Source organism: Schistocerca gregaria, chromosome 11, assembly GCF_023897955.1.
Source record: "Schistocerca gregaria isolate iqSchGreg1 chromosome 11, iqSchGreg1.2, whole genome shotgun sequence".
NCBI classification, from domain to species: domain Eukaryota; kingdom Metazoa; phylum Arthropoda; class Insecta; order Orthoptera; family Acrididae; genus Schistocerca; species Schistocerca gregaria.
Window position 1 is genome coordinate 134397230 of NC_064930.1, and position 576716 is coordinate 134973945.

At 40.4% G+C, this 576716-nt stretch overlaps 3 protein-coding genes and 1 non-coding gene across 6 annotated transcripts; 1 reads left to right on the top strand and 3 right to left on the bottom strand.

Annotated features, from left to right (window-relative positions):
- Positions 1-62455: 62455 nt before the first annotated feature.
- On the bottom strand, positions 62456-333171 carry LOC126295471 (treacle protein-like). Of its 3 annotated transcripts, XM_049988007.1 has the most exons (10): positions 332790-333170; positions 275495-275751; positions 200768-201174; positions 186867-187026; positions 170085-170444; positions 132131-132297; positions 129755-130204; positions 106676-108432; positions 102137-102403; positions 62456-65082 (listed from the first exon to the last, which is right to left on the bottom strand). In XM_049988007.1, exons 3-10 carry the CDS (start codon positions 201153-201155, stop codon positions 65026-65028), a joined length of 3606 nt encoding a protein of 1201 aa, XP_049843964.1. In that variant the 5' UTR covers positions 201156-201174; positions 275495-275751; positions 332790-333170; the 3' UTR covers positions 62456-65025. The 3 variants fall into 3 exon arrangements, with proteins under 3 accessions (XP_049843964.1, XP_049843963.1, XP_049843965.1); XM_049988006.1 differs by lacking the exon at positions 275495-275751 and having other exon boundaries at positions 332790-333171; XM_049988008.1 differs by lacking the exons at positions 275495-275751; positions 332790-333170 and adding an exon at positions 218921-219067.
- On the bottom strand, positions 151477-151551 carry Trnas-cga (transfer RNA serine (anticodon CGA)). Its single transcript has one exon. It is a non-coding gene; the product is annotated as a tRNA-Ser (tRNA).
- LOC126295472 (E3 ubiquitin-protein ligase SIAH1-like) lies at positions 275838-332986 on the bottom strand. The gene is made up of 3 exons (XM_049988009.1): positions 331383-332986; positions 321338-321658; positions 275838-278026 (listed from the first exon to the last, which is right to left on the bottom strand). Exons 1-3 carry the CDS (start codon positions 331644-331646, stop codon positions 277766-277768), a joined length of 846 nt encoding a protein of 281 aa, XP_049843966.1. The 5' UTR covers positions 331647-332986; the 3' UTR covers positions 275838-277765.
- An 86940-nt stretch (positions 333172-420111) lies between the features above and the next one.
- LOC126295426 (DNA-directed RNA polymerase II subunit Rpb4) lies at positions 420112-437446 on the top strand. The gene is made up of 4 exons (XM_049987910.1): positions 420112-420502; positions 429863-430043; positions 434331-434426; positions 436849-437446. Exons 1-4 carry the CDS (start codon positions 420439-420441, stop codon positions 436925-436927), a joined length of 420 nt encoding a protein of 139 aa, XP_049843867.1. The 5' UTR covers positions 420112-420438; the 3' UTR covers positions 436928-437446.
- Positions 437447-576716: the final 139270 nt, after the last annotated feature.

The window sequence follows — 576716 nt, forward strand, 5'->3', positions numbered from 1 at the left end:
GCACGTTCTTCAGCGGAAACAATAGCTGCAGTCAGTGCCCCATCCGCCAAATAGATGGTACCGTGGAGGAGAGATTCAACAGTGGCAGCAGAGGAGAACGTGTCCCTGTTTGCCTTGCTAAACGCCCATCTAGGCAAGCGTTCAAGGGAACAACGCTGGGGTAGTGAAAGGAAGATGGGAAAATGGTCACTACCACACAAGTCGTCATGGACCCTCCAGTGCACCGATGGTACAAGCCCAGGGCTGCACAACGCCAGATCTATGGCCGAGTGAGTGCCATGGGCCACACTGAAATGTGTGGCTGCGCCAGTGTTTAAGAGGCAAAGGTCGAGTTAGGAGATGAGATTCTCGACCTCTCTGCCTCAGCCAGTAACCTTCGTTCCACCCCACAGGGGATTGTGGGGGTTAAAATTCCCCAGGAGGAGAAAAGGCATGGGGAGTTAGTCGACAAGTGGAGCCAATTCGGTCAGGGAGACTGCACCACCTGGAGGGAGATAGACACTGCAGATAGTTATGTCCTGGGTAGTCCTTACTTGGACAGCCACAGCTTCCAATGATGTTTGAAGGGGCGCAGGAGCACTATATACAGAGGTAAGGACATATACACAGGCTCCAGCTAACACACTACTGTAAGTGCTATGGTTGCAGTAATAACCCCTGTATCCACGAAGGACAGGGATCCGCATTGCCGGGAACCAGGTTTCCTGGAGGGCAATGCAGAAAGCAGGTGTCATGCTTAGAAGCTGTTGTAACTCAGAGAGATGGCTAAAATAACCGCCACAATTCCACCAGAGGATTGTACAAATCGTGTCCTCTAGGGGCATGAAGGCACAGAAGAAGCAAAATACTGCACAGAGTCACATGCTACCCCTGACTGAGTGACTGACGTCGCAACTGCCATCGTTTCTGAGACGGCGAGATCGAGGTCATCAGGGGACGTAAAGAGCTCGACCTCATCCTCAGAGCTGACAGGAAGCGATGGCGCGGGAACCACTGGGTCCTTAGGCTTCTTAGAGAGCTTCCTCGTCTCTCTCTTGTATTTGGGAGGAGGGTTCACATGCTGGGAGGGCTTTCCTGACGCATTGTCAGGAACAGAGGAAGAGCGTGAAGCCCTTCGACCAGCTGCTGGTGGCTTCCTCAGCCATTGGCTAGCGTCTTGCAAGACACTGGTAAAATCCTTGGAAGGGCCTCCCCCAAGGGACCCCTTCCAAACGAGTGAGGCCTGAGGAGGCTGTTACCTCTCTGGCCGAGCAGCTAGAGGAGGCTGGTGCCTTTCTGGCTGAGAGCCGGGGAGGGATGTCCCCAGTTGTTTGGGGTCCACTGCTCCCAAATCAGGTGTTTTGGGAGCAGTGGAAGAGAGCGTGGCCCCTACCAGCAGTGGGGCAGGCGTAACTTTACTGTTCTGTGGGCCAACTGAGAAGGGAGGCTTTGCAGGAACTGGTGGCGGGAGAGTTGCAGCAGCATAACTCCTCAGCATAGATGTGGGATTGAGCCATTCCAGCTTCTTCCATGCCCCTTGCTAAGTTAAACGGTTCAGGGTCCTAATTTCTTGTATCTTCCGCTCTCTTTGGTAGACTGCACAGTCTGGCGAGCAGGGAGAATGATACTCCCCACAGTTAACGCAGGTGGGAGGCGGTGCACATGGAGCATTAGGATGTGAAGGTCGTCCACAATCACGACACATGGGGCTGGCGGTTCATATGGAGGACATGTGTCCGAACTTCGAGCACTGGAAGCATCACATAGGGGGCGGAACATAGGGCTTGACATTGCACCGGAAATCATAACCTTGACCTTCTCAGGCAAGCAGTCACCCTCAAAGGCCAGGATGAAGGGACCAGTAGCGACCCTATTATCCTTGGGCCCCCTAAAGACACGACGGACAAAGTACACACCTCGTCGTGCCAGGTTCTCCCTTTGCTCATCATCAGACTGTAGCAGAAGCTATTTATGAACGATAATCCCCTGGACCAAATATAAGGACTTATGCAGAGTGACGGTAACGGGGATGTCACCGAGCTTCTCACAGGCGAGTAACGCCTGTGATTTTGCAGATGAAACTGCTTGTATCAAAATAGCCCCGCTCCTTATTTTGGAAACAGATGCCACTTCCCCAAACTTATCTACAAGTTGGTGAACAAAGAAGAGCGGCTTAGTCCCAAAAAGCGAACCCTCATCGGTTATGCTGCACACAAGGTATTGCGGTGAATACGGCTCCTGTCTGTCCGCAGCCCTACGTTCCTCCCATGGCATAGCTAGGGAAGGGAACAATTTTGGGTTATATGTCACAGCATTAATTTCTGTCTTACCGCGCTTAGAGACGTTGGCGGTCGTTCGACCACTGGATTGAGACTTCACCCACTTCATTGTGGGGCATCCGCCCTGATGCCACCCACTCCGACTAGGGGCTCCCCCCCAGGCGCCACCCAGCCACTGGAAAGGCCACCTGGCAGGATGGCCATTGCCGAGAGTCCTGATGCCCCAGAAAGAAGAGCATCTACTACTTGGCTTATGTGAGGAGGTGTCAGCTCAGGCATCGGCACTACGATCCCTGTGTTGTCAGGGGGCTACAACCTAGAGGGTACATGACGACCCCACCACAATGGGCTGGCTACCGTGCTGGATTTCGAGTGTCATGGGAAGTCCATAGGTATCGTGGATGCAGATGGTGACGCACTAATGGTGAACTGACACAATCCATCAGGTGTGAATGCCCAAAATGAGGGATGGAGGGTGCAGTTACGAAGCCAAGACGATAAAGGGTGCCAAGGCCTTAGGGCACAGAGAGCCGATGGGGCACCACGTAAGTTGTCCTTCCCTAAAAGGCTCGTACTTCTGTTGAATTTGGAAAAATGGAGGTCAATCCCCGATGGGGACCATCACATTAAAGGCCGAAAAAATTGAGACTCCTTTCAGTCACCTCTTACGACAGGCAGGAATACCACGGGCCTATTCTTACCCCCGGACCGGCAGGGGGGATCGAGCAAGAGAGATGGTGCTCTCCACAGTTGACACAGATGGGAGGCAGGGCACATGGAGTATGAGGATGGGATGGACGACCACAATCGCGACATATAGACTGGAAGCACAGCAGGAAGACATATGGCCGAACTTCCAACACTTGAAGCACTGCATCGGGAGAGGGATATATGGCTTGACATCACAGTCGTAGACTATCACCTTGACCTTCTCAGGTAATGTGTCACACTCGAAGACCAAGATGAAGGCACCAGTCGCAACTTGATGACTCCTCGGACCCTGTTGGTCGTGCCAGACGAAATGGTGACCTCATTGCACTAAGTTTATGCGCAACGCGTTATCGGACTGTAAAAGGACATCGCTGTGGAAAATAATGCCCTGGACCATATTTAAGCTTTTATGCGGGGTGATAGTAACAGAAACATCCCCCACCTTTGTACAAGAGAGCAAGGCTCGTGACTGGGCAGAGAATGCTGTTTTTATTAAGACTGACCCTGACCGCACTTTGGACAAACCCTCCACCTCCCCGAACTTGTCCTCTAAATGCTTTACAAAGAAGTGAGGCTTCGCAGACACAAGCGATTCCTCGTGAGCTCTGGTACAGACAAGATACTGGGGCGAATGCCTCTCGCTGTCATTCATAGCATTTCGTTCCTCCCATGGTGTGACAAAGGAGGGGAACGACTTGGGGTCATACACATTAGCCTTAAAGTGAGCTTTGGAACACTTAGAGATTGCTGGCGGCTGGCCGCCAGCGAGAGGTGAAGTACCACGCTTCATTGCGGGTCATCCGCCCTGATGCCACCTACTCTGACCAAGGGCCCTCCCCATGGGCGCCACCCAGCTGCAGCAATACCCACCTGGCAGAATGGCCATTGCTGGGAGTCCTGATGCCCCAGGGAGACCAGCATCTACTACTTGGTGTACGTGGGGAGTTAACGGCGAAGGCATCAGTAGAGCGATCCCTGTGTTGTCAGGGGGCTACAACCAACAGGGAACATGGCGGCCCCACCACAACGGACTGGCTACCGTGCTGGATGTTAGGTGACATGCGGTCCATGGTCGTCGTCAGTGCAGAAGGTGACACTGCACAGTGCAAGGTGGAAAGTGCACGCAGGAATGTATCCATGCCCAAAAGATGGTGAGCGGGCAGCACTGCAATGCAACAACAAACAAGCTGGCGAAAGGTCTGATCGCAAGTTGGACACAATGCACCAAGTAATGCGCCCTTCCCCAATCGGCTCGCTCTTCGGAAGAATTTTGAGATATGGTGGTCAAACCCAACAGGGGACCATCACATAAGGCCGAAACGTTTGAGACTCCTTTTAGTCGCCTCTTACGACAGGCAGGAATACCGCGGGCCTATTCATACCCCCGAACTCGCAGGGGGGTCTATACTTGTCTTTGGTTTCCTGAGTTGGAGTGGACTCGCTGGCTTCCAACAGCGTCAGTACATGGCCATGTACTGTGTCTTAATACACTGTGATAGGGAAACAATTTTTTATTGTGATTATTTGCTTGTTTCATTGGTCTCAGCTTGAACCCATCTGTAACAGTCTAGCATCCTGTAGATTCTTCGCTTAATATTGGTTCTTTGGGAATTTTGTAATACCGCGTATGTGGGATGATTGGTATATAGCTCTTAAGAGTCTGCCATTTCAGGTCTTCCAACGTTTCCCTGACGTCCTCGAGTCAAAGATAGCTGTTAGACAATACTAATTGTAACCTCAGGCATTTTGCAGATGACACAATGTGTAACCAAATACTGTTGAAAAGAGGTGCACAGATGTTTTGTCAGAAATTGATAACATTTGATATTGTTCAGAAATGTAAAACTGTGCACGTCACAAAATTCATAAAACGGGTATTCTGTGACTAGAATGTCACTTAGTGAAAACTAGACTCTTTCACCCCATACAAATACGTGGTTGCAGGAGGTATGAAATGCAAAACCCCATTGTAAGTGAAAGAAAAGGACGAGTTTACGAAACACTCATGCGACCCAGAGTAAAATATTGTTGAAGTATGCGGGACCCATACCAGATAGGACCCACAGGGGATGCTGAAACACAGAAAGAAGTGTCACCGAGGTGATGATGAAACTGGTCTCGTAAAGTAGAGGTCAACAGTTACCCCTCAACCTAATCTCAATGGAAGTAGAGGACGGGGTGTTAATTGTCCACGCTGAATTAAATGAAATCTCCTTGAACAGTTCCATGAAGCTCTCCAGGATGACCGCCGCCCGACACCCACTAGGTGGTGGAGAGATGGAAGACGCCCTCTTGGCCCTGCTGGCGGAATTCTGAATCTCCGTAGAATCTCAGGGGGGGGGGGGGGGGGGAGGAGGTGTCCCACAGAACCTGCTGGTGAGACCTGACGCTGGCTGAAACTGCCACAGCAGGACTTCTGAAACTGCGAACTCAGTTACTACTTTCGTCAAGCAATTGACTAAATACGCGGTGCCGGAAACGACAATGAGAAATTTAAAGTTCCTTTAACATAGACACAGGGGTTTAATGTTCAATAAACAGATAATTGACCTATTCTTCAGGCCTCTGGTATGTGGTACCAACATCAGGAACCCAACAACTTAACAATATGTGCTTGTCTGTGACAGACCGGGAGGGCGGCAGGTGGCTTAAACACCATCAACGAACTCTAAACAGTCAGGAGAAGCAGAGCTAAGGCTTTAGTAACAAAATTTTCAAGACTTACTATACTTTAAAAAAGTATGTCTGGCCAAGGTCGTAAGTCCTCCGCTCAGTTACTGCTACACAGGCTGTCTAGTAGCCCACAGAATCACAAAATCAGTTACAGATGCCGATGCACAAATTGCGGTAGCAGCCATTAAAACAAAGGAGTTTTTCGCTGCGGCAGGGCCTTCTCATGAAATTTCAATCACCAACTCTCTCCACAGAGTGTGAAAATGTTTTCTTGGTGCCTACATAAATAGGGAGAAATCATCATCATCATCAACCGAGTGAAATAAGAGTGGAACGGTAGAGAAATAGCTTTAAAGTGGTTACATGAACCCTCTGCCAGGTACTTAATTGTGGATAGCAGATTAATCGTGTAAATGTAGATACACGTAACCACAAAGATAGTACTACCGTATTCAGATCAGTACTTTATGTCAGGGACACTTGAGTAAGATCACTCCACTTTTCTACACAAGCGAAGCGTCCTACTTGACACAAACGTGCTCTGCAATAACAACCGACACAAAAGACAGAAAAACAATACTATGAAAGCTTTTAAAATCAACTCAACGATACCAATGCCAGTTACAAACAAAACTGATCTCACAACGAGTGCACTGTCGGGAACAGTCTGACCCCCTGACAAGAAACCACAGGGACGCGTCAGGTATCACCATTCCGGAAACAGTATCACAGCGGCAGCCCACAAGTTGTTCCCTTTCTGATTAACCCGATACCAGCAGCAAGACAGGAAACAGACACGTACCACGTTTTTGCGAGATGACCAGTAAATCATTAACGGGCGTTCCCGTCACTTCACGACGGCAGCTACGCACTATAAGACTCCCCCGAAAATAACAGACCAAAACAACCGACGTTGCTTTACAGTAATCCACAACAGCAGCACCACACAACTTCTCGACGGCGGCGTGCTATATCGGGAGTTTCCTTCTTATAACTCGAAGAAAACGTTTTCGAGCCGTATTTCACCGCCTTACTGCTCCACTAAGCACCTTGCCGACAACGGTGAAGGTACACACAACAGGGAGCGACCGACTACTCTTGGCTACAAATTGCGCAAGCCTGTACCTCGATTGTGGTTCGTGCAACCACCAGAAACAGAGAGCAACAGGACTCTACATACCACGACGTGCTTAGCGACACCAGAGTACGGTCGAGCTATCGGAATCCACAACCCTGGCCCACGGTACGCTCGTAAATATGGGCGGCAGGGAAGCGGGACTCAGCCCAAGCGTGTAGTACCACACCTCGCGGCCACCGACAGCGCCACCACGGAAACGCGCGCACAAAGAACGTCAAACACTCCGTGGAGTGCAGAGCAACTACACCAGGTGGCGCGATGGCACGTATCCCAAATAGTCGGGGAAGGACACGAACTGGCATCCGCCAAAGCCTACATACGAAGTTGTAAGAACCACCTTTCATTGATGGCTCTGTGTGGTGTGCGTACTGTAAGACCTTCGGTACACACACCATCAGATTATTTGACTTGTCGCTCTAACGAAGTAGGCAAGTGTCAGCAATATGTCTCGTGGTCTTATCGTGGCGAGTTTATCTTCTGCCATTAGGTCAGACGATAGAAATGCCACTTGCACGCTTAGAGTAGCAGATTGACGGTGACCAACTTTAAACAGAACTTGATTAATTTTCACACACATTTATTAAAATAATAAAAATCATAGATTTTAAGTAACTTGATTCTGGATGATGTTTACAATTGACAATCTGAAGTTCCCTTGGTCTTGGTACGTTAATCTTATTCTCACATATCTCTGATACTTGAAAAAGTGTCTATTCATTTATCTTCATGGCTATGTACAGGAATATGATAATCTTATTAGGCGCAGACTGAAACTTGGCTATAGACTAATGCAGACTGACTAATCGGAGGTCTGTACACTCGTTATAATACCTCGCGCGTTCAGGTATCACTGCACGAGTGTGATCCGCAAGGAAAAAAGGTTCTACATTAGCAGCAATCTCATTGGCTGCGTTACATATTAATACCCGGATCAGCGGAAGCAGAATTTGGTCCGTCTCTAAGGCAGCGCCATCTCGTAGTGCGGAGACAGACGAGCGCTGCGCCTGCGCTGTTGTGCTTAGCGGGGCGCGCTCTAGTGGGAAAGTTTTGTACGCGCTGACTACGCAGAACTATGTACACGACACTCTGCGAATAGGCCGCAGCTATTGCGTATTGCTCCTGTAGGTATCGCAAAGACTTTTTTTTGAGGCATCAGTCTTGTGATTGGTTTGATGGGGCCCGGCACGAATTGCTCTCCCCTGCCGACCTCTTCATCTCAGAGTAGCACTCGCAACCTACGTCGTCAGTTTTTTGCTGGGTGTATTCCAGTCCCTGTCTTCCTCTACAGTTTTTTACCTCTACTGCTTCCTCTAGTAACATGGAAGTCATTCTCTCACGTCTTAATAGATATCGATCATCCTGTTCCTTCTCCTTGTCAATGTGTTCCGATTCTGCGCAGGACCTCCTTGTTCCTTGCCTCATCAGTCCATCGAATTTTCGAGATCCTTCTTTGCCAGTTTCGGACTATAGTAGGCTGATTACAGCGCTCGCTTAAGCGTTTAAAGGTCTTCTCAGCCAGCCAATAATATAAGCAATTTTTACAAGTCATTTGGAAATGAGAATGAAGCAATCAATGTCAATGTTTTTGGACGTTATTTGCTGATCTTTTGACAACAATTCCTGACTTTTTAAAGAAATTCAATCATCGTTAAGCACCCAACTCCCCCATCCGAGGAGTTAAAGTTGCTCTGTCCAGAATGTGGTGTATCCATGATTCGAAGTCCTGCAGTCTGCAAATCTTATACGAAATAAAAAACAATTTTCTTAATCTATAGATGCCGGCCAGTGTGGCCGAGCGGTTCTAGGCGCTTCAGTCCGGAACCGCAATTTCGAATCCTGCCTCGGGCATGGATGTGTGTCAGGTACTTAGGGTAGTTAGGTTTAAGTAGTTCTAAGTTCTAGGGGACTGATGACCTCAGATGTTAAGTCCCATAGTGCTCAGAGCCATTTGAACGATTCTTTTAATCCGTGGTCTAGGGGTAGCGTCTTTGATTCATAATCAAAACGTCTTCGGTCCCGGGTTCGATCCCCGCCACTGCCTAAATTTGGCGGCCGAAGACTTCCGGCATAAGAAGCCAGCCTCATTCTGCCAACGGCCTTGTCAAAGAGGTCGGAGGAGCAGATAGAGGTTCAGGGTACTCTTTTGTCCTGGGGGTGGGGAATTGCCCCTAAAGGTGGAAGAATCAGCAATGATCAACGACATGAGGATTCAGAAGGCAATGGAAACCACTCCATTAAAGACACGTAACGTGTATCCACAGGACATGTGGCCTGTAGTTGAAGAAGTGTCATGATGATCTCTCCATTGGCAAAAGATTCCGGAATAGTCCCCCATTCGGATCTCTGGAAGGGGACTGCCAAGGGGCAGGTTACCATGAGAAAAAGACTGAATAATCAACGAAAGGATAATGTTCTACGAGTCGGGACATGGAATGTCAGAAGCTTGAACGTGGTAGGGAAACTAGAAAATCTGAAAAGGGAAATGCAAAGGCTCAATCTAGATATAGTAGGGGTCAGTGAAGTGAAGTGGAAGGAAGACATGGATTTCTGGTCAGATGAGTATCGGGTAATATCAACAGCAGCAGAAAATGGTATAACAGGTGTAGGATTCGTTAGGAATAGGAAGGTAGGGCAGAGGGTGTGTTACTGTGAACAGTTCAGTGACCGGGTTGTTCTAATCAGAATCGACAGCAGACCGACACCGACAACAATAGTTCAGGTATACATGCCGACGTCGCAAGCTGAAGATGAACAGATAGAGAAAGTGTATGAGGATATTGAAAGGGTAATGCAGTATGTAATGGGGGACGAAAATCTAATAGTCATGGGCGACTTGAATGCACGAGTTCTGTAACAAGTTTCAGCTAGTAATAGCGAATACCCTGTTCAAGAATCACAAGAGGAGGAGGTATACTTGGAAAAGGGCCGGGAGATACGGGAAGATTTCAATTAGATTACATCATGGTCAGACAGAGATTTCGAAATCAGATACTGGATTGTAAGGCGTACCCAGGAGCAGATACAGACTCAGATCATAATACAGTAGTGATGAAGAGTAGGCTGAAGTTCAAGACATTAGTCAGGAAGAATCAATACGCACAGAAGTGGGATACGGAAGTTCTAAGGAACGACGAGATACGTTTGAAGTTCTCTAACGCTATAGATACAGCAATAAGGAATAGCACAGTAAGCAACACAGTTGAAGAGGAATGGACGTCTCTAAAAAGGGCCATCACAGAAGTTGGGAAGAAAAACATAGGTACAAAGAAGGTAGCTGCGAAGAAACCATGGGTAAAAGAAGAAATACTTCAGTTGATTGATGAAAGGAGGAAGTACAAACATGTTCCGGGAAAATCAGGAATACAGAAATACAAGTCGATGAGGAATGAAATAAATAGGAAGTGCAGGGAAGCTAAGACGAAATGGCTGCAGGAAAAATGTGAAAACATTGAAAAAGATGTGATTGTCGGAAGGACAGACTCAGCATACAGGAAAGTCAAAACAACCTTTCGTGACATTAAAAGCAACGGTGGTAACATTAAGAGTGCAACGGGAATTCCACTGTTAAATGCAGAGGAGAGAGCAGATAGGTGGAAAGAATACATTGAAAGCCTCTATGAGGGTGAAGATTTGTCTGATGTGATAGAAGAAGAAACAGGAGTAGATTTAGAAGACATAGGGGATCCAATATTAGAATCGGAATTTAAAAGAGCTTTGGAGGACTTACGGTCAAATAAGGCAGAAGGGATAGATAACATTCCATCAGAATTTCTAAAATCATTAGGGGAAGTGGCAACAAAACGACTGTTCACGTTGGTGTGTAGAATATATGAGTCTGGTGACATACCATCCGACTTTCGGAAAAGCATCATCCACACAATTCCGAAGACGGCAAGAGCTGACAAGTGCGAGAATTATCGCACAATCAGCTTCACAGCTCATGCATAGAAGCTGCTTACAAGAATAATATACAGAAGAATGGAAAAGAAAATTGAGAATGTGCTAGGTGACGATCAGTTTGGATTTAGGAAAAGTAAAGGCACGAGAGAGGCAATTCTGACGTTACGGCTAATAATGGAAACAAGGCTAAAGAAAAATCAAGACACGTTCATAGGAATTGTCGACCTGGAAAAAGCGTTCGACAATATAAAATGGTGCTAGCTGTTCGAGATACTGAAAAAAGTAGGGGTAAGCTATAGGGAGAGACGGGTCATATACAATATGTACAACAACCAAGAAGGAATAATAAGAGTGGACGATCAAGAACGAAGTGCTCGTATTAAGAAGGGTGTAAGACAAGGCTGTAGCCTTTCGCCCCTGCTCTTCAATCTGTACATCGAGGAAGCAATGATGGAAATAAAAGAAAGGTTCAGGAGTGGAATTAAAATACAAGGTGAAAGAATATCAGTGATACGATTCGCTGATGACATTGCTATCCTGAGTGAAAGTGAAGAAGAACTAAATGATCTGCTGAACGGAATGTACAGTCTAATGAGTACGCAGTATGGTTTGAGACTAAATCGGAGAAAGACGAAGGTAATGAGAAGTAGCAGAAATGAGAACAACGAGAAACTTAACATCAGGATTGATGGTCACGAAGTCAATGAAGTTAAGGAATTCTGCTACCTAGGCAGTAAAATAACCAATGACGGACAGAGCAAGGAGGACATCAAAAGCAGACTCGCTATGGCAAAAAAGGCATTTCTGGCCAAGAGAAGTCTACTAGTATCAAATACCAGCCTTAATTTGAGGAAGAAATTTCTGAGGATGTTCGTCTAGAGTACAGCATTGTATGGTAGTGAAACATGGACTGTGGGAAAACCGGAACAGAAGAGAATCGAAGCATTTGAGATGTGGTGCTACAGACGAATGTTGAAAATTAGGTGGACTTATAAGGTAAGAAATGAGGAGGTTCTACACAGAATCGGAGAGGAAAGGAATATGTGGAAAATACTGATAAGGAGAAGGGACAGGATGAAAGGACATCTGCTAAGACATGAGGGAATGACTTGCATTCTACTAGAGGGAGCTGTAGAGGGCAAAAACTGTAGAGGAAGACAGAGGTTGGAATACGTCAAGCAAATAGTTGAGGCCGTAGGTTGCAAGTGCTACTCTGAGATGAAGAGGTTAGCACAGGGGAGGAATTCGTGGCGGGCCGCGTCAAACCAGTCAGTAGACTGATAACTTAAAAAAAAAAAAAAATTGCTCACAGAGTAATAGCATACATTTTTTAAACTTAACAATATAATAAAATGGCGGACATTTGAAACAAAGATCTAGTTTTGTCGTGTGTTTGTGGTCACTTTTTTGCAATAACTGATTAATAAATTAAAATACGCCAATATATTATATACGAGCTGACGCAATAAAATGCGGGGCACTAATAAAGACATATTTCTGAATTTCCTCTTCAGGTATGTCCGCAACGAATAATAGGCTATTTTTTATTTTAATTTATTCATTAGTCACTACAACAAATATGACCAAGAAAACACACGACAAAACTAACACTTTGTTTCAAACGTGCACCATTTTATTATTTTGTTAAATTTCAAACTGTGCTATTACTCTGAGCGCAGTTTCCCCACAGATATTTTTTTTTTTTTAAATTTCAAATAAGACTTGCAGTTTGCAGGACTTAATGGTAACTGAATTTCTTTAAAAAATCAGAACTTACAATGAACTGAACACCTTTAGCTGCTTACAGGCGTTGACATACGTCAGCGGGGACAGATGCCCATTATGTCAACGCCTGTAAGCAGCTAAGGGTGTTCCGTTCACCGTAATTTCATTCGAACGACCTGCCTGGTCACCGATGGCATCTGTCCTTTCGGACGTCTTCAAAAGAGCAGATAGCATCATAGTATATATATACACTCCTGGAAATTGAAATAAGAACACCGTGAATTCATTGTCCCAGGAAGGGGAAACTTTATCGACACATTCCTGGGGTCAGGTACATCACATGATCACACTGACAGAACCACAGGCACATAGACACAGGCAACAGAGCATGCACAATGTCGGCACTAGTACATTGTATATCCACCTTTCGCAGCAATGCAGGCTGCTATTCTCCCATGGAGACGATCGTAGAGATGCTGGATGTAGTCCTGTGGAACGGCTTGCCATGCCATTTCCACCTGGCCCCTCAGTTGGACCTGCGTTCGTGCTGGACGTGCAGACCGCGTGAGACGACGCTTCATCCAGTCCCAAACATGCTCAATGGGGGACAGATCCGGAGATCTTGCTGGCCAGGTTAGTTGACTTACACCTTCTAGAGCACGTTGGGTGGCACGGGATACATGCGGACGTGCATTGTCCTGTTGGAACAGCAAGTTCCCTTGCCGGTCTAGGAATGGTAGAACGATGGGTTCGATGACGGTTTGGATGTACCGTGCACTATTCAGTGTCCCCTCGACGATCACCAGAGGTGTACGGCCAGAGTAGGAGATCGCTCCCCACACCATGATGCCGGGTGTTGGCCCTGTGTGCCTCGGTCGTATGCAGTCCTGATTGTGGCGCTCACCTGCACGGCGCCAAACTCGCATACGACCATCATTGGCACCAAGGCAGAAGCGACTCTCATCGCTGAAGACGACATGTCTCCATTCGGCCCTCCATTCACGCCTGTCGCGACACCAATGGAGGCGGGCTGCACGATGTTGGGGCGTGAGCGGAAGACGGCCTAACGGTGTGCGGAACCGTAGCCCAGCTTCATGGAGACGGTTGCGAATGGTCCTCGCCGATACCCCAGGAGCAACAGTGTCCCTAATTTGCTGGGAAGTGGCGATGCGGTCCCCTACGGTACTGCGTAGGATCCAATGGTCTTGGCGTGTATCCGTGCGTCGCTGCGATCCGGTCCCAGGTCGACGGGCACGTGCACCTTCCGCCGACCACTGGCGACAACATCGATGTACTGTGGAGACCTCACGCCCCACGTGTTGAGCAATTCGGCGGTACGTCCACCCGGCCTCCCACATGCCCACTATACGCCCTCGCTCAAAGTCCGTCAACTGCACATACAGTTCACGTCCACGCTGTCGCGGCATGCTACCAGTGTTAAAGACTGCGATGGAGCTCCGTATGCCACGGCAAACTGGCTGACACTGACGGTGGCGGTGCACAAATGCTGCGCAGCTAGCGCCATTCGACGGCCAACACCGCGGTTCCTAGTGTGTCCGCCGTGCCGTGCGTGTGATCATTGCTTGTACAGCCTTCTCGCAGTGTCCGGAGCAAGTATGGTGGGTCTGACACACCGGTGTCAATGTGTTCTTTTTTCCATTTCCAGGAGTGTAGTTAAGGCTCACCGGCCACTTGACCATCTTCTTCTTCTGTGCGAATGCACAAACAGTGCCCGAACTCTTACGGAATCGGCAAAGCGGCGTGAGTAATGAGTATAATGGGCGGGGGCACTACGAATGTAGTGCGGGACAATACGTTGAGAATGCGGGTTTCTCGGGAGGCGTGCCAGAGATTATTCCCTGCAGTCGCCCTATCCTCTGTGTCCTCGGTGGCTCAGATGGATAGAGTGACTGCCATGTAAGCAGGAGATCCTGGGTTCGAGTCCCCGTCGGGGCACACATTTTCACCTGTCCCCATTGACGTATGTCAACGCCTGTAAGCAGCTGAGGGTGTTCAGTTCATTGTAATTTCATTCTAACGAGCTGCATGGTCACCGATGGTTGTTGTCCAAGAATCATGGGACACCTCCTAATGTCGTGAGGCGTCTCGTTTTGCCTGGCGTAGTGAAGCAACTGGACGTGGCATGGACTCAACAGATTGCTGGAAGTTCCTTGCTGAAATATTGAGCAATACTGCCTATACAGCCGTCTGCAATTGCGAAAGAGTTGCCGCTGTAGGAGTTTGTTCACAAACTGACCTTTCAATTGTGTCCCACAAATGTTCAGTGCTCGAATTATCCAGAGTGTTCTTCAAACCTTTAACGAAAAATTGTGGCCCAGCGACATGGTGCATTGTCATCATAAACACTGAAGCCCGAGAATGGCTGCAAATGGACTCCAGGCAGCCGAACGTAGCCATTTCCAGTCAACGATCAGTCCGGTTGAACCAGAGGATCCAGTCCGTCCCATGAAAACACAGCCCACAATGTTATGGAGCCACCACCAGCCTGCAAAGGACAACTTTGGTCCGTGTCTTCGTGCCGTCTGCGCCACACTCGAAATCTGTCATCAGCTCTTACTAACTTAAACTGGACTCCTTGATCAGGCCACGATTTCCCCGTCGTCTAAGATAGTAATACTTTTTGTTTTATTTCTCCCACACGCGACGAGGTTTCAAAAAGTATGTTACACGTGTTTATTAAAAGATATCTTCAGTACGCCAAGAGCTCCACTAGAATTGTTTTATCTGCCATAACCGGTTTTCGGTTTTTGTAACTCCATCAGTCTCATATCATATACTTCTATAGGAATTACTGATTGTCGGTTAATACGAAAGGACCTGAAACATCTCGTATAACATAGTGAAACGGTACAGTAGTTTCCGCTCTATAGCAGCATGTTTCGCTGCTCGCTCGCACCGGGAATTGAAACAGAGGCGGCTCCGCAGCCAATTTTATTACACGATGAGGCCAGCCGCGGGTGCAACAGAACCCATGTGGACGGGTGGAAAGAAATGTGTCAGTTTTCATAATACGTATTTATATGTGTCGTGTATTATGCATTTATTGTACGTGGATGTGAATCTGCACATGAACTTTCCTAAACCTCCTCACACCTTTCCGTAAAGCGTGGCCAAATCTTTGTTGTGAAGTAGTCCTGTAGTATAGTAGTGCCAACCTTACTCCTGGCTAGGGGATCAGAGAGACAACACAGGCAGGTAAAAGTCAAAGATTTGGGGTGGACAGGTTGGTCACGGCCAAGTGGTTGGACCACCCCCTCCACCAGGGCCCAGGAAGACCTCCGGGTGCCCGCCATAGTCTAGGAGGGTTACAGAAGACGGGTAAGTGAGTAGACGTGCCTTCAGTGCGTCTGTCTCAATGTTCAAGCATGGAAGAGAGGTATTTGAATTTTTGTACTAATTCTTTTATTTCCAGCTTCGGATTGTGTGAGGAAATGAATGATCTCGTTAATTTAGGAAATTTGACCCCCTGTGTTAATGTATCTGGTCCCCAGTTTGCCCGTTATCCTCCTCACGTAGTGGTTGTCCTATGTAAAATGTTGAGAGACTTTGCTGATATACATTTGGCCAACACATTTCCGTCTTACCCATAGAAATGTGTGTGCAGGTTAGTATATAACATATCCAAGCTATAAGTTGAAAATTTGTAATATCTGTAAACTGAAACAATTGCTACTATCGGTGTAAAGTCGTGTGATAATGTTTAAAATAAATAGGAAATCAACTGTCATCAATCTTTAACATACCTTAAAAATAAAAAAAAAGTCAAGTTAAAGGAATTTATTTAAAATAAAGGCTATAGAATGCAGGGACCCACACATCAGCGTGTGAGCCCTCCAGCCCCTAACCTCTGCGGGTCTGGAGGTAAGAATAGGCCTGTGGTATTCCTGCCTGTCGTAAGAGGCGACTAAAAGGAATGTCAACTGTTTTCGGCCTGTAATGTGATGGTCCACATTGGGGTTTGACCTCCATTTTTCCAAATTCAACAGAAGTACGAGCCTTTTGGGGAAGGACACATTACATGGTGCACCATCAGTCCTCTGTGCCCTAAGACCTTGGCACTCTTTATCGCCTTGGCGTCATAACTACACCTTCCATCCCTTATTTTGGGCATACACCCCAAATGGATTGTGTAAGTCACATCATTAGTGCATCACTATCTCCACCCACGATACCTATTGACTTCCAATGGCACTCGAAATCCAGCACAGTAGCCAGCCCATTGTGGTGGGGTCGTCATTTACCCTCTAGGTTGTAGCCCCCTGACAACACAGGGATCATACTGCCGATGCCTGAGCTGACACCTCCCCATGTAAGCCAAGGAGTAGATGCCCGTCTCTCTGGGGCATCATCCTGCCAGGTGGACTTTCCAGTGGCTGGGTGGCGCCCGTGGGGAGAGCCCCTGGTTGGAGTGGGTGGCATCGGGGCGGATGCCCCACAATGAAGCGGGTGAAATCTCACTCTGGTGGTCGCCCGACCGCCAATGTCTCTAAGTGTTGTAAGGTGGAATTTAACGCTGTGACATATAACCCGAAATCGTTCCCTTCCCTAGCCACACCATGGGAGGAACGTAGGGCTGCGGACAGACAGGAGCCGTATTCACCGCGCTACCTTGTGTGCAGCAGAACTGATGGGGATTCGTTTTTGGGAACTAAGCCTCTTTTCTTTGTGCACAATCTCGAAGATAAGTTTGGAGAGGTGGCGTCTCTTTCCAAAATGTGGAGTGGGGCCATTCTGATACAAGCAGCTTCATCTGCACAGTCACGGGCATTACTTGCCTGTGAGAAGCTCGGTGACATCCCCGTTACCGTCAATCCTCATAGGTCATTAAATTTGGTCCAGGGGATTATTTTTCATAAAGATCTGCTGCTCCAGTCTGATGATGAGCTACGGGAGAACCTGGCACGACGAGGTGTGCACTTTGTCCGTCGTGTCTTTAGGGGACCCAAGGATAATAAGGTCGCTACCGGTGCCTTCATCCTGGCCTTGGAAGTGACTGCTTGCCCGAGAAGGTCAAGGACATGATCTACTGGTGCGATGTCAAGCCCTATGCCCCGCCCCCTATGCGATGCTTCCAGTGCTGGAAATTCGGACACATGTCCTCCAGGTGCACTGCCAGCCCCACGTGTCGTGATTGTGGACGACCTTCACATCCCAATGCTCCATGTGCTCCGCCTCCCACCTGCGTTAACTGTGGGGATCATCATTCTCCCTGCTCGCCAGACTGTGCAGTCTACCAAAGAGAGCGGAAGATACAAGAAATTAAGACCCTGGACCGTTTAACTTACCAAGAGGCAAGGAAGAAGCTGGAACGGCTCAACCCCACATCTATGTTGAGGAGTTATGCTGCTGCAATTCTGCCGCCACCAGTTCCTGCAAAGACTCACTTCTCAGTTGGCCCACAGAACAGTATAGTTACGCCTGCCCCACTGCTGGTAGGTGCCACACTCTCCTCCACTGCTCCCAAAAATACCTAATTTGGGAACAGTGGACACCAAACAACTGGGGACATCACTACCCGGCTCTCAGCCGGAGAGGCAACGATCTCCTCCGGCTGCTCAGCCGGAGAGGCAACAGCCTCCCCAGGCCTCACTCGTTCGGAAGGGGTCCCTTGGTGGAGTCCCTTCCAAGGATTTTACCAGTGTCTCGCAAGACGCTAGCCAGTGGCTGAGGAAGCCACCAGCTGCTGGTCGAAAAGCTTCACGCTCTTCCTCTGTTCCTGACAATGCGTCAGGAAAGCCCTCCCAGCATGCAAACCCTCCTCCCAAAGACAAGAGAGAGAAGAGGAAGCTCTCCAAGAAGCCTAAGGACCCAGTGGTTTTCGCGCCACCGCTTCCTGTCAGCTCTGAGGATGAGGTCGAGCTCTTTGCATCCCCTGATGGCCTTGCTCTCGCCGTCTCAGAAACGATGGCGGTTGCGACGTCAGTCACTCAGTCAGTGGCAGCATGTGACTCTGTGAGGTAATTTGCTTTTTCAGTGCCTTAATGCCCCTACAGGACACGCTTTGTACAATCCTCCAGTGGAATTGTGGCGGTTATTTTAGCCATCTCCCTGAGCTACGATAGCTTCTAAGCATGACACCTGCTTTCTGCATTGCCCTCCAGGAAACGTGGTTCCCGGCAATGTGGACCCCTGTCCTTCGTGGATACAGGGGTTATTACTGCAACTGTAGCACTTACAGTAGTGTGTCAGGTGGGGCCTATGTGTATGTCCTTACCTCTACCTCTGTATATAGTGCTCATGTGCCCCTTCAAACATCATTGAAAGCTGTGGCTGTACGCGTAAGTACTACCCAGGACATAACCGTCTGCAGTGTCTATCTCCCTCCAGGTGATACAGTCTCCCTGACCGAATTGGCTGCACTTGTCACCCAACTCCCCACGCCTTTTCTTCTCCTGGGTGATTTTAACACCCACAATCCCCTGTGGGGTGGAACGAAGTTTACTGGCTGAGGTAGAGGTCGAGAATCTCCTCTTTCAACTTGACCTCTTCCTGTTAAACACTTTCGCTGCCACTCATTTCAGTGTGGCGCATGGCACGTTCTCGGCCATAGATCTGTCGTTGTGCAGCGCAGGCCTTGTACCATCGGTCCACTGGAGGGTCCATGACGACTTCTGTGGTAGTGACCATTTTCCCATCTTCCTTTCACTGCCCCAGCGTCGCTCCCATGAACGTTTGCCTAGATGGGCCTTTAGCAAGGGAAACTGGGAAACGTTCTCCTCTGCTGCCACTGTTCAATCTCTCCCCCACGGTACCATCGATGTGGCGGTTGAGACACTAACTGCAGCGACTATTTCCACTGCGGAATGTACCATTCCTCGTTCGTTAGGGTGACCCAGCGAAAGACAGTGCCTTGGTGGTCTCCGGAGGTCGCTGCAGCCATTAGAGAACGTCGGCGGGCTCTTCAGCGACATAAGCGGTACCCGTCTTTGGAGAACCTCATTTTATTCAAACGTCTCCGTGCTCAGGCCCGGCGGCTCATCAAAAGGCGGAAACAGGAGTGCTGAGAGCGGTACGTTTCCAATATTGGTTTCCGTACTTCACGCTCCCAGGTGTGGATGAAGATTCGGCGCATCTTTGGATTGCAGCACTCTACAAGTGTCCCAGGGCTTACCATCAACGGGGCGGTATCCACCGATGCCGATGCAATCGCCGAGCATTTCGCGGAACACTATGTTCGGGCCTCTGCATTGGGGAATTACCCACCTGCGTTTCTCGCTCTAAAGCGCCAGACGGAAGGCAAACGGCTTTCTTTTGCTTCTCGCCACCCTGAGGCATATAACGCACCATTTAGTTTGTGGGAACTCCACAGCGCCCTGGCACAGTGCCCCGATACAGCCTCTGGGCCAGATGACATCCACAATCAAATGCTCAAACACCTGTCTCCGGACTGTGAGCTGTGTTCTTGCCATCTTCAACAGTATATGGGAGGATGGTGTCTTTCCGTCGCAGTGGCGAGAGAGTACCATCATTCAAATACTCTGTGCAAGCTACTGGAACGTATGGTGAGCCGACGGTTGTGCTGGCTGCTCAAGTCTCGGGGTCGTCTGGATACGTGCCAGAGCGGCTTTCGTCAGGGATGTTCCACCGCCGATACTTTGGTCTTCCTTGAGTCTGCAATCCGCACTGCTTTTTCAAGGCGCCAACACCTCGTCTCTGTCTTTTTCGACCTCTCCAGAGCATATGACACGACGTTACGGCACGTTGCATGGGTTGGGTCTCCAGGGCTCTCTCCCCATTTTTATTCAGAATTTTTTGTCTGTTCGGACATTCCGCGTTTTAATTGGCGCATCCCATAGTTTACTTCATATCCAGGAGAATGGCGTTCCACAGGGCTCTGTATTGAGTGTGCCTCTTTTCCTTGTGGCCACTAATGGCCTTGCAGAAGCAGTAGGGTCGTCTGTTTCACCCACGTTATATGATGACGATTTCTGCATCTTTATCAGCTGCTCCACCATTAGTGTTGCAGAACGTAGGTTGCAGGGAGCCATACGCAAGGCGCAGGCGTGGGCCCTAGCCCATGAGTTTCAATTTTCTCCTGCAAAGACTTGTGTTATGCACTTTTGTCGGCGTCGAACTGTCCATCCCCACCCTGAGCCTTATCTTCAGGATGCCATGCTCAGGGTTGCTGACACTTACCATTTTCTGGGATTGCTTTTCGATGCCCAGTTTACAGGGCTTCCACATATTCGTCAGCTCAGTTGTCAGTGCTGGCAGCATCTGAATGCCCTCCACTGCCTCAGCAACACAACTTGGGGTGCAGATCGTAACACGCTGCTGCAGCTCTACAAAGCCCTCGTGCTGTCCCGACTGGATAATGGGAGTGTGGCGTATGGCTCAGCATTGCCCTCAGCGTTGCAACTGCTGGACCCCGTTCACCACTGTGGGGTTTGGCAGGCGACAGGAGCATTCCGCACCAGCCCTGTTAATAGCCTACTTGCTGAGGCTGGTGTTCCTCCGCTCCACATTCGGCGTCAACAACTCTTAGCCAACTATGCTGCCCACATCACCCTAACTACCATCTTCTTTTCTCTCGTGCAGCAGTCCATATCCCACACTGGCGGCCGCGATCAGTCCATACCATTGGAACCCGTGTTCGGTCACTCCTTAGTGAACTCGAGTCTCTGCCTCTTCCATCTGCTTTTCAGGTCCACCCACATACACCACCTTGGTATATTCGTCGGCCTCAGCTTCGGCTGGACCTCTCACAATGGCAAAAGATTCGTTTCCTCCTGCAGTCTTGCACCGCCAATTTCTTGCTCTCCTCGACGCATCCCGCGACTCGGAGGTTATCTATACAGATGGCTCGATGGTTGATGGCCGTATGGGGTGCGCTTATGCTCATGCGAACTATGTCGAGCAGCGCTCCTTGCCGGAAGGCTGCAGTGTTTACACTGCAGAGCCACAGCCATTTTTTGTGCCATTGAGCGTATTCGTACCAGCACTGGAGAGTCTTTTGTTATTTGCAGTGACTCGCTCAGTAGTCTGCAGGCTCTTGACCAGTGCTACCCACGCCATCCCATTGTTGTTGCCATCCAGGAGTTCGTTCACGCTCTTGAACAGTGTGGTCGTTCAGTGGTGTTTATATGGACCCCGGGACACGTTGGGATAGCGGGAAACGAACTCGCCGACAAGTTAGCCAAAGAGGCTACCCGCAAACAGACGCTGGAGAACGGCCTACCGGCAACTGATCTCTGAAAGGTTTTGCGCTGTCGGGTCTTTGGGATGTGGGGAGACGAATGGCGCGCTCTGTCTGCACCTAATAAGCTGCAGCAAGTTAAGGAGACCACGACTGTGTGGGGTTTCTCCATGTGGGCCTCTCGCAGGGATTCTGTTGTTCTGTGTAGGCTCCGCATTGGTCACTCTTGGCTGACGCATGGTTATCTGCTGCGTCGAGAGGACCCCCCTCATTGTCGCTGTGGTGAAAACGTGACGGTGGCTATATATTGTTGGAATGTCCTCTTTTAACCGCCCTCAGGTGAACTTTTAATCTCCAGGGTGATTTATCATCTGTTTTAGGTAACAATGTCTCTATGGCAGGTCGGGTTTTACGTTTTATTCGCGCAAGCGGCTTTTATTGGTCCATTTAATTTTATTTCATCACCCTCTTTTGAGCAGTATCTTTTAATTAGTTTTGTGTAGTAATTCGACTCCATCCTATTCTTTTAGGCTGGAGGTTTTAACGTGTTGCAGAGTGGCTGGCTCATCCTATTATTTTCGTGATCAGCCAACCACGATCCTCTCCTGTACCGTTTTAATTATTTCTGCCATTCTTCTCTATGTTGTTTTTGTTGCTGTGCTCCGTCTTCCATGTTTCTTTATTATTGGCCTTGGGGATTTTCTTCCCTTGGAATTTTTATCTTGTGCTTCGAATGACAAATGGATGGTTTCACCGTGCTCTGTGTGTTTATGAAACAAGGGACCGATGACCTATGCAGTTTGGTCCCTTTAATTCTCAAACCAACCAACCAACCTCCAGCCCCTTGCCTAGTATCGCACAGAAAGGACACGCTCTCTAGGTAGCGCCCTCAAGCTCGTCTCCCCAGTTATCCGTTGCGCAATTTTGATTCAGGGCTTGACGACATCAACTTTCGTCTGGCGTCCCTAGGCGAGGAGGTAAGACGGTAAACTTTCAATAGTACACAGTTTGTCATGCACGACGTCTGTTCAAAAGTTCTGGAACGTTAGCAATTTTGCATCAGTGGTGTGTTGGAGTGGAATGTGGTTGGAATCCATGCACACTGCTGTATGTAATATGTAACTGCACGAAGTTTTATTGTTGTATGTCTGTTAGTTATTCCTCAGTGCTGCATTGAGTAGAACGTTGAGTCTCACAATTTGCGAATTTTGAGATGGCAGAGCTAGATGAGCAACGCACCTGCATTTAGTTTTGCGTCAAACTCAAGAAAACCTTTACAGAGACACACCAAATGATGCAAGAAGCCTACAGTGATGAGTGCTTAAGCAGTACTCGTTGTTACGAATGGTTCACACGGTTTAAAAATGCCCACACGGAAGTTTAAGATGAACCTCGTTCAGGACGCCTGCCGACGACGTTCATGTCGGGAATATCTACGAACGTGTGCACACCAACCGAAGACTCACTGTCTGAGAGAATGTAACATTTCATTTCGATCGTGTCAAGAAATCCTGACCCAGCATCTCGGAATGCGTCGTGTTGCCGCCAGTTTCGTCCCACGGCTCACGAGTCAAGACCAGAAAGACCTTCGCCTCGCAGTCCGTAAAGAGCTTCCGATCGAGCAAATGACAACGAGTTGTTCCTTAAGAGCAGGGGCGGTGGTAAGGGCGGGAGAGAGGGGCCTATGGGGGCTATAGCCTCCGCCCCCCCCCCCAAATGGGGTATCATATTACACTGGATCAAATGACTTCAGAAATCAGCGTATATATTCAACAGATTCAATCAGTTTTTATAATTATGTAGCAATATAAGTTGCGACGCCTGCGAGAAAATGTAAGAAGGAAACGGCCTGAAATGTGGCGAGTCATTTCATGGCTCTCGCATCACGATGACTCGCCCAGTTGGAGCATGACTATTGCACAAAAACTCAAAGCCTTATCCAGCTGCTGCCTCATCCTCCAAACTCGACCACTGCGCAACAATGCCGGTGCATTGTCAGAGGAGGGTACATGTTTCGGGTTTCCTACAGACACGGTTAACAGATGCATCACGCTACGGGAATGAAATTTCTCGGCAACCGGAAACATACTCGAAAGTTGAAGTATGTAGGACAGTGCAGTTCTTCTGAGCAGCCCATCTAAACTGTGCACAGACACTGTGAAATTCTGGCGGTATATAGGCCAGATGCAACGCCACATCCAGCTATAGTGAAATGGTGCCAACAATTTGGGCAAAGCTACGCAGACGTGGGTGATGGTAATTGGGAAGGAAGGCGTTCGACATAGACGTAAGACGTAAATGCCCGAGTAATCGAGGGGCTGAGTCGCAACAGTCGCCGATTTTCCGACGATGAGGACATTTCACACAGCGGTTATCGAATGGATCTGTGACCGAGGAACGGATTTCTATCGTCGAGGGACTGAACGGTTGGTAGAAAGCCCCAACCCAGTGGCGGATTTACATATAGGCCCAATAGACATGGGCCTAGGGGTGCACCTTAAGGGGGGCGGCGTTTTTTGCTCAGTACTCATTTTAAACTTTTACGTTTTAAAATAACTGCCCTTAGAAACGACAAAAAATTTAATATTGTTAAACAACTTTCTAGTTTAAATAAGCCTCAAGAACTAAATTCGACAATGTTATTGTTGTTGTTGTTGTGGTCTTCAGTCCTGAGACTCGTTTGATGCAGCTCTCCATGCTACTCTATCCTGTGCAAGCCTCTTCATCTCCCAGTACCTACTGCAACCTACATCCTTCTGAATCTGCTTGGTGTATTCATCTCTTGGGCTCCCTCTACGATTTTTACCCTCCACGCTGCCCTCCAATACTAAATTGGTGATCCCTTGATGCCTCAGAACATGTCCTACCAACCGATCCCTTCTTCTAGTCAAGTTGTGTCGCAAAGTTCTCCCCAATCCCCTTCAACACCTCCTCATTAGTTATGTGATCTACCCATCTAATCTTCAGCATTCTTCTGTAGCATCACATTTCGCAAGCTTCTATTATCTTCTTGTCCATACTATTTATCGTCCATGTTTCACTTCCATACATGGCTACACTCCATACAAATACTTTCAGAAACGTCTTCCTGACACTTAAATCTATGCTCAATGTTAACAAAATTCTCTTATTCAGAAACGCTTTCCTTCCCATAGCCAGTCTACATTTTATATCCTCTTTACTTCGACCATCATCAGTTATTTTGCTCCCCAAATAGCAAAACTCCTTTACTACTTTAAGTGTATCATTTCCTAATCGAATTCCCTCAGCATCACCCGACTTAATCCGACTACATTCCATTACCCTCGTTTTGCTTTTGTTGATGTTCATCTTATATCCTCCTTTCAAGACACTATCCATTCCATTCGACAATACAAGCTTGGAAGTAACCATAGTTTACTTGGTGACTGAATGGACATTTAACATTGGGTTTCTGTCTGGTATCATCTTCACGATTGTTCAAAATATTTTGAACAAAGCTGTCAGGACGGCAAATCTGCAATACAATGTTTGAAACGTTATTATTCCGAGAAAGTTGTCGGCTTCAATTTAACCCTACCATATTTTCTCCGTGAAAATACCGGGAACCCTGAAAAACTGTGATAAGCAAATCAGCAGTTTCTTAAATACTGTAAGATGTGTGGGCCTCAGTATGTAAAACCCGACTCAACTTCAATTTCTTGCACAAATTAAGGGGAAGTATCAAGTCAACCCTCCGTTACTGTAATTAATGTAAAAGCTCTGTGGTCTTCAATATCGCAGCTTTGGTTTAATGACGCCTGTTAACAAAACATGTTGATACTGGGAATGTTTTACAGTTTTTAACACATGTTTATACGGAAAGAGCATAAGCAGAATATCTAATAAGGTGTGAAATACACTTTATTTAAGCCTACTTAGTTACATTTTGGGCGGAAAAATAACAACCCAACTTGTCTCATTGTGCTGCAGCCTGCACAATATCAAAGTTCCCACTCTGTGCAGTCGAATAGTAGGTGGCATTGCAAATTTCATATTAAACTTCTTAACTAAGCTTTTTTTTCTTCGAGGAACGGTTATTTTTATTTTATGTTGTAACAGAAGGTACATTTGCCTGTAGACGTAACAGCAGTGGTCAGACAAATGACGACACACCACATCAACTGCCTGTAAGACTACTTAAACGTTGTAGTCTGTCTTCTCCGCCCACAGAAACCGCTAAAATGAATAAGAATAAGTGCGATAAGAGTTAATCCAGCACACCTCTCTGCAACAAACTGCAAATATTAATTTCTTTTTAAATTAGAAAGACAGTGTCAAGAATATTCAGGACATGTTTGCATACCAGCTAAAATTCCAGCGACGAGAGAAACAGAAGGCAGAGACGAGACGAATTCCAACCGGAAGGTGTGCTTCTACTGTTCACTGACAACCCAGAAACAGGCGACAATGAAATTAAATTATTCTGCACTGCCGTTCTCTCACAGCACAGTTACGTCGAGTAATCCGAGTAGGTCGGTTCATCAGTCATGTTTAAAGGAAAAGTCTTTGTGCTCGTGTGCTACTGGAACTGGATACAGTCTTTCTTTCTTTCCTTTTAAATTTTTTTTCTTTGTTTTGGCTGTTGGTTGACAATTTTGTGCTTGCCTTAACATGAATAACAGTGAAAAAAGCAAACGTGCAAACTTAAGTGGGGCAGCATTCGCTTGGCAGAGTAGATAACTTTTTCGCAAAAAATGTTGCTGGTTCGACTTCGGCTTCAAGTAGTACGAATGATATTTCTGACACTGCAACTGTTGTGAAAGAAGTAAATACAGACGAAACAAAAGTTGAAAATGAAGGAAAGCAAATTGTTCCACGTTTCGAGTTTCACGAAAACTGAGTGTCGAGTCGGATATTACAAAAAGAAATAACCTGGTTAGTGATGATCCTGCAGAATGGTGTGTCAATGGGTCAACAATCGACATTCTCTTACAACGTGGCATTGATCAAAATTTTAACGATGATTTTTCTAGCTCAAGAAGATCAATAAACCAGATATTTGAACAAAAATATATTTTACCTAAACTTTTAAATGGTAAATCAACATTGCGTGTTTTTAAAATATACTCCTGTAGCACCGGTGCTGTTTTCTATGCACCATGTAACGTGTTCGGAGGTAAGGTCGCGATTGCTACTAATGGTATTGCAGATTGGAAAAATATTTCTAATATTTTATCTCATCATGAGACTTCACTTGAACACAAAAATTCTGAGTTTTTACTCTTAACAAGAAAAAAGTCACTTCGAACAATAGCTAACCATTTTGGGTCATATGTTGAGACAGAAAAAATGTACTGGCGCAGTGTGTTAAAAAGGGTGTTTGCAGAAGTGAAGAAGCTAAGAAGTCGTGGACTTCCCCTACGTGGACACGTTGAAAGATTCCATTCATTACATAATGGTCAATTTGTGATATCTCTTGAACTTATAGCCGAGTTTGATCCTTTTCTCGCAGAGGACATTGAACGATGTGAATATCCAGTGTGGGGACATACAAGGTATCTTTCTTCAACACTCTATGATGAAATAACAGCGCTTCTTTGTGAACGAATAAAAATTGTTATCATAAGTGAAAAAAAAAACAGACCAAATATTTCTCTATAATAGTAGAATCTACTGCAGACATTTCACATATTGATCAATTATCTATCATATTAAGATACGTGAAGGAGAATGGTGAACCTGTTGAACATTTCCTTCTGTTTTTACCAAACCCAGGACAAAAGTCCGAAAACTTAGCTGTGGCCATACGAAAGTCCTGCCTACAAAATCCATTGATGTTACTGACTGCAGAGGCCAGTCATACGGCAACGCAAGCAATATGTCAGGAAACTACACTTGTTTGCAGGCACACATTAAAGAACGAAATCCGAAAGCCCATTATGTGCCTTGTGCAGCACATTCTTTGAATTTACGTGGCAATAGTGCTACAAGCTGTTGTCGGGAAGCTTGTTCATCTTTCAATGTAGTGCAAAACCTTTATAACTTTTTCTCTGCTTCTACACAGCGCTGGGATAAACTTCTTTCTTTCATGAAACCAGGAAGCAAAACGGTAAAACATTTATCAAAAACACATTGATCCCAGACCTTAATGCTTTACACGTTAACTATTAGATTATAAAAAAATTTGATTTTTCCACGCTAGTCTGTTAAATTATGTAATAGCAAATCCAGTTCTGTGTTTGTTCGTTTGTATTTAGTTATTAGTTCGTACAACGAAATCTCTATCTCATTTTCATTTCTTACGCTTTCCTGTATATTGACGTATTAATATCGAACGTGGTTTCTATATTTGATACACATTCAAGTTATTAGCTCATAAAACGACAGTTCAATATTAATTTTCAACGCATCTTTGTAAAAGTACGTATTAATTTCTAATGTATGACACGTTCGCTTCAGTTTTTAGATCGTAACACAACTTTATTTTCCTTTTCAACGGCCTCGTGCAAAAGAACGTACTAAAAGTGAATATATAACAAAAATCCGTTGTCTCCTACACCCTCTGCTGAATTTTTAGGAAAATTATTTTCCTTGTTTTCGTTTCTGTTGTCTTTCGACAGAAGAATGTGTTAACACAATGCATTTTATGTTTGTTTTATCCGCTGCCGTAGACCAAATACAGTTCAAGAGCCATATTACATTTTGATTGAGCGCGACAAGACCGCTGACGCGTCCTTCAGAAAAACGAATAGCAGAATATGGAAACAGCTCACAGCGCTCCCACCAAAAAGGGCAGTTGTGAAGTGATCGGATAATGGTTATTGAAAACATTTTCTTCTCTTGGGGAGGAGGGGGGGGGGGTGCATGGTGTGCCTAGGGGCACAAAAACAGTGTCATATATCTGTGTTGCTCTGAAGCATAGATATGAATTCAGTAAAAGTTATTTGGCTTGCCATAATAATGTGTGCTTTTTCGAGCCCGCTCCTAAATTTTATTGTTATGTACCATGCCGCCTCTGACTTGGAACCCAGGATACCATAGTAAGAATACTTCGTGTGTCCTCTGTGAATATGATTCTAAGAACATAAAACTGTTTTGTAGTCAAAACACACAGAAGACACATAATAGTTTTTCAAATTACATTAGCACTTATTTTCCTTTGTTCATAAAATTATTCCGAGTATGCAGCTGCATTTAAATATTGTCCTTCTTTTATGCGGATTTACTTGGGTATTCATGCTGTCAATTTTCTTTTTGAAATGAAAACCGTGTTTGTAGTGTAATTCCGACTAAAAATTCGTGTATTCGTGAAAATACTTGTGAAATTATGAAACAGTTTCTGTACTGTAGGCGCAGCTGATTCGCGAGTCTACAACGCGGTTTTGTAAACGTGTCTGTGACAACGCTTCTTCACATCTCTATATGCCGCTATTGTTTACGCCTACTGTCGTTTGCGCTTCGCAGTTGAAATCTTTCAAATTTGCTGCCAGGTATCAGGAATTTCCTTAAGTTGTCTCGACGGTAGGTGTGTCTTAATACTAAGGAATAAATGTATTAGAAATCAATGCATGGTGTGGCATTTTGTCATGAATCTCAGTGTTTATAACGTCATATCTCTTGAGCTATGTGTCAAGAAGTGATGTATTTGCGTAGGTACTGGAAATTCGGAAATTTGTCGTGGGGTATTATGGGACCAAACTGCTGAGGTCATCGCTCTCTAAGCTCACGCACAGCTTACGCTAAGCACAACACACAAACCCATGCTAGAGGGAGGACTCGAACCTCCGACGGGGGAGCCGCGCAGACCGTGACAAGACGCCCGAGACCGCACGGTTACCCCGCGCGGCTGTGTAGGTACATTCAGCGGAAATGTGTGGGTACTACATGCGAAATTTATTGCGAGTAGAATTTGGAGCAAATAAGTAATAAATTTAAACGGCACGCTTGTTGCGACATTTTTTCCATGCTTCTCAGTGTCTATGGAGTCATGTCCCGAACCGTGTGTAGCACTGTGACATTATTTTGTAGGTGCATTTCGCGGCATATGTGGATACTGCCTGCGAAATTTATTGCTAATAGATGTGGTAGCACAGAAGTAATGAATATAAACGTTACGTGTGATGCCGCAGTTTTTACATGCCTCTCAGTGTTTATGACGTCATATCTCCTGAATTTTGGAAGCTAAGTGGTTATTACCGTCTCCACCCCCACCCCCCCTGCCCCAGCGATTGTTGCTTGACAGTAAGGGAAATTTGTGCCAAGTTTGGTTGAAAGCGGTCCATTGGTTTCAGACGAGGATTTGTATCACACAAACACGCGCGCGCGCGTTTATAGATTGCACCTCCCCTTTCGTATATGCTCTTGTAATGGCGGATAACAACGCCTCACAATAGTAAACGAGTGAACAAAAAGTGTCATATTACTTCTAGTGATGAACTTCTCTGCCTTCGATTCCGTTTATGAAAAAGAGGCACACAAAAGAGTGCACACAGAGCAATGTGAACCTTGCCCTGCTTTCAATAGGAAAAAAATCAGTTTAGGTCGCAAAAATAGCTTAAGCTTTAATGACGCGTTTAGCCCTTTTAAGGCATCTTCAGTTATCTTATAGGAAATGCGGATAACCCATCAGACAGCAGCAGACGACATTCTGGTGCGCACCTTAGTTGAAGGCATCCAATTGTGCTTAGATAGCGCCACACTTCCACGCTTCCTATCTAAAGCCGTCGGCACATGAACCGTGCATCCGAACGTTGAGCGTTGAGCGTGCCGAGTTTCTGGCTTCATAGCGTGGAATAGCACGTTCGGGAGTCTTTCCCAACGTGCAGAGCAATATCTGGCATGTCAGATATTCTGAGCGTCGACCAATGAGATGACACAGTGCCACCTACGTCATACGCACGCCGTCTCCCTTCAGTACAGAGTTGTGAGGCGCCATATTGGCATTCATTTCAAGCTTATATGTATATATGCTGTTTCTGAGCACCAGCAAATTGAGAATCACTGGAAAACCCGTCGTTAGTTGTGTGATTCGTTCCAATAAAATAATGAGAATCATCATACTCGTTACAAAAGAATTATTGTAACTTGCGTATTATGAGAGTAGGCTATTTGAAGGCAGCGACACAGTGAAGATCCACCCAAAACGCATTGTTCTTGGTACAATTTGTTGTAGTTAAATTTCAATTAGTAACATTATTATCTACGATTAACGTTTTTAGCAATGCGTAACACAATATGATTAAGAACAGGGAGCTTATTTTTGGTTTAGCGTAAGGAGTAACGTCGCTATGCAGTAAAGAGTTTTTGTTGGGGCGGTAGTTCGAACGTAACACTTCCAATTTTTTCCCAACATTGGCGTTTTTATTAGGTTATGATACTTTATTATTAGTTTAATATAAGTATCTGCTTTAATATTTGATGTTATGCAAATATAAGTCACGTTTTTATGAGTGGTGACTTTGTTGGATTGGCTTAATCTACTTGTATAAAGATACTTTGCTCCTTTTTCTTTTACGCTTCGTAATTCACATGTTGCAAAGATTCTGTTACTGGGTAGGAACAGTGATCAAGTAAGACTGACCTTGGGGTTTTACTAAAATGTGGGAATGATGAAATAATGTTTATCTTATGCTGAGAAGTATTTCAAATTTATACCGCACTGTTTGTAATAGAACTTTTATAAGCCTGTGTCCTTATTGGTTGGACATGGTACTTTCCTTTTCGTGGATGATGGAGGAAATGTGCATTTTAATAGAGCTAACGTGGGAATTTTAAGCGCGCCTGTTGAGTAAACAGTGTGATTTACGAACTAGAAACATCCCTCAACTGCCGCTGGAGTGCGTTGCGATCGCGTATACAACGTTGGGGCCCACATACCGTATGCACGAGTCGCATCGTTCCTGGGCCGTCAGCGTTAGACAGCAAGGTCTGTGTGCCGACGTTGCACGCCGAAACTTCGATTACTTGCGTCTAATGCATTACCTGCAGTTTCTATACGAGCTATGAAGACGTCTCGAAAAGGCAAAATGCATCAATAAAAGCTTATGCTATTGTAGCAACCTAGACTGACTTTTCCTACTGAAAATATACCACGATCGCTGCATCATTTCTACAAAGTGGGAGGATTTGTCCTGTTTCATCGTAGGTGCTATTTACTCAGTGCACAAATATTTAATATTTAGATATAGATATGATATGTTGCTACTGTGGGGAAGCATCATACTCACGCCTTATAAAAATCACATCAGTCTTTCCACTGTGTGCCAGCCTAGTGCGCTGTAACTACCTCTGCTGTCATAAATATTGCGCAATACTTTAAAATCGAGTAAATTACCTGAAACTTTTCTAGCATGTCAGGAGTAATACTAAATCAATATGTGTTGAATATCAGTTCAATAACTTTAACCATTTTTCTGTAAAACAGAAAAGAGCTAGAAACTTAAAAATTTATATTTTTATTCCTTTTGCATAATAATTTAGTAGAAACAGTATTCTGGATATGACAAATTAAAATTTTAGTTGAAATTCATGATTTTCTGGTTTTTATCTTAAAAATTAAGGAAGCAAGATAGATTAAGTAAGCGAATAAATAAAGCTAGGATGTTTAAATTTAAGTAGAAGGGAGATCCGCTATAATCATAAAGATGAGAGAAGTTTCAACTGAATAACTATAAAACTATAGCTATAGTGTATCTCCAAAGAGCAAGTTCAGAACTCGTCTACTGCGTGTAGTGTAATTAAATTAATTCTCTCGCCCAAAATATTTGACTTAGCCACGTCAGACTTTTATTATGATTACTTACTTGTGTGCTGATTTCACAATTAAATTGAAAGCTTCATCGGCCATCAGCAAAGGAAGCAATGATTTATTCGATAACTTAAAGTGGTGCATTACTAGCCCAGCGGCTAGTCGGGAGAACAGATTTGATCAGGCGTTCCCTTAGCCGTCCACACCGCGGCTTTATATGTAAGATCGCTGCGCGAGAAAAAAAAAAAAGGAAGGCCCTAATTCTCTCCAGACGCTGATTAGCGCACCACCTGCGCCGGGAGTCGCGTCGCGCTGGTATCGTTGATATAAACAGCCTAGGACGCAGTAATATGTTACTCGGGATACGCGTAACCATGAAATCGTTTTCGAGTGAAGTGTTAATTTTGGGATGATGTTAATGATCTATCCTTAGTTTGCGTATGTCGTATTTTCACGTGCCGCCGCAGGACAGACATTCTACCATTATTGGCGTGGTGTTTGATGAACATTATCATCAAATTATGGCGAGCATTCACTTAAACATTTAATTTGAACACTTATAGTTGCATCAGCGCATTAGACTCTGAACTGCTTTGGTAGTTGGATTGTGTGGATTCTTTTTGGTCTGTGACTTTCAGAATATAGTGAACATTTTAGAGAGAATGGTTTTTGATTATGAATTCCAGACAGTCTCGTAATTCCTCAGAGCTATAAGCTGTAGCTATAAATGTATTTCTCAGATGAAGTGGACACTAGGAATTCTAATTACAGGCTTCACGCTTTGCTGATCACTTTCTGGTTGCCAATATTGTAGTTAGAGAGCCAGTGTTGAGAACGGCAAACAACAGCATTAAATAAATAATAGGAACATTAACAATTATTCCACCTGCCGCCCTACACTACGTTGGAGGTGGAAAGTAAAGAGATATTACAGAACGTATACCAAGTAAGGCGACACGAACGATGATAGGTTTGTTTCACTCATAGGAGAGTTTCTAGAAGACAGGCGCCAATTGCACCGTGAAAGCAAAGCAGAAGTACTGCTCCTGCATGGTCTGTATAAATAAGGTTACACTAATTACAATGTGCTCATAAGCAGTCACTTTTCCTTTGCTTCCTAAGCGATTGAAATGGGAAGAAACCCTAACCATGTGGGACCGTGCCAAGTACTGCTCTGTCTTCCACTGTACCAATTTACAGAGTATGTGTGTAGATGTAGAGCAAAATTTAAGAATCGGCTTTTTTTTGTGAAAAAGGAGCTGTCGAGGAGAAGCTTCGTAAATCTGCCTTTCGTCGGACATTTGATTCCTGTGCGCAGACTCAGCTACCTTCATTCCTATGTGACGTAAGGCTAGGTTCTCGATTGGGTGGTACAATATCGTCTATCTTTCTACTACTGGTGCTGTACTCCTGAACGTCGCTGCTACTCTCACAATGGGCGTCCATACGATGCCTTTCCCCTGTGCAACTTCGCGCATGGTCACACATTTCCCACAGCGCAACAACGCACGTGTATTATTTTATGCGTGCATACACACATTGTTTGCGCACAGCGATAAGTGTGTAGGCTTACTGTGGTCCCAAGTGATCACTATGTCTGCATTAACACGAGACATAGCAATATTCTGACAGGAAAGAGTTGTAAACACGCAGCAGTGACGCCCACGCGTCTGTTGAAACATGTTGAAAGCATAAAATCTAAATTACTTAAAAATATATATAGGGGAAGGCAGGCCAAGACGGTGAGGTGGAGTAAGACAGGGAAGGGCTTTAAGCTACAGTTAGAGTATTGCCATCTGTGGATAGCTACATCATCAGTACACACGTCCCAGTGTGTTGACATTGCTGAACCTTAGTTTCGCGGCGGTTTCTGTGAGCTTTGCAAGGTATGTACAATTGTTATACTGATTTGCAATATTTTACACCTTTCGTGGTCCTAAACCATGTGTTTCCTGAACATTTGTCCAGACTGTATATATAGTACTGAATAGTACGTCTTATTATCAGTAAACTGCTCTGTCAGTAGTCAATGTTCACTACATAGTGTCCATATAGGCGTAATATAAACTGACAGCATAGTAGGGGGCAAGATGGGGAGCTTCCCCATCTTGCCCCTACTATTTCTCCAACCATTACGTTCTTATCGTCTCGCTGCGGGTTTTGAACACGTACATTATACGTTCAACACAATTGTGAATAGAATGGTATTCGTTATTCCAACGTTTCCCAATTAACTACAAAGTATGCCTTAGACTATATGGTGAATAAAAATACACAAAACGTGCAAAGTCAGTATTCTTGCTATTCTTTAACGAATGACTGTTGGAAATATGGTATTTACTATTTAATATAGATTACCAGGAATGATCTGACTCAATAGTACGTTCCATGTGTTTTATTTCAGATGGTTCACAAGTATCGGCGACAAACGTCTAGGCAAGATTGGTCATTGGAGTCAATGGAAGGCGCTGTAAAGGCTGTTATAGAAGGTCATATGGGTTCTTTCATGGCTGCTCGACAGTTCAACGTGCCACAGAAATATGTGTTTCAACGTCGGGGTGACCACAACACTTGTGTAGGGACAGAAAGTGATGATGACGAGGCTGTCCACACTTGTGTACTATGTGAATGTAAGAGGCCTAAATAAAACGTACTGCCTGATTCTACATTTCACAGAACCATGCTTCGAAACCTTATCGTCACATGATTTCGTTATTCCAGACCTTATTTAAACTTTAGAGATGAATTCATGCTAGTTCCCCGTCTTACCCCGCACGTGGGGCAAGACGGGGAAGTGGTAGTTTATGCTTCAAATTGACATATTTCTAACTAAATGTAATACGTTTGCAGGTTTCTTTGCATACTATTGTAATTCAATGGTTAAGTAAACAAACGATAGTTAAACCTACTTGAATTTGTTTATTTTTGTCCCTTTTGTAAGGGTTTAAAGTTAGCTTCCCCATCTTGCCCCTCCTTTCCCTACATCTGCTTTATGCCAAAGACATGAAACGACATTGTACATGTTTTAGGGATAGTATAAGACACTATTCCTGTTTCGTCCATTGGTATACCGTAAGATTCACATGACTGTGCGAACAGTAATTGATATTCTCATTTTTACAATCTCCTATATCATGAGCTGCTATTGTTTCCATTTTGGGCTGCTCCATTGTGATTGTGTCTAATCACAATCAGACTGTCTTATGTAACATTCACTGAAATATGAGAGCCAAATGTACTATGTAAGGAGCGCCACATTGCTGAATTACATTACAAGCGTAAGTCCTTCTTTCCGGACCATAGGATCACTCAGCCAGACAATTTTATTTTGTACATTTTCTACAGGTCCTTATGTGAGAAATTTCTTGAGTCAGACATCTAATTCGAACAACGAAAAGTTTATCCTCGCATGATGTTTGAATTCTCCTACTGCTAGTAACTTCGTTAGCAGACGCAATTCCGACACTCCCACTCGCTAATTACACTCCTGGAAATGGAAAAAACAACACACTGACACCGGTGTGTCAGACCCACCATACTTGCTCCGGACACTGCGAGAGGGCTGTACAAGCAATGATCACACGCACGGCACAGCGGACACACCAGGAACCGCGGTGTTGGCCGTCGAATGGCGCTAGCTGCGCAGCATTTGTGCACCGCCGCCGTCAGTGTCAGCCAGTTTACCGTGGCATACGGAGCTCCATCGAAGTCTTTAACACTGTTAGCATGCCGCGATATCGTGGTGTCGCGACAGGCGTGAATGGAGGGATGAATGGAGACATGTCGTCTTCAGCGATGAGAGTCGCTTCTGCCTTGGTGCCAATGATGGTCGTATGCGTGTTTGGCGCCGTGCAGGTGAGCGCCACAATCAGGACTGCATACGACCGAGGCACACAGGGCCAACACCCGGCATCATGGTGTGGGGAGCGATCTCCTACACTGGCCGTACACCTCTGGTGATCGTCGAGGGGACACTGAATAGTGCACGGTACATCCAAACCGTCATCGAACCCATCGTTCTACCATTCCTAGACCGGCAAGGGAACTTGCTGTTCCAACAGGACAATGCACGTCCGCATGTATCCCGTGCCACTCAACGTGCTCTAGAAGGTGTAAGTCAACTACCCTGGCCAGCAAGATCTCCCGATCTGTCCCCCATTGAGCATGTTTGGGACTGAATGAAGCGTCGTCTCACGCGGTCTGCACGTCCAGCACGAACGCTGGTCCAACTGAGGCGCCAGGTGGAAATGGCATGGCAAGCCGTTCCACAGGACTACATCCAGCATCTCTACGATCGTCTCCATGGGAGAATATCAGCCTGCATTGCTGCGAAAGGTGGATATACACTGTACTAGTGCCGACATTGTGCATGCTCTGTTGCCTGTGGTTCTGTCAGTGTGATCATGTGATGTATCTGACCCCAGGAATGTGTCAATAAAGTTTCCCCTTCCTGGGACAATGAATTCACGGTGCTCTTATTTCAATTTCCAGGAGTGTATTTCGTGTGCTGAGGTATGCAGTCACATCACTCTGTACTACATTGAAACTTCTATGTTGATGCAATAGACAACTAAGAAGTAGTACATGTCATGTTTTAGCTATCGAAAAATCAATTCTTGGCCGGTTTTCGTGCCTTGAAGTTGTCCTAGGACTTTAAGATTTTGCATGAACTGAGATCTGGCAGCCACATTAAACGAGAAAATGAAAAAAGTGTTAATATGTAGTAAAAACCCAAGAAAACATCACGTTTTCGGCATTTGTCTTCGTAATGACATTATGCCAGATTGTCAAATTGGTGTGTTCTCTCTCGGAAACGTTTACATTTATCGTCTGAAAATTTATGTCTCATGCTGAGGAATGCAGTCGCACCACTCTGTACAACATAGAAGCTTCTAAGTTGAAGCAATCGACAACTGAGATGTAGCACATGTCATGTTTTTGTAATCGAAAAATCAGTTATTGGTCGGTTTTGGTGCCTTGACGTTGACCTGGGATTTTAAGATTTTGCGTGAACCAAGTTCTGGCAGACACATTACACGATAAAATGCGAAAAGTGTAGATATGTAGTCAAAAACCTAAAAAACCTGACGTTTTCGACATTTGTCGTCGTAATGACATTATGCCAGATAGTCACATTGGTCGATTTTCTCTCGGGTACGTTTACATTTATGGTCTGGTAATTTATGTCGTGTGCTGAGGTATGCAGTCTCTTCAATTTGTACAACATAGAAACTTCTAAGTTGATTCAAACGACAACTAAGATGTAGTATATGTCATGTTTTAGTTATCGAAAAATCAATTATTGGCCGGTTTTGATGCATTGAAGCTGACCTAGGATCTTACGATTTACATTAACCGAGATATGGCAGTGAACCTAAGGAAACCTCACGTTTTCGTCATTTGTCTTCTTAGTGACAGATCGTCACATTAGTCGTTTTTCTCTCGGAAACGTTTACATTTATCGTCTGGAAATTATTGTCACGCACTGAGGCATCATGTCGCACAACTCTGTACAAAATAGATGCTTCTAAGTTGATGCAAACGGCAAGTAAAACCTTTTACAGGTAATGTTTCAGTTATCGAAAATTCAATTATTTGCTGGTTTTTGTGCCTTGCAGTTGATAAGCGTACCATCCTTTAATAGACTCTTGTTTCCATAATATAATTGTATGTTTTCACTTTCTCAAAACTGTATTTCGCTTTCTATGTTTTAGCCATGGAGTTGGTAGCAATGACTAACTTTGAGATTCCTTATCACATCACTTTGACTTTTATTTCACCTGGTACAACAGAGGCATTCATCTTTCATAAATATATCAACAACATTGTGAAAACATGAGGACTGTTCTAAAGAAAATCTCGCTGTCTGAACATCTACTTCATGCAGAAATGTCTGAGTGCTATTTTATTTGTACCATGCAAGTGTGCCGCTATGAAGCCACTTTATAGCTGTTCAAACTCCATAATTTCTCAGCAGACAGTATTACATTTCAAAGAATTAAGAAAATTATTAATATGAGACGATAAATATTTATGCAAAGTTATCAGATCATAATGTTTTTATAATATCGGTTACACAAATAGACCAGTAAAACAGATGAAAGTAGCTGAAGTATATATAGGCAGCATTGAGATTAAGTGTGGCTGAAAGATATTCCAGAAAAGAAGGAGTTACGTGTAAACAATTATGGAGAATAATATAGTGGATACAAAAATGGAGAAGGAATAGCAAGTGGGAGACTAAGTAGGTGTGTAGTCAAAGAATGACGAACACTACAACAAATGGAATAGTTCATATATTAGAATTTTTTTCCACTTTATTTCACAGGAATCAAACTGATCTCTTTAATGGATGACAGGAACAACTATATTTCGTGTAGATACAGACAAAATTGGACGAACTATACTTCATTAATTGCTATGTTTCCTAAGCTGTGGTATATTTGCAGCAAAAATTTCCAGTGAATCGAGAAGGTATTAATATTGAAGTATTTAATCCAGTTATTAGACGAAAAAGGTTATTATAAAGTAATTTTACTACAATATAGAAACACACTAGTGTGTGTGCATACATTATACTTTATTGACTCCCACTGAAAAGATTACATGCGTATCGATATCTCGAAGAAATACTGGTATCATGAAAAATCTTGAATATTCGTTGTATAGTAAAATATTAACAAATCCTAGAATATCGTCATCTGAAGAAAAATCGACATTTCGGGAAATAGGACACTCGTTAAATATAGACAGGTCGAAAAACATTGGCAACTCGAAAAATCGACATGTCAATATTGTAGATCACTCGAAAAAGTCGACATCTCAAAAACATCGACATCTAGAAGAAATTCTACATCTAGAAAAAGTTTCACATGTAGAAAAGAGTTAACATCTCAAAAGAAATTGACTATTTGAAAAAATTTAACTTCTGGAGAAATGTAGAAATTTCAAAATATATCGATTTATCGAATAAGTTCTTACCTCGAAGGAAGTGGATGTACAAAGGGAATAGAGGCCTATATAAAAAACGATACATCAAAGACACTGACATACTGGTAAAATGGTTACCTCAATAAATAGATACATCAAACTTTATCGAGAAATCGGTGACGTCAATGTCTTGTTTGGACCTTATATAAGATGAAATATCGATATCTGAAGAATTGCAGACTACCGAAAAATAATCGATATCACATGTCCCGTTAAATGTCATAAAAAAACGGTACATTGAAAAATACCGATACCACGAAAAATAGTGAAACCCTCGAAAAATGTGGTCTTAATGAAAAATATCAATAATCAATTATTGCTGATGTAGAGAAAAACACGGCATATCGGAATATAGATTGATCTGAAAATTTCGATAATTCCGAAAATGTTATCAACTCGAAAAGTATCGGCATGTCGAAAAATATGATTATTTCGAATATGAACGATGAATCGAAAGATACCATCCCTCAAATAACATTGATATATGGAAGCAGCAGGAATCAATAGTTTCAATACATCGAAAATTTCGGATACATCGAAAAATTCCTAGTTATCGAAAACAACGATGGCTTGCAGAATATCGACAACCCACAGAGTATCGATATAGCGAAACATATCAATTCGTGGAAAATATCGGTAACTAGAATGATATCGATCTACCGTATAATATAGATATATCAAAAATGTCAATAACAGTAAAAATAGAGATACCGAAAAAAATCTTTTATTCGGAAAACGTCCGTATCTCGGAAAATATCGGTATCACGGGAATATCGAAACAACACGAACATCGACGTCTCAAAAAAAAAAATATATATATATATATATATATATATATATATATATATATATATATATATATATATATATATCGAAGAATTCGATATTACGAAAGAAACCGTTATTTCTAAGAATATTGATTTCTCGAAAAACGTCCATATCTCTAAGTACATCGAAATTTCGAAATAAATGATATGTTGAAGGATATAGATATCCCGAAAAATATCGCTATCTCAAAGAATATCGGTCTATTGTAAAGTATTGATCTCTAGGGTGTTATCTTGCCTTTATCAAGCTGTCCTCCGGAAAAACGCCGACCGCAAGAGAAACGCTGACCTCCGGAAAAACGCCGACCTCTGGAAAAACACCGATCTCCCGCCAAAGATTTTGCATTACTTGAGGTCTGGCAGCCACATTACACAAAAAATTGTGACGAGTGTTAATATGTAGTAAAAACCTAAAAAAAACTCACGTTTTTGTCATTTGCCTTCGTAATGACGTAATGCTAGATAATCACATTGCTCACTTTTCTCCCGGAAATGTTTACATTTATCGTCTGGAAATTTATGTCACATACTGAGGTATCCAGTCGAACCAATCTGTACAAAATAGAAGCTTCTAAGGTGATGTAATCAGCAAGTAAAGCGTATTACAGGATACGTTTTAGTTATCGAAAACTCAATTATTGGCCAGTTTTTGTGCCTTGCAGTTGACCTAGGACCTTAAGATTTTGCATGAGCAAAGGTCGGGCAGCCACATTACGCCATAAAACGTGAAAAGTGTTAATATGTAGCAAAAGGCTAAGAAATCCTCCCGTTTTTGTCATTTGTCCCGTATTGAGTTATTCAGTGTCTTCATTCTGTACGAAATAGAAGCTTACAAGTTAACGCAGTCGCTAAGTAAGCCGTTCAGTTCATGATTTTGCTGTCGAAAATTCAATGACTGAGCGGTTAAAGTGCCTTTCAGGTGACGTAGGACCTTATGATTTTCACGACGAGGTTTTGCAGCCATATTTCACGAGAAAACGCGAGAGGTATACTACTAGCCATTAAAATTGCTACACAACGAAGATGTCGTGCTACAGACGCGAAATTTAACCGACACGAAGAAGATGCTCTGATATGCAAATGATTAGCTTTTCAGAGCATTCACACAAGGTTGGCGCCGGTCGCGACACCTACAACGTGCTGACATGAGGAAAGTATCCAACCGATTTCTCATATACAAACAACAGTTGTCCGGCGTTGTTTGGTGAAACGTTGTTGTGATGCCTCGAGTAAGGAGGAGAAATGCGTACCCTCACGCTTCCCACTTAGGTAAAGGTCGGATTGTAGCCTATGGCCATTGCGGTTTATCGTATCGCGACATTGCCGCTCGCGTTGGTAGAGATCCAATGACTGTTCGCTGAATATGGAATCGGTGGGTTCAGGAGGGTAATACGGAACGCCGTGCTGGATCCCAACGGCCTCATATCACTAGCAGTCGAGATGACAGGCATCTTATCCATGTGGCTGTAAAGGATCGTGCAGCCACGTCTCGATACCTGAGTCAACAGATGGAGATATTTGCAAGACAACAACCATCTGCACGAACATTTCGACGATGTTTGCAGCAGCACGGACTATCAGCTCGGAGACCATGGCTGCGGTTACCCTCGACGCTGCATCACAAGCAAGAGCGCCTGCGATGGTATACTCAACGACGAATCTGGGTGCACGAATGGCAAAACGTCATTTTTTCGGATAAATCCAGGTACTCTTAACAGCATCGTGATGGTTGCATCCGTGTTTGGCGACATCGCGGTGAACGCACATTGGAAACGTGTATTCGTCATCGCCATACTGGCTTATCACCCGGCGCGATGGTATGGGGTGACATTGGTTACACGTCTCGGTCACCTCTTGCACGTATTGACGGCACTTTAAACAGTGGTCGTTACATTTCAAATGTGTTACGACCCGTGGTTCTACCCTTCATTCGATCCCCGCGAAACTCTACATTTCGGCAGGATAATGCGCGACCGCATGTTGCAGGTCCTGTACGGGCCTTTCTGGATACAGAAAATGTTCGACTGCTGCCCTGGCCACCACATTCTCCAGATCTCTCACCAATTGAAAACATCTGGTCAATGGTGGCCGAGCAACTGGCTCGACCCAATACACCAGTCATTACTCTCGATCAACTGTGGTATCGTGTTGAAGCTGCATGGGCAGCTGTACCTACCTGCACACGCTATCCAAGCTCTGTTTGACTCAATGCCCAGGCGTATCAAGGCCGTTATTAGAGCCACGGGTGGTTGTTCTGGGTACTGATTTCTCAGGATCTATGCATCCAAATTCCTTGGAAATGTTATCACATGTCAGTTCTAGTATAATATAGTTTTCCTATGAATACCAGTTTATCATCTGCAATTCTTCATGGTGTAGCAATTTTAATGGCCAATAGTGTATTAACTTGTAGTAAAAACTTAAGTAAACGTCGAGTTTTGTCTCCTGTTTTCCTAATGACGTAGTGCCAGAACATTACATTGCTTGACTTTCTCACGTGAAAGTTAACGTTTTTCGTCTGGACATGTATTTCCCGTACTGAGTTATCCAGTCTCTTCACTCTGTACAAAGTATAAGCTTCTAAGTTAATACAATCGCCAAGTACGCCGTATTACAGGTCATGTTTAGGTCTCCAAACATTCAATTATTGAGCCGTTTAACTGCCTTTCTGGTGACCAAGGACCCTACGATTTTGCAAGAGACGACGTTTAGCACCCACATTACATGAGGAAACGCGAGAAATATGAGAAATATTTCTTGTAGTAAAAACTTAGGTAAACATCATGTTTCTTCACCTGTTTTCGTAATGATGTAGTGCCAGATCATCACAATGCACGACTGCCTCACGAGAAAGTTTACGTTTATTGCCTGGAGATGTATGTGCGGTAGTGAGTTGTCCAGTCTCTTCATTCTATACAAAATAGAAGATTCCAAGTTGATGCAATCGCCAAGTATGCTGGATTACAGATTATGTTTTGGTTATCGAAAATTCAATTACTGAGCGGTTTAAGTGCCTTGCAGGTGACTTAGGGCCTTAAGACTTTGCACGTGACGAGCTTTTGCAGCCACATTACACGAGAAAACGCGATACGTATTAATTATAGTAAAAAGTTAAGGAAACTTCAAGTATTGTCACCTGTTTTCATAATGACGTACTGCCCAAAACATTACATTGCTTGAGTGTCACACGTGAAAGTTTACGTTTATCTGCTGGAGATGTATGGCCTGTAGTGAGTTACCAAGTTTCTTCGTTCTGTACAAAATAGAAGCTTCCAAGTTAATGCAATCGCCAAGTAAGTCGTATTACAGGTTATGTTTTGGTTACTGAAAATTCAATTATTGAATGGTTTAAGTGCCTTGCAGATGACCTAGAACCTACTGATTTTGCACGAGACGAGGTTTAGCAGCCGAATTACACGAGAAAACGCCAGAAGTATTGACTTGGAGCAAAATTTGAGTAAATCTCAAGTTCTGTCACCTGTTTTCATTATGACGTAGTGCCAGAAATTCACATTGTTCGACCTTCTCAGGTAGAAGTTTACGTTTATTGGGTCTAGATGTATTTCCCGTAGAGGGTTATCCAGTCCCTTCGTTCTGTACAAAATAGAAGCTTCGAAGTTAATGCAATCGCCAAGTAAGCTAGATTTCAGGTCATGTGTTAGCTATCGAAACTCTATTATTGAGCGGTTTAAGTGGCTCGCAGCTGACCTAGTACTTTACGATTTTGCACGAGACGAAATTTGACAGTCAAGTTATACGAGAAAATGCGAGAAGTATTGACTTGTAGTAAAAATTTAAGTAAACTTCAAGTTCTGTCACCTGTTTTCGTAATGACGTAGTTTTAGAACATCACATTGCTCAGCATTCTCACTTGGAGGTTTACGTTTATCGGCTGGAGACGTATGTTCTGTACTGAGTTATCCATTCTTTTCATTCTGTACAAAATAGAAGTTTCCAAGTTAATGCAATCGCCAAGTAACCTGTATTACAGATTAAGTTTTGGTTATCGAAAATTCAATTATTGAGCGTCTGAAGTGCCTTGTAGCTGACCTAGGTCCTTAAGATTTTGCACGAGACGAGGTTGTAGCAGCCACATTACACGAGAAAACGCGAGAAGTATTAACTTATACTAAAAACGTGTGTAAACCTCAAGTTTTCTCACAGTTTTCATAATGACATAGCGTCAGAACATCACATTGCTCTACTTTTTCGCGTGAATGTTTACGTTTATCGATTGGAGATGTACGTTCAGTACTCACGTACTCTGTCCCTTCGTTCTGTACAAAATAGAAACTTCCAAGTTAATGGAATCGCCAACAAGCCGTTTTACAGGTTAATTTTAGGTTATTTGTTGAGTGGCTTAAGTGCCTCACAGGTGATCTAGGACCAAAAGATTTTGCACTAGACGAGCTTTTGCAGCCACATTACACAAGACAACGCGAGAAGTATTAACTTGTAGTAAAACCTTTAGAAAACCTCAAGTTTTATCACCTGTTTTCGCAATGACCTTGTGCCAGAACAGCACTTGACGACTTTCTCTCGTGAACGTTTACGTTTACGGGATGCAGATGTATGTCCTGTACTGAGTTATCCAGTTCCTTCTTTCTGTACAAAATAGAAGCTTCCAAGTTAATGCAATCGCCAAGTATGTCGTATTACAAGTCATGTCTTGGTTATCGAAAATCCTATTATTGAGCGGTTTAAGCGCCTTTAATGTGACGTAAGACCTCAAGATTTTGCACGATATGAGGTTTAACAGCTACATTACACGAGAAAACCAGGGAAGTATTAACTTGTAGCAAAAACACAAGTATACCTCAAGTTTTCTCACGTGTTTTTGTAATAACGTAGTGAATGAACATCACATTGTTCGACTTTCTCACGTAAAATATTACGTTTATCGGCTGGAGATGTATGTTTCGTACTGAGTTATCCAGTCTCTTCGTTCTGTACGAAATAAAACCTTCCATGTTAATAAAATCGTCACGTAAGCAATATTACAGGTCACGTTTTGGATATCGAAAATTCAGTTATTGAGCGGTCTATGGGCCTTCCAGCTGACATAGGAAATATGTATTTTTCTCAGCCTATATATAATCTCTGCTACAACCTCACACACAAATAATAAATTGTGTTATAGTGAGCTTCCGTATGTTCTGGCAAGTTGTGTTTTCCATGTACTCGCTGCTTGCATTCCAACCAGTCTGAGCTATTTCTTGTCTCATGCCGCTATTTATTATTGTTATTTCGTGGAACGCTAATTCTCTTAGTGTTTTGCAGCTTCGGTGAATGAATGTCGTGGACAGACGGGATTTTAATAAACTGAATGCTTTGCCCTAGCATTATTTAAAGTTAGATTTTCTGACATGTTTGTTTCAATAGACTTCTTAATGATCCTGTCCCAGAAATTTGGCGCTTGCACCACGATACTGGTCTCATCATATTCCATTCTAGGTAGTGCCCGGCTACGGCTGATTTGTTTGGATGTATTAATCAGGGGATACTCTTTGAGAGAGGTATTCTTCGAGAGATAGGTATTCTTCAAAAGATATGTATTCTCCTAGAGATATGTATTCTTCTAGAGATAGGTAATCTTCTAGAGACAGGTATTCTTCTACAGATAGGTATTCTTCTAGACATAGGTATTCTACGAGAAATAGGTATTCTTCAAGAGATAGGTATTCTTCAAAAGATATGTATTCTCCTAGAGATATGTATTCTTCTAGAGATAGGTAATCTTCTAGAGACAGGTATTCTTCTACAGATAGGTATTCTTCTAGACATAGGTATTCTACGAGAAATAGGTATTCTTCAAGAGATAGGTATTCTTCGAGAGATAGGTATTCTTCGAGAGATAGGTATTCTTCGAGATATCTGTATTCTTCGAGATATCTGTATTCTTTGAGATATCTGTATTCTTCGAGACATCTGTATTCTTCGAGAGATCAGTTTTCTTCGAGAGATCTGTTTTCTTCTCAGGATCGTTATTCTTCGATAGATCGAAGTAATTCGATAGATCGGAATTATTGGAGGAATAGACATTATTTGGGAGATAGATATTCTTTGAGAGACAGACATTCTTCGAGAGACAGACATTCTTCAAGAGACAGACAGTCCTCGAGAGACAGACACTCCTCCAGAGACAGACGTTCTTCGAGAGATATATATTATTGAATCATCCATATTATGAGATGGATCGATAACCTCCGATGTATCGATATTCCTCTATGGTACGGTACTCTTAGATCGACACTTTTCGATGGGTCGGTATTTTTCTGTAGGCCGAAATTACTCGATAGATTAATATTTTTTGTTAGATCGTTTTGTTTCGATTGTACGATATGTTTCGGGATATCGATACGCTTATCGAAATTTCAATTATTGAGCGGTTTAAGCGTCTTGCAACTGACCTAGGACCCTCTGATTTTGCACGAGACGAGGTTTAGCAGCCACATTACACGAGAAAACTCTAGAAGACGTAAGTGAACCTCAAGTTTTGTCATCTGTTTTCGTAATGACGTAGTGCCAGAACATCACTTTATACGACATGCTCACGTAAAAGTTTACGTTTGTCTCCTGGAGATGTATGTCCCATAGTGAGTTATCTACATCTACATCTACATCTACATCTACATCCGTACTCCGCAAGCCACCTGACGGTGTGTGGCGGAGGGTACCCTGAGAACCTCTATCGGTTCTCCCTTCTATTCCAGTCTCGTATTGTACGTGGAAAGAAGGATTGTCGGTATGCTTCTGTGTGGGCTCTAATCTCTCTGATTTTATCCTCATGGTCTCTTCGCGAGATATACGTAGGAGGGAGCAATATACTGCTTGACTCTTCGGTGAAGGTATGTTCTCGAAACTTCAACAAAAGCCCGTACCGAGCTACTGAGCGTCTCTCCTGCAGAGTCTTCCACTGGAGTTTATCTATCATCTCCGTAACGCTTTCGCAATTACTAAATGATCCTGTAACGAAGCGCGCTGCTCTCCGTTGGATCTTCTCTATCTCTTCTATCAACCCTACCTGGTGCGGATCCCACACTGCTGAGCAGTATTCAAGCATTGGGCGAACAAGCGTACTGTAACCTACTTCCTTTGTTGTCGGATTGCATTTCCTTAGGATTCTTCCAATGAATCTCAGTCTGGCATCTGCTTTACCGACGATCAACTTTATATGATCATTCCATTTTAAATCACTCCTAATGCGTACTCCCAGATAATTTATGGAATTAACTGCTTCCAGTTGCTGACCTGCTATTTTGTAGCTAAATGATAAGGGACCTATCTTTCTATGTATTCGCATCACATTACACTTCGCTACATTGAGATTCAATTGCCATTCCGTGCACCATGCGTCAATTCGCTGCAGATCCTCCTGCATTTCAGTACAATTTTCCATTGTTGCAACCTCTAGATACACCACAGCATCATCTGCAAAAAGCCTCAGTGAACTTCCGATGTCATCCACCAGGTCATTTATGTATATTGTGAATAGCAACGGTCCTATGACACTCCCCTGCGGCACACCTGAAATCACTCTTACTTCGGAAGACTTCTCTCCATTGAGAATGACGTGCTGCGTTCTGTTATCTAGGAACTCCTCAATCCAATCACACAATTGATCTGATAGTCCGTATGCTCTTACTTTGTTCATTAAACGACTATGGGGAACTGTGTCAAACGCCTTGCGGAAGTCAAGAAACACGGCATCTACCTGTGAACCCGTGTCTAAGGCCCTCTGAGTCTCGTGGAAGAATAGAGCGAGCTGGGTTTCACACGATCGTCTTTTTCGAAACCCATGCTGATTCCTACAGAGTAGATTTCTAGTCTCCAGAAAAGACATTATACTCGAACATAATACGTGTTCCAAAATTCTACAACTGATCGACGTTAGAGATATAGGTCTATAGTTCTGCACATCTGTTCGACGTCCCTTCTTGAGAACGGGGATGACCTGTGCCCTTTTCCAATCCTTTGGAACGCTTCGCTCTTCTAGAGACCTACGGTACACCGCTGCAAGAAGGGGGGCAAGTTCCTTCGCGTACTCTGTGTAAAATCGAACTGGTATCCCATCAGGACCAGCGGCCTTTCCTCTTTTGAGCGATTTTAATTGTTTCTCTATCCCTCTGTCGTCTACTTCGATATCTACCATTTTGTCAACTGTGCGACAATCTAGAGAAGGAAGCACAGTGCAGTCTTCCTCTGTGAAACAGCTTTGGAAGAAGACATTTAGTAATTCGGCCTTTAGTCTGTCATCCTCTGTTTCAGTACCATTTTGGTCACAGAGTGTCTGGACATTTTGTTTTGATCCACCTACCGCTTTGACATAGGACCAAAATTTCTTAGGATTTTCTGCCAAGTCAGTACATAGAACGTTACTTTCGAATTCATTGAAAGCCTCTCGCATAGCCCTCCTCACACTACATTTCGCTTCGCGTAATTTTTGTTTGTCTGCAAGGCTTTGGCTATGTTTATGTTTGCTGTGAAGTTCCCTTTGCTTCCGCAGCAGTTTTCTAACTCGGTTGTTGTACCACGGTGGCTCTTTTCCATCTCTTACGATCTTGCTTGGCACATACTCATCTAACGCATATTGTACCATGGTTTTGAACTTTGTCCACTGATCCTCAACACTATCTGCACTTGAGACAAAACTTTTGTGTTGAGCCGTCAGGTACTCTGTAATCTGCTTTTTGTCACTTTTGCTAAACAGAAAAATCTTCCTACCTTTTTTAATATTTCTATTTACGGCTGAAATCATCGACGCAGTAACCGCTTTATGATCGCTGATTCCCTGTTCTGCATTAACTGATTCAAATAGTTCGGGTCTGTTTGTCACCAGAAGGTCTAATATATTATCGCCACGAGTCGGTTTTCTGTTTAACTGCTCAAGGTAGTTTTCAGATAAAGCACTTAAAAATATTTCACTGGATTCTTTGTCCCTGCCACCCGTTATGAACGTTTGAGTCTCCCAGTCTATATCCGGCAAATTAAAATCTCCACCCAGAACTATAACATGGTGGGGAAATCTACTCGAAATATTTTCCAAATTATTCTTCAGGTGCTGAGCCACAACAGCTGCTGAGCCTGGGGGCCTATAGAGACATCCAATCACCATGTCTGAGCCTGCTTTAACCGTGACCTTCACCCAAATCATTTCACAATTCGAATCTCCGTCAATTTCCTTCGATACTATTGCACTTCTTATCGCTATAAACACGCCTCCCCCTTCACTGTCCAGCCTATCTCTGCGGTATACATTCCAATCAGAGTTTAGGATTTCATTACTGTTTACGTCTGGTTTCAGCCAACTTTCTGTTCCTAGTACTATATGGGCGTTGTGACCGTTTATTAATGAGAGCAGTTCTGGGACCTTTCTATAGACGCTTCTGCAGTTTACTATTAGCACATTAATATTGTTATTCCTTGTTGCATTTTGCCTACTCCTGCCTTGCCGCGTCTCAGGAGGCGTCTTGTCGGGCCTAGGGAGGGAATTCTCTAACTTAAAAAAACCCCATGTGCACTCCACACGTACTCCGCTACCCTCGTAGCCGCTTCCGGCGTGTAGTGCACGCCTGACCTATTCAGGGGGACCCTACATTTCTCCACCCGATAGCGGAGGTCGAGAAATTTGCACCCCAGCTCTCCGCAGAATCGTCTGAGCCTCTGGTTTAAGCCTTCCACTCGGCTCCAAACCAGAGGACCGCGATCGGTTCTCGGAACGATACTACAAATAGTTAGCTCTGATTCCACCCCGCGAGCGAGGCTTTCCACCTTCACCAACTCCGCCAACCGCCTGTACGAACTGAGGATGACCTCTGAACCCAGACGGCAAGAGTCATTGGTGCCGACATGAGCAACAATTTGCAGTCGGGTGCACCCAGTGCTCTCTATCGCCGCCGGTAGGGCCTCCTCCACATCTCGGATGAGACCCCCCGGCAAGCAGACAGAGTGAACACTGGCCTTCTTCCCCGACCTTTCCGCTATCCAGTCTCTTCGTTCTGTAAAAAGTAGACGCTTACAAGTTTATGTAATCGCCAAGTAAGCTGTATTACAGGTCATGATTTGGCTATCGAAAATTCAATTATTGAGCGATTTAAGTGCCTTGCAGGTGACCTAGGACCTTAAGCTTTTGAAGGATACAAGGTTTATCAGCCAAATTACACGAGAACACACGAGAAGTATTAACTTGTAGTAAAAACTTATGCAAACGTCAAGTTTTGCCGAATACTAGAGAATTGTGAACGTGATTCGATTAATTCTATGCCAGGCACTTAAATGTAATTTGCAGAGTATATATCTAGATAGCAAAACAAAATTGTAAACAGGTTTCATACTAGACAACTGACAAATTTTTATGAGAAAAAAGAAATAGGTATGCTAAAATACATAGAGTGGGTTAAAAGTAGTGGCAATTCGGTTATAATTTTTGGGATTTGAGGTCTGCCAGTTACGCAGTTGTTTCATTTATTGATGGTAGATAAATCAAGTATAATTGATATAAAAGTAACTTAAATAAAATATAATTAGTACAAATTCTGTTGTGCTTTGTTTACAACTTACTTCATCTCTGGACGAGATTACTTGCGAAGTTTTCATTTTTTTTTTGTTTGTTATTTCTGTTCACTCAGATTAATTACTTCACGGATCTTTCCATAATAAACAAAAACGCAAACCTACAGATGATGGCACAATGGTGCCGAAACATGTTAGGGTGCTGAGAAGAACAGTGTTTTGCGTAACTGGCTGACCTCAAATCCCAAAAATTTTAACTGCAAACACGGCCAATACGAGGAGCTGCAAATCAAATATGGATAATTCGTTTATAGTTCATGCCAGACATCCCTGTCTCGCATCTCGATCACCTCCCCACTCTCACGTTCAAGACGTCGTACACCGTCGGCGCATCCAGCTTTAATAATGTCTCGCTAGAACTTCATTATGGTGTCTTGTCTTTTGCCCTAACGCGTGCCACGAAGTAGTTCGTTCATTTTGGCGAACAGATCGGGTGAATAAGGTGTATGTTCCAGTATCTCCCACTGCCAAATACGAGGAGCTCCTGCACAGGGGTTGTCATTTGGCGTCGTGTATTGTCGTGAAATTTGGTGGGATGCAGATTCGGAAGGAAAGATTGCTGTGCGCTCCGACCACGTGCCACTTCAGTCTTGATTCACGCACTTTCTTCTTGTTCCCCAGACGTACTGTTAAGGCGCCCGAAATAGCCTCTCCAACTCTGAGATAGTGCATACCGCAACTGACTCAAACACAACCTATGCCGCGGATTTCACTACTTCAGCCCACCATATCCTACCAGCAACAGAAAGCGAGTGTACCATGTGACTCACATCCTTCATATTACGGCATTGTTGCTACTACTTTTTATCCCACACATGTAAACACTCACGAGTGAGTAGCTGTCATCTCCCGTCTCGGTAGTGGCCTCATTATTGGGAGGTTTTGAAGTGTGTTATCTAGACCGGTTTTTATTAAAAACAGTCATCCGATTTGGCACGACTATATTTCTGAAACTAATGAACATATAAAATAAATTTTGTTTTTTGTGATGAATGGGAAATTCAAAAAGTTTTTTACATGCCTTTCCAAAGGTGTTCAATATGCCCCTTGAGATGCATGGCATATGCCAATGCAGTATCCAAATTGTTCTCACACTGAAGCGAGCATGTCTTAACAAACAGCTTCCACAGCTGCTGTTATGTGATGTCTCAATTCATTCATTGCTGTTGGCAGTGGAGGTGCATAAAAAGTGTCTCTTACAAACCCCCACAAGAAATAACCACATATAGTCGGGTACTGTGACCTTGGAGGCCAGTAATGTAAGGCTGAATCATTGGGTCCAGTATGACCGATCCATCGTACAGTAATCCTTTGATTTAAAAATTCCCACACTTCCAGTTGCCAGTGTGACGGTGCCCCATCCTTTTGGTAAATAAAGTCTTTCGAATCACTTTCCAACAATGGGAAAAGAAAATTCTCAAGCTTATCGAGAAACGTGCTACCTGGCTACCTGTGACAGTGTTCTCGGCAAAGGCAAATGGACCATACACCTTTTCCCGTGAAACTGCACAAAACACACAAAATTTTGGAGAGTCCCTCTTATGTTGGAGAACGTAATGGCGGTTGTCCAGTACCCCACATTCTCACATTATGACTTTCAGATTTCCATTTAAATGGAATGTTGCCTCATCACTAAATACTGAGCGTGGAAGAAAACTGCCATCCTCCGTCTTGCCAAGATTAAAACTACAGACTTCCACACGTTGTTGTTTGTCACCTTCACAAATAGCTTACAGAAATACGCCAGACAGACATCGGGGACATGTTGAGCTGTCGAGCTGCATGGCGAACGGATTCCTGCGGGCGGCTTGTGAAACTATGGCGGATGCGTTCGACGTCTGTGTCAGACACTCGGGGACGGCCCGGCGATTTGCCTTTACACAGACAACCTGTTTCTCGGAATTGCTCATGTCATCGTCTCATGGTCTGAGCTTTAAGAGGATCCACAGCATAGCTAGTACGGAAGTCACACTGAAAAGATATTACTGACCCGCACTATGCAAAACATAGAACAGAAATCGCTTTCCTGTTCCCTGACACCATTTTTACTAGAACCGAAGTGGGCAGATACTGCTGCTACCTAGCGGTAACCATGTAAATCCCGAGAGTTTGCTCTTCCGAACAGTACGTTGTTCACGCACAATGTCGGTAACATAATAGTTAATATATATATTTTTAATCGGATTATTCTTTTTGATACATCCTATATATTTACACTCTAGACGGCACCACGAAGAAATTATCCCAGTGTGAAGGAATTCGGTAGATGTGATGTACGCATAGCGGCAAACAAATGATAACAATAGCAGGAAAGTAGGTGATAAATTCAGGAGAAAGAGCTTCACAAATTGACAGGTCAATAACGCTTTGGTCCACCCCTGGCCGTTAAACAAGCAGTTATTCGGCTTGATATTGATTAATTAAGTTGGTGGATATCCTCCTGACGGACGTTGTACTATATTCAGTTCAGTTGATTAGTTACACCGTCAAACTCCAGACCTGGTTGGAAGCAGCTGCCCACAGTGCTCCAAAACTGAGGAGATAGGCGGCGATATTGCTGGCCCGTGTATGGTCTAGTATGTACACACAGTTGAAACTGCCACCATGTGTGGTGCTTAAAATATCGTGGACACCGAAAGTGTTCCCAGCAGAGTTCAAGCCCCCATATAGACAAAGGTGGTCATACCGCCTATTGATTTCCACTAATAGGTGTCTGGATACTTTTGATCGGATAGTGTATTTCAATTTGTTAGCAGTTGCTAGAAGTTGGGACATTTCTTTTAGGGTGGACATTTTAATGTGTTGCAGAGTGGCTGGCTCATCCTCTTGCGATCAGCGAGCCCAGACCATCTGCTCGATGGTTTTAATACAATCTTCTATTTTTCCTTATGGTGTATGTTTTCCCGGTTTTTTGTTTGTACCATTCATTTTCCCCCTTTTCCTTTAACAAACATACTTTGGGAGTTGTTTTGCCCTGAGCTATGTTTGCGTCTGGAACAAGGGACTGATGATCCTGTAGTTTGGTTCCTTTATCCCTTAAATCAACCAACCAACCTAACAGGCTGTCTGCAAAGGTACAACACAAATTATTTTGTGTATTTGCTACCATTTTTACTTGCAGTTTATGAGTCCTCTACTTTTAATGAGATGGTTCTAAACATGTGCGAGAATGTGATAATATGCCATGTTTACAGACTGGTTGGATTTAGAAACTACTATATACACGCAATAATTTTTTTCACAGAAGAATGCAACTAATTTTAGACTATGAGCATTTATGTCACATAGTGAAGAACTGTTCCAGGTTTGCGCCTGTCAGACATTTCTTCAGAAGACAATGCCACCTACAAATGCACTTTGTAGGGCACATAAACAGGGTGGTCTGCAGTTTATTACGTGGTGTTATTAGGAAGAAGTCTCCAACATTTTAAAAGGGTAATGGTCTCATGGAAACTTATAAGTTGATTAGGAATGACTGTTAAATGTTTGTTCCTTTTATTAAAGAATATTACCTCATTTTAGAATACGTAATTAAATAGTCCCATTGTCTTTACTTCGTTTTTGGCACAAAAATGCAGCTAACATGGAAGTATGATGTGCACTGTCATTTCTGATTTTTGTTGAAATAAGGCATAAACAAACTGTGATGGAAGTGTGACACACGCTCTTGTTCCTGATTTTTGTTTTAAACAAACTGCCAACCATAATGTTATTTTCAGAGACACAAAATCGGCATCATTGTGTAGGTGTTAATTACCAAATACCATAAACATTCGTAAAATTTATGTAAATTTTTGATATTAATGGAAGAGCCATTAATCAATCTCATGATCAGAACAGGTCAATACTTTTGTTAGCACGCAAACAATATGTAATGTAATTATGTATCTTACTGTGTTCTTGTATGTCTCTATTGTGAACAGGTACATCTAATGATCGAAATCATTCATTGTGTAATGAAAAGAAGAGCGTATAATTGCAGCCCAAGGCTATTCCTTCTTTTCCCTAACTGACACATTATTTTCTCAGCCATGCAGTCATGTAATGTGCCACAAATCACGCAGTGACTTCCCTTAGCACAGCAGTGGAGAGAGGTGCACCATATCATCTTTTCAGACGAGTCTCAGTGCTCCACAGAAAATCTCGATGGGTGTATCTGTACACGGAGGGTAAGTGGAGAATGAACATTGCTATGGGGTACTACAGTGTACACAGCATGATCACTTCTGGTTCACATAGTTGGTAATTTGCAGAAGGCTTTAAATTTCCAATGTGTTAAGGCCATTAACATCTGGTCTGATGTTGCCAAGGAACTTGCACGGTGTCACTTGGCAGCCGCTACAATTCGTGAAATCTAGCATAGGGCTGAAGCAGCACGGGAAGTAGTTCTCGTATGTCATCTCAGCCCACTTCAATACAATGCTCGGCCTTGTTAGAGCCATTGTTGATGGCAGAGGTGGCAGCACTGTTCAATAAATTCCTTGCCTTTTATAGTCCATCTATCTACAAGGTGCTGCCCAAAATATCCAAGAATTTAATTGTACTGGTCAAATTAATAACAGTATTGCAGCACAAAGTTCTGTCATATTTAGCACACCCAGTTATGACTTGTAGGAGTGCACGGCAGGACATATTTCAGTGCTTCTGCAAATTGTTGAATGGATAATGTGAAAGAACAATGGATTTGCATCAAATTGTGTTTCAGGTTGAAGGAATCTGCACCTGAAACCCAATGCTTGCTGACAGAGGTATTCGGCGACCACAGAGTCAAGCAAGAACACGTGAGTGGTTCTAGTGCTGCAAGGAATGCTGAGAATCTGTGAAAGATGACAAACACTCTGCTCGGCCGTCAATATGCACAACACTGGAGATGATTGTTAAAGTGCATCATGTGATTCATGAAGACAAGTCAGACAAATCACAAAGTTTTTAACAGACCTGGGGTGTCATACAGTACAGATCAATGAATTCTAGCTGATGAACTGAGCACGAGACAAATTGCAGTGACGTTTGTGTCTCACTTTCTCAGTACTGACCAACAAAACCTCAGCATTTAGACCTGCACTGAGCTGCAACAAAGAGTTTCAAAGCGTCCATGAATCTTATCTAGAATTGCCACAGGTGGTGAATTTGGGTCTACAGCTGCAACCCTGAAATGAAGCAGCAATCATAACAAAGGAAAAAGTCTCTTCTCCAAGGGCGAAAATAGCTCAATAAGCCCACAGCAACATGACGTCAGCACTGATCTTTTTTCTTTCTGGCATTCAGGAAATACTGCACAGAGTTTGTTCCACCTGATGACAGTACCAGTGGACACTTTCACTATGAGGTTTTGAGGCCACTGAGGAAAAATATTTTTCTCGCAAATGGCCAGAGCTAATTTCAGGGGTAAGACAAGGCTGCAACCTGTCTCCACTGTTGTTCATATTATTTATGGATCATATGTTGAAAACAATAGACTGGCTGGGTGAGATTAAGATATGTGAACACAAAAGAAGCAGTCTTGCATATGCGGATGACTTAGTTGTGATGGCAGATTCGATTGAAAGTTTGCAAAGTAATATTTCAGAGCTACATCAGAAATGTAAGGACTATGGTATGAAGATTAGCATCTCCAAAACAAAAGTAATGTCAGTGGGAAAGAAATATAAACGGATTGAGTGCCAAAATAGAAGGAAAAAAGTTAGAACAGGTGGACGGTTTCAAGTACTTAGGATGCATATTCTCACAGGGTGGCAACATAGTGAAAGAACTGGAAGCGAGGTGTAGCAAAGCTAATGCAGTGAGCGCTCAGCTACGATCTACTCTCTTCTGCAAGAAGGAAGTCATTACCAAGACTAAGTTATCTGTGCGCCGTTCAATCTTTCGACCAACTTTGTTATATGGGAGCGAAAGCTGGGTGCATTCAGGTTATCTTATCAACAAGGTTGAGGTTACGGATATGAAAGGTGCTAAGATGATTGCAGGTACTAGTAGATGGGAAAAATGGCAAGAGGGTGTCCACAATGAGGAAATCAAAGAAAAATTGGGAATGAACTCTATAGAGGTAGCAGTCAGGGCGAACAGGCTTAGATGGTGGGGTCATGTTACATGCATGGGAGAACCAAGGTTATCCAAGAAACTCGTGGGCTCAGCAATAGAGGGTAGGAGGAGTCGGGGCAGACCAAGGAGAAGGTACCTGGATTCGGTTAAGAATGATTTTGAAGTAATAGGTTTAACATCAGAAGAGGCACCAATGTTAGCACTGAATAGGGGATCATAGAGGAATTTTATAAGGGGGCTATGCTCCAGACTGAACGCTGAAAGGCATAATCAGTCTTAAATGATGATGATGAAGGCCAGAGTTGTGGGAAAAAAAAAACACACACACACACACACACTAGTTGGTACACCATGGCAACACACTCACGCACATCTCATCCGTTGTGAAGGAATTCCTGGACAAAAACAGGATGGCAACAGTCCCCCACCCTCCCTAATTGCCAGACTAGCCCTGTGTAACTTCTCCCTGTTCCTGAAGATGAAAATCGCATTGGAAGGACGACATTTTGACTCCACTGAAATAATACAAACATATGCTATACAGGCTTTTAAACAATATATGGATTTTCGATTAAACTGACTACTAGAAAAAAATGCGGTGTTGTGCTGTGAAAATGTGCAGATTTGTTTTCTTTCTCACAGCTAGTTTTAACTATGATATCAGTGCATTTAAACCATTACACAAACTGTTTCTACCATATAGGCTAGACTCTCGCTAATCCAGCCATTCCTGGCACATATGGGTGGTGGATTAGCGGAAGTGCCAGATTATTGAGTGTCTGAAATTTATATTACTCATTTACTTTGTTTTCTATTTATTTTGAAAAAACAGGGGACATAGTGTACTGCACTTTATTACACTTAAGGATACAATTTTAAAACATAGAGGATATGCTTTATTAAATCCACAAACACATTAATTTTCAAGGAAAACTTAGCCCTTGAGTGTACACTGTACATAATTATACAGTTGTATCACTCACTATGAAACATGTTCCTAATTTTTAACTGTCACAATGATGACACGCAACAGTGGCACGCTTTGTCATCCAACCAGTTACGAGCATTACATCGGTACTGCACAGATCTGGTTGTTGCATAATGTACTCCAGGAAGACCTCGGCAGCTTCAGCACTAGCATTGTGAGAAATCTTCATGAAACTCCTGTCCCCTCTTTCTTCATCACTTTCATCATTACTTTCTTGCACTCTTTTGCTTATTTATTCATATCACAGTTTTCCTCATTCAGCCACTTAGTAATATCTTGATCTATTTTCCTCCTGGAAGGTTGTGGAATATGTCAGTGTACAGTGACTGGCTCATCACTGTCAATCACTACTGGATGCAACTCAGCATCAATAGATGTCCACAATTTTCTCCAGCACTTCATTATGGTAGCGCTCTCCACTTTATCCTCACAAACAACGTCACATATGTTAAATGCTTTCCACACCTTCAGCATAGTTTGGATAGAGTCGTTTTCACTTTCGTTCAGTAGGGAGACGAGAAGTGAACGTTGATATGACGTTTAATCGATACCAAAATTCCCTGGTCAGTGGGCTAAATTAGGACTGTCATATTGGGTGGGAGAAAGAGTGTTTGTACACGTATACCATCGGACTTAAGAGAAACCTCTGAAGATGACTGGGAGCATTATCAATTATAAGGATAGCTTTTAGTGGAACCATCTTCTCCTTTAGCTCTTTTCTCGCTGCTGGTATAAACTGCTGCGAGTCCTGCTTGGAACTAGTCAATTTTTGATTATTACTTCCTGATCTTGAAATATCCACCTTACTGTCTAATACTTTGATGCTGAAGGTTATTCAATAATAACACAAAATGGTTAATTTGTTATTCACACTGTGTTTCATCAAAATTTATAATTGACAGGGCAGTTTTTAAATTACTGATGATGATAATAATACAATTGGTTATTATGGGAACATTTTCTTCATTGAAATATTAGTGAATGACTACATATGAAACCCATGGGAAAATGATTTTTTCAAAGAGCTTGTAAAATGTTTGTTTTTATACTAACGTAGTGCATTTGAAAGCCTCGATTCTCCTCTTTTTGACAAACATTTTACGTTTCCAACGAAAACTTCAAATGTGGAAGGTTATTCATACTGAAAATTTTTGTGTTCTACAATAGCGGTCTACAAATTGGGGGTTTTGCTCGCTCATAATCGCTCGAGTGCGCCCTCATAATCGCTCGAGTGCGCCACGCTCGGTCGTGGCTTCCCCCGAGTACGAACGCTCGAAGTGGACTACAGTCGATCAAGGCACAGTGGAGCAGGGAGGGTAGACGTCCATTGGTATGGAGCACTCATCGCGCTGCTGTTGCCACCGTTTTAATAGCAGCACTCTGTGCCTGCGGGCTGACGGAACCACACTCAGGTCAATTTGTTTACACTGTAGACCTTTACCCCTGGGTGGCAATTTCCAATTGTGACATCATTGTGAACCATAAGAGGAAACAGATTACTTTATGCAGTAATGAAATTTTGGAAACAATCTGAAATTTCACATGAAAACTATGTACCTACGAACTTTCGCCAGTCTCGTAATGAAAAATCACGTTGTTGCTATTTATAACAGCATCTGCTTTATTGATTCAAATGTACACATATGATTTGACCACCTAACAAATTAGAAATCTAACAGGAACAAAACTGGGTTGGGTGGTTTGGGGAAGGAGACCAGACAGCGAGGTCATCGGTCTCATCAGATTAGGGAAGGAATTCGGCCGTGCCCTTTCAAAGGAACCATGCCGGCATTTGCCTGGAGCAATTTAGGGAAATTACGGAGAACCTAAATCAGGATGTCCGGATGCAGGATTGAACCGTCGTTCTCCCAAATGCGAGTCCAGTATCTAACCACTGCACCACCTCGCACGGTGGAACAAAATTCTCTCCAAGTTATTCCCTGCTGGCGTAATTACAATGAATGATATTGATTTGGATCAAATTTGCTTTGTCAGTCAGAGATAACATTCCAAACTGCACTGAATTTTTTTTTTGGTATAGCTATCAGCACCTGATATTTCATCACATATTTGACGCACACTATTTAATGTCTCATCTCGGTCACAAACAAATATCATTTCCAATAATTGAAAGGGCTACCACAGAATTGTTACTATTCTGTGCAATTCTAGAGTTTCTACTTTCTCATCTATGAGATAGAGACAGCAATGACCCAGTACTTATAATTAAGAGAGAATATGACAATTGCAGCTTACTGTCAAAAATACCGGTGACACTGGAAGCAGTGTTTTGCGCAGTTTCCATTTGCTGGACACGCAGCATGTCTACAGTAATTTAAATGTATTATTAAGTAATCATCATGTAACATATGTTTCAGGACTACATTCAAAACGTGTGTAATGTATGCATAATGCTGAAAGGATTGCAGTGCCTTGCATACATTAACACCTCCAACAGTGGCAAATGAAATAATCTTAAAATTTGAATAACGTTTCCTCGATGTAGTTCTTAATAAATTGTACATACTTTTTTTGCTTCTCAGAAAAGTAATTTTGCCATATTTCACAGTGTCTACTCTCAATAAGCAAAGCCCACAGTACTAGATTGGTGACACATTTTTTGGTATCTATCGGACTATACACCCACTGTACATCCACATGCATTCATGCCTATGGCCTGAATAATGCTGGACATCACACGCACTCGTATGTCATGGGGTCGTCTTTCAGTATTTTGTACTACTATGATAGGAGGCGGCAAAATGTTGGAAATGTCTACATCTGTCAATTCAGAACCAAGATTTACAAGCTCCTGATATACAACAAGATCTTACACCTAATGTTAATGTACATGGACAAAGGTCACTGGCACACATTTCTATGCACCTTTTTAACTATTGCAACTTTCACTGAAACTGCCAATGCTTCAGAAATTACACTTTGTCATAATCTGCAGACAGGTGCCTTCAGATGTATGGTGTCGCAGATGTAAGACGGGAGAGCAGTGCACGTGCCACAGGTACATGTAGCTGACATCCTTGTCAGTCGCTGATGAAAATCTCTCCCTAACTTTGTTACAGCTACCGTTTATTGCACTCAGCATATATTATTTTGAATGACGTTTCGATTTTGCACTTTCCTCCATCTTGTGTTCGTGCTCTACAGCATGCAGTTAGCTGCACTCAGACTGCTAATCAATTTGAGTGTGCGACACTCAAACAAGCGTCATGAAAGTTGAGTGCAGTTTCCCCTCAGCGTGAAGTGGCTGTATTCACATCTGACGAGTTAGGTGGAATTACGTGCTGTCAGCAATTTGAGCGTCAGATGCAGACCTGTCTTCTAAAATTATCCAGTATTAAAATGTAAGTACTTCCAAAATTCAGTAACACAGTACCATAGCCTTGATTTTTGTTTTTCCAGAAACATGATATGCAGTCAGTTTGTGCTTTGCTACCGTAAGTAAGAGGTATAAATTAAGTAGAATGTGTAAGTAGGAGGTTCAAGTAAGTATGTATAAAGTAAGTAGTGTGTATGAAATGTACACTTTATGCGGGAGCCAGTCAGGGCCTAGCTGTGAACTTCTACATGTTTCGTCATTCAAATACTATGTAGCAGTCATGTAAAATAATATGTTAGTCTGCCATAATTCTGCTTTGTGGATGTTTGTAAATAAGTGTAAGTTATTGGTGTGTCGGACCATGATGTTCTAAGCTATCTTCATCTACATCCATACTCCGCAAGCCACCTGCCGGTGTGTGGCGGAGGGTACCTTGAGTACCTCTATCAGTTCTCCCTTCTATTCCAGTCTCGTATTGTTCGTGGAAAGAAGGATTGTCGGTAAGCTTCTGTGTGGGCTCTAATCTCTCTGATTTTATCCTCATGGTCTCTTCGCCAGATATACGTAGGAGGGAGCAATATACTGCTTGACTCTTCGGTGAAGGTGTGTTCTCGAAACTTTAACAAAAGCCCGTAACTAGCTACTGAGTGTCTCTCCTGCAGTCTTCCACTGGAGTTCATCTATCATTTCCATAACGCTTTCGCGATTACTAAATGATCCTATAACGAAGCGTGCTGCTCCCCGTTGGATCTTCTCTATCTCTTCTATCAACCCTATCTGGTACGGATCCCACACTGCTGAGCAGTATTCAAGCACTGGGCGGACAAGGTACTGTAACCTACTTCCTTTGTTTTCGGATTGTATTTCCTTAGGATTCTTCCAATGAATCTCAGCCTGGCATCTGCTTTACTGATGATCAACTATATATAATCATTCCATTTTAAATCACTTCTAATGCTTACTCCCAGATAATTTATGGAATTAACTGCTTCCAGTTGCTGACCTGCTATTTTGTAGCTAAATGATAAGGAATCTATCTATCTTTCTATGTATTCACAGCTCATTACACTTGTCTACATTGAGATTCAATTACCATTCCCTGCACCATGCGTCAATTCGCTGCAGATCCTCCTGCATTTCAGTATAATTTTCCATCAATTTTCTATCGTCAAAAAGGGAACACTGCGTGTCAATAAAAATGACGAATTCAAAAATCATTTGCTGCAGTGTTGTGTACTTTAACAAATGTTCATTGAGTCCACTGACTGCAAGAAGACAATCCAAGAAGAGTGGTTATAGGCCTTCCAAGGTGCAGTTCTGGGTCAGTACACTTACACTGTCCTGAAGTTTCTTGTAGGGGTAACAGTGTTATCTGGGATCGCCTACAATCAACCAATTAACCCATTCTTAACTTAAGAGGTAAATAATGGTTCTGCAAGCCAAGAAAACTTTATTAACACCTTGTATAATTACTACAGGTAAATACATAATGGAAACTTTAGATAATAAAAATAAAGAACACAACATTTTTTGTAATAAATCAGTGTGTACAGGGTGGCATCTACAGCTATTAGTTACCGGCAACATTCAAGATATAATTACCACAAACAGTGCTGACAATAATAGGTACTACATGCACGCTCTAAGACGACTCCTGATGAGACACTTGACGACAGCAGCCGAATCGACATCAATGTAATTACGTCGAGTGGTACTGTCTGTCTTCTGGTTAAAACCAACTTTAATGCACTTAATATGTCAATAAATAAGAGGATTTCGAACTATGTGCTAGTGACTGCTAATTCAGTATATCACTTACAAGAGCTTTTAGACACAGACTTACTAATCACAGTGTTATTTGACGAGTAAAGTTGGCAACAACCAGAAAGCAGTCAATATTGATCTACAGCATTCAATTTCTATCGATTCAGCTGCTTGCATCAGATGCTTTACTGAGAATGTGCATTCAGCAGTAATGAAATGTGTATATTAACATAAATACATACATCAGAAAAATACAATACAATTCACATAGAACACTGACTACTATTGGAAGGAGAATACATACAACTATTGAGTGGTGTTTATTGCTTCTAAATAAAAGAAGAAAACAGATTGAAAAACATAATTGTGAGAATTCTGATTCACATTCAATTATGGCATAAATCTCTCCAAAATGAGATCAAGAATGTCCCTCACCACGCCATTCCCCTTGAATATTTATCACCTTACACTCAAAACTGGTGGTGAGAACAGAAGCAGGAAGAGTACAAATATACAAAGCCACTCCCAGGAACCTACATGGCAGTAAACATCTACAGTTGTGGAAAATCAATCTCAGACAAAAGATTGAAGTACTTGGACCCCCCTTAGTAAAGGCCACAGATAACAGAATTTCTCCACAGTGTCATAAATTTAGTCAAAATATTTACAGCTGCGCATCTGGTAACTACAAGATAAAATATACACAGAAAATTGCAATAGTAATGAAATTGTGCTAGTTTATAATTTACATTAACACTGCCACAAAGAACAGTATTGTGATCAATTGGGCACGGGGAGGGGGGGGGGGGGGGGGGAGAAAAAAAAGTATATAATGTATGCCTTTGAAAAAAGTCCAATGCAGTTCTAATGCTAGCTACGTCTGAAGCTGCCTACAGGTCAAGAACTTGCTCAAAATATGTCACATACTTTCTGAAACAACAGTGCCTTAATACTGTATTTTCTCTTACAAACATCAATGTAGCGTAATGTGTAATGGCAAAATGGGGGAAGGCGTGTCTGATTTAGAGGAGACAAGGATCTGTTTATTTATGACAAGGGTATAATTATATTCATTCTCTAAATATTGATAGGGTAATACAACATCAAAGCTAATCAAATACTGGAGAAAAATGTTCATTTTACCATGAAGATAGAGAAATGGAAAAGTACACTCACACAGAAACATCTGAAAGCAAGCATCTCACTACATAAATACTACACAATAATAATGAAAAGAAACAATCAGTTCTGCATTCTTCTTCTGATCAGTAACACAAATTGAATAATTTTTCACTTTCCGTCAACAAGGTAGGATGAGAGCAGACAATGCACAGACTTCCAAACGTCAGTCACAGATTAAACGATTCTAAGAAAATTTAACAAAAAAAAGTTCCTACACTTACAGGAAAACATGATGCACCGTTTGCAACAATTAATGAGAAAAGAGTATTTCACACTTACAATTACAATGCCCAAAGCTTCTTTCACAAAATATACAAACACAGAGAAAGAGTAACTCTCTATCGGTGGGCTCTCGGGGAGGTGGAAACAGTAATCACAGTTAATTTCCCCGATTCCACAGTATTAGCAATAACAGCAGTACTAGAAAATAAAAGATTGTTCTCCTTCCTGCCAAAACTCGACTAATTTCTCCGTAACTTGTGACAACAGCTATGTGAAAACATACTATCAGCTTACTATATTAGTATATATGTCTTCTAATCCTAATTACAACAAGCTACATTATGCATTATCTTCGGGTAAAAAAAAAAAAAAAAAAAAAAGACCATGTGAACAAGAACTATGGGCTAACTTCCAGTTGTAGAAGTAAGCAATGAGATCACAGGTATAAGAGGAAGGGGATAGGGGATGGGAGAGGTACGGAATGATTACAAGATGACGCACTTTTGGTTGCACCTGACACGTTTGAGAAATAAGGATACAGTCATGACAGAAGCGCATGCAAAGGTATGCAAATGTGTACCCGCCACAAATAGACTCTTCCATTACATCCAATATGCAAGCTTCTTGACGGCACTACAAGATGGCAAATTGGCATACAAAAGTGTCAGATCACGGCTCTGGTGCTGCTCACAAATCCTCCCAATAGTCGTTACCAATTTCTTGAGTACCTACACAGAATTCATGACATGCAAAATAAATAAATCATTCTGCAACAGTACAACACTGTATCTTCTGTGGTGTGGAAAATGTACTGCACACAATCCAGCGTTCTTAGGAAACCTCTACCTCGTCAACAGCGACTGGTGGATTTGTAAGTGAATCTTCATCCTGCAACACACAGAAAATGTAACACAGTTTTCATTTTAACACCATTCTACAAGTATGGCTCCTCTAGAAAGAAGAATGATATCTTTTATACTTAATACAGGTTGTTTTCTTCCACACCAACCATATTTCTTCCACAATCTAAAAGTTCCATCCTCGATTCATTCATTGGGTTCTTACAAACAGTCTCTCATAAGTGTGTGTGTGTGTGTGTGTGTGTGTGTGTGTGTGTGTGTGTGTGTGTGTGTGTGTGTAGGGGGGGGGGGTGGGCACATGTATTCTGTCTGCCAGTACCATCAATGACAGATGTGTTGATCACCACCATATGTGATTACCACAACCTGAAAAATCTGCGGCAGCTTGGCCCTGTCTTACAGAGGAACAGGATACTACACAAAGACACTCAAGTGGCTGCAAATGCCTCGCTTTACAGAGACTGTGTTTTAAAAGAACCTACTGAAATCAGAACAACAGATAATATCATTAACTGTGATAATGGATACCAGCTAAGTATAACTTGGAATCCTGTTTTATCCGACACGAAGAAACAATGGCACGGGAATCGGCCGGCTACGAGTATTAATTTTTAATGGTAAGTCGTTTTTCGCCAGCTGGAGGTACGGCAGCTCTTCATGCCCCATGGGGCAGCAGCAACGTTTGAGTACTTGCGCATTATCTCAGAGCGTGTGCTTTTGTATTTTACTGCCATTCGTGGTTCGAATCAGTTATCAGCGAGAGCAGCTTAGCTACTCTCACCTGATGGTGCAGCCTATTGTACTGTGGAAATATTAGGTGCAGATGAAAGTTTGACCCGCCTGAAGACCCAACAAGAATTTGAAAAGGACTTCAGGACTGCAACTGTGCATAAAGTAATTAGGCAAACATTGAAGTTGTTCCCATATAAAGTGACAGCAGTGCACAAATTGAAACACATGGAGGATGAAAAGCAATTCCATTGCCGAAAATGGTTTGAATCTTATGTTGAGAGGAATATGATTTATATTCTCAATGTCACCTTCTACACAGACGAGGCTCGGTTTCACGTCTCTGGTCATGTTAACATATAAGACACACAATTACAGTTGATGGAGAATCCCTGTCCAGTGCTCAAAATGCCACTGCGAGATCAGAAAATCGGAGTGTGGGTAGGAATATCCACACAGCACATTATTCAAAAATATGGCGCACACAGCTAACAAAACTGTGCACCTTCTGGAACAATTTTCTGGGGAACATTTCATCTCAAAAGACCTTGCCAGACCTTACCCGACCAGATTTTTTCTTTTGGAGAGCAGCAGGCTCTATAGTGTATCAGAATCACCTACGCATGCTGTGTGACTTAAAAACTGAAATAACTGCGTGCATGAGAAGCACATCATAGTCAGATCTGCACAAAGTGTTCTGACTTGTACAGCCAACTCTGGACATCATGTCCAACATAAGTTGTAACTGGACAGTAACTTTCTGAACACTTTGTATATAAGCTGAGAAGCAGGTATTTTGAAAATGCCACTGCTCCTGCTCTTACACTGTTGAGCTGTTTTCATTGCCCTAAGCGATTTAATACTAAGCAATTACAAAATTTAACTGTAGAATACAGTAGAGTCATATTAATCTGAACAAATTGGGACCAGACCTTGTTCAGATTACCGATTGTTCGGATTGGCCGGAATTACGGTGACGAGTTTCTAGTATGAAGTATACCAAGCAGATAAGTAGGTACACCATGGTAACAAGTGTGGGAACAATGGCTGATCCTCACCCCTTCCCCAGTTGTTGTACAATGATTAGACCTTTGTAGTGTCTGAGGTCAGTGCACTGCCAGTTGTCTTGCAAAGCACTTGATTATGTTACTTGCCAATTGCTGCCACGAATAACAGTTGTATTGTATTCATTCAGGTGTAGTGGTGTAAGTATTTTTGTGACGAGTAAACAAAACATACAATGTTAACTCTCAAAGAAACACTGACTGCTTTGAAGTGGATAGACAATGGTGAGAATGCATCTAAACTGGCAATGGAACTGGGTGTTGGTAAAGCAACCATTTGTGATTGGAAGAAGAACCGAGTGAAGCTGGAACAGTCCTGTGCAACGTCTTGGAGAAAAACACTCGAAATTCGGCAGACTTTTGAACAGTCCCAGTACGATAAAGTGGATGAAGCTCTTTTCCTTTGGTTTCTGTTGGAAAGAGAAAGGGGAATTCCTCTGAGTGGAGCACTGGTTCAGGAGAGGGCTGTTTTCCTGAACAAGTTAATGAATGGGGATGAGTCTTTTAGTGCGAGTACGCGTCGGTTGGGCAGATTCAAAAAACGACATGTAATCCGTTAGCTAACATTTACTGGTGAGAAGCTTTCTTCTGGGCGTGATGCAGTGAACGAATACTTAGGTGAGTTTGAGAAAGTGATAGGAGATGAAAAGTATTCTCCCCAAAAAAATTTATAACACTGATGAGACTGGCCTTAATTTTAGGAAGTCGCCAACAAAAAGCCTGGCATCAAAAGCAGAAGACCATGATCCCCGTTTTAAAATGTGCAAAGACCGTGCAACTTTATTAGCGTGCAGCAATGCTGCTGGTAATCACAAATTGTCTTCCCTGCTGATCGGCAAATCTGCTACCCCCGGAGCTTTTAAAAACTGCAACACGAAGTCTCTGCCCGTATTTTATCGCAACCAGAAAAAAAGCACGGAGGGACAGTAAGCTGTTCAAAGAATGGTTTCACAGCCAGTTTGTTCCCTCTGTTCGACGGTTTTCTAAGGAAAATCATTTGTCTCTCCATGCACTCCTTTTGATTGATAATGCACCTTCTCACTCCAGCACTGAGGAATTATGTGACGGAGAAATTGTGGCGAAGTTTTTGCCGCCAAATGTTACACCACTTCTACAGCCAATGGACCAAACATTGAAACTTATTTACAGAAAACAATTTTTAAGAATGCTGATCCAAGATGATAACATTCCTTTAGTGGGTAAAATAAAAAATACCAATGTGAAGGACGCTGTCTATCAGGCCGCTGAGGCGTGGCAGAATATTTTTGAAAATACTCAGAAAATCGTGGAGAAAACTGTGGACATCTCTTGAATTTCAGGACAACCTAATTCAAAATGAAGAGGAAAATCTACTACAAATGATTCAGACAATCCCTGGATGTGAAGAAGCTAGTGAAGGAGACGTAAATGAGTGGATGGCAGCAGATGGGGCATATGTGGAGAAAGTTACTGATGCAGATTTAGTCGCTGCTATGACTCGAGACCAGGAAGAAGTGGACTGCTGTGACACAAGTGACATCAGAGCGACAAAGGAGAGCCAGTGCCGCACAGCGACGCAGCAGAAGCCCTCGGCCTCGCACTACATTATCTGGAGCAACAGCCCACTGCAACACCTGCTGATTTGACATTTATAAGACGATGGCGCAACTATGCGTCATATAACAGACTGCCTTCATTACGCCAAAAAACAGTGACTGAGTTTTTGTCATCTAAAAAGTGGGGATCAAATGTTCTCTCTATTTTAGTAAGTTTGACAACTTTTCTTTCATTGTTATGCGTTGTTTAAATATAATATTTTCTTGCCAATTTTTCTAATACCATGTTTACAGCACTGTGTAAATTAAAATAGTGTGTACGTACAGCAGTTTACTGCACAGTTTTCCATACTTAGTCTAACATTTTTCATGTTCGGATTAACCAAACATTCGGATTACCAGGGGTTCGGATTAACAGGACTCTGCTGTACTACAAATGTTAAAATACATTTAATATGAACAGTGCCATTCTGCCGTTTAATGAACAGAATACAAGCATGCAGAATATCAGACCGACTGTGTGGCTGGATTGAAGAGCTTTCAGCAGATAGAATACAGCCTATCATTCACAACGGAGAGAAATCTTCAGACAAATGTAATGTATTGCGAATACATAGAAAGAAGGACCCTTTATTGTATGATTATATGATAGCGGAACAAACACTGGTACCAGTTACTTCTGTACAATATGTGGGAGTATGCGTGCGGAACGATTTGAAGTGGAATGATCATATACAATTAATTGTTGGTAAAGTGGGTGCCAGGTTGAGATTCATTGGGAGAGTCCTTAGAAAATGTAGTCCAACAGAGGAGGTGGCTTACAAAACACTCGTTTGACCTATACTTGAGTATTGCTCATCAGTGTGGGATCCGTACCCGATCGGATTGATGGATGAGATAGAGAAGATCCAAAGAAGAGCGGCGCGTTTCATCACAGGGTTATTTGGTAACCGTGATAGCATTACAGAGATGTTTAGCAAACTCGAGTGGCAGACTCTGCAAGAGATGTGCTCTGCATTGCGGTGTAGCTTGCTGTCCAGGTTTCGAGATGGTGCGTTTCTGGATGAGGTATCGAATATATTGCTTCCCCCTACTTATACCTCCCGAGGAGATCACAAATGTAAAATTAGAGAGATTTGAGCGAGCACGGAGGCTTTCAGACAGTTGTTCTTCCAGCGAACCATACGCAACTGGAACAGAAGAGGGAGGTAATGACAGTGGCATGTAAAGTGCCCTCTGCCACACACCGTTGGGTGGCTTGCGGAGTATAAACGTAGATGTAGATGTAGAAGGAAGTTGCAACTCTAGAATACTGATTTGAAATACTGCAAGACCTTGCAGAGAGTTGACACTTGGTATAGGGACTGCTGAGTACGATTACATGATCACAGAACAATCATTGGAAGCAGTCCATAAAATATGTAGTGGCAATTTAAAGTGGAAAGACCACATAAAACGTATCACTGGTGTGGCAGATGTCAGGCTGAGATTCACTGGAAGATTCCTCAGGAAGTGTGGCTCACCCGCAAAGGGGGCAGCTTACAAAGTTCTCGTTACACCAGTACTCATCAGTCTGGGATCTGTACCAGATGGGATTGATAGAGGAAATAGAGAATATCCAAAGAAGAGCAGCATATTTTGTTACAGGTTCATTTAGTAAAAGTGAAACTGTCACAGAGGTGCTCGGCCGACTCGAGTTGCAGATATTGCAAGAGAGGCATTCTGCGCCAAGATGTGCTTTAGTGTTAAAGTTCTGAGAGTAAAAGTTCCTAGAAGAGTCAACCAATATACTGCTTTCTCCCATGTATTTTATCGCAAAAAGTGCGTGGAGGTAAAACTAGAGACATCGAGCCCCCACAGGAGCTTGTCAACTATTATTATTCAACAAAACATTCATGACTGCAACAGGAAAGGAGGATATGATAATGGTAAAACAAAGATCTCACCACCACACACCATAAACTGGTTTGTGGAGTGTAGATGTAGATATACTGTTAACCAGACCAAATCACAAAGTCCATTCGTTCCAGAACGTGAAATTTCAAGCTGAACCCTAGACACAGATGCGTAGTCTATATGGAAATTATTTCCACTACAGTAGTAACCCACCCTAAATTCATTCTTATTATTAACCATGAGTATCAGTAAGGAACAAAGATATCGGCACACAAAGGTTGGAACATCACAACAAAAAAGAGTGAATAATTGTACTTTGAGCTTATCGTTAGTTAGGTGGTTTTAGCATTCTCCATTTTTACAAATATGAAACAGTGGTTGCTGCACATTACTAATACCCAGAATTACTCCATTCAGCTAGGTAATTTGCTGTTCTTGTCGAACTACATGTTACGGGAGGATAAGCTTCATTTTTCAGATTCAGTTAACCCTCCAACCTCTGACTTTTCTGGACCATTTTTTTCCACTAATTATTATAGTTATAAGGATTGCATCCCCCCCAAGAACCATGGACCTTGCAGTTGGTGGGGAAGCTTGTGTGCCTCAGCGTTACAGATAGCCGTACTGAAGGTACAACCACAACGGAGGGATATCTGTTGAGAGGCCAGACAAATGTGTGGTTCCTGAAGAGGGGCAACAGCCTTTTCAGTAGTTGCAGGGGCAACAGTCTGGATGATTGACTAATCTGGCCTTGTAACACTAACCAAAACGGCCATGCTGTGCTGGTATTGCGAACGGCTGAAAGCGAGGGGAAACTACGGCTGTAATTTTTCCCGACGGCATGCAGCTTTACTGTATGGATAAATGATGTTGGCGTCCTCTTGGGTACAACATTCCGGAGCTAAAATAGCCCCCCATTCAGATCTCCGGGCAGGGACTACTCAAGAGGAGGTCGTTATCAGGAGAAGAAAACTGGCGTTCTACGGATCGGAGCGTGGAATGTCAGATCCCTAAATAAGACAGGTAGGTTAGAAAATTTAAAAAGGGAAATGGATAGGTTAAAGTTAGATATAGTGGGAATTAGTGAAGTTCGGTGGCAGGAGGAACAAGAGTTTTGGTCAGGTGAATACAGGGTTACAAATTCAAAATCAAATAGGGGTAATGCAGGAGTAGGTTTAATAATGAATAAAAAAAATAGGAGTATGGGTAAGCTACTACAAACAGCATAGTGAAAGCATTAGTGTGGCCAAGATAGATACGAAGGACACGCTTACCACAGTAGTGCTAGTTTATATGCCATCTAGCTCTCCAGATGACGAAGAGATTGATGAGTTGTATGATGAGATAAAAGAAATTATTCAGGTAGTAAAGGGAGATGAAAATTTAATAGTCATGGGTGACTGGAACTCGACACTAGGAAAGGAAGAGAAGGAAACGTAGTAGGTGAATATGGAATGGGAGTAAAGAATGGAAGAGAAAGCCGCCAGGTAGAATTTTGCACAGAACATAACTTAATCATAGCTAGTACTTGGTTCAATAACCATGAAAGAAGGTTGTATACATGAAAGAAGCTTGGAGATACTGGAAGGTATCAGATAGATTACATAATCTTAAGACAGAGATTTAGGAACCAGATTTTCAATTGTAAGGCATTTCCAGGGGCAGATGTGGACTCTGACCACAATCTATTGGTTATGAATTGTAGATTAAAAATGAAGAAACTGCGAAAAGATGGGAAATTGATGAGAGAGGGCCTGGATAAACTGAAAGAACCAGAACTTATAGAGAGCATTAGGGAACAATTGACAAGATTGGGGGAAAGAAATACAGTAGAAGAAGAATGGTTGGCTTTTAGAGAGGAACTATTGAAGGTAGCAGAGGGCCAAGAAGGTAAAAAGACGAAGGCTAATAGAAATCCTTGGGTAACAGAAGAGATATTTAATTTAATTGATGAAAGGAGAAAATACAAAAAACACAGAAAATGAAGCATGCAAAAAAGAATACAAACATCTCAAAAATGAGATCGACAGGAAGTGCAAAATGACTAAGCAGCGTTGGCTAGAGGACAAATGTAAGTATATAGAGGCGCATATCACTAGGGGTAAGATAGATACTGCCTACAGCAGAATGAAAGAGAGCTTTAGAGAAAAGAGAACCACTTGTATGAATATCAAGAGCTCAGATGGAAATCCAGTTCTAAGTAAAGAAGGGAAAGCAGAAAGGTGGAAGGAGGATATAGAGGGCCTATACAAGGGCGATGTACTTGAGGACAATATTTTGGAAATGTAGATGAAGATGAAATGGGAGATACGATACTGCGTGAAGAGTTTGACAGAGCACTGAAAGACCTGAGTCGAAAAAAGGCCGCAGGAGTAGGAAACATCCCATTAGAACTAACGACAGTCTTGGGAGAGCCAGTCCTGACAAAACTCTACCATCTGGTGAGCAAGATGTATAAGACAGGCGAAATACCCTCAGACTTCAAGAAGAATATAACCATTCCAATCCAAAAGAAAGCAGGTGTTGACAGGTGTGAAAATTACCGAACATCAGTTTAATAAGCCACGGCTGAAAAATACTAACACAAATTCTTTACAAACGAATGGAAAAACTGGTAGAAGTCGACCTTGGGGAAGATCAATTTGGATTTCATGGAAATGTTGGGAACACGTGAGGCAATACTGGCCCTTACGACTTTTCTTAGAAGATAGATTAAGGAAAGGCAAACCTACATTTCTAGCATTTGTAGATTAGAGAAAACTTTTGACAATGTTGACTGGAATACTCCCTCTCAAATTCTAAAGGATACAGGGGTAAAATACAGGGAGGGAAAGGCTATTTACAATTTGTACAGAAACCAGATGGCAGTTATAAGAGTCGAGGGGTACGAAAGGGAAGGAAGTGAGACAGGGTTGCAGCCTCTCCCCGATGTTATTCAATATGTTTATTAAGCAAGCAGTAAAGGAAACGAAAGAAAAATTCGGAGTAGGTATTAAAATCCATGGATAAGAAATAAACACTTTGAAGTTCGCCGATGACATTGTAATTCTGTCAGAGACAGCAAAAGACCTGGAAGAGCAGCTGAACGGAATGTATAGTGTCTTGAAAGGAAGATATATACGATGACAATCAACAAAATGAGGAAAGTGTTTCTGAAGAGGAGAAATTTGTTAACATCGAGTATAGATTTAAGTGTCACGAAGTAGTTTCTGAGAGTATTTGTATGGAGTGTAGCCATGTATGGAAGTGAAACGTGGACGATGAATAGTTTGGACAAGAAGAGAATAGAAGTTTTCGAAATGTGATCCTACAGAAGAACGCTGAAGGTTAGATGGGTAGATCACATAACTAATAGAATTGGAAAGAAGAGAAATTTGTGGCACAATTTGACTAGAAGAAGGGACCGGTTGGTAGGACATGTTTTGAGACATCGAGGAATCACCAATTTAGTATTGGAGGGCAGCGTGGAGGGTAAAAATCGTAGAGGGAGACCAAGAGATGAATACACTAAGCAGATTCAAAAGGATGTGGGTTGCAGTAGGTACTGGGAGATGAAGACCACAGCAACAACAACGAGGATTGCATTACAGAAATGTAACAAGAAAATCAAAAACTATATTTAGAAAAGATTTTTAATTGATGTTTGACATACACAATGCGGGAAACACAAGAACTGTTTTCAATGTTACAAACACAGTAAAAATGTATTGATAATTTTTCTGGGTGTTTGGAGCTGCTTGGGCTGTTAGAACAGTAACTATTTTTGTGGCTTCTTGTGAGTCACCAGCAGAGAGATGTGGACTACTAGTGCTGGACCTAACAACAACACTGAACAAAGGTTGTCACCACATTATTATTATTATTATTATTATTATTATTATTTGGCAAGTCTCGGTTTCGTGTATAGTGTCATAATGGATGTGCTGGGTCTGGATTCTCTGAGAATGATTGGTACCTGACTGAATTTGTCACTGTCCTCTCTAAGTAGGGTTACAAAACACAAGGTTGCAAAAATGGATATATTTTGCTTACGTGAGAAGGTATATCCTATGTGATCATAAGTATCCGGACAGTCCCAAAACGTAAGTTTTTCATATTAGGTGCATCGTGCTGCACTCTACTGCCAGGTACCCCCTGTCAGCGACCTCAGCAGTCATTAGACATCATGAGAGAGCAGAATGGGGCACTCCGTGGCACTCACGGACTTTGAAGGTGGTCAGTTGATTGGGTGTCACTTGTGTAATATGTCTGTACATGAGCTTTCCATACTCCTAAACATCCCTGGGTCCACTGTTTCCAATGTGATAGTAAAGTGGAAATGTGAAGGGACACGTACAGCACAAAAGCTTACAGGCCGACCTCATCTGTTGACTGACAGAGATGGCCGACAGTTGAAGAGGGTCCTAATGTGTAATAGGCCAACATCTATCCAGACCACCACGCATGAATTCCAAACTGCATCATGATCCACTGCAAGTACTATGATAGATACTCATAAGCCACAGATCACACCAGTAAATGCCAAATGACACCTCATTTGGTGTAAGGAGCGTAAACGTTGGACAATTGAACAGTGGAAAAATGTTGTGTGGAGTGACAAATCACGGTACACAATGTGGCGATCCAATGGTAGGGTGTGGGTATGAAGAATGCCCGGTGAACGTCATCTGCCAGCATGTGTAGTGCCAACAGTAAAATTCGGAGGCAGTGGTGTAATGTTGTGGACGTGGTTTTCATCTAGGGGGTTTACACGCCTAATCTGTATCCTATATTTTATGTGGCACTATCACAGCACAGGCCTACATTGATGTTTTAAGCACCTTCTTGCTTCCCACTGTTGCAGAGCAATTCGGGGATGGCGACTGCATCTTTCAACATGATTGAGCTCCTGTTCATAATGCACGGCCTGTGGTGGAGTGGTTACATGACAATCACATCTCTGTAATGGAGTAACCTGTACACAGTCCTGATCTGAATCCTATAAAACACATTTGTGATGTTTTGGAACGCCAACTTCGTGGCAGGCCTCACCAACCAACATCGATACCTCTTCTCAGTGCAGCACTCCGTGAAGAATGGGCTACCATTCCCTACGAAGCCTTCCAGCATCAGATTGAACATTTGGCTGTGAAAATGGAAGCTGTCATCAAGGCTGAGGGTGGGCCAGCATCATATTGAATTCCAGCTTTACTGATGGAAGGCGCCATGAACTTGTAAATCATTTTTCGCTAGGTGTCCGCATGCTTTTGATCACATAGTGTATGTGTACATATGAGGGTATGAGACTCAAGAAAATAGAAAATGTGACTCCTGATGTTCCACAGTAACAGAAAAAAGTGATTTCCAATGCTGCTGAGCAACAGAAAAATATCTGAAACTTCCTGGCCGATTAAAACCTTTGTCTCCACAATATCCTTTCTTCCTGGAGTGCTAGTTCTGCAAGTTTTGCAGGAGAGCTTCTGTGAAGTTTGGAAGGTAGGAGACAAGGTACTGGTGGAAGTAAAGCTGTAAGGATGGGTCGTGAGTCGTGCTTGGGTAGTTCAGTGGTGGTAGAGCACTTGCCCCGCGAAAGGCAAAGTCCCGAGTTCGAGTCTCAGTCCGGCACACAGTTTTAATCTGCCAGGAAGTTTTATATCAGTGCACATACTACTGCAGAGTGAAAATTACATTCTGGAGAAAAATACCTGATGGGAAGACAATGACTTCCAATGTCTAAATAGCCAAAAAATAAATGTCAGTCAGAGATTTTGTTTTAGTAATCAGTTCCTGGTTCATGGTGTGGGTTCCTGTAGTCACGTCCTAGTTCATGAACCACGGGCAACATATGAGTGGCCGAGTAAGTGGCCCCGACAGTTGGGATACCAGTTACTTTGGAATAAGTCTGGGCATCTCGGTCATATTCTGAGTCGTGGTCACCTTTGTGCTCATACGGCAAAGACTACCAAATCCACCGGTTAGTCCCTCAACAGTTAGGGGTAAAATTCAATGGGACTCTGGGCAAGTGAGGCTAGCAACCTGCTTCCCTGGTACTTTAAATATGATGCTGGCAACAATCAGAGCAAAATGCCTTGGACCATTGGAGGTGACGGAGTCCCACCTCTAACTGACAAACCAGGGACTCCTAAGATACGACTTGGCAAACAAATGGTAATGAGATGGGGAGCTATTAATATCAATGGGGGCTACTCTGGGAAGAAGGTAGAGCTGGCAGAAGCTGCAAGTAAGATGGGGCTGGACGTTTTAGCTGTTAGTGACATTCAGGTAAGGGGTGAGAAATAAGAGGAAGTGGGAGAATACAAGGTCTACCTGTCAGGAGTCAAAGCAGGAATAGCACAATGGGGTGTAGGGCTTTACATCAGGAAAGAAATGGAGCCCAGCGTAGTTACAGTAAGGCATGTAAACGAACAACTGATGCGGATAGATTTGACAGTGTCTAGCAAGAAAATTAGGATTGTGTCAGTATATTTGCATTGTGAAGGGACAGATCAAGATAAGATGGATAGTTTTTATGAGGCACTCAGTGATGTAGTTGTTAGAGTAAAGGACAAGGACAGTGTTCTGCTCATGGGTGATTTTAATGCCAGGATTGGAAATCGAACAGAAGGGTATGAAAAGGTTATGGGTAAATTCGGAGAGGATGTGGAAGCCAACAGGAACGGGAAACAACTCTTGGATTTCTGTGCCAGTATGGGTTTAGTAATCACAAACTCCTTTTTTAAACATAAGAACATTCACCGGTATACTTGGGAAGGCAGGGGAACCAGATCTGTCATTGACTATATAATAACAGATCAGGAATTCAGGAAGGCTGTGAGGACCACACGTGTATTCAGGGGGTTCTTTGATGACACTGATCATTATTTAATCTGCAGTGAAATTGGGATTGTGAGGCCGAAAGTGCAGGAGGTCAGGTCTATATGTAGGAGGATAAGAATGGAGAAACTTCAGGATAAGGAAATCAGGCACAAGTACATAACAGCGATCTCAGAAAGGTACCAGTTAGTTGAATGTAGTCAATTACAGTCATTGGAAAAGTAATGGACAAGGTACAGGGACACGGTACTAGAAGTGCCTAAATAATGTCTTGGAACAGTAGTGTGTAAAAGTAGGATGGAGCAAACAGCTTGGTGGAATGACACAGTCAAGGAAGCCTGTAAAAGGAAAAAGAAGGCGTATCAAAAATGGCTACATACTAGAACTCAGGTAGACAGAGAAAGTTATGTTGAAGAAAGATACAAAGGCAAACAGATAATTGCAGCATCCAAGAAGAAATCTTGGGAAGACTTTGGAAACAGGTTGGAGACTATGGGTCAAGCTGCTGGAAAATCATTCTGGAGTGTAATTAGCAGTCTTCGAAAGGGAGGTAAGAAGGAAATGACAAGTATTTTGGACAGGTCAGGACAACTGCTGGTGAATCCTGTGGATGCCTTGGGCAGATGGAGGGAATATTTTGAAGAGTTGCTCAATGTAGGTGAAAATACGACCAGCAATGTTTCAGATTTCAATGTAGACTGGGATAGGAATGATGATGGAAATAGGATCACATTTGAGGAAGTGGAGAAAATGGTCAATAGATTGCAGTGCAATAAAGCAGCTAGGATGGATGAAATTAAGTCGGAATTCATCAAATACAGTGGAATGTCAGGTCTTAAATGGCTACACGGGATCATTGAAATGGCATGGGAATCGGGACTAGTTCCATTATACTGGACAAAAGCAGTATTCACACCAATCTTTAAACATGGAAACAGAAAAGATTGTAACAACTACAAAGGTATCTCTTTAATCAGCGTTGTGGGTAAAATCTTCTCAGGTATTGTTGAAAGGAAAGTGCGAGAATTAGTTGAGGACCAATTGGATGAAAATCATTGTGGGTTTAGGCCTCTTAGAGGTTGTCAGGACCAGATCTTTAGCTTACGGCAAATAATGGAGAAGTGTTATGAGTGGAACAGGGAATTGTATCTATGCATTATAGATCTAGAAAAAGCATATGACCGGGTTCCTAGGAGGAAGTTATTGTCTGTTCTACGAGATTATGGAATAGGAGACAAACTTTTGCAAGCAATTAAAGGTCTTTACATGGATAGTCAGGCAGCAGTTAGAGTTGGCGGTAAATTGAGTTCATGGTTCAGAGTAGTTTCAGGGGTAAGACAAGGCTGCAACCTGTCTCCACTGTTGTTCATATTATTTATGGATCATATGTTGAAAACAATAGACTGGCTGGGTGAGATCAAGATATGTGAACACAAAATAAACAGTCTTGCATATGCGGATGACTTAGTTGTGATGGCAGATTCGATTGAAAGTTTGCAAAGTAATATTTCAGTGCTAGATCAGAAATGTAAGGACTTATGGTATGAAGATAAGCATCTCCAAAACGAAAGTAATGTCAGTGGGAAAGAAATATAAACGGATTGAGTGCCAAACAGGAGGAACAAAGATAGAACAGGTGGACGGTTTCAAGTACTTAGGATGCATATTCTCACAGGATGGCAAACATAGTGAAAGAACTGGAAGCGAGGTGTAGCAAAGCTAATGCAGCGAGTGCTCAGCTACGATCTACTCTCTTCTGCAAGAAGGTAGTCAGTACCAAGACTAAGTTATCTGTGCACCGTTCAATCTTTCGACCAACTTTGTTGTATGGGAGCGAAAGCTGGGTGCATTCAGGTTACCTTATCAACAAGGTTGAGGTTACGGATATGAAAGTAACTAGGATGATTGCAGGTACTAGTAGATGGGAACAATGGCAGGAGGGTGTCCACAATGAGGAAATCAAAGAAAAACTGGGAATGAACTCTACAGATGTAGCAGTCAGGGCGAACAGGCTTAGATGGTGGCGTCATGTTACACGCATGGGAAAGCCAGGTTACCCAAGAGACTCATGGGTTCAGCAGGAGAGGGTAGGAGGAGTCGGGGCAGACCAAGGAGAAGGTACCTGGATTCGGTTTAGAATTATTTTGAAGTAATAGGTTTAACATCAGAAGAGGCACCAATGTTAGCACTGAATAGGGGATCATGGAGGAATTTTATAAGGGGGCTATGCTCCAGACTGAACGCTGAAAGGCATAATCAGTCTTAAATGATGATGATGAATCAGTTCCTCCTTGAGGGTGCTTCACCTTTATTCGGCAGGCAGTGTACTTCTCTTGCACTGAACTCAAAGACGGGAGTTTGTTCTCACGAAAAGTGTAGTTAAAGAAAAAGTACAGTATCATGTGGTTGAATGCCAGTAATGCAACATATTACTGATTGATATTTCAATCTCTGAAATTATTTGAAGCAAAACGTGTCATGAACCAATGTCTGGAGGCACAGAAGTCTCCTTCTTATTGGTATATATCTTCAGTGAGTGTAAACAAAGCTAAGCCATATAAACTTACAGTTAGGATGTTTCATTTCTGAAGCTGTGTGGACATAAAATATTTTCGAGACATCAGGTGCACCACACCATTACTCCAATGCAATTATAGTCCTCCACAGTGGATGAACTAATGGTCAACTGTGGCTCAAAGAGCACTATTTCCAAATTTTTTAAAATGACATAATGAGTGTAACATCACAATACAATGTGACACAGAATAAAGTTTCCCAATTGAGTTTACAATTTTCAACAATAAATTCTGATATTTAAATGACTGCAGTTCAGAAATTTTTGGTGACTTCTAATATTACAAAGTGAAAACTTAAACAACCTTGTATGTAAAGTTAAGGAGGCAAGAATTTTACAAGAAAGCTGTAACCTATTATGTCTTGTAACACCCTAACAAACCCCAAAACCCAGTTAGGAAAGACCATCATGGGGAAAAGTTATCCTGACATGTACGACAACTTTGCTGATGCTATAACACCAGAAAGTCTTGATAAACACCAACATTAAGCATTAAAGAGTGTGTTTTGGTAGAAAGCAAGAAGAAAGAAAGGTCACCTTTAGTTATTTGCCAAACATCTAAGTAATAATTGCAAATTAATACCATGAAAGTTAAGTCCAAAGAAATGCCGGTCAGAGATAATTTTTATGTGAAGGAGAGTTGTAAATGCAACAAAGAAATACAAAGCGTCTACAATACTCATTCACAGAAAAAGCAAGTCACTTGCTAGTTATCGCACTTTCAAGTCATACGAGAGGAGCTCTTGTCATAGTTGAGCGAACGGAGCGTGACCAGCTTGTTTTACTTTCGAGAGTCACTGTTGCGTGACGTGGGCGCATGGATTTTGTGAGCTGATATTCAGACCAGAGACTTGAACCGAGATAGTATGCTGACTGCGAGTAACCGAGTTGTTGGACTTTATTCACGGAAGTAGGCAATATTGGACTCAACATTCATACAAGTCAACTTATAGAAAGGAATGGACAAAGTTTCAAAAGACTATAATACACGTTTAGTCTCAAGTAGGAGACACTTACACGAAGAAGATACAATTATGTCGAGGGTTAAAGCTGTCTTAATTGTCACGATACTTGAAACTAACAGAACTGCCACGGCTGATTATATGTGTGTGTGTGAGTGGCGTCATGTTTATGAAGTATTTAGTGAAAAGAAACAATAAAATTGTTCATCCAAAGTGGAATTCAACGTGTCACCTCCATCATTCTATGAACATTTGGTAATTGCTCATCAAAAGTTAATGAACAGTGACTATTTAACTTGGAAGAAAATTCGTGGACTGTAAGTTGTGACAAGGAAGGTTTGGACATACATAATATTACGACGCGCAAGATAATGAAGACATTGTTAAAGAGTATCTGTGGAGCTCACGTCATATAGAGCGAACAATTTTACTTGGCAATGGACAAACAACGACCAATACAATCTGCAATTGAACCTCGCTTTCGGTGATGTGGACAATGCGCATGAGGGAAGATTCATCAATTACTGCACTAAAGTGTTAATCGGGCACATAATAATTAAACTTCAAACCATAAGAGACAGAGTGCGCAGTTCGCATTAATAAGGAAACTGTGCAGACTCGCAATAAGACTTTAATCATTACGAGAGGAACGATTTCTTAAGAGCTTTTTCAGATCTCATCTCTCATTAACAGACGGAGACCTCCATCATCGCGCATTACGTCTCGGCTCCACCGACCGAGATGTAGCGCCAACAGCTCCACGTCGTTGACAACACCGGCACGTGGTGGAGAGGGGATGTCACAGTCTCTGACACACCAGCTTCTTGAACTGGACTGTACACGTGTGAAACGAGGACATTTACTATAGGAAAAAATTTACCATTTGCTCAAGTAACTTGAGGGGACATTTTTTATGCAATATTTGGTGCATACGTTCTGTCAGGCCTTCAGGCTGCTGCCTATTTTCATATTGAAATACAAGAGGGCAATCAAAAAGTTACCATTCGAGGGCACCGTTGCAGCCCGACTCCATTGCAGGTATATAAGCAGCAACATGTAAACAAGGTGTTTAATGTTGCATTTGTGCCTATCTGATGTGAATGTTGTAAGTACAGAAAGGTGAACTATGACAATGTTTGCCGAAGGGCAAACCCCAGTAGACATCCGTCACAGCACGAAGAACGTGTACGGGGCAGCACGTATGTCCAAATGGTGCCCTAAGAGGTGCCGCCGCTTTACGGTAACGCATTCCCACCTATTGCGACGCAGAAGTTACGCCAACTCGTATGCGAGACACTCTAGCACCCACCTTATACTCCCGATCTCTCCCCGAGGGATTGTCACACCTCAGATCCCTCAAATAAGGTCTCAGAGGAATGACGATTGCTGTCAGACAAGGACGAGGATGTGCGGCAGGCAGTTACAGACCTCTTCGTGATGCAGGGCATTGTGTTTTACCGAACAATGTCAGTGGGAGGATCTCTTCAGTAATCGTGGCAATTTTCCTCTATTGCCGTACCGATTCTGGACTGTATGGCTGTCGGAAAGATACTTTTTAATCACCCCTTATACGTACGTACGCACTGCCAGATTTCTGAACTTCGTGTTCAGGGGTACTACATTTTGTATAAGTCAAGTTCCAATATATAAATAGTGGACAAATAGTTATTTAATGATACAGAGTAAGCACAGAGCCTTTCACCGATTACAAAAATTTATTTCTAACGAGGAAAACTCCCAACACACCCCCTCACATTCAGTGGTAAGGTGGCCCTGTGGATGGCCCGTCAAAAACTGAACACAGATCGAGCATAAAACAGGAAGAAGGTGTACTGAACTGAGAAAAAAGAAGCAAAATAGAAACAGTGAATTGTCCAAGAAGAAGAAGTGTAATAAGGAACAGCCTAGAGCAGCAACGCCGTCATGGGTAAGAGATTATGCCGTTAGACAGCTAAACGGGAGAGCTGTGTTCGAAACTCCCTCCTGCCCCCATCCCCCTTCCCACGTGCACACACAAAATTATGAACTGTTTGTCCAGTCACTGCAAGGTTTGTTCTCTTTCTGTAGTGTTGTTGAAGTTGTCATATTATACATCGGTTATAGAATACGACTCACGCAGTAAGAATATGTTACTGTCGCAAGTAACTGAGACGAATAGTGAGAGCAGGTGAGATACCGTATAGACGTCTCACAGAAATGAAAACGACAAAAGAGTTCGAGAGTGAAGACATATGTTTTGACAAAGTGCAGAGAAACTGTGTGATTGTCAAACTGTCGTGTTCATTTGTTGCAGCTTATTGTCAAACTATTATGTTTTCATCATTTCCTCGGATTGATCACATTCACATGAACACCTATGCCAGGCAAAGAGGCATATCTCACTCACTTACCACTCATACAAATTAGGTGCACCAGTAAGAGATTCCTACAATACGACACATGTACTGTCACTAATTCTGTGTATGACACCCTAGACATCTTTTCTGGTTGAGGATTCTGTAGGCTTGTCACCTTGCCATCAAGTGTTTGCAGTTCCCATTTCCTTTTGGCTGCTAACAGAGTAGTTGTTGTGGTTTTCAGTCCTGAGACTGGTTTGATGCAGCTCTCCATGCTACCCTATCCTGTGCAAGCTTCTTCATCTCCCAGTACCTACTGCAACCTACATCCTTCTGAATCTGCTTAGTGTATTCATCTCTTGGTCTCCCTCTACCATTTTTACCCTCCACGCTGCCCTCCAATACTAAACTGGTGATCCCTTGATGCCTCAAAACATGTCCTACCAACCGATCCATTCTTCTAGTCAAGTTGTGCCACAAACTTCTCTTCTCCCCAATCCTTTTCAATACTTCCTCATTAGTTACGTGATCTATCCATCTAATCTTCAGTATTCTTCAGTAGCACCACATTTCGAAACCTTCTATTCTCTCCTTGTCCAAACTATTTATGTCCACGTTTCACTTCCATACATGGCTACACTCCATACAAATATTTTCAGACACGACTTCCTGACACTTAAATCTATACTCAATGTTAACAAATTTCTCTTCTTCAGAAACGCTTTCCTTGTCATTGCCAGTCTACATTTTATATCCCCTCTACTTTGACTATTGTCAGTTATTTTGCTCCCCAAATAGCAAAACTCCTTTGCTACTTTAAGTGTCTCATTTCCTAATTCGACTACATTCCATTATCCTAGTTTTACTTTTGTTGATGTTCATCTTATATCCTTCTGCTAACAGAGTAGTTGTGCAGAATCAACTGTCATTATAGGTCCCTACCTTATACGTTACTGGTGCAAATGAACACCGCATCACGACACAGACACAGATTTGAATAAAGCAAGCAGTAGGGAGGGGGGATTTTGGCACAAGGGACGTTCAAACACGGGTCACCCATTTGGCAGCCCAATACTGTGACCACTTAACCGTGTCGATATATGACTTCCCGCCTGCTCCATATTGCACTTCTTGTTCTTGGACCCTTCACTGCTGCTATTTTTTGTCTTTCTCCACAGTCCAGTACACCTTATTCCTGTTTTTACGGTTGACCTGTATTCAGTTTTTGACAGGTTGTCTGTCTACCAGGGCCTCTTACCACTAAATTTCATTGGGGTACAACGGGGTGTTTCCCTTATACGGAGCTACACTATGTAAAGCCTTGTGGTTTGTCACAAATGGTAGGTTAACTCGTGAAGTTTTTATGGATACATGTCGACACGTGCTCTGAAAGCATCTTATTTCTTTTCTCTCTCTCGTTACAGGTAGTGTAATTTATGAGCACTGGTGTCACAGTCACATCTATGCTGCAGAAAGCACCGTGTGCTTTGTGGTTTCATAAAACATGGTCAGCTATTACTGTATTTACTCGAATCTAAGCCGCACCTGAAAAATGAGACTTGAAACCAAGGAAAAATATTTTCCAGAATCTACACCGTACCTGAAATTTCAGACTCTAAACTCGAGGGGAGAGAAAAGTTTTAGGCCGCACCTTTAAATCGAAACAAAGTTGGTCCATTGTAATATGAGACACAATTTAGGTCGAATGAATGACGATACAGCTACAGTAGTTTGGTTCGTGTTGTAAGCTTAGCAGTTAAGCTTTACCAGGTGGCCATTGCTATGTGTCAGGCGGGTCTGTATTTAATATAATCTGTATTTAATATAATCGATTGCTTATTTTTCTTTCATCTAAATGCCGCTCTCTTTTTTATAGGTGTTTATGTCACTCTAAGCTGAAAATGCATTACTGTACTGTGTCATGCATTGTTTGTCGACATGGCTTGCTTTCGTGCGCGCTACTGCTACTTGCAATTATAAAAATAAATAAATAAATAATAATAATAATAATAATAATAATAGAGAGAGAGAGAAACAATGGCAAGAGACTGCTATATGTTGTTACTTACACTGCTGCTATTTTTTTTTTTTTTTTTTTTTTTTTTTTTTTTTTTTTTTTTTTGCTGATGTGATTTTTCACATCTCCTAGAAAGTAAATAAAGTAAATGTGCGCAGTGTCCACTTCTGGGGGAGGAAGGGGGGGGGGGTGTTGGAGAACCAACATATTGTGGTACAGCAATAAGGAATAACAGGAAAGTGAATGTGTAGTGTGGCTTAATGCACAACACAATTACTAGACTACTCTTTTTCAATGAGACTACCATTATGGCAACAGTTTAAATCGATATGCTGGAACCTTACATTACACCTCTGTTAAAGAATCCCCCCCCCCCCCCCCCCAATGAACCATGGACCTTGCCGTTGGTGGGGAGGATTGCTTGCCTCAGCGATACAGATGGCCGTACCGTAGGTGCAACCACAACGGAGGGGTATCTGTTGAGAGGCCAGACAAACATGTGGTTCCTGAAGAGGGGCAGCAGCCTTTTCAGTAGTTGCAGGGGGAACAGTCTGGATGATTGACTGATCTGACCTTGCAACATTAACCAAAACGGCCTTGCTGTGCTGGTACTGCGAAAGGCTGAAAGAAAGGGGAAACTACAGCCATAATTTTTCCCGAGGACATGCAGCTTTACTGTATGATTAAATGATGACGGCGTCCTCTTGGGTAAAATATTCCGGAGGTAAAATAGTCCCCCGTTCAGATCTCTGGGCGGGGATTACTCAGGAGGACGTCGTTATCAGGGGAAGAGAAACTGGCGTTCTACGGATCGGAGGTGGAATGTCAGATCCCTTAATTGGGCAGGTAGGTTAGAAAATTTAAAAAGGGAAATGGATAGGTTAAAGTTAGATATAGTGGGAATTAGTGAAGTTCGGTGGCAGGAGGAACAAGACTTCTGGTCAGGTAACTACAGAGTAATAAACACAAAATCAAATAGGGGTAATGCAGGAATAGGTTTAATAATGAATAGGAAAATAGGAATGCGGGTAAGCTACTACAAACAGCATAGTGAACGCATTATTGTGGGTAAGATAGATACGAAGCCCACGCCTACCACAGTAGTACAAGTTTGTATGCCAACTAGCTCTGCAGTTGACGAAGAAATTGAAGAATTGCATGATTGAAAAATTGCTTGATTAAATAAATAAAAAAAAAAATATTCACATAGTGAAGGGAGATGCAAATTTAATAGTAATGGGTGACTGGAATTCGTCAGTAGGAAAAGGGAGAGAAGGAAACATAGTGGGTGAATATGGATTGGGGCTAAGAAATGAAAGAGGAAGCCGTCTGGTAGAATTTTGCACAGAGCATAACTTAATCATAGCTAACACTTCGTTCAACAATCATAAAAGAAGGTTGTATACATGGAAGAATCCTGGAGATACAAAAAGGTACCAGATAGATTGTATAATGGTAAGACAGAGATTTAGGAATCAGGTTTTAAATTGTAGGACATTTCGAGGGGCAGATGTGGACTCTGACCACAATCTATTGGTTATGAACTGTAGATTAAAACTGAAGAAAATGCAAAAAGGTGGCAATTTAAGGTGATGGGATCTGGACAAACTGTCTAAACCATAGGTTGTACAGAGTTTCAGAGAGAGCATAAGGCAACATCTGACAGGAATAGGGGGAAGAAATACAGTAGAAGAAGAATGGGTAGCTTTGAGGGATGAAGTAATGAAGGCAGCAGAGGATCAATTAGGTTAAAAGACGAGGGCTAGTAGAAATCCTTGGGTAACAGAAGAAATATTGAATTTAATTGATGAAAGGAGAAAATATAAAAATGCAGTAAATGAAGCAGGCAAAAAGGAATACAAACGTCTCAAAAATGAGATCGACAGGAAGTGCCAAATGGCTAAGCAGGCATGGCTACAGGACAAATGTAAGGATCTAGAGGGTTATCTCACTAGGGGTAAGATAGATACTGCCTACAGAATTAAAGAGACCTTTGGAGAAAAGAGAACCACTTGTATGAACAGCAAGAGCTCAGATGGAAACCCAGTTCTAAGCAAAGAGGGGAAAGCAGAAAGGTGGAAGGAGTATATAGAGGGTCTATACAAGGGGGATGTACTTGAGTACAATATCATGGAAATGGAAGAGGATGTAGATGAAGATGAAATGGGAGATATGATACTGCGTGAAGAGTTTGACAGAGCACTGAAAGACCTGAGTCGAAACAAGGCCCCCGGAGTAGACAACATTCCATTGGAACTACTGACGGCCTTGGGAGAACCAGTTATGACAAAACTCTACCAGCTGGTGAGCAAGATGTATGAGACAGGTGAAATACCCTCAGACTTCAAGAAGAATATAATAATTCCAATCCCAAAGAAAGCAGGTGCTGTCAGATGTGAAAATTACCGAACTATCAGTTTAATAAGTCACAGCTGCAAAATACTAACGCAAATTCTCTACAGACGAATGGAAAAACTGGTAGATGCGGACCTTGGGGAGGATCAGTTTGGATTCCGTATAAATGTTGGAACACGTGAGGCAATACTCACCTTATGACTTATCTTAGAAGAAAGATTAAGAAAAGGGAAACCGTCATTTCTAGCATTTGTAGACTTGGAGAAAGCTTTTGACAATGTTGACTGGAATACTCTCTTTCAAATTCTGAAGGTCGCAAGGGTAAAGTACAGGGAGTGAAAGGCTATTTACAATTTGTACAGAAACCAGATGGCAGTTATAAGAGTCGAGCAGTGGTCGGGAAAGGAGTGAGACAGGGTTGTAGCCTCTCCCCGATGTTATTCAATCTGTATAATGAGCTAGCAGTAAAGGAAACAAAAGAAAAATTCGGAGTAGGTATTAAAATTCATGGAGAAGTAGTAAAAACTTTGAGGTTCGCTGATGACATTGTAATTTTGTCAGAGACAGCAAAGGACCTGGAAGAGCATTTGAACGGAATGGACAGTGTCTTGAAAGGAGGATATAAAATGAACATCAACAAAAGCAAAACGAGGATAATGGAATGTAGTCGAATTAAATCGGGTGATGCTGAGGGAATTAGATTAGGAAATGAGACACTTAAAGTAGTAAAGGAGTTTTGCTATTTAGGAAGTAAAATAACTGATTATGGTCGAAGTAGAGGGGATATAAAATGACACTGGCAATGACAAGGAAAGCGTTTCTGAAGAAAAGAAATTTGTTAACTTCGAGTATAGATTTACGTATCAGGAAGTCGTTTTTGAAAGTATTTGTATGTAGTGTAGCCATGTATGGAAGTGAAACATGGACGATAAATAGTTTGGACAAGAAGAGAATAGAAGCTTTCGAAATGTGGTGTTACAGAAGAATGCTGAAGATAAGGTGGATAACTAATGAGGAGGTATTGAATAGGATTGGGGAGACGAGAAGTTTGTCGCACAACTTGACGAGAAGAAGGGATTGGTTGGTAGGACATGTTTTGAGGCATCAAGGGATCACAAATTTAGCATTGGAGGGCAGCGTGGAGGGTAAAAATCGTAGAAGGAGACCAAGAGATGAATACACTAAGCAGATTCAGAAGTATGTAGGTTGCAGTAGGTACTGGGAGATGAAGAAGCTTGCACAGGACAGAATAGCATGGAGAGCTGCATCAAACCAGTCTCAGGACTGAAGACCACAACAACAACAACAACAACAACAACAACAACAAAGGAATTTCAACCACTGGTAGCATTTCAAGAAGATGCTACATTGGGAGTTATTTGTTCACCAGTTCTCAGGTGAATACAGATGGATCAGCGGATGCAGCCCACCGTCACGGCTACCGTATTCACCAGGTGTAACACCACTTGGCCTTTCTTTGTGGGGTTACGTTAAGGATAAAGCGGTGAGTTCACCAGTTCCTTACTCCACGAAAATGAGATGCCGTGAACGCAGTGACAGAAGAGATGTAAGCAAAGACGTGGAGAGAAATTGAGCGTCACCTAGATTGTCGCTAATCACACTGGTCCCTACCATCTTTGCATCTTTCACAGTGGGCGGTAGGTGGTAGTTGTTTTGGAAACATTTTCATTATGTTCGCATAAAATGTTGACACCAAGTATTTGGGAAATAATTTTTATTATATGCTTTAATTTGCTCTAACTCTGATTAAAAAATTTTACAAAGTAAATGTACTTCTCTACTACATAAATCACTATTATAGCGCAAAAGATGACAATTAGAAAATTGTATTAGTAATAGAGTTACAACAATGGGCAGTACCGTATTTACTCGAATCTAAGCCGCACTTTTTTTCCAGTTTTTGTAATCAAACAAACTGCCTGCGGCTTAGAATCGAGTGCAAAGTAAGCGGAAGTTCTGAAAAATATTAGTAGGTGCCGCCACAACTAACTTCTGCCATCGAATATATGTAGCTCTACACAGACATACTTTGCCGGCACAAAGATAAATACTGGCGGTGCCAAAACCTCTGTGTCAGTAAAGAAAAGGGGGTGGAAGACGAGCTTTTTTTCTCCGCCCCAAGTTTCGACCACTGCATTTTCATACATAATCCAATGAAGTAAATACAAATTCCATATTGTTCGTCTTCGAATGTAGCAACATTTCAATGCACTACGAAAATCCGACTGGCAAGACTGTTGGGGATGTTTGTCAAGGTGGCCAACTCTACGTTCTGAATTTTTTTCCTACCTGTGAGAAGAGATGGTTGCTAATAGGAACTTTTATGAATTGTGAATCACATGCAGTATTCTCTTCACTATAAGAATAATACGAATATAAACACTTTGCCATGTATTTTTTCGTGTTTGCTGCTACCTCATTTAAATCCCGTCTGCCTAATAAATTGCGAAAATAGAGTGAAACAACAGCAAACGCGGAAGTATACACAAATCGTGTCATGTTTATATTGGTATTATTCTTATGCCTAAGAGTGATACAGTCAGAAATGAACCACGACAATTGACTAGATTTTTAAATCTAAGATGACTAATTTCTGTGCAGAATGTAATGTAGTAAAGAGGTGCCTGCAAAGATTTTCAAACGGAGAAAAATGTTTGCTACACTCTCGTTCAGAACATCTACCACACTCAGTCTATTATTTGGTTCTTGCTGATCATTATCAAAGAAAGCAGCAGTGTAAGTAACAACAAATAGCAGTCTCTTGCCATTGTTTCGCTAATGAGACGATTCCTCTCTTTTTTTTTTTTTAAATTGTAAGTGGTGGTAACGCGTACAAAAGCAAGCTCTGCCACGAGCGGTGGCAAGCCGTAAACACACATTATCAGAATGCGACAAACAATGCATGACACATACAGTAATGCATTTTCAGTTAAGAGTGATGTAAAAACCTATAACACAGCGAACGGCACTTACCAGATCAAAGAAAAATGAGCAATCAATTCAAACCAGACGCAGCACGTGAAAAAGGAAGGGTACCCGTATAGATATCGACGGAGTGCCTGACGCATAGCAATGGCTACCTGGTAAAGCTTAACTGCTAAGGTTACGACTCGAACCAAACTACTGTAGCTGTATTGTCATTCATTCGACCTAAATTGTGTCATTTTACAATGGACCAACTTTGTTTCGATTTGGAGGTGCGGCGTACAACTTTTATCTCCCCTTGAATTTCGAGTCCCAAACTTCAGGTGCGACTTAGATTTGGGAAAAATTTTTTTCCTTGATTTCGATTCTCATTTTTCAGGTGCGGCTTAGATTTGAGTGCGGCTTAGATTCGAGTAAATACGGTAGGTAGAAATGGTTGACCATCCCTGGCCTACTGTTCTACAGTCAACAAATGGATCACGATGTTCAGATGTATATCATTTAAAAAGCTTTGAATTACGTTAACATTTGCAACAAACCACATAGCTGTATATAACATAATTCTTCAAAAATAAAGACTTTAATCTTATCACCTACAATATGCAATGTACTGTGCATTATATTTGTGGTATGATTTTATTAACATTAATTTATTAAAAATTATTAATAACTGATACTGCAAAATTGTTTTTGGACAAAAACTACTAGACACACCTACAGTATTGATCGCACACTTTTACTTGGCTGCTGAGCAGAGGGTGCTAGGAGCAAAAGCTTGCAATCGACTCGTAGCACACTGGGTGCCGAGACAAGTCATCTTCCTTCTCCGAGAGCAGCCCACTCTTAGCTTATAAAATAAAGGAATGTGAACAGGTTGATGTAACACAGAAGTTGAAGGCAACTGACTAAAAGGCCTCTCAGGTCATGTTTGTAAATACAGCAATATTAACAACCACTGCACAGAACACCGCACATGGATAAACATTATAGTGACAAGAGCTACTTATTGTCACGACACACGATTAAGCCTGGCAACAAGCGTAAACATTCCGAAGTGCCACAAAGTCAAACGTCTCCCACCGATCACAGGGGGCAAGGATAAAATGCGCAATCGGTACACGTCAAGTAACAACAGTAGAAATGCAGCGTGCTGTTCGCCAGAGATGTGACGGTCCCATCAGTGTGGCAATTAGTGAGGGTTAAGTGTAATTTATCTCATTTTCTTGCCACGGTCATTTTGTGACAGATGTGTGTGGGAGGAAATACTATGCTCTCAAAATTTCAATAGTGAAACTCTCTTGGAGTGACTGTTACACGGGTTTTTTGAGTAACTCCGTAACCCTCTAGTGCCGACTTAACAATCCAATCACAAAATGTGCTGCTCCTCATCAGATCTTCTCTATCTCTTTTACATTACTTTAAAGTGATTCCTACTTGGGACTGATGAGCAGTACTCGAGATTCTATCTTACAAGTGTTTTGTAAGACACTTCTTTTGTCAATAAATTATATTTCCTATGTATTCTCCCAGTGAATCTCACTGTGCATCCTACAGTTATTTCTATGTGATCATTGCACTTTATCTCAACACAAACAGTTACTCCCAGATATTTCACTACTGTTTCTGTTACCAGTGATTTTTCACGTATTTATATGCCATGTGTTACATGCCATGTTGTTCCAGGTTAACTGCTGGCAGTCCCTGCACCCATCATCGATCCTCCACAGGTGTTCCTCCATTTTCTTACGGTCCTCTCGTGTTGTAATCTTTCTGCAGACAACAGTATGCTCTGCAGAAAGCCTTTATAAGACCATTATCCACGAGGTCAATCACATATTAACTATAATCGAGATGGCGTATGGGGATCCCTTACAGCTAGTAGCTGTGTTGCCAGCTTCCAAAGGCAAACCACAAATGGCTGGGGCTGAGGCAAGAGCTGTGACAACAGTGAGCTGTTGTGATAGAGATGTTTACAAAATTGCATTGTGTGATTGGTTGGAGTAGGCGCACAAAGCTGTCGTGCCCAGCCCTCTACATCTGATAGGTATCTGCTTACACCTTCTCGATTATACCACCCCCTCCTCCTTCATCAAATTTACTGCCTTACCAAACTTTAGTATGTTTATTTTTAAAAGACGAAAGACAAATTATATTTATTGTAAAATGTAAACTTTCACGGCCGGAACTGTCATGATTAATAAAATTCTTTTCCGGGCTATTATGCCGTGGTCTGATGGATTTCGCATTGTAACCCGATGTTTCGTCCCCATCTGCGGAGGACATCTTCAAGGGGGTTCGTGGCTTCTGTTAACTTCCGAAACACACACTGTCTCACTACTGACTGCAGCAAATTTTTGTTTTCGCGTGCTCCCGCGCATAGGCGTGACATCACATGTTTTGAATACGCGAGCGCAATTGGCCGTTGTCGGTTGCCGCCGTCCGCTGTTGCTATCATCCCATGGCGGAAGACTGGTACACATCTTCTGCAGCACCGGTATCCAGATGTCATTCAATTTCACGCCCTCCTCCTTCCTATTAAAATTCCTGGGGTGTTTCATAATCTCTATAGCCTCTCTGTAAAGCCTTTCATGATATTCGCTTGTGGCTGCCAGTACTTGAGTTCTATCAAAATAAATGTGGTGGTCTCCTGACTGCAAAGCGTGTTCCGCAACAGCTGATCTATCAATCTCTCCCCTTCTGCAATTGCCCTTGTGCTCTTCTAGTCGTTTTTTGACCGTTCTTTTTGTGGTACCCACATATACCTCCCCACAACTACACGGGATCCTTTAAATTCCTGCTTTTTCCAGCGGTTTACGAGCATCCTTAGCCAATCTCTTGTATCTTGTATCTTCCGGGTAGGTTTGTAAATCACCGCGATATTCCGTTTTCTTTTCAATATTTTCCCTATGCGGTCAGTGACGTCCTGAATAAAAGGCAGGAAAACTTTCGATTTTGCAAGCGCTTGTGCATTGCTATGATTTTCACGCGGCGGTCTTAACGCACACGGATCGTTATCTACACCGGGATTCGAACCACCACCCACAGCAAAAGCGAGGCATAATAAAAACGTTGGCGGATAGAGCGAGGAACATCTGTGAACCTGGGCTACTGGATACGAAACTGGAACACCTCACTGATGCATTACTCAGGAATGGTTACTCGGCTGCTGAGATAAAAAGAGCGTTAAGTAGTGAGACAGTGTGTGTGTTTCGGAAGTTAACAGAAGCCACGAACCCCCTTGAAGATGTCCTCCGCAGATGGGGACGAAACGTCGGGTTACAATGCGAAATCCATCAGACCACGGCATAATAGCCCGGAAAAGAATTTTATTAATCAAATTATATTTAGTTTTTGTAGGTGTGTCACCATTGCTTAGCGTATCGTAACTGCAAATAATAATAATAATAATAATAATAATTTAACGCACGATTAGGCAAAGATAAGAAATACAGGAAAATCACCGGAATCCATACAGGTCACAAGAGAAGTAACAACAATGGGGAAAGATTGATAAGCTTTTGCAAAAATTTCGGCCAATTCAAAAAACCCAGCAAGAAACTGTATACTTGGAAGTCGCCCAACACAATGTTGGGTGAATTCCAGATAGACCATGTGGTCATCTCCTAGAGTAACACAGCAGAAATTCTGAATGTGAAAACGAGGAGTTTTTGATTCAGACCACCATCTTCTACAGCTAAAGACCAGATTACAATCCAATAGAAAAAAGCCAAAACTAAACAAAGTGCTGAGACCAGACCCCGAATACATAAAACTCAACAAGGAAAACATCTTACATGAAATTAGTCACACAAACACCACAAACTGTATAGAACTTGTGGACATCCTCAAATCCACGATGAAATAGAGTCAACCCCTGAGAAGGAGAAAACACAGGTGGTGGAATATAATATGTGACCAAGCAATAGAAGAAAGGACCAATGCCTGGAAAAAGTGCAATAGTCACAAAACATCAGAAAAATGGCAACAATTTCTAGTAATCCAAAAACAAACATCGAAAACCATTTGGAGGGAAAAAAGAAATTATGACAAACGGCAACTAGATGAGATAGAACAAGACTTTAAGAAGAACACCACCAGAAATTTTTATAATACGTTTAAAGAAGAACATATTGCAGGATACCAGCCACCCAATCTTTGTTTCAAGAAACCGGATGGTTCACTAGAAACTAACACAAAGAATGACTGCCAGATCCTCGCACACTATTTCAGCAAACTTCTCAACTGCGGAAGACCTACAGAGGATATTCACTACCAGGCGTCTTCACCAAATCCCGACGCTAAACCGCCAACCGCCAACGAAATAGTAGAAATTATCAAGACACTGAAAAACAATAGAGCCCCAGGAAAAGATGGAATTATTGCAGAGCTATGGAAACTAAATGATGAAAGATTAACAGGAAAAATCCACAAAATCATATTAAAAATTTGGGAAACAGAACAGATCCCTTTTGAATGGAAATGCACACTCATCCATCCAGACCACAAAAAAGGGGACATAACTGAACCAAATAATTACAGGGGTATCTCACTCGTACCGGTCACATATAAAATCCTATCAAAAGTTCTCATGAATAGATTAGAAGAAGCTGACCCACAAATAAGAGAATATCAGGCTGGTTTTCACAAGGAACGATCATGCATAGAGCAGATAAGGAATCTGAAAATGATTCTCCAGATGAGAAACACCAGAAACACAGTGGTCACTTTTGTAGATTTTAAAAAGGCCTACGACTCGATAGACAAAGTAGTGCTCTGCAAGATGCTGGAAGAATTCAGCACTGACAGAAAGACAAGAGCAATCATTGGGCAAACATTAACTGACACAGTCTCCAAGGTTAAATTTATGGGGGATATCTCGGAAACATTTGAAATCCAAACTGTAGTGCGACAGGGTGACGGACTTCCACCATTACTCTTTAATATCGTTCTTGAAAAAATTATCAGGCATGGAAAAAAGAAGTCCAAGGAATCCAAATTGGCATTAGAAAAGATAATAGATTCAATGTGAAGTGTTTAGCTTTTGCAGATGACCTTGCAATCCTCACAAATAATAGATAAGAAGCCACTAACGCCATAGAGAAGTTACACGAAATTGCACAAAGAACTGGCCTGCAAATCTCATATGAGAAAACCCACTGCATAGAAAGAGTGCCACAAGACAAATTGCATATTGTGACAACTCATGGGAAAATCATACAAGTACCACATTTTAAGTACCTGGGAGAAATCATCCAGCCATCAGGGATCAACTTAAAGGCCAATGAGGAAAGAATAAAAAAAACTACAGAAAATATATAAACTCACGTGGACCTATTATAACGAAACGTCTATATCCATTAACGCAAAATTGAGGCACTACAACACTAACATACTTCTGGAGGCACTGTATGCATCTGAAACAACACAAATAGGTGGGCAAACTAAAATCAAAGAAATAGAGAAACAAGAAAGGAAAATAATCAGGAAAATTTTTGGCCCGATACAAGAGCAAGGAATCTTTAACAGTTGCCTCAACCACCTCGGCCATCCAGACATGCTTTCCATCAGACCCAGCTTCCCACTCACCACCCTGCAATGACCCCTGACTGTTAACCTTGAACTCACAGATTTCTGGTTTCTGTAGGGATTTTTTTTTTTTTTTTTTTTTTATCAAACAGCCATTGTCCTCATAAAATCACACATATGAGTGGTGTCTGCTGGACATGTCTGACAGTGCAGCCACTGCTTATATAATAACAATAATAATAATAATAATAATAATAATAATAATAACACCATTGCAATTACATAACCACTTCTACAACCCTTTAGATCACATAACATCAACAGACATGAAGAAAGTAAATTGGAAAAAGAAACACTACATGGCAAGCACCCGTATCATCTAACACAGCCACACATCTATCAAGATGCATCCAACACATGGCTAAGAAAAGGCAATATATACAGTGAGACGGAAGGATTCGTGATTGCAATACAGGATCAAACAATAAACACCAGATATTACAGCAAGCATATTAATAAAGATCCCAATACCACAACAGATAAAAGCAGACTTTGCAAACAACAAACAGAAACAGTAGATCACATCACAAGTGGATGTACAATACTAGCAAATACAGAATACCCCAGAAGACAAGACAATGTAGCAAAAATAATACATCAACAACTTGCCATAAAACAAAGTAATAAAAGAACACGTTCCCACATACAAGTATGCACCACAAAATGTACTGGGGAATGATGAATACAAATTATACTGGAACAGAACCATTATAACAGATAAAACAACACCACATAACAAACCTGACATCATACTCACCAATAAAAAGAAGAAATTAACACAACTAATCGAAATATCCATACCCAATACAACAAATATACAGAAGAAAACAGGAGAAAAAATTTAAAAATACATCCAACTGGCTGAGGAAGTCAAGGACATGTGGCATCAGGATAAAGTTGACATCATACCAATTATACTATCAACTACAGGAGTCATACCACACAATATCCACCAGTACATCAACGCAATACAGCTACATCCAAACGTATATATACAACTACAGAAATCTGTAAATATTGATACACGCTCAATTACCCAAAAGTTCTTAAATGCAATGTGACATATACCGTACAGTTAAAAGGAAGTAACGCTTGATCAAGGTCCGCGTCACTTTCCAGTTTTAACCAGACACAACATCTGAGATAGGAAAGAGAAATAACAACAATAATATTGTAAATGCCCAACAGCAATGTAGTAGCCATTACATAGTAGTTATTGTGTTTTGTTTTCAATTACTTCATTTATTTGTTGCAAAACGAATTATAAAGCAGTTTCTGATCTATCATGAAAACTATTTAAAAGGCATTTTTTGAGATATTTAAATATATGTGTCATATGTGTCTCAATTTTACTATAAAAGAAGCATGGTACAAAGTACGAAGCATGTGTGTAGTGGGTGGACTATGTGATGAAGAAATTGTTCATACATTCATTTCAGAAGCTGTAATCTGCTCTATATTGTGTCACGCGTTAATGCTGGTACTGAAACACTCCCTGCCACTCCGGTTCACAGGTGCTGGCGGACCCACCAGCACCAAGCGATCGTCCTGTCATTCTCGGCTAGTGGCATCAATGTATGCAGTATGGAAGGGCATGGGATCAGCACGTCATTCTCCCAGCTGCTGTCAGTTTTTGTGACCTGGTGCTGCTACTTCTAAGCCAAGCAGCATGAGGCCTAGTGCTGCTTATTCCAGTTCCTACAGCAAGGGTATATCCTCAGCACTACCAGGAATCGAACCCAGGTAATCTGAAAGGCGGTCAGCCACACTGACCACTCGGCTACAAATCTATACTTGGCATTTGAAAAAGTAATTATTGGTAACTTATGTAATCACTACCACAGTCATACAACAGTGATCACTGTACTGATATATTGAAAGAAATTGAGTTTTGTGGATGAAAAAGACAAATCTTTTTATTTTTACCCCTCAGTAAATTTCATATTACTCTTCTGGCGATAATTACCTCAGGTTGGCAATTGCTGTGCTAGATTGTTTATATGTACTATAAAGCGTAATGACCCATAATACTATCTTCGCATACTTCTGAAATAACTTTCCACTTCCCCTCTTTTTTTTTTTTTTTTTTTTTTTACATAAAATACAAACAGATAAATTGTTAACAAATTTTTATTTTTAATCAATGATGTAATCACCCTCCCCTTTTTTAAATCATGTTGCTTTCAATGGTATGTACTAATTTTTATTTCGTTCTTATATGATCCATATTTCGACCTTAGTTCATTTTCAAGTACAAAAATTGGAATAAACAACAAAAATATAAATCACAAAAACATAGAACAGGACAGCAATGAAAAATAGTATATGTTGTTGTTGTGGTCTTCAGTCCTGAGACTGGTTTGATGCAGCTCTCCATGCTACTCTCTCCAGTGCAAGCTTCTTCATCTCCCAGTACTTACTGCAACTTACATCCTTCCGAATCCGCTTAATGTATTCATCTCTTGGTCTCCCTCTACAATTTTTACCCTCCACGCTGCCCTCAAACGCTAAATTTGTGATCCCTTGATGCCTCACAACATGTCCTACCAACCGATCCCTTCTTCTGGTCAAGTTGTGCCACAAACTTCTCTTCTCCCCAATACTATTCAATACCTCCTCATTAGTTATGTGATCTACCCATCTAATCTTCAGCATTCTTCTGTAGCACCACATTTCAAAAGCTTCTATTCTCTTCTTGTTCAAACTTTTTATCATTCATGTTTCACTTCCATACATGGCTACACTCCATACTAGTCGGATAGATCACATAACTAATGAGGAAGTATTGAATAGGATTGGGGAGAAGAGAGGTTTGTGGCACAACTTGACCAGAAGAAGGGATCGGTTGGTAGGACATGTTCTGAGGCATCAAGGAATCACCAATTTTGTATTGGAGGGCAGCGCGGAGGGCAAAAATCGTAGAGGGAGACCAAGAGATGAACACACTATGCAGATTCAAAAGGATGTAGGTTGCAGAAGGTACTGGGATATGAAGAATCTTGCACAGGATAGAGTAGCGTGGAGAGCTGCATCAAACCAGTCTCGGGAGTGAAGACCACAACAAAACATCATCATCTAACTTTAACCTATCCATTTTTCTTTTTAAATTTTCTAACCTACCTGCCCGATTAAGGGATCTGACATTCCACGCTCCGATCCATAGAATGCCAGTTTTCTTTCTCCCGATAAAAACGTCCTCCAGAGTAGTCCCTGCCCGGAGATCCGAACGGGGTACTATTTTAGCTCCGGGATGTTTTACCCAAGAGGACGCCCTCATCATTTATCCATACAGTAAAGCTGCATGCCCTCGGGAAAAATTACGGCTGTAGTTTCCCTTTGCTTTCAGCCGTTCGCAGTACCAGCACAGCATGGCCGTTTTGGTTAGTGTTACAAGGCCAGATCAGTCAATCATCCACACTGTTACCCCTGCAACTAGTGAAAAGGCTGCTCCCCTCTTCAGGATCCACACGTTTGTCTGGCCTCTCAACAGATACCCCTCTGTTGTGGTTGCACCTAGGTACGGTCATCTGTATCGCTGAGGCTCGCAAGCCTCCCCACCAACGGCAAGGTCTACAGTTCATGGGGCAACAGCAAGGTCCACGGTTCATGGGAGGAGGGGTTATAAGTACAACCATTCTTTTACCTTATTTACATGTCAGAAAACATCAGACTTGTATGAAATACAAGCCTTTCTCGATAGAACATATCTGGTCATTATAGGCCAGATGAGTCATTAGTTATAATGATAACATCTCTAAAACACTTAAATATATTGCAGACTTTTATTTCTTGAACCTATAGCACAGGTGTTATATGACTGCTAACCAACAAATAGGTATGCATCACACTATAGTGTCTGTACAAGAACTGACATGGATGAAATGATCTTCCAAAGACCATCTGAGAGACATCACAGTCTGCACAATGCAATCTGTGGTGTGTTACAGAGCAAGGAAGCTGAACTGTTGAATTGCAGTATCTCTGCATGCATTGGTACACAACAGTGGTTACAGTATACGAAATAGAGGTCCATTATTAAAGTTCACATGTGAACGTTATGAAGTGTCTTATCTTAATACATTTGAAACAAAAATGAAATTTGTACCTTGTAATACAGTTAATCATGTAAAACATGCTGCACCTATAGAGGTGAATAGTAATGTACATCATTACAAATGGCAATGGCAGTACACAAATGCTCCAGAAAGCCCCCACATCAGCACAATCAACCGAGGAAACAATAATGCAATGGTGAAGACATGGTTGGGCAGAGGAGGGAAAATGGATGCAGTTCAAGAGCCAACAGAACATCTAACATTATTCAAATGGATAGGGGTGGCAGTGGAGTGGGTTGCAACTCCACAGGTTGCATTGTGCAGACTGTGATGTCTCTCAGGCGATCTCTGGAAGATCGTTTCATCTCTGTGCATGTCAGATATTGTTCAGACAAAATAGTGTGGTGCATACCTGTTTATTAGTTAGCATTTTCATGTAACAGCTGTACTATAGGGTCCAGAAATGAACGTCTGCAATATATTTAGGTGTTTTATAAATGTGATCACTTTTACTAACGACAGATCTGGCCTATATGACCAGATGTGCTTTTTCGACAAGGACTTGTACTTCATACCAGCCTCATGTTTCCAGACACATAAATAAAGCAAAGATTCACGGTATTTATACACCATTTTTCACGGTCGCCTTGTTCCTCATTTTTGTGATTTATATTTCTGTGGTTTATTCCAGTTTTTGCACTTGAAATTGGCTACAAGGCCAAAATATGGATCCTATAAGAATAAAATAAAAATTATTATAGTCAAATGGTGACAATAACATTCAAAAATTTACAATAGCTGTGGCTCTAGATAAAATAAAAAAATGATCACCCTCGTTATCAACAGCCTTTGTCATTAGTGCACACGTTTTTGATGCCAGGTCGATAAAAATCAATTGCTTTTCGAGCAAAATATCTGGTGATAGCATTTGGACATAATCCACATTTTCAATTTTTTTTTCCACTTAGGATATGTTGTAACAATTGGAATAAATAGAAATTCAAAGGCACAACATGGCTTGAGTATGGCGGTTGAGGCAATACTTCCCAGCCCAATTCATTAACTTTTTCCAGGGCTCACCTCGTAAGGTGTAGTCTTGCATCATTATGTCGTAGAATAAGCCTTTTCTGATGACAATCGCAGGCCACTTTTCACTTAACTCGATCTAATCATTCACAGCAAAGGGCTGCATTCACAGTTTATCCAGATTTCAAAAATTAAAAAGGAACGAGACCACCCACACTCCACAAAATACACAAAACTGTCTTTATGGTGTGTATTTAGTGATAATTTGTGCAGAGAGAGCCACTGCATTTTGTATTTTGGATTATCATAAAGGACCCATTTCTCATCCCCATTGAAGAAGCTATCAAAAATTGCATCTGTATTGTGCCGCTGAAGCAATAAGTTGGATGTGACGGATCAATTAGCTTTGTCTTCATCAAGGGCAGCAAATGTTCTCAGATGGTCAACCGAGACTGGTTACGAGTGTTGTCTGACTTAATTGTCTGACATGGATTTGCTTCCACTTTTGCCCTTAACATGTTATTGTTTAAAGCAATTGGTCAACACAAGTCAGAAAGACCTAAAAATTACCGGATATCAACTTAGAAAATCACTTCTGGCACTTACGAACATCTAATGCACTTGGTTAAACATTGCAAATGATTTTGGTAGCAACTGTTGTGTTACTACTCTTGTGAATCTCAAAAAGCGTATGACACCAGATATGTATTTCTTCTGGTATTTGGCTGGCCATTTCACCATAGACTGGGGGGAAAAAGTAAGATTTAATGTTTTACAATTAAACAAATTACTCCAACTTTAAAATGTCTTCAGCATGACTTTGAAGTAAACAGTAAGCTGATAGATGGCAAATGAATTCAACATTACTTTCCAGTACCCCCTAACACATCTGCCAGTTTCATCCTGTGAAGAACATGTTGAGTCCTATCAGCTAGAAAGGCTAGAATCCAGTCAAAAATCTGGTCAGATGGCAATTTCACTGAGTGAACAAATAATGTTCTCACAATAAAAGTTTTACACTTAGCCCAACCTTCAGACGGTTCAATTTGTGTACCGGACACAGCACTCTCAGAGAATATGCTCAGGCTATAAACTCGTAAAAAATAAGTAATGTGTTTTTTCCCACTATTATACTGGCTGTGTTATTCCCTCAGCTGTGAGTAACTAAACTGAGCAGTGCCCGTCACCTGTTGACCGGCAACTTCCTCCTCTGCCCCGACCATGGCGACACCCTGTGCCACTGCCACGAGGTCAGCTTCGTCTGCCCCCAGAGGCGGCTGCAGCATCACCTCCCCCGCATCCATGTCCACGTCCACATCCCGGCAGTCATCGTCTATGTCTTCGTCAGCTCGAGGAGACGTCGCCGACAGCGTCGACTCGGTCGACAGGTCTGCGTGGTTGCCGCTGCCGCTCACACTGGCCATATCGTCTGCCACCTCGTCATTCGTCTCCATCTGTAAACACCGACAGAAATCCCAGATAATATGTTGCTACACGTTGTCTTTAAACAGAACCCTCCACTCACTGACAGCTATGACCTTAACTTTTTCTACACTGAGGTGAGACACACTCCAAATTGAATAAGTGAGAAAACCCTGTAAGTGAAGCTAATCCCCCATTTTCACCACCTACAGCATCTATATTAAGGGAAGCCACCTGATTTTCTACATCTATAAGGATGACTTCCAACCACTGCAATGCTTCCCTAGTAATATTACCTGTATAATTATATACATACATCAATGCAACCTGGAAAGTGTTAGGAAGAATGCAAACAATGGGAGGAGTAAAGCTAACACCATTTTTGTACTTCTGTGAAGTATTAGCATACGAGGGTCGGAACTTAAATGGTGGCAACTATTTATTCACAACCGATACAAAAGAATTACACGTTTGCACCTGTTACTGTCCCTCAGAGTAGTCACCAGAATCTGTTGCCAGCAATGTGGAAGACGTAGTATACCGTTAGCTGAGCCTGTCGTATTGACAGAGCGAATGGAGCGGTCTACTGTCTGTCGAATCTCTGAACAGTTCTGAAGTGAATGCCACGAAGTGGTTCCTTCATCTTCGGAATCAAATCTAAGTCACAAGGAGTTAAGTCCGGGGAGTACAGCGGACGGTAGTACTTCCCAGTCCCGTCGACCGAACACAGCAGCCACAGATCGCGCCATACGCGCCCGCGCACTGTCATGCAAAACGACGGGTGGGTCGCGCAGAAAGTGTCGCCGCTTCTTTCGCAAAGCCGGTCACAGGTGGTGCTCCAAAAACGAACAGTAATACTGTGCACTGACAGTCTGCCGTGGAGGAATTTAACGTGTTAGGATAACACTCGCAGTCGTACAGGAGAATCACTATAACTTTAGACCGCTCCATTCGCACTATTTAATTTCTGACCCTCGTACAAACGAGGGTGAAATTAACGTGAAAACTTACTTTTCTGCAGTGCTATTGTCAGATAATTGTTTCTCATTTTTCTTGCCATGTCAGATTTGCTTGTATAGGAGTCAATTGTCATATTTATTGCATGCATCTACCTACTGGGAACTGTCATCACAGAAGCCACTTCAATCATAGTGTGCAACAACACTCTACCTGAGACATCATCTATACTCTTCGTGGTGCATGGAAATAGACTTTCAATATTGAAAGGATACATGGAAATAAGTTCAGTTAGGTACAGTCTAATTGACTCAGCATCTCAATATATGTGAATTATCTTCCTTTTAACAAGCAGAACTGGAACTTTTCGCAGATGACACTAGTGTCATAATGAATCTCCTTAGAGAGAAACCAACAGAAGGGATGAATTATTAAGTGTTCCTCAGACAACAGACTATCCCCACATTTGAAAAAACCCTCTATTCAGTTCCGTACGACAATAGTCGTACTAAGAATTAATGCAGCATGTGAGCTGGAGGCGATAAATGAGGAAAAATGCTACAAATTTTTTGGTGTGTATATTGATGAAATCTTGAATTGGAAGAAGCATATTACTGAGTTTCTAAAACAATTAAGTTCAGTTCCTTTCGCTCTTTGTATAATTGCTAATCTTAGAAACAAATTAACGTCCTGATATATTTTGCATACTTTTCCGCAGTAATGTCTTATAGAACAATTTCTGGTGTAACTCGCCACTTTGAAAGAAAAGTGAGCAATAAGAGTAATCTGTAGTGTTCACCCACAGACATAACAAGGAGCTGAGCATTGTAACTGTGCCATCAGAATACATATATTTGCCAATAAAATTTGTCATAAATAAACCATCACAACCGAAAAGAACACTGAGAGCCACAAGACGGAAAAATTACCTTTATTACCCACGATTAAAGCTGTCAGTCACATTTGCAACTTACCATACATTGACGAGGAAATATATTTTATCATAATGTTGTAGGACCTTCTTTTTGTTATACATAAAGATAGAGCTTGGCATGAGAATCCCAGATGATGGTGTTTACACAGCAATAATGAATTCCGGCCTCCTTGCCAATTAGTGCAAAAAGTTTCAACACCAATATTAATGAGTGTTACATTACTGTACACATCTTTTCAAATGTCCTTAAAAACCATACTATTCCATTAAAACAATATTAGAGAAGGAAAGTTGGTACTCACCATATAGCGGAGACGCAGGGTTGCAATAGGCATAACAAAAAGATTCACACAATTATAGCTTTCGGCCATTAAGGCCTTTGTCAGCAACACACACACACACACACACACACACACACACACACACACACACACACACAACGCAAACACAACTTGCACACACGTCTGAAGTGTCGGATAACTGAAATCAGTTACAGTTATCCGAGACTGCAGACGTGTGCGCAAGTTGTGTGTGTGTGTGTGTGTGTGTGTGTGTGTGTGTGTGTGTTGCTGACAAAGGCCTTAATAGCCGAAAGCTATAATTGTGTGAATCTTTTTGTTGCGCCTATAGCAACTCAGCATCTCTGCTATATGGTGAGTACCAACTTTCCTTCTCTAATATTGTTACATTCCATCGTGGAATTTCTATTCCATTAAAAAATATACTTGCTTCAATATATTCTAACAGTGAAGAGCATTATATTAAAAACAAAGATTCCAAGACTTACCAAGCGGGAAAGCGCCGGCAGACAGGCACATGAACAAAACACACAAACACACACACAGAATTACGAGCTTTCGCAACTGGCAGTTGCTTCGTCAGGAAAGAGGGAAGGAGAGGGAAAAATGAAAGGATGTGGGTTTTAAGGGAGAGGGTAAGGAGTCATTCCAATCCCGGGAGCGGAAAGACTTCCCTTAGGGGAAAAAAAGGACAGGTGTACACTCGCACACACACACACATATATCCATCCGCACATACACAGACACAAGCAGACATATTTAAAGGCAAAGAGTTAAGGGCAGAGATGTCAGTCGAGGCGGAAGTACAGAGGCAAAGAAGTTGTTGAAAGACAGGTGAGGTATGAGCGGCGGCAACTTGAAATTAGCGGAGGTTGAGGCCTGGCGGATATCGAGAAGAGAGGATATACTGAAGGGCGAGTTCCCATCTCCGGAGTTCGGATAGGTTGGTGTTGGTGGGAAGTATCCAGATAACTCGGACGGTGTAACACTGTGCCAAGATGTGCTGGCCGTGCATCAAGGCATGTTTAGCCACAGGGTGATCCTCATTACCAACAAACACTGTCTGCCTGTGTCCATTCATGCGAATGGACAGTTTGTTGCTGGTCATTCCCACATAGAAAGCATCACAGTGCAGGCAGGTCAGTTGGTAAATCACGTGGGTGCTTTCACATGTGGCTCTCCCTTTGATCGTGTACACCTTCCGGGTTACAGGACTGGAGTAGGTGGTGGTGGGAGGGTGCATAGGACAGGTTTTACACCGGGGGCGGTTGCAAGGGTAGGAGCCAGAGGGTAGGGGAGGTGGTTTGGGGATTTCATAGGGATGAACCAAGAGGTTACGAAGGTTAGGTGGACGGCGGAAAGACACTCTTGGTGGAGTGGGGAGGATTTCATGAAGGATGGATCTCATTTCGGGGCAGGATTTTAGGAAGTCGTATCCCTGCTGGAGAGCCACATTCAAGGTCTGATCCAGTCCCGGGAAGTATTCTGTTACAAGTGGGGTTCTTCTGTGAGAGGTTCTGGGTTTGAGGGGATGAGGAAGTGGCTCTGGTTATCTGCTTCTGTACCAGGTTGGGAGGGTAGTTGCGGGATGCGAAAGCTGTTTTCAGGTTGTTGGTGTAATGGTCGAGGGATTCAGGACTGGAGCAGATTCGTTTGCCACGAAGGCCTAGGCTGTAGGGAAGGGACCGTTTGATATGGAATGGGTGGCAGCTGTCATAATGGAGGTACTGTTGCTTGTTGGTGGGTTTGATGTGGACGGATGTGTGCAGCTGGCCATTGGACAGATGGAGGTCAACATCTAGGAAAGTGGCATGGGATTTGGAGTAGGACCAGGTGAATCTGATGGAACCAAAGGAGTTGAGGTTGGAGAGGAAATTCTGGAGTTGTTCTTCACTGTGAGTCCAGATCATGAAGATGTCATCAATAAGAGCATTAACCGTACAACAAAATTAAGTGACCTTCACAGCACACTATCATTTCCTGAAAACCTCATTTACCTACCTTCTACAAATTAAAAACTAAAACACGATATGGGTGATACGTGGTTCACCCTGTTTAATTTATAACAACATAACATATTTTAAAGTAATACTTCTACTCAAACGGAAAGTTACCTTCATTTCCACTTCCTCTATAATGCCACCAATGTTAGGCGTCAGTTCGTCTAACTCCATCTTAATTTTCTTGTTCGCGGGGCCATAACACGTGGCCTCGCAGTCCTCAGCCGCCTCTTCTTTTGGCACCTTTACTTCCTCCTTTGGCACACCGGCAATTCCCACCTTACCCTCGGTAGCGTGTCGGTCACCGGGGACGTACACCGTGTGCCAGGGGCAGCGCATGTCCATCTCGAACACGCGCAGCACGGGTTCCTGGCAGCGCTCCCTCTTCTTCGCCTTCCTCGCCGCCAGCGCGGCCGCCTTGAGCTTGGCCGCGGCCGCCTTGGCTGCGGCACTCTTCGTCCTAGCGCCGGCCGGCACCTTCGCCTTCAGTGCGAGCCCGCGGGCCCCGACCGCTTTCGACCCGGACTCGAGCGTGGCAGACGGGGCTGCCGAGTTCCTCGACCTGAGAGCGGCCGCCACGGCGCCAGCACTCCTAGACCTCAGTGCAGCCACCGGGGCCACCCGGTCGCCCGAAACTCCCCCACGCGCGTCTCCGGACTCCGCAGTAGCGGACCTCAATGCCGCGCCTCCGGCTCTGCGGGTCTCGGAGACGCGCCCACACGCGGCAGAGTCCGTCCGGACGGCGGTCGTCGGCGTGAGTCCGCCCTCGGTCGCCGCCGGGTCCGCGGCCTCAGATTTTGATGAGTTCGACGGGACGAGCAGGCCCTTCGCCCTCAAGTCGGCTACTACCGGTGCGACACCTTCCGACCTGAGAACTGCCCTGATGACGCTCTTGTCCCTGGTCCTGACGGCGGCCATCAGAGTCGCGTGGTCTGCAGGTTTGAGGGAATCCAGCAGTGCAGCAGAGTCTTTGAACTTCAGAGCGGCCAGTGCTTTCGCTGCCTCCACGGAAGACGTGGGAGGAGTCGGCATACTCTCCAGACTCTGAGGCCGAGCTGACGGGACTCTTACCGCGGCCTCGTCGGGTACAGCCGACCGACTCCCGGGCTCGGCTGGAGTGCGATCCGGCTCGAGGGCAGCCGCCACCGCTTCTTCCGATTGCGGCATGGCTGCCGGAGCTGCGACTTTTTTAGAGTTGTCGATCACTTCTTGGGTCGACTCCTCTCGGGTTTCCACCGACACTGCCACCTTCGCCGAAGAACTCTCGGATTTTCTGCCAGACGTCCTGGCGGCCAGGAGGGCGGCCGCGTCGCGCTTCTCAATCGCGTCCGCCATCCGAGCAAGTTTCCTCCGCCGCACCAGCTTCTCCAGAGACGGCGTCTTCTCCACACCCAAAGCGGCTGCGAAAGCGGCAGCGTCCTTATTCTTCACAGCGGCGGCAGCCCGTGCCGCCTTTTCCGACTCGACTACACTCTGCAGGGTGCGCAGGTCTATCGACTCGAAGGTGCGCAGTCTCCTCGCGGCAGCATCCTCGTGCTTCACAGTGGCGGCGACCTCCTTCACCTCTTCCGGCTCGAGTACTCTCTTCGGGACACCCACATCTACCGACTCGAAAGTACGTACTCTTCCCGCGGCGACACCCTCATTCTTCACGGTGGCGGCGACCTGTGCCACCTTTTCCGTCTTTGGTACTTTCTTCGGGGTGTGCACGTCTACTGTCTTAAAAGTACGTGCACTTCCTGTGGCGGCATCTTCATTCTTCACAGTGGCGACAACCTGTGCCGCCTTTTCCGTCTTCAGTACTCTCTGTCGGGTGTCCGAATCCGCCGACTCGAAGGGGCGCGCCCTTCCTGAAGTAGCGGCCGCCACGACTGAAACAGACAGCCACGTTTTAGTGTCTTTTTCCTTCGTATACGAGAGACAAATTGGACATCAAAATCTTCAAAGAATCTGAAGGAATTCTCATATATTTGTCATCAATGGGCAAAAATTTATCGATGGTCAAAATCGTGGGCATTGTAGGTTTATCTCTCCACCACAACAGACAGTGGTGAATAAAACTTTCCACACTTGCTGTTAAAATACTTTTATTATACAGTCACCGCTGATTTCACATAAGTGGTGATGCATCTTCAGGTGATCTGTACATGAAATTGAAACATTAAAGAATTACAACAGTCTTAAAAATAGATGTGTTGTACGATTAAGTACTGTATATCAATGAGAACTGCGTATTGACAAGTTTGTTTCTATTTTGCCTGAACTGTCACAGCAACACAAAGTAAATGCTACGAAATGAGTTCCATCATTCATCATCAAGATTTAAGCAATAGAACACTAAAAGTGGGATCACACTGCACCGTGGCGTGAACATCACAGTGTGGTGCACTCCCAGTCAGTTTGATCATAGACGACCACTTTTAGTGCACTATTGGTTTAATCCTGATGATGAACGATGGGACTCGGCTTGTACGATTTATGTTTCTACACCTAACTATTTAAAATAGTAAAGAAACTTGTGAGTACTCATATCTCATTGATATATGGCATTTTATGGTAGGGCACATCCATTTTTAAAAACATTATAATTCTCTAATGTTTCAATTTTTTGTACATATTACCTGACAGTGCATCTCCACTTTTGTGATCACAGCTTTTCAATAAAAGTATTTTAACAGCCAGTGTGGAAGATTTTATTCACTGTGTGCAAATTTGGCTGCAGTTGCCCAACCTCTAAAATAATGTGTACAATAGACAGTAATTATGCCACCTAACTGCCAGCCACGTAAGACAGTCAGATGCAAAACTATAAATATGCTATTACAACAGCCCACAGACCAGGCGGAAGGCATCTACATCGAGGACATCACTGTCAGCTATGCTACACTGTCATCATCTCACCACTGCAGCTGGACTACGATTGTTATTTCTCCTTAAACTTGATACATGATTATATTTTACTGTATCTTAAGATACCAGCATAATTGTTTGGCACTTATCCACTTACTTTTTCATAATTTTAAAAACTATTAATCATGTTTCCATTATTTGATGTATTTCATTTTATCACTGTAACAAGACAAAAGTTAGAAGGAATATAAGGAATGGTTTTACAACAGAAATTACCATGAAGTATTATAGAAGGATATCAGTAAATGGCAATCCCCCATAACTGTTAACATTCTTAGTAGAGCCAGCCATGACAAAACAATTTCACCTGGTGTGCAACACCTATGAGACAGGTGAAATACACTTAGACTTCAAGAAGAATGTAGTAATTCAGAAAAAGAAAAAGATGCTTGACAGATGTGAATATTACGTAACTGTCAGTTTATATCAACAAAAATAATCATTTTTTGAAAATACAGTGTATAGATAAAAATATGTACTCACTGAACGTGATGGCACGAGAACACACTTATAAACATATTGCAGTCCGAAAACTTTCAGAGCCAGTGACTCCTTCTCCAGGCAAAAGGGTTAAAGGGGAGGGAAGGGGGCTCAAGGAAAATGACCGGTGAAGTTTAGGAAAAGGGGTAGAGTTTGGATAAGTCACGTGGTGGAGACTGATTGTGGGTGACTGCAGACAATCAGTTTTTCTTTCTCACACCATCTGGTAAGTCTTTCCTGAACTGGGGTGACTGACTTTTCTTAACTCTACCCTTTTCCTAAATCTCACCAGTCCTTTTCCTTCATTCCTCTGCCTTCCCCTTCAACTCTTTTGCCATAGAAAGAAGCCACTGGCTCTGGAAGCTTGAAAACTTTTACACCTTTGTAAGTGTGTTCTCCTAGCACCACCTCGTGAATAGGTATTTTTAATCTATCCAGTTTCAACAATCAGTTAGTAAGTCGAGGTTGTAAAATACTGACAAGAGTTATTTACAGAAAAACATAAAAACTGATAGAAGCCGACCTCTTGGAAAATCAGTTTCAGTTCCACAGAAATGCTAGAACACACGAGGCAATACCGACTCTATGACTTTTCTTAGAACATGTGTTAAAGAATGGCAAGCCTTTGCTCATAGCTTCTGTAGACTTAGAGAAAGCATTTGACAATACTGACTGGAATACACTCTTTGAAATTCTGTAAGTAGCATGGCTAAATAACACGGAGTAAAAGCCTACATACAACTTGTACAGAAACCAAGTGACAGTTATAAGAGTTAAAGAGCATGAAAGGGAAGCAGTGATTGTACCCTATCCCCGATATTATTCTGCACACTGAGCAAGCAGTAATGGAAGGCATAGTGATATTTGGAGAAGGAATTGGAGTTCAGGGAGCAAAAAAAACAAAAGCTTTGAGGTTTGCTCATGACTCAGTGATTCTGTCAGACATAGCAAAGGACTTGGAAGAGCACCTGAACTGAACTGACAGTGTCTTGAAAGGAGGATACAAGATCAACATCAACAAAAGCAAAACAAGGATAATGGAATACGGGAAAATTAAATCACGCGATACCAAAGGAATTACAGGAGGAAATAAGACACTTGAGGTAGAAAATGAATTTACATACTTCGACAGTAAAACAACTGATGATGGCTGAAGTTGAGAGGATACAAGTGTAGAATGGCAATTGTGAGGTTACCATCCCTGAAGAAGAGAAATTTTGTCAATTTTGAATGCAAATTTCAATGTTAGCAAGAATTTTTTGAAATCATCTTCCTGATGGGCAGCTTTGTTCAGAAGTGAAACGAAGACAATCTGCAGTTCAGACAAGAAGAGAATAGAACCTTTTGAAATGTGATGCTACAGAAAAGTACTGAAGATTAGATAAATAGATCACGAAACTAATGAGGAAGTACTGAACAGAACTTGAGAGAAAAGAAATATGTAACAAACTTGAGTCAAGGAAGGGATCGGTTGAATGGGCACATTTTGAGACATCGAGGAATCGTCAGTTTAGTATTGGACGGAAGTGTGGGGTGTAAAGAGTGCACAAGGAGACTACAAGGCGTGTACGGGCTATAGGTACATGACATCCACGGTGCCCAGATATTGACTGTATCTGCCCTGCGAATGTGTCTGCCCATTGGAAGCGCGTGCATGGCAAACAAAAAGGGAAGTGGCTTGTTCGCAGCAGTGGGGGTAATTGGAAATCTGGTTTTACTTAGGACGTGCAAGCATTCAGTTCGGCTGAACACAGCTGGAAGGCAGTGGCCTGGCCAATCTACATTTATACTCCACAAGCTACCAACGGTGCGTGGCGGAGAGCACTTTACGTGCCACTGTCATTATCTCCCTTTCCTGTTCCAGTCGCGTAAAGTTCTCGCGAAGAACGACGGCCGGAAAGCCTCCATGCGCGCTCAAATCACTCTAATTTTACATTCGTGATTTCCTCGGGAGGTATAAGTAGCGGGAAGCAATATATTCGATGTTGTTGTTGTTGTGGTCTTCAGTCCTGTGACTGGTTTGATGCAGCTCTCCATGCTACTCTATCCTGTGCAAGCTGCTTCATCTCCCAGTACCTACTGCAACCTACATCCTTCTGAATCTGCTAGGTGTATTCATCTCTTGGTTTCCCTCTACGATTTTTACCCTCCACGCTGCCCTCCAATACTAAATTGGTGATCCCTTGATGCCTCAGAACATGTCCTACCAATCGATCCCTTCTTCTGGTCAAGTTGTGCCACAAACTCCTCCCCAATCCTATTCAATACTTCCTCATTAGTTATGCGATCTACCCATCTAATATTCAGCATTCTTCTGTAGCACCACATTTCGAAAGCTTCTATTCTCTTCTTGTCCAAACTATTTATCGACCACGTTTCACTTCCATACATGGCTACACTCCATACAAACACTTTCAGAAACGACTCCCTGACGCTTAAATCTATACTCGATGTTAACAAATTTCTCTTCTTCAGAAACGCTTTCCTTGCCATTGCCAAACTACATTTTATATCCTCTCTACTTCGACCATCATCAGTTGCTTTGCTCCCCAAATAGCAAAACTCCTTTACTACTATAAGTGTCTCATTTCCTAATCTGATTCCCTCAGCATCACCCGACTTAATTTGACTACATTCCATTATCCTCATTTTGCTTTTGTTGATGTTCATTTTATAACCACCTTTCAAGACACTGTCCATTCCGTTCAACTGCTCTTCCAAGTCCTTTGCTGTCTCAGACAGAATTACAATGTCATCGGCGAACCTCAAAGTTTTTATTTCTTCTCCATGTATTTTAATACCTACTCCGAATTTGTCTTTTGTTTCCTTTACTGCTTGCTCAATATACAGATTGAATAACATCAGTGAGAGGCTACAACCCTGTCTCACTCCCTTCCCAACCACTGCTTCCCTTTCATGTCCCTCGACTCTTATAACTGCCATCTGCTTTCTGTACAAATTGCAAATAACCTTTCGCTCCCTGTATTTTACCCCTGCCACCTTTAGAATTTGAAAGAGAGTATTCCAGTCAACATTGTCAAAAGCTTTCTGTAAGTCCTCAAATGCTAGAAACGTAGGTTTGCCTTTCCTTAATCATTCTTCTAAGGTAAGTCGTAAGGTCAGTATTGCCTCACGTTCCAATATTTCTACGGAATCCAAACTGATCTTCCCCGAGGTCGGCATCTGTTAGTTTTTCCATTCATCTGTAAAGAATTCGTGTTAGTATTTTGCAGCTGTGGCTTATTAAACTGATTGTTCGGTAATTTTCACATGTGTCAACACCTGCTTTCTTTGGGATTGGAATTATTATATTCTTCTTGATGTCTGAGGGAATTGCGCCTGTCTCACATCTTGCTCACCAGCTGGTAGAGTTTTGTCAGGACTGGCTCTAACAAGGCCGTCAGTAGTTCTAATGGAATGTTGTCTACTCCGGGGGCCTTGTTTCGACTCAGTTCTTTCTGTGCTCTGTGATACTCTTCACGCAGTATCGTATCTCCCATTTCATCTTCATCTACATCCTCTTCCATTTCCATAATATTGTCCTAGTATAGACCCTCTATATACTCCTTCCACCTTTCTGCTTTCCCTTCTTTGCTTAGAATTGGGTTTCCATCTGAGCTTTTGATATTCATACAAGTGGTTCTCTTCTCTCCAAAGGTCTCTGCTGCCTTCACTACTTCATCCCTCAAAGCTACCCATTCTTCTTCTACTGTATTTCTTTCCCCCATTCCTGTCAATTGTTCCCTTATGCTCTCCCTGAAACTCTGCACAACCTCTGGTTTAGCCAGTTTATCCAGATCCCATCTCCTTAAATTCCCACCTTTTTGCAGTTTCCTCAGTTTTAATCTACAGTTCATAACCAATAGATTGTGGTCAGAGTCCACACCTGCCCCTGGAAATGTCTTACAGTTTAAAACCTGGTTCCTAAATCTCTGTCTTACCATTATATAATCTATCTGATACCTTTTAGTATCTCCAGGGTTCTTCCATGTATACAACCTTCTTTCATGATTCTTAAACCAAGTGTTAGCTATGATTAAGTTGTGCTCTATGCAAAGTTCTACCAAGCGGCTCCCTCTTTCATTTCTTAGCCCCAATCCATATCCACCTACTACGTTTCCTTCTCTCCCTTTTCCTACACTCTAATTCCAATCAGCCATGACTATTAAATTTTCATCTCCCTTCACTATATTCGATACCTCATCCAAAAACGCACCCTCTCGAAACCTGGACAGCAAGATACACTGCGATTCAGAGTGCCTCTTTTGCAGAGTTTGCCACTCGAGTTTGCTTAACATCTCCGTAACGCTATCACGCTTACCAAATAACCCTGTGACGAAACGCGCCGCTTTTCTTTGGATCTTCTCTATCTCCTCTGTCAACCTGACCTGGTACGGATCCCACGCTGATGAGCAATACTCAAATATAGGTTGAACGAGTGTTTTGTAAGCCACCTCCTTTGTTGATGGACTACATTTTCTAAGGGCTCTCCCAATGAATCACAAACCTGGCACCCACGTTAGCAAAAATTAATTTTATATGATCATTACACTTCACATCGTTCCGTACGCATTCTCTCAGATATTTTACAGAAGTAACTGCTACCAGTGTTTGTTCCGCTATCATATAATCATACAATGAAGGATCCTTCTTTCTATGTATTTGCAATACATTACATTTGTCTATGTTAAGGGTCAGTTGCCACTCCCTGCGCTAAGTGCCTGTCCGCTACAGTGATATTGATGTCATCACACTAGATGGAATCAAACTGTCACCTCTTCTGTCACTTACGGAAGCGAACGTGCTCTGGGAAACAATGAGTGCCTATATTGTGGACTGTACAGTGAGGCCTTTTGAAAGGACAGTAATTCTGTTCTTAACTGATGAGTGACTCACGTCATCCTGGTTTCTTTTGGGCCTAGGCGGTATCTGTGGTTGTTCCGCTGATTTTCTGTTGCAGGGGAAGGAACTCGTTCATATTTTTATATCATGCTGTGTTCAGCTGATTTTCACGTATTCACAATTTCTGGCGAATGTGGATTATAATTTGGTTTTTGTTTCCTGCTCGCCAAGTTACTGGGTAGCGTGTTTTAGTTATTTGTGTTCGTAAGCTCACTTTCTGCCAGATTTTTCCATATGCTAACTGCCTGGAATATTATGTTTTCAATGCTTGCCAGCCCTATTTTATTGGCTGCTGTTTTCTATTTTATTAGAATTGTGTTTAATTCTGCTTTTACAGGACAGATTATCCATTATTTAATACTTACTTTATTGAATTCAGGGGCGAACCCAGGAAGGTGCCTCACCATGTGCTTTAGTTTGTCTTGTGCCATTTATCAGTTCGTTTTTGGCAATGTAAATTCCTCATACGCCTGCTGAAAGGTATCTTTTTTGGTAAGACAGCTGGCCAGCTGATTTAGTAAATACACACTACTTGTTAAATTAGCTTTTTTCCAGACTAGCTGCCTGTTTTATTTTGTGATTTGTCTGTTCACTGTTTCTGCCCACCAGGTGTAGCCGATTCTGCTACTACCATCATTTGCTTACTGGTAACCCCTGAGATTAACCCCCTGCCTTACTTTGGTGTCTCTCATTTCAACTATGTGGACCGATAAGGGGCCTTTATATTTATAATTAATTTCCCTTATGATTCAATGTAAGAGATTCCTTTTAAGTCCCACCTAATAAAATCCAACCGACTCAGTCTAGAGACAGCCTTTTAGTAAAAGTCTGGTTCGGGCACTTGAGGCACCTTTTACATTTTAAGCGATTTGCTGTGAAGTTCTCAGAAACTTCGTGCCTTGGACCTGTTGTTTTGATTGGCCATTGCTCCTAAAGGGCACTGTGTTTATAAACCTGGTAGTTTGCCTGCCCATGGAGGCGGGTTTTGCCACAAGCTTAAGATATCTCAAAATAATTACTAATGGACTTCTGTATTTTAACCAAATTGCATGTGAATCCTAAAGCACCTTTGTCTACTGTAAAGCTTGTTCGCACAAGCTGCCGGCCATCGATTCAAATATGCTGTATGTCTTACATGAGTGAAATTCTGTTTACTTGAGATTGGTCAGTGTTGCTGAAAGCTGGTCTTAATGGCCAAGGCCTTCTGTTCCTTTGTGAAATTTGTGCGTAAAATTTAAGTAAACTGTTTTGGTTTTAATGTGGCATGCATTTATCATTGTGCCTTAGCCATTTGTTCAATTACTAAGTATAAATATTTCTTTGAGCAACTGATTTTCTTGACCTGTAATGTCTCTTAATGAGCAATGCTGTATGCCCATTAATAATTCTTCTTTTAATTATTTTGGTAATTTTATTTGACCCCTCCCCCACTTTAATTATCATCTTGCACTTGTGCTTTTTAAGAAGTGTTTTTATTGATGTGGTGAGCCTTGTGTTTAAATACTTAATTCAATAGTCGTCAGTGCTTCCACTAATGACATCTGTAACTACATTGCACTCCACAAGCCACATAATAGTGTGTGGTGGAGAGTAGTTGTGGTTCCATTCCCTTCCCTATTTCACTCGCATGGGGGAAAAGTGTTTGTTGATAAACCTTTGTATTAGCTCTTATTTTCTTGAATTTTCTTGTCACAGTCATTTCACAAAAAGTATGTGGGAGGCAGTATACGTTTTCCACCTCTTCACGGAAAGTGCAAAATCGAAATTTTAAGAGTGTAACTCTCTGTGGTGCACAATGCCTCTTTTGTAATGTGTGTCAGTGGAGTTTGTCGAACACCTTTGTAATGCTCTCGTGCCGACTAAACGATCCTGAGATGAAACGTGTCACTCTTCATTGGATCTTCCCTATCTCTCCTATCAGTCTTACCTGGTAAGAGTCCCATACTGATGAACAATGCTAAAAAATCGGTCGAACAAGCACCTTATAGGCCACTTCCTTCGTGGGTCTATTACATTTCCTTGAAGTTCTTCCTATAAATCTGTCTCGTATCTGCTTTTCCTACTATTTGTTTCATGTGGTCATTCTACTTAAGGTTGTTTTGGATATTTAATAATAGATATTTTACAGAGGATACTGTTTCCAGCAATTTGTCATCAACAATGTACTTTTACAGTAGTGGTTCCTCTTCCTATGTATGTGCAATATGTTACATTTATTTACATACAGGGTCAACTGCCAGAGCCTGCATCATTCATAGGTCAGTCTGCAAATGGGTACTGTCTTCTGGCATGGCTACTTTCTGTATGTATCATCTGCCAACAGTCTTAAAGAGCTTCTGGCACTTTCTGCAGGATCAGTTACATAAACTAAAAACAGTAACTGTCCTACCACAATACCTTGGGATACGCCCAGAAATTACCTTTACAATCTGTTAATTCTCTTCCACAACGAGCAATGTGTCGAGTTCTATTGGTAAGGAAGTCTCCAATCCAGTCACGCCTGAGGAAGCTACGGATTTTATAGCCCATGTTTACTAGACATTTTTTCTTTCCTACCCTACACTCTTAGCAACAATAGTACTAGTACAGTGTCATCTGATGACGTTTATGGATGTGGGTTCCTATGAAAAACTTGATCACATCTGTCAGTGGTATCAGAACGATTTTTGCTTGTAACTTTTGACTCATTTGTTTCCAGTACAAGAACTCTCATCTAACATCGATACATTTATCGTTTTTCATCATCCTCAAAAGTTTGTAATATCACTATGGAATCATCCTGTGTATACATACATTTACAGGTGCTGGTGCCTATAGCTTTGCCCTTCTGCAGTGTCATCTGATGACGTTTATGGATGTGGGTTCCTATGAAAAACTTGATCACCCCTACACCCTCTAGAGTGTGTAAACATGGACTGTGAAACACACTGTATATATTTCTTCCTGCAGCCTCTTGATGAGTATATTATTTTTATTTAGCAAATTACATTTCCAAAGACTGATTAAAGGTAAAACAAGGATAATGAAGTGTAATTGAATTAAATTAGACAATGATGAGAGAATTAGTTTAAAAGGAGAAATTTTTCAGCATCTAATATATATTTCTGTGTTAGGAAATCTTTTGTGAAGATGTCTCTATGGAATATAGCCTTTTATGGAATGAAACACAGACAATTATCAGTTCGGAAAAGAAGAGAACGGCTTTTGAAATGTGGTGCTTCAGAAGAATGCTGAAGATTATATGGGTAGATCAAATAACTACTGAAAGCTGGGAAAAAGGAAATTTATAGCACAAGTTGGCTAAAGGAAAGGATCAGCTGGTATGACACATCCTGAAGAATCAAGCAAACAATAATTTGGTAATACCCTCTGGAGTGGTTCCACCAGCGGTACAGATGTCTGTATCACGGAGGTACACAAGCCACCCCTTTGCAACTACCTCTACAATTCGTGTGGGTATAATGGAGATGAAACTGAATTAATATTCATTGTGTCAGCTTCATATAACTTTGTACAGTTTCAAGTGTTTCACAGTAATATGGAAGCCAATTAATGTTGCATGACTACACCTAATTAGCCACTAACCCTTTTTTGAGTGAGTCGATGATTAATTTCTTGGATACTCATATTAACAATGTTGGCAATTTCGTAGAAATACTGGAAATGCTAGAAGAATTAGAAAATAACCCTGACAATTTGGGGAATTGTGGCTGGAGAGGTGATAGCTGCACAATAAGTTTAAGGAATAGGAATAACTTCCCAAAGAAGTTCTCATTGACAAAGACCATGCTGTGCATTTTTAATTAAACAATGGGAGGGAATAAAACTAACTGCAGCAGTGAGCAACACCAGTTACAGTATACAAAATTTAAGCACGAATTGTAAAAATGGAAGAAACAAATATGCAAAGCAAGAAAGAAGGAAAGAAAGAAAGATATACCAAATTGAAAGAGCAAAGAAATTAGCTGAAAGATCCACAGCCAAGGCAACAGGCCGCAAACGCGCTTCATGACAGATTACGTAATAACTGAGTTTACAGAGATCCTCAGAGAACCGGATACTAAGGCAAGGGCCCAGGGTGGCTAAAATAGGAAAGAAGAAATCGCTTCTTGGCTTTTGACGAGATCAGTGTGGTTTATTTAACCATTTGTTACATCTCCTCCTCCTACAAGTTCTCGATGTACCCTTATCTGATTCTCAGCTGAGACTACAGATATTAAACCCTGTTATACACAGTCATATCGGCAAAAACTTAAATTTACCAATAAAAAAATTTCCTGAAATATCAATCCTTATACTAGTTTGGAAGATTTCCCTCCACTTGATTTAATTGCATACCAAACATTTATGGTAATGAAAGCAGAAGTATCCACAAGGACTGATATTCTAGGAAATATTTTTACTGATAAACTTATGTGTGAGTATTCAGTTTCAATGTAAACTGAATAATGTTGACACTGTACCTCTTTTTATCGGAGGTCACGTAATGTCTACAAAATTTAAGTTTGTTAGTGATATGACTGTGTAAATAATATTTAAGATCTGTAACATTAGCTGTGAACCAGACAAGCGTACACTTCACTGCACGTGAGAGACCGATACAGATCGACAAATCTGGTTTCTCCGAATTGCAAGTGTGAGGAACATTCCAGAAAGATTATTAAAAACTAAAACACAAAAGACTAAACAGAAGGTCCACGCATCAGTGGGACATTACAGCTGTACAAAAATTGTTTTTACGAAGATATGCGACTTTTTACGACTACATATCTATACAAGAAATGCAAGCATAATTAAATACATGAAGAAACCATCAACAAACCAACCCCATATTACATTGTACTCAAATATTTGTTAGAAGAATGTAAATATCAAAGCAGTACACAAGTGAGTACTGGCACAGACTACTACGAGGGTCATCCCGAAAGTAACTGCTCCACCTTCTTTCTCAACCAACAGCAACAGCACGAATGCAAAACTTTATATGCGCATTTTTCAAGTTTCTAGGGTGCACACACTAATTTTCTGTTTCTTTTGCAAGGCAGTAAAGCTGCAGCAATGTTTCAAAATGGTGTCTGTGTAGATGTAAGTTATGAGTGGTCCACAGTCACTGAATTTCTCACTGCAGAGAAAGAAACTGTTGGGAATATTCAAAAAAAATTGTGTGAAGTTTAAGGAGCATCTGCAGTCAGCAGAAGTATGGTTAGTCGTCAGTGAAACAGAGTGAGGATATTACAAGAATGCAGTTCAGCGGAGCTGTAAGATTTGCAGCATTCTGGGAGGCCATCCACGGCTGACAAGTTGCAGCTTGCCAGTGTACGCACTCACAAGGACCGATGCACAGTGAATCGGTAGTGAGCACCGAGGTTGTCATTTGGCAAAGGAAGTGTGGATGCAATCATCCGTGCTCTTGATTACAATGTGTGTGCATAATGGGTTCAGCACTGTCTTACATTAGAACACAAATCTCTCAAGAGAATAAAAGAAAACAATTCCTTTCTTCTGAGTTACTGCAATGTTTTGAAGCTGATGAGGAAGCCTTTTTTTTTGTCCAAGAAAGTGACAGGTCAAGAACAGTGCAAAACAAAAGACTCTCAGTGGAACGGCATCATCCCAATGCTGAACAGATGAAAAAATTCAAAGCAATTGCTTCAGATCACTGTGTTTTGGGATTGTGAGGGTGTCATACTCACTGATGTGATGCCAAAAGGCAGCACCGCTAATTCTGAAACTTATGTGAATACATTGACCACACCCGAGAACTGCTTTCGGTGACTTCAGTGGCATAACACCCCCGGTGATCAATCGATTCAACATTATAATGATCAGCCTCGTACATGTTTGAGGACTCCAGAACACATCACCAAACAGGGTTGGACAGAGTTTACCCACTACCCCGCCAACCTCTTTTACCGTGACATAGCTACCTCAGACTTCCACTTTTTTGAGCCATCAAAGGATGCCATTTATGGTGGACATTTTGAGGACAATCAACAGGGGATTCACACAGTTGAGGAATCGCTTCATGACTTGAACAACGAGTGGTACCTGTTGTGTCGCAACTAGTGCGCGATCACCCATTATCTATTAAAAGCTTTACTTCAGAATGTATGTGGGCTGCAATGTAAGCCGGTAGAGTATTATACGGTCAGTAACAGACGAATTGTGTCCTGCAGACTGACGTCACGACCATCTGTTGCAGCTGCGCGTGTGAAAGCAGTGGAGTAGCGCTGGCAGGCCACTTATATTATATGATATTTGATGTACATCCTTCTGTTGTGAAAACAAACAATATGTCAAAGTCTGAGATCAAAAATAGTTATATTTTGGAAGTTAGTAAAAAAAAAAGTAATTTTTCGACAGTCAATAATGTAAATAAATACAGTGATGTAATAGTTCAGCTTCAGTGACTATGTACGATGATATGATAACGCTTTCACTGTTCATACATGAATTTGGAAAGTTTTAGTTTCAGAAAACCTCTGTGACTTTTCTATTACAATAATTTCTAATTTCAAGAATTCTAAGTAAATATGTGTATTGTGTGTTAAGGTGCATGTAAATGAGAATGCGTGCATGAGAGCATGTGGGAAGTTCGGCATTATTAAAAATCATTCATGTAATTCTCTACAGGAACTTGCAAGTGTTCCAACTCTGTAACGTGGGAACGAATCCTCTAGTTGGTTCCCCTACTGGTGAATGTCGGATGTCCAAGAATGTATGCTTATGTATAATACAGCCAGAACATTCACGACTACATAATAAATTTCCAGATGTAGAGTAAAGCTTATAGTTCATTTTGTTTTGTTTATTTAATTAGATAGTTTTGTGTTACTTAATTTGATGATATCAATGAGCCTAGAGAAGTGGTTGGTGCTTGCTAGATTTTGGCGCGAGACGCGCCCTAGAAGTGAGTTCTCATTGGTCGTAACTGCTAACAGCCAATGAGAAGTGAGACAGTTGGCCGCTTAGTGAGGAGATATAGTTTTGAGTGTGGGAGAGTGAGGGGGAGTCGCGAGCTAGCTTTGATTGGAGGCGGTTATGCTGGATGTGACTTTTCGCATTATGTGTAAGATGAAGTCTTGGGATGAATTCCGCGTTATGGTCCAGTGTTAATGGTATCGGGTAGTGACCAGAAACTGTTTATTAAAACTTTAGAGTGTTGTGATAATTCGTTCTGACGAAAATCGCGAGTGAACTTTGAATTATATAGCATGGCGGTACTGAGTATATTCTTACTGAGTATTTTATGGCGAGCATAAACTTTTACTGAAGAGAACCACTGAAAATCGTGTGCAGATGTCATTGGCCAATCATTGACTGTGTTACAAGTAATTTGTTTTGGAATTTGGGAAGGTAAAAGTTCTGGCTGTTTTAGGTATGGCGATAACTGTGAGCAGAAACTTTAGTAATTTTCGTAAATGTGGGCTGATGATCTTGCTTAACGGCAATAAAGACCTATTGAAGGTTTAAATTTGAACTTCATGTTTAAAATACGGGTGACAACCCCTTTCCGAATAATTTCTTTAAATTACACAGAAAATTTTCAGCAAATTTTACTTATAGTGGTCTCCGGCATGTAGCTATGAGGTTACAGTTTCCTCAACACTGCTTTTCTGTGATCTCGTAAGTAGCTGCAGTCAGGAGTTTACGTGCAAAGATCTACTGCTGTAAAGAGGTAGGTGAACAAAAATTATAAAAGAAATTGCATTGCAGCAGCGATGTATAATCCGTCGCAATTGGTGCATCGCAAGCACGCATTGCATACCGACAGGGCATAGATGCCCTTCTATCTTGCTAGACGAAACATCTTTCTTCCTTGTGTGTTTATTTTTGATTGTGCTCAGAGAATAGCTGTTCAAGAAAAAAATGTGGTGCATTACTTTCTGGGCAACCCTCATATGTTAAATGCAGAGAATAATTGGTGAATACCATGAACAGGCAATGATGTTCTCCACAGAGCAAATGAAGGCTCAAAATTCTGGCTATCAATGAACACCAGTCACAGAATCCTGATGTAATATTTATTGAACAAAAACAGTTCCATTATTCATCCTTACCAAAGTAGCAGCAAACAGTTAATATTTTTCTCGAAAAAAGATAATGAGCTTGTTGTAAAGAGTCTAACAGTTCTCCGCCCAACCCACTCTCTTGCCTGTTCATCACATTCATCACTTATTTTGTCCTATGACATAGAAGTTTGTGGCAGTACTCCCTTGTGTACTATTTTGTCCTCTACATTGTTATACAGGGCGTCTCAAAAGGTACACTACAACTTCAATATATCACAGCACCCAACCTAATTAAGATATTCACACCATGTTTGGCTTATGTGACAGCCAACTCTCAACATTTTGTTTGTGTGTGTTCCAGATGGTTGTGAATGAATTATATGACAACCGTTCAAGAAAAGGCTCAGTGCATGGAATGGTTTATTTAGACCAAATTGGACATGCAGGTTCAAAGGAAGCACCCATCCTCACACCAGTGCTACAGGAATTTTAGGTAAGCAGGAAGTGTTAATGTGAAGCTTAGACTGTGTGAGACATTATAATTTCCAGATCATTCGATTGACGGGGTGGTCCAATTCCCTGGCCTCATAGGATGTCTGACAATACACAGATGGACTTCTTTGTATGGGGGTATGTCAAGGGCAGTCTACCAAACATGTGTCAACCACACTACTCATTTAAAGAACCGAGTGAAAGCCGCCATTGCCACAACTGATGTGGATACATTGTGCCGAGTATAGGCAGAGCTCAAATACAGACTGGATGTCGCGTGTGTCAAGAAACAGACAAAAGTTGAATTGATTGAATGGCATAAAAGCTTTGTTAGAGAGTGTATCACATAAGCCAGACACGGTGAGAGTATCTTAATTACTTTGGCTGTTACAGCACGTCAAACCTGTACCCTACTTCTTGAGACATCTTATACTTTTAATCTTTAAGTAATGCGTAATATATAGCGTTTATTAGTTCCTGGTTTCTTTGAGTTCATAATGCTTGTGTTTTTCACATTTACTGTCATAAAAAGTCACATACCTTTGGCAAACCAATCTCTTTGCAGATATAAACTCTTGCTGATGATGTACAAATTATATATCTATTCTTAAGTTGTCTAAGGTACCATAGAAAGCTGAATGCCATTAACAGCAAGCCATAAATTAAATATTATTGTGGAATGTTGATATTGCATATTTCAGTTTTTAATACATCCATATTCCTCCGAGCACTGACAAAACGTTCTATAACATAATTCCACTAAGAATTCACAGTGGAGTGTGTACTGAATAGAAACTTCCTGGCAGATTAAAACTGCACATTGTACTGGGACTCAAATCCAGAACCTTTGCCTTCACAACTACATGGCCTACTGACTGAACTATCTAGGCACAAATCATGAGACAGACACACAGATGGGAGAGTGTTCCCATGTAGTTTGGAAAGTAGAAGAGATGTACTGCCAGAAGTAAAGCTGTGTTGTGTTCAAGCAGCTCTGTTGATAGACATTTACTTGCAAAAGGCAAAGGCACCTGGTCAAGTCTCAGTTCAGCATACAGTTTTAATCTGCCACCAGGAGGTTGCAAGATAAACATTTGCTGATTTCCAGGCTTTCTCAGCCAAGCTGGTGAAAGAAATTCAAGAAATGTAGGAAGCTACAAGCGAACATGTAGAGCAAATGTCGTTCATCAGTACTACCACACAGAAATCCATAACTGGTGTGATGACTATGTATGCACTTGTCCCTGCAACTGCTATGTTTAATGCTGATCAGTCATGTTTAGTCAAAGAACTGCCAACCAACCACAATTTTGTAATTTTACAGTTGTGGTGGAGTGTCAGTAATGCAATCTATGAATGCTAGAACATATTAATATGCACCAGCTGATCAAATGTGTCCGGACACCCCACATAATGTTGAACTGACCACTCGATGTCACGAGAGACGGATCCACTAGCATACAAGGAGGCATGGAGTATTGTGTTGTCAGTAGAGGCTCAATGACTCAGAACATACACTATGTTATCATAAGTACCTGGACATGCCCAAAAACATAAGTTTTTCATTTTAGGTGCATTGTGCCGTCACCTACCGCCAGGTACTCCATATCAGCGACCTCAGTAGTTATTGGACATCGTGAGAGAGTAGAATGGGGCACTCCGTGGAATTCGTGGACATTGAATGTTGTCAGCTGATTGGGTATCACTTGTGTCATATCTGTACGCGAGATTTCCACACTCCTGAATATCCCTAGGTCCACAGATTCCAATGTGATAGTGAAGTGGAAATGTGAAGGGACACGTAAAGCACAAAAGCTTACAGGCCGACCTTGTCTGTTGACCGAAAGAGAGAGCCAACAGTTGAAGAGGGTCGACATGTGTAATAGGCAGACATATATACAGACCATCACACAGGAATTCCAAACTGCATCAGGATGCACTGCAAGTACTATGACAGTTAGGCGGAAGGTGAGAAAACTTGGATATCATGGTTGAGCGGCTGCTCGTAAGCCACACATCATGCCGGTAAACACCAAACGATGCCTCGCTCAGGGTAAGGATCGTAAACATTGGACGATTCAACAGTGGAAAAAACTGTGGAGTGAAGAATCATGGTACACAATGTGGTGATCCGATGGCAGTGTGTGCGGTATGATGAATGTCATCTGCCAGCATGTGTTGTGCTAACAGTAAAATTTGGAGGCGGTGGTGTTATGGTGTGGTTGTGTTTTTCATGGAGGGGGCTTGCTCCCCTTGTTGCTTTGCATGGCATTATCACAGCACAGGCCTACAGTGATGTTTTAAGCACCTTCTTACTTCCCACTGTTGAAGAGCAATCGAGGATGCTGATTGCAGCTTTCAACATGATCAATCACCAGTTCATAATGCACGGCCTATGGCGGAGTGGTTACATGACAATAACATCCGTGTAATGGAATGGCTTGCACAGAGTCCTGAAATGAATCCTATGGAACACCTTTGGGATGTTTTGCAATGCTGACTTTGTTACCTACCATAGTTTGTTATGACAATTGTGAAGTACAGAGAAGGTGGTGTTACAGTATGGGGATGCTTTTTCACAGTTAGCCTGTGGTCCCCTTACTGTGCCTAAGAAAAAAACTAAATATGGAAGGATATGACCACATTTTACAGCAATGTGCACTCTGTACAGTAGAGCAATCATACTAACATGATGACTGTTCAGCATGAGAATGCGCCTTGTCACAGAGCAACATTTGTGGGGCAATGATTTGTGGGCAGTAACATTCCTGAAATGGACTGGCCTGTCCACAGTCCTGGCACGAACCTAATTGAACACCAGCACGAGTCAGTATGTCGACTTCACTGCAACTTCTCCCATTAATAACTTCTCTAGTTCCTGCTCTAGAGGAACAATGGGCTATCATTCCTCCACAAACATTCTCACATGTCACTGAAAGTGAGCAAACGGTGGACACAACCAATATCACTGTACACCAATAGCTATCCAAATCAGATAATGTACAACAAAGCCAGAAGTAAGTATGAGTTGATTACTACTTCTACATCTTTACCTCTGTCTACAGGAAGTTAAGGCAAAGTAGGTCTGGAAACTGGAGGTGGGCTATTTTACTTTAACTATTTTTGTAATAGACATAACACAATCTGGGAAAATGGTAAAGGGTGAAAAGAATTTCTCAGGGAATTGTTTTCAACATTTCATTCAAACTGTCCTCTTACAAGCTGCAGAAAGTATATTGATTTCGCTGAATTTTGGCCTCAATTTATCATGATACTGACAAAAAGGCTGTCGGTCTAATTTCAATTTTCTTCATAAGTACACACGATTTGACTTCTGGATAAGGAATTTTGCAAAAAGTGAAAATTATTTTCCGCGAAACTGTCAGACAAGATTATTACTGATAACTCTTGTCATTTCAGATTTACAACCAGAACAGTATTCTTATATTTCAGTTATGTCAGTATTTTTCTAATGGTGTCCAGAATTCAGCTAACAATGACACAGACTTTTGTGATCAGACTAGGAAATTCCTAACAGAAGATATACCATGGTGGGGGAGGTGGGGGGCTTTTCTTTTCACATTTTTCCCTGCTTTATTGGGAGAACCACAAATTTATCTTCAGTGAGCAATGGCCTATGTATATTACAGCTACATATGTAATATAAATAAAACTGAAGCAAGCAAACCAATCATGTGATGATCGTTTATCCTGATTTACAATGTTTCAAAGAATGAACATTCCAGGATGGAATAACAGTAGTACTAATATATCTGTACTCCACAAACCACTCTACAATGTGTGGGGGAGGGTAGCTGTGGACTAATATCACTCCCCCATTTTCATGTTCCAGCTGCCAATGATTTGTGGGAAGAAAGACAGTTCGTATACCTACATGTGAGCTATGATCTCTCTTAATTTTACTTTCATGTCATTTTGTAAAATATATACTGTCAGAAAAAAATCACACCAACATAAAATAATTAATGCACAGTTATGAAATTTCAGGAATACATATGTGTAGGTAACTTATTTCAGCGATTAACATATCAGAATCACAGGTTAATGAAATAACAAATGTGAAATGCTGGTATATTAATAATCAGTGTAATTGCTAAACATGCGTGTATCACATTGTACAAGTGCTGGATATTAGTTTGTGGGATGGAGTTACATGCTCGTTGCACTGTATCAGTCAATACAGTGACTGTCGGAAGGCAACTCCGGCGTCATCCACAAACACGTCGACCGTGTCCCGTACGTGCTGGACCGGAGACGGATCTGGTGACACTAAAAAACACAAACGACCTCCACCCTGCCCTCTAATGAGCTCTCAGTCGGAAACAATGAAGTCGCAAATGACAGTGGTTCGGGGTCAGTGGAATTCACACTACAGGGCGTCTGCCCGGAGCTGCCCGTGAGGTAACTGATTTGTAACAGTAGCTTCCGAGATGCTCAAAGGCTCACAACAACGCTGCGATTTAGAGGTTGTACCTTTACCTTAACGTGCAAAATGATTCTTTTTTTGCTGAGACTGTACTTGACAATGATCTCTTATCGCAGTTAATAGTCATCGTAGTGGGGAGTGGATAAAAAATGTACACATTAAAATGGACGGTAAAATCTCACAGCCAGTACTAGGTGAGCCACAGAAACCCTCAAAAACTCTACTTCTTTACAAATGCAATTAATCGAGATTTTTTAAACGTAATTAGAAAAAATAATGCACGCTTTCAGATTCGACAGCAAAATAATAGAAAAACAATCATTATGTACATACATACAAGCACTGCAAACATGTTTTATATATCTACATCACTATACATACAGACTCATCAAATGAATTTGCAGTTATGAATAAGGACTATCATCAGCTGCAGAATGGAATGACATCAACAAAAATTTGTGCCCGACTGGGATACGGGGCCAGATTTCCCACTTTTTGCGAGCAATCGCCTTACCGTTTGGGTATCCGTGCGCAACTCACAGCCGGACCCAAACTTCCATATGTTGTCAACAGTGTCATATTTTACAAACTGTGAAAAATTTACCTGTTTAAAAGTAATCAGTTTTTTGCTTCTCCTGTAAAATTGTGTTTTTGGGATATAATACAATTTGATATGATACTCCTCAGTTTTCTGTTGTGTTGAAACCAGTGAGTACGCAGTATCTTTGAGGTCTCTGTGATGTTATTTTTCAACAAGATAATGAATAACTCTGCGGTCTGACCTACCTCAGTAAGGAGGGAATCGGATTGCTGTCCCGGCCAGCACGTCACCCAGACCTTTCGGCTACTGACAATACCCGGCTGGCGGTTACCGAGAGACTCGGTCACTGCCATTACGACTGACTTCTTCCGGCACAGGGTCGGTGCAGATCGGAACGACGTACCCGTATCTGAGCTCACTGAGGTACTCCGCCTACCTGTCATCGTCGATTCTGTCCGTATTTGTGTTATACGCAGGGCTCGGCCAGAAATGAATGACAGAAGTGAGAGCTCTACACGGGCAAGCATTTAGAAGAAATAATACTGTCAGTACAGGTCTATACAAGGGTGATGTACTTGAGGACAATATTATGGAAATGGAAGAGGATGTAGATGAAGATGAAATGGGAGATACGATACTGCATGAAGAGTTTAATAGTGCATTGAAAGACCTAAGTCGAAACAAGGCCCTGGGAGTAGACAACATTCCATTGGAACTACTGCCGGCCTTGGGAGAGCCAATCCTGACAAAAGTCTACCATCTGGTGAGCAAGATGTGTGAGACAGGCGAAATTCCCTCAGACTTCAAGAAGAATATAATAATCCCAATCCCAAAAAAAGCAGGTGTTGACAGATGTGATGAAAATTACCGAACTATCAGTTTAATAAGTTACAGCTGGAAGATACTAACTCGAATTCTTTACAGATGAATGGAAAAACTGGTAGAACTATCAGTTTAATAAGTTACAGCTGGAAGATACTAACTCGAATTCTTTACAGATGAATTGAAAAACTGGTAGAAGCCGACCTCAGGGAAGATCAGTTTGGATTCCGTAGAAATATTGGAATACGTGAGGCAATACTGACCTTACGACTTACCTTAGAAGAAAGATTAAGGAAAGGGTAAAAATTGTAGAGGGAGACCAAGAGATGAATACAGTGAGCAGTATCAGAAGGATGTAGGTTGCAGTAGGTACTGGGAGATGATGAAGCTTGATCAGGATAGAGTAGCATGGAGAGCTGCATCAAACCAGTCTCAGGACTGAAGACCACAACAACGACGTACCCCACGGACCATCTGTACCTCTAACCGTGCATTCTCCTTCCTTCACTATTTCCTCCTCTTCCAGGTGTCGCAGTTTTGACAGAGGCGTACGTTATTAACTCGATAAAAGGAAGCGCTCGCCTCACCTGCAGCCGAACCCCTGGACGAGCGGGCTTTCTCCACCTTGGCGGGAACAGATCTCGTTCTGGAGGGAGCAGCTCTGGCGGGGGAAGTACTGGCGACTGCGGCTCTCACAGGAGCAGCTCTGGCGTGAGCCGCTCTGGCGGGAGCACCCCTGGTGGAAGCAGACCTGACGGGAGCAGGTCTCACGGGAGCGGATCTGGCGGGAGCCGCTCGGGTGGCCGCGCCCCTCTTCCTGGGGCTCGGGGTCGCGGCTCTGACCACCGTCTCCTTATGGCCGGCGGCAGCCGCCCTCGACTTTGACGCAGCCATCCTACCGACGGAAACGGCCCTGCCTCTTGCCGCCAGCACTGCCGCGACTGCGGGATTCACGCCCCTCGCACACGCTCGTGCGCTGGTCCGGCAACTCTTCACTACGGGTTGTCTGCTCGTGTTGGCACCGCTGGCTCTGCTACCTGTATATAAACAGAGGGATCAACTTCAGTTTTTTCTCCTACACAATAACTGTTCTTCGGTTTTGTTAAGGGAAGTTACTAGAATATATGAGGTGTTCACTTTAACTCGGAACTACTACACCGTGCATACTATTTCTCGAGTCGACACTCCTATTTCTCGACTCGTACTAACCGTATAGGAACGAACGATGTATCGTGAGGAAGATTTTTTATCCGGCTTCTGACTTTGCCTACCGATTTTGCACTGAAACTTATTATTTTAGGAAAATTTTAACATAATAACAAACTTTTAAGTATCACAGACAAAGGGGTATCGTACCTTTATTTTACAAAGTTAACTTCTATTAATCATGAGTACACGAGTCTGTTTTTGTATTATCCTATTAAAAATAGCAATTAATTTGTTTTTAAGACAGTTATTACAGTCAGCGCTAGGGTACTCCATTATCTCCGCCTGTCATACAAGCTGATTTTTTTAAACAAATATAGTTTCGAAAATGACAAACATATTTGTCATTCAAATGAAACTACATCGTTCCGGAGACCTTCAAAGTCTCGAACATCTATAGTGCACGTGAGGAGATTTGTACCGAGGCTGGGATTCGAACCCGGGTCTCCTGCTCAATAGGCAGATGCGGTAACCACTAAGTCACCCTGACACGGTGGCTTCACACAACTTCTGGGAACATCCCAGCATGCATCCCTCCTCGATCCAAATTCCCGTTCAGGCCTCAGCCCACCGGTATTCCCACTAAACTCGAACGGCCCATTTTGTTCGATGCTGAGGCGATATTCCAGTACAGTTGGAGAGCCCCTGCAATGTTGTTTGATTTTTGGGGGGAATACCAGTGAGCTGAAGCACGAATGGGAATGTGGATCGAGGAGGGACGTGTGCTAGTGTAGCCTGTGCAGTGCCTAGTGAGCAGGAAACCTGTGTTCGAATCCTGGCCTTGGCAAAAATTTCATTCCTAACTTCATTCTGCATATATAATTTTCACCTAAAGTACAAACTGCAATTAAAACCTCCTATTTCTCATCAAACTTCTCTTCAACAGTGGATAACTGTAAATGTTATGGTCAAAAGTTAAAAATTACAAGCAATAAAGTATGGAAATGTATATATGAGGTTGTATTGTAAATTCACGATTATTATTTCGCATCATTTGGTTCATTTTTAAAGATGGTTTCTCTTCATTCCCACAACTACCCATATCCCAAAGACTTCACACATTCAAAATACTGCCATTATTTAAAACTATAAAACTGTACACGTTTCGCCCAGGTACCCTGCTATCTCGAAAATATGCTTGGTATTAAAACAGAGTTCCAGATGAACCTTGAAGTTTCTTGTAAACAATCACAGTTTGAAAACAATAGTAACATTCAGAAATACTAGAATGAGAAATGATTTACAATATCCATCACCCTGCCTTCATTTGTCAGAGAAAGGAGTGGTGCATTCAGCCACAAAATCTTTTCAGAGAGAGAGAGAGAGAGAGAGAGAGAGAGAGAGAGAGAGGAGAGAGAGAGAGACTGTGTGTGTGTGTGTGTGTGTGTGTGTGTGTGTGTGTGTGTGTGTGTGTGTGTGTGTGTAGGGAGGGGAAGGGGGGGTAGAGAGAGATCATAAAGTAGAAGTCACTTTATGCTTGGAACTAAAGGAAAAAATATTTAAGAAATTACGTAAATGGTCAGCACGTTGCCATATTGTTCACTAAGTGAGTGTACTTAATTGTAAAATGGATTTGCTACATATCACAGCAAGGAGTCAGAATTAAGATGCACAGAACAACTAGCTGTACTGGGTTACTGGGTTACTTCTATGACACATTTTATAAATGTTGGGCCATGATGTGTGCTTCTATGAAAGATCTGTAATAGTTTTTTGTCAACCTCACGAAGGCAGGACAAGAGACAATCAGAACTAACCAGTCGAAGTACGGCGTGCCTTCTTCCTGCTTTTGGAAAATTCCTCGTCACGCTGCTCCAAGGTCAAGTTACGGCGGCCGACACAGGGGACGTAGAGCATCTGGTTTGGGTCGTTTAAGATGTGCTTTAGGCAGTACTTGCTCGCCGGAAGGCATCGCTCGCTGCACCTGTTGACAGTAACATTCAACAATTAATTCTCAATTTGATGAGACATAAAAGTATGAAGATAGGGGTGTTGCCCAAAACTCAGAAATAGTAATGTACTGTACAAAAGCTTCTGTTCTTGCACAGGTAGGTAATAAGCAGTTTTAGCTTACCACCAGATGTCCAATTAAAATACTGGGTTTCATTTAGCTAGTGTAGGCACAAATAGTATTAAACAGTACTGAGATAATTCATTGTCAATACAGATTAAGTTTCTATTATTTCTTTATTTTGTTAGTAAATTGACTTGCTCCACATCCCTAACATTCTCCTCCTCAACAGGAGCTACGGAACACACTGAACGAATGAATGAGTACCTTTTGAAGGCATCACCGAGTAAAACTGAGAGGTGCAAATGTGGTGTGACCTGTGCAACTTTCCAAGCTTTGGGTACAGATCTTTCGTTGAGCAAGCAGTTGTATATGATTGTTAAGTATGGAGATATTGTACCAGCATACTCTGAAAGGAACCTAACTGGTATCCAGTCTGGACCAGAAGACCTGCTTTTATTAAATGTTAAGTTGTAACTCATGTTGGCAGTTGTTCTTGATTCAAATTCTCCAATATTTACTTTGTCGTCTTTGATGGAATTTTGAAAGGCTATGTTCAGTAGCTCTACCATGGCAGCACTGTCACTGATAGTATTTCTATTGCTATTGTGCAAAGAAGGCACTGACTGTGTTTCGTCGCTAGCATGTTTTACATACAACGAGAATCTCTCTAGATTTTCTGCCAAGTTTCGAGACAAAGTTTCATTGTGGAAATTACTATAAGCATCATATATTGAAGTCCGTGCTAAATTTTGAGTGTCTGTAAAAGATCGCCAATCTTGGGGAGTTGTGTTTGTATAAATTTGGCATGCTTCTTTTTTGTTTCTGAGACAGTGTTCTGATCTGTTTTGTGTACCAAGACAGATCAGCTATGTTTGTTAATTTATTTCGTATAAATATCCCAATTGATACTATTTCTTTGAATTCAAGCCAAATCTGGTCCAAAATTATCTTGGTTATTTGGTGGAAGAGAGATTGTCTTTCTTGAAGACATCAAGTGAATTTTTATCTGCTTTTTGAATAGCTATACTTTTCGTTTATTTCTGGGAGATTTGGGGGTTACAATATGCAATCTCGCTATGACAACCCTGTGTTCACTAATCCCTGTATCAGTTTTGATGCTCATTATTTCCTCAGGATTATTTGTTTGTTTTCACAACTGTTTACTATTCGCATGGGCTCATGAACAAACTGCTCAAAATAATTTACAGAGAACACATTAAGCACAATTTTGGATGTTTTATGTTTATATCCAGATTTAAACATGTATTTTCACTAACATATCAAGGGGAAATTAAAGTCACCACCCACTATAATTGCACGAGTCAGGTACGTGTCTGAAATTAAACTCAAGTTTTCTTTGAATCTTTCAGCAATTGTAAAATCTGAGTTGGGAGGTCGATAAAGGATCCAATTATTATTATTATATTCCGATTGCCAAGAATGAATGACCTCTGCCCACACTGACTCACAGGAACTATCTGGTTCAGTTTCGCTACATGATAAACTACTTCCATCAGCAGTAAACCACTGCCAACTGTGTTTAGCCTATCCTTTCTGAGCACCATTAGGTTCCTCGCAAAACTGTTGGCTGAACAACTTATCTGCTTTCAGAGCATCAGTGCTTTTTATTAACTCTAGGAGCTCTGGTACTTTCCCAACACAGCTACGACAATTTAAAACTATTGTAGCGATGGTTCCTGTATCGACATTCTTCATATGTTCAACCTGCAACCTTTGAGGATGGAGCCCTTCTTGTTTTTCCCCGAATTTCACTTCTATTATGTGACATTGTCTATACCGAAGAGATTTCTTATTTTGTCTGTCGCCCTTTGCTTGTGACGCACCTATCTAGCACAATGTTCAGTATTGTAACCATTTCCTTTTCTAATAAAATTCATTAATACGATTTGCTTGAACTGTTGTCTAGCGATACGAGAAAAGAAGGTTTCCTAGGCACCCCATATTTGACAAGTGGGCAGGATAAAACGAAACCATTAGTTGATTTTATTAAATTTAAAGAAATAACAAACAACTGAGCAACCTAAAAGATAATAAGTGTGTTTCTAAATCTTTGAAATTACCCAACGTAAGTAACAGATGTAATCATTAATTTGCAAACTCAATATTCATCCTATATGTTGCGTAATTTTCATATGTTGCTCGTGTCTGGCGATAAGATTCTGCTCTCTCGCCGTCTTTTCCGCTCAGTTGTTCCGTTCCGTAGCTGATTAACGTCGTCTTGTTGAACGCCTGTTAAATGTTATCTAACGCTCATTAAGGGTTAGCTTGCGATCGTGAACAACTTTTACAACGGAATGTTTTCTACGTAGTTGCAGGTAATGTGGTGTAAAAAAAAGTGTATTTACGAGGTTCCGATCATTAAAAGTGAAATTTATATAGAGTGTCGCCCGACAACACAGTCAGGTAAATACGTTTGACTTGCCAAATATAATTTTTTATCTCTCTGACGGATGCAGCGTAACAAATCTGAAAGTACTAATTGCCGTAAATTCCTGCCCTACCGTTGAATTATTGGCGGAAAATAGTCGAGGAACATACCAACCATTTGTCGAATATTTCTTGATTCTTGGGCTTCCTATTACATCGTTCATTCGTACCAAACGTCTACGAAAGTCGGAACATTTCAGACCGATATGTTTTGACTATGGCTACTGCCAATCTCATAATGTAACTTGGCGCTGTCGTAGAAATGTAGCAGATATAACGTAATTGTGTGTGATAAAATAATATGGTTTCATATAGGTCACAAGTTTCGATTCCTGGCGTGCACAAAATCGTTAAGCTTTCGTAAAAACGTGTGTCAGTTCAAAGCATGGAGTAGAATGTACCAGCAGTGACTGTGGTTGGCAAATATTGATGCTCTTGCTAACAGCTACCACCCCGTCCCAGCAAAACTCTTTACAAACGATACTGCTTATACTTGGATCAAGATAACGACGTGATTTACAGTAGATTACAACTGAGAACGAAATGGAGCGATATCGATCTGCTGCTACCCACGCAATACACATGCACCAGCAAAAGCCGTGCAGTTTTCTTGTCAGAATACTCTCTTAATGTGCACTGTCGAGTTCCCTATGCCAGATCATAACAGCTTTACTAAATTTCTGTAAATTACTGCATAAGAATAAACCTCATTTTAACATTACACTATGTGTTCTCCCCCGTTTGCTGAAACTTCATTGGATTTCGTTTCACGTGGAGCACAAGCCAAGATGTCCCGAGTGCACTAATAGTCCGATAATGTTTTATGCTGTGCGCTACCAAAACCGACTCAAAGATAGGCCTCGGCGCTTGTTGGTGACGTCACGTCAGCTAGGCACGGCGAACGCCAGGTCTGTCGCCAGACACAAACGCCCGGGCGCGCTTATCACTATAAATCTCTTATTCTTGGACAAAATGTTTGGTATTGTTTTGGATTCTGCAGTTTTATTCAGATGAAAGATTTTCTTACTATCGAAAAGCTACAAATGAAGATCATAGGTCTGTATTACTGAATCCTGTCGAAACAAACGTAGATCAGTATGAGAAGATGCTTTGCCCCATTGCAAGCTTCGGAAATTTTACATTCAAGTAACTATATTTACTTGATCCATTTTGCTATCGAAACTTACCCCAACCCCCTTACAATTAACTCGTTTCTTTCATTTATTTATTTATTTATTTATTTTCGTTTGACATCGTCACTGGAAATGTGAACTAATTTACGTGTGTAAATGTCCAACTGTTGCCAGTCATTAGATTACAGTCGTTTTCAACGAAAGGAATTCTAAACAGGAAACAAAATAGCTTCATAGATCGAAAATACTACTGAACTTGAACTTTTTTAAACATGCATATTAGAAAAGATAAATATTCCCCTCTTGCAACTGAAAGGAGAAACTTTATAAGATAAAAAAAAATTATTTGACTAAACAAGTATCTCTCTTTTGCCTCTCCTTCTGTCTCCAACCCCCTCCCCCAACGTGTACAACCGCAAGATATTTTATTAACATTCAGTGCTCCTCACCCCAGAGTCAACCAAGATACTTAAAGAAGAGCACCCATATGTTAACAGTTTCTTGTAAAAGCAACCCAGTACAAACGTAACTTCCTCAGATTTTCAAATAAGGTAAAGAAGCACGAATTCTGTTGCTACTGGACCGTGAAGTTGTTTTTGTACGTCAATCATTAAAACAGGTGGAAATTTAAGTTCAGGAGTACACTATTTGTTAAGAAGTGTCATTACATTCAAATCTCTCAGAACAATGTGTGTATCTCGTGACATATCCCTTAACTTGGCTCCTGATCAATTCTGTTGGGTGACTGTAGTGTTAAGGTGACAACTGTAAACATGCAGCATTTGACGACTCCGTGAAAATTATCGTTTCCCATGTTTCTACGACGTTGCCGCTCTGGCTCGTGATGCCGCTCTGGCTCGTGAGAGACCTCGTCTGTCCTATAAAACAAAGGGCATATTCAAACGAAGGGTAACTGATTTTTCATTTTCTCCAAAAACTTTAATTGTGTAATGTTTTAAAAAATTCAAAATATTCACAATCTTTTATAATATATCGATGATTATTTGCAATGAAAATCATAATTCTTGGTGTGATACCGTATGTAATTAGAAACTGGAATACAGTGTGTAAACTTTTAGATTGCAGACCTCTCCCTAGTCCTGAATCGGTAGAAGTCGGTAAACGTCGGGAGGCTTCGGTAGGCACGCAGTTTCGACTGCTGCCAACATTGTTGTTTGCGAAACGTGTTGCGAATAGTGTTAGTAGTGAAGAAATAATAGAACAAAACATCATGCCTGACGCGGCACTTTTTCACGCATCTCGATGTTTACCACGTCATATCCCTGAATTATATGTCGTAAAGAGACATACATTTGCCGGCGCATTTATTGATATATGGGATACTGTATGCGAAATATGTTGCGATTAGAGTTAATAGTAACGAAATAATACATTAAAACGTCATGCCTACTACGGCAGATTTACGGTATGTACTGAGAATATGTAGTAAGCGACAACCTTTTTTCCTTTCATTATTTTGTGGAAGGGGGGGGGGGGGGGGGACTGTCAGCGAGAAAAATTTTCGTAAAGGTTTGAAATTGTATGTAACGTTTGTTGCTAGTCGCTAAGTGCCCCCATTCTCAAATAGTGGATGCATAAATCTGGGTATTTTCCCGCGGTGGCAACTCATTGTTTATATATCTGCTCAAGATGTGTCTTATTTCTTTTTCGGCTAGGAACCTACGTGTGCGCACGAAGAAGAAATCACCAAAATTTCATCGCAATCGGATGAATGGTTTGGGAACGCACAGAGGGCAGACATACATACATACATTCATTTTTGTACATAGCGATTGGCAGTTACTTTATACTATATGACCTGTTTAAGTATATTTAAATTTTATAATTATTAGTTTAACATTGCGGGGAATGAAAAAAAAAAATTGCGAGCAGTGGGAATGGAACAGAGGTCTACTGCACTACAAATTTCTACTTAGCCAATTGCGCTACGCATGCTACAGTGACTTAATTGTTGAAACATTGTTTATTACTCTTTTTGCAAGTTTCATTGCAATCGGATGAATGGTTTGTGAGGGCATAGCAGACAAATATGCAGGGGGTTACAAGAAGGTACGGCCAAACTTTCAAGAACATTCCTCACACACAAAGAAAGAAAATATGTTATGTGGACATGTGTCCGGAAACGCTTACTTTCCATGTTAGAGCTCATTTTATTACTTCTCTTCAAATCACATTAATCATGGAATGGAAACACACAGCAACAGGACGTACCAGCGTGACTTCAAACACATTGTTACAGGAAATGTTCAAAATGTCCTCCGCCGCATGGAAGAGGTCAGGAGAGCTTGGAGGCCATGGAATTGGTCCGCCTCTACCAATCCATCGGTCACCGAATCTGTTGTTGAGAAGCGTACGAACACTTCGACTGAAATATGCAGGAGCTCCATCGTGCATGAACCACATGCTGTGTCGTACTTGTAAAGGCACATGTTCTAGCAGCACAAATAGAGTATCTCGTATGAAATCATGGTGGTGAATCGAGGAAGTACAGTACATACTGACGAAACTAAAACGAGCTCTAACATGGAAATTAAGCGTTTCCGGACACATGTCCACATAACATCTTTTCTTTATTTGTGTGTGAGGAATGTTTCCTGAAAGTTTGGCCGTACCTTTTTGTAACACCCTGTGTATATATATAGATTTTAATGTATACATGACGATTTCAGTTTCGTTTAAGAATAACATTTAAAGCGAGTTTTACTTCCAAGCCTTTCGTCTGCTTTCGTATCAGCATGAGGCGCAATTTGTAGTGCCAGCACAACTGGAAGGAGTGCCTTGTCCCCCCCCCCCCCTCTACGGCTCCACTCCCCTCGCCACCCAATGCTACCCCCTCTCCCCGCGCTCCACTGATAACTCTGCCGTCTTACAGTTAACACACTGTACGTCCATTTCTCTCGAAAAAATGATGGTCAAGTACAAGTTATTTACGATATATTTAATAAATTTCACATTTATATAACTTAGCTATTCAAACTGAACAAAAGGAAATTGCAGATCACAACCACCGATCCTCTGTCCACTCAGTTACCCACCTACCACGCTACCCGTTACGCTACATGTCTCGACAATTGGCACATCATGTTTCTCCAAAAACGTAGAAGCTGCTTTGTCTTCGTAATGTTGTGAAAAACATTAAGAACAACTTGTTTCAGACATTAACGCTGTTCCGCGTAAGCAGGAAGCAGCGTCATCCATTTTCGCGGTACATTTGAATAGCGGGACAATCGGAACATAAGTAGCGCTTACAAAGGCTGGGACTGTACACGAGTTTTGAAATAAAAATTACGTAGCTAAAGTGTGATTAAGAAAAACGTCGATGGCTGTTAATACATCGGAATGTCAAAGTTTCATTTGCAGTCACACAGTAATACGATATCTAACACGTAAGTTGGACATACTTCCAAGGGCGGAATAACACCAGTGTACGAGAGTAACGGCTGCTGACCAATCATCGGGTATGTGTTTGTTTACATCAGAGTTTTATGATTAACGGGGTATAGTTGCATGGATACTGAGATTAGACGTGTCGGCAGAGCATAAAGAAACTGAAATATGAGGTGGAAAACGGTGAAACTGTTCGCCTTTTTTTGTTTTGTTTTATCAATGCTACGCATAGGCGCTTGTGGAATTTTAATGATGTTGACTACACAGACAAGCAGCGACGTTATGCTGCGCTTGACGCTATCATACGCGATCTGAACACGGATTGGTAGACAATATGTGGGCTGCAGAGTAAATCATTCAATTAGTGTACATATACAAATGAATCAATAAAAATACAGGCAAGCAATACATCTGGGCGCCGAACTGCCCACGTCTGCAAGAACAGAACTCGGTGCATACAGTTCTTCATTTGTACTCTGCAAACTACTGTGAAGTGCGTGGCAGACGGTACGTCCCATTGTACAAATTATTAGTGTTTCTTCCGTTCCATTCACGTATTGGGCACGGGAAGAATGATGGTCTTCTACATTTATGCTCTGCAAACCACCGTGAAGTGCATGGCAGAGGGTACATCCCATTGTTCCAGTTATTAAGATTTCTTTCGTTCCATTCACGTATAGAGCGCGGGAAGAATGAGTGCCTCCATGCGTGCAGTAATCTTATCCTTACGATACCTATGAGTGACTCGTAGGTGGTAGTATTAAACAATGTGATCAACAGTATCTGGACACCCCCAAAAACATACGTTTTTCATATTAGGTGCATTGTGCAGCCACCTACTGCCAGGTACTCCCGGCCAGCGACCTCAGCAGTCATTAGACATCGTGAGAGAGTAGAATGGGGCACTCCGTGGAACTCGCGGACATCGAACGTGATCAGCTGATTGGGTATCAATTGTGTCATACGCCTGTACGCGAGATTTCCACACTCCTAAACATCCCTAGGTCCACTGTTTCCTATGTGATAATGAAGTGGAAACGTGAAGGGACACGTACAGAACAAAAGCGCACAGGCCGACCTCCTCTATTGGCTGGCAGAGACCGCCGACAGTTGAAGAGGGCCGTAATGTGTAATAGACAGACAGCTATCCAGACCATCACACAGGAATTTCAAACTGCATCAGGATCCACTACAATCACTATGACAGTTAAGTGGCAGGTGAGCGGCTGCTCATAAGCCACACATCACGCCGGTAAATGTCAAACAACGCCTCGTTTGGTGTAAGGATCGTAATCATTGGGCGACTGAAGAGTGGGAAAACGTTGTGTGGAGTGACGAATCACGGTACACAATGTGGCGGTTCGATGGCAAGGTGTGGGTAAGGTGAATGCCCGGTGAACGTCATCTGCCAGCGTGTATAATAATGCTAAGAACATCATTCGGAGGCGGTGGTGTTATGGTGTGGTCGTGTTTTTCATGGAGGGGACTTGCACCCCTTGTTGTTTTGCGTGGAGCTATCACAGCACAAGCCTACATTGATGTTTTAAGCACCTTACTGCTTCCCACTGTTGAAGACCAATTCGGGGATGGCGAATGCATCTTTCAACACGATAATGCAGGGCCTATGGCTGAGTAGTTACACGACAATAACATCCATGTAATGGACTGGCCTGCACAGAATCCTGACCTGAATTCTATATAACGCCTTTGGGATGTTTTGGAACGCCGACTTCGTGCCAGGCCTTACCGACCGACATCGATACCTCTCCTCAGTTCAGCACTCCGTGAAGAATGGGCTGGTATGCCTGCGAGAATGGAAGCTGTCACCAAGGCTAAGGGTGGGCCAACACCATACTGAATCCCAGCATTACCCATAGAGGGCGCCACGAACTTTTATGTCGTTTTCAGACAGTTGTCAGGATAGTTTTGATCACATAGTGTATGTTCCTAGAGTGATCATTAAATGCTGTTTCTTGAAACTTTGTTAGCAGGCGTTCTCGGGATTGTTTATGTATGGCACTTTGTTAGCAGGCTTTTTCGGGATTGTTTACGTCTGTCTTCAAGAGTCTTCCAGTTCAATTCCTTCTGTACCTTTGACCTTCCCACGGATCAAACAAGCCTGTGACCATTTGTGCTGCCCTTCTCTGCATACTTTCAATATCCCCCGTTAGTCCTATTTGGTAAGGGTCCCACTCAGTTGAGCAATATTCTACAACCGGTCGCACGAGTGATTTTTAAAGAATCTCCTCTGTAGACTAACTGCACTTCCCACCAATACACCGAAGTCTACCACCTGCTTTGCCCACGACTGACGGTATGTTATCATTCCACTTCATACCCCTACAAAGTGTCAGACCTTGGTATTTCTATGACCTGGCCAATTCCAAAAGTGACTCACTGACTTTATGGTCATAGGATACTAAATTTTTTCGTTCTCTGAAGTGCACAATTTTACATTTCTTAACATTTAAAGAAATGCTGCAAATTTTAGCACCACTTTTAAATCTTATCACGATCTCACCGAATATTTATGCACCATCTTTCAGACAGTACTTCGTTGTAGATAACTACATCATCGGCAGTTGATAGTTTCTTTTTTAAGCAAAATGACAGTGGAAGAGGCTACAGAAATCTGGAAAGCTGAACTATTCATTCAATATTAATTTATTCAAAACTTCATAGCGGTGCTCTCCATTCACAAATTGTTGTACAGATGATTAAAATAACTTCTAGGGTCTTTCAGTACAACTTCTTTCAGCAAGGTCGCTGAGCAAACAAGCTGTTTTTTCTTTATACTGTCACGACACGTTCCTTGCTTGCTTTTTTTTTTTTAATCTCTTGTCTTACGCAGCGATTTCATGCAAGCAAGAATTAACTGCGCTACAGCTCTTACAGCTGCCAAAGCTTTCATTTACACGCGACAAAGTCACTCACAAAACAACAAAATTGTAACACCGTTTCTACACACACACACACACACACACACACACACACACACACACACACGAAACCATTTGCATGCAAGCCGATTGAAGCAACGAGAGGCGTTAAGTTCGTGTCATCGTAAAAAGTAGACTTCTGACCAGAAGCACTGCCGTAACTGAAGTGTGTGGCGGAAAGACACTGGCAGCGCTCGCTGTGAGGTGTGATGGGACCGCAACGGGGTGTGTCATGAGAAAGAGAGCAGCGGACAGGCGGCATAATATTTCGAGTCAACGAGTACAAAAAATCGCGTTAAACCGACAATAAAGAGCCAAAATTGGCAATTTACTCCCACAAATTCATGATGAACAGATCTCACATCACTCAATAAATCCTTTCATTAAAAACCCTTACGGTATTAGCCCTTCCGTCCTACTAGTGTTGTCACTAGATTGGTTTTTATATGTTCGAGCAACTCGCAGCGTAATCAGCTATAATTTGCTTCAAATCGCTTCAAATTATGCCGACACGAAGGCTCCCAATTGACATTTGCTTATACAGGTATTAACAAAGTTGGTTCATACAATCAAGCAAGGTTGGGTTGTTGGCAAAATCGAACTAGCGGCTTCCACATTTCAACTGCTTGTGCAAAACTGCCTGCCAAATGCTCAACCAAGCTTACACTAAATCACCTTTAGCCATTAGACGACTATGGTACAAGATACGCACATGATTTTTAAGTGTAATCCCTGGCGGATGATACGAATGTGTTGTTTTATCACAAACATGGAATGTATAGTTATTGTTGCATGTATTTAAGTAACATTTTTTCCTTTCTTTTTTGGCTTTTGGCCATCGCCATACAGCATCACACGCATTGTAGTGCGGATCGGGGATTACTGGTAATACGTACTTGTCAGTTTTTCAAATGTAAAATAGCACATTTGTCACGATGCTTTCACGTAAACGGTATCAGACCCTGTTAAAATTGCGTCTGCCTGTTGAAAATGAGTGTTGAATGTCCATATGTTGGCTTTTTGTGCAGCTATTCTGTGTTTATGTTAACACCTCTTTCCAAATGCGTGGTTTTTTTTTCTTTTTGGTTGTAGAGAAAGTAGTTACCATCGGTTATGTTTTTTCTTTGACTGTCAGCTTTTTTTCTTTGACGACGTTCTTTTTTTTTCTCTGGTATGATGGTCTTTCGTCGCTCACGAACTTCGATATCTGTTTGCCGCTCCTTTTCTTCAATTTGGCGATCTTCTTGATTAAAGTAACTATTTTTTTTTCGTAAGTTCGTCGAATGTCTTCCTCTGTTTGGTAGCCTTTTTTTAATTCAGTAGGCTCGTTTCCCATCAAGCTACATTTTTCCGTTGATTAGCAGTCTTATTTCATATGCTCATCGATCTTTACCTAGGTTTAACAATAATTCTTTCCTGCAATATTGTTTAGTGTCAATTATTTCATTCCACCTTCGGCCAGAGATCCGTTTGCTTGTTTGTGCAGACCTCTTTCCCTGTAGTGTTATAATTCATATCACTAACCTTCTCCCCAAAAAATCCATAAATGTTACTAATTCCATGCTCTAATACCAACACTCCTTCCATGGCTTTCACCATAGCCAAGTTACATCCCCACACACTGTTCCTCCAATGTTGAGTGACTTTTGGCATTATGTATAAGGCTTCACCTTAACAATTCCCATACTAACTGTCCAACTTCCCACAATAGATAAAAAAAAATAACCATGATATTTGTCTCCTTTATTCACCAAACTTATTTCTTCTTACTGTAGCTTCTGAGACACCCACTCCTTTCCCACCCACCACCAAACCTCATATCCTCCTCTTCAAACCTTCACCAATCCTTTCTCCTTTCCTACCCTGAAGAATGAACCTTATACGAGTGCAGTCATTATTTATTTTTATTTGTGCCTGTCAGCTGTACTGGATGATGTGCCGCCTGACGGTAAGTACTGGACATACAGTCTTTATGATTTTAATAAATTTCTGGATGGAATTTTTCTTTTCATCTGTTATGAACCTGTTGCTGTCATTTTTTCACCATTCCCTTGAAGTTATCACAGACTGTTAAAAGTTTGTTGACTTCTATGCATTGTTCGTTCGTTAATTCATACGTCATGCCCCATAAATCACACCATGAAGGAGAACCTTTCGGGATGTGGAACACTTCAAGTTCAACATTAACAGGCAGAAATAACCACCACTGGCATTTGATTTGATTTTACATTGGGAGACAACAACGGTGGACCTAGCCCCTGTTCCCCACACAAAAATTAAGTTTACTGTGCAGCATTTAGCCACAATGTCTTCCAGAATTAATGGCCCAAATATTTTCTGTCTCTGGCCTCCAGTTTTCCCAGTGGATGATTAAATGTTGCACTGTTTCACCCACTGTACCACATAGTCTGCACTTGTGGCATTCTATCCCTAATCCCACTATGTCCAGGTGTTTCCTGAAGTTACCTTGGGTTTTATCTGCCTCCTGTTCAAGCTGAGGATTATAGAAATTCTCTTCAAACATGGTTTTGGTATCATTAGCTTGCCACATTGTTTTGTTTCTGGGTTTCAAATCTATATTCTACAAGCTGCATCCTAATACAACAGTGTGGTTTAGATTTTACCACTGTCTTAGTACAAGTTATCACAAGTTTCAGTCCAACAAATGGGGTCATCACCTCCACTCTAACCACTGCTGGCTGCTTTTGTATTTAACATACTAGCAACCAATCATGACTAAAGATAACCTAGATTACTTATTAATATATTTGGAGTAAAGCAGATATTCTGCAGAGTGTCTAGGGACGAGGACTAGTTTTCAACTTACACTACTGTGTAATTTCCAAGAATGATTGCCTATTGAAGTCGTGGAGTTCAAACGACACGTATATCGAACGTGTGATTGTAAATCGATCGTGTGAGTCTTGTGGCGGGCGTTATGTCTATGGTGGTCACTACAGCAATGACTAAAGAAGAGCATTAAAAAAAATGCTTGTAATTACAAAGGAAACGACTTACTTGTCATCGGTGTTACTGTCATGTGAAAGTCCATGTTATGTGTATGCTGTTGGGACAATTCCCTTTTTGCCACAGCCTGGAAAAACTCTGCCAATATCACAAGAATATTGGCAGAGTGTCACATGCGTTAACGTTTCCCTGCAAACGCAAGTTGTGGAAATAGAGGTTCTGAAACAAGTACTGTTTGTCTCTTTGTCCTGGACACCCTTCTCTTTTAATGGAAGACTTCAGTGATTTCTATAGCCACTCAATATTCTGCATGTGGACATGAGGGTCATCCGAAGACACAAACTCCATAGAGTAGTTCATGCACTCATGGCCGAATCCTTCAGCTTTCAGAGTCGTGTACAACTAAACCCGTCTGTAACAACTTTAATTCCAGTGCTTTATCAGACCCACTAAAGTGACCTTCTCTTGTCAATACTCACAACAAAACACTTCTGGGAATCTCTATTCCACTGAATACCCAAATGTGATCTATTTCACTTTTTGAAGGTCATCCTCTCTGGTTCTTCCGTCTAGCTATATGAGATTCGTCTACTTCCACAACTTTACTCACTCCACCAATTGGTACACTGTCATTTGTCACTACCACATAACAGACTTCTTTGCAAAACCCGAAATAGTCACACATGGTATTTGCATATATCTCAGTTTCTGATGCTGTTGCTTGTAACATGTACTCTCAAATGCAGCACAATAGAAGAATTATGCTGGTCTGTATGAATAACTTGGAAGAGTCGAACCACGTATTCTTCCTGATACTGGGTTGTTTTCCGAACTGCCCACAATGAAACTGAAATGGTATTTCAGCATTGAAACTCATCTTACGAAGTTTTACACAGTTTGCAACACCACAGTCAACACAGTCCTTCCTTTCATCATCTGGTAGAACTCCATATTTGTGGTAAAAAGTCAAACAGTTTTGTACGCTAGATAAGCATGGAATTAGGTTTTTCCATGTGAGAGAATCCGACAAAGAAACATTAGGAACACCAGATATCACACTCAGTATGTACAGAAATCGTCTGGGGTTCCCAAGAAAGTCACAAATAATTTGCGAAGGAAAGAGCAAACAAACAAACAATGGAAAACAGATAAAAATGATGATCACAAATAATTGATCATAACGCCCGCCACGAGACTTGCATGATCGATTTACAGTCGCATGTTTGATATATGTCGTTTGGATACCATTACTTCAATAGGCAATCATTCTTGGTAATTACCTTAAATGCAATTTGTTCCTCTTGTAACATAAAATTTTCAAATAATTCGATCTGATGTACTGATATACCAATGTTTACTTTATTTTATATAGCTACATCTCTGAGTTACTGCCACACAAATACATACTATAGTTTTCAGTATATATAAAAAACTGTTTAGCTGTTCTCCATGAAAATTCTTCAATAGATAAATAACACTTTTCACCAGAAGAGTATAGAGTAATCTTTTCAGCAATCCAAGCTCCATGTTAAACATATTACTGCCTTTTATTGTATAGTAAATTTTTAACCCCATATACTCTGGTGTTTGTGCATAGTGCTATAACAGTGCATTGGGAGTTTAAAATTCTCTGTGGCAAGAATTGTAGTTGTGGTCATAACAGAAAGAGAGCGGTGTTTGCAGATTTTTCTGTATGAATAGCAACAGCTCATATACGTAAAGGAAGAGAATCAATGGAATTTTTAAATTTTTTTAACAGTGGTCAACAGGATACCCGTTGTTTGGCAGCACACACGTTTTTAATTGTTTTCTTTTGCAATACTAAGAATTTCATGACATCTGCTATATTTCTTCACAAGATTATGCCATAGTGAATAAAACTGACTCAAAGTAACCATGACAGACTATCTTTCTGATGTCTACTATGTGGCAGTTGCCAAAATACACATTGCAAATACTAAGTTGTTAAGATTTTTTGCTATGTAGTCAATGTCTACCTTCCAATTTAGATTTTTATTGAGATTTAAGTCTAAGAACTTTATGTGCTTTGCTTCTCTGAAAACCTGACCATTGCCAGTTACCTTTATTTCACTCCATTCTAATGCTTTAGCTTAAAACTGTATGATTTTGATTTTAGTTACAATTAGTTTTAGTTCATTTTGATGGAACCAAGAAAAGAGGCTAAAGCTCATTCACTTCTTCACGATTCATCTGAGTGAAAACAAAAGTAAGAATTTTTAAACAGTTCTAGAATCTCAGATGGTATGTGTACAAGTAAACAACACACATACTGATGTAAGTTAAAATTATTTTATTTGTAAAGTATAACAATAGTGAGGAAACAGATTGCCAAACACAGTGTGTGTATAATGTTAAGGAAAATGTTTTTGGAACAGTAAGTTTGTTTTGGTTTGCGCATACGACAGAGGAAGGTAGGATTGTACCCTCTCCACCTCTTCCTTTATCAGTTGTCCCTGTCTTCTCTGTGAATGATTCATCTTGTTTTAATGTTGGTGATATTTTGAATGGTTCTTATTGGTGATTATTCCAAAGTTTTCGAGCTGCTTTGTAACTACTGCTGCCTTAAGCGGTATACCAAAGTGTAGTGCTGCAGTAGCCATTATGCAGTGAACTGTTCTGTTTATTCTTGTTATTGTTGCTTTGTTGTGTGTTGCACAAAATACCATGGCGGTATGAAGAAAGCTTGTGTCTGGAAGTGGAGTTTGTGAGTTACAATGAGCCGATTCTTGACTACTGTAATTGTGATGTGAAGTTAAACTTAATTTTGTGACAAATATACGACGATGAAGGAGGTTCCTACCTCCAAGGATTCAGTTAAAAAACCTAAACCAACACATAACCATAAGTAGGCTGAAAGCTACAGTAAAAGATTAATAAAATATTTTAAATTTCTTTACCCCCTTACCCAATGAGTATTTGTATCAGTGCCAGCTTAATTTACTTTCACATTATTTGCTACAAATAACTACCACATGTGGACATGAACAGCCTCGTAAAAACGTCCTTGCAAGAATCCTTATTACTTGTGTCACATTTCTACCATACAGTTGTTGACCAGCACTACGCAAAAACTGGCACCGAGCCAGATTGCAAAAATTATTTTTCCCGTAACATTCCTCACCCCTCTGGCAGGCACCCCCTCACCCCCCTCCCTTCCACAAGTGTTTGTAAACACTGGTACTGGTACACCGAAATTTAAAAAAATGTAAAGCTGTAGAGTGCTATACAGTGCCAAAAGGTCGGGGAACCACTGGGTTAACCGAATCACCCTGTATTAAAAAACAGGAGTCAAACAGCTATTTTTTAAAATAATAATTTTTTTTCTAATTTTTTAGGTACTCTGTTAAAGTTCGGTGTACATCCACATTACCTTCCACATTTGACACGATCTTCCTATTTCTCATGGTGAACATGTGACTTTCACACTTCTAACTGTTGAAGATTTAAGTCCAAGAAAGAACAGCTGAAAGGGAGCCTTTTATTTGTAATAAAATCTAGTATATTCAGTCTCCGATACAAACCTCTGTTCTCCATGGCATTGAACTCCCCTACAACAACAGTGGCACAACTAGGGCAGCAGTAAATGTTAAATTTATGTGACTGTACTAATTAACCATGATATTATTGCACTCGGCTGTTATTGGAAAAACGCAGTGACATTACCGTAAATAAGTGCAGTGGTGACTGAAGAAAATGCATCACCCTGTCAATGCTTTCAGGTCAGTAGTCCACACATTAACAATCTGGCTTACAATAAGCAGACAGAAGCACCCTCATTCCCAGGTGTAATAATTTTGTGACTGACTACTAGATATACTATGTGATCAAAAGTAGCCGGTCACCCACAAAAACATAAGTGTTTCACATTAGGCGTATTGTGCCGCCACCTACTGCCAGATACTCTATATCAGCAACCTCTGTAGTGATTACACATTGTGAGAGAGCAGAATGGGGCGCTCCATGGAACTCACGGACTTCGAACATGGTCAGGTGATTAGGTGTCACTTGTGTCATACGCCTGCACGCGAGATTTCCGCACAACTAAACATCCCTAGGTCTACTGTTTCCGATGCGGTAGAGAAGTGGAAATGTGGAGGACATGTACAGCACAAAAGTGTACAGGCCGACCTCATTTGGTGACTGACAGAGACTGCCGACAGTTGAAGAGGGGTCATAATGCGTAATAGGTAGACACGTATCCACACCATCACACAGGAATTCCAAACTGCATCAGGATCCACTGCAAGTATTATGACAGTTAGGCGGGAGGTGAGAAAACTGGATTTCATGGTCGAGAGACTGCTCTTAAGCTACACATCACATCGGTAAATGCCAAACAACACATCGCTTCATGTAAGGAGCGAAAACATTGGACGATTGAACACTGAAGAAGTGTTGTGTGGAGTGACGAATCAAGGTACACAATGTGGGGATCAGATGGTAGGGTGTGGGTATGGCAAATGCCCGGTGAACGTCATCTGCTAGCGTGTGTAGTGCCAACAGTAAAATTCGGAGGCGGTGGTGTTATGGTGTAGTTGTTTTGCATGGCACTATCACAGCACAAGCCTGCACTGACGTTTTAAGCACCTTCTTGCTTCCCCCTACTGAAGAGCAGTTCGGGGATGGTGACTGCATCTTTCAACACGATCGAGCACCCGTTCATAATGCACGGCCTGTGGCGGAGTAGTTACACAACAATAACAACCCTGTAATGGACTGGCCTGCACAGACTCTTGACCTGAATCCTATAGAACACCTTTGAGGTTTTTGGAACGCCAACTTCGTGCCAGGCCTCACCGACCGACATCGATACCTCTCCTCAGTGCAGCACTCCGTAAAGAATGGCCTGCGATTCACCAAGAAACCTTCCAGCACCTGATTGAACGTATGCCTGCGAGAGTGGAAGCTGTCATCAAGGCTAAGGGTGGGCCAACACCATATTGAATTCCAGCATTACCGCTTGAAGGCGCCACTAACTTTAAGTCATTTTCAGCCTGGTGTCCAGATACTTTTGATCACATAGTGTATGAAGCTAGCTAGTGAGAAGTAATGCTTGGAGGATAGGGTTGGGGCAAAAGTCTTTGCAAGCATTTTTTTTTTTTTTTCTTCACAGGTATGTGAGTAGATCACTGCTATTTGTAGTGTGCAAGCTATGCAGCCATAGTATGTATTCACAACAGATGACTGTGAATGCTGGTAGTAGCACAGAGCACACTGCCAAATAAGACGTGTGAAGAGCCGTGTCGAGCATCTTGCGTGCATGAAAACAGGCATATTCTCCAGGGACATACGGGAGAAAATGTCATAGTGAAATAGTGTAAGCCTCCCGCGAATAATGGCCTCTCATACCGTACAGTAGCACGGTGGGTAGAAAGTTTCAGTGAGGATGTGACGCAACTGGTGATCGGCATGCTCAGGACAACCTGTCAGTGTGCGGAACGATGTGGCATGTACCGCAATTGAGCAGCTGCCACGGGAAGATAGCGGATGCTACTGGAGTTAGTGTGTGCGAGTGGCATTGAGAAGCTCACTGTGGTATCACAGGATATTTTGGACAGAGCTGCAACTGTGTAAAATCGCATCACAACGAGTAACAGATGACTCGATGGAACTTCAACAGTGGATGCCATACGCATAACCCTCTGACCAATTAGCACGCTGGCAATAGGACAGCTGCCAATCCCTGTCACGAATAATCACCACCGACAAAGTTTGAGCGAGGGTGTTCAAACTGGAACTCTAATGTCAGTCCGTGGGATGACGACATATCGGATCACTGAGGCAGCGGAAGTTCCCTCAGAATATTTCTCTCGTGAAACTGATGGTGATTATCATGTATGCCCACACGGGCACAAGGCACTACCAGGGCCTTCCTCGTGCGACAGGTAGCACTTGACAATTGGGACAAATGTCCAGATCTCGTGGATGGTGCAGTAGTGCTGCACGACAACACAAAATCAAATAAAGCACAGTGTGTGCAATGGCAACTTTGATGCTGGGGTGGGACGAGTTGGAGAACCTGCTGCACTCTCCTGTCCTCTGTCCCTGCGACTTTGACTTTGTACGAAAAGTAAGGAAACCACTATGTGGTAGGTGGTTTGCAACATGGGAAGACATTTGACAATGCTGTGCGACAACAGATGACCTGAAACTTTCTGGCAGATTAAAACTGTGTGCCGGGCCGAGACTCGAACTCGGGACCTTTGCCTTTCGAGGGCAAGTGCTCTACCAACTGAGCTACCTGAGCACGACCCACGCCCCGTCCTCACAGCTTTACTTCTGCCAGTACCTCGTCTCCTACCTTCCAAACTTTACAGAAGCTCTCCTGTAAACCATGCAGAACTAGCACTCCTGAAAGAAAGGATATTGCGGAGACATGGCTTAGCGACAGCCTGGGGGATGTTTCCAGAATGAGATTTTCACTCTGCAGCGGAGTGTGCCCTGATACTAAACTTCCTGGCAGATTAAAACTATGTGCCGGGCCGAGACTCGAGCTCAGGACCTTTGCCTTTTGCACGCATGCTCTACCGACTGAGCTACCCAAGCACGACTCATGCCCTGTCCTCACAGCTTTACTTCTGCAAGTACCTCGTCTCCTACCTTCCAAACTTTACAGAAGCTCTCCTGCGAACCATGCAGAACTAGCACTCCTGAAAGAAAGGATATTGCGGAGACATGGTTTACCTGAAGGATGTTTCGAGAATGAGAATTTCACTCTGGAGTGGCACACAGTCTTAATCTGACAGGAAGTTTCGTATCAGCGCACACTCCGCTCCAGAGTGAAAATCTCATTCTGGAAACAGATGACCTAATTAAGATACGGTGGGGCAAATGGTGATGCAGATGCTATTCAGTGTCTCTCACATTATTGGCAGTGCAGGTCCATTCTGAGGGCCTTTAGGCTCAGTTTTGTCCTATAACCTGCACATGTGCGGTGCTGTAATCATTTTGAAACATGAAATTGTATCATTCTATTCACTACCATAATAAATATGTGAGAGACACTATGTTCACACTTTCTACAGTGTCCACACGTGTAGTTCTCACCTCATCCTTTCACCTGTACATTTCACGTTTGCCACGACTTTTGCCTCAACCCTCGTATTAAATTATATTGCCTTCTATTTCGGGGATTTCTTCATATCCAATTATATGTATTTCAAAGACATCTACTACAAAGTTTACCCTCACCAAGTGAATAGATGGCCATTCCATGGACAAAGAAAGCATTTCAAATGTTTTGGCAAATAATGACATTAACACAGAACTGTGGTTATAGAGGAGGATTATAGAGTACAGCAGCCACCAGCAACAACTTGGTTTTGGTTTACTTTACTGATAAAGCACGAAATGTTCCTTTCGTCCATTTTTCGGAGTTTTCGCTGCACTGTAGAAAAGCCCACTAGTGACCACAGGCAGAATTCGTGTTTTGTTGGTGCAGTACTTGAGACAAATTAAATGATATACTACACTGCAGACTTAGTTGGAAAAGTTTGCAAAATTAATCCTCCTCTATGGTACTCCACCATCAGTCTAAATATGAGTTGCCAGCCTCCTCCAACCCACATGACAGGAATAAACTACTCACAACTAAAGTTAATAATTAAAAGGCCTGTAGCTATATAACTATTTTCAGAAAAGCTACTAACAGGTGATCACTGGACTGGGATATGTTCACCGCTAACAGTTCAATGCGCTGTGTCCAACTGGCTCTCGGCAAATCTCACCTATAAACACCACAACAACAAAACAGGAACACTGTTCAAAGTCAACAGGGACAGACATAAACATCACTATCAACTTTCCATGGACAGCAATATCATTTATTGGTTCCTACTAAATGCCAAGGTGCCCAACTCGTACACTAAAACACTAACTTCTGCTTAGCTACAGGCTCCGGTATCTCGTTCAAGGACTTCGTCTACCAAGCACATGCACACTCAAAAGGCAACACTGGAAAATACATCCACCTACTGGAACACTCTTTTCAGCATTCTATACTGCAAGATACTGTGGGTGTACCATAGACAACAACTTTTCACAGTATCTATAAACTAGACTGGTGCCCGCTACTTCGTTCTTGTACACTGAATGGCCTGCACAGATTTTCTTTTTTTCTTAAATCAAATTTTTATGTTGTTTGCAAATTGCAACACCTTCTATACTTTTCATGCTAATTATGTCTGTAGAAAAACGATCTCTTCCTGGTGCACTTCTGATTAAAAAGTGATTCTTGCAGCTGGATACCTTTTGTATTCTTGGGGTGATATTTCCATATCAACTTTCATCACATAACACACATTTCTTTAGATCTAATCGAGAAGTGAAACACCAATTTTTCATAGATTTAGTTTTAAGTTTTTTAATATGGTGAAATAGTATCTTAAACATTTTCATTCCCTATTTCACCCCATTAGGGACTGAATTTCCAACGGTATTTTTTTTTTAATTTCTAACAGAGAAGCCAAATACAAATTTTCATGGATTTAGCTTGAAAATGTTTTCAAAATGAAATAATTTCGTAAAACTTTTCATTCTCTGTTTCACTCTCTGAAACACGTATTTTTCATTTCTAACTGAGAAGTAAAATACTAATTTTCATAGATGTAGCTCAAAAATGCTTTACTAGGTCTTTAATAATTTTATTTTCGAAAAAAAGTTTCACCCATTATTTTACCTATTTAGTGGTTGAATTGCCAAAACTGCTGAAATACATAATTTTTGTTTCTGATTGAGAAACTAAATACCAATTTTTGAGCTTCGAAGCTATCCTCAGAGTGACATACTTCAAAAAAGCCTTTCATTCCCAATTTCACCCGCTTAGAAGTGGAATTTCGAACAGACAGTACAAGATCCACACCCTCTCCAAATTCAAGTTTCTGTCCTTGGTAATTTGTGCTGAGCATGACAAATCAGTGAATCAAGTCTGCTCCTATCTCACTCATTTAGGGGATGAATTTCCAAAAAACAGTGGCACACGTACTACTACTTTTCCATCCAAGAAGCCAAATACCAGTTTCCAAGACTTGGCTTTAAAAATGCTTTCACAACAATATTTTCATAAAACATTTCACCACCTGTTTCACCACCTTAAAGGTTGAATTTCCATACACAGTGAAAGACACAATTTTTTATCTCTAATAGAGAAGCCAAATACAAATTTTCACAGATCTAGCTTAGAAAGTGCTCACATAATGAAATATTTTGATAAAAACTTTCATCCTCGATTTCACCTTTAAAGCGGTTGAATTTCCAGAAACGAATAAACATGTATTTTGTTATTTGAAACAGAGAAGCTAAATTCAAATTTAAAAATGGTTTCATTAAAAAATATTTTTATAAAACATGTCACCTCCAATTTCATCTCTTTACAGGCTGAATTTCCAACACTGAAACACACATTTTTTAAAACCTGTAACTGAAAAGTCAAGTACCAATTTTCAGAGCTGTGTAGCTTTAAATTACTTAAGTAGTTCTGTAATAATGACTTATTAATAAAACTTACACCCAATATTTCACCCCGTAGAGGTTAAATTTCCAAAAATCCTGAAACATGTATTTCTTTATTTCTGACTGAAAAATCAAATACCAATTTTCGTAGGTCTAGTTTCAAAATTGCCTTAATAATGACATTTTCCAAAAACATTTCATGCCCTATTTCACACCCTTACAGATAGAATTTCGAAAAATTTCGTGAACAAAGTGTACAATATAAGATCAACAAACTCTGCAAATTTCAAGTTTCCATTCCTTGTGGTTTGGGCTGGGTGGTGATGAGCCAGTGAGTGAGTCAGGCAGTCAGTGTATCACCTTTTATATTATAAAGATGACCTAGTGGATAATGTCGGAAGTTATTTGAGAATTTATGTAACAATGTTGTTATATATAAGGTAGTCACAACACCAAAAAATACCAATAAAATGACCTGCAGAGGAATTGATGCTGGGTGGAGCGATTACTAATTGACTATGAGCATAAATAAAGTCAACAAATTGCTCATAAACAAGACAAAAAGACTCACTATTGTATGACTACTCAACTGGAAAATAATCAATGCGTTGACATCTGTTAAATACCTGGAAGTATGCATACATAGTGATGAAGTGGAACGAATACCAAAACTAATCATTGGTAAGGCAAATGCTGTATTGAGAGTCAGTGGAAGTATTGTCAGGGAGTGTAGACCACTCACAAAGGAATTATCTTACGAAACCCTCATTTGAGCAATACTTAAATACTGCTCATTAGTAAGGGATCCATATCAGATAGGATTGATACAAGAAATAGAGAAGATCCAAAGAAGAGCAGAGTACTTCATTACTGCTTCATTTAGTAACCTTGAATGCATCACAGAGATGCCCTGCAAACTCACTGGCAGATGCTGCAAGAGTGGTGTTCTGCATCCCAATGTGATTTACAGTTAAAGTTCTGAAAGCGTGTGCTCCTAAACGAAATCAACCAATGTATTGCTCCCTCCTCTGTATACCTTGCGAAAAGAGCACGAACTTATAATTGGACATACAGAATTCACCTCTACACGGAGGCTTACCAACAATCTTTCTTTCCACAAATCATCTGTGAATGGGGGAAAGTGACAGCAGACACAACGTACCCTCCATCACACTACATAAGGTAGCTTTTGAAGTATAGAAGTAGATGTACATACAAATCAGTTGATCACGGAGGATCACTCATAATGAGAGCATATGATTTATACACTACCCAAGGGCTACTGGTTGTCTCCTTTATTTTGTAAGTTCCCAAAATTCGCAACAAAATTATTTAACGTTTAGGCATCCCAGACAATTAGAATTAGGAACAGAAATTTAGGCATTTTCATTGGCTATTTCGGATTTCTCCTGATATTGCTTCTGTAAGTTACTGCTTCCTGGCAGAGTTTTGGGAAGTTACTTTGCAACAGTTGTTACAAAACATTGGCTATCATATGAAATGACAAACCTTTAAGCTGCCCACTTAGGAGGATTAGTGAAAGACTGGCCCATCACCTCCAGGCAAAACAGCAACTCCTTCCTCCAGACACTGACATTGATCAGCAAAATAGCCAACTGTTGCATGTTATAAGCAACATAACAATTTTCAAACATAGACATTCATGCTTTAACATGTTAGTTTACTTGCGAATTGCTGCGGAATGACTGCCTGAAAGATTTGTTTTTGCTCTCTTTCTACCGCGAATAAAATTCATGTTGTTGTTGAAGTTATCACTTATCCTCACAGTGGTTTCATTATTATTATTGTTATTATTATTATCATTATTATTATTGCTATTGATATTAATGAATTCTCCCAATAAATTGTAGACATTAAGCAAATAACTCAGTCAACTTTTCTTTAGTTTCTTCTTATTGCTCCAATGAACTTTCCATTTGTCTACTTTGTGTCTGAAAGTCTCTATTTCTAAAAATGTCAATTGGTCTTATGTTTGCATTTTTTAGGTCCTTTCAACCAATGTGTCAAGTTCTTACATGATGTTATATAGTCTATTATCCTTTCTGACAATCGTTTTTCTTGTACTCTGTTGAGATGACCAAAGATTTTATCTTACTGTTCTTAATATCAACTTTGATGTTTGAAAATTTTTCTGTTCTTTTGACTGATTGTAGATTGTAACTGTCTTCGGTATATCTTGCAATTAAAATTTTCTTGATGATTTTCTCTCTCCTTTTTTGTTTCTTGAAGCGCCATGTTTTATTTTCTTTTTCTTTTTTTTTTTTTTTTAAAAGTGTCAGTGTTCTGCTTCCATAGAGGACTGTTGGTTTCATTGTGTTACACAGCCAAATGTTTGTCTATATTGACATGAATTTTTTGTTGCAGAGGTTTTGGACTAGCCCTAATTCTTTTCTAACTTTTCAGAAGCGATTTTGCTGTGAGATTTTTTCAAAGCCTGCCAGTCCGACAAATTCTCCAAAGCATTTTAAGTACGAGACCCTGTTGATTTTACTATATTTTGTTTTCAGGCTCATGCTTTTTCTGTCTTCGAACATAAGAATATAAGAATTCAGTTCTCTCAGGGAGAGGGTGGGCAACCATACCTGCACATTCTTTAAGTATCTTTAGCAGTCTCAAACAGTCTCTTCATCTTCTGTCAGTGCCTTCAGTCAACCACAAATGTTAGGTGTGGAATGTATAGGTTGTCAGTATAATTGGCTTCCAAAACCCACATTTCTTGAGTTCTCTCCCCCATTCTTCCATACCTTGTTTAGGATGACGTTCAACAGACTAGGAGAAAGCCCACATCCTTGTCTCTTGCCTGTCTGAATGTCAAGGGGTTCTGAGATTTCCCCCATAAACTTTACTTTAGGTTTTGTTCCAGTTAGTGTTTGCTTTATGAGTTCTTTTGTTTTGGGATCTAGTCCCCTCTCCTCTAAAATTTACAATCATGATGGCCTGCCTAACCGGTCATACAGATTTCTGAAATTAAAAGTGTGCATCAAAGAAATTTTTGTGTGAGGACTCACATTTGACTATGGTTTCGATGTTAAAAATTTGTTCCAGATGTGAACCGTTCAGTCAGAATCCTGCTTGATATTCTGCTAATTTTTCACTGTTGTGGGTGATTATAGTTAGAAATTTCTTCCAAACTTCCTGCAGGTTGTTCTTTCAATTTTTCTCTTATTTTAGAGTCTTTGATTTTGTGTAGATAAAATTTTGTGATCAATGGTGTTTCCTGAGAAATTTTCTTTTGGATGTGAGTTTCATTTTGATACTGGTTAAATAATGATCTAAATCGACATTTGCACCTTTGTGTACTTGCACATCAAGAATTTCTGTTTGGTACTCGTACAATATTGTCACATGGTCAATCTGAAATTCTCCTAAATGATGGATAGGTGATAAATTGTTTTATTTTTTGGACTTTTTCTGTAGTGAGGTTGACATAATTTTAGGTTGCTTTGTTGTCATAAAACAACAAGTACTGTGCAGTTCTTAGTGATGAACTGGTGTGCAGGTACTCTTGTATTAGTGTTCCCCATCAATTTGCACACTAAAATCAACAAAAAGATGCTTCACATTGTCTTTTGGAATTCTGGCTATTCTATTTCAAATTCTTCCCATAATCTTATCAGTTTTTTCAGGCTCTTTTTTATTGTCTCCATTTGCTGATGCATCCACATTAATGAAGGTGTAATGTGTGTGTGTAATGAGATAAAAGAAATTATTCAGGTAGTGAAGGGAGACGAAAATTTAATAGTCATGGGTGACTGGAATTCGAGTGTAGGAAAAGGGAGAGAAGGAAACGTACTAGGTGGATATGGATTGGGGCTAAGAAATGAAAGAGGGAGCCGTCTGGTAGAATTTTGCACAGAGCATAACTTAATCATAGCTAACACTTGGTTCAAGAATCATAAAAGAAGGTTGTATAAATGGAAGAATCCTGGAGATACTAAACAAAGGTATCAGATAGATTATGTAATGACAAGACACAGATTTAGGAACCAGGTTTTAAATTGTAGGACATTTCCAGGGGCAGACGTGGACTCTGACCACAATCTATTGGTTATGAACTGTAGATTAAAACTGAAGAAACTGTAAAAAGGTGGGAACTTAAGGAGATGGGACCTGGATAAACTGACTAAACCAGAGGTTGTACAGAGTTTCAGGGACAGAATAAGGGAACAGTTGACAGAAATGGGGGAAAGAAATACAGTAGAAGACGAATGGGTAGCTCAGAGGGACGAAGTAGTTAAGGCAGCAGAGGATCAAGTAGGTAAAAAGACGAGGGCTAGTAGAAATCCTTGGGTAACAGAAGAAATATTGAATTTAATTGATGAAAGGAGAAAATATAAAAATGCAGTAAATGAAGCAGGCAAAAAGGAATACAAACGTCTCAAAAATGAGATCGACAGGAAGTGCCAAATGGCTAAGCAGGCATGGCTAGAGGACAAATGTAAGGATCTAGAGGGTTATCTCACTAGGAGTAAGATAGATACTGCCTACAGAATTAAAGAGACCTTTGGAGAAAAGAGAACCACTTGTATGAACAGCAAGAGCTCAGATGGAAACCCAGTTCTAAGCAAAGAGGGGAAAGCAGAAAGGTGGAAGGAGTATATAGAGGGTCTATACAAGGGGGATGTACTTGAGGACAATATTATGGAAATGGAAGAGGATGTAGATGAAGATGAAATGGGAGATATGATACTGCGTGAAGAGTTTGACAGAGCACTGAAAGACCTGAGTCGAAACAAGGCCCCAGGAGTAGACAACATTCCATTAGAACTACTGACGACCTTGGGAGTGCCAGTCCTGACAAAACTCTACCATCTGGTGGGCAATATATATGAGACAGGTGAAATACCCTCAGACTTCAAGAAGAATATAATAATTCCAATCCCAAAGAAAGCAGGTGTTGGCAGATGTGAAAATTACCGAACTATCAGTTTAATAAGTCACAGCTGCAAAATACTAATGCGAATTATTTACAGACAAATGGAAAAACTGGTAGAAGCCGACCTCGGGGAAGATCAGTTTGGATTCCGTAGAAATGTTGGAACACGTGAGGTAATACTGACCTTACGACTTATCTTAGAAGAAAGATTAAGGAAAGGCAAACCCACGTTTCTAGCATTTGTAGACTTAGATAAAGCTTTTGACAATGTTGACTGGAATACTATCTTTCAAATTCTGAAGGTGGCAGGGGTAAAATACAGGGAGCGATAGGCTATTTACAATTTGTACGGAAACCAGATAGCGGTTATAAGAGTCGAGGGACATGAGAGGGAAGCAGTGGTTGGGAAGGGAGTGAGACAGGGTTGTAGCCTCTCCCCTATGTTATTCAATCTGTATATTGAGCAAGCAATAAAGGAAACAAAAGAAAATATTTGGAGTAGGCATTAAAATCCAGGGAGAAGAAATAAAAAGTTTTAGGTTCGCCGATGACATTGTAATTCTGTCAGAGACAGAAAAGGACTTGGAAGAGCAGTTGAATGGAATGGACAGTGTCTTGCAAGGAGGATATAAGATGAACATCAACAAAAGCAAAACAAGGATAATGGAATGTAGTCGAATTAAGTCGGGTGATGCTGAGGAAATTAGATTAGGAACTGAGACACTTAAAGTAGTAAAGGAGTTTTGCTATTTGGGGAGCAAAATAACTGATGATGGTAGAAGTACAGAGGATATAAAGTGGAGACTGGCGATGGCAAGGAAAGCGTTTCTGAAGAAGAAAAATTTGTTAACATCGAGTATAGATTTAAGTGTTAGGAAGTCATTCCTGAAAGTATTTGTATGGAGTGTAGCCATGTATGGAAGTGAAACATGGACGATAAATAGTTTGGTCAAGAAGAGAATAGAAGCTTTTGAAATGTGGTGCTACAGAAGAATGCTGAAGATTAGATGGATAGATCACATAACTAATGAGGAGGTATTGAATAGGATTGGGGAGATGAGGAGCTTGTGGCACAACTTGACCCACACACACACATCATATTATTGTTCCTCAATCTGCAAATCCCATTTTCATAACTTTGGAGTCAATTTTTTTTCGAATTGTTGTTCTTTCTTTCTTTCTTCTCCAAATTATTTAACTGTTTTGAAGTATTATGGTAAGGCAGCCTGGGGCATAAATACATGTGGTTTTAATCACTACATTCTAAGGTCTCAGTTTTTTATTTTAACACATAGAGATTTTTTTGTAGTATATGTTCTTTGTTATGTGGAGTGCCACTTTCATTTTTCTGGTTCTGTTTATATTAACTGCTTTCTCCAGAGCATTTGATTGGATTATGTTTCCCAAGTATTTAAATTTTGCAACTTTCTTGATCTTCCCATATTTTGATTTTATCACTTTAATATTGGTCATATATATGTTTTTTTTCCCCAAATGGAATTTGTAGTTCATTTTTTTCTGCTCTTTCATGGGAAATGTATATCTGTTTCACTGCATCTTGTAAGTCCTCTGGTAATATTGCTAAATCAGCAAAAGATAAGCAGTCAATTTCATGGTTCTCTCTTTCTTCCATGTTTGAATTTATTTATTCCCTTTTCTTCTGTTCATTTTCTTCATTCTCATACTACTTTCAACAAAACATTTGTTGGGCAGCAACACAACTGAAAGCTCCCTGCATTTTGGTTTACTATGCGTGGTGTTCAGTAAGTAATGCAACATTATTTTTCTCAGCCAATTTAAGTTGAAAAAAATGTGAATTTTTTTTGTAGGACACCATGGGATATTTCCACTCCAGTCCATACAGTTTCGTGAAATTCAATAGGTTGTGGCACTATGTACAGCCATGAAAATAACTTCTGTAATGGAGGTGCACTCCAAACAGAGGGCTGTCGTTGAACATTGCAGGTATTCATAGGCGCTTGCAGACTGTCTACAGAGACATAGCTGTGAACAAAAGTGTGGCGAGTCATTCTATATAGCTGTGATTCCTGCAATGTGAGAACAAGCGGGCATTCTGATTTGAGGTGACTGACAGATCACAATCAAATATCTCACTGCTCAACTGGACATCTCTAGTGCTGGACTAGTGCTGAAACACTCATCCAGCAGTCGGGGTACTCAGAGAAAAGCGCAAGCTGGGTTCATCACCACCTGGCAGGAAGCCACACAGAGCAACAAAGTACTATCCTAGTGGAGTTGTATCCAAAACTGTGAGGAATGATATGCTGTATTGGAATCCTGAATGAAAACAAGAAACTTTCAGGGGAGGAAAAAACCACACACATGCCGAAGAAACTGGTATAGGCAGGCGTATTCAACTACAGACATGTGTTAACAGGCAGAATATGGAGCTGATATCGGCAACATTTATATGAGACAACAAGTATTTGGTGCAATTGTTAGATCGGTTACTGCTGCTACAATCACAGGTTATCAAGATTTATGCGAGTTTCAACACAGTGTTATAGTCAGCGCACGAGCGATGGGACAAAGCATCTCCGAGGGGTAGCGATGAAGTGGGTATTTTCCCATACGACCATTTCACACATGTACCATGAACATCAGAAAGCTGGTAAAACATCAAATCTCCAGCACTGCTGCAGCTGGAAAAAGGTCCTGCAAGAACAGGATCAATGACGACTGAAGAGAATCGTGCAACGTGACAGAAGTTCAACCCTTCTGCAAATTGCTGCAGATTTCAATGCCGGGCCATCGACAAATGTCAGCGTGTGAACCATTCAACGAAACATCACCGGCTTTTGGAGCTGAACACCCACTCGTGTGCCCTCGATGACTGCACGGCACAAAGCTTTACGCCTCACCTGGGGCCATCAACACCGACATTGAACTGTTGATGACCGGAAACAAGTTGCCTGGTTGGACGAGTCTCAAGTTGTATCAAGTGGATGGACGTATACGGTTATGGAGACAACCTCATCAATCCATGAACCCAGCATGTCAGCAGGGGACTGTTCAAGTGGATGGAGGTTCTGCAGTGGTGTGGTGTGAGTGAGGTTGTAGTGACATGGGATGCCCGATACGTCTAGATATGACTCTGACAAGTGACATGTCTGTAACCATCCTGTCTGATCACCTGCATCCATTCATGTCCATCGTGCATTCTGACGGACTTGGGCAATTCCACCAGGGCAATGCAACACCTTATAGATCCAAATTGCTACAGAGAGGTTCCAAGGTACTCTCTTCTAAGTTTAAACACTTCTCCTGGCTACCAAACTCCTCAAATATGAACATTATTGAGTATATCTGGGATGCCTTGCAACATGCTATTCACTTCAGAAGAGATCTCCATCTCCTCGAAGTGTTATGGATTTATGGACAGCCCTGTAGGATTCATTGTGTCAGTTCCCCTACTTCAGACATTAGTCAAGTCATGCCACGTCATGTTGCGGCACTTCTGCATGCTCATGGGGTCCCTACATGATATTAGGCAGGTGTACCAGTTTCTTTGGTTCTTAAACTTACATATGAATCAACAGTTCCAGGTTATGAAGTGAAGTGATACTGCCACACTGATCTGAGCAGCAATTGTAATACACTACCAGTATCTTGTCTACAGATGTGTTCAATAATTCATGGTCCCACTAACAGTCATTGCAGTTATTACAAAAATGCCCTCTCAGTCCCCCAAGAATAATGCCAAAATCTTGCTGCGATATTTCAGTGAATACTTGAAAGCAAAAAGTCACCTAACCTTTGTATTTCCTCCATCATCTCTTTACAACAATAATCTGCACACTGTTATAGTGGTGTGCACATGAGAAGGTGGTCGGTTGGACATTGCACACTGGCAAGGGGCAGTGTTCCACATGGCAATCCCGCCAATAGCATCACACTGCCATGTCTGCCTGCAGCATGTGCTTAGGGGTGCATGCAGAATATGTAGCACTGATTTTTCGTGTCTTTTTAGGTATGGTGAGATTATTTACCATGGGATGGTATAAAGCAAAGATGACAGATTTTAACATTAAGAAGCAACAGAGATTTTTTCCCGAGCGTATAAATTCTACTAGGTAGAATCAGAAGCAGAAGCTGTTCCACTTATCCAGCACTGCCAGTTACTTGGGTAGCCAATAGAGTCCTGCATGACTGAGTATGTGAGCATGAAGAGAAAGGTGGTAGGAGCACAGCCTAACTGGATAGGCTACCCACACCAGTTAATGTTGCCGATCACAGAAACCGTGTCCGAATCTTAAGTAATGTCCACCAAAGACAATATACGTGGCTTTATCCATGTGCAACTACTGTGGCACAGGCTCTTTACTCGTGGCATGGCTGTCTGTAATCAGGCAGCATGAGGAAGCCAGTGCAGACGTGTAGACATTTAAGAAATGGGAGAACATAGATAGCAAAATTTGGAATAAATGTCTGTTCGCTGTAGACAAAAACGGCAAAGTCTCCTCCGTATGTATCATGTATAAACTGTGTTTGCAGTCCAGAACTTGGGAACGCAGTTGAAAGAAATCCCACACAGATAAAGTTCCGTAACGGTAGCAGCAATAATGAAAAATAGTTTAACAGAAAAATGTGTTGCAGTGTCTCCCAAAGATGAGACCTTTTAAGGCTGTTTCTAATAAAGATTTCAAAGTATCAGAACAAGAAGTTAAGTTCACATTACGAAGAAAAGGAAAAGGTTGGGATCAACCACACACCAAGATGCCTTCCATTATCGCGGAATTATTAATAAAACATCTGCCGCAATAGTTGATATGAGGACTTACACAGAATCAGATGCATTATTTGACACAGCACATTACAGAAACACAGATTAGTCTCTGGTGAAGGTTTTACTTACAAGTAAATTGTCAAACATTAAGAAGATGGAAGTAAATATCACGAAGAAAATATAAGAGAGGGTGGCTGTCTGCCACTTTCTGGCTGACATGTTGCATAACTCGGTTTTTGTCTCTGACCAGAGCACCAATACAATAAAAACCTAGAAAGTCACAAAAGATTTCTTTGTGATGCTTATAGTATTGATGCAGCACTTAACCACATTTTCGAAGAATGCAGCTTCTTCTTGAATGGTGCCACGAACAATGCAGGAACAACAAATACTGCACAATGCATTGTACGGTACATGAGGAAAAATGGTTGCTCTTACCTCATCATCTTTGAAATGAGATCAGTACGTGCTGGAACAGCTTGTACATGATGCTGGAGCCTTACTCAGTGTATCAAAGTTTCTGTGTTAGTGATGGAGAGAAGTCCACTTGCAGAATAAAGGAATGTGATGATGGGCTTTCAGAAAAAAATGTTGATCTCCTGGAACCAATTAAAGAGGGGACAAGTGAATCAGAAAGGGGGTGGGAGCACTACAATCAAGTTAGTTTTTCTTTGGTTACAGAACAAATATTCAGTGTCCATGAAAATGACTGAGATATGAGTTAAATTACTGAAGCCCGAAGCACTGTTCTGTATGACGTACACTAACAGATAAGTATTTTTTAGTAAGAGGTAGAAAGGATTAAAAATTGGGCTCTGTATTTTGTACATGGGATGATTGTAATTACTTCAAACCATGAAACTGCTACTTTCTTTTGGTTGCCTTTCTATTTTGACAATCTGTTTGACATAAGCAGGAAATTCTTAGCGATATGCTACAAAACATGCTAGTTTTGTAGGTAGGCCTACTACATGTAATCATTGCTCATAAGGACCGAGAAGGTAAGACACAAAAAATTATGGCTCCCCCCTTGCTCTATTTCTGAGTGGAATAGGAATGGAAATGGTAAGCAGTGGTTCAGGGTACTCTCCGCCAACAGCATACGGTGGCTCGCAGAGCATAGATGTAGATGTAGAAAAGCACGAAAAATACACTGCAGCTGTTTATTCGTTCGTTTCAGAAGTTTGGATTTTTTATTGCAGAAATACACACATCAATAAAAGTTTTGCATCACCCCAGTTTTCAGAACTCCTGAAAATAGACGTTGACTGTGGATATTGTATCAGAGACACAGTCCCTTTGACTGCACAGAGGTGTAACTAAAACCGCACAAAGATGTAAGCAACCATCCACGAGCAGCGCCTATTAGATGGATGGGGTCCAACAGCTGACCAGTTCCAGTCATTCCAGCAGGAAGGAGGTACACGGCTTGTGTTGTCCGTAGTTCAACCGTGCCTAGACAGTCAATACCGCGGTTCAATGGCGACCGCATTGTTACTTTGTGCCACGAAGGGCTTTCAACAAGGAAAGTCTCCAAGCGTCTCGGAGTTAACCAAAGCAATGTCGTTCACATGAAGGAGATACAGAGAGATTGGAACTGTCGATGACGACACGCCTCGCTCAGGCTGCCCGAGGGCTACTACTGCAGTGGATGACCGCTACCTACGGATTTAGGCTCGGAGGAACCCTGACAGCAATGCCACCACGTTAAATAATGCTTTTCGTGCACCCACAGGACGTCGTGTTTCAACTCACACTGCATGCAATAGGCTCTACACGATGTGCAACTTCACTCCCAACGTCCACGGTGAGGTCCATCTTTACAACCACGACACCGTGCAGCGCAGTACAAATGGGCCCAACATGCCGAATGGACCACGTTCTCTTCACCGATGAACTACATATGCCTTCAACTAGACAATCGTTGGAGACGTGTTTGGAGGCAACCCGGTCAAGCTGAATGCCTCGGACACACTGTCCAGTGAGTGCAGCAAGGTCTGGATGCCTCGGACACATAGTCCAGTGAGTGCAGCAAGATGGAGGTTCCCTGCTGTTTTGGGGCGGCATTATGTGGGGCCGACGTACGCTGCTGGTGATCATGGAAGGCACCGTAGTGGCTGTATGATACATGGCTGCCACCCTCTAACCGATAGTGCAACCACATGAGCAGCATATTGGAGATGCACTTGTCTTCAGGGACAACAATTCGTGCCCCCATCGTGCACATCTTGTGAATGACTTCCTTCAGGATAATGATATCAGTCGACAAGTGGCCAGCACGTTCTCCAGACACGAACTCTATCGAACAGCCTGGGATAGATTGAAAAGCCCTTTTTACGGACGACGTGACCCACCAACCACTCTGAGGGATCTACGCTGAATCACCATTGACAAGTGGGACGATCTGGACCAAAGTGCCTTGATGAACTTGTGGGTAGTATGCTATGACGAATACAGGTATGCATCAATGCAAGAAGATGTGCTGCTGGGTATTACAGATACTGGTGTATATAGCAATCTGGACCACCACCGCTGAAGGTCTCACTGTATGGTGGTACAACATGCAATGTGTGGTTTTCATGAGCAATAAAAAGGGTAGAAATCATGTTATGTTGATCTCTATTCCAATTTTCCGTACAGGTTCCGCAACTCTCGTAACTGAGGTGATGCAAAACTTTTTTGATGTGTGTACATAACAGTACTACCTTCCTATACTCTACAGTAATGTATTTTAATCTTTCAGGTTTACAGATCACTCCCAGCTTTGTTGAAGTTGAAATCAGACAAATATATGAACAGCATCTCTTCTTATAACGAGGTTCATCAATTCACTGAAAGATTCCTCATTCCTTAACAAATTCTGATAGTCATCCAGCTATGCTGCAAGTTCTTTTAGCATGGAAGTATGGTGATATGTTGAACACCTTCCAAGTTGCCTTTTCACCCATTGCACGTCCTCTTTTTTTTCTTTTTGCAACTGGAACCACAAACCAAGTATGTGCCGACATGTTCACTACGCAGGCAGAGTTCTAACTGTATGTTCCGGGAATAAATACTGTGCTGTTCTTGGTGTCACAATTTCTGACAATACGTTGACAGAATTTTATTGCACAATAAATACTGAACGTGGGACGGTCCCTTACTGGATGTGTGTACAGTGTGGTGTTATATATGTGTTGTGAGATTGTGATGAAAGAAGGGAGAGGATGAAACATAATGGAGCACATCGCCTACTCCAGTCAACAGCTATAAGGAGTTCACCGACCTGAAAATCGGGAGGGGGTTACGTAATTAGCTGTGATTATCCAAACAACCAGACACGTGAGGACAGCTGATGACACTGTACATAAAATAGCTTACTTGCTCACTATCACTCATCACAACGAAACTACAGTATTGAAATAAAGCAAAGCAAAACGTGCAATCAAATCGAACACGAACTTTTGGCACTATGCACTCGCATAAAATTTTATGCATATTTACTCAGAAATAAATGCTTGCCGAAGGACCTTATTATGAAACAGCGGGTTGTGACATGCCTGGATTGGGATGTTCAATACTTGTTTGTTTCCATTCCTAGAATAAGAAGTAATCAATATACATTACAGCAATTCTCGATAGTAATTCTTTGACTGACATGTCAAGATGTTTCTCAAAATGTTTCACAAAAAGAATGTCATCTTCCATCCATGGATTCCCATCTGAGTTCACAAAGAACTTCCACAATTATGTCAATGTGTAGTGTCTGTTCTTTCAGACACGACTGATTTCACGTAATGTCCCATAGCAGCTGACAGCAGTGATTCCCTTCAACACTGGCATGTTGATCAAACCTACCAATAACAAATCTAGCAGCACCCCTCCAACCTGCTTCAATGTCTTTGTTTAACCCAAGCTGGTAGGGATCCCAAACACTCTAACAATACTTACGAAAGTGTCCCACCAGTGTCCTATACACCATATCTTCCGTAGATGAGCTGCACTTTGCTAGAATCCTTCAACCAAACCAAAGTCGAGCATTTTCCTTCCCTACAACTGACCTTACGTGCTTGTTCGATTTCATATATCACTCTCCAACATTACACCATTACACCAGAGATGGTCTACACCAGTTTCCCAATGTGTGGTCCGCAGACCCCTTAGGGGTCCACTAGCTTTTTCTAGTGGGTCAGTGGCCACCCTTCACGAAATCGTGTAAAATAATGAGTAAAATTATTGAATAAAAATGTGAAAATCAAATTCATCACTTTTTTTTCATGTGAAATAATGTACTCTTACTTCAGGTGTATTGCGGTTCCTAAGTGAAATGCATACTCCGTTTACTGCCAGAGAATGCGGCTTCTCTGATCGACTGTTTCGCAACAATACGGGGGTCGTCTGTGCGCCGCCTCACGGCAGTAGATGCACTGAAGCCTTATACGCATGCACAGGGCGAGCTTTGTCGACCAATCACAGTACTCGCTGCCACGTATGCAGCCCCAGGCATCATTAAATGTTAAACTTGCTTTGCACTACCGATTTCGTAAGTCAATTTTTGACCTTCATGTTTTTTCATTCATCTCTAAACCAAAGACTATTGATACTTTGGGGCGGGGGGGGGGGGGGGGGGGGTGTCATTGGGAACAGACTAGGTGTCCACCATGGATTTTCGACTGAAGAAGGGGTCCACCAGCTGAAAAGGTTGGGAAGACCTGGTCTACACTGTTCTAGAATTCTCCCACTACATCAAAGTCGAGTATTTTCCTTCTCTACAACTGACCTCAAGTGCTCGTTCTACTTAATATCACTCTCTAACATTACACTTAGATACTTAACTGACATGACTGTGTCAAGCAGCATGCCACTAACAATATGTTCAGACACCATAGGATTATTTTTCCTGCTCATCTGCATTAACTTAACTTTTCCACATTTAGAGCAAACAACCATTCATCCCTCTAATACAGAGCCTGCTGAACTCGTCCTGTATCCTCATAGAGTCATCAGCAAACAGTTGCAGACTGCTGCTCACCCTAATCGCCAGATTGTTTGTGTGTGTATAGAGAACAAGAACAGTCCTACCAAAATTCCCTGGGGCACTACTGACAGTACTTCAGCCTGGCGAACACTTGAATTTAATACTTAAAAAAGTGTTTGAGGTGTTCACATAGGTGGGAACCTGTACCACAAGCCAAGACCTTTGTTGGCAGTCTGCAGTGTGACATGGCGTCATATGCTTTTCAAAAATCTGTTGTCCTCTACCTACAGTTCACAAAGCATTGTGCGAGAAAAGGGCGAGCAAAAGTTTGCAGCATCAATGCTTTCTGTTGAAGAAAAGCACAGCTTCAACCAGATTTTTGTAATTCCCCGAGCCTTTCAGAATTTCCCAAGATTTCCCTGACTTTTCCAGTAAAAGTCACTTTTCCAAGTTTTTCAGATAAGTTGCCACACTCTATTACAAGAGGTTACATTCATTTGGCTACAAATACTGTGTGGCTACAAATACTGTGACTGAACAAGGTGTAATACTCTTGAAGATATCTCTAACCTAGTAAAGTGCTGGACACAAAAGCTGAGATGTAATGCACATTTATGAAATTCGGACACACAATCTCCCATTTCCTTGCGTCTACCCTCGTGCAGCCTTTCCTTCGGACTTTTCACCCGGAATACACACGCCGAGACGAGGCAGAACGAAACACACTCACCTGACGCCACCTTCCGTGTGGATGCAGCGTGGTCCCGGAGGGGCAGGGGTGTCGGCCCGGCGTTCCCACGACTTGCGGCGCAGGACTGCGCACACCCCACGGTGCCGGTGGTAGCGCCACGTAGCGCGCAGCTTCTCCTCCGCATCGTACTGGCTCCGCTGTGGTGTGCCCCGTCCGCTGCTCCTGCCAGGGGCCGTGTCCGAGGTGGAAACCCGTTCCGACGGGCCCGTCCGCTCCGAGTTCTCTTCCCCGGCCTCTGCCGCAAGCTGACGTTCCTTTGCCGCGTCGGCTTCAGCCTGGCGTTCCAGTTTCAGCTCGTGTAAGTACCTGCGTCGACCCTCGCGCAGTAGGTGTTGTAACCTGTAAAAACAAAATTCACAAGCAGTCAGAAAATTGGCAGTCCACACCAGTGTTTGCTGATAAGGCATACTGGGTGAATCCTAAGGTCTCTGAAAAAAGTAATGCTTCTCGTACCACCATTCACAATATTTTTCTATGGTCTGTTACAAATGTAAACAGTGCGATGTGACGCTTATCAAAAGTGGTTTCTTATTACAAAATATTTCATAGTTTTCGTCCCAAAGCCTTTGATACATTTTGCTGTCAGCAGACACTTGCATGAGTACCGCGCTTTGTTGTTGTAAATGAAACATTTTCTTTGCAACTTAAGTTTTATTTTGGTGTTATTCTCCCATTTATGTTTAATGTTGCAGTATTATTCTGCAGCATTGGGCTAAAGTAAAATTCTTCATTACAGTACCAGTGCTTGTTGTAGTTGTCTTCAGTCCTGAGACTGGTTTGATGCATCTCTCCTTGCTACTCTATCCTGTGCAAGCTCCTTCATCTCCCAGTACCTACTGCAACCTACATCCTTCTGAATCTGCTTAGTGTATTCATATCTACAATTTTTACCCTCCACACTACCCTCCAGTACTAAATAGGTGATCCCTTGATGCCTGAGAACATGTCCTACCAACCGATCCCTTCTTCTAGTCAAGTTGTGCCACAAGCTCCTCTACTCCCCAATTCTATTTAATACCTCCTCATTAATTGTGTGATCTACCCATCTAATCTTCAGCATTCTTCTGTAGCACCACATTTCGAAAGCTTCTATTCTCTTCTTGTCTAAGCTATTTATCGTCCATGTTTCACTTCCATATGCGGCTACACTCCATACAAATACTTTCAGAAACGACTTCCTGACACTTAATTCTCTACTCAGTGTCAACAAATTTCTCTTCTTCAGAAACACTTTACTTGCCATTGCCAGTTTACATTTTATATCCTTTTATATCATTTTATTATATAATGAGTATTTAGTTGGTGAGAGCCTTTTATAAGCACGTTACTACCTTTTTTTTTTTTTTTTACCTAAGGCCATAGTGCCCAAACAGGTAAAGCCCAGCATATAGGTTTTAATCACTCGTCACATTGTACCTAAGTCATGTTATGAACAGCTTACTATGTGTGAATTCCTGACTTCCATATATGAATAAGAGTAAATTATAATATGTAGTTTTGTATGACGCTAATATGGATAATGTTTTACTCTGTAATTGACATACTTCATAGTATGTATAGTATGCATACCATTTAAAGTAAGTGTACGTGAAAGTGTTCTTTGCATGGGTATTTGATTAGCAGTAATAGTAAAGTTGTATTGTTGTAGTAATGAGTGGTTATCCCGTGGGACTGTATGTGCACTGCTGGGACAGTGCTACCTAGTGGTCGGTTGTGAACCACTTGAATTGCAGGAGGTAAACCGGTGCGGAATAGGGAAGTGTGATGCCGAGCGTTGTAGTTCAACAGCGGTCACGTACCAAATAGTTTTATCTTGTGAGTTCGGTGGAAAAGAATGACCAAGAGAGCAATTGTTTTTTATTTTTGTGACAATGATTTGGTATCAGCTGGTCTGCCTCATGTATCATTATATCCAAATGGTTTATAAATGTTAAGCTACATTCAGGTATGTAGTACTGTACAAATAGTAATGTATATAGTATAGCTCATGTAAGTCCTCCCTCAAACCTGTCATGTTGTATCTTCGCAGATCCGATGATAGCACCTTTAGTGTCTTGAAACCGGTTATCTAGTTAACAGTATTTAAGCGATCTTGGTTTTTGAATTATTTCTCCAAGATTTAAGTGTAGCCCTTCAGGCTTTCCCGGCGATCTAATGACGTCTTGGGTTGCTGGGTGTTCTGCCAGATATTAACGTTGTTCTTGCACGATATTTTGGTTATGCAGCTCGTAACCTCCTACATCTAGACCCATACCCCTGTGGTGCAGGGTACCTTGAGTACCTCTATCGGTTCTCCTTTCTATTCCAGTCTCGTATTGTTCGAGGAAAGGAGGATTGTCAGTATGCCTCTGTGTGGGCTCTAATCTCTCTGATTTTATCCTCATGGTCTCTTCGCGAGATATACGTAGGAGGGAGCAATATACTGCTCGACTCCTAGGTGAAGGTATGTTCTCGAAACTTTAACAAAAGTCCGTACCGAGCTACTGAGCGTCTCTCCTGCAGAGTCTTCCACTGGAGTTTATCTATCATCTCCGTAACACTTTCGCGACTACTAAATGATCCTGTAACGAATCACGCTGCTCTCCGTTGGATTTTCTCTCTCTCTTCTATCAACCGTAACTGGTACAAATCTCACACTGCTGAGCAGTATTCAAGCAGTGGGCGAACAAGCGTACTGTGACCTACTTCCTTTGTTTTCGGATTGCATTTCCTTAGGATTCTTCCAAGGAATCTCAGTCTGAAGTCTGCTTTAACGACGATCAACTTTATGTGATCATACCATGTTAAATCACTCCTAATGTGTACTCCCAGATAATTTATGGAATTAACTGCTTCCAGTTGCTGACCTGTTATATTGTAGCTAAATGATAAGGGATCTTTCTTTCTATGTATTCGCAGGAGATTACACTTGTCTACATTGAGATTCAATTGCCATGTCCTGCACCCAGCGTCAATTCGAAGCAGATCCTCCTGCATTTCAGTACAATTTTCCATAGTTACAACCTCTCGCTATAGACCCTACAGCACCATCATCCGCAAAAAGCCACAGTGAACTTCCGATGTCATCCACAAGGTCATTTATGTATATTGTGAATAGCAACGGTCCTATTAAACTACCTTGCGGCACACCTGAAATCACTTTTACTTCGGAAGACTTCTCTCCATTGAGAATGACATGCTGCGTTATGTTATTTAGGAACTCTTCAATCCAATCACACAATTGGTCTGATAGTCTATATGCTCTTACTTTGTTCATTAAACGACTGTGGGGAACTGTATCGAACGCCTTGCGGAAGTCGAGAAACATGGCATCTACCTGGGAACCCGTGTCTATGGCCCTCTGAGTGTCGTGGACGAATAGCGCGAGCTGGGTTTCACACGACTGTCTTTCTCTAAACCCATGCTGATTCCTACAGAGTAGATTTCTAGTTTCCAGAAAAGTCATTATACTCGAACATAATACGTGTTCCAAAATTCTACAACTGATCGACGTTAGAGATATAGGTCTATAGTTCTGCACATCTGTTCGACGTCCCTTCTTGAAAACGGTGATGGCCTGTGCACCTTCATCAGGTGCGACCTGAGACTGCTCCTCGAGTGGACCTAGCCCTGTCTATGGCCTTCCCCCTCCACCAGCAGTTGCAGGCGTTCCTTCTGTGGTCCGCGCCTCTGCTCACTGCAACCCGCTGCCGTTCACTCTTCCGTCCGCTGCCATTCTGAGCATTCCCTCCGCGGTCTGTGCCCATCGGACCCGCTCCTCGGGTTCCATCTTTGCCTTGGTGTCTTTGGAGTTCGGTCTGGGTTGCCAGGCGTTCTCCCTGCGGTGCTTTCCCGCTCACTGTGGTCTTCTGGACGTGGCAGAGGAAGTCAAGAGACTTGCAGGGCTTTAACTGACACAAGGCCTCCAAAATCGATCATCACAACTGAAGAGAGGAACGCACTTACGGATCTCCAGGAAGACGACAGTACTGTAGTACTGCCAGCAGACGGGGGAATTCTACAGTCATTCTGCAGTGGGTGGATTAGAATGAGAAAAAATACACCAACTTCTAAAGGACCCCGCATATACAACCTCAGAGTGTGACCCTACTGACAAGGTGGACGACAAGACTGGGGCTCTTTTGAAGGAGGTGGGGATGCTCGATAAGATCGTCAGACAACTCCGGGCAAAAGCACCAGCACCACCTAGACCGTATGGTTTGCCTAAAATACACAAAGAGGGCGTGCCCCTAAGCCCAATTGTCAGTAATATTGGGGCACCTATGTATGCAACTGGAGAAGAAATAAAAACTTTGAGGTTCGCAGATGACATTGTAATTCTGTCAGAGACAGCAAAGGACTTGGAAGAGCAGTTGAACGGAATGGACAGTGTCTTGAAAGGAGGATATAAGATGAACATCAACAAAAGCAAAACAAGGATAATGGAATGTAGTCAAATTAAATCGGGTGATGTTGAGGGTATTAGATTAGGAAATGAGACGCTTATAGTAGTAAGGGAGTTTTGCTATTTGGGGAGCAAAATAACTGATAATGGTCGAAGTAGAGAGGATATAAAATGCAGACTGGCAATGGCAAAGAAAGCGTTTCTGAAGAAGAGAAATTTGTTAACATCAAGTATAGATTTAAGTGTCAGGAAGTCGTTTCTGAAAGTATTTGTATGGAGTGTAGCCATGTATGGAAATGAAACATGGACGATAAATAGTTTGGACAAGAAGAGAATAGAAGCTTTTGAAATGTGGTGCTACAGAAGAATGCTGAACATTAGATGGATAGATCACATAACTAATGAGGAGGTATTTAATAGGATTGGGGAGACGAGGAGCTTGTGGCACAACTTGACTAGAAGAAGGGATCGGTTGGTAGGACATGTTCTGAGGCATGAAGGTATCATCAATTTAGTACTGGAGGGCAGCATGGAGGGTAAAAATCTTAGAGGGAGACCAAGAGATGAATACAGTAAGCAGATTCAGAAGGATGTAGGCTGCAGTACTTACTGGGAGATGATGAAGCTTGCACAGGATAGAGTAGCATGGAGAGCTGCATCAAACCAGTCTCAGGACACAAGACAACAACAACAACAACAACAACAACAACAACAACATGTATGCAACAGCCAGGTACTTAAAAGATCTGCTGTCTCTGTGTGTGGGGAAATGTGTCCACCACATCCAAAACTCTGAAGACTTCCTGAAATGCCTCGAGCAACTACGAATCACAAATTCTGACTTCGTGGTTAGTTTTGATGTGGTATCACTGTTCACTAGTGTCCCACAGAACGAGCCACTGGAACTGATTGTGGAAAAATTTGACGGGGCTCTGTTGGCCCTGTTCAGGCATACACTGACATCCACGTATTTCCTGTGCGGAAACCAATATTTCGACTAAACTAAAGGTGTAGCTATGGGTAGCCCGTTGTCGCCTGTGGTTGCCAACATGTTTATGGACAGATTTGGGGAGAGGGTATTAGAGATAGCCAGATATAAACCCACATGTTTTTTCAGGTACGTGGACAACACCTTCGTGATCTGCCCTCATGTGAAGGACAGGCTCGATGAGCTCCTTTAACATCTTATCTCCTGCCACCAAAATACCAAGTTCACCATAAAACTGGAGAAGAATGCCCAGCTGCCATTTCTGGATTTGCTAGTTAAAAGGAAAGCAGATGGATCAATTGGCCACAGTGTGTCTCGAAAACACACACACAGGGATTTACAGGTATATCTGCCGGCCAGCAGCTGTCACCACCCTGCGCAGAACGGGGTTCTTAAGACATTGGTCCATAGAGCACTTATGTCAGACTGAGAGTGTCTACCAACGGAAATATAGCATCTTAAAATAGGGTTCTGCAAAAATGGATATACTACCAAACAAATTGAGATGGCTCTCCAACCAGTCACTACGCCACAGGTTCCAGAAGCAGAGCAAGATGAAGCAAAGAATGTGGCTTATTTACCCTATGCTGGTTTTATTTCTGCCAAAATCAGTAGGATCCTCCGTAAACACAACATCAAGAGTATTTTCTGTCCATCCAACAAGATTGAGGGACTGGTGGGAAATGTTAAAGATGACCTGGTGTTACGGAAAGTGGGCATTTACAATACACGTTGTCAATGTGGCATGTCCTACATTGGCCAGATGACAAGAACAGTGGATATCAGGAACAAGAAACATCAGAGGCACACCTGATTAAGACAGGTGACGAAATAAGCCATTGCTGAACACTGTCTAGAACTAGATTGTGCCACGAATTATGATCAAACCAAGATTCTAACACAGACACCCAGATTTTGGGACAGTGTTATAAGGGAATCGATAGAGATAAAAGTAAAGGAAAATCTCACGAACCTCGACATGGGGTACCACCTAAGCAGAGCTTGGGATCCTGCTCTGGAATTGTTAAAGGAGCAAGGGGGCAGCTACAGCACTCCACGAATAGAAGAACTGAAGGTGTGGAAATACAAAACGATCCCAAGACAGAGTACCGGGCTCTCCGTACCGAAGATGGAACAACTGGGAGTGGGTCCGACAGGTGCGGACCACAGAGGGAACACCCAGAACCGCAGCGGACCGAAAGCTGAAGATCGCAGTCAGTGGGAGAGGACCACAGCGAGAACACCTGGCAACCCAGACAGAAGTCCAAATGCACCCGGCCAAAGATAGAACACCGAGGAGCGGGTCTGGTGGGCACAGGCCGTAGAGGGAACACTCAGAATGGCAGCGGACCCAAAACGGAATGGCAGCACGCCATCAAGTCGCAGTCAGTAAGTGTGGACCACAGACGGTATGCCTGCAACTTCCAGTGGAGGGGGAAGGCCACAGACATAAATACTGGACCAGGTCCACTCAAGGAGCAGTCTCGAGTCGCACCTGATGAGGTTACGAACTACGTTACCGAAATACCACACAAGAATGACGCTGATATCCAGCAGAACACCCGATAACCCAAGATGCCAAGATTTAAGTGGTTTGAATGTGGTGTTATAGTTGGAGCACCCAAAAGATTATGTGTAATTGTCTTTCAATTTTGCCTGTCTGCAGCTTAGTATGTCATCTTTACAGTAAATAGCAATCCATCATTTCCTAAAGTATTGTTAAAATATGCACAGTATTTCACAATGACCTTTCAGCCATACTATAACTGGTAAAACCTTTAAAACAGTGTAAGCAAATTGAGATTATCAAAGTACAACTTGCTTGATTTAGACGCAGAACAAGGTGAATGCGAGTGAAGAATACCCAACACACACACACACACACACACACACACACACACACACACACACACACACACACACACACAAATATATTTTGTTTTGTAGGTTTTTTCATGTTTTGTCCTCCTTTTCTCAAGCTATCTCTTTGAATAACTTTCTTCTGGACATTTCTGACATTTTGACCACAATTGGAAGAAGGTACTGCAGACAGCCAATTCACAAACCCTGCCAGGCGGTGAGTAAACTCTCACATTTTTTTGTGTTCTTACATTTGCAGGCTTTGGTTATCACTTTAATCTCATTTCTATTTCCGGGCATCAGAAGCACTGCTGCACTACACTCCTTTCGACAACAATGAATAACAGGCTGTATTTTTTTTATTATAATTTTTTTTATTATTTTTGTTAACTATTACTGTCATATCTCTTCTTACTGTCTTTAAAGTAATTCTCTGACTATGGTGCACTTTTTCACTCATTTTCTATAACAGTCAACAGTTCCTCTGAATCTGAGGAATCAGAAAGTGACACTAAAACAGTTTGGAAAAGAGTGCACTTGTTGTTGTTGTTGTTGTGGTCTTCAGTCCTGAGACTGGTTTGATGCAGCTCTCCATGCTACTCTATCCTATGCAAGCTTCTTCATCTCCCAGTACCTACTGCAACCTACATCCTTCTGAATCTGCTTCGTGTATTCATCTCTTGGTCTCCCTCTGCGATTTTTACCCTCCACGCTGCCCTCCAATACTAAATCAGTGATCCCTTGATGCCTCAGAACATGTCCTACCAACCGATCCCTTCTTCTAGTCAAGTTGTACCACAAACTCCTCTTCTCCCCAATTCTGTTCAATACCTCCTCATTAGTTATGTGATCTACCCATCTAATCTTCAGCATTCTTCTGTAGCACCACATTTCGAAAGCTACTATTCTCTTCTTGTCCAAACTATTTATCGCCCATGTTTCACTTCCATACATGGCTACACTCCATGCAAATACTTTCAGAAACGACTTCCTGACACTTAAATCTATACTCGATGTTAACAAATTTCTCTTCTTCAGAAACGCTTTCCTTGCCATTGCCAGTCTACATTTTATATCCTCTGTACTTCGACCATCATCAGTTATTTTGCTCCCCAAATAGCAAAACTCGTTTACTACTTTAAGTGTCTCATTTCCTAATCTAATTCCCAAAGCATCACCCAATTTAATTCGACTACATTCCACTATCCTCGTTTTGCTTTTGTTGATGTTCATCGTATATCCTCCTTTCAAGACACTGTCCATTCCGTTCAACTGCTCTTCCAAGTCCTTTGCTGTCTCTGACAAAATTACAATATCATCGACGAATCTCAAAGTTTTTATTTCTTCTCCATGGATTTTAATACCTACTCCGAATTTTTCTTTTGTTTCCTTCATTGCTTGCTCAATATACAGATTGAATAATATCAGGGATAGGCTACAACCCTGTCTCACTCCCTTCCCAAACACTGCTTCCCTTTCATGCCCCTCGACTCTTATTGTGGTGTCACTGCCAGACACCACACTTGCTAGGTGGTAGACTTTAAATCGGCCGCGGTCCGTTAGTATACGTCGGACCCGCATGTCGCCACTATCAGTGACTGCAGACCGATAGTGACTGCAGACCGAGCGCCCCCACACGGCAGGTCTATACAGACAACCTAGCACTCACCCCAGTTGTACAGCCGACTTTGCTAGCGATGGTTCACTGACTTCTACGCTCTCATTTGCCGAGACGATTGTTAGCATAGCCTTCAGCTACGTTATTTGCTACGACCTAGCAAGGCGGCAGTATCCGTACTATTGATATTGTGAATCATGTACCATAAAGAGCGACATTCTCCATTAATGGATTAAAGTTAAGTATTCCACCAGCTACGCCCGTTTTTCTCAATTTTAATTCCCTTGTCATGTTCCAGACCTCACTCCAGCCTGCTTGAGCTGAGACGCGTGCATTTCGGCCTCCTTTACTACACGGTTGACTCTCCTGCCAACCACAACACATATAACTGCCATTTGGCTTCTATACAAATTGTAAATAGCCTTTCGCCCCCTGTATTTTATCCCTACCACCTTCAGAATTTGAAAGAGAGTATTCCAGTCAACATTGTCGAAAGCTTTCTCTAAGTCTACAAATGCTAGAAAAGGAGGTTTGCGTTTCCTTAATCTAGATTCTAAGATAAGAATTATTATATTATATTTTTCTTGAAGTCTGAGGGTATTTCGCGTGTCTCACACATCTTGCTCACCAGATGGAAGAGTTTTGTCAGGACTGGCACTCCCAAGGCCGTCAGTAGTTCTAATGGAACGTTATCTACTCCCGGAGCCTTGTTTCGACTCAGATCTTTCAGTGCTCTGTCAAACTCTTCACGCAGTATCGTATCTCCCATTTCATCTTCATTTACATCCTCTTCCATTTCCATAATATTGTCCTCAAGTACATCTCCCTTGTATAGACCCTCTATATACTCCTTCCACCTTTCTGCTTTCCCCTCTTTGCTTAGAACTGGGTTTCCATCTGAGCTCTTGCTGTTCATACAAGTGGTTCTCTTTTCTCCAAAGGTCTCTTTAATTCTGTAGGCAGTATCTATCTTACTCCTAGTGAGATAACCCTCTAGATCCTTACATTTGTCCTCTAGCCATGCCTGCTTAGCCATTTGGCACTTCCTGTCGATCTCATTTCTGAGACGTTTGTATTCCTTTCTTTCTGCTTCATTTACTGCATTTTTATATTTTCTCCTTTCATCAATTAAATTCAATATTTCTTCTGTTACCCAAGGATTTCTAATAGCCCTCGTCTTTTTACTTTGATCCTCTGTTGCCTTCACTACTTCATCCCTCAAAGCTACCCATTCTTCTTCTATTGTATTTGTTTTCCCCGTTCCTGTCAATTGCTCCCTTATGCTCTCCTTGAAACTCCGTACAACCTCTGGTTCTTTTAGTTTATCCAGGTTCCATCTCCTTAAATTTCCACCTTTTTGCAGTTTCTTCAGTTTTAATCTACAGGTCATAACCAATAGATTGTGGTCAGATTCCACATCTGCCCCTGGAAATGTCTTACAATTTAAAACCTGGTTCCTAAATCTCTGTCTTACCATTATATAATCTATCTGATACCTTTTAGTATCTCCAGGGTTCTTCCACGTATACAACCTTCTTTCATGATTCTTAAACCAAGTGTTAGCTATGATTAAGTTGTGCTCTGTTCAAAATTCTACCAGGCAGCTTCCTCTTTCATTTCTTACCCCCAATCCATATTCACATACTACGTTTCCTTCTCTCCCTTTTCCTACTACTGAATTCCAGTCACCCATGACTTAAATTTTCGTCTCCCTTCACTATCTGAATAATTTCTTTTATTTCATCATACATTTCTTCAATTTCTTCGTCATCTGCAGAGCTAGTTGGCATATAAACTTGTACTACTATGGTGGGCGTGGGCTTTGTGTCTATCTTGGCCACAATAATGCGTTCACTATGCTGTTTGTAGTAGCTTACCCACACTCCTATTTTTTTATTCATTAATAAACCTACTCCTGCATTATCCCTATTTGATTTTGTGTTTATTACCCTGTATTCGCCTGACCAAAAGTCTTGTTCCTTCTATCACCGAACTTCACTAATTCCCACTATATCTAACTTTAACCTATCCATTTCCCTTTTTAAATTTTCTAATCTACCTGCTCAATTAAGGGACCTGACATTCCACGCTCCGATCTGTAGAACGCCAGTTTTCTTTCTCCTGATAACGACGTCCTCCTGAGTAGTCCCCGCCCGGAGATCCGAATGGGAGACTATTTTACCCAAGAGGACGCCATCATCATTAACCATACAGTAAAGCTGCATGCCCTCGGGAAAAATTACGGCTGTAGTTTCCCCTTGCTTTCAACCGTTTGCAGTACCAGCACAGCAAGGCTGTTTTGGTTACTGTTACAAGGCCAGATCAGTCAATCATCCAGACTGTTGCCCCTGCAACTACTGAAAAGGCTGCTGCCCTCTTCAGGAACCACACGTTTGTCTGGCCTCTCAACAGATACCCCTCCGTTGAGGTTGCACCTACAGTACGGCTATCTGTATCGCTGAAACACACAAGCCTCCCCACCAACAGCAAGGTCCATGGCTCATGGGGAAGGGGGGGGGGAGTGCACTTAAGTGACACATTTGACTGGAAAGAAACTGATTTCCAGCCGTTAAACCATTACTTTGAAGACTCAAGTTCAGGACACGAATGTCAACCAGATACTGACCCAAGCATTCTTTCAGTTTTTGTGATATTTATGTCTGAAGAACTATTTGAATTTATTGCAGAAAAATTGATCTTATGTTTACACCATAGAAAATAAAATACAATCTGTGAATTCTCGACTGCCAAAGTGGAAAGACACTGGATTTCAGGAAATGTATAGTTTTGTTGCTATTTGCCTTCTAATGGTACAAGTTAAGAAGTTAAAAATAAGTGATTATTGGCCCAGAGATACACTTTTGAACACAGCACTTCTGAAAATGCTACACTTCAGTGGTATCTCTACGAGTACTGGACACGACAGTCTACTCAAAATTGGGGAATTTGCTGACGAAGTTCTTACGACATTTCGTAATTCTTTTCATCCACATCACAAGCTCTGTATAGATGAAAGGCTCTTGCTGTTCAGAGGACTTTTATCTTTTAAGCAGTTTATTCCAACCAAGCAAAGTAGATTTGGAATAAAGACATTTGTACTGTGTGACCATCAGAGTGGGTATATTTTGAATTTTATTGTATATACAGGCACAACAACAGAAATTGGTTTTCAGAATTTAGAGAAAAGTGGCAATGTAGTGGCAACTCACGGGACTGTATTTGTAACGGTGTCATATTCTTTATGTTGATAATTGGTACCCCAGCCCGGACCTGTCCGTCTGGCTTCACAAACATGGAACAGCCGCATAGGCACTGTTCGTAAGAATAGGCGCAACATACCAAAACTGTAGAAGAAATTAAAACAAGGAGAAACTGATTTTAAGTCCACTGACAAGACCCTATCAAGTGGTATGATATGAGAGAAATGTGCATGTTTACCACAAATCACACACCACAAATGGTTGACACAGAGAAGACTGACAGAAATACTGGCAGAAACCACAATGTATTGCGGATTACAATTCATGATTACAATTCAAGTATGAGTGCAGTTGACTGTTGTGACATGTTACTGAGCTCAGTGGGATCAGTTTATAAGACTGTGAAATGGTAGAAGAATTTTTTTTTTCACCTTCTCCAAAATGCTCATGCTGTCCACCAGCCAGTGATAGGGTGGAAAATGGCACTCGCAGAGTCTCCGTTTCTCTCATAAGGGAGACTGTAGAAAAATATGCTACAGAATAGAAAAAGCGTAGTGAGGGGAAGGGGGCACTATGACAACGAGAATCCTCTGCGATTCACAGGGAGAAGTTTTCCAGCTGCTATTGTGAGTGAACATTTGCAAAAAAGTATGCTAATGTGCAGATGCGTTGTCTGCAAAAAACAGAAAGTGCACCAGGAAACTAGATACCAATGCAAAACTTGCAATGTTCCGTTATGTGTTGTACCCTGCTTTGAGACTGATCATAAAAAGAAGTATTACTAATCACTGGGAACTAAATCTGAGAAAATTTATTGACACTTCTGAATGAATTACTAAAAAAAGGGGGGCAAAAACCGTAAAAAAATTATAAATCTATTTTTAACTTCGCCAGTACCGGTCCAAATATGGCACAATATCTTTACTGTGGTAAATGTAATTATGCCGAGTACATTGTGCCAGTATAACAAAAGCCATACATGAATTTACATACGATACATTTAAATTATTAACACGTAACAAGGACAGTTACATTCTTTTATCCTTACGAGTACAAATACATATCACATTTGGTCTATTTATACAAAACCTGCTTTCCATAAGTGATTTCAAATGCCTTTGATCAATGAGAAATAACAAGCTGTAGTTAACACTATGTTCTCAGTGCGATTTTTGTTGCTTCTTTGCCTGTGTTGTTATGCAATATTGGAAATTAACCTCACTGTTCCAGGGATTTGTAAAAAGAAGTATCAAATATACCCTGCTTTCATCTTTTCATAAAAAATCAACATCTTTTCAGCTAATTTGTAGATTATTGCAAAATAGTGAGTGAATAAAAATTTTTATTCCATATCTTTGTGCTGTCAATCTATTGCACAATATATGTTTTATAGAACATAGCTTTTTCAGCAAAATTAAAACGAAAATACTGCATTTTTGACATTTTACAAAATCTTCAATTTTGCATTTAATTCATTCAGTACTGGAAAGTGGCACACAAAAGAAACTTTATATTTGAGAACCTTGTGTTGTTAGGTTACTACATGCCAAGTTTTACATTTGTCATAGCATTAGTCCAGGAGCCGCAAGAAGCCAAACTTCAAAATTTTTTCGGGTGTGCCCTATTGGTTTGGCCAATTTTATTTATAACTTTCAGGCTCAATATAGCTCATAAAATCTTTTCATTATTATTGTTAAGAGAACGCATAACGTTGTACAAGATGGCTAAATCTGATTTATTTACGCCGGCTCTACGCGAGTAGTAATCAGTCCAGAAGTAGTCAGCCTCTAGCTAGGTCGGCGCAAGCCACTCTGGTTCCGGCGGTGGCTCTGAGTGACAGGCACTTAACACAGGTAGAGTTCCCTACCATGTTATAGTTCTGGGTGGAGATTTGCCAGATATAGACTGGGAGACTCAAACGTTCATAACGGATGGCAGCGACAAAGAATCATGTGAAATTTTTTAAAGTGCTTTATCTGAAAACTACCTTGAGCAGTTAAACAGAGAACCGACTCGTGGCGATAACGTATTAGACATCCTGTTGACAAACAGACCCGAACTATTTGAAACAGTTAATGCAGAACAGGAAATCAGCGATCATAAAGCGGTTACTGCAGCGATGATTTCAGCCGTAAATAGAGATATTAAAAAAGGTAGGAAGATTTCTCTATTTAGCAAAAGTGACAAAAAGCAGATTACAGAGTACCTGACGGCTCAACACAAAAGTTTTGTCTCAAGTACAGATAGTGTTGAGTATCAGTGAACAAAATTCAAAACCATCGTACAATATGCGTTACATGAGTATGTGCCAAGCAATATCGTAAGAGATGGAAAAGAGCGATCATGGTACAACAACCGAGTTAGAAAACTGCTGCGGAAGCAAAGGGAACTTCACAGCAAATATAAACATAGCCAAAGCCTTACAGACAAACAAAAATTACACGAAGCGAAATATAGTGTGAGGAGGGCTATGCGAGAGGCGTTCAATGAATTCGAAAGTAAAGCTCTAGGTACTGACTTGGCAGAAAATCCTAAGAAATTTTGGTCTTATGATAAAGCAGTAGGTGGATCAAAACAAATTGTCTAGATACTCTGTGGTACTGAAACAGAGGATGACAGACTAAAGGCCGAAATACTAAATGTCTTTTTCCAAAGCTGTTTCACAAAGGAAGACTGCACTGTAGTTCCTTCTCTAGATTGTCGCACAGATGACAAAATGGTAGAAATCGAAATAGACGATAGAGGGATAGAGAAACAATTAAAATTGCTCAAAAGAGGAAAGGCCACTGGACCTGATGGGATACCAGTTCGATTTTACACAGAGTATGCGAAGGAACTTGCCCCCTTCTTGCAGCGGTGTACCGTAGGTCTCTAGAAGAGCATAGCGTTCCAAAAGATTGGAAAAGGGCACAGGTCATCCCCGTTTTCAAGAAGGGACGTCAAACAGATGTGTACAACTATAGACCTATATCTCTAATCTTGATCCATTGTAGAATTTTTGAACACTTATTAGATTCGAGCATAATGACTTTTCTGGAGACTAGAAATCTACTCTGTAGGAATCAGCATAGGTTTCGAGAAAGGCGACCGTGTGAAACCCAGCTCGCACTATTCGTCCACGAGACTCAGAGGGCCATAGACACCAGGTAGATGCCGTGTTTCTTGACTTCCGTAAGGCGTTGGATACAGTTTCCCACAGTCCTTTATTGAACAAAGTAAGAGCATATGTACTATCAGACCAATTGTGTGATTGGATTCACAATATACACAAATGACCTTGTGGATGACATCGGAAGTTCACTGAGGCTTTTTGCGCATGATGCTGTGGTATATCGAGAGGTTGTAACAATGGAAAATTGTGCTGAAATGCAAGAGGAGCTGCAGCAAATTGATGGATGGTGCAGGGAATGGCAATTGAACCTCAATGTAGACAAATGTAGTGTGCTAAGAATACACGGAAAGAAAGATCCCTTATCATTTAGCTACAATATAGCAGGTCAGCAACTGGAAGCAGTTAATTCCATAAATTATCTGGGAGTACGCATTAGGAGTGATTTAAAATGGAATGATCATATAAAGTTAATTGTCAGTAAAGCAGATGCCAGACTGAGATTTATTGGAAGAATCCTAAGGAAATGCAATCCAAAAACAAAGGAAGTAGGTTACAGTAAGCTTGTTCGCTTACTGCTTGAATACTGCTCAGCAGTGTGGGATCCGTACCAGATAGGGTTGATAGAAGAGAGAGAGAAGATCCAACGGAGAGCAGAGAGGGTCATTAAGTAATTGCGAAAGCGTTACGGAGACGATAGATAAACTCCAGTGGAAGGTTCGGCAGGAGAAACGCTCAGTAGCTTGGTACGGGCTTTTGTTGAAGTTTCAAGAACATACATTCACGGAGGAGTCAAGCAGTATATTGCTCCCTCCTACGTATATCTCGCGATGAGACCATGAGGATAAAATCAGAGAGATTAGAGCCCACACAGAGGCATACTGACAATCCTCCTTTCCACGAACAATACGAGACTGGAATAGAAGGGAGAATTGATAGAGGTACTCAAGGTACCCTCCCCCACACACCGTCAGGTGGCTTGCGGAGTATGGATATGGATGTAGATGTAGCTGGATTACACTGCAGGCCTCGTGTACCAAGCAGATGGTGCACCTCCACAGTCAAAGGGTTAATCAATCATTCTCTTCTTGCTCTATATGTGAATGGAAGGGGAAGAAGCCCAGTATCCTCTGGTGTGCTTCACATTGAAGTGCAGGGTATAGATACACATGTAGCAATAAACACACAAACTGCAAACACCTTCTCTCAAATCCCCAGGCTAAGAACAAAGTCAAACAAATCTACTCGCAACATTTGACAAACTTGCCTCCGACATTATCACTGCATGACAAATAATAACTACCATTACCTTGAGAAATGAAAGCAAAATCACAGCCCACAATGAATGATCCCAGAGGACAGGCAACTGTCTGAACCTAAAGCACAATCCAAGTGTCAAGTTTGGTAATGGCTGGGGTGAAAGTCTGGCAACTGCACGCAGTCGCAGCGGATACAGGTGTCACGCAAATAGCCGAATGCGGGCCGTACTTCCCGGGCCAGCTTCACTGCCTCCCTCACCCCATTGTCAGTGCTACAGTAATTCTGAACAGATTACAGCAGCTAGGTACACGAGTGCACCACGCATCGCCCGCCGCGTCACACCTGGAAAACTGCTGTATGTAGAGCGCCTGCTGCCGCACCAGCTTGTCGCGTGCGAGAAGGGCCGCCTCCTCCGCCGTGTAAACGCCGGCGTGGTGCAGGAGGTCCACAGGCTCCAGACCTTCCGGGCCCGATTCCGCCCCCGACGAGTCTCCGGTGCACCCTGAAATGCAAAATGAGTTATCGGGCCAGTCAGCTAAACATTTTAGGTTAAGCTTGACCCTGACCTCTATAAATACCAACTGAATACGCAAATTGCTGTAAGCAGGCACATTTATTATACAGGAAAATTATAAAATCTATGAAACATCGCTAAAATCGGAAGAGGTAAATGGCAGAGATCGACATAAAAAGTGACTCAGTATGTGTGAGACTAAGTCTCACCAGGAAAGTACTTGGGCTCGAACAAACAGATCTGTATGAACGTTTGGTTATAGGACCATTATGTACCTCTGAATGAATGTTCTGGTGGGTGTCGTTTTCTGCAAAACTCTGCACTCATGTTCTAGACATTACTGTAGATGTAATTGTAGGCACCATACACTATGCAGCAATCTTAACTATAAATGTAAATGCAGAATGTCAATAAAATGCTTCGAGCAATATGAATGACTGCAAAACGCACAGTGAATAAATGCAAGTTGATCGTATGGCGTATCTGCACATTCTATAATACAGTGTTGAACGCCATGTCAATGACACTTTTGAAGTTGTTCACTGGTTCACCAATATCTTAGCCAGCATTCTGCCACGCATAACAAAGCATCGGTCTGTATACTCCCGCAGATAAATGATTGTAAATGACAGAATGCATATTCGTGATAAAGAATCTGTAGTGCAATTTCGACTGCATATTACTGGAACATAGTTTAATGAAATCTGTTATTCTCTTGGCATATATTGCCTGAAGAAATACACATCCAGAGGTGCATACTTTGTAGTTCTAGGCGGAATGATTTTTAAATCTACATGTTTTCCGCCACATACTTCCAGTAGTACTCGTTCATCCTTATGTCCAGACCAGAAGTCACGAAGTACTAATGACTTTCTCGACAAATGTGGATTCTAAACTGACAGAAAAAACGTCTTCAGATGTTGTTACGTCATTTTCCCACTCACTTGCATCGACGACGACATTTGGAGGGCACAGCGTTTCTATTTCCCTTCACACGCGGGGTCCAAACTTTCCACTGGATTCTTGGAAGCAAATATAGAGTTTGTCTGCCAATCGTCCATTCATTGATATAGCAACATCGATTGTGTAACTATGTGTTGCACAGTTAACTGATTGCAACATCGCGACAGTGTTTCTCTCCCCTTTCATGGATAGTGTTCTGTCACAAGAAAGTTCATAGTTGAACTGACTCTGATCACAGTTCCATGTAGAACTAATATCGATGTTTTCTCTCGTGATATGCTCATTGACGTCAGCAACAAATGTTTGAACTCTTTCAATCAGCTCTTCTTCGTCATCCTTATCTTTTCGTGCTTGGAGCATAGTGATACGGCGTGATGTTGTCCTAAACTCCTTTTTCAAATTAGTAATAAATCCTAGTGAAGCTGCAAAGTTTGTACACCCGAGATTTCTGGCTACATCCAATGCCCAATGTTGTAAATGCCAATAATGAACGGCAGAACTGCATTCTCTGGGCGAATTTCGCCATTACATGCTCCCTGATGGTCTTTAAGAGCAGTGTATGATTTCCTTTGAAAACTGTATTTCCTTCTCTTTTCTTTGCCACGTAATCCAGTATGTTTTTAATATTGCTTTTAGACTTCAGTTTAGGGTATCTTTTCAGAAGCTTGTCATATGTGTCAAAACTTCTTACGTAATAATCATCGTACATGTTCTCCAGTGTGTTGTCATCAAACGCAGTGATGACACTTGCAACTTTAACCTTCTTCTTGGGAGACAGTTGGTATTCACTCTCACTGCTGCCATCCCCTCTTGCCACACTTGCCGTAGCACTACCGTTTGCAATGAGTTGTTCGTCATCATCATCCCTATCATCATCATTACTTGTTAGTGTTACAACAGTATCTGTTTCTAACTTATGCTCATGTTTCTGCACTATAATAGATACAAGAAAACAAGCAAATGATTCATCTTCTACACCAATACCATCTTCACGAAGAAGGGTTCTTCATAACTTCATCTCAACCAATCGCAATACATTAGCAGGATTGATTACCAATCGCCGAGTCCATCTGACACTTCAGTACACAAATAATGTCACAAAACGCAACTTCAGAGGCACACTGCACCGTCCCTACTGGTCCCGACTGGCTTACCGGCAGGTCAGTGTGCAATGTGGCACGGCATACGCAGAGCCCTCTAAGGACGACTGCAGAGTTTTGCGGATGCGGGAGTATCACTAGTGCAATAAGAGTCCTTTACATTATTTCTCACACGATTTTGGTGTATTTGTGTTTGTTCGAGCCCAAGTACTTGCCTGGTCAGACCTTTTTTAAAATGTTTACAAATGTTCTACACATCCAGACTTTGTCACACGCCACACAGCTATTTAGCAGTCAATCCCGCCCGCACCTGACCCGAAGTGAGATAAGGACAGACAAAGTTTTGCCCAAGTCTTTGAGGTTTCGTGATAGGAGCAGAACATAAATCCTATCCTTAATGTAACCCACAGAAAAAAAATTGCAGTGACGCAGTGACATCTCGTTCGAGTAATCTCGTACACAGTTGTGGAAATGATGGGGAGGGGGTTTCACATGGATCTGGTTGAAACATGGTAACAGTGTCAAGCTGTGGAACGAGCCACAATTGCACCATGTTGACGTAGGTGATACTGTTGATGACAGATCTCTTTGCAAAGAGGACACGGCACATGGTACGAAACACACTAAGTTTGTTAGGATCCCAGACGTGTTCGCTGCACACGGATTCTCTGTTCCCCAAATGCAGTGTTGCTTGACCTTTTCAAAAGATGAAAAGTGGCTTGGTAAGTGAAAATTAATGTTCTTCAGAAGTTGCCATTTTTGATACGATTCTGCATCTCAACACAGAACTGCAGACAGTATAATTTGTCGTCACAGATTATGGCTTGAAGGAACTGCGATTTGAGTAGCTTTACTCTTAATCACTTACTAATCACATTATTGGATGAGCGATATTAAATTCTGCACTAGTCTGATATGAAGACTTTGTGAAACACAAACAGTCTTCTCAAACATTTTGAACTCAAGCAAATTTCTTGCACCATTTCATAATGTCGTCGTAAACTGGTGGTGTCTTGTGAAACTTGCTCTGGAAAGCTCTTTGTACACTCATACTGATTTATAACAGGCAAATTTTAGCACACACAATGCTTTCTCTACCTGGTTCAACCAATTTTTAGCAACTACATTCAGTGGCACAACTGTTGGCAGTTAACTTACTGACACTAAATTTGAGTAACTTTGAGAGTTTGTTTCGACGCACTGGACAACTGGTTGTTGTTATGTTTAGCCATTTAACTAGACCAGTTTTTTAAAATTGTTTCATGGACATTTTAATTACCCTTTATTGGAAGTTACCACGTCACACACAAATCGACAACTGTTCTCTTCACACAACCACACCCCACAAAATGATAGCATTTCAGTATACAGTTAATGAAGCAATCCAATCACCATACTCTGAAGTTAAAATTAATAAGTGAATGAAAACAGCACCACAAACAGTTATTACAAGTGGTTGGCTATAACTGCTCAACAATAGATACACTGAAACACTCAATTTCAAGACAGCTACAGCACAAAAGACACATAGTGAATAACACCATCTACTCATCCTCTTACAGAGTAATATTTGGTATTGATCTTTCAATATCCTTAAGCACAAAGTGTTGAGTTCTTTCTTTCACTTTTAACAAGCATAGTGACAACTGAGTAGTCTTTGCAACTGGACATGTCAGTATATCCTGTATAGCCTGCTACCTCTTGGGACCTTTGTAACTGCATTTGTGTTACCCATCCAGAGCACCTATCCCTTTTTTTTTGGGGGGGGGGGGGGGGGGGGGAGGATGTAGTTCTGCTGCACCACTGCGAAAGGACATTGCAAAAATTGGAAGAGATAAATGGCCAAGAACAACATAAAAAGTTACTTAGCACGTGAGAGACAAAGTCTCTGAGGTTTTTGACAATGTTTAAAATATTCTGTCCATCCAGGCTTTGTCACATACCACACACCTAATCAGCAGTCAATTCTGCCCACACCTGAGCCAGCAGACCCGGAGTGAGGTAAGAACAGACACAGTGTCGCAAGTCTTCAAGGTCCTGTGATAGATGTAGGACATAAATACTATACTCAATGTAACCCACAAGGAAAATATGCAAGGTGTCAAGTTTGGTGACCACGGTGGCCACCCAAATAGTGCCATGTCAGTAGCCACAACGTGGTCTATCTGGTGACACCTTGTTCAGGTATCATCCTAGTAGGCTCTGCACTGAGTGGAATCCACTGTACATCCTGGAATTTGTTACAATAACATACCAAGGACCTAGACGTTGGTGGGGAGGCTTGCATGCCTCAACAATACAGATAGCTGTACTGTAAGTGCAACCACAACAGAGGGATATCTTTTGAGAGGCTAGACAAATGAGTGGTTCCTGAAGAAGGGCAGCAGCCTTTTTAGTAGTTGCAGGGGCAACAGTCTGGACAACTGACTGATCTGGCGTTCTTTTGATCGGAGTGTGGAATGTCACATCCCATAATCGGGCAGGTACGTTAGAAAATATGAAAGGGAAATTGTTAGGTTAAAGTTAGACATAGTGGGAATTAGTGAAGTTTCGTGGCAGGAGGAACAAGACTTCTGGTCAGGTGAATATCGGGTTATAAATACAATATCTAATAATAGGGGTAATGCAGGAGTAGGTTTAATAATGAATTGAAAAATAGGAGTGCAGGTAAACTACTACGAACAGCATATTGAATGCATTATTGTAGCCAATATGAATATCAAGTGCTCAGATGGAAACACAGTTCTAAGCAAAGAAGGGAAAGCAGGAAAGTGGAAGGGGAGTATATAGTGATGTTCTTGAGGACAATATTATGGAAATAGAACAGGATGTAGATGCAGATGAAACGGGAGATATGATACTGCATGAAGAGTTTGACAGAGCACTGAAAGGCCTAAGTCGAAAAAAGGCCCCGGGAGTAGACAACATTCCATTAGAACTACAGCCTTGAGAGAGCCAGTCCTGACAAAACTCTACCATCTGGTAAGCAAGATGTACGAGACAGGCGAAATACCCTCAGACTTCAAGAACAATATAATAATTCCAATCCCAAAGAAAGCAGGTGTTGACAGATGTGAAAATTACCAAACTACCAGTTTTGGAGTAGGAATTAAAATCCATGAAGAAGAAATAAAAACTTTGGAGGTTTGCCGAGGTTTGTTTATGACCTGGAAGAGCAGCTGAATGGAATGGACATTGTCTTGAAAGCAGGATATAACATGAACATCAACAAAAGCAAAACGAGGATAACGGAATGTAGTCTAATTAAGTCGGGCGATGAAGAGGGAATTAGATTAGGAAATGAGACACTTAAAGGAGTAAAGGAGTTTTGCTATTTGGGGGGGCAAAATAACTGATGACGGTCGAAGTAGAGAGGATACAAAATGTAGACTGGCAATGGCAAGGAAAGCGTTTCTGAAGAAGAGAAATTTGTTAACATCGAGTATAGATTTAAGTGTCAGGAAGTCATTTCTGAAAGTATTTGTATGGAGTGTAGCCATGTATGGAAGTGAAACATGAACGACAAATAGTTTAGACAAGAAGAGAATAGAAGCTTTTGAAATGTGGTGCTAATGAAGAATGCTGAAGATTAGATGGGCAGATCACATAACTAACGAGGAGGTACTGAACAGAATTGGAGAGAAGAGAAATCTGTGGCACAACTTGACCAGAAGAAGGGATGGAGTAGTAGGACATGTTCTGAGGCAGCAAGGGATCACCAGTTTAATACAGGAGGGCAGTGTGGAGGGTAAAAACATAGAGGGAGACCAAGAGATGAATACACGAAGCAGATTCAGAAGGATGTAGGTTGCAGTAGGTACTGGGAGATGAAGAAGCTTGCACAGGATAGAGTAGCATGGAGAGCTGCATCCAACCAGTCTCTGGACTGAAAACAATAACAACAAAAACAAGGGTTTACTCATGTGCCAAATACCATATTTTCAGGGGCTCTTCCACAGATTTTGAGCAGCCAGTGACGGATTAGAGAGATGATTTTCTTCCAATTATGGTGAAAGGTAGCTATTTGTTATTGCATTACCACAACCTCAAAATATTAGTGATCTATGGGTAATAAAATCTTATTGGCAGGTAATAATGTTTGATAGGGCAAATAATCAATAGATACATATAAAATCATGATTCTTGAAGTTAGGAAGACATATTTAAGAAGCTATAATAGTATTATTTAAGTATGCATTGGCCTCCAGTTAGTTTTTATTTGATAAGCCATATTTTGAACTGACTGTGTCACTATGGACAGCCATTTATTTATGAAGGATTTTGAAGAAAAGGTGCTAACTCTGCAGTTTTAAGTCCAGCAGGATTGATGACACATTTGTAGTTTGGTAAACGATTAGCCTCAACTGGTAGACTTATTTTAGAATCTGAATTTGATTCATGAAATATTGGGTTTACAACTGAGTGGGAGATGAATAGCTATCTACTGTTTTTGGGTGTACAAGTTCAATATAATTTGGGTGAGTTTTTAGGGAATCGTGTGTACTTTAAGTCCATTCATACTGTTTTATCCTCCAGCTGCCACCAGAAGCACACTTAAAACATTAATATACAGTCTATCTGGTGTTTAACACTGACACTACTAGTACGTCTGGAGGACATTTTAGGAAAAATGTATACATAAAACTTGAGATTACAAGAGCTATGCAAATGAAAATGCCAGGCAAACCAAAGGAACAGGAAATGGATGCAAAATCTATGCCTTTCTAACACATGCCATAAATGTTTCTTCAAAAACTGCAAGCTTCATGAAGTAGCATATAGTGCATATGACTTTCCAGCCACCAGTGAAGATGGCTCTTGCAGATTCTGTGAAAGATGATCCACTTTTACAAAAGGCACATATCTACAAAATTCTTTGTCAGTGTGTTAAATTTATAGTGGTGGTTCAAAAAACGGTCACTTATTCTAAGTTCCTAATAATTATATGTCCGGAAATCAGTACCTGCTGAGATGTGGGCTGAAAATCCACATTTCACTGCCTGCATTTTACTTACAAATGAGGCAGAATTCACAAGAGATGGCCGGCCTAGTAAATTACCACACTAAGCACAAGTAGGCAGATGCAAATCCTGGGGCAACTGTGGACGTGAGACATCACGATCGTTTCAGTATTGATGTATGAATAGGAATTGCGTGCAACACACTTTTAGGGTCATACACTTTATTATATAAATTAACAGGTGCTGTTTATCGTCAATTTCTGCATGGTGAATTACTACACTATTGGTGAGTGTTACCCTTGCAGAAGGATAATGGGTCCACCCCATTTTCTACAAATCTTGTGACCACATCATAACGTTTTATAGGCGATACATTAGTCGTGGTGGTCTGGTAGCACAGCCTCCCTGTTCACCAGATCTGAATCCGTTAGATTTCGCTGTGGGGACATTTGAAGGCATCAGTGTATGGCCAGCCTATCAATAAAGTGCACATGATGCAAGTGTGTGTGACCAGTGTACGAGAGACGTAATCAGAATGAAGCCAAGTGTGTATGGAAGACTGCACGATTCCGAAGACTGCAGGATATGTCAGGATGCGTGGATATTACATGCAGCACTCCCTGTAGTGTCTGCTACTACTTAACAGATGGATGGCAATGAGAGGACGGACTGGCCCACATACCCAACAGGTGTGTTTTTCCAGGAACTTTCTTCTAGTTTTGAACAATATTACCTCCTATAGGAATGTATGACGCTTATTGTCAACATACTGTATAGGATGAACCATAAGCACTGTAAAAGAAGATTCCACTGAACACCAACAACATTCGTCTTCTACAGCTCGAGAAAACTGCAATAGCTGAATACTATATTTCTCCTGACTGTTCTGTGGATTACAACAAAGTCAAGATACTGGTCATGGTGTCATCTTGTTGGGATCCAATGGTCAAGTGAAGCTGTGGAAATGTAGCTGTCAGACAACTTGTTCCACAGAAAAAAGGACTTCCCATCTCAGAAATTCACGGAAGGCACTTTTTTCATGTTCGTGTTTGCAGAGGAATTATTGCTTTCAGTCTTTGCTGCCTGGCATTTCAACAACTGACAACTGTTTTAAAAATTATCCCCCTAATTTGTATACACTGCAGATTTGCTGACTCAGAGCTCACTAAATTTTCATCTTAAGACACAAAGTTTCATTTATGGTGCTATTGTGCCATTGCCTTTTTTGTGATGTATGCTCCTTTAAGTCCATAGTATATCTATGAACAATGTGATTTTAGCATTTCTGCATATGAGTATGCTCATGTAAGACGCTCAGAACTTTGTAACTGACTCATATTGAAGCTAGATGTACGATTAACAGCCCTCGCTGAAGATGGTCGTACGATTAAGAGCCAAAATTTTGGTCAACGAAGCATTGCTGTACAAATGCAATCCCAAAACATGATGGAATACATGGAAAATTACTTAACACAGAGCATGGACAACCCAAATTAATTTTTAGTTGGCACGATTCTAGCAGCATATATTTTCATTTGATTCACATTGCCCACTTCAAGTAATTATTATAACTTTCAAATCTAATATAGACATAGGGCTACATTACATATCCATCTACCATCACACCCAGAATTTTGTATTCACATATGGCTTCATACTCTTATTTTTGGACTTCACTCACTCAAAACTGAACAGTCACTTTCCAACCTAACCTAAAACTCTGGCTACTAACGCGTTATGAAACTCCGTATCTTTACATGTAATATCTTTGGATCCACATATTTATTTATTCTTTCACCTACTGGCCAGTTGAATACTGATTACAACTGGGATAAAATTCAGTCCATGAAAGAATAAAAAGTGCACCCTTCAGATTGCCAAGACTGTGTCATGTGGGGGTAGTGTTTCTCCATTGCTTGCTATTTACTTGTTGCCTCATCTTCACAATCAACTAAAGATAAGCAAAATTACACACTTCCTCGAGAGTACGAAAATGTCAATAAGTTGACTGTGAACTTTTTTAAAGAATAAAGTAAACTGTTTAAAATTTATATGCAACTGTGGAAAATGTATTGTAGACTGCATGAAATGTCTCTTGGACTTTGCAAAATTTAGTTTCAGATTGTGTAGAATCTATGGTAAAGTGAACAGAATGTACTACTAACTGCACAAAATGTATCAAAAACTGCATAAAATGTACACAAACTGTGTTGTACATATTGTAAACTATGTGAAATTGACAGAAATGCTTTGAAGGACATTTCCACCAGGAAAAAGAAAAGAAAAAACACAGAAAGAAATAACAAAACTTCTTTGATAATGGCAATAAACATATACAGGGCTCAATTAGCATTCAAAATAGTGCAACGCCTCTATGAACTTTCTGCTTCAAATGAATATTTGCCATCCACCTTTTATTTTCATGTTGTTCACTTGATTATATTTGTCATAAGTAGCTAGCAGAATGCTTTGAGGATGTTCCTTCAGCTAAAATGATTGGAGTGTACTTTTCACAAGATGTGGGGTCCCGCATTCTTCACAATTTGCAATGGAAGCATTTGCATTGTGTCTCTGGGTTCAATATCTCAATTGGTAAAAATGAAACCCATATGGAATCTACTTGCAAAAAACATTTTTTTTCTGGCCAAGGCGTCAAATATAAATGGTTTGGTTAAGTTTTAATATACAAAACCAAAATTAGTAAATCTGTATATCCTAGCCAAGTCAAATCAATGTTAGCTTGTATTTGTAACGATAAGACTGACGTGCTTAATTCTGTCACTGATGTAAACTTCAGAAAATAACACATACTACTACTACTACTACTACTACTACTACTACTACTACTACCACCTACTGGTTCTTCGACATGGCCTATTATGAAACTAACAGCATCATCTATTGAATAATTAATGGAAAATCTCATATAAAGATGTGAAACAAATACTAACAAAGAGATAGAGGGGCTGGCCAGTACTTACCTCAACTCAGTACAGCTAACAGATACACAAAAAACAACAGTACTTACAGTAGAATATCTTTGGCTTCCCTCTGGCAACCATGCCTCCATCCTTGCTACCCTCCCTGTTTTCCTTTCCCTGTTGCTTCATAACCTAGGTTGTGAGTAACTAAATCCACTTTCCCTTCTTCCCTTTCTTTCCCCTCTCTCCTCCCTGACGAAGGAACATTTATTCCGAAAGCTAGGAACGTAAATTTTCGATTGTCTTTTTGTGTATCTATCGGCTGTACTGAGCTGAGGTAAGAACTGGCCAGCCCTTCTATCTCTTTGTTAGTATTAGCATCATCTATTGGTTCACTGGTGTACTATGCTGTCACTAAGGTAAACACACGAACTACTAAGCTGAGCACAGACTCCTACAAACTTAAAATAAGATTTTTTTGCGTGGTGTGATTTTGATAAAGCCTACATGTTGCCCTGATCTATGCTCAAATTACCTGTGAAAACCCAATGAAAATTCGTCCAGCAGTTTTTTAGAGTAGTGTGTTGAGATAGGCAGTAAGGATGGTTTTACAGTTTTATTATTAGTACTCACAGAGTACACATAACGGATGTGGAAACGTGCATGCCTTCAGAGCCAGTGGCTCCTACTGGCAGAAGGGAAAGGAAGAAAGATGAAGGAAAAGACTGGCGAAGTTTAGGAAACAAGAAGAGTTGCAGAAAAGTCAAGCAGAACCCCGGGTCAAGGGAGCCTCATTTTACGGGATGTGAACTCCCCTGACCTGGAGTTCCAGGTAATCTTTCACCAGCTCTTCCTCATGAGTCCTTGTCTTTCATCCCTCTTCCTTTCACTTCAACCCTTGTGCTAGAAGGGGCCACTGGCACTGAAAACTCTTGTGTTTCCGCATCTTTTATTTGTTTTCCCTGCCACTGCTTGGAGAGCGGTATTTTTATCTATCCACATTACTTTGCATAGTCACTGCTCGAAGTGTGGTCTTTTACCTGATCCAGGACTAGGATCTAAGAGCACCAGCCAAGAAATTAGTCACCTCCAGAAGACGTAACACTAATTACTGCGTAACATGGCTAATTGTGTCAGCAACGGTATCAATTTGGAGACGAGAAACATCCGTAAATGTTTTCAGGCATGCAGTATCCAGCTGAAACTACTCGCTGATAAGCAGATCCGATAGAGCTACCAAATTACAGGGATGTCGATTGCTGTGTCTCACATGCAGTTCCACACAGTCCCTGACATTTTACTAATATATGACTACTTAGCGGACCGGATGGTACGATATGTTTCCAGCAACCTCATCAAATTAGGAATGTATGTTTGCAGTCCTGTGAACACAGTTGTCCTCTTGGAACACAAGAATGCTGACAGCAAACTCATTAAGGAGTCATAGAAGAGCAATGGCCTTTCCCAAGGTGCATAACTTCAAATGTCTACTGATTGCAGTTCCCCTCACAATGTTTGCTCAGGAACTGGTAGCGATGGACCTGCATTCACCGACACCAAATGTCAGATTTGACACCAACTGTTATTGACAGGAGACACTAACAAACTGGGCAACTTCTTACGCATTGTCATCATGGGCATGTCAAAACACATGTTCTTTCTGGCACTCAGTCTCGTCTCAATGTCATGTCATCCTACTGCACCAATTCCATTCAATTCAGCAGTACACGTGAACCACAACTGCCACCTACTTCAGCAGATTTTTTAGTTACACTGGCTGACAAATGCGGCACTGCCCAGATATTCATTTGCCAATTTTCATTATAAATGGGAAAAAAAATATGAACTGTGTTTTGTAGTGTAATATCAAAAAAAGTTTCATTTCCATGTTTTTGTGAAAACACAACTGAAATTACGGAACAGTCCTACAAAGAAATATGCATAATATACAAATGTATAAATACAGAAGAAGTAGTATAAATACAGTATTCTGGACAGTTTCTGTACGCTGGGTGTAGCTGCTTTGTTTCTCTACGTCGTTATTTTGTAAACATCGCTATAGACCGCTATAGTTCTACCTATGGCCATATTGCATTTCACAGTTGAAATACTACCAAAAGCACTGTCAAGGTGTCGGGGATTTCCCCAAGCTGACTAGACTGCAGGAATGTCTCAGTAGTAAAGAATAAATATATTAAAACTTCACACATGATCCAGCATTTTTCAGGCATCTCAGTGTTTATGATACTATATCTTCAGAACTAAGATAGGACAGTGGTTCTTACCTCCACAATAATTCTTGTCTGACAGTAAGATATATATGTACTAAGTCTGGTTGAAATCTGTTTGGTGGTTTACAAAAAGATGTGGAAACAATGACACACACACACACACACACACACACACACACACACACACACACACACACACACACGGTTTGCTAAACATTTTTTACAATAAATAAAATGAAAACACTTCAGATTCAGCATTTCTAATGAGGCAGTGGGGGCAAAATGGTGTGGGTGGAATGGCAAGAGAGCTTGACACCATAAAAAGGGCCACTTGCATCAATACGCACAAACTGCATTGTGCCATGGCATCTGCTGGCTGCGGTCACCCACCTGCCACTCAACACCCAGCTAGATAGCTGAAACCAGGGACACTTTGGCACAAACCATAAGTGACATTTACAGTGGCAACACCACAACAAACCCAATTCTGTGCTTATAAAAACTGGCTGTACAGCTGGGCAAGTCACCTAATCGGTGAGCCATAACGTCGACGTCTGCCCTCAGGCTTATCTACTCAACTGTCATCTTGACGCGACCACAAGTCAGGTGTCCGGCCAATGCCCGGAGGGCCGAGGCCCTGCGGCACCAGCAGCACCAGTCTCCACGAACCGACCATCTCGTACTTGGCGGGCCGTGAGCTTGCCACATCGGCACTGATGTAGCTCACTACCAGCAGGTGACATCTATTATACAAGGTTACACCACATCTGTGCCACCCTAAATACAGCAGCTGCTGACAATTACTACGACACTTCGTCTCTGGGCCTGTGGGTTGAGCCTGATGTTACGATGTTGTCAAATGTCGGCCCGAGCTCGGAGTAAAAAATGGATTGCACTGCCTTTGAATGGTTTCTGACTCATCCTGACCCACCGTCTTCTACCACAGACCACCCACATCCTCTACAATAGGCACACAATGATTTAAATACATTATCTCATTACTCTAATGAGTGTACCTACAAAATCTGCCTGCCAGAAATTCTTTCTATAGGTATTGATGTATATCAATATGCAGACAGAGGATTTCACTCTACCTAAGAAACCTGGACCTCTAGCTACAATTACTTTCAACAGTATTGACAGTGCAACAGAAACTGCTTGCAACGTGTGCCTTTAGGTATCATTTTATTCTTTAACATCATTATGCAGATATCTGCTTGGCATATATCATAAATTATGGAATGAGTCTTTCTTTCCTATTTTTAACTACTGACAGTTGGAGGATGAGCACTGATTGTTCAAAATCAATAAAATCATTGTGAAATGTTCCTGCGATTATTTCATGAACACGTTAGCATACTTAGTATGGAGGTTCATGAAGTTTAATTCTGCTAACTGAAAACTGTATTTATTATTAAAAATATAACCTATAGAGGAAATGAATTCTCTATCAGAAAGGTCACTCCCGTTTATGACAAGTCTGTGAAAGACAACTACACAACTGAAATGTTCCATCACACTGTACATAATCGAGGCCACCACAACGGACTTACCACTACCAGCATACTGCCGTGACGATCCGAGTGTCGGCGTCTCGTGGTCGCTGTCTTCCGACCACGCCGACTCTGCACTCGGAGAGGAAGCACGGAGCCGGTCTATGCGGGCGAGAAGTTGTTCGACGGTCGGCGTGCGCCCGACGGAAGAGCTCCGTCGCCTCACCTCAGGTGCACTCTGCGGCACAGGCGCAGTCACAGCCGCAGGTGTCGCCACCGGTCTACTGGCTCCGCCCCCCCTGCCGCCCCGGCGGGACGGTTGCGACGGGGCGGGTACTGGCGGCGGGAGGTGGAGCAGGGATGCGTGCTGGCGGCAGTAGCCACGGTGTGCCGGGAGCGATGCCCGCGAGCACCGGTAGCCGCCAGAGTTGACATGGCGGCAAGACATGGTGGGGCAGTCTTACTGTCTGCAAGACGAACGATCCAACTTAGTTCTGTCGGAAAGCCACTGCACATTATTCATGACATTTGCAATTACACTCTATAAACTCTTAAAATAATACAAGATGTACAACTTTGCTACCGCCGTTTGCCTACAGGTGGCGACAATGGTAAGTAGTGGTCGAAAGAAACAGATAGCAGACATCAGGCAGTTAGCTCGGACCTCAGTCATCATAACCTCATTCAAACATTAGTTGATTTGTACCCAAGTCATACAGTTGTTCTCGATTGAAAATGTCAGTTTACGAGCCTAATTCTCGTTATTTGCAGGAGGTGTTACTGTTTTGTTTCAATATGAAGAAAACAGCATCTGAGTCTCATCAAATGCTCTGAAGTACGTATGGTAAGGATGCTATTAGTGAAAGAATGTGTCGTGAGTGGTTTCAATGTTTCAAGAACGGTGACTTTAATGTCATAGACCAGATAGTGGTGGAAGAGAGAAAGTTTTTGAAGATGCAGACTGGGAGACATTGCCGAGAGAAGACTCGTGTCAAACCCGAGGAGGATTGGCACGATTAGTGGGAGTGACATAGCAAGCCATTTTAGAAAGTCTCAAGGCTACGGGTTGTTTGAGAAAGAAGGAACTTTGGTTCCGTGTGAGCTGAAACCAAGAGACATTGAACGGCACTTGTGTTTTTGTGAACAGTTGCTTCAGAGGAAAAAACGGAAGGGATTTCTGCATCGCATTGTGACCAGAGATGAAACGTGGGTTCATTACGATAAACCTAAACACAAAAAATCATGGGGATATCCTGGCCATGCTTCCACATCGACGGCCAAACCGAATATTCATGGCTCTAGGATTATGATCTGCATTTGGTGGGACCAGCTCGGCGACATGTACTGTGAGGTGTTGAAACCAAGTGCAACAATCACAGGTGCTTGTTATCGAACGCAATTAATGCGTTTGAGCAGAGCATTAAAAGACAAACGGCCGCAATAGAGCGAGTGGCACGATAAAGTGATTTTGTAACACCACAACACTCAACCCCTTGTTGCAAAAAAAGGTCAAAACGTACTTGGAAATTTTAAAATGGCAAGTCCTACCCTACCCGCCGTAGTCTCCAGACATTGCTCCCTCTGACTATCACCTGTTTAGATCAGTGGCACATGGCCTGGCTGACCAACACTTCCGATCTCATGAAGAAGTCACAAATTGGATCGATTCGTGGATCACTTCAACAGATGATCAGTTTTTTCGACACAGGATTCGTAGACTGCCCGAAAGATGGGAGAAAGTAGTGGCCAGCAATGAAAAATACTTTGAATGATACACATGTAACCAATTTGTTTCATTAAAGCCTCAAATGTTGGGGAAAAAATGCCGGAAGCAAAGTTGTACACATTGTAATCTAATAGGCAATTAAAAATTACGGGAATTTTGTTATTTCTTGTGTTTCAAATCTCATTATGAAGCATCTCCCACACACTCAACATACACAGTTTTCAAACTGTTTGCGTTGAACACAAGGGAGTTACTTCACTGCTGTGTTTCGAACAAAAGAAATCAGGAAAATTCACCGATATACGTCTTGGCATATTGGCGACAAAATGAAGGTCCTTGCATACCAACAGGAAGGCCTCATGATGAAGCTGTGACTTCAAAATCTACATTGGCATAGTAAAAATGCTTATAAGTTCATATACAGATTTTATTATTAATGTTTCCCTGAAGAATATTGGACGTATTGTAGCAGCACTTACTACTACTTTCTTGCAATAGGCATTATTTGAGAGTTTTTAAGTAGGCCCTTTAAGAAAAGACAAGAAATGTTACAGTTACAAAAGCGCAAAGGAGTGTAGTAACTGTCCCATAATGCAATGTTATGTGACTACATTTTAGGAGGGTCTGCAATGAAACTTTTAATAAATGTTTAACTAAGAGTTAATCATAAGACTCTGAAGGTAATGCAAAGCTGTCTAAAAATTAAGGTTGTTTTCAACACAGCAGGCCTTTACTCAATCGAAATGGTGTGCCCCTTCCCTACCTCTGAATTTTGAATTGACTGACCCCATGAGTTAACAAGGGAACTCTAAATTGCAGGGCAGCTTGGTATTTTTCGACGGCAGGTTGAAGCTCACCCTTGTGTCTGTGTTTACTAACAAAGAAATTTGTTTTTGGATAGGTTTCACCAAGACCAAACAATTTTCTTCTTCTTCTTCTATACCCAGACATGTTTCACTTAAGCTTCAGCAGCAGTGGTTCTTTTTGAGATTAACAGGAAAAAACTGCTTTTTGCTGTCTGTACATACAGAATTTAAGTTTTTAAGTAAGGTATTCACAAACTGAAACAGAAAACTTTTTATATTTTGTTGGCACACAGTTGGTTTCTGCACTCTGCAGTGTAATTGTCATCCTATCACAGTTTGCAATCCGCCACAGCAAAGAACTTTATATACAAAACTTAGCCTGGAACGTTAAACTGTTATGGTTTACATATTTTATACTGTGTTAAAGATAGTGTGTTTGCACAGAACCTAATAACTGAAGAAAACTACTAAATATGAAAAGCCACAGGAGAAGGAAAAGAAATAATAAACAAATGTACAGACTCTCCAAGAACGATCAAGTGACCAAAAAACACGCACACGCATACACACATGCACGCACGTGCATATTCTCTACTGTTGCAGGTCACATACTGCGAAGTACAGAAAATTACAGACACTACAGGATGGGTTGACAAGGTACAAGAAAATTCTGTTTCAATTTGTGAATACTTCACTTGAAAACTGACATTCTGTGTGTTCAGACAGTGAAAAGGAATTTTTTCTTGTTAAAAACAGTACTATGAAAAGGCCAGATTGCTACTCACTGCAACCTAACCCTTTTCTTGTTAATTTGAAAGAAATTTATCTGACAGAAGCAAATAAACTTAGCTGTAACTTCAACAAAAAAGGGGTGGAACCTATCAAAAATCATTGATATTTTTCATTCTTTCATGTCTTGTTCCGTAAATGTCATCACTAAGAAAAATCTTTCAAGAATGTGGAATGAGTCAGGTTATACACCAATAGGCAGGACAGTATAGAGCTGCTGGGTGCAGTGTTGGGAGGCTGTGTGGGGGTGGGAGAGGGAGGAAGTAGAGAAGAGGGAATGTCTTACAGGTGCATCAGCAGGATGTAAGGTGTGTGTATACTGTAGTCAGAGCACTGAAAGGGATATGCAAATGAAGGACAGGGGCTAGTAATTATGGGAAATACTTCAGAATATAGGATGTCAACAAAAGAATATCACAGTTATACATGACAATAGTATCACCTGTAAGCATTGTAAACTGTTGATTCAAGGTAATAGTTAAGGAGTAACTCAAACAGTTTTAAATAAGTTCTTCTATGAATACTGATTTTCATTTTCCCACTTGCAGCACCACACTAACAAAATGGAGATTGCCAAGCATAACACATTTTGTGTTCTGCAGTTTGCTAAGACGCAATCTGTAATTTCAGTTCAATTTGCATTTTGTTTAAAGTTTAAATTGTGACCCCATCAGGCAAAAACATTTGTCAATTGTATAGTCAATTCCAAATGACCGAATGCGTGTAACCGGAAAAGCACAGGGCGACTGAAAGCGTCTGAAGAGGATGTCAATCGTGTCAGAGCATCTTACTGAAAGCTAGTCTTGAACTTCAGTTGCCAAAGATGACAGTGTGGACACTTAAGAAAATGTTTACATTTGCATCCATACTGGTTACCACTTGTATACACTTTGAAGCCAGATGACTATGTTGTATATTAAGTGACAAGCTGCGGCGGGAAGATGACACTGTTGATAATGTGGTGCTCAGTGATGAGGCAACTTATGTAAGTGGAAAGGGGAACACCCACGTGTTCATATCTGGAGATCAGATCATCATCTGTAACTTCTGAAGCTACATTAATAGTGGTGGCTTATCAGGCTATGTTGCAACAATGGCTCTTTCCCCTATTAGAAGGTGAACATGAGAACTTTATTTGGCACCAAGATGGAGCTCCTCCATATTGACATCTCTCACTTTGAGAGTGGTTGAATGTCGAAGTCTGTGACCACTGCGCTGGTTGTAATGGTAAGTATGACACAGATTCCCTTTCTGCTGGGCTCTGCATTCACCTGACCACACACCATGTGATTTCTTTCCCCTTCGAGGCTTCACAAAAGTGTGTCTATGGTCCACCACTACTTAATGATTTGCCAGAATTGAGATATAGAACTGAAGAAGCTATTGCTGTCATTAATCCGGACTTGTTAACCAGTGCTAGGGAAGAATTGCATTTCAAGTTGAATGTGTGCTGTAGAACTAGAAGAGCTCACATTGAGCATTTTACTATCAGTCTCATGTACGATTTGTTGTAAACAGACTAAATTTGACTGTTATAACAGACATTATTTTATGGACACACTATACTTCACATATATGTATGATAGGAGACAAACAGCTAAATCAAAGATCACTGCTCCTATACTGCTTATCTGTGTTCTTAACTAATACTTCAGACAAAGCATTTTAATTTTACATAGACCACTATTAGCTGTCTGTGTAATGGCAAAATCTGCCCAACAGAAATATTAAGAGTTAGGCAGAACTTTCATTCAGGTATACTGTAGGAGTGGCTAATGAATATTCCTTTTTTGTGTTTAAATATAAGGGGATTTTTCAGTTTCCTGTCATATGTTGACTGGCAACCTGTTACAGACTTTAGTACCAGAATATAAAACTCCGTTCTGAACCCTAGAGTGAGATGCTAGTTTATGTGGATATTATTTCTACTTCTGGTATTGGGGTTGTGAACCACTGAGTGATTTAACCTTCAACTGATGTGGGAATGTTAACCGGCCCGACATTTGCGCCTGAGGTTCACAAACCCCCACATTTTTGGGAATATTTCAGAGGCAGTGAAAAAGTCTGTGTATGATGCGTGCTGATGAAAGACATCATAGTTAGACAATTTTTGTTCACCTAGCAGACAGTAACAGAACCCAATTATTTGAAAATATCTGAGCAATTTTCTGTCTGTCTCTCTACTTCTTCCCCTTCAGCCAAAAGCTATCTTCCAGCAGAATGGTGAACCACTGAACTGGAGTTTTCAAGTCTGTGACATTCTGGACGGAATCTCTCTACAGTGATGGGTATCCCTCTGGATTTCCTCCTGATTGGTTATGTGAATGATATTGTGTGTGTCTCATCTGTACACTACATTGGACATCTCCACAGAAGAGCTGTGGATACAATAGTCTGTCACCCCAGAATGTTTGTGTATATACAGGTTGACACACAGCATTGTCTACACATGTTATGGGTTACAAAATGAGCCGATGTAGAAGTGTGTCATTTTTTTTGTACAAAAATTTTTTTTTACTTACTATACACGATACAACACAAACTGCAGGTATTTGTGTCTCATTTTTTCATTTGTAAATCATGAAGGTTTCAAGGGGACACCCTGCTATATTGAATGAACTTGTGTACAGAAGCCCTTCACTGACGGTTCTACCCCTCCAGGACAAAATATGGTACACAGCTGTCAAAGGATGTATAAGTAAATAAAGAAGTAACTGTGTTCTGCAGATGGCAGAATTTTTTTTTTTTACAAAAAAATTTTCATGTACATAACTTACTACAACGAAAATATCTGACATCGTGTTGAACCATCACTGCCACAGTATCATAATAGGGCTGTAAAGAAATAGTAAATGCAGTGCGTATAGGTGAAATAAGTCACAAAAATATAAAAGCAAATACAATAGTCAGCTCTTCTGGCCAATAAGGAGGATTCTCTTTGTCTGTCCTGACTCTGACTTTGAACACAATGGGGATGGGAAAATAAATGCAGGGACCACAGCTGAAAAAGAAATGCGGTCAAGCATTGACAGCGAATAAGCAACAAGAACACCAAAGAGAACAGGTTTTAATATTACCAGTCATCACTGAGTGTTATACAGAAAGTTTAAAATACTTGTGCATAGATACTAAAAAGATTGTTTATGCTGGCTGGTCACTAATTTTGTGTGTTCATTAAAGTGAACAAGTTTGCCCAATACAGTTCGTACTATTCATAAAGTTCTAAAGAATTACCACCTTGCTGACTAAAATGCGAGTTATTTTTCAGTTTTTGTACACAAAAATTGTTGGATCCTGAGAAATAACAGTAGCTAGATGGAACAATGGACAGAACTACAGTTCTAAATCACATTATGTTAATTTATTGAAGAACTACAGAACACATTTTGTCCTTGTGTACATTGACTTTTGATTTTGGAGACTGAACAACATCTACATAGGTGTCCGCAAGTGCCGACACTGTAATACCCAGTTAGTGCTCTCTTTTCACAAGATCCAGAAGGCAGCAGATACGAGAGGTCCAAAGATACTGGAGGCCTTTTTTCCACTTCTGAAGTGCCTCACATTTGATTCCAAATCAACATACACTAAACAATTTATGTGCTTACTGAAAATCACAACAGGAAGGCTTCATAGCAAATAGAACTGTGTATGTTTGACTTAGAAGACACAAAAATCACACGTGAAGGTAGCATCTGACATGATTTCAAAGTAGTGCAAAGATGGGCAACTTGCTTTAAACGTTCAAAATGGCAAAACTGTGCAGTCCATAAAACACTAAAATAGGAATCGGCCAACTTCTACAAATATCTGGTTGTAACACTTTGTAGTGATGCAAAACAGAATGATCACATTGGCTTAGCCATGGATAAAGCAGGTAGCACGTCAGTTCACTGGTAGAACACTAGGGAAATGAAACCAGTCTACAACGGAGTCTGCTTAGAAAACACTCGTGTGACCTGCCCTATAATATTATTGAAATGTGTAAGACCCATAACAAAGAATATTGAACATACACACAGAAGGGCAGCTTGATTGGTCACAGGCTCGTTGGAACACTGGGAGATAACTACACAGATGCTGAAAAACTGAACTGGCAGCTACTACTTCAAGTTGGACATAAACTATCCCAAGAAAGCCTACTTACAAAGTTTCATGAACCATCTTTAAATTATGACTCTAGGAATATAGTACACACTCCTACAAATTGCAGTAGTAGGGATCGTGGGGATAAGATTACATTAATTACAGCACGCACAGAAGTGTTTAAGCAATCATTCTTTCCCTGTTCCATACATAAAAGAAATGGGAAGAAATTCTAACAACTGGTGCAATGAGAAATTCCCTCAGTAATGCACTTCGCAGCACGTGCATCTTCATGTTTTCACGGTGCAAAGACTGTTCCATAAAATTTTGGGCATGCAGCACCATAAATTCAGATTATTCTTCTAATATTTCAGCTGGATACTGTCCAGCCATCTTCATAGTGAGTCAAGGTGACTGATGCTCCAGAACTTGCTCCGTCCTTTTAAACCTGAGGACAGAATCACTGCATAAGCTGAATTTATGTGGCTGCATCCCCGAAACTTTATGGAACATTTCACAGCAGTTTGCAGAGTGTGGATGTAGATTCAGTGTACTATACTTTGAGGTAGTCGTAATCACTGGAAACTTGTCACGAAACGCTTTGAAATTTGCAGACAATTGTTGTCTGGTGAAAAAGATTGCTAACTGACCATAAACAAAAACTAATGTATCAAATTCGGAATTTCTAAAATCACTAGGGGGGGGGGGGGGGGGGGGGGGGGAGGGGGATTACAAGGGAAGTGGCAACCAAATGACTGTTGAAATTGGGATGCAAAATCTGCAAGACTAGAGACATACCATCAGACTTTCAGAAAAATATCATTAGCGCCATGGGTGTCCACAGAATTTTTTCCAGGGGAACTAGACTCATTTTTTTATATGAATGAGATGTTCAGTTTTGAGACATGTCACACCATAAGAATTAAATTTTATAGGTGACACTTAAAATTCCTTTATCCGAGAGAATTCATGGTGGTCCATTCAATGTATAAATAAAACTTCTGTACTCCAGATTTCAGGGTAAAAAAAGGGGAGGGACGCAAGTGCACAAGCTCATGTGTCCAAAATGCTGACAAAAATTACACACAGAGGAATGGAAAAGTAAACTGAGGATCTGTTAGATAATGTTACTTAAAAACCGTCTTGATTGCAATTTTTTTTTTTTATTCATATGACCGGTTTCGGTTCATTCAGAACCATCTTCAGATCTGTAAAAATAATCATACTAATTTACTATTTCACGGAAGCAAATCTTTTTCATCCTATCTAATCAACATCAAATGTACCAGAGCATACCTGATATTTCAGTTACAGGAGTAACTCATCCAAATCCAGCAGTTTTCACATGCTACGTCACATAAAATTGGTTGGCAGAGTGCACGTCATTTATATTAATTACAACACTATTACCGACAGGTGGCGTCTGGTACATTTGTTACATTCCATTTGCACATACTATATTCAGTAGATCTTTTTTTTATTAATTAAAAATAGTTAATTAAAATATGTAGATGTCAAGGTTAAAATCTGTACTTGTCAGCATTAATAAAAAACAGTAAAATTATCATTTTTATACGATCTAAAAAACATAGGGTGATTTATGTGTCTATGGTGATGGTGTGAACTTGTTTTCCTCTACGGTCTGCTTCCGTATTTCCCGCCATTTCGGTGTTGTGGCGCGGTCCGCTCAGTCGTCTGATGTCCATCGCCGCGGGCAAGAGGGCCGCACAGGAGGGCCCCGTCAACGACGCCAGGCACTGCACGCGTCTTCCAGCTTCTCCACCGCGCACCATCTCTCATCCCTCGGCCTGGATCTCCACACGCAACAGTTGTCATCTTAGTAGGTCGTCATAAATGCTAAAATAGGCGTTATGATTGAATTCGCTTTGCTCGTTGAGGATTAAATCCCGATCTTTATTTTTGTGGGTGTATATTTCAATTTGTTCCAAAATGTTAAGAAACCGTCCCTTATGGGCTCTATGCAGGATGTCTAAATTATGTTCAATGTTCGTGACTGAGTGCTTTGTCGCAGCCATATGCGCCCCAAAAGCTGTTTTGTTTTGAGAGTAGGTAGGCTCCCTGAATCTGGTTTCAAAGTTCCTACCAGTCTGCCCTATATATTGTTTACAGCAGTCATTACATTTGATCTTATATACACCTGAATCCTGAAATTTATTCCTACTATTACATATTCTATGCCGGAGCTTCAATTTTAACGTGTTATTTGTTTGGAACCCTATTTTAACGTCGGATTTACGAAAGCATCTTTCAATTTTATCTGTAATTCTTCCATTGTAAGTGAGAGCCACAAATTTTTTCTTGTTGTTCCTCTTAACTTGTACTTGACTTCCTTTTATTTGTTCCATATAAATTGAAGCTCCGGCATAGTATATGTAATAGTAGGAATAAATTTCAGGATTCAGGTGTATATAAGATCAAATGTAATGACTGCTGTAAACAATATATAGGGCAGACTGGTAGGAACTTTGAAACCAGATTCAGGGAGCCTACCTACTCTCAAAACAAAACAGCTTTTGGGGCGCATATGGCTGCGACAAAGCACTCAGTCACGAACATTGAACATAATTTAGACATCCTGCATAGAGCCCATAAGGGACGGTTTCTTAACATTTTGGAACAAATTGAAATATACACCCACAAAAATAAAGATCGGGATTTAATCCTCAACGAGCAAAGCGAATTCAATCATAACGCCTATTTTAGCATTTATGACGACCTACTAAGATGACAACTGTTGCGTGTGGAGATCCAGGCCGAGGGATGAGAGATGGTGCGCGGTGGAGAAGCCGGAAGACGCGTGCAGTGCCTGGTGTCGTTGACGGGGCCCCTCCTGTGCGGCCCTCTTGCCCGCGGCGATGGACATCAGACGACTGAGCGGACCGCGGCACAACACCGAAATGGCGGGAAATATGGAAGCAGACCGTAGAGGAAAACAAGTTCACACCATCACCATAGATATATAAATCACCCTATGTTTTTTAGATCGTATAAAAATGATAATTTTACTGTTTTTTTATTAATGCTGACAAGTACAGATTTTAACCTTGACATCTACATATTTTAATTAACTATTTTTAATTAATAAAAAAAAGATCTACTGAATATAGTATGTGCAAATGGAATGTAACAAATGTACCAGACGCCACCTGTCGGTAATAGTGTTATAACTAATATAAATGACGTGCACTCTGCCAGCCAATTTTATGTGACGTAGCATGTGAAAACTGCTGGATTTGGATGGGTTACTCCTGTAACTGAAATATCAGGTACGATCTGGTACATTTGATGTTGATTAGATAGGATGAAAAAGATTTGCTTCCGTGAAATAGTAAATTAGTATCATTTCGTTATTTTTACAGATCTGAAGATGGTTCTGAATGAACTGAAACCGGTAATATGAATAAATAAAATAAAAAGAAAAAAAAATGCAATCAAGACGGTTTTTAAGTAACATTATAAAATCACTGATTGCTGTTGTCCCATAAGACATTATGTCTGTTTTTGCAAAGATCTGTTAGATGATGATCAGTATGGCTTTATGAAAGTGATTGATAATAAAATATGCTACAAGATGTTTGAAATGCTTCAGAAAAATAGGTGTAAGCAATAGAGAAAGATGGGTAATACACAATTTGTGCAAGAACCAAGACGGAACAGTATGCGCGGAGGACCTAGAATGAAGTATTCGGACAAAAGGGGGTGTAAGACAGGAATGCAGTGTTTCAACCCTATTCCTTGATCTATATATTGAGGAAGCAATGACGGAAATAAAAGAAAGGTTTATGAGTGGATTAAAATTCAAAGAAAAAGGATATCACAGATAAGATTCGCTGATGAAATTAGTATCCTCAGGAGGAGAGAGAGGAAAAGGGGGGGGGGGGGGGGGGGAGAGAGAGAGAGAGAGAGAGAGAGAGAGAGAGAGAGAGAGAGAGAGAGAGAGAAACTGCAGTATGTGTTGAATGGAATTAACTGTCTAATGGGCACTGAGCACACACTATGAACTGTGAGTAAACTAAAGAAAGACGAAAATAATGAGGGGCAGCAATAAACTTATGAAAATTTGATGACACAAAGTAGATGAACTGAAGGAATTATTCTACCTTGGAAGCAAAATAACACATAAAAGCTGAAACAAGAATAACATAAAAAGAATGTATGTCTGGAGTACATTTAATGGTACAGCAGTGAACCATGGACAGTTTGGGAAAATGGAAAAGAAGACAACTGAAGCATTAGAAATGTGGAGCTATAGAAGGACGTTGAAAATCTGATGAACTACATGTTGAATAGAATGTGAGGAAAGCTTTGACAAGAAGTAGTGACAGGACATGTGTTAACGTCTCAGGGAATAACTTTGATGGTACTAGAGGGAGCTGTACAGAGTAAATATTGCAGAACACAGAGACTGGAATAAGTCCTACAAATAAAATGTTGAGTTTAATTGGCTCTCTGAGATGAAGAGTTGGCACAATTACTGAATCACAATATTTGGTCTACGAGTATGATTAATTGTAATTTCGTGTATAATCTGAATTAAGTACAAGTAAATAAAATAGAAAGAAACTTCCACATGGGAAAAATATATTAAAAACAAAGATTCCAAGACTTACCAAGCGGGAAAGCGCCGGCAGACAGGCACATGAACAAAACACACAAACACACACACAGAATTACGAGCTTTCGCAACTGGCAGTTGCTTCGTCAGGAAAGAGGGAAGGAGAGGGAAAAATGAAAGGATGTGGGTTTTAAGGGAGAGGGTAAGGAGTCATTCCAATCCCGGGAGCGGAAAGACTTCCCTTAGGGGATGTGTGTGTGTGTGTGTGTGTGTGTGTGTGTGTGTGTGTGTGTGTGCGCGCGCGCGAGTGTACACCTGTTCTTTTTTTCCCCTAAGGGAAGTCTTTCCGCTCCCGGGATTGGAATGACTCCTTACCCTCTCCCTTAAAACCCACATCCTTTCATTTTTCCCTCTCCTTCCCTCTTTCCTGACGAAGCAACTGCCAGTTGCGAAAGCTCGTAATTCTGTGTGTGTGTGTGTGTGTGTGTGTGTGTGTGTGTGTGTGTGTGTGTGTGTGTGTGTGTGTGTTGTTCATGTGCCTGTCTGCCGGCGCTTTCCCGCTTGGTAAGTCTTGGAATCTTTGTTTTTAATGAATTAAGTACAAGAATTTATATCTGATCTCATGGCCAGTAGAAATTTGACAACTTGTTACATGTAATACATGGGTAATGTTATGTTGCACTGCACTGCTATGATGTAATTTTTGGAAAGTCTTGCTATAGGAATAGGTGCATCTGAAGATTATACTGGTAGTCCTGATATCAATTATGCAATAAAGACCATCCTCACAGGCTAATTTACTTATTACTTAATTTCAAAAAATATAAGATTTCAGAATGAGATTTTCACTCTGCAGCGGAGTGTGCGCTGATATGAAACTTCCTGGCAGATTAAAACTGTGTGCTGGACCGAGACTTTGCGGGCAAAGGTCCCGAGTTCGAGTCTCGGTCCGGTACATAGTTTTTATCTGCCAGGAAGTTTCAACATAAAATTTGTTGGTGACATGGTAATTCTGTCAGAAAATGTGCTGGACTCAGAAGACTAGTTCAATGGAACAGACAGTGTCTTGAAAAAAGATTACATAAGGAGCATTCAAAAAGAAACGAGTCGGAAGCATAATTACAGAAGGTTCTGCTCCACGACAGTGTAGAAAAGTCTCATACGGCCTACAGTCATGGCACTCCTGCAGATATTCAAATGGGAGGTTCTCTGCCACCCTCCATACAATCCGGACCTCTCTCCCTGTGATTTTGTCATTTTTCGTCTCCTTAAAAAGGCTCTAAGGGGGCAAACGATTCACCTTGGACGATGACGTCCAGCTATACGTGCGGAACTGGTTAACATTGCAGCCCTGGGAATATTATGAGACAGCCATTCACCGCCTTGTGTCACAGTGGGACTAGTGTCTCAACAGTCAGGGTCAATACTTCTAACATACAGGCACTAGTTTCTGCAATTATGCCTCAGGCTGATTTCTTTTTGAATGCCCCTTTTACAATGAACAACAAATCGAATCAAACCGTGTGATACTGAGGGAATTCGATCAGCAAAGAAGACAGTAAATGTAGTCGATGAGTTTTGTTATTTGGCAAGTGAAATAAATGAAGATGGCCGAAGTAGAGAGGATATAAAATGCAGACCAGCATTAGCAGGAAATTTTGAATATTTCTCGGGTATTCAGCCAGGTGCTGTTGTTCAAAGGCGGCAATATTTTGGCAAAATGACTTCTTGTCATGTTCAGGCATTCCTGGAGTCTGATTGATCTCTGTTGCGTACCAATCCCATACAATCTTTAACCCCCCTTCAACAGCATCTGCCCAGTTCGCAGCCAGAGGTGTCACGGTTCCCCCACCAGTCGGCACTGTGCTTCCCCACTGACCAACACAGAGGCATCAAAATGTTAGAGAGAGAGATGGGGAGACCAATAAATGAATACAGTATGCAGTTTCTAGTGGATGTAGGCATTAGTAGTTATGCAGAGATGAAGAGGATTGCACAGGATAGAGCAGCATGAAGAACTGCATTAAATGAGGCATTGGACTAATGACAACAATAACAACAACAACATATTCAAATACAACTCAAGATATACATACATCTTCCTCTGCTGCATATCTCACTTAATGGCGACAAGAATAGAAACACACACATTTAGGCATATACAGATTGGTACCAGGAACATTTTTCCTTCAGGCCATCCATGAACGGAACAGGAATAAGACGGCAGTGCATAACTTCAGTACAGGGTGAGTGTAATATACGGCAAAAGTCTTCAGTGGGGGCTTCAGAAAATAATTTACACATGCCGCCCCACACTAGAACCATTGTGCAACAAATGTGGCGTATTGCCATAAGAAAGTATGTGTGTCTTGGTTCCTGCAGAGTTTCACTGCAGTTCAAATAACAGGTGGATCACAATGTGCGAGCGAAACAGCACAGCAGCTAGAAACACTCCAAAGTTGAAGTACGTGGGACATATCACCCTTATGAGCAAAACGTGTCAAGTGTGCACCGATCCACTCTTGAAATTCTGGCAGTATATGGACCAAATGCACTGTCACATCGAGCCACAGTGAAATGGTGCCAACAATTTGACCAAGGCCACCAAGATGTGGATGACGGGAAATCCAGATCTTGTACCGTGCAGTTCCCATTATTTCGGCAAGCTGAAAGAACATCTTCAGATGGCGTGGGAGAGGGAGTGTAAGAGATTTTCCAAAAATGTGAAAGTTCATGTAGTAGTTCTCCAGTGGCTTGGGGACTAAGGAGCTGATTTCTATCAGTGAGGAACTGAATGATTGGTAGCACCTTCCAACCATTGTTTACAGAGGCACTATGTTAACAAATAGTGTAATGTACCTGTGTCACTTTGAAGTGTAGTGCAACTTGGCCTGCCATAGTAATGTGATACTTTTTGAGGTACCCTTGTAAATGTGAGTAGTATTCAGGAGTAGTGGTTAATGGTTACAAATCCAAAACACATAATCATGACCCTGGAGATGGGATGTCTTTCAATCGTGTGCAGAAAGACTGAAACCAAACTGCATTTTTCAGGGTACTTCAAAGGTGAATATGCACTTTACATACAGATGGTATATGAGTGATAGCTTGAGGATGATGTCTGTGTTGAACCTACAGATATGACAAAGATTCATTAAATGTCTTGTGGTAATCTGACTAGCCTATGGCACAATTTTGTTGTTTATTGTTTCAGAGAGATTCTTATTTGGCATAATTAGGTACATGGCTTGTATATCATTAATATTCAGTTCCTTATAAATCTAATTCACCAGGGAGACCAACTCTGTCAAAACACTGAAGTACAGAAAGTGATCCCAAAATATAGCCACATCAGAAACCAGTCATGCAACAATATGCATAAAACATCCCAGTTCTTGCATACCAAACATACAGCAACATTTTGGATCACTTTACTCAATACCTCCTTCATGCTAGACTACAATAAACGCACCTGAAGATTAAATTGTATAATTTCAAAATCAATCATGTATTAAATACCACCAATGAAACAACTGAATGGATTTTCCAACACAGTACCTATATTAATAAATGACACATGGTTTAAAGTGAAAGTGTGTGGTACTGAACCCCCCCCCCCCCCCTCCCCTCGATATCTTGTCTGTAGTGACAGACAGCTGCATTACGCAGCACAAGGTCTATTTTAGGTTGGAAGGTGAAAATATGATTGAGACTTGGCGAAGCAAACTGATGCGAAACCCAAATAAAAGTTGTGTCAACTGACTGGTACCGAACACTAGTGTTTACATCTGCACCATATTGACAAAGCAACTTACATATTTCGCATTTCAAGTTTCTGTAGAATTCTTAGTAAATATCTTTAAATACAGCAAAACTGTCAGTTAACCAAAAACAGCAGGCATGGACAAAAATAGAAAAAACACAAAAATTGCAGAAGTAAAAGGACTGAAAGAACAGACGGAAAACTAGTCTTATTTTTAAAGATTAGCCCCTTTACTTTATTATCCTCTGCATTATCTCCCTTTGTCACCCTATGCACTATTGGTATTTTACTATCCTGTGATAGTGTCACAACATGGATCACCGGAACAAGAGCTAAATAAATAAATTACAGTGTGCCGTAATAATTATACGACAGTGGGAACACAAATACTTCCTATCACTTCATGTTCATGGCAAAACGTCCGTTCAACAGTGTACATTAATGCGGTAGGTAAGGATCTGAAAGGGCAAGAGTGCTTTAAGTTTGCACAGGCTGTCACATCCATGCTTAAATACGATTCCATATTACAGTATGCCACTAGGCTCAAATTCACACTTTCACACTAACAACTTCAGGATGCCTAACATGAATGCTCAGTTCAATTGTCCTCACAATAAATAACGTTCTAAGCTAGAGTCTGCAGATGCACATATACAAAAGGCGATTTCCTTCACTATGGCCTGTTAACGATTTCTGGTTCTGGAAGTCCGGGACAACTACTATTTATGCGACACATTATCGCGGCAGTTGGTTTGGGGGGGGGGGGGGGGAGGAGGAGGAGGTAGTTTTGTGTGGTTGCTTAAGATGGTACCGGTGCAGGTCGGCCTGTACTACCACATTTACGACACTGCCAAGCACCTTGCAAACTTCAAAAAAACTATTGCGCTGTAGTTGCTAGCGAACGATTTCTGTACTTCACATTGCTTTGTGCTGTACGTTGCTCGTTTTATTTTGCAATGAATGAAGAGAGTAATTCTGGTCCACGCCGGGGTTTCAGTACACCCCACACAATACAAGAAGGGATTGGTGGTTCTGCTTTCGCAGCAGCACAGAACAAACAGGTACGCTGCCAGCCCTGTGTAAGAGTGGTGAGGGTTGACTCCCTTCCTCCCCGACCTACCGTGCGGAAACTACATATTCTTCCCTAAGCCAATTTTTTGACAGACTATGGCTCGGTCTCGATTTATTGAGAAGTTGAGAACTGAATGCATAAATAAAAAAATGGATTGTTAAAAATTTATCCTGAATACATGTGTAGATATAGTGCCCTCCGAAGAATAAAAAAAATGTCCTTTGTACAACCGACAGAGTGCTCTCACAAAGAATAAAAAATTGTCTTTTCTATAACTGACCGTAAACCTACTCCAGTGTCTCATGGGCAACAAGTAACTTAAAATAATAGTCTGTGTATAACTAAAGAATACTTTTATATTTGAAAACTAATGCCAACAATGAATCAGCCTTTGTTCAAACGAGACAAAACTGCTGGCCAGAACCAACGGGAACTAGGAGTAAACGACATACGTCAGTCGTCTGTTGTGCGAACAAGTTAAGCGTCGAAGTAATAACATGTAATACACCTCCTGAGTGGGTTAAAACTGATACATGCGTATCTGGAAATATGAGAAAAGTAGCTGTGACCTAAAATACGATTGTCAGGCATTAGTATCATGATAAATCTTAATTTTTAACAATGTGTGTTCAAATAAACTTTGTAGTATTTAATTCGAAGTAATTAGCAGCATTTTTCATTAAAATTATTAACGTTAAGTTTTGTGGTTACCGGTATTACACTGTGCATGTCTTTCCCTTAGTAAAATAACAGCTGCTCCACGTAAAAATTTGGTTTTATCATTGCTGTCTCGTAATGCTGTGCTTTACAAGTTGGCAACCCTACTGTCGACTGGCAGATGAAAAAGACGAGAATCATGTCACACGGACAGTTAATGCCCTGGTAAAAGTCAAACTTCGTCGAATTAGCTGTTTTCTACTCACAGGTTTGTTAAACAAACGCGCTCCCACATATTAACCACGTCTTTCAAATTTAACCTTACTTTGAAATAGTTGTCACAGTGTGTCTGCGTCGCCAAGTATTCTCAAACTGGTGGAGATAGCTACCAATGCAAAACATTTCTTGCACTGATTTGAGAATTGTGTATTTCTTCTTACGTCTTTCTGCTCAATATGTTTGCTGGGAAAGAGGCAACACCTAAATCTTGATAAGTGGCAACATGGTCGCGGGTTACAACAGTGATCCATGATGTGTAGAATTTCTTTTATTTCCGCCAATAACAACAAATCTGACCCGTTTCGGTCAGCAATCACTATCTTCACGTCTGCAGCAAAATACGGAATATGAAATACAACTAGCGGCCAGATTAAGTATCACAACAAAAAAAGTGTCATAGCGAAAACTGATTACTTTCAAGAATGTGAAAACATCCGCTTAAAATATGACGAGGCATACCTGTTTAATAACATGTTCTAATAGAATAAAGCCATAATGGCATCGTTACAAAATCAGCTTATCATCGTCGCACATCTTTCAAATATGGTGCAAGGTAGGTCACACTGCTAGTTGAGCTGTACTATCTGCCGCTACTGTTCATAAACTGCAGTACAGTATCCATAACGCGTTTGTGCCGCACGCTCGTTAGATGTCGCTACTGTACATCTACACTTATTCGTCAATTATAAAATTGTATAGTACGCATAAATGAAGAGTACGGTGCGTAAAGTTCATAGTGAACTTGCCAACGAATAAGTTACTACAGTGATAAAGTGTAATATATAATTAAAAAAAAAACACGAATAAAGTTAAATTTAGAATTGTTAAAAGTCAAGTGACTGAATTATTCTGAGAGGCTCTTGAGGTAATTTTGGGTAAAAATAATAACGTACACGAGACTAAGCTCCTGGAGCTAATAAAATAACAAAGTTGACAGAATAACTAGGGAAAGAAACGGAAAAAGATGAAAACAAAAGACTACAGAAAATGATTAGCGTCCTCTGTTGGCGTAGCCTCCAGAATGCAGCAAAGGCGAGAAGTCGGAAAAACTTTCCCGCCGGAGGGCTTCAAGCACCCTGTCAACATGCTGTTCGAAAAATAGCAGAATAAAACATTTTAGCAGTCACGAAGATTATCTTGTTAATGATATTTACCACATAAAGAAGGGGGAATCAAACACGAGTGCGAAACGAAAAATATAAGAAAATGGAGCAAAAAGTGACGCACTCTACTGTGTAAGGGCAGGGCAAGATGCACACAACACAGGCGTTCAATCAACATTGTCAAATTAAGCAAAGTGGGCATGAATACGAAATCGCGTAGCCCAAAAATCACTTCGGCCATCTCCTGCCTTTCGGCTCTAAAAATTTCAAGCTCTTGCAATACATCGAGAGCAAGGCCTTTTTAAGGTCTTGTAGAACATTTTTTTTTTTTTTTTTACCAATACTCCCTACAGAATGATCAGTTTCTGCTAGGTACAGCCCAAAGGTTTTTGCTACTTACCTGTAAATGCCCCTTACGCCATATATTGAAAGTAACTGGCCGATATGGCATATTTTATTGTTCTATGACGTAATCTATTCAGTTGTACTTCATTTCCCATGTTTTGCTGCAGATACATAGATGGTCATTGCTGACAAACCGGTAGTGTACAGACTAAAAAAATTTGGTGATGATTATCGAAATAAAAGAAATTCAACCTAACATATCGATAATTGACAGTGCTCTTCTATTCTTTAATTGTAGTTTCTATAACTGTGGAAGATAACCATACAGGGAGATAAGTTATAATAAAATCTCTTTCTCGTCATGGAAGCGTGGCAAAACAACACATGCAATATCTTCCATCTTGTCGAATCTGACGTCAATCAAAATTTCTTATAGCACGATATATGTTTGACAAACTCACCACACGAAACTTCACACTGCCAAATAATTTGACGAACTGCTTTACTATCTGCCCTACTCGATGAAACTTATTAAAATTTTTCAAGTTTGTTTCACTAACACCAAGATCATATTCAAAAGTACAGCTTGAAAAGTCAATATAAATGCAACGAAGACCCTCACAGCTACAATTATCAATGCATATATTGAGAACGCAGAAATCCCATCAAACTTTTACACAGAACAGGCAGGAAGTCTCAATATCACCTCAATGAGTGTGCTCAAAGACTTCTTGAGTAATAGAACCCAGTACACTGTCCTCTTCAGTGAGTGTTCATCGGAGAATCATAAGTGCCCCGGGAAGTGTGACAGGGCTGTTGCTGTTGTCTACGTACACAATGAACTGGCGGCCAGGTTGTGCAGCAGTCTGCAGTCGTTTCTGATGAAGCTGTGGCGTACGGTAATGTGCCAAAGTTGAAAGACTGTAGGAAGATACAAGACGACTTCGACAAAATTTCTAGTTGGTGTGACGAATAACGGCTAGCTCTAAAGGTAGAAAAATTCAGATTAATGTGGATGAGTAGATGGTACACAACTGTAATGCTCGGATACAGTGTTACTAGTGTCCTGCTTGACATAAACAAGTCATTTAAATATCTAGTTGCAACATTGCAAAGCGATATGAACTGGAACAAATATGTGGTAACTGTGGTAGGGGAGGTGAATGGTCAACTTAGGGTTTAGTGGGAGAAAAGAGTTGTTCACATGTAAAGGAGACCGCATATAGAATGCTGGTGTGACCTATTCCTGAGCACTGCTAGAGTGTTTGGGATTCGTACCTGGTCGGATTGAAGGAAGACATTTAACCAATTCAGAGGCAGGCTGGTAAATTTGTTACCGGTACGTTTGAACATTGGAGATCCTTTGGGAACTCAAATGGGGGGCAGAAGGCAACATTCTTTTCGAGAAACATTATTGAGAAAATTTAGAGAACCGGCATTTGAAGCTGACTACCAAATGATTCTACTGCCGCAAACATACACTGCATGTAAGGACCATTAAGACAACATTCAAGAAACTTGGGCCCATATGGAGGTGTATAGACAGGTGTTTTTCCCTCACTCTACCTGCGAGCGGAACAGCAAAGGAAAGGACTAGTAGTGGCACAGGGTGCTCAATGCCATGCACCCTACGGTGGCTTGTGGAGTATCTATGTAGATGCAGAGGTAGATTGGGTGAACAATTTGCACACATTCAATTAAATCTAATTAAAATTCACTCTGCCAAATATCACTCTACAATTATTTTTCCTTTTATTTTTCATAACTTGCATCTCTCTTTGAACCCAAGTCACAGATCATATTCAGAGTGTAACCTGTAGCAGTAAAATGTAAAACAAATTATATACAGTTGGGCACATTTAATGTTGGCTGCAGGAAATTTTCAGCGGAACAAACTGGAAATAATAACAATAAAATAAATGTGGTGACCCTGATGAAACTAATTTCCATAAAACTGCACTATCCACTATTCATCTACAGGTGAGTAAAAAAACTAAAATATATATTATTGTGGAACATCAGTATTATGAATTTCAGCGTTCATTGCCAGTTTTTTGGCTTTCTAGGCCATTCTCAAACCATGTAAGATGAAACAGTACATACATGACAAATGATACAGTTTATTACGTTATATGGGCAAAATAACTGGTGAGTATGATTAACTGGCAAATGAAGAAAAGGGGGGGGGGGGGGCAGCAGATGGGTGGCAGGAGTTAACGGAATGTGGGTGAAGAACAGATACGCACACTGGCTGAGAAAAAAAAAAAAAGAGGTGTCGAAAAGACATTGTTGGATGTCAACATAACTTCATACAAATACGCCATTCATGGATATGTAAACCTTTTTTTGTCATTGTTCCCTCATTGGTTTGCCACAGCCTACCACAAATGCCCCTTCAGAGTCGACCTTTTCATCTCAGTAGCATTTGCAACCTACATCCTTAATTACTTGCTGGGTGTTTTCAATCTCTGTCTTTTTCTACAGTTTTTACCCTCCCTGATGTCTTAACAGATGTCCTACCATCCCATCCATTCTACTTTTCAGTGTTTTCCATTTATTTCTTTCCTTGCTGATTTTGCAGAGAACCTCCTCATTCCTTATCTATCAGTCCACCTAATTTTAATTGTGGCTGACCACACCTTAACATGTCTTCCTAATGGTAAGCAGCAATCTATCTTTTCCCACATTGTTGATATCCCTACCTGGAGTTTCCGTAGTTTGATTTCACCTGATTTTCAACAGTCTTCTGTAGGACTACAACCCAAATGATTCGATTCTCTTCCGTTCCAATTTTCCCGCAGTCCATGTTTTTCTAGCATACACTACTGTGCTCCAAATGTACAGTCACAAAAGTTTCTACCTCAAATTAAAGCCTACGTTTGATACTGGTACAATTCCCTTCGGCAGGAATGCCCTTTTTACCAATGCTAGTCTGCTTTTTATGTCCTCCTAGCTCTTACTGTCACGAGCTATTTTGCTGTCTAGATAGCAGAATTCCTTGATTTCATCCACTTCAAGATCCGCAATTGTGATGTTAAGTTTCTCGCTGTTCGCATTTCTGCTACTTTTCATTACTTTTGTCTTTCTTCATTTTACTATGTCCATATTCAGTACCTACCTATTAAACTGTTTATTCCATTCAACAGATCCAGTAATTATTCTACACTTTCACTCAGGATAACAATGTCATCAGCAAATCTTATCAATGATAACATTTCACACTGAATTTTAATCTAGCAGTTGAATCTTTTTTATTTCTGTCACTGCTTCTTCAATGTACAGATTGGACAGTAGGGGCTGAAGACTACGTCCCTCTCATACACCCTTTCTAATTTATGCTCATCATTCTTTGTCTCCTCACTTTTATTGCTTCCTCTTGGTTCGCGTACACATAATATAGTACCCGTCTTTCTCTATAGCTTACCCCCACATTTCTCAGGATTACAAACATCTTGCACCATTTTACGTTGTCGAGCACTTTTTGCAGGTCAACAAATCAAATGAATGGGTCATTTTTCTTCAGTTCTGCATCCATTATCAACTGCAACATCAGAACTTTCTCTCTGGTGTCTTTAACTTTCCTAAAGCCAAAGTGACTGTAATTTAACAGATCTTCAATTTTATTTTCCATTCTTCTGTATATTATTCTTGCCAGAAACTTGGATACATGAGCTGTTAAGCTGATCATGTGATAATTCTCACACTTTTTGGCGCTTGTTACCTTCAGGACTGTGTGGATGATGTTTTTCTGACAGTCGTATGGTATATCACCAGACTCTTACACTCTCCACACCAATGTCAATAGTCATTTTGTTGCCACACATCCACCAATGATTTTAGAAATTTTGATGGAATGTTACCTATCCCTTCTGCCTTATTTGATCTTAAGTACTCCAAAGCTCTTTTAGATTCTGACTAATACTGGATGCCCTATCTCCTCCCTATCAATTCCTGTTTCCTCTTCTATCATGTCATCAGACAAGTTCTCCCCCTCATAGAGGCCTTTTCACCTATCCATCCTCTCTTCTCCATTTAATTGTGGAATTCCCATTGCATTCTCAATGTTGACATTGTTGCTTTTAATTTCACTGAAGGCTGTTTTGACTTTCCTATACACTAAGTCCTTCCAACAATAAAAACTTTTTCAATTTCTGTAAGTTTTCATGCAGCTATTCTGCCTTAGTTTCCCAGAAATTTCTATTTATTTCATCCATAAGTGACTTGTATCTCAATATTCATGAATTTGCCCTGAACACTTTTGTATTTCTTTCTTTTGTCAATCAACTGAAATATTTCTTCTGGTACCCAAGGTTTCCTCAAAGTTACTTTCTTTGAACCTATATTTTTCATTCCAATTTTTGAGACTGTCTTTTTTAGATATGTCCATTTCTCTTCAACTGAACTGCCTACTGAGCTATCCATTATCACAGTATCTATAGCCTCAGAGACCTTCCTCAGTAATTCTGTATCCCACTTCTTTGCAAATTGCTTGTTACTGACTGTCTCATAAACTTCAGCATACTATTCATCATTACTAAATTGTGATCTGATTCTATATTTGCTCCTCAGTATACCTTACATTCCAATATTTGATTGGATCTCTGCTTGACAGTGATTAATTGAAATCTTCCCATGTCTCTCAGCCTTTTTCAAGTATACCTCCTCCACTCATGATTCTTGAAGAGAGTACTCACTATTATCATCTGAAATTTATTGCAGAACTCAATTAGTCTTTCTCCTCTTGAATTCTTACTACCAAGACTATATTCTCCCACAACCCTTTCTTCTACCCCTTTTCCCCTAGAACTGCATTCCAATCCCCATGACTAAGATTTTCACCTCTATTTACGTACAGAATTACACATTCGGTATCCTCATATACTTTATCTTCTCATTACGATAGGGCATGTGTACCTGAGTAGAATTGCAATTCTCTGTGAAAGGTGGAACGAGCACCATTTTGCATCAGTGTTGGTTCAAGTTTAGTGTTTAGGGTACATAAGGTGCATGAAGAGCATCAGTGAGTGATCACTGTGGAAGACAGAGAGATGCTACGTGCTCACACGAGACAGCATTATCAGCACCTGTCAGAGGGTAAAACGGGCCTCACTGTGTGTCACCATTTGCCCAGCTGGTTGAATTGTGCAACATCTCATTTGTGGGGCATTCAATGTGACAGTGGCACGATGTTGGACTGCACAGAAACACGAGAGAAGGCTTGCATGATCAAGATCTGGTCAGTCACATCTGACCGTCACAAAAGAGGATCGCCGTATCGTGCACCGAGCACAGCGTAACTCCTTCACGCCTATACCTAGCATTTGAGGACGAGTAATGGACTCCCTACAACATTCTGTGTTACCCTGCACCATTGATCAGAGGGTAGCAGCAGTCAGACTACAGAATTACTGACCCATACATAGGATGCTGTTAACCCTCCAACACAAACGGCCGCATTTGGAGTGGTGTCATGACTGGGGAACATAGACTGTTGATGAATGGAGTCACATTGTGTTAGTTAATTACATTTTCCATGGATCATTTGGAGGATTCTTTTACCAAGATCTTTTACTGGCAACCAGATTTTAATTAGAAATTCATCACTGGAGTGGAGTGAGTTGTCCAGGAGAAATGATTTTAATTCAGATTTAAAACTTGCTTTGCTACCTGTCTGACATTTTATGTTACTGGGCAAATGATCAAAATTTTTCTTTTTACATATTGAGCTCCTTCCTTAGCCACTGACAGCTAATGGACAATGAAGTTCATTTTTCCCCTCTAGTGTTTTAGGTATGGACATCACTGTTCTTCTCAACCTATAATGGATTATTTATCACGAATTTCGTTAGCAAATATATGTATTGTGACAGCAAAGTTAAAATGCCTAGCTCCTTAAAAGAGGTACCTACACAACATTCATTCATGGCTGAATACCACATAATATTCTTACTGCCCAATTTTTTTTGTCTTCATCTATACTGTCCAAAATAGTGATGCGCATGGCAGAAGGTATGTCCCATTGTATCAGTTATTAGGGTTTCTTCCTGTTCCGCTCATGTACACAGCGCAGAGAGAATGATTGTTTGAATGCCTCTGTGGGTGCAGTAGTTGTTCTAATCTTATCCGCACAATCCCTATGTGAACAACATGTAGGGGGTTGCAGTATACCCCCGAGTAATAATTTAAAGCCGGTTCTTGAAACTTTCTTAACAGACTTTCTCGGGATAGTTTATATCTGTCTTCAAGAGTCTGCCAGTTCAGTTCCTTCATATCTCTGTGACAATCTCCACGGATTACACAAACCTGTGACCATTCATACTGCCCTTTTCTGTATTCATTCAGTATCCTTCGTTAGTCCTATCTTGTATGGGTCCCATACACTTGAGCAATACTCTAGAACTGGTCGCACGAGTAATTTGTAAGCAATCTCCTTTGCAGACTGACTGCACTGCCCCTGTACTCTACCAGTAAACCAAAGTATACCACCTGATTTACCCACGACTGAGCCTTTGTGATCATTCCATTTCATATACCTACAAAGTGTTACACCCAGGTATTTGTATGAGTTGGTCGATTCCCATTCGATTCCAAATGAGACTCATTGATATTGAAGTCATAGATTGCTTCATTTTTTTTGAATATACAACATGACGCACTTCCTTCGGGCACAACCTAACTTCCTGCTACATCTGATGACTCTCCTTCCAAGGTAATATGCGGTGTCCTTCCTACCAAAATGTCCTCAACCTGGTCACAGATTTCACTTGATACCCCATGTGATCGTACTTTTGACAGTAAGGGCAGGTGTGGTACTAAGACAAATCCTTTTGGGAAATCCAGAAAAATTGCATCTCCATGGTTGCCTTGCTCCAAAACTTTAAATACGTGATGTGAGGAAAGTGAGAGTTGGGTTTCCCATGATCGATGTTTTCGAAAGCCATGCCAGTTGGCATTGAGGTGGTCATTCTGTTTAAGATACCTCATTCTGTTTGAGCTCAGAATATGTTCTAAGATTCTACAACAATTTGATGTCAAGGATATTGGTTGGTAGTTTTGTGGATCATTTCTATTACCTTTCTTGTAGGTGGGTGTGACCTGTGTCTTTTTCTAAGAATTGGGCACAGTTTTTTATTTGAGTGATCTACGATAGGTTATGCTTAGATGAGTGGCTAACTCAGCTGCAAATTCAGTATAGAATGCGACGATTCTATCGGGGCCTGGAGTTATCACAGTAAATTATTCCCTAAGACACTGAGTGAAAATATTTGAAGAGGCCAATATTTTTTTTCCAAGATCAACGATTACACAATGAGCAACAGTAGTGGAACTTCACTATTTGAGCAGCTCAGTAATATGCTTGTAATTCAGGTTTTCTTCAATATGTACACCCAAAAATTTGTAGCATTCTTCTGTATTCAGGAAGGACCCCTATTCTGCATTACCACAGATGAACACTTTCAGTGAGTATGGCAGCAAACTGGGGAGAGGATTGCAACATTTTGAGGAGGAGGAATAATTTTTACATCTACTCTGAAACACTGTTCATAGTCTGTCCCACAGTTTTCGTTACTTGTTCTGGCTTTGCATACAATCTCATTTCAACAGTTTTCGTTACTTCTTCTGGTTCTGCATACAATCTCATTTCAACAGCTTACTCTTTGTTTCATTGAGACAACCTGCTTGTTAAGTCTAATTACTTTTATTTTATTTTTTCTAAAGTCTGCCACTGCAACAGTTAACACAATTAATTACTTTAGAGCATCATGAAGGAGGAAACTGTGGCTCTATCATAACATGAAGGACAGTCACAGCCAAGTGATAGAATTTCACCATGGAATATACTGGAATGTGCTGTCTAGTGAGGACAGAATACAGATTGAGAGAAAATGGAAGAAATTAGGACTAATGGAGGAGCAGCGGAAAGAATTTAAGCAATAAACTTAACATCAAAATTGGGGGACCACGAAGCAAAGCAAGTGAAGAAGTCCTGATGTAATGATAATACAAGAAACGGATGAACACAGGTAGAGAGGGTATTCTTCATTAAAAAGTAGTCTAATATAATAAAATACTGACCTTAATTTGAAGAAGAAATTTCTGTGAATATACATTGCAACACAACATTGTGTGGAAGTGACTTGTGGACTGTGGAGGCAAACCAGAAAAAAGAAAAAGTTTAAGAAGTGGTGTTCTAGAAGAATGTTAAAAATTGGTGGACCGATAATACAAGACCAATAAACCACTGATTGGAGAGCATTGAACTCTCGCATTTAAAACAAACAGTTTCAAACTTCTAATTACAGATGAGTTAACATTTCAAATACTTAATGTTATTAATGTATGTGAGAAACAGTTAAGAAAAGGTTTGAAAATATGTTTCAAGATTGTTGGAAGTGGCTCTCATAAACACTGGGTAAGTATAGTTTGAGTAATTTGTGCTCTGTTTAGAGCAACTAGTTTTTCATACATGTCAATTTTTTTTTCTAAACTATGTGTCATACTACAATTTTGCAGGACTGTGGATGCTGCCAGCAAAATGTGTTGCAAACAGAGTTAGCAGTAAGAAGTAATATGAGGGTCATTCAATAATTAAAGAGACAAATTGGTCTGGAGAAAAAAAAAAACATTTATTTTTACAAAACAATACTTTTTCTACTTTTCAACATAATCCCCTTGAACATTTATGCACTTGTTCCAATGGGTTACAAGCCTTTTTTATTCCAACTGCAAAAAACTCTTTACCTTAATGTTTGAACCAATTTCCCACAAAAATTTCCACATCATCATCATCCTCCTCCTAGAACCTCTTCCCACGTAATGCCTCCTTCGGTGCACCAAACAGGGCAGTACTGCCCAACCCATTTTGTTGATGGCTTCATGGGTTAGTTGAGCAATATGAGGATGTGTGTTGTCTGCTGGAGAATCACACCTCTCTTCTGACATAAATGACATGTATCTCTCAAAGCTGGCTTCACCTTGTTTAAAAGCAAATCCAAGTAGTAATGGCTGTTCATTGTACATTGCTCTTTGAGATAATCACAACAAACTGGACTTTCAGCATCCCAAAACACTCAACATGACTTTTCTTGACAGGTGAGTTGGGATGCTTCCACTCAATGCTTTGTCTTTTTGATTTTCTGGCTCGTAATAGTGAACTAAGTTTCATCACAAGTTAAAATTTTGTTGAAGTGTTCACATTCTCTTTCACAATGTTCCTTTAGCTCTGTGCACACACTCATCCTTGTTTTCTTGAGCAAATGTGTCAACTCCTTTGGGATCCATCTTGCACATGCTTTACAGTACTTCAGCTTGTTACAGATAATGTTATGAACTGTACCAGTGCTAACTTGAACCTCATCAACAATCATTTCCACAGTCACACAGTGGCCAGCATGAGTAATCTCATCAATTTGACTTTCAGGTGAGGGAGTTGAAACTGCAACTGTTCGGCCAGAACGGTGTTCTTCACTCACCGAGTCACGATCATTGAACTGCTCAACCCACTTGTAATTATTTGTACAATTCATACAACCTTCGCCATAAACTTTAGACATTCTACAGTATATATTCACAAGTTTCTCGCCTTCAGAAAGTAAAAAACAAACAACAGAACATTGTTCAACTAATGTGGACGTCTTAAGCGGACTCGCCATCTTCAAAAGTATTTTTGAGGTTATAAACAAAACAACGTTGATACATCAGTTGATCAGGGTGCATTTCAGTGATGTCAACTTAAAGCCATACAAGTATCAAACTTGCCCTACTAACAGTTTTTTCTTCGAGACCAATTTGCTTCTTTAATTATTGAATGACCCTCATATATTATAATGTCATGTCTGATGCAGTAGTTTTACTACACAAACAGTGAAAAGATTGGAAACAATGAACTTAGTTCCTTTCACCACTGAGTGTGTGTGTGTGTGTGTGGGGGGGGGGGGGGGGGGATGATGGTGAAGTGGATGGGATCGGCAAGGAAAAGGCTTCATAAAGCTTTGAAATTATGTGTAATAAACTTTGTTGGAAGTTGCTAAGTGCTCTCATTCTGAAATACTGGATGAATATAGCTTGTGTTATTTGTGCATCATGAGTCACACTGCCTCTATCTTTAACACTTGTCTTATTGTGTTACACCTTTAACATGACGTTAACCCTCCTAATGATTAGATTATGGCAGCATTTAAAATTTTCAAATTTGGTCGATAACAATAAGAAATAATTTTTGTTGACCGTGGAATCTGTTGGAAGGCCTACTCACATCTTGGAGTGTGGACCATGAACAATGAGCCGTGAAATAAGTTAGTCATTTAGTAACACAGATGAGGTGGTTCACCGTAGAATCAGCAATGAAAGTTATATGTGCGACAAAATGAGGAACATATGCTGAGAAGAGTATCTTCCACGGTACTGGAAGAAACTACAGGCAGTAAAAAGTGTAAGGGAAAATGAAGAGTGGAATATACTCAAATGACACTGGGTGTAAGAGCTACTCTTATGATGAAGAAAATGGCACATGATAGGACATTGTGGTGGGCTGCATCAAACCAGTCAGAAGATGGAAACAAAATAAAAAAATAATTAAAATAAACAAATTAAACCAAAGACAGATTAAAAGCTCAGAAGTTCAGAAGAACGCGAAATCCCGAAGATTGGCTACAATTTACAGACGCTCGAAATTTGACACGGACTTCAATGCGAGATGCCTTTAATAGGTTCCACAACGAAACATTGTCTCGAAATTTGGTAGAAAATCCGAAGAAATTCTGGTCATATGTAAAGTACACAAGCGGCAAGACGCAGTCAATACCTTCGTTGCGCAGTGCCGATGGTACTGTTACTGATGGCTGTGCCGCTAAAGTGGAGCTATTGAACCCAGTTTTCCGAAATTCCTTCACCAGGGAAGACAAATGGCATATTCCAGCATTTGAAACACGAACAGCTGCTAGCATGAGTTTCTTAGAAGTAGATACCTTAGGGGTTGCGAAGCAACTCAAATCGCTTGATACGGGCAAGTCTTCAGGTCCAGATAGTATACCGATTAGGTTCCTTTCAGATTACTCTGATACAATAGCTCCCTACTTAGCAATCATATAAAACCGCTTGCTCACCGATAGAGCTGTACCTACAGACTGGAAACTTGCGCAGGTCGCACCAGTGTTTAAGAAGGGTAGTAGGAGTAATCCATTTAACTACAGACCTTTATCATTGACGTCGGTTTGCAGTAGGGTTTTGGAGCATATACTGTATTCAAACATTATGAATCACCTCGAAGGGAACGATCTATTGATACATAATCAGCACGGTTTCAGAAAACATCGTTCTTGTGCAACGCAGCTAGCTCTTTATTCGCACGAAGTAATGGCCGCTATCAACAGGGGATCTCAAGTTGATTCCGTATTTCTATAATTCCAGAAAGCTTTTCACACAGTTCCTCACAAGCGACTTCTAATCAAGCTGCAGGCCTATGCGGTATCGTCTCAGTTGTGCGACTGGATTTGTGATTTCCTGTCAGGAAGGTCGCAGTTTGTAGTAATAGACGGCAAATCATCGAGTAAAACTGAAGTGATATCAGGTGTTCCCCATGGAAGCGTCCTGGGACCTCTGCTCTTCCTGATCTATATAAATGATCTGGGTGACAATCTGAGCAGTTCTCTTAGGTTGTTCACAGATGATGCTGTAATTTACAGTCTAGTAAGGTAAAAAAAAAAAAAAATAAATAAATAAATAAATAAAAATAAAAATAAATAGGTTCAAATGGCTCTGAGCAACATCTGAGGTCATCAGTCCCCTAGAACTTAGAACTACTTAAACCTAACTAACCTAAGGACATCACACACATCCATGCCCGAGGCAGGATTCGAACCTGCGACCGTAGCAGTCGTGTGGTTCCGGGCTACAGTGCCTAGAACCGCATAGCCACGGTTGGCTAGTAAGGTCATCCCAAGACCAGTATCAGTTGCAAAGCGATTTAGAAAAGATTGCTGTATGGTGTGGCAGGTGGCAGTTGACGCTAAATAACGAAAAGTGTGAGGTGATCCACACGAGTTACAAAAGAAATCCGTTGGAATTCGATTACTCAATAAATAGTACAATTCTCAAGGCTGTAAATTAAACTAAGTACCTGGGTGTAAAAATTACGAACAACTTCAGTTGGAAAGACCACATAGATAATATTGTGGGGAAAGCGAGCCAAAGGTTGCATTTCATTGGCAGGACACTTAGAAGATGCAACAAGTCCAGTAAAGAGACAGCTTACACTACACTCGTTCGGCCTCTGTTAGAATATTGCTGCGCGGTGTGGGATCCTTACCAGGTGGGATTGACAGAGGACATCAAAAGGGTGCAAAAAAAAGGACAGCTCATTTTGTATTATCACGTAATAGGGGAGAGAGTGTGGCAGACATGATACGCGAGTTGGGATGGAAGTAATTAAAGCAAAGATGTTTTTCGTGGCGGCGAGATCTATTTACAAAATTTCAGTCACCAACTTTCTCTTCCGAATGCGAAAATATTTTGTTGAGCCCAACTTACATAGGTAGGAATGATCATCAAAATAAAATAAGAGAAATCAGAGCTCGAACAGAAAGGTTTAGGTGTTCGTTTTTCCCGCGTGCTGTTCGGGAGTGGAATGGTAGGGAGGTAGTGTGATTGTGGCTCGATGAACCCTCTGCCAAGCACTTAATGTGAATTGCAGAGTAATCATGTAGATGTAGATGGAAGTACCACATATAGAATGTTGTGCAAAATTGAATGCTATGCTAATATTTTTTTTCCATAATAATAATCCCTAGTACCTCTGACACCAATACACAAAAGTTGTTTACTTTGCATGCTTTTACTCTGTTATTTGGTATGGCATTACACACCAAAGGTAATGGATAACATTCCATCATGAACTTCTTGACTGAACACTACCAATCTGATACTCAAATATTTACATACCTGTAGGATACGTTGATTACAGTTTCATCCTTATGAACGACTATTTTCAGCATAGAAGAAGATGCATTCCTATAGATGAAGGTCAGTGTGAGTAAATTTGGTACCGGATGTCGGAACATAACATTCCAAAAAGATGTGCACAAGAAGCAGCTTATTGCTACGTTTTGAACTTTGCGAATTGTTTGGCCGACAGACACAGGAGCATCATACCAAGAGACTGCAGAGACTACCGGCAAAGTGCAATGATGGCAGTATGACTGGTGATGAGATGGACAACAGTATGATAAGAAGTTAGGTACATGTCCTTCCAGAAGATCTACACCAGGAAGATTGCAGGCTTGCTCCACTGGCTCTGATGAATAAATAGATGACAACAGATGTTACAGGCAGAATGTCATGACCAACTGTCAGGAATATATTACTAGAATATGGGTGGAGATATAGAGTCGTCAAGTGTCACTTACTGCTGACGTACCACAGACAGCTGAGGCTTGCATGGTGTACACCCAGTCAACTGGGACACTGAGTGACATTCTGTAGTGCTCAGGCTGGAACCCACTGCCCCTCCTGGACACACACTGTGCAAACATTTAGAAAACATTATCCCACTTGAAAAAGGGAGAAACTAGAAGCAGACAGATGGGGTGCTCAGATTCCTTCCTGGTAGCGCAAAAAAAAGTTTCATTGATATTTCAATATTTCAGATGAATGACTTCTCGCCTCAATATTTTGCTTACTACAGCTAGGTAGCAATCTTCGTCAGAATTCTACAACGGGGAATCACGATGGTCATTTTCGACCGAGTGTACTGTTAACAAAGGCAAAATTATGTGCCTCATGCCTATTCAGCAACAATTCATTTTATCTGTTTGACTATCATGTTTTAACTCTACGGGCCCACAATCTGACAGATGATACAAATGCAATAGATTGGCACGCACTGACACACCTCAGATGTGGTGATTATGCATGTGCTTAGCATAAACATAGCCACACATACTACTAATCTCCAATTGTAAAAATCATTAGAAGATGGCTGTTTGATCATCAGCCCTAAAATAACAGCAAGAAGCAGCATGTGGGTTGGCACAAGGATCGGTACTGCACCATCTCTCTTTCTTAACTACACAAATAATCTTCCCGTGACGACAGAGTGGTTCAAAAACTGTGATGCTTGCTGATTACACGAGCATACTAATCAAGAGCTTAGACTCAACCTTACCAGATACAGCTCAGATGATAGCTGAAGACACCTAAAGGCCTCATAGCTAACAATTTAACCCTTATTCTAACAAAGACTCATACTATGTAATGTCAGAAAAACAGTGGCGACATATTGGCACCAAAAATAGATGTTAATGGCCACAAATTACATGAAACATACTGTGTGAAACTTATTGAGAATCCAGTTGGATAACAAGTTGAAATGGACTCAACGCATGGATCATCTTATCAAGAAGCTCAGTTCAATATTAAGCCCTTAGAAGCATCTACCATTAGACATAAAGACAAGAGTGCTGGTTTATTTTGCATATTTTCACTCCCTGTTGCCTTATGGAATTATCTTCTGCAGCAGTGCACCAAACTTAAATAGTGTGTTTTTCAGTAGAAGCAAGCAGAAAGAATATTGTGTAAGGTAGATAACTGTAAGCCTTTTAAAAACCATAGAAATCTGCATGACTAGTACTAATGTACTATAAATAGCAGTCAGTATTTACATTAATGAAAAAATCAATTTTTGAAAATATAATGTAACTGGATAGATAAAAAATCAACTCCTATAGTGGTGGCAGGACGACACACACACAAAGTTATTTAAATTTGCAAGCTTTTGGAGCAAGTGGTTCCGCCTCCTGGCAGGAGGATTCAATGGGAAGGAAGAGGGATGAAGGAAAAAGACTGTTGAGGGTTTGAAATAGGGAGATTTCGGAAAAGTCACTGAAAACCTTGGGGTAGAGGAGACATACTGGACGGGATGAGAAAGAAAGACTGATTACTGGGGACCGTACAACATGAGATTTGAAAACCCTAGAGATTACAGGTGGAAAGTAGGGTAATACTCTAGGCAGGATTACTGCCAAAACATCACGTGTGAGCTAATAAGAGCAGAAAGCTATGTGCATAGCATGTGGCAGAGGCAGGGAAGGGAGGGGGCGAAGGAGTGATAGACATGAAAGGTGTAGAAAATTAAAAGGGAATGAAGAAAGGAATCGTTATAGTGAATAAATGCTCACACAGAAGAAATTAACGTAAATTAAGGCCGTAGGGGTGCCGAGAAATTTGGATGTATTGTAGCGTTAGTTCTAGCGTCTGTACCCAGTGTTGATATAGCAGCTAGTATTATGATGTGTCATTTCACAAGTGGCTCTCCCTTTGAATATGTTTCCCCAGCCGCGGAGCTGGTGTAGCTCTATAACTGGCAAAACATATGCTATTCAGTAATGACCTATACTTTCACATTCATAAGACAGAATGCAAGAGGAAGAAGAGATGGAGGAGGAGGAGCAGGAATGTGATGACCTGCATTTACCTGAGATGGTGAATAAAACCCAGAAAGTCATTGTAGATGTAGGTTGCCTGGATGTAAGGGTATTACATTTGTGTGGTCAAGGCACAATGTACCTCTGTTTCACAGGAGAAAGATTTCTTTTTTAATTCCACAAAAATGGCAGAATCATGAAAACTAGTATTTTAGTTGTACTTTGTTCCACAACGATTTGACCACTAGTATAACTTTCCGTTCACAAAATCTGCGCTCAGTACTGTGGTGGTTAATGGCATTTCACAAGGATCTCTTTCACTGCTGGGAAGGTAATAGTAAGGAAACAGCAAAGTTACAATTAAGCATGACTACACAGAAGTTATTACACTAACTTCTCACTACTCCGGCTCTCAGTAACATGGCCACATCCTGTCTGCAGCCACTCAAGCAGAAATGAATTATACAATAACTAATTATCATGTGCAACAATGTTGTTAGTTAATTGCAACGCTAAACAGGTCATGCTAAACTTCAAGCACAAACTTAAAATTAGAGGAAAGTTGAACTAGGGTTCTTTGCAGAAAGTCATTGCTGCTGAGTTGGATGAGCAATTATTCATGACTAAACTTTAACAGATTAAGAGATAATCCGAAGCATACAGGAAAATTATGATGAAAGTGATGAAGAAGAGCACACGGGAAGAGACAAAATGAAGATATTTCACATTGCTAGTGCCGAAGCTGCACACATCTTCCTGGAGTACAATATGCAACAATCAGGCATGCAATACCAATGTAAGGTTTGTAAATCCATTGTGTTGTAAAGCATACTGCCGTCACATATCATCACTGCAACAACTAAAAATTTGGGACATGTTTCATAGTGGGGGATACTACTTTATGAGACATGATCAAAAAGTAACAGCTATTTGTTTTTTCTTACAGAATCTTTATTTATTCATCAATATCAACTTTTTCCCTTCAAAGCAATCCTCCCCAAATGTCATCCACATGTGCCAGCACTAGACTTCATACAGCAATTCGTGTGCAACATCTATGCAATGCCACTTTGTCAAAATTCAACAATTCCAGAACAAACGTTGTTGCTGTAAGTTTCATGCCCAAAACATACTAAAATGTTGCTTGATATGAGCCAAATGAAATGCCAACATCATCAGCAACCTCTCTAGTGGTGATTCAGCAATTTTTACCACAACCATTTTCTCTACTTGTTCCACATTTTCATCAATAATTGATGTTCTAGGGCATCCAGGAGAGTCATCATCTTCAATATCTTCTTGGCTCTCTTTGTAATGTTTGCACAATTCATAGAAGATTTGCTAAAAGCCAGTCAACATTTTGAATGCAGTACTACACTTTATTCCATTTTTCAAGCAAAATTTAATGCAATACTTTAATTAATCTTTTTTGAAAGTAAAAATTTGCCAATCAGTCAAAAACTTGTATAACCTTTTCAAGTGTCAACAACAAACTATATATTCAAAACAGCTGTAAATGGAGACATGTATCAGAATGTTTGTACCAAAAAGAAGAAAAAAAATTGAAAACTGAATGTATAAAGCCTCGGAAATTAAAAAATTCCAGTTACTTGTTGATCACACCTTGTATATTTGCTACGAAAATGAATGTATCTTTGGATTTAAGTATAATCCCTGTGAGTTTACACTAAATTTAACACACACAATAATTGAGTTGGTCAGCACACTTCACTCCTTTACCAAACAGACAATTTCAAATTGCTCGCAATATTTCTAATCAACTGATTCCTTCTTTTAGTCAGTTTTTACTATAATTTTCTTTCTTCCATATTTGATTCAGTGCTTCATTAGTTAATCTAGCTTTCTACTCTTCACTTTGCCATCTGGAAACATAAGTTCTTACTTCATCTCCCTTACCCTTAAAACTCCATTCCAAATACCTCCTTTGATTCCTTCACAGTCTGGGGAAGGCACAGACTGAATAACGTTGGGAATAGGCTGCAACACACACTCACTCTCAACTAATATTTTTGTGTCCTTCACCTCTTATCACTGGGGTATAGTTATACTACTAGTTTTAGAAAATCCTTTATCCCCGTACCTTCAGAATATGAGAAGTGCATTCCAGTCATCACTATCAACTGGTCTTTCGAAGCCTCTGAATGCTACAATTGTGGATTTCCCTATCTTTAACTTTAACAGATTTCTCTCCCTCAGCAATGCGATTCTTGCTATTCCCACTTCGCATTTTATATCCACATCTGCACCTACATACATAGTCCGCAAGTGACTGCAAGGTGTGCAGCGCAGGTAACATTGCCTAACTTAATTGGACTAATTTCATTACCATGTTTAATATTTGTTAATGTTCATCTTACAATCTCGTTTTAGGGCACTTTTTGTATCAACTGCTCTTCAATTTCATTTGCCATCTGACAGACTTACAATGTCATCAGCGAACTGCAAAGTTTTTATGAGGGACATTAATAAGTAATACAACACATCTTTTCTGAAAGATTCGCTTTATTCAGGATTGCAATACAACATGTTATTCCCCACTCTTATGGCTACAAAATCCTATTTTCAATAACCTTCGTTCAGTATTTTGCCCATCCCCAGCAAATGTAGTCATATATAAAGAAGTAATAAGCAACTAGTTAAATAAAAGAAATTTAATTTCTTTACCAGTTTCGGGAAGTTAATGCTCTGCTTCAGAAGGTAATACACTATGTGATCAAAAGTATCCGGACACCTGGCTGAAAATGACTTAAAAGTTCGTGGCGTCCTCCATCAGTAATGCTGGAATTCAGTATGGTGTTGGCCCACCCTTAGCCTTGATGACAGCTTCCAATCTCATAGGCATATGTTCAATCAGGTGTTGGAAGGTTTCTTCCAGAATGGCACCCCATTCTCTACGGAGTCCTGCACTGAGGACAGGTATCGATGTCGGGAGGCGAGGTCTGGCACCAAGTCGGCATTCCAAAACATCCCAAAGGAGTTCTATAGGATTCAGGTCAGGGTTCTGTTCAGACCAGTCCATTACATGGATGTTATTGCCGTTTAACCACTCCGCCACAAGCTGTGCATTATGAACAGGTGCTCAAACATGTTAAAAGATACAATCACCATCCCCGAATTGCTCTTGAATAGTGGGAAGCAAGAAGGTGCTTGAAACATCAACATAGGCCTATGCTGTGATAGTGCCACACAAAACACGACCACACCATAACACAACTGCCTCTGAATTTTACTGTTGGCACTACACACGCTGGCAGATGACGTTCCCAGAGCATTTGCCATACCCACACCCTGTTATCAGATCGCCATGTTGTGTCCATGATTCGTCACTTCACACAAAGTTTTTCCACTGTTCAATCGTCCGATGTTTACGCTCTTTACACTGTGCAAGGCATCGTTTGGCATTTTTTGGCATGTGTGGCTTACAAGTGGCTGTTCAATCATGAAATCCACATTTTCTCACCTCCCGCCTAACTGTCGTAATACTTGCAGTGGGTCCTGATGCAGTTTGGAATTCCTGTGTGATGGTCTGGATAGACACCTGCCTATTAGACTTTACAACCCTCTTCAAATGTCGGCGTTCTGTCAGTCAACAGATGAGGTCAGCCTGTACGTTTTTGTGCTGTGTGTGTCCCTTCACAGTTCCACTTCACCATCACATTGGAAACAGTGAAAGTAGGAGTGTGGAAATCTCGCGTACAGACGTACGACACAAGTGACATCCAATCACCTGACCACGTTCAAAGTCCTTGAGTTCCACGGAGCACCTCATTCTGCTCTCTCACGATGTCTAATGACTACTGAGGTCACTGATATGGAGCACCTGGCAGTAGGTGGCACCACAATCCAGATACTTCTGATCACATAGTGTATGTATTGCACTATTTGCAAGTGTCAACAATCATATGCATACAGCAAAATGCCATGATCATGTGGTTCAAGGTGTATGTACAAAATTAGTATAAAGAAGCGAAACATCAAGTGCAGGCATCATGAGAACAGGAGCTAATAGCAGAATAGCTTCTGTTCTGTCATGATGTCTGCACTCGATGTTTCACTTCTTTATACTAATTTTGTACAGACCATATGACCATGGCATTTTGCTGTATGCATCTTATTGTTGGGACTCACAAATAATTTGATAGGTATGACCTTCTGAGGAAGGGCACTAAGAGCCCAAAACCAATAAATAAATTAAATTTCTTATATCCAACTGGTTCCTTATTATTTCGTTATAATCTCTGTCACAAATAAAGCTTTTGTCCTTCGATAAAAATAGACAACGCACACATGCGCGCCCACACACAAACACGACTGCACTCTCAGGTAACTGAAGAAATGTGGCTTCAGTTGCCTGAGGCTGCAGTCCTGTGTGTACGAGTTGCGTGTGCGTGTGTATTTTTGATGAAGGCCTTACTGGAGGAAAACTTTATTTGTGACAGTACTTTTGTTGTGCCTATCTGTGACTCAGCATCTCTGCTATATAGTGGGTAGCAACTTCCCTTTTCGTAATACTGTAACATTCCATCCTGGATTTTCCACTGTTTGAAGAAGTTTGACTGCATTTTTGTGGTGACGAACACACTGAAGCCATTTCTTCATTTTCCGGAGGGTAGCACAATACACTTCAAACTTCAAAACTGACTGTTGAACGAGGGAGGACATCAAATAGAATCACCCCCCCCCCCCCCCCCCTCAAGAGTCCCAGATGACCGTCGTCATGACTTTACTGCTGAGCATGTGGCTTCAAACTTATTCTTCACAGGAGATGTGATGTGGCACCACTCTGTTTTGTTTCTGGTTCGAAGTGATGAACCCCTGCTTCATCACCTGTGATGATCTTCGACAAAACACTGTCACACACACAGCCTCACAACGCACATGCAACTGCACCCAGACGGCCCGTCATTGGCCTTTACGGCCTTCTGTTAGGTGGTGAGGAACCCAGAGGGCACATACATCTGAGTAACCCAACTTGTGGACAGCATGAACAGAAACCCCAGTCGCGCAGCGAGATGTTCAATTGTGATCCGTCAATAACCTCAAATGAGAGTGTCCGCATATTCCAACATTGCAGGAGTCACAAATATGTGTGGTCACCAGCATGCAGGAGATCAGACAGGTATGCACGACCATGTTGCAGTTATGACAGACACCTTGTCCAATGACTCACTGTGCTTTTGTTTGCAGCCAGATCTCTGTAGACATTTGGCAAGTGCCTATGAACGTCTGTGACACTCTGGTTTTCTGCCAAAAGAAAGTTAATGACACCTCTGCTCAGAAAGCACCACAGGTGCCACTTTGAAGGCTGTGTATAAAACTGCCAGCTATCTGAACTTCATGAAACTACAGGTTCTGAAGCAGGAATATCCACTATGTGCCCAAAAAAATTCCACGTTTTTTCAACTGAAATTGGCCAATGAAAAAGTGTGTTGCATTACTTAATGAATGCTCCTCATATTTCTACACACTGAAGTTTAATTCTCTTACCAGATTTCTCCCAAGTTTCTTGAATGGCTTGCTCAGTACACAGACTGAACAACATTGGGGAAAGAATACAACCCTGTGTCACCCCCTACTATTGCTTCCCTTCCACATCCTTCCACTCAAAGCTGCAGACGGGTTTCTCTACAGGTTGTCAGTAAACTTTCACTCTGTGGATTTTATCGACGCTATATTTACAATTTCGTAGTGTGTATTCCAGTTCGCGCCATCAAAAGATTTCTCTGAATCTGCAAATGGTATAAACACATATTTAACTTTATTCAGCCTATTCGTGCACAAAACATGGAAACACTAAAAACACAACACACCACCATACAGTGTAAAAAAACCTAGACACTCAAAACAACTTCCAGTCATCTCTGAATTGATAAACACAGGTCCTGTGTATTTTTCGAGGTAATAATATACCTTTCTTCTTGTCAAATTGTGGAACATTCAGGTAACAATGACAGAGATGGACAGTGATCATGAAACCTTCTCTCTGAGTTACACCACAAAGACTCAATAGCGAGAGTACGACCATGGTGGGCATGGGAGATGCGATAATTCATCTTTGCACTCACAGACCCAATACCGGACAATGTGAGCTGTGTCAAAAGAGGCCTCGACATCTTGGAACACACCTCCACAATTGGAGAACGAGACTTTTGCAGCTGTCATCTTATTTTTTGTCACATTCCTCTTTAGTGACTGTGTCACGATCATTTAAGCACCTGTTGTGATGTAGCGGATGACGTTTTTCTCCTCTCCCACTATGCAGCCCCTCAGTTCTCGAAGCACCCATCATACGAGCACCGACAACTGGTCCATGTTTGAATTCACTTAGCTCCAGCGTAATGCACTCACAACTACACAGAACTCTGTTCTCACCACGACTGACACCTGCAACGTAATGAGGACACTGCACATGCGCTGTCGATAATCAAATACAATTGCGCAACCGGCACGCTTCACTTCGAGCGTACATTTCTCACAGTGTTTCCGCATTTCTGTCCAATGCCTGTATCTTATAAGATGAGTCACAGAGTCAGTATCATCCTTCTTCTTCCTATGTTTCTCCATAACTCAAACCGATGTCCCCCGAGGTCAATTTCTACAAGTTTTTGTGTTCTTCTGTAAATAATTCAGGTCAGTACTTTGGACCCATTACTTATTAAACTGATGATTCTGTAATGTTCACAAGTGTCTGCAACTGTCTTCTTTGGAATTTGAAGTACAGCAGATTTCCGTTAATGGGACACCCAACTGTCTGGAATGTAAACTGACAAACATTACAGAAAACAAAACTGAACAGTTAGAAAGCAAAATGTAGAAATATTTCAGTGTAGTATGCTCTGCACTGCTGCTCGCAGTCTGGCTTCAGCTATCAGAGACTCTAGTCGTCTCTCTCTCTCTCTCTCTCTCTCTCTCTCTCTCTCTCTCTCTGTGTGTGTGTGTGTGTGTGTGTGTGTGTGTGTGTGTGTGTGTGTGTGTGTTTGTTTTTTTCGACAAAGGTCTTGTTGGCAAAGCTCACTTTCCAACAGCCTTTTTATTGTGCCTACTGCAACTCAGCATCTTTGACAAATGGTGAGTAGTAATTACATTCCATCCTGGATTTTCCATTGTTGAATACAATGGAAAGTTTGAAGAAATAATCACAGATAATAAACCAGCGGATCAGATTTACAACGCCGATAAAAACAGGCCTACAGTGGTGCTGCTTATCAACGTCTACTCCAGCTGGAGGAGGTGAAAAGGCAGCTGAACAAAGACTGACAGTTATGCTTTGTGCAAATGTTTATGGAAGCTTCCAAGCAACTCTTCTTGTAATTGGTAAATCTGTAAAACATCAGGCATTTAAGAATGCTATGAGATTGCCTGTTCATTATGATAATCATGCCTTATCCTACCAGGTGACAGCTAAGCCATTATTCTTTCGGACAACTATAAAGCACATCCGCCAGTAGCCGAGTTCGTTTATGATGGAAACTTATTTGCTCCACTTCTCCCACCTAATTTTACATCACTGATTCAACCAGTGGTTCAAGGGATAATCCAGAACTTTAAATGCTTTTATAGGAAATCTTTTGTTCACAGTCTGTTACGAGTGTGATTTAACTGACTTTCAAAAAAAGTCTTATGAACGAGATGCTATCCATCTATGCTGTCACACTGTCTTGGGCTCAAGTACAAAAAGGTATTTTACAACAGTGTGGGGGAGATCTTTGGACAACTGCAGATCTTACATTTGATTCATCACAGGGGGGGGGGCACAAAATACTGAATCAGTACCTGAAGTTTTGGATGCTGTAAGAAGTATAACCAACAGCAACCCTTTGGCGAAGGTGCCCGAAGGGGAACTTGTGGAGTAGATTCAATTGGATGTGATGAACCTATTGAACCAATGGGGACATAATCCGAAGTGTAGTAAACCTCAGTACACTCAGACTCGGAAATCAAAGAAAGGAGAAAACTGGCTGGCCGCAAGCTGCAGAGTACCTACATAAATTCAACACTTGGGCTTTGTGTAATGCTAGTTACAATGCCTCTGAACTTATTTATTTATATATCATTAGAAGTAACTTTTTACATTAGTGACAACGGCCTTGAGTGAGGGAATATTTGAGATTATTTTAAATCAAAGTAAAATACTGTATAAAACACGTATATAAACTGAATTAATTTTGAGCTTAAGTTATTAACCTAGTGATTCTGCTAATCAACATTTTACTGCAAAACACCACATTACAGTTGTATTCGCTGTATGGCTTAGCCTACACCAGTAGTGAGGGGTACTGCCAATAGTCCAGTATTTTCAGTGATTTGGCAGTGGATCAGTCCCAAGCACGTTGGAATTTTACAGTATTGTATTATTTTTAAAGTCTTGGAATATTACACTTGTGTTATACCTAACATATCAAGTAGAAATACATCCATATATTGTAAAAACTACTACGCAGTCAAAGAATTTTAAACAGATTTATATGGGTAACCACTCGAAAAATTTAACTGATTAAGTACGACACTTAGTAACAGAACACTTACAATATTTATATTGAATTTGGTTGTTATCAGCTTTATAGACTGTGCAAATAGTTATGTTACTGCTGAAAATAATATTTGATGAATTAATCCGTTATACCTCAGAGGATACTTTTAAAACAATAAAGCTTGCTTATATTTTAAAATAATTCATATGTACATAACAACAAGGAATAAAACATGCATGTCACCACCCATGCTCATGCAAATCTTGTCACAGTTAAATAAAATTGGGAAAGTATACTGATTCACAAAATGAAGATTAAACAGTTAAATATACTAAACTTTTCCTCAGATACATGTGACTGCCTGACTACTAATAGAAAGGAGAAAAAAATCTGGAAGGCAGCAGCCACTCAAACATTAAAGTCTGCTCCCCAATTAAGGGCAAACTGCTGTTCCTGATACAATTTTAATGTCTTTGCTACACCCATTCAACTGTCTCTTAAAATGGAAGTCAGGTCTCGTGTCACACTGTACAGTGCCCTTTGTCAGCATACAAACAATAATCAGTTCAAATATGGCACACTTTTAAGCCAATTTGTAACGGGGGAAAAAAAACGAATACGAGCAAACAAGTACCAACAAATGATAATTCTCTCTGGTATAAACAAGAGGTGAATGGAGGCAAACTGCATTCAGTCATATTCAGTTAGTTAGCACTAGTGTTCGCATCCTCTCTGCTTTGGCACTAACATTACAGAAAGCTTTAGTCAGCTATTTTGAATACTACTGCTATTGACATTAGTTAGTGAGCAATGGAGTGGTATGAAGAGAATGTAGTGTTGCTAATGGAAGTACACTAACGTCATAGGGGCTTCTGGGATCCAAGAGACACCGAGCAAAAATGCCGAAGTAAAAGAAATATGAAACATAATGTACCTGTTACAGTAATTAAAATTAAAAATATACGAATGACCCTGTGGTTCTCATTGCTTACTTTTGTGGTAACTGTAAATTATATTGCTGATGTTATCACTGTCACGTGTTCTCCTTCCACTGGCACTACATACCAGGACAGGCGGCCTCCTCAATAATTTTCCATTCGGCCTCCTCAATAATTTTCCATTACTCTCCTCTGGACTTCGCTGTCTTGTTACATCCCTGTCATGTTACAGAGTTTTAATGGTGAATAAAAATGGTTCACCCAAGATCATTCTATCTGCCCTTTAACAAACTATCTAATACTAAGGAAAGCTGGAGCTGCAATTCAGTGTTAAAGTGAACTACCTGCATATATTCATTGATTTCACATTCACTCACAAATTCAAATGCCTAAGTTGTTCTTTCCCTACATTTATTTGCTCTCTCCGTCAAAACCAGTGGACTCACCATGCAATATAATGCTCTCTGTACATCAGTTCTGCATCCTGGCTCTAGGTGACAAAAGTCATGCGATAGCAATACGCACATATACAGATGGCAGAGATATTGTGTACACAAGGTGCAAAAGAACAGTTCACGGCGAAGCTGTCATTTGTACTCAGGAGATTGATGTGAATAGGTTTCCAATGTGATTATGGCTGCACGATGGGAACTAACATACTTCTGTTGCGGCCACATGTAGCAAGCGTTGTTTCACGCAGTGGAGAATGGTGAAACAGAGACACGCCGGTGACTGAGGTGTTGTGAAGTAGGCGAGCACAGATAGCTTGCTGACAGCAGCAGTCTACCAACCGGCAGACGCAAGGACGCGCACAGACCGGGTGCCGAGCGAAGCCTGGAGAGTGCCAAGTAAAGGAAAGTGAGGCCAGCACGCTAAGTTACGCTGCAATATACTGCGGGAGTAATAACAAAAAGCTACCACCAAGGGTAAAAAACATCCTCCTGCGGATATAAACAGTGGAGTGCGGACAGCAACAGACAGAAGCATTAGGAAGCAGTTCAGATCTGACGACGGACGTGGTGCATATCCCAATGTTCAATCTTCGTAGGTGACGATTACAAAAGTCTGTTCCAGTTCGCAGGAGTCATCCGTTCGCCGCCAAATGTCAACCTCAGCTCTGGAGGTCGGTCCGAGTTCGGTCGGCACCACGGCTGACTGACTACAGCGAGAACGTCCGGCAGGACCGGCCGCAGTGTGGTCTCGGTCACAGGCACTGCCGGAGTCTGACTCCTGGACTTCACAGCGGCCCCACGGCGCGTGGTCCGACCGTGACATCGCGACTGTCGGCTTTCCAGCCACAGGGCATCCTGGCTTCAGCGGAGCAGTGGCACGCATTGTTGGAGAATCTACACGGCAGCAGCCAGGCGGAAGGATCCGCAGGGCTGGGCAGTGAAGAGGAGGGAGAAATTGTAAAGAAATCTCGATAAATAATTGTAAAACTCCACGCCGTCTCGGTCTTTGGCGCAGCCACTGCGTCTGCTGCTAACAAGTGGTGTAGAAGCCATAACAAGTGATGTTGGGCGCACCCACGCCAAGACTGACTAGCACCGTGCGGAGCAACTGAGAAACACCGAATAGGGAGAGTCCAGCAACTGCCTTCTCTATGTTTCCTGTGTACCTAGACATGTTGAGGGTAACGTTAAGGGGTGTGAGAGTGTCATTTAAAAGGCCTACCAGCCCTGTAGACTTACCGCAGTTTCGTGGGAATGATAGTCACGTTAACCTAGTACCATATAAATGTGTAATGTGTGGATTAACAGATCACGTTACTCCTTGCGATAAATTTGTACCAAGAACTTGTGATGTGTGTGGCTTCTATGGTCATGTAACAGGGCAATGTGATAAGTCTAGATGGCTTACCATTAGACATGCTAGGAATTAACTTGCTTCTGGGTAATAGAATTTAATTTTTGTGCGGTGATATATACCACACGGAAAACGCCAGAGACACATGCAACTGGGACAAGTGACGCCATAGTCGCATTGACAGAGCAAGTTAAGAAACTGATTGAAGAAAATAAGTTGAAAGAGCAGCACATGCAGAGGATGTAGCAACAATTGTTGCAAAATACTCAATCAGGCTCGGGAAGCGATAGTGTAGAATGCAAAGATACCATCTTTTCTGGTGTGGCAGATTGTTCAGCGGCTAATTTGATACCTTCCTTCTCGGGTAAAACATCAGAGGATGTGAATTTTTTCATTGATGATGTACGTAGTACGGCTAGACTGTGAGGCTAGTCGGATGAAATGTGTTTGCAAATGGCGAGGTTACGGTTAGTAGGTGATGAAAAGACTTTTGTGGCATACCACGAAAGATTACAGGATGCCACTAAGTTCACAGAGTTGGCTGAGGGATTATTGCAAATGTTTAGGAAACAAAACAGTGCCAGATTTTTTAGAGAAAAATTGGGGAGGATGACGCAAAAAACGGGTGAAACTGTAGAAGAATTTTCAGACAGAATTAGGAGAACGAATGCGCATACACATGAGTTAATGCAAGATGTGAGTGCCAATGAAGTGCTATCGAAAAAAGCAGAGAATAGAGCGTTAGATGCATTTTTGCGAGGGGTCTCGCCAGATTTTTCATGCCAGGTACAGCTGGAAAATCCAAGTGTCTTAGCAGCAGCATTGCGCTTAGCTACACATTTGCAGGAAGTGGACAGCACCACTAGAAGTCGCAATGACAAGAAAATTTTTTCGTCTTCCAAAGAGTGTTACAGTTGTGGGAAGCATGGTCATTTTAAGGGACAATGTCGGGAACCACAGTGTTTCAATTGTCAGAAATTAGGGCACAAGGCACAGCAGTGTAAAGCCAAGAAAAGGGTTAATGATACAGCAGGTAAAACACTGTGAAACGAAAAAGAGTGTGTTCCTGCCGTGGGAGGCATTCCCAGTAAAAAGAGTTACTCAGAGAGTGCACAAAGAGGCGGATTGTAGTTTGATGGTTTGGATAAAACGTAAGTGGCGAAGTGTTTTAGTGGATACTGGAGTGCATGTATCAGTTGTCAGTATGGACCTCATGGGCAACAAAGGATTGGAAGCTCCGAGATACAGATTGTGCGCAGTAGGTGATAAAAAATTAGATGCACTAGGGACAGCACAGCTCAAGTATAAGATAGGGAATGTGTGGTTCTGGGAGCAAATGGAGGTGTTGTCAACTGGGGGACAGGGATTTTCAGCGATACTTGGGTTGGACTTTCTGATTAGACATCATGCCAAAAGTGACCTTTCACAACATACACTGGAACTAGATGAGAACTTGTTCTCAATGGGTACAGCTGTTGCAAATGTTTCAGAGTCGCAAGGTGCACCGATAGCTAAGGCGACACCAACTAAACTGCGTACAAGTGCATCAAAGGTGATTTCGTGTGACAAAGTACGAACAGGTACAGGGAACTTGATCTGGGTACGGTGGATGTCGATGTGCCACAGCAGGGGTTAATCTTGGTAAAGCCACAACCAAGTAATGAGGTTTTAGACGAAAAGCATTGCTTTATTCGTAGGAGAGTATCAGGGGGTAACGGAAATAAACGGGCAGTTTATGGTTCCGGTGAATTCAGATAACTTCGGGTGGGATGATGTCAATCTGCCGAAGGGATTAGTAATAGCCACAGTAGAGTTAATAGGTGAAGAGGACATCAATAGTTCGAGGCTAGACTATGATGTAAAGCAAACTGTGAGCACGTCTGCACTTCGTGACAAGGTAAATCATTTGAGAGGAAATAATCGTTCGGGTATGGAAGCATTATTACTAAAGCATAAATCATTGTTTGAAGCACAGGGTACATTACCTACTACACCGATAACACAGCATTGTATTTCGACAGGGAATCACACTTCAGTGTATCGTAAGACTACAGAAACAATTACAACCAGTAGTAGAGCAATTAATAGAGCAACACCTGGAAGATGGGATAATCCAGCACAGTAATAATCCTTGGTCTAGTAGCGTGGTCCTAGTTCTGAAGAAGACACCGGAAAGGGCGAAAAAATTTCACTTTTGTTGCGAATACAGACATTTGAATGAACAGACAGTAGCAAATGTATATCCGATTCCGAATATCACAAAAACGTTAGACAACCTAGGACAGTGTAAATTTTTCTCTACTATGGATTTGCGAAGCGGTTATCACCAGATTGAAGTATGTCCAGAGGATAGGCCAAAAACAGCATTTACGACACATTGCGGTCATTTCAAGTATAAAATAATGCCGTTTGGACTAAAAAACGCTCCAGCAACATTTTAGAGGTGGTTGGATGGAGTCCTCCGCGGGTTGAAACCGAAAAATGCATGGTGTATCTGGATGACATAGATTTTTCAAGAGATATAGAGCACCATGTGGAACGGTTAAAGGAGGTGTTTAAAAGATTAGAGGCAGCACGGCTAACATTGAGTTTGGACAAATGCCATTTTGCGCAAGCACAGGTAAATTGTATTGAGCATGTTATCAGTCAGGACGGGGTAAGGACAGATCCTCGCCTCACTTCTGCAGTAAGAGATTTTTCGGTTCCGCAAATGGTTAAACAACTGCAATCGTATATTGGTCTTGTGAGATATTATCAAAAATTTGAACAGGGGTTCGCAGAAAAACCGAGGCCACTTACTAAGTTGCTAAGAAAAGGTGTTACCTTCCAGTGGACGTCAGAGTGTGAGAAAGCATTTCAAGAGTTGAAATGGATACTGACATCAGATCCAGTTTTGAAGCTTCCAGACTTTTCGAAGGAGTTTATACTACAATGTGACACGTCTAATCGCGCTCTTGGGGTTGTACTTGGGCAAGAAATTGATGGCAAAGAACATCCAATTGCGTTTGCGCCTCGTCAACTTAACAATGCGGAACAAAATTACTCCACGGCGGAGAAGGAATTGTTAGCGGTAATATACAGGATTTCGTACTTTCGATGTTATCTGTACGGTAGAAGGTTAAGGTTGTGATGGATCATTCAGCTCTGAAATGGTTATTAGGTTTGAAAGACCCAGCGAGTAAGCTAGTGAGATGGGTGCTGAACCTCAGTGAGTTCAATTATGAGGTAATACACAAGCCAGGTGTGAAACATGCCAATACTGACGCATTGAGCAGGAAAGTGGCAGTATTACAAGCAACATGATTGATTGAAGATGAGCGGAAAAGGGCACAAGCCACGGATAGTGATTGCCAATTGTTCAGAAAGCAACTGCAGTTCCTAGTACAAGATGAGTTACTTTGCAGGTCGATGAAATGCGGCCCACGCGTCGTCATACCAGCAGCGGTAAGATCTGAAGTTTTGCAATAGCCGCATGACCATTATCTTTCAGGACATGGTGGGAGAAGAGTTACGGATAGGCGGACAGCGAGAAGTTCTGGTGGAGGACATGACGTCAAGATGAGGACGAGTACGTCAGGAATTGTGTGCCATGCGCACAGCATGCGGACTTGAGCCATCAAAAAATTCAGCTTCAAAGATTACCAGAGGCAGACGGACCCTTCCAACAAATCGGAATTGATGTATTAGGACCATGTAATAGGAGTACAGCAGGGTAACAGTGATTGACCACTTTTCTAGGTAAATAGTCAACTCACCGACCGGGATGTGTACTTGTAATTCGTAACCAGTGCATATAATAGCAAGGTACATAGGTCAACAGGATTGTTGCAGTACGAAGTAGTGTATGGGTGGAAGATGCCATCACCTTTTGACATGCTTCATCCAAGGCTGGGAGCGGAGGGCGAGCATGTAAGGCAATTTGCGAAAACCATTAAGGAAGTATGGCAGACTGTTAGACGAGCTAACACAAAAGCATTGGAACAACAGGAACGGATGGGAGGTACAACGAGGAAATTGCCACAGTAAAGAGTAGGCCAATGGGTGCTACTAGCTAATCCGTATGTTCCAAAAGGGAGAACCAATAAATTCACAAACTAGTTCCAGGGACCTTACCAGGTAGTGGAAATGACATCACCTGTCAATGTAAAATTACAATTGCCTACCAAGACAGTGGTGGTTCATGTTAGTAGAGTTAAGCCGTTCCAGGGGAGTAGTAGATCCGTGTATATGTACTTCTCCTTCTGGCAGAAAGGGAAAAGAAGCGCTAGAAGCAGACAGTAAACTGGGTATTAAGTGTAAGTTGCATTCGAGGGAGGTGTAGTTAGTAGTAATTATCATGTGTGTTTTATTTTTGTGCACAGACTAGGGTTATTTTATTGGTATTAAGGGGTAGTGATGGGAGTTTTTTCATTCTCTCTCCATTTTGTATATGACGCAGGATGAGGTGCAAGTGGATAGTATGGGGCGTAGTCCTCTGGCAGCTGACACAAACTGGCCAGGTACAGGATATGCCGTTGCGAAGTGTGATGTTGTTCGGGAAACAACAGGATGTGCTCCTCATGAGTCATGAGTAGACACTTTGGCTGGCACTCAACATCCTGCACGTAAGGAACGAGATGTGACAGCTACAGGAGGCAGTATCGAGTGTGGAAATGGTTGCATCTAAGAACGGAATATTACGGGACGTGCAAGAAGAGTACGAGGCTTTGGATAGGTCATGTAAGGAAATAAGGGAAAAACGGCGCAGAGTCGTGGACATGATTCCAGGGAGGAAAAAAGAGTAAAGAGGGGTTGGTTGAATGCAGGTGGGACGTTACTGAAAACAATTTTTTGGAACAGCGGATAGAGACGATATTGAGGGTTTGAACAATTCTTTAACAGTTATTCGCGACAGGGAGGAAAGCATAGGGAAGTTATTGGATATACACACAACAGAGATACAGGGATTAGGTACAGTGTTGTTGAATGTGACACGCGTGGTGCGTGGGATGGCTACAGGGTTACGAGCACATATAGAACAAACACAGAAATTATTGTATACGGATCTAGAAGATTTAGAACAGGTACAAACGTGACTGGATAAAGTGGAAAGGCAGCTGGAAATGGCTAACATGCTGCGGGAACTGGTTAACAACATTGATGATGCACAAGTTAGGACGGATGAATTGCAAGAGGCAGTACATCAAGCATTGCATGGGCAGGTGAGTGTGACGTGATGTCACCAGAAAAATTCAGACAGAGTCTGAAGCAGACAGAGGGAGTGTTTCCAGAGGGGTAGAGCACGTAGTGCTGATAACTGGAGCGAGTATGTAACTTTTTTATCATATGTCTAGGATTAAAGTAACAACGGATCTAGATAAGATGTATATAGAGATTAGATTGCCAGTAAATAGTGTGGGGAGACAGTATCACTGTTAGACAGTGCATCCTTATCCGGTCAGATGGGAGTGCATGGGGACGGCATACAGTTCAGGACACAGGAAGTTTTATAAATTTCTAAGGAGGGGGATACTCATGCTACTATGTCGAGTTTAGAGTTGAGTAGATGTCTAATGGAGTCAGTTTCCATTTGTCCATCACGGGTTGTTTTCACGGGCAAGGGGTCATGTGAGATCCAGTTACTTAGGGCAGAAGCTGAAGCTTTGGAGTGTCGGGAGAATAATAGTGAAGCCTACGCCACATTTTCAGCAAGTTGGAAGGCATTGGTTGTATTCAGTATTCGCTACGGAGAGGATATCAGCCAAGTGTTATGACAATGGGAATTGGACAGCAACCACAGAGATGGAATTATGGGACAGTAGTTTGCTACTCAAGGGGACAAATTGTGAAATAGTAAGGGATCATTTCAGCTAACCAGCAACAGTCATGGGAGTCACCAAGGTTACAGATACTAATCTGACATTGTACTGGCCAGATGCGTCATTCAGCATCGCTCCAGGAGAAAATTTGACGTATATTAACACCTTGGACGCTACACTATTGCAAATGATAGATAAACTAGTAGATTTGGAGAAAGGTCAAATTTCAATGCAGAAATTATTAAGGCATGTGGAGGAATACGATACCAGGTGGAAACGTAGCATAGTGACCATTGGTATTTCAACCAGTACTATTATCGTGTTGATTGTATTTATCGGTGTGGTATATGTCTTATTAAAACGGAGGATTCAGCATGTTAATGCAAGACCGCTCCATGAGATTTCTATAGAATGGATTACCAGTAGGGCTCAAGTCAGGGCAACCTGGATGTATATAGGGAGGAAGTAGAATGTAGGCTAGAACTAGGTTTAATGTATAGGGTAAATTCGGGGATGAATTTAATTTTTAGGAAGCAGTGTTGCGGCCACATGTAGTAAGTGTTGCTTCACGCAGCACAGATAACTTGCTGACAGCAGCAGTCTACCAACCGGCTGACGCAAGAACGCAGACAGACCGAGAGCTGTGGGAATTGAGGCCCACACGCTAAGTTACACTGCAATATACTGCAGGAGTAATAACAAAAAACTACCACCACGGCCTCCTACCGGATATAAACAGTGGAATGTGGGCAGCAACTAACAGAAGCCATTAGGAAGCAGTTCAGATCTGAGGATGGACGTGGTCCATTTCCGAATGTTCAATCTTCGTAGGCAACGATTCCAGAAGTCTGTTCCAGCTTGCAGGAGTCATGCGTTCGGTGCCAGATATCAACTTCAGCTCTGGAGGTCAACCCGAATTCGGTCGGCATGACAGCTGACAAACTACAGCGAGAACTTCCAACAGGACCAGCCGCTGCGCGGTCTGGGTCACAGGCACTTCCGAGGACTGACGTCCGGACTTCACGGCAACCCGGCGCCACAGCACATGGTCTGTCCATGATGGAACCTCGCGGACATCGGGATTGACCGGTTCCCAGCCACCAGTGCAGCTGGCGTCGGCATCTGACCTCACGGCGACGAGTTCATCTCGACCACAGGGCATCCTGGTTTCAGCGGAGCACTAATGGCCTGAGGCTCCAGAGTGTGAACAGTGGTGTGTGTTGCGCGAATTGTTGGAGAATCTACACAGCAGCAGCAGCCAGGCAGAGGGATCCGCAGTGCTGGGCAGCAACATCGAGGAAGAAATTGTAAAGAAAGTTCAATAAATAATTGTAAAACTCCACACCGTCTCTGTCTTTGGCACAGCCACTGTGTCTGCTGCTAAGAAGTGATGCAGAAGCCGTAACACTTTGAATGCAGAATGGTACATTGAGCTAGATGCATGGGACATTCCACTTCAGAAATTGTTACAGAATTCAATCATTCAAGATCTGCAGTGTCAAGAATGTGCCAAGAATACCAAATTTTGGACATTACCTCTCACCACAGATAACACAGTGGTCGACAGCCATCACTTAACAACCAACAGCAGTGATATTTGCACGGAGTTCTCAGTAATAACAGACAAGCAACACTGTATGAAATAATTGCAAAAATCAATACGGGATGTACGACGAACATATATGTTAGTACAGTAAGGCGAAATTGTGTGTTAATGGACTAAGGCAGCAGACTAGTAATGGAAATCTGATCTGGGCTAGTAACAACAATGGTTGTACCTAGAAGACTAGAAAACCGTGGTCGGTGAGAGGAGTTCAGATTTCAGTTGGTAAGAGCTGGTGGTAGTGTTTGAGTGTGGTGCAGACCCCACAGTCGTGGACCTAAATTGTCAACAGGACTGTGCAAGCTGGTGGTGGCTGCATAATGTTGTGTCCTATATTTACATAAAATGGATTGAGTCCTCTGGTCGAAATGAACCGATCACTGACTGGAAATGGTTATGTTCGGCTACTTGGAGATCATTTTCTGCCATTCATGGACTTCACGTTCCCGAACGACAATGGAATTTTTAGGGATGATAATACACCATGTCACCAGACCACAGTTGGTTTGAAGGACATTCTAGATAATTCGGGTGAATTATTGGCCACCCAGATTGTCCAACATAAATCGACTTTCATAACCTCAGTGTATATGGCATTGTTTCCTCTGTGCCAATTATTTGTGCAAAAAAAAATTGCAATGTTCTCATGCTACACTTATTCCACTATTTTCTTCCAACCCCTTCTGTGTTTGCACTTGTTCATAGACACGAGATAATGGTAGTTGACACTGGCAAATTGTCTGCACATGCTCATTCACTTGTATTCACTTCCATTCACTCCACTGTAAACAAGAGTTTACAACAATCCATTATGCGTAACATTCTAGAGGATTTTCATGACATGGGAGGAAGCTACACGTTAGAGATCAGATTAAATAGATGATGTTTGGTACAGGATAGCTGGCCTGTTTAACATTGTGAAATTTATTTTCATGTTTGTGTGTTGTTCTCTCCTGAAAGTAATACATACTGTCACCTAATTACGAGTTAACATATCCTCCAAGAAATAGTCAGAGCCCATCTGCAGTGCCTGCTGCTGTTGCACTGCACAAAGATATTGGTAATGACATGAGCGATGAATGACAGGAACTGAATATGACCAATTTTGAGTCAGTTGACAGTAACCAATTAGAAGCTCATTCATAATTTCCTATGGTTTGTACATAAAGTTACCTGGTAATTTTCTTTTATTAGGTCAGAATTTGACCAGAGAGTGTGAATTTTTTGGTAAAATTGAAATATAAGACATACAAACGAATGACAAACACATATTCTGGGCTATACTGCACACCTACCTATTATTGTAAGATTTGTTATTGGCAGATCTCAACAACATGCCAAGTGTTATGAAGATGCTTCAGGTACTCCAATGGGGATACCTGGAGGGACGATTATGAGGTTTTTGAGCAATAGGCTACTATTGAGAAACTTTAGAGAACTGGCATTGAGAAGCTGACTGCCAAATGGTTCTACTGCCGCCAACATATATTTAGCATAAAGACAACTAAGGTAATATACCAGATGTTTAGGCTCATATGTAGGCATGTGGACTGACTGTGAGTGGTACAGGAAACATGACATAGTGGAACACGGTACCCACCACCACACCACACTATGGCTTGTCGAATGTGTACGTAGGTGTAGATTATGACAGTAGTGTTTTCATGTTGAGACTAGATGGCTTCGCCTGCTCACAAGCATTTTGTCACATTCCAAACTAACAGAGGCCTCTGGCGACACAACAGGTGAGTTTTTCAGTACGTCTAGCTTCCTTCCACTCATATGGTGGTTCATTGGTATAGTGGTTCAGTGCCAGACTAGAGATACAAAGGTCACGGGTTCAATCCCCAGTCAGTCTTAGTCATCATTTCTTTCACCTTCGTCATTTCTTTCGCCTTCACCAATGTAAACAATTCCTAGATGCAATCTTAGTTCAGACTGTGTGTAAAAATTGTAGCTCCCCATATAACTGGCTAACAAGGACAGGTACCACTTTTTGGAACCCTCTGTAAGGTATTGTAGGGTAAAGTCCTAGGTATGACACACTGCAACCATTCACTCTCTGGTGGGCCCTCATTTGTGAGTAATCGACAAAGAAAATATTCCTAAATTGTGTGTGATGCTTCATGACTAGAGACTGGTTGCTAAGCATAATGGTTATGGTAAAAGAGTCATATGCAGGAGGTTGTAGGTTCAAATTTCATACAGTGCTTTGAACTTTTTTTATTTTTAAATCTTTATCAAAATGCCTTTGATCTTTATTTGTATTCTGTTAGTTTAAATGTATTTTTTAATATCTATTCCTTGGTCATCATTTTTATCACTGTATTAACTTTTTTAATTGCTTTCATTTTTTTCTTCTGATCATTCTTTTTGAAGTTCGTATATCTGTGCCTGTGAATTTAATTATTTTTATTTTGTTAAAAAACAAAATATGGATGCAATAACAAGGACGAAAATGCAGGCTGATGAAATGGAAGAAATTAAATCAATGTTAATACACTGAAATAATTAAAATCATTTGCAAAAATTCCAAGTGAAAAAAACATAGGAAGAAAAATTGAGAGCAACTGAGGAAGTTAATATAGTGATTAAAATACTGTGACAAAGGAACAGCAACTAAAAAAATACACTTATAGCAATTAACTAAATAAAAACAATGATCAAAGACGTATTGATAAAGATTTGCTGGGTGTGATGCCTGGGACCTTAATGTACTTCACTGTATAGATGGTTTCAAAAAGTCAATCCCATCTCTGGGAACCTCCCCTTGAACATCAAGATCAGACAAAGGCAAGGCATACCACTTCCAATAAAACTGTACAAAGTAAAGCATTGTGGTGATCAATCTGACCTTTTGGGCTGATTACACTTTTACCCTTTCATTTCAATCATCCCTTTGGGACTCTTACCATTCTCATACAAATTTGCAGGCTGTGGTGCACTTGCTCATGGAAAAATAACTTCTAATAATGCCCTTTTCCTCAGACTCTGAATTCATGAAAAAGTGTTGTGTAGTACAATTAAGAATTGTGACTGTTTAGTAAAAGCTTAACTGTAACCCTCAACAGCTTTCGAAGGTGCAGTAAAACTTTACCGTGACAAAGAAGAGTGGGGCACACTGACACATTGAGGTATAACGACACCTTATGATCAACATTTCTAGCTAATGAAGTAAAGATACCCACAGTTGTGACACAGGTGTCAAAAAATTATGGAGATTGTTATTATAAAATAAATTTCAGAATGCTTCTTGGCAAGAACCTAAAGATGGAATGTGCCACGGATTAGCACCAACTTTACACTACAACTGGAAAAACTGTAGCCTTTTTAAAGTAATGTTTGTTCTTTGTATTCATTAAAAGGCCATCTGCGATATATTCTGTTAGTACTTAATGAAAGAAAGGAATGACATTGATTACCACACGTTCAGGAGACCATCATTAGTAGTAGTAAACTGTTAGCCTAGAACAACAGGGGTTTGTACCAGCTGTTTATCTTCCCACCATTTGTCATTCCTGCAGAATATCTCCAAAGTAGCCTCTAATGGGCAATATGTGAATGACTCTCACCAAAATATTAAATTACTACTCACTATAGCAACTTGTGTGTCTCCTAATAGCTACTAAACTAAAAAAAATTCACTTGTGGTTTCAAAAATCAGAAGCACAAAAACAAAGAAAAGTTCAATTTCAATAAACACTCATATCATTAACACAGCTGATGAAAGTAAAGCAGAGAGGCAGGTATGTACGTGAGGAGTGGGAACACACATAGTCACAGTCAGGACAAGAAGAAAAAAAACCAGTAACTGTTCAGCACCAACACAAAAACTTCGAGGAATTGGATTTATAACACACAAATCTTCAAGACACTACAGTCTACACTTTTTTTAGGGGAAAGAGAAATGTGGGTTAGTTCTGTGTGAGCAGTGCACCAAGAAGCAATGCAATCCTCATAAGCAGATGACTTCAAATATTTTTCAGGACTTTTTAACCAAACTGAAATAACATTTAAAACGTGTGACAGTCTACAAAGTCACTTTTCTGTAACATGTTATCTACTGATTTACTGGAGCAATTACAGCTCTTTTTCTGGGATGTTTTCTGTTTGTAAGTTTTTCTTCTCCAATGTTGGACCTTATCCAGCATACAAATTTTGCACTTTGGCTCCAAACCACCTAACCCAGCCCCCTAACGCAACTCAGATCCTGGATACATTCTTATGAACTATTTACACATCAAATGGCTAGAAAATAGGAGTCTTTCAGTACCACTCAAGGAATGAAGACTTTTACTAAAATTATGTTACCAGTACCAGAAGTACGGAACAATTACTAAACCTTTCTTACAGCAAGAATACAAAACAATGGAGGCTGAAGATCTGTCTGTCTTTAGAACTGTTAATATCACTCTGTGCACGGTACCAACATGTTCCAAAAAGCTGGATGTGGAAATGTGATTTTTCAAGGGGTCATTTCTTGGGTTCTACTGATTAATGAGATAAGGGGCCAAGAGTTTTGGATAGTCCTTGGCCTAGTGACCACTCACATATCTATTGGAAGAAGCAGCACGCTGTAGCTATCCGATAGGACAGTGTCACAATCTACACATTACACATTCCCTCCAGCCCAGGAAAACTGAGCAAATAGGGTGGTTCTTTTGCATTACATGTGGTCTAAGGTGGGTCTTAGATGGCTTATAAAAAACACTATTTGTCCATGGGCAGCTCCTGAGAAAACCATAAAAACCATGATTTTTGGGTACCATATGTACCAACTGTGGGAATGGCAGAGTCTTTAATTTCTATTTATGGTAGATAATCAAAATTTTTACTGTATTTTCTTACGGTGATATTCTCACAGAACTTCAAAGCTTTTTTCAATATCATTATCTGTTTCAGAGAGTGACAGATTCAAAGTTACCGTACTTATGCATGAAATATCCAGCATGAGGTGTAAATATAGTTTCAACTGACGTAGTGAAAGGGGCTGAGGTCGCCAAACTATGCTTTTTCTCTACCAAAACCAGTAAACTATGATGCACTGTCTCTGTTTAATGAGTGTTTCATATCTATACATGTTATCTTGAGGTAGACATCTGATTGTGTCACCTGGTAGTGCAAGCACTTTACAAAAAATTATTTTGTCAAAATTCTCCATAGTTGCAAATCAAACACCATATTTTTTGGTATACTGTAGTGCAGGGTAAAAAATCTTAAAGATTTTTATGTTAAGTAGAGTAAAGTGAACTTGCATTGGATGGGTGACTATTGTGTGTTCTCATTTGTTGTTTATATATCTCAGAGAATGTAAACATGTCAAAGTATATAAACAAACCATCAAAACTTTACCGATCTATATAATTTGTTTTATATAAGCAGAATGTCCTGCTGTAACACGGCAAAGTATGGAACCAGCAGAAAAATGCTCCTGCCAGAGCACAAAAAATGCAAATATGTTCCTCTTTAAAAGATAGAAAAGTGGGGAACGGGCTGCCTCAATCTTCATTCTGTTTTCCTCGCCAAAAATTTTGGTCTGTGAACATATTCACATTTTTTGTGCTGAAAGAGAATAGCAAAGACCAGTGACAGAAGAGGAAGGAGACACTAATGGTGGGAGAGAGAAAGTGACAGTGAAAGAGAAACACAATTTGATTTCAGAGGAAGCCAAAGAGAGAAAGGAGACATTGGAAATGAAAGAGAGAAGTGGAGATCGTACATAGGCTTGGGGATCCAGACATGTGACGTATATCCAATGGAAGTCACATTGAACCAGTTTCGATACAAGGAGGAAAAAAAAAAAAAATGTATTCTGCTATAAAATGGCACCAAATCAATGTCTGCAAGTTAAATGAATAAATCAAAATAAGTCAGCAAAGTTTAGAGCCATTATAAAATATACACGGGCTAAACTCTAGAACAGTGGAACGAAAAAAATGTAGAAGTAAATTCATAAGCCATGACTTACTGGGAGGTCCTCTCTGTTTCCAAGTTCTTAAAACTGGATGCCACATTGGTGAGAATCACACGCTTAACCTCACCTGGTAATCCTCCTAAGAAGATTAAACATACATTCTAACGTAGAGTCCAAATCACTGTTGCTCCTGGCGTATCTTCACGTCTTTGAGAGGTGAAAACTAGAGTAAAGGCAAATGAAGAATGTCTGTGTTTGACGAGGATTATTGTCTCTAGGCTTGCACTTTACATCTAGACCACAAAATTTGAGAGAAAAAAATGTAAAAATATTGGAATCTAACTAAATAATACAGTGAACTCATTACAATTTGCAGATTACCAGGCAACTTCAGATACCTAAATGCAAACATAAGGAAAATGAAATAAATGGTCACTGGTGCTATAAATGAAGATTTATTATTGGAAAAAAGCACTGGGAACAACAGCTATGAGCAAGTATAAATACCAAGGACTGTAAACTGCAAATAACGTGAAATATCAAACAAATTAGGTCAAGGTAAATTAAAGAAAGATGACTATCTCTCTATTAAATGGAATTTTCAGGATTAACTACATAAGAAATGATACTAAACAATAGAAAAATGTATTTTTATGCACGTTTCAGAAGTTTGGACAAAGGAATGGCATCCAAATCCAAAATTCCTCGTTACAATTATGTATTTCTGGAGACACCCAGCAATGATCTAAGGATGGAAAAGACAAGAAAAAGTAGTCAGAGACAGGATAAAAGTTCAAAATTCAGTTGGTGACACATCTGGGCACATCAAAAGAATGCGAAAACAAAAGCTTCTGAAGAGTATAATGGGGTCCACACCAAATGGAAAAAGACTAAAGGAGTGTACAATTAATGCTTAAGATTCACACAATGTGACTTAATGAGGGAAAAGAATATTCCTGACTATGTAGGAACATAGAAGTGTGACGAAAAATAATGAGAGAGACTGTATAATCATATCTACCGGTGAAATATATATAGAGTGTGACACCAGAAATAATAATTAGTGTCAATTCTAGTTTTCAAATGTTCCTTTACAAAGAAAACTGCAGGAGTATTGGCCCAATTTAATCTCCATACCACTGAAAAGTTGAGTGAAAGAGAGATTAGCATCAATGGTGTCTACAAGAAGGGCAGTACGAGTGCTCCACAAAACTACTATCCAATATCCTTGACATATACGCAGTATTTCTCTATTTCTGGAAAGCATTTGCCTCAGTACCACTCCTGTGCTTATTATCAGATCTTTGATCATACGGGCTATCAGACGGGTCAGTGGCACTCTGTCTGGCACATCAAGTGCGTCACTGAATCCCCTCTGCTGCAGGGCATCGGACCACACTCTGCAACTCAATTCTGCTATTCCGGCTGAGGGCAGGGCCTGCTAGATACCGATGCATCAGCGTGAATGAAGTTCTAAATTTGTCTGCTCGTGTATTCTTGCCAATAATACTGGATTGAGGATTTCTTGGTACGGAGGATGCAGGATGCTATAGAGGATGGAGAGTCACCAACATACGGAGAAGAAACTTTGGGTGTACCTCAAGGAGTTGTGTTAGGTCACTTGCTGTTCATGTCTTACATTAATGACGCCGCGAACAATATTAATAGTGAATGCAGACTCTTCACAGATGATGCAGTTACCTACAATGAAACACATTCTGAACAAAGGTGTACAAATATTCAGTTGGACTGATAAGATTTCAAAGTGGTGCAATGACTGGCTGCCTGCTTTAATGTTCAAAAATATAAGATCGTTCACTTCACAACACTAAAAAACAGAGTATCTTATGACTACAGGGTGAAAGATTCACAGTTGTAATCTGTGAACACATACAAATACTTGGTTGTAGTGGGGACACGAAGCAGAACAGTCATATAGGCTCAGTCACAGATAAAGAAGGTATCATACTTTGGTTTAGTCAGGGAATACTAGGAAAATGCAGTTAGTCTATGTATGAGATTGCTTAGAAATCACTTGTGCAACCTGTTCTTGAATACTGCTCAAGTGGGTACAACCCACAGCAAATAGGACTAACAGAGATGTTGAACCTGTACAGAGAAGGACTTGAAGATAAATGGAAACTATATGGAGTGAGTGTGTGTGTGTGTGTGTGTGTGTGTGTGTGTGTGTGTGTGTGTGTGTGTGTTGGGGCTTATGGGCACTCAACATCGAGGTCATCAGCGCCCTGAAACATTAAAAGGATCAAATGTGGACAGACCTAATAAAACTAAAGCACACACTCAAAGAAAGCAGGAAAAGGAGGAAAATGCTACATAAGAATTTTAAACCGAAGGAAAGGGGAAACATAGCAACAAGAATGCAACACAAAATTGTGATTGGCTGGCCACTTACATAAAATATGGGTGAGCTTGTCACACAGTGAGCAAATTAAAATCCTCTCCCTAAAATCTTTGTAAAAACATTTGACATGGCACAGAACTTTAAAACTTTAACTACATTCGTCCAAGTGTTGCCTAAAAGAGACGGCAGGTCTGCCGGCAAGTCATCCGTGACCCACTGGTCAGAAAATAAAACACAATCCAATAAAACGTGGCGCACAGTGACCTGAACGCCACAAGCACCACAAATTGGAGGGTCCTCCCGCCGGAGCAGGAAGACATGCATCATAGGGCTGTGGCCTATTCGAAGCCGAGTGAGGACAACCTCATCCCGTCGATGGGGCTGAAAGGAAGTACACCACACACGCGTTGTGGGCTTGACTATACGGAGCTTATTGTCAGTCACTTCCAGCCACTCACCCTCCCACCGACGCATGACCCATGAGCAAGTTTCAAAAACTGGCTTTAAACAATGACTAAGGATATACAACAGCCCTGTACCTATCGCTCACATAGGAATTGTGAGGGTAAGATTAATTACAGCACGCACAGAGTACCCTCTCCCTTGCACTTCACAATGGTTGAGAGAGAGAGAGAGAGAGAGAGAGAGAGAGAGAGAGAGTATGGGGTTAAAGTCCTCCATCACGGTTTCTGCCTGTATGTTAAGGCTAATATCGGTAATATCAGAAGCTACCACAGATTTACTGATATGATTTTCAATGACTGACAGACTAACAGCAAGGAAGGTTTGAGGACACAGCAGGTAGGTAGAAGGCCAGCCTAGTGCAGCAGCAGCCTGGCACAAGCTACCGCAACTCGGAAGCCAGTGTGAGCTACAAATTACATTCTAAATGACCTGCAGATCAGGCTGTACATATTACATTGATAAGAATAAATACTTTGGTGTACAGTGTTTAAGGAATGTGAAGGGAAATCCAGAAAGTTGTCACACACAAAATGTAGCTCACTCCGAGCCGGCACTGCAGTCTGGCAGACCAGGATGTGCAGTAGCTCCCAGCGCCCATTACCACAACGTGTAACTCGAAACACCGATACGATACGGAACAGATGACATTTGCACTGCCGAGAACTTTCCCGCAGTGTTTAGCTTAAATCGTATGAAAGTTATGATACTCAGTTACCTAACATTTTGCTCTGATTTTTAATCACAATCACACAGTGACCCATAAACAAAATTATCACAACACCAGATAAGTGGTCTGGCCGTAGATCCACAGTGTGACCTGTGCGGAGCCAGGTTCAGTTGCTAAAATAATTTTACGAAGATCCTTAAGACGTCATTTGGAATTAACTGACCACAGGCTCTACAACTACAATAAATCTTTGTACACCCCAGTTTTTATCCCAGAGGCCGTGGATGCCTTCACCGTTGTTAGTTTCTCGACAGTGATGTGAATTCTCAATTACTATGTGCATCCTCTGCATTTGCCCGATAGTGAAAATCTAGCACAATATAATTTGAAGATCGGAATAAAGATGACAGCTGAGAGACAAATATACATACTGTAAGTACTTTAAAAAAGTTTAGCATTCTTCCAAGGAATTTCAGGCAAAATAAACCTTCCCCCAGTACTGAACCAATGAGTTTTGGCCCCTTTAAAGTTTTCCAAAGGCATGCCAAGGGCAATGGAAAGTACAGTTTGTTTAGTTCTATCTGCCAGCTCTCCACTTTATACAAGTTTCCACAACAAGTGTCGCACCGTGTATGGGTTTCATTGTGTACCATATTTCCTGACAAGAGTTTCACATTCTGAATGTTCTCTTCCAAAGTGAAACTACAAAACAAGGATCAGGATTTTCTTTTTTCACAAATCTTTTCACCACAACAGAAACACAGTTCTAACATGTGATATCTTCCCCACCATTCCAATTTTGTCACTTTGATTCTATGCACATTTATGGGCTCTTCGTTACGTCTAATGGAGGCTGTCTTCTCCTCCAGCACCATTTGAACATTAAGAAGGTGAAAACAAGTCACACTATGAACTTCTCAACTCTCAATAGTAATTAGCACTATTTATAGTACTTAAGATGGCATTAAATTCAACAGTGTCATGTTAGAGTGGCTATTATGTGCACATTGAGATATCTTTTCTCTGTATTACTACCATGCTTTCAGCAAACAGCTGTTAAAACAGTTTATTGACAAGTTTCAGGGTTTTGTGTGTGTGTGTGTGTGTGTGTGTGTGTGTGTGTGTGTGTGTGTGTGTGTGTGTGTGTGTGTGTAAGGGTATAATGGGGGAGGGGCAGTAAGGAAAAATAGCGCACTGTAATGTCAATGAAAGTTAAAGTGCAAATCAATCTTACACACACCTCATGTTTTGGTTCTGTGCGTAGACAGCAGCAAACGTTACATCTCCACAGTCCCACTCTTTGAGCTCCATAACAGAGGGTTACTTCAAATCTTTGGGAACTAGTTGTATTTAACTGCAACCATTCTTATATTATTCTCTCATAGAAAAGTGTCAATAAAATCTTGAAGTATTTCTGGTGAACTTCTAAAACATAACACCTTTCTAATTTATTTGTTTGTTTATTTTTTAATGAAAGAAATGCTGCTTTGTGTCCTTAACACTGAAGTTCCTTGCACCACAGTAAACTCCACTAAATCTCAGTCACACTTCCAATGTCAATCCTTATTTCACTGCAATTTTTTTCTCTTTTGTTGGGTCTTCAGGACCACGTCAGTGTTGCTAAAACTTCACAGCTGTTTAAGTGAGTTCCCATTACTCCTCCTCAAATGATGTTCACTAACAAAATTTTTTTTAGTAATGAATGCGGAAAGCAAAAGCAAGAACTATATTTTCAAATATTTCTGTACTATTGAAGATTCAGCAGTACTGCACCAGTTTCCTTTTCACACAGCTGCAAACATTATATTACTAAACTCAGTAGCATTAAGAAATCGAGAGACAGTCTAAACAAGATGGCCAAACTAATTTGAAACACACACAGGATATGTGGCAGATGGTCTGTGATAAAATGATACAAATACCAGCAACTCCCCCTCCCCTCCCCCAAATCTGCAGTTCTTTAAATAATCAATGTCCCGTGTATAATACTACACCATATCTTCAGAACTACATATTGTACTATCACTTAGTGGTGTTTGTGGATACTATCTGCAAAATATGTTGCGGAATGATTTAGTAATAAGGAATTAATATATTAAAAAGTCATGCCTAATGTTGAACAGTGGAAAAGCAGGAAGTGAGAAACTATGTTTCTTTTAATGTCTTTATGGTGGTATTAGTGAGGGGGGTGGGAATCAAAAAGATTTTCACATGTGTACAGTTTGTTAGAAGTCACCAAGTGCTCCCATTCTAAGACACTGGATGCGTATTGTCTGGGTAATTTTTGCACCTTGAGTTATGCCGCCTCAAGGCATATAATTTCTGACTTGGCACCTTTTAATGTGTATGAGACAGCATTTTAAATTTCTAAATGTGGTCAATAAATATACGAAATACTGAAAATGAAATTTCTGTTGGCTTTGGAAGCTGTTAAATAGGCAATCTGCAACTGGGACCATGAAAGATTCTTAGCCACTCAGTAATACGGAAAACAGTTTGGTGCGCACAGCCAAATGACGGTTGTATCCGTCGTCAACATTAAGGCTGGTTTGCTGCGGTTCTTGTCGGTTATCCGCTTTATTTCAGCACCACTGCCACATCCCGGAGTATCGACTACAAGTTGTAGCAGCTGCTACACTACCAGCACTGTGACAGTCTTTTTTGTTTGAGTTAATATTTTTACAAACTTTCAAACCAACTGCAAATACCATTACCTGTCACAAGCTACATGTCCACTCACCATACACTGGTGGCTGAGCAGCTCGTGTTTGTGCACTCATTAACTACCATTTGAAGATTAAATAAGAACCAAAACTGGCCGACAATGGGGATGTTCCTATGCAAATTCTGGCAAAACTGCTAGAGTTGTTCACATTTAGCCTCCAGGCACATTTTATATTACTTAATTGGCGAATTTTTGGTTCTGTTAAACCACATGTTGTGCACAAAGAGCTAATGCACACTCTTGCATGTGACTGTGTAGTGTCAATTCATAAGCTCCTTTATTATCAGTCCTTCCTTCTTTAAAGATAATACACCCAAAAGGCCTGTACCGTGCCATCTACACCTTAACGTGACCCCCTTGTATGACATGTGATTTCCCCCCTTTGGAAGTGCAAAACTGTGTGGAAACCACTGTTTTCGTGCGAGATGGAGCAACACTTCATATACCCCCCCCCCCCTCCCCTTTTTGAAAGATCTGCTTAGTGCAACCTTCCGGGAACTTGACGAACCTGTTATCTCCAGAGGTTTTCCAGATCTGTGGCGTGCAAGGTCACCTGACATGAATCTGTGTTACTTTTAGTGCTGAATATAAAGAGCATGTTTGCCAGTAACACATTCAGTCTCTAGGTGATCTGAAGGCCAGTATACAGGAAAATGTTGCTCAAATTCCACTGGAACTGCTGCGAGCATCTGTTGATAATTTTGGTTTATGGACGCAGCATCGTCAAAATCTCTGGCGCACATACTGAATAAGCTGTGTAGGCAGTGGTTAACAACAAAATCAACACTATGTTTTTCTCCCTCATTTGACCTTTTCTGCCTACATTGTGTTCCTAACCCATCTCACATGTAAACATTTCTATATGTCTTATTTGCATTCACAGCACCATATTTGCACTAGGTGGCCAAAAAAAGCACTCCGTCTCCAAGTCACGAGTGGCCGACCGGAACCATCCGACCGCCGTGTCATCCTCAGAGAAGGATGCGGATAGGAGGGGCGTGGGGTCGACACACTGCTCTCCTGATCGTTATGATGGTATTCTTGACCGAAGCCACTACTATTCGGTCGAGTAGCTCCTCAATTGGCATCACGAGGCTGAGTGCACCCCGAAAAATGGCAACAGAGCATGGCGGTTGGACGGTCACCCATCCGAGTGCCGCCCACGCCCAACAGCACTTAACTTCGGTGATCTCACGGGAACCGGTGTATCCACTGTGGAGGCCGTTGAGGAGGCCAAAACTGGAACAAAAATTTTTCCAGCATAAACCAGTTCCACATTAATGGATTAGAATATCTGCCATATGATAATTACTGTCCACAGTTGACCTCTATGAGTAGCTGTTTTTTAGTTATAACCAACCGGTACAGAAGTATGCTGTCCACACACATTCACTGCAATGGAGACTGAGGACATTTGTTTGACAATATCAATGGCACTTTACACGACTATTTTATTTTAACCATTTTTAGTAAAAGAGGTTGTGATTGTTGTTTATCAAACAATAATACTATTGAAGTATTTGAACCCACTGTAAATTGTCTTACATTTTGCACAATAGTGTGTTTCCTGAGTGGGAGATGACTGTGTGTTATAATGGTTGTCTAACTGAGGATAGTTGCTCTGACTCTCGAAACATAGTGTGTAAGTTGGAACATATTTCACATTGTGGTTGAATGCGATTTTAGCATTGTTGCTTTACAGAACTAATAGAGTATCCCACAAAATAGTGTCCACGGATATCCGACATAGTGTGACTAGTTCTTCAGCGTGTGTTGCATACGAGTGACAGGGCAATGACATGAAAATGGAGTGCAGGCGAACACTGGAAAGTAAATCTGTGGTCAGCTAAGTGTACTCAATTACTTGCCTTGCATGGAGTTTCTTTTTGTCAAGCTTCTGTTTTCAAACCCATTTCCTCATTACACTATTTTGCTACTCCATATACTTTCGGAAAGTACGCCTCAACACTTGAATTTAGATTTAATGCCAACATATTAATCTTTAAGAAGCACAGTTTGCATTTTATATTCTCTGTATTTCTGCCATCAGTTATTTTGCTGCATACATAGCAAAAACTGTCTACTACTGTAGCTATGTTTTGCAGCAGGAGAGTGTGCATTGCTGTGTGGGATGTGTCAACTAACTCTCAGCAAGTAGGTGGGACCCTCAATGAGGCAGCACTATTTGTTAATCGGATGCTAGACTACACCTTTGACTGCTGTTTAATCCCCCTTGGGTATAGCTACACCCCAAATTAGAAGAGCAGTCGCTGCAGAAAGAGAGAGAGATGCAAACAGAAGACAGACAACTTATGGTATATAACCTCACTATTGTCGCTAGACACCTGAAGTCAAGGAATCATTTCCTCAAGAGAATTACTCCCTTAACTATTGCACCAGAGACCAGACACTTAAATCTACAGCAGGAGGCACAAGTCAATCTTTCTTACAAATTGAAAGAGGAATTTCCTTGGGGCCACACTGTGACATCCCCTCATCCTCGAGAACACTCAAGTCTTCTACGATCAGGAGTCTCCAAATGCAAAAACATCCAAAGAAATGACAAAATGTAGATGACAAATTGTGCAAATGCGGGAAAATCTGAACACACCACCACCTACTCCTCTACACATTCTTGGGTGGAGCAGTCAATTTACAAAACTTAGGACAAAGGACAATGCTGTAAAAGCTGCTGATCGGTGGAGAAGGAAGATTTCATGAACAGCGGACATGTAAAATAAAGTAAGGATGTAGTGTCCGTGCCTCATTTCCTAGTCTGTTTCCCTCCACATCAACTTCACTCCATTATCCTCATTTTATTTGTATGTGTTAAAACCTCTTTCAAGACAACCTATTACTTCTTACATTCTTCTGCAGCCATACTGCTTTTGTCACTATTTTCTGCTGTTCAAAAATGAGACTGCCAAACATCCCATTCTCTGCTTTTGCAGCCTCCCACACTTCTCTATCTTTTTTTAAAAATAAAATTCTGTCGAAGTTTTTCGCACCAACTGCATTCAGCACCTTTTCATTAGTTACTTGCTAACCACCCAGCCTTCAGTATTCTTCTGTAACTTCATACTTTAAATGTTATCACCACCACCACCATCTCCACTATGTTTAACAGGCTAGAGCATCATGATCTAACCTATTACGACCTCCCCGGCTATGGTAAAAGATTGACGTCTATGTTCGCACTACATTTAACACATGATTTGATACAGAATCTAGAAGTGTTAAGTAAATTTAGTATATATATATTAATGGACAAGTTTCCGATAAGAACATTCGTGCATATTACAAAAATATATCACACATCAACTACATTACTTTTACCATTTACTACCCACCAACTACTTCCCCATGAGGCTAGCCACAGCTCCAAGTCAGAACTACTACGAAATATATGTTTCTCAATTTTTTTGGAATATTTCCCCCACAAATGACAGTCTACATTTTTGGAATTGTCAATGCGACTCATGTTTTTCGAGTAGTTAGTAGAAACTCTTTAATGCTGAGCCCTGAAATGCGTGTTAGCATCCCATACAGAGGTTTCGGGATACAGTTTATACAGAGTACAGCTCTTACGGGTCTTCCGAATGCTCTGATAATTTCACCTAACGGTGTCCTACCAAATTCCACACAATTTTCATGTTCTGACACTTACATTGAAAGGGAATGAGCTGAAACTTAGCTACCAAACTCCCGTCTCTGTGAATCTCTGTTATACAGCATAGCACAGTTAAAAGTAGCCCGGCTCCCTTTTGAATGAGAATGTAATATTTTACCTTCTGAAAGGAAGTACCCAGCTACAACAATGGACAGTTTTATGCAATAATCAACTGTTAGCATTCTTCTGTCCGCATTTCACATTGTTTCATCACTGAGGTTAGAAATTTCTCTTTGCAGTTTGCGAAATGACTTTCTCAACAGAAGAAAGAATTGAAATTGTAGAAGCACATGTGAAAACAGGTTCAATTAAGGAAACCTGTGAAACTTTCAGGATGAAGTATCAAGACAGAAGATTACTAGCAGAGAGAGCAATATAGAGCCTATATAAAACTGGCATGCTGCGGATCTGTGTGTGTGCGTAAAAAAAACCTTCAGTTTCCACACCAAAACTCATTGCAGGTTTTCATCAAAGAATTGTTGATGGCCCAAAGAAGTTCATATGTAAGTTTGCCCAACAGGCACATGTAACAAGGAGGAGTTGCCAGCAGATATTGAAATATCTTAATCTGAAGTAACGTCGTGTGAGACAGTTGTGAAGTAATTACTGGAGGATGGCAGACAGAAATGTAAAAATTATTGCATGTGGCTTCTGAATAATGTTTGTTAGACCCCCTTTGACTATATCACGAGTGATGGAGCACGGTTCATATCTCTGGTCGCACGATTTCACAGGTCACGAGGTGCTAAGCAATGGAGAACCTTTAACAATGTGTCAGCAACCACTCCACGATGAAAAATTGGCATTTCGTGCAGTGTAACTCGAATCTGCACCTCCAGGCTGATATTTTCCGACACTACCCTTAACGAAGTTGCAAATGTGGAAATTTTTGATATATTTTTGTGCTTGACACTGAATATGAAGGACAACACTGCCTCTTCCAGCAACGCGGTGCAACGAGTCCGTGATGTCTTCACTGAGGAACGAACTGTCGGCAAACACTTATGGCCCTCATTTGAAGAGTAAGGTCTATGAAACGAATTCACACACAATACATCAACTGAGAAACATCACCAGCTGTGACAGCCGCAATCAATATCCGAACTTCATGACGGGTGTATCTGAATGTGCTTAGATGTGCTCAGCTGTGTATTGATTTTGCAATGGTTTGCTTTCAGCACCATCTATAAACGAACTTTTTGTTGCATTTTTCATTGGAAATAAATAGCAAGTCCATTTCAGCTCTTTGTTTCCGCAATTTCACCCCATTTCCTTTATACTTCTGTGAGATACTTTTATCTGCACTACCCTGTACTTTAACATACGGTTAATCGACGTTTAGTATTAATGATCTGACAGTTTTTTAGATAGTTTTTTTTTCCTGTTGTTGGCAATCCTATCCACCGCAAGAATAAGTTTGTACGTGTCTCACTAGACAGCAGTAGAATACAGTTACATTGTTATCATCTAGTGGGGATTTCATGAATGTATAGAGGAAATATGCTCTTGAAAAAGCCCCCATTTTAGTATGATAAATTTATTTTTGTGAGTTAACTGTGCTCGAGTTATTTTCTTGCCAATAACTGCAGCATACAGTGAGTCTGAAAAAAGCAAAATATTAATTCAGTCTGCAATTTCTATGGTAAAAATTTTGAAGATGAGCTTGAAAAAGAACTACTGAATCATCCAAATTTTAATGAAATAGTCACAGACTATTGTGTAGTGAGCAATGAGAGACGAGCTGATTTCATAAATGATGATGTTGTTGTTGTTGCGGTCTTCAGTCCTGAGACTGGTTTGATGCAGCTCTCCATGCTACTCTATCCTGTGCAAGCTTCTTCATCTCCCAGTACCCACTGAAACCTACATCCTTCTGAATCTGCTTAGTGTATTCATCTCTTGGTCTCCCTCTACGATTTTTACCCTCCACGCTGCCCTCCAATGCTAAATTTGTAATCCCTTGATGCCTCAGAACATGCCCTACCAACTGGTCCCTTCTTCTTGTCAAGTTGTGCCACAAACTTCTCTTCTCCCCAATTCTATTCAATACCTCCTCATTAGTTATGTGATCTACCCATCTAATCTTCAGCATTCTTCTGTAGCTCCACATTTCGAAAGCTTCTATTCTCTTCTTGTCCAAACTATTTATCGTCCATGTTTCACTTCCATACAAGGCTACACTCCATACAAATACTTTCAGAAAAGACTTCCTGACACTTAAATCTATACTCAATGTTAACAAATTTCTCTTCTTCAGAAACGCTTTCCTTGCCATTGCCAAATTACATTTTATATCCTCTCTACTTCGACCATCAACAGTTGCTTTGCTCCCCAAATAGCAAAACTCCCTTACTACTATAAGTGTCTCATTTCCTAATCTAATTCCCTCAGCATCACCCGACTTAATTCGACTACATTCAATTATCCTCATTTTGCTTTTGTTGGTGTTCATCTTATATCTTCCTTTCAAGACACTGTCCATTCCATTCAACTGCTCTTCCAAGTCCTTTGCTGTCTCTGACAGAATTACAATGTCATCGGCAAACCTCGGAGTTTTTATTTCTTCTCCGTGGATTTTAATACCTACTCCGAATTTTTCTTTTGTTTCCTTTATTGCTTGCTCAAAATACAGATTGAATAGCATCGGTGAGAGGTTACAACCCTGTCTCACTCCCTTCCCAACCACTGCTTCCCTTTCATGTCCCTTGACACTCAAAACCGCCATCTGGTTTCTGTACAAATTGTAAATAGCCTTTCGCTCCCTGTATTTTACCCCTGCCACGTTCAGAATTTGAAAGAGTATTCCAGTCAACATTGTCAAAAGCTTTCTCTAAGTCTACAAATGCTAGAAACGTAGGTTTGCCTTTCCTTAATCTTTCTTCTAAGGTAAGTCATAGGGTCAGTATTGCCTCACGTGTTCCAGTGTTTCTACGGAATCCAAACTGATCTTCCCTGTGGTCGGCTTCTACTAGTTTTTCCATTCGTCTGTAATGAATTCGTGTTAGTATTTTGCAGCTGTGGCTTATTAAATTGATTGTTCGGTAATTTTCACATCTGTCAACACCTGCTTTCTTTAGGACTGGAATTATTATTATTCATAAATAAACAAACAAATTATGGAAAGCATAAGTATATTAACAGGTGATAAGAAGTAATTCATTTGTTGTATCTACCAATGTAGCTTACTAAATGAAGTGAAAATGGGTGGTAACATGTTTCTACACACGTGTCACATTTTCCAATACTTTAGCAAACAAACCATTCAAAAAAATTGTGTGTTTTGAAGTATTTTTAATGTTGTTTGTCACTTATACTGGATATTTTTCTTAAAACAGAACTATAAATATGAAAACCCTGACACATATAATACGCTAACCTCGCAAACAAATCAACATGGCAGCTGTTCAGTTTGCCTCTGCCACAAGTCACAGCGCAAGACCTGCGATGTCACGAAAACATCAAGCTTTTGTCTTGCATACTCATAAAAGATGCGAATTGAACATACACACAACAATAAACGCCCCAGGCTTAGATTTGAAAACATGAAAAAATTTAGAAATGTTGGAAATGTGACATCTACAAATAAATACGATACCTGAAGATTACATCGTGGAGTTTCTTTTTGGTGTGATTCAGTAATTGTGTATGGAACACAGAGGAGATACAGTAAGCAAACTTTTGGCTAGCTTTTGTCCCCTCTCCTCAAAAATCTTGGTTGTGGCCACAGGCTGATCTGCAGCATAGCCCGAGGTCTAGGTTAGTTCAGATTGGAAAATTTTGCAGTTTCCCAGGTACGGAAACCACAAGCTGCAGCTGTATATAGCTGTACCAGAGACAAATATACTTTCAGAAAATACTTCAGCAACTTAAATTCGATTTTAACATATTTCTCTTTTCCAGAAATAATCTTTATGCTATAGCAAATCTGTATTTTACATCCTCTCTACTCAGCCATCATGAGTTATTCTGCAGCCAAAACAGCACTCACCTACTTTCAGCATCTCATTTCCTAATCTAATTCCATCAGCGTCACCTAATTTAATTCAACTATACTGAATTTACACCATTTTTAAAATTTATGTTGTGTTCATCTTACGTCTCCTTTTCACGTATTCATTCTGACCAACTTACAAGTCCCCCAACTGTTTCAGAATTGCAATACCATCAACAAACCTTCAAACAGTTTTTATTTCTAATACATTAACTTTAATTCCATTTCCAAATTTCTCCTTGTTTTTCTTCACTGCTTGCTCTATGTAAAGACTGAATACTATGGGGAATAGGTTGTTACCCTGACTCACTCTGCTGTCAACCACTCCCTCTATTTTATGCCCAACTCCTGTAACTTAGTCTTATTTCTGTAGAAGTAGTGGATAACAGTCCACTGCTTTTTATCTCTAATAACTTCAGAATTTCATTAAGTGTATTCCAGAAAACACAGTCACACATAATTTATGAATCTAAAGAATCTGTGAATTTCTATTTTTCTCAAGTTACCTTTGGCAGAGCAGGATTTACACATATATCAGCTATGCCCAAGACAAGGATGCATAGAGGAACAGTGTTGGCAAGAGATCTCAATCAGCATTTGTATTTTCCTATTTTCCACAAATTTGCTCTCTCTCTCTCTCTCTCTCTCTCTCTCTCTCTCTCTCTCTCTCTCCTCCCCCCCCCCCCTCCCCCACCTGAAAACTTGTACAGCATGTCAGCAGCACTGTCATTAGCATAGCATTTGGTTGATTGTTCAGTAGTAAAACAAAGGAAGGAAGGTTCAGGTTTAACATCCCATCAACATCAAGGTCATTAAGACAGAGCACGAGTTCTCACTGTTTCCAGAATGGAGGAAGGAAATTGGTTGTGCCCTTTCAAAAGGGACCATCTTGGCATTTGGCTGTACTGGTTTAGAGAAATAATGGAAAATCTAAAGCAAGTTGGCTGGACGATTATCCCACACATGAGTAGAGTTCAGTTGTAGGTCAACTGTTAATGCCAACTAGTCATAAAGTGCCCGATTTGCATATTTCACATTGCTTTATGTACTAGATGACATTGGTTTGACAGACAGACTGGAAACAAGTCTCAATGAAGGATTCCTAAGTCTGACACTAACTTTCTAGGTTAATGTTTATATTTATGGTTTCATATTAAAATACATTTACTTATTTTCTTTCTGCAGATATAGTGAATCGGTGGAATCGTTGGTTGTCATTCTAGGTTGAGAACAGCTTGTGCATTCCCCTCTGCATACACACTTTTCCTATCCAAACTGCAAACTGTCAAAGTTGAGCGTACTCCTTTCAATTACTCCAACACAGTTTTCCTTTTCTGAGCAGAAAAGTAACCAGCTGACAACATAACTTTTAATTTCTACATCCACAATACATTTGCTTTAAGTAATTCCACTACTGATTACATTTTTGTAGTGGAGAATCTTAATTCTTTACAGCAACAAAAAATAGAAATGTCAAAAGTCTAAAACCAATGAGTGACAGAGGGACGGGGTGCCCTGAAAAGCTTCCGGCCTAGGGTATAGTGCCTGGAAATCTGGCCCTGGTCTTCAGAGACATACTTTGCTAAAAATATAAATGAAAACTGCATGCTCTGGTGCTTTCTGAAAGACAGAACGAACCCACAAGACCCAATCACACAAAAAGGTGGGCACAAACATCTCCGTTTCAGACATTCCCTACTGTGCTGAACAATTACAAAGAGAATCCTCAACTTACCGTCCAGAAAAGGGGTCACCGGGATGGACGGTATCCTTCCACTTGCAGAATTTACACATTCATCATGCCAGTAAGACTGCAGAGGCGGAATGTGTTCGGAGCTACTTCCAGTATCGCCTTACGTGCCGCACAAATCTCAGTCCGCCACATCTTCGGTAGAGCAATCTATTGGAGACGGGTCAGGAGTTCTTGAGAGTTAGCTAAGGCTGGATCACACGCCTACATTCTGCAACTGCACTGCTTTCTGGAAGTTAACCCTAGACGCAAAAATTCATGTTCCTAACATACTTCTGGAGGTAAGACACGTCTCACAATTTATAAAAATACATTCACTTGTGTCAGATTACTTCCACATAATATATTTCACACAATTTGATCTAATTTAACAGACCAGTATCTACAAATTGTGCCAATGCCCAGTTTACGTCCAACATTTATGTGACAAGCTGCCAAATGTTTAAAGTAACTTATTCTAAGTAACTAATGTACAGATAGCAAGATTACTTCATTTATTATTTGAACCAGCAGATGTTCACATGGTGCAAATGTCAGGGGCACATCAACACAAACAAACAAACCTCAAATCAAGTGTCTAGAGCACTGGAATGAGATGTCAGATTACACAATAAAGGAAGAACACAGCTTCTTGATCGCAAATTATCAGTAAAGGAGAAAATCAAAGTCTTTCTAATCTGTATAATATTTTAAATAATTAAAAATGTTGATTTGAGAATAGTTAACACTGAAATGTCGTATTAAGCAGGAAAGAAAGGACACAGCTACACGATTGCAAATCATCGATAAAAGGAACAACCGAAGTTTCTTTCTACTATGTATATTATTTTTAAATTAATAAAAAAATCTTGATTTGTGCAGTCGTATGAGAAAATTTACATTTAACATCTAGGGGGGGTGAGCATTCTTTGTGGGCACTTAAATGATGCTCAAAGTACCTAAAAGACCACTTTTTGCACCATGGAACTACAAGGAATTACTGTGATTAAATGTTTCTAGAAATTAACTTCATGACACTAAAATGATGGTTATTACCATGAAACAAGAGCTTTAAATTTCACAGGAAGGTTAAAGAAGCAAGTCGCTACACAAGAATGTCTGATCATTACAAAAATAAAAATAAAAACAATTATAGTTATTATTATGTAGGAGTGTCATTCATTGCATGATTTTAGGACTCCACATACATCCCAGTAAACAGAATCACACTACACTTTAAACTAAGTAAGTGTTTCTATATGACGATGATGATAGTATCTGCCTCCATAGCATTGAGTACAATTATTTAACTATAATTTTGTGCCTATCAAAAAATTTTGATTCAGTTAACACACTTAAATATTATAGTGTTACAGGAATAGGCTGACCCACAGCCACACAAATTTTAAACATCATCTACAATATTACAGGAACTGCAATGGTTATCACATATGTGTATTAATCAGACTGCCATTTACAACACAGACATCAGTTTCTCTTTGGAACTGTAAGAATTTCAGCAGTCACAAATAGTCAGATACTAAAAACATTAATCAATGTCTGGCCCACAAACACAGTTATTTGTAAATTACACCATTCCAGATTAAATCATTGGCCCAAAAGATTTAACTCTTGCCGAGTGGGGAAAACGAGCAAATCACATTCTGGAATGCAAGAGATCTAGCCTCAAAGTAACAAAAGCGTACGCTATCTCGACACTGCTCCCGGAAAGACTTTTAAAAGAGTTTCCACATGGTGTTTACAAGTGTACTGTAAGCACAACAGGGCTAATATAAGACTCAAAATGACTCGATGGGAATCTGTTGAGAACTTGCCAGGCTTCATTACGCAGACACACTGTGGTATTATATTTCTTTTTTTGCAGTGAAGAAATTATACTGGGAACAGGTGCAATTGTAGGAGTTGTCACATAGTAATTTGTCACACAGAGGGGTGCTGCAGTAGGAATACAGCTTCAGTCCCAGAGGAATCTTACACATACACTAACACACGAGTGGGAGTTGGGAACGGCAGTGTCTGCAGGATCGGCGTGTCACGGGCCCCGGTCACAGTCTGTTGAGCCTCCCTAGTGGGGATGGCAGGAGTCACTCCCATCAGTCAGTCACCGGACAGCAGGCGGAGCAACTCTTGTGCGTCTGACACCGGACAGTCATCTCCGGCACCATCCACAGGGCCGCAGGCATCCCGTCCCCCAACATCTGCGCCCTCCTCTGCCCCGGCCCGAGCACCACCCTTCCTGCCGCCGCCCCCACCTCGCTACACCATCGATATCGTCACGTTTATGCCCAGGTTGCCATTGTCGGCAAACAGCTGCGCGATGCAGGTGTCGAACACCAGGCAGTCCGAGTTGAGGATGGCAGAGGCGACCCCCTCGTGGATCGAGCGGGGTGTCGCCTCCCAAGTGAGCCGGCGGCGCTGCCCGTTCAGCTCTAGCCGGTAGGCAAACCCCTCCGCCTGCTTGCGGGACCCGATCAGCTGCACGATGGCGAAGAACTGCTGGTGGCCGTCAAACTTCTCCTGCGTACAGAAACGTTTCAGTGTCAGTTGTTGCATTTAAAAATTAAAGAATTAAAATGTCGACCAATACAGCTGAACTTTAAAATTTCGGTTACAATGACAACTCTGCTGTAATGTTGTAATTTCTGTAGTACTGCCATATTCCTCATAAGGAACATACTTCTCATCCTCATTTAATGTGACAAATGTACCTCGTACATGACATTTTCAGCCTCACTTAGCAACAAGATTTTACAAGAATCAATGAACTGTAGAAGGCAACCTGTTTTTGTTAATAAGCGACCTGGCATAGTCTTCTCGTCTACCCTCTCTTCCACAATAGGTGTAATATAGACTCCTCACCTCATTATTACACTAGTTCATTCACACTACAGTAGTGGTGACGATGACAGAACACACATCAATAGTACATGTGATGTCAGTTCCCATAACAACTGCTATGAAGCAAATGCATTTTTAGCAGCATGGCCAGTAAAAGAAATATTTACCTAATGGACGAAAAAATGAAAGTGATTTATGAAATCGAGAGTGGAACTCAAAAGGATGACGTGTGTTGTCAAATTTGGCATCGTAAATTCTGCAGTCTAAACAATCTGGAAAACAAGTATGAAATTGTTACTGTGTTTGAACAAAATTGACCTAAAATTAAGCAGTTACAATAGGCTGAATAAAGCGATGTGGACAAGGCACTGCTTAAGTGGTTTAAGCATCAGAGAAGCATTCACGTTCTCCTTACGGTGAAAGCGAAGAATTTGCCAAGAAATTTAGAAGATGAGGAATTTCTGTGCAGCAGTGGCTGGATTGACAGATTCAAGCAACATCACGGCATTATTTTTGGCAGTGAGCGATGAATCCCATAGAGTAAAAACTGAAATAATCCAACAATGGCTCACTACCACCTGTGAAGGATATGCAAACTGTGACATCTTAATGTAGATGAGACTGTCATTTTCTGTTAATTTGCACCAGACAAGATTATGAAATTCAAGGGCAAAAAATGTTGGCGGTCTGTTACCTACAGAATAAATAATAGTTATAGTTTGTGAGGCACAGATGGAAATGAGAAGAAAAAATTGCACACGATAGATAAATCGGAAAATCTTAATATGTTCTAAGTACGTAAAAATCTGATTATTCACTACAATGCTAATAAAAAGTCCAGGATGACCTCCGAACACTTTGAAGCTAAAATAAGGCATTGGGATCGGTAGCTTAGGCTACTTGATCTTGTTGATAACTGTCCAGCACATTCTGCACACACTGGCCTGGAAAATATTAAGCTCATTTTTCTTCCTTCAAATATGAAACTTATTGCAGTCCATGGACAAAGGAGTAATTATGAGTCTGAAATGCCACTATTTTTCACTCATATCACCAAAAGTGATCCAATGCCTTGAAAAAACGCAGGATTATTCTATTACACTGATGGATGGGATCAGATGCATTACCAAAGCTCGGAGCCAGGGCACAGCCCAAACTACCAAGAGCTGTGTCATGCAGGAACCACTACTGAAGGAATAAATGCTGCTGAAACTGAAGACAGGTTTTTTGACACTGATTATCTGTTGCTGCCTGCATTGCTGCCAGAAATCAACTGCAAGAAGTGCCTATCCCTATTGTGAGTGACACTTCAGAAGCCATCAGAATTGTGAACCTGTTCTCTGAAGCTAGAGGAGGGGGCAATGAAATTGCAAATGAAATAATGAACACATAATGTAATTTAGAAATGTGGGTATTGGGCAAATAGACAGCAGAGTAAAATGACCGATTACTTCACTCCTAAGTAAAGAAGTTTGGTGAGAACTTGACATACTGCTGTGTATATTGTGAATACAGAATATACAGCTTCATGTACAGTACTCAAGAATGAATACTGTACGTAAAACTAAAAAAGGTTAAATAAATTTGTTCTTTGCCATTTGCCACCAAAATAAACTAAAAATATGAATCTCAATCACAATGACAATCATTTACATCATCATAACAACATTCGAGGAGCTTTGAATGTTGTTATAGCCAGGTTCCACTGTTGTTCCCACTTAACAAAACTGTTTGTAAGTCATCATTTACAGCTGTAAGATATTTGACAAATCTCATTGTTTGTTAAAAAGTAGCTGCCTCAGCAGTGCGTTAATGCAGAGAGCAATAACCCATTTTAATGTATCAACAAACACAGGCATATTTTTTATTAATAGTTTATCTTCTCAGGATTTATTGCTGTCATACAGTTTGCACTAAGTAGTTAAAATTTGTTGAGTACATTATGAATTTTCACTCTCCTTAGTAATTAGATTACATACTTGGGAAAGTTAATGATGTTGGGTAAAAACACTAAGTACGAGGTAGCATACTGTTTATGAAATGTAAACTTTCAAATTCTCTTATAAAAACTAAAATTTATTACAAATTCAGCTCAACACTAAATTATTCAATTGATGTTGGCGAATGTTTGCGACCAACAACAACAGACTATTAAACAACATTCCAGAAAATAAACCATTGTATCAAACCTTAAACAACATTTATCATTTTTCAATGAAAAATGACAAACTATTCAATGAACAGGCTAATAAACAACGAAAATTACTGTAATATGGCAATTTTAAATGTTAATCACCTAGAAATAAAATTATATTTTAAACTGATTGTTATACTTATGCAGTCAATGCATTACAGGTTCAAATTGTGGTTTGGCACAAATTTTCCATTTTTCACCATTGACTTATTTCAATGCCTCATTAAAGCAAAATTTGGAAATTTCTTCTGTCAGGTGCAAATTAATATAAAATGAAAACCAACTTTGCTGATTATGTGTGAAGTTCTTTATTATTTACTCAAGACAGCTAGCACTCAATCATAAAACTGGACATCAGAAAATAATGACAACTTCTGTGCGGAGATTCAGACAGATCAGTAAACTTCACTCACTACACATTTCATTATTTATCAACCACGCATTATGCAAACTACTTCAGAGTTCTGAGATAATGTTGCAGCACCCACACTTTGTCCACTGCAATTTATGAGATGAAATCAATTGTACATAATGTTTAGGCATTGCATTTTTACCTCTGTGAACTCTGTAAAATTTCGTGCACTGTTTTGCTTAATTTGACGCAGCGCAGTACGTATGATGGATACCAAAAAGAAATTCAGTCCTTTATCGGGCAAAGACATCAGACTGTAAGATGTACAAAAATCACATTTTTTCAGCAAATAATTTCCGAAAAATCAGACGTTAAGTATTTCATATTGGATGGAACGCCATCTCTCAGCCCAAGCACCAGCAAAGCCATTCTGGTACAAGCTGCCAGAGTGGGCGGTCACATGTGCCTGAGGTGTGCTTGCTTGTGTGAATGAATGCTGTGCGTTTCTCGTTCTTTTTCTGACATGGGCTGTGGCTGAAAGCTTGTGTGTAAGTGTCTTAATTGTGTGCCTGCAACTTAATGTGTCATCTTTATGGTAACGACTGATGTGTGTTACTTTGTATGCACAAGTCATTTACAGCTACTCAAATTATACGAACAGCAACAGTGGCCAAACATGGACAGATCCGTTACAACTGTTTAACACGACAGTGCATATTACTCAATACTAAACAAAAGAGTGTAACTAACAATAATATAACAACACAATCAGGTAACACAAAAAAGCCTAGGTAAATAAACCTTTTACCTGTTAACACTACGCTTAGCAAGATACGTATTTGAAAAAAACGGAAGTTATCAAGATTTCAATTTTCTACATGCTAGTGTGCCAGACACAATAATCTAATACTCTCATTTTGAGAATTAGGAATAAGAAGCCTGGCTATTTAATGTGGCAAGCATTTAAATTGAACCAGTCCAGTAATAAGGAACTGAAACAGAGTGCAGCTTGCAATTCTGAAACTCTAAAAAATGCAGTACTCTTTTCGGTACATCAACTATTTTGATGACTTCCGAAATTAATGCTGCTACACTACAAAAACCTTTAACAGAGTAATCAATAGGTAGTGACAGTGATGAGTACACACCTCAGAACGAATGTCAGTTAAACCAACGAGATTAAAAAATTAAATTGCGATCAAATTTTATTGGAAAAAAAAACATAAACAAGACAAATGTTAAAGGGAATCAAAATATGGAAAAGTCAGGTTTCAGAATTTAAATACTAACAATGCAGCCACATGCTGTGGACACAGCAGCTAATACAAATTAGCTCCATTTTTAACAATAGGGTAGCTTCACTCCTCTAGAGACCTGCTGTTGGAAGAGAAGCAAGGTCTTTCATATACTCTGTGTAGGATCAAACTGGTATCCCATTAAGTCCAGTGGCCTTTCCGCTGTTCAGCTGTTTCAGTCGATTTTCTATTCCTTTGTCACTTATTCTGATTTTCTATCTTGTCGTTAATGGGGCGATTTAAAAGAGAAAATTACCAAGGTTTGTCTTCCAAACACTAGTGTGCCAGACATAATAATCTAATTCTCTCATTTTGAGAATTAGGAATAGGGTGCCTGGCTATTTACTTTAGCAAGCATTCAAATTGGACCAGTCCAATGGTAAGGAACTGACACAGAGTGCAGCTTGCTATTCTGGATCTGTAAAAAATGCTTTACTTTCCAGTACATCTACAATTTTGATAACTTATCAAACTTGAAACAAGATGGCGGCAATTGAGAAGTTTAGTGAATTTGTGCCTCCAGTTATTTCGAATTTTCAAATGTTATCCGACATCAATAACAAGATGATGATCAACAAAAGTGCTTCGCAAAGTTTCAAGTCTAGTGCCACACAAAAACCCTGCAGTGAAAAATCATCCAAATCAAAATGTAAGAGTGTAACATGTGAGGTCCATCCTGACAAAGCAAAACTAGTTGAAACTATTAATTCGTTGCAAGAAATTGTGTGCAGATCCTTGGCAGAAAACAAAGTGTTAGCTGATAGACTCAAATGTCTTGAAAATGATCATGGAAAACTAAAAACCACCAAGCAGGGCATACGTGAATTCGACAGAAATAAAGTGTACACAGTAACCGATGATTCCGTCGCCATTTCAAGTTTTCCAACACATACTGGGTGTACCGGTAACGCTAACAATAGCGCAATCATTTCGTCGTCTTTAGTAATAAATTCTCCTGCCGTGCTCCAAAAAACGGTAGGCCTATCTACAAAAGATCAAATCGTGCACCATCTGAAAGAAAAGCCTGTTACTAAGCAAAATGTGGAACCTACACAACAGAGTCCGTGTAAAATAAAGTGCGCAGATATCGTAAATAGTGTTTCTTCTTCAGTAATAGCTCCCCCCCCCCCCCCCCCCCCCCCCACACACAAAAAAAAACATATTCGATAACCTACTACAAAACGATGGTCATTGAGAAAAACAAACTTCTGCTGCATACAATAAATTTGCTCCCAAGACCGCAAAGTTAACACAGGTTCATAGTTATCAAAAAAGGTTACCGAATGTGCAAAAACAGAATATATCTACACAGAAAAAACACGTTTCAAAACCTAGCCCCAAAACTGTGATGAACAAAAAAATGTGTGCACTTGGTGACAGTCATGGACGTGGAATTTCAGCACTATTGAAAGATAAATGTAATTTAATGATAACAGGTTTTGTGAAGGCAGGAGTGCAGTTTTGTGATTTAAATAAACTAACAAACTATACTGATGTATCTCACTTAAGTAATTGTGATTTTGTTGTGCTTCTAGGTGGTTCAAACGATACATATAGGAATGAAACAAAAGGGTTTGCAAAAGAAATGCTTAAACAACCTATTACATACAAATGTACTCGTTGTTAACATTCCTCATCGTTATGATTTGCCTTCCTGGTCCTGTGTCAACCAAGAAATTTGCATTGCAAACAAACTGACATCAGAAATATGTTCTACATTTCACAAAGTAGAGATGATTGATACATACAATTTAGGAAGAAGATTTTATACAGCTCATGGACTACATTTAAATATGTTAGGAAAAGACGAATAGTAGAAAAACTCCGAAATCATATCCTGAAGAAATCAGCCCCAAGTATCAAGATTGCCAAACAACCACAAATTACGAAATGGTTTAGGCCAAAAACAGAAGCTTTGATGGAAGCAGAACTGTGTCAACCACTCAAAACCATCTCTGGTACTGAAAATTGCGTGCAAGAAGCCACACACAAAAATAAAATCTTGGCCAATTTTTTAGGGTAAGTGCTGTGTCAGAAATACCTTTAGAAAAGAAATTAATCAAACCCTTAACTGAAAAGTTACAAAGTCCATCATTTCTTGTATTACACCATAATGTCCAGTCTTTCAGAAATAAGATTCCAATGCTGGAAGTGTTACTTCAGTCTCAAATAAATCCAGATATAATTTGTATTACCAAACACCGGCTGTCTAAAGAAGAAATTCAGGCAACCTCTATTCCAAGGTACTCATTAACAAGCTTCTATTGTAGGAATTTCTCCACACATGGCGGTACTGCTATATTTGTAAAGGACCAGATAAAATTCAGTGAGGTAGGCCTAAATGTACAGATTGCATTATCTGAAGATAAGGAATTTGAGCTTTCTATGGTTAAGCTGCCTGAACTAAACTATATAATTATAAATGTATACAGAGCACCAAGTAGTAATATTCCAAATTTTATGACCAAATTAGACGTTCTGCTGAATAGTGTCAGCTCATTAAATACGAGATTAATACTTTGTGGTGATTTTAACATTGATTTATCAAAAAACAGTAATGCTAAACTTGATTTGTTAAACATGACCAAATCCTTTAATATGATCCCCACAACACAATCTCCAACAAGATCAACAGAGCATACTGATTCAATAATTGATCAAATCTTCATAACTGATACTTGTTACAAATTCACTGGCGAAGTACTGAGCATGGGATACAGTGACCATGATGCTCAGCTACTGAGCGTTGACATGGGAAATAGTAAAATCAGCCCCAAAAAAGTTCACATGCAACCTATTATTATTCAATTGTGTATTGAAGAAAACAGTATGAAAATGAAGAGAAACCAACAGAAGAATGGTTGTTCATGGCAGCAGAAAAATTGGATTCAAAGTTTTGTTGGAAAAAATCATAAAGGAAACCAATGTTAAAGGGAATCAAAATACAGAAAAATCAAGTTTCAGAATTTAAATATCCAGGAAAAATATCCCAGCCGCCTGCTGTGGACACACCAGCCAATACAAATAGAGCAAGAATAATGGAAATGACATTTCACTTAATTTTACACAGTGCATACATTCACTTAACGAACACATACTATAAAAAAGCCACATCTAATAATACAATACTAAGGCACTAAAAGTGGCGATTAAACTTTGGTCATTATGCCTCAAAATGCCTTACCATAAACACAGCCCAGCAGTTGAATAATTTGGAAAAGGAGAGGAATTAAAAAATTACAAATCGAAAGCATGAAAATGGGATTTAGAAATTGAGAAGCAAGGACATGTATGCAAGAACTACGAATATGAAAACACAGATGATTGCATTTGCTGGCCAACTAAGAAAGAGACCGACAAAAAATACTGAAATTGTGATTCCTCAGTTTCTCTTGGCTGAATTCATGATGAAACAGTTTGTGAATGGCTGGATGTAAGTGTCAAACAGGCACAATATGTCAGCATACAACTACACTGCATCACCAGTTGCACTGACAAAAACAAGTGGTATAGCAAACAATATGGGCAAGACTTTAACCATGGGGAAAAAAAAAAAAAAAAAAAAAAAACCTGGATGAAATGGTTCTCTTGCAGAAAATCTGAAGATTGAATTTAAAAGACACAGATCACAGTGTACTAAAATTGTTCCTTTCATTAAACAGTGCCAAATTTAGCAACTTAATGAGGCCCTCTAGAAAAATAATACGAGATCTTTCTATAAAACTTTTAAATTTACCTTACCTTACAAAAATACTGAACACCAAATCTGTGTTTCAAATATGAAAAAGAAAAGCTGCTGCTAAATAATCAGGAAGGCTGCATAATATAGGCAGGACACTTTCAGAACATGAACATCAACAAAAGCAAAACAACAACAATGGAATGAAGTCGGGTCATGCTGAGGGAATTAGATTAGAAAATGAGACACTTAAAGCAGTAAAGGAGTTCTGCTATTTGAGGAGCAAAATAACTGATGATGGTCAAAGTAGAGAGGATATAAAATGTAGACTGGCAATGGCAAGGAAAGTGTTTCTGAAGAAGAGAAATTTGTTGACACTGAGTAGAGAATTAAGTGTCAGGAAGTCATTTCTGAAAGTATTTGTATGGAGCGTAGCCATGTATGGAAGTGAAACATGGACGATAAATAGTTTGGACAAGAAGAGAATAGAAGCTTTTGAAATGTGGAGCTACAGAAGAATGCTGAAGATTAGATGGGTAGATCACATAACTAATGAGGGGGTATTGAATAGAATTGGGTAGAAGAGAAGTTTGTGGCACAACTTGACAAGAAGAAGGGACCAGTTGGTAGGGCATGTTCTGAGGCATCAAGGGATTACAAATTTAGCATTGGAGGGCAGCGTGGAGGGTAAAAATCGTAGAGGGAGACCAAGAGATGAATACACTAAGCAGATTCAGAAGGATGTATGCTGCAGTAGGTACTGGGAGATGAAGAAAATTGCACAGGATAGGGTAGCATGGAGAGCTGCATCAAACCAGCCTCAGGACTGAAGACCACGACGACAACAAACTTTCAGAAGCTTCTAAACTATTAAAAACTTAAAGAGAAGTTCCCAATGCAAGTTCCACATAATAAATTTGAAGATCCACAACCATAAAATTTTCAGGACATCCAGCAGATTATTAGTGAGCTAGAAAACAACAAAGTTCCAGTGGAGGACAATTTTGTTGCAGAAATGTGAATGACTGAACAGTCGGACAGCTATAAATAGGAATCCAAATCATATGGAGAACTGAAAAAATACCAGAAGTTTGGAAAATAGCACTCACTCATTCACTACACGCAAAAATGAAGGTTAGGGGTGGGGGCAACCATTTGGTGGAGAAAGTAAGTATGAAATTGTGAGCAGTATCAAATTTAAAAGATTATTATTTTTATTATTATTTACTCTATCAACAATCTATCATACACACATCTAAGAAAGTTTTGCATCACTCCGGTTCCCAGAATTCCTGAAGATATATGTTGACTGTGGATATTGTATCACAGACAGAGAGACTTTGACTGTTCAGAGATGTCACAAAACCCACCCAAAAATGTAAACAATCACACATGAGCAGCACCTATTAGACAGAGGGGGTGAGGCAGCACATCAGTTCCAGTCATTCCACCAAGAAGAAGGTACACGTCTTGTGTTGCCTGTAGTTCAATTATGCCTAGATGGTCAATACCGCAGTTCGATCATGTCCGCATTGTTACTTTGTGCTAGGAAGGGCTGTCTACAAGTGAAGTGTCCAGGCGTCTCAGAGTGCACCAAAGCGATGTTGTTCAGACATGGAGGAGATACAGAGAGACAGGAACTGTCGAAGACATGCCACACTCAGACCATCCAAGGGTTACTACTGGAGTGGCTGACTGCTACCTACCGATTGTGGCTCTGAGGAACACTGACAGAAACACCACCATGTTGAATAATGCTTTTCGTGCAGCCACAGGACGTCATGTTATGACTCAAACTGCTCACAATAGGCTGTATGATGCGCAACTTCTCTCCTGACATCCATCTTTGCAACCACGACACCATGCAGCACGGTACAGATGGGCCCCAACAACAGGGCATTACGTGGAGCCGACGTATACTGCTGGTTTTCATGGAAGGCGACGTAATGGCTGTACAATACGTGAATACCATCCTCAGACGAATGGTGCAACTATATCGGCAGCATATTGATGAGGCATTTGTCTTCATGGACAACACTTCGCACCCCCATCATGCACATCTTGCATCAATGCAAGAGGATGTGCTACGGGGTATTAGAAGTACCAGTGTGTACAGCAATCTGGACCATTCCCTATGAAGGTCTTTCTGTATGGTGGTACAACGTGCATTGTGTGGTGTTTATGAGCAATAAAAAGAGTGGAAATGATGTTTATGTTGATCTGTATTCCAATTTTCTGTACAGATACCGGAACTCTCAGAACCGAAGTGATGCAAAGCTTCTTTCGATGTGTGTCTTTTCTAGAGCAGAGGACTGAAAATTTTTATTAGATCCCTGACAAATGCTCATTGTAATGAGGTTTTTGTTTCCACACAATACCTCATCACGGTGAATATATTACTGAAGATATTAAAGCCACAATTAAGTTGAATATTTGGCAAGCACAAATCACTTACAGCTAACCTAATGATACAATACAGAGCAACAGTGAAGAATCATGGGCATGTCAGCTATTAATGCGACAGTGTGTTTTCCTCAATATTAAACAAAAGAGTATTTGTAACAACATGACAATTCATGTACACAACATAAAATTAGAAAATCCCACTCAGAATTAAACAGACCAAAATATAGTTAAATAATACTTCTACGTGTTGACAGTTTCCCCACTTTATTTGATGGCATCAAATGCAGTGTTTGGGTAATGAATTGTTCCTTACAGATGTACAGCATTAAACCTGAAGTATATACACTTAGCTAGATACATATTGGAGAATATGTATAGTAAAATAGATTTCATCACGCATATACTATTGTTCCAGACATAATAATCTAATTCCCTCATTTTGAGAATTAGGAATAGGGTGCCTGAATATTTAATTTAGCAAGCATTCAAATTGAACCAGTTCAATGATAAAGACCTGACACAGAGTGCAGCTTGCAATTCTGGAACTGTAAAAACTGCAATACACTTTCCAGTACATCTACTGCTTAATGGCTCACCTAACTTAATGCAATAAAAAAAATAAAAAAAACTTGAACAGAATAACAAGTAGAGAGTGAGTGACAGTTATGAGAACACACCCCACAGTCAATATCAGTTAAATTAACTAAATTAAATTGCTATCAATTCTAACTTCATAACCAATTCATGGTCTGCTTCTACAAGTCAAGTTTATTATTATTTTATTAAAAGTGCGCTGAATCCTGTTCACTAGCAATATACCACAATTTGATTCAGGTAAGCTCAACACGATTTTCACGAAATTCCTGTATCTGTTGAAAAGAAATTAATCCACACACGAGATGCGTGAGCATTATTATTCAATTCCATGTTGAGGAAAGTAGTATGAAAAGAGAGAAAAATGAACAGAAGAATAGTGACTATGTGAGTAGAAACTCGGGAAACACAGACTAACTTGAACTTGACTTATTAGTTTTTGCTGATTATTTTGCAAAATATGCAGGAAACCTACAGGATGCAACAACAAAGATATATAACAAAGCTAAATAACACATAAATATGCTCAAAGTGGAAGCAGAAAATTTTGATTTCAAACTTTTTGGAAAAAAATCCACAAACAAAACAAACATTAAAGGGATTCAAACACAGAAAAATCAACTTTTAGAATTTAAATATTCAGGACAAATGATTCAGCCAAATGCCTGGACACAGCAGCTAATACAAACAGAGTCAATAAAATGGAAATGGCTTTCCACTTAACAAGCAACATATGCAGTCACCTAATGAACACATACAATAAAAAAAGTTCTTATCTGTTAATACAATATTATGGGAAAATGATGAGATGATGAAAACTGGGTGTCTTTATGCCTCAAAACGCAGCCAAGCAAGTGAAATAATTTGGAGGGGAAAAGAGAGAAATTCAGAAAACTGTAGCTCCAGGGTATGAAAATGGGATCTGGAAACTGAGAAGCAAGGATGCAAGAACTGGGAACATAACATATAAAATGAGAAAGTGGACAATTACATTTTATGCCCTCCCAACACTCTGACTTGCTCTCTCCCAGATCAATGCCAAGCATATCACCACTGCTGTCTTCCATCAACACACTGCTCTGTGTTCAACTTGTGCCCCAGGATGTGTGCTTGCAGTATCTTTCACTGCCTGCCCCAGAAGTCAGTTCACTGTGGGGTACTTCCTTACTCTTCTTAATAAGACCAAGTGTGAAATGGGAGTGACCTGTGCTTTCCTTCTTTCTTTCTTTCTTTCTTTCTTTCTTTAACAATAGGGTAGCTTCACTCCTCTAGAGACCTGCTGTTGGAAGAGAAGCAAGGTCTTTCATATACTCTTTGTAGGATCAAACTGGTATCCCATTAAGTCCAGTGGCCTTTCCGCTGTTCAGCTGTTTCAGTCGATTTTCTATTCCTTTGTCACTTATTCTGATTTTCTATCTTGTCGTTAATGGGGCGATTTAAAAGAGAAAATTACCAAGGTTTGTCTTCCAAACACTAGTGTGCCAGACATAATAATCTAATTCTCTCATTTTGAGAATTAGGAATAGGGTGCCTGGCTATTTACTTTAGCAAGCATTCAAATTGGACCAGTCCAATGGTAAGGAACTGACACAGAGTGCAGCTTGCTATTCTGGATCTGTAAAAAATGCTTTACACTTTCCAGTACATCTACAATTTTGATAACTTATCAAACTTAATGCTGTTTCATTAAAAAACTAAAACAGAGTGATCAATAGGTAGCGACAGTGATGAATACACAACTCAGAACGAATGTCAGTTAAATTCACTAATTTGAATTGCTATCAAATATTATTTTTTTTTAAAAAAAAAACAAGACCAACGTTAAAGAGAATCAAAACATGGAAAAATCAAGATTCAGAATTTAAATACTAAGGAGAAACAATCCCGCCACAAACTGTGGACACAGCAGCTAATACAAACAGAGCTAGAAAAATGGAAATGGCATTCCACTTAATAAACAAAACACACAGTCCCTTAAAGAACACATACAATAAAAAGAGTCTATCTATTAATACAATATTATGGCATTACAATACGGTGATTAAAGCTAGTGTGTCTATGCCTCAAACTGTTATACTGTAAACACAGCCAGACAGTTAAATAATTTGGAGAAGGAAGATGGAAAATCTTATAGATCCGAAGTATGAAAATGAGAATATATACAGGGTGACACAGAATAACACGAATGTTTGAAATGAGTAGTGGCAGCCATGGGCAGGTGGCACAAGTGTGGGTTCGTGACCATTTAGCGAGTAAACAGTTTGTCATTTCAAGAAATCATGGATCAGTGGAATGGAAAACTGCACGCATTAGCCACAAAAATGTTTAAAAACAATTATGGTTTGGTAGCAGTGCAGAGGGAATTTTGACTTTTTTTACAATTTACGACGTCTTTATGCCATTCCATCGAAAACTCGATAAAATGTTGAATTAATAACTTTGAAGAAACTGGATCTGCCCTCAAGAAGAAACCAACAGGACGACCAAGAAGTGTGCATTCTCCAGCGAACACTTATGTTGTAAGCAAGCCTGTCTTACGGAGCCCACGGCATTGAATTCATATGCAAGCAGCATTGGTTGCAATGTCATGGGAGAATGTTCACAGGATTCTTCATCTTTATTTAAAATTTCATCCGTACAAACTACAGACAGTGCAACAATTGAAAGACAACGATTATCAGTTAAGATTATGATTAGGATTCTGTCAAAAACGCTAACAAAAATAAACAATGACAATGAATTTCCTAACAAGTTGTGGACAACAGATGAGGCCCAGTTTCCTCTCTCACGTTATGTGAATAAACAGAACTACCGTTACTGGGCGAACAGAAATCCTAATGATGTTCACGAGCGACCTTTACACACTAGTAAAGTGACAGTATGGCGGAGTATTTCATCACACAGGATTATTGGAACATATTTTTTCGCAAATGAACGGGGAAACGCAATAACTGTCAATGCCGTGGAGATGTTACGAGCTTTCGTTACACCTGCATTGAACGACTTTCCAAATGTTCAAGGAGCCCGGTTTCAACAAGATGGAGCGACATCACATACCGTCGCCAATCAACAGCACATATGCAAGAATTGTTGGGGAACAGTGTTACCTCACGATTTGGTAACATTCCCTGGCCCCCTAAGATTGTCAGATTTATTAATCCACGATTTTTTCCTTGTGCGGCTATCTCAAGAGCAAAGTCTACACGACTCTACTAAGAATCCTGGATGAGCTGAAACAGAGAATTTGGGATGCAATTCACAGTATCCCAGCTGAGGTGTTGCAACGGTAATGAGGAATCTCAGCAGCAGATTTCACGAATATATTCGTATAGGAGGACACCATCTAAAAGACTTAATTTAAAAAGAAAAATGATAAATGCCATCAATGTTACGTAAATGGCAAAGCAGTAAGGTTTCAATTACTATGAATGCAATTTCTTTCCTTACTGACTCCTAGTTTTACTGGATTGTGAAAATGTTCCCATTTTTCACTAGCACCCTGTACATATCATATGATAAAGTGGAGAATTACATTTTATGGGCACTAAGAAAGAATGGATAAAGAGAGGCTGACAAAAAATATTCAACTTGTGAAGCTTCAGTTTGTCTCGTCTTAATTCACGAGGAGACAGTTCATGAATGGCTGGATGTCAGTGTTAAACAGGAACAGTATTTCAGCCACCAGCTACGTTGCATCACCAGGTGTGCTGACTGTTTAGGGGTGCCTCAGTACTTTCATCGCCCACTACCCCCACCCCGACTCCATATCTCTCAGTTCTGTCTTCTATTGACACAATGCTCTGTCTTCAGTTTGTGCCCAGGAATATGTGCTGGCAGTATCTTTTACTGCCTGCACCTGAAGTCCATTCACTGTGGGGGTAACTCTTTCCTCTTCTTAATAAGACCAAGTGTGAAACTGGTGTGACCTGTGCTTTTTTTTTTTTTATCATCAAGGTTGCTTCCTCCTCTAGAGATCTACAGCACACTGCTGTTGGAATAGGGGCAATGTCTTTTGTATACTCCGTGTATTATCAAACTAGTATCCCATCAAGTCTAGTGGACTTTTCACTGTCGAGCTTTTTCAGTTGCCTTTCTATTCCTTTATCGCTTATTCTGATTTGGGTTTTTGTCATTCTTGCGACGATTAAAAGAGGACGTATTCAAGATTTCAGTTTTCCACATGTTAGTGTGCCAGACATAATAATCTAATTCTCTTATTTCAAGAATTAGGAATAGGGTGCCTGGCTATTTAATTTAGCAAGCATTCAAATTGAACCAGTCCACTGATAAGGAACTGACACAGAGTGCAGCTTGCAATTCTGAAACTGTAAAAATTTCTACACACTTTCCAGTGCATTTACTACTTAATGATATTTTGTTAAAAAACTTAAACAGAATAATCAACAGAGAGACAGTGATAAGTACACGCCTCAGGGCCAATTTCAATTAAATTAACTAAATTATATTACTAGCAAATCTATCTTCATACACATTTCACAGTTTTATGGCTTTTATTTTATTTTATTAAAACTGTGTTGAATCTAGTTCACTTGCATTGTATTATTACTCAATTATGTGTTGAAGAAAGTAGTATGAGAATGAAGAGAAACCAACAAAAGAACGATTATTATGCAAGTTGAAACTTGGCAAACAGGCTACCTTGAATCTGACTTCTTAGTTTATGATGATTATTTAGCAATGTTAATAGAAAACCTACAAAATGGAACCAAACAGATAAACATCCTCTTGCCGGTAGTAGAAAAACTGCATTCCAAGTTTTGTTGAAAAAAATCACAAACAAAACCAATGTTAAAGGGAATCAAAATATGGAAGAATCAAGTTTCAGAATTTAAATATCCAGAAAAAACATTCCAGCCGCCTGCTGTGGACACAGCAGCCAATACAAATAGAGCTAGAATAATGGAAATGACATTTCACTTAATAGACACAGCACATACATTCACTTAACGAACACATTCTATAAAAAAGGGACATCTAATAATACAATACTAAGGCAGTAAAATGTGGTGATTGACACTTTATGTCTTTATCCCTCAAAATGCCTTACTATAAACACAGCCCAGTAGTTGAATAATTAGAAGAAGAAGCACAATTAAAAAATTACAAACCAAAATCATGAAAATGGGATTTGGAAATGAATATGAAAGCACAGGGGATTACATTTGCTGGCCAATTAAGAAAGAATGGATACAGACAGACAGACTGACTGACAAAAAATACTGAAAATGTGATTCTTCAGTTTTTCTCAGCTGAATTCACAATGAAACAGTTGGTGAATGGCTGGATGTAAGCATCAAACAGGCACAATATTTCAGCATACAACTATGTTGCATCACCAGTTGTGCTGACAAAAACAGGTGGTATGGCAAACAATATGGGCAAGACTTGAACCATGAAAAAACTTTGATGAAATGGTACTCTTGTAGAAAACTTGAAGATTATGTTGAATTTAAAAGACAGAGATCACTGCCAGCTAAAAGTGAACCATTCAGTAAACTCGATGAGGAACTGTAGGGAAAAAAATTACTGAGCACCAAATCTGCATTTTAAATATGAAAAACAAAAGCTGCTGCTAAATAATCAGGAAGGCTGTATAATATGGGCAGGATACTTTCAGAAGCTTCTAAACTGTGAAAAACTGAAAGACAAGTTCCCAATTCAAGTTCCACATAATAAATCCGAAGATCCACAACCACAAAATTTTCTGGACATCCAACAGATTATTAGTGAGCTAAAAAACAACAAAGTTCTAGGGGAGGACAATGTTATTGCAGAAATGTGAATGACTGAAGCCAGAAAACTTTAAAAAGAAATCCAAAACATTTGGAGTACTGAACAAACAACAGATGTTTGGAAAATAGCACTTACTTATTTTATTCACTATGCAAACAACTAAGGTGAGGAGGGTGGCGTGCAACCAGCTGGTGGTAAAAGTAAGTATACAATTGGGAGCAATATCAAATTTAAAAGATTTTTTTTTACATTAATGAGTATTTACTCTATCAATAATGTATCATATTTTTTAGAGTAGAGGACTGAAAAATTATATTAGATCCCTGACAAATGCTCATTGTAATGAGGTTTTTGTTTCCACACAATACCTCATCACAGTGAAACTATTACTGAAGATATTAAAGCCACAATTAAGTTGAATATTTGGCAAGCACAAATCACTTACAGCTAACCTAATGATACAATACAGAGCAACAGTGAAGAATCATGGGCATGTCAGCTATTAATGCGACAGTGTGTTTTCCTCAATATTAAACAAAAGAGTATTTGTAACAACATGACAATTCATGTACACAACATAAAATTAGAAAATCCCACTCAGAATTAAACAGACCAAAATATAGTTACATAATACTTCTACGTGTTGACAGTTTCCCCACTTTATTTGATGGCATCAAATGCAGTGTTTGGGTAATGAATTGTTCCTTATAGATGTACAGCATTAAACCTGAAGTATGAACACTTAGCTAGATACATATTGGAGAATATGTATAGTAAAATAGATTTCATCACGCATATACTATTGTTCCAGACATAATAATCTAATTCCCTCATTTTGAGAATTAGGAATAGGGTGCCTGAATATTTAATTTAGCAAGCATTCAAATTGAACCAGTTCAATGATAAAGACCTGACACAGAGTGCAGCTTGCAATTCTGGAACTGTAAAAACTGCAATACACTTTCCAGTACATCTGCTACTTAATGGCTCACCTAACTTAATGCAATAAAAAAAATAAAAAAACTTGAACAGAATAACAAGTAGAGAGTGAGAGACAGTTATGAGAACACACCCCACAGTCAATATCAGTTAAATTAACTAAATTAAATTGCTATCAATTCTAACTTCATAACCATTTCATGGTCTGCTTCTACAAGTCAAGTTTATTATTATTTTATTAAAAGTGCGCTGAATTCTGTTCACTAGCAATATACCACAATTTGATTCAGGTAAGCTCAACACGATTTTCACGAAATTCCTGTATCTGTTGAAAAGAAATTAATCCACACACGAGATGCGTGAGCATTATTATTCAATTCCATGTTGAGGAAAGTAATATGAAAAGAGAGAAAAATGAACAGAAGAATAGTGACTATGTGAGTAGAAACTCGGGAAACACAGACTAACTTGAACTTGACTTATTAGTTTTTGCTGATTATTTTGCAAAATATGCAGGAAACCTACAGGATGCAACAACAAAGATATATAACAAAGCTAAATAACACAGATAAATATGCTCAAAGTGGAAGCAGAAAATTTTGATTTCAAACTTTTTGGAAAAAAATCCACAAACAAAACAAACATTAAAGGGATTCAAACACAGAAAAATCAACTTTTAGAATTTAAATATTCAGGACAAATGATTCAGCCAAATGCCTGGACACAGCAGCTAATACAAACAGAGTCAATAAAATGGAAATGGCTTTCCACTTAACAAGCAACATATGCAGTCACCTAATGAACACATACAATAAAAAAAGTTCTTATCTGTTAATACAATATTATGGGAAAATGATGAGATGATGAAAACTGGGTGTCTTTATGCCTCAAAACGCAGCCAAGCAAGTGAAATAATTTGGAGGGGAAAGAGAGAAATTCAGAAAACTGTAGCTCCAGGGTATGAAAATGGGATCTGGAAACTGAGAAGCAAGGATGCAAGAACTGGGAACATAACATATAAAATGAGAAAGTGGACAATTACATTTTATGCCCTCCCAACATTCTGACTTGCTCTCTCCCAGATCAGTGCCAAGCATATCACCACTGCTGTCTTCCATCAACACACTGCTCTGTGTTCAACTTGTGCCCCAGGATGTGTGCTTGCAGTATCTTTCACTGCCTGCCCCAGAAGTCAGTTCACTGTGGGGTACTTCCTTACTCTTCTTAATAAGACCAAGTGTGAAATGGGAGTGACCTGTGCTTTCCTTCTTTCTTTCTTTCTTTAACAATAGGGTAGCTTCACTCCTCTAGAGACCTGCCGTTGGAAGAGAAGCAAGGTCTTTCATATACTCTGTGTAGGATCAAACTGGTATCCCATTAAGTCCAGTGGCCTTTCCGCTGTTCAGCTGTTTCAGTCGATTTTCTATTCCTTTGTCACTTATTCTGATTTTCTATCTTGTCGTTAATGGGGCGATTTAAAAGAGAAAATTACCAAGGTTTGTCTTCCAAACACTAGTGTGCCAGACATAATAATCTAATTCTCTCATTTTGAGAATTAGGAATAGGGTGCCTGGCTATTTACTTTAGCAAGCATTCAAATTGGACCAGTCCAATGGTAAGGAACTGACACAGAGTGCAGCTTGCTATTCTGGATCTGTAAAAAATGCTTTACACTTTCCAGTACATCTACAATTTTGATAACTTATCAAACTTAATGCTGTTTCATTAAAAAACTAAAACAGAGTGATCAATAGGTAGCGACAGTGATGAATACACAACTCAGAACCAATGTCAGTTAAATTAACTAATTTGAATTGCTAACAAATATTATTTTTTTTAAAAAAAACAAGACCAACGTTAAAGAGAATCAAAACATGGAAAAATCAAGATTCAGAATTTAAATACTAAGGAGAAACAATCCCGCCACAAACTGTGGACACAGCAGCTAATACAAACAGAGCTAGAAAAATGGAAATGGCATTCCACTTAATAAACAAAACACACAGTCCCTTAAAGAACACATACAATAAAAAGAGTCTATCTATTAATACAATATTATGGCATTACAATACGGTGATTAAAGCTAGTGTGTCTATGCCTCAAACTGTTATACTGTAAACACAGCCAGACAGTTAAATAATTTGGAGAAGGAAGATGGAAAATCTTATAGATCCGAAGTATGAAAATGAGAATATATACAGGGTGACACAGAATAACACGAATGTTTGAAATGAGTAGTGGCAGCCATGGGCAGGTGGCACAAGTGTGGGTTCGTGACCATTTAGCGAGTAAACAGTTTGTCATTTCAAGAAATCATGGATCAGTGGAATGGAAAACTGCACGCATTAGCCACAAAAATGTTTAAAAACAATTATGGTTTGGTAGCAGTGCAGAGGGAATTTTGACTTTTTTTATAATTTACGACGTCTTTATGCCATTCCATCGAAAACTCGATAAAATGTTGAATTAATAACTTTGAAGAAACTGGATCTGCCCTCAAGAAGAAACCAACAGGACGACCAAGAAGTGTGCATTCTCCAGCGAACACTTATGTTGTAAGCAAGCCTGTCTTACGGAGCCCACGGCATTGAATTCATATGCAAGCAGCATTGGTTGCAATGTCATGGGAGAATGTTCACAGGATTCTTCATCTTTATTTAAAATTTCATCCGTACAAACTACAGACGGTGCAACAATTGAAAGACAACGATTATCAGTTATGATTATGATTCTGCCAAAAACGCTAACAAAAATAAACAATGACAATGAATTTCCTAACAAGTTGTGGACAACAGATGATGCCCATTTTCCTCTCACACATTATGTAAATGAACAGAACTACCGTTACTGGCGAACACAAAACCTAATGATGTTCACGAGGGACCTTTACACACTAGTAAAGTGACAGTATGGCGGAGTGTTTCATCACACGGGATTTTTGGAGTAGAGGACTGAAAATTTTTATTAGATCCCTGACAAATGCTCATTGTAATGAGGTTTTTGTTTCCACACAATACCTCATCACAGCGAATATATTACTGAAGATATTGAAGCCACAATTAAGTTGAATATTTGGCAAGCACAAATCACTTACAGCTAACCTAATGATACAATACAGAGCAACAGTGAAGAATCATGGGCATGTCAGCTATTAATGTGACAGTGTGTTTTCCTCAATACTAAACAAAAGAGAATCAGTAACAATATGACAACCCAAGTACACAACATAAAATTAGAAAATCCCACACACAATTAAACAACAGACCAAAAGATACAGGTAAATAATACTTCGACCTATTGATCGTTTCCCTACTTTATTTGACGAGTTCAAATGCAGTGTTTGGGTAATGAATTGTTCCTTATAGAGGTACAACATTAAACCATAAATATGTACACTTAGCTAGATACATATCGGAAAATAGTAATCAGGATTTCATCACACATATACTATTGTTCCAGACATAATAATCTAATTCTCTCATTTTGAGAATTAGGAATAGGGTGCCTGGTTATTTCATTTAGCAAGCATCGAAATTGAACCAGTCCAATGATACAAGACCTGACACAGAGTGCAGCTTGCAATTCTGGAACTGTAAAAACTGCAATACACTTTCCAATACATCTACTACTCAATGACATACCTAACTTTATGACATTTTACTAAAAATCTTAAACAGAATAATCAACAGAGAGAGAGTGATGAGCACACACCTCATGGCCAATTTCAATTAAGCTATTAAATCTACCTTAATAAACATTTCATGGTCTGCTTCTATATGACAAGCTTTTTTCAATTGTTATTTAATTAAAACTGCTCTGAATCTAGTTCACTTACAATGTACCACCATTTGATTCAGACAAGAATTCCTTTATACCTCTATATCCAAGCAGTTCCGGTATCTTTTAAAAGAAGTAAATCCACACACAAGGGCATGAAGATTATTATTGAATTGTGTGCTGAAGAAAGCAGTGTGAGAACGTCTAAAACCAGCAGAAGAATGGAGGCTGTGTAAGTTGAAACTTGGGAAACAGACTAACCTGAACCTGACATCTTAGTTTTTGCTGATTACTTAGCAGTGTTATTAGAAAATCTACGAGATGCGACCAAACCGATAAACATTCTCGAGGTGGTAGTAAAAAAAGGTGGATTCCATATTTTGTTGGGAAAAAAAATCATAAGAATAATCATGTATCACAATTTAAATATTCAGGAGAAACCATCCGCCCACTTGCTGTGGACACAGCAGCTGATACAAATAGAGCCAGAAAAATGGAAATGGATTTCACTCAATAAACAACACATACATTCCCTTAAAGCATATACAATAAAAAAAGCCATATGTACTACACAATACGAAGGCATCGAAACGTGATTAAAACTGGGTGTCTTATGCCTCAAAATGACTTCCCATAAACACAGCCCAGCAGTTAAGTAATTTGGAAAAGAAGATAATGAACTACAAAATTATGAATCCAAAGCATGAAAATGGGATTTGGAAATTGTGACAAAAAGTATTCAAACTGTGATTCTTCAGTTTCTTCACACTCAATTCACGGTGAAACAGTTCGAGAATGGCTGGATGTCAGTCTCAAATGGGCACAATATTTTGGCAAGCAACTACATTTTCATCACCAAGTGTCTGACAAATTGATGGTTCAAGGATGGCACGGTACTTTTCTCTCCCCCTCCTTCTGACGTGCCACACTCTCCGAGGTACACGCCGTATATACCCCTGCCACTGTCTTCCATCGACATGTTGCTCCATCCTCAGTTTGTGCCCAGGGATGTGAGCTGGCAGCACTGTTGTTCTCCCTGTCTCTGAAGTCAGTTCATTGTAAGGCGCATCTCCTCCTCCTAATCAGACTACATATGAATTTCTACACCTTCTTTGATGAGTAAGAGGCGTAGTGGTGGTAATAATAATAATAATAATAAATGGACAGGTAGACAATTTAAGAAAATTCTTTCTAGAACGAGCAGAAACTAGCAAAATACACAAAGCAATCACTCATATAAATACATCGGCTACACCACTGCAATTTCATAACCACCTCTACAACCCTTTAGATCACATAACATCAACAGATACGAAGAAAGTAAATTGGAAGAAGAAAACACTACATGGCAAGCACCCGTATCACCTAACACAGCCACACATCGATCAAGACGCATCCAACACATGGCTAAGAAAAGGCAATATATACAGTGAGACGGAAGGATTCATGATTGCAATACAGGATCAAACAATAAATACCAGATATTACAGCAAGCATATTATTAAAGATCCCAATATCACAACAGATAAATGCAGACTTTGCAAACAACAAATAGAAACAGTAGATCACATCACAAGTGGATGTACAATACTAGCAAATACAGAATACCCCAGAAGACACGAAAATGTAGCAAAAATAATACAACAACAACTTGCCATACAATATAAGGTAATAAAACAACACGTTCCCACATACAAGTATGCACCACAAAATGTACTGGAGAATGATGGATACAAATTATACTGGAATAGAACCATTATATCAGATAAAACAACACCACATAACAAACCTGACATCATACTCACCAATAAAAAAGAAGAAATTAACACAACTAATCGAAATATCCATACCCAATACAACAAATATACAAAAGAAAACAGGAGAGAAAATTGAAAAATACATCCAACTGGCTGAGGAAGTCAAGGATATGTGGCATCAGGATAAAGTTGACATTATACCAATTATACTATCAACTACAGGAGCCATACCACACAATATCCACCAGTACATCAATGCAATACAGCTACATCCAAACTTATATATACAACTACAGAAATCCTTAATTATTGATACATGTTCAATTACCCAAAAGTTCCTAAATGCAATATAACATATACCGTACAGTTAAAAGGAAGTCACGCTTGATCAAGGTCCGCGTCACTTTCTACTTTTTACCAGACATAACGCCTGAGATAAGAAAGAAAATAATAATAATAATAATAATAATAATAATAATAATAATAGCAGGGCAGCTTGTGAACACACACACATCTTATTGACTAATTCATAACAACTGCACAGAATTTTATACAGGTGCAACCTCCTCCTCCACCCCCCCCCCCCCCCCCAATACTAAACTGGCTCAGATGCAAATAAGTACAGAAGAAATGTCTAACTTGGGAACAATCTTCATCTATGTCTATACTCTGCAAGTCACCTTGCAGTGTGTGCCAGAGGAAGCGAGTCATACTTCATACACCAGTGTTATTGCCCCTTTTCCTGTTCCAGTGGCATATGCCTTTCATTTGGGCATTATACAGCCCTCCAAGGATAAAAATAAAAATTGATAAGTGGCAAGCTTTGGTTACTCAATTCAATCCCCATTCTTGTTCTGAGGAGAATTCAACACTCACCATACGACCTGGCAATGCAAGCTGGATGAATCTTCATCTATGTCTATACTCTGCAAGTCACCTTACAGTGTGTGCCAGAGGAAGCAAGTCATACTTAATACACCAGTGTTATTTCCCCCTTTTCCTGTTCCAGTGGCATATGGTTTGTAAGACGAAGAACTGCTGTTTATCCTCCGTGTGGACTTGGATATATCTACATTTATTATGGCATTTACACGAGATATACGCAGGAAGTAGTAATACATTTTTTTCACTCTTCTATGAATTTACACCCTCTGAACTTTGACAGTAAACCACACAGTAACACCACTGGAGTTTGATGAAGAGCCTCGTGATGCTTTAGTGCTTACTATAGTGCACATCATTTACGACGGCGGCCGAGTTTGGGTTCGTTCTGTGCATCTGATGTCACAAAACACAGTGAGCCAATGAACAAAGAACGACGTTGCCAGAGCTACACTGCAGTGCAGAGCACGGACGAGTGTCTTCAGTTTTAGAAACGTTCAGTCATAAATAAAGTAATTGAACAAAAACAATGTCTTAATAGCAGACTGTTTTATAGACAGTTTGGACAAAGCATTCTTTATACCAATTGCTTCATATTCTATTAATTAATTAAACCAAACAAGCAATAAGCCTCCTAATTCAGGCGATAGCAAGGAAAGTTGTTTCTATCATTCACATGAACTGCTTTTAAGCAATAAAGAACAGCGGTGATTGTTTATTTCCTATTGTACTTCGACGAAACCTTGAGTAATTCATAGTCATACCAACAGTGTTTGTCGATATCTTGCGTGATATTTTAAAGATGTCCAGGAGTTCTGTCCAACAATGAGCTGCGTTAGCGTAATGGTTAAGGTGTTTGGCTGATAAGCAAAAGTTTCCATGTTCAAACCTTGTTCAGAGCTTAATATTTTCTTTATTTCAAAACAATATCAAAGTGTGTTATTTCAAGAATTTTATTCGTTTGAATGTAATTTTTTGAAATTTCTAGTGTTAGGACTATGGTATGAAGATTAGCATCTCCAAAACGAAAGTAATGTCAGTGGGAAAGAGAGGTAAACAGACTGAGTGCCAAATAGGAGGAACAATGTTAGAACAGGTGGACGGTTTCAAGTACTTAGGATGGATATTCTCACAGGATGGCAACATAGTGAAAGAACTGGAAGCGAGGTGTAGCAAAGCTAAGGCAGTGAGCACTCAGCTGCGATCTATTCTCTTCTGCAAGAAGGAAGTCAGTACCAAGACTAAGTTATCTGTGCACCGTTTAATCATTCGACCAACTTTGTTGTATGGGAGCGAAAGCTGGGTGGATTCAGGTTACCTTATCAACAAGGTTGAGGTTACGGATATGAAAGTAGCTAGGATGATTGCAGGTACTAGTAGATGGGAACAATGGCAGGAGGGTGTCCACAATGAGGAAATCAAAGAAAAACTGGGAATGAACTGTATAGATCTAGCAGTCAGGGCGAACAGGCTTAGATGGTGGGGTCAAGGTTACCCAAGAGACTCGTGGGTTCAGCAGGAGAGGGTAGGAGGAGTCAGGGCAGACCAAGGAGAAGGTACCTGGATTCGGTTAAGAATGATTTTGAAGTAATAGGTTTAATATCAGAAGAGGCACCAATGTTAACACTGAATAGGGGATCATGGAGGAATTTTATAAGGGGGCTATGCTACAGACTGAACACTGAAAGGCATAATCAGTCTTAGATGATGATGATGATGATGATTCTAGTGCTTTGTCTCTTCATTATAAGTTCTCGGTTTTTCTAATTTTGTCCTCCAATATTTCTTTTCACAGCAATTAAAAACAAGGAAAAGACACACATACAATATTCATGTTATCTATTTTGTTTGTATATCTTCTCTTCCGCAGTCGCTGTTTTACTATTCGTATTGAGATACATTGTTTTGTGACAGTATTAAAAGTTTCATTAATTGGCAACTCCATGGTGTGTTGTCTGCACCATGACCAAATAGTGGATAGAATTGGAAGGAAAAATCAGCATTGGCCATATTTTGTTGTTTTATTCTCAGCAAACTCAATTTTCGGTCACTTAGTGACCATCCTCAGTGCTGTAATATACAATTAAAATTGGTAGGCACTGGTATCAAGCTATAACAGTTTATGTGATCGCTCTAAGCTTGTGGTTATAGCTTGATACCAGTGCCTACCAATTTTAATAGTATATTACACCACTGAGGATGGTCACTAAGTGACCGAAAATCAATTTTGATGACAATAAAACAACAAAATATGGCCAATGCTGATTTTCCTTCCAATTCTATCTAGTATTTAAAGTATTATTTAGAGCAGAATTTCGGCTCGTACGTTGCCGAACTACTTAATTTTCTGACGCAATTCTTTGCTTCGCTGCTTTGGCAACATCATATTCAATGTTTTCGTCAACTGATCTATGTTTTGGCAAGTATTTGCTGTCCGTTGTGACAAACACTGACAATATATTTTAGTTTCTATGTTTTATTACGTCCACAATTCAGTTTTGTGTAGAACCCCAACTTTGTTTGAATCAGAGCGTTTTGGAAAAAAGCGAAATGACTGGTATAAATAAAAGTTTCCCAATTTATAAACACTGTTTACGTTATAAAGGGTGTTCATTTTAACTGGGAACATGCTTTTGTAAGTCCACAGTTTTGTTTAATGTATTTTGTCTACTTCCTTTCGATTGACCGAAGTGCTTTGAAATAAAGCCAAATGCGCCCGGTGTAAATAAAACTTTTATTACAGTCGTGCAAGACGGAATATTTCTCAATATTACCTACGACACCTATCTGGTACTTAAATTAAATGAGATATTGTTATACACTAAATTTTATATGAAATTTTGGTATCTTGTCCACATTCAACATTGTGGCAACTAAAATCCGACCATACGGAAAGTATACGCTATGTACTTTTACCTCTGCAAACTCTTCAAAATCTCATGCAATGGTTTACTACATTTAATGCTGCACAATGACTGCGTTAAACTTCGAAACAAAATTAGATCATTTATGGGGGGAAGGTATCAGTCAAGATGATGCGTAAAAATCAAATTTTTGGGCCAAATAGTTTTTGTGAAATCGAATGATAAGTGTGTCAAAGCAGTCAGAACATCATGTGTCTGCACAGGTGACTTCATAAACTGCGCTCTCTCCCTAAACTTATGTTTGCGAACTATACTATACTATGGCGCCGCTTTTCTTGGCGCGTGCGTTGTTTGCAACTGCCAACACAGCAATCTCCTGCACCTGGCCGGGCATGCGCGAGCCACCAAGATAAAAGAATTGAACTATAAATGAACATGTAACGAAACATGGTCCTCCTCTTTGGATCTTCTCTATTTCCTAGACTAGTCCTATCTAGCATGCATCCCACAATGACGAGCAATATTCAAGTATCAGTCGAACCTTACACATCAACATTTATTTATAACACATCAGCGAAAGATGCCTAGCTTTAATTGGTAATGACACACCTAGAGTGCGACAGGCAGTTGGGTGATATGTTTCCTGATAAATTAATTATCCTACATTTGCACAAAGCATCTGGTCACTTTGAACAAAATCCTCATAAAGGTTGAAGATCTGTAGACAAACTACTGTAGACACACTACTATACTCCACAATTTGCAGTGTATGATGTAACAGTTACATACAACAAAGGAAATATTACAAAGTGCCACAGGCTCTGTAAAATACCTATCAGTGCTAAGTCATTCATAAACAATGACAGGAAGAGGAATGCTGAAAGGTAACAGAGGAGTTTGAAAGGGCAAGAGTATCGCATGTTTCCCAGACACAGTTCTGTAGCAGTATGGATTACAGTGTACCATATGGTTGAAGTGAAATGGCATGGTAACTGAAAACCACTCCGAAGAAGAAGGTGAGACAGTACCAATCTTGTAGGTGAAATGCTGAATTAACCCAAAGGTTCACTGTAAAATTCTGGAGTATACAGATAAAATGCAATGTGGGTCCAGCCACAGTGAAATGGGGCCTACAACTTGACCAAGGCTACATAGGCATGGCTGACGCTGATTGGGAGGAAAACTATTAACCTCAACCACAAACAATGGCCATACAACTGAGGAACTGTTTTGTTGCAATCACTGATTTTCCGCAACGAGGAAGCTCACATAGTAATTCTCAAATGGGTCTGTCGCCTTGAAGCAGATTATCATCATCAGGAAATTGAACTATTGGTAACATGTTCTGACCAATGGTTACACAGACGTGTGGTGACTCTGCTGAAAATTAGTGTCATTATCTGTGTCGCTTTGAATTTTAGTGTAGCATTCAATTGAAGTTGTTACTGATGTACAACTTACTTTCTGATGTCCTCTTGATAGGTTGTGGGACTACTTAATGTGCCTTTGACTACAGTATCATAAGAGATGGGGGATATACATTGAATCAGTTATATCATTTAGGAAGGAACTGTCCTAGAATTTGCCTAGAGTCATTTAGAGAACCCTTTAAAAACCTAAATCTGGACAGGAATTCAAACCACCGTTGTTTGAAAGGCAAGTCTAGTGGTCTGTGTAATTTAATAAGATGGTGTTTAACACACAGAATGTAATTGCTGTTGTAAATTACAGTTGCAATATATTTTGCTAGTGTGTTAAACTGCAATTTCTTCTATCAGATGTACTGGACAAAAATATTTGTTCAGTTCAAACTCCTGCAAAATATTAACTCATTTTCAACAAATCATCATTCTATCGAGACCAAGACTTTTGCAAGTGTAGCCCTGAAATGAAATCCTCTCTCCCAGATATCCTTCCCACTTCCCCCTTTGTCATGGGTCACTCTACTCTCCTAACATCTATGACATCCTAGCCAATCACATGTACCCTAACATTAACCTTACCACAGGTTCCTCACAGCACACAGTAGTCCTTGCTCTAAACTCGCAACCACCTATACCAATCCCGTCACTGGTAAACTTTATGATATCTAATACAGAACTGAGTAAAAAAAATTAACCACATGTTAATGTTCACAACTTTTAAAAAAATTCCCAAGTCAACAGAAAACATGGACACTGCCAAACATACATTTAGGAGGATTTCAAATTGAACATCTGGTCATGTTGTTTCAACTTTAGAAGGAAGTGATGAATGTGTAAGTTAAGGGGCAAATATAGAACAGGCTATTGACTTACAATCATAGAAACAAAATTTATCCACTGGAACAGCAAAACATCACCGAAACAGAAGACCTTAGGAATAGATGCAGAAATCTTGAGTACCAAGGAACATGATTTTGAAGAAAAATTTGATATACAATTTGAAGATTTGGATCTAATTCAACTATATTGGTCAAGTCAACTTACGTAGCTGCTAAAGGTAAGAGAACAAAGGGACACAGATGGTGTAATACACAGTGTGCGAAAGCACTATAACTAAGAACACAAACTTGGATTAAATGCTATTCTTGCAAAAATCTTAATACTACGTTCAATTTAAAAGCAGCGATCAATGCCAGCTAAAATTAAGAATTATCAACACATCTCAAAATATCTGGATAAATAATACATTAACCTTTTAACAGATTTCCATGCAGCATTAAACTGTAAGTATGTACAGCTAGTGAGATATGTATTGGAAAAAACTAATCAGAATATCAGTTTTCTACACATCAGTGTTACAGACATAATAATCTAATTCTCTCATTTTGAGAATTAGGAATAGGGTGCCTGAGTATTTAATTTAGCAAGCATCCAAATTGAATCAATCCAATGATAAAAGAACTGACACAGAGTGCAGCTTGCAATTCTGGAACTGTAAAAAATGACATACTTCCCACTCCATCTACTATGTTATGACTTATCTAATTTGAAGTTACTTATTTAATGAATATGAACACACTAATCAATAAAGAGCACAACAGCTATGTGTGCACACCTCAGAGCCAATATTACTAAATTATCAAAGCCATCCCCATAACGGTTTCATGGTCTGCTGCTGTGTGAAGTATTTTATTATTACTATCATTATCAAAACTTCTCTGAGTCTAGTTCACTTGCAACCCACTGTCATTTGATTTAGGCAAGAATTCCTTTACAGCTAGTACATCTGTAAAGACAGAGAGAGAGAGAGAGAGAGAGAGAGAGAGAGAGAGAGAGAGAGAGAGAGAGAGAGAGAGAGAGAGAGAGAGAGAACAATGGACTGTTTACATATTATCCAATTGTGTGTTGGCAAAAACAGTATAGAATGGAGAAAAAGAACAAAAGAATAGTGGCTTAATAAGTTGAAACTTAGAAGAAAGAGAGAAATCTGAAATTGATTGCTTAACGTTGGGTGACTACTTACAGTCTTAACTGAAAACCCATAAAATGCAACAAAACATAAAACACTTTTAAGCTGTAGCAGAGAAAACTGAATTACAAAATTTATATGACAAACAATAAACGAAACCTATGTTAAAGGTGTGCCAAAATCTATGGAATCAAAATATTGAAAAATAAATAAAATTTCAGAACTAAATAATTGGGAGAAATGATCTAGCAAAATGATCTGATCACAGCAGCTAATATAAATAGATCCAGGAAAGTAGACATGGCAATGGCATTCCACTTCATAAAGAACATGTAAAATCCCTTCAGAACACATACAATTAAAAAATCCTGGTCTATTAATACTGTCCAAGTTGCCTCGTGTCTGCAGCTGTTCAAACAAATTACTGTGTGTAGACTATGAGCTGCTGATGCAGCAAAAGAGACTTTTTACATCGGCTTATTAACTTTGTTCAACTGACCATTAACTGTGTTAAAAATTAATACTAGAATGAGACATTTTACATGAAAGAAACAAACCCAACAACTAGAACATCTGATAGACAAATTAACTCCATAACTAATTAACAATAGAATGAAAAACTACTCCAAGAGTAAGTGCACAAGTAGCATAGAATGCAGCACCTCTGGTGGGCTGGCACAGAAGCACTTTGGTAGTTACAAAATTACGCACGAACACTATGAAACTTGCACTGCACTGTAGTTTAGTTCTGCCTGCTACAATATAATACTAAGACACCACAATATGATGGTGTAAACTGGATGTCCTTACACATAATAGTACCTTGCCATAAACACTACAAAACAGTTAAATAAGAATAAACAGAGAAATTGAAAACTCTATAGATCCAAAGTATGAAAAAGGAAATTGGAAAATCCAGGATGTAATGTAACAATACTTCGAAAAAGATAATCGCTTCTCACCATATAGTGGAGACACTGAGTTGCGGACGGACGGACGGACACACGCACACACACACACACACACACACACACACACACCACGAACCTCCATTCTTGCAGGTATGGAAAGAAAGTAACTATTTTCGTAGTTACTCGTCTGATACCACAAAACCATTTATGTCTACCTTATTGATGAAACTGTAAAAAAAATGTGAGAGCCATAAGCGAATGTTTCAGACATAGAATTTTCTACACATTTCATCTCACGTTCACACTGACAGTGGACTACATAAAGCTCTACAGAGCAATTGGAGTGCACTTTTCGTTCACGATTTCTGTGCCACCTCTGAATTTGTTCATGCATGTTATCTATACAACCCATCACAATACACTATTCACAATAAGAACTGCAAAAATGTGTAAACAAATAATAAGAAAGTAATATATACAGCACTTTATAGAATTACTATTGTAACTGTACTACATTTATCTGTTCCACAATTTGTGTAATCGGAACTGTAACTTCTATAAATGTTTGGATGGGCTATAGATGAAGTCCTTCAAAACTCAAAGGCAAAACTTAGGGGTTGATTCCTCGCACAACAAGAAGAAAAAGGTGTAGTAAACATGCATGCAATTAGAACTGTGAGCACTTGTTAATCTTCCCTACTGGGAATGACAAGTCTTCTACTGAAGAAGTGCTCATGTGGTCTTCAGTCCTGAGACTGATTTGATGCAGCTCTTCATGCTACTCTATCCTGTGCAACCTTCATCTCCCAGTATCTACTGCAACCTACATCCTTCTGAATCTGCTTAGTGTATTCATCTCTTGGTCTCTCTCTACGATTTTTACCCTCCACGCTGCCCTCCAGTACAAAATTGGTGATCCCTTGATGCCTCAGAACATATCCTACCAACCGGTCTCTTCTTCTAGTCACATTGTGCCACAAACTCCTCTTCTCGGCAATTCTATTCAACACCACCTCAATAGTTATGTGATCTATCCATCTAATCTTCAGCATTCCTCTGCAGCACCACACTTCGAAAGCCTCTATTCTCTTCATGTCCAAACTATTTATCGTCCATGTTTCACTTCCATACATGGCTACACTCCATACAAATACTTTCAGAAATGACTTCCTAACACTTAAATCTATACTCGATGTTAACAAATTTCTCTTCTTCAGAAACACTTTCCTTGCCATCGCCAGTCTCCACTTTATATCCTCTGTACTTCTACCATCATCAGTTATTTTGCTCCCCAAATAGCAAAACTCCTTTACTACTTTAAGTGTCTCATTTCCTATACTAATTTCCTCAGCATGACCAGACTTGCTTCGACTACATTCTATTATCCTCGTTTTGCTTTTGTTGATGTTCATCTTACATCCTCCTTTCAAGACGCTGTCCATTCCGTTCAACTGCTCTGCCATGTCCTTTGCTGTCTGACAGAATTACAGTGTCATGGGCAAACGTCAAAGTTTTCATTTCTTCTCCATGGATTTTAATACCTATTCCAAATTTTTCTTTTGCTTCCTTTATTGCTTGCTCAAAATACAGATTGAATAGCATCGGTGAGAGGTTACAACCCTGTCTCACTCCCTTCCCAACCACTGCTCCCCTTTCATGTCCCTTGACTCATAACTGCCATCTGCTTTCTGTACAAACTGTAAATAGCCTTTCGCTCCCTGTATTTTACCCCTGCCACCTTCAGAATTTGAAAGAGAGTATTTCAGTCAACTTTGTCAAAAGCTTTCTCTAAGTCTACAAATGCTAGAAACGTAGGTCTGCCTTTCCTTACTCTTTCTTCTAAGGTAAGTCGTAGGGTCAGTATTGCCTCACGTGTTCCCATATTTCTACGGAATCCAAACTGATCTTCCCTGAGGTCGGCTTCTACCAGTTTTTCCATACGTCTGTACAGAATTCGCGTTAGTATTTTGCAGCTGTGACTTATTAAACTGATAGTTCAGTAATTTTCACATCTGTCAACACCAGCTTTCTTTGGGATTGGAATTATTATATTCTTCTTGAAGTCTGAGGGTATTTCGCATGTCTCATACATCTTGCTCACCAGATGGTAGAGTTTTGTCAGGGCTGGCTCTCCCAAGGCTGTCTGTAGTTCTAATGGAATGTTGTCTACTCCCGGGGCCTTGTTTCAACTTAGGTCTTTCAGTGCTCTCTCAAACTCTTCACGCAGTATCATATCTCCCATTTCATCTTCATCTACCTCCTCTTCCATTTCCATAATATTGTCCTCAAGAACATTGCCTTATATAGACCCTCTATATACTCCTTCCACCTTTCTGATTTCCCTTCTTTGCTAAGAACTGGGTTTCCATCTGAGTTCTTGATATTCATGCAAGTGGTTCTCTTTTCTCCAAAGGTCTCTCTAATTTTCCTGTAGGCAGTATCTATCTTACCCTCGTGAGATAAGCCTCTACATCCTTACATTTTCCCTCTAGCCATCCCTGCTTAGCCATTTTGCACTTACTGTCAATATCATTTTTGAGATGTTTGTATTCCTTTTTGCCTGCTTCACTTACTGCATTTTTATATTTTCTTCTTCTGTCAATTAAATTCAATATTTCTAACTAATTAATGGAAAATCTCATATAAAGATGTGAAACAATTACTAACAAAGAGATAGAGGGGCTGGCTAGTACTTACCTCAGCTCAGTACAGCCGATAGAAACACAAAAAACAACCGAAAATTTAAGCTCCTAGCTTTCGGAATAAATGTTCCTTCATCAGGGAGGAGAGAGGGGAAAGAAAGGGAAGAAGGGAAAGTGGATTTAGTTACTCACAACCCAGGTTATGAACCAACAGGGAAAGGAAAACAGGGAAGGTAGCAAGGATGGAGGCATGGTTGTCCTTTCCCTGTTGCTTCATAACCTGGGTTGTGAGTAACTAAATCCACTTTCCCTTCTTCCCTTTCTTTCCCCTCTCTCCTCCCTGATGAAGAAACATTTATTCCGAAAGCTAGGAGCTTAAATTTTCGGTTGTTTTTTGTGTTTCTATCGGCTGTACTGAGCTGAGGTAAGTACTAGCCAGCCCCTCTATCTCTTTGTTAGTAAATTCAATATTTCTTCTGTTACCCAAGGATTTCTACTAGCCCTCGCCTTTTTACCTACTTGATCCTCTGCTGCCTGCACTATTTCATTCCTCAAGGTTACCCATTCTTCTTCTACTGTATTTCTTTCCCCCATTCCTGTCAATTGTTCCCTTATGCTCTCCCTGAAACTCTGTAAAACCTCTGGTTCTTTCAGTTTATCCAGATCCCATCTCCTTTTTGCAGTTTCTTCAGTTTTAATCTACAGTTCATAAGCAATAGATTGTGGTCAGAGTCCACATCTGCCCGTGGAAATGTGTTACAATTTAAAACCTGGTTCCCAAATCTCCGTCTTACCATTATATATTCTATCTGAAACCTTATAGTATCTTCAGGGTTCTTCCATGAATACAACCTTCTCTCATGATTGTTGAACCAAGTGTTAGCTATGATTAAGTTATGCTCGGTGCAAAATTCAATCAGACGGCTTCCTCTTTCGTTTCTTAGCCCCAATCCATATTCACCTACTACGTTTCCTTCTTCTCCTCCTCCTACTGTCGAATTCCAGTCACCCATGACTTAAATTTTCGTCTCCCTTCACTATCTGAATAATTTGCTGTATCTAACCCTACATTTCATCAATTTCTTCGTAATCTGCTGAGCTAGTTGGCATATAAACGTGTATTACTGTAGTAGGTGTGGGCTTCGTGTCTATCTTGGCCACAATAATGCATTCACTATGCTGTTTGTAGTAGCTTACCCACACTCCTATTTTCCTATTCATTATTAAACCTACTCTTGCATTACCCCTATTTGAATTTGTATTTGTAACCCTGTATTCACCTGACCAAAAGTCTTGTTCCTCCTGCCACCGAACTTCACTAATTCCCACTATATCTAACTTTAACCTATTCATTTCCCTTTTTAAATTTTCTAACCTACCTGCCCGATTAAGGGATCTGACATTCCATGCTCCGATCCGTAGAATGCCAGTTTTCTTTCTCCTGATAACGACGTCCCGTTGAGTAGTCCCCGCCTGGAGATCTGAATGGGGGACTATTTTACCTCCGGAATATTTTACCCATCATCATTTAATCGTACAGTAAATCTGCATGCCCTCGGGAAAAATTACGGCTGCAGTTTCCCCTTGCTTTCAGCTGTTCGCAGTACCAGCACAGCAAGGCCATTTTGGGTAGTGTTACAGGGCCAGATCAGTCAATCATCCAGACTGTTATCCCTGCAACTACTGAAAAGATTGCTGCCCCTCTTCAGGAACCACAAGTTTGTTTGGCCTCTCAACAGATACCCCTCCATTGTGGTTGCACCTATGGTATGGCTATCTATTGTTGAGGCACGCAAGCCTCCCCACCAACAGCAAAGGTCCATGGTTCATGGGGAGGAGTGGGGGGGGGTTCCATATGTATCACAGGAATTTTTCTTCTAGTTTTGACCAATATTATCTCCTGAATAAATATGTAACACTTCTTAAAAATCTTGTACTGTGAGATCTTGATAAGGTATCAAACTGGTGCAGACACTGGTAACTTGCTTCAAATAATAGCAATGTAAAATTGTGAGTGCCACAAAACAAAAACCAGTATGGTATTCTATAACAATACCATAAATCACCACCAAAATACATTAACTCAAACAAATACTTGGTAGCAACAATTTGTGGAGGTATAAAATGAAACTGTTACAGTCATAGGTAACGCAGGTGTCAGACTTTGGTTCACTGGTAGCATACTGGGAAAATGCAGCCAGTCTCTGAAGGAGAATTGCTACAAAATACTAGTGCAACAGATCCTAGAATTTAGACTCATACCAAATAGGATATACATGAGATATTTGATGTATATGAAGAAGGGCAGCACAAATAGTCACAGATTTATGTGACCCCACAGACACAGAAAAATTAAACTTGCAACTTTCAAAGTTAGGCCCAACCTATCCTGAGACAGCCCACTTACAGTGTTTCAAGAACTATTATCAAGTGAAGATTCTTCAAACATCCAACAGCCTACTACGCACAAGGGTGGTTTGATAAGACTGGTAAATTTCCACGAAAGGATGGAACATTTTGGTTATGCCTTTACAGTTTGGAAGTTTGATTATTTCAAGGATCATATAGAGAATTTCAGCAATGTACATCACAGAGTTCATTGTTGACAGCCATCTGAATTGGTCAGTGTGTTAACTGTGACAGAAAATCGAGATAATAGAGTTTTGCACTGTCATTAAATATTTTCATTTGTAGTGTTGGACTGCTGCAGAAATCAAAACAGAACTGGATGAAGTTCAGGCAGACTCTGCACCATCACTGGAGTTCATTTTTTACTCCTCAATAAATGAATTTAAACATAATCAGACAAGCACTGAAGACGAAGTGCAATCCAGCCTTCCTACTGAGGTCACCACAAAGGAAACCATTTGCGAACTCAATGACATGGTAATGCATGACTACTGAATAAACGTTCTTGAGACTGGCAAGACTGTAGGCATCTCAAATGAGTTAATGCATAACATCCTACATGGAGAATTGGCTACGAAGGTGACGTGCGCAAGGTTGGTGCTACAATTGCTCTCACATCCGGCACAACATTTCGACACAATGTCTGGCAATGTTTAATCTTGACCCGCAAGACATTTTGGTCCAATTTGTGACCACTGATGAAGCCTGGATCCATCATTAAACACCAGAGTCAAAATGGAAGTCAAAACAATGGGCAAAGGTTGGTGAAAATGCATGGAAGAAGGCAAAGACTATTTTGTGAGCTGCTAAGGTGATGGCTACTGTTTTTTGGCATTATCAAGCAATAATCCTCGTAGATTACACGGAAAAAGGCAGAACCATAAGTGGACCTTATTATACTTCACAGCTGATCATTTGTAGCTCTGCATTCACTGAAGACAGACCAAGGTCAGTACACAAAAAGTGCTCAGTCGCCAGGATAGGACATCATCATCCTACACATCAGCAATAACAATTGCAAAAGTGCATGAACTGGGCTTTGAATTAGTTCCTCATCCAGCCTATTCACCTCACTTAGTCCCAAGTGAGTTCTTTTTGTTCCCCAGTTTAAAACATGGGTTTACTGGGAAGAAGGAAATGATAACTGCAATCAACGAGTGTTTTGCAGGGTTAGACAGGATCTAATTTTGTTTTTCCAAAGGGATGCAAATGATAATTAATTGAAACCCTCCGCTGCTGACAGGTGTTGTTGATATACCTCGATGGGGACAGCTGAAAATGTGTGACCCGACCGGGGCTCGTACCCGGGATCTCCTGCTTACATGGCAGACACACTGTCCATCTGAGCCACCGAGGACACAAATGGATAGCACGACTGCAGGGACTTATCCCTTGCACGCTTCCCGTTAGACCCACATTTTCAACTGTCCACAATTCTACATATGTAATATACCTAATAGATAAACTGGAGGATCGCTGGACCCAGTGTATACGTGTCAAAGGGACTATGTTGAGAAGTAAAGCGAGTTATTTATGAAACAAAAATTTTTCCTTCATTTTTTTACCAGACTTACCAAATCACCCTCGTACATCACCCGTACCGATTGTGAAGATGTAATCACACTAATTACAACGTGTGCAGATGCGTTTATGTGCAAACACACTTCATCTGGAAATGGGAAGAAATCCTAACCATTGCTGCAGGTGATGTGTGCCTTCCGCTGAGCAGTTGAACGTGATCTGCGGAGTATAAGTGTAGATATAACCAAACACAACTATTACGTCATACTTCAAGCAGGCCGAGTGTGGGGTTCCCACAAACAAAGAGTTTCATTTTATTACATTGCTTATGGTGTTAAGTCTCCATGGTGGTCTAGCAAGCAAACCTGTAGATTCTGGCCCTGGAGGTCTTGGGTTCAATCTCTCAAAGGGGAGCAGACTACTCCTAATTGAAGCCCTCCAGGATGGCCTCAGGTTCACTAACTGCTACCAAATGAATACCAGGGACCTTTCTCAGGGTTATAAGCTAACCAGGGCAGTGGGCTTGCCACCCTCCCCTCCTAGTGCCCCAGCATAGAAAGGCTGCACTCCACAGACAGTCAGGGCAATAGCCCCATCACAGGCTAGTGCCACATACTTTTTTTTTTATGCGGTGCTTGTAAAATGTTTGAACCCTCAAACAGTTCCCACAGTTCACAACAGGAAAACACACACTGCACCACCGGTAGAGATTGCCTACTTGCAAATCGCTAATTTCACCTCAAACTGTACAGGTCGAGAGAGAATGTGTCACATCAAAATTTCAAAATATGTGAAAAAAAATATACGTTGAGGTTCCATATGACAGCTATCAAAAAATAAAATATTTCAATTTTCTGTTGACTGGTTAAAATGTTACATACTTACCTAATTAATGGTATCTGTGACAATTTCTTATTGAAAGGGAAAATAAAGAAACTGTAATTAAAAAACTAAAATTTAGAGAGATCTAATTATTCTTTTAATTAAAACCTCGTTCACAATATTATCACACACGCACTTCTGAGCTGTCTTTTCATCTCTAAATTTGGAAAAAAATACCTAACTTTTTGCAAAATTCTGTTTTGCAAAAACGAACAGTTATAGGATGTGAATTGTCTTGAGAAATTATACTGTGGAAACTCACCTAACTGTCAGAAATAACACTAATGCCTTAACTTACACAAGGGTCATTCAATAAGTAATGCAGTACTTTTTTCTGAGAGCGTGATGGCTATGTTTGAGACTCTGATACACCACATTATTTCTAACTCCCTCGGCTACAAATCTTATTTTTTAACGTAATCTATGTTCAATGCAATGGTCTTACACCCCCTACTGTGAGGGCCTGTATGCTCACACAGTACCACACCACTGGTCAATGCTGAAACCAACGTCTTGCTGTGTCAGTACCTCCCAACCACCCCTGTGTCAGTACCTCCCAACCACCCACATACTGCTTCCACACAGATGGCCCACCATCATTGCTCTTTACGGTCTTCTGTTAGGCAGCGAGGAGCCCAGCAGCCACACACCTTTTGAGTACCCCCGACTAGTGGACGAGTGTGTCAGCACTACCGACAGATACGTCCAAGTCTAGCAGCGAGGTTATCCACTGAGATCCGTCTATCGCCTCAAATGGAAGTGTCCGCACTTTCCAACACTGCAGGAGTCTCAGCGTGTGCAGCTGGCCGGTGCACAGGAGATCAGATAGATTTGTGTACCGTATTTACTTGAATCTAAGACACACCTGAAAAATGAGACTCCCAATTCAAGGGGAGAGAAAACTTTTAGGCTGCATCTCCAAATCGAAACAAAGTTGGTCAATATTGTAATATGAGAGACAATTTAAGTCGAATAAATGACTATACAGCTATAGTACCTTGGTTCGAGTCATAAGCTTAGCAGTTAAGCTTTACCAGGTAGCCATAGCTATGCATCAGGCACTCCATCCGTATTTATACGGGTACAATGCCTTTTTCACATGCTTGGTCTGGTTTGAATTGATTGCTTATTTTTCTTCAATTTGATAAGTGCCATTCTCTTTGTTATAGGGGTTTACGTTACTAAGCTGAAAATGCATTATTGTACTGTGTCCTGCATTGTTTGTCGCATTCTGATAATGAGTGTTTACGCTGGCCTGTCGCTGCTCATGGCATGGCTTGGTTTTATACGCGCTACCGCCGCTTAAAAAAAAAAAAAAAAAAGAGAGGAATCTTCTCATTAGCGAAAGAATGGCGAGAGACTTCTATTTGTTGTTACTTACACTTCTGCTTTGTTTGATAATGATCAACAAGAACCAAATAATAGACTGCGTGTGACAGAAGATGTTCTGAACAAGAGTTTAGCGAAAAATTTTCTCCATTTGAAAATCTTTGCAGACGCCTCTTTAGTACATTACTTTCTGTACAGAAATTAGAGTCATCTTAGATTTAAAAATCTAGTCAACTGCCGTGGTTCATTTCTGACTGTATCTCTATTAGGCATAAGAGTAATACGAATATAAACATGACATGATATGTATATTCTTCCATGTTTGCTGTTGTCTCACTCTAGTTTCGTAGTTTATTAGGCAGACAAGATTTAAATGAGATAGCAGCAAACACGAAAGAATACATGGCAAAATGTTTATATTCGTATTATTCTTATGGTGAAGAGAATACTGCATGTGATTCACAATTCATAAAAGTTCCTATTAGCAACCATCTCTTTTCACAGGTAGGATAAAATTCAGAACATAGAGTTGGCCATATTAACAAACATCCGAAACAGTCTTGACAGTCGGATTTTCGTAGTACATTGAAATTCTGTTACATTCGAAGATGAACAATAAGGAATTTGTATTTACTTCGTTGGACAATGTATAAAAATGCAGTGATCGAAACTCAGGGCAGAGAAGAAAGCTCGTCTTCCACCTTTTTTTTCTTTAAATTTATTTACTGACGCAGAGGTTTTGGCGCCAGTATTTATCTTTGTGCCTGCAAAGCATGCCTGTGTAGTGCTACATATATTCGATGGCAGAAGTTAATTGTGGCGGCACTTACCAACATTTCTCAGAACTTCCACTTACTTTGCACTCAATTCTAAGCCGCAGGTGGTCTTTTGGATTACAAAAACCGGAAAAAAAAGTGTGGCTTCGATTCGAGTAAATACGGTAAACTTGCGATGATGACAGGCACCTTGACGAATGACTCATTAAGCTTTTGTTTTCAGCCAGGTCTCTGTAAACATTCTGCAAGCACCAATGAATATCTACAATTATCTGGTTTTCTGCGAAAAGAAACTCAATGACATCTATCTGCTTGGAACACGCCTCCATTAGAGACATAAAGGCTACATATAGTGCCACCACCTACCGAATTTCATGAAACTATAGGGTCTGTAATTGGAATATACCACTATGTCCCACAATAAGTTCCATATTTTTTCAAGCAAAACTGGCTGAGAAAAAATGTGTTCCATTACTTATTTGAGCACCCCTCAAATTTTTTCATAAAAATGAGAGAAATTTTTGGGTCCTTTACGATTTATTTGGGATATTATTTGGTGACCACACTCATAATAGGTACAATCAGCATGGCAATATTTTTCTGCGCAAAATGCAACAAATTTTTAAGTTAGGCCTATCATGTTAAAAAAAAGGACACTATTTAAAAGGTTTGCTGCCATCAAGTGAAAGTAATACAAAATTGGTATTTCTGAGTGAAAATAACTATGTTTTACAATGCTACAAGTGTGTGGGAAAACAACTGTTGGTTTTGTTCAAGCTTTCTATAACAAAGAAAATACATGTTAGTTTTATGTGTCTTTCTGTTTGCTATATATTTCACAAACTTTTACTCTCTCCTCTCTTGAGTTTACTTTTTTTTGGCATTCCATGAACTGTAATTGTCTACTGTGGTTTGAACTTTGAAATACTAGGCGGAGAGTCTCTACACTTAACTAGACCATCAGTTAATTGTCCATTTTCTTACTCTGGGTGAATAATTCAACTACCATACAGTAAGTTTGCTGAAAGGGACTCATACTAACAGTCAATACTGCACTGCATTTGTTTTTTCATCTGCACCTATTTCAACTTGTGTAGCCAGGCCCGAGTTGCATGTGGAAAAGGATGACAGACAAGAACAGCACTTTGGAAATAGGAACAACTGTTGATTGGCATTTTCTTAATAGGAACAGGGACTTCTTAGACATATTATAGGTTGCAGTAATTATACAAAAACTGCAACAAATGCAAAAACTAACAATGTTCTTGGAGAAAATCCCTGACCACTTGCAGCAACCATAAGAGGGAACATGGCAAATTAACATAGGTCTGCGGCAACACCACGGATACGGATATTACCTGTCATTCAAATAACAAGATTTTGTGCCTTTTTACACAGTTTGTAACCCTGGCAAACCACAAATTTAATCAATTATTTTTAGAACAATTTTCTCAACAAACAAACAATATTAATTATAACCCTCCAACTGTAGGCAATTTTCCAATTTTTCCATTCAAAACTGGGGTGCATTTTTATTTGGTATTAGAATAGTGGTAAGGATAGAATTACAGCAATGTAACAAGAAAACCAATAACTCATTTTAGAGTTGATTTTTAATTGACATGCAGGAAACGTGCCATTCAATGTTACAAAAGCAGAATAAACTTATTGATCAATTTTCTGAGTATTGTGTATCTTAAAGCAAGGTTCCACACAAGCTGGGGAATGTGGTCACAAAGCTGCTGCCACATTTAAGTACATGAGAGACTGGAAGAAGTGAGAAACAACACCTGCTGTTTCAACCAGGAAAATGGTAACCTTCAATGTTCCAGTGCAACAGAAAAAGATTTGATAAAATAGCAGCCTGTGTTCCAGAGCAATATTTGAAGGGAAAGTTACATCTTCCGACTTGTGAATAGAGTAGAAATTACTTCTGATGCGATAATCGCGGACCCCGCAAAATTATCTAGAAAGAGCTTAACGCCCACATCAGTGTTGCCCGTGGATGGAGAGTTAATTCAGAATGGGTACATGTATTTCATTCATATGTGACAAATGTACCAGATGCCACCTGTTGGCAGTTGCAATGAGCTGTATGCAAATAATGTGGTTTCTGCCAAACTACTATTTCATGCTGTGATATAGCATGTAAATTTTGTTAGTACGTTGGATGAATTACTCTTGGAGCTGATTCAATCAGGTACCTTCTGGTACATTTCGTATTTGGTGGTATAGTGTAAAACAGTGCTGCATTTTGTAAAGTATCTGTTCATAAGTTATTTTTACTTTAGCTACTGATCTGAGGACAGTGCCCACTGAACTGATACCAGCAATTTAAAAACACTAAAGCAATCAACATTGGCAATAAAAATATATTAACACTCTTTCCATCCAGTATCTCCTGACCCACAGTTCTGGATGCCTTTTCTGAAATCTAACCCTTTTCCTAGACTTCTCCAAAAGCTTGCCTAATTATAACATTCTTTTACGCATATGTTTTGCTGCCGCTTAGCGAACAGATTTTTTATCTATCTGAATACAACAAAAATATACTGTTTTAGAACAAATAACACAAATATTCAATCTGACTCAGAAAATCCAAGCATAAGGTAGCTGGGGTTGTGTGAGCATTACCTGCTTCTCAAGCACCAGCATGAAGTGGTGTCCAAAGCAAGACTGCATCATGACCCAGTCGACGGCCCCGGGCAGACCGATATCTGTGGCGAGGAAGACTATGTCCTCACCCTGCAGCGTCGTGATCGACTTGTGTGACGTCACCAGGTGTGGCATCACCGCGTCCAGTGCACCCTGCCACTTGCACGAGGCACCCGGGCAAGGGCAGCCGTACGGCCGGAACTCGCACCCCTCCTCGTGGTCGCCCTTCTCAGAGTGCAGCAGCGCTGCCTGGCAGCCCGTCGTCTGATAGCGGCACGGAAATGTCACCGTCGATGCCACCTGCGGGCACGGGCATTCCGTTTCTCTTAACTGCCGACACACGACGGCACTTGACATCAAAGTACAATTAAAACGTCACCCCGACCACTACGGAATGCTTACCTCTACAGATAATGTTCGTCGAACATCTTCGGGTGGCAGGCAACTGAGACTTTGCCGAGTGTTTGGTAGATGACAAAACGAGCTAATTAAACTATTTTCCTGTGTACGAAAGCACACGGGAACATTCTAGACACCTGTCGCCTGAAGACATTCCACGAACACAACAAACGGTAAAAATTGAAGCTTTTCTTAACAATAAAAGATATGGTGTTTTACATATGCCTCAAAATAACATCATTTGTGGCAGCACAGCACAAAACTTGCATAAAATTGTCTAATATGTGCCATGCAAACTTATTCAGCTCATTTGGAAAACTGAGGCATTACCAGACAGCAGTCATTCGTCCAATACATTAGAAACGAAGAAAGATAGACCACTGTAGCTACTGAGGCATCAGATTTCTGAACGCGGTAAACCAGACTCTTTCTATAATTACTTTAGAACAGCTAAAAGCATTTTCAGAAAATATCACTGGAGAATATCTGATTGGACTCTGTGCACACCATTCAGCTACTAACAATGCTTTTGCTCTTACGCAAATTCTTGAGAAATATCAAGAAAGTGACAGTCCAGTTACTGTTCACAACTTTTCGAAGAGCTTATGACAGTATTTATCAAGATAGCTTCTATAAAACCTTTAAGGATTTGCAAATCCCAAATAAACTCTCTGTAATATTTAGAGTATGCAATAGTGAATCGAGCAATATTACGGACTGAAGTAGCATACTTCCAGTCTTTCTCCATAAGAACTAGATTAGGACAGGGAGGTGCATCATCAGGTGTACTGTTTACTCTCACTACAGAGGAAGTCCAAACAGAGAAAATTTGGATAGTGTAATGGGCTACAAATGAAAACTGGCAGGATTCAGATATTTGCTTCACGCAGACGATACAGACATAGAAAGCGAGGGAGATCTTTGTGAGATGCACAAAAGGGTCACTACAGTAGAAAGTAATGCAGGACTTCCTGTTAATAAACAGAACAAACGCAAGTAGACAGAACTACAAACGCACAACAGCACTTCACAGTTTATGATGACATGTTCAACCTGCTGATCAGTTGTTCAAGTATCTGGGAAGATGGTACAGTTGTTATAATCAAATACCTTTGGCGTAAATGAAAGAATTCCTATGGCTCCTTATGTCTATATTCCTTCAGAGATGAAGTCTAAAGCCACACCACATTTGACAAATATGAAGATCTACAATGCCACTACACACTCCATTGTCCTCTATGGTGAACAAAGCTGGACACTAAATAACAGGGTGATGCAGAAGCTTTTAACATTTGAAAGAAATGTGACGAAGAGAACCTAGTGCCCGGTGACAGAAATACACTCCAAGATTAAAAAATGATGCACCCACCACATATAAATTACCTGAATTGGATGGAATTCGGTACAAGTGATGTGACAAACAAATGATTACAATTTCAGGAAAACTGAGTTATTTATTCAAGAGAAAGAGCTTCACAAATCAAGCCCAAATTCTGTCCAACTTGTACATTAGATCATCAAAATCCTGACCTAGTTGGAAGGTCCTGCCATAATGATTCAAATGTTCTCAACTAGGGAACTGCTAGCCAAGGTAGGGTTTGGCAAGTACAAAGACTAGAAGCAGAATCTCTCGCCGTGTGTGATCAGGGCATTATCTTGCTTAAATGTAAGCCCAGAATAGCTTGGTGTGAAGGGGAATAAAACAGGGCGTAGAATACTGTTGATGTATTGCTATGCTGTAAGAGTGCCGCGGATGACAACCAAATGGGACCTTCTATGAAATGAAATGGCACCCCGGACTATCAGTCTTTGTTGTTGGGTAGTAAAGTGGGTGACTGACAGGCTGGTACCTCCAGACAGGTTTTAATTGGTCATCAGGGCTCAATTCAAAGTGGGACTCATTACTGAAGACAATTCTGCTCCAGTCAATGGTATTACAGGCCTAAGACGTGTCTTGAGATTCCCTGGATAGTGGAGGGATACGAACCCGACTGTCGTATGCCATACGGCTTGACAACAGGATGTGACGGTTTGGGGTACCATTTCTTCCCACTGCAGGACCCCTTTGGTTTTCATCCGTGATCCCCTCACAACAATGTGGTGCATCAAAGATATTCTATGCCCCATTTTGTTGCCCTGCAATGAAAGCGATACTCAGCCTATATTTCTGCAAGGTAACGCCAATCTGCACACATTGGGAGTTTCTGATGTGTTTCTTCATGCTTGCCAAACCCTACCTTTGCCAGCGAGGTTGCCAGATCTCTCCCCAATTTGAGAATGTCTGGAGCATTATGGGGCCCTCCAACCACCTCGGGATTTTGACTAATGCACCAACTGGCCAAAATTTGGTAAGATGTCCTTCAGGAATACATCTAACAACAACGAGTCAGTACCAAGTCAAACAACTGCTTGCATAAGGACCAGACATGTAACATTCTATTACTGACTTGTTCATTTTGTAAAGGTCTTTCTCTTCAATAAATCATCCAATTTTTCTGACACTGTAATCATTTGTTTGTACATTTACATCACCTCTACTGACTTCCGTTCCATTAGGGTAATTCCATAATGTCGAGTCTCTTTTTGTCAAAGTGTACTTTGACAACAAGGATGAGAAGTAAAATTTATAGATCACGAACCAACCCAATGTTTTATAATACCAAGAGATCAGAAAAGTCTAATGGGCAAGCCACATCACCTGTATGCCAGAGGCCCAATTTCCTAAACAAGCTTTCATTCCTGACACTGCAACAAAAATAATACTGGGTAGGCCAAGGAACAGAATGGAAAGATGACAAAGGCGCAGAGGCTTTGAATGCAGTCAATCGGGAGGAAACAGTAAAGGACAGAGCGCAGTGGACACAGTCTGTTGATACAGCACATGTTCTATAGGGACAGTGAGCACTCAATAAGTAGGTAAACAAGTAAGTGATTTACAAGCTGACAGAACGATACCTTCAAGCCAGGTGACAAAGGAAAGTCAGGCTCCTGTGACTATTGTAAGATATTTATATTATGGTTCACTTGCGCAATCAAGAACCTCCACGTAACTGTGAGCCGTGTGCTAAAGTAGTGTTGTGTGTGTATCTTCTCCTACCCAGACAGTCACGTGCTACTCAAGTCATACACACAAGACATCTCTGCCTTATTGACATAAGTCTATATGACGGAGGTTTAACCCTTCAAAAAGTTTGTTGTTGTTGTTGTTGTTGTTGTTGTTGTGGCCCTCAGTCCTGAGACTGGTTTGATGCAGCTCTCCATGCTACCCTATCCTGTGCAAGCTGCTTCATCTCCCAATACTTACTGCAACCTGAATCTGCCTAGTGTATTCATCTCTTGGTCTCCCTCTACGATCTCCCATTTCATCTTCATCTACCTCCTCTTCAATTTCCATAATATTGTCCTCAAGAACATCGCCCCTGTATAGAGCCTTTATATACTCCTTCCAGCTTTCTGCTTTCCCTTCTTTGCTTAGAACTGGGTTTCCATCTGAGCTCTTGATACTCATGCAAGTGGTTCTCTTTTCTCCAAAGGTATCTCTAATTTTCTTGTAGGTACTATCAATATCCTTACATTAGTCCTCTAGCCTTCCCTGCTTAGTCATTTTGCACTTCCTGTGGATCTCATTTTTGAGATGTTTGTATTCCTTTTTGCCTGCTTCACTTACTGCATTTTTGTATTTCATCAATTAAATTCAGTAACTCTTCCGTTACCCAAGGATTTCTACTAGCTCTCGTCTTTTTACCTACTTGATCCTCTGCTGCCTTCACTATTTCATTCCTCAAAGCTACCCATTTTTCTTCTACTGTATTTCTTTCCCCCATTCTTATCAATTGTTCCCTTATGCTCTCCCTGAAACACTGTACAACCTCTGGTTTAGCCAGTTTATCCAGGTCCCATCTCCTTAAATTCCCACCTCTTTGCAGTTTCTTCAGTTTTAATCTACAGTTCATAACCAACAGATTGTGGTCAAAGTCCGCATCTGCCCCTGGAAATGTCTTACAATTTAAAATCTGGTTCCTAAATCTCTGTCTTACCATTATATAATCTGTCTGAAACCTGTCAACATCTCCAGGCTTCTTCCATGTAAACAACCTTCTTTTATGATTCTTAAACCAAGTGCTAGCTATGATTAAGTTGTGCTCTGTGCAGAATTCTATCAGGCGGCTTCCTCTTTCATTTCTTAGCCCCAATCCATATTCTCCTACTATGTTTCCTTCTCTACCTACTGTCGAATTCCAGTCACCCATGACTATTAATTTTTCATCTCCCTTCACTACCTGAATAATTTCTTTTATCCCATCATCATACATTTCATCAATTTCATCATCATCTGCAGAGCTAGTTGGCATATAAACTTGTACTCCTGCATTACCCCTACTTGATTTTGTATTTATAACCCTGTATTCACCTGACCAAAAGTCTTGTTCCTCTTGCCACCGAACTTCACTAATTCTCACTATATCTAACTTTAACCCATCCATTTCTCTTTTTAAATTTTCTAGCCTACCTGCTCGATTAAGGGATCTGACATACACGCTCCAATCCATACAACGCCAGTTTTCTTGCTCGTGATAACAACATCCTCTTGAGTAGTCCCCAAAAGGACACCATCATCATTTAATCATACAGTAAAGCTGCATGCCCTCGGGAAAAATTATGGCTGTAGTTTCCCCTTGCTTTCAGCCGTTCGCAGTACCACAACAGCAAGGCTGTTTTGGGTAGTATTACAGGGCCAAATCAGTCAATTATCCAAACTGTTGCCCCTGGAACTACTGCGTATGACAACCTATTATTCTGGGTAACCTACACCATGGCTATGCTACAAACAATACTGCTCACACAAATTATGAAGACACATCCTGCCATTTGGCAGTTCTACAGTAAGCAATTTATTTTGTTTTTATCTGAAAGTGGCTTGCGTGTAAGCTGAAACTAGTAATCAAATAAGACAGCGATCTTGACTATCAAGGGTTTTCCTGAATCCACAGCTTCAGTTCTTTTAGGCCTGCAAAAAGTGTAGTAAAACTGACATCTGGTAAATAGTGCTTAACTTTCAGTAAAATGCTCAAGGGCATCTTACTTCAGTGCAAATCTTTTTCGTTTGTGTTCATCGAATCAATCTAGCAGCCTCTACTGAATGAGTCAAATCCCATGATGGCGTATGTAAGTAGAGATTGCTGAGCTGGAATTCCTACACATCTGAAGAATAACTACACAAATTACACAAACTGACAACACAGATGTGTGTGTCTGCTCTTTTCTGGGGAAAGAATATTATTGGGGAGTGCGCAGAACTGACCCAAAATATGGTACCATAGGAGGTAGTAGAGTGAACGCAAGTGAAGCGAATAAGCCGTTGTAATCCAATGTTAAGGACAGCGAAGATTATTCTCATAACAAAGATAGCAGTACTTAGTTTCACCACAAAAACTTGTACATGGTACTTTCGTGAAAACAATTTAAGGAGTTTAAAAAAAAATTGTGTCAAGTTGTTGAGACACACATAAAGTAGTCCGAGACTACAAGCTTCCGAATGCTTTTTTGAGCTATATAGCAATCCCCCCTCCCCCTACCACAATTCTCTCTCTCTGCCGCACAAGGTACAATGTCATCACACACGTGTGTGTGTGTGTCAGTGTTTTCTCTTGTGCACTTTTTATGTTTAAACAATAATAATGAATTGAAATGTCGTGTGGCTAGGGCCTCCCGTTAGGTAGGCTGGTCACCTGGTGCAAGACTTTTCAGTTGACACCACTTCGGCGACTTGTGTGTCGATGGGGATGAGATGATGATGATGATGATGATTAGGACAATACAACACCTAGTACCTGAGCGGAGAAAATCTCTGACCCAGCTGGGAATCGAACCTAATGACTTCATCCGAAATAAGAATCTCAGTTGTGATGAAAAAAATGATCTGAATTACTATAGTCAAGATGGCACAGGAAGATCCCCGAATTCTCATAGTGCTGCTGCAAACTTCAAACTGTGAAGCACTGACAGCTGCGAGTGAAAAAATACCCATCAGAGCTGTGATGACACTGAGGCATTGCCATAGAGATGTTTACAAAATCATGTTACGTTATTGGTTGAGTTGAGCCCACAAAGCTGCTGTGCCCAGACCATAACTGCCACGGATCCACGTGCACCAATTCAACTATAGTGTTGTCCAAGCAGCATTTTCTTTATTTTCTGTTCTTACTGGCAACAAGATTTTCTTTCAGTGATATCTGCTGCACATTCCTCAGTGTGCTGAAACTATCATTAATAATTATGTCTTCAAGATAGTGCAGCCCAATACCAACATTCAGTCCACTTTTTAAATTTAATTTTGGAAAAGTGCACTTACATTGTAAGCAGCTTTTGCGTTTTGTGCTGTTGGTTAACAATTCCAATAGTGAATGATGGGAAGCGAACGCTATGAATCACGAGTTCTAACCATAACTTAGGAAATCATGATATATTCAGAAGAAACAGCCCAATATTTGTGACAACCAGGATTGTAATAGTTAACAATTCTCACTAGCTATCATATTCTGTCTCGTGACAAGCTACGAACAACAATAAATTGCCAGCAGCAGCAACAGCGCAAAACTGGAGAGCTGCGGACACTGTTTGCGCACTTTAGCCATAATTTTCAGAGAGTTTAATTCCGAAAACCTGCATTATATATACCTAAAGGCAAATCTCTTAAAAGTATTCAGTACCACACTACGGACCTATGTAAACCTATACTCCAGTACAGTATATCAGTCAAACTATGAGAAATGCTACAGGGTGAGGGTGGGAGAGAGATGGTTACACTTGTGTCTGCACTTCCAGACTTAAATTGCATAAGAATCATTGGACATAAACAAATTATAAAAAATGAAGCAGATGATATTTCTTTACAAACAATAACAAACGTTCATTTCCAAAAGTAAAGTAGTGGTTATTCTGATCTAAATCAATCAGTATTGAAAGTGCAATTGATTGAGAATGGTTGCAAATATTAAGAATGTATTTTTTCCTTATTTTCATTTAGCTGTTCACATGATGCCACATCTGCAGTGTACCATATTTATTCTGGGAGTTAGTGGTGCACTTTAGATTAGATTTACTTTCATTCCAATTGATCCGTAGTGAGGAGGTCCTCCAGAATGTAGAACATGCCAGGAAAACAATAATGCATGACAAATATTTATAACTGAAACAAGTAAGCTAATGTACTTTCCACGGGTCCCAAGTGGAATGATTGTCATTTTTTTCATGAACACTATATGGAAGAACCATTTTACGAACATTTACTAAACTTAAAATTTAAAAAAATATTTTATTTATAAACTAATGAACATATAATAGAGCTACTACAATACTTATTTACAATGAACACATTCAGTTGGTTATAATGAGAAATTCATCAAGGGAGTAGAAGGAGTTGGCCACCAATAAATCCTTTAGTCTTCTCTTAAACTGAATTTCATTGCTTGTTAAGCTTTTTATGGCTGCTGGCAAGTTATTGAAAATGTGTGTTCTTGAATAATGCATACCTTTTTGTACAAGATTAAGTGACATTAAATCTCTGTGAAGATTATTCTTATTTCTAGTATTGATTCCATGAATTGAACTGTTGGTTTGAAAAAGTGATATATTTATAATGACAAATTACATTAAGGAATAAATATATTGGGAAGGGGTAGTTAGTAACCCCAGTTACCTAAACAGGCTTCTGCAGGATGTTCTTGAGTTCACACCACATATAAGTCTTATTACACACTTTTGTACCCAGAAAACTTTAGCTTGGCTTGATGACTTACCCTAAAAAATAATCCCATATGACATTATGGAATGAGAGTAAGCATACTATGCCAGCTTCATCATTTTTATATCCCCTATTTCTGACAATTCACATTGCAAACAGAGATTAGTTACGACGCTTCAGCAGTTCTGTGGTGAGCTGCTCCCAGTTGAATTTATTATCAAGCTGTAATCCCAATAATTTAACACTGCTTGTCAGCGTGTGTTAGGCATATAGTCGTGGGACACCCCTTACAAGTTCTGAAGTGCATGTAGTGTGTTTTTACACAGTTTAGTGACAAAGAATTGACTAGGAACCAGCGATTAATGTCCAGAAATATTTTATTAGCTGATCTTTCTAAGACTACACTTAATTTTGCTATTTATTGCTATGTTTGTATCATCAGCAAACTAAACAAATTTCATTAAGTCTTCTTGAGGATTTCAAACCTTGTGGATTACAACAATGGAGATAATAGTAAAATAACAACTACTTGTTCTTATTGCTACCCTTGAAAACACATATGCTAGAAAGCCGCCATTAAGTTAAGTGCACTTGGCAGATTCTGAACATACATACTTCATTCCCAAGTAGTAATCCCAGTTATGTTTGTTTACCTCAGTAACTTATTATCTATTAAGAAATAAAATTTTGTGTATTCTAGACCAAACCAAAGAAACAAAAAACCTAGAAGTACATTCTATCAAATATGCTAAATGTGACATCTGAAATATAAATTGTACAGTGAACATAAGAAGTCTGATAGTCAGGATAAGTGATCACTGCAAACAGCTGTGCTTTATCCATGCTAGTCATTAGAAGACTGCAGTAACACAAATACATTCAAATCATCTGACAGACCTACAAACAAACTCTTGGGACAAGTCCACTGGAATCTTCTGTGAACAGTTATCTTTGCCCACTCAGTTCCTGATCTAGTGAGAAAACTGTAAAGATTATGAGGTCACATTTTGGGGGAACTAAAAAACAGCTACCAGCGCATTCAAATTGGGGAAAAAAAAAGAAAAAGAAGAAGAGTCATTAGAATCTTGTTTGGATATAAACCTAGAAACACAAACAAACCACTGTTTAAGACCTCTAGTATTTCACCTTCATATCCTGTATCAACATTGTGGGGACACTCGTGCTTTTTAAAATAAACTTAATAAGTAAGGATAGCAGATTGCACGAATGCATGCATGCGCACATCCACACACCTAATGGTTTCGTGTAAGTTGCTTTTGCCCACAAGGGGACCAGTAAAAAATATGGTACATATTAGGGATGGTATAGCCACCATTGTTCTGCCCCTCCCATCTCTTTCTTTCTCCTCTCCATCACAGCTTTGAATTTTACCATTCTATTTCTCTTCCTCTAACGTATCTACCTCTTATATATCTCTTTCACCCCATTCTATCATCTTATGTCTCTGCTCGATGAGAATAACTCACAAGCTGCAAGAACATAACGAGAAAATTCCCAACTAACAATGGGACTGACATTCAAAAAAGAAAAGTATGTTTACTTTCATATACATAGTCATTATTATTATTATTATTATAATTATTATTGATTGTTATAATTATCATTGTACTACTGTTATAATATCTATTTTTTTCTTTAACATCAATACTGCATAATACACTTAATGTCCTTAATGTTATGTAGAAACTGTAACTTGTTCAATCTGAGTATGCCTGGTTAGGTGTAAGAGAGGGCCTGAAGGCCCTAATCTTGCCAGGTAAAATAAATAAATAATTCATAATAAGTCTACTGGCTGAAGAGGACAAAAAATAAGTCAAATTGAAAAGAGTATAGTATAATCAATGTTTAAACCATATTTACCTTTTCCATTGCAAGATTGCGGATGTTTCCAAGTGGGCCACGGCATGTGGGGCAGCAAGTGAGTTTCGGGCGACACTGGGAACAAACCAGGTGACCAGACTGGCACTGCAGAATGGGAGGCAGTACATAGTCAAAGCAGACTGGGCACTCAAACAGGGAAGCTAAATCTGCAGATAGCGTAGCTGCTGATGAACTCGCCCCAGCCCCCCCAGAGGATGAGGGCCCACCTCTACTACCTCCTCCAGACTTAAGTGCTAGGGACATTCTGTTGGCAGGTCTCTTGAAACGACTGTGCTGTGTTTTCGGCAGCGTAGTCAGCTGCTTTGGTCTTCCTCCTATGTGGTGGCTGCTTTGATCTTCCTCCAGTGCTGAATCCGTTTCGTCTTCGTCCAGTGCAGTGATTATGTGATCTTCCTCCAGTGCAACAAATTTTTGATCTCCTATTGCTGAATGTCCTTCAGTCCTATTCTTCTGGTCTGAAGCTTCCTTACTACAGACTGCAAGATGATTATCTCTGCAGATGATTTACTGCTCACACAATAATACAGCCCTAATTCACACAAACATACAAGCTATGAAACTTTCAATCGACAGGAAACTTTATCCGCCACAATATTATTCCCCCACTATTATAATTGCGAATTCAAATTACTGCTAATTAACAACTTTCTCTGCACTATTAAGCTTAGGCCTAACCGAGGTAACAAATAACGCACCTGATAATTTTCCCCGTTATGTTTCAAAGGAAGAAGGCATTTACTCGAAATACATAAATCAAGCTACGAAAGCGATAGACAGAACCGTAGACTTTCCCGGGATCATACTACGATTTTTTTTTTACTGCACATGGATATTTCGATGTTTGTTTTTATTAGGCGGAATGGCTATCCCAACACTTAACTTAAAAAGGAAATTCGCAATTTTCTACGAAGCTACGTTTGCCTCTAATTTTTTTTTTATTATTTTTCAAATGGCTTACTTTAATTTATTTGGAAGTGTCATACACTGTGTCTAAAATTACAAATCAAAGTACGTCACGCCTCTTCTTAGGCTAACTAGTTTGGACACGAACTGTATTGATCACAGGGTTAGTCCAAGAACTGCGCCTAAAACAACGGCAGCGTATTTCATCGCGTATACTTCAGCCACAATGTGGGCTGTAATGTGTTACTTTGTCCAGCGACAGCATCATCCGCATAAAGAAAACCTATGCCAATGACGGTAATAAACACGCCTTTATATTCAATATCACTGCGCTTGATACACTATTTGTTATGGTGATTAAATGAACAATATGGGTATAATCCTCCGAGGCAACAGTGAAGCGTGCGAAAATCTCATGTGAGAACGCCTTGGTTAATAAAATATATGTATGTCATTTTTACACAGGCTCTACGACTATTTTACCTAATAGTATTTCGCAACAGTGTGTTGCGTGTGGACACTCCTTAGATGTCTCAGAATTCCTAATCCAAAATGTGTATTAAAAAGCACAACAAATACTATAATATGAGGGGGGCGGCTGCCCAACGAACCACAACTATCAAGACTTTAATTACGTCAATCTTTTACTTCCTGCACCCAATACAGGCGTCCATTACGTGCGAATGCAGTCCAGAGACGTTCGATAAGAGATATTGCACACCACAGCCTAAAAATGTTTCTTGTTGAAAATATAAGTGAATGAAGTTAGGTCTGGAAGACAGAACCAGTAGAGATCGTTCAATAAATTATTGTCTTCAGTTAAACATGGCTTTAATAAATGGTAGTGATGTACTCGGTCAGAACCTACACTATGTGAATATTATATTCAACATCGCTGATATAACTTATGTGAAGTGCGCGACTTCCGCCAACACATGCTCATAAGCTCATTGCTACTACGTCGCAGCCGGGAAAAGAAAGCAGAAGTGTCTTCGAGCCGGTTATTATGCAACACAGTAAACAATGACGAAAGGAGAAAGTCAAGAGAAACCAAAACTTATAGTACTAAAGCGAGCCTATATCCAGCAAAAACACATTTAAGAGCTTGGAAACAACAAGTACTACTTCAAAAGTTGCGACATGCCACTTATTACACTCAGTTGTTGCTCATGGTGGAATTCCGTCATGTAGACCTACCGGGTGAAAATTAGCTGTATGATTTACTATATTGTATAAATACGAACGGTACTATTTATCTGACATGTAATTTTAAGCACCCAGGCCCCTTCATATAAATAGCAATCTGTGCTTACTAAAGTGACAGCCAAATTGTTACAAAATAGTTTTTGGGAAGAATGGTAAGTAAGCAGCAAATCATGTCAATGCAACGCCCTTCATATTAAATAAGAAATGGATTACACATTAATTTCAACCACGGACACTTCGTTAGTGATAAATTAAGTACAGCAGGCACTGCTAAAATCAGCAGTAAGTTCACTGATGACCTTCGACAGGTTCAATAATTTGTGATTAAAACAACAGCTTGACATTAACATAGATGTAATTTGCTTACTGTAAATTGCCAGTCAGTAATCACATACCATGTGTACATTTCTGGAAGATACTGACGTTTGCTAAAACAATACTAAGCTTCTGAAGGTGACAATTTGCCAGAACTGGTAAAGCCTAGTAAAAATATGATTGAAATTTATTCAGAAAGAAACCGAACACCAGAAATTATTGTCTATTCATAAAATTCGTATTTTGTCTTATGTTTTTATTTCTTTGTAAGTTCAGAGAGAAATTTTTAAAGGGATTAATAAAAATTTTCTGGTATATAAAATAGACTCGTACATTAAAAGACAAAGTGGAATGTGCTATACAGTAATGTAAAGGCATCATGAGCCCAAATTTTAGTTTTAACACCACATTGCTTCTACTAGGCATCACTGTTAGAAGTGATAGCATACACCCTTGACTTTATGTAGCTGGTACCAGTTCAACAAACATTGGGAAAATTGCTACTGTGTGGGAATTGCCTGCAGTATTTTTGAATTGGTTTTATGCCCATTCGCCTCTAAGCCAACCTGGTTTGCAGCAGGCACATGCAGAGGTGCCAGTGAAAGTTAACATTTCAATACTGGAAAGAAATTCAGTAGAATTTCACCATTTTCATAATCTTTTAATGGAATTTTCTAATAATGTCTGTCAGTGGAAAATACAGGGTGAATATAATAAATGTAGGACGATATATCAATGCACAATAATTGAGAGATAGTGGACAATGGACAATGAACTGCTTAATGTTGAGGTATTGCAGCCTGGTTAATTACATGTCCACTGTCCCATGTCTCTTCTGTTTCGTGAGCAATAATATAGCATCGTATCCATATCAGTAAAGAAATGCTTCTATTGTAGCTCAAAAAATGTGAATATGTTCCTGTTTATTTAGAAGACTGATTGAAAATTGGGGTCTCAGTTGCCTTATTCTACCTTCCTCAGCATCTTTAAAAATTTTCGCAATTTTTTTTTTAAGCAAACATATTCACACTTGTTTTAACACACAACTCCCCTCTAACTCGTACAAGCTCCCCTAACTGTACTTGCTCACACCTGCTAGTTCATCGCTCAAGTCACTCATACCAGCACCCATCCACTCACAGTTGCTCTTTCTCACTCACTCATTCATTCAGTCCACCTCATTGTCATTATGTCTCTGTCATTGTAATTATCGTAATTTTCAAAAAAATGTATTGAACATACTGACGATGCCAATTGTATGGAAAACATATTCAAAGGCAAATAAAGATTCTATTCTATCTCTCTCTTCCTCATTGTTATGATCATGTACTCTGTCTTTCACTATCACTTTCTCTCTGTTCCCCCACCCCCAGAATTCTACATCTGCATGTATATTCTGCAACCCACTGTACAAGTTATTAGGGTTTCATCCTATTCCATTCTCATATGAAGCATGAGAAGAATGATTGTCTGAATGCCTCTGTGCAAGCAGTAATTATTCTAATCTTATCCTCACAGTCCATATGTGAGCAATACATGGGGACTTTCCTAGAGTAATCATTGAAAGCCAGATCTTGAAACTTTTTTAGCAGCGTTACTCAGAATAGTTTACGTCCATCTTCAAGAGTCTTCAAGTTTAGCTCCTTCAGTGTCTCTGTGACACTCTCTCATGGATTAAACAAGCCTGTGACCATGTTTGCTGCCCTACTTTTTATATGTTCAATATCGGCTGTTAGTCCCAGAATCGGTCACATATGTAATTTTAAGCAATCACCTTTGTAGACTAATTGTACAAACCGATGTCTACCATTTGCTTTACCCACAACTGAACCACTATGATCATTTCATTTCATATCCCTACAAGGTATTACATCCAGGCGTTTGTATGAGTTGGCCAATTCCAATAGTGACTTGTTGCTGTTATAGAATACAGCAGTTTTTATTTATTTTGTGAAGTGAACTGTTATACATTTCTGAAAATTTAAGCAAGTTTCTAATCTCTCCACCACACTGAAGTCTTTCCAAGATGTGACTGAATATTATGCAGCTTCTTTCCAATAGTACTTCATTATAGATAACTGCACCATCTGTAAAATGCCTGGTTTTACTATTAATGTTGTCTGCAAGGTCATTAATTTACAACATGAACAGCAAGTGTCCCAGCGTACTCCCCTGGGGCACACCCAAAGTTACTTCTACATCTGACGATGAATCTCCATCCAATATAACATGCGACATCCTCCCTACGAAAAAGTCCTCAGTCCAGTCACAAATTTCACTTGATACCTCATATGATTGTACTTTTGACAATAAGTGTAGGTGCAGTACGGAGTCAAATGCTTTTCAGAAATCAAGAAGTACTGCATATGTCTGGCTGCCTAGGTCCAAAGCTTTCAGTGTGTCATGTGAGCAAAGTGCGAGCTGTGTTTCATATGATCGACATTTTGAAATCCATGCTGATTGGTGTTAAGGAGGTCATTCTGTTCTAGACACCTCATTATATTTGAGCTCAGGATATATTCTAAAATTCTACAACAAGTCAGTGTCAAGGATATTTTATGGTAGTTTTGTGGATCACTTCTCCTTCACTCTTTTCCCAACTATTCTGTCACTGACAATTATGCTCCACTGCCACTGTGTCCCTCTCTTTCTCTCGAACTGTTATTGTCTCCTTTGCTCTTTCTATAACACTGCCATCGTCCATATCTTCCAGTATTTATTACTTTTCTGTCTCTTTGCCACTGCCATTGTCCTCTTTTCACTCTGCATAAGAAAGTGCAAATACATTTGCTTGCGAAAATTGTTAAATGTGCTCAGGTAGGTAGAATAAGGCAGCTAATATCCCACTTTTCAGTCAGTCTTTTAAATCAAAAGGAAAACATTCACATTTTTGGTTCTCTGATAGAAGCATTTTTCTGCTGGTTTCCTTCTTTTGCCTACTGCAGCAGGGCCTGTAACTCGTACGAAAAGAAACGCATTGGTCAGTAAAATTCAGGTAGTTTACTTATGTGAAATTGAAATAACACAAAACTAATCTTGCACCTCAGACCATATTTTATCTACAAAAAATTTCACATGGGATTTCCAGATAATAATGGAAACACTTTAGAACATATTTCTCTGTGTCACTTCATATTATAATAAAACTGGGGCTTTAAATAATTGTTGAACCAATTTGCAAGGAAGTACTTCGTTCTTTATACAAGCACATAAGAAAACAAATATGCATAAAGTAAATGAATTTGACAGTGAATGGAACAGAAAAACAATCAACAAAAAGTGTTGTAATGTTTGGCACAGAAACAATCTATGATTAATTTCCCTTTAGAATCCAGAAGAAAGTTTCATCCACATTAATATCTCTGTACGGTATTTCCTCACCAGTTCATTTTTTCCCCTTGTAACAGAAGCTCAGGCTCCATTAACATTCAGCATCTTTTTGTGACAAAACTTTGTGTCTCTTAAGAAAGCCATGATATCACACTTTTCCAGGCTGTTTGTTTGCAGTGCAGCCTTAGAACTTCAGAAATCTGTCTTTTTCAATAACGTTTTGCACATTTACGTAGAGAATTGTCTTAGTAACTGTAAATCCCATGTTGGAACAACCTAGATCCAAGTCCATTTTTAAAAATTTTTTTTTCTCCTAAGATGAACTGTGAGCCACAGCTTGTAGAGATAGCCTAGAAATTTTATCTCTTAATGTTGTTGGAGTATTATTCAAATTGCTTGCAGTAGCAACTTTCATTCCTTCAACAATAGCCACTAGTGCATTTTTAACATTTTTAACTTTTCATGAAGAATACTGAAATTTTCTTGGCTGACCCTGAGCAAAAATTGTTATACTTTTATAATTTGTGATGCATATTTTTCTCTTTTACAAGGATAGATAAATTAAGATTGATTAATTGAGTAATTTATTCATCCATAAAATAATACACATTGTAAGTATGCCAACAAATGTCTGAACAGTTTTTCTTATTAAAAAAACATGCTTCTTAGAGTATTTATAGCTCCTATGCTTAGTCCTACTTTTCTAATTATGTCATAAAATTGTTATATACTACAATGTTCATGAACATTATGTTATTATCTATAGTTATTTTAATATTCATTTTCAGTGTAATAGCTATTATTTAGTAAATTTTGTTTTAGCCTTTGGCTAAAAGTGTGGGGCTCATTTACATCCTTTATTTCTTTTGACAGTCTATTGTACAGTTTTATTTCATGGTATAATACACTATTTTGAGTTTTTGTAAATAGTGACTGGATTTGGTACCATGGTATATATTGTGCTATTTTTGATGTACAGAGTAAGATTTTTTGTGATGTACATTATGTTGTGATAGACGTATTCACATGGAAACGAAATTTCTAGTGTGCCCTGTGACTACTATTCCAATAGCTCTTTTGACTATCTTGAAAATAGTCTGTATGTTCCCCAGCACTTATTCAGCAGAACATTACCATTTCAAATCTGATAAGTGTTTTACTATCGATCTTTTAGAAATATATGAGATTTTAACTCTTTGCACCCAGTTTTCCAAATGTGACTTAAACCAATTTTTTGCGATGCCCCTTATTCCTAATAGTTCTAGTTTGTGTAATAAAATTCTGTGGTCAGCTGTGTCAATTGCTTTGCCTTTGATAGATAAAAAAATAAAAAAATTAAAGAAAATGCCTGTTGCATTCTTGCCCATGTCTAGTGACAGTGTACTTCTCGTGCACCTGAAACCATATTGTTCATTGTAGAGAAGATTGTATTTACTCACATAATTCATTAGTCTATTTTTTGTTATGGTTTCTATTGTTTTGGAAATGCAAAATAACAAAGATATTAATCTATGGTTTTGTGCTTTCTTTCTGCATCACCTGTTTTTAGTATTAATATTACTTTAGCTTGATTAAATTATATAAATGGATAGAGAAAAAATGTACTCACCAAGCTGTGGCAGAACACACATAAAAGACCATTGTGATTTGCAAGATTTTGGAGCCAGAGGCTCCTTCTTCAGGCAGAAGGCTTGAAGGGGAAGGAAGAGGGGGGAAGAAAAAGGACTGGAGACGTCTAGGAAAGAGGGTAGATTTCGGGAAAGTCACCCAGCCCACCCCCCCCCCCCCCCCCTTCTTGCAGCGGTGTACCGTAGGTCTCTAGAAGAGCGAAGCGTTCCAAAGGATTGGAAAAGGGCACAGGTCATCCCCGTTCTCAAGAAGGGACGTCGAACAGATGTGCAGAACTATAGACCTATATCTCTAACGTCGATCAGTTGTAGAATTTTGGAACACGTATTATGTTCAAGTATAATGTCTTTTCTGGAGACTAGAAATCTACTCTGTAGGAATCAGCATGGGTTTCGAAAAAGACGATCGTGTGAAACCCAGCTCGCGCTATTCGTCCACGAGACTCAGAGGGCCTTAGACACGGGTTCACAGGTGGACGCCGTGTTTCTTGACTTCCGCAAGGCGTTTGACACAGTTCCCCACAGTCGTTTAATGAACAAAGTAAGAGCATACGGACTATCAGATCAATTGTGTGATTGGATTGAGGAGTTCCTAGATAACAGAACGCAGCACGTCATTCTCAATGGAGAGAAGTCTTCCGAAGTAAGAGTGATTTCAGGTGTGCCGCAGGGGAGTGTCATAGGACCGTTGCTGTTCACAATATACATAAATGACCTGGTGGATGACACCGGAAGTTCACTGAGGCTTTTTGCAGATGATGCTGTGGTGTATCGAGAGGTTGCAACAATGGAAAATTGTACTGAAATGCAGGAGGATCTGCAGCGAATTGACGCATGGTGCACGGAATGGCAATTGAATCTCAATGTAGCGAAGTGTAATGTGATGCGAATACATAGAAAGATAGGTCCCTTATCATTTAGCTACAAAATAGCAGGTCAGCAACTGGAAGCAGTTAATTCCATAAATTATCTGAGAGTACGCATTAGGAGTGATTTAAAATTGAATGATCGTATAAAGTTGATCGTCGGTAAAGCAGATGCCAGACTGAGATTCATTGGAAGAATCCTAAGGAAATGCAATCCGACAACAAAGGAAGTAGGTTACAGTACACTTGTTCGCCCAATGCTTGAATACTGCTCAGCAGTGTGGGATCCGCACCAGGTAGGGTTGATAGAAGAGATAGAGAAGATCCAACGGAGAGCAGCGCGCTTCGTTACAGGATCATTTAGTAATTGCGAAAGCGTTACGGAGATGATAGATAAACTCCAGTGGAAGACTCTGCAGGAGAGACGCTCAGTAGCTCGGTACGGGCTTTTGTTAAAGTTTCAAGAACATACCTTCACCGAAGAGTCAAGCAGTATATTGCTCCCTCCTACGTATATCTCGCGAAGAGACCATGAGGATAAAATCAGAGAGATTAGAGCCCACACAGAGGCATACCGACAATCCTTCTTTCCACGTACAATACGAGACTGGAATAGAAGGGAGAACCGATAGAGGTACTCAGGGTACCCTCCGCCACACACCGTCAGGTGGCTTGTGGAGTACGGATGTAGATGTAGATGTAGATGTAGAACTGCAGGTCAGGGGAGACTTACCATATGGGATGAGAAGGAAAGACTCAAGTCACAACAGTCTTTTATGTGTTTATTCTGCTGCCACTTGGTAAGTAGATTTTTTCTCTATCCATTTGAATAATTTTATCAATAATTGATTGTTTTATTTGTTTTGATTTATTAAGGTGTTCAGGAAAGCAGCCAGACCTGAGACACTCATTAATTATTACTGTCAATGATGTTTTACATTGTTAATACATCTCTTAAGGCCACTGACTGAGATCTAATCTAACCTTGTAGATTTTTTATTGTTTGATTGGTGTATTGCCTGTGATACCTCTCTACAAATAGAATACAATTAATTTCTTTGATATGCTGTTTTCTCTTATTTTAACCTGATAATTCATAATGTTTGTTTCACTTAATGCTATAAGGTCTCTTCTAATTTTAAATGTAATAACTTTTTTTGCATAAACAGATGAACCTCCACCTTTCATTGAAATTCTACAATAGGAACATGCCAGGTCACATGACATTAATGCCAAATATACAATTTCATATTCTTCACACCAATGTCAATGATGCAAACAATGGTACTATCAACTGTTTGTAATGCTAACTCTAGTTGTAATTGCTCAGGCAAGATTATTGATTAGGTCTGTCTTGGTGTAAACATTCAACATATATCTTAAATAAGCCTTCTTAAATAAAATTAGCCTACTTAGCAGACCAAATCTGTATTATAGATGTTTTATATATATTTTTAAAAGTGACCAGAACAGGAAACATTCTTGTCTCTACTTATGACCACAAGCATGGTATAATGGAGAACCATAAGTGTGATGGTATGTTTTTTTGGTTTACCATGTTTAACTGTAATACTTAATCATACCTCACAACAAATTAAATTTCCTGTGGTGTTTTATTTAAATATGTAGAATATGGAAAACCGATTATGCATTGCTTAAATAAAAACGCTATGAAACTCAACTTGTTCAACACAGACATTTTCACAAAATTTTGTCTCCAAACAAGAACAAACAAAGAATATCTATATCTAATTGAATAACACACTTCATATTGTTTGTAATAAGCTATTGTAAGGTTGGTTGATATTCAAAAGAAGTTTAAAAATACACTAATTACATTAAAGTGGCCATAGGTGGGGAAGTGGCTGAAACTGAGCCTTTACCCAATATAAAAATTATGATCACGTTAGCAAAATATAAGGTGAATGAAGATTACACCAGTAAGTCCCACAAAAAGTGTAAACTGGTTTGAATGTTGTAAAGTCTGAAGTGGGGAGAAGCAAGGATTATAAAAATGATGACTTTAAAGTTAATATCACATCAGATGAATTGAATGCCTATTTTGTTAATGCTTTTGATGCAAGTTTCTCTACAGTAACTGAATCAAATTATAAATATGATCAGGATCCAAAAGATGCTGTCTTTTTCCTACAACATTTTGAACACATTTGTCCTACATATGAATGGAAAGATGCTAAGTAAGTAGTATCACGAAATCAGCTGCAAAATTAAGAGCTCAACAGCAGAAGACATTTATGGTTTATCCAATTTTGTAATTAAGAAAATAGGAGACATAATGGCATACCCATCCTGTTTACCTGTAAACTTAATACTTATTAGTGGTTGTTTCCCAACAAGGAGATAAGTCATGTCCAAGTAACTATCGGCCAGTTTCTCTAATACCCATTCTATCAAAAGCGTAGAGTACTGCATGTGACTCCAAATCCATAAGCATCTGTCTGTTAACAACATTCTTAGTGATCCTCAGAATGGATTAAGAACTGAATTATCGCCTGTGAAAGCAGTGGAAAATGTTTCCTTCACTTTGTCTGCATTCAGATCCAAACTTTCTGTAAATGTCACACTCCTGGACTGAGTAAAGCCTTTGATTCTGACAGCCTCAGCATTCTATAGTAAAAGCTTAACTTTTATGGTTTTAAAGGTAAATTACTATCTTTGTCATCGTATCTGAACGAGAGAAAATAAATTGTAGAATTCAACAAAAAGAAACCAGACACCCTGGGTGTCACGTGAGGTGTCCCACAAAGTTCTCTGTTTGGGCCTTTGCTTTTCATACTTTATGTAAATTATTTGCCCAATATGATGCCATATACACTCCTGGAAATTGAAATAAGAACACCATGAATTCATTGTCCCAGGAAGGGGAAACTTTATTGACACATTCCTGGGGTCAGATACATCACATGATCACACTGGCAGAACCACAGGCACATAGACACAGGCAACAGAGCATGCACAATGTTGGCACTAGTATAGTGTATATCCACCTTTTGCAGCAATGCAGGCTGCTATTCTCCCATGGAGACGATCGTAGAGATGCTGGATATAGTCCTGTGGAACGGCTTGCCATGCCATTTCCACCTGGTGCCTCAGTTGGACCAGCGTTCGTGCTGGACGTGCAGACCGCGTGAGACGACGCTTCATCCAGTCCCAAACATGCTCAATGGGGGACAGATCCGGAGATCTTGCTGGCCAGGTTAGTTGACTTACACCTTCTAGAGCATGTTGGGTGGCACGGGATACATGCAGACGTGCATTGTCCTGTTGGAACAGCAAGTTCCCTTGCCGGTCTAGGAATGGTAGAACGACGGGTTCGATGACGGTTTGGATGCACCGTGCACTATTCAGTGTTCCCTCGACGATCACCAGAGGTGTACGGCCAGTGTAGGAGATCGCTTCCCACACCATGATGCCGGGTGTTGGCCCTGTGTGCCTCGGTCGTATGCAGTCCTGATTGTGGCGCTCACCTGCACGGTGCCAAACACGCATACGACCATCATTGGCACCAAGGCAGAAGCGACTCTCATCGCTGAAGACGACACATCTCCATTCGTCCCTCCATTCACGCCTGTCGCGACACCACTGGAGGCGGGTTGCACGATGTTGGGGCGTGAGCGGAAGACGGCCTAATGGTGTGCGGGACCGTAGCCCAGCTTCGTGGAGACGGTTGCGGATGGTCCTCGCCGATACCCCAGGAGCAACAGTGTCCCTAATTTGCTGGGAAGTGGGGGTGCGGTCCCCTACGGCACTGCGTAGGATCCTACGGTCTTGGCATGCATCCGTGTGCCGCTGCGGTCCGGTCCCACGTCGACGGGCATGTGCACCTTCCGCCGACCACTGGCGACAACATCGATGTACTGTGGAGACCTCACGCCCCACGTGTTGAGCAATTCGGCGGTACGTCCACCCGGCCTCCCGCATGCCCACTATACGCCCTCGCTCAAAGTCCATCAACTGCACATACGGTTCACGTCCACGCTGTTGCGGCATGCTACCAGTGTTAAAGACTGCGATGGAGCTCCGTATACCACGGCAAACTGGCTGACACTGACGGCGGCGGTGCACAAATGCTGCGCAGCTAGCGCCATTCGACGGCCAACATCGCGGTTCCTGGTGTGTCCACTGTGCCGTGCGTGTGATCATTGCTTGTACAGCCCTCTCGCAGTGTCCGGAGCAAGTATGGTGGGTCTGAAACACCGGTGTCAATGTGTTCTTTTTTCCATTTCCAGGAGTGTAAGTCTATATTATACGCAAATGACACCGACCTTTGTTACAGTTGATATAGCCTCAGACGCACACAAGCAGAAAAGTGCAGAGCAACTAATATCCATTATACGGTTCAGAGTAAATGAATAATAAATTAACAACTCTAAACCTGTAAATATTATTTTTAGAACTATAGTGCCTCCGTTAAGATTCTTGGCATTCGTCTTGATCCAGAATTAACTTTGGAAACTCAATTTAACTATGTAGCCCGAGTCACCTACCTGCTAAGTAAACTAAGGACTCGGGTGGCTGAGAAGCTACTGGTGAACTCTTATTATGCTTTATTATGGTTTTTTTTTCACAGTCACCTTGTGTATGCAATCTTGTTATGGGGCAATTCCCCTGCAGCGAAAATAATTTTTCTCTGGCATAAAAAGGTCATAGGTGCATTGCTGGAGTAAGAAACCACATATCATGTGGGAAACACTTTAAAGAGCTCAAAATACTAACAATTGCATCTCTGTTTATTCTCAGCTGCTTGATGCTTATCAAGGAAAACCAAGGCCTCTACACACTGTGAGACTCTATATTTAAGTACAATATGAGCCCTGAGATGCAAGGAATCATCGCACAGCCTCCTCCACCTCAGTGTCGGTTTGAAAGTGATGTCCCAAGAGAGTGGCTGTTGATGCACAGAACAGTTGAAAGACCAGTGGGGTTGTAGGCCTGGTGGTCAGATCTCTCTCACCTGAAGTGATGAATCTGATCCAGGGTGAACCTTGCTGTGAGTGCTTTTGCATTGTCGTCCAAGAGCACACCACCATCACACCGGAGCCCTGGTCTCTTTCATTGAACGGTGAACTTGGGTTTGATGAGGGTTTGTAGTAGTGTGCCATGTTGCTGATCCCTTGCTGAGGAACCTCAGGCATTCCTTCTGCACCGATACCCCTTCTGCCATTGAACTAGTAATGAGTATTGATTCACATGATGTTTGCTTGTATCACCTACTGTACCATCTTCTCTTTTAAAAACAATGATGAAAATTACTTTCAGTACATCCCTCATAATATATTGCCAACTACAGCACACGATGCATCACTGAATGTGTTCAGAAAAGTTACAGAAAAGTGGCTTGAACAAAAAGCTTTCTATATGGTAGAGACTTTAAAATATGTAATAAAAATGATCTGAGATAATAAAATTGTTGTATGATTTGACCTTTATATTATTTGAGCATTTATTAAACTGGTTATTGTGCCATACTGTTGTGCTTGATTTTTGTAATGCATTTATACTCAGTGATCAACACATATCAAGCATATCTCATTTGTATTGGTCAAAATATTTTTCTCATCATGTGAATTGTGTTAGACATACTTTTTCTCCTTTTTTTAATTCTGACTGATGCATTTATATTCAATGATTATTACATGTTGTTGTTGTGGTGTTCAGTCCTGAGACTGGTTTGATGCACCGAGCGAGGTGGCGCAGTGGTTAGCACACTGGACTCACATTCGGGAGGACGACGGTTCAATCCCGTCTCCGGCCATCCTGATTTAGGTTTTCCATGATTTCCCTAAATCGCTTCAGGCAAATGCCAGGATGGTTCCTTTGAAAGGGCACGGCCGATTTCCTTCCCAATCCTTCCCTAACCCGAGCTTGCGCTCCGTCTCTAATGACCTCGTTGTCGACGGGACATTAAACGCTAACCACCACCACCACTGGTTTGATGCAGCTCTCCATGCTACTCTATCCTGTGCAAGTTTTTTCATCTCCAAATATGTCCTGCAGCCTACATCCTTCTGAATCTGCATAGTGTATTCATCTCTTGGTCTCCCTCTACGATTTTTACCCTCCATGCTGCCCTCCAATGCTAAATTTGTGATCCCTTGGTGCCTCAGAACATGTCCTACCAACCGGTCCCTTCTTCTTGTCAAGTTGTGCCACAAACTCCTCTTTTCCCCAATCCTATTCAATACTTCCTCATTAGTTACGTGATCTACCCATCTAATCTTCAGCATTCTTCTGTAGCTCCACATTTCAAAAGCTTCTATTCTCTTCTTGTCCAAACTATTTATTGTCCATGATTCACTTCCATATATGGCTACACTCCATACATATACTTTCAGAAACGACTTCCTGACACTTAAATCTATACTCAATGTTAACAAATTTCTCTCCTTCAGAAATGCTTTCCTTGCCATTTTCAGTCTACATTTTATATCCTCCCTACTTCAACCACCATCAGCTATTTTGTTCCCCAAAGAGCAAAACTCCTTTACTACTTTAAGTGTCTCATTTCCGAATGGGGGACTATTTTACCTCCAGCATATTTTACCCAAGAGGACGCCATCATCATTTATCCATACAGTAAAGCTGCATGCCCTTGGTAAAAATTACGGCCGTAGTTTCCCCTTGCTTTCAGCCGTTTGCAGTACCAGCACAGCAAGGCTGTTTTGGTTGATGTTACAAGGCCAGCTCAGTCAATCATCCAGACTGTTGCCCCTGCAACTACTGAAAAGGCTGCTGCCCCTCTTCAGGAACCATACGTTTGTCTGGCCTCTCAACAGATACCCCTCTGTTGTGGTTGCACCTACTGTACGGCTATCTGTGTCGCTGAGGCACGCAAGCCTCCCCACCAATGGCAAGGTCTATGGTTCATGGGGGGCATATTACATATGCCTAGTTTAAACCATATTCACTTATCAGCCAGAACATGATGACCCCCTACCTCCTTTGGCACGGATAACAGCAGCAATGCATCATCGTGTGGAAGCAGTGAGTTCTTGGTAGGTCGCTGGAGGAAGTTGGCACCACATCTGCACACACACAAGTTACCTAATTCATGTAAATTCCGGGGAGGGAGGCGATGAGCTCTGACACCACGTTCAATCATACCCGAGATGTGTTCGGTAAGCTTCAGATGTGGTGAGTTGGGGGGGTCAGCACATCAATTGAAATGCACCAGTATGTTCCTCAAACCTCTCCATCACATTCCTGGTCCTGTGACAAGACGTTTTATATTGCTGCAAAATGCCATGCTGTTTGGAAACGTGATCGTCATGGAGGGCTGTACATGGTCTGCGACCACTGTATGATACTCCTTGGCCATCATAGGGCCTTGTATGAGCTATACTGTACCCACGGATGCCCACATAAACGTCCAAAAATGTTCAAATGGCTCTGAGCGCTATGGGACTTGACATGTGTGGTCATCAGTCCCCTAGAACTTAGAACTACTTAAACCTAACTAACCTAAGGACATCACACACATCCATGCCCGAGGCAGGATTCGAACCTGCGACCATAGCAGTCCCGCGGTTCCAGACTGAGCGCCTAGAACCGTTAGACCACCACGGCCGGCCATAAACATTCGCCAAAGCAAAGTGGAGTCGCTGCCAGCTTGTCTCCATCTCACAGTACAGGTGTCAAGGTGATGTTTTCCTGGAAGAGAATGGATTCACACTTTCCTATCAGCATGATGAAGAAGGTATCAGAATTCATCAGACCCTGCAGTGCTTTGGCATTGCGCCAATGTCCAGCATGTACCCATACCAGTCATAGTTACCGATGTCATGTTGTTATCACAGGCATACGCACAGGTTGTCGCCTGTGGAGGCCTGTCATTAGGAATGTCCAGTCTACTGTGTGTTTTGACTCATATGTACTCTGCCTAGCATTAAAGTCTGTTGTCAGTTACACCACCTGTCCTGTTTTAGCAGTCTGCCCAGCCTATGAAGTCCGACAACTGTAATGATGGGCCCCATGACATTTGGATGTGGTTTCACTTTGTTTTTGCTGAGTGTTGGAAACACTCCCACAGCACTCCTCGAACACCCGACAAATCGTGCAGTTTCCAAAATGCTCGTGCCGAGCCTCTGGGCTGTCACAATCTGCGCATGGTCAAATATAGTTGCATTGTGTGCCTTCCCCATTCTACACACAGACAGCTTGCACACTGACACGACATGCACTGTGCATGTGTCTGAGGAGCAGCCATTTGTCATCAGGTGACACTGCTACCGTCTGGACAAGTTTGTATTGATAGTAGGTCAATGGTCATAATGTTCTGGCTGATCGCTTAATATTACTTTGACAAGTGCAAAATCTGTTACTTATTATGCGACTACACTGTGTGTATAAAAAGACAACAACAGTTGCATGGAAAATTCTTAAATCTGGATCAATAAATCAAATTTTGATTTTGTAAATTTCTAAGGTGGAGTGCACTAGTGATTTGTAAGCAGCCTCCTTTGTAGACTGACTGCATTTGCCCAGTATCTTACCTGTGAATCAAAGATGCCGATAATGCTCGGTGTTATGTTATCATTCCATTTCATATCCCAACAAATTAATACACTGAGGCATTTGTATGAATTGACTGATACCAGTTGTGACTCACTCATGCTGGAGACTAGGATACTGCTTTACTCTGTTTTGTCAAATATACAGTTTTATGTTTCTGTACATTAAAAACGAGCTTCCAATCTTTGCACCACTATGTAATCATATCAAGGTCCAGCTACATATGGGTGAAACTTTTTTTCAGTGAGTACTTTGGTCTAGATAATAGCATAATTTGCAAAATGTCTGAGGCCCATCTTTGAATACGTTTAGTTTTCCCTTCTTTTTTTTATTTTATGTGTTTAGTTTCATAGGTCTAAATTGAGCAACAGATCTCTATGTACATGGAATGAGTCTGTACATAAAATTAATGTAGATAAAATAAAATGTGCACGAATCCTATGAAGATGGCAAGCTGCAAGTATACGCTGATCAGCCAGAACATTCATGACCATCTACCTAGTAGCCGGTATGCCTAGATTTGGCACGGATAACAGCAACTAATGCATCATCATATGGAATCAGTGAAGCCTTGGTAGGTCGCTGGTGGAAGTTGGCACCACATCTGCACACACGAGTCACCTAATTCCCATAAATTCAGGGGAGGGGGGGAGATGTGCTCTGACGCCATGTTCAAATGTATCCCAGATGTGTTCGATCAGGTTCATGTATGGCAAGTTGAGAGGCCAGCACATCAAGTGGAACTGACCACTGTGTTCCTCAAATCTTTCCATCATACTCCTCTCCTTGTGACATGACATATTATCTTGTTGAAAAATGTCACTGTCATGGGGAAACACACTTATCCTGAATAGGTGTCTTTATGCAATGATACAACTGAAATACTAACTAAATAAATCTATAGATAAATAAATCTGTAGATATTCTTCATCCCTCAGTATAATGTTCACACAAGGACCATGAAAACAAGATTAGGCTAATTACAGTGTGTATGAAGACTTTTAGGCAGCCATTCTTCATGCACTCTGTGTATGATTGGAATAGGAACAAATCCCAGCTAACTTAGTGCAGCCGTTCTTGCTATGTTTTATGGCAGGACAGCAGCTGATATGGATGTAACAAATATCAAAAACAGCCATCAACTGTAACTGCATCTCCAATTTAGTTTATAGGCGTCCAGTTTTGGGAATATAATAGTCCATCTTCAGGCCCTAAACAACAAATTTACAACAGAACTGACAAGAAGAATTACACAGGACAAGATTACTATCTGTAAATATATGAAATCATATTTGTCACCAATCAATAAGAGATGAGTAGGTTTGGTATATGAAGCCACCATATGTGCAGGTTCCACAAGCTGTGTCTATTAAGTAGATATAAAAAAATGCGATGCCTTCAAAAGTGGTTAAACTACTAATTAAGTGTATGTTTTATTTATGCTACCAAAAGCTTAAAGTAACAATAAAATAAGTAGTTTAAAGACAAAATGGAAGACTATGCTCGTTACTATTGGGTTGATGCACAAGTTCATAGTGTTTTTCTGTAAGTTTAATAAAAATGACAGATACACCCAACAGAGGCTGTAGTCATCAATAATATACACTCCTTCACTATATATGACAGTCTGTCAATACTGGAGTAAGTTTTCAATTCCACGGCTGCAGAAATCACACAGTTCTTAGGCGAAGAACTCTTCAAGTTATGTTTGGGGTGCATTTTCACCTGGAAATGAAGTTCCAGAAGGTTATTTGATAGTGTGTGGAAAAGTGAAAATCTGAGGGAACAAAGTCAGGTAAATAAGGTGAGTGTGGAATGACTTCCCATGCCAGCTCCTATGTAGTGTTTTTTGTCAGTCTAGCTGAATGCGGGTGGCCATTTATTTTATTTATCCATCTGTTGACAATAAATATTGTATGGATGTTGCCGAGGGTACATGTAAGCCATTTCAAAGAAATGGGACACAAACAATATGTACGTAAAAAAGTACAAAACAAAATAATACAATGAAGTTAATGATAATACAATGAAATTAATATAAGCTATATACATCCCTGCTTGTTATTTTAAATTCATAGTCTGTTTTTATAAGGTTTTAGTTTTGTCCTCCTTAAACAGGAAGACCTTATATACACAACACTGCTTAAGTATATACACTCCTGCAAATTGAAATAAGAACACCGTGAATTCATTGTCCCAGGAAGGGGAAACTTTATTGACACATTCTTGGGGTCAGATACATCACATGATCACACTGACAGAACCACAGGCACATAGACACAGGCAACAGAGCATGCACAATGTCGGCACTAGTACAGTGTATATCCACCTCCCCACACCATGATGCCGGGTGTTGGCCCTGTGTGCCTCGGTCGTATGCAGTCCTGATTGTGGCGCTCACCTGCACGGCGCCAAACACGCATACGACCATCATTGGCACCAAGGCAGAAGCGACTCTCGTCGCTGAAGACGACACATCTCCATTCGTCCCTCCATTCACGCCTGTCGCGACACCACTGGAGGCGGGCTGCACGATGTTGGGGCGTGAGCGGAAGACGGCCTAACGGTGTGCGGGACCGTAGCCCAGCTTCATGGAGACAGTTGCGAATGGTCCTCGCCGATACCCCAGGAGCAACAGTGTCCCTAATTTACTGGGAAGTGGCGGTGCGGTCCCCTACGGCACTGCGTAGGATCCTACGGTCTTGGCGTGCATCCGTGCGTCGCTGCGGTCCAGTCCCAGGTCGACGGGCATGTGCACCTTCCGCCGACCACTGGCGACAACGTCGATGTATTGTGGAGACCTTACACCCCACGTGTTGAGCAATTCGGCGGTACATCCACCCGGCCTCGCGCATGCCCACTATACGCCCTTGCTGAAAGTCCGTCAACTGCACAAACGGTTCACGTCCACGCTGTCGCGGCATGCTACCAGTGTTAAAGACTGCGATGGAGCTCCGTATGCCACGGCAAACTGTCTGACACTGACGGCAGCGGTGCACAAATGCTGCACAGCTAGCGCTATTCGACGGCCAACACCGCGGTTCCTGGTGTGTCCGCTGTGCCGTGCGTGTGATCATTGCTTGTACAGCCCTCTCGCAGTGTCCGGAGCAAGTATGGTGGGTCTGACACACCGATGTCAATGTGTCCTTTTTTCCATTTCCAGGAGTGTATTTACATCACACAACAGCTGTCCTTTAAGTATGTAAATGTAATGAATGATTAGGTACAGGTAAAGTATTTTCTATTTTGCCTTATATAAATATCATCAGAAAAAAGTTATTGATCTACATAGTCATTTATAGAATAAAAACATTGTTCTACTAGATTTTTTTTAAATTCTGTTTTAAATTTGTTATCATTTTCTAAATGCCTGATGTTGACTGGCAGTTCATTGTACAGTTTTGCACCGATATGGCTCACATGCCTTTGTGTATTCGTTCTTTTTGTTCGCTGAGTATGGAGCGCTGTGCTATTACGGGTATTGTAGTTATGAAAGTCGGCATTTGTCTGAAAATCTGCAATGTGGGTCCTGACATACAATACACATTTGTATATGTATAATGATGATATAGTAAGTATTCTGAACTTTTTGAATATGGGTTTTCAGTGTGCCTGTGGATGACTGTGAGTTGTTATTTGACTGGCCCTCTTCTGCAACAAAAAAATTTGTTTTAGGCGCCCTGTTGTGGAACCCCAAAATATTATTCCATATGTTGCAAGAGATTGAATATAGCCAAAATATGCCATTCTGGCACCCTCTGAGGTACAAACATTTGCAATAATTCTGAGGGCAAAATAGGCTGGATTAAGTTTCTGTGCAAGTTTTATTACGTGGTCATTAAAATTTAAGTTTTCATCCACATGAATCCCCAGCAATTTTGTGGATGTCACTCTGTCTAAAGGCTTTGTCACCCAACACCAGATCGAGATTTACATTTTGACATCTTTTCCCAAACTGCATATGAGTTGTTTTATTTACATTGAATGTCAACCTGTTTGCATTGAACCAAGAGTGGGTGTAATTTAGTACTTTATCAGCAGTTGTTGGTAGCAATTGCTTTGCTGCACTTATTATCACACTAGTATCATCTGCAAATATTATTGCTTTGGCTGCATCATCTGAGGTGTGAAAATCGTTTATATAGACAAGAAACAATATGGGCCCTAGGATGCTGCCCTGTGGTACTCCTATTTCTACATTTTTTTGCCTCAGATACTGAATTTATTTTGCAGCTGGAGTAAGTTGATGTCAGTCCTACAACCTGTGTTTTGTTTTTTAGGTATGATTCAAACCATTTTTTTCCTATCCCATTATCATGGAGTAGCATTTCTTCACACAGTCTTCCTGGTTATTGTTCTCAAATTGTGTCTGCGCAACATCTAAGCTGTTGACAATAAATGTCAACAGTGATGGTACACCTCAGGAATTCAATTTGTAGTATACCACACTGTCGCTGTTCCAACAGACGTATAACATTATCTTTTGTGTATGCATGCAGGTCTTTGTACAGGGAGTTGATGCTTTGTTCGGGATCAACCATTCCTTTTTTCCCTTATTTTAGCATAAAGACACTATTTCTCATCACCAGTAATTGTACAGGATGGGAATGGTCAGTGTTGTTCATGAGGAAACGGATGTCCAGAAAGCAGATGTGCACGTATGGCCACCTGCCGATTTTTATGATCTTCATTTAGAGCATGCAGCACCCATACCTTCCCCACTGAATATAATTGCCACACGTCTCAAGTACACTGATGTGGATCATTGTGGATTAATGCATTTAGACGATCTTCATCAAACATCAAAGGTATGCTTCATGATTAGATCAATAAGGAATGTCACTAACACAAGTACCCTAACCACAATGTACCATGCACTCTTTCACTCTGTACTTAACTATGGAATCATCTTCTGGGGCCAAAATCCTGAATCAATTAAGATATTCAAACTGCAGAAGAAGATAGTCAGAACAATTATGTTCAAAAAACAAAGAGACACTTGTAAACCATTATTTAAGAAACTAAATATTTTGCCCCTCCCATGACAACACATACTATAATTATTATTCTTTACCAAAAAAAGTATCAACAAAATTAGCAAAAGTATGGATTACCACGATTATGACACAAGATCAAAAACCTCTCTAAGAATACTTACCCACTCAACAAAACTGTACAGTGACAGTGTCAAGTGCATGGGAATAAAATTATATAATCATCTTCCAACTTTTATACAAGAAATCCAAGAAATAAATAAATTCAAACAGACAGTGAAGTCTCTTTTAATAAAAGACTGCTTTTATACCATCCAGGAATATTTGGAATCAAAATTGTCTTAGTGCATGATAATGTATCAAAGCTGAATGTTGTTGAGTCAATTTTGTCACATCATGTAACAATTCTCTGTAAAGCTGTAACTTTAAATAACATAATTTTGTAGGTAATGTAAAATAATCATTCTTCTGTGTTTTTGTTTACTGTTTTAGACTCCTGTAAACTGTATATTTGTATTGACTTACCCCATATCAGTTGTACAAGCCATTGTACTGATTTAATCTACGGGACAAATAATAAATAAAAATCTTCCTGAACGTCGAAGTCACTAATGACAAAACGATCCTCCTTAAAACCAGAAAAATGACAATCAGTAAATACACCCACAGCAATTGGAATACCAACATACAAAACAAAAATGCTACAAACTTAGGCACCAAACTAAGAGAGATAGGCATAATTTCAAAAATTAAAACATCAAAAATTAAAACATCATCTGACTATAAGTTTGTAGCTCGAGGTACCTATTCATTATCAGGAAATACTGTAGGATCAGTGTCAGAGACCGGAAAGGATAAAATGACCTATATGTCTGAACCATATGTATTAGCAGTGACAGTCTTCCTAGTGATACACTGTTGAGTCAGTATAACACAAGAGATGCAAGGTATGTTGCAAACATCATTATTAAGTACAGTAAAATAAAGTATACTTGTACTGTCCCTAAACAGACATATTTACAAAACTTGGGCATTTGCATAGGCAAACTGACATAAACAGAAGCCTTTAATCAAAATGATGATTACAGTAGAGTAGTGTATACTGTACTCTCATGAAGTAAAGAACCAGAAATAAGTAAAGTGCCAACCAGCCTATATTTGAAGGAAGGCTTTACACCTCAGGATTTCTATAACTGAAGAGATCTAAGTAGGCATATATGCATTACAAAACAAGTAAACGAAGTGGCTTCATAGGACAATATCCCCAATAATGAAAAGCTAAAACTGACTGATTAAACTGTGCAAATGTAGACCTCATTCTTGGTCTAAGTTGCAAATTATTCAGATACCAATAACCAAAGTCATCTCTGTCAAGGTAGAAGTGCCCTGTATTTTGTAATTGAAGATGTATTAAGTAGATATCTCAGTCTAATGTGCAAGCTAACAGTCATATAACCAGAAATAAGTAGTCAAATATTGTGGGAACCAACTGCTTATAATGGATAAAATTGATACAAATCACATAAGATAATAAAATAATGGTCACTATTTAGGTTAAAGTAGCAATAGTGTTCAAGGTATACAGGATACTGGACGAACACCAAAACTAGGAGTGTCACTTAATGGTAAGTATGATTTCATGTATCAACGGATAGTATCGTTGTTCCGTATAATTCTTGTTAATGCTGCTGTAAATTTGTTGTTTAGGGACTGATGCCGGTGTATTATGTTACTGAAACTGGTAGCCTATAAAATAAATTGGAAATGAACTTAAGCTGACAGCTTTTTTGAAATCCTATAACATACTAACTACCCACTGCCATACACTGTACACATCCTTGCTTCCAGTAGTGCTAGCCCTGCAAGGTCTGCAGAAGAACTTCTGTGAAGTTTGGAAGGCAGTAAAATTGTGAGGACACACCGTGAGTCGTATTTGTGTAGCTCAGTTGGTAGAGCACTTGACCATAAAAGACAAAGATCTGGAGTTCAAGTCTCGGTCTGGCACAGTTTTATTCTTCCAGGAAGTTTCAAATGTGCATACACTTTGCTGCAGAGTGAAAATTTCATTCTCTACACTATACAGTGGTTTGCAGAGTATGTATGTGGTTGTAGATCCTTTATTTATTTACACTTATTCTGCAGATCATTAGTGCAGAAGTGTTGCTTGGATATGGAACGAGTCACTGTAGAGTTTTTGGACGCAGAGTCATCAACAGATGTGGAAATAACTGAAGGAGTACTCCTGGGAAGGGTATTGGGTCCCTTACTGTTCATGTTATAGATCAATGATGTTACAGGCAGAGGTACGGTTATCTACAATGAAGTACAGTCTGAACGAAACTATAAAAATATTCAGTTTAACCTTGGTAAGATTTCAAAATAGTACAGTGATTGGCAGCTTGCTTTAAATGTCCAAAAATGTAAAACTGCACATTTCGCAAAATGAACAAAAGACATAGTATCCTATGACTGTAATATATGTGACTAATAGTTGGCTCTGGTGAACTCATACAAATATGTCGATGTAACTGTTAGTAGGGATATGAAGTGGAATGGTCACATAAGCTGTCATGGGTAAAGCAGGTAGTGGACTTTAGGAAATGAGGCAGTTCTGTCTGGTTAAAGCTGCTGAGAAGAGATGCCTTCAGCTGTCTGTTGAAGTTGCTAGTGAATTCACTCTCTCTCTCTCTCTCTCTCATGATCCAGACCTTGAGTAGGACAGATGTCTTTCTCAAGAGGCAGAGCTCCTGGCTCAGCTCCCCATAAATGGCCACCAACAGATCTTGACACAAACCTTCTCTTACATCTGTGTCTACCTTATACTCCAGAAGTCACCATATGGTGCGTGGCAAAGGGTATCCTGTTCTACTAAGAGTCATTTCCTTTCCTGTCCCTCTCACAAATAGAGTGAGCATAAAATGGTTGTCTGTATGTCTCCGTGCTGTTGTAGTGGTCTTCAGTCCTGAGACTGGTTTGATGCAGGCTCTCCATGCAACTCTATCCTGTGCAAGCTTCTTCATCTCCCAGTACCTACTGCAGCCTACATCTTTCTGAATATGCTCAGTGTATTCATCTCTTGGTCTCCCTCTACAATTTTTACCCTCCACGCTGCCCTCCGATCCCTTGATGCCTCAAAACATGTCCTACCAACCGATCCCTTCTTCTAGTCAAGTTGTGCCACAAACTTCTATTCTCCCCAATCCTATTCAATACCTCCTCATTAGTTACGTGATCTATCCACCTTATCTTCAGCATTCTTCTGTAACACCACATTTCGAAAGCTTCTATTCTCTTCTTGTCCAAACTATTTATCGTCCATGTTTCACTTCCACGCATGGCTACACTCCATACAAATACTTTCAGAAACGACTTCCTGACACTTAAATCTATACTCGATGTCAACAAGTCTGTCTCCTTCAGAAACGCTTTCCTTGCCATTGCCAGTCTACATTTTATATCCTCTCTACTTCGACCATCATCAGTTATTTTGCTCCCCAGATAGCAAAACTCCTTTACTACTTTAAGTGTCTCATTTCCTAATCTAATTCCCTCAGCATCATCTGAATTAATTCAAATACATTCCATTATCCTCGTTTTGCTTTTGTTGATATTCATCTTATATCATCCTTTTGATCACTGTCCATTCCGTTCAACTGCTCTTGCAAGTCGTTTGCTGTCTCTGACAGAATTACAGTGTCATTGGCAAACCTCAAAGTTTTTATTTCTTCTCCCTGGATTTTAATGCCTACTCTGAACTTTTCTTTTGTTTCCTTTACTGCTTGCTCAATATACAGATTGAATAGCATCGGGGAGAGGCTACAACCCTGTCTCACTCCCTTCCCAACCACTGTTTCCCTTTCATGTCCCTCGTCTGTTATAACTGCCATCTGCTTTCTGTACAAACTGTAAATTGCCTTTCGTTCCCTGTATTTTATCATGCCACCTTCAGAATTTGAAAGCGAGTATTCCAGTCAACATTGTCAAAAGCTTTCTCTAAGTCTAGAAATGCTAGAAACGTAGGTTAGCCTTTCCTGAATCTTTCTTCTAAGATAAGTTGTAGGGTCAGTATTGCCTCACATGTCTATGTATGATCTCTAATTTCTTGAAGCTTATCTTCACGATCCTTACACACAATGTATGTTGGTGACAGTAGAGTCGTTTGGCAATCAGCTTCAACTGCAGATTGTCTGAATTTTCTCCTCTTTTGCTGCCTGTCTCTTTAAGATAGACGGTACATATCCTGAGAAACTACGCTAACAAAGTTTCAGGGACCAGTTTTAAATGATGATGCTACAAATATACTGCAATCCCCTAAATATTGCTCCTGTGATGATCATGAAGATATGATTAGATTAATTATAGCATGTACAGAGACATTTGGACAATCACTTTTCACACACTCCCTATATGAGTGGAATGAGCAAAATTGCTACAGTTGGACATACCCTCTGCCATGCATTTCACGGTGGTTGGCAGAGTATGGATGTAGGTGCATAGAATATACACTGATGAAGAAAAACATTATGATCACCTGCTTAATAGCCTATTGGTCAACCTTTGGAACACAGTACGATAGTGATCCTGCATAGTATGGATTCAGTGAGTCCTCAGTAAAATTCTGGAGGTATGTGTCACCAGATGTCTAGGCACAGGTCACACAAGTCCCGTAAATTATGCGTCAGTGGTTTGTGGGTACAGGGCTGGCACGCAATAGTGTGCCAGGTGTGTTCTGTCGGCTTCCTATGAGACGAATTTAGTGGCTAAGAAATGAAAGTAAGTTCACTATCATGATCCTCAATATACTGTAGCACAATACTGTGCTTTATACACTCATGCTCATAAACTAAGGATAATTGCAGAATTTGGTGCCACAGAATGTGGCACTACACAAAACTGGCACTAATAGCACAGTCAGATAGAGAACACACACGACACAGATCTGTAAGTCCACGGTATTGGTGATAAGTTGAAAAAGCTGTCCCGAAACACATGTGCTACAAAACACCACTGTTTCTTGCACATGTACCCTGACATCAATATGGGATATGATCACTTTACAAATGTACACAGGCCGCACAACGGGTTGGCATACTCTGGATCAGGTGGTCGAGCACTGCTAGGGTATAGCCTCCCACTGTTGCACCAGTGCCTGTCGAAGCCACTGAACTGTCCCAGGGGTATGAAGACGTGCAGCGATATGTTGACCGAGAGCATCCAGCCACACTTGATGGGGTTTCGGTCTGGAGAACAGGCAGGCTACTCCATTCACCTGATATCTTCTGTTTCAAGGTACTCCTCCATGATGGCAGCTTGGTGGGGCCGTGTGTTATCATCCATCAGGAGTAAGGTGGGACCCACTGGACCACTGAAAAGGTGGACATACTGGTGCAAAATGACGTTCCGGTACACCTGACCTGTTACAGTTCCTCTGTCAAAGACGTGCAGGGGTGTAAGTGCCCAATCATAATCTCACCCCACACCATCAAACCATGACCTCCATACAAGTTCCTCTCAAGGACATTAAGGGGTTGGTATCTGGTTCCTAGTTCACGCCAGATGAAAACCCAGTGAGAATCACTGTTGAGAGTATACCTGCACTCGTCTGTGAACATAACCTGGTAACCTGGGACCACTGTTCCAATGACCATGTACTGTGTTCTTGACACCAGGATTTAAGGGCTCTCCTGTGACCAGGGATCAGTGGAACGCAACTTGCAGGTCTCCTGGCGAATAAACCATGTCTGTTCAGACGTCTGTAGACTGTGTGTTTGGAGACAACTGTTCCAGTGGCTGCGGTAAGGTCCCGAGCGAGGCTACCTGCAGTACTCCGTCGCCGTCTGCGGGCACTGATGGTGAGATATTGCTCTTCTTGTGGTGTTGTACACTGTGGACGTCCCGTACTGTAGCGCCTGGACACGTTTCCTGTCTGCTGGAATAGTTACCATAATCTCGAGATCACACTTTGTGGCACACGGAGGGCCTGTGCTATTACCCGCTGTGTTTGACCAGCCTCCAGTGGCCCTAGTATTCTACCCCTCATAACGTCATCAATGTATGTTCTTTGAGCCGTTTTCAACACTTAGTCACCATAAGCACATCTGAAAACATCTGCACACTTATTCACTGCGCCATACTCTGACATGCACCAACACACCTCTGTGTATGTGGACTGCTGGCAGTGCCACCTTGCGACAACCGCAGGTCAGATGCACCGCATGGTCATATCCTGAGGAGATTTAAACCCACAAACCACTCACCAGAGCATTGTTTCACCATGTATCATAATTATCCTTAATTTATGAGATTAAGTATACATGGACTGTTACCCTACTGGAAGATGCCACCACTGTCAGGGGAGATACCAGCCATCAAGGAATGGACGTGATCCATATAATGTGCACATAGGCCACTGCTGTCATGGTGCTTTCTATTACTAGTGCAGATTAGAATAGATATCTGTATGGTGCAAAAATTGACAATTGACCGTAAACAAGTGAGAGGTCATCTACATGAGTGCTAAAAGGAAACTGTTAAACTTCAGTTGCACGATAAATCAGTCAAATCTAAAGATCATAAATTCAACTAAATATCAATCAATTACAATTGCAAACAACATAAATTGTAAAGAATATATAGAAAACGTGGGGAAGGCGAACAAAATTCTGCATTTTATTGGCAGAAGACTTGGAAGATGTAACAGATATACTAAAGACACTGCCTACCCTATGCTTATCTATCATCTTTTGGAGTACTGCTGGGCAGTGTGGGATCCTTACCATCTAGGATTAGGGAAAGTCTAAAGCAGGGCAGCATGTTTTTATTACTGAGGAATAAAGGGGGGGGGGGGGGGGGGGGAGACTGTCACAGGCAGGATTTGAAGTGTTGAAGTGGACATCATTAAAACAAAGATGTTTCTCACTGCAGCAAGATCTTCTCATGAAATTTCAATCACCGACTTTGTCCTCTGTATGTGCAAATATTTTGTTGACACCAACCTACATATGGAAAAACAATCATTATAATAAAATACGAGAAATCAGAGCTTGCACAGAAAAATATGGGTGTTGGATTTTACCCTAAACTGCCCAAAAGTGAAATAATAGAGAATTTTTGTGAAGGTGATCTGATGAGCCCTCTGATACCTGCCTGTATCCGTGGCATGGTGCACATTTTGAGCAGTTTTTGTCTTAATGACGAATATCGAGACACAATCATTGACTTTTTGTTATGAGAAACAATATTCCTCTGTCTGGGCTACACATCTCTACTGATCCACAGTCCAGTTGCAAAGCTCCTGCACCCACTGCTGGGGAGCCCCACAGTTAAAAATGTGTGCCAAACATGTTGTTGTTGTGGTCTTCAGTTCTGAGACTGGTTTGATGCAGCTCTCCATGCTACTCTATCCTGTGCAAGCTTTTTCATCTCCCAGTACATACTGCAGCCTACATCCTTCTGAATCTGCCTAGTGTATTCATCTCTTAGTCTCCCTCTACAATTTTTACCCTCCACACTGCCCTCCAATACTAAATTGATGATCCCTTGATGCCTCAGAATATGTCCTACCAAGCGATCCCTTCTTCTAGTGAAGTTGTGCCACAAATTTCTCTTCTCCCCAATTCTATTCAGTACCTCCTCATTAGTTACATGATCTACCCATCTAATCTTCAGCATTCTTCCATGGCACCACATTTCGAAAGCTTCTATTCTCTTCTTGTCCAAACTATTTATTGTCCATGATTCACTTCCATATATGGCTATACTCCATACAAATACTTTCAGAAACGACTTCCTGACACTTAAATCTATACTCAATGTTAACAAATTTCTCTTCTTCAGAAACGCTTTCCTTGCCATTTTCAGTCTACATTTTATATCCTCCCTACTTCAACCACCATCAGCTATTTTGTTCCCCAAAGACCAAAACTCCTTTACTACTTTAAGTGTCTCATTTCCTAATCTAATTCCCTCGGCGTCACCTGATTTAACTCAACTACATACCATTATCCTCGTTTTGCTTTTGTTGATGTTCATATTATATCCTCCTTTTGAGACACTGTCCATTCAGTTCTACTGCTCTTCCAAGTCCTTTGTTGTCTCTGACAGATTTACAATGTCATTGGCGAACCTCGAAGTTTTTATTTCTTCTCCATGGATTTTAATACCTACTCCAAATTTTTCTTCTTTTTCCTTTACTGCTTGCTCAATGTACAGATTGAATAACACCGGGGATAGGCTACAATCCTGTCTCACTCCCTTCCCAACCACTGCTTCCCTTTCATGTCCTTCGACTCTTATAACTGCCATCTGGTTTTTGTACAGATTGTAAATGGACTTTTGCTCCCTGTATTTTACCCCTGCGACCTTCAGAATATGAAAGAGAGTATTCCAGTCAACATTGTTAAAAGCTTTCTCTAAGTCTACAAATGCTAGAAATGTAGGTTTGCCTTTCCTTACTCTTTCTTCTAAGGTAAGTCGTAGGGCCAGTATTGCCTCACGTGTTCCAATATTTCTACGGAATACAAATTGATCTTCCCCGAGGTCAGCTTCTACCAATTTTTCCATTCGTCTGCAAAGAATTCGTGATACTATTTTGCCGCTGTGACTTATTAAACTGACAGTTTGGTAATTTTCACATCTGTCAACACCTGCTTTCTTTGGGATTGGAATTGTTATATTCTTCTTAAAGTCTGAAGGTATTTCGCCTGTCTCATACATCTTGCTCACCAGATGGTAGAGTTGTTTCAGGACTGGCTCTCCCAAGGCTGTCAGAAGTTCTAATGGAATATTGTTTACTCCTGGGGCCTTTTTTTGACTTAGGTCTATCAGTGCTCTGTCAAACTCTTCACACAGTGTCATATCTCCCATTTCATCTTCATCTACATCCTCTTCCATTTCGATAACATTATCCTCAAGTGCATCACCCCTGTATGCACCCCTATATACTCCTTCCACCTTCTCTTTTCTCAAAAGGTCTCTTTAATTTTCCTGTAGGCAGTATCTATCTTACCCCTAGTGAGATAAGCCTCTACATCCTTACATTGTTCCTCTGCTTAGCCATTTTGCACTTCCTATTTATCTCATTTTTGAGATGTTTGTATTCCTTTTTGCTGCTTGATTTACTGTGTTTTTATATTTTCTCCTCTCATCAATTAAATTCAATATTTCTTTCTGCTGCCTTCATTACTTCATCCCTCAAAGCTACCCATTCTTGTTCTACTGTATTTCTTTCCCCCATTCCTATCAATTGTTCCCTTATGCTCTCCCTGAAATTCTGTACAACCTCTGGTTTAGTCAGTTTATCCAGGTCCCATCTCCTTAAATTCCCACCTTTTTGCAGTTTCTTCATTTTTAATCTACAGTTCATAATCAATAGATTGTGGTCACAGTCCACATCTCCCCCTGGAAATGTCTTACAATTTAAATTTGGTTCCTAAATCTTTTTCTCCTACATCTACATCTACATCCATACTCTGCAAGCCACCTGACGGTGCGTGGCGGAGAGTACTTTGAGTACCTCTATTGGTTTTCCCTTCTATTCCAGTCTCTTATTGTTTGTGGAAAGAAAGATTGTTGGTATGCCCCTGTGTGGGCTCTAATCTCTCTGATTTTATCCTTATGGTCTCTTCATGACATATATGTAGAAGGGAGCAATATACTGCTTGACTCCTCGGTGAAGGTATGTTCTCGAAACTTCAGCAACAGCCTGTACCGAGCCACTGAGCATCTCTCTTGCAGAGTCTTCCACTGGAGTTCATCTATCATCTCCGGAACACTTTCGCGATTACTAAATGATCCTGTAATAAAGTGTGCTGCTCTCTGTTGGATATTCTCTATCTCTTCTACAACCCTATCTGATATGGATCCCACACCGGTGAGCAGTATTCAAGCAATGAGTGAACAAATGTACTGTAACCTACTTCCTTTGTTTTCAGATTGCATTTCCTTAAGATTCTTCCAATCAATCTCAGTCTGGCATCTGCTTTACTGCTGATTAATTTTCTATGGTCATTCAATCTCAAATCACTCCTAATACCCACTCCCAGATAATTTATGAAATTAACTACTTCTAGTTGCTGACCTGCTCTATTGTAGCTAAATGATAAACGATCTTTCTTTTTATGTATTTGCAGCATATTACACTTGTCTACATTAAGATTCAATTGCCATTCCCTGCACCATGCATCAATTCGTTGCAGATCTTCCTGCATTTCAGGACAATTTTCCATTGTTACAACCTCTCGATGTACTACAGCATGATCCACAAAAAGCCTCAGTAAACGTCCAATATTATTCACAAGGTCATTTATGTATACTGTTAATAGCAACAGTCCTACGACACTCCCCTGCGGCACACCTGAAATCACTCCTACTTTGGAAGACTTCTCTCCATTGAGAATGCAATGCTGGGTTCTGTTATCTAGGAACTCTTCAATCCAATCACACAATTGGTCTGATAGTCCATATTCTCTTACTTTGTGCATTAAACGACTGTGAGGAACTGTATCAAACACCTTGCAGAAGTCAAGAAACACGGCATCTATCTGTGAACCCGTGTCTATGGCCCTCTGAGTCTCGTGGACGAATAGTGCGAGCTGGGTTTCACACGATCGTCTTTTACAAAACTCATGCTGATTCCTACAGAGTAGATTTCTAGTCTCCAGAAAAGTCATTATACTCGAACATTTCTCCAAAATTCCACAACTGATCAACGTTAGAGATATAGGTCTATAGTTCTGCAAATCTATACATCATCCCTTCTTGAAAACGGGGATGAGCTGTGCCCTTTTCCAATCCTTTGGAACGCTACGCTCTTCTAGAGACCTACAGTACACCGCTGCAAGAAGGGGGCAAGTTCCTTCGCGTAATCTGTGTGAAATCGAACTGGTATCCCATCAGGTCCAGCGGCCTTTCCTCTTTTGAGCGGTTTTAATTGTTTCTCTATCCCTCTGTCGTCTATTTCGATATCTACCATTTTGTCATGTGTGCGACAATCTACAGAAAGAACTACAGTGCAGTCTTCCTTTGTGAAACAGCTTTGGAAAAAGATATTTAGTATTTCGGCCTTTAGTCTGTCATCCTCTGTTTCAGTACCAGTTTGGTCACAGAGTGCCTGACATTTTATTTTGATCCACCTACCGCTTTGACATATGACCAAAATTTCTTACAATTTTCTGCCAAGTCAGTACACAGAACTTTACTTTCGAATGCATTGAATGCCTCTCACATAGTCCTCCTCACACTACAATTCGGTTCATGTAATTTTTGTTTGTCTGTAAGGCTTTAGCTATGTTAATGTTTGCTGTGAAGTTCCCTTTGCTTCCGCAGCAGTTTTCTAACTCAGTTGTTGTACCACTGTGGCTCTTTTCCATCTCTTACGATCTTGGTTGGCACATACTCATCTAACGCATATTGTACGATCGTTTTGAACTTTGTCCAGTGATCCTCAACACTATCTGTACTTGAGACAAAACTTTTGTGTTGAGCCATCAAGTATGCTGAAATCTGCTTTTTGACACTTTTGGTAAACAGAAAAATCTTCCTACCTTTTTTAATATTTCTGTTAAGGCTGAAATCATCAATGCTTTATGATCACTGATTCAATGTTCTGCATTAACTGTTTCAAATAGTTCAGGTCTGTTTGTCACCAGAAGGTCTAATATGATATCACCATGAGCCAGTTCTCTGTTTAACAGCTCAAGGTAGTTTTCAGATAATGCACTTTAAAAAATTTCACTGGACTCTCTGTCCCTGACACCTGTTGTAAACGTTTGAGTCTTCCAGTCTATATCTGGCAAATTAAAATCTCCATCCAGAAATAGAACATGGTCGGGAAATGTATTCAAAATATTTTCCAGATTATCCTTCAGTTGCTCTGCCACTGCAGCTGCTGAGCCAGGGGGCCTATAGAGACATCCAATTACCATGTTTGAGCCTGCTTTAACTGTGGCCTTCACCTAAATTATATCTTACCATTATATAATCTATCTGATACCTTCTAGTATCTCCAGGCTTCTTCCATGTATACAACCTTCTTTCATGATTCTTGAAACAAGTTTTAGCTATGATCAAGTTATGCTCTGTGCAAAATTCTACCAATCGGCTTCCAGTTTCATTTCTTACCCTCAGTCCATATTCACCTACTACATTTCCTTCTCTTCCTTTCCCTACTCTCGAATGCCAGTCACCCATGACTATTAAATTTTCATCTCCCTTCACTATCTGAATAATTTGTTTTATCTCATCATACATTTCATCAATTTCTTCGTAATCTGCAGAGCTAGTTGGCATATAAACTTGTACTACTGTAGTAGGTGTGGGCTTTGTGGCTATCTTGGCCACAATAATGCGTTCACTATGCTGTTTGTAGTAGCTTACCTGCACTCCTATTTTTTTATTCATTATTAAACCTACTCCTGCATTACCCCTACTTGATTTTGTATTTATAACCCTGTATTCACCTGACCAGAAGTCTTGTTCCTCCTGCCACTGAACTTAACTAATTCCCACTATATATAACTTTAACCTATCCATTTCCCTTTTTAAATTTTCTAGCCTACCTGCCCGATTACGAGATCTGACATACCATGCTTCGATCCATAGAATGCCAGTTTTCTTTCTCCTGATAATGACATCCTTTTGAGTAGTCCCCACCCAAAGATCTAAATGGGGGACTATTTCACCTCCGGAATATTTTACCCAAGAGGACGCCATCATCATTTAACCATACAGTAAAGCTGCATGTCCTCGGGGAAAATTATGGCTGTAGATTCCCCTACCTTTCAGCCGTTTGCAGTACCAGCACAGCAAGGCCATTTTAGTGTTACAAGGCCAGATCAGTCAATCATCCAGACTGTTGCCATTGCAACTACTGAAAAGGCTGCTGGAACCACATGTCTGTCTGGCCTCTCAACAGATACCCCTCCGTTGTGGTTGCACCTACGGTACGGCTATCTGTATTGCTGAGGCACGCAAGCCTCCCCACCAATGGCAAGGTCCATGGTTCATGGGGAGCCAAACATGGTGGTCCAAAACAGTTATTCCTTTACCAGAATGGCGCTCTGTAGTTAAATCAGTGACAAATAGTCATCTTTTTTGCTTTATAGAACAGGCAGCCCCTGAGCTCCACTTTCTGTAGTGAGGCTTGGACGTCCGACGTCTGGTCACCTACAGTTGAGACAGTGTAAGGAGATCACTCACAGTAGCCAGAGATGTTGCGAGCTTCCATCTGTGCTGGAGGCTCCAGGTGAAAACAATTAGACAGCTTACAGCAACTGTCAGGCTTGACTACAGTTGTGGTTTTTACCATCGTTTGACCACTTTCCACTGATGCTCGTGTCAGCAGCACACAAACAGCCAATTGGCTTCACTGATTCCAATGTGCTCATCCCTATATATGAAAATGGTATCTGTTCTTTTGGACATGTACAAAAGAACAGATCCCATCTTCATATAGATAAGGCTTACTGGCCAATGATCTTCTTCAGTGCAGATGCACTCACATTGCCCGAACTCTTATGGGAATCAGTAGATTGACTCCCATGAATAATGAGTATAGTGGGCAGGGGCATTACAAATGTAGTGTGTGGACAGTAAGTTGGAAATGTGGGTCTCATGGGGAGTGTGCCAGAAATAAGACCCCTCAGTCGCACTATCCTCTGTGTCCTTGATGACTCAGTTGGGTAGTGTGTCTGCCATGTAAGCAGAAGATCCTGGGTTCGAGTCCCGGTCAGGGCACACATTTTCAGTTGTACCTGTTGATATTTATCAATGCCTGTAAGCAGGTGAAGGTCTGGATTTCATTGTAATTTTATGCTTATGCCCAGGTGCCAGGCCATGACTTTCTACTTTCTGTCAAATCCACTTATATCTGTGCATTTCTCCATTTCTAGCTCTTATCATTGATTGAATGTTTCCCCATCCACCTTTGCTTCACTTATATACTTCCCTTAGCACATCATATGCCTGCATCATTGTCGAGTGGCACACAAGCTTGTAGTTGGCTTGGAAAAAAAAAAAAAAAAAAAAAAAAGCCACCTTCATATCAATCAGTAACACAACCCCAAGTGCCTCATGGGAAACGAGTTGATAATTGAACTATGTACTGTACAAGATGGGCGTTATGGAATGATTACGATTATTTTTGGAGAAAGGCCATTTATTGGCAAAAGCATGTTGAAAGGGGTTAAATAGGCCTAGGGAGGTGAGGTTGAGCCAGAGCTAAGAGTTTGCTAAAACATTGTTTGCGAAGCTACCGAAAGTTGTTGTCTGCCAAAACTAAGTCCACAGTGCCGCAGCACCAGAAGTGGGAGATGTTCAATGCTACAGGGTGTGCATCCGACTCGCGGGTGAGCAAGAATACAAGAGAGTGGGAGAGCGGGCCCACCAATGGGCGGCCGGGTATATTCAACACACCACATGACTCCCTCTGCCCTGATTTGTCAGGACCGAGCAAACCGTGCGGGTGGGATGGAACTTTCCAGAGAGTTGCCTGCTAAGCAGCACCTGGGGCGGCATTATCTCGTAAGCACATGAAAGAGGCATTTAGCCAAGATGCCCTTCCTCGGTGCTGACTTCCTGTTACTAGACCGTGGAATGAAAGAATTTAGAGGCAGCTAACACTGCCAGCCATGGCTTGGCCGCAATGGAAAAATGAAGTTACTGTTCGGAAGCTCATATAATAAAGTAAAATCCCCTATTGTCTGGCTCATCCTTTACAGTACATTGTTTTCAACAATAAACAAAAATGAGAACAGTCTGGCCTTAGCAGCCAGAAACAGTGGTCATGTGTGTGAGAGTTGCATTTGTGTGTGTGTGTGTGTGTGTGTGTGTGTGTGTGTGTGTGAGTGTGTGTGTGTGTGTGTGTGTGTGTGTGTGTGTGTGTGTGTGTTTTGTCTAATTCAGAAGAAAGCTTTTTGGCAAAAAGTTTACTTGTTGAGAATGTCTGTGACTCAACATTTCCACTGTATGATGAGTAGAAGTCTATCCTTTTCATAATATTGTAATTATTCCATCCTGGATTTTCCGTTTTTGGAAGAATGCATAGATGTTTTTTAGGTGTAAAAGAACTGGAAGACGTAATTGCAGTGAAATTATTTGGTGTAACAATAGACAGTGAGATAAATTGTAAGCAGCAGGTAAACACTATATGATGAGTAGCAGTCTATCCTTTTCATTATATTGTAATTATTCCATCCTGGATTTTCCGTTTTTGGAAGAACACGTAGATGTTTTTTAGGTGTAAAAGAACTGGAAGAATCAATTGCAATGACATTTTTAGGTGTAATAATAGACAGTGAGCTAAATTGTAAGCAGCAGGTAAACACTGTTTCCAATAAGCTAAACTCAGTCATATTTGTAATGAAACAGCTGGCTCAGTATGCACATCAAGACCTCATATGCACCATCTGTCATGGAATTTTTGAGCCATCGTGCAGTATAGAATCACAGTATGGGGTAACTCAGCCATCTTGGGGAATGAAAAGAATATCCATACTGCAGAAGAAAGGCATTCAAATTATATTGAGAAACAAGCAAGAAGAATCTTGTAGGACCTGTTTCATAGATCTTAATATTTTGACATTTCCATCACTGTATATATTCAAGATCACTGTTACTGCATTACAAGATCCAAGAAAACTGGAGACCAATGAGACTATTCATCTTCATAACACAAAGAACAGAAAACAATTGTGGTATATTTCAGATAGACTTCAGATTTTCAAAAAATGGCCTAAGTAGTTCAGTATCAAGTTATTACAAGCATTGCCAAGAGACTTGCAAAATCTTTAAACTGAGATGATGTTCCCTGAAAGCTTAAAAAAGAGTTTATAATGGGAGAATAATTCTATCATGTAGCTGAATATCTGAGCATTCAGTGGGCAAAAGTCCACCTGTAAACAATAAAATTTATGTACGACATTAAGAGAACCTGGAATTAGAAATCAGTGTTTGGAAGCAAACTAGAATTAAAATGAGTCTTGTACAATAAAATATAACATTATGAGACAAAATTGAGTATTTTATTAAAGTATTTTATTTAAAAACTCCAGTGTATGTATTGTAAATCATTATGTATATACCGTGCAAGATATCATGTGTATTTACTGTGCAAGCTATTATATGTATTTACGGTGTAACTCATTGTATATGTATTGTCTAGATTGTAAGCATAATGAGGTATCCTGTATTACAGGTACATAGCTGTACAGAAAGTAATTCATGGGACCAATCACAATAATAAAGAATGTAAGTAGCAATGTATTGAAAATTTTAACAGACTATAATTACAGTTACTGAGAAACATTTTAATGTTATTCACTGTACGTGATGGATTTCACTATTTTGATTTCCTTGTTCACTGCTTCTCTCTTCACTAAAGGTATTGCATATGATTTGCTGCAAAATGGTTCATGTTTCATGACTTTAATTTTGCAAACACATCCTTTAATTAATCCAGGTACTTTTGAAAACAGGTCAACTTCGCATCGCAGCACTTCCATTAATTCCTCTCTTTTTGCTTCTGTCAAGTTCACTGACACCTGAATCTTGATTCGAATACCAGTCAGAGCATCTTCATCATTACTGTTCTCTCGCAGAGCAGGATCTTCCTCAGAATCATCCTAAGTCACCAGTTCCTCTTCTCCTCGGAAACGCATTAGTCTGATCTTCACGCATGCAGCACCCTTAATAAATCCTTTAAACATTATCTTCTTCTCAACATAATTTATTCTCATCTACAGACAACGCTTTTCAAATTCAATACTGCACCTCATTTCAGTCAACCAATTGATTCCAAGAACTAATCCGACATTAAGAGATCCGACAGTTAATATGCTCTGCTCATACTCGTCTTCATTGATTCTAAACTTCAATAGAGCTTGACCTTTAATGGGTTTGCACTGACAATATGTATGCCGTTCATCAGGAATGTTGGAAATGCCACCAGATTATTTAATTGTGAAAACAGATTTTCTGAAATTGCACTCGCTTCGCTCACTGAGTCCAGTTGTGCATCCACAATAATTCCGTATACCTCCACCTCTACAAAAGGCATTAAGATTTCTTGATCATTATTTTCATCCTCTCGATACAAATCATCTTTAATATCATCTACTTGTTCACACTTGATTGCGTTAATCTCTACATATGACCCATTTCTTGTAACTTGAGTTTTGGAGCGGGTCGTCTTCAAAACTTGACTTAGTTTACCGGTTCACACTCCTGTGGATTACGCTCTGGGTTCCTTTCTTGTTCCAGCAATTGTTGTTGTCTTCTGTTTTCTTCATACTGTGATCGATCTGAGTACTGATTGCAATAAAATCCATTCGGTGCGACATACTCATTTCTTCTTTGTTTTCCGTCCCCTCTTCTATCAAATCTGCTTGGTTTTCCATTAGTCATAAATTCTTGTCATGGTGGGCCATTAACATGCAAATGACGATCATCATTATTTCTCTCTTACTGTTCGCGTTCATGGTTAAGTACATCATTTCTATCAATCATTAGGCAGGTCTGCTCAATGTTCAATTTTGGAGTGAGTGCTAACTTTTCACGTACTGCGAAAGGTAGTTTCTGTATCAAAATTAACATCAATTCCTCTTCCTTGACCGGATCATCAAGACAGGCTTTGTCATTCCAAAATTTCTGCATATATTCACGCATTGTCCCATAATGTCTTGCGTAGTACGGCAGTGTAAGAATCTTTGATTTTACATCCCATTGTTTTTCTCGTGACCAAAATTTACTCAAGAATGCACATTCAAATTCTTTGTACTGTGAATAATCTTCTGAAACACTGATGCCCCAGATATGTGCTTCACCTTTCATGTGGCTAATGCATGTATCAGTTTTCTCTTGTTCCGTATAATGTTTTGGAAACATGTGTTTAAATTGCTTAATAAAGGCAACTGCATGGATACCTTGTTTTGGATCATAATCTTGAAAGTTGCGTACACTCAATCGGTTACCTACAATACCTTGAGGTGCATTAACCATACTGTTATCAACTTCATGTAGTGCTACATTGATTTCCTGATGTATAAGGTCTTTATTGACATTGTTCAAACCATTTTCAGATGACATTACCTTTTGGCGAATTTCACCTACTTTGGTACTCAGTTCAGTACACCTTGAACTAACTTAACAATTGTTTCTTTGTTGCCTTTACATGTACTCTTAATTTTAAAAATTTCATTGTTTTGAGCCTTAACTGTTTCTTGAACTTTGTTAACTAACGTGCTCAATTATTTATGTTGTTCATTAAATTTTGTGTTAAGATCTTGCATTTTATTTTCAAGTTCTACATGTTTGATATCACATTCCTTTTGGAGTTCCTTATGTTTCTGATTAAGTGAATTAGTGAGCTCAGTTTGCAAGTTAACAACTGCATTTGATAAATTCTTTATTTCTTCATTGGTGTTACTGCTTTCCTGTTTGATTTCTCTCAACATCTGCACTATCAAATCGTTTGTGCTACTACTCATTCCCGTTTGTTGACTACTCACTGGTGTTGAACTAGGTGTCATTAAATCAAAAATAACTACACCACTATCTTCTATTATGTTAATTGTGGTATTCTCAAGTCCAAACTTGCATTCTACATTGACTAAAGCATTAACTTGTCCCTTCTCATTAATAACTTCACTGTTGTTTTGCGTTGTGTCCGCCATGTTAACAATGTTCTCAAAAATTGCTGTCTGTTAATAATAAGTTCCAACATTTAATTTAAAATATCATATTATAAATATCACAGTCTCTAACATAGTTCAGAGGTTGTTTCCTAATTTCTCCTGTGCAACGTGGAAAACAATTAGAAACGAAGTGCCGCAGTCGCAATTAGCTGCTTCGCTCACCGTTTGTTGTGCCGTCTTCTCCGACGATCTGAAGATTGCGAAGGAATTGACATCCGACACATGCGTCACCAAATACAAGCTCCCTGCATCTTGGAGATTATATGGGTTAATTAATGATTATTATGTTACAATCCTCTTGTTGTAGTTGACCGTGTATATCGCCACTTCATTCATTGTTAAATGCAATGGTGTGCTACTAACTGATAGAGATGCATTAAAAACATTTAATTTATTTCCTTTATCACACTGCACAAACATAAACACACTATTATTCAAATTGTGTGCACTACTATTAAACATAGGGGTAAATCCTTCGCTATGCAACCGGCTTTGGCTCACGCAGCTTACACCTTCCACAGCCTCTCAACAACTGCCTCTGCTTGCGACTCTCTGTGCTACTGGGCATTGTTGCCCTCCATAGAACAACCAGTTACAGATACTACACACCAGTACCCTCACAATGTGAGTTCCACAACTTGTGGTCTATATTGGATGTATCATTGAAACTATTTGTTTACTCTCACTTTTATTTCCATTGCTTTCATATTATCTAAAAGAGTTCCATAACTAACACTGTCAAAAACTTTGGAATGATCTAAATTAACTCCTACAACAGTGTTATTGTTATCCAGGTTTTTAATCATCTCATCTGCAGAACCCATTATTACTTTTTCTGTACTTCTACCTATTTGGAAGCCATGCTGGCTAGTATTCATTGGTCATACAATTCCTAGGTGATTCGCTGCTTCATTAAACTCTCAGTTATTTTAGAGGATGTAAGAGGAGGGATGTGGATTGATAATTTTCTGCTTTATTTTATCCGAATAAAGATATCACTACCAAGATTTTTAATCTGTGGAGGAGTACTCCCTCAGTGGATGTTAAATTAGCAATGCGAGACAAGAGCTTTGCAATTTACAAAGCAGCATATAAATGACACTGGCACTTCATCTACACCTAATGAAAGTTTTGGTTTGAGGCATTTAATCACCTTTTGTATTTCATGTTCACTAGTTGTAACTAATCTCATACAAATGAAAGATAAATTAAAACAGTTGTCTGAATCAGTTAATGACATAGATAATTGTTTTCATTTACCTTCTATTGTCATAAACAATCATAGTTTCCTAACCACAGTCCAACATATATAACATAAAGTATCATCATGCTGTAGGTAAGTGTATGATAATTGAGATTATTGTGATTTGTGAAATTTGAGCTTAATGTTTGGCAAGCTTTTATAAAGTAATAATATTTATGCAGTTTGACAGGTCTTTTTTGTCGATACTGATGTTATGAGCATTTTAAGTGTAATTTATTACTCTTTGTATATTTTCTCTTTTTTACTTTTTACAATATCCCATACAGATTTTGAGTTTTTGCTTCGTGATCTTATTACACTACTTTTTTCTGTTTTGCCTTTGCAAGTCTACATTTTCTATGAACTGGGTGGGGATTTGTGGATATTTTCATGTGAGAACTCACGCTTTTTAAGGCTCTAGAGGAAGTCTTAATGCCTACTGTAATCCAGTAACTTTATTTTGCGACCCAACATAAATGCACTTTGGTCAGTTTCTTCAGAAAACACATTTCAAAATTGTTGTGAATACAAAAGGGAGAGCAATGTAAGCACTGTTATTACCTGATTGTTAAGGCTTTTCTAATCAGGATTCTTTCCTTAGTCAATCAACAAAACTAGTATAGTTTTCCACAGAAAAAATTCCCGTATAAGAAAGAAGTACATGTATTTCTTTCATAGGTGTAGCTGGAATTTTAAGGATGAAAGCATTATAATCAGGGAGCCTTAAGTCTGTTTTAAAAATTACTCTCCCTGTGGTGACCATATTTGAAAACAGTTTCGTATGTCCATCTTATATCAGGAGCGGGATGGCAGTTGGTCAGTATCTGAGGATGAAAAAAAAAAGGTTCAAATGACTCTGAGCACTATGAGACTTAACATCTGAGGTCATCAGTCCCCTAGAACTTAGAACTACTTAAACCTAACTAACCTAAGGACATCACACACATCCATGCCTGAGGCGCGTGGTTCCAGACTGAAGCACCTAGAACTGCTTGGCCACACCGGCCGGCAATTTGAGGATAATGGCACCACCTCCATCCATGTATTTTTAAAATGCTTTATTCAGTACTATGAGTTTCAGTGCTACACTGGATTGTCATTAGGCCCTCAGTAGGTAATAAGTGGACCTACAGTAAATATCCATCCTGGCACCACAAGGAATAAAATTAAACTGGTGTCTGCAGATCTAGTCATATGTGAAGGATTTGCTGGGTATATCATGAAGCAACTGAAGGTGCCAGTTGTTTGTTGATGTACATAACAAGTCCTTCATACACAAACAGATCTGCAGACACAACATTAATTTTAGCTCTTGTAATGGTAGAACAAATAGTTGGTGTGGGTCCAATTATTGCCTACTGAGGGCCTGGTGGTGGTGCAGAGAAGCACCAAAATTGATCAGATTGAATAAGGGATTTTAAAAATATGCAGCTGAAGGTGGTACCATCAATCCTCAAATATTTGAAAATATGGTGTCTGTAAACCATTCTGTTCTATTTCTTACTCTTGTGGGGCCATTTATAAGCGGAATCACATTGAAACTATGTAATACATTAAGAAATAGCTCCCCAGATGCAAAATTATCCACAAAAATCTGCACAATCAAAGATCAATGTACAGAGCTGAAGCACTACACCCACTTACTACAGCTGAACAAGTCTGCAATAGCAGGACACTGCATAGAAAAGGACATAAAATGAATTACCAACACACACAAGTCCTGGCTGCCATGGATGAATTTTGGGACTTCATCTTCAAAAAAGTGATTGAAATCAGTGTGGCTAGTAATTTAATCAACAGGGGCATGGGCTTCCAACTGAACAATGTATGGGAGCCAATACTAAGATCTATCAGAGCAGAATGCAATAACTGGACATGAGTTGTGACAGGGACAGCAGGCAGAAGGCAACTGAGACCATCCACCTCCCCCTAGCATCACCACCATAGCACAGCACAGAGCCAGTGAGGGCCAAACTTTGCACCAACAGCATAAATAGAGCCAGCATGCAGCAGACACATCATTCCATCAGCACCACCTGATAATGACAGAATGGTTATTCACCAAAATATTGTGGGCCTTCAGTGAGTGGATCTAGCAGTACACCTGAGAACCTTGGAAGCATCCCCTATCATATACAGTGCACACATTTATAGTCTGTACATGTTTTCTTCCTGGTCATCAACAGATTAGTTTCTCTAAAATATATTTCTACCATTTCCATGTTCTCACTTCCTCTCTTTTCCAGATCCATTACTGAGCTTCTATATACTATTAAAGTTCTCCTGTTGGCATATGTAATCACTTTCTCATTTATTGAAATGGACATGTCATTTATGTGCAGTTTTGAATTCTTCTGGGCCTTTAGCTCCACAGATGTCTTGTAAGGACATTATACATAAATTAAGCCAAAAGTCTGCTAAATTCAAAAAGCTTTGGCACCTGAAAAAAACACCTTAGTAACAAGTCTTTGAATATAGCAGTCTTTTGGCTTACTATAGATGCAATTTATGTACAAGATAGAGACCAGAGATCCTAGCACTGAACTCTGAGCTGTCCCATATTTTACCTCCAGAAAAGCAGAGTAGGTGTTTTTCTCAGCACTTCTGAATTTATGTTTTATCTCCATACACTGCAGACTGTATACAACAAATGTTTTTATAACATCTACAGTTTCTCTAGAAGAATTCTATGACAGACAATCAAAAGCTTTGGAAAGGTCTAAGAATACACCACATACTTTCCTCCAGTCATCCAGAGTATCAGTTATGTGACTTATTAAGTATACCACTGCAGTTTTTTTATGTCCCCTTTCTAAAACTGTGTTGAGCTCTATTTTAGATATTTTATTTCTCTACGAAGATGAAGTTTATCATTCTGTTTTTTTTTCGTGGTTTCTATTATTGTAGAAGTGCTGTGCAATGTCTTTTTTATTTTTATTTTTTTATTTACTTGTGCATGGCTACAATAGCCTAAGAATTATCATATGTACCTAAGTGTATAACTGGTGCAATGGGACATATCCTCTGCCATGCAACTCATGGTGATTTGCAGAGTATAGATGAAGATGATGATGATGTATTGAACATTTAATATCTGGGGATGTGTTTTACATCCTTTTAAATGTACATGTACTTCAGATACTGTTGTTTGGGCTGATTCCAAACCTGCAAGGTCAATTTCATTTGGGATTTAAGGAAGGTACAGTAGCATATCTTATGTGGTAAATATTTATTGTGTATTCTTGTTTTCTGACATGTTCCACATCACAGAGTATCTCTTCATTATGGATCAATGGGAATGAAAGTACATCTAATCTATTCTATTCTAATCTATTCTAAGAGATGTGATGGTTGCGAGTTCATTGTTTCCTAGATCTCCTTTAATGCCTCCTTTAGGTTCTGGTGCAATCTTGCTTCCTATTAAAGAGTTTGAGAATAATCTTTCCATCATTACTAATTTTATAAAAATGTCAGATGCTTTGCAACATATCTTGCACAGTATTTAATCATTTTTGCTGATATGTCACTCTAACCATTTATATTTTTATTTTTTAGGGCTCCAGTTATTTTTGAAACTTCAGAATTCATTTATCAAGAAATGGGTATGAATTCTCAGCCACCCTTTTAGGGCTTTCCAAGCTTTTCAGTACTGTTATGTTGTCTTTTAGAAGTTTCTCAATTACCTGCAACTGACTGAAACTACTACACACTTATTGTGGATCTGTCACTTCTTTGTCCTCTCCTGTCAGTATTATGCAGGAGCATTCAGTAAGTAATGCAACACATTTCTTTTCTTGGCCAATTTCAGTAAAAAAATGCAATAATTGTTTTGGGAAATCATGGAATATTCCTGTTTCAGTCCCTATAGTCACATTAAATTCTGGTAGGAGGTGGAACTACATGTAGATTTCAAAATGGCATCTGTAATGAGCCTGCATTCCAGGCAGACATCTGTAATTGAGTTTCTTTTTGTGGAAAACCAGAGCATTGTAGATATGCATAGGCACTTGCAGAATACTGACAGAGACCTGACAGTGAACAAAAGCACAGTGAGTCATTGATTGAAGAGTCTGTTATCATCCCAAGATTGTGCAAAGCTGCCTGATCTCCCATGTGCTAGCCAGCCACAGATAGCTGTGACTCCTGCAATGTTGGAATGCGTGGACACTCTCATTTGAGGTGATCAACAGATCACAATCAAACACCTCACAGCACAACTGCTCATCTCTATTGGTAGTACTGACACACTCACCCACCAGTTGGGGTATTCGAAGATGTGCACCCACTGGGTTCTTCACTGCCTAACAGAAGACTGCAAAGAGCAGTGAGGGCCTTCTGTGCAGAATTGTTTAAGCATTATGAGGCTGATAGTGACAATTTGTTGATGAACATCATCACAGATGATGGAACATGGGTTCACTACTTTGAACTGGAAACAAAATGGGAATCTCTGAAGTGGTGTCACACCATCTCTCCTCCAAAGAAAAAGTTCAATGCTGCACTGTCAGCTGGTAAAGCCATGTTGACCACCTTCTGTGATTCTGAAGGGGTTATTCTGTTTGATGTTCTCTCTCAAGGTGCAACAATAAACTCTGAAGTTCATTGTGCTACCCTCAAGAAATTGAAGAAATGATTTCAGCATGTTCATCACAAAAAATGCAAATGAACTTCTCCTTCTCCATGACTGTGGAAGGTCTCACATAAGTCTGCACAGTTGAGAGGAACCTACAAAACTTCATTGGACTCTTCTTCCTCAACCACCCTACAGCTCGGATCTCGCACTTCTATCTGTTTGGCCCAGTGATGGATACACTGTGCAGGAAGCAGTACATGGATGATGAAGTTACTAATGAAACAAGAGGGTGGCTCCAACTTTAACCATAGAGTGGTACCACACAGGCCCATCCAATAAGGTGGTGTAAGGTCATTTCGTTGAATGGAGATTATGTTCAAAAACAGGATTTTGTAGTCAAAAGAGTGGGGAATAATATAATGTATTGGAATACTCAATAATAGTAACCTTCTATTAGAAAAAAATGTACTGCATTTCTTGCTGAATGCCCCTTGTATATTTGTCTCTTTTAAGACATGTAATTCTTTTCTGTTCTCATATATATAATTCCAGACTGTGTTAGATATGTCAAAAGAAGTTCATGTTTCTAGTTTTTTGTGGCTAGCATTTGCTTCTCTTATCATCATAATGTGTGCTTTCTTCGTGACGTTTAACCTCATGACCAGCTTGACTTTTACCTATCGAGTACTTTTTGCTTTTATTTAAAATTTGCACAGTGATGCAGTTCTTGTTTGGTTTACCACTAATAGTTCTGCCTACTTTAGGACAAGCTACTTTTATATGGTGTCTTAGTACATCACAGAAAGCCCAGCTCTTTTTACAGTGTCCTATCTATAAACAGTACCCCATTTTTCTGCTTTCAATAAAATTATCAGTCTATTCAGACACAAAGTTTAGTTTTTTTTCAATTCAGCTACTATATTGTCCTCATCTTTTGTTTCATCTTGCAACTCAGTTGTTTGTCCAAATTGGTCTGCAGCAACGGTGTTCACAGCCTGAACTTTTTGTTTGTCCGTAGGTATATTTGGCAGAACACAGACTATTCATCTCTTGGTCTCCTTCTATGATTTTTTACCTGTCACGCTTCCCTCTAATACTAAATTGGTGATCCCTTGATGTCTCAGAATGTGTTCTATCAATCAATCCCTCGTCTTGGTCAAGTTGTGCAAAAAATTTCTTGTTTCTCCTATCCTGACCAGTAGCTCCTCATTAGTTAGGTGATCTAACCATTTAACCTTCAACATTCTTTAGTAGCACCACAGTTCAAAAACTTATATTCTCTTTTTGTCTAAACTGTTAATCATGCACATTTCACTCCCATGCATGGCATCACTCCATACAAATACCATCACAAAAGACTTGCTATCACTTAAATCTATATTTCATGTTAATAAATTTTTCTCCTTCAGAATTACTTTTCTTCCATTACCAGTCTACATTTTATATCCTCTCTACTCCAACCATCAGTTATTTTGCTGCCCACACAGCAAAACTCATCTACTACTTTAAGTCTCTCATTTCCTAATTTAATTCTCTTAGAATCACCAGATTTAATTCAACTACATTCCATTATCTTTGTTTTGCTTCTGTTAATGTTCATCTTATATTTTTCTTTCAAGTAGTATCTATTACATTCAATTGCTCTTCCAAGTTCTTTGCTGTCTCTGACAGAATTACAATGTCATTTGTAGATCTTAAAGTTTTTATTTCTTCTCCCTGAATTTTAATTCCTACTCTAAATTTTTCTTTGATTTTCTTTACAGCTTGTTAAGTGTGCATATTGAACAACATCAGGGATAGCCTACTATACTGTCTCACACCCTTTTCAACTGCTGTTTCCTGTTCATACTCCTTGACCCTTATAATGCCGTTAGGTTTTGTTACAAGTTGTAAATAGCCGTTTGCTCCCTGTATTTTACCTCTGCTACCTTCAGAATTTCCAAGAGAGTATTTCAGTCAATATTGTCAAAATCTTTCTCTAAGACTATGAAAGGTAAAAATGAAGGTTTGTCTTTCCTTAATCTATCTTCTAAGGTAAGTCATAGGGCCAGTATTACCTCACAGTTCCTACATTTCTCCAGAACCCAAACTAATCTTCCCCAAGGTCAGCTTCAACCATTTTTCCCATTCTTCTGCAAACTATTTTCCGACCATGCCATTAAACTTATAGTTTGATAATTTTGACACCTGTCAGCAACTGCCTTCTTTGGAATTGGAATTACTACATTCTTCTTGAAGTCTGAGAATATTTTGCCTGTCTCATGCATCTTGCACACTAGATAGAAGAGTTTTGTCATGACTGATTCTCCCAAGCTATCAGCAGTTCTGACAGAATGTGATGTTCCCCTAAGGCCTTGTTTTGACTTGGATCATTCAGAGCTTGGTCAAATTCTTCTTGCAGTATCACATCTCACCATCATCAACGTCCATCTCCTTTTTTATAATAATGCCTTCAGGTTCATCTCCCCTGTACTCCTATACTCTTCTCAGCTTCTTCTTTGCTTAGGACTGGTTTTCCGTCTGAGATCTCGATATTCATACAGCTGCTTCTCTTTTCCCTGAAGGCCTTAATTTTCCTGTAGGGGGTAACTATTTCCCCTGCAGTTCAATTCTTTTATTTTGGCGGTTCGCACATGCCCGCCCAGACGCGGGAGATTGCTGTGTTGCCAGTTGCACGTGCCAAGAGAAGCAGTGCCATAGTATACTTCGCAAACTTATGTTTAGGGGGGAGCACGCAGTTTATGAAGTAAAGTCACTGCACTGTTTGCCTGTGCAGACACATGGTATTTCACTGCTTTGACACACTTTATCATTCGATTTCACAAAAACTATTTGGCCCAATAATTTCATTTTTACACATCTTCTTTATTGATACCTTCCCCCCAAAAATGACTTAATTTTGTTTTGATGTTCAATGCAGTTATTGTGCAGCATTAGATGTAGTAAACCACTGCACGAAATTTTGTAGAGTTTGCAGAGGTAAAAGTCCATAGTGTTTACTTTCCATATGGTCGATTTTAGTTGCCATTGGAAATTTCAAAAAATTACATTCAAACAAATAAAATTCATGAAGTAAGACACTTCGATATTGTTTTTAAATAAAGAAAATATTAAGCACCGCACAAGGTCTGAACTCAGAACCTTTCACTTAGTAGCCAAACACTTTAACCATTACGCTAACTCAGCTCGTGATTCAATAGACCTTCCAAAGATTTAAAAATAGCACACAAAATACCAACAAACACTGTTGGTATGACTATGAATTACTCATGTTTCATACAATCGGAAAGAAACAATTACCGCTGTTCTTTATTGTGAAAAAGCGGTTCATGACAATGATGCAAACACCTTTCCTTTCTATCGCCTGAATTAGGAGGCTTATTGCTTGTTTGGTTTAATTAATTAATAGAATATGAAGCAATTGGTATAAAGAATGCTTTTTCCAAACTTTCTATAAAAGAAAGTCTGCTATCAAGACATTGCTTTTGTTCAATTACTTTATTTATGACTGAACATTTCTAAAACTGAAGACACTCGTCTGTGCTCTGCCCTGCAGTCGAGCTCTGACAACATCATTCTCTGTTCATTGGCTGACTGTGTTTTGTGACATCAGATGCGCAGAATGAACCTAAGCTTGGCTGCCCTCGTAAATGACATGCACTTTAGTGAAGTATGATTCTAAATCCTTATATTTGTCCTCTAACCATTCCTGTGTAGCCATTTTGCAGTTCCTGTCAATCACATTTTTTAAACATTTGTATTCCCTTTTCCCTGTTTCATTTGCTGCACATCTAAATTTCCTTCATTCATCTCTTTTTTTATCCAAGGATTTCTACTAGGCCTCATCTTTTTGCCCATTTGATTCTCTACTTCCATCACTATTTAATCTTGTAAAGCTATCCATTCTTCTTCCACTGTATTCCTTTTCTCCTGTTTTATTCCATTCTTTCTTAATGCTCCTTCTGAATCTCTCAACAACCATAACCACTGGTTCTTACAACTTATCCAGGTCCTATCTCCTTAATTTCCTACTCTCTCTCTCTCTCTCTCTCTCTCTCTCTCTCTCTCTTTTTAGACAAACACGAGTGGTCATAGTCCATATCTGCCCTTTTAAATGTCTTACAGTTTGAAATGTGGTTCCTAAATCTCTGTCTAACCATTATATAATCAATCTGAAATGTTCTATTGTCTCCAGGTCTATTCTGCATATACAATCTTCTTGTATGATTCTTAAATCAAGTGTTAGTGATGACTAAATTATGCTCTGTGCCAACTTCTACCAGGCAGCTTCCTCTTTCATTCCTTTTCCCCAGTCCATATTCACCTACTATTTTTACTTATCTTCCTTCTCCTACTATCAAATTCCAGTTCCTCATCACACTTAAATTTTCATTTCCTTTAACTATATTAATAATTTATTTTATCGCATCATACCTTCCATCCCTCCCTTAATCCTCTGTGAAGCTAGTTGGCATATAAACTTATACTACTGTGGTAGACAAGGCCTTCATATCTATCTTGGCTATGATAATGAATTCACTATTGATAGTAGCTTATCCACATTCCTATTTTCTTATTTATTATTAAACCCATTCCTCCATTACCCCTATTTCACTTTGTATTTATAGTCCTGTATTCATCTGACCAGAAATCCTGTTCCTGCTGACACTTCACTAATTCCCACTTGATCTAACTTCAGCCTACCCATTTCCCTTTTCAAATTTTGTAAGCTACCGGCACAATTAAGGGATCTAACATTGCTCGCTCTGACCCGTGGAATGCCAGTTTTGTTTCTTCTGATGATGACTTCCTCCTGAGTAGTCCCCACATGAAGATCCAAATGGGAGAATATTTCACCTCTAGAATACACTCCTGGAAATGGAAAAAAGAACACATTGACACCGGTGTGTCAGACCCACCATACTTGCTCCGGACACTGCAAGAGGGCTGTACAAGCAATGATCACACGCACGGCACAGCGGACACACCAGGAACCGCGGTTTTGGCCGTCGAATGGTGCTAGCTGCTCAGCATTTGTGCACCACTGCCGTCAGTGTCAGCCAGTTTGCCATGGCATACGGAGCTCCATCGCAGTCTTTAACACTGGTAGCATGCCGCGACAGTGTGTACGTGAACCGTATGTGCAGTTGACGGACTTTCAGCGAGGGCGTATAGTGGGCATGCGCGAGGCCGGGTGGACGTACTGCCGAATTGCTCAACATGTGGGGCGTGAGGTCTCCACAGTACATCGATGTTGTCGCCAGTGGTCGGCGGAAGGTGCACGTGCCCGTCGACCAGGGACCGGACCGCAGCGATGCACGGGTGCATGCCAAGACCGTAGGATCCTACGCAGTGCCGTAGGGGACCGCACCGCCACTTCCCAGCAAATTAGGGACACTGTTGCTCCTGGGGTATCGGCGAGGACCATTCGCAACCGTCTCCACGAAGCTGGACTACGGTCCCGCACACCGTTAGGCCGTCTTCCGCTCACGCCCCAACATCGTGCAGCCCGCCTCCAGTGGTGTCGCGACAGGCGTGAATGGAGGGACGAATGGAGACGTGTCGTCTTCAGCGATGAGAGTCGCTTCTGCCTCGGTGCCAATGATGGTCGTATGCGTGTTTGGCGCCGTGCAGGTGAGCGCCACAATCAGGACTGCATACGACCGAGGCACACAGGGCCAACACCCGGCATCATGGTGTGGGGAGCGATCTCCTACACTCGCCGTACACCTCTGGTGATTGTCGAGGGGACACTGAATAGTGCACGGTACATCCAAACCGTCATCGAACCCATCGTTCTACCATTCCTAGACCGGCAAGGGAACTTGCTGTTCCAACAGGACAATGCACGTCCGCATGTATCCCGTGCCACCCAACGTGCTCTAGAAGGTGTAAGTCAACTACCCTGGCCAGCAAGATCTCCGGATCTGTCCCCCATTGAGCATGTTTGGGACTGGATGAAGCGTCGTCTCACGCGGTTTGCACGTCCAGCACGAACGCTGGTCCAACTGAGGCGCCAGGTGAAAAAGACATGGCAAGCCGTTCCACATGACTACATCCAGCATCTCTAAGATCGTCTCCATGGGAGAATAGCAGCCTGCATTGCTGCGAAAGGTGGATATACACTGTACTAGTGGCGACATTGTGCATGCTCTGTTGCCTGTGTCTATGTGCCTGTGGTTCTGTCAGTGTGATCATGTGATGTATCTGACCCCAGGAATGTGTCAATAAAGTTTCCCCTTCCTGGGACAATGAATTCACGGTGTTCTTATTTCAATTTCCAGGAGTGTATTTTAACCAAGAGGATGCAATCATCATTTAACCATAGAGCAGAGGTGCATATCATCAGGAAGAATTATGGCTGTAGTTTCCCCATCCTTTCAGTTATTCATACTACCAGCACAGCAAGGCCATTTTGATTGATATTACAAGATAGATCAGTCAATCATCCAGACTGTTGGCCCTGCAACTAAATGAAAAGGCTGGTGCTTCTCCTCCTTAACCACACATTTGTCTGGCCTCTCAACAGATACCCCTCCATTGTGGTTGAATTTATGATATGCCTACCTGCATCGCTAAGGCATGCAAGCTTCTCCACTGTTAGCAAGGTCCATGGTTCATGTGTAGTAATGCATCAGATGCCAGTAAAAAGTTTTCAGTGCTTGAGTCCAGTGATCAGTACACTCCTATTAGAATCAATTTCCCCCTATGTATTTTATTTGTAGAGTTGCTTCTTCAAAGCAAAATTCTGTGTGATTTGTGGAGTGTAGTCCCCTGCCTTTGTGTTTGTATGAATTGCTTAGGCCCCACTTTTACCTTCAAAGTGGTTTGTGGAGTACAGATGTAGATGTAGATATTGGGTACTTCAGCAGCTAATGACACATCTACCACTAATTTTTTTAGATGCACATTGGATGTTTTGGTGGAGTATTTTTAAAGTGTTCTCTCTTCTTTTTTCTTATCTCTGCATTTTGTAGACATTTATTAAAGGAGTAAGGCATTTACATTACTGCTTCACAATATATATATTCTCTCATGAAGTTTGTTGTGAATAATACGCTGTAATTCAAAAGAAACAATGATGTAAATAATTACAATACCAGAGGCAAAAAATGACATTCATTACTACACATTAATGCTGTCTTCATCCAAAAAGAGATGCACAATGCTGCAACCAAAATTTTAAGTCATGTGCTCAGTGATATAAAATATCTGACAGACATCAATGTTAAATTTGGAAAAATATAAATGTAAGAAAAAATACTGAAACAGTTTCTCCTTGACAACTCCTATTCTGTAGAAGACTTTCTTTCTTCATAATCTATAAACGTTGGTGGATAGCGATTATCAGCTCAATATGTATTTTAAAAAAACTTGTAAATGGCCAGCATATGGCTGTATTAGTGAACCTGGCAGTGCTTTGCAATTGTGTGAGAATTGTAGATATGTCATATCTCTTACTCCCCTTCTCTCTATCCACCTTCTCCTCTTCTCCCTCTCTCCATCCATATCCTTCTCCTCCCCTCTCTCTATCCAACTCCCCTCCCCTCACTCTCTGACCTTGAGACTTGATTATTGTTACTGCAAACAAAACCTCGATTGGGAAATGAAGACACTTAAAATGAATGGATAAATCAGTTGGGATCATTAACATAAGGGGTGCAGGAGAGCTCACTTGATCTGCTGGACCTGTGCAGATAGTAGTTTCAATGACAGTATTTCTCAAAGTTTTAACCTGTGAATGGGTCAGAATAGAAAATTTCAGATGATTCAAATTCTGTAGCAGTATTCTAATCATTAGTTGATAAGTCATAAATACTTCATTGCTCTTTTCTCTAAAACTGACTCCGATGAAGAAAACAAAAAAATACACTCTTATGTATACAATTTTTGTTTAGAATTATATAATGAAAAACAAAATATGTGGAAGAAACAATTTTTCTAATGGTTTAAATACCCTGATGTATCTAAGCCAAAACTGACTGTGAGAAGGAAAAAAACTGCACATTTTCACAGAACAGAGTTTTCTTACTTGCATTTGGTTTTAAAACAAAACCTATACATTGATGTCATAAAAAAATACACACATCAAAAATAGTTTTGCTTCACCTCAGTTCCAAGAGTTTCGGAACCTGAACCGAAAATTGGAATAGAGATCAACATAAACATTATTTCTGCCCTTTTTATTGATCATGAAAACCACACACTGCATGTTGTACCACCATACAGACATTCAGAGGTGGTGGTCCAGACTGCTGTACACTAGGTATCTCTAATACCCAGTAGCATGTCCTTTTGCATTATTGCATGCCTGTCTTCATCGTAGCATACTGTCCACAAGTTCATCAAGGCATTGTTGGTCCAGATTGTCCCTCTCCTCAACAGTGATTTAGCATGGATCCCTCAGAGTGGTTGGTGGGTCACGTCATCCATAAACAGCCCTTTTCAATCTATCCCAGGCACGTTTTATAGGGTTCGTGTCTGGGGAACACACTGGCCACTCTAGTCAAGTGATGTAATTATCCTGAAGGAAGTCGTTCACAAGACGTGCTTGATGGGAGCATGAATTGTCAGCCATGAAGATGAATGCCTAGCCAATATGCTGCCATTGTGATTGCATTATCGGTCGGAGGATGGCATTCACATATCGTACAGTTGTTATGGCACTGTCCATGACCACCAGCGGCATATATTGGCCCCACATAATGCTACCCTAGAACACTGGGGACCCTCCACCTTTATGGACTCACTGGATAGTGTGTCTGAGGCACTCAGCCTGACCGGGTTGCCTCCGAACACATCTCCGATGATTGTATGGTTGAAGTAATATGTGACGCTAATCAGTGAAGGGAATGTGGTGCCAATTGTGAGTGGTCCAATTGGCATGTTGTTGGGCCCATCTGTACCACACTGTATGGTGTTGTGGTTGCAAAGATGGACTTCGCCATGGATGTCGGGAGTGAGGTTGACCATCATGCAGCCTACTGCACACAGTTTGAGTCGTAACATGGCATTCTGTGGCTGCACGAAAAGCATTATTCAACATGGTGGCATTGCTGTCAGGGTTCCTCTGAGCCATAATCTATTTTGTGGTCATCCACTGCAGTAGTAGCCCTTGGGCGGTCTGAGCGAGGCATGTCATCAACAGTTCCTGTCTCTCTGCTTCTCTTCCATGTCCGAACAACATCGCTTTGGTTCACACCGAGATGCCTGGACACGTCCCTTGTTGAGAGCCCTTCCTGGCACAAAGTAACAATGCAGATGTGTTTGAACCATGGTATTGACCATCTAGGCATGGTTGAACTACAGACAACTTGAGCCGTGTACCTCCTTCCTGCTGGAATGACTGGAACTGATCAGCTGTCGGACACCTTCCGTCTAATAGGCGCTGCTCATGCATGGTTGTTTACATCTTTGGGCAGGTTTAGTGACATCTCTGAACAGTCAAAGGGACTGTGCCTGTGATACAATATCCACAGTCTACGTCTATCTTCAGGAGTTCTGAGAGCCGGGATGATGCAAAACTTTTTTTGATGTGTGTATATAGCCAAAAGCTATCTCAATGTTAGTAGAGTGTCATGTAACAATACAAATTAAAATGGTTGTGAATTTTTCAAGATATTTGCTAACAATTTTCCCCTTTATTCATTAAATATATATTTATGTATTACATCAATTTAAAAAATGTAAAACCGGTGTCTGTGCAAACCAAATTTTTTGCTAAAATCCTTTACCCTTTATACACTATATGTGTATTTATGCACTATGTACATTTGGAAATGTGCATAGCCTATGTCCATCTGAATGTGATCGTTAGGAATCTGAAGTAAATTGGACAAGAACTATTCCAGATTTTTGGTGACACTTTAAACAATGACTTGTCTTTATATAGTAGTAGGTTTATAAACTATATACGTTATGAAAGCCTATGTCTGTCCAAATGTTTATTGGAGTAGCATGTAAAAGTTTGAAGTAAACTGAACAGAAATTTTTGGATAATTTTCCTGTCAATGTTTCTCTTTTATATAGCATGTACCATACATATTTTTTTAAAAAGTAGCATATGTCCTTCTGTAAGTTTATTACAGCATTATGTAAAAAATTTGTGGTAATTTCATCAAGAAACTTTTCAAGATTTTTACTGACAACCTATCCTGTTTATATAATTTATATATACTATTGTGATATATATTTTAAAAATGTGTATTTTACATCTGTGCAAAAGTGTTTTAGAGTATTGCATAAAAATTTGCACAAACTTTTTGAAATTTTTGATCTACATCTGAATATTTATTAAAGTATCCTGTACAAATATCCCCACTTAGTCCTATCTGTTATGCATCCCACACACTTGATCAATATTCTATAACTTGTCTTACTTGTGGTTTATAAGCAATCTCCTTTGTAGACTGTTTGCACTTCCCCAGTATTCTACCAATAAACCAAAGTCTATCACCTGCTTTACTCACTACTGAACCTATCTAATCATTCCATTTCACATACCCACAAAGTGTATTTGTTTGTGTTGGCCGATTCCAACAGTGACTTATTGATATTATAGTCAAAGAACACTACTTTTTTTGTTTTGTCAAGTACACAATTCTAGAATACTGAACATTTCAATCAAGTTGCCAATTTCTGCACCATTTTGAAATCTTATCAAGATCTGACTGACTGTTTATGCAACTTCTCTCAGACAGTACTTTGTTATACATAATTGCATCATCTACAAAAGGCCTGATTTTACTATTAATATTGTCTGCAAGGTCATGAATACACAACATGAATGTCAAGGGTCCCAGCACACATGCCTGAGGCACACCTGAAATTGCTTCTACATCTGACGATGACTCTCCATCCAAAATAACATGCTGCGTCCCCCTACCAAAAAGTCCTCAATCCAGTCACAAATTTCACTCAATCTCCCATATGATTGTACTTTTGAAAATAAGTATACATGTGGTACAGAGTCAAATGCTTTTTGGAAACAGAAATACTGCATCTACTTGCCTGCCTTGATCCAAACCTTTCAGTATGTCATGTGAAGAAAGTGCGAGTTGGGTTTCACAAGTTTGATGTTTTTGAAATCCACGTTGGGAGGCATTGAGGAGATCATTCTGTTCAAGATACCTCATTATATTTGAGCTTATAGTATGTTCGAAGATTCTGCAACAATCATTGTCTATGTTACTTTTGTGGATCACTTCTACTACAACACAAGGGTACAAACAAACAGAACCCATGGTAAACTGCACAACTAACAAAACAGTGTACATAAAAGTATGAAGACTGACCATGCCAGATCAGCCTATGTTCGATGTATGAATAAGTAAAAAAAAAAAAGCCATTGTGGAGGCCAAAAGAGGACACAACCTAAGCAGTATTGAGAATTCCACAGATAAATGCAAAGCTGCAGGGAAACTAATAAATAGTGTTACTAAAGATGAAAGAAATAAAAAAATCAGTATATGCCCTCAGAAATTCAATGACTTCTTTATTAAATCAGTACAAGAAGTAGGAAATGCTATCACCAAACCTGTCATTAGCTCATCTGAGATTCTTTCAAACAATGTTTGTAAACCACTAGTAAATACAAGCATGTTTACCTTCTGTGACGTCCCACCTAGTCTCGTCCTAAAAATAGCAAAACATCTGAAATCATCTGAGAATGTAGACATATATGACATTTCTTGTAACATTCTAAAAAAAGTAATGGATTTTATTGTGTATGGTTTAACATCCTGCATAAATAAGTGTATATCTGAGGGATATTTTCCTGATGAGCTAAAAGTGTCTAGAATAGACCCAATATATAAAAAAGGAGATATTGACTCACCTTCAAGTTACAGACCAATTTCCATAGTCCCAGCTCTCTCTAAAGAGTTTGAATGTGTAATATACAAGCAGTTATACATGTACTTTGAAAATGCAGGAACAATTAGCGAATCACAGTATGGTTTTAGGAAAAACTTCTTGACTGTTGATGCAATAGACTCAGTGGTCAAACAGATACATCAAGTGTTTGAAGATAAAGGATTTGTTCAAGTCACCTTTTATGATGTAAGTAAGGCTTTTGACTGTGTGGAGCATAAAATACTCCTAAAAAAATGGAGTACTAAAGCACTGGATGTAATAGCCTTTAACTATTAAAGTCATACCTAGAGGATTACAAGCAAGCTGTTTGTGTAGGTAAAGAAAAGTCCAATACTGAATTAGTTAAAATAGGTGTACCACAGGGATCTATACTAAAGCCTTTTATGTTCCTAATAGTGATTAATGATCTGCCATCATTCATCGATTCCATGGCATTACTACATGCAGATGATACAACTTTCCTTCATTGTAGTAACGATTTCAGTAGTCTCAAAGCTTGTGTTGCAGAGACAATGGCTCAAGCATCCTATTGCTTTTAAAGAACAAAATGCAGCAGAAGGTTTTTAGTCTAAAAGACAAGTCTCCATCAGATTATTCTAGTTGTGTTAAGTTTTTGCTGGTATATATAGATGAAAATTATCCTGGAGCCAACATGTACAATATACACTACTGGCCATCATCTACACCATGAAGATGACATGCTACAGACGCAAAATTTGACTGACAGGAAGCAGATGCTGTGATATGCAAATGATTAGCTTTTCAGAGCATTCACACAAGGTTGGCACCGGTGGCAACACCTACAACGTGCTGGCATGAGGAAAGTTTCCAACCAATTTCTCATACACAAACAGCAGTTGACTGGCATTGCCTGCTGAAACGTTGATGTGATAACTTGTGTAAGGAGGAGAAATATGTACCATCTCGTTTCTGACTATGATAAAGGTAGGATTGTAGCCTATCATGATTGCGGTTTATCGTATCGCGACATTGCTGCTTACATTGGTCGAGGTCCAATGACGCTTAGGAGAATATGGAATCAGTGGGTTCAGGAGGGTAATACGGAACGCCATGCTAGATCACAATGGCCTCATATCACTAGCAGTCGAGATGACAGGCATCTTATCCACATGGCTCTAATGGATCGTGCAGCCACGTATCGATCCCTGAGTCAACAGATGGTGATGTTTGCAAGACAACAACCATCTGCACGAACAGGTCGACGACATTTGCAGCAGTGTGGACTATCAGCTCGGAGATCATGGCTGTGGTTACACTTGATGCCACGTCACAGACGGAGTGCGTGCGATGGTGTACTCAATGATGAACCTGGGTTTATGAATGGCAAAACGTCATTTTTTCGGATGAATCCAGGTTCTGTTTACAGCATCATGATGGTCGCATCCGTGTTTGGCGACATCGCAGTGAACGCACATTGGAAGTGTGTATTCGTCATTGCCATACTGGCCTATCACCCGGCATAATGGTATGGGGTGCCATTGGTTACACATTTTGGTCACCTCTTGTTCACATTGATGGCACTTTGAACAGTGGACATTATATTTCAGATGTATTACAATCTGTGGCTCTACCCTTCATTCGATCCCAGCGAAACCCCAAATTTCAGCAGGATAATGCACGACCACATGTTGCAGGTCTTGTACGGGGCTTTCTGGATACAGAAAATGTTCGACTGCTGCCCTGGCCACCACATTCTCCAGATCTCTCACCAATTGAAAACGTCTGGTCAATGGTGCCCGAACAACTGGCTCATCACAATATGCCACTCACTGCTCTTGATGAACTGTGGTATCATGTTGAAGCTGCAAGGGCAGCTGTACCTGTACATGCCATCCGAGCTCTGTTTTACTCAATGCCCAGGCGTATCAAGACTGTTATTACAGCCAGAGGTGGTTGTTCTGGGTACTGATTTCTCAGGATCTATGCACCCAAATTGGGTGAAAATGTAATCACATGTCAGTTCTAGTATAATATATTTGTCCAATGAATACCCGTTTATCACCTGCATTTCATCTTGGTGTAACAGTTTTAATGTCCAGTAGTGTATTAGTGGTAAATTGTCTAGAGTGATGTATTTTCTATGGCGACTTATAGACTGTGTACATCAAAATTATGTTAGAACATCGTATTTTGCATTTTTCCAAAGCATCCTAACATATGGTATTGCTTTAAGGGGGAACTCAAGTTCAGTGCATGACATCCTAATAATACAAAAGAAAACCATTAGGATAACTACTGGTTCTCCATATAAAGCACACTGCAAGCCATTGTTCTGTGAACAAAAAATCTTGACTATAATAAACCTATGTATTTACTATGTTTTAGTCCACACAAAAAAAGTTACCAGAAGCAAAACATAGAGAAAATATACATTCTTACAACACGAGAAGGAGCAGATGTATTTATACTCCTTACCACAGATTGTCAAAGTCACTTAACAGCTATGAACTGACGGAGCACAAATTATTTAATAAGCTTCTACAATATGTACACAAACTAGCTGAACAAGCATTCAAACAAAAACTGCTTTCTTCTGTATATTTGTTGTATTGGGTATGGATATTTCGATTAGTTGTGTTAATTTCATCTTTTTATTGGTGAGTATGATGTCAGGTTTGTTATGTAGTGTTGTTTTATCTGTTATAATGGTTCTGTTCCAGTATAATTTGTATTCATCATTCTCCAGTACATTTTGTGGTGCATACCTGTATCTGGGAAGGTGTTGTTTTATTAGTTTATGTTGTATGGCAAGTTGTTGATGTATTATTTTTGCTACATTGTCATGTCTTCTGGGGTATTCTGTATTTGCTAGCATTGTACATCTGCTTGTGATGTGACCTACTGTTTCTATTTGTTGTTTGCAAAGTCTGCATTTATCTGTTGTGGTATTGGTATCTTTAATAATATGCTTGCTGTAATATCTGGTGTTTATTGTTTGATCCTGTATTGCAATGATGAATCCTTCTGTCTCACTGTATATATTGCCATTTCTTAGCCATGTGTTGGATGCGTCTTGATCGATGTGTGGCTGTGTTATTTGATATGGGTGCTTGCCATGTAGTGTTTTCTTTTTCCAGTTTACTTTCTTCATATCTGTTGATGTTATGTGATCTAAAGGGTTGTAGAAGTGGTTATGAAATTGCAATGGTGTAGCCGATGTATTTATATGAGTGATTGCTGTGTGTGTTTTGCTAGTTTCTGTTTGTTCTATAAAGAATTTTCTTAAATTGTATGCCTGTCCATAATGTAGGTTTTTTATGTCAATAAATCCCCTTCCTTTCTGCTTAATGTGAATGTTCCTGTTGCTGAATGCATGTGATGTATTCTATATTTGAGGCATTGTGATCGTGTAAGTGTATCGAGTGCTTCTAGGTCTGTGTTACTCCATTTCACTACTCCAAATGAGTAGGTCAATATTGGTATAGCATAAATATTTATAGCTTTTCTCTTGTTTCTGGCTGTCAATTCTGTTTTCAGTATTTTTGTTGGGCTTTGTCTATATTTTTATTTTAGTTCTTCTTTAACATTTGCATTATCTATTCCTATTTTTTGTCTGTATCCTAGATATTTATAGGCATCTGTTTTTTTCCATCGCTTCTATGCAGTCGCTGTGGTTATCCAATATGTAATAATCTTGTTTGGTGAGTTTTCCCTTGACTATGCTATTTTTGTTACATTTGTCTGTTCCAAAAGCCATATTTATATCATTGCTGAATACTTCTGTTATCTTTAGTAATTGGTCGAGTTGTTGATTTGTTGCTGCCAGTAGTTTTAGATCATCCATGTATAGCAAATGTGTGATTTTGTGTGGGTATGTTCCAGTAATATTGTATCCATAATTTGTATTATTTAGCATGTTGGATAGTGGGTTCAGAGCAAGGCAGAACCAGAAAGGACTTAGTCTCCTTGGTATATTCCATGCTTAATCTGTATTGGCTGTGATGTGATATTATTTGAATTTGTTTGGATATTAAGTGTGGTTTTCCAATTTTTCATTACTATGTTTAGGAACTGTATCAATTTAGGATCTACTTTGTATATTTCCAATATTTGTAGTAACCATGAGTGGGGTATGTTGTGGTTGGCAGGAGAGCCAACACCGTGTTACTAGAGGAGGCCAAAAGGTACGCGATTTAGCTCACGCAGGCTGGTGTGAGGTCTGGAACAGGACGAGGAAATTAGAATTTAGAGAAACGGATGTAACTGGTGGAATACTTAACTTTAATCCATTAAGGATGAACGTCGGTCTTGACAGTACATGATTTACAATATCAATAGATCAATAGTATTTGATAATGGCGCCTTGCTATGTCGTAGCAAATGACGTAGCTGAAGGCTATGCTAAACTATCGTCTCGGCAAATGAGAGCGTATTTAGTCAGTGAACCATCGCTAGCAAAATCGGTTGTACAACTGGGGCGAGTGCTAGGAAGTCTCTCTAGACCTGCCGTGTGACGGCGCTCGGGCTGCAATCACTGATAGTGGCGACACGCAGGTCCGACGTATACTACCGGACCACGGCCGATTTAAAGGCTACCACCTAGCAAGTGTGGTGTCTGGCGGTGACACCACAGGGTAACACTATCAAAAGCTTTTTGGTAATCAATGTATGCGTAGTGTAGTGACCTTTGCTTAGTTTTAGCTTGATATGTCACCTCTGCATCTATTATCAGTTGCTCTTTACATCCTCGTGCTCCTTTGCAGCAGCCTTTTTGTTCTTCATTTATAATTTTTTTCTGTATTGTATGTGTCATTAATTTCTGTGTAATGACTGAAGTTAATATTTTGTATATTGTTGGTAGGCATGTTATGGGGTGATATTTTGCTGGGTTTGCTGTGTCTGCTTGATCTTTAGGTTTCAGATAAGTTATTCCTTGTGTAAGCGTATCAGGAAATGTGTATGGGTCTGCAATGAAACTGTTAAATAATTTAGTTAGATGCAAATGTGTTGAGGTGAACTTCTTTATCCAGAAATTTGCTATTTTATCTTTACCAGGGGCTTTCCAATTGTGCATAGAATTAATTGCTTGGGTGACTTCATGTTGCAAAATTATCACTTCAGGCATTTGTGTTATCATCTTGTATGTGTCTGTTTCTGCTTGTATCCACCGTGCATGTCTGTTATGTTGTACTGGGTTTGACCATATGTTGCTCCAGAAGTGTTCCATGTCTGTTATGTTTGGTGGGGTGTCTATTTTAATGTGTGTGTTATCTATTGTCTGGTAAAATTTCTTTTGGATTGTGTTGAAAGTTTGGTTTTGATTCCTTCTATTTTCACTTTTTTTGTATCTTCTAAGTCATTTGGCCAATGCTTGTGATTTCTGCTTCTTTTCATCTAATTGCTCAATCGCTTACTGTTGTGAGATTTTACCTAACCTTTCTCGTTTTTTTGTCTGATATTTCATTTCTTATAAATTGTGTTAGCTGTCCGATGTCTTTTCTCAGTTTTTCTATTCTGATCTGTAGCCTGTGTTGCCATGATGGTTTTGTGGGTTTCTTCTGTGTGTTGGTTGGTTCTGATCTCTGCCTAGTGTGTATATTTAGTGTAGTGAGTGCTCCTATATAAACCAGTAGTTGTAACTCTTCCATAGTTGTATTTTCATTTATTTTGTTGTGTATGATTGTGTTGATAGTTGTTATTGTTGTTTCGACTTATGGATTATTCGATGGTCTATGCAAGAATGGTCTAATGTCTGTATTTGTGTCTTTGTATTCTATATATCTCAGCTGAAATTTTTCTTCTATATCTAACATGTGTGTCACTTCGTGTTCTATTTGTGGTTGTTCTGGTGGCTGTCTTAAGATTTCATTTTCCTCTGATTGTTTAATTGATGCATGTTGTTCTTTGTGACCGAGCAGTTCTAGACGCTACAGTCTGGAACCGCGCGACTGGATGCGTGTGATGTCCTTAGGTTAGTTAGGTTTAAGTAGTTCTAAGTTCTAGGGGACTGATGACCTCAGAAGTTAAGCCCCATAGTGCTCAGACCCATTTGTTGTTCTTTGTTTGTTTGCTCTGGGATGTTTGAGTCCATTACTGTATTTTCTTGTTCTTCTGATTGCACATTATTTTGTTCCAGTATTTGTCGTACTTGTTGTTTGATGTTTTCTAGTTCTGACTGGGGTATCCTGTTATTTTTGATTAATACACAGATCTTATCAGCTAGCTGTTGTTCTGCTAAAAATTTTAATTCCGGGTATCTGATAATAAATGTTGTGTATACTTGTGATTTGTAGCCAGCTGTGTTGGTTCCTAAGTTTGTTGCTTGGTAGTAACAGAAAACGAGGTGTCGGTTAACTTCAACTGACCATCTCATCCTCTGTCTTTTTTTTCCTTCTAGAGTGGTTGCAGGAAGCATATCCTGCAAAACACCTCTATTTGAATTTAAATCATTTTCCATGTGGCTAGCAGTGTCGTTACCATTGTGGATGGGCAAAGGGTTCAAGCGTCGTCCCCGACCATGACAGCGCTTGTCCAAGGCATCATTAGTTCTGTCCTGAACCAACTAATCACACTGAAAGGGGGGGGGGGGGTTAGCCCTATTAGTGGTTTGTTCTTTTCGTCACCTTTTATGACTGGCAGAACATACCGGAGGCGTATTCTTTTCCCGGGCCTTATTATTATTATTATTATTATTATTATTATTATTATTATTACCCTTCTTGTAGATGGCTGTGACCTGTGCTTTTTTCCAAGAACTGGGTACAATTTTTTGTTCAAGTGATCTACAATAGATTATAATTAGAAGAGGGGCTAACTCAGGCACAAATTCAGCGTAGAATCTGAGAGGGATTCCATTGGGGCCTGGAGCTTCGTTCAGTTTTAACAGCTGTTTCTCAATACCACTCACACTAATACTTATTTCACTCATCTGTTCAGTGGTACAAAGTAATTCAGGCTGAAATGACTGTGATAAAAATAGTAACAATGTTATGATTACCACAAAAAGATTAAGTGCAGTAAATACCAATACCAGAATTGTGATATGTACAATTCCCTATTGTTATGATAAACCAGAAAACAGCCTAGCAGTCTATACTCTAAATAATGCAATAATGGACTTGGAAGGTGTGTACTCCAATGTCAGTGGCTTGGATGTGAATGCTATATTGCACAGGGGCACTTCATACATCATGGTAGTTACTTAAATAGGAGAGGGAAAAGCAAACTATGTGCAAGCATTGCCATATTAATAAGGTCCTGTTGGAAGGTAAAACATACCTTAGAAGCAATTTCACCTACAAAAAGTAGTGAAGACATTAGAGAGTTAGGCCTAGCAGAACCAGTAATAGTAATATTAAATGAAAATCATGAAACCACAATGGAAATGGTAAATACACTAGGAACAACAGCTACAGTATCAACAACAGCAGTAGTACTACCATCAGATGCAATGGTGCCGACTTAGGGGGCGCAAGGTACTTTGTGCCCCCCCAATAGTTAAAAGTAGGGGCCTCCCCCCTCCCTCCCTCCCCCCCCCCCACCCCCCGCCAATATTCAAACATGCATTTCTCACCTCTCTTGCACATACATTTTTGCATAATAGTATGTAATGATTATGTAGGAAAAAAATACTGATTTTACGGGCTATCCTCCAACCTCTGCATATGACGAACTGTCATGAGAGGGTTTGTCCCCTGCATCTGTACTGTTCGCAAACTTTTACTGTACGAAGGTATGCGGGGAATGAAAACTCACCATGAGCTCGCAGCACTTAGGCTGCTGGGGCAAGCTCCACTTCCTCCCACAGCAGCTTGTAAGAGAAACTGATGAGCAACAGTGGCACCGAATTTGATGCCGATCGCTAGAGGGACTAGGTAACATTAAAGACTCTTCATTCATTTTTGTAAATTCTATTGACAATCACTAGGTACAACACCACATGAATCAGCACCGGCTCCAGGGATTTTGCCACCCAGTGCAAACATGTCAAGTGCCCCCCACCCCCCCTTTTCGACATAGTCAACTTTTCCCACAATATATTTCATACATGACACCTTATTTTCACATATGACACACATTCGTCTCTTTGTTGTGAATACGTCTTTAAGATCAAAGCCGCAGTCAGTGATATGTTTACAGTGCAATAAATTTTAAGCCATTTTTGTTGGAGGAATTGTTTCTTTCATAAATTGGAGCACTCTGTTTCTGTACCATAGATAATTTTCAATAAGACACTCAATTTTATGAATAATTTGTATTTCCAATTTATTCTCACATTCCTTCATTTACCCAAGATGGATTTGCCACCCTGGGCAATGGCACGGTTCACTCCACCCCCTCCCTAGAGCCGGCCCTGACAATAATCAACACTATTGTTACATGGCTACTTCTTGTTAGATGCACAGTCCTGTTATGCAGGCCGCATTTAATGTTGGCAGTGAAAGTAAATATTCTGAAGCTGAGCATCGCCAGTGGTCAGTTAGTCTTACTGTGACTCGGTTCAGTTGTTAATCTTTCATCCCTTACTGTCCAGTTTAAAATGGACTAGTTTATAATTAGGAAGAAATGTGACAATGTGGCAAGTGTTAGCGATGGTGAAGATAGACCCAGTGTTAGTGGTGCTGTGTGTGACCACAAAGACACAGATAGTGATGGAACTGTGGCGGTGACAAAAAACACTGTTCCCGAAAACAAAAACAAAAAACAATGCTGTTATCAGCCCTCTTGGAAACAGCAATTTGCAAGGACTGATTACAATAAGGTAAAAGATGTTATTTTTTGCAAATTTTGCAGACAAATGTTTGAAGCAAATCGTTTTCAGTTTTCTCACAAAATGGAAAAAACTTTCATGGAAACTGGTTTTTTGAACTGGAAGTAAGGAGTAGAAAAGTAGGAAGCACAGAAAACATCGGGCTGCCACAGAGAAGCTGTACTGAAATTCAAATCCTTAAAATTGAATATCAATATATTTAGCTGGATTTCCAAAGAAAAATTGACACAAATGAAAGAAAACCGAGCTTGTTTACTAAAAATCATATTTTTCCTCCATTATTTAGCAGTGCAGGGGCTTGCAATACATGGACATACTGATGAAACAAGTAACTTTGACAATTTATTATGCCTTCAATCTGAAGATAACTGGCCACTTTTAATATGGCTACAGTGCAAAACTTACAAATGGACATCCCATGATGTGAAAAACGAAATTTTGGCTGTTTTAAGTCATACACTTTTTAGAAAATTATTGGAGGATATCAAGAGTGCAAAGTATTTTGCAATAATAGTAGACAAAACAACAGACATAGCCACCAAATAGGAATTTATTTTCTGTATCAGATTTGTTGATGCTTCACTAGAGATAGATGAATATTTTTTAGGGCTATACTCAATCCAAAATACCACAGCTAAGGCTCTGTTTGATATTATTATTGACATTTTAAGACAATTTGATTTGCCTGCATCTAATTGTAGGGGCCAATGCTTTGACAGTTCAGCTAACATACCGGATTATCTAATGGTGTTCAGGCAAAGTTTATGGAAATGGAGAAGAGAGCTATGTTTGTGCACTGTGTTGCACACTGTTTAGATCTAACACTACAAGACACAGTGAAAGCAGTTCCAGAATGTTGAAAAGCATTGAATGTTATGAAGGACTTAATACATTTGATGAGAGATTTGTCTAAAAAATTAGATCTTTTTGCTCATCTGAAGGCAGATGTCTCTACAAATTTGAAACCATTCAGTCCTACAAGATACTTGGCAATGTCTTCAGCTTTGTCCAACAATACAGAACTTCAGGAATTTTTTTCTAAATGTTTCAAGAAATGACAATTCAGACACTGGGGCCAAAGCAAATAGCTTTTGATTAATATGCAGAAATATTATTTCTTTTTCATGTTATCACTTTTGGTAAAACTGTTTGGTCACTTTCATACCGCAAACATAGTGCTACAGAGGAAATCCCTACACTTAGAGGAAGCCAATAAGATGATTTCCACTCTTGTAACTTCTATTAAATTTATGAGAAACAATTTTGAATCATTCTGGGGTGAAGTAACTTAAAAGTGTCAAGATATGAATGTTGATTCCCCAATATTACACCGTAGAAGAAAAGTCCCTAAAAAATATGATGACTCCATCAATTCATCTGTAGAAACATTTACGGTAGTATGTGACAAATATAGAAGATTGTATTATGAAACAATGAATACATCCATCAGCTTCTTGGAATCATGGTTCAAAACTCAATCATTCATGTCTGTAAATCAAACTGAACAATTTCTTCTTGTAATAACAAACATTAATTTGATATTTTATCTTTCTACGAATCAGATATAGACACAGAACGCTTGGTTCTCCACTGAAGCAAGTTTCATAAGATTTTGGAAAGTAGTGATTCTGTGAATATTAGTTCGTTGGATGACAAAGTGAAGTACCTAAAACAAGAAAACCACCTGTTTGACCTACTGCCTGAACTAGTGAAATTCATATGTATAGTGCTGACAATTCCAGTAACATCCTGCACTGCTGAGTGATCGTTTTCTTGTCTGCGGAGGGTGAAAAAGTATCTTCGTTCTATAATGAGGCAGGATCATCTTAATGCCATCGCCCTTCTCAATGCTCATAGAGAGAAATCGATGAAACTCGACCTTGATGCCATATGTGACGAGTTAATATGCAGGAATGATCTAAGGAGGAGTACATTTGACATCAAAAATTAAGGTATGTTTCTTCAGCTTTATTTATGTATTTGTTTTGTACCACTACTGACCTGTACACCGACTGAAATGACATTGTGATTGACGTTTCAGTGAGTAGAGGGGTAGGAGCTAGTCACCAGCCAATATAGTTTGCATGATTTTCAGCTGTTTGCATTTTTCATTATCCTTACAATCTTTTTTTGTTTTTAGAAAGTTGTTATGCTGTGAGGGGAATTTCCCAAGAATATGATGTCATAACTCAAAAGGGAGAGTATGCGTGCATAATACACCTCTCTCCTTCAGCACTTGTATTGTTCCATTTAATTCTCATTACATAGGTTATTTTAGATAGCTTAGAATTTAAGAATGTGGTGTGGGAATTCCATTTCAGATTGTCTAGTAAGTAAACAAAGCAATTTAGTTTCGGTAACACTTAATTTTTTTGTTTTACAAAGAAATATTTGGTTTTAATGGATTTTTAGTTTTGCTGTGTGTGGAATTGTATAGGGATGGTTTTCTTTCTTTTTTTTAAAGGGTTAATCAGTAGCTTATTCCTCACAAATCACTCTGAAATCTTTTCATTTGTGACTTCAGCATACAGCCTAAGAGCCTTTCTATTTCCACCTTCAATCAATACACTGGTGTCATCTGCAAATAGGACTGGTTTGGAGTGTCCATCATGTAGATGGAAACCCAAAGTTATCTGTCAAATGTAGTACCTAATAAAATGATTCTTGCCCCCCCCCCCCCCCCCCAAAAAAAAATATTTTCAAGTCGGTGCCTCTGATCAGATGCCACAACAGAATCACCATCAGGAGCAGAAGTCAATCAAGCCACAGCAGGAGTGGTGGGTTCAGTTCAAAAAGAAGTAACCGTAAAGCAGCAGCAATACAAAGATCAGATGCCACAGTAGAACCACCATGAGCAGCAGCAGCAGCAGCAGCAGAAACATCAGCTGACAGTCAAGCCGCAGCTTCATCTCATAAAGAATTAATCACAATGGAAACTGTGAAATCACCAGGAGCACCAACAGCAACAGCAGGCATATCTACAACGGTAGCTGACAACCCACCATCAGCCACGGCAGAACCGCTACCACCATCAGTAGCAGCAGCAGATGAATCAGCATCATCATTAATCCCAGTAACAAGACCAAACACTAACAGGGTGAGTAAATGGAAAACAGGGCTTCCTTCCCATCTAAATGATTTTTTAGTGGTAGACCAAAGGGGGAGGAAGATCTCTAGGTAAACAGACTCAAGCACAGATTTTTAATGTCCTTCACTCAAATGTGCAAAGTTTATCTAATAAGTTGGAAGTAGTGGAAGATGTCATAGAGACTTATCACATAGATGTAGTCTGTCTCGTAGAACACTGGTTAAAGCATGATGAAATAGATCTATAGTGCTCTGAGGGCTACACCCTAGCCAACAAATATTGTAGAACTAATAAAAATCATGGTGGGTGTGTGATATTTCTAAAAAAAGGGATTAAATATGAACGAATAGCAAAAGTTGAAGCATTATCTTTACAAATGTTCTGTGAAATTGCAGCTGTTAGATTAACAGATTCAAATATAATAGTTGTAGATTTGTACTGAACTAAGACTGGAGGCAATTCAACACATAATTTTGTTAACAAGTTAAGTGTCCTTGTGTGAGACAGTCTGTAAGTATAAGTGTAAGTTAATAATCTGTGGAGATTTCAATTTGAATTTTCAGTTATCCACTGTCTATAACTCATATCTAAATAATTTATTAAATTCTTCTGGTCTTTATATAACAACCACTGAAATAACAAGGCCACATTATAAAGGTACAGGTCCATGTATTGACAGTATAGTTGTATCAAATGAGTTAATGCATCTCAATTCAAAGGTAATTAAGACCTGGGTATGGCATTTCCAGCAGGATAATAAAAGCATGTTCCCATGAAATAAGTGGGATTCTTAGCCACATATGTAATAGCTCTCTGAAGCTGGGTATTTTCCCAGATAGACTGAAGTATGCCACTGTTAAACCACTGCATAAAAAAGGGGATACGTCTGATGTCAACAACTACCACCCAATCTCTCTTCTGACTGCCTTATCCAAAATTCTTGAAAAAGTAATGTATTGTAGAGTAGCTCCACACCTTTGCAAAAATAAAGTTTTAACAAAATGTCAGTTTGGATTACAGAAGGTTTTTCAACAGAAAATGCTATATATTATATACTTTCACTAATGAAATATTAAATGCTCTGAGTAACTGCAAGTCACCCATTGGGATTTTTTATGCTCTATCAAAGGCTTTTGATTGTGTAAATCATGGAATACTTCTAGATAAGCTCAAGTACTGTGGTATGAATGGGACATTACTCAAATGGTTTAAATTATACCTAACTGGAAGAGTGCAGAAAGTTGAAATAAACAGTTCACATAATATGCAAAAAACAGGTGATTTCTCAAACTGGGGAACAATCAAGAATGGGGTGCCGCAAGGTTCGGTCTTGGGTCCTCTGCTGTTCTTAATATATATTAATGATTTGTCATTCTATATTTACGAAGATGCAAAGCTGGTACTTTTTGCCAATGATACAAGTATAGCTATCACACCCGACAGACAAGAATTAACTGGTGAAGTTGTAAATGATGTTTTTCAGAAAATCATTAAGTAGTTCTCTGCAAATGGGCTCCCATTCAACTTTGACAAATCACAGTATATTCAGTTCCACACAGTAAATGGAATTACACCATTAATATTATAGACTTCAATCAGAAATCGTTAGCTATGGTAGAATATTCAAAATTTCTAGGTGTATGCATTGATGAGGAGTTGAACTGGAAAAAACACACTGAGGATCTGCTGAAATGCTTGAGTTCAGCTACTTATGCTATCAGGGTAATAGCAAATTTTGGCAATACACATCTGAGTAAATTAGCTTACAATGCTTATTATCATTCTTTGCTTTCGTATGGCATCATATTCTGGGGTAACTCATCATTGAGTAAAAGAGTGTTCATTGCACAAAAGTGTGTAATTTGAATAACTGCTGGAGCTCATCCAAGATCATCCTGCAGACACTTACTTAAAGGGCTAGAAATCTTCACTGTAGCTGTACAATATATATATATATATATATATATATATATATATATATATATATATATATATATATATATATATATTCCTTATGAAATTTGTTATTAACAATCTGAATGAATTCAAAAGTAATAGCAGTGTACATGACTACAACACTAGGAGATAGGATGATCTTCACTACTCAGGGTTAAATCTAACTTTGGCTCTGAAAGGGGGTAAGTTATGCTGCCACAAAAGTCTTTGGTCACTTACCTAATAGTATCAAAAGTCTGACAGATAGCCATAGCCACATAGCATTTAAAAGGAAAATAAAAGAATTTCTTAATGGCAACTCCTTCTACTCATTAGATGAATTTTTGGATACAGTAAGTGGGTAATTCCCCAACAACTCCCCCCCCCCCCCCCCACCAAAAAAAAATTAAAAATAATGAGTGTCATGTAATATTTTGTCTAATGTAATATTTTGTATAGACACCTTTTATTAACCTGACACATTCCACATCATTACGAAGTGTCATATTCATGATCTATGGAACAAGTACTAATCTAATCTGACCCCTGGCCATTATTTCTTAGAACAGATATAACAGGAAATTGTAACACTTACTCAGTGCACATGGCAGGAAAGGAAGTATGTGTGGTTAATTACGACAATCTAAATATGTTTAAGTATCATATTGATAAAAGTAATTGGTTGCAGGTTTATTGAGAACAAGCAATAGATAAAAAGGTGGAAGATCTCATATTTACTCTTTCTGTATATGCTAAGATGACCTCTCTGATTAAATTACTAAATAATAAAAAGACAGTTAGAGTAAATAAGGTCAGATATGAAAATGTGTTGAAGATCAAGAGGGAGTATGATCAATATTATGACTGGTATAGAAGTACAGGTTCTCAAGTAATTAAAAACATGCTCACAGTGAAAAAGAAAATATTAAGACAGGCCTTAAAGGAAGCTAGGTGTAAAAAAATGAAGATATATAAATGGAGAACAGTCTCAGTAATGATGTTTATGGTTTAAGTTCAGCCATGTTAAAGTGTGATTAAGTTCAACTGCCAGAATTGATAACACATGTAGTAAATGCACGTATATTGGAGGCTCAGTCCCCAAAGGCACTAAAGTTTGTTCAAGTCACTCCAATACACAAAAAAGGCAGCCTCTCAAGTTGTGATTAGTTTATGCTTGCTTCAATTGTGTCAATCTTGTCTAAAGTGATAGAAGCTATACTAAACAATCAAACAGTAAAATACTTTGAAGAAAACAATATCTTCACTGATAGTCAATTTGGCTTCAGATCAGAGTTAGGAGCTGTTAAATCTGCCTTACCACTTTTAACACAGTGTGTGAAGCAACTAGAAAGCAAGGTAGTTGTTCAGAATAAACTCTTTGATTTATCGAAAGCTTTCGACACTGTGACTCATAAAATTTTATTGAACAAACTGCAATTCTATGGCTTTACAGGAAGTGCTCTGGAGCTGATAAAATCTTATCTAAGTGATGGAGTGCAGAAGTTGGTTTTTAATGGTGCAGAATCAGATTACTTATCTGTGGGCCTGGGTGTCCCACAAGGTTCTGTACTTGGCCCAATTCTATTTATTATTTATATAAATGACTTACCATGTAACAAAGTTGGTCTGTCACCTAGGACTTACTTAGTTGCAGATGATCTTGAAGTCTGTATGGTTGCAGAAACTGCACAGGAGGTGAAATATGAAGCAGACCAGTGCGCTGTCAAAGTTGAAAATGGGTGTTAAGCTAATTCCCTTCGTGTCAACCGAAAAACAATACAAGACCCGTATGTATAGTGGAGTAATAACACTGAATTTGACCAGAGCTCAAATGCTGCTAATTTCCTTGGAATCTCATTTGATTCAAAATTATCCTGGTGCAGCCATACAGAAAAAGTGGGAAGCAACATTAGCAAAGTAATCTTTGTCTAAATGTGCCAGTACTTATAAAGTGGTTTATTTTGCTTTAATACACAGTCACATTTCCCATGGCACAATATTGTGGAGACATCAAAGGAAGGCAGCTAATGTCTTCAAACTACAAAAGAAGGCAATAAGACTGATATGTAGCTTGGCACCCAGAGCTCACTGTAGGTCAAGCTTTAAAAAATTACAGATTATGACACTACCATCAATATTTATACTACAGTGTGTAATGCATATTAAGGAAAACTATTACAGTTGTCAACAGTATGATGTGACATATTTATAACACAAAAGACAAGTAGGTCATAGTTTCTTTCCATTGTAACTATAAAAATACACATAAGTGCTTCCTATACAAGTCCATAAAAATTTTAACGCCGTACCCCAACATATCAGGGATCTTCCAATTCAACAATTCAAAAGAAAGTAAAAGAATTTCATCTTTAGTTCAGCATTAATGAAACTGATAAATTTTTAAAGAGACAAAGAATATGGTATGACTACACTTTATGTGATCAGTTTGTATATGCTTCTGTATCTGAGTAAATCTGGAATTGGTTAAATTTACTATGCAATATCAAAGTTTCTCTGTTTTGTATTTGTGTGAAGGTACTATAATTATTTGTGTAGCTTTCATACTGTGTAATATTGACTTTTGTAATGTTTCAGATGATCTCTGAGGTCTCTACAACAATAAATAAAATCAAATCATATCAAATTGGGACAATTCTTCTGAGTTTTCCTTTGTAAAGGAATATTTGAAAATGGAGCTAAGCTTTCAGCTTTTGTTTTGCTATTGGAATTTTCCTCAAAAATCTCTCTGCTACCAATATCAAGTTTCAACCAGCTTTCTGTACCTAGTATTATGGGAGCTTCACTGCTTTTCATCAGTGCTTCAAAGTCTGTCACTTTGCTGTGAACGGTTTGGCAGTTTACAATTAGGTCTGTAATACTCTTACCTGTGGGAGGCATTTTGCTAGATTTTACACTCATACATCTGGGTTTCCTGCAGCTATCAAATGGTTCAAATGGCTCTGAGCACTATGGGACTTAACTTCTGAGGTCATTGGTCCCCTAGAACTTAGAACTACTTAAACCTAACCAACCTAAGGACATCACACATATCCACGCCCAAGGCAGGATTTGAACTTGCGACCATAGGGGTCGCACAGTTCCAGACTGTAGTGCCTAGAACCGCTCAGCCATTCCAGCCGGCTGCAGCTATCGTTATCTGGATTGGATGGAGAGTCACCTAATCTACAAAACCCCTTGTGTGCACGCCACAAACAGTCAGCTTGCTTAGTAGGAGCCTCTGATGTGAAGTTCACCCCTGACGCATTTAGGGGGCCCTTACAGTTCTCAACCCTTTGGTACATGTCAGGAAGTCACAGCCTAGCTTGTTGCGAAACTTTCAAAGTCTGTGGTTCAGAGCTTCCACTCAACTTGGAACCAAAGGGCCATGATCGGCTTCTGGGGACAATGCTGCAAATTGTGAGCTTCATCGAAACTCCACTGCAAGGTTGGTCTTCTCAACTTTCTCTGACAATTGCTGGAATGACCCGAGAATGACCTTGGAGCCCAGATGACAGGAACCATTTTTCCAACATGCACCACAATCTACAGTTCCGATGTGTAATGCGTCCATGTCTGCTGAGGGAAAGAGAAATGTCTCAGAGTTGCTTGTCCTGATATTCAGTACGGTAGGTAGGATGATATGCCACTGAATGTCCATCAGGAAATGTGGTTTCAACATGATGGTGCCTCATCTCAGTTCTCATGTGCAGCTCAGAGACATTTCAACAATACAGTGATAGATGAATAGGCTGATTTGGTCGAACCGCATGGCCACTGCAATCGCCAGATTTAACTTCTATGCACTATTTCCTGTGAGGTCGTATGCAGTCTAATTCACGAGACTCCTGTAGCAACGGGGGAAGATCTGGTGAATTCTGGCTCTGACACTACAAAATGAAGCGACGCAGGTGGGATGGAGAGTGTGTACCTGAACATGCTTCGTAGTTTCAATGTCTGAAACAACACTGACGGTTGCCACACTGAGCTGCTGTTGTAAAGCATCAGTACTGTTCTGTATGTACCATAAGCAGGTTCTTTTTTTGTTTTATAATAATATAAACATGTAATGTTTAAGTGTTAATACAAACAAATGTGCTTAAGTGATAAATCAAAGTTTCATTGAGTTTCCTTTCAAATTGTTACCTAATAATTGTACTGCATGATGCCTAATTAAATTTCTCAAGAAGAAGTGGATGAATTCAACACCTGAAGTGAACTCTTCATAGAATGGAAATGGTACATTTCTAGTCATCAGTTTCTACTCCAGATATTATGTACTCACTCCCCTCTACAAGTCCTAGGAGTTTGTACTGGGAATTTCTGAACACTCTGTACAGTAGTACAGATTTACAAGTCAATTTATGATGTAAACTTAAAATGACTCATTCCATACCATTATGATTAAGTGTACAAATAATCCATGGAATATGAAAGTAAGTAATTATCCAAAAAAATTGGTCCTTTTCTGTGGGCTTCCTGTTTCCGATGCTTCTCCCTGTGGGCCCAAGTGTTGCCCCAGCAACTGTCAGAAGATCTGCTGCTGCTGTTGGCTCTGCTGTTCCTACTGTTTCTCCATTTTCCACTGCTGCATCTGGTGTTGCTGATGGTGTTGTGTATGATGGTTATGCTTGGCATACTGATATAATTTCACATACTGATATAACTTCTGTTACCAAAATCTAGAGGGAGGTAGTGGAAGTTTGTCAACTATAACATCCTCTATGTCTTTACAATCTCATAAAAAATACAGCTCGAGCAACTGAAGTTCACACTGATTTTTCTGAACATAGGAGATTATACAATTGAGACAGGAAATATGTTTGGCTGCTGAATTATTATTAATGGAATGCAGCCCTTGTAATCTTAGCATATTGTTGTTGTTGTTGTGGTCTTCAGTCCTGAGACTGGTTTGATGCAGCTCTCCATGCTACTCTATCCTGTGCAAGCTTCTTCATCTCCCAGTACCTACTGCAACTTATATCCTTCTGAATCTGCTTAGTGTATTCATCTGTTGGTCTCCCTCTACGATTTTTACCCTCCATGCTGCCCTCCAATACTAAATTGGTGATCTCTTGATGCCTCATAACATGTCCTACCAACCGATCCCTTCTTCTAGTCAAGTTGTGCCACAAACTCATCTTCTCCCCAATTCTATTCAATAGCTCCTCATTAGTTATGTGATCTACCCATCTAATCTTCAGCATTCTTCTGTAGCACCACATTTCGAAAGCTTCTATTCTCTTCTTGTCTAAACTATTTATCGTCCATGTTTTACTTCCGTACATGGCTACACTTCATACAAATACTTTCAGAAACGACTTCCTGACACTTAAATCAACACTTGATGTTAACAAATTTCTCTTCTTCAGCAATTCTTTCCTTCCAATTGCCAGTCTACATTTTATATCTTCTCTACTTCGACCACCATCAGTTATTTTGCTCCCCAAATAGCAAAACTCCTTTACTACTTTAAGTGTCTCATTTCCTAATCTAATTCCCTTAGCATCACCCAACTTCATTGGACTAAATTCCATTATCCTCGTTTTCCTTTTGTTGATGTTCATTGTATATCCTCCTTTCAAGACACTGTCCATTCCGTTCAACTGCTCTTCCAAGTCCTTTGCCGTCTCTGACAGAATTACAATGTTATCGGCAAACCTCAAAGATTTTATTTCTTCTCCATGGATTTTAATACCTACTCCAAATTTTTTTTTGTTTCCTTTACTGCTTGCTCAATATACAGAATGAATAGCATTGGGGAGAGGCTACAACACTGTCACACTCCCTTCCCAACCACTGCTTCCCTTTCATGTCCCTCGACTCTTGTAACTGCCATCTGCTTTCTGTACAAATTGTACATAGCCTTTCGCTCCCTGTATTTTACCCCTGCCACCTTCAGAAAAGGTATTAAGGCATATTAAGAAAATTAAATTGTTATGCTGCCTTTTGTTTTATGTCAATATTTATGTTTTCAAGAATTAAAATTTATTTAGTCATTATGTATTCATCTTTTGACGGCTGTTTAGTAGAATATTGTATACATCAATGTATACTTATAATTTGCAGTTACAGGTTAAATTATAATTTGAGCACTTATTTTATAATATGCACACACCTACATACGCACTATCTGATCAAAAATAGCTAGACACCCTTATGTAATGCAGAACTGACCGCTAGAAGTCACAACATGCGTATCCATCAGCATAAAAGGAGGTGTCAAGGATTGCACTGTTAGTAGAGAAGTAGTGACAGGACAGCAGGTCAGTCAGGAGAGCTTAGTGACTTTGAACGTGGACTAATCATTGGACGTCACCAGAGTAACAAATCTATCAGGGCCATTTCAACACTTCTAATGATACCCATGTCAGCTATTGGCAATTAACTGTGAAATGTGGATGCAAGGGAATGACTAAGGCTAGGCTGAGGTGAGGCAACCAGGAACCGCCACACATTCTGCAGGATGGTTGTAAAAAATTGTATGAATTCAGCAAACAGAATGATTTGTCAATTTCAAAGTGCTACCAGTAGTTCAGTTAGCACAACTACTGTGCATTGGGACTTTGGTATTCCCTATAAAGTTGCTGTTTGAGTTAAGGGTGAATACTAAGTGAGCTGTAGCAGAAATGGCAATTTGTATTGAGGGGGGAGGTGTGCTACGGAAGTCCACGCAGTTGCGCAAAGCCACTACGTGTGGTGGTTAGGACATCTGCCTGTCTTAGCAGCAGATCCAGATTTGAATCCCAGTACCTCAGTCTGCATATATACATCGTAGATGTTTGAGACTCGGAAAGGTCTCCAGAACCGTATAGTTTCGTTTGATTAAATGCGTTGTTTTGAAATATTTACTTCCAAACAGTGACGGCTGACTAACATGATTGCTGAATGCAGACTGATTAACAACATAGTGACAGTGCTAGTTGAATGATACCCACTGACTGGTGTGGAAGTATTCATAGTGAATGACAGGTGACAACTAACTGACATGTTACTTTATTGGGCCGTTGCTGTACACTGACGCAGAATTTTGCATAAAAATTGCTGACTACAGATTGGCTTTGGCTTTGCTGTATGCACCTATATAAAGATACACATAGTACAGAAATTACAAAATATTAAAATATAAAGCTATTGCATTTTAGATATAATAATAAAAAATAATAATAATAAAATAATAATATAATAATAAAAAATAATGATAAGGAAACAAAAGAATAATTTGGAGTAGGTATTAAAATCCATGGAGAAGAAATAAAAACTTTGTGGTTCACCGATGACATCGTAATTCTGTCAGAGACAGCAAAGGACTTGGAAGTGCAGTTGAACGGAATGGATAGTGTCTTGAAAGGAGGACATAAAATGAACATCAACAAAAGCAAAATGCGGATTATGGAATGTAGTTGAATTAAGTCGGGTGATGCTGAAGGAATTAGATTAGGAAATGAGACACTTAAAGTAGTAAAGGAGTTTTGCTATTTGGGGAGCAAAATAACTGATGATGGTCGAAGTAGAGAGGATATAAAATGTAGACTGGCAATGGCAAGGAAAGTGTTTCTGAAGAAGAGAAATCTGTCAACATCCAGTATAGATTTAAGTGTCAGGAAGTCATTTCTGAAAGTATTTGTATGGAGTGTAGCCATGCGTGGAAGTGAAACATGGACGATAAGTAGTTTGGACAAGAAGAGAATAGAAGCTTTTGAAATGTGGTGCTACAGAAGAATGCTGAAGATTAGATGGGTAGATCACATAACTAATGAGGAAGTATTGAATAGGATTGGGGAGAAGAGAAGTTTGTGGCACAACTTGACCAGAAGAAGGGATCGGTTGGTAGGACATGTTCTGAGGCATCAAGGGATCACCAATTTAGTATTGGAGGGCAGCGTAGAGGATAAAAATCGTAGAGGGAGACCAACAGATGACTACGCTAAGCAGATTCAGAAGGATGTGGGTTACAGTGGGTACTGGGAGATGAATAAGCTTGCACAGGATAGATTAACATGGAGAGCTGCATCAAACCAGTCTCAGGACTGAAGACCAGAATAACAACAACAATAAAAAATAGAAAACTAAAAGCAGCAAAGATATTATAGGAAATGAAGTACATTTGGTTAAACAAAATCTGCATCCTCTTAAACTGATATAAATGGTGGATACAATTTTATGAGAGGAAGTTTTAACGTGTACTGGATCTTACAAAGCCCACTAATATTTTCTAGAAAGTTAAATTTTATAAGTTGAATAGTTAACAAATATACATATAGTCATTCTGGTTTCAACAATCATTATGTAAAGTTCCAAGGAAGGGGAAGGGTAAACTGGCTGGGAAAATAGCAGGAAAGTTAAAGAGGGGAGGCACTGTCATGAGTGATAAAATACCAGTGGTTCAGAAAAGAACCTTTTTTAGGGGTAGTGAGGACAGAAAGAAACCAAATTTTAAGAGAGGTTAGGACTGAGACAAACCTTCAGTTTGAGAAAGAAATAAAAAAAAAAAAAATAATTCTAGCTTATTACATCAGCATAAACAGCCATTTGTTAAGAATTTTCAACAGTCTTCAGATATTTTAAACTATACCCAATTTTAACCCAGTCAATGTGAAATGTCAGCTATCTTTATTGCATCAAAATATTTGAGGTCTGAGAAATAAAATGAATGAATCAATTATCTGCATAGATGAATTAGAGTCTTCAAACCCAGCTGACATAATCTGCCTCTCTGAACATCATGCGACCACTGGTACAGAACTTTTAAGTGTTACAGGGTTTAGGTTAGCATCTCATTTTTTTAGATGTGAAATGGCAAAAGGAGGATTTGACACATTCACCAAGAACTGTCATAAATTTAAGAACATAGACATTCATAAATTTGGCCTAGAACAGAATATGAAAGCATGTGCAACAGAAGTAGAATTTCACAAAAAATCCTTCATAATATTGAGTGTATATCGAGCACCTGCAGGTAACTTTAATCTGTTCGTAAACCACCTTGAAGCTGTACTGGCCCATTTAACAACCAAAAACAAAGAAATAGTGGTTGCTACATCGACATCTACATCCATACTCCGCAAGCCACCTGACGGTGTGTGGCGGAGAGTACCCTGAGTACCTCTATCGGTTCTCCCTTCTATTCCAGTCTCGTATTGTACGTGGAAAGAAGGATTGTCCGTATGCTTCTGTGTGGGCTCTAATTTCTCTGATTTTATCCTCATGGTCTCTTCGCGAGATATACGTAGGAGGGAGCAATATACTGCTTGACTCTTCGGTGAAGGTATGTTCTCGAAACATAAACAAAAGCCCGTACCGAGCTACTGAGCGTCTCTCCTGCAGAGTCTTCCACTGGAGTTTATCTATCATTTCCGTAACGCTTTCGCGATTACTAAATGATACTGTAACGAAGCGCGCTGCTCTCTGTTGGATCTTCTCTCTCTCTTCTATCAACCCTATCTGGTGCGGATCCCACACTGCTGAGCAGTATTCAAGCAGTGGGCGAACAATTGTACTGTAACCTACTTCCTTTGTTGTTGGATTGCATTTCCTTAGGATTCTTCCAATGAATCTCAGTCTGGCATCTGCTTTACCGACAATCAACTTTATATGATCATTCCATCATGCTGGTGATTTCAATGTAGATTTCCTTAAAGACTCTCCAAATAAGAACTTATTTGACTTAGTAACACTATCATTCAACTTAATTCCCACTGTAAAGTTCCCCACTAGGGTAGCCAATTGCTCACAAACAGCCATTGGTAATATCTTTATAGGAAAGTCCAATGAACAAAATTATATTACAAAACTAACAGTCAATTGCCTCTCAGATCATGACATGCAGTGCCTTCTGTTAAATCTTAACACTGAACAGGATATAAAATCTGTTAAATCTGAGCTCAAGATGGTAATCAATAAGCCAAAAATTGATTATTTTATGACACTCCTCAGAGACATTCACTGGACTGATGTTTACAGTGTTCAGGGCATGAATGAAAAATATAACACTTTTGCTAATAAAGTGCTTACCTTATTCAAAAACTGTTTTCACCAAAAACTTACCAAGGTTAGAGCTAAGTCTACAAAGGAACCATGGATTACTCAAGGAGTAGGGGTATCTTGTAAAACAAAAAGAAAACTGTATCTGTCAATCTGAAACAGTTCTGATGTTGATGCTATAGCACATTACAAGAAATACTGCAAAATATTAAAGACTGTAATATGAACATCAAAGCAAATATGTTACAAGGAAAAGATAGTCATATCAGATAACAGAATAAAGACAATATGGGATACAGTGAAGGAGGAGACCGGTAGAACCAGACATGAAGAGGGACAAATAGCATTAACAGTAAATGATACATTGGTGACAGATATGTATAGTGTTGCATAACTTTTTAACAAACATTTCATAACTGTTACTGAAAAGATTGAGTTGTCAGGTTCTGTAGATGCTGCTATGGAATACCTCAGACCAGACATTTCAAGTAACTTCCATAATATGAACTTGACCCTCACTACACCACCAGAAATAGTGTCTATCATAAAATCTTTAAAATCAAAAACATCTAGTGGGTGTGATGAAATATCAACAAAGCTAATTAAAGCATGTGATTCTGAGTTAAGTAACATATTAAGCTATCTGTATAACCAGTTGTTTATCAGTGGAGTATTTTCTGAATGGTTAAAATATGCTGAAGTTGAGCCACTGTTTAAAAAGGGAGATAAAGAAATAGCATCAAATATCCATCCAATTTCACTTTTTCCTGCATTCTCAAAAATTTTAGGTAAAGTAATGTACAATCAGCTTTATAACCATCTTATCTCAAATAACATACTGTCAAAGTCACAGTTCGGATTTCTAAAGGGTTCTGATATTGAGAAGGCTATCTACACTTACAGTGAAAATGTGCTTAATTCATTAGATAAAAAATTGCAGGCAACTGGTATATTTTGTGATCTGTCAAAGGCATTTGACTGTGTAAATCACAATATCCTTTTAAGTAAATTAGAATATTATAGTGTAACAGAAAATGCTGCAAAATGGTTCAAATCTTATATCTCTGGCAGTAAGCAAAGGATTTTATTAGGAAAGAGACATGTATCAAGCTATCAGGCATCATCCAACTGGGAACTAATTACATGTGAATTCCCACAATGTTCCATTTTAGAGCCCTTACTTTTTCTTGTGTATATCAATGACCTTTCATCAGTAACATCACCAGATGCGAAGTTCGTTTTGTTTGCCAATGATACAAACTTTGCAATAAATAGTAAATCAAGTGTAGTCTCAGAAAGATCAGCTAATAAAATATTTGTGGACATTAATCAAGGTTCCTAGCCAATTCTTTGTCACTAAACTTTTAAAAAACACACTGTGTGAACTTGTAAGGGGTGTCCCACGAGTATATGCCTAACATAAGATGACAAGCAGATAGAAGAAGAGGACAGTGTTAAATCCTTGGGATTACAGCTTGATAATAAATTCAACTGGGAAAAGCACTCCACAGAACTGCTGAAGCATCTTAACAAATCTCCACTTGCAATGCGAATTGTGTCAGACATAGGGGATATAAAAACGAAAGAGCTGGCATACTATGCTTACTTTCATTTCATAATGTCATATTGGATTATTTTTTGGTGTAATTCATCAAGTCAAGCTAAAGTTTTCCAGGCACAAAAATGTGCAGTAAGAGTTATATGTGGTGTGAACTCAAGAACATCCTGCAGAAGCCTGTTAAGGGAACTAGGGATACTAGCTACTGCTTCCCAATATATTTATTCTTTAATGAAATTTGTCATTAAAATCTATCACTTTTTCAAACCAACAGCTCAATTCATGGAATCAATACTAGAAATAAGAATAATCCTCACAAGGACTTAAAGTCATTTACTCTTGTACAAAAAGATGTGCATTATTCAGGAACACATGTTTTCAATAACTTGCCAGCAGCCATAAAAAACTTAACAACCAATGAAATTCAGTTTAAGAGAACCCTAAAGGATTTATTGGCAGCCAACTCCTTCTACTCCATTGATGAATTTCTCAGTAGAACCTATTGACAACAAAGAGGATGTAACTTATCAAACAAAAGCGTTGGCATGTTGATAGATACACAAACAAACACAAACACACACACAAAATTCAAGCTTTTGCAACCAATGGTTGCTTCGTCAGGAAAAAGGGAAGGAGAGGGAAAGACGAAACGCTGTGGGTTTTAAGGGAGAGGGTAAGGAGTCATTCCAATGCCGGGAGCAGAAAGACTTACCTTAGGGGGAAAAAAGGACAGGTACACACACACACACACACACACACAGACAATACTACAAAAATTCTGAGTGTTTCTCTGCAAGGTCATTAATATACAACATGACAGCATAGGTCAAAACACACTTCCCTCAGGCACATCCAAAGTTACTTCTGTATCTGTCACTGAGTCTCAAACCAGCACCCTTCCTACCAAGAAATCCTCAATCCATTAAGAAACTTGGCTCAATATCCCACATTTGTGCACTTTCAATAATAGCATGTGTGTGATACTGAGTCAAATGCGTTTTGGAAGTCAGTACAAACTGCGTATACCTGGTTGCTGTAATCCATGGGTTACAAAATATTATGAGGAAGGTGTGACTTGGTTGACACAGCCATTGTTTTCAGACTTCATGCTGGTTGGCATGGCCGGGAGGTCATTTTGTACAAGATACCTCATTAGGTTTGAACTCATAATGTGTTCTAACGTTCTATGAAAATTAGATGTTGAGGATATTCCATAGTAGTTTTGATCATCACTTTGGTTACACTTCTATAGTCAGGTGTGGTCTGTGCTTTCTTTCAACCAATGTTTTTGTTAGAGGGATTTATGGTATATTGATTTCAGCTGATGAGCATGACTAGGCAATTTATGTACTGCACATCATAATATAAGTAATGAGATGTCAGATATGACACTTAGCCATTAAATTACTCCAAATGCATTTGGTCACAAAAAAAGGAGAAATAATGTGATGACCATCCTCGTCATGCCAAGGCACATTAAAGGCCAGCTGTGCAAAATCAGAAGATTTCCTGGTTAACCTCCATTCACAGAATAGAATGGTATACATGCCATACCAGTGCAGAATAATGCCTAAGCTGGGTGTAATTTATGTATATTCATTCAGCCTTTTTTCACTGTTCAGATCAACATCTGTTGTGTCACTATATATAACTATTTACAATTTACAGTTACAGCAGAAGTTACAATTTGAGTAAGTGCGTAAATGTTTGTATATGTGACTTACTTTATTTTTGTTGTTCTTTATTTATTCTCCATGGACAAATACAAGGATTTGTTTTCAATAGTTTACATATTGATAATTTCCCCTTATAACATTGTGGAAAACAATTATATGCAATAGGTCTAACAGATAAAAAATTATGTTGCTTTTTTTTTGTACATGTAAATACTATTTATACAAATGAAAGTGTTCTACTCCTCTAGAGGAATTCCTTAATACTATAAAAACGCTTATTGCTGAGGAACTCCTTCAAGGCAATTTCAAGGCGTCTTCCACTTAAGCTTTTGAATTTTTTTGGAAGTTTGTTATGAAATCTGATCCTCATGTAACCGGGGCTCTTGTCTGCACTTTTTGTATTATTTCTTTCCAGGTGATAATCATTGTCCCTCCTAGTATTGTACATGTGCACTTCCCTATTTAGATGATTGTACTGCTTGTACTGCATCAGCTGAACCGTTTTATAAATATATAGTGATGGGAGTGTTGTAGTTTCTTAATTTTTAAACCTGCTTTGCAAGACTCAGTTTATCTAAGCTTACACATGATCCTAACTGACTTTTTTTGAAGGATGGATACCCTATTTACATGCTTGGCAGCAGCACATCCCCAGACTTCAATTTCATATCTGAGGTATGGATACACTAAAGCATAGTAGATTATACTCATTTGCTCATACTTAAGAAATTGTGATGTTGTGCACATTGCATAAATTGATTTACTAAGTTTTTGGCATAAGAAGTCAATATGATGCTCCCAACAGAGATGCTGATCTAACATTACAAGAAGGAAGGAAGTTTTATCTTTCAATTTTACTTCTCAACTATCATCAGACACAACACTCCATTGCATTTCATCTTGTTTGTGGTGTATTTGAAATTCCATTAGATTTGTTTTATTGATGTTTAAGCTTAAGTGATTGTTTTGGAAGTAGTTCTTCAATCCAAATAAGACATAAGAACAATTTTGGGCCAAATCATTCTCGTTGGTTCCCCAGCTAACAACGGTTGTGACTTCCACTTAGTTAAGTATCTTGCTGTTGTGTTTTGTGGGCAGATCATTAACATAGAGTATGAACAATAAAGGACCCAGAACTGACCCTTGGGGCACACCATACTTTACTATAGCTGGATTGGAGCTGTACTTCTTAATAACATTACCCACTTTGTGTGTGACCTGACATCTGTGTTGTAGGTATGACTGTTGGAGACTTTTGCCTATTCCTCTAATACCACAAGTTTTCAGTTTCTCAAGTAGCAGCTCATGAGATACTGTGTTGCATGCACACGATAAATCTAGAACAAACATGACACCCTTTCCTTTTCATCTAATTTCATAAGTATCATGTGTACTACATAACATATGGCAAATAGCCTTTCCTAAAACCATGTTCAGTTTCTTGTGGCACTATTTCTTTGACAGGAAAGCTTTCTAACCATAGTGAAATAAGCTTTTCTAATATTTTGCTTAGGAATGGAATTAAACTAATGGGTCGGTAGTTTTCAACTTTGTCGATACTATCTTTTTTGTGCAATGGATTGACTATTGTATATTTTAATTCAGAAGGAAACACACCTTTCATTGAAGAGGTGGGCCAGAACAGGTATGACTGAATGTTTGCATCATTTTAATATAATGAAGGAGATTTCATCCCATCCCGTAGAGAATTTGTTCTGCATTTTATTTATTATTCCCTCTACTTCAGTTGTATCTGTTTCATACATAAGCACTGATTTTTGTACCTGGTAAGGAGTTCTGCAGTCATCAGTGTGAGGTCACACACGTTACCTGAATTTAAAAAGTGAGTATTAAAAACACTGCTGATCATATATGGATCTGAAATATTTACATTATCGGTCATTAGTTGGATATTGTTGACACTAGGCTTTGGTATTCTGCTTTACACAGTTCCATACTGATTTGCTTATGTTATTTGAGGTAAAATTTTTTTTGCTGTATAGTTTCCTTTGTGTTTATATTCAGTGCTTGTTTATAGGCTTTTCGACGTTTGGTAGTTGTCTCTAGTTGATGTGTCCTGGAACTCTTTATATATTTTCCAAGTAATAAACATTTTCTTCTTCAGCTGTTTTACTTCTGAAGGAAGTCTTATACAGTTTTGAGTATATTTCTTTTTGAAAGTGACTGGACATGTTACACTGAAATGGGCTAAGAAAATGTTATAAAAGTTATTCCATTTGTCTGCAATATTTTCTTCACAATATATGTCATTCCATGTCTCAGACTGCAGTGCGGACTCCACCTTCTCTAAACATTTTTCATTTGTACATCTTATTTGAATCATCTTTATGTAGCCTACTTCGTGAATTGTGCGTATTCAGTATTTCCATTGTCTGGCAAAGATGATCAGAGAGGTGAAGGTTTATTATGTCAACTCTGCAGTTATCTAAGTTGGTGTAAAAGAGATATATACAGCTAGAGGAGTCTTTAGTTAGTCTGGTTGGCCCATTAACCCTGTCTGACAAATTACAGATACACAGAATATCATTTACTTTTTCATAATCTTTAGTATACTTTAAGGAATCTATATTAAAATCACCATATATAACAATACCTATGTTTTTATACTTATTGCATACAATTTCTATCATTTTTCCCGTGTTTTGTTGGAAATTGTCCAGTAATAGGAAATCTGTCAGACCTATAACAATCAGGGGCACTTTGTTTACAAACAGCTTTATTGCTGCAATTTCAAATGTCATTTCCACAAGTTCAGTGATAAAATCCAGTTTTGTGACATGCAGATTGTCTTTACAATATATGGCAACTCCCCCACTTTTATGTTCTGTTCCACAGAAATTACTACTCAAGGCTATAGTTGTCAAGTAAGAATAACTACGCCTGCATTTTCCTTAGTGCTTGCTGTAACTGTAGGCACTTTTTGCATAGGTACTGAATGTTTTGATGAAGCACTGCGACACCTGTTTTGTTTTTTGTATATGTCCTGTATACTTTGTATATGTCCACTATATTTGTAAAAGTGAACTAGAGAGGAGTTAAATTACTACCGGTACCACTACCATGTACTGTACTGTACTGTATATTATTAAATTTATTACTTATTTGCGGCTTCCTATCACTTTAAAAACTATATTTCTTTTGGTAGACATAGTATTTCCTTGTGTCTTCTTTAGTCCGTCATCCTTCTGCGTCAACTATGCTCTCGCGCACTAATGTTTAGGCACTGACAATGTGATACGCTTTTTTCCCTTGTTATTCACGACTTTATTAACATAGGCCTATCACAGTTTGTTCTTGATTTGACCAACTTAAATAAATTGTTGTGTGTTGCTTTCAAGCTTGGTAAAATACCTCTCTATATTTTCACTAGATGTGGTGGTATGAACACTCTTATTTCTATAAAACTGCTGAAGCCTGCCACAACATATACTAATCTTAGAACATCAGGAGCGCAACTCTCACATTTCGAACGCTTCTCAATTACATATTTAAAATGCACGCTTTTTATACGTCGGTGACAACAAAATGAACAAATGAATACCACCGCAGCCAAAGTTATTGAACGTATTAGCGTAGCTAACGCACACAAACTCATAGTCGTCGCAAATAGAAACCGAAAATATATTAATAGAAACGTGTTTCTTTTCTGCAATTGTAGCTTATACTGTTATGCTATGGGTAGTTTACATTCTTGTATACTTCATTACTTATCTGAAGGAAGCCGTGATAGTTTCTATTACTAACTTTGACTAATCGTCACATATCTTTTTAGATTGTAACATCCTAGGCAGCAGGCACTAAACAGTTGCACGCGTGATTACTCGCGGGAAGTGTCATTTAGAATCGTACGGAGTGTTTGTTTAATAAACAGTAAAAACCGTAGTAAGCAAAAATGGCTAATCCTGCTCTAAGAGATATGGTAGAAGAAGATGCGGCAGCGTTAGTGTTCCCAAAAGGTACTTCAGCAACGTAGTAGTTTAACTGTTTACCATGCGATGAAAATTCAAATTCATTTTTAGGTTAGAAGAACTTTGTTTGTGAATATTAGATCGAAATTTCTTACTAGTACTAAATATTTACAGCAAAAATAATTCTCTTGTTGGTTTTCAGACACATGAAAAGTTATATTTGTGGACTACACTACACTGTCATAAAATAAGTTGTGATTGTTTACACTGGGTTACTGTGACTGGTATGTTGGAGAGCACGAGGTCCTACATATCGGGTTGTAAGACTTTACACTGTTTCATGGTACATAAAAAATGAGCGCCCCCCCCCCCCTCCCACCCTTCTTAATATTTATCACTTATTGGATAATTGGGCTAAAGTTACTTATTGGACCCTGGGCCATTCCGTGCCAAGAGGTCTAATATCGAGAAATGTTCCCACATGACCATAATGGATTTTGATGAAATTATGTATGAACAATCCCACATGTTCTCAATGAGCACTGGTAAAGCTCCAGTTTCAGAAATTCAATACTTGCAGAGATATAGTCACTTGCTTGAAACCATAGCACAGCTTCCAATAGTGCATCCTTGAATTTTCATCAACTTTGAGATGAGATATCTCTAAGTATTTGCATGAAAGAAACAAAACTTGGCCATCTTATACAACTTTTAGACCTCTTTAAAGTAAAATATTAAGAAAAGGATTTCTGAGCAATTTTCATATAGATAATTCGAAGCAAAGTTGGGTGAAAAAATAGCTATTTTTTAAAAAAATTCGAAATTTAGTTTTTTATATCTCCAAAAGTAAATGTGGGATGTACATGAAACTTTGCACACCATAACTCACCAACACAAAGTCTTAGAACATAAAATTTCGTTCTCCTTTTGCTTTCCATTATTTCACAAATCTAGGGTGAATTTGACGATTTTTGAAGAAGTGCTAAAATTGGTATTTTTCGTCAAATTTTTCAAAAAAAGGGTTTTCTCCAATCTCTTCTAAACTATGGTCATTAGAAAGAGCATATTCTAAACTATCTAGAAAAGTTGATTTGGTATTGCAATGCAAGCATATAAGGCCGTAAAAAGTAGCATCATCAAAGATGCGCACTGGAAGTTTGAACACATTTTTCTGGCACTCAAATTATAGCTGAAATCTTTTATTATTCCTAATAAATGTTTATTAGTGCCTTGAATAATTGAAATAGAAAGATCTGGTAAATAGGCAATGAGACTGTCGGAAAAACTTGAAAACTATGAGAAGTAGCCCTTCTGTTTTTATCGTAAGTGTTCATCTGCACAAAACTCTTCTGATTTGAGAGAGATTCTAATACCTAGGTGTTGTAACCTGTGAATTTTTGTCTTACAGTTATAGGGGAAACATGTGAAATTGGTTGGTTAAACGTCCGAGAGTTTTAAATTTGTAACCACTAGTTTCACAAAGAAAATTAACAAGATTCACTGTTTATAGAAAATATAACGGCAACAATTACTTTAACAATCAGATTATTTCATTATTGTGAGCCTTGTTTGAACAATCAGTATTTTGCAACATAGTGAGTGGGTTCTCTTGACTGAGTGTGGCTTGTTAAGTGATTCGTGAGACCATCTTAGTCTGTAATTTAATTTACAATAAAAATGTTTTGATCGTGTCTTTTATAGCATATCTCACTTATTAGATTTTTTCATTGGTGTTATAAATTGCGTATAATTTCATTCAGTAGCAATTTGTCTGAAGTTAAGCAGATTATAATTTGCACTTGGAGGCCAAATACATTATTTAGTTACTGATTAGAGATGGATGCAGAAGGGAACAGTATACCTTCCCGCTCAATTGGGCAAGGAGGTAGTGGAACAAAGTGTCATGTCACTTTCTTTGCCAAAAAAGCTGCTTTAAAATGGTTTGCGGATTTTAGTGATGAGGAAAAAGAGTTGGTCTGACGTTCTGAAGGAAAGCTGGACAATACCTCTCAAGTTTGCCTAACCATGAAGCCCTGTTATTAGCACAATATGAGAGGTTACAAAAAAAATGCTTCAATCCCTTTGGGAAGGTGTATCATAATGTTAAGGCAGGAATTCACTCTCTTGATACTGAAACAGCTAATAAGGCTTCTGATATGTTGAAAAATCAGCTTGTTAATAACATAAAGCCAGTTCAGAAAACTTGCACTGCTTGCGGGACTACCGTGAATGAACACTTGGACGAAGCTTTATCAGCCTTATCACATTCTGATGAGGACTTTACACGAAAAGAAGAATTAAATAGTAATTCACTGTCTATCGGTATTTCACCCCTGAAGAGAACAGTAAGCCACAGAGATAAGCCCCAATATGTGAAAAAGAAAATTCAAAAGGCTCAAAATGTGATTAAAAACAGAATTGTAAATGCAGTGGGAGTAAACCGACAAATTGAAGATGCTAATGAAATTAAGAAATGTGGAAGCTGTGCCGACTATGCACATTTGCTGACTGAACTGAAAGCCAAGATGCAGAATGCAATTCGTAAAGAACAGATGCAAACTTTAACCTTGGCACCTGTTAGTTGGAAAGTCAGACAAACAGAAGCTCAGTTCGGCGTGTCCGAAAGAATGGTGAAGAATGCTCGGAAGCTTAAGGCAGAGAAGGGCATTCTGGCACTTCCAAAAATAGGCAAAGCAGGAAATTACCAGCAGAAGTTACTAGTAGAGTGTGAAATTTTTTTGTAGATGATGAGCATAGTAGGGTGTGCCCTGGAAAAAAAGATAGTATTTCAGTTAGACTTTTAGATAGAAAGACATACATGCAGAAAAGATTGTTACTTTGCGGTTTACGTGGGATGTATGTTACCTATAAGAATATAAATGGTCCAGAAATAGGGTTCTCAAAGTTTTGTGTACTTGTGTAACAGTAGGCTCAGCTGGAATGCATGCTGCAGTTTGCGACTGTGCAATTCATCAAAATGTTAAGCTTATGCTTAGCAGAGCTGGTATACGTGAACATAATAATGAGATTCTCAGTAAGGCAGTTTGCAGTTTGAACTCTAAAACAGTGCATGCTACATCGGTGTGAAAGGTGTCCTGGGTCTGAAGCTATAGCATCTGAAATTGCCATCATATTTCCTAGATCATGAGTCACAGGAAGTTATTCTGTTTAAGCAGTGGATGCATACCGATTGGGCGACACTGGACACGAAACAAATGGCAGTGGATGAATTTTTGAAGATGTAAAAAATAAAATACAGAGCCTGTCATACCATCATTACATTCCCAAGCATCAAAGCCTGCATCTTAAAGGCCGTAAATGTCATCTGAAAGACAAAGAGTTGTTGTCCCAATGGATATTGCAGACAATTATTCTTTTATCATTCAGGATGCTGTGCAAGGCTTCTACTGGGACAATAGTCAAGCAACAATTCATCCATTTGTTATCTACTTTTGTCAAATGGGAAAGTAGAATATTTAAGTTTTCGCATTATCAGTGATTGTTTGTGGCATGACATTATTACAGTTCACGTTTTTCTCGAGAAGCTCATCAAATATATAAAAGCATGGTTTGCACAGATATCCCACATTCATTATTTCAGTGATGGCTCCAGTGCTCAATATAAAAATTTCAAGAATTTCCTAAATTTGTGCTATCATAAGAGTGATTTTGGAATGACAGCCGAATGGAAGTTTTTTGCTAGTAGTCACGGGAAATCACCTTGTGATGGGATTGGAGATATTCAAAGCGGTTATCAGCAAGAGCAAGCTTGCAACGGCCACTCAATCGACAAATTCTTACTCCCCTAGATCTGTTTCACTTCTGCTCTGAAAACATTAATGGAATTAAATTTGTTTTCGTCAGTAAAGATGAAATTGAAAAAAATATTGTCACAAGAAGAGAGGTTTAAACTTGGACAAACTGTAGCAGGCACTAGAGAAAGTCATCACTTTTTACCTATTAATGAAACAACAATTCAGGACAGCAGAGTTTTAAATGATTGTTCATCTTTTCTACATCTACATCTACATCCGTACTCCGCAAGCCACCTGACGGTGTGTGGCGGAGGGTACCCTGAGTACCTCTATCGGTTCTCCCTTCTATTCCAGTCTCGTATTGTACGTGGAAAGAAGGACTGTCGGTATGCTTCTCTGTGGGCTCTAATCTCTCTGATTTTATCCTCATGGTCTCTTCGCGAGATATACGTAGGAGGGAGCAATATACTGCTTGACTCTTCGGTGAAGGTATGTTCTCGAAACTTCAACAAAAGCCCGTACCGAGCTACTGAGCGTCTCTCCTGCAGAGTCTTCCACTCTAGTTTATCTATCATCTCCGTAACGCTTTCGCAATTACTAAATGATCCTGTAACGAAGCGCGCTGCTCTCCGTTGGATCTTCTCTATCTCTTCTATCAACCCTACGTGGTGCGGATCCCACACTGCTGAGCAGTATTCAAGCAGTGGGCGAACAATTGTACTGTAACCTACTTCCTTTGTTGTCGGATTGCATTTCCTTAGGATTCTTCCAATGAATCTCAGTCTGGCATCTGCTTTACCGACGATCAACTTTATATGATCATTCCATTTTAAATCACTCCTAATGCGTACTCCCAGATAATTTATGGAATTAACTGCTTCCAGTTGCTGACCTGCTATTTTGTAGCTAAATGATAAGGGACCTATCTTTCTATGTATTCGCATCACATTACACTTCGCTACATTGAGATTCAATTGCCATTCCGTGCACCATGCGTCAATTCGCTGCAAATCCTCCTGCATTTCAGTACAATTTTCCATTGTTGCAACCTCTCGATACACCACAGCATCATCTGCAAAAAGCCTCAGTGAACTTCCGATGTCAACCACCAGGTCATTTATGTATATTGTGAATAGCAACGGTCCTATGACACTCCCCTGCGGCACACCTGAAATCACTCTTACTTCGGAAGAGAATGACGTGCTGCGTTCTGTTATCTAGGAACTCCTCAATCCAATCACACAATTGATCTGATAGTCCGTATGCTCTTACTTTGTTCATTAAACGACTATGGGGAACTGTGTCAAACGCCTTGCGGAAGTCAAGAAACACGGCATCTACCTGTGAACCCGTGTCTAAGGCCCTCTGAGTCTCGTGGACGAATAGCGCGAGCTGGGTTTCACACGATCGTCTTTTTCGAAACCCATGCTGATTCCTACAGAGTAGATTTCTAGTCTCCAGAAAAGACATTATACTCGAACATAATACGTGTTCCAAAATTCTACAACTGATCGACGTTAGAGATATAGGTCTATAGTTCTGCACATCTGTTCGACGTCCCTTCTTGAGAACGGGGATGACCTGTGCCCTTTTCCAATCCTTTGGAACGCTTCGCTCTTCTAGAGACCTACGGTACACCGCTGCAAGAAGGGGGGCAAGTTCCTTCGCGTACTCTGTGTAAAATCGAACTGGTATCCCATCAGGACCAGCGGCCTTTCCTCTTTTGAGCGATTTTAATTGTTTCTCTATACCTCTGTCGTCTACTTCGATATCTACCATTTTGTTAACTGTGCGACAATCTAGAGAAGGAAGCACAGTGCAGTCTTCCTCTGTGAAACAGCTTTGGAAGAAGACATTTAGTAATTCGGCCTTTAGTCTGTCATCCTCTGTTTCAGTACCATTTTGGTCACAGAGTGTCTGGACATTTTGTTTTGATCCACCTACCGCTTTGACATAGGACCAAAATTTCTTACGATTTTCTGCCAAGTCAGTACATAGAACGTTACTTTCGAATTCATTGAAAGCCTCTCGCATAGCCCTCCTCACACTACATTTCGCTTCGCGTAATTTTTGTTTGTCTGCAAGGCTTTGGCTATGTTTATGTTTGCTGTGAAGTTCCCTTTGCTTCCGCAGCAGTTTTCTAACTCGGTTGTTGTACCACGGTGGCTCTTTTCCATCTCTTACGATCTTGCTTGGCACATACTCATCTAACGCATATTGTACCATGGTTTTGAACTTTGTCCACTGATCCTCAACACTATCTGCACTTGAGACAAAACTTTTGTGTTGAGCCGTCAGGTACTCTGTAATCTGCTTTTTGTCACTTTTGCTAAACAGAAAAATCTTCCTACCTTTTTTAATATTTCTATTTACGGCTGAAATCATCGACGCAGTAACCGCTTTATGATCGCTGATTCCCTGTTCTGCATTAACTGATTCAAATAGTTCGGGTCTGTTTGTCACCAGAAGGTCTAATATATTATCGCCACGAGTCGGTTTTCTGTTTAACTGCTCAAGGTAGTTTTCAGATAAAGCACTTAAAAATATTTCACTGGATTCTTTGTCCCTGCCACCCGTTATGAACGTTTGAGTCTCCCAGTCTATATCCGGCAAATTAAAATCTCCACCCAGAACTATAACATGGTGGGGAAATCTACTCGAAATATTTTCCAAATTATTCTTCAGGTGCTGAGCCACAACAGCTGCTGAGCCCGGGGGCCTATAGAGACATCCAATTACCATGTCTGAGCCTGCTTTAACCGTGACCTTCACCCAAATCATTTCACAATTCGAATCTCCGTCAATTTCCTTCGATACTATTGCACTTCTTATCGCTATAAACACGCCTCCCCCTTCACTGTCCAGCCTATCTCTGCGGTATACATTCCAATCAGAGTTTAGGATTTCATTACTGTTTACGTCTGGTTTCAGCCAACTTTCTGTTCCTAGTACTATATGGGTGTTGTGACCGTTTATTAATGACAGCAGTTCTGGGACCTTTCTATAGACGCTTCTGCAGTTTACTATTAGCACATTAATATTGTTATTCCTTGTTGCATTTTGCCTACTCCTGCCTTGCCGCGTTTCAGGAGGCGTCTTGTCGGGCCTAGGGAGGGAATTCTCTAACCTAAAATGGGACACAGTAATGAAGGGGGCATATTAATGTCTGCTCTCCAACCAGGACAATATGTTGCATGCATCTATGAAAACATGTAGTGGATTGGGAATATCTGTGAGACCTCCACATAGCAAAGGGATGAATTAATAAACTTTATGCACCCACATGGTCCAGCAAATTCATTTTATTGGCCACCAAGAAGTGACAAGTGCTGGGTTCTGGAACACCACATTATTGCAGTTATTCCAGCTCAATCAGTAAATTCGTCTGGCTGGCAATATACCATTCCTCTTGATATTCATCAGAAAATTAATGTAGCATATCAAAAATTGAAATAGGTTAGAGGAAACAATCTAAGGAACCGAAGAGTGCCTTCTAATTTTACACAGGGCTCTTAAATAATTTTACTATCAGGCTTGGGAACCTGTGTAAAGAAACCCTTATCAGGCTTGGGATCGTGTGGTAAAGAAACCCACCCGTGGCTGTTGTTGTTAAGCTATCGGGTGTGGCCCTTATGGCAATGGGAATGCTGGTTTTCTCAGGTGAAATGAAACTAGCAGTGGTCAAGCCACCACGGACCATAGCAACTCATTAATACACTTCTTTTCCATCAGTAAGCTGGTGTTGTTCATTAAGCAGGCAACTAATAATTAGATGATTATGCATATATTTTACGATTTACATTCATTCTTGATAATAATTTTGTGTGTGATATATATATTAAAAACAAAGATTCCAAGAATTACCAAGCGGGAAAGTGCCGGTAGACAGGCACAATAAAATAACACACAAAATTTCTAGCTTTCGCAACCAGCGGTTGCTTCTTCAAGAAAGAGGGAAGGAGAGGGAAAGACGAAAGGATGTGGGTTTTAAGGGAGAGGGTAAGGAGTCATTCCAATCCCGGGAGCGGAAAGACTTACCTTAGGGGAAAAAAGGATAGGTATATACTCGCCCGTGCGCCCACACACACACACACACACACACACACACACACACACACACACACACACACACACACACACACACACACAGACGCAGACATATTTAAAGGCTGGTTGCGAAAGCTTAAAATTTTGTTTGTGTGTTGTTTTATTGTGCCTGTCTACCGGCACTTTCCCGCTTGGTAAGTCTTGGAATCTTTGTTTATAATAAATTTTGCCCATGTGGAACTTTCTTTCTATTTTATATACATTTCTTTTGCTATTCGGACTTAAGCTAGGTCCTATTCATTACAACTTCTTATTTCACTTATCCCAGACATTAATAAACAGGTATAAGGCAAAATAAAAGATTTCAGCTATAATTTGAGTGCCAGAAAAATGTGTTCAAACTTCCAGTGCGCCTCTTTGATGATGCTACTTTTTAGGGTCTTATATGCTTGCATTGCAAAACCAAATCCACTTTTCTAGATAGTTTAGAATATGCTCTTTCTAATGACCATAGTTTAGAAGAGTTTGCAGAAAACACTTTTTTGAAAAATTTGACGAAAATACCCATTTTTAGCACTTCTTCAAAAATCGTCAAATTCACCCTAGATTTGTGAAATAATGGAAAGCAATAGGAGAACGAAATTTTATGTTTTAAGACCTTGTGTTGGTAAGTTATGGTGTGCAAAGTTTCATGTACATCCCACAATTACTTTTGGAGACATAAAAAACTAAATTTCGCATTTTTTTTTAAAAAAGCTATTTTTTCGCCCAACTTTGCTTCAAATTATCTATATGAAAATTGCTCAGAAATCCTTTTCTTAATATTTTACTTTAAAGAGGTCTAAAAGTTGTATAAGATGGCCAAGTTTTGTTTCTTTCATGCAAATACTTAGAGATATCTCATCTCAAAGTTGATGAAAATTCAAGGATGCACTATTGGAAGCTGTGCTATGGTTTCAAGCAAGTGACTATATCTCTGCAAGTATTGAATTTCTGAAACTGGAGCTTTACCAGTGCTCATTGAGAACATGTGGGATTGTTCATACATAATTTCATCAAAATCCATTATGGTCATGTGGGAACATTTCTCGATATTAGACCACTTGGCATGGAATGACCACCCCCCCCCCCCCCTCCTCTGTATGGCACGGACGTAAACATTAGGCATAGCTATCACTCAGTTGTTACCATAACCAAATTCCTGCTTTCATATTCGTTTGGTTCGCCAATTCACGACAAAATTATCATCTTGCAACCCAACCTAGTCCTCTGGCTGCACTAAAGATTAGTTCGTCCCCTCAACCGTAATTTCAGAAGGGGCCCAATACGTAACTTGAAGCAGTTTGTGTTTGGGAGTAGGCACATTAAGTTACCTAGCCAAGAGTTTTTATTATTATTAAATCACGTAAACAAATTCCTGATTAAACTATTCACAAGTAAATTAGTGCCCTTGTTTCAGACTTATTTTCCGTATGTGTCCCAAAAGGCATTGCATTATTAAATGTCCATAGTTGAGTTATTGCACTTTAATATATATCATGCATGACAAAGGAAGAAAATGAAAACAAAAAAAATGAGCATACTGACAAAGATTCGTGATTTGCAGAGTTTGAGAATGCAGAAACACTGCTGATCAGTGAGGTACACATGCTGCTGGAGCACCGGAAGGCACAGAACGAAAGTGCTGAGGAGGAGCAGGAATTCTCAGAGGTGTTTGTCAAGACGCTGGGCTACACCAATCGCTTTCGAAAGTTCAAGAACAAGGACACAATTGCCGCTGTACGTAGGTGAGTTTATATTCTGACAGCTTTTCTGTGGTTCCTGTGTCCACAAAGTTTATAAAACAAGGTCAGTGTCATTACTTAGTTGTTAGTGGTACAACTTTGGCACTGTCTGCGAAATGGTGTGGTTGGAATATGTGAAATGTGCTTTATTCATCTCATAACGAACACAATTTCAGAACATATGTCTGATGTTCAGGAGACACGTCAAGGTTACAGTTTGCTTATTTAAAATTTTGTCACACGATAATACTTTGTGGAGAATTTACTTACTTAAAATTTGTCAGGCTTAACAGTATTTAAATCTACTATAATTATCATAACTTTTTATTTCGTTTTAGGGATGCAGCTTAAAGTATCACTTAATCCTTCATGAAATTTTCCACAGAGTAATAGCAACATTTAATTAGAAAGTTGTGTAACTTGCTTTTTAAAATATTTATCTTCATATTCATTATGTCACACTCTTTCATTGTGTTCTGAATTTTCATGGCTATATACTGCGGAGTCTGAGCACACAGTTTTAAGGGATGAGAGGTGAGCATGAAGCCAGAATGAGATTTTCACTGTGCATTGGATTTTGCGCTGGTATGAAACTTCCTGGCAGATTAAAACTGTGTGCCGGACCAAGACTCAAACCCAGGACCTTTGCCTTTTGCGGGCAGGTGTTCTACCAACTGAGCTACCCAAGCACGACTCGCGTCCTATCCTCACAGCTTTACTTCTGCCAGTATTTCGTCTCCTACCTTCCCAACTTTGCAGAAGCTCTCCTGCAAAGTTGGGAAGGTAGGAGATGAAGTACTGGCAGAAGTAAAGCTGTGAGGATGGGATGTGAATCGTGCTTGGGTAGCTCAGTTGGTATAGTACTTGCCCGCGAAAGGCAAAGGTTCTGAGTTTGAGTCTCGGTCCGGCACGCAGTTTTAATCTGCCAGGAAGTTTCAGGTGAACATGAAGTTTTCTTTATGTCTTGTCATATTAGAGTTTAAAATGATTTTTTAAAATTAGATCAGCTCTGCTGCATAGGAAAAGAACCACCTCAGAGATGTATAAAGAGGAGACAGTTAATATTTTTAGCTCTTTAAATAATGGTCGAAATGATGCCCTTAGCTGTGCAGAACACATGCTGAGAATGATTTTTTTTTTTTTGCAACTTTAAAATTTGTGTAACGTTTCCTGAGTTTTCCCCAAAAATTATGCCATATAGAGTAACTGATTGAAAGTAGCTATAATGTGCTATTTTCCTGGTGGCCATATAAGTGGCACGGGATAAAATTTCCATTGCAAATGCAAGGCTGTTTAATTTATTTGCTAGATATTCTATATGGAATTCAAATTCAAAGTTCTGTCTAAGTTTATTCCCTGGAACATGATCGAGTCAAGTTCTTCCATTTTTTGATTGTTGTGAATGATACATATTTCTTCAGTTTTTGACTGTTTGATTTTAAAACTCATCATGTGGGTTTCAGAGATGTTTAGCCTTAAGCCATTTAGACTGAACCATGTTTCCAGGTTACTTAACGTAGTCATGACACACTGTGGTATATTGTCAGAGTTTTCATTTTTGATTAGGGTAGAAGTATCATCTGCAAACAGTTAAATGAGTGTTTATATTGAGAGGCAAGTCATTTACCTAGAACAGGAATAAAATGGTTCCAAGCTGCTCCATTTGATGTGATTACTACCCTTTGTTTCCTCTCCAAGAGATATGATTCAAACCATTTCAAAGCAATACAACAGTGTGTTCAGTTGATTGCAAGAAGCTGATGAGAGCAAAACAGGCAGATAATATTCTTTGTAGAATGAGTTGCAGCATTTGTGTGAAGTTGTAATGTGTGACTGTGTCCGTGAAAAGCACAATTTATTAATTAGAATAATAGTTTTGAGAAGAGTCACACATTTTTCCAGTCATAAGCCGTTGTATGAAAATAAAATAAAATAAAAAACTCTATTTCTATAGATACATACCAAACATATATTTCAATATGTAATAAAACTTGTAAAATGTTTAGTGCATACATTTGGTTGGCTGTTAGGAGTAGGAAATGTCACAGATAGGTTTGTGACACCGCATAGTACAGATAAGGACTGTTGTTTGTAAGTTTTCTGACAAATCCTGTGATCCTCGGTTGTCTTTTTTTTTTTTCCTTTTGTTAGTCCAGTTGTTGATGGCTAGCAAGTTTTCTAAGAACTTTATTTGTACTACCTAAATTGTGATGTGTGACATACATTTCTGCATCACTTCTTGATCTGGATTACTATGTGCTTATGATTGTTTTAAAATAATTTTTTGACAGGTCTGATTATGTGTTACACCTGAAACACCTAATGTAATAAAGTAGTTCAGCCAACCTCCGTTGACTGACTGTTAGAGCAACCTACCAACATTGGTTATAATTTTTGTGTATTTTAACGTGGTCGTAAGCCCCATACAAGACTTTGTCATATTTAAAATACAGAACATGTGGTTTTAAGAAGATAGTGTCATTGCTCATTCAGCAAGGGTTTCGCTGGACTCGGTGTGATATTTTTTCTCTGGATGTGCAATTTCTCAGCACGTTGACATTCCCTGGCCTCTGTGCTCCCCTGACTTCATCCCCCCCTACACACACACACACACACACACACACACACACACACGCACACACACACACACAGTGGCAATTGCTAAAACAAAGCTGGTATTTGTCAGAGCTCACACAAAAGACATGTGTTCAGTATTTGAGACTGAAATGGTTAAAAAGAGACTGAACCTTCTGTCCTCTATCAAAATCTTAAGTACATATTGCAGAGTAATCGTGTAGATATAGGGATTTGCAAGTGCCTGTTTGTTTTCATGAATTATAATTACTGAATATTACTGTAAATGAAATGTATCCATGTGAACAATTTATACTGTTATCAGCTACCAGGAAATTACTCTGAATGATAAAGTTTTAAAGATACACCCCAGTCAAGAAATTGGAGATTTACTACAGGCTTAGTATATGTATTATTTGTGGAAGGAAGAGAGCAGGAAAAAATGTGTTGGGTAGCAATATAATAAGAAAAATTATTCCACTGTGCTACATTTCATATTATATGCAGAATGTTGTCTCGGAAGCATTTCTTGAAAACTATTCAAAGACTGAGAATGCTGTTCAGTAAACTTTCTTTCACAACGCTTCTCAGTTCTGTCTGCCCACCAGCAAAGGACACGAGTGGGGAATGAACTGCACAGTACAGTGAAGCTGCAGCTTCACTCTAAAAATTTCATAGTTTGACTGAAAACTCGTAGATCGCAATCATCAGATCTGTTACTAAGTTTCATTGTTGTGTTTTTATTTACAAAGGTACCCTTGCAGGACTCTATGAAGCTCATTAGAAACAAGTTTGAGGACATAGTAGCGTTATTTAGACACATGCTTACTTCAACATACTTCTTATTTCATGACCAATATTTTGAACAAGTAGATAGTGTCGCCATGGGAAGCCCTCTGTCTCCTGTGGTGGCCAATTATTTTATGGGGGTTTTTGAAGAAAAAGCACTACAGGCAGCCACTCTCAAACCCTCTTGTTTTCTGTGGTATGTGGGTGATACCTTTGTGGTGTGGTCACATGGACTTGATTACCCGCGTTTCTTCAGCACCTGAATTTGCTCCATCTGAATATAAACTTCACACTGGAAGTGGAAAAAGATGGTACTTGACCTTTTCTTGATGTCTTAGTACAAAGGAAAGCAGATGGAACCTTGGGACCCAGCGTCTACTTAAAGCCAACGCATACAGATCTATATCTGCAGGCCACAAGCTGCCATTGTCCTGCACATTGGGGTAGTGCCTTATGTATTTTAGTTCATAGAGCACATGTGGTATCTAGTGCTGAAAGCTCGTCAAGTGAAATAAAACATTTCAAGACAGTGTTCCGACAAAACGGTTATTCTGAGAGACAGATTTATAATGCATTCAGGCCCAGGCAAGTTCAATCTGTGGAGCATGGTGCCATGTCATCAAGATCAGAAGAGTCCTCAGAAAACTTTGAACATAGCTGCTAAGGTTCAGTGACTGTGTCAGAATTATATTAGAACAAATAAGCCCTCGGTCACAAATATAAGTCAAAATTGACCAGGTTTCAATGCTACTATGAGTATCTTCAGAATTAGACTAATAAAGTTTGTACTGACTGGAATAAGAAGCAGTACTTTCAAGTCACATATTAAAAAAGATCTAAGCCAGAAAGGCGATGACATGAATAGTTGTGAGACGGTGAGCTGCTAAGGGCTGCTCGTACTGACTGCTGACTGCTTGCATGTTTCAGTCTGCTGGCACAAAAGAAGCTGCACAAATTTGAACTGGCTTCATTGGCGAACCTGTGTCCAGAGAACCCCGAAGAAGCAAAGTCGCTGATTCCAAGGTAATGGTTCCTGTAATCCAGTATAATAAATGTAAATCTCACAAGTAAGGTGTAATTGGCTAGAATGTATGAGAGACATTATTTTCATTGTGAGATCAGTGGCTGCTCAGGCCAGTGGTGGCAGTCATGTGCTCGTTAGGTGTACTTGCTTGCTTGTTTGTATGTGTGTGTTTACCTTGTTGAAGAAGACTTTGACTGAAACCTATGAGTAACAGTGTTTTCTTTGTGTCTGTCTGCTACTCAAAGGGTCATCTTTACAGTGAGCAGCAATCTGTACTTTTCCTAATGTTGTTATTCCAACCTGGAATTTCCATTGTTTTGATATTGACAAATAGTATTTAACTGTTTCTTTCAAATGAATAAAACATTTTTCCTATTCTTTAGTTTGTGACAACGTAATGTACTTTTTGGATAGCCTTCATACTAATGTAGCAACAGAAGATTAACAGCAACCGTATAAAAAAGCTGAGTAGCAGCACAGTCTAACACATACAGTCACTAAACTCCTGCCCCTTTTTGTTGTAAAATGTGCCTGCAACACTCCAAGCAGACAGAAGGCTGCAGTGCTGAATTAGTGCAAATAGTAAAATGTATATTGATTTATAACATAGTTTTTACAACGGGCAGTGTATGTAGTGCCATAAAAGTCACCAATAACTAAACAATTATACCACATTTCTCTAAGTTCTGTTTTGTGTGGGTGTTGAGAGACAGGGATTGGTACATTACTGGACAGTTTATTTATGACTCTTTTGTAACATACAGATAGTTAATGAAGAATACCATTTACTTTTAAGGACAGAAAAAAGGTCAATAAACAGAAGATGACTTGACGTTTTGCATATACCCACTCACCAATGTGAAGTTTTCTCAACTACACTTGCAGTCAAATCAGTCAGTGTGAAACACAGCAAACTCCTGTGGAGTGCAGTACCTACAGTTTTGAATGCCACCGCAGCTGTAACTTGAGGGAAACCACACAGACGTGACGTGATTATGAAGTGTCACACAATATAACTGTTTTCCAGCACAGAAGAAACCAATTACACAGTTGTTGCTACATCCGAGGCACAAGCAGCAGAGTGAGTGGGGCGCAATGGATAGCATATTGGACTTGGGTTTAGGATAACGATGGTTCAGTCCCACGTGCAGGGATCCTGAATTAGATTTTCTCTAATTTCTCTAAATCGCTTAAGGCAAATGCCTGGGTAGTTCCTTCAAAAGGGCCCAGCTGCTTTCCTTTCCCATCATTCCCTAATACAAATTTGTGCTCCATCTCTAATGACCTCAATATTGCCGGGGAGTTACACTAGCCTCCTCCTCCACCACAAAGAGCGATGACCTTCAACACTTCTGCTTGTGAAGTGAAAGTAATTATATTTACAAAAATGATCATGTATTAGAAAGTCAAGTGAAGTGTAAGACTGTGTGAATCATTAGAATCTGTACAAAATTGTTACGTACAAGGAAAGTGCCTAGCATCAGAACAAACAACAGAAATGTATGCATCTCATGTGTGACATCCTTGTTTTTCTTGCTTTCAGCTGAGCAAGCTAAAATTATATGCTTATTCACTTCACTGAACCAATGTGTACCAGCTATTTCTTTATTTCTTACACAATAATTCACATCTCTTTATCAGTTAGTAATCTGTTAGTGATTAGTAGTAAATAGAACAACTTTTTTGTTAATTTCATAGAAGAAAAAAAATAAAAACAAACATGAATCTTATCGCTGGTGGCTTTTTTTCCTTAAGAGGCACTAGTGTTGTTCCAGCTGTCTGATGATAACAGTTTTCAATAGCAGTGAGTCTCGTGGTAGTATATGTTAGACTGCTTCCTTAATAAATTATTTTGGATAGATAACAAATATAATCACTAAACGGCAGCAGAGCACACGCATAAAAAGTTTATAACTAGGCAAGCTTTCGGAGCCTGTGGCTCCTTCAGGCAGAAGGGTTAAAGGGGAAGGAAGATGGGTGAAGGAAAAGAACTGGAGAGTTCTAGGAAAAACGGGGTGGATTTCAGAAAAGTCACACAGAACCGCGGGTCAAGGGAGGCTTTCATGAGGGGATGAGAAGGAAAGACTGATTGTTGGAAACTACACTGGATGAGAATTGAAAACCTGATAGCTTAAAGGTGGAAGACAAGGTAATGTGCAAGACAGCGATTACTGCTAAAACATTGTGTTGAGTTAATGTAAAAAATTATTGTTTTCATTGTTACTAAATCATTTAATTATTTGGATACCTGCAAGGAATGGCAAAGTGGTAGATCAAAACACCACAACCACCACACACATCTGTTGGCCTAGCATATTATTTTGCCCATCTTGTGCAACTTTAGAGTGATATCATCTTAATTAATACTGTACAATTTGCAGATTTTATAACAGATTCTGCGTTCTCTCTTTTTCTCTGCAGCTTGGAAGGGAGATTTGAAGATGAGGAGCTGCGACAGATACTGGAAGACATCCAGACAAAGAGGAGTCTCCAGTACTGATGATTGTGCACTGTGTACTGCATGTGTATGCTGCCTGGCTGCCGGCAACGAGTCGCACATATGTATCATTGTAGGGGATGATTGTTCTTTTAAGCAAAGTTTTCTATGTTGAGTTTATATTCTTTGACAGGGTTTTTCTGGCATTTGTTTAATGGACTTGTAAGTTATTTTACCACACAAGTGTGATTTCAGTTATTACTGTTATTCATTGCATTTAAAAAATGGGTCAGCTGAAGTTAGTCTGTATAATTACTCCAACTGACTTCTCTTATATTGTTACAAAACAGTGAAATAATTGATCAGTAAATGAAACAAACTACTGGAAACTTCAAGAATAAAACAGTAGTCACATCAGGATAGTTAGTAATAGAAACACACAACTTCCGCAGTTTCTCAACTTTTACCTGTATTTAACACATTTGTGATGGCAATGTGATGTTGATTGGAATATTGGATGTGTAGAGGAACTTTTATTTTGTAAAAACTGACATTCCAGAAACAAGGGATTGTTCTGCTGCAGCAGTCTTTTTCTTTCCAGTTTCCACACCTGTCATAACTTGCATGATTGAAGAACAGTTTTGTTTATTTTGATATGGATCTCAGCATCATTTAGAAAAGAAAGGAAATATTGGTCAGTGGTCTGTTGTCAGGTGTCCAGATGTGATCAGCTTCATTTTTCAGGACAATATTTTAGGAACATATCTAATAAATAGTGGAACAACTCACCGAACAGTGTAAGAGTTGAGTTGTCACTACCTACATAAGAAAGATTGAGAGTTTTTCTAGCTTTCAGGCGAATCCTCCTTTGTGCTAAAAGTGCGAGTCCAACCCCTCTCCCCCCCCCCCATTTTCAACACACACACACACACACACACACACACACACACACACACACACACACACACACACACACGACACGACACTTGCACTAGTGAGAAAACAGTTTATGAAAAAGAGAAGTTTGAGGACATCAAATATAAATTTGAATGGGAGTGTCTTGAGTCGTAAAACTAGACTACAGTAGTTTACCTAGCAGCTTTGGTCAGTTAACCCTTTCGCGGCTACGGGCATACATGTATGCCCGGCAGTTAGAAGACCAGACGGCTACGGGCGTAGATGTATGCCCAGCCGGCGGGAAGTCCAGGCGGCTACGGGCATACATCTACGCCCGGCAGGCGGGAATACCAGACGGCTAATGGCATACATATACGCCCGGGCTCGGGAACAGGTAAACGTTCACAATAGAGCGGCTGCTGGCTGTTGTCCACTTTTCAGACAACACTTTCATTGTCTGGTCTTCTTTGTAAAGTGAGAAAGCACTTTAGTTTTCCCCTCCCCTGCACACTTTCTGCTTACGAGTCTAACAATCGGCCAGTCCGTTTTTCGCTTCTGGTGAGACGACAGCGTTCGCGTGTGTAGACTTTGCCATGTCGGGACACAGTTTATCGGACAAGGAAATCATGGATATCCTCATGAATAGCAGTGACGAAGATTGTAGTGATACTTCGGAGCTTTCTTCCGATGAAGAGTTGGATGCTCCTGGACTTATTGCTGAATCCTCGGTATCACGAACAGAAGATTCTTCCTCTGAAGACGGAAAAGAAGATAGAGTAAGTGAAACTTCGTCAGGAAAAAGAAAGTATGACTGGACGGAGAATCATCCTGTGACGAAACGACACCGTTTTGTGAACACATTTAGCGGGTTAAAGGTGGACTTCGAAGAGTCAGCAAGTCATTTAGATTTCTTTTTGTACTTCATGTCCATGGAATTTGTTTCTGCCATTTGTACACAGATCAATAATTATTATAAATTTATTACTGAAAAAATGACGACAGTGCCCAGTAGATTAGCATGCTGGAAGCATATAGAGCCATCAGAATTTTATTGTTTCCTAGCATGTTCTCTGCTTATGCCTAGAAGTAAAAAGTTAGAAGTGAATGAATATTGGTCGACAGATTCTTTGCTTCAGACACCAATATTTTCTAACATAATGGCCAGGGACCGGTACAAATTGATTCTGCGTTTATTGCACTTCTGTGACAATTCCACCGCGTCTCAAGATATTCTTGTAAAGATACGTCTCATTGTAGGTCACACAAGAAATAAATTCCGCGAGGCAGTAGTACCCTTTGAAAACCTAGTGATCGACGAAAGTTTGCTACTTTTCAAGGGAAGGCTCCGATTCAAGCAGTACATACCAAATAAACGTAGTCGTTTTGGCATTAAAATTTTCGTCCTTTGTGACGTAGAAACGAATTATATTCTGGATTATATTATCTACACTGGTGCTGCCACGGAAATAGAATCTGGAAATTCTGATTGGGGAAAATCAGGCGATGTTGTTGTGAGTTTGTTATTGCCATACCTCAACAAAGGTCATACCATTTATTTGGACAATTGGTACTCGAGCCCAGAATTATTTCTATGGCTCCACAAAAAATGTACAAACGCCGTCGGAACAGTACGAAAAAACAGGAAACATCTACCACCGTTACCAGACAAGCTGAAAAAAGGGGAAGTACAGTTCAAATCTTGTGGAACATTAATGGCACTAAAATGGATGGACAAGAAAGAAGTGTGGATGCTTTCGACCGTAAATGGACCAGAGTTTGTGGAGACACAGAAGAAAGAACATAGAACAGGCCAAAACAAATTGAAACCCACCTGTGTCGTCAGCTATAATAAGTCAATGGGTGCAGTGGATAAGACAGACATGCTATTATCTTCTGTACAGTGCATCCGAAAGACACTGAAGTGGTACAAGAAAGTATTCTTTCATTTGACTGACTTGTGTGTGCTGAACGCAAAAACTGTTTTTGAAATACAAAAGCAACAGAAGATACCACTAGCGAAATACCACTTGGAGCTAATCCGTCAATTGCTTGACAGATTTCATAGTCAAACGTGTAAAAGTGCGATCCCACGGACAACCAAAGAAGAAAGCCCTTTCCGACTGCAGAATAAAGAGGGACATTATCCAGGGTTCCTCGTAGCAACGGAGAAAAAGGAGATTCCCCAGAGACGCTGTGTAGTATGCACTGCTCATTCACAACGAAAAATGACACGCATAAGATGCAAAAAGTGCGATGTGGCTCTCTGCATGGTGCCATGTTTCGAAAATTACCACACGCTAAAGAAATATTAGCACGTTTTAGTAACTTTGTACGTTTCAAATAGATAAAAGTAAAAAATAAAAAAATAAAAATAAAAAGCAGATGATGATGATGAGTCCCATACTCCGTTTACCGAGCGTAGGGGAGCGACGCGGGAGACCCGCGCCGCCATACTAGGCAAGGTCCTAGTGGAGGTGGTTTGCCATTGCCTTCCTCTGACCGTAATGGGGATGATTGATGATGATGATGAAGACGACACAAACACCCAGTCATCACGAGGCAGGTGAAAAATCCCTGACCCCGCCGGGAATCGAACCCGGGACCCCGTGCTCGGGAAGCGAGAACGCTACCGCGAGACCACGAGCTGCGGACAAAAAAAAGCAGATAAAAGTAAAAAAAAATGGTTTTTAACTCAGCCAGCGGCAGTCCAAAGCCTGCGTCGAAAATGAGGATGGGAAACCATTAAAGTAAACCGTACTGAACGTGACGGGCTGAAAAAGAAGACAGCGAGCTAGAAGAAGGTAGGCGTTTACTATCCAATTTCTTACTGTGGAGAATCGACTTTAGGTTTTAATTACAAACGAAGGCAAGGGCCTATCGCAAAATGAGTTATGCAGATATATTCCTTGTTTAACTTTTAGTCCGATTGCATGACAAAATTAGGTTTTAAATTTCTGTAATTATTATCTATTTAAGACCGTAGTAAGAATATTGTTCGAGATTTGGGCGTTTTCGCTACGCACAACTCTATTTAAAACTATATATCTTGAAATACATTCATGTGATGATAGTGGAATTTTAATATGTTTTAGGCACATACATCGACGGTGTAAATCTCTAGTTAGAGGATTTTGGAATTACTATTAAAAAAGTTCCTATCATTTTTCTAAACCAACCATTTTTCAGCCCATAATAAACATATAACTGAAAGTGTTGGCTATTTTCGAAGCTCTCTTTCGTTGTTATCAGGAACTATAACCAAAGTGACCATACAGAGTATAGTGTTTTTTTAAGGCGCTGCTGAACAGTGGTTCTGTGCACGCGGCAACACGCGGGAAGCCTGCGGCGGCCGTAGCCTGCAGCGGCCACAGGGCTGCGACAGCCGCCGCCGGCCAGGCGCGCAGTGCGCTCGTCCCTGTCACCTGGCCAGGCAGGCAGGACGCTCAGCCTTCCAGCCGCGAAAGGGTTAATGTTGCAGCCACCTTACCTTTACATTGGGTGTGTTGCACACTTATCAGGCATCACCTCATAATGATCACTGTCTTGACATGTGTGATCAGTGTCTCACTAGATTCCCCTAAAAATTGGGAGCTGTGAGCTATCTAGAGACTGAGTGAGGATCTATATAAAGTGCCAGCTAGCCTATAGAACGTTTTTGTTCTACGTAGTTACCCTCTTATCTCTTACTTAAGAATAAACAGAACTTGTCACAAAACTGAAATTGTCAGTGCTTAATAAACATTTATTCAAAAATTTTTGGTTTGTAATGTGAAACAGAGAAATGTTGTAGCAGAAATAAAAAAGCAATACAGATTTATCATTTAATGGTAGGAAACAAAATTAAAAAATAAGAAAAACTGCTAAATAAAACATCAATTTGATACTTCGTCGAGCTTGTATAAAATGTGTTTCTGTTATTCATAAACAACTTTCACGCTGATCGGTGATGACAAAAAACCCTTACCTTTGATCGTATGAAGAACATTCCATTGAGTATAAAATAACAATGATTGTATAGATTATTTTCGTGTTGGTGCATGTAAACTGTACTTGCATCGAAACTAATTGCTTTGTTTGCATAAAACTGCAGAAGTTAAGTGATCAAATAATTCTTATTATTTGTAAGGGTACAAAATACACAATCCACTAACACTGAGCAATGTGTAATTATCATAATGTGAAGAAAGGAAAAACATAAAAACAAAGGCGTCGACTACGAGTTTCTCTTGCATACATTCGTTTGTCTATTTCCATACTGTTGCTACAAATACTGTTGGTAAGTCTTCCATTTACTATGTCATTGATGTACTATACGAAAACTACTGGACCATAGTTTTGGTAGAGCATAACTCTGTGAGAATGTATCTTTTCTTTTAAGAAATTTGTCTGGAGTGTAGCCTTGTACAGAAGTGAATAATGATGATAAACAGTTATGCCAAGAAGAGATTAAAACTGAAATAGGGAGAAAGAATTTGATGGGACAATTTGACTTAAAAAAAGGGGGGGGGGGATCGGTTGATAAGGATGCAGCTCATGGCAGCTAGGACTTGTCAGTTTTGTAATGGAGGGGCAGAGAGAGGGGAACGAATAGAAATTGTGGAGGGAAATGCAGAATTCACAACAGGAAGCAGGTTGCATAAGAGATGAAGACGCTTGCACAGGATAGGCTATTGTGGAGAGCTGTATGTATATTCACGTCTATACCCTGCAAGGCATATGATGGTGCGGTAGAGGTCTATATCAATTCTAATTTCTCCATTTGTTTGCTTTTTTGTAGTCATTTCACAAGAAGGAAGTAATATGTTGTCCAATTCTTTCCAGAACCTATTCTCTCAGGATTTCAGTGATAAACCTCTCCAAGGTACATAACAGCTCTCTTGTAGAGGCTCCCACTGGAGTCTGTCAAGCTTCTCCATAGTGCTCTCATGCAGACTAAATGATCCTGCGATGGAACAACCTGTTTGTTGTTGGAGCCCGTCCATTTTTTTTCTATTAACTTAAGCGGGTAAGCAATATTCGAGAATCATTTGGAAGCTGCTACTTTTGTGGATGAATTAAATTTCCTTAAAAATCTTCCTACAAATCTCAACCTGACAACATGTTTACCTGTTATTATTTTATGTGGTTGTACCGCTTTGTCACTCTGAATGGTTACTGCAAAGTATTTTATTGAAGTATCCATTTCCAGAGATTTGTCCCAAAAAGTAAAGTGGATTTCTGTAATGATATTATGAAAAAGATAGTTGCTATTCGCCATATAGCGGAGATACTGAGTTGTAGATAGCCACAACAGAAAGACTGTCAGAAAGTGAGCTTTCAGTCTGTGGCTGTTAGCCTCAAAAGGCAGAGACTGATATTATTGTTACATTTCATTCTGTATGTCTTCTGTTTATATGCAGTACATTATATTTATTTACATTTAGGGTCAGCTGCCTGTCACTGCACCGGTCATAAGTCCTCTGTACATATTCCTGCAATTTGTTCCGTTCTTCTGGCACTGCCACCTTCTTATAGCCAACTGTACGTTTGCAAAAAAGCCCACCCACCTGGGTAGCCATACATGTTAATGCGACCATTTCCGGGACGGGCAGGTATGCCAACCCTGGACTGAATCTGATTCATGATCGACAGTGCAGGGTCAACTGTGGGCAGTTTGCATGCAGTTTCCCATATCTCACTAAGTATATACATGTCTGATTCCCATGTCCTGCCTCAAATACACTGTACCCAAATGTTTCAGACATGTGGGCATAGTTTACTTTATACGCAGTAAGGCTGGGTGCTTTCATTCTCAGGTCGAATAGGAGACTAATAATGTTAGCTGTTCAGTCTCCTTAAATACTTAGTGGCAGCAAAAAGCCTCGTGCATCCTCGAATGTTATCCACTAGCTCATTTATATATTTTTTAAGTAGTAATGGTACTGTCATCCTCCTTTGGGGTGCCCCTGACACTACCTTTACATCTGCTGGTTTTGTTCGATTAAGAGCCATGTATTGACATTTATCTGCAAGGAAGCCCTGAATCCATTTACAAATCTGTTCAAATACATATTAAGGTCTATTTTGTTTGCAAAATGACATTGTGAAACTGTTGGGTGCTTTCCTGAAGCCAAGGAACATGGCATCAACACTGGTGCCTTTGTCTATGAGTGCAGATTGAGGGGTTCTTGGCCTGATAGTGATAACACCAATTTATGCTTTCAAAGAAATTTCATTTTTCACCATAATCTCCTCTAATATCAATACATTTCACCCAGAAGTGTTCCAATGCACTATCCCCTCTCTGTAGTTTCCCTCCGTAAGCACCACAAAGTACCCACCTAAAGCCTCAATGGCTTCTCGACTGTACAAAAAATGCTAACCGCTGCAGAATTTCTTCTGTTTCGAGAATAGATGGAAGTCCGAGGCAGCCAAATCTGGGGAATGGGGTGGATTTTCCAGCACTTTATAGTGCAAACCCCTCAACTTTTGTGGACTGTTACATTGTTCTGATGGAAGATATATTTTTCTTCTTTAAGCCAGGTCTGTTTTCACAAACACTTGTGTTCACTTTCATTATATGTTGAGAGTAGTATTCGCCACTTGTGGTTTTACATTTTTCTAGATAGTCAATCAGCTTTCACATCTGAAAATACTGAGGCCATGATCTTTCCTGCTGATGGCACCATCTTTGCCTTCTTTGGAGTTGAGAAACAGTCTTCTGTCCACTGCCTGGACTGCTGTTTAACTTTGGGTGTGTAACAGTGAATTGATGTGTTTCATCCAGTGTCACATATTGACACAAAAACCCACTTCTGTTTTTCTTAAAATGCGCCAAGCACTTTTCTGAAAGTGTCATGCGAATTCGTTTGTAATCTGTAGTGAGTACACACAGTAACTTTAACATACAAATATCTCCAAGAACATTTCTTATCTTGACTAAGCTTGAAATTATACCCACTGTATGAGCGTTGAATGTAAAGTAAAGCCTCCACCTTTGTTAATTGAGGTTGGACGGGAATATTTTAATAAATCTAATGCGGAAATAATCCTTAGAATGTGCTCTCTAATTATCAGTATTCACTATTCCACATAATCAACAGCCAGTTGGATACATTTCTGCCAACGATGAACAAGTTTTCTGAAGACGTCACGGAAGAAGTCGACACACTGTTTCGGCAACCACAGTCTCACGGTTCACTCAACGTCTTCATCAAAAGCATAATGATGTCCCTGCAGATCGTCCTTCATTATCGGGAAAAGATGGAAGTCAGGCGGTGCTAAATCTGGATTGTATGGAGGATGCTGTACGGTGGTGAGATTCAGTCTCTGAAGCTCTGCTGTGGTGGCACATGAAAAGTGTGTGATTTGGCATTGTCATGCTGCAGGAAAACATTTCCCTTTTGCTTTTGGACCCTCGTTAGCCATTGTTTCAGTGTTCACAGTGTTGCGATGTAACGCTCTGAATTTATTATTGTTCCATGATCAACGAAATAACATTGATAAAACCATCTGCATCCCAGAACACTGTGGCCATGATTTTTCCAACATTTTGTCTCCTGTCACAATTGAATGGAGAAAGGCGTCGTCTTCATTCTTGTAATTCTAGAGGAGTTCCTGCCAAATTTCAAGTCTGTGTGCTTTCGTTTCAGGAGTCAGTATCTGGGGGTATCCGTTGTGCACAGATCTTCCAATAGTCAAGCAAAGCAATAATGTGACCCACACGTTCATGTAAAATGCCGATTGTGCTTGCAGTTTCTCTATGAGTGATATGACGATCATCCTGAATCAGTCTGTCAACCTTTTACTTGTGAAACTTGGTGGTTCATTCTCTGATGAATCTCCTCTGGGTTGACATCTTCTGCTGTCAATAATTCAATGACTGCAATGTTGCTTAAATAACATTGACCGACAGTCTGTGCAGGGTTCCATACTATACACTGTAACAACACAACCGTTCAATGCTAAGGCTTCCCGCCAACTGGAGCTGTAGAGAAGAGGCTACGGAACAAGCCAGTACCTGCTGCATATCAATGCTGCCAAATGTTGCAGAGTTATGAAGGTGGAGGCATTACTTTTGTCAATCGTCTTAGTTCAGTAGGACTTGGCAGAATCGCAGCACAATATTGTAATGACCTTATAATGCTTTCTTTTTAGGCTTTTGCTGCACAAGTAAGTAAAATAACATTGTCCTTTGTGACACTCAGGATTTTCGTGTTTCAATTTTAGACCTGTTGGAGCTTTCCTATGCTCCTTATTAGTGCACAAAGCATTGCCATTACAAAGCTGCTTTTGGCTGGCAAATTAGGAATTACTTTTGTAAGATCCCAATTTTTTTTAGTTCATAATGTTTTAACAATGATAGTCTCATTTTGCATAACCTGCTTTACATGTTAATCGTGCAATAGATAAAATTTTGGCATCAGAAGCAATATTCACCCAGTTATTCCGTTGCTTTTATTAACATTGTCCATGAAATTTCAACACCAGAACTGTTCCATATTTTCTGAAAGCAATGATAAAACACACACACACACACACACACACACACACACACACACACACACACACACACACAAATTATCACCTTAATTTTATTACTTTGTGCAGCCAATAAATTATATCACATCAGCATTTATTTTGCTTCCTGAATTAAAATCCGAAGTCTCATTTTCTAATCTTAATTCTCTGAGCACCATCCAACTTAATTCGACTCCATTCATTCCCCTTTGTTTTACTTTTTGGATACTCGGCTAATAACCTCTTTTTAAGACAGTAGCTGTTCCATTCCACTGATCTTCCAGTTCCTTTGCTGGCTCTGGCAGAATTACAGTGTCATTGGTAAGCGTCAGTGTTTTTATTTCATGTTTGTGAACTTTAATTGTAATACGAGGTGCATTCAAGTTCTAAGGCATCCGATTTTTTTTTCTCCGGACTGTAAAGAGATAGAAACATGCGCATCGTTTTAAAATGAGGCCGCGTTCATTGTCAATACGTCCCAGAGGTGGCAGCACCGTCCGGGAGATGGAATTTTACCGCCAGCGGCGAGAATGGGAACTGTTTTAAATACTTAAAATGGCGACGTTTTCCTTACTCGAACAGTGTGCAATCATTTGTTTTCTGAATTTGCGTGGTGTGAAACCAATTGAAATTCATCGACAGTTCAAGGAGACGTGGTGACGGAGTTATGGATGTGTCAAAAGTGCATTCATGGCTGCGACAGTTTAATGAAGGCAGAACATCGTGTGACAACAAACCGAAACAACCTCAGGCTCACACAAGCCAGTCTGACGACGTGATTTAGAAAGTGGAGAGAATTGTTTTGGGGAATCGCCAAATGACTGTTGAACAGATCGCCTCCAGAGTTGGCATTTCTGTGGGTTCTGTGCACGCAGTCCTGCATGACGACCTGAAAATGCGAATAGTGTCATCCAGGTGGGTGCCAAAAATGCTGATGGATGACCACATGGCTGCCATTGTAGCATGTTGAATGGGAATTTTTCATCGGTTGTGACAATGGATGAGATCCTACGAAAATGTTTTGAAGAACAAATTCCTTCCTGCACTGCAACAAAAACATCCGGGAAGGGCTGCGCGTGTGCTGTTTCACCAAGACAACGCACCCGCACATCGAGCTAATGTTGCGCAACACTTTCTTCGTGATAACAACTTTGAAGTAATTCCTCGTGCTCCCTACTCACCTGACCTGGCTCATAGTGACTTTTTGCTTTTTCCATCAATGAAAGACACTCTCTCTGGCCGCACATTCACCAGCCATGCTGCTATTGCCTCAGCGATTTTCCAGTGGTCAAAACAGACTCCTAAAGAAGCCTTCGCCACTGCCATGGAATCATGGCGTCAGTGTTGTGAAAAAAGTGTACGTCTGCAGGGCGATTACGTCGAGAAGTAATGCCAGTTTCATCGATTTCGGGTGAGTAGTTAATTAGAAAAAAAATCGGAGGCCTTAGAACTTGAATGCACCTCGTATGTACTCTTATTTCCTTTCCTCTGTGTCCAGTGTGAAAATTTAATAGCCTGCAAGATTGGCCTCAACCACAATTCACTCTCTTCTCTACTAGTACTTCCCTTTGATAACATTCAGCTACAGTCTGGTATCTGCAGTAGATGTACATAACGTTTCTGCATCTTCATACATACTGTGCATGCTACCATACGGCATATGGCAGAGGTTGCCATGTGCCACTACTAGTTATTTCCTTCCCTGTTCCACTTGTAAATAGAGCAAGGAAAAAAAAAAACTGTGTATAAGCCTCTGTACAAGCCATAATTTCTCTCGTCTTCTTAATCCTTAGGGGAAATGTACATTGCTTGCAATAGAATTTATCTGCAGTCAGCCTGAAATACTGGATCTTTAAATTTCCACAATAGTGCCTCTCAAAAAGTGTTGTCTTGCCTTCCAGGGATTCCCGTTTAAGTTCACGAAGCGTATCTGTAACGCCTGAATGTTGATCAGACCTCCCGGTAACAAACCTAACACTATGCCTCTGAATTGTTTCGACACCTTTCTTTACTCTGATGTAATGGGGTTCCCAAATACTCAAGAAGCTTTAAAGAATGTATTGCACCAGCATTCTATATCGCATTTCTTTTATGCTTTGAGCTAAACATTTTCCTAATAATACAAAGTTGAGCATTCACCTCCCTGACTACCAACTTAACATACTTATTCTATTTTCATTTACTTTGCAGTGTCAGGCCTACATATTTAATTGATGTGACTGTGTCATGCGGCACATTACTAATGCTGCAGTCAAATGTTATGGATTGTTTTTCCTACTCATCTGCATTGAACACTACCTTTCCAATGCCGACGGATTCCAAACCAGCCACCTTCTTCTTAGTTGCCATGACCAACTACATACTCAACCAAAATTACTTCTCCTTTGAAGACATTATTTACAAACAAACCAGGGCTACTGCTATGGGCACACGCATGGCACTATCTTATGCCAACATATTCATGGGCCATCTCGAGAAATCCTTCCTAAACACCCAGCATCCCAAACCCCTCGACTGGTTCAGATTCACTGATGCCATCTTCGTGATCTTGGTCAAGGGCAAGGACATCCTTCCACATTCCTCAAGAACCTCAACACCTTCTCCCCATTTACTTCACCTGGTCCTACTCAACCCATCAAACCACCTTCCTCGATGTTGACCTCCACCTCAAAGATGGCTATATCAGTATCTCTGTCCATATCAAATCTACCACCCACCAGCAATACCTCCATTTCGACTACTGCACCCGTTCCATAACAAGAAGTGCCTTCCATACAGCCTAGCTACACATAGCTGTCGCATCTATAGTGACGAGCAGTCCCTCTCAAAATACACCGAGGGTCTCACTGAGACCTTTACAGATCATAATTACCCTCCCAAACTTGTACAAAAACAGATCTCCCCTGCATTAGCTCCCAAAGCCCCACCATCCAGCCACATTGGAGCAGTCCCCTTGTGTTCGGTACCACCCTGGACTGGAGCAACTGAATACATTCTCTGCCGTGGTTTCAAGTACCTCTTGTTGTGTACTAAAATGAGAAATGTCTTGCCCACTATCCTTGCCACTCCACCCGCAGTGATATTATGCTGCCCACTGAATCTACACAATATCCTTGTCTATCTCTACTTAAGCTCTGCTCCCAAAACCTTGCCTCACGGCTCATATCCCTGTAATAGACCTTGATGATGCAACACCTGTCCCATACATCCTCCCACTATCACTATTCCTGTCCTTCCACAAACAGCACCTATCCCATACCTGTGAAACCTGCCATGTGATCTACAAGTTAAGCTGTAACCACTGTGTTGCATTCTACATGTGCATGACAACCAACAAGCTGTCTGTGCACATGAGTAGCCACTGACAAACTGTGGCCGAGAAACAATTGGACTACACTGTTGCTTCAATGACTGCTTCACTACCTGTGTCATCTGGATCCTTCCTACTAACACTAGCTTTTCTGAATTGTGCAGGTGGGAACCATGCAATATATCGTACATTCCCACAATCCTCCTGATCCCAACATTTGTTAGTATTGCCTTTACCCATCTAGTCCATCCCTGTTCCAACTTCCGTCTAACCTGATTGCACCTATACCTGGACTGGGAAACATGCCACTTGACAGCTCACGTGTAGTTGGCTATCCCGCGATTGCGAGGTTGCAATAGCTGCCACCCCATACGCCCACAACTCTGAAGTATGTTTTGTAACAGTAAGCTACAATTGCTTGTTTATGCATAAGTACAGTAAAGTACGTTTTTCAAACAATGGTGAGAACAATGACAGAGACTCAGCGTTTGATACTATATGAAACTGGGAAATAAACACCCAAAGTTTATGACAGTATCTATGAAAAGTCGTTCCAAATTGTTACCATAATAGCTGCCTGTAAAACATCATATAATAATGTAATCCTAAGCATACCAAAGAACACGCTATCCACACTCGTAGAGAGAAATAAAGCAAAATGTGCATAGCCTACTCAATTGCAGAGAGAGAGAGAGAATTAATTATCCATACATTTACACTCACCAATTTATGATGTCAGTAGCTCAATTCCATCCAGTTCTCCTTCACTATCATCAGAATTGGTGCTAAAACCATTGTCATCAAGAGAAATCATTAATTGTTCATTTTCATTTATAATCATGTCTATAGCCTGTGATTCTCTTATGGGTTTAGCAACATACTTTCTTCCTCCATAAGATAGCATCTACAGTAGCAAGACCTTCGTGTAGCAGCCTTTCCACTTCTGTTACAGTAAAAGTCTTGTTGTTACTTCTAATGTATGCCTGGACATCACTTCAGACCAATTCAGTTGGATTAAATTGGCAGTGATACGGTGGTAGCCTAATTACCAAGTGACCCTGTTCACTTGCAATTTCATCCACAACGTATTTAGCTGTCACAGGCTTATTTTGTTTCACAAGCGAGTGTGACAGCAGCTTTGTCATGCTCACGTCCGCAGCAATGCCTCTCCCCTGTAGCCACTGCACCGTAGTTTCTTTACAGTCCCTAGTGATAGGAGTTTTGTGTAAAATCACGGAATGGTATGGTGCATTGTCCATCACAAACACTGTCGGAACACTAAACTGGAGCAACAAATTTTTAAACCGCGACAGAAACCGCGGGTGGTCCATATCCTCAAGATAGTTACCGGTTTTTCTTGATCGAAAAGCTATAAGTCCTTCAGGCACAAAGTTGTGTGAAGAATCCTGCATGGGCCATAATTAGTCTGGATCCTCTTCCTGTTGGCTGATGACCGCTGTTATTCGGAGTATCATCTGTCCAGCGTTTCTCAACTGATCCTCCAGCATTGACGCACATTTCGTATAACCATCTGACTGAGTGTATGTCTTTCCTACAGTTTTATGTAAGAAAATGGTACGAGCTGGAACAATGTATTCTTTTTCGAGTAACAGGTTTCGTCCATGTAACTTTTTAGAATGGAAGCCCATACTTTTTAACACCGTCTTAAGTGACGTTTCTCCCCCCTGAGAAAAGTTCACTTTCTTTTAAAGAAATTAGCAACTTCGCTGTTGCGGGGTATTCTTTCCTTCTGTAATACCCATAAATGTGCTGACGAATTACATTGGAAAGAATATGGTAAAAGGATGAGGCTTTCCAGGGGTACTTAAAACACACTGTTTTTATCACAGCGGCTTTCTTCCACACTGTTTACTTCAGTGTTTTGTAAGTCTTGAAGTAGCACCCCTTTCTGTATAACTGTTCTTTGAATGAGTCCTAGAGTTTTCGAGGTACGCTCTAAAATTTTATCGGTGGGAATTGACACGTGCCCAGGACCAGAAAGAAAGTGTTTTTCTTGCTCGTAAAACTCACCCGTCCACTGTCGCAATTCCAAAACCTGACTAGTTAATGGTACTCCACAGCGCAATGGATTGTCGCTTGGTGAACGACATTGTTTTGGTGGCACTGTTTCATATTAACATCCAATGTTTACACAGAAGCTGGCAATGTGGTAGTGTCAACGCAGGAACCGGCTTTTGTTCGGTCCTGTTACTGGTTCGGAAGACGCAGCGCCTCGCGTTCCTCACTTGTTTGTCAGTTATATTGCCAATTTTATGGCGTTTGGGAAGTGTTGTTGAAGTGACATGTCTCAGTGGGCCGGGTATAGCTGCCCCTCTCTCCACCTTAGCTCTGCACATTCGCAGCAGCACTTTGCTGCCCGCACTTGTACCCTGCTATCCCTCCCCCTCCTCACTCCAGCCTCCTCCTTACCCTCACCTAGTTGCTTCTTTCATAATGCCCTTCTGCTCACAGTCTGGCTCCAGCTGCCAGAGACTGTGGTCATGTGTCTGAGAGTTGTGTATGCATGTGTGTATTGTCTAATTTTGACAAAGGCCTTATTGACTGAAAGCTAATTGTGTGCAGTCTTTTTGTTGTGCAACTTGGCATCTTTTCTATACGGTGAGGAGCAATTACCCTTTTTATTATATTGTTACTCTGCATTAATTTACATTTTTTCTACATTAGAGCAAGCTGCCATTTCTCATCTTGTATACCCCTACTGTCAGACAATGACAGCAGGTTCCTGTACATCAGTGTCACCTGCAAACATCTGTAAATTTCTGTTTACTTTGTCTGCCAAATCACCCATGTATGTAGAAAATAATAGCAATCCTACCACAGTTTCATGAGGCACTCCGGATGATACACTTGTCTCTGACGAATGCTCGCCATCGAGGACAGCATACTGGGTTCTATTACTTATGAAGTCTTCAGGCCACTCGCATATTTGCGAAGCATATTCCATGTGGTCATACCTTCATTAAGTCTGCAATGCTTCCCAGAAATCTACAAATGTGAAAACTTCATCTGTAGTTCACAGTATATCATGTGAATAAAGGGCAAACTGAGTTTTGTATGAGCAATGCTTTCTTAAACCCTGTTGCTTTGTGAACAGAAGCTTTTTTGTTTCAAGGAAATTAATTTTTTTCAAACTCATGTGTTCAAGAATTATGCAGCAAACTGATCTTAAAGATATCTGTCTGAAATTATGTGGGTTAAACTCCATCTGAACAGGTCACGGAGGACCCAATAGTACTGACCGACAGCTGTGTCATGCTTGATTTATAGGCATCACTGGATGCAAATATGGAGGGGCATATGGTCAGCACACCACTCTCCCAGCAGTTGCCAATTTTTGGCAACCGAAGCCGCTACTTCTCAACCAAGTAGCCCCTCAAATGGCCTCCCAAAGTTGAGTGTATCCCGCTTGCAAACTGCACTAATTGAACCTGGAGTGTCACCCATCCAAGTGATCTGACGGGAACTGAAACCATTGCACAAGGCCATTGACAGGTCTGTTCTTTTATCTTTCTTATATACAGGAGTCACCTGTGCTTTTTTCCATATCATTTGGGACTTTTCCATGGGTGAGTGATTTGCAATGAATGCGAGCTAAGTGATGGGCCAGTGCCGCAGAGTTCTGTCTGTAAAAATGAATTGGGATTCCATGTGAAATTCTTTCAGTTGCTTCTCTGTGCCAAGGATGCCTGTTTCTGTCCTCAATGCAGGAGTCTGTTCGACAGTCAAATGATGGTGTGTTTGTATGATACCCTTGTGTGAATGATTTCTTAAATGTGAGATTTAAAACTTTGTGGTTCCTTTTGCTGTCTTCTGTTGCCACCCTAGACTGGACAGTGAGTGACTGTATACAGGGTGTTACAAAAAGGTACGGCCAAACTTTCAGGAAACTTTCCTCACACACACACACATAAGGAAAAGATGTTATGTGGACATGCGCCCGGAAACGCTTAATTTCCATGTTAGAGCTCATTTTAGTTTCGTCAGTATGTACTGTCCTTCCTCGATTCACGCCAGTTGGCCCAATTGAAGGAAGGTAATGTTGACTTCGGCACTTGTGTTGACATGCAACTCATTGCTCTACAGTACTAGCATCAAGCACATCAGTACGTAGCATCAGTAGGTTAGTGTTCATCACGAACGTGGTTTTGCAGTCAGTACAATGTTTACAAATGCGGAGTTGGCAGGTGCCCATTTGATGTATGGATTAGCATGGGGCAATAGCCGTGGCGCGGTACGTTCGTATCGAGACAGATTTCCAGAACGAAGGTGTCCTGACTGGAAGATGTTCGAAGCAATTGATCGGCGTCTTAGGGAGCATGGAACATTCCAGCCTATGACTTGCGACTGGGGAAGACCTAGAACGACGAGGACACCTGCAATGGACGAGGTAATTCTTCGAGCAGTTGACGATAATCCTAATGTCAGCATCAGAAAAGTTGCTGCTGTGCAAGGTAACGTTGACAACGTCACTGTATGGAGAGTGCTACGGGAGAACCAGTTGTTTCCGTACCGTGTACAGTGTGTGCAGGCACTATCAGCAGCTGATTGGCCTCCACGGGTACACTTCTGCGAATGGTACACCCGACAATGCGTCAATACTCATTTCAGTGCAAATGTTCTCTTTACGGATGAGGCTTCACTCCAGCATGATCAAATTGTAAATTTTCACAATCAACATGTGTGGGCTAACGAGAATCCGCATGCAATTGTGCAATCACATCATCAACACAGATTTTCTGTGAACATTTGGGCAGGCATTGTTGGTGATGTCTCGATTGGGCCCCATGTTCTTCCACCTTTGCTCAATGGAGCACGTTATCATGATTTCATATGGGATACTCTACCTGTGCTGCTAGAACATGTGCCTTTACAAGTATGACACAACATGTGGTTCATGCATGATGGAGCTCCTGCATATTTCAATCGAAGTGTTCGTACGCTTCTCAACAACAGATTCGGTGATGGATGGATTGGTAGAGGCGGACCAATTCCATGGCCTTCACGCTCTCCTGACCTCAACCCTCTTGACTTTCATTTATGGGGCATTTGAAAGCTCTTGTCTACGCAACCCCGGTACCAAATGTAGAGACTCTTCGTGCTCGTATTGTGGACGGCTGTGATACAATACGCCATTCTCCAGGGCTGCATCAGCGCATCAGGGATTCTATGCGACGGAGGCTGGATGCATGTATCCTTGCTAACGGAGGACATTTTGAACATTTCCTGTAACAAAGTGTTTGAAGTCATGCTGGTATGTTCTGTTGCTGTGTGTTTCCATTTCATGATTAATGTGATTTGAAGAGAAGTAATAATATGAGCTCTAACATGGAAAGTAAGCGTTTCCAGACACATGTCCACATAACATATTTTCTTTCTTTGCGTGTGAGGAATGATTCATGAAAGTTTGGCCATACCGTTTTGTAACACCCTGCATAAACCTTCAACCCGCATAGTGATTTCATGTAGGACTAGATTTTTCTCAGGTTCTCAACAAGATCTTTTGCTGAGGTACAACGATGGAAGTTGTACACTTTGTGTGTTCACTTTCTTATGCAAGCACGAATTTCTAGTAACTTGGTGACGTCTGTGTGTTCTTTCTTGAAATGAGAATGCAACAGTCTGTTTCCTCAACATTTTCCCATTTACAGTCAGTCTAAACTTTGCCCACACTTCTGCTTCCTTGCTCCTTGTACTGTATTCCTGCTACCTTAAGAAGTTGAGTACATTCCACTAACTAATGTCAGAAGCATTTCTCTAAATCTACAAATGCATGTTCCTACATTTCTCTGAAACCCAAACTGAACTCCCCTAAAGTCAGCTTCTACCATTCTGTAGGTTCTTCAGTAAATAAATGTTAGTATTTTGCAACCATTACTTATTAAATGAATAGTTCGGTAAAGTTCACATGTGTCAGCACTTCCATACTTTGCAGCTGTTTTTATTACATTCTTCTTGAGGCCTAAGTGTATTTCGCCTGTCTCGCATACTTCACAGGGTGTCAGTAATTCTGAGGGAGTATTGTCCAATCCAGTGGATTTGTTTATGTTCTGTTAAATTATTCTCTCAGTGTCATATATGCTATCTCATTTTCATCTAGTTATTCTTTTGTTGCTTTCATACAAGTTCTTAACATTCATACAGGTTGTTGTCTTTTCTCCAGGAGATTTCTTGAATTTCCCTGTAAACTGCATGTATCCTTCCCATAATCATGCATTATTCTCCAGCATTGAGTTTCTCCTATAACCATCAGTGTTTTGGTGTTTCGCACTTTGCCAAGTTTATTTTTTTTGTACATTTGTATTTTTTTCTCCTTAATTCACCTTCTTCATTTTTATATTCTCTCTCTTCATCAGTTGAATTCAATGTGAGGTGCTATCGAAAAGTAACTGGAATATTTAATTGCACAAGTTTTATACATCTGATTTTCAAATTGTTTTTATCTTGTTGGTACTTATGTTCCTGATGTATGTTTGGATTTTCAACTGTTTTGATTATTTATTTTGTTGATGACAATGTAAAGGTTATACGTGTTTTTGAGTATTTGGCAAAATTTTACTTTAAAAAAAGACGGATTAAAGAATGTGCATTAAATTTTGATTGAAAAATGGAGTTTTAAAGTGCAGCAGTGCATTCAAAATGTTGACTGTGGGTTTTGGCAGATCTCCCATGAGTAAAACAAGAGTTTATGAGTAGTGTAAATGTTTCAAAGAAGGTCAAGAAGACGTAAAAAAATAACGACTACCCTGTATGCCATAGAACATCAATTACCAATGACAATGTGGAAGAAGTGAAGTAAATGGGTCTGTAAAATTGCAAAATCATCATTGGAGATGATGCTGATGATGTCGGCATTCCTTTGGCTCATGCCAAGCAATTTTTTCAGATCTTTAATCATGAAACATGTAGCAGCAAAGTTTGACACTAGATCGCGTGTTGAAAATGTCATCACATTCACTCAGGAACTACTGAATGAAGATGAGAACAGTCCAGAAGGTTATAACAAGTGACAAAACATAGGTATACAAGAATGACATCGATACCGCGGTCCAATTGTCCCAATGGAAACTGCCTGAACAGCCAACCGGGGGATGGGGGGGGGGGGGGGGGGGGGGAGAGTTATGTTCGGTCACATGTGAATGTTCTTCTCATTGTTTTCTTTGCTTACAATAGTATAGTGCATCATGAGCCCTGCCTTATGGCTTTAATCCTCTGCCGTGTCTGCTTTGAAATGCTCCCCATTCATCTTTTTCTGCACTCATTACCTACATATCTACAATTTCATTTTCATTCCCCAGTTCGTAAACACCAAACTGTGACGAGAGTCCACATCTGCATCTGCAAATCTCTTACAGTCTAGTTCCGAAATCTCTGTCTTGCCATTATACAATCAGTCCAAAACCTTCCAGTGTCTTCAGGTCTCTTTCACGAATACAAACTTCTTATGTTATCCTTAAAGAAAATATGATGATTAGATTATGCTCTGTGCAGAATTCTACTAGGCAGCCTCCTCTTTAATTCCTTTCCTCCAGTCCATATTCTTGTACTATTTTTCCTCCCTCCCTTTTCCTAGCATCAAATTCAAGTCCCGCTGTGCAATTAAATTTTCTGCTTGCTTCTCTGCCTGAAATTTTTTTTCTTGTCAAACATTGTTTCAATCTTCATCATGTGCAGAGCTTGTTGGCATATGAACATATACTGGTGTGGTGAGTTGAGCTTCGTGTCTAGCTTGCATTCACTTCGCTGCTAATAGTAGCTTAGCTGCATTGCTATTCATTATTAAACCTATTTGCAGTAAAGTGAATTCTGAAGATAAATATCAACCATTAAAACACAGAGGTCTACATTTACATCGTAAATGAAATGGAGGCTCAAATTTGTCAGTTCTTAATTCCAATAATAGTACACTTGATATTTGTCAGTCATTGCACTTTCTAACACGAATGGAAAACAATCGTCTGAGTAAACTGTATTTATTTTTGTGGTGCAATTACAAAGTTGACTTTGCCCATGCACCAGGCATGGGTAGGAGATGGCCAGTTGTGGCTTCCCCTTCACTAATATCAACATTTCACCTATAACATTTTTTTTGTACAATGTGTTGTTTTTGAGATATTTAGTTGTTCCAAGTTAAAACAGGCATCCTGTATACATAAATGACCTGCAGACAGGGTGAATAACAATTTACAACTGTTTGCTGATGGTGCTGTGATGTACCATAAAGTGTCATCCTTGAGTGACCTTTGGAGGATACAAGATGTCTGAGACAGAATTTGTAGTTGATGTGACAAAGAGCAGCTTGCTCTAAATGTAGAAAAATGTAAGTTAATACAAATAAGTAGGAAAAACAATCCTGTAACATTTGAATACATAAGTAGTGTGCAACTTGACACAGTCACATTGATTAAATGTTTAAGCATAATGTTATGAATATAATAGAGGGAAACATTCCACTTGGGAAAAATATATCTAAAAACAAAGATGATGTAACTTACCAAACGAAAGCTTGAAGTTTGTGTGTATGTTTTTGTGTCTACCAACATGCCAGCACTTTTGTTTGGTAAGTCACATCATCTTTAGTTTTAGATATATAAGCATAATGTTAAAAACAAAGATTCCAAGACTTACCAAGCAGGAAAGCGCCGGTAGATTGGCACAATGAATAAAACACACAAACACACACACAGAATTTCGAGCTTTCGCAACCGACGGTTGCTTCGTCAGGAAAGAGGGAAGGAGAAGGAAAGATAAAAGTATGTGGGTTTTAAGTGAGAGGGTAAGGAGTCATTCCAATCCTGGGAGTGGAAAGACTTACCTTAGGGGGAAAAAAAGGATATATATATATATATATATATATATATATATATATATATATATATATATATATATATATATATATAATATACACACACATTTAAAGGCAAAGAGTTTGGGCAGAGATGTCAGTCGAGGCGGAAGTGCAGAGGCAAAGATGATGTTGAATGACAGGTGAGGTATGAGTGGCGGCAACTTGAAATTAGCAGAGATTGAGGCCTGGTGGATAACGAGAAGAGAGGATATATTGAAGGGCAAGTTCCCATCTCCGGAGTTCGGATAGGTTGGTGTTGGTGGGAAGTATCCAGATAACTCGGACAGTGTAACACTGTGCCAAGATGTGCTGGGCGTGCACCAAGGCATGTTTAGCTACAGGGATTTTATTATTGTTTTTAATTCTGTAATGAAATAAACTGACCAAATGAAAAGAGCAAGGTCTTGGTTTACTGCTGTAAGGCAGGTCACACTTTTATTTTTATTTTCTCTGAGTACACAGCTGCCCCTATCAAGTTCCACAGTATCAGTTATTGCTGTCACTACTTTTGCCTTATAAATTAACTTCTTTTCAAACAATGCTCAACCAATACATACATTAGCATTTTACTACATTCCTTTTCCCAAACGAATTAAGTGGATAAAAATGCTATTCATTTTAATTTAATGGTTCCACAGGACCACATAGTAAGATGAGTAATTTGATTATTAAGAACTTGGTTGATAAACAACTTAAGGCATCCAGCAACACGATACTAGCCCCGATTCACAATCAGTCGAACTCGTGCATCGTTCTGACATCACACAACAAAGACTCCTATCTGTAAAGACGACTTTGTCCAGGACAAAGTACGGTACTAAGATTGGATTTTCTTCTGACCAAAACTCTCTTCCATTCAAACAACTACACTCCTGGAAATTGAAATAAGAACACCGAGAATTCATTGTCCCAGGAAGGGGAAACTTAATTGACACATTCCTGGGGTCAGATACATCACATGATCACACTGACAGAACCACAGGCACATAGACACAGGCAACAGAGCATGCACAATGTCGGCACTAGTACAGTGTATATCAACCTTTCGCAGCAATGCAGGCTGCTATTCTCCCATGGTGATGATCGTAGATATGCTGGATGTAGTCCTGTGGAATGGCTTGCCATGCCATTTCCACGTGGCGCCTCAGTTGGACCAGCGTTTGTGCTGGATGTGCAGACCGCGTGAGACGACGCTTCATCCAGTCCCAAACATGCTCAATGGGGGACAGATCCGGAGATCTTGCTGGCCAGGGTAGTTGACTTACACCTTCTAGAGCACGTTGGGTGGCACGGGATACATGCGGATGTGCATTGTCCTGTTGGAACAGCAAGTTCCCTTGCCGGTCTAGGAATGGTAGAACGATGGGTTCGATGACGGTTTGGATGTACCGTGCACTATTCAGTGTCCCCTCGACGATCACCAGAGGTGTACGGCCTGTGTAGGAGATCGCTCCCCACACCGTGATGCCGGGTGTTGGCCCTGTGTGCCTCGGTCGTATGCAGTCCTGATTGTGGCGCTCACCTGCACGGCGCCAAACACGCATACGACCATCATTGGCACCAAGGCAGAAGTGACTCTCATCGCTGAAGACGACACGTCTCCATTCGTCCCTCCATTCACGCCTGTCGCGACACCACTGGAGGCGGGCTGCACGATGTTGGGGCGTGAGCGGAAGACGGCCTAACGGTGTGCGGGACCGTAGCCCAGCTTCATGGAGACGGTAGCGAATGGTCCTCGCCGATACCCCAGGAGCAACAGTGTCCCTAATTTGCTGGGAAGTGGCAGTGCGGTCCCCTACGGCACTGCGTAGGATCCTACGGTCTTAGCGTGCATCCGTGCGTCGCTGTGGTCCGGTCCGAGGTCGATGGGCACGTGCACCTTCCGCCGACCACTGGCGACAACATCGATGTACTGTGGAGACCTCACGCCCCACGTGTTGAGCAATTCGGCAGTACGTCCACCCGGCCTCGCGCATGCCTACTATACGCCCTCGCTCAAAGTCCGTCAACTGCACATACGGTTCACGTCCACGCTGTCGCGGCATGCTACCTGTGTTAAAGACTGCGATGGAGCTCCGTATGCCACGGCAAACTGGCTGACACTGACGGCGGCGGTGCACAAATGCTGCGCAGCTAGCGCCATTCGACGGCCAACACCGCGGTTCCTGGTGTGTCTGCTGTGCCGTGCGTGTGATCATTGCTTGTACAGCCCTCTCGCAGTGTCCGGAGCAAGTATGGTGGGTCTGACACACCGGTGTCAATGTGTTCTTTTTTCCATTTCTAGGAGTGTATTTGAACACTTTGAGTGGATACTGACTAAGAGACTGTTCTTTTCAGAGATTGTATCAGAACTGGTCACTCACAGAAATGAACCAGCTCTTTTTTATGACTCAGCACTCACCATTCACTCACAGAAATAAGTGAAGGAAGGAAGGTACATTGCCTTTTCAATTCAGGTCACTAAACCTGTATTTTTATCTGATTTGCTCCTGTTTTGAAAGAACATATAAAGAGAAGTAATAACTTTGTGTTATGTCCCTAGTATATTTCAGATACAAGAGTTTTAAATTTCCCCTGCTATAAAAATTATAAATATTACAACAAAATCCTAAATATATTTTATGAAGTAGAAAATTATTGAAAAAAAACCATGTAAAATTTTTAACAACTGTTATTGAAATGTATCTGCAGTCATCACTTAGTCAGTATTACCATATATGTTCCCATAAAGGAAAAATTGATCAATATTCTCATTTATAAATAAAATTTGACCCACATTTGTCCTGGTTTTGAACATATTTGTTCACAGGCCACTGATATTGCCAGGATACATAATACTTTTAGAACGAGTTGACACAGTGCTGACCACAGCAGTTTTCTTGTTTCCCACCAGTTTAAGGGATTGCTGTTTCTAAGCAAATATGCCTCCACTAAATATTTGTCCAGTTCGGCAATTTCCGCACTTTGTGGGTTGTGGCTTGCTTTCATTGAACTCCTGCAAGACTGAAGAAGTCTAATGTGTCACAGTGGTAACTGATTGAAAAATGAGCTCCGTTTTTTCTCGCTGAACAACCAAAGCTCTCATTTGTGCAATATCCTTCATGCTGCAGTCCTGAAATATTTTGTCATCTGAAAATCCCTACATTTGAATCGGGGGCCAGTATCATTGCCTGATTACTCATTTCGACACTGGTGATAACCCCAAACCATTTTGATAACCCTTTAAGCAAATTATCAACCATTGACTGTATTTCTAGAGGATATTCTTTATTTTTGTCTTTAAAATATTTTAGTTGCCATTCTATTAATCCTGGCAAGATTTTCGTTTTAAAAGTGAGACTGTTCTCTCTGAGGGCACTTTCCAAATCCTTAAAACCTGTATCTTTAAATTTTAAGGTGATTGATTTTCCACCTAAAATAGCAAAGCAATAAATTATGGGATCCTCATGTAAAGTAAATCTTTGCAACAGTTAATAAGTAGAGTTTCAACTGGTTGTGACATCTTGTTTCAGTTTCAGTTGGGTTTTTAATCTTCTTGCATTTCAGCAAGTTTTCTTAAAGCAAAGGATCTCTCCTTAAGAAAGGTAACAACTCATTTGACCTCGTCAATTGTTTTCTGTGTGGTCTTCTGAACTGTGTGTTGCTCAGTGATTTTTAAAGAATGTGCAAAGCATGGGATATGAGGAAGTTTTAGAAGCACGACAGTTAATATGATATCTGACACATCTTCTGTTATTGTGGAAGTGATTTCAAAATTGATATTGTATTTGGGATAACAGACCTTACCCAGTTTGAGATATTTTCTGCAGTATGTGTGTCTGTCTTCGAATTGCGAATACTCTGGAAGGTATGACTTGAGTTCATTATTCTTATCTATGAAATGAACAGTGAGTACATAGAAACGAATGATATTTACACTCATCCACACATCAGATGGAAGGCAGACTGCCTTTGCGATGGTCAAATTATTTTTAATTTTATCAAGTAACTCATGATGCAAACTAGGCATAAGAGAATTTGACATCTTTAAACACGTACTGTCTCTTCAACTACAAAGAAAGGATGGTATTCTCTGCAAATCATTTTTAAAAGCTGTACATCTAATACCATGCTTTTATTTATTGTGAGCTGCTTTATAATGTTAAAAAAAGTTTCTTGCTGGTTGTTGCAAATGAAAAGCACATGAGGGTGAGGGCACCACAAAAGGAAATGAATCAGGACTTGATGCAGAACCTGATGACACTGATGGGCTGGATACAGCTTGAACTTTTTCTGGGAGGAAAACTTCACCTGAGGTGGTAGCAGATGTCAGTGAGGACGATTCACGAGAAAAGATTTCTCGAATTTTTGCAACAACTGATGGTGACCTTGATCGGCTTCCTGACTCACATCGTTCCAGAGGTACTGTAGGATGCTTCAATTTTAGATGTCTCTTCAGGTTTGATGATGAACCAGAAGCCATGGCAATTATCTGTTGACAGTAGCGGCATTTTCCTTTTTCTTCCATTTTGGTAAAATGGTACTGAACATTATTCGTAATTCTTCTAGGTGAAAGCACTGTGGATGATATATTGTTGTGAGCACTGAAAAGTACATGGGCAAAATTAAAGTATTTACTATTAACATAGCCATTTTAAATTGAAAAACTTAAAGCTAGAACAAATATACATGCGGCACATTCTACACATGTCAAAAAAAGTTTTGCATCACCTCAGTTCTGGGAGTTCCAGAACCTGTACAGAAAACTGGAATAGAGATCAACATAAACATCATTTCCATCATTTTTGTTGCTCACAAAAACCACACATTGCATATTGTACCACCAAACAGCGAGACCTTCAGAGGTGGTGGTCCACATTGCTGTACATACCAGTAACACACCCTCTTGCATTTGATGCATGCCTGTATCCATTGCGGCATGCTATCCACAAGTTCATCAAGGTACTGTTGGTCCATATTACCTCATTCCTCAATGGTTATTCAGCGTAGATACCTCAGAGTGACTGGTGAGTCATGTCGTCTATAAACAACCCTTTTCAATCTATCCCAGGCATATTCGATAGGGTTCATGTCTGGAGAACATGCTGGCCACTCTGTTGTTATCCTGAAGGAAGTCATTAACAAGAACTGCATGATGGCGGTGCGAACTGACATCCATGAATACAAGTGCATCACCAATATGCTGCCGATATGGTTGCAATATCGGTCGGAGGACGGCATTCACATATTGTATAGCCGTTACGGCGCCTTCCATGACCACCAGTGGCATACATCGGCCCCACATAATGCCACCCGAAAACAGCAGGGAACATCCACCTTGCTGCACTTGCTGGTCAGTGTGTCTAAGGCATTCAGCTTGACTGGGTTGCCTCCAAACACGTCTCCAACAACTGTCCGGTTGTAGGCATGCGACACTCATTGGTGGAGAGAACGTGATGCCAATCCTGAGCGGTCCATTCGGCATCGGCCCATCTGTACAGCGCTGCACGGTGTCGTGGTTGCGAAGATCGACCTTGCCATGGACATCGGGAGTGAAGTTGCGCATCATGCAGCCTATTGCGCACATTTTGAGTTGTAATATGATGTCCTGTTGCTGTGTGAAAAGCATTATTCAACATGCTCGTAATGCTGTCAGGGTTCCTCCGAGCCATAATCTGTATTGCGGTCATCCACTGCAGTAGTAGCCCTTGGGCAGCCTGAGTGAGGCATGTCTCTCTGTATCTCCTCCGTGTCCGAACAACATCACTTTGGTTCACTCGGAGATGCCTGGACACTTTCCCTTGTAGAGAGCCCTTCCTGGCACAACGTAACAATGCAGACGTGATCAAACCATGGTAGTGACCGTCTAGGCATGATTGAAGTACAGACAACACGAGCTGTGTGCCTCCTTCCTGGTGGAATGATTGGAACTGATCGGCTGTCGGACCCCCTCCATCTAGTAGGCGCTGCTCATGCATGGTTGTTTACATCTTTGGGTGGGTTTAGTGACATCTCTGAACAGTCAAACTGTCTGTGTCTGTGATACAATATCCACAGTCAACGTCTATCTTCAGGAGTTCTGGGAACTGGGGTTATGCAAAACTTTTTTTGATGTGTGTATAATCAGAAGTTATAGAGCAGAATGTAGAACATTGTGATCTGTAAAACCTAGATCCATAATTGTGAAGTTTGTATTATATATAAAAATCTCTGAAATGGTTATAGTGATTAAGAAATTCCCGAAGGCGCGCCTGTTAATATGCTAGGATTTCAACGCTGAAAAATAAAAATTTTTAATAATGTGCTATCCGAATTTTGGCTACATAGTGTGTGAACAAGATATGGCAGGATAATGGTGCAGGTAAAGGTTGGAAAAAAAGTAGTGCAAATGAACTCTCAAGCCTTTGCTTTAGGAGCTACAAACTTGTCTATTCATGCAGCCCCTATATTTCCACCAATGTGTCTGTATTGTTACAGCACAACATACTTGGCCATCACGTTCAAGTTCTTTTGACGAATCCAACATATATATTTCAGAATATTGAGATACATGTCTTTCTTCTAATGAAGATGGACACCTGGCTCAAGCCAAGCATGCTCTCGAGTTCCATAAGTATTGACCCCACTGTTCTAAGACACCACAGAAGTAACAGATGAGCAGGTGGAGTAGTGGCTTGCAAATGCTGTAACTTTTTGCCAACCATGCTAGTCACATCCAATAGCAATGAAGACAAACATGTCAAATATATTGTCATAAATATCACATCCCTTAAGAAAATTTGCCTAATGTGCATCCTGTACAGACCTCCAAAAGTGGAGGTGGGATATAATTTTTCAAAACTGATTTTTCAAAATTTAATTCGACTTAGGAGCATACAAATAATGCTAGGAACAGTAACATAAATATTCTGCCCCTTCACTGTGAAATTCAAGTGTGTAGTTTCTTCTTCAAAAGTAACAGTATTTCAGCTTGCACCTACTCATAATACACCCTATATCCCAGCCCCCATACATACATTTGCCACGAAATCGACAAGCAAAGAAATTCTTACCTAGGTTGTCAGCTTATGACGTAATATTCATGACGTGTCGACAGGAAGTGCAAAATGGCTAAGCAGGGATGGCTAGAGGACACATGTAAGGGTGTAGAGGCTTATCTCACTAGGGGTAAGATAGATACTGCCTACAGGTAAATTAAAGAGACCTTTGGAGATAAAAGAACCACTTGTATGAATATCAAGAGCTCAGATGGAAACCCAGTTCTAAGCAAAGAAGGGAAAGCAGAAAGGTGGAAGAAGTAAATAGAGGGTCTGTACAATGGCAATGTACTTGAGGACAATATTATGGAAATGGAAGAGGATGCAGATGAAGATGAAATGGGAGATATGATACTGCGTGAAGAGTTTGACAGAGCACTGAAAGACCTGAGTCGAAACAAGGCCCCGGGAGTAGACAACATTCCATTAGAACTGCTGACAGCCTTGGGAGAGCCAGCCCTGACAACTCTCTACCATCTGGTGAGCAAGATGTATGAGACAGGCGAAATACCGCCAGACTTCAAGAAGAATATAATAAGTCCAATCCCAAAGAAAACAGGTGCTGACAGATGTGAAAATTCCCGAACTATCAGGTTAATAAGTCACAGCTGCAAAATACTAACGCGAATTCTTTACAGACGAATGGAAAAACTAGTAGAAGCTGACCTCGGGGAAGATGAGTTTGGATTCCGTAGAAATGTTGGAACACGTGAGGCAATACTGACCTTACGACTTATCTTAGAAGAAAGATTAAGGAAAGGCAAACCTACGTTTCTAGCATTTGTAGACTTAGAGAAAGGTTTTGACAATATTGACTGGAATATTCTCTTTCAAATTCTGAAAGTGGCAGGGGTAAAATACAGGGAGCAAAAGGCTATTTACTATTTGTACAGAAAGCAGATGGCAGTTATAAGAGTCGAGGGACATGAAAGGGAAGCAGTGGTTGGGATGGGAGTGAGATAGGGTTGTAGCCACTCCCCAATGCTATTCAATCAGTATATTGAGCAAGCAGTAAAGGAAACAAAAGAAAAATTTGGAGTAGGTATTAAAATCCATGGAGAAGAAATAAAAAACTTTGAGGTTCGCCGATGACATTGTAATTCTGTCAGAGACAGCAAAGGACTTGCAAGAGCAATTGAACGGAATGGATAGTGTCGTGAAAGGAGGATAAAAGGTGAACATCAACAAAAGCAAAACGAGGATAATGGAATGTAGTCGAATTAAGCCGGGTGATGCTGAGGGAATCAAATTAGGAAATGAGACACTTAAAGTAGTACAGGAGTTTTGCTATTTGGGGAGCAAAATAACTGATGATGGTTGAAGTAGAGAGGATATAAAATGTAGACTGGCAATTGCAAGGAAAGCGTTTCTGAAGAAGAGAAATTTGTTAACATCAAGTATAGATTTAAGTGTCAGGAAGTCTTTTCTGAAAGTATTTGTATGGAAGTGAAACATGGACGATACATAGTTTGGACAAGAAGAGAATAGAAGCTTTCGAAATGTGCTACAGAAGAATGCTGAAGATTAGATGGGTAGATCACATAACTAATGAGGAGGTATTGAATAGGATTGGGGAGAATAGAAGTTTGTGGCATAACTTGACTAAAAGAAGGGACATATTCTGAGGCATCAAAGGATCAGCCATTTAGTATCGGATGGCAGTGTGGAGGGTAAAAATCGTAGAGGGAGACCAAGAGATGAATACACTAAGCAGATTCAGAGGGATGTCGGTTGCAGTAGGTACTGGGAGATAAGGAAGCTTGCACAAGATAGAGTAGCATGGAGAGCTGCATCAAACCAGTCTCAGGACTGAAGACCACAACAACAACAACTCTCTAAAATATGTAAGGAATACACTGTGCCCACATACAGGAAGTGCATCAGTGTGCCTGAACTTGCAGCGGAAGCACAAGAGATAATCCATATCATTCTCGGATGTGAAAGACCAACTCCATGGATTTACTACACAACTAATTCTGTTACACAGTAAATATGCTCCCCCATAGACTGGAATCCCGAATTGAAAACCTGCACCTTGGCTAACGGAAGAGTGAAAACATTTCATGAATCTTGGAGACACTGCACATTAAGCTTACAAATGGCCTTTGAAAATAAAATTGATCACAAGCAGAGTCAGTCAGTATGAGAGAAACCATAACTAAGGCATGCCAATACATTAATCTAAAAGATAAAGACCACATACTCTATGGAAAAGCTTCTGTGATCTATGGGAGAGTAGGCAAAGTAGAAGCTGCAGCTGATCACGTTGTCCCTACAAAGGAACAAAACCAATACTTGACTTTAGCGATAACCTTCATTGAACCATAAACAAAACATAGACTTACTGTTATTTTGTTGAGGTAAATGATAGTAGTAACAAAAAGTTCTTTCTTGAGCTGACAACACTGTCAAGAAGTTCTTCAGCTCGGCATTAACTGCACAGGATGGAGTGGCAATTCAAATGATCAAGCTTATCGTTGACCCACTGCTGCTCATAATAAGTACTGCTCCCTAGACCTTGGAAGTTCTTGCCTGGACAACACAGCAGAAACACTCATTCCCATCAGAATACAAGTGCTAGAGATCTGACTGTTGAAAAGGGTATCTGGGTACATTCGGTCTGATGGGAGAGTGAATGCAGACGCCAGAAAAGACCTGAAAGTGAAAAACATAAATGAGCAGATCAAAGAATACAGAAAGAACTGGAAGAATTATGTCACATGAATGTAAGATGACAGATTACCAAAATTGGTAATGATTATCACCCAGTGGGAAGAAGATACTAAGGAAGACAGGAAAATCAACCATTGCAACCAAGAGGGCATAACAGGCAATATATACAGAGAGAAGAAGAGATAGCATATTAAAAATATGAATTATTATATTTAATAAGTTTTGTAATTACATATAAAACTCTGGCCTGATGTAAAAGGACTACTGAAGTCATTAATCTGTTCAGGTTAAATGAATAAATAAAAAATTAAACATAATATATAGGTTGTCCCAGGATGAATGGTTAATATTCAGGGATACAACAGGAATGATCATTTGTAGCAGAATACTTCATGTGGACATATGCACTATTCTGGTTTCCAAGACAGAACATATTTAATGTATATTGTTAATTATTTTCTTTATTGTCCAGTACATTGTAGTTGTTTACAGCATAGTACATTAGACAAAGTCGAGACGAGTAATTTGATGTAAGACACATAGTCTATCAAGTAAGGAAACTACCACAGACTGTCTTATCCACACCTCGACAGACGCATATTGCACAAAATTTTCCATATTCTCTCACTCTCCACACAAAATCTTTAAGTCACCAAGAAAAAATGAATAAGACCTTCTCAAAAGAAATTTAATTTAGTTTAATGTTATACTGAAACAAGTTACACTAGAGGACATGGATTTCATGTCGTTCAAGAAAAACGTAGAAAAGTAACTTTAAATATGTTCCATCTCAGAACCCATTTGGAACAGGCCATATCAGCGTATTTAGTTTCTTGTTTCAAATGATTCTTCTTGACATGCCTCTGAATATTTATCCTGACACAACCTTTATACATGGACTTTCATGTATGTTACAGTAATAATGTGTTATACATACCATTATATTTAGTATCCTGTTCACCCAAAGTAATTGAAACCTTCATAAAGGTACCAACAGCAGCAACTATAAATGCAGCAGACCTAGAAGAAGACACAATAGTACACCTAACAAGAACACTCACACAACAAGGAAACAGAAGAGCAACAACACAAGAAGATGACAACTGGAACAGATCAGATAAGGATACAAAGAATAAAGAGCTGAACTCGGATGGAGAGGAGGGAGGAGGGGAAGGTGAGGAAAGGGGGAAGGGGGAGGGGAGAGGGGAAGGGAAATATTCAAAAATGAAACTTTTGTTAATTTTACCATTAAATAAATGGTGACTATCAGAAGACAGAGTTTTGTTGCACATGAAGTTACGATACAAAAAAGTGGTGCCTTGTGTTTTACAAAACCTACCTATTGGTACAAGAAGTGATTAGTGCTAAAAATCTGGTCTGGTTACCTTCATAATATGCTTTCTTTTGTATTACTAATTAAAATCTCATTCTCTTGCAACTGATTAAAAACCACAAAGTTAAGATTTGCTGCCAAAGACTGAGCCCATAAATTGGCAGACTCGGAGGTGAAAAAGACAAAAAATGGTTCAAATTACTCTGAGCACTATGGCACTTAACATCTGTGGTCATCAGTCTCCTAGAACTACTTAAACCTAACTAACCTAAGGACATCACACACATCCACACCCGAGGCAGGATTCGAACCTGCGACCGTAGCGGTCACGCGGTTCCAGACCGAAGTGCCTAGAACCGCACGGCCACACCGGCAGGCTGAGAAAGACAGTTGGGTATAAGAGAATGAACTATTTCAATGGTAAGGGAGCACTCCTATGTAAACGTTGTGAAGCATATCACATAGGGATATTGTAGAAATTATCAAGGAGTGTATTAATGTAAAGAAAATGATGGGTGAGCAATTAAGTACTGAGCTATTGTAACTGTATGTATATGTAAGTGGGCTGGGAACAATTAATCATAATTTTGTATATATTTGTGAATCTTATTTGTCAGCAACCATAATATATATATGTTATGGCAATAAACTGCCCATAAACAGCGATACCATGTGTCCATGTTTTCAGTTAAGACATATACAGTTTCATATTCCAATGCACCACAATGTTGAGATTTTAAATTTTCAGTTTACGATGATAAACAGACAGAGAAGGCTGACAAGCTATGGGTCGAACCTTTTCAAAGTGGTGTGCACTGATGCAAATACCTCAGTGTTACACAACCAGGTAATGCACAACTGTAATCTTCTTTGTGTGCATTACATTTTCCACAAGAGCAAGGAACAAGACAGTGAACACAATGGTGCCTCTCAACTGCTGGCAGAACTAAATCATGTGACCTGAGAAGGAATACAATAGCATGAACATTTAATTAACTTTGCCTACAAGTGATATTTTAATTAAGAATTAATGTAGTTGCTAACACATTTTGAGTATTCACTAAAGGCAGTCTGCCACTGGAATCTCTTTTGTACATAGAGCTTGTAGCTCATCCATTGCTTACACTCAAAATGAAAGAGAGATCCAAGAAAACTTGTTCTGAATTTTCTGCTCAAAGTGTCAGAAGAAAACAATTCCAGTAGCTGTAAATGATGAAGCAGAGTGTTTTTCATTATGTACACAGCAAAAGGTAAACAACAACACCGTCATTATCTTTTACAGTTTCTATCCTCTGGCCAGGTCTGTTTGGAACATAAGCCTCTCCATCATCTTCTGTCTTGCCACCATCTCTCCGTCTTCATCTTGATCCAGTCTTCTCCTTTCTTCTGGAGGCATTCCTCAGTTTCTTTCAGCCATCTGTCTCTCTGTCTTCCTCTTGGTCTCTTTCCTTCCAGTTTCATCTCATGTATTCTCCTGGGTTGCTTATCATCCATTCGCTTAACATACCCATACCATCTTAGACTTTATTTCTCCATCTCCTCCTGTAATGGTTCCACACTCATTAACTCTCTGATCCCCTCATTTCTTAACCTGTCTATCTTTATCCCTCCAGTACTGTTCCTCAAGAACTTCATCTCACTAGATTGTACTTTGCTTTTATCTCTTCGTTTCATAACTCAGGTTTCAGATGCATATGTCAGGATCGGGACATAGTATGAGTGTTATATAATCCTTTTACTGATTTGGGGTATATCCTTGCTCCATATCAGGCCAAATGTGTAACCTGTGATGGGGAGGCTCATGAGGGTGATTGTCCACCTCCTTCTCCCTGCCGTATAAATTGTAATGGCGACCAAGCCGCCTCCTCCCGAGATTGTCCCATGTATCCTCATGAACAGGCCATCCAGGAGATCCAGATGAAGGAAAAAGTGCCTTACCCGGTCACTTTCAAGTTGTTGGTTAGTCGGAAACCACGTGTTCTACCATTTGGCACTTACGGTACTGTTTTTGTTACATCTTGGCACGCGAAGAACATGATGCGTAGACATGCGACCTCAAATTGACCACTGTAGTTGTAAAGTCCCCCAGTGTCACAGTAGCATCGCCGTCTTCTCCTCCAGCTGTGCAACAAGCCACCAAACTTTTGCCTACTGGGCCGAAGTCACCTGCTAGACAACTGGCAGTCCGGAAAGGACAGAAGGAATACTGCTGCGAAAACGTCTTACGCCCCTCCAGCCAATAAACATCTGTCTTCTTCTGCCAATTGAAAAGGCTCCAAGAAATGAAAGGCAAATGGTTTTCTCATTTTTTCACTTGGACATCATCTCCAATGGGATACCCTCTCCGGAGCAACCTCCATGTCACCAGAAACACACTCGGCATCTGCCGAGGTGACAGCCCTTCATTTTTTCCCTCCTCTTTCATCGTCATGACTCTCCTCCAGTGGGAAGTTCACGGCATTAGGTCCAACAAAAATGGCAGCGTATGCTTGTTCTCTGCCCCCAGGAAACAAAATAGTGTTCTCACAACCTGTTTGAGCTCTTGCATTCTTTTCCAGTCCAGTTTAACCTTCACCCCCGTTCCCCATCCCCTGCCCCCTGCCCTCCTCCCCGAGGGCAGCATTCCACCTCATGGGGGAGCCAGCTTCTAGCTGTTGCAGTCCTCATTTTCCTTCCTCACTTCATCATTTCCCTTGCCTGTCTGCTGCTCGCTGACTTTAATGTGCACAATCTCCTTTTGGGGTATCTCAGAACCAGTCAGAGAGGTGTCCTCTTGGTTGACCTGCTCAATCAAATTAACCTCATCTGCGTTAACAGCAGAGCACCCATGTTCCTTTCAGACTCCACGTGCACCCATTCCCATTTGGACCTCTCATGCATTGCAGAGCTTGGCCATCATCTCGAGCAGTCTGTTCTCTCTGACATGTATTTGAGCGATAATTTCCCGTGTGCTATCTGTTTGCTTACTCCAACCCCACCTAAGTGCACACCAAATGGCAGTGTTTTAAGGCCAACTAGACACCTTCGATGAACTTTTCTCCAGTTGCATTGAGCAGATAGAATAGCTTACAAATTTCAGCCTTACCACCGCATTCCATTCCTTGCTCTACCTCTTTACCACGCCCTGTCCCTATCCCTTGGTGGTCGGAAGCACACCATGATACAATTCATATGCGGAGACATGCTCTCTGTATTATTAACTGGTCATCCTACGCTGGCAAACTGCATTCATTATAAACAGTTGTGTGCACAGTGTCATTGCATTCTTTGGGATAGCAGCAAAGCTAGCTGATTTCATTTACTAGTTCTTTTAACAATTCCACTCCCGCTTTTGTTGTGTGGGCCAACCTCAGATGGGACTCTGGGACCAAGCTTTATCACCCAGTTTCCGCCCTCAGCATAGCAGATGATGTCATAGTGGACCCTACTGCTTTCACCAACACCTTGGGCTGCTAGTTTGCGATGATTTTGGGCCCAACCCATCACCCTGCCTTCCTCCATTGGGAATGAATAGAGGAGGCTCGTGTGATACCCTTCTCTTCTCAGAATTGAGAGTGCTACAATGCTGCCTTTACTATGGGGTAGATTATGCTCTCACTTCATCCTGATCATCTGCCCTAGGGCTGAACGATGTTCTCATTCAGATGTTGCAGAACCTTTCTCTTGTGAGCAAGCACTTTCTCCTTCCTATGTACAGTCGCATCTGGGCAGAGGGCATGTTTCCCAGATGATTGCGTGAAGCCACTGCCGTACCCCTATCTAAGCCTGGTAATAACAAACACCTTCCTTCTAGTTATTGCCCCATTTCTCTCACCAGCTTTGTTTGCAAGGTAATGGAACAGATGATTCATGCGTGGCTGGTATGGTAGCTCGAGGCTTTGCAATTTAGTAACCACTGCACAGTGTGGATTTCGAGCCCATTGTTTTGCAGCTGCCTTCTCGTCACTTTGTCAACCCATGTCATGAATGTTTTACTGCAGAAATACCAAACTGTGGCAGTGTCTTTTGATTTGGAGAAAGCCTACGACTCCTGCTGGAGGACTGGTATCCTCTGTAATCTCTACTACTGGGACTTCTGTGGCCACATGCCTCGATTCCTTCAGGAATTTTTAAAATATCTTTTTTTTTTCATGGTATGTGTGGGTTCTGCCTTGTTGGACATCTTTATTCTGGAAAACGGTGTGCCTCAGGGTTCCATCCTGAGCGTCATGGTCTTTGCTATCACCATTAACCCTATTATGGCCTGTACCCAGCGGGACATCTCTGACTCCCTTTTCATTGATGATTTTGCCATTTGTTGCAATTCTCCATAGACTTGTCTTCTTGAGCGGCATATTAAACATTGCCTCCATTGTCTTGACTCATGGAGCTTTGACATTGGCTTCCACTTTTCCACTGTCAGAACTGTTTGTATGAATTTCTGGTGGCACAGTTGGTTTCTACCCCTGTCTTTACATCTTGGGCCAGTTGCTCTTCCACTCATTGTAACTGCAAAATTCCCGGGGCTAATGCTCGATAGGAAACTTTCTTGGTTCTCCCACATGTCTTACCTGGTCACTAGCTGTCTATAGTGGCTCAGTGTCCTGTGTGTCCTCAGCAGTTCTTCCTGAGGAGCAGACCAGACCACCCTTCTCCAATTGTAATGGTCCCTTGTCCGTTCAAAACTATAGGTGTTTCATTTACGCATCTGCGCATCCATCCCTCTTATGCTGCCTCAATACTATCTACTATCATGGCATCAGTTTGGCCAGTGGGGCATTTTACACTAGCTCATTTGAGAATCAATATGCAGAAGCCACTGAACTACCACTGTCATACCATTGTTATTTTCTCCTCAGCGGATATGCAGGCCATTTGTTTGCCATGCCTGGCCACCCATCCCGTGCCTCATATTTTGATGACTCCTTTCATTGCCAGTATGGGTCACATCTTTTTTGTCTGTTACCTAATGAAGTTCACTTTCAACTATTGCTGTAGTAGCTTAATTTCATGCTACTTGCCACTTTTCCAATGGGTGTGATCCCTTTACCAAGTTGGATTTCTGTGGCAGCCCATGTTCACCTTGGACATAATTTGCTTCCTAAGGCCACTGCTCCAGCAGCATTCTATAACTGTAAGTTTCTCGACCTTTGCACGGAACTTCACAGTAGCACCTTTGTGTACACTGGTGGGTCTCGGACTGACCGTTGTGTCGGGTGTGCCTCTGTCATTGGCAGCACCTCATTTTGGTAACTGTGTTCGGAACACTGCTCAGAATTTACAGCGGATCTCCTAGCCCTCTATCAGGCCACAAAGTACACTCGGTGACATACAATTTTCAATTGAGTCATCTGCTGTGACTCCCTCAGTGCCCTTCAGAGCCTCTGTTTGCTGTACACCATCCATCTGTTAGTGCAGTGGGTCCAGGAAAGCTGTCACTTGCTCACTTTTGTTGGAGCCACTGTGATGTCTGTGTGGGGCCCAGGTCATGTCAGTCTGATGGGAAACAAGGCTGGTGACACAACTCCCAAGGCTTCAGTTATATCTTGGCCTGTTAGTTAAATTCCCTCCAGTGATTTCTGTGTTGCTGTCTGTCAGCAGGTGGTATCATTTTTGCATCATTACTGGTCCTTCCTCCATACGAACAAGCTCTGGGGAACTAAACCTCTCACAGTGGCTTGGACGACCTCCTCTTGGCCTTCTCACCACGAGGCTATCATTTAAGCTTGGTTGCATTGTGGGCACTGTCTTTCTTTAGCAACTGGCAATTGTTAAATTGTGCTCCCCCACCACTTTGTGTTCATTGCCCTCAACCTTTGATGGTTCGCCATTTCCTTATGGAATGCTCTTTCTTACCCATTTATGTTCTCATTTATATTTGCCATCTGAGTTAACGGCTGTTTTAGTGAATGACGTGTGGGCTGTTGATTTTTACTTTTTATTCATCATAGCAATATGGTGAAGGATATTTAATCTTTAATTCAGGACCTCCATTTCTCTATGGTGTATTTTAAGGATCTTTCTCAAAGTACCTGTTTTTAGCTGTCTTTTTATTGTGTCAATTGGCCTTAACGTGTAGCCATTTTTAACTCCTTTTTTGTCTTTGTGTTCTATGGTTCTAACATGGGTGAGTAGGACCCTTGTTGTTTTTGTGCTCAAAAACAAAACAAACAAAAGAAGGATCACCTCCACATAAGTCTTATAACTTACAGCTTGTAATGTGCCCACCCAGTATACGCCGATGAGACCAGAAGGTTTCATCATGATAAGAGACAGATTTAGAAACCAGATTTTAAGCTCAGTAAACTTTGCAGGAGAAGATGTAGACTCTTGTATGCATTTATTGGTTATGAACTGCAGATTAAAACAAAAGAAATGTCAGAAATACAGCAAATGAGGCACATAGGGTCTGGATAAATTGAGGAAGAAAAAATACCATAGGTTGTTGAGAGTTTCAAAGATAGCATTAGGTAACTATTAGTTTAAATAGGGGAGAGAAAACAACAGAAGACAGGAGAGTAGCATTTTAAGGCATGAAATAGTGAAGGCAGCAGAGAGTCAAATGAGCAAAGGTGTTTGGGAGAAAAACTATTACAAGAAACTATTGTAGCTTTGTGAGAAAGATGATACGTTCAACCTTCACTACACATGTAATTAATCAAATTAGAAATGAGAAGGTGCTGACAAATGTCAATGATAAAGATCTATACCTTTAATAAGTTATGTTTATAAAATACTAACTTTCATTCTTTGCAACAGATTACAAAACTTCTTCAAACTGGCGTCAGGGCAGATCTTTGGATTCTGGAGAAAAGTGGGAACATGGGAGGCAAAATTGATTGACTTATCTTGGAAGATAGTTGAAGAAATGCAAAACTATTTTTATAGGATTTGCAGATTTAGAGGAAACTTTTTACAGTATTTACTGGAGTAAACTCTTTGAAATACTTAATATTGTGTTGGTAAATTACATGGAGCAGATATTATCCAAGACTTGTAGAGAAGTTGTTAGTCAAAGAACATGGAAGGCATGCATACAGTAGTTAAGAAGGGGAGAGACTGGTTTATAGTTATATCCTCCATGTTGTTCAATAACTACACTGATTAACTATTAAAAACAAAAACAAAAAAGAACAAAAAACAAACAAGGAGTGATGTAGAAAGGGAATTAAAATTTCAGGGATGGGAACCTAAACTTCAGGATTGGCTGATGGTCTCTGTCAGATGCGGCAGTGAACTTGGAATATTAATGGAATGGAATGGATAATGTGTTGAAAAAGCTTATGAGATAATCATTAATAAAAGTAAAACAATGGTAATGGCATGTGGTTGAATAAAACCTGGCAATGTTGAGCAAATCATAGTAGGAAATGGGACACTAAATGTAGACAAGTGTCATTTTTTTGTGCAACAAAATGACAGATAATGACGGAAGGAGAGAAAACTGAAAATGCAGGCTGGCATTAGCTTTCTGAAAAAGAGAAATATTGTAACATGTAAAACAATTTTAATGGATAGGAGGTATTTTCTGAAAGTATTTTTCTAGAATGTCGCTGTTTACAGAACTGAAATCTGGATAATGAACAACATTGACAAGAAGAGAATACATGCTTTCAAAATGTGGTGCTATGGATGTTCTTTGAAGAATGTGCTAATGGATCAGATAACTGATGAACAGTTCAGAATTGCAGTGAGGAGAAAATAAATATCTATCTGAACTTGACTGAAAGGAGTTATACATTCATAGAACATATTCTGTGGCATTAAATAATAGTTTGGTAATAGAAGGCAGTGTAGGAGTAAAAATTGTAGAGGGAGACTAAAGCTTGCCTATCAAAGCAGATTCAAGTGGTAATGTGTTGGAGTAATTATACAGAGATGAGACCTGTACAGGATGGACAGATATGGAAAGCTGCATAAAACTTGTCTTCGAACTGAACACCCATAAACTATAATCTGTTATAAACTAGTAGTGTTTACTCCAGATACACTTAACTAAGCACCATTTACAAGAATGTCACAACACTGAAAGAAACTGTTGCTTCTTCAGTTACATCCAGTAGTCACACTTTCATACTTATCATCAAAAGTAACACATACCTACCTTACAGGCCATTGTATTACAGATATTCCTCACTGAGCAAGTTAGTGCTGTGGTTAGCGCATTGAACTCATATTCAGAAAGTTGGTGGTTCGAATTTACATTTGATTGTCCAGATTTAGGTTTCCTAAGTTGTTAGAGACAGCTGCAGGAATGGTTTGAAAAGAGCATTGCTGATTTCCTGTCCTTTCATCCCAGTACTTGATAATTTTTCTTGTCCGGCATGTCAGGGAGCCTGTTGATGTAGGTTCCACAGCTGTCTACTGCATCTAGTACTGGCATTTTATTCCAAATTTGAGAGTATCTTAAGACACTTAAGACCTTGCTGTTGATGGGATGTTAAAGCCTAATCTTCCTTTCTGTGAAAACTGCAGTGTATTGTACAGCTACAGGGCTTTACAATTCTACAACACAGATAACTGTATACTTTGTGATAGTGGATTATAAAGGGGTATTAACTGCAACACAAGATCCTTTATTCTCTTCAGACTTCTGATGCAGGAATTGGTCATTTGAAAAGACCAAATTCAGCGAGTTCTATAAGAAATGTAGAATTGTTTCTGTTTTTCACAGCCAACAAAGAAACTACTACTTTACTTGAGAAGATCTGTACAGGATCTAAAATTATCTACCTTGTGCAGTATTCTTACCGCTTGTTTTCTTTTAAATAAATAAGGTCATTGAATTGGCTGCATTGACCAGAAGATAATCCAATAATGAAACAGGGAATGACTGTATGGAAAATAACGGAGCTAGCTGGACTTGCTGATATGCTGCGCTTGTGGCACTTGATGGTATAGTTGAGTTAATGGCAAATATTTCAATTATCAAATGGTCTTGTCACGCCATTGAACGTCTTTCACATAAGTTAGGAATAGCTGACCCAATACCAAACTTTGTGAGAGATTACACATTTTATTTCTCTTCATTCTGAGTTATTTTATCCCTGTGGTGCAGTCAATAGACACAGTTTTATGCTCTCTGTTATAAAAATCCACCCACTCCACAACTAGGCCATTCTATTTTAGTTTTCATGTAGATTTTTAAGATAACACTATCACCTCGAAAGTGTTTCTGTTATTCAACTCTCTGAGACTTTCATTTGTAAGATTGTATGAAGCTTCCTCGACACTGAATCTTTTTACAAATGCCAAACAGAGTGCTGTTGGCACATTCTATTGTGCAAGTGATTCAGTACTGTAGGTCATTTCCTGAAAAGTTATTGAAAAAAGATGTAAAGACTGAAAAGGCTCTGCTGGCAGAGGTGAAATATCGCCTGAGACATAGACTGATAACAATTGTGGCTTAAGGATGGTTGTATATAAATCTTTTTAGAAACCACTAGAAACATCCTCCTAGCCAGAAGAATGATCATTTCTTAGAGATACAGTGTTTTTTTAAACTAATGTTGGTTACTGATGTAACAGTGTCTGCTAAGTTAAATCTGATGAATATAACTTCTGTCGCTTGTGAACAAAACAATGTTTGGTGCCACTATGACCAAGTAATTATTGTACATGGTTGCAAGTGACTTTTAACATGTCACTATTTCTGTTACAGATGCTATTTGAGAACTACACAACATTAATCGTTTAAGGGAAACATAGAGGACAACTTACCATAAAGATGACACAATAAGTTGCAGACAGGCACAACAAAAAGATACTTAAACAGCTTTCAGCCAAAGCCTTTGGCAGAAAAGGAAGCACACACACACACACACACACACACACACACACACACACACACACACACACACACACACACACACACTTGCGCACGCAAATAGTCAACCAACCACACCCATCTCCAACAGCTTGGACCAGAATGCAGTGGTCATGTAGAATGGAGCAGCAATCTGGAGAAGGTGGGAAAGGGGATAATCAAAACCCTGATAAACCGGGTTCATGCTTGGCTACCATGGGGCCCCAGCCTTTGCAGAATTTTTTTTCCTTTCCATGCTGCATGTCTATCCTCTCACTATTCTTTTTCCCCTCCGTTGGGGAACATGTCTGGGGTGTTTTGGGAATGTTCTGCATTGTGTGTTGCTGACTTGAGAACAGTCTCACCATTGTTTTTTGCCCCATTCTCCTTTCTTTGTTTACCTTTTCCTCTCGTTCCTCCACTTTGGCGTTTGAGGTTCCTCTTTTTCTTCCTCCACCCTGTGCGCTACTGAAGGCAGGCCCATGCATCTGATGATTAAGTGACTGGGTAACATGTAATTCCCAGTCCTGGGACGACAACTGGGGTTCACATGTACACCCTGGTACAGGCCAGGTCCAGGGAGGGGTGATTGTCTGACCTGCAACCTTCCCAAAATGTCGATTGGTCCCTCTGCCAGGTTTTGAGGTGGTGTAACCTGAGGTGTCAACAATCGCCTGAGCCAGGTGTGCCCCTTTGTGAAATGTGCTCCTGATTGGAAGGAGCATGCCATCAAGAGACGCTGGCAACTGTGCCGGATTTTCCTGCAGTGAGTCAGCCGTCTTCACAATCAACATCTACGAAACATAAATGTAATGAAGCTAATGATTTAAAGTCCCTTCCCACTGCACCACGGTTCCTCATGGTCTCACGTACTGAAGACAGTCCTCTGCCATGGTAAATCTGTTTATTATTGAGAAAGGTGTTGATGCAATTGCTGGTCCTGTGAAATCATGCTCTCGTTTATGGGATGGCAATTTGCTTTTGGAGACTACTAGGCTGCTCGACGGTCTTACTGAGGTTGAAATCCAGTCTTACCTGTCTGATCAGTGTAACATTGCCGTCTGTCGGGTAATGAAAAAGGTAGATTCCTCCTTAATGCCCACCTGCACTCTGTTTCTCACCTTTGATTGAGTTGTGCTTTTGTCCAAGAACAAAGCAGACTATGAAATGATCACAGTGTGGCTGTGCATTCCAAACCCGATGCATTGCTCCAGTGTCACAGTTTCAACCACACTAGAATGTCTTGTCGACATCCAGCCAAATTTGTAACCTGTGGTAGGGGTGCACATGAGGGCGATTTTCCGCCTCCTCCTTCCTGCTGTACCAGCTGCAATGGCGGCCATGCTGCCTCCTCTCGGAATTGTCCCATGTATCTTGATCAGCCAGCTGTTCAACAGATATGGGTAAAGGAAAAAGTGACTTACCCAGTTGCTTGCACCCCCTGTGGGTTCAGGGGTTAGAATAGGCCCGCAGTATTCCTACCTGTCGTAAGAGGCGACTAAAAGGACTCTCAAACGTTTCGGCCTTATGTGATGGTCCCCTCTCGGGTTTCACCTCCATCTTTCTACATTATTCTGAAGAGTGAGCCAATTGGGGAAGGGCGCCTTACATAGTGCACTATATCCATCGTGCATTGAGACCTTTAGCTGGCTCTCTCGTCATTGCAATGATGCCCCCCTCGTTTTCCATCTCTTGGGCGAGTATACGTCCTTAGGTGTGATTACCCCGCTGCACTGTGCAGTGTTGCTTTTAGCTGCGACGACGACCTTGGACTTTTTTGCACCTAAGATCCAGCATGGTAGCCAGTCCGTTGTGGCGGGGCCGCCATGTACCTTGTTGGTTGTAGCCCCCTGACAACACAGGGATCGCTCTACTGATGCCTGCGCCGTTTACTCCCCACGTATGCCAAGGAGTAGATGCCTATCATCCTGGGGTATCAGGACTCCCGGCAATGGCCATCCTGCCAGGTGGCTCTTGCTGAGGCTGGATGGCGCCCGTGGGGAGGGCCCTTGGCCGGAGTAGGTGGCACCAGGGTGGATGACCCGCAATGAAGCGTGGTACATTGTCTCTCACTGGCGGCCAGCTGCCAGCAGTCTCTAAGCTTTCTCAGCCTCAATTTAATGCTCAGAAGTATGATCCAAAAACGTTTCCCTCCCTGGCCACACCGTGGGAGGAACGTAAGTCTCAGGATGGTCAGGATGGCATTAGCAGTTATTCGCCCAGATTCTTAGTTTGTACGAGAGCTGATGGGGAGTCTTTTCTCTCCACAAAGCCTCAGTTTTTCATCGAGCATTTAGAGGACAAGTTTTGGGAGGTGGAGGGCTTGTCCAAAATGCGCTCTGGGTCAGTACTGATACAAACAGCATCCTCTGCCCAGTCACGCAGGTTAATTGCTTGTGACGAGTTGGGGGATGTTGCCGTTATGACCACACCCCATAAGAGTTTAAATATGGTCCAGGGAGTTATTTACCATAAGGACCTTCTTTTGCAGTCTGATGACGGGCTGCGCAACAACTTAGAGCGCCGAGGTTCATCGGGGTCCGAAGGAAAATCAGATTGCTACCGGTGCCTTCATCTTGGCCTTTAAGGGTGATACATTACCGGAAAAGGTCAAGGTGATGGTCTACCGATGTGACGTGAAGCCCTACATCCGTCCCCCAATGCGGTGCTGTAAGTGCTGGAAGTTCAGCCATATGTCTTCCCGCTGCACTTACAGCCTCACATGTCAAGATTGCGGACGCCCATCACATCCCAATACTCCATGTGCCCCGCCTCCCACCTGTATCAACTGTGGGGAGCACCATTCACCTTGCTTGCCAGACTGCAGAATCTTCCAGAAAGAGCGCAAAATCATGGAATATAAGACCCAGGACTGACTGACCTATACCGAGGCCAAAAGGAAATACGACCAATTACATCCTGTGAGAATGACATCTTCCTACACCGCTGCTACAACACCTGTGCTAGCCCCATCAGTTTCACGAATTCCGGCCGGATCGATGAGTAGCACAACTCCTCACACCCCCTTGGCAGTGGGAGGGCTCTACCCACCGGGTTGCTCCTGTGCCACCTACTGCAGGAGCAACACCATCCCACCCATCGGGGACATCTGTCCCCGCTTCTAAGTCAGAGAAGTGTCCAACTTCTTCAGTTTCTCACGCTCGCAAGAGGTCCCTCCCTTCCCAGGTTTTCACCAGCGGGAAGGCTGACTACTGACAGTGGCGTAAGTGCCCACAATCAGCTAGTTGTAGGGCTTCACGATCCTCCTCAGTCCCGGAGACTGAACTGGTGAAGCCCATCCAGCCAGTGAAACCCAAGGAGCAGCATAATAAATCTAAGAAGAGCTCTAAGCCCGAGGAGCTCGCGGTGGCACCCACCTCACCACAACCTTCCCACTCTGCGTCTGAGGACGAGGTGGAGATTCTGGCGTCCTCTGAGGACCTCGATCTCCTTGGTCCCTCAGACACCATGGATAGCACTAGCACAGGTGCTCAATCGGATGCAGCAGGTGACCCAGTGGCGTAATCTTCCTTCCCAGTCCCGTCACGCCTTTCTCAGACATGGACAATACCATCCTCCAGTGGAACTGCAGCTGTTTCTTCCACCATCTAGCTGAGCTCCGCCAACTTATCAGCCTTCACCCTTTCTTCTGCTTCGCTCTTCAGGAAACTTGGTTTCCAGCAATGCAAACCCCCACCCTCCATGGCTATTGGGGTTATTATAAGTACCGGGCATCTTATGAAAGGGTGTCTGGTGGCATCTGCATCTGTCCTTAACTCTCTTCACAGCGAGTCTGTCCTTCTACAAAAAGCTTTAGAGGCTGTCGCCATTCAGGTGTGGACGCCACAGGCTGTTACCGTCTGCATTCTTTACCTTCCACCAGATGGTGATGTCGTGCAGGATGTCCTCGCTGTGCTGATAGCCCGATTGCCGCCACCTTTCTTGTTACTGGGCGACTTCAACGCCCATAACCCTCTGTGGGGTGGGTCACTGGCAACAGGTCAAGGCGCCACCTTTGAGCACTTATTGGCGCAGCTCGATCTCCATTTTAAATGATGGTGCCTTTACACACTTCAGTGTGGTGCATGGCACATACTCCGCCATTGACCTTTTGATCTGCAGCCGTAGCCTCTTATCGTCTGTCCAATGCAGTGTGCATGACGACCTGTGTGGTAGTGACCACTTTCCGATCTTTCTGTCACTGCCAGGGCGTCACTCTTCTGGGCGCCCTAGCAGATGGGTTCCGAGTAAGGCTGACTGGGACTTGTTTTCCTCCACTGCCGCTATTGAGCCTCTCTCTAGTGATGACATTGATGCGGTGGTTCAATCGGTCACCACCGGCATCGTTACGGCCATTCCCAGTTCTTCTGGGTCCCCTCGGCGGCGGACTGTGCCTTGGTGTTCGCCTGAGATCGCTGAAGCGATTAAAGATGGCCTGCAAGCGCTCCAGCGTCACAAGCGACATACGCCTTGCCACTGGTGCTTTCCGGACCAGCCCTGTGGACAGCATACTTGCGGAGGCAGGTGTCCCTCCACTGCGGTTGCGGCGCCAACATTTACTGGCCGCTTACGGTGCCCATGTTTTTAGCTTGCCCGGGCATCCAAATTATCGTTTTCTGTTCCCGCAACCGGTCGTCCATCTGCCAGAACGTCGGCCCCTGTCAGGTTGTACGATCGCGGTCCGTGTCAAAGAGCTTCTCTCCGGGCTTGGGGTTGTCCCTATTCCACGTCCTTTCTGGGCCCCTTTGCATACACCCCCATGGTGTGTTCCTCGCCGTTGCCTTTTGCTCGACTTGGCACAGGGTCTGAAGGACTCAGTCCCACCAGAGGCCTCCCACTGCCGCTTTTATTCCATGCTAGCCACGTATCAGGGCTCTGGCGTTGTATACACTGACGGTTCGATGGTTGCTGGTCGGGTCGGTTATGCTCTAACTCTAGGAGGTCACTACGAACAACGATCCTTGCCGGTTGGCTGTAACGTTTTTACTGCTGAGCTGGTCGCCATGTTTCGTGCCCTAGAGTATATCCGCTCCTGCTCAAGTGAGTCCTTCGTTATCTGTAGCGATTCCCTGGGCGGTTTACGAGCTCTCGACCAGTGTTTCCCTCGTTCTCGTCTGGTGATGGCTATCCATGCGTCCCTGCATACTCTTTCCCGTTGCGGCCGCTCTGTGGTCTATGTGTGACCCCCAGTCATGTCAGTACCCTGGGCAATGAACATGTTGACCGCCTGGCCAAACAGGCCACCAGTGAACCCACCCTGGACATTGGCCTCCCGGAAACAGATTTGCGAGCAGTCTTCCACTGCAAACTTTTCGCGCTATGGTACACTGAATGGCGCGGTCCGACCACTCCTAATAAACTCTGTGCCGTCAAGGAGATAACGACTGTGTGGTGGTCATCCCTGCGAGCCACCCGTAGGGACTCAGTAGTCCTTTGCCAGCTCTGCATTGGCCACACCCGCTTGACACACAGCTTTCTACTGTGGCATGAGGACCCACCTCTATGTCGATGCGGGTCGGCTTTGACGGTGGTCCACATTTTGTTGGACTGTCCACTTTTAACGGTGCTCAGGCAGACGTTTGGGCTGCCTGATACGCTCCCTGTCCTTTTAACTGACGACAATGCTATGGCTAGCTTAGTTTTACGCTTTATTCGGGCAGGTTTTTTTTTATCATTTAATCTCAGTATTTATGTTTCTTTGTGTTGATTCTGGCCTTTGGCCTACGATTTTAAACTGAGTTCTTAATGTGATCTCAGTGGTTGGCCAACCACCGTCACACTCTGTGTGATTTTAATTTGTTTTGTCTGATCTCTGTCTGAGTATTTCTTATCCTGTGTCATCTACCATCTTCTCTGTTGTTCGTTTTTATTCTCTGTGGGTGGTTTTAGTTTTCTGGAAAAAGGGACCGATTACCGAAGCAGTCTGGTCCCTTTAATCCCACAAACCAACCAACCAACCCAGTCGCTTGCAAGTTATTACCTAGTCGCAAACCCTGCGTTCTCCTGTCTGGCATGCATATTTCTGTTGTCACCTCTCACTCCTTGAAACACATGACCACGCAGACATGTGACATCCAATTCAGTCCTGAGGTTGTGAAATCACCCAGTGTCAAGGACATCGCCATCCCTCCATCCAGCTGTGCAACAAGCCATCAAACTCTCGCCTGAAGGGGGGAAGCCACCAGCTGCACAACTGATAGGCTGGAAAGGACAGGAGTACTCCTGTGAAGATTTCCTACATCCCTAGAGCCAAGCAGCACCTGAGTCTTCCTGTAACCAGAAAGGCTTGAAGATGTCCACCAAAGGAAAATGATCTTGTCCTTCACCTCGACTCAAAGATCCTCTTTGACAGTGTCGCCATGTTATACCATAGCCTGGCTGGCCTCCATGTTGCTGGCGCACACCACCAATCGTTGTTCAGTGTTAGACTCAGACCGACTGCACAGGCAAGTCGATGCTTCTTCTGTGGACCCCATGGAGCTGGGTCGTCCTGCTTCTGTGCCCTGTGGTAGCGACTCTTCACAGGCTGTCACTCAGCAGCTGCCTAGGTGACATCCTAACATTTCTTCCTCATCATGACTGTCCTCCAATGGAATTCAGTCCCACAAAGAGGATTTATGGCTGCTTTTAGCATCACAGCATCCCCTTGTACTCTGCCTTCAGGAAACGAATTTGTGCCCTCACAACCGCTTTGAGCTTTCACATTTCTTCCCAGTATGTTTTGACCTTCAACCTGAGGTCGGCATCCCATCTCCCTGACTACACATCTTTAAGCTGTTGCAGTTCACCTTTTCCTTCCCCACCTGACTTTTTCCCCTCTGTACCATTTATGTCCCTCCATCATTTGATGTCACCAGGTCAGACTTCCTTCAGGTTACTGGGCAGCTACCTCCACCATTTCTGCTACTTGTTGGCTTTAATATGCATCATCCACTTGGGGTTCTCCAAGAACCTGTCAGAGACGTGCCCTCTTGGCTGATCTTAGCTCAACCTCTTCTGCTGTAACACTGGAGCACCCACTTTCCTTTCCGATTCCTTGCACACCGATTCCCATTTCGATCTACCCTTCTGCACTGCCAAGATTGCCCATCGCCTTAAGTGGTCTGTTCTCTCTGACACCTAATCAAGCGAACATTTCCCATGTGCCATCCGATTTATGACTCCTACCACAACTGCGTGCACACCCAAATGGCAGCTTTCTGATGCTGACTGGCGGTCTTACTCCTCCGTGGCAACATTTGGAGAACAAGATTTCCCCAGTTGTGATGACCAGGTGGAATATCTCACAAACGTTATTCTTACTGCTTCGGAATGTTTCATTCCCCGCACTTCCTCTTTACCACACCATGTCCCAGACCCCTGGTGGACTGAGGCATGCCGTGATGCAATTTTCACCCAGAGACATGCTCTCTGCATTTTTAACTGTCATCCTATGATGGCAAACTGCATTCGTTATAGACAAATGCGTGCAAAATATCATTGTGTGCTTTGGGATAGCAAAAAAGCTAGCTGGATTTCATTCACTAGTTCTTTTAACAGTTCCATCCCTTTCTCTGTCGTGTGGGCCAACTTTAGATGGCTCTCTGGGACCAAGATTCATTCGCCTATTTCCAGCCTGACAGGAGCAGATAATGTTATCGTGGACCGTATTGCTATCTCCAACACCTTGGGCCGCCATTTTGCGGAATTTTCGATCTCTTCTCACTATCACCCTGCCTTCTTCCATCAGAAATGAGAATAGGAGGCTTGGGCGATAGTATTCTGTTCTCAGAATCGTGAGTGCTACAATGCTGCCTTTACTATGAGGCAGCTAGATCATGCTCTCAGTTCATCCTGATCCTCTGCCCCAGGGCCAGATGCTATCCACATTCAGATGTTGCAGCATGTTTCTCTTGTGGGCAAGCACTTTCTGCTTAACACATACATCATTGTCTGGGCGAAGGCCACATTTGTCAGACTTTAGTGTGACCATCATACTCATACCTAAGCCTGGTAAGGACACAAGCCTTCCTTCTAGCTACTACCCCATCTCTCTCACAAACTGCATTTGCGAGGTGATGGAAAGTATGATTCATGCCCAGCTGGTGTGGTGGCTTGAGTCACAATTTACTAACGAATGCACAGTGTGGATTTTGAGTGCAACGTTCAGCAGTTGACCATCTTGTTGCTTTGTCCACCCATGTTGTTAATGGTTTGCTGCAGAAATCCAATTGTGGCCATATTTTTCGATTTGGAGAAAGCCTACGACACCTTCTGGAGAACTGGTATCCTCCATACTCATTACATGTGGGGCTTCTGTTGCCGCCATTCCTGTTTTCTTCAGGAATTTTTAAAAGACCGAGTTTTCTAGATGTGTGTTTGTGGGTTCTGCCTTGACGGACACCATTATCCCACCCTCTTCCATTTGTACTGGTCCCTTGTCCGTTCGAAACTAGACTATGAGTGCTTTGTTTATGCCTCTTTATGTCCATCCCTTTACACCATCTCAACACTGTCCACCATCGTGGCATCTGTTTGGCCACTGGTACCTTTTACACTAGCCCGGTTGAGAGTCTGTATGCAGAAGCTGCTGAACTACCACTGTCCTACCACAGTTACTTTCTCCTCAGCAGGTTTGCATGCCCTTTGTCTGCTGTGCATGGCTACCCATCCTATGCCTTCTTCTTAGATGGTTCCGTTGATCGCCAGCATGGGGTGCATCCCTCTTCTCTGTTACCTCTTGGAGTCCACTTTCGGCACTTAATACAGTGGCTTAACTTCACATTACCTCTTACTTTCCTGATGGGTGTGAACCATTCACCACCTTGGCTTCGCGAAGCAACCAATGTTAACCTTGGCCTTCATTTGCTTCCTAAGGACATTACTTCAGCCTCAGTCTATCGCCTTCAGTTTCATGAGCTTTACATTGCGACTGTACCTTTGTATACACTGATTACTTTCGGACTGGTTATGGGGCTGGGTGTGCCTTCATTATTGGCACCCAAGTCTTTCATTATTGGCTTGTGGCACACTCCTCAGTATTTACAGCTGACCCCTTCACCTTGTATCAGGCCACAGAGTTCATCAGTCGACACAGCCTTTTCAATTGTGTCCTCTGCTCTGACTCACTCAGTGCCCTTCAAATTCTATGTGCACTGTGCACCGCCCATCCTTTAGTGCAACAGGTCCAGGAAAACTGTCACTTGCTTAGTCTTGGTGGAGCCACTGTGATGTTTATGTGGGTTCCTGGCCTTGTCAGTCTGCCAGGAAACGAGGTTGCTAATGCTGGTACCGAGGCTGCAGTCCTCGTACCTCAGCCCATTAGTTCCTATATTCCCTCTGATGATCTTTGTTGCTGTCTATCAGTAGGTGGTGCCCCTTCGGCATCGCCAATGGCCTTCGTGCCTGGAGGAGGTCATTTTAACCAGGTTGCATATTGGGCACTGCCTTTTTTTGCTAAGTGGTGCTACCCCATCACTTTGTACACATTGCACGCAGGTTTTAACTATCCACCACTTCCTGATGGAATTCCCATTTTTTAACCATTTATGTTCCCGTTTGGGTTTTCCATCTGAGATATTGGCCATTTTAGCAAATGTGCAGGCTGTCGACTGATTTTACTTTTTACCTGTGAAAGCAATATGACGAAGGCCATTTAATTTTTAGTTTTGGATCTCCATTTCTGTATGGTGTCTGTTTAACCCCTCTCTCCCCATCCCTGTTTTTAGCTGCCTTCTTTGACATCACTTGGGACTGACATACAGTTGTTTTTTAATTCCTCTGTCTCTGTGTTCTATAATTTTGACTTGGGTGCATATGACCCCAGTTGTTTTTTGCACCCTAAAGGAAAGCAAAAGAAAACCCTGATGAATAATGCAGTTCTGTTACTCCACTCTGGAGGGATATTGGGGGATGAAAAGAACATTCCTTTGTAAGCTGGTTCTTGGAGCTGGTGGGAGGGTGGGGGTGTGAGGGGAAATGGCTCAGGAGATCTTTGTGGGCTAGGTCTGGGAAATAATGACTGCCTGAAAAGGCCTTGGTGACACACCATCAGCATACTGGGCAAGGGAGTACCTGTTACTGCAGATGTGTTGTGTGTGGATGACCAGGTGTGGAAGAGATGACAGCCATTGAAATGTTGTTAGCTGCTGTAGCTGGTTGGTGGGTTTGATGTGGACACAGGTGTGGATGAAGCCATCTGAGAGGAGGAGGAGCAGGAGGAGGAGGTGGAGGAGGAGGTCAAGATCTACAAAGGTGGCACGCTGGATTGAGGAGGACCAGGTGAAGTGGATGGGAGATAAACTGTTGTGCTTGTGAAGGAATGAAGATTGGGTGTATTGGTCTTGAGTCAAGATCATGAAGCTAGGATGGTTTCCTCTTGTTGGCCCATAAATAGGTTGGCATAGGAGGATGCCATGTGGGTATTGCCTTCCACCAGGTAGTTACTGTGATTCATAATGGCAGTGGTGGAACCTTTGTCTTCATGCAGGATGATTAGGTCAGGATTTGTTTTGCATTAGTGTATGGACGTCTTGTCTTCTAATGAAAGGTTGGTGTTCTTAGGAAGGGACCTAGGAAAGGATGGCGAGGCCAAGTTGCAGGTAAGTAATTTCTGGAAGGTGACCAGGTGGTGGTTTGGTGGAATGATTGAGGATCATTGTTGGATGGTTGTGTGAACTGGAGAGGCAGTATTGTGTAGAGATTAGTTTGGCTTTAGTTGGAGGGATTGGTGGCAAAGCAGAGTTTCCATGGAGGGATTGGCAGGAGGATAGTAGATCTTTGACATACCCTACATGGTTAAATTTAGGTCTAGTGATAACGGCAAGTCCTTTTCGTAGGACTGAAATTTCTATGGGACTGAGGGTTTTGGTGGAAAAGTGAAGAACACTTTTATAGAAAGTTTTCTCTCTGGATTTTGTGGAATGTTGGTAGGAAGTTATGGGAATGTGGCAAGTTGAAAAGGTTAACTAGGCAGGGGTTGATGAATAAGAACACTGTGGCTAGGTTAGAGGTTGATTATTTTGCCAGTCAGTGCTCTTCTCCCCTCTCCACCTCTACTGTGCTGTCACTTCCCCTTCGTCACCCCCTCTAGGTTATTGCTTCCGTCTCATGTGACAATTGTATTCCAATCCAAGCTTCTGGAGATGGTGGTCATGTGTGTGTGTGTGTGTGTGAGGGGGGGGGGGGGGTAGATGGTTAATGCATGGTATTTTTTCATAAATTTCTTGGTCCTATTTGCTTTTATATGAGATGTGTTATGTTTTCAAACATTTACCATCCATTCTTTCTTTCCATTCCCATTTGATACCAAGCCATGTAATAGAGACAGAACTGTACATACAAACTTTAAAAGAACAATTGATATCTGTTCGCAGCATCTTGACAATCTACTGGGAATTGAAAAGACTAGTGTTCATGTAAAAGAAGAACCAGAACAGAAATGGGACAGGGATTCCTCTGAGCATAACATAAGTTTGCAGATCAGTGCTTTGTTATACATGTAAGTGCAAGAGCAAAATCATTAAATGTAACTGATACATTATATTTAAGTAATCAAAAATGGTCAACCACTGTAATCTATGAGAGCAGCAGTTTCATTAAAAAATTTTAGAATTTCATTTCAATCTAATGACCTTGTTGTCTCACAAGTTAATTATAAATGATAGAATTAATCATCCCTCTTAACAGTTATGTATTAGTTAATCAATACTTTTCTTGAAGACTTTTTAGTTTACCATGTGTGGGTTGAATGCTTTAAATTCATACTGAGTACAGATGTGCGATATGTGTGGTGATCTATTCAAGAGAGACTTCTCCTTGCACAAACTGACAATCTGTGTATGTGCCTCTGTCTCACAGTGCTATGACAGAAAAATTTCTCCCAAAAATATTTTTTCAAATTGCTTATTACTCTGTCATGTTGAAAGTCAGCTAGCACACCTGACAGGCAATGTTATCTGTGCACTTCTCAGCCTGCAGATCTCATTATTCCTTTCTATTGCTTCAGTTGTACCTCCCTTTTTCTCTAATATAGTCTTTGTATCCTGTAAGTGCAACTATAAAATGTAGCAAATTTTAGTGATACATTTTAGAATGCCATGCTTCTCTGATAAACTGCCAGAATGTGCCCTCCCTTGTATATTTTGAGCTGACAGTGAAATTGTGTGTGTGTGTGTTATGAGGGGATACAGCACATCTCTGTGCCACTGAAATGAAAGTTGATTTTATGAAAGGGGTAAAAAGCGAAAACTGCCAAAGTTATGCATTCAAGAAGATTCAGATTTACTTTGTCAGAAGATAAGTACATGGATGATAAACAAAATCTGCACAAATGTCTAATAAAGAGTTAAGTGTGATATTATATAAATATTATTAGATAAATTTGGAGTCATCACATTTTACACATCCTTTGAGTGAGGTAAATTCAAAAATATTCTCAGATTCATTTAAATAATACCAGGCGGAATAAGAGAACAACAGAATTTTAATTGGAAAGTTGCAACGATTACATTAGAAAACATGCAAAGTAGGAACTGTTTATAGACATTAGTTTGTTTAATTTATTATGCAATGCAAAACAGTCTCAAGAGTAAGGTAACATACAGCCTCAAAACTGTGCAGTCAGGCCCTGAGGGCCTTACAATGTCTATCAGCCTACAGTTTAATTGGCTGTGATATGAAGAAACATATTGTCAGCACACTTTTAGCACTGGCTCCTTAGTTGTAACCAAAAGCCTTCTGTATTACACCAAAATTTGGTTTGTATAATATTGATGTGCATGTCAAAGTAATTGGAGATTTATGTGCAGGGAGATGAACTATAAATTGAATGCAGTAGAAATTCATACAAGCAAAACAGCTTTTAAGTTATACCTGTCTTTAATGAGTATTTCCGTTGGTTCCAGTGAAATAGATGTAAGAACATTGTTAGTGAAATTCACTTTAAGACACAGTTCACTTTTAGGGATCAAACATTAAACTCTCTGCAAACAGAAACCCAGTTATCACGAAATTCTGAACATTTTTCAATAAGTTGTGTTAAATTTCTGATTGAGATAATGCAAGTAACATGAAATTGATTCTTATTGCCAATAGGTGTGTCATAGTTTCTGGTTGATAATTTCAAAATAGTGGCTATTTCCACATGTAGGCCATGTGAAAGGATATCAGAGAATTAAAAATATTACCATTGGGTTCTAGCCTGCAAAGTAATTACATTGTCTATATTGAAGTTCTGGATTCCACACTGTGAAAGCTTTGCATAGTTTTGGCCAGCAAAAGAAGGAAGCTTCAGATTTAGCTGAAGCTGACAATTATTCTTGATGTCCAAGAACATTGCAGTGTTATACACATTTTACATGCTGTCTTCTTTCTGTGGTATACACTGAACAATATGCATGCTGAAACCCATGGTTCCTCTGCATTAGAAGGGGAAAATATTTGTGCTTCATCATTTGAAACAGCCTGCACACCTTCATTTTAATTGTGCAGTTATCTGTTCTAGTCAGGATCTGTACAGTTTTGTGAACTAAGGTAGGTAGGCTGCATTCAGTTTTCCACACATTGCTCTCATTTATTTCTTTCCATGCAGTGTTTCTTGTGACAAAGTGATGATGGTGAACAGAGAAAGAAGTGCTGTGGTTCATCATGTAGTTACAACTTTGATACTTTTTTAATTCTTACCATGAAGCAAATTAAAAGTTGCTTGTTTTCTTTAGAGAATAATCATGAGTTATTGCAGGCTTCAGAAAGACCCAGTTTTTACATTATAACATCATACATTGGTGCTTTTTCCCTTCTTTTAGACAGTTGGAATATGAAGGACATGTTTAGGATGATTTCAGAAACCTTCAGTTAATTCCAAAAAACACAAGTCTCATTCTTTGTGGAGGAAACAATATCAGCAGATTGGAGTTCAGGTGACAGGCAATGACGAGACCGTGAAAACTGTTTAATTACTGGCTACATCTATAAAGTTTATCATTGCTAAATACTAGGATCTTGCATGGACTGATGGCGTGCTTGAAATATGAAGTTACATCAGGCAATAATATAGTTTATTGCTTGGAGGTATCGCATGTGATAGGGTGCATAGCTAAACTGAAGATATATAGGCCTTTTAAGAACTCAAAAGCCATTGTTTAACTAATAAAATTGATTCATGAAATGAGAAGTGGTACATTTCCCATTGGCAGTAATTTGTTACAGCAGCAGGTCCAGGAAGTTGCCCTGGAGCTTGGCACTGAAGGAAAATAAACTGCTATAACCTCTTTCCAAGATTAAAGTGGAGAAAGTGAGGCAGTAGTCTTGGGAAATTTGGAACATTGGAATATGTACTTTTTGACATGGCTTGTAACAGACAGAAATCCAAAAACATTCTCACTGTTGAAAGAAACAAAAAAAAAGCACTACTGCTGTGGCTTAGTGATAGCAGCGAAAACTTACCCCCAAAAATAACTCAAAAATTGTAAATTTCCAAGTAATCTATAATTGGTACTATGCACCTATAATTAGATTAGTAATGCCTGTATGATTTCTGAAATTTGTATAAAGTTTTTAAAGAATATAGATACCATGATAGGTACAGCAGGGAGAGAGAGCATTGTTATTATTTGACAGAAGCCCTGCACAAAGAAAGCAACATTCCTCAGGAACATTGATGTGTTTGTGCTTGATGACTGTATGTCACCTACAGCCACTATATCTCAGCTTTATTTATCAGCTGAAAGCTAATTATAGAATAAGAGGTTAGTTTCATTTTTCAAAAGAAAGACTGTAACGAGAGTGAATGTTTTACAGCCTTTGCACATGGTAGTTGCTATCTCAAATGCTGTACCCCAGTAGACTGTGTTCAATCCTGCTGGCTGTGGGTAGTGTAAGTTTCTGTAGAAGAAGAAGAAGAAGAAGAAGAAGATGCAGAGGAATTTTCCAAAATGCTGTTGCAGATATGTCAGCAACTGTGATATTTCAGGACTTTGTTGTTATGATGACATTCTGACTGTCATAGATCAGGTTAAGTGATTGTGTGATACTTTAATAAAGAATCGAATATAGGTGATAGGTGGTAGTACGATGTTGTTGTTGATGATGATGATGATGATGATGATGATGATGATGATGATGATTAGGAGGAGGAGGATTAAATTCCACTAAGTTATGCTGCAGCAAAAAGGAACTATCCTTCCTCATTCACTGTACGTGAACTGGTTCTAGTCAGTATCAACCAGCTGGGGTGACAGCTATTCTCAGTATGTGATGTTGGCAACATAAAGTAAATTATGGATACACTTCCTTAAATTGAAGAAATAAATGATCATAAGGGATGTTGCTTTCTTTGTGTAGTCATAATTACCAGTGTAATGTGTTGAATGAAACAAGCTTTTGAGTATAAACACTGCATCTTCATTCTGATTATTGCTATTAAATTGAGATACCAAGTGGTGGTTTTACAGCTGACTTTAAAATAAATGCCTATTGAGTTAAAAGAATGAGTGTGGCATTAGTATGTTATAGAATTTGCTTGGACCATGCCATGTGCATTTATGATTTGTATATCATACCCACATGGCCTAAAATCTGCAAATTCTGATTTAGGGTCACTTTACTAGCATGTTGGAGCTAAACTGTGTGTTTCAGGTAAAGCTCATTTAAGAAAAAAATTATTTCAGTCTCCAGAGATTCATTAAAAAGGGTTTACTGTATTTACTGTCAGACATAGTTAAGAAAAGTTCTGATAGTTTAAGAAACCACGTTTCAATATCTTTCATAAGCCACAGTTAGGAATTGTGCAACAGTCTGAGAGAGATTTGTAAACTAAGGATGTTAGGAAGCATGGTGAAAAGATGAACAGGGCAATGGTTGATTTAAGTACTGTTTTGGGAAAAGGTGATGCTGTTTCTCCAAAAGCATATATAGTAATATTGTCGCAGAAGCGGGGGGCGGGGGGCGGGGTTGTTTTGGGGGGGAAGAGACCAAACAGCGAGGTCATCGGTCTCATTGGATTAGGGAAGGAGGTCGGGCGTGCCCTTTGAAAGGAACCATCCCAGCATTTGCCTGGAGCGATTTAGGGAAATCACGGAAAACCTAAATCAGGATGGCCGGACGCGGGATTGAACCATCATCTCCTGAATGCGAGTCCAGTGTTCTACCAGTGTGCCACCTTGCTCGGTGTGTCGCAGAAGAAGCTGAGTAGCACCATGGTGTAGTGGTTATGATGCTAAATTGTTGCATGGAGGGTCATGAGTTCAAAACTCACCTGCACTGCACAATTTTAATTTCTATATTTGGGTCAAGTACATTCTAGAAGTATGCACAAATGTCAAGAAGCATTGTACTGGAATGTTCTGTTGCCGTATATATATATATATATTGTATGTGTTCTGGCCGCGGGCAGTTCACTTCACGCTCTTGTATGTACAAGTGCTGAATAAACCTTTGTTAAGTGAAGTTAGTGTTTGTCATTCATCAAATTACACCTTTTTCTATGTGGCATTGTTAAAAAACATGATTCATGAAATTAGGGGAAATATTAAAGGTACTAGAATGAATGGGTGATCCAGTATGTTGGTCTGTAGCATAATCTGTCCCAACCACAGCAAAGATTGAAATGGAGATGATGGCAATAGTCAGGTTAGTAGCCTGCAATGTGAATAATGTTGGCATGGAGAACATTCCTGAGAAAACAGTTGTGATGGTTCTTTATTGAAGAATGGTACAGACTGTTTCACTGAAAATGTGGAATATCAAATTTTCTGATTTGTGTGCAACAACTTCTAACTTAGTGCTGTATGAAGAGCATTGTGAAGTTACTGTATCAAAAATATTAAGTCATGTCATATAATGCTATTGTGATTTTGGTGTTGCTGTATGAAGCTGGAGCTGAGAGCTTGAGTACCTCAGAAGCAGAGAACAAGAACTTTTTGCATAAAATCTTGATGAAGGTCTTTGGTCAGTTAGAAAATGATGGTGACTGGAAAATTGTCATAAATCGCTCAACAACATATTATTCTTTTGATATAAAGACAAGAAACTACTGGGGGCAGAACAGAAGACATGGAACCTAGAATATATGTTGATCAAGGGTGTGAAGATGGGAAAGCCAAAGAAAATGCCTCTAGCTGATAGTCCCTGGAAGTAGTGGATGGACGAACTGTTTATTGGAAGATAAATAGGTAATAAATGCCATTAAGTATGCTGCAAAGGAAAAAGGACTATCTGATATAAAGAATCTCTTGCAGTTTAGCATAAAAGTGAAATCATATGGATGTATCTGAAAAGTACCTTTCTTACAATTTCTAGTACAATAGACATAAGAAAAACAAACAATGTATGATATAGAATGTGAGATTTTGTTTTCTTTTTATTCAGCTTCTTGAAGATCCATTGATGATCTCATGGTCCACTGATTGTATCAAGGAGGATCCTGAACTAATTTTGGGCGTGGATGGAACTGAGGATATTGTAAGCATTCTTACCACTCATGTAGAATATTTGGAGTGAAAAATTTTTTTGTGCCATTTTGAAGTGTAAAGGATTCATTAGAATCAAATAGGCATAGATTGTGTTTTGTGGCACTAAGTAGTACTAATAATTTTTTAGTATTTTTGTACTGTTCTGCTATACTTTGGTTATCTTCTATTATTTGCTAATTGTCATGAGTAGAATCTGTGCAGTGTTTGTAACAAAATGTGTAATCCTATTTACTCTGGCTTCTTGATACCAAGCACTTTTTATAATGCAAGTGAGTGTGTGATGGATGCCTTAAATTCACATTTAGTATAAGTATAGGCTTTCATACTGTGGAAGCTACAACTCCTTCCAGTAACTTCTGATAAATGCATTACAGAAGATATATTTGGCTTCTTTATCTTTTAATGAATGATATGCATGTTTGTGCAAACAAAAAATTCAGGACTGTGATTCTTAAATTTAGCTATTTGCATTTTTCATTGATCGTTATTGTGACATGTTGCTGTGGTATGCGATGAGTCTTTATCAGTGGACACATACACATCATTTTTCATTGATTGTAATTGTGATGTCTTGCTGTGGTAGGGGATGAGTCCTTTATCAGTGGACACACACACACTCACACACACACACACACACACACACACACACACACACACACACACACACAGACACACACAAAACCATAGGGACTGAAGTGGAAATGCCTCACAGTGTCTCGCTACAACTTCCGTAGTTTTTCAACTGAAATTGGCTGAGAAAGAAAGTGTGTTCTATTACTTATTGAGTGCCCCTCATAACATTGGACTTCCAATCTTTACAAACACTTAAGAATTTAGAATAGCCATTTATTGAATAAAACCCACAATTGCTTCTACTAAGAGGCAATCTCATCTTTAGAATATCCATTTATTGAATAAAACCTACATTTGCCTATGCTAAAAGGGAATCCTGTCTTAAAATGTGTCCTGTCCAGCTCAGATTCCTAGTCTTCATTGTCAGCCACATCCTCCAATCTTCCCCATCTCTTCTCAGTACCTCTCCATTCCTGACTTTATCAGTCCAGCTGATCTTCTGCAGTCTGCACCATGTCCACATTTCACAAGCTTCAATTCGCCTATTGCCCTGCTTTCTCTGTGTCCACATTTCTGTTCCATATATGGCCTTACTGTCTATCAAGGCATTTCACTAACTGCTTTCTTAATTCTCTTTTCAAACCACTAGCTAAGAGTCTTTTCTGCTTTTAAAATGCCTCTTTCACCAATGACATTTAGACTTTGATGTTCTGTTCACAATGCACTTTGTCCCTAATTCAGCTTCCCAAAAATTTGAATGCTCACATCTGTTTTATGGTTTCTGGCCTTACATTTTGTTTTTCTTTTCTTCAAACTTATACACAGTGCTTTCCATTTTCTTTTTATGTATATTCATACTGTATGCTACACAGGCTTCATTCAGATCATTTGGCATTTAAAACAGTGTCCCTCCATTTTCTGAAAGGAACACCATGTGTTCTGTGAATTTGATGCATTGTAATTTCTGCCCACTTGTCCTGATGCCTTTTTTTCCCACCCAAAGAAATTTACTTCTTACAAGTAAATGTTGAACAGGATTGGCAAGAGACAAAATCCCTGTGTGATCCATCTTCCAATTTTGCTATCTTCTGAAGTCTCATTCAGATTCAAGTACAAATTGTAGTCAGTCTTCTCTTCATCCACTGCACTCCATTTCTCTTTGATATCCATCAGATCATGACACTGTACTCTATTGAATGCCTTTTTGAGGTGTGTGGGGCTGTGAAGTCAGCAGATACTTCTGTGTCCCTTTCTACTTATCTTTCACCAGTAGTCCTTAGAAGTCCAGTTGCACCTCATTGCCTATTTCCCTTCTGAAACCATATTGCATCTCTACAAATGCTGCATCCTAAATTCCATATGGCATTCTGTTTGAAACTGTAAGAATAGCTTTTGATGCCTGCTGTATCAGGCTGATTGTCCCGTGCTCGTCAAAAAACAAAGAATGGTCATTGAATACCTTGCCTATCTGGCTGCTATCATTTATTATTTGACTGTTTTCTTCAATAATAAGTTCCTTGAATTCCTTATCCAATTTTGCTTTTTCTCTTTTAACTATTGTCTGGAAGACTTACTTTTATTATCTGTGTTACTGATTTCAGACATAATGTAGATATGTACTGTATACAGTACGGTATTTTTTTGTAATATGAAATAAATGGTACTATACTTGTCCTAACAGTGTCAAACAATTTCATTGTTCTTGTGCATAATATTTTGATTATTTTTATAGTGTGGGCCTTTATTTATGTATCATTATTACTATACTTTATTTTCTTGCAAAAGTAGTTGTTAAATATTGGTAGAAACTGACCTATAGGTACATTAAATATGCAGTTGACTTACGTCATACTGTGCAAATCGTGTGAGGGTGCTTTGAAAATTTCTGTTGGTCAGTTACTCACTTGTTTATGATATAATTTAATTGTAATAAGAGAAATTGTTCAGTATGATGTGTTGTACATCGTGGTCAGAGGCTGTTCACTACTGGATTAACTTTTTAAATCACTAAATAAGTGTTCACGTACAAAAAATGTATGATAATGTACTGCTATCCTGTGTAGTTCTGCTTGGAAAATTGAACAAAGAACACATGATGTAAGTGTTAAATATTTCCTAATTGTTCCTTTCATCTGAGTCTTCCATACCATACCATAACATAACATTTTCCCCAGAGGTTCAGGTTTCAGTGTCTTTCAGCTTCCTTTTCTTTTTTGTACATTTCCTCACTAATCTTCAGAATAGCATTTTTGATTGTATTCAAAGCTGCAGCAGTTCTTTCAATTACATTGTTAATGTAAAGGAACAGGACACCAGTAAGTTCTCAAGTCTCACACTATGCCCATAATACGCAAATCATTTCTCTCAACTGTGCTCGTACTTCAATACCCTGGCCAAAAGACTGATGCCAAATCTTACCACTCATAACTTCTGACAAACTTCCTTGTAACAGTGTTCATACCACAGAACAAAAAAAAAAAAAAAAAAAAAAAAAAGCAAATAAAATAGCTCCTGTAACAGTAAAAACAAAATAACAGGGTACAATAAACAAACAGGACAACAAGCTCTCTGAAGCACACACTGTAAACTGGAAGAGTTGCTGTGGTGGAGGTGAAGAATTAGCTTCCAGTGCTTCTGCAACCACAGGTCTTGTTGTGCTATGAACATTTGTCTGGAAATAGACGATATACATGCAATGACAACAAATCATCCTGGAATACAGTACAGAAGTGCCTCGTGTCCATGTCACAACAGACATTCAAAGTGGGCTCCATGGGATTCCAGGTAGTTGGGATGGCAGCTGTTGTCATGCACGATACACATAATTGTACTTTGGCTTACACCATGTTAATGGGCCAGTTGCCTAGAGCTTTTAAGAGGGTTTGTCTCAATACCTTATAGAGTCTCCTCCTCCAGATCTGGTGTCCATCACCGCCTTGCAAGTTCCTCTGTGTGGAAGGACCCATAATTGCACAGATTGCCATACAGGACTTGAAATGTTGTCTCATGTGGTAGGTGTCTACAGTGGTACTTATTTTGGTACAGCTGTGATGCCTCTGATCATTTCCATCTGCTTGGCCATACACAAACCACCTTGGCTTGTTCCTGACATGAATACCAGATCATTCTGCTGCTTACAGCTTCAATCACATAGCCTGCAACAACAAGGAACATACTGCATGTGGTCAGAGGAACTGTCATCCATCAGCACCATATAGCATGGCAATGATTCATTTCCAGACACATTTTTGTAGGATCTTTCTTCCTCCATTTCCAGTCAGGAATCTGTCCCTGCATTTTGTAAGTTTTTACAATCTACACAACAATTTGTTAGCCACTACTGTTCAATTAAGTCAGGAAACATTACTGAAACCTTTAGATTATTCTTCATCTTGACAATGTCAACTGTCACACATTCAGTGGAGAGAAACTTCTATTTAATGGATTGCTGGTTATATTTATCCATTATATTATGTATTGTTCTCTTTTTAGTTCCTATGGTCAATAAAAAGACTCGCAGAAAGTGATTTTTATCACATCTAGGAGATGTTGAATGCTTCCGAAACATGTTTGTGAGGTTGCAGCATCACAGTACAAAAATGTTCCCAAAACTGTAAAAATATTAGACTTTATAATTTATATACTTATGTTCCAAACAATGAAACAATTGTCTCTATTTTATAAATAATTAGCAGGCAGCCATCTTAGTTGTGCAGCAACTGCTAAAACCATGGTACTCCACAGACCATCATTTCCAGAAATGTCCCATAATAATAAAATAATTTAAAAATCTATATGCTACATTCCAGGAGGGGGCAACTGCCTCTTCCTGTCTAACCCCTTGCTATTGCAGGTTACAATTCTTTGGCATCAAAGCCCATAATTTTCTCTTGTTTCTTGTCAGGGTCACTGATATGACGTTCAAGATATCACCTCAACTTTAAAGCATAATTCACTCTGGATGTTATATCACCTCTAACTCTTTTACAATGTATTTCACACCATCCATCAATGTAACAGAATTGCAAAGTAAAGGAGTTGAGGAGAATGACAATCTGCTAATACAATATTTTAACCTTTTCTTGTCATGGCAGCAGAGTTTATCCAACTGTCTCTATTAAATTTTGTTTTTTGAAAGCTTTTTGAGGCATCTTCTGAAGTTTGCAAGTGAACTTGATAATTTTTTCACGAGTGATCTCTCAGGAGAGACCCAACATCTGAAAGGGAAATAATGTTAATATTTTAAAATATGTGGACAAATACACCTTGCAGTGTGTATAAATAAAAGCAAGCTGTACAAAACAGGATATTTGTACAGTTTGCATGACATTTTGCTTATTCCCTCAGTTCCCAGCACTGTGCAGAATTGATCTTTTGGCCTTTGGTGAAAATACCTTTCAGGACATTTGCTGCTGCAGTTAATAAATTTCACCACCACTCATTGTTCCTTAATGTTGGGACAATACTACAAGTTTTGGAAGGATTGTCCGTCCTTCATAACCTCACATTCATTCTTCAGTGTTCACTTTGTGATACATCACTTCATGTTAATGGTGATCTGGGCACAGTATATGATGTCAAAATGCACAGTCGCTCTGAAATTGTCGAAGTGTCAATAAGACCGTCAGCGAGAGTGCACCGCTGGATCCTGCTACTAATAAGGCGAGAACACCGTTTGCTTGTTACATTTTTTTACGAGCTTCAGACATAAGTGACTACAGTAATGGAGAGGAACTCTGATTGTTGTGTACAGATGCAAGCTGAGCTGGTGACCCTCCAGTCATAGCTTCAGGCTGCATTGGCTTCCATCACACAGCTTGAAGCTGTTGCCGAATGGGATAGGATGCAGGGATGTGAGGGACGTCGAGCACGTCCCACATGTCCTCCGATCGGTCCACTGCTGTGGCCTCCCCGGGTACTGCCTGCACTAAGGTTGACCCCTCACCAATTGTCGAGTGGAAAATCATTCCGAAGTCTGGCAGGCAGCGAAAAACTTTCCAAGGGGCCGATTGTAGGGCCTCCCTGGTTCGTTTGATGAACAAGTTTCAGGTGTTATCTGTGGCTGATGATGCTAGTAGTTGGTAGCTCCAACGTTAGGCACCTAATCGGGCCCCTTAGGAACATGGCTGCCAAGGAAGGGAAGGAAGCAAGTGTGCAGTCCGTGTGCATTCCAGGGGGAGTCATTTCGGATGTGGAAAGGGTGCTTCCAGATGCCATGAAGAGTACAGGGTGCAGCCAACTGCAGGTGGTGGCTCATGTCGGTACCAATGACGTGTGTAGCTTTGGATCAGAGCAGACTGTCTGGTTTCAGGCGGTTAGTGGAAACGGTAAAGACTGCCAGTCTTGCATCCGAGATTAAGGCGGAGCTCACCATCGGCACGAGCATCGATAGAACAGACTGTGGTCCTTTGGTGCAGAGCTGAGTGGAGGGCCTGAATCAGAGGCTCAGGCAGTTCTGTGACTGTGATTCCTTGACTTGCACCATTGGGTGGTGGGTTCCCTGGTTCCGCTTAATAGGTCAGGAGTCTGCTACACACAGGTGGTGGTCACAGTGATAGTGGGGGCTGTGTGGAAGGGACTGGACGTTTTTTTTTAAGTTGAGGGACTCAGGGAACCACAGATGGGGTGTCTGTGGGCAGGTAAAATGCAGTAAAGCAGTTGCAGAAACGATTGGTATTGTAGTTGTAAATTATCGTAGCTGTGTTGGAAAAGAACCAGAGCTCCAAGCCCTAACAGAAAGCACTGAAGCTCAAATAGTTGCAGGTACAGCCGGAAATAAGTTCAGCCAAAATTTTTTCACATGATCTAACAGTGTTCAGAAAGGATAGATTAAATACAGTTGGTGAGAATGCAAAATCCCCAAGGCTTGCAAAGTTTTACAGAAGTTCGAAATATAGCGCGTACTTCAAATGCGAGACGCTTTTAATAATTTCCACAATGAAATTCTGTCTCGAAATCTGGCAGAAAACCCAAAGAGATCCTGGTCATACATAAAGCACACCAGTGGCAAGACGCAATCAATACCTTCACTGCGCGATAACAACGGTGAAGTCACTGATGACAGTGCCACTAAAGCAGAGTTATTAAACACGATTTTCCGAAACTCCTTCAACAAAGAAGACGAAGTAAATATTCCTGAATTCCAATCAAGAGCAAATGCCGAGATGAGAAACATAGAAGTAGATATCCTAAGTGTAACAAAGCAGCTTAAATCACTTAATAAAGGCAAGGCCTCCGGTCCAGATTGTATACCAGTCAGGTTTCTCTCAGAGCATGCTGATAAAATAGCTCCATATTTAGAAACTATATACAACCACTCGCTCACAGAAAGATCGGTATGTAAAGACTGGAAAATTGCTCAAGTCGCACCAATACAGAAAAAGGGAAGTAGGAGTAATCTGCTGAATTACAGGCATATATCACTAACATCGATTTGCAATAGGGTTTTAGAATATATATTGTATTCGAACATAATCAAGTACCTCAAAGAAAACGATTTTTTGACATATAGTCAGCATGTATTCAGAAAATATTGTTCTTGTGAAACACAACTATCTCTTTATACTCATGAAGTAATAAGTGCTATCAACAGGGGATGTCAAATTGATTCCATATTTTTAGATTTCCAGAAGGCTTTCGACACCATTCCTCACAACAATCTTATAACCAAACTGCGTGCCTATGTAGTATCACCTCTGTTGTGTGACTAGATTCGTGATTTCCTGTCAAAAAGGTCACAATTCTTAGTAATTGACGGAAAGTCATCGAGTAAAACAGAAGTAATGTCCAGGGTTCCCCAAGAAAGTGTTATAGGCCCTCTATTGTTCCTGATCTATATTAATGACATAGTAGACAATCTGAGTAGCCATCTTAGATTGTTTGCAGATGATGCTGTCATTTACTGACTGCTGTCATTTACAGATAAGGTATCTGTATGACGCGAAAAGTGGCAACTGACCCTGAATAAAGAAAAGTGGAGTTATTCACATGAGTACTAAAAGAAATCAGCTAAATTTTGATTATGCAATAAGTCACACAAACCTGAGGGCTGTAAATTCAACTAAATACTTAGGGATTACACTTACAAATAACCTAAATTCGAATGATCACATAGATAACATTGTGGGTAGAGCAAACCAAAGAATGCAATTCATTGGCAGAACACTTAGAACGTGCATCAGGTCTACTAAAGAGGCTGCTTACACTATGCTTGTCCGCCCTATTCTGGAGTATTGCTGTGCAGTGTGGGATCCGCATCAGGTGGGACTGACAGATAACATCAAAAAAGTACAAAGAAGGGCAGCTCATTTTGTATTATTGTGAAATAGGGGAGATAGTGTCACAGACGTGATGCTTGAATTGGAGTGGCAATCATTAAAACAAAAACGTTTTTCTCTGCGATGGGATCTTCTCATGAAATTTCCATCACCAGTTTTCTCCTCTGATTGTGAAAACATTCTGTCAGCACCCACCTACATAGGCAGAAATGATCACCACAATAAAATAAGAGAAATCAGGGCTCTCACAGAAAAATTTAAGTACTCGTTTTTCCCACGTGCCGTTTGAGGGATGGAACGGTACAGAGACAGCTTGAAGGTGGTTCATTGAACCCTCTACCAGGCACTTTATTGTGAATAGCAGAGTAATCACATAGATGTAGATGTAGACTATGAGCTTTAGTGGAAATCCCAAGATGCAATTTCACCATTTGTTAAGTATTACTTATCAAAATTCATCAAATACTATTGTCAAATTTATATTCATTTCCTGGGAATGAGGAAGATGCCAAATTTTACAACTTTTCTTTAAACACAATTCTTTTCATATTTTGTTAAAAACTAAAGATCTTGTATTATTTATTGTGATACACCTCATCTGACACTTTTCCTACATCATCATCAATTCCTTTCTTCGGAGACCTGTGTGCCTGACTGTCTCTTAAATTGCTCAAATATTTAATGCAGTCTTGGAATGTGTGTCAAATGGTCTCTTTGTTGATCTGATCTTCTCCTCACCCACTATTTATTAACCTTTGAATGAGTAATATTGTTACATAGTCAAACCTTTGACGAGTCCACAAATTGCTTCCATAGCTTAATGGATAGTGTTATTGACTACCTAGGCAAAGATCAGGTTCGATTTCCAATGATAATTACCAATTTTTGTGACTTAAAAGTCTGATCAGTCTCATGAATTAAAATGAAAAGCTATTTTAATGACAAAGGTAACAACATTTTCATTGCAGTTGTTGAAGTGTCTTTCGTCAGAATGGGAGCCATATGACATTATTCTGTATAAGTGTCATTTTCCATTCTGTGAATTTTTTGCTGTATGTAATCATGCATACAGGACCAGTTTAAGGCCTGAATAACAAAAGTCACTGCTTGGGTGCAGAGTTGAGAGGGGTGCCAGACAAACAACAACTGAAAGATTTTTCTACAGGAAATATCACAATGAATTGCAGCACTTAGGGCAGCAAGCTGAGAGTCACACCAGGGGCACCCAAGTGCAAGATTTGTATAAGGACATATCACAATTATTAGTATTGAAAACACAGAGGTTAATGGGGTCTGAGGCCAAAGTGGGGCAAGGAGCAACAAATCACACAACTCACTTATGTGGGAAAATGTTGTCCAATTGGCCTTGCAAAAATACATCACTCTTCTTAAATAAATTCTCAAAAATCTACATTTTTACCTTCACAGCTGGTCGCACTTTCTTTCTGACTTGATTAGCATTACATGACACAAAATTCCCTTGTACATAGTTTTTGTGAAATTTTGTCTAATATGCCAAAATTTCTATGAGAGTCAGCTACATTTGGCTGCACTATTTTATAAGAAGTCTTAGCATTTGATTTCTATCTTCTATTCATTTCATGTTAACAATAGTTTGGCTGAGCAGGAGACCAGAGAGTATCTGATGCAGGAGATTCTTGTACAAGAAGTCTGTGTTGGGTAAAACACGTTGGTCACAGTACGTAACAAGATATCATATAATGTCTATGGCTAAGAAGTATGTTATTACATGAACAATTCAATGCAAAGTACAACACAGCATTGTAAAACTATTTATGAAGTAAACAGTCCTGCTGTATAGGTCAAGTGAGTACTTATCTGTCTAAGGTTGTGGTCTTTGCCATTGGGCAAAGATATTGCTGATTTTTGGAAGAAGAAGTCACATACTTAGCTGATAAGCTGAAGAAGAAATGCAATAATACTGGTGAGCACCTTGTGGAACAGATCAAACCATACAAGAAATGAAATACAATAAAGTATGTACCAATTTATAACAGCAATCAAATTTAAAACATTACTACATAAAAATTAATAATTAATGTAACTTCAAAGTAAATTAAGTACTTAATTCAGTTAAAATTGCGAAACTTTTAGACTTTGACTAAAGAAATTCACATGCATGTTTGTTTGACAGTTTCACTGAATAGGTTACGGAAGTAGTGAGTTTAATTCTAAGAATTTTCTGGATTTTTAGGGGGCAGATTAAGAGAGTTTATTAAGAGAATTTATCTATCTAAAAGGACTAAATGACATGTGGCCAGCTTCATCAATCACTGTTTCCACCCCCCCCCCCCCCCCATACTCAACCAGTCACTTCCCTCACCAATGTGTGTTGTCTCCTCTCCAGTAGCCGGATATCAAAGAGGAGAATAGTTAATAACATTGTGTTATATCACACATATACCTCAACTTTTCAGGCTATCAGCATGGTTGCAGGAACCACCAAGGTACTGGGTTCCCAGATTAACAAATGTTCAAATGTGTGTGAAATCTTATGGGACTTAACTGCTAAGGTCATCAGTCCCTAAGCTTGCACACTACTTAACCTAAATTATCCTAAGGACAAACACACACACCCGTGCCCGAGGGAGGACTCTAATCTCCGCCGGGACCAGCCGCACAGTCCACAACCGCAGAGCACCTAGACTGCTCAGCTAATAGTGATTGTATGTATTGACAGTTGTATAGGAATAATCATATTGGCATTGCCACAGTATGGCTCCCTGCAGTCTCCATAACACACACACACACACACACACACCAGTGAAGAAATATGCAGTGTAAGTACACTCCTGGAAATTGAAATAAGAACACCGTGAATTCATTGTCCCAGGAAGGGGAAACTTTATTGACACATTCCTGGGGTCAGATACATCACATGATCACACTGCCAGAACCACAGGCACATAGACACAGGCAACAGAGCATGCACAATGTCGGCACTAGTACACTGTATATCCACTTTTTGCAGCAATGCAGGCTGCTATTCTCCCATGGAGACGATCGTAGAGATGCTGGATGTAGTCCTGTGGAACGGCTTGCCATGCCATTTCCACCTGGCGCGTCAGTTGGACCAGCGTTCGTGCTGGACGTGCAGACCGCGTGAGACGACGTTTCATTCAGTCATTAACATGCTCAATGGGGGACTGATCCGGAGATCTTGCTTGCCAGGGTAGTTGACTTACACCTTCTAGAGCACGTTGGGTGGCACGGGATACATGCGGACGTGCATTGTCCTGTTGGAACAGCAAGTTCCCTTGCCGGTCTAGGAATGGTAGAACGATGGGTTCGATGACGGTTTGGATGTACCGTGCACTATTCAGTGTCCCCTCGACCATCACCAGAGGTGTACGGCCAGTGTAGAAGATCGCTCCCCACACCATAATGCCGGGTGTTGGCCCTGTGTGCCTTGGTCGTATGCAGTCCTGATTGTGGCGCTCACCTGCACGGCGCCAAACACGCATACGACCATCATTGGCACCAAGGCAGAAGCGACACTCATCGCTGAAGACGACACGTCTCCATTCGTCCCTCCATTCACGCCTGTCGCGACACCACTGGAGGCGGGCTGCACGATGTTGGGGCGTGAGCGGAAGACGGCCTAACGGTGTGCGGGACCGTAGCCCAGCTTCATGGAGACGGTTGCGAATGGTCCTCGCCAATACCCCAGGAGCAACAGTGTCCCTAATTTGCTGGGAAGTGGCGGTGCCGTCCCCTATGGCACTGCGTAGTATCCTACGGTCTTGGCGTGCATCCGTGCGTCGCTGTGGTCCGGTCCCAGGTCGACGGGCACGTGCACCTTCCGCCGACCACTGGCGACAACATCCATATACTGTGGAGACCTCACGCCCCACGTGTTGAGCAATTCGGCGGTACGTCCACCCGGCCTCCCGCATGCCCACTATACGCCCTCGCTCAAAGTCCGTCAACTGCACATACGGTTCACGTCCACACTGGCGCGGCATGCTACCAGTGTTAAAGACTGCGATGGAGCTCCGTATGCCACGGCAAACTGGCTGACACTGACGGCGGCGGTGCGCAAATGCTGCGCAGCTAGCGCCATTCGACGGCCAACACCGCGGTTCCTGGTGTGTCCGCTGTGCCGTGAGTGTGATCATTGCTTGTACAGCCCTCTCGCAGTGTCCGGAGCAAGTATGGTGGGTCTGACACACCGGTGTCAATGTGTTCTTTTTTCCATTTCCAGGAGTGTATTTAAATTTAGGTATCCTTGATCTTCTAGTGGTGTGTTGAGGATACACACTACCTGAAATTGTATGCATCTCCGATCAATAATCAGATCTGTGATCAGCATTATTTAAAAACAGTTGCAACCAATATGCAAATGTGACAGATAATAGTCACATCTGTACCCACTTAACCTAAACTGAACTCTATACTCACACCAAATGCTATAATACAGTGAAGAACATTTATTACCTGATTTATTAAACAGTGACCTCAAATGGTAGATACTGTAAAACAATCAAAAATCCAGCTTTTTAATACTGCACACCCATTAGCAATGTGGGATTTTGAAGACATAATAGAATTTCATCACACCTGCTTTGTCAGTTTCTACCATCATTGGAATATTCTTCAAAAATATGAGTGGCTTGATAACCATATCACCAGATTCTGTGATCAGGGTAAGTCATCCTCCATCATCAAAGATTCTCTGAACTTGGTTAATTTTTTACATACCTGCTTAGGCTACCACAGAGAATTATGTGCAGTGAAAGAGCACAAAGCGGAAAAAAACTTCATTATTCATGAGCACGTTTGTATGCTGTTCAGCACAGAAAATATTGCATTAACAAGTGTAGCACAATCACAAAAGCATAATACCAGTGTCTGTGGTTTCATCCTGAAAAAAATTAACACAGGGTTTTTTTCTGACTCTTTCCCACAAAATGTAATGATGTTAAGGCTACTCTGAAGTCTCAGAGAATGTTACTAGAAACTTAAAAATTTTAACAGATTAGATGAATTTGCAATTGCGAATAATGGCTACCATCAGCTGTAGACTAGCATGATCGCAATAAAATTTGTGCTGGGCAAGGACTCGAACTCGGGTTTCCCGCATATCATGAGTGGTCAACTACCCATTTAGCTATCAGTACACAACTCATGGCCAAACCCAAACTTCCATATGTCGTCAACCATGTGTCTACGATCTGCACTCATACAACCATTATGTGTATTCCCGTACAGATCAGACGTACTTGAAAGTCACACGACCAGCATCGGCAGACAAATACGATATTGCAGTGTCTCTGTTATTCTGATGATGATGCACTGCAGCGGCTACAGCTGTTACAAAACACATCGAATGAATTTACAATTGCAGATAATGGCTACCATCAGCTGTAGAATGGAATGACGACAATGAAAATTTGTGCTGGAGTGGAACCACAAAAAATTGGATATTTTCACTGGAAATCAAACCTGATCCTTTGCGTCAGTAGCCAATAACACTATCCATTTAACTATGGAAGCAATTTGTGGACTCATCAAAGGTGTAGCTATGTAAAAATGCTATTCATTCAAAGGTAAGTAAAGACTGAGTGAAGAGAAGATCAGAGCAACAAAAACCATCTGACACGCATTCCAAGTTTTCATTAAAAATTTGAGTAATTTAAGAGACAATCAGACACACAAGTCTCCAAAGAAAAGAATTGATGATCCAGAAATAGTGTCAGATGAGATGTATCACAAGAAATAATACAAGCTCTTTAGTTTTTAACAAAATAGTGTGAAAACAATTGTGTTTAAAGAAATGTTGTAAAATTTGGTATCTTCTTCATTCCCAGGCAAAAGAATATAGATTTGACAATAGTACTTAATGAATTTTGACAAGTAATACTTATCAAATGGTGACATTGCATCTTGGGTTTTCCTCTAAAGCTCATAGTCACAAACAATTTGAAAGTGCATTTTGACATCAAGATGCTTGGTAGTAACAGAATGTCATTATGAAACAGTGAATGGTACTGTTATACTGTGGCCAGATCACCATTAACATGATGTGATGTGTCACAAAGTGAACACTGAAGAATGAATGTGAGGTTATGAAGGACTGACAGTCCTTCCAAAACTTATAGTATTGTCCCAACATTAGGGAACAATGAGTGGTGGTGAAATTTATTAACTGCAGCAGCAAACGTCCTGAAAGGTATTCTCACCAAAGGCCAAAAGATCAATTCTGCACAGTGCTGGGAACTGAGGGAATAAGCAAAATGTCATGCAAACTGTACAAATATCCCGTTTTGTACAGCTTGCTTTTATTTATACACACTGTAAGGTGTATTTGTCCACATATTTTAAAATATTAACATTATTTCCCTTTCAGATGTTGGGTCTCTCCTGAGAGATCACTCGTGATAAAATTATCAAGTTCACTTGCAAACTTCATAAAATGCCTCAAAAAGCTTTCAAAAAACAAAATTTAATAGACACAGTTGGATAAACTCTGCTACCATGACAAGAAAAGGATAAAATATTGTATTAGCAGATTGTCATTCTCCTCAACTCCTTTACTTTGCAATTCTGTTACATTGATGGATGGTGTGAAATACATTGTAGAAGAGTTAGAGGTGATATAACATCCAGAGTGAATTATGCTTTAAAGTTGAGGTGATAACTTGAACATCATATCAGTGGCCCTGATAAGAAACAAGAGAAAATTATGGGCTTTGATGCCAAAGGATTGTAACCTACAATGGCAAGGGGTTAGACAGAAAGAGGCAGTTGCCCCCTCCTGGAATGTAGCATATAGATTTTTAAATTATTTTATTATTATGGCACATTTCTGGAAATGATGGTCTGTGGAGTACCATGGTTTTAGGAGTTGCTGCACAACTAAGATGGCTGCCTGCTAATTATTTATAAAGTAATGAAGAGTGTTCAATTGTTTGTAAAAATATTAGACTTTGGAATTTATATACTTGTGTTCCAGTTTTGGGAACATTTTTCTACTGTTGATGCTGCTACCTCACAAACATGTTTTTGAAGCATTCAACATCTCCTTGATGTGATAAAAATCACTTTCTGCGAGTCTTTTTATTGACCATAGGAACTAAAAAGAGAACAATACATAATATAATGGATAAATATAACCAGCAATCCATTAAATAGAAGTTTCTCTCCACTGAATGTGTGACAGTTGACATTGTCAAGATGAAGAATAATCTAAAGGTTTCAGTAATGTTTCCTGACTTAATTGAACAGTAGAGGCTAACAAATTGTTGTGTAGATTGTAGTATTATTGGTTATTTGATCATCCAATGTAACCAAAGGAACAAGTGCTCATTTTATTGAAAATAGTTTGTGGATGAACCACTTCCATTTACTTTCACCCGGAACCACCCGTACAGCTTATTGATGCTTCATATCCAATTTATACATATATAGTATGAACTTTAATAAAACTTACAAAATGCAGGGACAGATTCCTGACTGGAAATGGAGGAAGAAAGATCCTACAAAAATGTGTCTGGAAATGAATCATTGCCATGCTATATGGTGCTGATGGATGAAAGTTCCTCTGACCACATGCAGTATGTTCCTTGTTGTTGCAGGCTATGTGATTGAAGCTGTAAGCAGCAGATGATCTGGTATTCATGTCAGGAACAAGCCAAGGTGGTTTGTGTATGGCCAAGCAGATGGAAATGATCAGAGGCATCACAGCTGTACCAAAACAAGTACCACTGTAGACACCTACCACATGAGACAACATTTCAAGTCCTGTTTGGCGATCTGTGCGATTATGGGTCCTTTCACACAGAGGAACTTGCAAGGCAGTGATGGACACCAGATCTGGAGAAGGAGACTCTATAAGGTATTGAGACAAACCCTGTTAAAAGCTCTAGGCACCTGGCCCATTAACATGGTGTAAGCCAGAGCACAATTATGTGTATCGTGCATGACAACAGCTGCCATCCCAACCACCTGGAATACCATGGAGCCCACTTTGAATGTCTGTTGTGGCATGGACACGAGGCACTACTGTACTGTATTCTGGAATGGTTTGTTGTTATTGCATGTACACGGTCTATTTCCAGATAAATGTTCATAGCATCATTCTTTCCTCCATTTCCAGTCAGTAAGCCACTCCTGCAGTTTTTCAGCTTTATTAATGTTCACATCTTATAAGAAAGACTCATATGATGATGATGATGCATATGCGATTTGCATTTCCTTGGTCATGTTTTTTGAGTGTTATATTAGTATACCAATAGTAATGTGCCCTTTTTTTTAGCTCTGATCATGTTGTAGGGAATTTATTTGGAAGAAATCTTTTGCACAATTAAATATTCATGCAAACTTGAATCTACTGCAATGTTCAATATGCCGGAGAATCCCCTCTTCCTTTTGGGTCATCAGTATTCTGACTGATTTGTGTAGCCCATGGCGAAGTCTGTGACACATCAAGGCAAACACTGCAGCTAGCTGACTCATTATCCTCAATTTTAGTGGATGGAAATATTGCTTCAAAATTGACAGCTATGACAGAAGGTTTGAAGTGGGAGGGGGGTTTGAGCCCAAGCTGGAGGCTCGCCAATCATTCCGTCAATTCCACAAGACCTGTGGTAGCATCAGCATTGGAAGTTGTCAATTCTTCACCCCCACCACAGCAACTCTTCCCATTTACTATGCATTTGTGCTTCAGAGAGCTTGCTGTCCTATGTGTTTGTGCATGGTGTTGAAGTATGAACACAGCTGAGAGAAATGGTTTGCATATTATGTGCATACAGTGAGACTTAATAACTTACTGGTGGCCTGTTGCTTTCGGCTAAAAATGTAATTGAAAGAACTGCTGCAGCTTTGAATACAAACAAAAATACTATTCTGCTGATTAGAGAGGTAATGTACAAAAAAGAAAAGGCAGCTGACAAACACTGAAATCTGAACATCAGGGGTAAAACTTTGTTTGGATAAGTGAATTACCAATATTAATTCGTTTGCTAAGGATGTGATTCCTCATCACATTTAATAAGATTGTTATTGCAGAAATGAACACTTGACACGCCGCATGTTATTGGTCACCCTTAAGGAACTGGGTCTTTTTCAACAAAGTCACACATTTTTATTCACAGTTCTTTGAGATCTAGGATTGTATATGGAGGTATCTCTGTTCATGGAAATGGAGGATATAGCTACAATCTGCTGCAGATTTTTAAGGCAATTCCATGGCATAAATATTGGTGAACTGTTGTGGCTTGATGAAACCTGGGCGAGTTTTGGTCATATTGTCAAGTAGAGTTGAATAGATGACACAACTAAAGCAACAGTCCCATTGTCTTAGGGCAAGGGGGACATACTTATAATTTATCATGCAGGTACCTCACAAGGTTCTGTCATAAATGGTCTCTTGCTGTGTAAATAAATTTATGCGGGAGTTGATCATCGAGAAATGAACAATCTTACATTTACCAAGAGGTTTGTAGAAACACTCATTCAGAATATGAGAAAACATCAACTGTTGTTCTAGACCATACTCCTTAGTATTCCGTTGTTGTTAACAACATTCCCACCATGACAAAGCGAAAAGGAGGGAAGCAATAGTCAGCCACAATGTCATAACATCGATGTAAGTGGTAACTTTAGAAAAGTGCAGCTCATGGAACAATATCTCTCCATAAACATTTCCAAGTACATGAAATCTGTGAGATGGCAAAAACCTATAGACATACAATTACCAGCCTACCACATTACCACTGCCATTTAAATCCAGTTAGAGTTAAAGTGGGTCAAAATTAAAAGTTACATTTTTAGAAATAGCAATAAACCCTTTTACTGAAGAGAGTGATGTCAATGGAGTTCTACTATCACCATTGAAATGAAGTGTAGATGGATTCAGCTACATGCTTATAGTGTGGAGTTCACCATGATAAGTGGGCTTTCTCATTTTAATAAGAAGGTTGCACCAACAACTAATACCAAATGAAGTTCATCTCCGGAGATCAGTCTCTATCACGCAAAATCAATATTACTGCTTACAGTGTGATTGCTGCAATGGTGAAGTACAGTTTCTTGTATTGCTTTTTTTTTCTTTGTCTCAGTATGGGTTTTCCTATGTAAGATAAGTTTTCTCACTTGTTAAACACACACACAAATCCTGTCTTTTGGAAATAACTGAATCAGGAAAGTTAATAACAGGTGATGTATAAACATAGCGATCTGTTTGTCATTGCATAACCATAAGGATAACCGGTTAGTATCTGACGTGCTAGTGGACCCTTGTGCATCACATTTAACTGATATTGTCTCATGTTAGAAAACTATGCCAATGTTCTGATTTGAGAAGATGAAAATGTGATGTATCTTACATTTCATTGGCTTAAAGCATTCACCTATCTTCAATGACAAACAATTGCCCTCATGTTTAAAAATTTGCTGATATCGTCAGAAGATACATTTCTTTTAAACTGTAGGTATACTGTCTTAACACTATGTTCCTGCAAGTGAAACTAAAATGGAAACATAGTACAGCTGTCCCAGAAGACATTAATGCTAGTTCCATAATTATGCAGGGTATAGTTTGTGAGTTTATAGACGCTGAATGAAAAACTCACTCCCCTCACCCCATTGTACAGTGGTGGCTGGCCACCTTACACTGCAGGGCACTAATGACCATTGCAGTTGTGCGCCCTAAAACCACAAAAAAGAAAAACCTTGCACTGCAGCTTCAGCTCCAAATAACCTCTAGTTAGCCAATATTGGTGAATTGTCCTAATTCCCATATTTTAATTCATTTATACTTCACCTCATATAATTTTAACCCTTGGACTGCTGCAGATAAGCTAACTCATCATGCTCCGCCACTCACCAGGTGCTGTGGATGTGTTTAAATGCGACCTGTGGGTTTTCCTGAAGTGGTATTGATGTGTTTATGTGCACCATCCCACTGGCTCTCTTCCACAACGCAGATGAGTTTAAGCATGCTGAGCTACAGATACATACAGGGTGTTACAAAAAGGTATGGCCAAGCTTTTAGGAAACATTCCTCACAAACAAATACAGAAAAGATGTTATGTGGACATGTCAGGAAATGCTTAATTTCCATGTTAGAGTTCATTTTAGTTTCGTCAGTATGTACTGTACTTCCTCGATTCACTGCCAGTTGGCCCAATTGAAGGAAGGTAATGTTGACTTCGGTGCTTGTGTTGACATGAGACTCATTGCTCTACAGTACTAGCATCAAGCACATCAGTATGTAGCATCAACAGGTTAGTGTTCATCACGAACGTGGTTTTGCAGTCAGTGCAATGTTTACAAATGTGGAGTTGGCAGATACCCATTTGATGTATGGATTAGCACGGGGCAATAGCCGTGGCACGGTACGTTTGTATCGAGACAGATTTCCATAACGAAGGTGTCCCAGCAGGAAGACGTTCGAAGCAATTGATTGGCGTCTTAGGGAGACTGGAACATCCCGCCTATGACTCGCGACTGGGGAAGACCTAGAGTGACGAGGACACCTGCAGTGGACGAGGCAATTCTTTGCGCAGTTGACAATAACCCTAATGTCAGTGTCAGAGAAGTTGCTGCTGTACAAGGTAACGTTGACCACGTCACTGTATGGTGAGTGCTACGGGAGAACCAGTTGTTTCCGTACCATGTACAGTGTGTGCAGGCACTATCAGCAGCTGATTGGCCTCCACGGGTACACTTCTGGGAATGGTTCATCCAACAATGTGTCAATCCTCATTTCAGTGCAAATGTTCTCTTTATGTATTAGGCTTCATTCCAACGTGATCAAACTGTAAATTTTCACAATCAGTATGTGTTGGCTGACGAGAATCCACACAGAATTGTGCAATCATGTCATCAACACAGATTTTCTGTGAACGTTTGGGCAGGCTTTGTTGGTGATGTCTTGATTGGGCCCCATGTTCTTCCACCTACACTCAATGGAGCACGTTATCATGATTGATTTCATACGGGATACTCTACCTGTGCTGCTAGAACATGTGCCTTTACAAGTATGACACAACATGTGGTTCATGCACGATGGTGCTCCTGCACATTTCAGTCGAAGTGTTTGTACAGTTCTCAACAACAGATTTGGTGACCGATGGATTGGTAAAGGTGGACCAATTCCGTGGCCTCCACACTCTCCTGACCTCAACCCTCTTGATTTTCATTTATGGGGGCATTTGAAAGCTCACGTCTACGCAACCCCGGTACCAAATGTAGAGACTCTTTGTGCTCGTATTGTGGACGGCTGTGATACAATACGCCATTCTCCAGGGCTGCATCAGTGCATCAGGGATTCTGTGCGACGGAGGGTGGATGCACGTATCCTCGCTAACGGAGGACATTTTGAACATTTCCTGTAACAAATTGTTTGAAGTCACGCTTGTACATTCTGTTGCTGTGTGTTTCCATTCCACGATTAATGTGATTTGAAGAGAAGTAATAAAATGAGCTCTAACATGGAAAGTAAGCGTTTCCGGACACATGCCCACATAACATATTTTATTTCTTTGTGTGTGAGGAATGTTTCCTGAAAGTTTGGCCATACCTTTTTGTAACACCCTGTATATGCAGTGAGACATGTTAACATGGAGAATTGAATTTCTGGACCATTCATCCAGAGATTTCCATAGTTGCATCTGTGTAGATCGAGTATATGTGTACGTATCCTGTTGTGATCCCCAACTGCCGATTTCAACATCACTTTGTGAATTTTGTTAGTATTAACTTCACATTCTTGTGTTCTATCAGAGCAGTGTCACATCACTGAGACTGCACAGACAAAGATTATGGACATGCCCTCTAGAAGTGACAGTGAGTGTGGATTCTATAATTTCTGTAGCAGTGATGGGTCTTCAGCAGTATCTCGAGGTAATAGTCCTCAGCCTTGTGCATCAGCTGGTACAGGACACTAATTTGATGATGTTTCCACAGGAGGTGGAGCCAGCAGATATTTATTAGAATCCTAGGAATCTGAAAACAATAGCAGAACATTTCAGAAAAGAACATGCCTTAGTGAAAGTATTGATTAGAAGAAAAAAAAGAAAAGAAAACAATTTTCAGCCATTAAAAGCACACATTTGAATATTCAGCTTCATAGCACTAGTGTAAACTGGTTAATGACTCAAGTGGTCTATCTTTTGTTAGAAGACCTGTTTCATGTTATAGCATATGAAACAAATGGATTTTATGTATACACCAAAGCAAATATATGTTGTTCTCTACATTTTCAACTGTTAGGACGAAATGGTACTGGATTTGAAGAATTTTGTGCTTTTTTATTGCTATTTGGTTTCTACTTGCTCAAGTTGAAAAGGTTTAAAGTAACTGTTTATTAGTCCATAGATATGCTTTTAACACTGGTTTTTAGTGAAATTATGCCCAGAACCCATTTTATTTTACTTTTGAAAGTGCTGGACTTTTCTTTGAAAATAAAACTGTATTAAAAGTGAACTACATGTACACTCCTGGAAATTGAAATAAGAACACCGTGAATTCATAGTCCCAGGAAGGGGAAACTTTATTGACACATTCCTGGGGTCAGATACATCACATGATCACACTGACAGAATCACACGCACATAGACACAGGCAACAGAGCATGCACAATGTCGGCACTAGTACAGTGTATATCCACCTTTCGCAGCAATGCAGGCTGCTTTTCTCCCATGGAGACGATCGTAGAGATGCTGGATGTAGTCCTGTGGAACGGCTTGCCATGCCATTTCCACCTGGCGCCTCAGTTGAACCAGCGTTCGTGCTGGACGTGCAGACCACGTGAGACGACGCTTCATCCAGTCCCAAACATGCTCCTTGGGGGACAGATCCGGAGATCTTGCTGGCCAGGGTAGTTGACTTACACCTTCTAGAGCACCTTGGGTGGCACGGGATACATGCGGATGTGCATTGTCCTGTTGGAACAGCAAGTTCCCTTGCCGGTCTAGGAATGGTAGAACGATGGGTTCGATGATGGTTTGGATGTACTGTGCACTATTCAGTGTCCCCTCGCCGATCACCAGAGGTGTACGGTCAGTGTAGGAGATCGCTCCCCACACCATGATGCCGGGTGTTGGCCCTGTGTGCCTCGGTCGTATGCAGTCCTGATTGTGGCACTCACCTGCACGGCGCCAAACATGCATACGACCATCATTGGCACCAAGGCAGAAGTGACTCTCATCGCTGAAGACGACACGTCTCCATTCGTCCCTCCATTCATGCCTGTCGCGACACCACTGGAGGCGGGCTGCACGATGTTGGGGTGTGAGCGGAAGACGGCCTAACGGTGTGCGGGACCATAGCCCAGCTTCATGGAGACGGTTGCGAATGGTCCTCGCCGATACCCCAGGAGCAACAGTGTCCCTAATTTGCTGGGTAGTGGCAGTGCGGTCCCCTACGGCACTGCGTAGGATCCTACGGTCTTGGCGTGCATCCGTGCATCGCTGCGGTCCGGTCCCAGGTCGACGGGCACGTGCTCCTTCCGTCGACCACTGGCGACAACATCGATGTACTGTGGAGACCTCACGCCCCACATGTTGAGCAATTCGGCGGTACGTCCACCCGGCCTCCCGCATGCCCACTATACGCCCTCGCTCAAAGTCCGTCAACTGCACATACGGTTCACGTCCACGCTGTCGCGGCATGCTACCAGTGTTAAAGACTGCGATGGAGCTCCGTATGCCACGGCAAACTGGCTGACACTGACGGCGGCGGTGCACAAATGCTGCGCAGCTAGCGCCATTCGACGGCCAAGACCGCGGTTTTTGGTGTGTCCGCTGTGCCGTGCGTGTGATCATTGCTTGTACAGCCCTCTCGCAGTGTCCGGAGCAAGTATGGTGGGTATGACACACCGGTGTCAATGTGTTCTTTTTTCCATTTCCAGGAGTGTATATTATTTAATTTATTCTGTATTAGAACAAATTTCATATTTTGTTTATTTGCCAAGAAACTGCATCTTCAATGCTAACAAACTAATCTGCTAATTTGTCTTGTATACTCATTGCATAATGGTTCCATATAGGAGTGGCACTCCATAGGTGTTATTAGCCATTTATTCTGAAGTTTCATTCAACTTGAATCTATGACTTCAGCAAATAAAAGTTGTGCAGAATGCAGCATCCTTTAGCCAGCCAGTGCGGCTGAGTGGTTCTAGGCACTTCAGTCTGGAACCGCGCGACCGCTATGGTCACAGGTTCGAATCCTGCCTCAGGTATGGATGTGTGTCATGTCCTTAGGTTAGTTAGGTTTAAGTAGTTCTAAGTTCTAGAGGACTGATGACCTCAGATGTTAAGTCCCATAATGCTCAGAGCAGCGTACTTTAATTAATAGCTGTATAGGAGTTCTCTTTGACATTTTTGCTGTTAAATATTCGCCATTTTGCTGCTATCCTGTAACTCATTGGCAGCTACACATGCCTCTTGCCAGCTACTACAGTGACTCAGCCTAGCAGGTCAGTCGCATGTCTTGCACTTGTGTTGTGTGAGTGATTGAACCACATGGCTGAACCACCATAACTAATTCACCAGTGAGAAAACATCTTATATATATTGAGCAATTTACTGCTGTATTTTATGAATTTTGCTTCATAACTCAGCTTGTTACACTTTTAATTACACATAAACATTCATTGTTACTACAATATGGCAGTGCAGGTTCTGGTATTTACAAGATCATCTTTCCCAGGTACAACATATTGCATTTTATATAAGACAGAGTGACAAATTTCGAGAATAAGTTCAAGGAGTTTATGGATTGCCACAGGTAGGAGAAATAGAATAAATCAGCAGTAACACCACATATTAAACATATATATAGTTCTTTGAATATTAAAGACAACAAAGTAATTCGGATTAAAAACAAGAAAAGTGAAAGAAGCGATTGATTGGAAATACACACCTATAATACAAAGAATGGAAATAGATTTCGTTATTTCATTAACAATACTAAAAGCTTAAAATTCGTAAAGAGCAATGGTAAACAAAAGTTGATGTATTCATAATCAACAGTCGATATACTTTTGAAAAAATATAACCATCACGTTACTTTTATTATTTTCATAATAATGGTACCTGCAAATTCTTATGTAAACTCTCAAGCAGGTTCAGCATAGAAGTGCACATGTTGCACTATCTTTTAGATTATTTGGCAATACAATTTTACTGATTTGTCATGTTGTTGTTGTTGTTGTTGTTGTGGTCTTCAGTCCTGAGACTGGTTTGATGCAGCTCTCCATGCTAATCTATCCTGTGCAATTCTCTTCATCTCCCAATACCTACTGCAACCTACATCCTTCTGAATCTGCTTAGTGTATTCATCTCTTGGTCTCCCTTTATGAGTTTTACCCTCCACGCTACCCTCCAATACTAAATTGGTGATCCCTTGATGCCTCAGAACATGTCCTACCAACCGATCCCTTCTTCTGGTCAAGTTGTGCCACAAACTTCTCTTCTCCCCAATCATATTCAATACTTCCTCATTAGTAATGCGATCTACCCATCTAATCTTCAGCATTCTTCTGTAGCACCACATTCCAAAAACTTCTATTCTCTTCTTGTCCAAACTATTTATTGTCCATGTTTCACTTCCATGCATGGCTACACTCCATACAAAAACTTTCAGAAAAGACTTCCTGACACTTAAATCTATACTCGATGTTAACAAATTTCTCTTCTTCAGAAATGCTTTCCTTGCCATTGCCAGTCTTCATTTTATATCCTCTCTACTTCAACCATCATCAGTCATTTTGCTCCCCAAATAGCAAAACTCTTTTACTACTTTAAGTGTCTCATTTCCTAATCTAATTCCCTCAGTATCACCCGACTTAATTCGACTACATTCCATTATCCTCGTTTTGCTTTTGTTGATGTTCATCTTATATACTCCTCTCAAGACACTGTCCATTCCATTCAACTGCTCTTCCATGATTTGTCATATTGCAGTTTAAAAAAAAAATTTAAAAAAGATCTGAAATTGTAGTTGGTTTAGTCAATGGAGTGAGACCATACGTATACATAACAGTGCAACAATTCTGTGAATTCTAGTTTTTGTTGTAGTATGGGGAGACTGCTTGCTTAAGTATTAATATATTTTGGCAGTTGTATTTTTGGGTGGCAAATTGGCTACATTATCTGCAGATCTTAGTTTCTTTGTGTATATTGGCCTAGACTTTAAAGTATTGCAGAGCAACAGTTTAACTTTTGTGGAAAAATGTTGAACTTACCTGCAGTTGCAGTGAAGAAATACTCAGATCTCAATTCTTTATTAGAACTTTAAGTGTAGGCAGTACTGTGTTGTGTAGTTGATAGAATTTAATTAAGTAACTCACTACAGGATCTAAACCGTGGACATAGTCGATAGCTGTGTGTTTCCAAAATTTAGCTGTTGTTATACTGCTGTATTGTTTGTATGTAGGAATCTTTGTGTATGTACTGACTCTGGCCTTAATAGTGATGAAAAATCCAGTTAATAGGCTGTTTTTATGAGTATAGTCATACCAAACAAATAGTTGATTTTTGGAATGAAAAATTTGATTCATTCAGTCTCCCAGGTGTATGCTGAAATTTATTTAATGTACTCTCTCCTTCCATTTTATCAAAATTGTATTTATCAATATTATATTACCAAGTACTGTATTTGTTAAGTGTCAGTAATTAGTAAGTACTTTGAGTATTTGTGTATTTCATAAATATATAGAATATAATTGTAAGCATATGTGACTCTCCGTATGATACACTATATCAGTTAAAACGTTACACAAAATTACACCTGCACTTTATTCCAGTTTTGATTGTCAGTGATGCAAGTAATTTTAATGCAAAACCTGGAGGTTGTTCAAAGAGCAATGAAGAGATGAGTGTTAAGAATTACCAAGGGAGAGGTGAAAACAAAACAAAAAAATACATCTGGCAGTAGACTAAAGTGTAGGACATAATTGTGACTGCAATGAAAATTGCGTGAGATGGGTGGGACCTGTAACCAAGTGACTAGAAAGCCAATGTATCCAGAAAAGTATTTGCTAGATTAGAAAAAATAAGAAAAGTCTGAGCTGATAACTGAAAGAAAGTGGATAGCTCGCCTCACAAAATATGCAGGAGCAAAGTATATTTGTATAGCTGACAACTGCAAGACATGGAAAATCGAGGAGAGAATTTTATTCAGCAGTGGATGTTGAATGGCTCCTGCTGCAGATGAGTGTTTACAACCTTCAAAATACCACATACCCACACCTCTTCATCAATTGTCTAATTATTATGCCGCAGGTTGAGCTGAAGTCAGCTGCAAACCACAGAATTTCAGCTTTCATGAACTTCAAGGACTTCTCTTCATGTACATTTTTCCGCATCTGCTGAACTGTATATTTGGCTGACATTTTAAGATTTTGCTATTGTCACTGCATCTTTTAAAATTCCTCATTTGCGGATAATTGCTTGTTGTGTATAATTTTTTCAACTTAGTTGGTATAATTAAATACCTTACAATACATTTTGTGTGTTATACAAAAGCCCTGAGTGCTGTGATGTTGCAAGAAATAAAATAATATTAAAAAATTAATGCTTCAAACTTTTTGCAATGTGGAGCAATATCAGCTTACCGATGTATCTGGGTCCTACTCAATTTGTTTCACATTACTGCATGCTATTATTGAATAACTGTTTATAACACCCGATTCACAGAGAATGAGAGTCTCTTTCAAAATTGACTATGTATTAAACTGATTGTAGTTACATTGAATAATGATGAACACTTGTAGTCCAAATTGGAAATTATTTAAACAGTTTGTTCATAGCAACATATTACTCGATCATGTGGGCTTTGTTTCTGTGAGAGGACCTTTCAATATGTAATGCTTGTAGCACAGTTGAAACTTCAAAGACAGGTTAAATATGTGTTCTGGATAGGGACTCAAGCAGGGAACCTTATATTTCATGGTCTTACAAATAGTTTTATTCTGTCAGGATATTTCAGGCTAGTACACTATCCATTGCAACTCAGTCTGGAAACTATAAGATTTTCTGATAGCCTTCCTGTGTTGCTATGCCTGATACAGATGTGATGGTTGTTCAGTGAGATAATCATATGGTTGCACACTCTCCTAATTGCTACATGTGAATGTATTGCTGACTCTAAATGAAATACATCTCCAGGCAAATCTCAGTGGTTATACAGGATGTTTCTGTAAGAGCATCAAAAAATGTAACAGGACATAGAGAACACTCCACTGAACAATTTGTGGTAGGAAACCTGGGATCAGAGAAGGCGGCTTAAGGAGATATGTAAGTAAACTTGTCTACTGCTTTGTTTACCGTTCCTATTTTCCAACTTATTTACAACTAACATGCATACTAGTTTATACATACTGTGCTGTTTATTTATGAGTACATTATTTATTTCCTGCAAGGAAACCAGGAGGATGAGCCTGATTACTAGGAAGTCGTGATGTGGGTTTTGTTTGATTTACTCGTCCATAAGGGGGCTCTGCTGTATTTGTATTGTCCTGTGACAGAACATGCTGTTAATCAACGACGGATCCATTCATTACTCAGTGCTATTCAGAGGTCTATAGTACAATATGATGGTGCAGTACTGCTATAGTTTCGCAGAACCCACTGATGTGCACCTTGTGTATGGGGGAGTACATTGCGATGGTGTGGCTTCTGAAAGCTCAAACAGGAAACAATTTCCTAACAGGCATTATCCATCGTGACGAGTACTTATTTATCTTGGTAGACGAATGTGGGATACTGGTTCATAGGTAAGAAGAAACTAGTGACCTGGCTTCATGAGGACTACTTACACACCTAAGATTGATAAGGTGGTACTCAAATGTGTTGCAGTGAACTGCACTACAAATACTCGTCACATTCCATGTGAAATTAACACTGCACATACTAGCCTGTGGCAAGTGCTCCATGAACAACAATTACACCCTTATCACCCACAATGAGTCAGTACAATGCTTGTGACTTACTTTGCACTGAGTTTCACATTGTATCAGTGGTTGCTCCAACTGTGGGTTGATTGACCATATGTCCTCCAAATCGTGCCATTTAGTGATGATGCCTCATTTGATAATGATTATATCCCCTTCAGCAGTAACAGCCATGTGTGGGTCGAGGGAAACCGTCACACTGTAGTAGTCACACCGTTATGTACATTTTGCAATGAAGATCTGGGTCAGCATTGTGGGTAACAATCTCATTGGTCCATATCTTTTACCTGTCCATCTGAATGGCCACGTGTACTCGAGGTTGATGCAGAGTGTTTTACCTGACTTGTTGGAGAATGTACCCTTGGCTGTTCATGAGAGGGTGTGGATACAACATGGCGGTGCACTGTCTCACTTCAGTGCAGATGTCCACAACCAGCTCAGTACTGTGTTTCTTGGTTGCTGCATTGGAAGGGGAGATCTTTTTCCATGGCCTGCAAGTACACAGCAATGTGACTTTATTCCTATTATCTCCCTACGGTAGTTTCTCAAACCACCGGTTTCTTACCTCTGATTGTTTGGTGGAGCATCCTCTATTTTCTGTTAAATTTTTACATGCTTTTACAGAAACACACTGTATTTCCCATATACAATGAGAAAAAGGTTTATGAATATGCTCTAAAATATATATTATCTCTCACATAATAATTTTGCTTACTGAGTATCTGTAATGTAAATTTTAGATATGTTCTCTGTGTCTGTTGCAGACTCTTCATTACAAATTGTGATATTTTTGTGAATTGCATCAACAGGAAATATTCCTAAATTATCATATGTCTCAGAATAGTAGTAGAATGTTGCTGATATTTCTTGTTTGTTGATTTATGTTCATTGTGTTATAGAATTATGAAATATTTCAGAAGATGGCCCCCAAAAAACATGCACCAGACAGTACACGGTAAGGTTTCATTATTCATTGTGTGATTATTATTGCAACATACTGATTTTTATTATTTTGTGGGAAAGAATGTGAATTGTATTGAGAATTTAAGTTCTTTGTTGATATACCAGTAGACAGTCAAGTTACTAGTCAATATGATCCATTTTGTGGTCCTTTAGTCCTTCATATGCATCCTGTGTGAAAGCTATAGTCTTACACCGTTAAATTTTACTCCACATCTGCACTAAAGTAAAACTGAAGGAATAGCATCATCTGAAGACAGCCGCCATAGATTCCTTTAAAATATGGAACCCGATGTGAAATCAGAAATATGACATTTTCATTTTCTCATTCTGCATGTGATATTGAGTTTTGAGTTCTGGGGTAGTGTTTTAGTAAAAAAAAAGGTTTCAAGAGACTAGAAACTTCTATCCCATGTTTTTCTGTTGCATCAATAGAAGTTTCATATTGTGTACTAATTGCCTGTGCTCCTAAATGTGGTTAAAGTAGTTTTAGCTTAACAAATCTAGAAGTTAACAAAGAATAAGCAGAATTATTTTTAAGGTTATTTGTTAATTTTTCCATAAATAATTGCACCATCGGCAGTGCAGGCTTACTTTCAATGCTGTTTTTGAACATAGGATGAGTGAGTTAATGTTCATAAGCAGCTGGAAATCGCCCTGATTACATTTTAAGATGTTACAAATGGGTGTGGCGGGAGACCCCTTGAGAGTCACACACCATAACTACTGTTGGTACCTCAAGTACTATCTTCTCCTGTGGATCATGTCTCCTCTGCAGGAAGTACAGGGTCTGTCACTACATGTCCACTTGACTCTGAATGGTGTGTCAGAGGTATTTGCCCTACTCAGGGAGACTGCAACAAGGGAGTAGCTAACATGTTTATAGCACTGTGTTCCACTAAAACTGAAGCTAATCCAGTGAGACCCAGTTCACATTCTGTGACGTGTCTCAAGAAGATGATAGATGGATGTGTAGATTTAAAATTATTGGTTGCTAAACAGAGTGGTGATCAGCACCTTTTCATAATATCTTGATACTAAGAAATGAAGAGTACTGAGGAGGCAAAAACAAAGGGGTAGTGGTCTAAGAATTGTTCAGTCGTATGAAGAATTGGACACCTTAGGGAACTGACAGCAAAGGATGGGAAGGAACACCAGATTTACCAGCATGTATCCATGGGGGTCTCATTCAAGATGTTGTAGAGCTTATTCCGGAAGCTAGTGATGGAACAGGGGAAAACCAACTGTAGATTATGGCAGACACTGGAAAAAACAATGCCTGTTTCTGGGGCTTCCAGGTCATAGTTGAATCATTCCAATGACCAGTCATAGTTACAAAGACTGGTCTTGCTCATAGAGTTTTGATGAGGTTCACAAATTGCAGCATTGCCCCAAGAACTGATCATGGCTCCCTTGCTCTGAATTGAGTAGATTGTTTGACCAGAGACTTCTGAAGGTTCTGTGACACACTAAGTTGTGACTTTCTGGACTTTTACACTGGGCTGTGAACTGGATCAGATGTCCACTACACATCAGAGGCTGCTACCTAGTTAGCTGGTGTGGGCAGGGTTCACAAAGAGGTTTTATTACATTGGGAGACTCAATTTATTCCAGATAACAGTAGCTGTAATGGATCTGAAACTGTCAGTATAAGATCCAAAGAAATTCACCCTACAGCCTAGAGTGTTAAAAACATAGTGATTAACTGCCAAAACACCTGGAACAAATTGCCAGAGATTGAGGCGCTCTTAAAAAGCAGTAATACTAAGTACAGAAAGTTGCTTAAAATCCAAAGTAGTTAGTGCAGGGCATGAAAAAAACTCCTATAAAACATTCTAGATGCCTTCTGAAAACTGGTTAGACAGATAATACTGAACCCCACTCCTGATTGAAATACATTCTAAGACAAAAAAAGGACCTCTCTGGAGGAATTGTCCAAATGGAACAGAAATTAGTAGATCTGATGTACATGCACAAACAAACAAACGATCACAGTTTCAGAAAAAAAAAGATTTATCCAAAAGAAAGAACTTCACATTTGAATAAATTGATAACATGTTGATCCAACCACAGCACTTATACAATCAGATATTCTGCTTGGTCTTGATTGATGCAGTTTTGGATGTGCATCTGAGGGATATGATGTTAAATTCTGTCTAGTTGGTGCATTAGGTCCTCGAAATCAGGGGATGGTTGGAAGGCCCTGGACATAATGTTCCAAAGATTCTCAATTGCAGAGGGGTCTCGTGTACTTGCTGGTCAAACATCTCTGTCAATCAATGCCAAGTTGAATAAGTGATGTCATTAGGGCAGAGGTGGGCCACCATGTTATTGAACTGCCCAATTTGTGAAGCTCTTGAATAATTCACCCATTTTTTCTGAAATTTAAATCATTTATTTGTCTGTACATGTACATCACGTCTACCAGTTTCCATCCTATTTGGATAACTTCATGGTATATCTTTTTTCTTCTTAAAGTTTATATTATATCTAAGATTAGTAAACAAGTATGATTTTAAGCATGTCCACACTCAAACTGGTATCAGTGACTGTGAGACTGCTGTGGCAAGTATGGACACCAAAATATAAAAGACAACTAAAACATGTAGAAAGATAGATATGTTCAGTAAACTAGATAAAAAAAGAGTAGTGTCATGTATCAGTGAGGAACTTGAAACTTTTGAGAACAGGAAAGGAACATACAGAGGAGCTATGCTCAAGTTTAAAAAAATAAATGACCATGCACTGGATAGGTATGTACCCAGTAGAACAGATCATGTTTTGGAGGACTGTACATGGCATAGAGCCTATGTAAAGGAAGTTTTAAAGCAACACATACCTGTGTAATAGATATAAAACAAAGCATAGGGCTATAGATAGAGATATGCTGAATGAAACACATTTGGCTGTCAACAGCAATATGTGGAGTCTTCAGTGACTACTGCAGTTGAATATTGTCAAATACGGAATCCAAAGAGACTCTGCTTATATGCGAAGGTTGTCAATGGGGCCAAAGTTAGCATACAGAGAGTCACAGATGAAACAAAGGGAAATTGGGGGCAGCAAAGCAAAAGCTGAAATGCTTAATTCAGTTTTCATTTGATCATTTCCAGTGAAAAAAAAAATAACAGGAGACTTGCTCTAGTCTAATCCTCATACCACTGAAAAGATGAGTGAGATAAGTCTTAGTGTTACTGTAGTTGAGAAAGAGCTAAAATCTATAAAAATTGAACAAAAATCCATTGTCTGTTGGATCACCTGTCAGATTCTGTACTTAATTTGCGCCTGGGTTAGCCCCTCTTTTTAATCATCATTTATCGTAGATGCTTATAACAAAAACAGGGCACATTGTGGAAGAAGGCACACATCAGACCTGTTCAAAAAATGGGTAATAGAAGTGATCCACAAAACCACCATCCCGTATCCTTTCATCAATTTGTTTTATTTTATGTGTATTATGTTATATTCAGAGCTCACACATTGTGAGGTACATTATGAGCGCTCACTTTTGTCACATGCCATACTGAAAACCAGTCCATCAGGTAGGAGAAGTGTCAATTTTCTTGACTTCCAAAAAATCTTATGCAATAACCCATCTGTGCTCATTATCAAATAAACACTAACAGAAAAAAATTGGAACATCAAAAAGGAGTTGTGTGACATAAACAACAGTTGGTAGGATTGTTTCTACATGTGAAAGAATGTGTCTACCGAAATTTTGCGGCATTATGAGGATGCCACTATGAGGATGCAAATCAAGTTTGCTTTAATACTTGCTTTAATAGTGGTGAGCGTAAGTTACTTTTGAGACCGGGCGTGATGAGCTGATGTCAGTCAAGAATGCCTTTAATGTGACAAAGATGCCATTATCAGTGCCTAACTGAGTTTGAAGAAGGTGGTGTAATATGGATATGACAAGCTGAATGTCCCTTCTGTGATATTGCAGAATGACTTGGCACGAGCGTAGTCATTGTAAATGGTTGCTGGCAGCAGTGGTTCTATGAATGTACGGTCAGAAGAAGATGGGGCTCCGGGTGGTGACATTGCACTAATGAGAGGGAAAACCATCCTGTTCGACTTCTGGCTCTGATACATTGTATTGCATGTGCAGTAGCAGTCTGAGTAGCAGTTGGCACCACAGTGACAGAATAATTGTTACAAATGGCTTCCTTCAAGGACAGCTTTGAGCGAGACGTCCTGTAGTGTGTATTCCACTGACTCCAAACCACTGCCATTTGTGACTTAAGTGGTGTCAAGTGAGAGCTCATTGGAGTGTGTTTTCTGATGAAAGCTGGTTGTGCCTTGTGAACCAGTGATGGCAGTGTGGTGGTTAGGAAGAGGCCAGTTGAGGTCCTGCAGCCAACCAGTCTGTGTGCCATACAAACTAGACCTACACCTGGGGTTATGGTCTGGGGTGCAGCAGAAGCACTCTCGTAGTTATCCCACACACACACACAATGACCACAAATATATACATCACTCTTGTGATTCAAACTGCTGTGCTGCCATTCATAAACAGGTGGTGTTTTCCAGCAGCATTACGCTTGCCACTGTTAGAACCCAACATGCTCTACAGAGATGACATGTTGCCTTGGCTTGCTCAGTCATCAAATCTGTCTCCAATTGAGCTCATATGTGAGAACCTCAGCATCATCAACAAACAGCATTAACTGTCCCTATACTTACTGACCAAGTGCAATGGGCATGGTACTACATCCCACAAACTGACATGCATTCCCTGTACAACATAATTCATCCATGTTTGTGTGCTTGCATTCAACATTCTGGTGGTTATACCAGTTATTAATGTACCAGAACTACACATTTGCAGTGATTTATGTGACGCATAAATTAACCAGTGATCTTGCATTGTTAATCACTTAAATAAGTTGCCTAGACATATGTATTCCAAACTTTCATTACTATACATTAATCACTTTTTGGTGTTGCAAATTGTTTCTGTCATTGTATGGTCATATTGGGTATGAATCAAAATTTGTGACTCAATTAGAGACTTTTTATCTAGGGAGGATGCAGTAAATAGTAAATTATCTTGGTTGGACAGTCATTGACAGATGTAGATGTAATTTTGGTGTGCCTCAGGGAAGTGTGTTTGGACCCATGCTGTTAAAGTTGTATATTAATGACCTTACAGAGAATATTAACACTAATCACAGAGTTTTTCAGATATTGCAGTTCCCTATAAAGCAGTACTGCCTGAAAGAAGTTGTGTAAGTATTGAGTTAGATCTTGATAAGATGTCAAAGTGGTGTAAGTTTTAGAAGAAATGTGAAACTGTGCACTTCACAAAACAAAAAATGTGGCTATTTACCAATTAGTCACAGTTGTAGAATACTGGTGAAATGCAATCATTCTACAAAGGAGATTACTTAAAAATGACTGGTGTCAACCATCCTAGAGATTGCTTACAAATCCATTGCATAAACCATCCTAGAATATTGCTCAAATGGTGGAATTTGTACCAGGTAGGAATAATAGAAGATACTGAACATATACAGAGAAGGGCAGTACAAATGGTAACAGATTTGTTTGATTTGTGGACGAGTGCTAACAGAAATGCTGAAAAAAAAACTGAACTGGAAGATTCTTGAAGATAGAGATAAATTATTACTTACAAAGTTTCAAGAATTGTCTTTAAATGATGGATCTAGGAATATACTACAATCCCCCACATATTGATTCCACTGGGATTTTGATGACAATAATAAATACAGGATGTATGGTGGCATTAAACAATCAGTCTTCCTGCATTCCATACATTAATGGAATGGGAGAAAAACCAAATAACTTGTACAGTGGAATGTGTATCCACAGCCATACACTTAAGTGATTTTCAGATTATAGATGTTGATATAAATGGCCGTGAACTACAGTAGTGGGATAAATAGTTTGATATTAAATTAATACTGTAAATAAATTAATTGATCAACTGATTACCCCAACCCCTACTGATGTCAAGGATTCCTCACCATTACACTACTCTCCACATCTCTCCTGTGGTGTAACCAAGATGGCGATCTGGGGAAAAATGGCGGTAAATTCAAATTTATTGGCGGGAATATCAAATTTTGTGTGTTTATCTTGAGATTCGGAGACCGGCTGGCCTAGTACACAACACCAGCACCAGAGAGGGCTGTTGACCCTCCCCCAGTCCGTTCCTCCTCCCCCTCCTCTTCATCATCTGGAAATTGGCTGGAAAAGAACTATCTCTGCTGGACTGCTGGATAGGATAGATCTAACTCTATTATTTTGTGTGCAGTGCAGTATATTGTTTATTTAAACAATTTGAATTGCCTTTGATCGATCACTAGACAGTAGCTCCATCGAGTTTCGTCAGTAATCACTAGACATGAAGTGATATTTTTGCTGTTAGTATAACACTGGAGAGTTGCTCCAGCCAGTCTAGCCAGTAATCCTATATTGGAAGGATGGGTAGTAATAATAGGACAGCAAGCTGTCACTGAAGTACAGGAGAGTAGCCTCCTGCTGATATAGAAGTGAATAGCTACTGCTGGGAGGAATTTAAGGAAGGGTAATAATGATAATGATATTAAAACAACAATCTACTGTTCCACTGCACCTGTAACAGTCTGCCCTATATACAGGACTCCTGTAGCAACGTCATTTAAGAACAAAACATACTTGTACCTATTTATGAGTCGCAAGTTCCATCCTAGCCAACAGAAACATGGAAAATATATTGTATGATTTTTTTTCCAAGTGTACTGATCATTAACTTACCTGAACACAGGAAAAGAAAACTAACCAGCCACCTGCAGTCTAGTCCAGCGCCATCTATCAAGTGTATTGTGTGTCTGAAGTGTTGGCCAGCCAGGGAGCTACTGCTCACCAGAGGCCAAGTAAACCGAAACTTCCAGTAGACCGAACACTCCTGCCACCAGCTGTGGTACACTGCGACTCAAGCACCAGCAGCTTGGATATGTAAAGTAGGTCCATCCATGACATAGTCTTCTAAGTTTAAAAAAATCTTATCGGGTATGCTGTTTTGTCAATACACCTCAAATTTCTCATGCAAAATGTAGATGTCTCCCTTTTATACGAGTTATTTTTGAAGATAAAAGAAATCGGACCATACCCATACTTTCATGTCCTAAAGTATTATTACTTGTGCAAATCCTGTACATCACAATGGCATAGACTATATTTCCTCTAAGTATTCTCTCATCATGTAGAAAATTCTATCCTCTGTCCTGCACCACAGGACTAGAGTATTAAACACATTTTTGGAGTGCTATGAGCATGTCCTACTTCTGTCACACTATGCATCCTCATGTAAAGTAAACAAAAATGTCTCATCACATACAAAGTCTCTCAAGGTAACATCACAGAGAAGTTGTAAATATTAGGCTTATACTATGTGTCAGTTTGTTAACTGAATAATACAGCTGATTTTGGTAAGATGATCATCTCAGATGTGTAGTTTCCGTTACAAGATTTCAACACAATGAAAAAACACCTGTTTAATACTGCTTCAAGTCTCAAATAATATCAATGGTACTCTCACTCTCAGATCCACCCACCCAGTGACACATCATTAATATCAAATTGATAGACTAATTAAATAATTTTGTCATGGGAGCCCCTTTGCATGATGTTTAATTCTTTTCCTGCAGTTGGATTACACTAGCCAACTAACAATTAACGATGCTTCTGTGTCGCCACTGGAGGCTTCCCACAGGCCAGGTAATCACCTCCTCTGATATCAAAATGGGTGGTAATTGTCATGAAGTAGCTCAAGGCATCCAACGTTATTTGTGTTCTGTCTCTCGGTTGTCTTGTTATTGTGGTAGAAGTAAGTCACTTAGACTTCTGGCACTGCTCCCAAACTAATCCTCTGAGACCTGTCGGTATTTTGGGGCAGTAGGATGTCTCCAACCTTGGACTGCTTGTGAAGAGCTGTCATGGCAGTGCCAACCTCTGTCCGCACATCAGGGATGTACAATTCCTGGCCAACAATCCACCACTTGCTGTGACAGACAGCTGTTTATGATTCCAGACTTGAGAAAGTTGTCTTATCCTTCTCAGAATGACTGGGCACTTAAATTTCACTGGCGTAAATACCAGGATGTTGAATAATGTGTTTCCTTTCATCCCTCCTGCAAACCGAAATGTTCTGACATATGTTTTAGAAATATTCCGGAAAGGCTGATGCAGTGAGCAATAGCAAAATATCTGTTTACTGATCGCCACGTCCCAAATGTGTATGAGACTGCAGACCTAGGTTTCCCTCAGAACACAGTCCGATTGAAGTGTTCCTATTGACTTCTGCCAAATTAGTGAGTTGATGCTTCCAGAACTCAAATGGGGATCCCTGGAGGGAAGAGAATGTTGTTTTTGAGGAACAGTATTGGGACCTGGCATTTGAAGCTGACTGTAGAAATATTCTACTGCTGCCAATGTACAATTTGCATAAGAGCTACAATGGTAAGATACAAGAAATTAGCTCTCGAAGGATGGCACATAGGTAGGGGTTTTCCCTTGCTGTATTTGTCAGTGGAATAGGAAAGGGAATGACTAATGGGGCTCCATGATACCTTCCACCATACACTGTACGATGTCTTGTGAAATAAGCATGTAAATGTAAATTTGGTGTACCTATTAAGATGTCAGTCCATCCATTTCTAGGCACACAGAACTCACAGAAGAATGTTGTCTCTTATTTACCAAGAAAACAAATGACGGAACTTCTGCTGCCGATTGTCTCTCTGTAGAAACCTTTTTATTAGCTCCTTATTTTCTCACTACAGTCACAGTTGTAATATGTTTACCCCCAATACTTAGAAGAAATGGTATAGAGCTCACCTCTCAACTCTCACAGTATTGCTTACCTGCTGTATTCTTATGAATCTTCCAGTCTTCAATATACAGTATTTCAATCCACCTGATTTCAACGAGTAAAAGGTGCCACCCACCTAGTTACAGATCCCTGCTACTTCTCTCGAATCGCATAATGTTCTGAAACACTATTCCATCAGTTAGAAGGCTGACTGGTAGAGAACTATCACGATGAGAAAAATAGCACACTGATTTACAGGGGGGAATTCATAAGCATGCAGAGTACATATGGACTGCACAAAGAAATTCAGAAGTATAACACCTACAACTCATCTCTATTGAATGACTGACTATAAATATCCCTCCTGTGCATGACCTAATCTCCTTTATCATATTCCTGTGATTACGTCACTAGCAATATGACAGTGTAACAGTGTCTGAGTCTTCACTGACAGCACAGTGTCTCCCCCCCCCCCCCCCTCTCTCTCTCCATGCTATTTTTGTAAAAAACAACTCAACAAAACTAAACTTCGCTAATGTCACCCAGACAACTCAATAAAATTTTACTGCTTCTCTCTACCGATATATCAGGAAATAAATACCAACTGCATGTTGACATGAATTGTGTGTGGTGATCCCATTAAATATGTGGGTATTGGTCCACTGGAGCAGGCGACCAGTGATTGAAGTCACTTCCATGGGCCTGTGTAAAGTTTTGTTGCCTGTATTGGAGGAAGACCATATCAACTATTAAATGTGGAAAGTCCTGTGACCAATACACTGGCTTTTCAGATCTATAGTGTTATGCTTTCTGGTAAAAATTCTGTCAGTGATTTGGAATCAAGCCTTTCCATTCAACTACATCCTTGCATTGGGTCCTATGGAGATGCCTTTTAATGATTACTGCCACTGGAAAACCATATTCATGGCACTCTCATTTCTCGAAACTACTTACCTTTTTCAAACCTACCTGTGAAAGACCCCATAATGTAAAACTACAGCATGGTTTTAGACAATGCGTCTGCATTTTATAACCATTCCTCAGTCTCTGCCCTGCCTTCCCTGCAGCTTTATCCATGTGGTCATCCCAGTTCAAGTCAGAACTGAACATAAGTCAAGTGCCATACACACCACCTTCTGCAACCCGTGGAGAAACAGGATGGCTGAGTTAATGCAACAGGACTGTGTTTAGACCACTCAGTGGAGTTGGCAACAAGTTGTTGTAGGTCCGTCAGTTGTGTACAGAGTGTATGGTCAACGTGAAATGAAGCTTTCTCATGCAACAAGAGGTAGTGGAAAAGACAGTAAGAGCAGTTATGTTGGTGTTTCTTAGCAGGAAAATTGGGGAGACTTCACATCATATGGTATCTGGAGGAGGGACAAAGAATTTCTTGGAATGGAGGACATCAAATGTTTTCATTCATGGAGAGCCATCAACAAATGTAGAAGTAACTTTTTAGTTTACCCCAGAAAAGTGTCTGTTGTGAAATACTACCCAAAAAAGTTCCTCGCATATTCATTCAAGTCCTGATAAGCATTCAAAGTGGTGGAAATATAGGTAACTCACCTTAAACGTTCAGAAATGAAAAACTGTGCAGTTCACAAAAAGAAAAATACATAGTACCTGTGGGTACAGTATCAGCGACTCACAGTTGGAATTGGTCTATTCATAGAAATACCAAGGTGTAACACTATGTAGAAATGTGTCCTGGAACGACCACACATACACAGTCATTGGTGAAACAGGTGACAGATTTCTTTTCATTGCTGTAGTATCAGGGAGATACAAGTGGTGTACAAATTACTTGTGTGTGTCATCATAGAATATTGCTCAAAAGTATGAAGCTTGGACAAAATATGAATTACAGGACAATAGCATTAGCTAGTTACTAAAATGTTCATATAGGTTAAGTCTCCTGTATTAATGCATTGAAGGTATTCCCCTGTTTATAATATCAACCTGTGAGCAAACAGTGTCATCTGACTACTGATAGCAAAATTTTTGGTAGTGGCAGAACTTCCATAGCTCAATGGTACACAAAGGAACTTTTAAAATGTGTTAAAGCATGAGAAAATATTATCAAATTTCTTCAACAGTTCTAATAAGTTTGAATATATCTTCTGTCATAGAAAAGATGCATACGCTGCACGTGAACTGCCTACTGTAAGCCCAAAAACATACTGACAACTGAATGAATTTCTGAAATTTACTCCTTAAAAATCTTCTTGGCTGCAACACATCTCGAACTTATCTGCAACATGTGATGTACCTTAATGTGGCTGAAAATTGTCTAGAAAACTAATATATGTTTTATGTGCTAAAGACACTTAATCATGGCATGAATTCTACCAAATCTTGTTCATAATAAGTTGTGTTTGCATCCTACTACTCAGAATGAATTTCAGGGGCAAATACTGCATTAATGATATTAAGACAGGTTTAATTATTATTCAAAATAAACTGGAAAATTCCTGTGCCATAGGTACAAATCTCTACAGTCGTACCACATCGTACAAAAGCAACTCATTTGCAGAAGTGGAAAAGAATCCAGTATACTTTCAGATCCCTGTAATACTATGAAATGAATGGGAAAGTAATGTGAAATTCGACCTATATTGACAGATGACTTAATGGAGGATTTATATTGATCCTTTCATGGTCAGTCACAGCTTAATCAGGACAAAGGAACCTAACTTTATATGGATGGATACACAGCTATTCCTGAAAAAAAAAATATAATCATGCCAATGGAGCACAATTATACAACATTTTCATCATTATTCCTAGAATCTACAGTTGACTAGTCTGAAATCACTTGCAAGACTACATGTCTGAAGAAGGAAAAGCCTAAAGACTGACTATTCATGGTCTCCTATCAGAAATCAGTGCTAAACAACTTGACTGATAGGCAAGGCTCTATGCATAAAATACTGCTTCCAAAATGCTGTGTAATCAAAGATGAAATTGTGCCGACAGATAAAAGTACATACAAGGTGTGTCTTGATAGGTTTTCCCAGCTTATGTATGAGGTTGTATTGTATTGTTCAAATGGCTTGTAACTGTTGGAATGATACATTGTACGAAAGATGTTTCTATTAGATGACTTCCATTAGTCTTCCACTCAGATTATAGTGGTAGACATTATACCTAGTGTCTGAGGCAGATGTTAATGAAAGTACATTGTTGTATAATTCCCTGTGAAATACGCCGCACTAACTAATCATGAAATTTAAAATGCAAAACTTGAAAGTGGTTGGTGAACCATATTGAGTTCTCGTGGAATTTTTGTAGTATTAAAAAACGAGCACCAAATTTGACATGTGAATAGTCTATGTAAACATAAACATAAGTACAGAATTAAAATGGACCTCATTTGGGAAGCAGACATGTTATTTCTGTTACCGCAAATTGTTTCTGTGGCCAAATGTTCAATTAATGAGTTTCACTGAGACCGATTTGCAAAGTGGGAGAAGTTATAGATTCATTACATAGTGATTTGTTTTAGGAGATGAGTACTGACACACACACATACATTAGTCTTATAAGGATATTTGCAGTAAGGTACGACACCCACGCTGGTTCTGGAACTGCAAATGATATTTTGATTGCGTGGAGGGACTCTTGATATGGATAGTGATTAATTATTGATAGTGGTGACTAACAGCAAGATACATGACTGTGGTTACAGTGCCATCTCATACAGTTTCTCTTGATTTATTAATACCGTGTATGTGTGTGTGTGTGTGTGTGTGTGTGTGTGTGTGTGTGTGTGTGTGTGTGTCAACTTTTTATGTCGAACCATAGTGGCAATGTAGTCAACATTTGAGCAGCTTGTAGCTCACCCTGTGTAGAATGGTATTCCAGTGTCAGTTCTCGGTGAGACCGTCACTGCAGGACCACCATTATGTCATAACTGGTCTTGCTTGGCAACCTCTGTTTCAACCAAAAACTCTCCACCGATTACATCTCCACCATGACAAGTAGATCAGCTTCTCGTACAGTGCATATGTCTTCTTCCTTCGAAACTAGCTGTTTTGGTCAAGTTTATGGCTCTTTCTTATGTATGTGATCTTAGCTTTATTTAATTTCCATTCCTCTCGGCTCTGTAACACACATATACATCGGCAGGTATGTAAATGACCAGAGCTGCTATTCTCTGTTGCAAGCAGGGGCCAAGAGAGTGCATTAGCGTTTTTTGTATTTAGTGTTCTGACAAGGCTTTGAAGGATGCGTGTGAGCAGTGTGAGATATATCATCAACACCTGGCAGTGAAACTTCCTGGCAGATTAAAACTGTGTGCCCGACCGAGACTCGAACTCGGGGCCTTTGCCTTTCGCGGGCAAGTGCTCTGCCATCTGAGCTACCGAAGCACGACTCACGCCCGGTACTCACAGCTTTACTTCTGCCAGTATCCATCTCCTACCTTCCAAACTTTACAGAAGCTCTCCTGCGAACCTTGCAGAACTAGCACTCCTGAATGAAAGGATATTGCGGAGACATGGCTTAGCCACAGCCTGGGGGATGTTTCCAGAATGAGATTTTCACTCTGCAGCGGAGTGTGCGCTGATATGAAACTTCCTGGCAGATTAAAACTGTGTGCCCGACCGAGATTCGAACTCAGGACCTTTGTCTTTCGCGGGCAAGTGCTCTACCATCTGAGCTACCAAAGCACAACTCACGCCCGGTACTCACAGCTTTACTTCTGCCAGTATCCGTCTCCTACCTTCCAAACTTTACAGAAGCTCTCCTGCGAACCTTGCAGAACTAGCACTCCTGAAAGAAAGGATATTGCGGAGACATGGCTTAGCCACAGCGTGGGGGATGTTTCCAGAATGAGATTTTCACTCTGCAGCGGAGTGTGCGCTGATATGAAACTTCCTGGCAGATTAGCTCAGATGGTAGAGCACTTGCCCGCGAAAGGCAAATGTCCCGAGTTCGAGTCTCGGTCGGGCACACAGTTTTAATCTGCCAGGAAGTTTCATATCAGCGCACACTCCGTTGCAGAGTGAAAATATCATTCTGGAAACATCCCCCAGGCTGTGGCTAAGCCATGTCTCCGCAATATCCTTTCTTTCAGGAGTGCTATTCTGCAAGGTTCGCAGGAGAGCTTCTGTAAAGTTTGGAAGGTAGGAGACGGATACTGGCAGAAGTAAAGCTGTGAGTACCGGGCGTGAGTCGTGCTTCGGCAGCTCAGATGGCAGAGCACTTGCCCGCGAAAGGCAAAGGTCCCGAGTTCGAGTCTCGGTCAGGCACACAGTTTTAATCTGCCAGGAAGTTTCATATCAGCGCACACTCCGCTGCAGAGTGAAAATCTCATTCTGGGAACACCTGGCAGTGTTTGGCTGGGGTCTCATTGTGGGTCTCCAGCTGATGGAATCATATGATATCCAGATTTGTTGGAAATTTGGACATGACTGTGGCCTGACATCTGACTGCATGGAAATGTGTGGGCAGGCACATTCAGCATCAAAGTTATGGTCAAACGCATCTGACAACCAGAAGCAAAAATTGCCATATTGTGCATCAAGCAGCACATTGTAGCCCATTCACATCTTTGTCTGCCATCCAAGAATAAGTAATGTACATTTTGTATCATTCCATACCATTGGTCAGAGAGCAGCAGTAACTGCACTAGACATTACCATCCTGTCCATAGGCTGCAGTTAACACTACAGCACAGACAGCTATAGTTGGATTTGTACCTTTAAGTGTAGTAGGGAGCAAATTGGTATGACTGTAGGTCATGTCGTTGGGCAGTGATTGGCGTAAGTTTGACTGCACAAAAGTATGTCATCGATAACATGCAATCTCCTGTGCAACCTCTCATTCCACTGTATTGTTTTTCAATGGCACATGCTTGTCTACACATGACACAACTCTTTATGAACTGTCTGTACGATTTGGAGTTACTCATGTAACCAGCAATATCCCCAGATCTGTCCCCAACAGAATGTCTATAGGACCACATCAGACACCACCTCCATCACAGTGCCAGTATCCAGTATATCAAGGAGCAGTTACAATAGTTATGAGCCAGTTTGCCTCAGAAGAAAACACAATGGCTCTGTGACACCTTTGCCAACTGATGCAATGTATGCTTCGTGTCAGAGGGGATGTAGAATAGATCTCACAGCTGAGTTTATACTGCCAAGTTCTTTGTACATTTCTTATAACTGAATAACATCAAATGCCATTTCAACCCATGAAGTTTGTCTATTTTTTCTCTTCCCCCTCTGGTTGCTTCACTTTTTTCCTCAAGGACTGTGTTAAAATCACAATATGTGAAGTGCTAAGAAACATTCTGACACACACACACACACACACACACACACACGCACTGTTTTTATCCATAATCATGTCAGTTTAGTATTATACATGCAACACATATTTACACACATTATACACTCTATACAGAACCCATAACTGATTGCCCCAAGGTGAAGGCGGGTACATCTTTTCATGCAATGCTTTTATGTTTGAAATCATGTGCAGATTTCATGATCTCTTAGTTCTAATTCTATCCACTTGCTTTAAATTTAGGCATGTTACCGTTTTCCTCTAAATGGACATGAAGGAATTTGAGTGAAGGAGTGATTATTACTCAAAAGCTTGTGCATCTCACCAGCCCCTTCAGTCTGAATGTGACACTTAACTGTGCTTGTGACCTTGTCAATTTTCTTCATTTTGTCTGACCTCTCTGAATGTTTGCCAAAGCCAACTTTACTACATGAATTTGCCATTACTTTAAGAAGTAGTTAAAGGTACAAGCTACATAATGTTGTTGGAGGATGTTTATTCTTCAATACAATTACTGGCTGTAGAGAATAGAATCGTTTTGTAATTTACTGATAACTTGCTGAATGTTGTGGATATAATAATCCCAAGAGGGGTGGTGATGGTGATGGTGGTGGTGGTGGTGGTGGTGATGCCAACAGAGATGGAAAAACTTTCCAATGTGTTTCACAACCAGCACTGATGGATCTGAAGCATGCTGTTACTTTCAGAAACAGGTAGTATTGATTTTCTTTCATCATATGGTTGCAGTCTTATGTGCTTCTATTGTCAGATACAATTATATATATGTGATTATTTGTCTCTAGAAATTTTTTAAGTAAATCTCGATTCAGAGACCTGCTGGTGGCTTTACTTGGAGTTGTCAGTGACATGTATTTATATGTCAGTTCCCAAGCTACAAAGATATAAGAGCAACCCCCTGCAGTTCGTAACTTTTGACGAAACAGAGTGACTACAGAGAGTTCCTGCAGGTTTGAGGGAATAAGAGGAAACAATGGAAAGGGATGAGGCACCGTCAGTGACTTTTCCTTCTGACATGGTTTGCATGTAGATACGGCTCAATGGACTCTCTTCTCCATGTTAATGAGGTGACATGTACCATGAAGCTTGTGATAGCATTCTCAGGTTCAAATTCTGAATGACTCGAATAAGTATGCTAAATCACATTATCTGGTGTCCACACAACCCAGTGTGAACTACCATGATTTTAAACTAGACATCATTCTTAGTCACATAGTGCTATTTAAATTGAATCTTGGGGCTGCCATTCAACTTCATTTTGGCTTCTTTCAAAGAGAGATCTTTATCCTGCTTCCTGGAAATATCTACCATTGAACATGTAATTAAATTTTGAAGCCACACAGGATTAGCCGAGCGGTCTATGGCACTGCAGTCATGGACTGTGCAGCTGGTCCCGGCGGAGGTTTAAGTCCTCCCTTGGGCATGGGTGTGTGTGTTTCTCCTTAGGATACTTTAGGTTCAGTAGTGTGTAAGCTTCGGAACTGATGACCTTATCAGTTAAGTCCCATAAGATTTCACAAACATTTGAACATTTTTGAAACTCTGAAGAGTAATATCCTTTAAACACAAAATACCAAAGTTATTCTCATTATGACCTCCTTTTGCCCCATTATTCAACCATAAATGTGTTGTTGAGAGAGTGTCTGAAATGATAATTTCCTTTCCAGGATTTCTTGAAATTGTAATGTCCATAGGGCTAAATGTCCAAGATTTAACTTGGCACTCATCAGAAACCACCAAGGTCACTGTTCTGGATAGAACTTGGTCACTAGACCAAATACATACAACAACAAAATTTGATAAATTCCCATATGATAGCCAAAGCTTCCAACTCGGCGACAGAATAATTGTTTTCACACTGGCTAGCAAAATCACCAGTCTTATGACACAAGACATGAAAAAGTTCTGCTTACAAACCAGTTTTACAATTGTTAGAGGCAAGACAAAATTCTTAATCATGAAATCAAGATGTGACTGGATAGGAGTGTTAAGATGAGCATTTTTCACACATTCAAATTCAGTTTGCAGTTGAGTATGCCTGTCCTCCAGAACATTCATACCCATCAGTGCACTAAGGAATGGTGCAGCCAATGTATTTAAATGTGTGAAGCATTTATAGAAATTTAACAAACCCAGAAATGAACAAATCTACTTTCTAGTCGAAGAAAAAGGAAAATCATAAATATGTTCAATATTCTCTGGCTTTGCCTGAATTCCTGATGCAGTCACAATATGTCCAGGAAACTTAATTGCATCCTTTTGAATTACAGTTTCTTCAAATTAACAGTAATATCAAAATCTTCAGAGGCACTCAACAACCTGCTAACACCTCACTATGACTATCCCAATTATTCTCTGTGAACAAGTCATCATCAACATACATTGATATTCTCTTCCTTGCATTATCAGCCAGAATGCTGTTGAAATCTCTCATAGAAGCAACTGTGCTTGCAGCAAATCCAAAAGACAGCATATGGAACCGATAACAAGAGCTGTAACACAAAAATGCTGTCTATTTGTGACTGAGACACAAGTCAGTCTGCCAGTAACTTCCTTTCAAATCAATCAACAACAGAACACTGACTCCATTAATTTTTTCTAGTAGTTCATATGTTATTAACGGCCTGTGAGTTTCAGGTAGAACAATATGATTTATTTGTCATGTATCTAAAATCATCCGTTTCTGGTACAGCCAATAACCAATAACAGATTATTGTATGGACTAACAGTGGGTGGTATGACACCCTGTTTTATCTTCTCAGTCTCAGCTTCCACTCTCTCTCTCTCTCTTTGTAAATTAACATTATTGAATAAGGTGTGACAAAGAATTTCCTTTTCCTTCACACTGATAAGCCAGTAATACAATTACTTGAGTACTATTCTCACTTTCAATAAACTTGGATCAAGGCACAAGTTGTGATCTCATAAAAAACTTTTGACCATTGTTTCAATTCTTTTCCCTCACTTCATTGTAACAAAAGTCCAACGCCTCTTGGCATCAAAAAACATTCATCCTAAAATTGCTTAAGTCACCAGTTGCCAAGTTTGGCACAATCACAAAATTCGAAGAAAACCTATACCCATTTGCCATTATCATATCTATCCCTGTGAGAATCATAGTGCTGACAACCATATTTGCAATTCTGCCGTAGCCTGGGATCTGAAAGCTCAAATTCATTTGCTACTCTACCACAGAGGGATTCCTTCCCATTATCATAGAAGTAAAACCTGAAATCTTTCGAGACAGTCTTTGTGACATCCAATAAGAATTATGTAATTCAAATGGAAAGTTAATTTCATCAAACACATTCAAATTGATTCAGACAGGCTGTACAGATTATATAAACTGATATTTCAGAAATATATCCTCCAAGAATCATGCTGGGTTTGTAAAATTAAATTGACTAAAATTTTGCTTTATTAATATTCCATGCGTTAGCTTATGTTAAGCTGCTGAGACCAGTATGGAGACAAGAATAATTGATGAAATTCATTGTGTGACGCATAATTTGGTGCCAAAGTACAAATACACATTGCAGGTTCTCCCTGTTAATTCCCACAAATGAATTGTGAGCAGTAGGCTTATGGGGGAAGAGAAAAGTTGAATTGTTATAATGAAGCACAGGGATTAATGTTACTTGAGATATTACAAAAGACTTCAAATATGTGTACTAACAGGAAATAATTGAAATCAGATCTTGGTATTTCCCTTCTATTTACAGCTCTCTGATTAAGTTGTCTGCCCCTTCGATGAGACAGTCTCTTGTAATAGTTCTGGTTCCAGTTGATCTTATTGAGCTAAATGAAATTCTTCCTTAGACACCTGATTTCTGAAATAACAGTGACTCTCAGCAACTCCTTTGCTTAGCTTTTCTTGAAGATTAGATGCCCTTTCTTGTAGCTCATAGCGTGACTGGTCTCATATTGATCACCATCTGTCCCTCTTTAAACTTTAAAAGTGATATGACCACCTCTGAATTAACAACACTCAATAACACTGCAGAGTCTGAGCTCCACTTAGCATTACTAGTCAGCTGTGCTACTACAGTTGCAAGTCCATTAACCTTTGTAACAACCTTCTATACTTGTCCTTTGTTTTCTAATATTACTTTTTCGGTATTTACTTTTGATTCTTCTACTCCATCCTCAAGATTTTGTGAAAGTATATCATGACTATCTACTTGTTCTTTAATTTGACGAAATATTTGCTGACTTCAAACAACAACTAAACCATTAGACGTCTTTATCTTGCCTTTTGTATGTTATTTTCGACAGGCATGTAAATCCCCTTTTCAGTTGAAGATGCCAGGGGTTAATGATCTCTGTGGTATATGGCAGAGCTGCAATGCTAATAGTCTGGTAAGCCTTCAACCAACAACCATGAGCAAACTTGCAGAGGAGTAATGTGTAGGTACCTGTGGATGTCTGATGACCATCCGCAAAAATCAGCAGTTTTATATACCCATTTATTCCATGCCAAAATACAAGTACTTCAATTGTGTTACTTCTAGACAGCAGTCAGCGTCCCCAAGGTGCAAACTAGTCTTGGTCAATGGCGTGAGCTTACCAGCAAGTGGTCTCCTGTCACGACCAGCATACTGCGTGGCTTGTGCAGCAGGCATGAACTGCTGACCCCTAGGGCAGGTGGCCTGCAGTTGGTAGAAGTTAGCCACAAAATGGCCCACCGACTGGAAGGCGGAAAGTCGGCAATATTTGGACTTAGACACAGGAAACCTGCAGCTTCCAGAGACGATGTCTAGATGCAACAGATTGATGACCCATCTTCGGATGATGGTTGGCATAGACTTTCCCTTGTAGCTGGCTATTGCTGCCGACTGATACTGTACATCTGAGATTGGTAGTATATATGCGAGCTTGACCCTATTTTTTTTCTGGAGTGACTACATTTCTCTGCCAGTAATCACAACAAAAACCGAGACACAAAGCATGACATCATTGCTTTTGTCGTGCAGTCTGTCTGCTGTGTCATTGATTTAACAGCCCTGGCTGTGCTGTGGTGGGGTAACAACCATTCTGAAGTCCCGGAGGAGAGTTCAGTCTGCATTTAATGTCCGACAGAAGGGATACCTAACTGGCCTCAGTTGCTGGGGTTTGTTGTGTCACCCTGCTATGACATTAGTCATGGAACTACTCCGTAGTTCCTCAGAGGTGTTGCCAACTCCTGTGCTGAAGTAGCAACGAGTGACGACCACACTGTATGCGCATTGCTTCATGTCGGTGGCTCCATGTCACAAAAGAGAATTACAGCAGTGGGGAAACAAAACACGCAATGCGCGCACACACCAGTGAGTCTGTAGCAAACACAACACTTGCACCACGCATTCCTGTTATTGTTTATGTACATGTCTCTGACTCAAGCACTTTACAATGTTTACTTGACGGCACAGAATATCTAAAACTGATTGCACCTGGCTCACAGTAGCTCCCTACTCATGTCCACTATAACTCACTATAGATACTGACTGTTGTCCAGTTACTTTCAAACAGGCAAAATGATACGTTCACAAATAAGACTATGTTCAGTTTTTCACAGAGCATCTCTTGTCTTGCAACACTTCTTACAGGTGATACAGTTTATTGTTTTTTACATGTGGTAGGCTATGATACTTACCAGACTGCACCATTTCAATTTCAACCGAATTATGGTGAACAAGTTTTCTAATTTTGAATGGCCCTTGGTAGCAGTGATAAAGCTTTTTTTCTCTCTTCATTTACACATGATGATTTCGTGAGAGTGAGTACTAAATCACCGACTTTGTACCTAATGGGCTTCACTATCTTTTCATATGCCAGCTTCGTTTCTTCTGCTTGTTTCTTCATCGTTTCTAACACGATTTTAAAGCGCTTCTTTTGCGTAATTTCATCTTCTTGCCGAAAGGAAATGTATTCGTGAAAGATACTGTCAAGTTTCTTTCCAAAGAACTGTACATGGTAGCAATCCGGTCAAATCATGCGACAAACTATGAATTACTGTTTCAAAATATGTCAATCGTTCTATCCATCTTTTATGTTTCTTCCCACAATGTGCAAGAAATAAACGTACGAGTTCACGCATCTGGCGTCCAGTCGGATTGGACACGGGCCTGAAATACGAAATTGCAATGTGTCGAATACCTTCCCATAGGTGTGACCGAAGTTGTTGACTATTGTCCAATATAATGCGTTCTGGCTTGGCGATGTTTACGAAGTCTTCTTGATTGAATTTCTTTATTAGGATCTTACTGTGGCCTATCTGAGTGCGTAAAAGCGTACAAATTTCGAAAAGACATCCATCACAACCAAAATTTGAGTAAAATTTCCTTTTGATATGGGTAGCGGTCCACAGAGATCGAGGGTTGAAATTTCACCAGGGTTTTGAGGTATGCATGAAGCCTTTGTGATAAATCGTAGACACTTTAGTTTTTTTGACAGAGATCGCAAGATTTTAGGACTGATTGTACTTTCTATACCATGCTTTCAAAGATGACGTTCTCTTGTAATTCTAATATACATGTATGTGGCCAAAAATGAGCATAGCTCACGTACATGTATCTTATTAATTTGTCCACAACATATTTGGGTATACATAGTCTCCAGTGCTCAGAATTCAAGTTGCTTCCCCCGTAAAGTATGTCATCTTCTTTTAAATAATACGGATGGATCTTGTAACTGCCCTCGGCACCCGGATCATCATATTTTTCTTTAACCGTCCTCAGTATTTCGTCTGTGTCCTGTTCCTGTTTGATGTTCCGCAGAATCTTGCGTATATGATGCTTCCCTTCGACACCTCGCACAAAATGAATCCGTATATCTTTCTGGCGTGGATGCGCAACATTAACTGAATCTTGTCCTTCTGATAACCTTGACAGAACATCCGGCATGGCGCTCTGCTTTCCTGGTACATAATGAATCTGAAAAGTGTATTACTGAAGCATTAATGGCCACCAGGCTAGTCTGTCATGCATTAGTTTGCAACTCATCAGGAATGGTAATGCTTTGTGATCTGTCAGTACAACCGTATGCCTTCCAAATAAATAAAAACGAAACTTTTCGAAACTCCAAACGATGCAAGTATTTTCACTTTCAGCTCGTAAGTGCGCGACTCGCAAATGCAGTAGTATGATGTTCAATATCTCAATTAACTTCAATTAATTGATATAGTTTGCGTCACGAGCATAATCACTTGAATGGGTCCCAAGATAAAACTTTGTACTTAGATCAGAGTGATAGATGCTTCACACAGCTGTTTTTTTTTATTAAATTAAGCTGTTCTTGATGTTTCTGAGTACATTTCCATATAGTATCCTTTTTCAGCAATTCCATTAAGGCAGGAGAAGAAAAGCAGCATCCAAAAAGAAAGTGACGATAAAAATTACACAAGCCAAAAAACGACTAAGTTGCTTACGGAACTTATGGATGGAAAGTTTCATACTGTGTCCATTTTTGTTGTATCCGGTTCAGTCCCTCGTGATGAAATAATATGCCCAAGGAATTTAATTTGCAACTTCCAGGTTAACAGTCACTCCAGCTCTCCTAAATGCTGCAAGTACCCGATGAATAATTTCCAAATGTTCATCCCATGAAACTGTGCTAATCAAAATATCGTCCACATAAAGCGTTACATGTTTCAACAAATCTTCGCCTAAAACATTATCCAGTGGTCTCATAAAAGCGACTGAAGAAATCGACAGACCAAAAGGCATTGTCTGAAATTGGTAACTTCCCCCATCATAAAGAAATGCTGTACTTTCTGAATCTTTGTATCAAAAACTCTAGATTTTCTGGTTGATCACCCTGTGGTAAAATTATGCGATTCAATGCATGGGCATCAGTAACAATGCAAAATGTGTCATCCTTATTTGCTACAGCATGTATTGGCTCTGAATATTCGCTATCTGAGCGATCAATTATTTGATTATTCAATATCCTCTGTATTTCCTTGTTAACAGCTTCCCTTTTTGCCAATGGTATCGTGTATGCCTTACTATAGGATGGTTCATGATCCTTTAATTTTACAAACACATCTTTTAATTATTACCAGTATATTTGAAAATATGTCGACGTAGCACATCAGTACTTCCCTCAATTCTCGTTCTGCTTCAGGCAAATCCACTAACGCTCGAATCCTGGTTTGAATACAGTTCGTTCCTTTCTCGCAACTTAGCGTAGTTCTCTGAATTGTTTAAATTTACAGTTTCATCTTCTCCTCTATAACCACTCGTCCTTATCTTCACCCTCGTAGTGCCCTTATAATCATCCACAATAAATCCCTAAAATGCAATTCGTCTTTCTTCATTATCTTTCCTCGTCCGCAGATGATTCTCCACAAAATTAATACTGCATCTCATGTCTGACAACCAATCACCTCCGAGAACTAATCCAACATTGAGATAACCAGCGATTAACACACTTTGTTCATATTCGTCCACTTGAATACGAAATCTTAGTAATGCTTGTCCTTTAATTTTTTTGCTTCGGTTTCCAACTGCACTGACAATACGTATGCCGTTAATAGGAAATGTGAGAATGGCTACAAGATTATTTAATTGCGCAAACAGATTTTCATAAGTAGTACTTGCCTCGCTAGTTGAATCAATTAATGCATCCATAACAATACCACACACTTTTACAAATGGCATCAGAATTTCTTTATTAGTATACTTACATGGATATGGTGTCTTCTTTCGGACATGGTGCCTGTTCTTTCGGACATGTCCGAAAGAACAAACACCATTGGTGACCTGCAGCCGTCTAGAACGAAATTAGAATTATATTAATACTGTCAGCTGCACACGGGCGTTTATATAGACAGGTGAAAATGTGTACCCTGACTGGATATGTATATGGAACAGACATCATACCCATATAAGTATATAGTTCTGGCGATACCGGCCATGACCTTCTTCTTCTGCGCGGATGCACACATATTCCCCGAACTCTTACGGGACTTGGAAAAATATCTTCCACAAGTAATGAGTGTGTTGGGGTGGGACACTACGAATGTAGTGTGTGGACATACAAGGCGAGAATGTGAGTCTCGCGGGAGGCGTGCGCGAGATAGTCCCTGCAGTCGCACTATCATCTGTGCCCTCGGTCGACACCTGGCACGATAGCTCAGCGTGTTCGGTCAGAGAGCCTGTTGACCTCTGTTAATAAAAAAAAAAACTTAGTGGAAAGATCAACCACTGAACTTGAACAGGATGTCTTGCGACGTCTGTAACGACCAAACACAACGATCAATAACGAAAAAAAAGTGGCTCAGATGGATAGAGCGTCTGCCATGTAAGCAGGAGATCCCGGATTCGAGTCCCGGTCGGGGCACACATTTTCACCTGTCCCCGTTGATCTATATAAACGCCCGTGCGCAGCTGACGGCATTAATATAATTCTAATTTCGTTCTTTATTAGTTTCTTCATCTTCTCGGTACAAATCCTTTTGGTGTCATTTACATGTTCACACTTTATGGTATTTCTCATAATATCCGACCCTTGTCCTTCTGGTAGAGTATCAGAGAGGGTCGTCTGCGAAACTTTGCTTAGTTTAACTATTCAGAACCTCGCTGATGGCGATAGCGGCTTCTTGCACGTTCTGGTGATCGGTAATGTGCTCTATCTGACATTACCTGACCGATTCGGCGGATAATTTGGTCTGACGACGTCTTGTACATTATATTCGTTTCTTCTGTATCTATCATTTTCTCGGCGATCAAATAGTTTCGGTCGTCCGTAATCTGGAATTTCTTCCCGCAATGGGCGGTAATTATTATTGCTGTTTCGCTCACGTTGTTCCCGTTCGGCATTGAGCACTTCCATTCGGTCAATTGGCAAACACAGTTGCTCCATTGTTAACTGTGGTGTGAGTGCTAAATTTTCACGCACTAAAAATGGTAATTGCTGTATTAATATAAGATCAGCAGCTCTTCTTGAATCAGATCATCCAAGTACACATTGTCATTCCTGTACCTTTGCATAAATTCACGCATTGTACCGTGATGTCTTGCATAATTCGGCGGTGTGAGCATTTTTGATTTTACATCCCAATGTTTCTCTTTCGACCAAAATTGGTTAAAAAATGCTGTTTCAAATTTTTCATACTTGGTGTAATTGTTGGATATGTGTGTCACCATTCAAGTGGCCGACGCAAGTATCTATTTTAGCACGTCCCATATAATGCCTTGGAAACGCATGTTTGAATTGTTTAATGAATTCCTTGTTTCCGTTCACGGTCATGAAATTTTCGACTGCAACAGTCCATTGTCAACAATTACTTGCGTAAAACCAACAATATTGCTACTATCTGGTTCACGTAATACTGCGTTAATTTCATCCCGCAAAATTTCTTTACTAATTCCTTTTGACAGTGTGTGATTGTTTCTTACCTTTTGTCCTATCTCATGTACCTCATCACTTAGTTCATCACTTCGCGTTTGTACGCCGTTAACTGTCTTAAATATCGTTCTTTGTTGGCTTTACAACAACTTTTAATTTCGACGATTTCGTCATTTTGAGCCTTAACTTTGTCAATAACTTTCCTAACAGAATCTTCCATTTGCCTACATCGTCCATTAACTTGTAGGCCTATTTTAAGAACTGTAATTTCGCTACCAATGGCCTCATGCTTTTCTTGACATTCTTTTCGATGTTTTTGTTCAAATGAACTGGTGAGTTCACAAATTACTAATCGCATTAGGTAGTGTCTGATAATCATTTTTGATTCCGTGATGGAACTGTTTTGTTCCTTCATAAAATTTTGTTCTTTCTCACATGCCTTTTTATTTTCCTCTTGAAAAGCTCTTGTTTCTACATGTGCCTGTCTATTTTCCACATGAACATTTTTGATTGCTTCTAACAAGTGAGACATACATTCCTTACTGACAATAGCAGTTTCTGATTGCTGGATAACCCCCAGTATTGAACTTGCTTTAGGTAAATCAGAACTAGCAACACCACTGTCCTCTGTCGAATTAACTGTAGTATTTTCCATCACCTTAACTTGTTCTCCATCAAACATGTTATTAAATTTCCCAAATAGAAAAATCAAACAACCATTGCACTTAAAGGATTTTTAGTGCCACTGAGCCTAAGGCAAATACAAAGGTAAGAAACGTTTTTATTCATGATTGTACTGGTTCCCAAACATTTCCAACAAAAACTGTAAAGAAGGAAAAAGAGAATAGGAAGTGTAATAATCCTATAAAGAAAACTATTCTTGAAACCTTAGGCAAAAAAAACAGCACTTTTCTAATGCACGTGAACGTAAATGGCATGGTTACAACCCATCAAAATGAAAGAATGAATAAAATTGATGAAATACAAATTTTACTCTCTGAAAGTAAAAATGTTAAAATTGTTTGTTTAAACGAGCATTGGCTTACAAAAGATAATATCATAATATTAAATAAGTTAAAAAATTTCAATGTAGCATTAAGTTTTTGTAGAAAAAATAGAACTCATGGGGGCTCGTGCATACTTGTAAATAACTCTGTAGAATATAAAGTAAAAGACGATTTCAATTTTCTAAATGAAGAAGGAGTATTTGAAAGCTGCTAAATTGAATTAGAAACACAAAATATTATTATTGTTTCTATATATAGAATCCCAGGTGTAGAGATAACAAAATTATTTTTACCAAAATTAAAAAAATCTTTTACAGAAAGTCATCAATGAGAAAAAGAAAAAGGTATTAATAGCAGCTGATTTCTATATAAATTTATTCAATCAGACAAATGACTCAATAAAGTTTATGGACTTAATCCAAAAATTTGGTTTCAAGGTAAACTTCCTGGAAATCACAAGGGAAAACGGAAATACGGGAAGTTGTATTGATAACATTTTAACAAATTATAAATTTGATGATGCAAAGAAGTTATGTGTGGAATTAGGACTCTCAGACCACTCTGCTCTGTTTATTGAAATACAAATGCAAATGCAAATGAACCAAGTACTAAAAATACTTATAGCAAAAGACATTTTACTGCTGGAAATTTAAAACAGTTCTGCTCTAAATTAGAAGAGGTGGAGTGGCAAGTTGAAGGTGAAACTCCAACCTCTGTACATTTTAACAGGTTTCTAGAAAGTTTTCTACATGTATTTAATGAAATATTTCCACTTAGAATATTCCACACAAAGGTGTCAAATAAGCTAAATTGGATCACCACTGGAATAAAAATATACAGTTGGAAGAAAAGACAACTGCACAAGGAGATGAAATATAACAAAGACCCTGTTTTCATAAATTATGTCAAACGGTATAAAGGCTTATTTAAAAGGGTAGTGAAAGCTGCAAAAGAAATGGTAAATAATACATACATCTTGGCTCATGAAAACAAATCAAAGGCAGTCTGGTCTGTCGTAAAATCAGAACTGGGGATGAGAACTAACAGCAAAGTTATCTCCAAAATTAAGGTGGGAAATAAAACTATAACAAATCCTGCTCTGATTTCAGAATCATTTAACAATTTTTTTTATAAATGTATCAAAATCAGTTGCAGATGTAGATGGTTATACCAAAAAAGTAAAACTAGGTCAGAAGGCAGAAGAATGTTTTAACAAATTTAAAAAAATTTCAGCCAAAGATGTAGAGAACACTATATTGCAGCTCAAAAACAAAAATTCCGCAGGGTGGGATGGCATACCTACTAAAGTAGTTAAATCAGCTGCCAAGATAATAGCTCACCCCCTTTCCTCAATAATCAATAAACCACTCTAAGAAGGCCACTTTCCAGACGCCCTGAAGCATGCAGAGGTAAAACCTTTGTTCAAAAAAGGCTCAAGAGAAGATATGGGGAACTACCGCCCAATTTCTACTCTCCCAATTTTCTCAAAAATATTTGAAAAAGTGGTAGTAATACAAATAAAAAAATTTATAGAAAAATCAAACATACTGTCAGATAATCAAAATGGCTTTCAGAAAGGCAAAAACACAGTAGACGCCATAAATGAGTTTGTGAAAAAAATTTGTTCTGCCTTAGACAAGTCTAGCAAAGTTTCAGGATTGTTCTGTGACATCACAAAAGCATTTGATTGTGTAAACCATCAATTGCTCCTGTATAAAATGGAAAAATACGGAATTGGAGGTCGTGTTTTAGAGTGGTTCAGGTCATATACCACAAAGAGAAAACAAAGACTAGTTATATCATCAAGCAAGGGAAATTTCTTCTCTGAATGGATGATTATTTCACAAGGCGTTCCACAAGGCTCTATTCTGGGTCCAATTTTATTCTTACTTTACATAAATGACTTGCCACTAAACATAAATTCACACTCAGTTTTATTCGCTGATGATACGTCTGCCCTCATCGAAAGAAATCACTCAGAACAAATTCCCTCAACTGTCACAAATCTACTAGAGAGTTTACAAAACTGGTTCCAACTAAATGGGTTAAAATTGAATATTGGAAAAAACACATTTACTACAGTTTAAAACTAAAAACTGTAAAATAAATGAAATTCATATTGCCTGCAGAAACCAGGAACTGAAAGAATCAGATTCTGTTAAATTCTTAGGAATACATTTGGACCAAAATTTATCCTGGTCTTCACATATAGAATACTTGGCAAACAAGTTAAACAGCCTGACCTTTGCTATGAAGATTTTGTCATACTTAACTAGCATGGAGATAAGAAATGTAGTTTATCACAGCTATTTTGAAGCTGTTATAAGGTATGGCATTATCTTTTGGGGTAATACAAGCAAAATCATTAGAATATTAAAATTACAAAAATCAATTGTTAGAAATATGTGTAATGCAAGACCAAAAGAATCTTGCCGCCCACTATTAAGAAATCTAAAAATATTAAGTGCCCCCTGATTATTTTTGTGTACAGTAACCCTACATTATTCACAGACAACAATTTTAAGCATCAATACAGCACTAGAAATAAGACAAACTTCATGCTTCCTACTCATAGATTAAAGTTATATGCACAAACCCCAGAATATATGGGCATGAAAATCTACGACATGCTAAAAAAGAAACAAATAAACAGCATGGAGCTAGGGCAACTGAAACCAAACCTACACAAGTTACTAGTGGAGAAATGTTATTAGTCCATAGAAGAACTTATGAATGATGATGTGGAAGTCTGAGCAAGGAAACATCACCTGTAAATTAAGCTTAGCAGTTTTGTGTAAAATAAATGATTTTAAAAATATGTTTACTACGTAAACACTGCTGTTCTATATTACTTTGTGATACATGTAAACTGGAGTGTTGATATGTTGTTTTTGTAAAACTGTATATACAAATTGAAATTGTAATGTAAATGTAATGTTGTCGAGTCCCCAGTACATCAGATCTGTGATTTGACTTTGTACGTTATGGGATAGTAAAAATTCTGATTCTGATTCTGATTCTCCCTCCTTCGTCTTTAGTAACACTTCCGTTTTGTTCGGAATTAGTCATATTAACGCTGTTCACAACAATCACTGTTAGTTAGAACTTATGTCTGCTCTTAATTAAAAAATTTAACTATCAACTTAAATGTCAGTAACACTAGTGATTATTCTTATTCCTATTCATTCCTACACAACGTTGAATTCAATTGATTTTGAAGAGCTGCTGTGCTGAAATGCTGCTGGCGTATCGTTTGCTGTGTTATGTGCTGTTGTCTCTGAAGATTGCTGTGGAATCGAAGTCCAACATACGTGTCACCATATGTAACCTCCCCCCAGTTTCGCACTGAACTTTATTATTCGCATACACTGTCGAGGAAGTTATATTTAACTAATTTGACATAATCAAGTAATAGCTCTTTTGGACCAGACTCATTGTCGTGCTCTTCTGTAACTGTGAAATCTAAGGAAAACTACTGAATGATAACATGTCTTTTCTCAAATACTGGATTTTATTAATTAAAACACCTTTTTGTAAACCAACATTTATAAACACTCAACAGATATCAAATACTTTGTGCAATTGCACATATATCCTGCACTAATGTCTGGCCTCGCTACTGAGCAACTGTCTCTAGCCCCTCGCACACCTGACTTCCACTCACAGAATCTAACACTCGACATCCGCTCACCCACTCACCCACTGTTGTTTGCACTCCAGTCTTTGCTTTAGTTTATGATCGCTGCACAGAGTGTATGATCGATACTATATAAGGGTACGCTATGTAAGGATACTGTACCGTTACAACATCTCCTTTGAATGTCACTGTGGTTGGCGATGCTGCCTCTGAATGTGACTCGCCCATATCGATAGTGCCTCACATCAATGGAGAAGACATTCAGTTTATCCTATACTTTTGCGACTATGTCTAGCTTGTAACATTACAGGGCATATTGGGACATATTGAAGTATTCGATGCTGTAGACTTTTAGGGGATGTCGATACAGATATGCAAAATGTAAAGGGAAACTTTGGTGATGTTTAAATATTGTACTGTGTCAATATTAGGACATTTTGCACAGGAAGAACAAAAATAGAATTAATGTAAATATATATTAGTGTTAGTAACCTATTTTCATTCAATTTTGTAATTATATTTCATTTTGTAAAAGAATGACTCACTGTTTGCTGTAGCTCTGATTAATTGTATAAATTATCAGTTTTGAGCTAAATTATTTCGTATAATATGGACAAGATACTTTTAAAAACTCACCAGCTAAAGAGAAAGTCTGTAAATGAACGTCTAATGCACACTTCTCGAACTTTCTATGGAGAAATTCTATATTATGATCGCAAAAATACGAAAACTTGTGAAAACTGTTTCATAACCTAATTTCGAAAGACGATTTGTATCAAGAAATATTGCTAAAAAGATTTATTTAAGTTTTGAAACACGATTTAAATCATTTTACATATAAATAGTTGTTCTAAATCACTCAAGAAGTATCCAGAATCAAATGTCAAGATATTTCTGGAAACATCGGTACAAATCTGGTGAAGGGTATCCAGAAGCTGGTAGAAAGATGTTATAAAATCTATTTGGAAATTATATGTACTGATCCTTTTACTTACTTTAATCTGTACTAAAATTCTGTAATGTCTAATTTAGTTTTAAGTCGTGAATTGCTATCGTATTGTAAACAAAACATTGTCAAAGACTCTCATTGTTTGGAAGGATATTAGTACACCTAGGAGTTGTCAGTTGCCAGTTCGGATGTGCAGTGCGGTTGGCTCGGAGAGTCGGTTGTTGAGTCTGTGAAGTCTGTCAGTTCTGTTTGTAAGTAAACGTCTGTAATGAAGAATTACTTGTTGTCATCAATATGAACTCAAGACCTTTTGCACGAAGCAGACACCTCCTAATGCAACGTTTTAATTTGGTGTTGAGGAGCTGAAATGTCATAAGCTCTTAGAGCTCTATGGCCACCCTGACCATGCCAGCCAGGTCCTTCGAGGTTTCTCTCTCCAGTGTTCTTGACATATCGAGCAGCAGTCCCCTTACGAAAGCATCCAGCATCATGTATTGCTTTGTGCAGAATAATTCTGTTTGGTTCGTCATTTCCTGTCCGTTCATATGTATTGGCATTAATCTTTCTTATTATATCCTTAAAATTGTATACTAACTCATTCCACCTGTTCAGGTCCCCATTTAACTATCCACAAAAGACTCTAGAGCCATTCTGCTTCTTACAACGCTGTATGAGACCTCCTTAAAGATGCTCAACTGGAATCGCCTTTCTTAAGACTGCGTTATGTATAATGTATAATGTATATATTTCTTCATTAACTTCAGTTAGATTACTTGTAACAACTGCTCGTCAGTCCAGAGACCCAGCTTTTCATTTCACAATAAGTCATTTATAGATGCTAACACAGCCACTGTTGTTCAGCCAAAAAAAGCTTACCAAACCAGGAGTAATTGAATCTAATGAGGGAATGGTCTAACTGGACAGTGTCGTTTCCTCTGTTCTGTGTTATCTGCTTTTAACTGAGCTACCTGTTCTAATAACGATGACACTGCCTCTTGAATGGTAACATCTTGTGTCTTTGACTCAGACATTGTGAAACCTCCATCTGATACATAAGAATGCAATAGAAAAACCAAATAGAAACAACAACAAGTAAGCTACTGAAACACTACTTCTAATACTTACTTCTGGTAATGAGCCATTTTGACTCGGTACACTGTTTATTATAGCAGTCGGTCCTACAGAATCTGTGATATTTTTAACTGTTGCTGACTCTCTGTATGTGGGCTGAACCTGACTCTCTGTATGCTGGGTGATCTCACTGGATGCATGACGTTGTATTCCTGCCAAATATTTCCTCAAGTACTGTGAAAAATCTACCACTTCCTTCGGCCTAATAAACTTTGCCCTCTACTTTCTTTGCCACTCTCATTGGCCAGTAATTACCCTTGTACACAAAACATGAGAGAGAAAGGATTTAGTCCACTCACCAAACCACATTCATGATGTGTGCTGCAGCTGCCACTTGGTTACCGGTCAAGCTGTAGATGTTAGCACTTTTTCCATCAAATGTAGACAGAAGTACATACAGTTTCTTCATTTGTGGACATCCGTTGTCGATGCCACAGCTTGTAGCCCACCAGTACTACTCCAATTTTCATGGTGGGAACACTTCTGACACCAAATTTGAAGGCCAGCGCGAGTGCTCTCTACACTAAGAGGTGGAGTGGCCTGATGTGTGTTAGGAAGGCATTCAGCTTTCCACCATGGATATCTTTGTAGCTGTGTGATGCGTAGGTACCAAATGGATGTTATACATCCAATCATAAACAAGAACACTTAATGTATTCTTTTATCCTGTGCCAAATTCCATCTGTTATGGTGGGAAGCTAGGGGGCTCTCAGAACACTCAAGGTGCACCCAGGCTAGGTTGGTAAAGTGTGCTTAAAGCAAAAGTGGTCTCTTGTCATGGTCAGCGTGCAATATTGCTCCTGGCAGCAAGCAGGCTACATTACATGATCAGCACTCCAGTGATGTGGAGATGAGTCCAGCCCAGAAGCAGGGCGCTATGTGCTGGAAGGAAAAGGCAGCTACATCGACTGGTACTGATTGACAGCTCAGTGTGGGACGCACTGTAGTGTACGAAATCAAACTTGCATTGGTGATATGTGCCCATACAGAGTAGTGAACAGCAGCAGAGTTTGCCAACTGCAGATGACGACAGCTTTTCGGCCAAGTGACTCAGACAAAACTGAAGATACCAAGTTAGGCAGCCTGAAGTGGATGGGAGTTGACCAGCAGTTAACCCACTGGCTGAAGCAACATTTGGACTTGGATGGATCAGGGTAGCAGACCTGCAAGTAACGGAGAGAGGACCTTTTGGCAACAGGTTGCCAGTGGATGGTGAGTAATTCTACCTGTGTAAACTTTGCTATAGTGTAGCAGCTAAGACTTTCAGAGGCCTCAGCAGCAGCTATTGCATTTTCATCCTAATCTGTATATGTTGTCGTACACAATAATACCTAACTGACCTCGTTACTGAGGTTTCTTGTCAGCCTGCCATGATGCCTCCTGCAGAATTGGTCATGGGACTCTTCCTCAAGGCCAAGGAGAGCAGCTCTTGTAACACAATGATTTATTCTGACTGTACACAGCTTCCCTTAATTTAACCTTTTTTCCCACTGTAACAAGTTGATTCTCTATGGTAGCGAGTCTTCCAGCAAACTGAGACTTTAACTCTCCTTCACCTGATTAGTGAGTTTATTAACCCTTGTTGAAATATTTTCCCCAATAGATTAGAATTTGGTTTCAGATTTTGGATCCTTACTTTTACTTCATCCACACTTTTGGATTTTTATTTTTAATTCATCCACACTAGCAGCCTCTTGTTTTCGTGAGTGAACCTCCAGTCATTCAGTTAATCTCTCTGCTGTAATCCCTGTGTGTACACTTAATCAATCGTAGCACACAGCATGTGCAGTGTTGCCACCTATGTGATGAGCAGTATCGAGCATGATAGCCTGATTTTAACAAACACAGAGAGAGGGATCATTATGTGTTGATGAAAATGGAGGAGACTATTGTAAATAATATTTACAAGCCACCTAGTGTGCCATGGCCTTTGGATGTTCTGCTGATTACTGCCCACCCATCGATTTATGCTGGAGCTTGTAATAGTCACCATGGTCATTGGAACTATGTTGATGTTGGTGCTGCACTCAACGCCTGGGCTTAACAAGAAAGTCTATACCTGGTTTATGATGCCAAGGAGTTGGGAATTTCAGATTGGCCAGTTTGCGAAGAAAGTACAACCTATGTCCCTGCTTTGTGTCTTGGGACAGCAGAGGGCAACCTGTGGCTACATCCAGAGAAGTCATACCTAGTTTCCCATACAACCAACAGAGGCCAGTAACCCTCAATATGGGGCTCTCTGTCCCAAAGGCGAGATCTGTACTATGACACAGATGGAATTTCTGCAGGGCTGACGGGCAGAGTTTTTCCAACCACCTAGATAAATATATGTTTTATTCCCTCAGAACTTAAAAACTACACTCGATTTGTTGGGGCTGTTCTTACTGCTGTTAAGAGGTTTACTCCTCATGGATGCAGAAAGGAAAATATATACCAAGGTGGAGTGAACATTGTGAACAACTTTGTGAAGAATATATTGAAACTGGCGATAACCATATCATGGTGTCAGACAGTCTAAAATCTAAAAACTTCAAACTTTCAAATAGAAAGGCATGGAGCCTTTTGTGTAGGCTTCGTGGAGCCTCCAGTAAATTTGATTAGAAGCCTGGTGTTTTTTGGTAACTACATCCCTGGAAATTGAAATAAGAACACCGTGAATTCATTGTCCCAGGAAGAGGAAACTTTATTGACACTTTCCTGGGGTCACATACATTACATGATCACACTGACAGAACCACCGGCACATAGACACAGGCAACATAGCATGCACAATGTCGGCACTAGTACAGTGTATATCCACCTTTCGCAGCAATGCAGGCTGCTATTCTCCCATGGAAACGATCGTAGAGATGCTGGATGTAGTCCTGTGGAACGGCTTGCCATGCCATTTCCACCTGGCGCCTCAGTTGGACCAGCGTTCGTGCTGGACGTGCAGATCGCGTGAGACGACGCTTCATCCAGTCTCAAACATGCTCAATGGGGGACAGATCCGGAGATCTTGCTGGCCAGGGTAGTTGACTTACACCTTCTAGAGCACGTTGGGTGGCACGGGATACATGTGGACGTGCATTGTCCTGTTGGAACAGCAAGTTACCTTGCCGGTCTAGGAATGGTAGAACGATGGGTTCGATGACGGTTTGGATGTACCGTGCACTATTCAGTGTCCCCTCGACGATCACCAGAGGTGTACGGCCAGTGTAGGAGATCGCTCCCCACACCATGATGCCGGGTGTTGGCCCTGTGTGCCTCGGTCGTATGCAGTCCTGATTGTGGCGCTCACCTGCACGGCGCCAAACACGCATACGACCATCATTGCCACCAAGGCAAAAGCGACTCTCATCGCTGAAGACGACACGTCTCCATTCGTCCCTCCATTTATGCCTGTCATGACACCACTGGAGGCGGGCTGCACAATGTTGGGGCGTGAGCGGAAGACGGCCTAACGGTTTGCGGGACCGTAGCCCAGCTTCATGGAGACGGTTGCGAATGGTCCTCGCCGATACCCCAGGAGCAACAGTGTCCCTAATTTGCTGGGAAGTGGCGGTGCGGTCCCCTACGGCACTGCGTAGGATCCTACGGTCTTGGCGTGCATCCGTGCGTCGCTGCGGTCCGGTCCCAGGTCGACGTACACGTGCACCTTCCGCCGACCACTGGCGACAACATCGATGTACTGTGGAGACCTCACGCCCCACGTGTTGAGCAATTCGGCGGTACATCCACCCGGCCTCCCGCATGCCCACTATACGCCCTCGCTCAAAGTCCGTCAACTGCACATACGGTTCACGTCCACCCTGTCGCGGCATGCTACCAGTGTTAAAGACTGCGATGGAGCTCCGTATGCCACGGCAAACTGGCTGACACTGACGGCGGCGGTGCATAAATGCTGCGCAGCTAGCGCCATTCGACGGCCAATACCGCGGTTCACGGTGTGTCCGCTGTGTCGTGCGTGTGATCATTGGTTGTACAGCCCTCTCGCAGTGTCCAGAGCAAGTATGGTGGGTTGACACACCGGTGTCAATGTGTTCTTTTTTCCATTTCCAGGAGTGTAGATTGCTAACCATATAACTGAAACTTTTAGATCACCTTGCAACAAACCACGTACTTCCAAATAAAACGAGAACTGACATCTCCAAAAGCTCAGTGCACAAACGAAACCAGTTTCTCTTCACCATTTACACTGACTGAATTGGTTGAGTCCTTGAAAGAAACTAAACATGTTAAAGCAACTGGTCTGGATAATATGCATCCAGAATTTCTGATAAACATGGGTAATCGTGGAGAAAATGGCTGGTCTGCTGTTTCTCGAACATCATATATAATGGATCAATGCCCAGCGAACTAATGAGGACAAAAACAGTGGCTCTTTTAAGCTGTATTTACAGACTCTTGGAGAGGCTCATTTATAATTAAATTAGTGCCTTCGTTCTGGTACACATCCCACCTGAGCAAGCAGGTTTCAGGCCACAGACAAGTTGCTGCAACTGGGCACTGAGCCTAATAACCTTCATAGATGCTGGTTTCCAAGAAAACGTGAAATCAGCTGTCACGTTCATAGACCCAACTGCGATATATGGCATAGTCTTTAGAGAAGGGGTGATATACAAATGATTAGAAACAGTCTGATGCCAAAAAACTCTCCAAAATCTCCAATGTCTCAGATAACAGGTCAACAAAATTCTACTATGTGGATGATATTGCTCTTGCTTGTAGAGCCAAAGATCTTGGAAAAGCGAAGACTATTCTCACAGAAGATCTAGCCATTATGAAGTCCTATTTTAGAAAGTGGCAACTTAAATCCAGTACAAGTAAAACTGAAGTATGTCCATTCTGTATCAACAACAAGCAAAAAAAGAGCTCAGAATGAAACTTAAACATTCTTTGCCGTAGCAAGTACCTTGGTGTCAACCTTGACCGCACTCTTAACAATATTATTCAAAAATTGTGTGGAATAACACAGGGAGCTTCAGCATATACCTTGTGCACATCATCCATTGTGGTGGTCTTCTTAGCTGTCGAGTATTGTGCCCCAGTGTGGCTAAACAGTTGCCACACCAGCTTGATTGATGTCCAGTTGAACGACACTATGCTGTTTATACCTGGGGCACTCTGTACAACATCCACTTATTGGCTTCCTCTGCTGCGCAATACCTATCCACCCACAATCTATAGAAGTGACGCCTTGCTTAGGAAGTACCATAAGCTACAGAAGAACCTAGAATTCTCCCAAAAGGAAAACATACCAAGTCTACAACGAAACAGACTGCATTGAAGAAACCTACTGTTATGGCAAGCCGAACAGCTAGATGCCACTAATATCGAAATGAGGGACCAATGGAATTAGAACTGTCTACAGATTCAAAATCCTGAAGGGCTTGAGTGGTTCCGAAAGTGTAACTGCTATAATGCTGGCACAGAACTCTACAGCAAACTATAGGTCGAACTGAGCAGAGCTCACACTGGGCACAGTCGATATTCAGACTCACTTTAAAAATCGGGTGCCACAGACCCTGTGGTTTGTGACTGTCAGGCTCCAAACCAGACAATCTAGCTCACTAGAGGTGAATGCCCATTGCATTCCTATCGAGGAATTTGGAGCGACCTCGTGAAAGCTGATGATACAGCTCTTATATTGATTAGGAACTTCGATATTGACAGTTTGTTTTATATGTAGGTTTGTCCTTCTGTATTCATGTTATGTACATATACTAATGCTATATATATATATCCATATTTTTGCAATGCATGGGAGCTATACAATAAAATAAATATAAACTAAAATAATTTATTCCAATATATTTAGCACACCCAAAATATGTGTGAAAAAGAATATACACTTCACTGTAGAAGATTCTTACTCAGGACGAACTGAGGTGTAGTGCATCACTTTTCAAACACAATCAAAACCAAGAATTTCCCCGCTGCTAATTATAACCGTGAATATGACAGTCAAGATGATTTCCTCAACCATTCCAGTGTCACAGTACATCTAGATGCAGGAATCCGTGTGTACAACAAAAAAGATTACTTAACTAAAGTGACTCAAACTAACAGTTGGTAACAAATATACTACATAACCACATGGATAATCAATAACATACACATATTTACAGTTAATTAACAGTGAAATTCTCAAACATAAACCCCAGAAAATTATACGCCTTAAGGTCACAGCAATATCTGATAATATGAAGTGAAGAAAGGTTAAATTACAGGTAGACTTCAGTATCCAGTGTAGATGTCTATTCAATGAACTTACCAACAAATTCAATCAAAATATTCTGTTCAAAGAGAACAATGTAACAATCAAGAGAAAATGAAGTTAGTATCCACTCCACAAGGATATAAGGTATCACACATCATCAAATGAATCTTCAAAAGGAGTAAATTACTTCACAAAAAATATAATTTTCAATTTGTATGTCCTTTCAGCCTTAATAAATTCCTTAAATTACTTACTCTTTCTAGCAGTGCACCTGCACAGAAACCTCCACTTACACTTTTAACTCCATGTGAACTTTCGAAAATAACTTCAACATAAATGCACATAACTTTTAGCATGAATCTGTTCATCCATTAAATCAACAGCACTCTAAATTACCACTACTGCAAACAAACACGAAAATGGCTAAATCTGAATAATTCAATCAAGCAAAATGTAAAACATCTATGCTTTTTCCACTGTAATCCCTCTAGTACAGTGCCAGGTGCAGAGAATTATGCTACCATCTGCTATTGACACACCCTAACATCAAGAAAATTGAAATTTCACCTCAATATATATTGTTTATGAAACAGTCAGTTTAATCAGTTCACAGTATATTTATTAACCCTCTCATTGTTATATCACTCACAAAATACATACGAAGAAAACAGTTTGTCGAAGGATTTAACACAGACAACATACTGTCTTTTGTATACATGACACTTTTTCTGATATCATTCCCTTAATTCCATAGTAAAGGAACAAATACATAAATGCAAGAGCAGCAACAGATGTGATTCACGTTTATTTAAAGCATTCAGACAATATGCTGAAGTATTAAAGCATTACTACTTATAATTCAAGACACTGTCACTGGAAAAATTTTTAATCTCTCAAACACTAGTTCATCAAAACAAGACTAAATACGAAAGAAAATGTATTTGTTTCAAATAATGCAGAATCCACATAAACTAAATTGAAAGCATGCATTCAACGATTTATGCAATAACTTCAGTTGGTGCAAGTGCCATACTATAGAGAGAAATATGAAAGTATACCCACAATTTTCCATGCTGGCAAAGTAATAATTCATCAATTTAAAAACAATAGTAATATTTGTTGAACAAGTTCATCAGGTAATTAGGAACACCAGATCACTACCAAGAATGAGTTAACTAAACCACACTAATTGACATCCACTGTCCTTACAGATTCATTAAATAGATGAATCATAGTTTTCACATAATTGTAAGTATATCAACTCAATAATGCATCAGTTGAATGACCAAATAGTTACTATACTTGGCAAAAAGGAAAATTCTTCTGTGGAAAGAAACATGTAATTTAACACTTAATTGTACAATGTACAGCCAATTTGCATTTATCACTCTGTTCTGTGTAATAGAATATTTCATTAAACATGATGCCCTCCTGATTACTGGTCAAAATTTTCCCCTCAGTTACACACACACACACCTATATATATATTCCCATTTGTTAACTGAAATGCATATGAAGACAGAATGACCTAAATACAACTTCAACAAGTAATCTCCCATCCCATTAAAGTTATCTGAAATATGTATGATTCCCACAGGCTCCCAGAAACTTATTTATAGAAATTTGAATCTCACATATGAAATTTCCTTAATGTCATCAATATTTGCAGTGTGAATGATTGTAGTAGGAGCATGCTTGTTTAATATGTAACTGGCAAAGATATACACCCAGTAATGAAAGTTGATTCTCAATAGTTTGCAAAAAAGTGGATCTGAAATGTGTTTGCTGACAGAATCTACATGGAATAATTGATAATGTTCCTACACATGAATAGCCAGAAGCACCAAAAATTAGTCATGGGTACGAATTGACAGATAAAACTCTACACGTAAGAGGCTTTTGCATAAAATGATTAAAGATTCCAGAGAGGCTGGTTATGTGAAATAATGCAGCATATAACTCGAAAAATCGTAATCCTGGCAGGGTATGCTAGATGAAATCGCTGTCTGAGAGGATAAAACATAAAATAATTACAGAACCCGAACTGAACTGAACTGAATAAAATAGCCTCTGGAGATTCACAAAATTCAAATACAGAAAAAATCCACAGATCAAAGCCCTCAGCGCTACCAGCTTTTAATTACAAAGGAGTGGAAATAGTTTATTACTGTGGTAATCATATCGAAGTTCTTTAACCATTCTAATAGAGCCTATAAGTTTAGATGCTGATGGAACTGCTCTTTGTATGGCCTAAACCCTACTAACAACCAGATGAATTTCTGAAATTTAATCTCTTGAAAGCTTCATGGCTGTAACACATGTCTTGAAGCTCTCTGCAAGCTGTGATTTACCTTAATTTTACTGTAAATCATTTAGAAAACTAGTAAACATTTCATTTGTTGAAGACACTTTACTATCACATGAATTCTGTTGAAAGGAAATCATATACAGAAGTTGTGCTTGCATCGTACTACTCAGGGCGAATACTAACAGAGCACATGTGCCACGGACTGTAATACATATTTTTAAGAAATTATTACAGGAGAAGACAATGCATTAGGAGTTTCAGATCGATTTCAATTATTGTTCAAAATAAATGTAGGAATTCCAGAACCATAGATACAATTGGATCATGCAATTGTGTACTTTCAGACCCCCATAATACACGTGGGAAAGTGACATGACATTCGACTGATTTTCACATATGACGTAACGAAAGACTGATATTGATCCTATCATGTTTGGATAAAGCTACGATCAGAAAAGAGGAACCTAACTTTATGCACATAGATACATTACCGCTCCTGAGAAACCATACGAAATACAATCACACCAACGCAATCCAGTTATACAACATTCTCACCAAAATTTACGTGAAAGCTACAGCTGAGTACTGCTCATCTCAAATCACTCAAGACAACCTGGCTGAACTTTTACTATGTCCTTGGAATCCTGTGTGACATAAACTGCGTCCCCAGCAATGACTATAACAAGAAATGATAAAGTAATAATAGCCCATAAGACTGACTACTCCATTATCGAAAACTGCCATGAAGTCACATGACTGATGGACAAGGTTTCATGCATAAAATATTGCTTGGAAATGTACTGCATAACCAAGATGAGACTGTGCTAGCAGACAAAAGTGCAGACACGGTAGTTTTGGATCATACAAGTGGCTTCCAACTCATGGAGTGATATGTTGTATGGAAGATGTTCTAAGAAATTGATTTCCAGAGGATACTGAACATACACAGAGAAGGGCAGCACGAATGTTCACAGGTTTATTGGACCCATGTACAGTGTCAGAGGTGCTGTAGAAACTGAACTGGCTGACACTTGAAGATAGATGCAAGTGATTCCAAGGACACCTACGCCGAAAGTTTCAAGTAGTAGTTATCCAGCTATAAATGAAAGTAGGAGTAGTTATCTAGACTTATTAGGTCATTCATTCATTAACTCATCATGTTCTGTATACCCCTTCGTAAAGTGGAGCCTTCATGGATGTGAAATGAGTCAGCTTTTAGCTAAACAGGCAGAAGCAGCCGCTGTAGGCTGTAGGCTGTTTTGTATCACTTATAATGGGCTACTTTTTGGTGTGTTGTAAATTATTCTGATCATTATGTTGATTGTTGATCCAAAGATATTTCTAATAGATATGGAGTAGCTCTGTGGTTCATTACCATGTTAAGTTGTTTGTTCCCTTATTACGTACGAAATCAGATCAGATGTTGGAGAAAAGCACAGAGAACGCCAGTAAAGCAACGCATTATTATTTTTTATTTTATTTTGTTTTTGTTGAGAACTTTAGTTTTGTGCTACAGATGTCGTGTATATATAATCTATGTAGGTTCTTTTCACACAGATTCGTGAGAACGATGATGGTTAAGGGTGGGTGAACAACTCCTACACAGGCCTCCATCATCCTGGCCACATGTATGAGCAACTCACACATTGGTAATAAACTCTTTGCACATAATGCCAGACAGTAAGTTAACATAGACTAAGCAATTTAAGACGACATTTTTCACAAAAAATTCAACCTAAACAAAAAATACTAATACTTTATTATATTAGTGGAACATTATGTTTCTCTCTATCCCCAAGCAATGAAATATTCGGTGTTGGAACCCGAGTTACCGTGCTACACAGTAGGCTCTTCAGAGGTGGACTATTAAGTTGTGATCATATTTTGCAACAAGCAGATGTTGACCCAGCATAAATGTGATGTAAACCACACTTTTGTGTATCTTCAGAAACCCTTCTACTTGTGGTCATATGGGGGGCGCCACCTTACTCTTGGCACCTTCAGTGTCAGGCAGGAAGGTTTCTGTCCCTCAGTGGTGCTGAGGGCTTTACTGGTTACTGGCAGTAGCATAGTTACTGCCTCTTTTCTCAGGGAACTCTACCAGCAGTGGTTGTGTTCCCAGGTTTCCTGAACTGAGGTCTGGCCAGTGTTGCCAGACCTCTTCTGCCATAACCTCTTGGCATACTTCAAAGACCACAGTCAGGTGCAATGGTACAATGTTGTATGCTATGGGGAGCAATGGCCTTGAGCTGAGCACCTGGACTACACACCTCTATAAAGAACGAGTTAACCTCAAAGTGTGGTGATTGCTTATGGGACAAGGTTAAACAGTCTTTACTGAACAAAGTCTAGAGCACATGGAACCCCACCTCCTCCACCAGTTGTATAAGTCTTTCCCAGGTATACGTGGCTCTGTCTGAATCGACATTTGTTTCCCTGCCACTTGTCTCCTATGAAGCGACCTCAGCTTAAATTTACTCTTGATGGGACAGTTGTGCTGTCAGGTAGTACACACGCCCACAGACTAAGAGAACCTGGATGGTCAGTCTCTCAGAATAATAGCAGAATTACAGTAATGGGGATGTAATCTGCTAAAGTCATTTCATTGTGTTGGGCAGTCAATGAAAACTGAACATCCCCAACAACTGGACCATGGGATGGTTCCATTCAAAAGTAACTCCCACATGCATTATGACATTTATTCCACCATAAGATGAGATGATCAATTCCTGTTTCATAGTATTCAGTTGGCTGCTGATGGATCCACTCCCACACACACTCTTGCACATCCTTCCCCAACTGAAACAGACTTACACATATCTTTCTTTGAGTTACCAAAGATATGAAATCACATGGCGTAAGGTATGGGCTAAACAGAGGATGTTGCAGTGTTTCCCAACCAGATGGCTGAGGTATCCTATTGCCATTGTGGAGGTGGGCATTATCATGCAACAGGACGATGTCATCTGACAGCATTCCGTGGCTTTTTGACTATATGGTGCAGTTTCGGCGGAGTGTCTTCATACAGCTGCACATTGGTTGCCATTCCACATTCAAGGAGCTCGGCGAGCACAGGTCGAAGAAGGAGGTCATTGTGACAGTACCAATACTTGCGGGAATAGCTCTGGATTTCAGTGGCATGTCAATATGGGATGTTTCCACACTTGGCTTTAGTGTTTGCCCCTGGACTCGAAATGTTGCTGATCTGAAGAAAGACATGATGGATGTCAGTGTCAGTCAGATTAGGAAGTGCAAGAGTGGATGTGGTTGTTGAGCCATCAGTGTACAATTGTGTTCTATGAAACAGAAATCTGTCATCTTGTCTCTCAGTTGGATAAATGTCTTAACATATATGATCACTACATTTGAATGTAAACTTTCCATGGTCCCATTTTTGGGGTGTACGTTGTTCATTTGACTGCTCCTTATAGTTAAGACAGCAGAGATAATTTCTGAGAACATCTCCGTTTTCTATATTGTATTCACAAGGGCTTCTGGGTATTTCTGATTCTTTGAAAAGTGTTAAACGACTATGTAATGGCACACATCTACTTGAAACTGCCCCGTCACTCCAAGTACCTAAACTTCTGGGACGCAATACTTTAAGTTACTACCTTGTTGTGATTGAACTGAACCAAACCCTTAATTTCTGTAAAGGCATGGTTAAAAAACCATTACAACGTAAATACAATGTGAGGAATTTCGTGAAGAATAGAAAAATGTTGGCGTCTTGGAATTGCAGAACAGTGTGAGGAGAGTCAATGGAACATTGGAAAAATAGCAACATTTATTCACACATTGAACAGTCTAGATTTACCAGAATATATTCTTGCAGACTATATTCACCTTCAGGTTCAGCCATTTGTTCCCAGCCTGATGCGATGCTTCAAATGCCAAAGATTTGATCATACCACTGTGGCATGTAATGGGAAGGCTACAGGTGAAAATTGTGGAAGCCCTGCTCATAAATGAGGCAACTCTTATGCACTTCCTCCAGAATGTATACACTGTCCTGTAGGTTATCCCGTATGGAGCAGGAAGTGCAGAGTTCGTAATGAGGGAAGGAAAACTCAGGAGTTGAAAGATATGAAATGCGTACACTATACCCAAAAAATACTTTCAAGATTAACAACCTTTTGTGTTTGCTACTTGTTTTGGGTCAACCATCAATAAACCAGACGCCAAGAGTGATGCTTCCAAGCTGATCAAGAGTACAGGTTCAATTACAATTACAAGTACATGCATGTTTCAGTGCACCTGTGGGGGAATTGTTCCACTTCAGCCCTATATCAATCAAATGTTATCAACAATGGACTTACAACATCAATCACAAATTAAAGTGTACCATCAGAGCTCCATTAAGATGTACCCTCTACACCTGCAACAAATTCCTGTTATAAATTTGGAAAAAGTCACATAGATAGTCTTTCTAAATCAAAGAAAGTGGAAGCTAAACCCTTGGATTGGTGAGTGCTTTCTCTTCCCAATAGTAATTTTATTTTTGAGGATGCAGATATCCACATGAGGAGCCAGTGTTAGGTGCCTTGTAATGTTCCCCTGATCTCTCAGGTAAGTCATCACCACCAAGAGAGAAGTACAAGGACAACCAGCGCTAATCAATGGCTCCCATAGGGACTTCTATATTGCAGTGTAACTTAAGTGTATACTGATTGCACTTACAAGAAGTGCAGCTCCTGGTCCAGGAGAGGCTATTCTGTATCTATTAGTAAGAAACTCGCTTTAAAGTCACCAGTACAAGTGCATTAAGGGGCTACCAGCGCTGCAGGATTGGCGATCATACTGGAGACTGAGTTAAGGATGATGTGATAGTTTTCACTGACAACAGATGTCGCTCCTGTTCTGTCCTTTTTACTATAGCCGTACCAGCAGTTGCAGTGGAAGTTCTCAAACCAGCTAAGACCACATAGTGTTCGTGTATTTTCTATATCTACCACCACACAATCTGTTGGATTTAGATGCAATGACAGAGCTCTTCCTCCTCAGCTGTGACTCCACTGCAAATAATGTGCCGTGGGGCTTGGCTGCCACATGCTCCAGTACTTGAATTATCGAGCGTCTGGTCTATTTGGAGAGTAACTGTTTTTCAGCACTACGCAAATGGCGGACTTTTCTACAGCTACAGAGTCATTTTCACCCATTTACCTTTGTTTTTGCTCTTGAGTATTGTAACTCAGTACACTGGGAAATGGCCTTATGTCTGCATTTCAGTGATCAGTTTTTGATGTTGATCCACCTACTGACTCCCACAGTTGTCGAGATCTCGTAAATTGATTGTAATACAGTCAGTGGGCCGTCTTTGGAAAACAGGAATGTGCACAGGAGATGGCGGACCATATCATCTGTGTGATCCACCAAGATTTCGTTCCCCAGTTTAGCCACTACCATAGATGACAGCCTGTTCCTTGGTGCAGCGAAGAATGTTCCTTAGCAATCAGAGCCATGTGTGCAGCTCTGCCAAGATTCAAGCACTGTACAACTACATAAAATCTTTGTGCATTCATGCCTGTAGCAGCATAAGCAAGGTGAGTGATAAAAGAATGGAAGATAAAGTTTGGAAAGAATTTTTGACTTTCATTAACAGGTCAACTTCCACTGCACAAGTGTAAAAATCAAGCAGGCAGATATCAAGCATTACTTTGTTGAGATATGGAGTCTTGGTGACTGGTGGGAACGTGGCTCACGTCTTATCTGAACACTTTTTCATCATCACTCCGTCATCCAGACATATTCAAAATTTCCACATGTTCTGTTGTACTGTGGAAGTGAGGAAACTCGGCTGTTCGTGTAATGAGGAAGACTGCAGTTACCCGTTCTGCATGTGTGGATTGGAATCAGCTCTGTCTGCAGCAAGAGACGCTGCTGTAGCATACGGTCAGGTTCGTTATACTATGTTCCATCATCTGTGCCCTGGAGTCCAAGACAACCTCCTCTCTTTTATCAATCAGATCTCGTTTGGTGAATAGTGCCTCACCACCTACAAGGAGGCGTTGTTAATTCCTTTATGGGAAGCAGGAAAGGATTGTACTGACCTGAACAGTTACTGGAGTGCAGTCCTTACCAGCTGTATGGGTGAGACTCTTGATTACACGGTCAGTTGTCACCTTGTGTGGATGCTGAAGTGCCATTATCACCTGTGCTACTCCCAGTGTTGTTTCAGGTGCTACTGTTTTACACTTTACAACTTAATTCTGCTGGACACAGGGATATCAGGAGTCCTTTTGATGTCAAAGCCATTTGGTCAGTGTGTGCTTTGACCTTGAGAAAATGTATGACAGTACTTGGAGTTACAACATCCTTTGTCAACTTCATGTATTGAGTCTATGTAGACGCCTGCTATGCTGATATTTGCTTTAGGACAAGTGCTTTCGTTATCGTGATAGTCTTAAATTGTGTGACTTGTGTTCAGGAGAATGGTGGCCTCCAAGGCAGTACACTCAGAGACAAACTGTATACAGTTGCTGTCAATGGCATCTCCTCTGCGGCCTAGAGCCCTTTTCTGTGCTCTTTGTGTGTAGATGATTTTGCAGTGCTCTGCTTACGGTTACAACGAGGCAATTACAGGTGACCACCAGGGTGCTGGAAGCTTGAGTCATTAAAATTAGTTTTAGGTTCTCACCAGAGAAGGCTTTTCGTGTAAATGTTAATTTGCTTATCGAAGTTTTAATCAACCAGAGCACATGTTGGAGCACAGTATTTTAAATGTTGAAGACAATGTTCGCTATTTGGGCTTACTATTTAAAAAGAAATTAAACTAGCACCTGCACCTGAAACTCATCCAAATGAAGGGCATCATATTCTTCAGTATTTGGAAACGCATTATTGGAAGACCGAGGGAACTTGCACATCCCACCTCCTGCTGTTTTATAAAGTGTCCGTCAGATCATGATAAAATTATAGCAGCATGGGTGATGGATCAGCATATACTTTCAAGATTTTAGACAGTGTCCATCATGAGGTTGTTTCAGATAGCATCTAGAGCCTCTCAGACCAGTCCAGTTCAGAGTCCGTGTGCAGAGGCACCATCCTGTATTATACAGTTCCTCTTTCTGGCTCAACGGACCCTGAAAACCTAAGCATTGCCTTAGTCTTTGGCTTTTAGGGTGACGTTCCATCCCCATCTTGAGTAAGTGTTTATGATTTGGCCTCATACATCCAAACCATTCAGGATACACGGCCATCTCATTTTCTGACAGAAGGATCATGCTTCAGTGGTAAACTGAATGGCTGGCAATGGTAAATAACAGACTGTTGTCACTCAAATCGACCATGAAGGCATTGCGGACTTCATGTCCACCACATTGATGGGAAGCAGTGCTGCTCGTGAGACTGTGCATAGGACACTGCCTTCTTACACACAGTTTCCTCCTCTGGTAGGAAGATCCACCACTTTGTTGATGTCTGTGGCCTTCCATTTTTGTTCAGCATGTTTTGACTAGTGTGTTTTATTTACTGACATAAGGACAGCCATCTGTCTCCCACCTTCTTTAATGATGTCAGCACAAGTGTAACATGAGTTTTAAAATTTTGTCAGTTGTCAGGCCTCATCTGTAAAGTGCTGAGGAGCGGACGACATCAAGTGCTGGACGATACCAAGTGCTGAAAGTATAAATAGCTTAGGGAGTTTGGTATTTTTATATATTGGATGTCAGTGTACTAGTTTAGTGCCTCATGATGGTGCTTTTTAAAAAAATTATTGCCACACTCTTATGCTTTATAAGCGACTGTACCTGTGGTGGCAGCCTAATCCTGTGCTCAAGGCAAATGGCATGCTAACCCTTCATAACGGTGCTGATGACCAAGCTGCTGAGTTCTCTAATCCATCATCATCATCATCTGATTGTATGTCATGATAACACCATAAAAATATTAGTGCTGCTGTAATACCTATCACTGAGCAGAGTGCAATTTTGTATATCAGTCACCTCTAATCATATTTCGAAAACAGCAGTGTGTGGAGCAAGTAAATAATTTTAAATTAGTTTCTAGGTTGTGCAGGTACTGAAATTTTGTCTCAGAACCCTGACAGTTGCAGAAAGTTGTGCTGATACAGCGCAAAACACGACTGTAAGCAACTGTAGAGATGAAGACAGTTGAAAAGTTAATTTTCCTGCAGCAAGTAGCCTATCAAATAGATGCAGTTTTTCCAAAGACACGTTAATAAACCGTAGATCATTGCCTTTAATGATATTTAAGTACCTAATAAGACAGAAAAAATGTGTGCATGTGGTAGGTAGTGTGATTAAAAAAAATAGGACCTCCTGGTGGATAGCATGGTATCTGCTCCGAACCGCTGAATGAGTTGTGGGCAGTCACAAATGGTTGTGATCCACGGAGCAAAGTTGGAACAGCCTGAACTGTATCATGGTTTACTTCCATATGTTTTTGCAGAGTGAAATGCAAAATTATAACACATAGTGAGCTAGTTGTACTGACCGTCTAAAATGTTGATCTATCATGTCACCATTTATTGTGACCCATGTTAACAACTTTTTGGTGAGTGAAATCCACTTGGTACTTTCACATGTATGTTGCTCTCTCTGGACTGTTCAGACTGAGCATGTCCCTAAAATCAGCACACATTTATCGTCTGCAATACACAGGGGATAGACACAATAATGTGAAAACCTGTACTTACTTGGGAATGGTTTATTAATAAGTGGTTCGACCCCCATTTGCGAATCTTCTTAGAATACTGGCATATTATGATTGTATAGTCTCCAGTGGAATGTTATGCCACTCTTCGATCAGAACCTCTTATAACTCCTGTATTGACGAGGGAGCCGGAAATCTCCTGTGGAGTCTGCACTCCAAACACACCCAAAAAGGAACTATGGTGGTCAAGGAAGACGCTGCAGCTCAGTTGCATGCTCCTCATACAACGATTTCACTGTCCTGGCTGTATGAATGGGTGCATTATCGTCCTGGAATATGGCAACATTTTCGGGGCACAACATTTGAATCATGGGGTGCACCTGATTACCTACACTCCTGGAAATCGAAATAAGAACACCGTGAATTCATTGTCCCAAGAAGGGGAAACTTTATTGACACATTCCTGGGGTCAGATACATCACATGATCACACTGACAGAACCACAGGCACATAGATACAGGCAACAGAGCATGCACAATGTCGGCACTAGTACAGTGTATATCCACCTTTCGCAGCAATGCAGGCTGCTATTCTCCCATGGAGACGATCGTAGAGATGCTGGATGTAGTCCTGTGGAACGGCTTGCCATGCCATTTCCACCTGGCGCCTCACTTGGACCAGCGTTCGTGCTGGACGTGCAGATCGCGTGAGACGACGCTTCATCCAGTCCCAAACATGCTCAATGGGGGACAGATCCGGAGATCTTGCTGGCCAGGGTAGTTGACTTACACCTTCTAGAGCACGTTGGGTGGCAGGGGATACATGCGGACGTGCATTGTCCTGTTGGAACAGCAAGTTACCTTGCCGGTCTAGGAATGGTAGAACGATGGGTTCGATGACGGTTTGGATGTACAGTGCACTATTTAGTGTCCCCTCGACGATCACCAGAGGTGTACGGCCATTGTAGGAGATCACTCCCCACACGATGATGCCGGGTGTTGGCCCTGTGTGCCTCGGTCGTATGCAGTCCTGATTGTGGCGCTCACCTGCACGGCGCCAAACACGCATACGACCATCATTGCCACCAAGGCAAAAGCGACTCTCATCGCTGAAGACGACACGTCTCCATTCGTCCCTCCATTCACGCCTGTCGCGACACCACTGGAGGCGGGCTGCACGATGTTGGGGCGTGAGCGGAAGACGGCCTAACGGTGTGCGGGACCGTAGCCCAGCTTCATGGAGACGGTTGCGAATGGTCCTCGCCGATACCCCAGGAACAACAGTGTCCCTAATTTGCTGGGAAGTGGCGGTGCAGTCCCCTACGGCACTGTGTAGGATCCTACGGTCTTGGCGTGCATCCATGCGTCGCTGCGGTCCGGTCCCAGGTCGACGGGCACGTGCACCTTCCGCCGACCACTGGCGACAACATTGATGTACTGTGGAGACCTCACGCCCCACGTGTTGAGCAATTCGGCGGTACGTCCACCCGGCATCCCGCATGCCCACTATATGCCCTCGCTCAAAGTCCGTCAACTGCACATACGGTTCACGTCCACGCTGTCGCGGCATGCTACCAGTGTTAAAGACTGCGATGGAGCTCCGTATGCCACGGCAAACTGGCTGACACTGACGGCGGTGGTGCACAAATGCTGCGCAGCTAGCGCCATTCGACGGCCAACACCGCGGTTCCTGGTGTGTCTGCTGTGCCGTGCGTGTGATCATTGCTTGTACAGCCCTCTCGCAGTGTCCGGAGCAAGTATGGTGGGTCTGACACACCGGTGTCAATGTGTTCTGTTTTCCGTTTCCAGGAGTGTAAAATGTTCACATAATTGTTGGCTGCAACACGGTCATTGAGAACAATGATGGGACCAGCAGAATACCATAATATGACCACCCACACCATCACATTTCCACCGAAAAGCTTAACTGTTGGAATCAAGCAATCGGGCTTGTAGGCTTCTTTTGGCATTCTCCAGACATA

Coding starts and splice junctions, on each gene's coding strand:
- LOC126295471 (XM_049988006.1), bottom strand. CDS start 201,155: ATGTCTTGCCGCCATGTCAACTCTGGCGGCTACCGGTGCTCGCGGGCA. Junction 187,027..200,767: donor ACGGCAGTATGCTGGTAGTG/GTAAGTCCGTTG, acceptor TTTGCATTTCAG/GGTGCACCGGAGACTCGTCG. Junction 65,083..102,136: donor AGGAAGTTGCCGGTCAACAG/GTGACGGGCACT, acceptor TGTGTGTTGCAG/GATGAAGATTCACTTACAAA.
- LOC126295472 (XM_049988009.1), bottom strand. CDS start 331,646: ATGTCCCTAGCACTTAAGTCTGGAGGAGGTAGTAGAGGTGGGCCCTCA. Junction 321,659..331,382: donor GCAATCTTGCAATGGAAAAG/GTAAATATGGTT, acceptor CCGTGCCCGCAG/GTGGCATCGACGGTGACATT. Junction 278,027..321,337: donor TGCTGGTGCTTGAGAAGCAG/GTAATGCTCACA, acceptor TTCTGTACGCAG/GAGAAGTTTGACGGCCACCA.
- LOC126295426 (XM_049987910.1), top strand. CDS start 420,439: ATGGCTAATCCTGCTCTAAGAGATATGGTAGAAGAAGATGCGGCAGCG. Junction 420,503..429,862: donor AGCGTTAGTGTTCCCAAAAG/GTACTTCAGCAA, acceptor CGTGATTTGCAG/AGTTTGAGAATGCAGAAACA. Junction 434,427..436,848: donor GCAAAGTCGCTGATTCCAAG/GTAATGGTTCCT, acceptor TTTTCTCTGCAG/CTTGGAAGGGAGATTTGAAG.